The sequence below is a fragment of the Balaenoptera ricei genome, chromosome 2 (genome assembly GCF_028023285.1).
Source record: "Balaenoptera ricei isolate mBalRic1 chromosome 2, mBalRic1.hap2, whole genome shotgun sequence".
NCBI lineage: Eukaryota > Metazoa > Chordata > Mammalia > Artiodactyla > Balaenopteridae > Balaenoptera > Balaenoptera ricei.
Window position 1 is genome coordinate 68160957 of NC_082640.1, and position 576716 is coordinate 68737672.

General features: G+C 44.3%; 6 protein-coding genes and 1 pseudogene across 48 annotated transcripts; 4 read left to right on the top strand and 3 right to left on the bottom strand.

Annotated features, from left to right (window-relative positions):
• Positions 1-37779: 37779 nt before the first annotated feature.
• On the bottom strand, positions 37780-38459 carry LOC132360407 (methionine-R-sulfoxide reductase B2, mitochondrial-like; annotated as a pseudogene).
• Positions 38460-90606: 52147 nt separating this feature from the next.
• Positions 90607-219992, top strand: ITGA11 (integrin subunit alpha 11). 3 transcript variants are annotated; one of them, XM_059915472.1, is made up of 31 exons: positions 90607-90723; positions 121400-121511; positions 156458-156558; positions 160761-160852; positions 163082-163156; positions 163381-163495; positions 166105-166232; positions 167366-167514; positions 172069-172213; positions 172589-172754; positions 174101-174171; positions 183510-183654; positions 186220-186368; positions 189564-189704; positions 189957-190160; positions 191043-191173; positions 195526-195692; positions 197077-197219; positions 198669-198779; positions 202207-202292; positions 203711-203918; positions 206358-206456; positions 208034-208110; positions 209856-209945; positions 210742-210832; positions 212121-212234; positions 212437-212523; positions 214183-214293; positions 214393-214488; positions 217794-217907; positions 218596-219992. In XM_059915472.1, the coding sequence occupies exons 1-31, from the start codon at positions 90672-90674 to the stop codon at positions 218665-218667; spliced, it is 3642 nt and encodes a 1213-aa protein (XP_059771455.1). In that variant the 5' UTR covers positions 90607-90671; the 3' UTR covers positions 218668-219992. The 3 variants fall into 3 exon arrangements, with proteins under 3 accessions (XP_059771455.1, XP_059771456.1, XP_059771458.1); XM_059915473.1 differs by having other exon boundaries at positions 219057-219992; XM_059915475.1 differs by lacking the exon at positions 163082-163156.
• Positions 219993-231258: 11266 nt separating this feature from the next.
• FEM1B (fem-1 homolog B) lies at positions 231259-242930 on the bottom strand. Its single transcript, XM_059912909.1, has 2 exons — positions 242040-242930; positions 231259-232965 (listed from the first exon to the last, which is right to left on the bottom strand). The coding sequence occupies exons 1-2, from the start codon at positions 242285-242287 to the stop codon at positions 231330-231332; spliced, it is 1884 nt and encodes a 627-aa protein (XP_059768892.1). The 5' UTR covers positions 242288-242930; the 3' UTR covers positions 231259-231329.
• Positions 242384-294080, top strand: CLN6 (CLN6 transmembrane ER protein). 6 transcript variants are annotated; one of them, XM_059912915.1, is made up of 9 exons: positions 242384-243190; positions 251634-251710; positions 283111-283225; positions 286447-286545; positions 287698-287886; positions 288190-288245; positions 289783-289905; positions 290376-290468; positions 291546-294080. In XM_059912915.1, exons 3-9 carry the CDS (start codon positions 283223-283225, stop codon positions 291814-291816), a joined length of 834 nt encoding a protein of 277 aa, XP_059768898.1. In that variant the 5' UTR covers positions 242384-243190; positions 251634-251710; positions 283111-283222; the 3' UTR covers positions 291817-294080. The 6 variants fall into 6 exon arrangements, with proteins under 6 accessions (XP_059768898.1, XP_059768893.1, XP_059768899.1 ...); XM_059912910.1 differs by lacking the exons at positions 242384-243190; positions 251634-251710 and adding exons at positions 276540-276769; positions 279836-279895; XM_059912916.1 differs by lacking the exons at positions 242384-243190; positions 251634-251710; positions 290376-290468 and adding exons at positions 276540-276769; positions 279836-279895; positions 290132-290250 and having other exon boundaries at positions 291546-291615.
• A 1068-nt stretch (positions 294081-295148) lies between these two features.
• LOC132359275 (uncharacterized) lies at positions 295149-325161 on the top strand. Of its 29 annotated transcripts, none has more exons than XM_059912941.1 (21): positions 296166-296246; positions 296688-297533; positions 297892-298100; positions 298386-298460; positions 299286-299396; positions 301536-301610; positions 302436-302546; positions 304686-304760; positions 305586-305696; positions 307836-307910; positions 308736-308846; positions 310986-311060; positions 311886-311996; positions 314136-314210; positions 315036-315146; positions 317286-317360; positions 318186-318296; positions 320436-320510; positions 321336-321446; positions 324150-324377; positions 325080-325157. In XM_059912941.1, exons 5-21 carry the CDS (start codon positions 299326-299328, stop codon positions 325093-325095), a joined length of 1617 nt encoding a protein of 538 aa, XP_059768924.1. In that variant the 5' UTR covers positions 296166-296246; positions 296688-297533; positions 297892-298100; positions 298386-298460; positions 299286-299325; the 3' UTR covers positions 325096-325157. The 29 variants fall into 29 exon arrangements, 25 of the variants coding, with proteins under 25 accessions (XP_059768902.1, XP_059768903.1, XP_059768921.1 ...); XM_059912942.1 differs by having other exon boundaries at positions 297892-297946; XM_059912943.1 differs by having other exon boundaries at positions 296175-296246; positions 297316-297533.
• Positions 325162-325294: 133 nt separating this feature from the next.
• On the top strand, positions 325295-335024 carry CALML4 (calmodulin like 4). Of its 7 annotated transcripts, none has more exons than XR_009500790.1 (7): positions 325346-325366; positions 325469-325499; positions 326390-326522; positions 330102-330242; positions 331842-332030; positions 332491-332681; positions 334715-334786. XR_009500790.1 is itself a non-coding variant. In XM_059912946.1 (6 exons), the coding sequence occupies exons 2-6, from the start codon at positions 325497-325499 to the stop codon at positions 334810-334812; spliced, it is 564 nt and encodes a 187-aa protein (XP_059768929.1). In that variant the 5' UTR covers positions 325346-325366; positions 325469-325496; the 3' UTR covers positions 334813-335024. The 7 variants fall into 7 exon arrangements, 5 of the variants coding, with proteins under 5 accessions (XP_059768932.1, XP_059768929.1, XP_059768930.1 ...); XR_009500791.1 differs by lacking the exon at positions 334715-334786 and adding an exon at positions 333386-333472; XM_059912946.1 differs by lacking the exon at positions 332491-332681 and having other exon boundaries at positions 334715-335024.
• A 5947-nt stretch (positions 335025-340971) lies between these two features.
• On the bottom strand, positions 340972-461287 carry PIAS1 (protein inhibitor of activated STAT 1). 2 transcript variants are annotated; one of them, XM_059912918.1, is made up of 14 exons: positions 461256-461287; positions 434825-435269; positions 382150-382234; positions 381838-381885; positions 378483-378573; positions 377699-377833; positions 370524-370629; positions 360092-360165; positions 350660-350820; positions 348799-348929; positions 347899-348079; positions 344150-344292; positions 342103-342140; positions 340972-341333 (listed from the first exon to the last, which is right to left on the bottom strand). In XM_059912918.1, the coding sequence occupies exons 1-14, from the start codon at positions 461277-461279 to the stop codon at positions 341139-341141; spliced, it is 1857 nt and encodes a 618-aa protein (XP_059768901.1). In that variant the 5' UTR covers positions 461280-461287; the 3' UTR covers positions 340972-341138. The 2 variants fall into 2 exon arrangements, with proteins under 2 accessions (XP_059768901.1, XP_059768900.1); XM_059912917.1 differs by having other exon boundaries at positions 340972-341432.
• Positions 461288-576716: the final 115429 nt, after the last annotated feature.

Genomic DNA, 576716 nt, shown 5'->3' on the forward strand with positions numbered 1-576716 from the left:
CTTCACACTTCCAGGCCAGGATCCTTGCTCAGTCCTAGTGCCTGTACCAGGTCCTCTGCGAGCCCACTCTTCAACGTCCGTCTCAAAGACTTGCGGTTGCCACAGGAACGCTTGCCTTCCAGAACAGCTAAGGCACGAGGACTGCTCTTGGTCACTGACTGCACCAGCAGGTCCATGATCACATCTGAAGTGCCAGTGGGTAAACTGGAGCCTGGAGGCTCTTCTTGGGGTACAGTGCAGGGCCCCACTGCTGTGGGCATGACTGGGGAGCTGCTCTGGACCATGCCTGAGGGAGCCAGATAGGGAGGTCAGGCCAAAGTGTTGTTTTGATGTTGTTTACATGGATGTATACATTTGTTAAAACTCTTTGCACTGTACACTTTAAATGGGTTCACTTTACTATATACACACATATACACATGTATATATAAATGTATATATACATGTATATATAAAAATACCTCAATAAAATTGATTAAAATAATTTTTTAAATCCAGCAAATTTGACTCTCTACCCAGCAGCCCAACATAACCAATGTTGACAATTTCAGTCTTCATAGATTGCAGTTTCTGTGCCGGGGACAGATGTAAATTAGGCTAAATTTGATACAGGAGTTTGGAGATTTTCATTGAGTGAACAAGTAACAGAAATCACACTTCTAATTTTAAACAAATGAAAAATATTTTCCCCAAACTCTGCCAAGAGTTGAGTTACTGGGACTTCCCTGGTGGCGCAGTGGTTAAGAGTCCACCTGCCAATGTAGGGGACACGGGTTCGAACCCTGGTCTGGGAAGATCCCACATGCCGCGGAGCAACTGAGCCCGTGCGCCACAACTACTGAGCCTGCGCTCTGGAGCCTGTGAGCCACAACTACTGAGCCCTCATGCCACAACTACTGAGCCCTCATGCCACAACTACTGAAGCCCGCACGCCTAGAGCCCGTGCTCTGCAACAAGAGAAGCCACCACAATGAGAAGCCCGCACACCATGATGAAGAGTAGCCCCCGCTCGCCACAACTAGAGAAAGCCTGTGTGCAGCAACGAAGACTCAACGCAGCCAAAAAATAAATACATAAATAAATAAATAAATTTTAAAAAAAGAAGAGTTGAGTTACTCCCAGCTTGGTAACTCACAAAGCTTTGTTGAATCCTTCTGTGACTCAGAATGAGGGGACGCTATCCTTTTCCAAATTTTGACAAGCTCACCAGTAATCTGTTTTAAAACATCTGTAGTCCTTCCTGACTTTTTCAGCAATGTTTCACTGCTCTTTTCTTTTCAAATGCTTCAGAACTGACTTTGAAAATAAAGGTTGTATTTTCCCCACTCCCTAAATTTTGAATGACTTATTTCAGAAATGGCTTGAATTTATATGCCTATCACTTTAGACCATAACAGTCCCCATTAACTGTTAAATGATGTCAGTTTGCTTTACTTTTTGGTTTTAGTGAGGATTTTTTGCTGGGTTTGCTGCCTGAGAGGGGCAGATTTATCTGATTTAGTTATACCCAGATGTGCCTAAATAAAAGACAGAGGAGAACAAGATACTGAGTCAGAGTTTCAGTGAATTTATGCTGTATTTCTCATAAATTCCTGTGGGTTTCTTTTGGCACCAAAATTTATTATTCTCTGTTCCTTTTAAAATACAGTCTGATGCAATAGTTAAGGGCCAGTGTCAGGCTGGGAGCCTCCACCTCTGATCAGCTGCTGCAACACAATATAAATCAATTCAGCAAGCATTCCCAGAGCATCTGCTGTGCACTCAGACCTTTGGTGAGCCTGATGGAATATTCAGAAGAAGTCTGGCTTCAGGGAGCCTACAACAAAAAAGAAGCACGAATGGCTGCTAGGCTTCGAGCTAGGATAACTAAATTTTACATAAGATTCCTCTGTTTAATTAGCAACATTCATTCAAGAATTCATTTAACTTCTTTGCTAAATGAATTTTAATGGGATTCCACGTCATGATTTTCAAAATAGGAAAAAAACTCTTTCTATTTATAGGATTGGGGTGAGGTTCAAAGAAAATAATGCTTTGGTTGTCAGATTATAAAATATAAATGCAATAAAATTGTAAAGTTCATTTATTAGAATGTGATTGGGGAGATAAGCCTAAGACAACTCAGCAAAAAGTGTATGAAAGTATGATTTATTTGTTTATGCCCTCATAGAACAGCAAAAAGGGATCAGGGTAAACAATAGTTTCAATTAACTTGAAAATTAGTAAAACAAGATTTTAAAAGATGAAAAGGTAGGGATCCACTTTGGGCTATGATGGAATAGCTTGTGTCAGATTACAGTTTTCATTGAGATCAACTGGAAAAGCTGGATACATTTTTTTAAAAAGTCTCTTTGAACCATTGTAGGACTCCCAAGGCAGTCACTATTCAAGGAGCCAAGATTTTGGAGAAAAAAAGAAAGCCCTTTGAAATATATGACCATTTGTTCACCACTTTTCCCCTTGGGATGTCTGGTATAGGGTGAGAAGCTGAGGGGCCTGGCAGAGGTTACCCACAAAGAAGCAGAGAAGCCAGCAGAGTTTAGGCTATCTCACAGAGCAGAAAAATAAAAGCCACAGTTCTGGGCTTCCAAGGCAGCCAGGATTTGAGGAGTCAGATCTAAGAGACAACGGAGGCACAGAGAAGTGAGCCTGGCAGTTGGCATTTTTCTCCTTGAGATACTTGCCAAGTCTTAGCTATGTAGGGTAAGGAGCTAAGAAGCCAAGCAAAAGGTGGCTGAAAAGTTCCATGGTCCCTGGGAGACAAAAATCTGAATTTAGGGGTTTGCCAAGGATGAAGGACCCAAGAATTACCCCAGGTTCTCAGCTGGGACCCATGGAGGGCTACTGTCTGAAAGATTAACCAGAGGAAGACTGACTCTTACAAAGACTGAAACCAGGCCTCAGGTCATTCAGCCTTCGATTGAACTGAAGTAGACCAGTGGCCCCTACTCCAGCTGCTTGCCAGAGGACAGGGTGAATCCTCTACAGAAGAAGGTGACATCATCCAAAGCCTCCACAAATTTAAATATAAGCTTACCAGTACTGAATCAAAAATACTAGGTGTACCAAGTCACAGGGCCAAGAGAAGAAACAGACAAGAAAAACGGACAGGAAAAACAAACCCACAGAGAGTCTAGATATTAGAGTTATGAGACCCTAACTTTCAAATAACTCTGATTAATGTTCAGAAAAAGAAAGAACAGGATGGAGAATTTTAGTTGAGAACTATAATCTATATTTAAAAATCAAACAGAAATTCTAAAACTGAAAAATTATGTAATTCATGGTATTAAGAGTGCAAAAGATGATGCAATAGCAGATTGAAACAGCTGAAGAGCATTAGTTAAATTGTACTTAAGTCATTAGAAAATATCCAGTCTGAAGTCCAAAACAAACAAACAAAAATACTGAAAACAAGACACATATGGGATATGGTGGAATGTTTAAATATACATCCAAATATGCATATAATTGAAGCCCTGGAAGGGGGAAGAGAGAAGAATAGAGAAGTAGTGGTATTTAAAGAAATAATGACCAAGAATGTTCCAACAATGACAAGACATCAAGCTAGAGATTCAGGAAGTGCTACAAAGTCCAAGCAGGATAAATACGAAGAAAATCTCACCTAAGAACATCACAGTGAATCTCTAAACACCAAAGAAAAAGAGAATATTCTTAAAAGTGCTCGGAGTAAAAAGATGCATACCTTCAAAAGCAGAATAATAAGATGAAAGCCAGAAAAAAATACAATGATTTCTTCAAACTGCTAAAATAATAATAATAATTAAAAAACCTAGAATTCTATACCCAGTGGAAAAAATCTTCCAAAAGTGTAGGCAAAATAAAGTTATTTCTACACAGACAAGAACCAAGAGAATTCAGCACCAGTAGACCAGCACTAAAAAAAACCACTAAAGTGTGTTCTTCAGGCAGAAGTAAAATGATCCCAGATGGGGAAAAAAGGACATGCAGGAAGGAATGAAGAACAACAGAAAGGGTAAATGTGTGGGTAAGTCTAAATGAATATCGACATAAGATAATGTAATATGAAGTTTCACATACATATAGACTTGCAGTGCATGACAATAACACAAAAAGGAGTAAATGGAGTTTGTGTTCTACGCATCTAGCACTGCCTAAGAATTTACAAAAGGACTACTTTCTGTTAGACTCTAATAAGTTAAATAATCTAAGGCAATCTCTAAAGTAATAGTAAAAGAATGTCAAACTGACAAGATAATGGGTAAATGGAATAATGAAATGTATTTTATTATTGCAAAAGAAAAAGGAACATAAAACAGGTAGGAAAAATAGAAAACAAATAGTAAGGATGGAAAATATACAACCAAATGTGTCAGCCAAACAACGAAATACTCCAATTAAATGTAAAAAAGGAAAATACTGAAAAGAAGTAAGAGACATACGGGGCATGGAATAAATACTCCATTTAAAAGACATAGATTTTCGGACTCGATTTTTAAAAAATATATGTGTCTTACAAGAGACTCATCTCAAATATTAAGTTGAAACATATGAAAAGGCCAATATTCAACCATTTTTTGACTTACAAAAATGGCAGCTTCATATGGTTCAACCTAAAATGAGGGCACAGTGAAGCTGAAGGGACAGAAGAAAATATACTACGCAAACAGTGGCCAAGAGAAAGTAGAGATTAAGATAAGAAGCATTTCTAGCATCAGAGAGATATTCTATAATGATTAAAGTGCCAATCCATCAGGATGACTCAATTATCCTAAATTCTTATGAACCTAATGGCATAGCTTCAAAATATGTAAAGCAAAAATTAACAGAACTCACAGGAAAAATAGACAAAATCACAATTATAAGGAGAGGCTCTAACATATCTCTTTGTAACTGATGAAACAAACAACAACAAAAAATCTATAAGGATATAGATCTGAACAACGCAATTGACTAAATTCACCTAATTGGCATACACAGAACCTGCACCTAACACCAACAGAAAACAAATTAATTTCAAGTGTACCTGAAACATGTACCAACACTGACCACATGCTAGACCATAAAGCAAATCTCAACAAATTTCAAGTGGTAGAAATGATTCAAAGTATATTCTTTGACTGTAGTGGACTAAATAAAAAAATAAATTTAAAAAAAGATAACTGGAAAACTCCCAGATGTTTGAAAATTAATCATTATGCTTCATATAATACATGGACCAAAAAAATCACAATAGAAATTAGAAAGCAGTGTGAACTGAATAATATGATAAATATGACCTATCAAAACTTATAAAGCTAAAGCTGTACTTAGAGGAAAGTTTATAACCTTAAATGCCTATATTAGAAGAAGAGCTGAAAATCATTTATGTAAGTATCCATCTCAAGAAATTAGAAAATGAATAACAAATTATAGCCAAAGGAAATAGTAGAAGGAAATAATAGATATAAAAGCAGGTATTAGTGAAATAGAATATGAACAATAAAAGAAAATCAACAAAGTTTGTTGTTGGAAAGACTAATGAAATTGATAAACCTCTAGAAAGACTAATCAAGGAACAAAGAGAGAGGGCACAAATTACCAACATCAGTAATGAAAGGGTAAATATTCATAATGAATTAATATAGGCCACACTGCAGAGTGATTAAGAGTACAGCCTGTAAAACCAGATTGCCTAGGTCTTTGGGGTTTAAACAGAATTAATATTATTCACAATAGCCAAGATATGGAAACAACCTAAGTGTCCATCAAACGGATGAATGAATAAAGATGTGGTACATATATACACGCAATGGAATGTTATTCAGCCATGAGGAAGAAGGACCTACCTAACGTTGGAAACCTATTTACTGTTTGCAACAACGTGGATGGAACTTGAAGGTATTATGCTAAGTGAAATAAGTGACACAGAGAATGATATATACTGTATGACATCACTTACATGTGGAATCTGAAAAAGCCAAATTCATAGAAACAGACTAGAATGGTTACTAGGGGTAGGTGGCAGGGGAAAATAGGAGATGGTGATCAAATGTACAAACTTCTAGTTATAAGAGGAATAAGTTCTGGGGCTCTAATGTACAGCATGCTGACTAAAGTTAACAATAGTGTGTTGTATACTTGAAAGTTGCTAAGAGAGTGGATCTCAAATGTTCTCACCACAAAAAAGAAATTATGTGGTATGATGCAGGTGTTAGCTAAGCTATGTTGGTAATCATTTTGCAATATATAAATGTATCAAATCAACAAGTTGTACACCTTAAACTTATACAATATATGTCAAATATATCTCAATGAAGCTAGAAAATTAAATTAAATTAAATTAAATTAACAATGTAGAATTAACCCATCCGATGGTTTTGGAAGATCCATGGCCACTGTCTTTTCAAATATGGCTTTTGCCCCATTTCCTCATTTTTCTCCTTCTGGGACTCCAACCACACACGTTTATGGATGTGTGCTTCTGTGCATTTGCACACTTTCTGAAGTCAGATCTCCTGGGCCCTTGTCTGTCCTGGACACATTCTCTGCAGGCTACTGGAACTGGGTTCTCCTGGGGCGCCCTCTGCAGGGTACTTTTGTCCTGGAGTGAGGTGGGGGAGGGGACAGGCACAGCAGAAGTGGCCCTGCAGCAGTGGTCCTGTGCACATGCGTGATGAACGGCCCGGTCAGGGGCTCCCCAAATGAGAGGGGCTCGCTGGCGCCCTGTGTGTTCTCTCTGCCTTTGCTCCTGTACATGCAGGATTGGGCTGGAGCTGGACAGCCTGGGCGTGCCATCTGAAATCAGTGACCAGAGAACAGAGGCCCTGCCCAGGCTCCTGCTAGACTGGAGGTCATCCCAGGGCGCTGAATGAGGGACCTCGCACATCTGGCTTGCTCTGTGTCTACACAGGCCCCTTGACCTCTCAGTGTTTACAGCTATGAAGAGAAGCCCTTTCTTTCCTTCAGCCAGGGCAACGCCACCCACCCGCCCCACTTCATCAGAAAGAAGCAGAAAAGGTCATCACAGGGTTACCAGGGAGCCCCTGGGAAGCCCTCGGGTGGAGAGCAGCCCAAAGTGTTTCTCCAGCTGCAGCTGAAGCACATGCCCAGATGGTCCCAATTCTAGCAGCAAGACTGTGGTGCTGCTGATTGAACTCACTACAGAAATAAAGGCCTGGCCACTGCTTCCTGGGAGCAAGGGGAGAAGAGGCCAAAGGCAGGAGGAGAGACCAGAGATGAGGGAGAAGAGAAAAACAACAACAACAAGGAAATTGGGAGGGAGCAGCAAATGGAGTGTGGGTGGGAATGGGCAAGACAGAAGGGAGGGAACAAGGCCAGGGGAGGAGAGAAGTGGCAGAGGGGAAACGGAAGAGGGCAGAGAGGAGTGTCCCTAGGTCACTGCCATCCACACCTTTCACGTGATGGCTAAGAGGATCTGCATTTTACCAAGGATAGAGCCTAAAATCCTAAAGCATGAAGCACTAGTGGTGGGATTCAGGCACAAGAATCTCAAATGCTGGAGATGGCCCTTGATCTCGGAGGCCCCTTGCTTCCCTTCCTAGGTTTAGGATTCATCCCAGGAAACTGCAGCCTAATGCTGGCAACTGAAAGCTGGAAATGGGAGAAACTTTTCCTGTGTTTTCAAAAAGCATCTGCTCTTTGGAAACAAATTTCAGTGAGAAAAGTGAAAACCAGAATCACTCTAAAGAACAAAACTGCCTCCCTCCAAGCCCGTGTTCTAGATCACAGAAGCTTCTCTGTCACCCTGGGATTGTGTGTTCAGGCTCCCCATGGCTTTGGGAAGACCCAGGCAGTATGAGGAATGTCATTTCAAAGCCGGGACAGCCAGATTGATAATAAATCACTGTCCAACATGTATGGTTTGGCTGCATGGCCCTTCTGGGAATGGGGATTCAGGGCAAAGGAATCTGCCTTAATGGTTTTTCCAAAGGCCCAGTTCTGTGATTCTGGCTCTTGGAGGCTCCCTTTACCTCTGCCCGGCCCTTAGCCAGGCCCATCTCCTCCCGGGGCCCTCAGACTCTGAAACCGAAGGCGGCTTGTGGCCTGAGAGACTGGCCCTCAGCTGTCTGAGAGATGGATGGAGAAGGCGGTCCGTCCTTTGCAGAGAGGAGGAGAAGCGCTACCAGCTGCAAAACAGAACATGCGAGCCAGGCCACCGCTGGCAGGGGAGGGTGCTTTCCAAGTGGAAAGCGGTGAGAAATATGTTGGAATCTGCCTCCAGAGTCATGGAATTTTCTTTTTTTAATGTCCTTTTCAAACACATACTTTGAAAAACTATTTAAAGGCAGGGGAAATTAATTAGGGCCCTTTGTGCTGGATCCCCTTCCCCAGAGTTCCTCTAGCAAGAGAAGTAAAAATAGAACCTGTGAGGGGTTGAAAATGTACTGCAAACAAAGATCATATTTAAGAGCCCAACGAAGCATGACTGTCCAAATAGGAAGAAAGGAGCGAATTATTTCCATCGCTGCCGAGGGAAACGGTGGCAGTCTTCTCGGGGTCGTTGGGAACAGCCTGAAAACTGGAAAAGCCCTAGGAGGAAAGGCCTTGCCAAGAGACAGACCCTGCTTGTGTCCCTCAGATAATCACCACTTTTGTCCCAACTCTATTACTGAGGAGGACGGAGGAAATCAGGAAGAAGTAGAGAAAAGCAGAGTTTGGAGGATATTAAAAATCTCTTCCACTTACGGAACAATTTGACCTTTTAAATATATTCTTCCATTCATTTGATCCTCAACTGCCCCCCAAAAAGGTAGACGTGGTGGGAGTTTTCATTTTCTCCCAATGAGAATGCTTGGTGAGTCCAAAGTAACGCAAAAGTGTTTCTGGCAGGCCACATAAGGTGAGGAGTCAGATGTATGACCCCCAGGCTGGCCAAGTTTCAGTGCAGCACAGCAGTGAGGAGCGCAGGCTTGGAGCCAGGGAGGCCTGGGAGTGAGGCTCAGTCCAACCACTCACCGGCAAGTCACTCCCACACTCGGAGCCTCAGCTTCCTCTTCTCTCCTGGGAACATTATCTCCTGGGAGAATTTAGCCTGAATAGACCCCACACACACACACTTTTAAAGGTTGTCATGATGATGAAAGGAAAGGAGGTATCTGAAAACTTAGCACGTGCCTGGTGAATAGCAAGCACTAGGTCAACTGTTGCTATCAGCTTTGTCATCATGCTGGGATGCAGACAAAGGAGAATGATGCTGGAGAAGGTAGGGGGGAGGCACACCTTCTACACTGAGGCACAAGTCCTAACTCAAGGAGTCAAAGATCCTTGAGTCATGCGACCTGGGATAAATTACATCATCTTCAAGTCTCAGTCTCCTCATCTGTATAATGGGGATAATAGTACCTTCTGTGGCTGAGACAATGCTCTACGTTCACCCTACCATGTCTTCTTCCTGAGCTCACAGTAGAACTATATTTCCCAGCTCCCTTGCTGTTAGATTGAGGGCCTAGAACTGAGTTCTTCCTGATGGAATATAGGTGGAAGTGACGCAAGGTATCCCAGCCCTGAGTCTTAAAAACATCCATGTGTTCCTGCAGCCCGATTTTCTCCCTCAGAGGAGATGGAGATGGTGTAGCTCCAGGATGGAGGAGTCATGACACAGAACGAACCACCCAACCTGCACTGGATTCTGCTGAGAGGGAGAAGAAAGCCTTTGCTGTGAAGAGTCACTGAGATTAGGGGGTTATTTGTGTCTCAGCACATCCCAGCTCCTGGTTAACACAACTCCCGGGGTGGGGGGCAGGGGGCATGAGGATCAAATGAAATCACGTGGGGCAGGGCTCAGCCAAATGTGGATGGCTACTCTGCCGGTTTCAGGACAGAGGGCTTGGGCACAGAAACGGTACTAGAAACCCTTGGGTCCCTGGGATCTTTAGGCTTACATACTACTAATACACAAAAAGCTGCCATCTAGTGAGCTTATACTCTGTGCCAGACACTGGCTGAGGAGCTTTCTCTGCGTTAGCGCTCACTCCCAGGATGGCCCTGGGAGGGCGGGTATAGGGTGCACCTAGAGGGTCAGCGGAGCGTGGCAGTTCTGAGTGAGGACACAGGGGCCCTCTGGCCAGGGTGTGACTCTGGATTTACAGTGTGACTTTGGACAGCTTACTTGACCTTTCTGTGCCTCAGCAACCACATCTGCACAATGCTGTGAGGGTTTAAATGAGTTATTCCACGTAAAGCACTTAGCACATAATAAATACTCTAACAATGCTGGCTATTCCAAGTGTTCCCTTTTACAGATGATGAGGCTCAGAGAAGTAACATGACCTGCCCGTGGACACACGTCTAGTAAGAGGTTGAGCCAGGAACTGAAGACAGTGTGACTCCAGAGCTGGTGCTCATCTCTCTGTATTTGCAGGAGTAAACGCCCTGTGCCCCATCAGGAGACCCCAGGAGAATCGCAGCTATCACTCCTCATCAATGTCACCATCATCACCACCACCAGCACCCCCTACTTTGTAATAGCACTTTACAGTTTTCACAATGAGTTTTAACATTCTACCGCATTTCATCCTCACAGAAATTCTGATTCCCATTGTACAAACAAGAAAGAGGGCGATGGCTTACCCAGGATTGCTCACTCCATGGTGGGAGAGCAGGGCTTGAACCCAGGTCCTTTCCCCCACATAGCAGTGCTACTGGGTGGCACGATGGGGCACCTTCAGGCTTGCCTTAAGCAGCCACATTTTCCTCCACAGCCCACTCCTCTCTACCTAGGTTAGTCTCCAGCTTCTCTGTGGTCAGTGGACTGGGGAGACCTGGCCTGGGGGAGCAGGGCAGTGCCATCTCCTGCAGCGGCAACACCTATGTTGGGAGCAGAGTGACACACCATCCCCAGGGCTGAGTGGAGACCCTGTGAAGGGGCAGAGCCAAGATGTGCCGTGGTCCAGGTTGCTAAGGAGGATCTGGCTGGAGCACACGCTGTACAGATGCCCAGAACAGAGGATGTTTGGCCAAAGGCATCCAGCCTGGACCTCTCTGCAGTGTACAGGGTAGTGAGAGCTGCTCATGGGGTCAAGGCCAGCCTCACGCCCCACATGAGCTGTGCTCTGGTCCATGGTCCAGCCACACACTGATGTCTAACCCTAGCCAGGACTGACCTCAACCCTGGCCACACACAGACCCTTAAACCAGGCACAGACTGGCTCCAAACCTCAGTCACAGGCTGACCTTGAACCCAGCCATGGTGTTACTCCACCTAGAGACCGACTACAGACTGCCTCTGAGAATGACCCATACTTGACCCCAGCCCTCAAGGGCCGCCCTTAACTGCCATGAACTAACCACTCACTGATCACAGACTGACCCCTGATTACTAACCCCTAACCCTGGGCCAGCCTGACCCTACAATAGCCTAATCTAGAGCATGTGTCACTGGACATACAAATAAGAGGGCAAGTGAATCTTCACTGTACAACACTTAGACCCCCCATTAGGTTGGGGAGCGGGGGGCATGGTCATCTCTACAAACACGTATGTAACCCGTATTCTCTGAGGAAGAACCTTGATGTGAGGAAAACACATGGTGAGATGGTCTCAGCTACCTCCTCCAGGCTGGGCAGCACTTGACCCCACCCTAGTAGAAATACTAACAGAAAGAGAGAAACCTGCCTAACTCTTTTATGAGGGCACTGTAACCCTGCTTTCAAAACTTTATAAGGACATTACAAGAAAATTACAGACTATTTCACTCATTGCCATAGCTGTAGTTCTTCATAAAACATAAGTAATATTATTTTTAAAATAGCACATCATGACTGAGAAAGGTTTATCCCAGGAATGTAAGGATGGTCCAGTATCAGGAAATCTATCCATGTACCTCACACATTAATAAACTAAGAGATAAAAATCACATGTGTCTCAACAGGCACATAGAAATTGTTTGAAAAGGTCATGTCTCTTTACGATAAAAAGTCTTAGAGCCTAAAAATAGAAGGATATTTTTTTAACTCTAAAAAGATTCTCTACTAAAATCCTACAGCAAATATACTTTATGATAATTTTTTTTTAAAGTTTAGATACATTCTTCTTTTGTTAAGGTACAAGACAGTGCTGACTACCATTATTCAATATAGTACTGGAGGGCCTGGTCAATGCAATATAATAAGAAAAAGAAATGAGGATTATAATATAACTATTGTAATGGAAGAGATGAAACTATCAGTGATAGAGAATATGATTATCTACAAACAAAAACTAACATCGAGCAGGTAAACTAATAGAACTAAAATACATAGTTTCACAAGATGGCTGGATATAAGATCAACCTACAAAACTCATTAGCATTCCTCTAAAATACCAACCAACAATTAGAAAATATAGTAGAAAATAAACTTCTATTCACCATAGCAACAAATCTATAAATCATGTGAGGATTAACCAAGTGAATAAATAAGACGTTTGTGAATCAAATTGTAAAACTTTATAACAAAGGTAAACACCAGCTGGATGTAAAAGGTAAATTTAAACAACTTATAGAAGACATACTAGAAGAAAAGCCTCGTCTGGGGCTTCTTATGTGGCCCCAATGGTACAAACCTTAAAAGGGAAAAATGATGATATGTCTACATCAACATTAACAATTTTTGTTCAATAAAAAACACAATGTACAAAGTTAAACAAATGATAACCTGAGAGAAAATATTTTCAATGACTAAAATGGAGTATGGATGTAAAAGATACATAAGGAATTCTTGCAAATCAACAAGTTAAGACACACAACCCAATGCCAATCGATAAATTGTCAAAGGAGATAAAAAAGCAACTTGCAGAAGGAAAATGCCAAATGGCTAAGAAGTATATGAAGGGAAACACAAGCTCATGGCCCTTAGAGAAATGCAAATTCAGACAACTACGACATGCCCCCTGATACCCATAATCCTGACAAAAATCAGAAAGCTGTATAATATCACCCATAGTCCTGACAAAAATTAGAAGGTTGGAGAAGTGGGGGAGCAGAACTTACTTAGGTGGGAGCATCTATTCTGAAGAGTGACCTGGTCATACTTAGTGAATGAATTTTGTGCAGTACAAGCCCACCACAGGTATACAATCCAGAGAGACTCTCCCACAGGCCTATGGAGAAGACAGGGAAGGATAATCACCCCAGAAATGCTGGCGGCAGCAGAGTATCAGCAGAAATCCTAGCATTCTAAGTCCACTGCTGCTGATATGCACTGTGGAACCTGTGTCACAGGTGGAGCCACACCGCATGTACATACAGCAATTAGGGGTAGGTCTTAAAAAACGTAGCATTGACAGAAAAAATGCAAGGAAGTAGACAGCTAAACCACATTAACATTTATGTAAATTAAAAGCAAATACACATAAAGAGCACTACATATTTCCCCAAGATACACACATATCTAAAGACATATATTACATACTTTGGAGTGGGGGCCAATGTGAGGAAGGGAACTAGACCAGTTGGGGGATGAAAGCAAAAAGTAAAATAAAACAAGACAGGGGTTGTATTAGTTTCTATTACTGGTACACATTTCTACAAACCCAGTGGCTTACAACAACACAAATGTGTTATCTTACAGTGCTGGAGGTCAGAAGTCCAGGATCAGTCTCACTGGGCTAAAGTCAAGGTGTCAGGAGGGCTGGTTCCTTCTGGAGGCTCCAGGCTAGCACCACGTCCTTTCCTTTGCCTTTCCTTCTAGAGGTTGCCTGCACTCCTTGGCTCATGGCCCCTTCCTCTATCTTTGGAGCCAGCAGTGTAGCATCTTTTCATCTCCTTCACTCACTCTGCTTCCATCATCACGTTGTTTTTTCTGACGCTAACCCTCCCGCTTCCCTTTTATGTGGACCCTTGTGATAACATGGAGCCCACCCAGATAATCCAGGACAGTCCCTCCGGCTCAAGATCCTTTTCTTAATCACATCTGCAAAGTCTGTTTTGCCATGTAAGATAACATATTCAAAGGTCCCTGAGACTAGTACTCGGGCATCTTTGAGAGACCACTAATTTGCCTACCACAGCGACTTTGCATGGACAGATGATGTTGGAATTCCATGAATCAGAGTAATTCTCTCAAGTCTCTATAGTTTAGGCTTTATAGAAAAGCACTCTGAAGGAGAAGTGTGGAGTGCTGAGAGAGTGTATGTCACTGGTACTATGTCCCTCTTAGAAGGCTTGGGATGGTTTGATGCCTATATGTTTCTTACGGCTGTTGTAACAAAGTACCACAAGCTGGGTGGCTTTAAAGAACAGAAATTTATTCTTTCACAGCTCTGCAGGCTTGAAGTTCAAGATCAAGGTGTCACCAGGGCCATGCTCTCTCTGAAAGCTCTAGAGGAGAATCTGTTCCATGTCTTTCTCTTAACTTCTGATGTTGCTGTCAATTCTTGATTTGTAGAAGCATCACTCCAATCTCTGCCTCCTCATCACATGGCCTTCTCCCTGAGTGTCCCTGTGTCTGTGTCTCTTCTCTTCTTATAAGGACACCAGTCAAAATGGATGAAGGCCCATCCTAATGACTTCATCTTTACTTGATTATACCTACAAAGACTCTATTCCTAACTGAGGTCACATTCACAGGTACTGGGGGTTAGAACTTCAGCATACCTTTTGGTGGGGGACACAATTCAACCCATAGCAGTGCCATGTCACAGGTTCCCATTGCACAAGCAGCACTTGTCCACTGTATTATGATTGCCGGTCCACCTCCCTACTCCCCTACCAGACCGCAAGTGCTGTGAGAACAAGACCATAGCAGTCATACTCACCACTCCATCCCCAGGGCCTGGCACACAGTACACAAAATATTTTTTGAATGAGCGAATGCCCCCATAATGAGTAAGTAGATCCCTGCTCCGACTGTACCTGCTTGCTCCCTCTTGCCTTAGTAGCCTGCCTGGATGTGACTGTATCTGGCAATTACTCCCATTTAGCACCATAGGGGAGTCTTAGTTTGAAAGAAATGGACAGCAGTGGTCAGAGTCACTCCTGTGGCTTCACACCAGTTCTGCCTGGCAATAATCCAGGAGCAGATGTGAAGGTGAGTGCTGTACGCTTATCCCCAAATTGGCCCACCTGCAAACACACTTGGAGGCTGCAGTCAATGCTGTAGGCCCGGTTCCAATTATCCCAGCTGCACAGACTCACTGTTCGGGGGGAGGGGAAATGCCACACGCCCAGCACCCTGAAAGTCATCTGACTCCTCATCTGAGAGCTTCCTCACCAGTGTCAGAGGTGGGGTGGGCGGGACGAGGTGGGAGGGAAAAGTGGTGAAAAGCAAACCCTTTGCCCTGGCTGTTATTTAGAAACCATGAGTTGCCCTTGTTGACGTCACCTGTGGGAGTTCAAAACAAGGGAGAAGCTGACCTGGCCCCATGTTCACTTGCTACATGGGTTTACGTAAGGGGATCTGGAACTCCTCCAGGGCACGCAAATGTCAATAAAGGAACAGTAATCACAGACAGGAACTGATTATTCCTCTAGGTCTAAAAGCACCACCCCCTTTTAATTACTTGGTGTGAGGTGCTGAGGGGGTGGCCTGAAATGAATTCTGTACAAAGGAAAAAAACAGATTATGGGGAACCTTGAACCAAAGAAGCACAAACTCCTACAAACAGTTGGGACAGTGCTGTCTGACCATTACACTTATAAAGTCTTATGGACTCATTTGCTCAGCCGTCTTATGAGGTAGGAGGGCAGGAATTGTACCCAGGGAGCCCCAAGCACAGAAGGCAGAGGAGGATGCTGGGGGATTCTGGGACCCCAAAGCGATGGCTGTCGGAAGGCCGAGAGCTGCCGTGCACAGGAGCTGAAACACAGGCCTTGGGGCCTGCAAATATCATTACCCCAATGAGACGTGTCTGGCTGTCCAGAACTTTCCAGTCGTTGATGAAAACCAACCTGTTAAAGCTTTAGGAATTTGCTGGCTGGCTCCCTCTGCTTCCTCGGGGATGGCGTTTGCAGCAGAAGCAGGCCAGGTGTGGGGTCAACGAAGATGAAGAGGAGCGGGTGGTGAGACGGGGTTCAGGAGAGTGAGCTAGATGCGGGTTCGGGCGGAACCGCTGACGTCTGGACCGGCTCCAGAGGCTCGGAGCAGACATTAACATCTACCCGGAAAGAGAAATAAAATCCCCTGCTGGCAATCCAGTGGGGGTGAAATGGAGAAAATTGCACTAAGGGGGTAAGACGAGAGGCGGTCTGTTCGGCCGCGAGGACGGCGGACGGCTTCCGGAAAGCCGCCCTGCTATTTCCGGTTCTGCAATCCTTTCCTTCCGCGGTTCCTCCCTTCCGCGGTTCCTTCCGCGGTTCCTCCCTCCCGCGGTTCCTCCCTTCCGCGGTTCCTCCTTTCCGCGGTTCCTCCCTTCCGCGGTTCCTTGCGCGGTTCCTCCCGCGCTGACGTCCTGTCTCTGACAGAATCCTTCCCTTCCCTCAAGGCGGAGCTCAAAAGCTTCCCCTCGGCGAGGAGACTTGTCTTTTCCTCAGACCCTCCCTGGAGCCACTGTGAGTGGGTCGCCGCGTGAGCAAGTAGCCCCCAGCTTCGTGTGCCGCCCAGAGATGGCCGACCTCGCCCCACCGAGGAGTCTCAGGTACGAGCTCCGTTTGTTCTCAAAGCTGCAGATGTTGTTTGTGCTAGTCCCCAAACACCGCCACCCTCCAGCGGCTCCAAGCAGAATCACGCTCTTCATCCTGTTCCTGCCAAAATGTTAGCCCAGTGCTAGGGGCTCTGTGATCCAATCAGGTTACTAAAATCAAAGTCTCTTGGGTGATTGTCTAGATCATTTAAGTATTATTGTCACCATGCACCGTTCTAACTTCTCTTTAACTCTGAATCGCACTCCTCCCCTGCCCCCCTTTTCTGACTTCAAATCCTCTTGGAGTGGGTGCTGTGTTGGCCCCCCTCCAACATGGCCCCGAGGACCCACCTCCTGCTATTCACACCTTGTGTGGCCTCCTCCCACTTGGTGCCAGGGTTTCGTGAACAACGGTGTGTGAACAATGGAATATGGCAGAAGTGAGGTGTGCCACGTACAAGATTCGGTTCTAAAAGACACTGCAGCTTGGGGTGTCTCTCTCTCTCCCATCACTTACTCTGGGGATAGCCAGCTGCCATGTCATGAGCAGCTCTGCGGAGCTGAGGCCTCTTGCCAACAGCAACATGAGTGAGATAAGAAGCTGGTCCTCCAGCCCCAGACAAGACTTCCAATGTCTGCAGCCCAGGCTGACAGCTTGACTGCAACTTCATGAGAGGCCGGAGCAGAGCCACCCAGCTAAGCTGCTCCCAGATTCCTGTCCGTCGGAAACTGTGGGAGACAATCAGTGTTTGTTGTTTTAAGCTGCTAAGCTTTGGGGTAATTTGTTATGCAGCAATGGCTAGCTAATAACCAGGGCTCTTGGGTAGGCAGGGGACCTCAGGCGCAGCCCCTGCCAGCAGCCAGCCAGGGCAGCAGGGAGGGGAGATTTACTCACAGGACTGGAGGCACAGCCAGGAGAAAAGAGCCCCAGGTCTGGGCTTGTTTCTGTGTGATGGCAGCAGCCTCTGCAGATGGAGGGTGCTGGCTGAGTGGGTGGAGCATGTCCCTGGCCAGAGCACAGCTTTGCATCGCCTTTCTGTGGTCAAGGAAGTCCCACGTTCAATAAATAGCGGCTATTGCTGTAACTGACTGTGCCATACTCTTAGTTTGGACCCTACTGGGGATTTCCTTTGGTAGGAAGGTGTTAGGTTTTTGCAAGTTCCAGAAGGTCCAGCTGTTTGGAGCAAGCTTAGTGTGCGTGGACAGAGTTCATTGCTGGGGGCAAGGCTGCCACGGGCTGAGCAGGGCAGGTGTTGGTTGCACAGGGCACTGCAGGGCCAGCCAGGGCAGTGAGGCAGTGGCCCATCTTCCCAGTGAGACCAATGGGTCAGTGAAGAAAGAAGCTGTGACCCTGTCAGTAGACACATCTGCGTCCAGGCTCATCGGGGCCCTGAACACCCAGGGCAGCTAGTGGCAGTCCTTGCCCAGTGGGTGTGAGGATTCTAGAGGACATGCTGCTTGATCAGAACTGGCTCACATTATGGGTGAAGGGGCCAAGGGGCTGTGGCTGAGCAGAGGTGGACTGATAGCTGTAGTATGTGGCCCTGTGGACGGTTCTGTCGTGGCAGGGCCACGTGTCAGCTTTCCTCCGTGCCAGCCTTAGAAAACATCCCCAACCCTGGCTTGATGAAGCAGTGAGGACTCTTTCAGCTGCAAGTGGCAGAAACCTAGCTCGATATTGATAATAACCAATACTTACTTAGTGCTTGCATTTCCTTTATGTATATTAACTCAGGGAATCCTCACTGAGGATTGGATAAAGGTGGATATTCTTATCCCCATTTTGTAGATAAGGAATATGAGTTAGACTGACCCAGGTCCCGCTGCTGGGAAATGATAGAGCCAAGATTTGGCCTAGGCAGGCTGGCTTCAGAGCCCATGTCGTTAACACCATGGAGAGGAAAACTCTCTCTTCAGGTTTACCTGCATCCAGAGGCTCAGATGATTTCACCAAACCCACTCTCCTCACCAATTCTCAGGAAGTTCCTGGTGTTGATCTAGTCTCTGTGCTCTCCATGTGGCCATCAGCAGCCTAAGTCTTACACCCACTCCCAACTGTTTAAACAACAGCACCAGAAATTAGTCTCAGTGGGCTCCCTGGGGTCATATGCTCAACTCTGAGCCACTTTCTGTGGCCCAGGGCATTTGATGCTCTAAAAGGCCAGGGTTGGGTTACAGGCCCTGAGAGCCAGGCCTGGAATCAGAACCCCAGAACCCCATGGCCTAAGAGTGGGGAGAGGGGTCTTATTTGCCCAGAAAACAGGGGAGCAGGTGCTGCACAAACACAGCAAATGTGTCTGAAACAACATTACTGTCTTCCAATATTTTTTAATGGGTGATGAGGGGATATAACAACACCATTAAAGAATGTTCTGGAAACACACACACACACCCCTCTATGCCACACCAAACACAACTCTTTTTACTCTTGCTTATTTCCTCCAGGCCTTGTCCCCACACATACATCTTTTAGGCAGTGATAGCCCACAGTACAATTCTCCTGTCTTCAGGGAAGATCTTTAGAGACTATGGCTAACTTGGGGATGGTGTGGCTAATTTCCTTTCATACGAGACATAAAGGAATCTTGTCACTGTGGGCCTCTGACCATAAGCTTATAGTTTCCAGGGTGTTCTTTTGGTTTGTTTGCTTTCTCATGTTGGAATTTTGCCCTTGTGGCTCCATGAGATCAACAGTGGCTTGTTTCTGGGGTGCTGGAACGGGTAAGACGGGGAGGAACCAGGTGGCAGTGCTAGCCTGACCTCCCCCTCCACAAGCCACACAGACAGCCCTTGCCAGGGTCCTGGGCAGGGGTGGCCCTTACACTTGGGCTCATCCACAAGAGTCCTTCGCCAGGCACTTCCGTGGGACTGGCTTTCAATGCTTGGGCCTGTAAGCTGGTGGCCAGGATCATTCTGTAAGGCAAGTGCTCACAGCAGGAGTAATAAGTATAGTGTACTTTTTGGAGCACATTCTCTATATGCCAAGTGCTATGGAAAGCCTTTTTGCACACATTCTTTCACTGAACCCTCATAACAACACTAGGATACAAGTACAATTGTTGCCCCTGTTTCACATGTGAGGTTTCATAAGTGACCTCATCAAGGTCACACAGGTAGGGAAGGTGGAGCCCTGATTCAGACCCACCAGTCAGAAGCCATGTTCACAACCACTTTGAGAAGGGGAGCAGGAAGTTAAAGGGCACAGACTCTGGACCCTCATTGTCCGGAGATAAATCCAGGCTTTGCCACTTACTGGCTGAGTGGCTCTGAGCAGGCTACTCCATGTCTCTGTGCCTTAGCTTCTCATCTGTAAAATGGGGCAGTGGGGGGGGGGACTTTTAATACCTACTTCAGAGGGTTGTTAGGAGGGTACAAGCATTAGTGCCCATAAAATACTTCAACTTTGGCCAGGAACAAAGGAAGTGCTCAGTAAATGCTAGCTATTAGTATTATGCTGATGCAAAATCCTGAAAGAGAGTGAGTCTTCACGAAGGGGGCTGAGGACCAGTTCAAATGGGACATGGCGCTTGGCACTGGGTGGGAGTGCAGGAAGGAGGGATAGACCCAGAGATACATGGATGGAAAAACAGATGTGTGCAGTGAGCTCTAAAGTACAGCAGACTGTGATTTGTTCTAACATACCTTTCAAAGACAGAGGAAATTGTTTAATTCTGGGTGGAAATCTGGAAGAGTTTCAAGGAAGAGGCAGCTTTTGACTTGGACCTTGATAGAAGCCCAAGACCATGTAGATAGATGAGGAGGAGACATTTTAAAAAGAGGCAAGGAGGTAAGGAGGGTGTGGAGTCCTGGCATGGGAGTGGAGGGTCAGTTCTGGAAGACAAGGAAAGAGGGAGGTATAGAGGGAGGGGTGGAAATGGGGGAGGAGCCCAGAGTGCCCAGCAGGGTCCCGCGGGAACTTGGAGGTGCGGCTCGGAGGGGAGGTCTGCCTGCTAGCAGAACAGAGGTGTTTATGATAACGTCCTGCAGCCCGGGCCACGCTCCCCGCCGCCTCGTCTCTGTGTTTAGGACCCATGGGGGTCACAACCCCGTCTGCCACCTGGGCCACCTGGGTGGGCCGTGCTGCTTTGCCCAGGATCAGTGGCATCCCCCGCCCACACAGACCCCAGGAGGGAAAGCAGTCACTCTGCTCAGACTTGATTCCTCTTCCAGGCCCCGTCCCTGAACAAAGCCAGCATTTATAGCTCGGGTGCTGTAGGGTAGGGTTACCCGGGCTGTTTATGACTTGGGATAGAGGATTTTCCTGGAGAGCAGAAGCCCCTTTCTGTCCCATTTGAAAGCCATTTGGGCTTTTGGAAAGGGGCTGGGTGATGGCATTTTGCCCTTAAAAATACAGTGAAGACCAGAAACGAAAGAATTCTGATGAAGTCATTCTTCCTTCCAGAGAGCTACTTAGGCCTTGGTGGGACTCCCAGATTTCAGAAATGTGGGAAGCCCACAGAGAATGGCGGTTTTGGTCAGGAAGAGCTGCCTTCCAGGACAGGGGAGACCCGTGGTGCCCTAGCACCAGGCCAGCCTGCTGGAGGCAGGGAGAAGACCCCTGGGCCCTTGCCCAGGTGTGCTGGAGCCCATCCCTCTCCTGTCTCCTCTCCAGGTGCTCCACCTGCAGAAGGAGATGGGGCTGAGGGACTAGCTGGGCTCCCCTTGTGTGATGCTGTGCCCTCTTCTGAAGCCCCTTCAGGCCAGCAATCTGGGAGTAGGGGTGGGGCATTGAGAAGATTTTCAAGCCGCTGCCACTCTCCTTACTGGGAACCATGGCTGTCCCTTTGACCCTGAGGCCCAGACTGAAGGCCTTAGCTCATCTCACATTCCATGGGCTACCCAAGGATCCCAGGCCATGCAGAGAGATGGGTGATCTCTAGCACCCCTCTCCTCACCAGGGCATGCCCCAAGCTGTCCCCACTTCCTACTGCACTGTGTGATTGAGGGCCTCCAGGAAACCTCTTTCCTTTCCCAAATTGTTCCTTCAACCCCTGCCATGATCAGGCATTTCCATGGTCAGAATCATCACTTGGGGTTCAGGGTGTGTGTCTCCAGAAGGCTCCCCTGCCAAGTAGGCATCACAGGCCAGGCAAGGGAGGAGTGAATTAGGGGCAGGGAACCAGGCAAAGGAGACAGGACTTGGGAGGATTTGGCAAACTCAGGAAAGAAAAGGGGTTTGGAGAAAGTTTTTGACCAGAATTTAAAATCTGGCAGGATGATGAAAAGTAAAGAAGAGAGGAATGGAAGTAAAAAGGGAGCAGGAAGGAAGGGATGGAGAAGTAGGAGAGAGAAGGAAAGGAAAGACAGAAGAATGAGAACGAGGAGACAGGGGTCAGAAAGGAGAAAGGAGGGAGAGGGAGGGGAGGGAAAGAGGGGTGAGAGTGATAGAAGAGAACCTGGAACAGGGGAGGGAGAGGAGGAGGCAGAAAGAACATGGGGTGGGCAGGTCTTCAGGACCTGGCCTGCCCTCCGTCCTGCGTGTCCTGGTGGTAGGCCCTCAGGGGCAGCCAGTGCCTCTCAGTGGGGGCTCCTCTTCCAAGGTTCTGGGCTGGGGGCTTTTTATCTCTCCCTCTACCCACCAGTTTATTACCTGCCAAAAAAAAAAAAAAAAACTTCTCTTTCCATTTTGGGGGAAAGAAAATATAAGTATTCCCAGAAAAGTAGAGCTCATTAACTGTGGGAGGCAGTTGGTTACCTGTCCAGTAGATAGACAGACAGACATGCACACATGCATATGCATGCACACATGCACACTTGCATAGCCCTGTAGACCTGCCAAGCCCAATATGGTAGGCATGCTGCTCTGTGTTGTACAGAACAGATATAGAATACTTCCATCATTGCAGAAAGTTCTACTAGACTGCACTGCTCTAGGTTCTTGCCAAAGCCCTGACTGTGCTTAGGTGCTCACCTTCCCACATATTCTGGAAGGTGATGCAGAGCCCCAGGCACACTCGGGGGCGGGGGGCGGGGGGGACAGTGTTCATTAGCTTAAGCCAATCTTGGTAATTCCCTGCCCAGTGATGGGTTTACTTTGGGCCTGTGATGCAGCCCTGGCCAATGAGAGATAAGGGGAATTCTGCTAGGGGAGAGGGGGTAGCTTCTAGAATATCTTCCTCACTAGAGACACTGGCAGGAAATGCCTGCTCCTTCCCTGAGCTCCATCCTGCCTATGTTAATCCCCCAGAACTGCCACGTCTACCCAGCCACTCACTGGCAGTGGCAATGAGCCCCGAATCCACCAGTTCTGGGGTCACTGGACTGCGGTTGTGTGATGTCGTACATTTTCCTCATGTTTTAGTTATGAACTTTTACTTACAGCCAAAAGCATCCTAAAACATATAACAGTTTTTTTGTTTTTGTTTTATTTATTTATTTATTTATTTTATTTTTGGCTGTGTTGGGTCTTCGTTTCTGTGCGAGGGCTTTCTCTAGTTGCGGCGAGCGGGGGCCACTCTTCATCACGGTGCGCGGGCCTCTCACTATCGCGGCCTCTCTTGTTACGGAGCACAGGCTCTAGACGCGCAGGCTCAGTAGTTGTGGCTCACGGGCCTAGTTGCTCCGCGGCATGTGGGATCTTCCCAGACCAGGGCTCGAACCTGTGTCCCCTGCATTGGCAGGCAGATTCTCAACCACTGCGCCACCAGGGAAGCCCCCATATAACAGTTTTTAATGAAAGAATTCACTAGCTACTCTCAGAAAGCTGAGAGATGCGATTGTCTCAGCCACAAGATGGATATTTACATGGGGAGGTAACTATTGGGCTTCTGGCAAGTGGAAGAACATTGAACTTGGAATGAGCAGAGCTAAGATCTAGACCTGAACCTGCTACCAACTCACTGTGTGACTTGGACAAGTCAAATACTGACTCTGAGTGTTAGTATTCCCATCTGTGAAATGGGGAGAATGAAATACCCTTCAGAGAAAAGGGTCTCAGGCAGTTATTATTTGCTGATATTGATCATTCCTTTCCTTTGTACAGTTGATAAATCATTTTTATTGTCTGATCTATAAAACCCTTTTGAGATAGGAATTACTGCCTTCATTTCAGAGAAGAAAATACCAAGGTCCAGAGTGTCTTAAGCTTTGCCCAAGGCCCTCATTGGCAAGTTATAGAGCTGGGATTTGTACTTAACATCAAATCCTGGGCTCTGTCCACTCTCACCTGGGAGGGGCTGAGTAGCATTCCTTCACCCTTTATTAGCTTCAGACTGTCCAACTGATGGTCATAGTTGAAACCTAGGCTCTAGGAAACAGGCCAAGGTTAGGGAGTAGGACAGGAGCTTGAGAGGCCTGGAGACCTGGCTCCGTGTGAGGAAGGCAGGTGGTAAGCTAGCTTAGGTGCTGTGTCAGGGTGAGGGTGCACGGGCTACTGCATGGAGGCTGAGGGCTGGCACCTTCAGAGGTGACTGATGCTGGGCAGAGTTCTGACTGAGGCCTCAGGAGACTTGGGTTCAATTCCCAACTCTGCTCTTTCTAGCTGTGTGATCATAGGCGAGTCCCTTAACCTTTCTGAGCCTGTTAACCCACCTGTAAAATGGAAACAATAATCCTTGCCCATTCATGTTGATATTACATAGATCAACTGAGGTGCTTTATGAACTGTAAAGCATTAGAGACATCAAAACGATTGCTTTAAGGCTGGGGGAAAGAACACTGAGAAAGAAGTCCTATATACAGTCGGCCCTCCATAGCCCCATCAGCCAATGCCAACTTTTATATAAGGGACTTGAGTACCTGCAGATTTTGGTAACCACAGGGGTCCTGGAATCAATCCCCCAATGCCCTTGGATACTGAGGGGACACTGTATGTCAGCAAAGCACAAGACCCCTTGTATGCTGGGGTCTGGGCCCTGGGGACTGGCCCCAGCACCAGGAGAAAACAGCAGTTTGCCTGGAAAACATTGACAAGAAACCAGAGCACGTTGAAGGGCAGCTTGTTAAAAACCACATATATACAATGGAATATTACTCAGCCATAAAAAGAAATGAAATTGAGTTATTTGTAGTGAGGTGGATGGACCTAGAGTCTGTCATACAGAGTGAAGTAAGTCAGAAAGAGAAAAACAAATACCGTATGCTAACACATATATATGGAATCTTAAAAAAAAAAAAAAAAAAAAAGGTCATGAAGAACCTAAGGGCAAGATGGGAATAAAGACACAGACCTACTAGAGAATGAACTTGAGGATATGGGGAGGGGGAAGGGGAAGCTGGGACAAAGTGAGAGAGTGGCATGGACATATATACACTACCAAATGTAAAATAGATAGCTAGTGGGAAGCAGCTGCATAGCACAGGGAGATCAGCTCGGTGCTTTGTGACCACCTAGAGGGGTGGGATAGGGAGGCGGGGAGGGAGGGAGATGCAAGAGGGAAGAGATATGGGGATATATGTATATGTATAACTGATTCACTTTGTTATAAAGCAGAAACTAACACACCATTGTAAAGCAATTATACTCCAATAAAGATGTTAAAAACAAAACAAAACAAAACAAAAAAACACAACCTGGTGAGGCTCGGGGATGGGGTTGTTAATGAGGTGTGATCCCAAAAGTGCGAGACCTGAGTGGATTCTGCAAAAAGCCTGCTGGCTTTGATCCCTCTTCTCTTATAAAATGTTATTTGTGCTCTCAGCCCCTCAAATTCCTAGACGGACGAATCAGTCTGGGCTGCCCATGGAATTTGAAAAGAATAAGTTTTCAAAAAACCACATTTGGGAACAATAGTTACCAGAAGTGTCTGGGTCTCAGAGGAAAAACAAATACCCTAATCCTGGCTTGCCCCTGTTCCCCAAGCATCCTTCCAACTAATGCCTTCCACCGTGCACCCTCCTAACAGGAGACATACCATTTAATGAGGAGCTACTTCACCGTGTGCTCCTGAGCCATGAAAGTAAAACACGACCAGATGCAGCAGCTGTGCCCTAGCAGATTCCTCGACACCCTTCCCTAGGGAACGAATGGTCCCAGAGGGCCGAGGGCTGCTCTGTCCAGTCCCGCTGCACCACTGTCTCCTCAGGAGGAGCTTTGCTGTGTGGCAGTAACAGGAGTCAGCTGGTCTCTTACCTATCTTGAACATTTTAAAATTCTAACCAAAGCTACATACGTTCTTAGTTTTAAAAAATCAAATAGTACCGTAAAATTTATAGCAAAAACAGCAGTGTCCTGATTTTGAAAACGAGGCAAACACTTACAGTACTTTTTGGAGTGCATGTACCTGCATACTTCTATATAATAAGCTTATAATTCTGATTCTTGATTTTTCAGCTTTAGATTTAGCCATTAACTGTCAAATGACAATTTAGCTCTCTAACACTCTGTCCCAATCCTAACACACACGCGCACACACACACACACACACACACGCACGCACGCATACACATGCTTCCCAAACTCCCATCCCTTCAATATAGTTGTATCACAATTTTTACTTAATCTCTATTCAGTATTGACATGATTGTAAGTGTGTAAATAATACACATAGCACACAGTCTACTATGTTTACATTTTTCTTTCTTTTGAAGAGCTTTTGGGGTTTTTTTAGGAGTCAGTAATTGCTTTTCTTTTTTCAATTGTTTACTTTTCATGAATCTACGATTAATTCAGCCCCTAACTTTCAGTCAGAACCATAGACATTTCTCCATCAAATTCAATACACCCTGTAAGCTCAGTTCTCCTTTGCTGGGGCCAGCCCTGTCTGGGCCCCTGTCCTCTTGCTTCAAGCTGGTTATGGCTGAGCCTGTGTGGATCTGCCATCTGGGCAATAACAAGAATAAGCCAGGTAAACAGGTTTGAGAACAACTCCTGGGTGAGCACACGCTGCATAGTAGGGGCAGAGCGTGCGGGCCAACAGAGAGTAGCCCAAGCAGCGTGCTCTGTCGAAGAAACGGAAGGGGTTGGCTGAGAGTGGGGAGGTGATAATGAGTATGTGTGAGTCAGGCCACTGGGAACAGAGAGCAGCAAGCATTCATTCTGACCATGGTAATCAGAGAAGGCTTCCCAGTGGAGGTGGCCTGTGAGCTGGACCTTGGGCAGTTAATAACATTTCAATATGCTGAGGAACGGGAAATCCCAAAATCGTTTGTGGCAGAGGGAAGAGTATAAGGAAGGGAGAGCAGAGACCTGAAAGTGCATTGTAAGGAGTGGTTGTGAGTTGCCAGAGCATGAAACGGATGCACTGGGAATGAGGCTGGAGGGGTGAGAGCTGGCCTGGAGGCAGAGGGTGAGGGCAGCTGTGCACACATGGGTGCCAAGGAGGGTATGCCAGCGGTAGTCACACATGATCTTGTTTATTCCATTCTAGTGGCCTGTAGCTTGACAAGAAACATGCACTTTATCCTTTGCTAAAATGGAGGCACTGAATATCAAGGTTTTGAGTAAGAGAGTGTCCCTCTGCTGTGGGACAGGACGAGTAAGCAGAGGCCAGAGGGGAGAATTCAGGGACAAGAGAATAACCACAGCCAGCAGCTGGAGGAGAGACGCGTGCGAGAAATGTGTTGTTATTTTCTTAAAGTCTGTCTTATTTACCACGGTATCCTTAGAACCTAGATGTGTGTGTGCACACAGTGGGTGCTGGTGAATAGTTAATAAATAAATGCATGAATCTCCCTAGGCCCATAGTTCAGCCATTGGCCCAGGGAGTGGACCTCAGGACCCCACTACCCACAGACCCATCGACTTCCAACTCCTTTCCCGAGAGCTGGGAATCTCCACCATCTGTTGCCCCCTTACCCATCCCACAGGGACTGCTTGTCTTTTCTGGCACCATCTCCTCTGAAAGCTTAGGCTTTCTCAGACCCTGAAAAGGAGATTGTTTCAAATCCACTCCTCTTTCGTCCCTGCAAATATCTCTGAAGAAGGGGCTCCCCAAAGCCCAGCTTCGGTCTCAGATTGGGAAAGAACTCTATGTGAAAAATAGAAACCCAAGGAGATAGCATCTTCCCGATTCTTCCATGGAGCAGAAATAAACACAAATGAGTATCTTCGCACTTTGCCCTGTACCTGACATGTGACGGGCCCTCGGACCATGCTGTTGTTATCAGTAATCAGCGCTAAGTGCTACCTGGAGTCACCCAAGGGGCTGTCCTTGGGCGGGATGCTGTGGGACCCTCCCTCCCCTCCCAGCCTGTGGGCAGCAGAGCCCCGGAAACGATAACGGGTCAAGGTCAGTGCTCCCGGCCACACTGGTGAGGTCTCCACTCTGAGTACTCTGCACGCTCCAGCCACCCCTCCAGGCCCTGGGGAGAAGGGCTGTGAGGTCACTTCTGGCAAAGGCATTCCCTTCCACATCCTCCTTTTCTCGTGTCAAAGCAACCCGTGATTCAACCTCCAGGGAAAAGGAGTAAAGAGGAGCATTGAAAACAGCCTGAAGGGCCTGAGGAAAAGAGGTCTGCCTGAGTAACTGATGGGGATGTATGATGGAAGCAGGGACATTGTTGCTTTTAGAGACAGATTAAATCTCTGCTCTCTGCAATTTACTAGTTTTGTGTGACCTTGGGTAGGTTACAGACCTCTCTGAGTCTCAGTTTTCTCATCTGTACATTGAGAATCATCGTCCCTAACTCTTGAGTAGTTGTGAGGTTGAAAGTGGCCAGTGCTGGTCCATCAACTGTGTTTTTACTGGCCTGCAGCAAGGTAAAAACAGCAACGGGGGAGTAAGTGTTCAGAAATGTTTGTAGAGTTTGAAATTGCCTGACATCCAAGCATGTGATCAGGGGACTTGCCTCACTGAACAGGGTGTGGACCAAAATATTGACCTTCATTGGACTGGAAATACATTCTAAAAACTAAAAACAAAAATCTGGTCCTTCACCACCGATAGTTTGGTAAGCACTGTTGTAAAGAATATGGCCTCCCAGTACATGAACTGGGGAATGCTCCAGCGGCACTGGGTTGGTGTACTTCCCCTGGCCCCAGCTGCCCAGGTTGGTCTGTGGCAGCCTCCCCCTTCCTTTCCTGAGGTGTCCTCCATGCCTGGCACTGGTCTTCAGACTGGATCATCACCTTGACTCTTGCCTCCAGCTCAGCCCTCACACCCAACCAGTTGTCAAGTCCTGTCTCGCCTCCTACCTATGTGTCCCTCATTTATGTCCCCTTCCCTTCAGCCACATTGCCGCTAGCAGAGCACAGGTCTTCACTGCCACAAGGATGCTGTGGTCCTCCCCACTCAACTCCATCCTCCATGATGCCTGCAGAAGGAATTTTTAATTTATTTAAATAAATATTTGAAATTTGAGAATAGTTTTAGATTTACAGGAAAGTTGCAAAGGTAGTAGAAGGAGTTCCATATACCTTTCACCCCTATACAGAGGCTGGAACCTAAAAGGCAAACAAGAATTGAATTTTATTTAAAAGCTCCATCATTCTGCCAAGGGGTTTAGCATTTATAAAGAGGACCCACACGTACACACACACAAAACATATAAAAAACGATGCTGAACTCAATGGACTAAATCACAAATGGTAGAAATTCAGGCACCAGCAGGAGAGGTATTTGGGAAAAGATATTTCCTGTCTGTGCTTCTAGGGTCACACCCGTCTGACTATGAACCCTGGCCACAGAGTCCTTGAATCCAGCTCCCCTGGCCCTGGAGAATTCGTCACCCACTCCACAACACGCTGCTGGATTTGATTCCCATACTGACATTGTCTCTGGGGCAAAATCACCCAGCCAATCCAGAAGTCAGCTTTAGGGACTGACACACAGGCCCCATTTGGGCAGATCCAGCAAGCAGGGTTTCCAACCACACAGGCACGCTGCTATCACATTAGTCATCAGATGTGGGCCGTGAAGAGGCCCTTAGACAACATCTCAGTGGACAGATGGGGAAACTGAGGCCCAGAGAATGGAAGGGGCTTGCCCACTGTCAGTCATCATTCATTTGTTCACTTGTTAATTCACTCATTCAATAAACATTTGGGGAACATCTTCTACAAACCAGATCCCATGCTGTTGGAGAGAAAATGAATGTGATTCCACAATTAAAAAAAAAAAACAAACAAACAAAACAGTCCAGGCTCAGTGGTGCAGGGACATCCCCAGAATTCCTTCCAGGCCGCTGCATCCCCCATGCTGGAGGCAGAGTACTTGGTTCACTGTGAAGACTCGTGAATAGCTCTGGCCAATCTGGATGGAGACTGAATCCCCACAGGCACCATTCCTTCCAGTTAAAGCTTTTTTTCCTCATCAGTCATCACGGGTCTAGTTCTTCTCTCTTTGCTACTTCCAATCCATTCTCTCCCCTTGCCTGTACCCTGTGTCGATTTTATTCGCCCCTGGAACCCTGGCACCTAGAACAGTGCCCAGCACATGGGAGGGGCTCAATGAATATTTACCAAACAAATGGAAATGCTACAGAAACTTGAAAGCACCAGGACTAGCATCATTGTGGTTGGGAGGGTTGCGTGTGGTAGCGTTCAGTCACTGAAGCTACTGGGGAGGTCTTGGGTTCAAACCTCAGCCCCGCCTCTGGCTAGACAACTAGCTGGGTGGCTTAGAACAAGTCACTTCCCCTCTGTGAACCTGTTTCTTCCTCTGCCTCCCAAGATCCAATAAGACAGCACTTCATAAAACACCTGGTTCTTCGTGTGCCTGACACATAAAGGATCATCTAGTAAAACAACTTGATTATGTTTGTCTTTTGTTGTTTAGTTTGTTCTTACAAAGATGGGCAGCTGGATGTTAGGGAAGGAGAACAGGGACAGGGAATAGACTCCAACCAGGGGCTCTCTGAAAATTCACTGTTGTCATCAGCCACTGAGATCTGGGGATCATTTGTTACCACAACATTACCTAGTCTATCCTGACTAATACAGGACCTCTTTGGGAATCTGATGAAAGCTTGGACCACAAGAAAACTGCATATTCATGCAAAATTTAGAACCTTTCAACTTCAATGTCATAAGATTTCATCTGTTTCTAAGATCCTTGATGCCACATGGCTTCCTCCTCTCAGCCTTGGAATCTGGGGCACCTGGGTGTGAGTGATGCTGGGTCAGGGGTCATGAAGGCTCGAGAGGTTAAGATATGGCAGAGGGGGACTGACCCTGTCACCACGGAGCAAGGCTTGAATTGTACAAGTGAGTCAGGAGCTGGGGAGAGAGCTTGAGTCCAAACTTGGTCTTTTTGGATGCTTTCTTGAGTCTGAGCTTGTTTTACAGATGCTTTCATGAGCCTAAGCTTGTTTTTTGAATGCCTTCTGCTGCCAGCTACATTATAGCCCCTCCTAGTGTGACGACATGTTGCTATCAAAGGGCTGCAGAAGAAGGGGTGCTTGTTGCTATTGTGAGCAAACACTGCATAAACAATCAGCTCACATGCGTGTGCTTCCCAGAGCCTGTGACCAATGGCCTGGAGGTGGCTCAGGCTATGAGGTGGAGGGAGGGGCATTTTGAGGTCAACAGAAACCTCACTTGAGGGGCACCTCCATAGGTGGGAACAGAGGAGAGAGTCATTGCCAAGGCCACATGCGCAGGATCGAGGGTCACAAGGGCTGGATGGAGCTGAGAACAGAAGGGGCTTCACACTCCAAGTGTGACTCTCAGCTTGAGTCACACGTGGAGCCTCTCCTGGGTCATACATTCCCCTCTGGCTGAAAGGGCAAGCTGCTCCAAGGCCAATTGGTGAGTTCAGACAGCTGCCCAGGGATGTCTCTGGCCACTCAAGGGTGTGCACTTCAAAGTGGACAGTCAGGGGTGAAGGAAGGACCTCAGCCTGGGGTCAGGACTCTTGGTTCAAATCCTGGCCTCACCGTCAGCCACCTAGGTGATCCAAGGCTAGGTCACCACTCTCTGGGCACCTTGTTTACTGGGCACTGAAGGCACTCTCCCAGCTTTGAAGGGCCTCATACAGAGGTCTCCGCCAGCTCAGGGTCAGGGCTGGCTTCTGGGGCACTGGCAAGTGACTGACTGGTGGAGCTCGACCACCCCCTTCTGTCAGATGTTCACAGCTCAGTCCCTGGGCAGGGGCCACAGGAAGCCTCCCTGCTCCCCAGTATCCCCCACTGGTCATTAGTATTCAGTGTAGGAAGAGAAGACCACTCACCTGCAATTGCAGCAGCAAGGAAAGTTCCACCCTTAGAGCTTCACACCTTTGGATGAAGCAGTGTTTCCTATTAAAATGCAGATGCCTCCAGGCATTCACAAGGTAACTTGTGAAGCTGTTGTCAGTTATGTACACTCTCTGTGAATTGATAAATAGACCGTTCCCAAGAGCCAGCTGGCAGGGAACAGATTTGGATAAAAGGGAGGAAGGAAACTTAAGTACCTAGAGGATGGGAACAAATTTGTGTGGGAGCATGATAATAAGATGGGTAATAGCAAATACTTATACATCATGCATTATGTGCCAGGCACTGTTCTAAGCAATAGATAGAGATATGGATGTGGATTTACTCATTTAATTGTGACAGTAGCCCTAAGGTGTAGGTGTTATCATCACAATTTTAGAAATTAGGGAACAGAGGCACAGAAAGGTCATGTGTGCTGGCCTTTGTCCCTCCAGATCCACCCTTCACCTTTCTCCTGGATGGTCTGTGCCCTGAGGGGCTGATTTACAGTCAGCTTTACCTGCTCCCTTGTCCTCTGGCGGGAAGACAGGGAGATCAGAGTATTTGCCCAGCTCCCTCCCCACCAGCCCTTTCAGTCCTAGAGGCAGAACAACCCCCTCTGTAGGAGTTGCCCCATCCTTTATGAGTTCCCTTTCCCCTGTGCACACCTCTGTAAATAACCCCTTCTGCAAACTCTGTGAAGGGCTGCCTGTTTCCAGTGGGACCCTGCTCAAGATCACTCATCTCGTACGAGGCAGCACCAGGTTCAAACCCTGACAACCCAGCTGCAGGCTACCAGGAGCCTCTCATCAAAAAGGCCAATGGCCCATGGCCCTGCTGCACACCAGAGTCTATAGAATGGAATCTCGCAGGGCTTGGGCCCTATGGTCAGTGTCTCACCAGGTGAGGTTTGCAGCCTTGAGACTGACCAAGGGTCCAGAACGTTCCTGCCATTCATCTTGAGTGAAATGACAGCCACAGTCTCCCTGCACTACTTAAATTCTCTCCCACCACCACTTAAATTCTCTCCCACCACCAATCGTCCAAGCATGCATACTCTAATCCTTGGAAGTTACGAAGCCCTTGCTCTATGGAGAAAGGGAGTGTGCAGATGTAGCAAGGTGGTGCAGACCCAGAAGCGAGGGAAAGTTACTACTAAGCTTGCCTTGAAGTCATGGATAGGTCAGGGGGTTCTGTAGAACTCCATCCCCATCTCGCCCATCCCCCTGCATCTAGGTACCTTTTCCTGAACCAGCCTGAGCAGCTGGGCATCCATCTGATTCTCCAAGCTTGAAACCACCTCAAGAAGCCTCCCTTGTGTGCCCAGCCAAGCCCATAGACAGCCTTCTCTCCCTCCTCCCAACTCATAGATGGATAGATTTTTGCCAGAAGTTCCACCCAGTCTTCTGAATGGGAGCCACTGCCGGGGTTCAGCATTCTCTCTATAGTCTGTTGACAGAGGAATACACCCCTGAAATGTAACTAAATAATCTAAGCACCAGGGTCATGGCCATAGCCACCTCTGTTGCTCCTCCACACCAAAGCACAACAGACCATGTAGAAACCAGCCATTGGGGCCTTGAAGTCTTTCAGTCCAGCTCCTCACTTTGCGAAGGGAGAAACTGAGACCCAGAGAGGGACATGACACACCAGTTCTCCTGGCTCCCAGTGCACTGGTCTTCCCCTGGCACCCAGCTGCCAGCAGGGCCATTGGCTCCGGGCAGATGACGACTTCCACTGGACAGAGGCTAATGTGAGGTTGGCAGGAGGAGTCAGAACCCTGCAGCCTCACCACCATGACATTCCAAGCCTCCTCCAGCAGATGCTTGCCTTGGAGCCTAAAAGCTGGTAACTGGGAGAAACTGGTGTGACTCATGTACCAAATACTGTTTTTGTTTTTCCTCTTTCTTAACAATCTCAACTATTGGCTATTTTTATTTCGGGGCCAGATTCAATTTCATCATTTTCTTTCTCCTTTCCTGGGATTCTTTGTCTCATTGCCATGGGAACCCTGGACCCCCTCCCTAGCTGTCATGAAGGTGCCTGCGTGTCGGTCAGGGAGCTGATGGAGGGGCTCACGGCCACCGCAGCAGCTGCAGCCAAGGCAGGACCGAGCTCGCACACCTCAGCCTCACTCTGAGGCCAGCCCAGGATGCTTGCCTTGCCTGCCCCATGGCATTCCTGCCCTCAGCTCACCCCTCGGTTCCCCAACACTTGAGTCTTCCAGGGTCCCAGGCCTGCAGCTCCTCACTCAGGCCTTGCCTTTCCCAAAAAGCTTCCTCCACAGACCCTGTCCTGTGACCCTCCCCCAGCCTCCCTGCCTCCAATCTTCCACCTGTGTCCATCCTCCACAGAGCTACCAGAGTCATCTTTTATGTTTTAATTTTTATTTAATCAAAGTACCGCATACACGTTTTTTAAAATTGTGCTAAAAATCAATGAAAAACTGTAGTCCTCTGCCCCCTACCCGCTCTCTAGCGGCACCAGCTTTCAATTCTTTCAGCTCTTTCTCTGGTTATGACTTTAGATTTTTAAAAAGAAATATATGTATGTGTGTGTGTTTGTGTATGTGTGTGTGTGTTTACACCGCTATTTCTTTTTTTTTTTTTTTAAACATCTTTATTGAAGTATAATTGCTTTACAATGGTGTGTTAGTTTCTGCTTTTTTTTTTTTTTTTTTTTTTTTTTTTTTTTTTAAACATCTTTATTGAAGTATAATTGCCTTACAATAGTGTGTTAGCTTCTGCTTTATAACAAAGTGAATCAGTTATACATATACAATATGTTCCCATTTCTCTTCCCTCTTGCATCTCCCTCCCTCCCACCCTCCCCATCCCACCCCTCTAGGTGGTCACAAAGCACCGAGCTGATCTCCCTGGGCTATGCGGCTGCTTCCCACTAGCTATCTATTTTACATTTGGTAGTGTATATATATAACAAAGTGAATCGGCTACACATATACATACGTTCCCATATCTCCTCCCTCCCGCATCTCCCTCCCTCCCACCCTCCCCATCCCACCCCCCCAGGCGGTCACAAAGCACCGAGCTGATCTCCCTGTGCTATGTGGCTGCTTCCCACTAGCTATCTATTTTACGTTTGGTAGTGTATATATGTCCATGACACCCTCTCACTTTCTCCCAGCTTACCCTTCCCCCTCCCCATATCCTCAAGTCCATTGTTTAGTAGTTTGTGTCTTTATTCCCATCTTGCCACTAGGTTCTTCATGACCTTTTTTTTTTTTTCCTTAGATTCCATATATATGTGTTAGCATACTGTATTTGTTTTTCTCTTTCTGACTTACTTCACTCTGTATCACAGACTCTAACTCCATCCACCTCATTACAAATACCTCCATTTCATTTCTTTTTATGGCTGAGTAATATTCCATTGTATATATGTGCCACATCTTCTTTATCCATTCATCCGATGATGGACACTTAGGTTGCTTCCATGACCTGGCTATTGTAAATAGAGCTGCAATGAACATTTTGGTACATGACTCTTTTTGAATTATGGTTTTCTCAGGGTATATGCCCAGTAGTGGGATTGCTGGGTCGTATGGTAGTTCTATTTTTAGTTTTTTAAGGAACCTCCATACTGTTCTCCATAGTGGCTGTATCAGTTTACGTTCCCACCAACAGTGCAAGAGGGTTCCCTTTTCTCCACACCCTCTCCAGCATTTATTGTTTCTAGATTTTTTGATGATGGCCATTCTGACCGGTGTGAGATGATACCTCATTGTAGTTTTGATTTGCATTTCTCTAATGATTAATGATGTTGAGCATTCTTTCATGTGTCTGTTGGCCATCTGTATTTCTTCTTTGGAGAAATGTCTATTTAGGTCTTCTGCCCATTTTTGGATTGGGTTGTTTGTTTTTTTGTTATTGAGCTGCATGAGCTGCTTGTAAATCTTGGAGATTAATCCTTTGTCAGTTGCTTCATTTGCAAATATTTTCTCCCATTCTGAGGGTTGTCTTTTGGTCTTGTTTATGGTTTCCTTTGCTGTGCAAAAGCTTTTAAGTTTCATTAGGTCCCATTTGTTTATTTGTGTTTTTATTTCCATTTCTCTAGGAGCTTACACCGCTATTTCTTGAATAGTTTGTTTTTAGCAAAATCTCTTGGCTTCCTGTCATGGTAGTTTGGGATTTAACACTTTTACCCATGACTCTCTCACTTGCTTTACTCCATATTTTCAAAAGCACAAATTCTAGTGGAAGTAGTAAGCAGTGTTCCCATTATTAGACCTTTGTAGAAATTGTTCATGACGGGTCAAGTAGTGACAGTGTTTACTGCCTTTGGCCTATAACTCTGTTTCCCCCGGGAGTTCATCCCTCAGACCTGGGCCTCTGGGGTTCCTGTCCTGGGCCCCATGCTGGCCCTCCTCTGGCTACATCTCTGTGGAAGGACCGAGGCATTCACAGGGCCAAAGGGATGTCCCTTCCTGGGGCCCACACCCCTCCCCTCTAGACCATGCTTTGGGTTCCTGGGACCCCAAATTCCCTAGTCAAATGGCCCCAAGCCCACTTCCAGGGAATCTTCTCCAGAACCGTCTCTCCCAAGAAGGGTCCACACTGGTGGGTGCGTGCACACCCCTCGGCCCTGGGGGTGGCCAAGAGGCACATGCTTTCTGGTGGGGTGTGGATGGAACGCAGATATGAAGGCTGCGTGTCCACACACACGTGCACAGGGCCCCACGTGTGGCAGGCTGTGGGGGAGAGCCTCAGCCAGGGGGCAGGACTAGACTTAGTAATGGCTTTCTTCCTGTCTCCCACCCACCTCCATTTCCTTGGTTTTCTATATTCCCATTATTCCCCTTAGTGTTCCAAAAATACCTGTCACATGTTCATCAGGAATTTTACCGAATGTTCCAATTCCCTCAAACCACCTAATCCATCTATTCTGTTTTCCCCCTTCTTATGTGAAGAAACTAAAGAAGAAACACTCAACACCCACTGAGTGCAAGGCAATGTGCTAGGTGCTGGGGGACCACGCAATGAGCAAGGCATAGCTCCTGTCCTCCAGGGCTTGCAATCTGGTGAGAAGGAAACTGGGTTTCGAGGCAGCTTTCTGAACTCAACATGGATCCAGGCACCCATGATGGCTGGGGGGGGACCCAGATACACAGAGAAAGACAGGCAGGTGGGATGCAGGGTGTGATGTTTCCATCTTATGGATCCGTAAACTTTTTTAAAAAAATAAATTAATTTATTTATTTATTTTTGGCTGCATTGGGTCTTCGTTGCTGCGTGGGGGCTTTCTCTAGTTGTGGCAAAGGGGGGACTACTCTTTGTTGTGGTGCGCGGGCTTCTCATTGCAGTGGTTTCTCTTGTTGCAGAGCACGGGCTCTAGGCATGCGGGCTTCAGTAGTTGTGGCACGCAGGCTCAGTAGTTGTGGTGCATGGGCTTAGTTGCTCCGTGGCATGTGGGATCTTCCTGGACCAGGGCTCAAACCCGTGTCCCCTGCATTGGCAGGCGGATTCTTAACCACTGAGCCACCAGGGAAGTCCTGGATCCATAAACTTCTTAATTTGAAATTTGTTCAAACAAATTGAATGGGAGAAACATAAAATCAATAAGAGAAATAGAAGGAAGTTGTTTATAGAACCCTGGGGGTGGCTCAGAGCATAGTTTGAAAACCACTTCTCCAAGATATTATAGCAAAGGTGTGGGTTTTTTTTGTTTTTTTTTTAGTAAATATTTTATTTGAACTAAATTAAAGTTTAACTTTGTAGCCACTTGTATTCATTATCACCGAAATCTAGCAAACTCCCATTGAAACTTAAGTTGCCCGTAGAGAAGTTGGAACTGGAATGTTCAAGACAGTCTAAAGTTTTGAAGAAAATACCATGCATCCCGTGGATCCCCCAAAACATGGCTCATCCACAACCCTCCTCCTTGTTGCCTCTTTTCATGCTGGGACTGTGAATTAGTCTAACCCCATATTTTCTTTCCTCTTTTCACTTGATCTCTCACCTATATATGTCCATGAAGAACTTAACTGCAATGGAACGTTCAGGGTGGTTTTGTAGGAATTCTTTGGTTTGTCCATCAGCCTCCAAATGTCCCCAAAGAGTCATGCCCTCTGGTCCAAGCAAAGCCCACAGAAGTTGATTTAATGGAAATGGTTGCCCCTCTGTCATTTTGTGAAATTCCAATCAAAGCCAGAGCCAGGGTTGAGCTGACTCCAGGTAGTAACTTAGAGAAGGTGTGACTTGCTTGGTGATAGCAGCAAACTTAGCCTGGTTTAGTAGGTAATAAAACTAGCCATTCACATAAATTATGAAAATTGAGTTTGGAAATGAGGGAGTGGCGAGGGAAGGGGACTCTTGGAGGTAGTCAGTGTTTGCTTGGTTTGAACTTGAGTGCCACACTGTTGATGCAAAACCTCTGACCAGTAGGCCCAGGTCCATCAGGAAACACATGGCCAAGGTGAGCTTCGCACTGCTTGCAGATGACCTCTGTGCGAGCTGGTCCCAACGAGGTGTCCACATGTCACAGGATCCCTGTGTTACTCTCATCAGAGCCAGACGTCCCGTGGGCCTCAGAAAACGAAGGCCATCCAGTGCCCGAGCGGTACTTTTTCTCAGAGCTGAAGAGCAGGCTGTCACAGCAAACACAGTGATACATTCCTGATTCCTTGTTATTCAGGTAGATCCCACTGAAAGGCGGTTCTGTCATTTTCTCTTGTGACATGGAACTGCTCTGGAGTCAGCTTCTTCTGCCACTCACTCTTGGAGAGAACCGGCTTCCGCTTTGTAAGGGACCCTGCGTCCCCAGGTCCAGTACTCACGCCGAGGCCGCGCCCAGTCCACTCAGCCCCGCACCGCCCACCCGGGCACTTCTCGGAAGGGAAGGCTCCTGAGTGCGCAGAGGAAGCGCGCCATGACGCTGTACATGACCCGGCGGGGCCCACTAGCAAAGGTGTTTATAGCCATGTTGCCTGTTTGCAACTATAAGTGCCAAATAGGGACATCACTTGTTGCTACTTGCTCCACATGAGTTGAAATTAAGCCAAGTGCTTCTTTTAGCCAGGGAGATGGGAGTTTCCTACCTCTACCTTAACTCAAAGCAATAAGTGGCTAATAGTAGATGTGAGGGGCGGCACCATGCTGGGGTGGGTTGTTCAGTTCAGGGTGAGTGGATCCTGTGCTCCTCGAACCAGGTCATGGAGACACCCACATACTCCAGAAAGCACCAGGCGCCCCTGTCTGTCTGGTACCCACCTCTCCATCCATTCCTCCGTCGGCTCACTCATCACGTGCTTGGGGAGCACCAAAGCCTGCAGGTTCTTTGTCAGGTGTTTGGAGCTACAGTGGTGAACCAAATACCTGTCACCCCCCTGAATCTTGGGGGTCAGTAAAGGAGACAAGGCACGTGCCACAGAATGGGTACTGGTCAAGTGTTATGGGAACTCAGAGGTGGGAGAAATCTCCTCCAGCTGAAAGGTTCAGGAAGGGCTCCCTGTAGGAGATGACACTAAAGCTAATCATTGAAGGCTGGTGGAACCTGGGGAATCAGAAGGAGCCCATTTGGGGCCAAGGCTCTGGTTGGAAAGGCATGAGGAACAGTTCCTTTCAGCTAGAGCATGGTGGTGTGGAGGTGGGTAGAGCATTGGTGAAATACACACACACCCAAAGCTGCCCTGGACCCAGACCCATCTGGACCACACCAGCTCATACATGCATCTGTGTCACCTAGAACCCTTTTCCAGAATTTTCCATGTGTGCATCTTGTCCTATTAACTCTAGCTTGAGCACCCCAAGGGACAGCACTATTTCATCTTTCGTAGGACAGGTAGCTGCATAAAGGGGATGTGCAATAAAGACTTGCTTGGGACTTCCCTCGTGGCGCAGTGGTTAAGAATCCGCCTGCCAATTCAGGGAACATGGGTTCGAGCCCTGGTCTGGGAAGATCCCACATGCCACAGAGCAACTAAGCCCGTGCGCCACAACTACTGAGCCTGTACTCTAGAGCCCGTGAACCACAACTACTGAGCCCATGTGCCACAGATACTGAAGCCTGCGAGCCTAGAGTCCGTGCTCCACAACAAGAGAAGCCACCGCAATGAGAAGTCCGCACACCACAATGAAGAGTATCCCCCGCTCGCTGCAACTAGAGAAAGCCTGCACGCAGCAATGAAGACCCAACACAGCCAAAAAGAAAAGCTTTAAAAAATAAATAAAGACTTGCTTATTGAGCTCCTCCTGGCCCTGTTCCAGGCTCTGGGATACAGAAATAAACAAAAAGATGGTGTCCTCATGGTGTTCCCTCATGGCACTGACACTTGAGAGAAAAGCAGCAGGCACAGGCTCTTGCATGGCTGGCTATAAACTCATTCCCCCACTTACCCTGAAGATTGGGCAAAACAAACAAGGGCTGGACCTGGGTTTTAATCTCAGCTCCCTGCTTAGCTGTGAGACTTAGGGAAAGCTATTCACCTCTCTGAGCTTGTATCTGAGCTTGCACCCTAATTTATAAAAGCGGTGCTTGTAACCCTTCCCCACAGTGCCATTGTGGGGCTAAGATGAAACAGTCTGGAAAAGCGTCCCCCACAGTGCCTGGTACCAGTAGTGGCCGTTTCACAAGTATTGGTCCCTTTCCCTTCCCCAGTTTGAGGTCTCAGTTTTCTCATCCTTATAAATGGCCAGTTCAGGCCAGGTGATCTGCTTGTAGAAGTCCTTCTCACAGCTGTAACAGTTTCTGATTTTAAAAAATCCAAAAAGATGGGGCAGTTGGAGGGCTTGTGTATTGTTCTCTGTGGTAAATCAGCCCCTGTATGAAGTCACTTCACCTCCCCGGCGTTTGTCAGGTTTTCCCTTTGTGTGCCGAGAGTGTTGGGACCTGCCAACCCCGCCCCCACCCCGAGCCACACTGGCTGCTTCTCCGTGTGTAAATGGCTTTACCATCGTGTGCAGCTTAACCATCCCTCTGCAGTCCCGCAGGGAGGAAAACAGCCCTTCTTATGCAACCCTGTCTGGAGAGACAGACAGCAAATGAGCACGGCTAAAAATATTTCATTTTCGTGTGTGTGGTGTGGGGCAGAGAAGGAGGGGCTGTGGGAAGGTGGGTCACATTGCCAAATGCTCTGGATTTTTATCTGCGCTCAGCTGGGAATACAGGAAATAACAGGAGAGTGGCAGCTCTGGCCACGTGGAATCTATCCCATGGTGCTTTCAGTCCAGGATTCCGATTCCTCCTCCTCCTTCCTAGCTCATGCACCCCAGCCTCCAGGTGCTACCCCAGGCCTCAGTCATGGACACCGTCAGTGCCCTGCCCAGGCTCTCAAAGCTCCCATCCTCTAGCTTCTTGGAGCTTTGCCGCTAATGGCTAGCACCTGTGACCTTCAGCACGTTGCTCTTGGACACTGGAACACAAGTGTCCAGGGAAAGCTGCATGTGGTAGGAGTTGATCCCTATCCATCCACCCCATAGCCAATGACTGACCGGAGAGGGAGTACTGAGGTGTCATTCACACTTCAGAGCTCCCCTGGGATCGGGCTGAGCGTGGAACCTCACCTGCAACTCCACCCTGCCTGGCTTCTTCCCCTGACGCAACCTGCTCCACCCCTCCCTTAGCAGTTTTCCCTGGGAGCACACCTTTAACCAGTCCTTCGCTCCTGGCACCTCGGCTCTGAGTCCACTTCAGGGACAACCCCACTTACGAAGCCTTCCTCTGGGAGCCCATCCTGACTCCAGACCAGCTGCCTTTTCCGCACCTTCCTAATGAACTCTTCTCTGATTGTTGGCAGCAAGCATTTAAGTGCTGTGTTCCTTTGACTCCAGGATGACCTGGGTGTTTGTAAGAAGGAGGAGATCTGCGTTTTGATCAGCCTGCCCTGTTCCTCACGTTATTCTTATGCACACTATATTTTAAGAACCTCTGTATAGAGGATTCTTGGAGTATTCCTTATCTCTTTTGCGAGACCACAAACTCCTTGTAAGATAACTATTTTCTTAATGTTTTGTGCAAAATGCTTTGATATGCATCGAGCCATTTGATCCTCCCAACCACACCATGTGGTAAAAAAATTTAAAAAGTGGTTATTATCCTCACTGTGAACAAGCAAGACTCAAGAATATTATGTGGGAGGGGTAGAAAAGATTCAAGGGTAGAATGGGTGGTCTAGATGACCTTTAAGACCCCTCCAACTATGACCTTTTAGTCTATACTGTTTTAAATTTCTCTGTGACTCTATTCAAGTTAATCAGCTGGTTAGGAGTGGAGGAAAGGAACAAAGATGTGTGTGTATGATCTATTAAGTATGACAATCCAATGAGATTATTACTATTATTACATCTATTTGTATAATAGATAAATATACTTATATATAAGTATATAATAAAACAGGCTCAGAGCAGTTAAATGAAATAATAATTGTTGTACTTTTTTAAGGGCCAATGACAGAAATCTCGCTCAAATTAGCATAAATAGAAAATATTTATTGCAGTAGCTGGCTTCAGGCCTGGCTGGATCTAGGAACTCTAACAATATCAAGTTATTGCTTCTTCCGTGTGTCTGGGAAAGAAGATTCCAAGCAGTTCCCATGTCATTCTTAGAGTCCCAGTCCCAGAGGAAAAGAGAGTGCCCTTTCTGATAGCTCTTAGGGAAAAAAAGAAGGCTTAAGGAAGACTCTAATTGGCCCCGCCTTGATCATGGCCTGTTACCAGAACAAATCATTTTGGCTAGGTTGATGAGTCCTTGAATGCCCAGACCTCAGCCTTGTGCCCATACCTGGCCAGGAAGGATAGGTCAGCACCATCTGAATCACAGGGGAATGGGAGAATCAGAAACCAAGGGACTGAGCCACAAATGACTTGCCAAAGGTCAAGGGCTTAGTAAGTGGTAAGGTTAAGACTTGAACCCATGTCTTTTGTCTTGATGTAGAGAGTTGGTTCCTTTATTCCACAGCTGTGATCCACAGTACCTAGCCAGTACCAGAGGCACCATCACGGTCAACATTAGCAGCCATGGCAGCTGTTAAGTTTTTAAATTTAACATAAAGGGCACCTTTAACTTTTCAAATTACTTTGACCAACACTCTCTTTTTCCTCATCCTCAGAAAACTGAGACATGTAGATTAATTGTAAATTCACATGCAGTTGTGGGAACCAATATAGAGAGACCCATGTATCTTTCACCCAGTTTCCCCCATGGTAACATCTGGTGAAATTATAGCACAGTATCACAGTAAGGATGTTGACACTGATCCAGTTGAGAAGACACAGATCATTTCCAACCACAGAATCCCACATGATGCCCTTTTATAGCCTCATACACTTCTTTCCTGTCCCCATCTCCTCCTTAATCCCTGGCAACCACTGGAGAGCCACATGTTCTCTATTTCTATAATTTTGTCATTTAAAGAATGTTGTGTAAATGGAATTATACAGTGTGTAACATTTTGGGATTGGCTTTTTTCACACAGCATAATTTTCTGGAGATTCAGCACAGTTGTTGCATATATCAATAGCTTATCCCTTTTTATTGCTGAACAGCATTCTGTGATGTGGATATACCACCAGCTTGTTTAACCATTCACCTGTTAAGGGACATCTGAGTTGGTTCCAGTTTTGGACTGTTACAAATAAAACCGTTATTAACATTCATGTACATGTTGTTGGTTTTTTAAAAAATATTTTATATTTTTTTGTAAATTTATTTATTTGGTTTATTTTAATTTTTGGCTGTGTTTGGTCTTTGTTGCTGTGCGCCGGCTTTCTCTAGTTCCAGCGAGCGGGGGCTACTTTTCCTTGCGGTGCGCGGGCCTCTTATTGTCGTAGCTTCTCTTGTTGCGGAGCACGGACTCTAGGCACGCGGGCTTCAGTAATTGTGGCTCGTGGGTTCTAGAGCACAGGCTCAGTAGTTGTGGCACACGGGCATAGTTGCTCCGTGGCATGTGGGATCTTCCCGGACCAGAGATCGAACCCGTGTCCCCTGCATTGGCAGGAGGATTCTTCACCACTCCGCCACCAGGGAAGTCCCATGTACATGTTTTTATGTGAACACAAGTCTTGGTTTCTTTGGAATAAGTGCCTAGGGGTGCAATTGCTGTGTCATATGGTAGTTACATGTTTAGTTTTTTAAGAAACTGCCAAATTGTTTTCCAGAGTAGCTGTACCATCTTACATTCTCACCAGCAATGTGTGAGTGATCCAGTCTCTCCGCACTGTCACTATTTTGATTTTAGCCATCCTGAGAGTAGTGCTATCTCACTGTAGTATTAATTTGCATGACCTTAGTGGCTAATGATGATGAACATCTCTTTCTGTGCTTATTTGCCATCTGAATATCCTCTCTGGTGAAATGTCTGTGCCTATCTTTGCCCTTTTCCTAATTGGATTGTTTGAGGTTTTTACTGTTGAGTTTTGAGAATGCTTTAGATATTCTAAATACTAGTTCTTGTCAGTTACATGGTTTGCAAATATTTTTCCTCAGCCTGTGCTTGTTTTTCACCCACAGGGTGAAATAAAATATTTTTTAGAATAAAAGTTTTAATTTTGATGAGGTCGAACTTATAATTTTTTCCTTTTATGGATCATGATTTTGGTGTCAAGTCTAAGGACTCTTTGTTTAGCCCTAGATCACAAAGATTTTCCCCCTATGTTTTTTTTCCCAAATGCTTTATAGTTTTATGCTTTATATTAAAGTCTGCAATTCATTTTGGGTTAATTTTTGTACAAGGTGTGAGGTTTGGATCAAGGTTTATTTTTCTGCTTATGGATGTTCAGTCACTCCAGCACCATTTGTGGAAAAGGCTGTCCTTTCTCTGTTGAATTGCTTTTGCAGCTTTGTCAAAAATCAGTTGGGTATATTTGTGTGGGTCGATTTCAGAGTTCTCTATTCTGTTCTGTTGATCTGTGTGTCTGTCCTGCCACCAATACCACACAATCTTGATTGCTATAGCTATTCAGTAAGTCTCGAAATTGAGTAGACTGATTTCTCCCAATTTATTTTTCTTTCTAGAAATTATTCTCGCTATTCTAGTTCTTTTGTCTTTCCATATAAATTTTAGAATAAGCTTATCTATATCGACACAGTATCTTGTAGAAACTGCATTAAACCTAAATATTAATTTGGGGAGTATGGACATCTTTACTATTTTGAGTCTTCAGTCCACGAACACAAACATAAATACACAAACAGCACAATACCACTTTTTTTTTGGTCTCTTTCCATTTTTCTTTATTAGCATCTCAGCAGCTATAACACATATGGATCAAGTAAGTAATAAGGTGTTCACTCAACAACAATAACAGCAATGCACATATGTCTACATATATTTCACGTGCATTTAGAATTGGGTATACCTAGTCTCTGCTTCTAAGATAAACAGAGAAGACACTCATGTTAACTAAAACGTCCAGTACTATGTAATATGTGATTTAGTAGGTAAACACAGAAGAAACACAGTGGAAAAGATGCCTACATGTTCTCTCAGATCCAATTTGAGTTAGTGATTCTGACTCACAATACCACTTTTATAAAGATTTAAAACAATAACACAGTAAAACTAAACACATGTATTTGGTGAACACATTTTTTTTTTTTAAACTTTGGGTTTATTTATTTATTTATTTTTATGGCTGTGTTGGGTCTTCGTTTCTGTGTGAGGGCTTTCTCTAATTGCAGCAAGCGGGGGCCATTCTTCATCGCGGTGCGCGGGCCTCTCATTATCGTGGCCTCTCTTGTTGCGGAGCACAGGCTCCAGACGCGCAGGCTCAGTAATTGTGGCTCACGGGCCCAGTTGCTCCGCGGCATGTGGGATCCTCCCAGACCAGGGCTCGAACCCGTGTCCCCTGCATTGGCAGGCAGACTCTCAACCACTGCGCCACCAGGGAAGCCCTGGTGAACACATTTTTAAAGTAAGGGAATGATGAATACAAGATTCAGGACAGTGGTTGACTCGGGAGGGGGAGGCAGGAAGATGGGATGGGAGAAATACATATGTTACCGGTGTTTCATTTCTTGGTATTGCATGGTAGGTTCAAGGGTGTTTATTAAAACACCTACATAAAAAAATAAGCAATGACTACAGCAGTGATGAACCATACTGACGTATCCATGTTGTGCAGATCCTGAAGCTTATCTAATTTGGGGAAGGAGAGACAGTGCAAGAAAAAAAATATACAAAATATAAAATCAGGTATAAAAGTATTTAGAACTAGAAATCACAAACTGTAAATTTTAAAAATGTGACAACACAAACATCACAAAATCCAAAAGAATACTATAATATTTTCATTAATAATAATTGCACTCTAACACACCTCAAGGATACTGATACTTTCTTTCCCCTATATTTTAACATTTCTGACTGCACCCTGTTTGACCATCTATTTATATCATATGGATTTTCTAGAGAGGGGAAAGATAATTCCATTTTCCCTCTGGCATGTGTTATCAAAATATGTTTTGTGTTGTTGGTAATTTGAAAAAATTGGCTTCACAGCTTGTTACTAGTAATATCGCACATAAAACTTCCCGTGAAGTTTCCTGCTCAGCTGGTGCTTTATGCCCAGAGGTTGTTCCCCGGGCATCTGGCCCAGCTCAGTCCAGCCATCACCATCACTCCCACCTGCCAGACAGGTACCCAAGGAGCAGGGTGACAGCAAAGGCTGGATCTTCGTGGCGTCTCCTTCAGAGTCTTCTCCATGGGCTTTAAAATCAGGGTTCACATGTTTGGTGATGTCCCCCAGGGGTAGGTGTTGGGGAGCTCTGTGTACAATACATGGGGTCATGCTGACACCACCAGGGCAAAGGTGATCAGACATCCTGCACCCCCAGCAGAGAATGCCCAGCCTTGGAAGGGCCCAGTCAAGAGAGGAGTCCTGAAGCCTCAGTTTCATTAGCTCCACTGCCCATCACATCTGGAAGCAAGACTCCTCAGAGGTCACTAATAGTGAGATCCTCCATGCCAAACCAGTGGTGGTTGCTGTACCTCTTTGGAACTCCCTCTGGAGGGGAAAATATCTCGGTCACACAACCCAGGGCATGAGAGAGCTGCAAGCCCAATGGCTTACCCACATTTACTGCCTGGCTGTGTTTAGTCATTTACTCAACAAAGATACAACAAGCATCTGCTGTGTGTCAGGCTCTTGTGCTAGGCACTGGGTACCACAATGGACCTGCCCTGCGGGAGCATCCTTAAAGAGAAAATAGCATCAGTTTAAGTCTGGGCACATCTGCCTCTCAGAGTTAAGTGTTCCTGACCTTAGGCCTCCTCAGGCCCCCGCTCTTACTCCGTCAAACCATCAAGTGTCCATCCCAGGCACACTGGGCACGTGCTTCATGTTTCTGTGTCCCCAGTGCCCAGCACACTTGCTCAGCATGCAGCGAGAGTCAACGTTGAATGGAGCGGGGCGGCCAGAAAAGCCCAGGGCAGGTGGACCTGGAGGCCGTGTTTTGAAGGAGCCCCAGGGAAGGCAGTAGAGCTGGGCTTTAGCACTGACCTTAGACGCATTCCCAGACCAGTGTGACTTTGGCTTCTGATGCTCCACAGGAACCTGGCCACAACCAAAGCAGATTCCACTCCACTCCATCCCCAGGATGATGGGGAATCAAAGCGGGGAAGCAGAACTTTCCTGAGGAGGGGGGAGGGGTGAAGGAAGCGGCGGCGTCTGGTCTTTGGGAGCAGATAGCGCTGGACTGAGGCTTCTCCCCTCACTACTCAGCAGCCCCAGGGCCTCCTTGTACCCTGCACACTTATGACCTTCTTCTCTGTGAACAGTAATGGGTGCCGGCCCAGCCATGTCTCCTGGGAGGGTGGAGGGAAGGCTACACGTCCAGAAAGGCCACAATGGCCTTGGTATGGACTCCCAGCCCTCTGTTCCCCACCAAGCCTCTCTGCTCCACAGGCCTGATCTTACACAAGAGCAAAAGCTCCAGAAAGGTTGGGGCTAGTCCTTCTCCCCACTGGGCATCTAGGACAGTACCTGGAACATAATGGGGCAAGATAAATATTTATCAAAGGATGGAGGGAAAGGTTATTACAGTACTGCAGAATATAATGAACATAAAACTGTATAGTCAAAATAACGCATCACTAGGCTAGTTGCTTTGGTTAAAATGACTTCCCAACTATAAAAAATCTGACCTCAAAAATGTGTTTTCCACTTTTCAGGAGTACGAATGCCAGTTTGGTGCTATTTGAAGAGCTCTCTCCTTTGTTGATGCTTTTATTACTAACTCACTGTGAAAAGTTCAATTGCAGACTCGGAGAAGCAGAGAGCTGCCCAGAATGAGATTGTTATAGATCTTCAGTGCAGATGTCATAAAGCAGCAAATACTCTTTCCTCCTGTAACCTCCATACCAGCAGCTCTGTAGCCCTAATCCCTAATCCATACCTAACAATCTCAGTGTAGCAAAGGAAGGAGGGTGACTGTGTGTGCTTGTGTGTGTGACGTCTCTTTTCCCGTCACATGTTCAGAATGCACGTTTCACTTGTGCCTCTGGTGAGCCCTGGAGCCCAGCCCTCCACTCTGTCATGTGCCGTTTGTCAGGAGAGGGACCAATGCACCATGTTCAATAGATATGAAACCACATAAGGATGAGCCAAACCTACAAACTATCTGCTCGGAGGTTCCCCAGCCTGGACCCACATTGAAACCTCATCTTCCTGTATGCCCAGAGTTATAGCTCATGTTCCTAAATATCATGCTTACACCTCCTCACCCTGACATTCACTTCTTTCTCTGTCTTCCTATACCCCCCAGCTACAGTTACTACCTGTCTATAGGCTGCCAGTCTACTGCATAGGTCTTGGCCCCCTGTAGTGTGACATAAGACCCAGATTCTCCTTGGCACAGTCCTAATCACCTTCAGACTCCCCCACTTCTGCCATCCCTCCTGTACCCTTGGAAATCTCCTTTATGACCTCCTCATAGGTCACCTCTATCTATTATGTCTCAACCCCACCTCCCATTGCATTTTCAACCCCCAGAGGAAAGCTAACATCATTTACCTGCTACTGTTGTCTCCTTTCTTCTTTGTCCTTTGGTCTTATTCATTTTCCACTAGAAATTAAGCTCTATGAGGGCAGGATGTGTCTGCTTTGTTCACCAAAGTATCCCCAGTGCCAGGCACAAGGAAGGCACTCAATAAATATTACTGAACACAAAAATGCATAGCATGGTTGAGCAACTGGCCAGTGGGTTTGGAACTAGCTCAATTCGTCAGCTTCTGGGGCATTTTTAGAAACCCTAGTAGCTCCAGAAATGATGTTACTAAAGCCCCAGGAAAGGAACATTCTATTACATGATAAACAGCCTCTGCTCATAAAAGAAAAAAAAGAAAAGAAAAAAACCACTTCTCTCCTCCCCACCACCAACCCCATCAAGAATTCCATCCTTTTTTAGACAAATCTACTTGGGGAGTAAGCACAACAGAATATGCAAGGGGTCCCAGTTTTACTAGGTGCATCTCTGGTTGCCTTAGAACTGTGGTTTGCTATTTTAACTGTGCATCGTAAGTCCTGGGGAATTTGTTTAAAACACTATTCCTGGGCCCTATCCCCAGAGGCTTGGTTTTAGTAGGTCTGGGATAAAGCCCAGAATCTGTGTTTTTAATAATCTCTCTAGATAATAGAGGCAAGTGGCTCTCACATCTCACGTTGAGAGACTGTATCTTAGAGCTATGAAAATTCAGCCAGTATTGTCAGATGTGACCTGACACAGAGGAGGTTAAGGGGAGCTAGTTGATGCCAATATGGTGGCATCAGACACTCTATGAACCACAACTGGAAAAGGACGTACATGAAAACTGAAAGGACAGACAGACACACAGCCAAGGACAAACGCAAAAGCGTGATGTGGAATTCTTGACAAGGCTGAAGGCCAGAGTAGACTAAGGGGTGTTTCCTAAAGGAAATTGATGTATTTGAAGACTTGCCCTGTGAAGGAGAGTATGAAATTCAGGGGAGCTGCTCCAGTGGGTAGTAGTTACAAGGAGACAGATTTCAGCTCAACATACGAAAGAACTTTATCACAGACTCACCCTGCAGTGGAGTGGGCTTCATGATTTGCTTAAAAATTAGAGATATTTTATTTACCACAATTTCCTCTTAGAGAAAGCATTCCATAAGGCTAGAAAGAGGAGTAATGACCAGCAGCTGGACTTAAGAGTTGGATAAACCTCAAGGGGACAACCTCCATAACCAAATGTAATCACTGGTGTTAAATCACTGCTGGGGAATGCAGGTCTGGGAAACTGTGAGCTTTTACTTCCCTGCATGGTGAATGCAAGTTTGGGCTGGAGCTGAACTGCTGGGCAGAGTAATTAAGAGCTGTATGGAGAAAGGGTGGAGGAAAAATAACACTGTAGCATGGTGGATGGAGGGCAAATCTGATGAGAAGGATGTCTGGAAGCTTTTATTGTTCTGATGTAGAGTATAACATATAATAGAGCCCTCCTCAAAATCTTCACTGAGCTTCATGGTTTTCACTTACGCTTTGGGCAGTGAATTTGCTTTTGAGGGACATGATAAACTCTTGGTTCCTGATTAAGACTGACCTGGGACAAAATCAAAGTTTACTCAGAGAAGAAGAGCCAAATATGGGTTTTAGTGTAAGCTCCTCCTGTGTGTCCAGCATGTGTTAACTACGTCAAATGCAGTATTACATTAAATTTTCACCATAATCCTATTAGGTAGAAATTATCATCTCTGTTTTTCAAGGAAGGAAACCAAGGGTCCAAAATGTCAAATGGCTTATTCAGTGATGGAACCTGGGACCCCAACCCAGGCCTGTCTGACCTGAAGGTCTGTATTTTTAAATACTGCTCCCCCCGTCACTGGAATGTTCAGTCTGAGGCTGGTGACCCTCTGTCAGGTATGTGGTAGAGGGACTTCTGCACTGACAGGAGTTTGGGCCATGAGATTATGCCTACACATAACTACACTGGATGTGAACACACACACGTACACACTCTAAGGATGCACATATGTGTCTTTCCACGCTTACAAAGGGACTGAATCATCCACAGCCCTCAACTTTGCCATGTCTTTTTCTCTGAGCCCTGTGTGGCCTCCATCAGAAGCTCCTGGGCCATGAGAGTTTGGCACCAGGAAGATACAACATTTGCTTCCCCCACTCTACAAATAATGACTGGACACTTGCCCTGTGCCCAGCAGGGTACTAGGCACTGGGGACACAGGACTGAAAAAAAGCAGATAAGCTCCCTGCTCTCGTGGAAGAGACAGACATTAACCAAATAACCACAAAGACAAACATACAATTGCATCATGATTCTGCTGTCATGGGGAGGTCCATGGTGCTATGGAGGGGGTCCCCTGAAGGAGCTGGGCTTGAGGACATGTGGACTGAGGTCTGAGGATAAACAGGTGTTGTCAGGTAACGGATAGAGAAGAGCACTCTAGGCAGAAGGAACAGCATGTGCAAGGGTCCTGTGGCGAGAGGGAGTGTGGCCTTGGGGAACTGCAGGCAGGCTGATGTAAGCTGGGCAGTGATGGAGGTGGAACGAGGCCTGAGAGAGGGCTGACCAGGCAGGGCCTTGGAGATGTGACAGTGGCAATTCCCGAAAAGCAGTAAGGAGCCATTGATGGGCTTTAAAGAAGGGGCACAGAGGAGTGTAACATATTTACATTTCAGAAAGAGGCCCTGGCTTCCCTGTGGGAAAGAGATGGAGAAGACCTAGCAGGCATGCAATTAGCCCTGCTGGGAGGTGACTGTACGGTCCAGAGCCATCGCCACCAGAGATGAAGGTGACAGATGCCAAGGTCTTTAAGGAGTAAATACCAGGACTTCACTGGCCCAAGTCCTCAGCCTCTTCTGCAGGGCACTGGGGTCCAGGACAGGATGCTCAGCCTTTTGGCCCACCTGAGAACAAAATAGACACTTGGAGGTAGCAAGAAGTCCCTGCTTTGTCCTCCTAAGAACCATTTCCTCTTTGGCTGAGCTCAGGCATTTTGCTAAGTGGTAGGGGAGTGGTGGAGGGTGAAGAAGGGAGGCAAGCTCTCTAATTTCTGGGCCATTTTCCCATTTTTTTGTGGGAAAGTGCCCTACAGTTATCTGCACAGATTGTCAGATTGTCTGGCAGGAACACCAGCTGGGGCCCTCTGGGGAGAAGAAATGCATGATTCAGCCGGTGAGATGGAGCCAGGAAGGTTTGCAATTGATGGAGGAGGCTGGAGGGATGCTGGGGGTGAGGGGCAAGGAGTGAGGGGCATGGGTTCCTCCAGGCAAGAGAGCTCTGGGGAGCAGGGCAGAGACAGTGAGGAGGCCAGAATGAAGCTGGCCAGTGCCCCAGGCATGCCAAGCGGAAGGCAGGCTCCTGTGTGCCACCTCCTGGAGGCGAAGCTGCTTGGCCAGGGAGCCAAGAAATAATAAGATCGGACTGATCGAGTGCCTGATTCAGCAATGGGGTTGCTCTTGGTCCAGGCCCAGTCTGGAAATTACAGGCCTGGGTTGCAGCTTCTGGGACAGCTGCTGGAATCAGGGGCCTGCTGGTAGTTGTGGTTGATAGCCACATGGCCCTGCCTCGCCTTACTGGGCCATGGTCATCGATTGGAGGAGGGGGGTCTCCCGGTCCAGGCTGGAGAGCTGCTCCCATGAAGGCCCTGCCCCGGCAGCACAGATGTCAGAGAACACTGCATCTGCAACCCACTGCAAGGTTATCCTGGCCTCACCTGGGTCCACAAGACAAGGGTGGTGAATTCCAAGTCTCCTTCACGGTAGTCATGAAAAATGCAGGTCTGTGTAGGTGCCATCATGGTACAAAGGAGATAGGAAGTGGCTCTCTAATCCTAGCTCTGCCCTTGCTGTGTGGCTTTGGAAAATTCACTCCCCCTTTCTGAGCCTCAGTTTCCCAACCAGAAAACGGAGACAATAGCATCTGTTTTGGTTCACAAGACTGTTGTGATGGCCAAAGTTCAAGACATGGAAGAAAAACAAGATAAGCATATAATGACCGTGATGACATCCCAACTGCCCTTCACCTCATGAGAAAAAGACCCTTAACCCTATTTTAGAGAAAGCAGAGACTCGTTGAGGTTAAGTATCTGACTAAGATAAAGTGGATGGTGAGCGGCTGAGCCAGCGTTCCAGCCATGTCCACTGACCTCAAGACAAAGGTTTCCTCCATCCCCCACCCCCACAGGTGCCTGTGGGTTAGTCTGGAGCCAATCTGCATTTAAAAAGGTTTTAAAACAAATATTAGTCCTGAAATTCAGAACCAGAGACAGCAGTTGCCGTGTTAATTTTCAGACGTAAAAGTAAGCGAGACTATTAGGGTCAGCTCATAGCAACCTCTCCATGAACTCCAGCTAAATAAAATATCTGGAGATTTGTCCCCCCAGATCTGTGAAACAAGAGTAGCATGGTTAGAGTTGGATTTTTTTTTTTTTAGATAGAGATCAGCAAGTAGCAGGAACTTTAGAGATCAGGTATTTCCCCCACCCCCATTTTATACATAAGGAAACTGAGGTCCCGAGAAGGGAGGACCAGCACAGCGTCATCCTTGGCCAGCTAGAGGCAGAGCTGGGAGTCTTCCCTATTCTCCAGTGATGATCTTTCCAAAATAGCAGCTGCCTCACGAATTCACCGCATGTGACTGGGTGATCTCAGGAAGGGAGGGGTGACACTTTCAAGGAGTCCTTCAGCAGGTCACAGGGGTCCTTGCCTCTGCGAAGGTACTGAGGGCTCTGTAGATGGAAGTTCAAGGCCCATGCTTAGCCCCACCAGGTCCCATCAGCTATCTTTCTTCAACCCTCAAGACTCCCCAGCTCCATCTTTGTGCTCTATCCTGTCTGCCAGCTACCACCTCCACCCACTCCTCCCTATTCCCTGCCTCAGTTTCCCCCACTGATGCCATCCTTTCTATGTATCCAATTTTTACTCTTCCTTTAAGGGAGATGTTCTGCCTGCTCTGTGAAGCTTATCTCAGGTTCTCTAGGCCTCTCTCTCTTCTCTGAACCAGGATAGTAATAACAATGGTAATTATTGTTATTATAGTAACAATAATAATGATAATATATAATAATAATTATTATTACAGTAACTAACACTTATTGAGGTTTCAAACATGCCAAGTGCTATGCTAAGAGATCACCTCACATAAATCCTAGGTGCGTTATCACTCCCCAGTGGGTACTATTTTTATCCCCATTTTGAAGGGGAGGAGGATACAGGGGATCTGGAGAGTTTAAGTAAGTTGCCCAAGGTCACACAGTTTGTCAGTGACAGAGCTGGGACGCAAGCCCAGGGCTGGCTGTGTGAGTCAGGGGCTTTGCTCTAACCATCTGGCTTCACTGCCTCTGGGGACGGGGCCTGCAGCTCCTTCAGTCTCTACCACCCATCCTGGCAGCTTCTTACACCCTATCCCATTGGGGTCCATTTCCCTGACTGACCGTCTAGACTGTGACCTCTCAAGGGGAGAATAGGCAAGTATGTGCTCTTTTCAGTCTCCCTGGTTCCTAGAGAATTAGGCAGAATTGGCTCTCAAAAAAAGACCATCCTTACCTTGCCTTCTGGAGAAGGACTCTGCTTCTGGGAAACAGGCAGACTTAAGTCAGCCTGGCCCATCCGCTAGTCGGTTTCCACATTCTCAGAAGACCAGGGTCTCTTTTTGCAGTAGCAGAGCAAGTGGGCTCCTCCCATTCCATGCTGTAAATCTCTCGGGTCAGCTGCCTGTAGAATTCCCTCCTTTTTTCTCCTCCTTCCTTGACTCTCAGCAGCGCCCTTCTACTCTCTCATCACCACTGAGCACTTCCAAGGACCTTGCTCCGTCTGTCTTGTCTGTAGACTGACAGCTCCTCACTGCCCCCCAAGGCCCCAGTCATTGCTCTGCCTGGCAAGTCTGGACAGCACCGGGAACAAGCTCATGCCTGCTACGTAGAGGAAGTGGCATCTCCCAGTTCCCTGAGCATTTCCCCTGGATGGGAGGTAATCAGCATCTCACCCTCATGCTACTCTAATGACCACCCCTGGCTGCTCCGTGATAGCCACGTAAGTGCTGTCAGTGCTGGCAACCGCAGGGACCTGCTTGCCAATAACTTAGATCAGGGCAGTGGTAAGCAAAGTTACCTTCAGAGACAGACTGGTCCCATGTCAGCAAGACTGAGCTGCATCCTGATGGAAAGGTCTAAAGAGAGAATGTGTAGGTCACATGGGGAGGGGTTGGCCAATCACAGAAGAGAGAGACTGGTGGTGTGCCCAGGCCACCACTGGGTAGTGCCTGGAAATACAGGCAGAGGAAGCCCTGGGCCATGGACTGGAAGCATTTTTATTTACATAAATTCATTTCGTTCAATCTCTAGTCATTCATTTATTCATCAAACACACCTGTGCCATATGCTCCTCTAGCGTCTAGGATTCACTGGTGAGCAGAACTGATGAGTTTCCATTGCATTTATCTCAGTTTGTAATTTTATTTTTAGCTGTGTGGTTATTAGTAAATATGTCCTGCCTCCTTGTTAGGCTGTAAGCTCTCTTCTGCTCAATGCTGTATTCCCAGTACCTACCATGGGATCTGGGTCAGAGTAGCACTTGATGAATATTCATTGACTGAGTATAGGACAGGTCACCCCTGTTGAGATGAGAGATGCAGGAAATTGTATCAATAGACTGTGAAGATTCCAGCCTCACTGGCAAGGCCATCCAGGTGTGAGAGGGATGGTCCCCCTGTCCTCACTGTGAGTGCCCTGAGCCACTTCCTGCTGGAGATGAGGGCCCCCACTTAGCCCCCCTTCAGGAAGAAAATGTGGGCACACTGACAGGAGTACTGAGTTCTACTCGCAAATTAACAATGTAGTATTTAGGTTTATCCACGGGATTCATGTGCTTTGTTCAAGAGGACCTGCCCTTCCCCTGCCCCCTTGGATGGAGGATGGGGCTGACAGCTGCAGATGTCTGGTGTTCCTGGCTGAGAGTCAGTGTAATGAGTGTCCCCTTGAGGCCTTCTGGGAGATGACTAACCTGAGATCCCCAGAGACCACGCTCAGGGTCAGCCCTGGGAAACCTCCTCTCCACTTAAGTGTCCACACCAGGACAGGCTCATGACCGCTCCCCTGTTCTGGGGCGCTATCACATCTATGTTTAAGAACTGCCTCTACTCCTCTATCACTTCCCCAGAGCTGGAGGCCATCTGGGGAAAGAGGACCCTCAGAGATCATCTAATCCAACTCCCTCACTTTATTATTTTTATTTATTGTAACATATATCACATATACAGAAGTGCACAAGAGGTGTGTGTATAGTTTGTAGAATCATAAAAAGGAACATCATGTACACATCATCCACATTAAGAAATGAAACATTATCAGTACATTAGAACTGCCCGCCCCCATTCCATGTAGTAATAACCCCCTCCCCCTAATACACACACTAGAGGTAACCATGTCTTGATTTGGGGTTAATAAGTCTTTAATTTTGAAAACAGTTTACCCACCTATGTTTATTATTATTATTGAGATATAATTCACATACCATAAATTTTGCCCTTTCAGAGTTAACAACTCAGTAGTTTTTAGTATACCTACACTGTTGTGCAACCACAATCTAATTGAAGAACATTTTTATCACCTCCAAAAGAAATTCCGTACCCCTTAGCAGTCACTCCCATTCTTCTCTCCCCATAATCCCTAGAACCATTAATCTACTTTCCATCTCTATAGATTTGCCTCTTCTGGACATTTTACATAAATGGATCATACAATATGTAATATTTTGTGACTGGCTTCTTTCACTAAGCATAATGTGTTCAAGGCTCAGCCACGTTGTAGCACATATCAGTTCTTCATTCCTTTTCAAGGCCCAATAATATTCCGTTGTGTAGATGTATGACATTTTGTTTTTCTGTCCATCAGGAAGTGACAGATATCTGTGTTGTTTTCACTCTATAGCTGTTATAATAATGCTGCTATGAACATTCATGTACAAATTTTTTTTTAATTAATTTATTTTATTTTTATTTTTGGCTGTGTTGGGTCTTCGTTTCTGTGCGAGGGCTTTCTCTAGTTGTGGCAAGTGGGGGCCGCTCTTCATCGCGGTGCGCGGGCCTCTCACTATCGCGGCCTCTCTTGTTGCGGAGCACAGGCTCCAGACGCGCAGGCTCAGTAACTGTGGCTCACGGGCCTAGTTGCTCCGCGGCATGTGGGAGCTTCCCAGACCAGGGCTCAAACCCGTGTCCCCTGCATTGGCAGGCAGATTCTCAACCACTGCGCCACCAGGGAAGCCCCAAATTTGTTTAATTTATTTTTTTGAGGTAACATTGGTTTGTAACATTGTGTAAGTTTCATGTGGTCAAAATTATATTTCTACTTCTGCATACACTACAGCATACTCACAAAAATTTAGTTTCCATCCGTCACCTTACAGTTTATCATGTGCAATTTTTTGTGAGAACATATTTTCAATTCTGTTGGGTATGTACCTAGGAGTGAAATTTGGGGGTCATAGGGTAACTCTGTGTTTATTCATTTGAGGAACTGCCAAACTGTTTTTCAAAGTGTCTGCACCATTTTACCACCAACAATGTATCAATATATGTTCTGATTTCTCTACATCCTCTCTACCACTTGTTATAGTCTGTGTTTTTGATCATAGCCATCCTAGAGGGTGTGAAGTGGTATCTCACTGTGGTTTTGATTTGCATTTCCCTAATGACTAATGATGTTGAGCATCTTTTCAAGTACTTATTGGCCATTTGTGTATTTTCTTTGGAGAAATGTCTTTTCAAATCCTGTGCTTATTCTTTAAATTGGGCAATATGTATTTTTAAATAATAAATTTCCACATGCAAAAGAATGAAGTTTGTCTCCTGCATCACACCATATGCAAAAATTAGCTCAAAATGGATCAAAGACCTAAACATAAGAGCTAAAACTATAAAACTCTCAGAGGATGTGTATAGATCTTCATAACCTTGGATTAAAAATGATTTCTTAGATATGACATCAAAAGTACAGATGACAAAAGAAAAAATAGATAAACTGAACATAAAATTAAAACTTTCTGTGCTTCATAGAACACCATCAAGAAAGCGAACGTGGGAGAAAATTTGCACAAATCATATGTTTGACAAAGAACTTGTATCTAGGATATATAAAGAACTATCACGATTCAATAATAAAAAAACAAATAACCTAATTTTAAATAGGCAAAGGAACTAAAACTTCTTAATTTTAATGCAGTTAAATTTATCATTCTTTGCCTTTCTGGTTTGCACTTATTTTATCTTATTCAGGAAATCTTTCCCTACTCTGAGGTCATAAAGATATTCTCCTATATTATCTTCTAATCTTTTTATAGTTTTTCCTTTTATATTTAAGCCTTTATTCCATCTGGAATTGATTTCTTTTTGTACTGTGTAAGGTAGGAAACTAATTTCATTTTTTTCCATATGGATAACCAATTGTCCTAGTACTGCAGCTCTGCAATATCTGGTCTGTCATAAATCAAGCATGTACATATGTGAGACTTGATTTCTGAGCTCTCTATTCTATTTCATCCCTATGCTAATATCAAACTGTGTTTATCATATTGCTATGATAAACCCTGATATCTGGCATGATGAGTCCACCATCTGGTTTGTTGAGGTTTTTAAAATCAGAGTGTCTTAGCTATTCTTGACTTTTTTGCTCTTTCATATAAATTTGAGAATCAGCCTGTTAAAATTTTTTTAAAAAGTCTTTTTAAAAATACTGTTGGGATTTTCATTGGAATTATATTGAATTTACATACCTACTTTGGGAGAACTGACATCATGATGATATTGGTCTTCCTATCCAAGAACGTGGTCTATCTTTCCATTTGTTTAGGTCTTTGTTAATGTCTTTCAGTTAAGTTTTATGATCTATCCATAAAAGGCTAACCCATCTCTGTTAAATTTATTCCTAAATTCTTTACATTTTTTGCTGTTTTTGTATTTGGTATTTTTTATAACTTTTTTATTGCTGTATAATATACATTAGAAAAGTACATATATCTTAAGTTAATAATCCACTGGATTGTCACAAACTGAACACACCCATGTAATCAAGATCAAGAAGTAGAACGTTAATAGCAGCCTCAAAATCCCCTTGTGCCCCCTGTCAGTCACTACTCTCTAGGGATAAGCACTGACCCAACTCTTTCTAACCCATCTAGATACAAGTCTATGTCACCTGTTTTTGAAATTCATTTAAATGAAATCATATAGGGTTTACTCTTTGAGGTCTGGCTTCTTCACTCAGCATTATACTTATGAGATGTATTCACATTGTTATGTGTAATTGTAGCTCACTCATTCTCATTGCAGCATTGTGTGAATATACCACAATTCATTTATCCATTCTCCTGTTCATGAGCATCCCGTAGTTTCTAGTTTGGGCCTACTATGAATGGTGTGGTTAAAAACATTCTGATACGTGTCTTTTGGAAATGTATTCTGGAGTGGAATTGCCAAATCATAGAGTAGCTGTATGTTCAACTTTAGGAGATTCTGCCTAACAATTTTCCAAAGTGATTTTACCAACCTACATTCCCACCAGCAATGTAAGAGGGTTCCGAGCGGTCCCCGCCCTTGCCACTAATTGATATTTTGTCTTTTCTCATTTTAAAATTCTGGTAGGAGTGAAGTTGTATCTCATTGTATGTTTGTTTTGAATGACTTTTTTGAGATATAATTTACATACAATAAAGTTCATCTAGCGGCCGCTCTCGCCTTCTGAGACAGACGGCATTTTGCATTCTGCCTATGGAATGTGTGTCTCTCTAAATAAACTTGCTTTCACTTAAAAAAAATAAATAAAGTCATCTATTTCAAGTGTACAATTCAATGGTTTTTAGTCTGTTTTTTAGAGTTTTGCACCTATCACCATAATCTAATTTCAGAACATTTTCATCATCCCCAAAAGAAATTTTGTGCCCTTTACCAATTACTCTCTATTCTCCCTCCACTTCCTGTCCCTCCCACCTCAGTCCTAGGCAGTACTAATCTACTTTTTTCCCTAAAAATCTGCTTATTCTGGACATTCCATATAAGTGGAATCCGGAAATATGTAGTCAATTATGACTAGCTTCTTTCACTTAGCATAATGTTTCCAGTGTTCATCCATGCTGTAGTATATGTCAGTACTCTATTCCTTTTTGTTGCCAAGTAATAGTCCATTGTATGGATATACTAAGTTTAATTTTACCCATTTATCAGTTGATGAACATGTGGGATTTTTCCCCCACTTTTTGGCTGTTATAAATAATGCTGCTATGAACATCCATGTACAAGTTTTGTGTGGATATATGTTTTCATTTCTCTTGGATAGATATCTAGGAGTAAAATTGCTGAATCATATGGTAACTACTTGGGAACTGCCAGACATTTTTGCACGGGTGCTGTTTCATTTTCATTTTACGTTCCCACCAGCAGTGTTGGAGAGTCCCAGTACTTTTTATTGTCTATTTTTATTTTTTTAATTTTTAAAATTATTCTAGTGTGTGTGAAGTTGTATCTCATTGTGATTTCAATTTGCATTTCCCAAATGACTAATGATGTTGAACATCTTTTCCTGTGCTTATTGGCCATTTATATATCTTCTTTGGAGAAATGTCTGTTTAAATCCTTTGCTCACTTTTAATTGGGCTATTTGTTTTTATTATTATTAATGAGTTGTGAGTTCTTTATATATTCTGGATACAAGTCCTTTATTAGATTTATGATTTGCAAAAATTTACTCCCATTCTGAGAATTATCTTTTACCTTCTTGATGGTGTCCTTTGAAACACAAAGTTTTTAATCTTGGTAAAGCACAATTTAGTCTTCTCTTTTATCACCTCTGAGAAATCATTTTTTGACTCAGGTCATGAAGATTTATGCCCATGTTTTCTTCTAAGAGTTTTATAGTTTTAACTTACACTTAGATCTGTGATCTATTTTGAGTTCATTTTTGTGTATGGGTGAAGTAGGGGTCCAAATTTATTCTCATTATGGCTTTAATTTGCATTTCTCTGATGACTAATGAAGTTGAGCAGCTTTTCATGTATTTATTGGTGATTTGGATTCCTCTTTCTAAAGTGTCTGTTCACCAAGTATTTTGTCCATTTATTAACTGAGATTTTTGTTTTTATCTTAATGATTTATAGGAGTTTTGTCTATATTATGGGTATGAGTACTTTGTGGGCTAACTCACATTGTGGATTTCATTTTCACTCTCCTGATGGTACCTTTGGATGAACAAAAGTTCTAATGTTAACATGGTTTGATTTATCATTTTTTCCTTTATAGTTAGTGCTGTTTGTGTACTATTTAAGAGACCATTGCCTACTCCAGGGTCATGAAAGTGTTCTCTAATGTTTTCTTCTTCTTCTTCTTCTTCTTCTTCTTTACTTTTTTGCTTTTCACATTTTGATTTGTAATCCTTCTGAATTTGATTTGTGTGTGTGAGCTAGTGGAGCAAATACAATTTTTTACATGGGGATAACCAATCAACCTAACACCATTTATTGAAAAAAATGGTCTGTTCTTATACTATGTTATAGTGTTGCCTTTATCATAAATCAGGTGCAGAATATTTGTGGATCAGTTAATAGACTGTCTAATCTGTCCCATTAATCTGCTTGTGTATCTACCATGCTGTTTTAACCACTATGGCTTTTTGATTAGTCTTGTTACCTGGTAGTGAAAGTCTTCCAGCTTAGTTTTTCTTGATATTATTTTAAATATTTTAGATTTTTTGCATTTCTGTATGAATTTTAGAATCAACTTGTCTATGTTCACCAAATACGCAAATGCACACGCACATACATGCATACAGATTTTGACACATTATGATGAATTTATAGATTAATTTGGGGAAATTGACATTTTTGTAATATTAAATCTTTCAATCCATGAACATGGTATATTCCTCCCTCTTTTTTGGATTTTAACATTTTTCTCAGTATTATTTTATACTTTTCACTATAGAAACCTTGCACATATATTGTGAGATTTATTCCTAGGTACTGATATTTCTTACAGTTTACTATTGTAAATTGTCTTTTAAAATTCCATTTTCTAAAAAAAAAAAATTCCATTTCCTACTTTTTTCTGGTACATAAAAATAAAATAGATTTTTACTATTAACTTTGTATACAATGACATAGCTAAATTCACTTATTAATTCTCGCAGGTTGTCTATAGGTTATTTTGGATTTTCTAGGCACACATTCGTGTCATTTGTGAATAAAGAAAGTTTTATTTCTTCCTTTCCAATCCTTATGCCTTTCATTTCTTTTTCTTGCCTCATTGCACTTGGTAGAACCTCCAGTACAATGTTGAAGAGATGTGATAGCAGGCATCCTTGTCTTGTTCATAATCTCAGGCAGAAAGTTTTCAAAATGTTATATTGATAATATAATATCAGTAATAACAGCTTATTAAACAATTCTATAATAGCAACATTTAAGCATGATGTTTGCTGGAGTTTTTTTTGTAGATACTCCTTAACAGTTTAATTATGTTCCCTTCTGTTTATAGTTTGATATGAGATTTTTATCATAAATGAATGTTGAATTTTGTCAAACGCATTTTCTGAATCTATCAAGATGATCATATGATTTTTCCCTCTTTTGTTAATATTGTGAATTATATCAATTGATTTTCTAACATTAACCCAAACTTGCATTCCTAGAATAAATCCCAAATATCATAATGTATTGTCCTTTTTTATATGTTGCCAGATGTTATTGAAAAAATTGATAAAATCTATTGATAATAATTTTTGCAACTATGTTCATGGGAGATGTTGATTTTTACCTTTCATTTCTTGCAATCCTTTTCAGGTTGTAATATCAAGGTGATACTGGCCTTATAAAAAGAGTTAGGAAGTGTTCCTTATTCTGATTTTCTCTGAAAAATTTGTGAAAGATTGGTATTATTTCTTCCCTAAATGTTCAGAAGAATTCACCTGTAAATCCATTTATTCCTAGAGTTTTCTTTCTAGGGAAGTTTTTAATAACAATTAAATTTCTTTAATAGATAACAGACTATTCAGATTTTCTGTTTACATCAGTTTTGATAAATTATATTTTTCAAAGAACTTTGTCCTCTAAATTTTCCTTTTTTCTTTTTTTTTAAATTTTATTGAAGTATAGTTAATTTACAATGTTGTGTTAATTTCTGCTGCACAGCAAAGTGACTCAGTTATACATATATATATTCTTTTCCATTATGGTTTACCACAGAATATTGAATATAGTTCCCTGTGCTACACAGTAGGACCTTGCTGTTTATCCATCCTATATATGCTGATTACATCTGCTAATCCCAAACTCCCAATCCTTCCCTCCCCCACTCCCCTCCCCCTTGGCAACCACAAGTCTGTTCTCCAAGTCTGTGAGTCTGTTTCTCTTTCATAGCTATGTTCATTTGTGTCGTATTTTAGGTTCCACATATAAGTGATATCATATAGTATTTGTCTTTCTCTTTCTGAGTTACTTTGCTTAGTATGATAATCTCTAGGTCCATCCATGTTGCTGCAAATTGTCCTCTGAACTTACTAATTGATTTGAATAAAGTTGTCCATAATATCTTCTTATATTTTAAGATCTATAGTGGTGTCTAGATTTTCATTTCTGATGTTGGAATTTATGTTTTCTCTCTTTTTTTCTTGATCAGTCTTGCTAGGGAGTTGTCAGTTTACTAATCTTTTCAAAGAACAAGTTTTGAGGGTTTTTTTCACATTGTAATTTATTTTCTATTACATTAATTTCTGCCTTTACCTTTATTCTTTCTATCTACTCTCTTTGGCATTATTCTGCTGAGCTCTCTAATAATTGTGTTAGAAAAGTATATTAAATTTTAGTCTTTTCTCTTTTCTAAGGAACTAATTTAGAGCTAGAAATTATAAATCAACTTTGTAGGAAAAAGTCCCTACAAGTTTTTATACATAATAGTTTCACTGTTGTTCAGTTATAAGTATTTTATTTCCATTGTGATTTCTTTGTTGACCCATGAATTGTTTAGTAGCATGATATATTTAATTTTTTTAATACATGGGTTTTCTTCTAATAATCTTTTGGGTTTTTTTCTAACTCCATTGCATTGTGTTTAGAGAATATGACCTGTATGATACCAGTTCTTTGAAACTTTTGGAGATGAGTTTTGTAACCTGATATATGGTCAGTTTTCATAAATGTTTCCCATATATGCTTGAAAGTTTCTGTATTCTTTAATCGTTGGTTACAATGTTCTATATATGCCCATTAGATCAAAATTTGTATACTGTGCTTACTGATTTTTAAAAAGTTTTATTAGAGGAAGTGTTTACTAGAAGTGTTTTTAAAATCTTTCACTACAGGGTGTATTTGTCTATTTTTCACTGTAGCTCTATGAATTTCTGCTTTATATGTTTTGAGGATATGTTATATGCATACAAATGTAGAATTTCATATTTACTTGGTAGTTTTTTTCTATCATTATATATACTGTACCTCTTTAACTCTACAATTATTTTTGATCTTAAAGTTCTTTTTTGTCTTTTATTAACACAAACATTTCAGGTTTAGTTTGTTAGTATTTGTCTAGCGTATCTTTTTCCATGCTGAGACTTTTGATCTTTCTGTATTCTTTGTTATAAATACACCTGTGGTAAACAGCATATGATTGCCATATTCCTTTTTAATCTAGTCTGACAGTTTTTTTCTTTTGAGTTGTGTCTATTTACATTTATTGTGTTTACTGAAATATTTAAATTTACTCCTAATATCTTATTGTGTACTATTTCTTTTTCCTGCTTTTTTGTCTCTTTTCCTCACTGCTTTCTTGCTTTCTTTCACATTGAGAGTTTTTTCCTTTTCCCCTTTACTTTATTAGAAGCTGTATGTTCTTTGTCTATTTGTTGAGTGATTGTGGAAGTTATCTGTATATGCATATTGAACTTAGCACTTGCTAAAGATGTTTTCTGCCTTCCTACCCGATAATATAAATGTCTTAGAATTCTTTAACTCCAGTTACCTCTTTCCAATTCATGTGCTATTATTGTTCAGTATTCTATTTTTATCTTGTTTCTTCTCCATATTACTGACATTTTATGCAGTCCACATTATTCATATTTTAAGCAGACAGTTATTTTCTATTTGCCTACATATTTACAAATATCTTTACCCATCATTCCTTCTTGAATCTTAAACCTTCCATCTAGAACTATTTTGCCATCTGGAGTACATACCTTTTAATTTCCTTTAGTGAAGATTTTTGGTAATAAACTTAGTTTTTGTTTGTAAAGAAATGTCTAACTTTACCCTAATTCTTGAAGGATAGTTTCACTATGTATAAAATTCTACATTGGTAGTTATTTTCTCTCAACCTTTCTTTTTTTTTTCTTCTGTTAAAACATCAGCTGCCAAACTGTCTTTTCCTCTCTGGCTGCTTTTGCAATAGTTACTATATGTCTAGGTGGGGTGTGCATGTGTGTGTGTGTGTGTTTATTCTTTTTGGAATTCATTAGGTTTTCTGGATATAAACAATAGAAGCTTTCAACAATTCTGTAAAATTATTAGTATTTATCTCTTCAAACTTTATCTCATCCCCATTTTCTCTATTACCTCTTTCTATAAATAAATTCAAAATATATTAAAATGTGTCACTCTGAAGTAAGTCAGAAAAAGAAAAAAAAATCGTATATTAACACATATATGTGGAATCTAGAAAAATGGTACAGACGAACTGGTTTGCAAGGCAGAAATAGAGACACAGATGCAGAGAACAAACGTGTGGACACCAAGGAGGGAAAGCCGGGGGGGAGTGGTGGTGTGATGAATTGGGAGATGGGATTGACATATATACACTAATATGTATAAAACAGATAACTAATAAGAACCTGCTATATAAAAATAAAATAAAATTAAAAAAAAAACTTCTCACTCTGTCTTCCATGTCTCTTGACACCTCCCTCTCTTTCATGTTTTTTAGCTCTTTGTGTTACTAGACTACACTTGGCTGTTCTTTGAAACTATTTTCCAATTTACAAATTCTCTCTTCAGAGTCTAATCTGCTCATTAACCAATTCACTTGGGTTTGTAGTTTCAGTTTTTACATTTTTCAGTTCTCAATCTACTTGATTCTGTTTCAGACCTGTTTGTTTCTGGCTCATATTTATAATACTTTAAAATTTCTTCAAATGCATTAAACCTAGTTTTTCTGTCTGCTAATTCCAGAGTATGAAGTCTTTATAGATCTGTCCCTGCTGTGTGTTTTTTCTGCTGACCCTACATTTTGGTACCTTATTTCCTTGTGTGTTTTGTTTTATTTTGTCTTTACTGAGGCAAAAGTTGCTCATTTTCCTTGGAAGAGAGTTGCTCATTTTCCTTGGAAGTTTATTTGTGGGAATTCATTGAGGGCTGAGTTTAAAGAGTTCCTCCAGAGTGTATTTATATTTGCTCCTTCCAGTGTAAGACCACTTAAAATTAAATTCTCCATTTGAGGTTTTTGAACCATGCTGATTATGAATTTGGGTGGCAAAGTCACTTAAAGTTCACTTTATAATTTTGAATTTTTAGAGTTTTTTTCCTCTTTATCCACAATCAAGATTTTTTTTTAAAGACTACTTTCCATGCTCAACCCTCTTTGCAGAGTTCACTTCTTATTCATTTACACTGAAGGTAAAGAGTTTTAGGGATGTCCTAGCTTTATGCAAAGAGATCTCCCATTATATCGGGTGACCCCTAGGCTTTCTGTTCTATTCCCTGCTTCTGTAAAACCATGAAACAGAAGCTGAAGATCCCCAAATTTTGACAGAAGTCCACAATTCAAAAGAGAGCTTTGGCACCAATTTACATCCAATGAGTTCTGGTTTCATCTCATTTGTGATTCCTTACTTTTATGCCAGCTTAGTGGTGCAATTAAAAATATTTTTTCTGACCAGAGGGCAGACAGCAGAAGCAAGAAGAACTACAATCCTGCAGCCTGTGGAACAAAAACCACATTCACAGAAAGATAGACAAGATGAAAAGGAAGAGGGCTATGTACCAGATGAGGGAACAAGATAAAACCCCAGAAAAACAACTAAATGAAATGGAGATAGGCAATCTTCCAGAAAAAGAATTCAGAATAATGATAGTGAAGATGATCCAGGACCTCAGAAAAAGAATGGAGGCAAAGATCGAGAAGATGCAAGAAATGTTTAACAAAGATCTAGAAGAATTAAAGAACAAACAAACAGAGATGAACAATACAGAGATGAACAATAACTGAAATGAACTGAAATGAAAAATACACTAGAAGGAATCAATAGCAGAATAACTGAGGCAGAAGAATGGATAAGTGACCTGGAAGACAGAATGGTGGAATTTACTGCTGCGGAACAGAATAAAGAAAAAAGAATGAAAAGAAATGAAGACAGCCTAAGAGACCTCTGGGGAAACATTAAACACAACAACATTCGCATTATAGGGGTCCCAGAAGGAGAAGAGAGAGAGAAAGGACCCGAGAAAATATTTGAAGAGATTATAGTCAAAAACTTCCCTAACATGGGAAAGGAAATAGCCACCCAAGTCCAGGAAGTGCAGAGAGTCCCATACAGGGTAAACCCAAGGAGAAACATGCCGAGATACATAGTAACCAAATTGGCAAAAATTAAAGACAAAGAAAAATTATTGAAAGCAGCAAGGGAAAAACGACAAATAACATACAAGGGAACTCCCATAAGGTTAACAGCTGATTTCTCAGCAGAAACTCTATGAAGAAGGGAGTGGCATGACGCATTTAAAGTGATGAAAGGGAAGAACCTACAACCAAGATTACTCTAGCCGGCAAGGATCCCATTCAGATTCGATGGAGAAATCAAAAGCTTTACAGGCAAACAAAAGCTAAGAGAATTCAGCACCACCAAACCAGCTCTACAACAAATGCTAAAGGAACTTCTCTAAGTGGGAAACACAAGAGAAGAAAAAGACCCACAAAAACAAACCAAAAACAATTAAGAAAATGGTCATACATACATATCGATAATTACCTTAAACGTGAATGGATTAAGTGCTCCAACCAAAAGACACAGGCTTGCTGAATGGATACAAAAACAAGACCCATCTATATGCTGTCTACAAGAGACCCACTTAAGACATATGGACACATACAGACTGAAAGTGAGGGGATGGAAAAAGATATTCCATGCAAATGGAACTCAAAAGAAAGCTTGAGTAGCTATACTCATATCAGATAAAATAGACTTTAAAATAAAGAATGTTACAAGAGACAAGGAAGGACACTACATAATGGTCAAGGGATCAATCCAAGAAGAAGACATAACAATTATAAATATGTATGCACCCAACATAGGAACACCTCAATACATAAGGCAACTGCTAACAGCTCTAAAAGAGGAAATCGACAGTAACACAATAATAGTGGGGGACTCTTTTTTTTCCTAGTTGGTTTTTTTTGTTGTTTTTGTTTTTTTTAAATGATCATCTCAATAGATGCAGAAAAAGCTTTTGACAAAATTCAACACCCATTTATGATAAAAACTCTCCAGAAAGTGGGCATAGAGGGAACCTACCTCAACATAATAAAGGCCATATACGACAAACCCACAGCAAACGTCATTCTCAATGGTGAAAAACTGAAAGCATTTCCTCTAAGATCAGGAACAAGACAAGGACGTCCACTCTCACCACTATTATTCAACACAGTTTTGGAAGTCCTAGCCATGGCAATCAGAGAAGAAAAAGAAATAAAAGGAATACAAATTGGAAAAGAAGAAGTAAAACTGTCACTGTTTGTAGATGACATGATACTATACATAGAGAATCCTAAAGATGCCACCAGAAAACTACTCAAGCTAATCAATGATTTTGGTAAAGTTGCAGGGTACAAAATTAATGCACAGAAATCTCTTGCATTCCTATACACTAATGATGAAAAATCTGAAAGAGAAATTAAGGAAACACTCCCATTTACCATTACAACAAAAAGAATAAAATACCTAGGAATAAACCTACTGAGGGAGATGAAAGACCTGTATGCGGAAAACTATAAGACACTGATGGAAGAAATTAAAGATGATACCAACAGATGGAGAGATATACCATGTTCTTGGATTGGAAGAATCAATATTGTGAAAATGACTATACTACCCAAAGCAATCTACAGATTCATTGCAATCCTTATCAAATTACCAATGGCATTTTTTACAGAACTGGAACAAAAAATCTTAAAGTTTGTATGGAGACACAAAAGACCCCGAATAGCCAAAGCAGTCTTGAGGAAAAAAAACGGAGCTGGAGGAATCAGACTCCCTGACTTTAGTCTATACTACAAAGCTACAGTAATCTAGACAATATGGTACTGGCACAAAAACAGAAATATATATCAGTGGAACAAGATAGAAAGCCCAGAGATAAACCCACACACCTGTGGTCAACTAATCTATGACAAAGGGGGCAAGGATATACAATGGAGAAAAGACAGTCTCTTCAATAAGTGGTGCTGGGAAAATTGGACAGCTACATGTAAAAGACTGAAATTAGAACACTCCCTAACATCATACACAAAAATAAAGTCAAAATGGATTAGAGACCTAAATGTAAGACCGGACATTATAAAACTCTTAGAGGAAAACATAGGAAGAACACTCTTTGACATAAATCACAGCAAGGTCTTTTTTGATCCACCTCCTAGAGAAATGGAAATAAAAACAAAAATAAACAAATGGGACCTAATGAAACTTAAAAGCTTTTGCACAGCAGAGGAAACCATAAACAAGACGAAAAGACAATCCTCAAAATGGGAGAAAATATTTGCAAACGAATCAACGGACAAAGGATTAATCTCCAAAATATATAAACAGCTCATGCAGCTCAATATTAAAAAAACAAACAACGCAATCCAAAAATGGGCAGAAGACATAAGTAGACATTTCTCCAAAGAAGACATACAGATGGCCAAGTGGCACATGATAAGCTGCTCAACATCACTAATTATTAGAGAAATGCAAATAAAAACTACAATGAGGTATCACTTCACACCAGGTTAGAATGGGCATCATCAGAAAATCTACAAACAACAAATGCTGGAGAGCGTGTGGAGGAAAGGGAACCCTCTTGCACTGTTGGTGGGAATGTAAATTGATACAGCCACTATGGAGAACAGTATGGAGGTTCCTTAAAAAACTAAAAGTAGAATTACCATATGACCCAGCAATCCCACTACTGGGCATATACCCAGAGAAAACCATAATTCAAAAAGACACATGTGCCCCAATGTTCATTGCAGCACTGTTTACAATAGCCAGGTCATGGAAGCAACCTAAGTGTCCATCAACAGATGAATGGATAAGGAAGATGTGGCACATATATACAATGGAATATTACTCAGCCATAAAAAGGAACGAAATTGAGTCATTTGTAGAGATGTGGATGGATCTAGAGACTGTCATACAGAGTGAAGTAAGTCAGAAAGAGAAGAACAGATATCATATATTAACGCATATATGTGGAAGTAGAAAAATGGTACAGATGAACCCGTTTGCAGGGCAGAAATTGAGACACAGATGTGGAGAACAAACATATGGACACCAAGGGGGGAAAGCAGCGGTGGGTGGGGGTGGTGGCGGGTTGAATTGGGAGATTGGGATTGACATGTATACACTGATGTGTATAAAATGGATGACTGATTAAGAACCTGCTGTATAAAAAAATAAATAAAATTCAAAAAAATTTTTTTTCTTCTTTATACAGCATTGTCCATTATTTCACTTGGTAGAGTCATTCATGTTCTCTTGTCTGCCATCATGCAGGAAAAAGAAGTCTTATCACTTCTCAAAAGAGGATTCTAAGGACGAGGGAGAAGAAGCCAGCTCCCAGGCACACAGATGCTGACACTGTCACAGCAGTTAAATGAGTCCACCGAGAGCACTGCTCATAGAAGGATCCCCAGGGCCAGGCCTCACCCAGCAGGTTGTTTACCGTGGCCACTGTGGGCAGGGTGGCTAGGAGAAGTCTCTGATTTATGGTCAAGGAGGGTGAAGTATCCCCAACACCCTTCTATCCTTCCAAGTCTGCTCTTCCCCTACCAAACTTATGTCCCACTGTGCATACCATCACTTTCCAGTTCTCAAGAGGATGGCTTGGGACACAGCAGGAGGACAAGGCCAGTCTAACTGGAGGCAGAACCATGAGCTTCTTTACAATTATGATCCACTCCAGAAAATGCTCTTTGTCCCTTCTCCTCGCATGCGTCGGCACTTGCTGAGTTTCAGCTGGCCTCTCCTGGTTCCTGGCCTCCCACTTAGCAGCAGCCCCCTAACGTCTAGCCTCTGGCCCTCCGGTGGCCAGCCTGATATTGGCCTGGGTGCCTGGGGAGGAAATCCCAGCCTGGGGAAGTGAAGAGCCACCTTTGGCTCCTGACCACTTCACTGTACTTGCTTTCAGGTCTCTGCCCAAGGAAGAGCAATAGATGAAGTTGAGATGAGCACTCAGACTCACTACCTTCCTCGTCTCGAGAGCTCATAACTTATTTACTGAATGCTTACTTTACAGTAGGCCCTGTGCCACACTCTTAACATGCAGTAATTCATCTAATTCTCAAGCCAACTCTGGAGTTAAGCGAGGTTAACTCACTTACCCAAGGTCCTCTATTGGTAAGTGGTGCTGGGATTCAGACTGGATCCGTCTGATTCTAGAGACCATGATCCTAATCCCCTTATAGTACTTTATAACCTGAAGTGACCATTTGAATGATCTAATTTAATACTCTCCTTTTGCAAAGAAGGAAACTGAGACTCAGAGAGGTAAAGCAATTGGCCCAAGGTCACACGGCTTATCGGTGGCAGTACCAAGCTTGCATGATTTTCCCCTTGATGCCCCAGGAGCAATAGGCAGGTGTGGAAGCCCTCCCTGTATCTTCCAAGGGTCTGGCTCTTGACGAACCACATTCTTTTGTCTGGACAGTTTGAAATCTTTTTCAACCAACCCCCTTCTAGGAACCTGAGTGCTTTCATTGATGAAAAGAACCTGTTTCTCCTCCAGAGAGAAGAGAGCACAGGCTGGGGGAGAGTCCCACAACATTGCCCCTATGAAGCCCTGACGCCAGCCAGATTCTAGACACACAGGATCAAGAGAGCCCAGCACCAGGCGCTCTCCTTCACATCTCCTACACACCCAGTGGGAAGAGGAAGCAAATTCCCTGCCTCCTTCTCTGGATCCTCCCCCAGCTGCCCGCCTGCCGCTTACCCACAGGGCTGTCTGTGGTCAGGCCAGCCTGGGGAGTATCAGATGCTGCTGGATTTCCATCTTCCTGTCCAGCCTTGGAAGGCCCCCTCCCAGATCTTTGGGCAACAAGCGAATTTGGAGAAAACTGCAAAATTTGGCTCTCCTTTCTGAAGTCCTGTGGAGTACCAAGCATGGAGTAAAAAATAGAGCTGAGCTGTCAGGCCATGGCACAGTCTAATTTAAAGATGAGAGCTCCATTTGGGGAAAAGTCAAGCTGTCCAAAATGAATGAAGCATGCCAACCTCCAAAGACAGACAAAGGGGCAAGCAACGGCCTTTTCTTTCTACTGGGTTTTGTTGTTTGTGTTGCTGTTGTTTCATTATTACTTTCCTCCTGGATACAATTGTTTGAAGAAGTTGGTCCCTGCCCAGAAGAGTGTGTAGGATAGACTAGAAGGATGTGGGTAGTGTTTATATGGGGTGGGGGAGGGCAAATAGGGGCCAGTTCAGGGAACAGCAGTGGTTCCATACAGGAGGGATCTCGTGAGACACGGTGTTTAAGAACATAGCTTCAGGGCGAGCTGGAGGGACCCTCCCAGACCACCTAGCCCAGTGTCCTTATTCTACAAGTAAAGAAACTTGTAGAGACCAGCGAGGAGAGGGACCTGCCTGAGATCACATCACCAGTGAGTGGCAGCTACAGTGTAGGAGCCAGAAAGAGCCTCCTGCTCAGGGAAAGTCTTGGTTTATTCAAAGTCTGACAATTGTCAGCCAGGAACCCCAGTGGGAAATTCCTCTCCAGTGTGAACGCAGGGGTCATCAGCCCCAACTGTGGACGGGCAGGGAACTGGAGATATTTCAGTGGGCTGATTTGGGCATATTCCCAGGGTATTAACGGCCCACATCCCACCTCTAGGGGTTCTTCCCTTGGTTTGTCCCGGGCTCTGACCTCTTGCGGTACAGCATCCATCACACTGTACTGCACTCCTGTCATGTCTGTCTCCCCCATCGGACTGCGAGCTTCTAAAGGCCATCTTCATGGTGCCGGCACCATGCGACGTGGTGACACTCAGTAAATGTTTGTTGAATGAATGAACAAATAAGTGGATAGATGCGTGTGTGTTAAGATGGATGAATGGATAAGCAAACCAGTACTTTCCCAATGAACAAAATCTCAGCTCAATTGTAGAAAGTTCCCAGCATCTGGAAACAAAAGGTGGATGTTTAAATCTGAGCTCACTACTTACCAGCCATAGGACCTTATGCAGGTCTCTCAGCCCATTCCTGGCACTTGGCGATGGCTGCACTCACCATGTGCCAATCCCTTTATTAAATGCCTCACCCACATTGCCTCATTCGAAACTCACAAATAACTAATAAATTAAGCGCTATTGTCCCTATTTTACAGATAAAAAAACAAAGGTGCAACAAGGTTAAGAAACAGTGACGTACTCCCTGAAATTAAGGTTCAATGTTATGTACTGTCTCAGTGTCTGGTGAAATTAAGAGGGCCCCAGGTGTCCAAACAGCAGGCTTCCCTCTCCACTCTGCTCTTGGGGATAAGGTTCTCTAGTCAAACAACTCTTCTTATCAGATGTGCAATTCTGGCTTATCCCCAGATAGCAGGTTCCAGTTCCCTGCCAGCCCGCAGAATTATTCACACAAGCCAATCACATTGTCCCATAGGAACCAGGAGAACCACACCCTGCTGACACTGCAAAGCCTGCCTCCCCCAGCCCCCAGTTGTTCACCCTGCTCCCGAGTGGAACCCCTGTGTGGCCCGGATGGTGTAGGGTGTCCTCCCCAGGCTGTCAGTAAAGGTGACTTGAAAATGCCTGTTGATCTCATCTGCCTTGTGTTGGGTATTATGTGTTCAGCTATCCCCATAACCCTAGGATGGTAATCTCTCCCTCACCGATGGGGTGAAGAGGAGGCGATTAAAACGGAAACCTGCCCATGGTCACACAGCTAGTGAGCCACAATGCTGGGACTTGAACCCTAGCATCTGGTGCCAGAGCCTACAGCCTTTACTTTTGTGCCAAACTGCTCACCGTGAGCATTCGATCATTATGATCCCACTAGTCTGGAAGCATCATAGGGTCAAGGGCAGTGTCTTGTTCAGAACAGCATCCTTAGAGTGTAGCACAGTGCCAGGAGTATTAAGGGACTCGATAAAGTTTTGTTAAGTAGGTGGATAAACGAACCTAACATTTCTGAACTTCCATTTCCTCACCTGAAAAATCAGAATAATCGTCTCCATTTACCTTGCTAAAGACAGTTTTTATCAAAGAGAATAAAATCATTAGTTTGGGAACCAGACGTACTGGGTTTCAATCCAGGTTCCACCAACCACATAACCTTGGGTAAGGTCCTCAACACTCTGTGACTCAGTTCTGCCATTATAAAATAGGATCTACTTCGTGGGGCTTTCATAAGGTCGAAGTGAATTCACATATATGAACACTGGATAATATTAGTCATTGCTGTTGGTTTATGGATTAGAATGCATATGGAAAAGACTCCAGGGGAACTGTGGAATAGATGGTTTGTCTTTGGTGACCTCCTCCCTCTACTACCAACTCCCTATGGTGAGCACTGCTGGCCGTCTGTCCAGCATCCATTCTGTTCCTTCTTTCTTTCTTCCTTCCTAACAGAACCCCACTTTTGTCGAGGAATTTACCTCTCCCCTGCATGACCCAAGGGAAGATGGCCCCATTCCCAGCCAGGAACAGATTGTGACTAGTATTTTCCATTGTGGTAATTTTATTTCCTTTGCCAGTGATTGGTGTAGGAGAGGGCATGTGACCCAGTTCTGCCCAATGAAAAATGAGGAGAGGTACTCAGGGGTTTCCTGTTTTTACTCTGGATGTTTCCATGGCTGGATGAGACAAGTGGAGCTTCAGCTGCCACCTTGTACCAACCTGAGGACAACGAGGGAAGAGGCAGGGGAGCAGCTGAGTCATCAAGACCTCTGTCTGATGTTCCTCCACCTCTAGGCTTAGTATTTTGTGATGGATAGTTCATTCAGTCATTATTTAAGTCCATTTGGGTCCGGTTTCCTGGTACTTGCAGACGAAGTGTCACCATTAATGTAATTCTTCTTATACTTGGCACCCTCCTGCTCTTCCTATTTCAATCAATTGTTCTCAATTTTCTTCTCAATCTTGCATCACTTTTTAGTGCAGCTATTTTTTAATTTCTCTTTTTCTCTCTCCCCTCTCTCTCTCTTTCTCCCACTCTCTTTTTCTAGACCTTAAACTTTGGGAGAGAAGGGAAGGTGTCTGCTCTACTTGACATTATATATCTCCAGGGCCTAGATCAGTGTCCTAGACAGAGCAAACACTCAATAGATATTTGTTGAATAAATGAATAAACTAATCTCTTAGTCTTCTGGTTGTTATTAGATAAGACTGGATAAAATCACCATTCCAGGGGAACTTGCTTTTGAATAGGAAATTCTAGGAGGTTCACCAGAAAATTCTTGTTAAGTTTTATGAGATGTTATTAAAGGTCATCTTCAGGAAATGACATTGTCATATTTGGATTACGCTTCCAATTTTGGCAGGTTGAGTAATGTAGACAAATTTTCTCTCTGAGGAGAATTCAAAAAACTGGACAAAATATTTTCCAAAGATCAGCTTGGAAGTATGGGAAAGCTATTAAAGTAGTAAAAAATGACCAGACTGAGGTGTGAAAGGGGAAGGAGTTCCAGAAAGGAGAGCTTGGCATTTGGGGCATTTGCAAATGATGCAACTGAGAAACTGGGAAACATTTTTGACAATGTTTGTGGGTGGGGGAAAAAGTTGTAGTTCAGGGTCTGCAGAAGTGGGGATCATGGTGAACCTCTAACACGTTTAAACCCTAAAGGGCTGTACCCTAAGAGTAAGGGGGAATTATCAGTAAACCAGCCTTCCCATAGACTACAACCCAGCTCCTAGACATCGGGGTACCCAAGAAAGTCTCAATCCCAAAACATTACTTACAGTATTAACAGTGTTCATGTGATCTGAATGGCCTTGGGAGCCTAGCAGAAGCAAATAATGCTTTTTGGAAAATAAAATTTAAGTTCTCGATCTATTTTTACAAACAATTTTCAAGTACAATGACCTATCTACAAAGATAACCAGTCCCATGAGCAGACAAGACATTATATATGAGGATCAGGAGAAACAATGCACAGTAGAAACAGACTATAATGACTCTGGTTGAGCAAACCCAGACTTTAAAATAATGATTCTTCTGGTGTTTGAGGAGATAAAAGACAAGATTTAAAATTTTAACAGAGAACTCTAAAGAACCAAATAGAAATTCTTAAATAACTGAAAGTAAGAACTTAAAGGATAGGTTTTGAGTCAGCTAGGGAAAGACTTATAAACTGGAATATAAGGCAGAAAAAAATCCAGAATGAACCAAAAGGAGAAAAAATAATTGAAAAATGCAAAGAGAGGATAAGAGATATGAAGAAAACTGTCTTAGTCCCTCAGGCTGCTATAACAAAAATACCATAGACCGAGTAGCTTAAACAACAAACATTTATTTCTCACAGTTCTGGAAGCTGGGAAGTCTGAGATCAAGGCACCAGGAGATTTGGTGTCTGGTGAGGACCTGCTTCCTGTTTCATAGATGGTACCTTCTTACTCTGTCCTCACATGGCAGAAGGAGCAAGAGAACTCTCTGAGGTCTCTTTTATAAAGGCACTAATCCCATTCATGAGGGCTCCACAGTGGACCTAATCACCTCCCAAAGGCCCCACCTCCTAATACCATCACATTGGGGGTTAGGATCTCAACAAACGAATTTTGAGAGGACACAACATTCAGTCTATAAGAGATACAGTGATAAATTCTAATACATGTTTATTGGAGTCCCCGTGGTAAAGGAGAGATAAAATGGGATGGACACAATGTTTGAAGAAGTAATGGCTTATGTTTCCTCACACTGATGAATGGCTTAAATTCATAGGTAAAAGAAGCCAAATTAATCTCAGGAGGATAAATAAAAATAAATCTACACTATAGCAAAACTTCTTAAAGCCAAAATGAAAAGGAAACATCTTAAAGGCAGCTATAGGAAGATTAGACATTTTAGCCTTCAAAGAAGAAATGATTTAACTGAAACTGACTTCTCATCAGAAACAGCAAGAATCAGAAGACAATGGCATCATAATTTCAATGTGATGGAAGAAAAAAATAATGCCCAGAGAAAACATCCTTTAGGAATAAAAATGAAATAATGTTACTTTCATACAAACAAGAACAGACAGAATTTGACACCAGAAAATCCACTCCTAAAGGAAATACTAAATGGTATTCTTCTGGCAGAAGGAAAACGATTCCATATGGAAAGACAAAGATGCAGGAAAAGCAACAAAGACGGTAAATATGTGGATAAATCTAAATAATGACTGGCTGTAAGAAAATAAAGTCTCATGGTGTTTAAAATATAAAAAGAATTAAAATAAAATCAACTGTATATAAATCAGGAGTAGAGCAGCTGCAGTGCAAATGTTCTGAGGCCCTTGCATTGTCTGAGAGGGGATAAAAGCACTTCTTAATGTTAGACTTTCATAAATCAAAGATGCATGCTGGAATCTCTAGGGAATTATTAACAAATAGCAAATGACATTATTACTTCCCACCTAACAGAGGGGGAAATAGAATAATTACAAATAACTTATCCAAAAGAAATCAAGAAATAAAAAAGAAAAAGGAACATAAATCAGACAGGACAAATAGAAGGAAAATACTAAGATAGCAGATTTAAACTCAAGTATAGTGACAATTAAATGTAAATGGACCAAGTGCTCTAATTAAAAAACAGTTTAACAGATTAAACTTAAAAACAACTTAATGCTGCTGACATGAGATAGGTCTAAAACATCAAGATACAGAAAGGTTGAAAACAAAAGAATGGAAAATGATATTCCATGCAAACATTAACCAAAAGAAAACCTGTGTAGCTATGTTAATATCAGACAAAGTAGATATTAAGGCAAAAAGCACTCCTAAAGATAAAGACACATGAAAAGTTCAAGTCATTAAGAAGATATGACAGTTCTAAACTTGTATGTACCTGATGATTTAGCCTCAAAATCTATAAATCAAAAACTGACAGTTACAAGGAGGGATACCTGATTGTACAATCATTGTGGGAGATTATTTTTGTTTTTATTTTTATAAAAGCAAATAGCACTTACTATATACCAGGGACTTTTCCAAACACTTTACATGTGTTAGCTCATTTAATCCTCACAGTAGCTACACGAGGTAGGTGAGAATTCTGAAACATCAAGAGCTTAAGTAACTCACCCAAAGTCACTGAATTATTAAATGTCAGGGCTGAGATTTGAAACCAAGCATTCCAGCTCTGGAGTCTTACTGAAACGTAGTAGGAGGCATTAACACTGCTCTTTCAGTAACTGACAAAACATGCAGGCAAAACTCAACAAGAGTAGGAGATTTGAGTAGAGTCACATGATTCTCCATTACTGTAGCTCTTCTCAGCCCAAGGTTTATGGCACAATTATGAAGCTGGTGCTATCTGGTAGTGGCTTGTTGGGAGGTTGAAATGAGATCGCACATGTTTATAAACTGGAAAACGCTGTACAAATATTAGTTCTATTGTTTGACTCTTGGTCTTCTATGTTTCTTTTTTTTTTTTGGCAATTTTATGGGTTTGTCATATCTACTTTTTATTGTAATCTCTTCAGATCCCTATTATAAAAAGGTAGAGTATAAACAAATTATTGTTGTATCACTGTTTATACAGTTGGGTATAAAAATGTTTGACTATATAGAATCTGAATTAAGCTTACTAAAAGGTCATTTGCTGATGGTTCTTTGGCAGTTTTGGCATTTTTTTTTCAGCCTGCACATATGTAATTCAGGCTCTGGTATATCACTTCAGGCTTGCTGAAGGATGGTATGACAAGAGAGCTAGTGTGGGACCTCATGCAAGTCACTGACCTTTGGGCCTCCGTGTCCTCGTTCATCCAATAATCATGCCACTCTAAATGGCCCCCTGCCCTCACAGGGCATCAGGAAGGGTTAGAGGGGACATAATTGGGAAAGCTCTTTGAATTATACACAGGGCTAAACAAATGTCAGGCATTGTGAAGAATCTCAAATGGTGCAGATAGCTCAACTAGTCTGTTTTAATGCCATTTCATATGTTGTTAATAATAAAAGCTAACATTTATTGAGAGCTTGCCATGTGGCAGGCACTGCGCCAAGCCGTTTATAGGCTGCATTCCATCCACTCCTCACAGCAACCCAAGAGGCAGAGTGGTGCAGGGCGCTGCAGCCAGACTGCCTGAGGCCATCTCCAGGCTCCAGCACTTATCAGCTGAGTGTCCTTTAGCAAGTTTATGACCCTCCTTTGTGCCTCAGTTTCCTCATCTGTAAAATAAGGAATAATGAGAGCAACAACTTCATAGAGCTGTCGTGATGATTCAGTGAGTTAATAAATGTCAAGTGCTTAGAAGTGTGTCTGGCACTTGGTAAGTGGTCTCCAGGAGCTTGTTTTATCATTTGCATTTTTTTTAAAAATAAATTTTATTTCATTTATTTATTTTTGGCTGTGTTGGGTCTTCGTTTCTGAGCGAGGGCTTTCTCTAGTTGCGGCAAGCGGGGGCCACTCTTCATCGCGGTGCGCGGGCCTCTCACTATCGCGGCCTCTCTTGTTGCGGAGCACAGGCTCCAGACGCGCAGGCTCAGTAGTTGTGGCTCACGGGCCTAGTTGCTCCGTGGCATGTGGGATCTTCCCAGATCAGGGCTCGAACCCATGTCCCCTGCATTAGCAGGCAGATTCTCAACCACCGTGCCACCAGGGAATACCCCTGCATTTTTTAAAAATTAATTTATTTTTTAAAATTTATTTTTTAAACATCTTTATTGGAGTATAATTGCTTTACAATGGTGCATTAGTTTCTGCTTTATAACAAAGTGAATCAGCGATGCATATACATATATCCCCATATCTCTTCCCTCTTGTGTCTCCCTCCCACCCTCCCTATCCCACCCCTCTAGGTGGTCACAAAGCACTGAGCTGATCTCCCTGTGCTATGCGGCTGCTTCCCACTAGTTATCTGTTTTACATTTGGTAGTGTATATATGTCCATGCCACTCCCTCACTTCGTCCCAGCTTACCCTTACCCCTCCCTGTGTCCTCAAGTCCATTCTCTACGTCTGCATCTTTATTCCTGTCCTGCCCCTAGGTTCTTCAGAACCATCTTTTTTTTTTTTTTTTTTTAGATTCCATATGTATGTGTTAGCATATGGTATTTGTTTTTCTCTTTCTGACTTACTTCACTCTGTATGACAGACTCTAGGTCCATCCAGCTCACTACAAATAACTCAATTTTGTTCCTTTTTATGGCTGAGTAATATTCCATTGTATATATGTGCCACATCTTCTTTATCCATTTCATTTGCATTTTATAGGCAGTGAAATGGTTGTAAGTAGCAAGTAACCCAGCTGATGAAGGGCCAGATCGGGATTCTAACCCAGGTTTCTCGGAGCCCAGAGCCCACGTGTCTAACCACTACATTTCCTACCCCCACAGTCCCATGAGCAACTGCAGGGGTCACCAGCCATTTGCAGAGCCTGCTTTGAAGCTCTGCAAAGACCAAGGATGCTGCTATCTCCATTTTCCTTGCAACAATCCTCTGCATAATGCTTAATCTTTGGCCTTCACTGAGGGGGAAGTTCTTAAGAGGCCTTAAGCCCAGCACTTGCATCCATATTTTTCTCACTAATGCTCAGCAGAGCAAAAAAAAAATGCTCACGGAAGCATTTGTTACCCAAACATCAACTAAAACATCCACACTCGCCATACCTATCTCCCCATCCCCAAACACCACCACTTGGCCTGTGCCTGTAGCTGCAGATTGCTTGGGAAATGTTTATTTCTGGTACATGCCTGAGGATGAACAGGCAACTCTGTGAAGTTGTTGCTCTCAGACTGCAGCAGCTGGAACAGTCTGGGGAAAACTTCCCCCGGCAAAGCGGGAGGTCGGTCCTCTTTGCAGAAGTAAGCATAGACAAGCAGCGTCTCCAGGCAAGCACCCACTGGTGGATGCCCCAGCCTGGGTGGCATTGGATCATAGGGACAAGGGCAACTGCTCAAGCCTGTGGCAGAAGAGGAGGGAGAGGGAGGTAGCATCCTTTTAACATTCTAGTCACTGGGTTGAGCGAGACTGGCTGGAGATAGAGATTAGATAGTGGGTTTTATCAGTGGTCGTGTTGTCACGAATGTTTTTTATGGTTTGTCTTGGGCTGTGCTCCCCTGTCCCTCCTCTTTAACTTTCAAGAGCAGTTATGCAACTTGTGAGGTTCAAGGCTGAGAATGTCAGCCCAGAGGGCTAGAACTGGCTCTCCGCTAAATGGGGAAACAGGATGCACTCATTTTTATCTCAGCTGCCTTTCTGAGGGTCTGCCTTCTCCTCCTGGGCCCTCCAGCAGTATGAAAGCTAGTGCTCCTTACCTACATTCCCTACAAAATCATACTCTTTTTTCTTTCCTATGGAAGCTCCTATCCTGTTCAGCGACCTTGGGGAAGAAAATGATATGGAAAGTTCATACTATGGGTGAATGGCTGATATTAGCTAATAGGTTTATTTACTTCCCAAGGGGAATTTTCTTTTTCAATGAGTATACCTGGAGCCAGAAATTCAAATGGCAGCATTTTCGGCATTCCCACGCATTCCAGATGCTTGGACAGATGTGAGACAATCTGGAGGCAGTATAATTAGAGTGGTTTGGAGGCACTATCTGTGTTCCACCCATGTCCCCGGGTTCAAATCCTAATGCTGCCACTTTCTAGCTATGAAACTTGGGGCAAGTTGCTTCACCTGTCTAAACCATCTGCTTTAGGTTGGGATCTGCGGAAGTAGACCCTGATGCAAGGATTTAAGTGCAGATGTTCGGGGGGTGGAGAAGGTAGGTGATCCCAGGAAGCACTGCCAAGGGAATGAGGAAGTAAGACAGGAATGGGAAGGATGTCTGTACCGGGTGCAGTAGTGTGCAAGTGGCTACTGTGGGTGACAGGGGCTCAATTCCACTGGGCTCCCCTGGGAGGCTGTAGAACATCTCAGAGTTGCCCCTCAGGAGGGATGTCTTCGTCCATTTGGGTTGCTCTAACAAAAATGCCACAGACTGGGTGGCTTTTTTTTTTTTTTCCAAAAAATTTTAAAATTCATTTTATCGAAGTATAGTTGATTTACAATGTTGTGTTAATTTCCGCTCTACAGCAAAGCGATTCAGTTATACATATATACACATTCTTTTCCATCATGGTTTATCACAGGATATTGAATATAGTTCCCTGGAATGGGTGGCTTTTAAACAACAGAAATGTATTTCTCACAGTTCTGGAGGCTGGGAAGTCCAAGAACAAGGTGCTGGCAGATTCTGGGTCTGGTGAGGGCCTGCTTTCTGGTCCATAGATGGCGGCTTCTAGCTGTAACCTTACATGGTGAGAAAAGGTAAGGGAGCTCTCTGGGCTCACTTCCATAAGGACACCAATCCCATTCATGAGGGCTCTGCCCTCTTGACCTAATCACTTCCAAAAGGCTCCATCTCCTAATACTATCAGCTTGGGGGTTAGGATTCAACATATGAATTTGGTGGGGGGGACACAAATTTCAGCCCACAGCAAGGGGTGTGGGAGCTCTGGTATTCATCCACCAGCTCCTATCAGTCATTGGTTGAGGACTGCTCCCACTAATTCTGAAGCACGCCCAGCCTGCTGTAAGAGCTCCAGGGGCCAGAGGACACCTTTGGGCTTGCAGGTGGAAGCAGTCACAGGAATGGTACGTGCTAAGCCAACACATTAGCGTCTTGACAGTGACTGTAACAGCATCCATTCGGTGGGAATAGAGAGACCCCCGAAGGCTGAGGGATTGGATGAGATCGTGTCAGCACTCAGCATAGTGCCTAGTCCATGGTTAGTGATGGCCAGTGATGGCTTTTGGTCCTGTTATTCGCGTGCTGGGCATGCTGAGTACTAGCCACCAGATGGGAGAAACTGGTTTGTTTGGGAGAGAGGTAGGAAACAAAGTAAGGAAAGCAGGAGTAAGGCTTTGAAGGGCAGTCAGGGCATGGATTTGACCCAGTGGGCAACAGGGCCAGGGAGGTGTGGGGCTCCTTGGTGAGCAGAAGGTCTGCCAAGGCCAAGGTGGGAAAAAGACAGCATCTTTATGGAAGCTCAAGGAATGCACATAGAAGCACATAACATCTTGGGGGGCCGTGAGGAGGTGTCTGAAAGATGATCTGTGAGGCAGTGGCACCTCCTCCACAGAACCTTCCTGAACTGGTCAAAGGGCCACAGGCGTCTGTCCTCCTGACTAGTTTGGATACAGGCCTCCCTTCCCCTCCCCCATCTCACTCAAAAACCTCTGAAGGCTTCTCATGACCTATCAAATGAAGACCAATTAGAAATCCCCCACAATGTGTCCCCGAATTATTTTTCCACCCTTGTCTCTTAACTATCCCTTCCCCCCGAAAATAACTAGGATTTACCCCTTGGAATTTGACCAAAGGAAAGAAGAGATGAAAAGGATGAAAATGTAGAAGCTTTATCTGGGTCTTTTTCTAACCAAAGAGTGTCCTTCAGAGGCTCTGTACCTGGCGTTTAAGACATGGATGCAATGACTTATAACACTTAAGCTTCATTTGAAAGTGGGAGAAAGAACCGTAAGAACCAACACTGCTCTGAGAAATAATGGAAAATGTTATCTCCAGAATCCACTGGGTAATCTGTACATCTGAGATTTACTTAGAGAGAGATGGTTCTCTTCCTTAATGTGCATTTGGATTGTGCTAAATAACGGGAAGAGTGTTATTCATTGTTGGTGTAGGTGTGCATGCATGTACACAGCTGTGTGGTGTCTGCGTGCATGTGTGTTTGGCCCAGTCACACCCACTGGAAGCCCACAGAGAGGGTGCATATCTTCACATCGCCGACCCGGCTGGAGGACACATTTGAAGTTAACCAGACTCAGACCAAAGAAGTGGCTTTCCCAGGCTAACTCAGGAGCAGACGTGAGGCAAACTCCCTCTCCCCAAATACACCAGAGGGAGCTGACCCTTGAAGAGATAGAAACTCAAAACTGGGGTTTCCTCTGTTCTTACACTTTCAACTGCTCACCAGTCCCTGGGCACAGCTTGAATTCCCACTGTCTTGCACAGACCAGGTATGTTTGCTGCTTCCCCTACTTAGAATGCCATTCCTCACTTCCCTTCTGAAAACCTCCTACTTCCAAGGCCAGCTCAGACGACCTCCTTCCCTGACCCTCCTCTGGCATTTGGTCACACTTCTATTATAACACTCATCACAGTGCCATCTACCATCCAGTGCCGAAAACCAATGAAACCAATGGATTAGGAGCTCAGAATCTGGGATCAGTGAAGACCAGGTTCAGATCCTAGGTCTGCCTTTTACAAATTCTGGGACTTCCCCTCTCTGAGCCTCAAGTTCTTTCTCTGTAAAAGGCAGATAGTAATTATCCCACTTTGTAGGATTGTCATGAAGATTAAAGGAAATGATGTGTCCAGTGCAATAAGTGGTCACTGATTATTACTGTACATGTTTGCCTCTGCTCCTAGATTAGGAGCTTCATGGAGAGGCAAGAACCACATCTGGTTTGTCATTCCATCCCCAGCGTGGTGCTCAGTAAAATACTTCTTCAAGGGCTCAGCGTCTGATCTCTTGCCCCTGGTCCATGTGCTGTGGGAATTCCTTTCTCTGCTGCCTGTCTTGGTTTAATGTCATGACTCTGCTTCCCAAGACCCCTCTGTAAGCCCATCTTAACCCTTAATGCATTCCGTCCAGACCCCTAACTCTCATAGCTTCTCCCTTCTATCTCAGCCCAGCCAGGGCCAGGATGAAAGTTCTGGACAACCACCTGGACCGTGCTGATGACTAAAGGCAATGATGGAGAAGTGGCATTTAGCCCATATTAAGTGCTCAGTTGAAGGCAGTTATCCTTCATAGGGTTGTTGCTGGGATGGTTGTTTCTGATGTGGCTCTACAGTCTGGTCCAATGTCAAGGGTTTGCTCATCTAGCTTCATCAGAAATGGCCTCTCGACTAGCATATTGTCTGCTACCTCTAGACTTTGAAGAAGATTTGTATTCTCCCATACACTTTCACATACTTTTTCTTCAAAAAGATGTTTCCTTATCCGTTCTGCGTGTCTGTTTGTGCTGTGGCCGTACTCCTTCCCTTTGATATCTTTACTGCAGATGCTGTACATACTTGTGGCTTGAGAAATGGAGATCAGAAAATAACTTCCTGTATTTGGTATAGGTCAGATACAGGGCTTGATCTAGTAGAAATCCCAGTCACTGACTCTCTCAACGGGGCTGAGATTGGGGCTCAGGCGCAGCGTTTGGAAGAAGGCGGCATGCACCCTCTCCAGTGTCTTGGATCGGACTTTCTACTTCAAGTGGAAAGTGCCTGAGGCAAACGTAAGCTACTGGTGTAAACACATTTGTTCAAAGCTAACGTTCTGTTGGCAGAGATGAGCCCTGGCATGACAAACAGAAACCAAGGGACGCCCTGTAAGCCTCTATGTACGTGACAAATGCAATCACCTCCCCATCATCCACGTTATTGGCCCAGAACATTGACATGTGTCATTCAAACAGCAGATAACAAAAGCAATCCTGTAGCTTTCTTTTCTACATCTTTTTGTCCTTGGAATTTATTATGTCATTTTTTTGGCAGAAGATGTGCCTTCCCAGTAACTTTAAGTTTACTTAAGTTTATCTTTAAAAAAAGAAAAAAAAAGAGTTTGCATTTTCTAAGCACAAACCGACAGACAAGGCATAGAGAGGAGGCCATTTCTGTGTGGGAGGTTTGCGGGAGCAGGGAGGAGCCGGGGAGCCAGGGTGCGCCTCAAGGTGGTCCCCACACATGTTGTCATGGATAGTGGCTGCATTGGAGGCACCTGGGAGCAGAGAAGGTAGAAAGAAATAACCAGAGAATGGGAGAGACAGATACCTAAGGGGGAGGGGGTGGAAAGGGAAGTGTTGGAGAAAAAAATGGATGAAAATGAGGCAGAGGTCCAAGACAGACAGAAATAGGGGGACCATTCTATCCCAGGTGGCCAGGGATTGCCCTAGTTTTGACTCTGAAAGTCCAGCAACCCCAGAAACCCCTCAGTCCCAGGCAAACCAGGACAGTTGATTACCCTAGAAGTGAAAACACAGAGAACGGGCAAAAAGAGAGTGGTGCCCTCCAAAATGAAAGCAGATTGGGCTGCCCCAAGTACTTTCCTGGAAGAAGAGTGTGTGAGTCCGAGCTGAACCAGGCCTCTCATCAGTGCCCAGGAGCTGCTGGGTTCCTTGGAAGGGAATGGCATCTCCCCTACCTTTCCTTCCTAGAGAAGCCAGGACACCCCCAGAGGAGGGTGTTCAGACTGAGAGCATGAGAGTCAGAGGACCTGCCCACAGGACTCCCTGGGCTAACATTGTGTGTGCACTCCTGGCCTGAAATACCTGCTTCCCCCATCCAGCTGTGATGCTATGATGAATTCTGAATATGCTACCAGAACACCTGGATTCTAATCCCAGTTCTGTCATGTGTGTGCTGTGGGATCTTGGGTGACTCCCTTGCTGCTTTGAGCTTAGATTTCTAAAGCGGGCTTAGTAACTACGAATTTTGTCTGTCCGGTATACTTTGTCATCCCCTTTTTTCTTTTTCCTTTAGGGAACTCCTCTCCTATAATATGTGGTCTTGGTGGGGCTGTCAGTCATAATGCCCTTCTCTTCCCAACTTCTCATGCTTGGGCGTGTGCCCCAGATGGGGCCAATTATAATACCATAGTCTCTAGACACTGATTGGTTGAGCGGTGGGCATGAACCAAAACCCTGAACTTTTCTGCTGGATCTAGTGCGGAAGGCTGTCTCTCTCCCTTTAGAATCTACAAAGTATAAGTTTGGGTCTGCTGGCTACATCTTTCTAGTAGACAGAGAAATCCTGTATGCTGCAGGAAAGGAGAGCAGAGTGAAGCAAAACTAAGAGAAGACAGAGAGAAAAAGCCAAGTGTCTCATTTGGGACTCTTGATCCAGCTATACCTGCAGCAATCACCTTTGTACTTCCTATTTACATGAACTTGTACATTCCCTTTTCTGCTTCAGTCAGTTTGTGTAGAGTTTCTGTTACTTGCAACTGAAAGAATCTTCACCAATATAATCTCTTTATCTATAAAAATGAATATAATTCCTTGCAGGACCCATCTGACCCTCTTTATTATTATTATTGTTGTTACTATTTTATTATTATTAAATGAGGTCACAGGTGTGAAAGAGATTTCAAAATTAATAAAATATCATATACAGCCCTCATGCATTGCTGGTGGGAATGTAAAATGGTGCAGCCACTGTGGAAATAGTTTGGCAGTTCCTCAAATGATTAAACATAGAGTTATCATATGACCCAGAAATTCTACTCCTAGGTATATGCCCAAGAGAATTGAAAACATATGGTCACAGGGAACTATACTTGACATCTTGTAATAATCTGTAAGGGAAAATAATCTGAAAAAGAATTGATATATCTGTATCTGTGTCTATATCTACATAGATGTAGATATAGCTGAATCACTTTGCTGTACACCTGAAACTAACACAACATTGTAAACCAACCATACTTCAATTTAAAAAAAAGAAAACATATGTCACACAAAAAGTGATACACAAATGTTCATAGCAGCATCATTCGTAATAGTCAAAAAGTGGAAACAACCAAATATCCATCACCTGATGAGTGGATAAACAAAATGTGATAGAGCCATACAATGGAATGTTATTTGGCAATAAAAAGGAATGAAATACTGATATGCAACAATATGGATGAACCTTGGAAACATTATGCTAAGTGATAGAAGCCGGACACAAAAGGCCACATATTGTATGATTCCATTTACATGAACTGTCCAGAATAGACAAATCCATCCAGACAGAAAGTAGATTAGTGGTTGCCAGGGGCTTGAGTGAAGGAATGGAGAGTGGCTACTAATGATTAGTTTCTTTTTAGGGTGATGAAAATGTTCTGAAATTAGTAGTAATAGTGGCACAACCTTGGGAATATCCTAAAAAATGCTGAATTGCATGGTGAGTTATGGTACGTAAATTACATCTCAACCAAAAAAATAAATAAATAGGCTATGTACCTATAAAGGATGATTTTTATTATTATTATTCAACTCAAATCCCAGCTTCCATAAAGCCCTTCGTCCAATTCTTTGAACTTCTCCAGACTGAATCTGGATTTTGCATTTGTTCCTCACACACTGCTGCCTTGTGTTATTTAAATAATATTCAATAATCATTAAATAATAAATGATTTAAATGATTAAATAACAATGATTATGTCAATAAATACGAGGTTATATCTTTTTTGATTCATTATTGTAGAAAATTAATTTCTTTTTAAAAAATTTTATATTGAAGTATAGTTGATTAACAATGTTGTGTTAGTTTCAGGTGTACATCAAAGTGATTGTTATACATATACATGTATCTATTCTTTTTCAAGCTCTTTCACCATTTAGGTTATTACAAAATATTGAGCAGAGTTTCCTGTGCTATACAGCAGGTCCTTGTTGGGACGAGGTTTTGTCTTATCTTCTCAGCTTCTCTTGTGTGACTTGCAGAGCACAGGGGCACGGTAGGCACTTAAGTTTGTGTTGAAAGAATAAGTGAGGGCACACTTCTCCCCCTCCCCACCTTCCCGGATTATCCAAAGGCACCCATCATGTACTGAGGAGCCCCATGCCCCTGATGAGTACAATGTGAGTTAATGAATGGCAGAATTGCTACCTGAAGACCAGCAGCAGCACGCCCACTGCAGAGAGCCCCTTCAGCAAGCAGCAAGCAGTCTCAGAGTGAGGTCCTCAGCCCACCTCCACAGCAGAGTGACCACAGTGCCCATCAGGATTCCCTGATCTCGGAGAAAATTCTTCGCAAGTGTTCCAGGCAATTCCCGTGCACTTGGAATTTGAGAACACTAGGGGAAGTGTGAATTTGTGTGAGGCAGCGAAGTGGTTTGCAGCCTGCTGGATAGCTGTTATCAGGATGCTCTAAGTTCAAAGCATCCGGACTCAAACTGGCTTAACCAATAAAGGGGACTCATTGGTCACATAACTGGAAAGTCCTTGGGGCAGTGGACTGAGGGGGTGGCTTGATTCAGGGGACCAACAAGACCCTCCTGGACTTGGTTTCTCCATTCTGTCATCCAGCATCTGCCTCATCCCAAGGCCAGATCTCCCTTCCCCACCCAGACCCCTATCAACTTCCAGACATACGTGATTCTTTGTCCCAGCCAGGGAAGGGACGTGGGGGTAGGAGAGGAGACACTTAGTTCGTTAGTTAATTCTAGTGGCTGTTTTAGAAGAGGAAGAATGCTTATTTCCCAGAAAAACTTCTTCCTTGGTCATGTTGCCCTTTCTTAAACTATGGCCCAGGGATGGCAATACAGTGATTCATTTCAGCCTAAACCACATGCCTCCCCCAACACACGTGCAAACACACACACACACACACACACCCCAGAGATAGAATCAGCTTCCTCCAAAGACTGTGGCTGAATGGGAGAGGTGAAGATACCAGAATAAAAACCAGGGTAGCTAGCAAGAGGACAGCGATGTCAGGGAGCCAGGCACAATGCCCACTACTATTCCTGCGTGAACCTGGGCCTTCTCAAAACCCAGGCCCCTCCTCTGGGAAACCTTCCAATCCCTCCCCCACTCTGTGCACCCACACACCACCTGCCTTCATCCACCTATCCATCCACCCACTTACTATGTTCCTGGGGTGTTGGGGGCTAAGTGCTCATTGTGAACCAGAGATTTCTACCCCAGTGGTGTTTTCAGTCTGGGCAAGGAGAGAAAAGTTAATCAGATGATTACACTAGTTAATGTCTAGTTTCTCTGGTAAGTACAAGGAAAAAAATGAGAGTTGGTGGGGAGAGAATGAGCATGTGTCTGGGGACCTGACCTGCTGAGGATGCGGGGCTGGGGAGGGGGGCTTGAGGGAAGGTTTTCCCGAGAAAGTGATGTGGGACTTCTGCTCTAGTTTTCAGCACACTGGCTATCCTACCCTCTGCCTCAGCTGTCTCCCTTGCTAGAAAGGCCAGCCTCCACACCCATGGGTTGTGGTCCAGGGCCTGATTTAAAGCTTATGCAACAAATGTGCATTGAATTTAATTGTCAGTGGTTAGAAGCGCTGGGAAGGAAGGTGGCTAGGTTCCAAAGAAGAGCTTCACTGTTATGGTAACAGTGAGCACAGGGTCCTCCTGGATGCTTTGGAATGCCTCAGGGGTGTGGGGTGGACAGCGAGAGTAAAGGTGGAAGGGGGATCTACATTTATTCCAGGGCCAGGAGAAGCACTGTGGCCTTTACATTCCAAGCCCCAGGGTGCAGGAGAGCAGGGGGTTGTCTCAGAATGGAAGCTGGACGGACATCCACTCCTCTTGGCCAGGAGAGACCCGAGTCATGGCCCGTGTCCCTGAGTCACCTTAGGTAGCCCTCTGAGCTCTCGGAAGCTCCTTCCTCTGGGACATGAGAATAGAAGCCACTCTTCCTGAACAGACTCTGAATTTGGTGGTGGTGGTGGTGTGGAGGGAGGCGCTGCACTGGTGAGGTGGTTCCCAGGAGCGGTTCTCTGGAATTTTCTCCTAAGGCAGAGGTGGGGTGGAGGCAGAAGGAGAGATCCGGAGAGGCGTCGAGGCCGCAGCCCGCCGCCTGCCCAGGTGGCAGAGGGGCCGCGACTGGCCCGCAGCCAGAGCCCAGCGGTGTCCGGGCGCCCCTCCCCGCCGCTCGAGCCCTCCCACTTCCTCTGAAGCAGCCGCGGCTGTCAGGGAGCCGGGCGCCGCGCGCAGTGCAGGCTCGGGGCGCCGCGCAGAGGAAGCTGTCGCTCTGGCTGGCCGCCCCCCGCCGCCGCTCCGCACCGCGCCCCGCCGCCGCGCCGCGGACCATGGACCTGCCCAGGGGCCTCCTGGTGGCCTGGGCCCTCAGCCTGTGGCCAGGTACGTGCCCCCTTATACCCCCTCCCCACCCCCCGCCTCTGGGAGCCCCTCCCTGACCCGCCGAGGCCTGGGATACAGTTGCCAGGAGCCGGTCGCGGTGCGCACCCAGGGTCCGACCTCGGCGGCTCTAGGGTACGTGGGTCCCCCGGGAACTGGCTGCAGTCGAGCGACTCCGCCAAGTTCCGCGCTAGAGGGAGGCGCGCGGAGGCGGCCAGAGGCCGGGACTTTGGTGTCTTTGGGAAGAGTTGAAGAGGCTCGAGTTGAAAAGCGCCGAGGGCTGGTGGCCCCGCCGGCGCCCTGCTTACCTCCAAGCGCCCCGCCGAGCTTCCCGCGCCGCCGCGGGGGTCACTCGCGGTCCTGGGAGCGCCGAGGGCGCGCGTCCTGGGCGAGGGAAGGGGTCAGGGCGCGCGGAGAAAGCATCCCTAAGAGTGGACAGCCTGCTGCGGCGGTCCCGGGGAGGGGCGGGTGCTGGGGGAGAGCCGGGAGCCAAGAGCCGCCCAGGGTCCCTCGGGCCGGAACGGAGCGCAGCCTTGGGGCGGTCGGCGCCCAGGCTCTGGCGAGCCGTCGCGGGCCTAGCCGAAGGCTGCGGAGAGCAGCTCGGCAGTCCAGGGCTCCCGAAAACATTACCTGACCCTCGAGGTAGGGACGGGCCATCGCCCCACAGCCTGCGCTCAGAATTGTGCACTCATTCAATAATGCGGGGGATTCCGCCATCGCCGAGACGTGCGCCGCCGCCTAATGCACTCCAGGTGGCGCGGCGCGGCGCGGCGCGGACCCCGGGCCGGCGGGGCGCGCGGCCCGGAGCGAGAGGCCAGCCCTGGGCTATCCTCACTGGGGCACCCGGCCCGGGAGTCCCCACACCCCGAGTCCCGGCGCGACCCGCCACTTGGTGGCGGCGGCCAGAGGCGCTGTTCTACGGATCGGGAAAGCTTGCGGGACCCCTACTTGGCGTGGCCGAGTGCTCTGGCGGGGACCAGCACCTCGGAAACTGGCCGAAGGGCCTAGCCTCCCCTTCTGCGTGGGCTCCGGGTCTGGGCTGGGGCCAGTAGTAGGAGTCAGATGCGGTGGCAGGGGGAGAGGCGCCCTCAAAGAGAACAGGTGGAGATCCCCCAGCCCAAGCAAGCTCACCCAGTCCCGGGGTACGACGGGAAACAAGTGCACCCAGCGTCGGTCTATAGTGGAGCTTCTGGGAGGGCCTGTAGTTGAAGGGGGCTGTGCTGATGGGGTTCAGTTCAGATTGTAGAGTCACAACTGAAAACAAACATTGATGCTTTAAGTTGGGGAGGAGAGAGCGTTGGGGACAGCGGGGGAAGAGCTGCGACCAGGCCTGCATATACCTAGAAACTGGCTGCCGGAGGAGGTGGTGAAGCCCTCTCTAGGTCATTTAGGTAAGAGAGGGAACTCTAGGAACTGTCTTCAAATCACTAGGAGACCCAGCCATAGAAAAAGGGAATGTGCTCCTGTGTGACCCCAGATATGTGGCCCCACCAGAACTTGAGTTGAAGTGGCTGCTTTAGGGGCTAGAGACAGTCCAGACCTCAGGAAGCTAGGGGCAAAAGCTTTGAAATCAAACCTGGCTTCCCGTTCTGGCTCTGCTGCCCACTAGCCATACCGCCTTAGGCATGTTATGCAATCTCTCCAACAGGTATCCTCCTCTGTGAACGGAGATAGATATTCTGAGACCATAAAGTTGTCGGCATGATTAAGTCAGGCTGGCCCTGTAAGAAAAGTTCTTAACACAGGGCTTGGTGCACAGTAGGGCTGAATCAGTGGTTGATAATGATAAAGCAGGGATGGAGGGGGGTAAGGAAGTGCGGTGAAGGACAGGGACAGGATTTGTGACTCAGAACTCCCTTCATATGGAGAAAACCACTCCTGAGTTATGTCTGGTCAGTCTGAGTTCTTGAAATATGGGATTCATTAAACATATCAATCAGTGTTGGAACAGCATCTGCCTGCAAGGAACTGGGGGTGGGGCCCAAGCATGTATGCAGTCAGGGCCCTGCCTATAGCTGAGAATAAGGTGAGACCAGGGAAAGCTAAATAGAAGCACTGAGGAGTGAATGGCACAGAGAAGCTAAGGGCTGCAGTTCGAACAGAAGTTCAGTTCTGCGTGAATAAGGCTTCCTGCAGGAGGAGATAGCATTTGGACTGGGCCTTAAAGGAGTGTGTAGAGTGTGGATAGACCTTAAAGTGGGACTGTTTGTACATTAGAGTGTTATTTCCTGGAACTACAGTAGTTAAAGAACAAAAAGATGAATATTTGAAAACCACAAAGATGACTCTGGTCAGTAGTGACTCTGAAGATTAGAAGGGTCACAGAGGTCATTGGGTCCATTCCCCCAGCTCCAGAGCAGGACTGATGTTGATCTCTCATCTGTGCATCACATGGATTCAATGTGAGGATTATCAGGAAGCTTGCCTACTGTTGATGGCACAGTTTGGCTGGTCAGGGACTTGTAACAGGCCAAGTTGGTGGGGGAGTCCTCATTAAGGCCATTATGAGTTCAGAGCCTTGATCTTTCCAGAGCTTCTGCTGCAGGCTGGGAAGGGTGATGAGATGGGCAAAACTATCAAGAAAGCCAGAAAAAAAGTAGATAGGTCCAAAGACTTTTATAGCTGACGTTCAGAGAGAACAGACCCATTGATCAGAACTTGCCTATTGTAATGCATCTGACGATTAGGAAAAAGAATATATATATGTATAACTGAGTCACTTTGCTGTACAGCAGAAATTAAACACAACATTGTAAATCAACTATACTTCAATAAAATTTTTTAAAATAAAATAAAATAAAAGTGAAATCCTCCCAGTTTGGAAGCAGAAAAAAAACAAAACAAAACTCAGTCTTTACTGAGCACTTGTTACCTGACAGGTGACATAAAGACACATAGGGAGATCAGACAGAGTGTGGGGGTGAAGGCCCTGAGGTTTCACTGCCTGGGATGGGTCTGGCCTCTGCTAATTGGGACTCTGTTTCCTTGGCAAGTTACTAACCAGCTCTGTGCCTCAGTTTTCTCATCTGCAAAATGGGGATGATAACAATAGAACTTAAAGAGTATCCAAAGATTTATGATGTATATAAAGTACTTGGAAAGTTGCAGACACATATTGAGCATTTAGGAGTTTGTCTTTCTTCTCCATCATCATCATCATCATTGCTCATTACTGGCCATTGAGTAAGGGATCTAAGGATGCAGAGATGTAACCTTCATACTCAGATCCATAAGATAAGTCTAGAGGAAGTGCTGGGGTACTGGAGGCTCAGAGGAAACATACATGCCAGGGTCCTAAGTAAACCTAAACTTTCCTAATCCCTTTTCCCAAAGGCCTGGCCCAAAGTCTTGGTCATAATGGGAACTCAGGGTTTTTTGTTTTTGTTTTTGTTTTTGTTTTTGCCATTGAGGCTGTCTTGAAGTCAATATGATCCTGGCATGGGTGTTTTGTGTCATTGGAGAGGAGAAGAACCATACCACTCCCTTATGTGTCCTTGTGGGTGGGGGTCTTATTCAGCAGAAAAACCTTGTATGGAAAAGGCACAGTACTGGGCACCACAGGTGTGCAAAGACTAAAAAGATCCAAGTCCTGCTCTCCAGCCTGGGAAGAGCAGGGAAGGAGATAAAGTTTGTCACTTTGCCTCCCCAGTGCCCACCCTGCTTGTCAGCCAAGCCTCTCAGCCACCGTCAGCCGAGGAGCTTCTGGACCCTTCCACAGGCAGACCCTGGGGGCCCTAATGAGATGAAAGTAGAATATGACCCTCTTTCTTCTTATTCACCATGCCCCTATCTCTACCCTGCAGTGGATCCCCTAGAGATGGGATGTCTATCTCCTCACCATCCTCATTGTTCCCAGCCCACCCACAGGGCCGTGGGTCCTTGAGAAACTCAGACAGCAGCTCACCTTCGTTTTGCCCTCTGTGAACCTCTTTGTCTCCCCTCCTGCAGTGGCAGCTTCCTCCAGCAGCAGGGCTTCCCTTCCCTCCTCTCCCCTCATTGCTTAGGACAGAACTATGGTCTTAGCTGGCCTAGCTTGGCTTTTGCTGTATAGAAGGGAGTTTGGAGAATTAAAAAGCCCTCTTTTCTCTCCTTAATGCCTGACTTTGGAGATTCTTGTCTCACTATAGGCTTCCAGATCTTACTTACATTGTTCTATTGCAGTTGCAAAGAGAAAGGATCCATCACAATCCTCCCCAGGTAGTGACAGCCTCTGGCTGACTCAGGGAGGGTCAGCTACAAAACAAGCTTTAAACATGCACTGACACATTCCAAAAACGGTGTCTCAGCTGGCCCTCATAGCTTAATGCCCCTATCCCAACACCACCAAACCGTGGGCTACCCTCAGGAATTCATAGCCATTTGAAACTATTTTCCCAAAACAATTATGAGCTCCAAAGTCACCCATATGCCCTCAGTGTGGAGTGCTTGCTCTAGGGAGCTGTGGTCCAGGAAGGAGGGTCCCCATCCCCCAACATGTAAATCCTGAGTGTACCAATTCTTAGTTGAAAGCCCAGAAGGTTACCAGCCAGGGGAGAAGGGGAGGAGACTGGAGTTGGTCATCTCGTAAGCCAAAAATAAATAAGCTCCCCAAAAATTCCATGAAGGGTTTTCATACTCTGTACTTATGACCTTCACGAGATGAATAAAATTCCTCCTGAAGGAAGAAGTCAGTGTGGTCAAACATGCCCTCATCTCCACCCCCACCGCCTCTATCCTAAACTTCTTCCACCTTCGAGCTTACTGAGCTGGAGTAATGATCGTTATGTGTGTGGTCTGGGAGCCCAACTGGATTCAAATCCTTTCTGCTTGGGTGACCCTGGATAAGTCCCTCTGGGCCTCATTTCCTCATCTGTAAAATGGGTAGAATAACGACTTCACAGGCTGATGTGTGCTTTAGATGATCTCTACGTGGTTCATTCATATCAAGTGTTTGGAACAGCTTCTGGCACCCAGTAAGCCCTCAGCAAACAATAGCAGTTCATTGATCACCCTTCCCATCATTCACTTGATTCATACCAGGCACTGCGTCAAGCATTTTCTCACATCTCAGCTAGGCCTCACTATGGAAGTCACTACAGCAATCACCAGGTTACATGTGAGAAGTTAAATGGTTCATCCACGGTCATGCTGACTGAATAAGGGGCGATGTTTGGTGTTTGCCCTTAATCCATGCATAATGTCTCTTCAGGAGGGCACAGAAAGATGAATAAGATGCCCTTGCTGGAAGATACTGTCTTCAGGGAAAATGAGATCTGTACGCAAATGGCCGTCCTTACAGGGGCACTGGTCCAGGAAAAGCAGCCCTCTCCTTCAGACTCAGCTAGACAGCGATTTCCCACTCAAGATGCTGGCTTGGTGAGAAGTGGTCCTCACGCCCTGCCTTTTAATACGGGAGCCTCTCTCCCTCGCTTGCCTCCCTGCTGAGGGCTGAGTGGGACTCTACCATCTGCCCCCAAGTCCCAATATTCTGGGCCACTCTGACTGCCTCTCCAACCCTCCTCAGGGTCTAGGCTGGGCATTGCTCTCCTTCCTTCCCCGCCTCTGCTTCCCCTAATCAAAACCTGCTCTGAGCTCCAGGCCTAACGAGTTAATTCATGCCGCACAGCACTAATGAGTGATGACAGCTTCATGTGTCCTTCAAAGTGATTTGCATTTTAACTGGGCTGTGCCTTGAGCCAAAGGATCAAGGGGCTAATGATGGAATTTCAGGTACCAGGACCTGGAATAGGTGAGACCAAAAAGTTGAGGCAAGGGACCTGCCTGGCCTGGTCCAGCCCCTTACCCCACTACTCCATCGCCGATCAGATGGGTTCTACCTGGGCCCTTGTGGATGATGGGCGGCCTCATCCTGTAACATAGAAGAAGCCAGTCTGTGGCCTGGGTGATGCTGCTCTAAAGTGGGCAGAGGTTTTTCCACGTGGCATGTGGGGTGAGTTAGGCAAGTTGCTATAGCAATGTGTTCCAGGATTCCAAACAGGATGACACAGAGAAGGGGCTCCTGCCTCCGTAGCTGGGGCTGACAGCTTTCTGACCCCAGCAGCATCACCCAGCTGGGCCAGGCTACAGGAATCCTGACCCTGCAGATATCCAGGACCTGCTTCTTTGCAGACTGGGCCTCAAGAAGGCCATGGAAAAATCATGAAACGAGTAAGTGGGTGCAGCTCCCAACAGTCTGCAAAGAGCACTCCCGTGTATTTGTTCTGTCAGTCAGAATAGGCCAGGTGAGGTCAGAGGTCCTGTCGAGGCTGGTGTGTCCATTAGATAGAGGGGGAAACTGAGGCTTTTCAAAGCTAAATGATTTCCTGTGATTTCCCCAAGATCACATAGGAATTCAGGGACAGATCTTCTGGCCAAAGATGAGATTAGAGACCTAGTTTGCTACATTCGTCAGAGGAACTTAAGGAGCAAGCAGTGCTTCGGCCAAAGGAATGAAGTTCTAATGGTAGATATTCTACATCTGTGGCAGGCAGGTAGGACAAGATCATTGAAATCATTCTCTGTAGACCACTGGGGGTGTCTGCAGTCTCCACCATCTGTCCTTTCTGTCTCGCCCATCCCCAGGGCCTCAGACTACTGCTTTCTCCTACTGCCAGGAAGAAGACCACAAAGCGATGTCCGTCTCCTCTCCTTATACTGGAATTGCTCTTTTCCTGGAGCTCATAGCCTCTCATATTTGGTGACTGGTGGCAACCATAAAGTCCCATAAATAGTATGTAGACAGAGCTCTTCTCTGAGTTTATTCCCACCACTTACCACATATGCAGGATCAGCTACATAACCTGTGGGGCCCAGTGTGAAATGAAAATACAGGGCTCCTTGTTTAAAGACTATTAAGAATTTCAAGGTGGCCACGGCAGAGCATTAAACCAAGCGGGGGCCCTTCTGAGTGTGGGGCTGAGCAACTGCTCACAGAGTTCTCCCTGCAGGCTTGTGATTTGGCAAGGAAGGCACCAGGATCCCTCTTGACACATGAAGAAACTGTGTGGCTTGTCCATTTGGCCAGTATGTACTGAGCACCCACTAAACCCCAGGCATCTCCACGTTCTGGAAATTCCAAATCAGATAAGGCCCAGCCTCTGTGAGGGCAGGAAGGCACAGATCACACGTAGGCTGCAGGGCCCGTGCAAAGTGCTCGTGTCCGTAGATGCAGGGGTGCCCATAGAGCAGTTCTGAAGGCACACAGCCAGGGCTGTGGAATGACTTTTAAGCCATGGAATTCAGAAGATGCTTCTGTCTCCAGTTACTGCCTCAAGACCCCTTTGAGAGCCTTTGGGGGGGACCTTCAAGCATTTGATGCTGAGCTCTGGACTAGCCCTCTTGACAAAAGCAAGAAGCCAAAGCTTGAAATGCTGGCCTTGCCACAGCCACGGGTATTGGTGCTGCTGTGGTCCTGCTGGGCTGATCCTTCTAAATAAGGGGTCACTTCTTGGGTTTTTTACCTGCCCACTTCAGCCTCCCCTCTTGGTCTGCAGACGATCAGCAAGTCCAGTGGTCCTCATTCATGGGTGAACAAGAGAATGACGGTGTAAAACAAAACTTTTCACCAACCCCACCAGAACACACCATCACTCTCCATGATGGAGCCTGGCATTGGCATTTTTTAAAGCTCCCCAGTAATTCTAATGGGCAGCCAAGGCTGAGACTCACTGGTGTCATCTAAACCCAATCCCCAATCAAGCAGAAGAGAAAACACTGTCCAGGGAAGGGAAATGACTTTCTCAGGGTCACAAACAGTCAGTGGTGAAACCAAGATGTAACCAGTTGTCCTGCTTCCCAGTTTTCCAGCCCACCTCTCCAGCCTGCAGTTTCACAGGATTCATAGCCAGGCTGGGCTGGAGACACAGCGTGGAATCAGAGTTTGCGAGGCTGAGGCACAAGGGGGAATTTGAGATGGGAGTTGGTATTTGGAGGGTTATTCATTTAGTGACCCTGTCTGTGTCCCCCACAAGGCCATAAGCTATTGATCCTGTGTGGCCCCAAGTGGGCCAGAGGAAAGCCAAAGAGGGGCTATGGGGACACCAATTTGGCTGAGGATCCTGGTCAGAACTGCTCACAGACAGATGGACTGGCACGGTAGGAGGTGTCCAGCAGGGGTTAAACAGAGCCCATTATGGTCATTCCAACCCTGCGATTCCGGGCCCCACTGAAGCTGTTGTGAGTGTTCAGGTGAAGGAAGCACCTGACTCAGGATGGGGACTGTCAAAGAGCAGCCCAGGTGGGGTGGGGAAGGGATGCTCCATCAGGAAAAAGGGGAGAGGCTTGCCTGGGGGAGGCAGAGCAGGAAGCCCCCGGGACCAGCCTGAGGCCCACACTCAGTCATCCTCCTCCCCCCTGCCCCCATCCACCCAGACCTTCCTCAACAGCAGACAAAGTGAGGCTAAAACACAAACTGAGTGTGTAGTCACTTCCCCTGCTTACAACCCTCAGTGGCTCCCTATTGCCTTAGGTTGAGTCCAGCCCCTTTAATAGAGCTCACCAGACCCTGAATAGCCTGCACTCAGGACTCCCCTCTAGCAGCGCCACGTGCATGGGCACGTCTACACCCCTATGGCAGCTCCACTAAACTGAGCTTCTTAGTTTCTCAAACACACCAGCTCTCTCTGTCCTTCACTCACATTGTTCCCTATATCCCATTCGACCCCCTCCTTTCTCCTGGCTGTCTCCCACTTATTCTTCAGGTCTTCCTCCTGAAAGCCTCACCTGACTCAGTCAGACCTTCGATCAGTTACTTTTGTGATCTCAAGATGCCTATACTTCCTACAGTGTTATACCCCATACACAACACAGTATTATAATAGCCTGAACAGCTTTGCCCACTGGACTGGAGCAGGGGCCACATCTCCTATCAGTCTCTGTATTGCCAGCTCTCCCACAGTGCCAGACATAGTACTTACTGCTCAAATAATATGTGTTGAATGAATGTAAGAACTGTCGAAGTCAACAGAAAGATATTTAAGGGCAAGATAGATGTCTTATGTTTCTTTGCAGATGCACCCCCAAGAGGTCCCAACACAGTGGCCTGTATTAGGTGCTGTGCTAGGCGCTCTGAGGGATAAAAGTTAAGAGATAAGTCCTGTCCTTCAAAGAGTTTATGGTCTAATAGGAGAGAGATCTTTGGATAAATAACTAATACAAGGGAGGAAGTAATAAAAGCTGTAAGAGAGCTACAGATAAAAGACTCTGGAATTTGAGAGGTGAAAAAGAGATGATTTGTAACTGCAAGAAGAGCAGAGAATATATCTGGGGAACAGCCTGATGTTTGGTTGGCAGGATGCTGGAGTATGTGCAGAACTGCAAGAATGGAACATGGGCTGAGGCCACCAAGAGAGGACCGAATGCCAACTAAGGCATTTGGATATAGCAGATGGGAGCCACTGAAGGTTTTTGAGGGAGGGTAGAGCATGTTCTAAGCTATGTTTTGAGAAGCTCCTTGCGGGGGGGTGGGGGGATATGGGTGTAGGTTGAATGTGACAGGACAACAGCTAGAAGCAAGTGGATTGCTAAGATGGCTACTGCAGCAACCCAGGCAGGAGGATGCCAGAGCCTGATGTAAAGGTGGTGAGAGGAGAGAGGAAGAGGGAACCTGTGAGGGGCAGAATGGAACATCCTTGGTCACCAGGGAAGGAAAAGGAGAGAATATGGGGGCGGGGGGGTTAAGGACCAGGAAGTTGAGTGGATCCTGGACTTGTCGACTTTGCGGGGCTCTTGGGCAGGTGGAAATGTTGGCTGGGAGCTTGGAAGCGAGTCTGACTTGGAATGTTTTGACTGGGAGCCTGTCACGTATACATGCTTAGTGGCACGCGGGCCTGAGAGAGAGGGAGCACCCGTGGCATGGGCCCTCCTGTCCCTCTATCCCCTTTCCAGGCCCAGAAGCAGTGATTCATGCCCCAAACTTAAAGAGATCCCAGATTCTGATTTTAAAAGCCTTTCAGAGCAGAAGAAACCAACGAGAAGGCCAGGCCAGACCACAAGCCAAACATCAGCTGTGGAATGTGCTTGCTGCTGACGGTGAGGCCAGCCAGGGGCAGACATGCTGGCAGGCTCGGCAAGAGGCCCCTCTGGTTGTCCGGAATATGTCAAAATGGTCACCGAGATGGTCCCTGCTCTCTCCTCTCTCTTCCATGTGCATCTCTTCATTTGAGCACATCTTAAAACTATCCCCTCCCCCCACCCCCAGTCTGTAAGTTGCACTGGTCCCCATGATCCTTGGTGTGAAAGCTCTGGTCTGCCATCCGTCTTCCCATCTCTGCTCAGCCCGGAGGACTAGGACCAGGAGAAGACAGGCAGGGGTCTGGGGGCTGCTCTGGGGGTGCCCAGAAAGGCTCCCGTGGCTTGTGGCAACGGCCAACCAACTGGTCTCCCTGCATCCGCCCTGTCCCTTGAGCTCCTGCACCCAGTAGCCAGCGGGATGCTGCTTGAATGTGGATGGGATCATGTCCTATCCCTCTGCCACGAACCCTCCGGGGCTCCCCTTCTTCTCTGGGTGAGAGGCTTGTGTGATCTGACTCCCCTGCCTTTTCGACCTCATCCTCTACTCCTCCCCCACTTGCGGCTTCTGCTCCACCCACACAGTTTCCGGAATGTTCTTCAAACATACCTGGCGCCTTGGGCTTCGCACTTGCTATTCCTTCTGCCTGGGATGCTCTTCACCAAAGAGCCTCTCTCGCTTCCTTCAGGTCTTCACTCCAACACCCGCCTCTCGTGGAGGCCTTTCCTGCACCCCTAACTAAAATGTCAGCCTCCCCTGCATGCACTCCCTTATATAAACCCCCGTGCCTGCTTTAGTCCCGCTGGGGTATTTCTCACTAGCGAGCATTACTACCGATTTTCTTTATTCACCTTGTTTATTGTCTGTCTCCTCCAACGGAGTGTCATCATGAGAGCAAGAATTTCTATATGTTGTTTTACGTGTATATCCCAGGGTCCGGAGCAGTGCCCAGCCAGAGGAGGCAAGTAATAAGTAGTTGTGGAATGAATGAATGAATCAATGAAAACCTCCCCCAAGCCTGCAGCAGCCTGAAATCCCATTAGTTAATCCCCTTTGAGATAAGTATCACCCTCTCCCCAGTCACCTTTCTTAGCACACCAGTCCCCTAGGCGTTCAGTCCTGACACTTCGCAGGCCATTGGTTAGTAAAGCCTTTCTTTCCAGACAAGAAGAGTGCGATGGTAGTTGCTGGTGGGCTGCTGAGGCGGAGGAGGGGATCTTGAAGGGAGAAGGGCCTTGAAAGGGGCAAAGGGTTCAGAGCAGGCAGCCCAGGCCGGCCCAGCTGGCCCCATGCTGTTCAGTGTTATTTACTGTGACTCAGAGAGGACACAAGGAGACATGGGACAGTCCTTGTTTTTACACAGTGAAAACCTAGGTATGTAATGGACTTCCCAGGAAACAGCGGGGTGGAGCAGAAGTTTAAAATGCCTCGTTTCCCACAGAAGGGTAGTGATTCAGACATCCTCCATGGACCGCAGAATGTGGATGTGTCCTCCGGTACCCCAGAAGGAGCTGGGAGTGCCCAGAGAAGATGGCAGGGGCTGAACAGTAGACCCCAATAGTGGACCAGGTTATGGTCCAATCCCTGGGAACCACCAGACCAGATTCTGCCCTGGTGACTGGAGAGATGACAATAAACCCATTGTACAGGTGGGGAGACTGAGTCTGAGCCCAGCGAGGTTCATATTTGGGGCATGTAACCACTGACTTGGGGTTTGAATACCGGCCCTGGCACTTATTAAGTGTGTGACCTTGGGCAGGTCACATCCTCTCTTTAGAATGTATAATGGAAATTATAAAGCCTACCTTGTAGGATTAGTATGAATAAATAGAAATAATACTGATTACCAAACAACATGTCTGGCAGGGATGAGGTGCTCAATAAATGTGTACTACTTGCTAACAGTCATCGGGGGCTTCCATGAATCAGGCTTTGTTCTTTTTTTTTTTTAATATATTTATTTATTTATTTATTTTTGGCTGCGTTGGGTCTTCGTTGCTGTGTGCGGGCTTTCTCTAGTTGCAGTGAGTGGGCTTCTCATTGCAGTGGCTTCTCTTTGTTGCGGAGCACAGGCTCTAGGTGCGCGGGCTTCAGTAGTTGTGGCACGTGGGCTCAGTAATTGTGGCTCACGGGCTCTAGAGCACAGGCGCAGTAGTTGTGGCACACGGACTTAGTTGCTCCGCGGCGTGTGGGATCTTCCTGGACCAGGGCTGGAAACCGTGTCCCCTGCATTGGCAGGCGGATTCTTAACCACTGCACCACCAGGGAAGCCCCAGACTTTGTTCTGAGCACTCGTCTTCTCAATAATCCTGAAAGAGGGGTGCTGTTATCTCCCCCATTTTAGAGATGAGGAAACTGATGCATGTTGTTAAGTAACTTACCCAAGATCACCAGGGTCATCAAGTCACAGCCTAGGATGGGAACCCAAGGGGTCTGACTCCAGAAACTGCAATTCCCAGAGGTCATGTGACTTGACCGAGGTCTTGCAGCTGCCGATAAAAATGAGATCCAGGCTCCAAATCCAGGTTTGATCATCTCCAAAGCGCACCTTCTTTCCTGCTTTTCCTGTACTGCTCACACGGCTCTGGCCATATCTGTGTAACATCTGGAGTACTTTCACTTAATAATTTTCATTCAACTGACTTTAAATCAACTCAGTCTTTTCACTTACCTTCATCGTAAGCAATAATTGCTGTGAAACCTAAGTTTTGATTTGCTTGTAATTTTTTAATATCCATTAAACATGAGTTGTCAAGTTTTAATGTTCACCCTTGTCCCACGTAAACTCTTCTCACCCACTATGCCCTAGGAGACACTAGGTCACCCTGTGCAGCCCTCAGCAAGGACAGATGCCCCCTAGTCCCTACTCATCCAGAACTGAAGTGCGACGGGGCTCAGGTTTGACTGGGGGACGTTTTGACGAGACAGACCTAGACTCCATTCATCTGTGGCATGATTTCTCAGCTGCCCTAGCTCTGTCTCCTTGGCGGTTTAGTCAAGGCCCCCTCCAGGGCTAGTATCCCCTTGGCACACACCAGGAAGAGTCCAGAGAAGTTGGAAGGTGTGGCCATTTTCTCTCGTGCTCAGCCCACCCCAGGGTGAGGCCCAGGAGGGCACTTTCCCGCCACCTGGTAGCCAGGTCCCTTAGTGTTTCTGCAGTGCTGTTTGGCTTGGCAGTGGCCCCACTGGACTGGTGCCCACTGCTGATGGAGACGGGCCAGGGAAGAGGGGTCTGCCCAGGGTGCCCCACTCATGAGGGCAGAGGGAGCTTTTATGTGGAAGCAGAGGCCAAAAGCCCCAGATCAAAGCTTTGCTGAGCATTGCGCTGGCCTGGAGTTGGGAGGGGGGCAGGGAGGGGTGCGGTAGGGGGAGAGCAAGGAACCACTGGGGAGGGCAGTCCAAATAAGTCTGTTGTCTCCATGAAAGAAGAGGAAACCCCCAATCCTCTCAGTAACAAATGTCCTTAGAGGATTTAGGTTAAAGTGGAAAGGAGGTTGCTGCTTTCTCTGGGCCCTAGCAGCTCCAGAAAGGCCTCCTCTTCCAAGAAGCCCTCCTGGATCACTGCCAAAGTGATGATCATATTTCGGTGAGCTTCTCTATCACATCAGCTGCACTTCATCAGCTATCATCTTATCAGCTCTACCCTCACTCTCCACAAGGCTGCCTGTCCCTTGGGCAGTGGGCACTGTTCACTACCTTCCCTCTTACCTTCTCCTCCCCTGTATAGCATCCCACCATCCTGCCCTACCTCCAACTCTTAGGGTCTTGACACTGCCTCAGGCAGTTCACGCCAGCCCGTGCCCCTCTTCTTTAAACCTTGACTCCGCTCAGCCTGCTGGGCAGTAAAACAGCTGCAGACTAATTCACACAGAGGAGTTCATGGCTAACTGAATATTAGACCTGCCCTGCCTCTTATTGATTTTATAGGAAAGGCTGTTTGAAATCAGCCATGGCTTAGCCCAGATGGACCAGTCTGGGCCAACCCTGAATGTAGCAGAAGTGGAAACCAAAGCCTGGGACTGGATTACATCTCTCACTAACTGGACCCTCCAAGCCTGGGGTAATAAAAAACCCTGGACTGTGGATGAGGACCTCTGGGTCAAGTTCAGGCTCCAATTCTAGACTTAAGTGAGCCATGTGCCCTCTTGAGACGTCCATTCAATCCCTTCTAAAATAAACATTTGGCCTTCATGTTTCTAAAAGCTCTTCAGTGGCTGTGCTTCCATGCTTCTGTGAACATTTCCTGAGCCAGAACCTTGACTCTGGGTATAAAGCCACGTGTAACACAAGAAAGAAGTTGGCAACAGGAATTCTATTTTATATTATTTTAAATTTATTTTATTGAAGTATAGTTGATTTGCAATGTTGTGTTAATTTCTGCGGTACAGCAAAGTGATTCAGTTACACATATGTATATATTCTTTTTCATATTCTTTTCTATTATGGTTTGTCACAGGATATTGAATATAATTCTCTGTGCTATACAGTAGGACCTTGTTGTTTATCCATTCTATATATAATAGTTTGCATCCGCTAATCCTAAACTCCCAATCCATCACTCCCCCAACCCCCTCTCCCCCTTGACAACCACAAGTCTATTCTCTATGTCTGTGAGTCTGTTTCTGTTTCATAGATAAGTTCATTTGTGTCATATTTTAGATTCCATATATAAGTGATATCAGATATTTGTCTTTCTCTTTCTGACTTATTTCACTTAGCATGATCATCTCTTGGACCATCCATGTTGCTGCAAACGGCATTATTTCATTCTTTTTATGGCTGAGCAGTATTCCATTGTATATATGTACCACATCTTCTTTATCTATTCATCTGTCGATGGACATTTAGGTTGTTTCCATGTCTTGGTTATTGTGAATAGTGCTCCTGTGAACATAGGGGTGCATGTATCTTTTTGAATTATAGTTTTGTCTGGATATATGCCCAGGAATGGGATTGCTGGGTCATATGGCAACTCTATTTTTAGTTTTTTGAGGAACCTCCACACTGTTTTCCATAGTGACTGCAGCAGTTTACACAGGAATTCTATTTTAAAACAACTTCATCTAGAGCATGGGTGGACCCAGTGCATGGTTGGCCCTTCATCATCCACAGGTTCATGAGGATTCCTGGGCTTCAGAGGCCTCTTGAGAGGCCTCAGCATCAAGTGTCTGCCTGGGAGGGAACTTGGAACCTGAACATCCCAGATAAGTAGCTCTCCTTGGCTTGCATCCCTCCAGTGACAAGTGGCTCACCACCTCACAAGGCAGGCCTTTGTTTTCTAGCAAAGGCAGAGGGAATCATGAGCCCGTAACTCTCCTAAGGACCTAAAAGTGGGAGTGATCATTTGGGATAGTTTTGAAAGCATGAGTAACTGACATATACCAAAAACCAAAGGGTTCTGCATAACCCTCAGAGAACCAAAGCACTTCCACTCCCCAGCCTCCTCCGTCCCCACCAAGCCTAGCCAATAGCATCCAGCTGAGCTTGTGTTCTGGTGGATCTATGTTGAGCTCTGTGCAGATGGAGAACTTTTCAAATGGGTAGGGTGTATCCACTGTAGGGCGGGCCCTGCAGGCTTGGAAGGGATGGGCCCTCACAATTCCTTTTTTTAGTTTGCATTCAAAGACCAGGGACAGACAGGCCCAGCAGTTCTCCCGGTCCTCACTGCCCTACTTCCTCTCCTTCAAGGGAAAGCCTTGCCACAAATTGCATATCCTGAGCTTTGTCTTGTTCTTACTTTGTCCAAACACCCCCTGGGCTGGGGCTAACCCCAGATGCCCAGGGCTCTTAATCCACACACTCATGACAAGCAGGAGACAATCTTAGGAGTTGGAAAACCAAAACCAAACTGTCTGAGCTCTTTGAGCTGGTTAGTATGTCAGGAAAGGGAGGGACTCACTGTCTAATTCGTCTCCCCTAGAAATGGCCAATGGCCAGGAACAGAGTGGGCAGGGCCGCCACGTACAGCTGTGCAGGCTGCACACTGCATAACTCAGTCAACTACAATGTAAACAGCCCCCTCTGCAGTTGTGTAGTGAAGTGCAGTGACCTGGGAGTGGGGGGTACAGAAATTGGTAACCGAGTACATAAATGGGCTTCATTAAATCCAACACAGGGACTTAGAGATACAGCATCTAGTCCAGTGTGTGCTTTTTACAGATAAAGAAACTGAAGGCCAGAAAGAAGAAGAAATTGGTCCAAAGTCGTAAAACAAGTTAGAAGCTGTGCTGGGATTAAAACTAGGGCTTCTGAAGCCAAATTCAGTGCTCTAAGTTCCCTCCCTCCCTGAGGCTCTGAGTATCACATTCCCTGTCTACTCCTTGTTAGCAGGTTAGTGTGTGAGGTTAGTGAGGTTCTTGGAGGCCTGACTATTCCTATTCTTTCTCTCTCTTTTTGGTCTCATATTGTCTTACATGTCAGTAGGTGCATATTGAGCCTCTTTTGTGTGCTAGGCATTGTTCTAGATCCTGAGGATAAAGATACAGCCCCTTCCAGTGGAGTGCTGGTAAATGTTTAACAACCGATTCTGGCTCTTGGAATGGGGTGGAGAGAGTCCTTCTTGGTAGCCATTTGCCAGTTACTGTGGTGTAAATCCTCCCACCATGGTCAGCTTTAAGTGACCAACAGGCATCACTGAACAGGAAGATTGCACACAGTTGTCTCTTGTGAGCAGGGACCAGCACACCACTCGTTCCTTCCCTTGCAGAACTTAAACTCTAGTGGGAGAATAAGCAAATAGCTCTTGTAGCCATCTGTTATTATGTTTAACTGTAAAAGAAACAAAGAAGGTGCTTTGAGGGAGAGGAACGGACTCTCCATAGCATGGTCAGGGAAGATTTCTCCCAGGCTGTGACATTAAAACTGGAGGTTGAGAAGGAGCTGCCTGAGCAAAGATCTGGGGGAGACTGTTCCACACAAAGGCAAAGACCTTGAGGTGGAAAGAGCTCGGTTTGAGGAGCAAAGAGGAAGGCAGTGTGGCTGGAAGCAGGAAGCGGTGAAGTTCACGGCACAGGAGCGGACTGATCCTGCAGGGCCTGATGGGCCCTGAGGAAGGGTCTGGAATCTACCCTACATGCAATGCGAGGAACCTGGAGGGTTTGAAGCAGGAAAGTTCCAGGATCTGATTGGCATTTTTAAAAGATCACTATGGCTGCTGTGAAGAGCATAGCTTGCAGCTGAGCAAAATTAGAATTGAGGGACCAGTTAGAAGCCTCTTGCCAAAGTCCAGGCAGAAAAGGATGAGAATGACTTGGGCTGGGTGATGTCAGAGGAAAGAGAGAAGAGTGGATGCACTTGAGAGGGATGGAGAGGGTAGAACCTGCACGGTTTGCTGATGGGAAGTGACAGAAAATCCTGAGGAAGGACCTCCAAGCTTCTGACTTGAGCAATCAGGGTGGTACTGCCAAGTGCATCGATGGGGAGACTTTGGGGAAAAACCAGTGTGGAAGGGAAAATCTAGGGCACCTCTTTGGTCATGTGAAGTGATGGATGCTATAAGACATCCAAGTGAAAATGTTCTATGGGCAGCTGGACATTGATTGTGGGACTCAGAAGGCAGGACTGGGCTGGGGTATGACTGGGGGTTCTTGGGAGCCCGGGCCACTTTGAGGTGAGTGGAGGAAGGCAGCAGCCCAAGGCCCCAAATACTCAGCCAGATCCTAAAGTGGATATTTGGGGTCACATCTCTTGACTCCAGTTTTTCCACGCAGCTTGGGGTGTGTGTGTGTATGTGTGTGTGTGTGTGTGTGTGTATGTGTGTGAGTGTGTGTGTGTGTTTTTGTTAAAGAAGACTTCATTGCACTTTAAATGAACTTACAACACAGATTCATAATATCACTGTTGGTGTGTTTTAAAATCCGTCACGGTAGCTCCTGAAAGCTTAAAGAAAGAGCTCCATTTTGATCGATGTCTCTACCTAGAGAGGAAGAAAAATGATGTAAGGCAGAAAATACACTGGCTTTCATCACCAAGACATCCGTCTTGTTCCTGACGGAGGTGATCCACGTGTTATTCATGAGGGAGGTGATCCACGTGTTCTCTGAAGGCCTGGGATGGCTGTCCAAGGCTGGGAGTGAAAATAATGTTAATTACAATAAATTTCAGCCTGGTGTTTCTGTTTTCAATTTTTAGGCCTGTTTTCCATGAGCCTGACATCTGCTTAACCAGCACATTGGCAAACTCCTGACTTCTTTAAAAAAAAATAAAAAGGGCAGATTTTTGCTCTCACCAGCACTTGCTCTGTCTTTCCATCTCCCCCCTCTGGATGCTTACAGTGTCTGTATTTCAGCCCGCATCCACCTGCCCCTGCAAGCGTTTGGTCTCCACCACAGATCTTAGAGATGGGGCCCTCTCCACTGCAGGAGGCTGCCCAGCCTGTGTCTGATTGTTTCTGATTTAGAGAATTCTTCCTTCTGTAGGGCTGCACATGCTTTGGAGAGTTGAAGGGATGTCATGATAAGTCGCACATTAGCAAGCATGTGTTTATCTAGCACAAAATAGGACACCACAACCGGTTTTTGATGAGACGAGGATACTGAAGTAGGGGAGAGAGGTTGGCAGGCCAGGGAAGAGGGACCTGGAGGCTGTCAGCACCCAGCATTATCATGAGGGCACCGTGGAGCCTGGCTGGAGTGCAGAGGGTGAATTGACAGAGGGCCGAGGGTAAAGGGAGGGCTGCCCTGTGTCCCATCTGCTCATGTTCTACTCAGATGAACACTGAGTTAATTTGATAAGCTTGTCCATGGTCATTCATTCACTTGTTCATTCATGAGTTTGTTCTGTCCACTTTGTTGAGAGCCTGTTGTATTCCAGACACTGTGCAGGGAGCAGAGGTGAGGAGGGACAGAACCCCCTCAGCTTGGTTAAAGTAGCCTCCCTTTTGGCACCAAAGGTAAGGTTAGCATAGGGTCTTCAATGCTTCAACTCAAATGAAAGCTTCTCAGAGAGGGCTATCACTGGTCCAGCTGGAAGGGTGTCATTTTCAGGTGTGAGTAGGGGGTCTTATCCGACCCCACCAAGGAGAGCTCTCAGCTGCCCTGCCTGCCCTCTCACAGACACAGCCAGCCTTGATGCGGGTGCTCAAAAGCACTAAAAGATGTGTAGCCTGGGAAGCAGGCAGGATGAGACCTCGGCACCAGCACCTGGGCCCCAGGCAAGTCAGTCTTGGACCTTTAGTTTCCTCACCTGTTCAATGGGGAAAAAATCCCAAATCACTTGTTAGAATTAAATGAAATACTCTTCTAAGGCACCTGGCCCGTCCTGGCACTTGGTAGGTGCTCTGAGAGTGGCAGCTGAATCCCGCTGGGAGATTCGGGGAAGGAGTGGAACAAGCGCCCTGCCCAGGGGCTGGGGAGGGCTGGATCCCCACTCTACATGTGCCCCACCGGCTAGAAGACTGGGTCCCGGCAGGTAACCTTCCTTAGCCTCCGTTTCCCATTGGTGAAAGAGGCCCCAAGCCCACCCTTTGTGTGTGTTGACTTCATATTTGTCCATTGCTTCCCCTAGTGTTTGTAACTCTAGGCCCCAAGGGGATGCAGGTGCAGTCCATGGCGTGGTTCCGTCCCCTGGACTCTCCGCCCCAGGTGGGGAGAGTTGGCTCAGGAGGCAAGACAGTCAGGGAAGGGCACAGGGTGGGTAGATGGAAGGGGTGAGTGGGACACGCCCTGGGCCCCCTGACAGGCAGGTGCAGGATGGGGCAGACAATATGAGAAGGCATTCGGGGGGAGGGAACTGAGAGCAAAACCTTGGAGGGGAGAGGGGCAGGCAGCACTCCTGCTGTGTAGACTGCTCGTTAAGAGGCCGCCTGCAGGGACCTGATGAGCTGGTGAATATGCGAGCTCTTTCCCAGTTGACATCTCTGTGCATGCGTGAGGGCTTCCTCCAGACTCAGCTCTAGTGGAACCCAGAACTCTCCAGCCACGGTGGTTCCCCCGCCCCCTCATCGCACACACGTGGAAGCTTTCTGATTCTTACATGTTCTTTTTCACACATTTAACATTCAGGGGACATCAAAGTACATATTGATTTGGGTTCTTCTTCCCTGGAAGGTGGACATGTGGCCACAGACACCCACGGCACAGCCGCTGGCAAGCTCAGAGCCGCTCGTGGCCAGAAGCAGCAGTGGGTGTGGACCAGGGATGCTCTGGCTCCCAGATGAGATCACTTCCCTGAGATTCCACTAAGGAACAAGTGCTGTGCTCATTCCGTGGGGAGGAACGACGCCTTTCCGCGGAAGTCACTCTCCAGTTCCCTCTGCCTTCCCTCTCTGTCCAGTCTAGGGATAGAGCTGGCCCTTCAGACTGAAGGCACCTCCCTCCCCTAAACCCGCCCCTCTCTCTGGACTCCAATGGGGAGAAATCATTGCCGCCTGTCATTACCCCTCCCCACCCTGTCCTCTCTGGCTAATCCCTTGGCCACATGTGCACACACATGCACACACAGCACACACACGCACACACCAGTTGCTCCCAGTGAGCCGTGTTCTGACCTGCATGAAGCTAGGGGAGCCGAGGATAGGAGACTCCATCCAGAGATAAGGCTCTCTCCTGCTTCTTCAACAGAGGGAAGGAGAAGGAAGAACGGCGGTTGGCTGGTGATATTAGTGGTTGGAGGAGTATGAAGCAGGGTAGACTCCATAGCGTTTCCTTCTGAGGAAAAAGGCAGTGTGATAATGACCAGTTAGCAGAGAGACACGAAGCCACATCCAGAAGGCAGTCATTGTGTAAAAGAGATGCTGATTAAGTTGATTAGAGAAGCTAGGAAACAGGATGGTCTTTGCCAAGAGTAGGGAGGACGCATTTGTCTCTCTCCTGGGGAGACCCAAGTGTGGGCAGGTTTGCTCTAAAGCACCAGGGGGGCAGCAGGGCCTGGTGGTAAGAACTGGCTTGATATCACCAGACCAGCCCCCACCTGATCATGGCCCCCAGTTCCAGCAGCAGGGCAGTCGCAGCTCAGGGCTAAGCCACTGGGGGGCAGCCGGGAGGGTGTTACAGCTCACTTTCATAAGTGGCTTGAAGCTGAGGGGCACTTGTGTTGGACCCAAGTGCTAGAGAGGAGGGAGGGAATGGCCCCGGTCCTGGCAGCCAACCTGATAGAGACCTGCAGGGGCAATGGCCATCTGCTTGCCCCCTTGGGGTGCCCCAGTGTTCATCTGCCTACTCCTCCCCTCCAAATGGAGATGAATTTGGAAATGAATCCAGAGGAGAAGGGTCACACAGACTCAGAACATCCTGACTGTAAAGGTTTTTAGACCACCTGGTCTAGCTTCCTCATTTTCTATATTGGAGACTAAGGCCTGGGGAGAAGTAACTTGTTCAAGGTTCAGCCAGTCAGTGACAGAACCCAGGGGAGGACCCAGGTCTCCTGGTGCCCAACCTAGTTCTACTCATCACAACAGCCCTAGCTCTCGGGAGGTGGACATTGTATTCCCATGTCCCCTTTTCTGAGTCCTAGAATCAGCTGTCCTAAAGTCAGGAGTCCATCCTCTGGCCTTTGACCTTGGCAGTGGTCCTCCAGCCATGTCTCCCTCCTAAGGGATCATGGCTTCCATGCCTAGAAGATCCCAGGGAGAGAGAAGCTTTGGCCACTCCAAGGCCATATAGCCATGTACTCAAGGATTCAGTGCATACCACCGGCATCCTCAATTTTTGAAATAAGATGAGTCTGGAAGGGAACTGTGGTGCTCCCTGCCTGCTTGCTCCACATTTCCTCGCTGAGGTTTTAGCAGCACAGTCCAGCTCCAGGACGAGGCTGGGCTTTCTTGGAAAGGTGATCACATTGCCTGGACCCCCACCAGGGCCTTCGTCCCTTTGACATCTGAGTGTGCCCAGAAGCCACAGCCAGGGAAGTAGGGCGCTGAGGCCAGGTCTCCACGGTTCAGGCAAGGGGAGAGGGAGCTGGGGCCTGGATAACGCAGAGCATTAGATGACAGTTTTCTTCAACTCTCTTTTGGCTTGGGAATGCAAAATATGATCATTTGTGCCTGGAGAATTCCCCTTCCTAAGTGTGTTTGGCTTCAGCTGACATTAAGAGGAGCTTGCATTCCTCCATACCGCCTGGCTTTCAATTCTAAATTGTTTGTGGAGACTCAAGACAGATGCTCGCGTGCCGACAACTGGAAGCTGGCTGTGTGTTTGCTCTAGAGAACCTCTCTGACATGTGCCAGGGCTGGGCCTTAGTAGCAGAGAGCTCAACCCTCTCATTTGACAGATGGGGGACCCTGAGGCCCAGAAAGGCATAGCGACTCTCCATGGACACTCGGCCGATTTAGTGACAAAGCTGAGATTAGAACTCAGGTCACCCTGCCCTGGTCCAGCCTTCTCTGGGCTTCACTTTGGGCTCTGGTGACATGCAAACATGTCTGTTGGCTCACACATGTGGCTGCAGACTCTGAAGACCACAAGTCATGGCCCTACTACCCAGCATGGAACCTGGAGCATCGTAGCCCCAAATAGACATTCGTGGAATTGAAGGACTGTAGAGCAGGGGTATACAGAGGCAGTGGTGGTAAATAAAGATGGGCATGGTGACCTTGGACAAATCCCCACCCCTCTCCCAGCCTGAGTTCTCTCACTAACAAGGGTCTTAAACCCAATCAAGTGGTTCTCAAACTATGTTCCAGGACACCCTAGGGTTCCAAAGAAATGTCTTAGGATTGTCACTGCAAGTGGGGAGTTTCCTTGTCCCCCAGCCTTAACCCCAACCTCAGCTTCCTGTGTCTGCTTTTCATTGTATAGATTTTGTTTCCAAAAGGTGGGATTCACTGCAGAAAAACAAAGTTTTGAGACCACTAGTTTATTGGATCTATAAGATCCCTGTTTGCTCTTGAAAATAAAATCCTAATAAGTTACCCTTCCCTGATAGCATATTTGCTGCACACCATTTTTGACCCTGTGTTAAATTGTCCAGGGTTCACGTCCCCTGACCATTGGGCAGAGAGAAAATGAGGTACGGGAGGGCCCTTGAGCCCAGCATGGATGCTAGGGGTCTGTCTGTATGTCTGTTGTTCCTGTGTCTGCCATTCCTATGTCCCAATGAGGCAGGACAGCCCAGCTCTAAGGCTCTTGGTGCATGGCTCAGGCAGGAGAGGTCATGACCTGCCTGCTAGGCCTCTCTGCTACCTGACAGGCTAGGTCCAGGCCTCCCCGTGAGCTCTTGAGAAGGGAATGACTGGGTTACCACCCCAGAAACCATGAATCCCCATTGTGTAATTATTCCTCCCCTTCCCTGATTGTCCATCATTTAAGACAGGGGTCCCCAACCCCCGGGCCGAGGACCGGTACTGGTCCTTAGCCTGTTAGGAAGCAGACCACACAGCAGGAGGTGAGCGGCGGGCGAGTGAGCAAAGCTTCATCAGCCGCTCCCCATCGCTTGCATTACCGCCTGAGCCATCCACCCCCTCCCCACCGTCCGTGGCAAAATTGTCTTCCATGAAACCGGTCCCTGGTGCCAAAAAGGTTGGGGACCGCTGATTTAAGAGCCAGACTGAGTCAGTTACCAATTGCTACAATAATGCCATGTAACAAATAATCCCCCCAACTCTGAGTGACAGACAATAATTATTTAGTTCATGTGGCTGGGTCAGCTGGATGTCAACTGACCTCAGCTAAGCTCAACTGAGAGCCCTGCTGGCCTCATGGGGCTTGCTTATGTATGTGGGGGATGGCTGACCCCAGCCGGGCTTGGCTAGGGCAGTTCAGCTCCAAATATCTCTCATCTTTTTCCTGGGATCAGTGGGCCAGACTGAGCAAATACTTCTCATATTGATGGCCGAAGTGTAAGTGGGCAAGCAGAAACAGACAAGGCATCCTAAGACCTTGGCTGGAAACTGACACACTTTAATTTCTGCCTCACATGGCCCAGCCCAGCGTTAAGTGGGGATGCTTCACAGGCGTTGTTTGTTGTTGTTAGTCAGAGCTGAATCTTCTACTTTAGTTCAACACATTTTACTGAGCATCTCTGTGTCCCAAACCCTGCAGTGGGACTGAAGAGATAAGTGAAACCCAGTCCTTGTTCTCACATTGCTTGGAGTCTTGGGATGGGGAGAAGATGTATGGAATTCACTCTGCTCAGTGTAGAGGTTTAACCCCAACCCTTAACAAGTATTCACTAAACTTCACGAGTATTCATTCCTCCATGAGTGGAGGTATAGGCAGAAAGAAGCTCACAATCCAGTGTGATTCCCTAGCAGCTCTCAAGGGCAAGGCCCAGAGCCCCACCCTCCAGAGGCTTCCTGGGGGAGGGCATAGTTACTAGGTCTCCTGTGAGGGCTGCAGGCCCCCAAGGGCAGGATCCCTGGAGTCGGAGGCCTCCCTGACCTGGAGCCACCTCCTCTCCAGTGGAGGCCTTCCTCCCTCAACTGGCAGAAGCTTCTCTGATGAGGGGACCACATTCTCCCCACACCCCACCCCTTCTCTCATATCTCACTAGCGCCTCACTAGAGCCTAGACAGAGGTGTGGGGGCTTCAGGCCTCACCAGCAATGCCCCCAAACCTGACATGGCCTTCTTAGATGCCTGTCTTTGAAACAACAGCTTCGGGTAAGAAGGGAAAGACAGCTGGGGCTGGCGGCAGATCAAGAACCACCCAGCTTTCGTTATTTGCCACAGCAGAAGGGGCAGCAATGCAGAGGATGCAAACCAGCCACCGCATCTCAGGTTGGAACGTGTGATTTTGTTTTCCATAGCAGAAGGAGGTCCACATTACCATTTCTTTTCGCTTAGGGTCTTTTCTTTTGTCAGGGTCTTTTCTCCTGTCCCCTGCCCCTCCCTATCTGTGATTTGCTTTTAGACATGAAGATTCTTGAGGGGCAAGTAAAACCGGGAAGAGGGAGCTAACGCGAGAGAGTTCTGATACTATTTCAGCCTCCCTGGCCCCCATCCCAGCTCCCACCATCCAAGGAAAATGAAAGCTCTTGCCTACACAATGTACGTCCGCAACCCAAAGCAGGACCCAGAGAATGAGCAGAGGCCTGGCGGATGGAAGGCGGCTGAAAGATGGTCACTCTCAGGTTCCCCAGAGTAGCTTCCTCCTGCTGTCAAATCTGGTGCTTCATCCAGATTTTCAAGGTCCTTGGGACTCTGGCTGTGTCCTTCTGGCACACCTGGTCCCCTGTATTCTGCCTGTTGTGATCAGGGATGCACCTGTCAGTTCTCTAGCGAGCAGGATCTGAGGCCGTGGGACCCAGGATGGGTGAGTTTTTAAGGAAGGGTGGGAGGGAGGAGGGCTAGCCCAGCAGTGAGGAGCTCAAGTGACAGAAGTGGGGAGGAAGGCTTGATGGTGGCAGGCAGCCCAGGGCAGGACCAATGAGGCCTCAGAGTGCGACCCTACCACTTCCTAGCTGCGTGACCATGGCCAGTTACCTGCCTTCTTTGTGCTTCAGTTTCCTCACCTGTAAAGTGAGAATAATAATATACTTACTTCAAGAGGTTGTTGTGAGGATTAAATAAATTTAGAACAGTGCCTGGTGCCTAGTGAGTTCTATGTGCATGTACACTATGATTTTTATTACTGTTATCTAAATGGTAAGGGACTGTCCATACCAATCAGAGAGCTAGGAAATAAACTAAGGGAAGAAGAGGCCAACAGGTACTGATTCTGGGAACAGGTTCTCAGAGGGTGAGAAATTCATCAGGCAAGTCTCTCTGCATATTCCTGGCACAGAGCAAAGATAAAAATATACAAAGCTACTCCTGAATGTTGCCCTGAATAGTGTGTAGCTGGATAAGAAAGCAGGGAAGATGTGGAAACTACTGTAATCCATGGTAGAAAGCAACAGAAGCTATGAGCAACCCAGAGGAAGGACCACGTTGTAGCAGAGGTGTCATCAGAGCTGGGCCTTGATATCTGAGAAGAAGGGAAGAAAGGCCTTCAGTCAGGGTGAAGAGCATGGGCAAAGGCACTGAGGCAGCTCAGAGAGCAGGGAATCTTGATTCAGTTCCAATTGACCAAGATCTACTGTGTGCTTTCCATGGACCAGGCACTGCCACAGGTTAGTCACTGCATTCAGTTTTGTCCACCACACTTTGAGGTTAGTATTATTATTCCCATTTTATAGAAGAGTAAACTGAGGACCAGAGAAGTCCCTGACCCAGGGTGACCCATTAGTCAATGAATGCTGGGGCCAGGCTTCTCACAATGAGATCACTAGGCAAAATTTGATGTAATGGCGGGGGTTGTGGGGGGCGGTCAGGGAAGCTTCTTGGGGAGGGGTCAAGAATGGGACATTTGTGCTGAGATCTGAAGGTGATGAGAAGTTCATCAGAGATGCTCAGGCAGAAGAAGTAGCACATGCAAAGGCCCCAAGATGGGAGGCAGCAAGGTGCATCTAAGGAGCAGAAAGGCGGCCCTGGGGCCTGGACAGCAGGGAGCCAGAGGAATACTTGATGAGACAGGCTAGGGATGCTCTGAGGGCCATGGGGCCCCATGGAGACTTTGGACTTTCTCCCAAGACCCTTGGGAAGCTAGCGGCAGCAGTGGGGGGTGTGACTGGTAGAGGGTGGAGGCAGCCCATCATGGATGCTCAGCTGAGTCTCCTTAAGCTCTAGTGCGCACTCCCCGTGGAGCTGGTGAGTCCACAGGAGCGCCAGACACGTGTTGGCCAGTACGCCTCAGCATTTGGGACTGTGGCCACCCTGCCTGGTGATCGGACAGTAGCCTCCACCTTAGCCTGGAGTGGTGGGTTTGAGATCAAGCGATACTCAAACATCATGCTGTGGTTTCAGTGCTTTCTTGGAACTGGCTGATGCTTTTTTAAAAGATAAGATTCTGAGAAAGGGAGCAGCAGCTGATGTAACTTTGGCCATAGTCCACAGGAGAGCAGGCCAGGAATTGTGGTTTTTTTCCCCCTCTGTCATCAATATCAAGGGCAGTAAAGTGGCAGGCTGCCCAACCAGGCTCCCACTGTCTCTGCAATCGGCCTGTTGACTCCCATCAAAAACAACTTTGTTTTCTTTTATTGGTATTTGGGGTTCATAAATCTCTGAGAAGAGTACATTCCCCAAGCATGAAAGCCACCTGCCATCAGGGGAGCGGGCCAGGAGCCAAGGTCAGGGTGTCAGACTTGACATCACTTTTAGGAAATCCATTCTCTGGTTGGTTCGGTTTGGTCAGAAGCAAATGCCGACCGAGGGAAGAAACCAGCACTTTGTAACTTAATGCCCCGTCCCTGAGAGCTTTTGTCCTCTTCCCTGTGGCCAGATTTCACTAATCCTGTCCTGGGGGTTGGGGGGTGGGGACACTGGGGGAGACAGGACTAGTCCTAGACAAAGCCCCCGGGGGGAGGGAAGGAGCACAAGGCTGCCGGCCTCCTCTCCCATCTGCTGCCCCCAGCCAAACCCAAAGACAGAGGAGGTGGGACCTGAGGGCAAGAGGGAAGACCCGTTTCTCTGAAAAGAATTTTCCCTGCCTCCAGTGGGTCCTTCTCTGAAAAGCTGCTCTCCCAGGGGTAGCACATCACCCCAGTGCCCTAAGCTACCTGATCATGGGCTTGCTCTAACTTCCTCCTAGCTGAGTGATTTGGGGCAAATTACTTAACCTCCCAGAGGTATGATAATATCTATTTCACAGGGTTGGTGTGAGATTTAACTAAGTAATATAAAATTACTGGTGAGATACCTAGAATAGTGCCTGGAACATATCAGTGCTCAGTAAATATTTTTTCCCCTGTTACTCGTTGAGGGGAGAGAGCGTCCCAGCCAAATGTGGGTCCTGGTCTCTAACCATTCAATCAAGCAGTATCTATTGACTGCTGACTCTGAGCTAGATCTTTATTCAAGGCACTAAGGATACAGCAGTGAGCAGCGTCTCTCGGCACTTAGAAGACATAAGAATATTATAGAATATCAGCCACGTGACAATAAACAGATAAATATGTAACATGTTAGTGATAAGTGCTATGGGGACAAATGAAGAAGAATAAGGGGGATAAGAGTGACAGGGTGTCCTGGTAAGGGACAAGGTGGCATTGAAACAGAGACCCGAATGACTTGAGGGAGTGAGCCCTGCGGGTAACCCAGGGAGGAGCTTTCCAGGCAGAGGGAACAGCCAGGGCAAAGATGCTAAGTGGGGACGGGTCTGACACATTCTAAGAACGGCAAGCGGGACAGAGTGGCTGCAGCAGAGGGATGGAGGGGGAGGACAGGAAATGAGGGGCAGAGGGACCCGGGTGGGATCATGCAGGGCCTTGCAGGTAAGGATTGTGGCTTTGACTGTGAGTTGGTGGGAAAACGATGGAGCATATGGAGCTGAGGAGTGATTGGATCTGACAGGTCTTGGAAGGATCCTTCTGGCCATGTTTGCCCAAGAAGCACTGATGGTAGAGAAGGCCCTGAAGACACAATTTATGGCCTTAGCTTCACTTGGCCCTCACCCCCTTGTCGGCCTGGGAGTGGCGGGTGGGTCTGGATTTCTTGACTGCCCAGCATACTTTCCTCTTGTCAAGGTCACCTCCCTTTGCTGGGCTCAGATGCAGGAAAGGGAGGACCAAGGACCACCAGGGAACATCTCCAGGGGGCACCAGGGAGCCAGATAAAGTGTTGCCCCCCCAGTCAGGGAATATGCGTGGCCTGTGCATGTGTGTGCATGGATGTGTGTCTGTGTGCATGCACATGTGTGCCTCTCTGTGTGTACATCCTTGCGTGTGCATGTGTGTGTGTCCATTCCTAGGACAGAGTTGGAGAGTTCCTCATCTGCAACTCCACTTCTTCTTTCACCTCTCTCTGTCCACCTCCCAGCTGTGCACAGGTGACACTAGTGTCCCTCTCTGCTCTGTGACATGCCCTCATTGGCCAAGGACCTGTGCCCCTTCATCCCCCTGTGCTCACCCGACCAGGCCCCTCTTCCCCAAGGCTGCCTGCTTCTAACCAGGCTGATAAGTCCATTCGTGGGCTGGGCTTTGTAAATAAGAGTATGTAAACAGCATACTCTTCTTCCCCCACCCCCACTTAGGGCTATGACACTAAGTTCATGTGGCAGATTAGCAATCATGAAGACAGGGTTGGCAGCTACGTAGCCACTTGCTGTCACTGTCTGCTCCTGTATCCCCAGCAGGTACTGCTCACTGATCACACTAGTCTTGCCCACTGAGCCCAGACTTGACCTCAGAATCCTTCTTAACTCAGTGCTCCAGGCAACACTAATAATCAATTGACATGGATGAGTGAGAACACATATCTAACATCCCTAATCTAAGGTGTTCCAGTGTTACCTAAGGGGACTCTAATTCTGGGACTCTAATGATGGAATTTTTGGCCACTGTACCCATTTGCTGAGCAGAAAAGAAAGTGTAGAAGAAACCTCTTGGTCCTGTACAGTGGGCCTTATTCAAGTACATGCTCCAGGGCATCACTCTTGAACACTCAGACTCAGGGGGTCCGTGCCAAGGGAAGGACAGAGGGACGTTCAACGATACTAGCCTCAGATTCAGAGTCCCTATCCAGCAGGCTTTGGGACCTTGGGCAGGTCAGTTCACCTCTCTGACCCTCGGCTTTCCCTTTGCTGCCCACATCCCAGGGTTGTCGTGGAGATCAGATGATAGCAGGTATGTGAGTGTTCTGTGAAATTTATAAAGTGCCCTACACGTGAAAGGAACAACAATGATATTCTGTCTACTCTGTTTTGTTCTGCTGATTGGTTTTCACTTATCTGAGACTTTTGGCTCATGGTAGGATCCCACCCCTTAAATCCCATGGGTCCCAAGTTTGGTGGTCCTGTAGGTACTGATATGTAACGAGGCCAGACATGCCTGAAAATGCCTCGTGGAGGGAAGGAGTCGCAGAGCAGGTACCTGAGGTCCTGGCTCTGATGCTGCCGCTGACCCGCTGTGTACCCCTGGACAGCCTCTTAACCTCTCTGGGTCTGAACCCCCCCTCTGCCAAATGTGGATGATGCTTGCCCATTCCCCCAAAGTCCTGTGAGGGTAAATGATGGCAAATGTGAGGAGACCCAGAACCCCTAAGCAGCATACAAGTGTGAATTGCTATTTCTTGTGATTCAGCACAAGCATGCCAAAGGGGTAAAGCTCTTTGCCCCGAGGCTCTCCACTAGGTGGAATCGGTTAATTGACCGATTAGGGGCCAAGGTGAAAGGGTTACGGGAATTTATCTCTGCTTTGCCTCAGCTGCTCCAGCTGAGCAGTATGCCAGGCGGAGCTTTGCGTATGGATTCAGAAGGAGGCGGTCAGCCAGCAGCGCTGGAGCCGTGGCCACTAGGACCCCAGGCTTGCTGCGGCTGTCGGGGGGGAGGCGAGAGAGGTGGGAAATCAGCTCCGTGACTCTTTAACAGGCAGAGGTGAGAGAAGGGAGAAGGAGAGGGAGGAGTGGGGAGCGAAGGAGGAGAGAGGAGGGAAAAGAGAAAAAAAAAAACGGAAGAGGAGACCAGCAGAAGCTAGAAGGAGCAGGGTTGGAGGAAGGAGTGATGGAGGGGGACGGGGACTGTCTCTTCCTTGTGAGACCAGGAATTCTCTCGGGAAGGGACTGGGTCTTCCCCTTCAGACCCGCCTGGTCCCTCTAAGAGTAGGTTTTATGCCTATGCCTCCCCTATCAGATTGGCTCCCCCAGGGCAGTGGCTGGGCCATTGCCATCAGACTGTTGGCTCCCCAAACAGGAACTGGGCTCCCCAGGGACAGGGGAACAGACTCCATCCGCAGCCAAGACCCTGGACCTCCACCTGCCTGACTCCTCTCCTCCCCACCCAGGGTTCACGGACACCTTCAACATGGACATCAAGAAGCCCCGAGTCATCCCCGGCTCCAGAGCCGCCTTCTTTGGCTACACGGTGCAGCAGCATGACATCAGCGGCAAGAAGTGGTGAGTGAGAGCTGCCGCCTCCACAGTAGCCCTGCACCGCCCCACACCCAGCCCCTGCATCGGCTGGCTGGCCGCACTGGCCCTCACGTGTAGACGCCCCCCTTGCCGGGGACTTGACTTCTTGTCGTGGCAGGTCAGGGGCTGCCTAGGATCTGCCCCTGTCCATGAAATCATGAGCATCCCATGTCACAGGCCTTGATCTTCTCATCTGAGAAATGGGAATGAACACCCCTCCTTCTCCGGGTTATGGGACAGCACAAGTAGCAGGCACCTAGAACCAATAATTACCCTCCCATCCCCTCTCAGGGCCTCAGGGTCTCATCAGTGGGGGCAGTGCCTCTGGTCCTGGCGGCTGGGAGAGCTGTTGGGGAGCGGGATGTCTCTGAGGGGATAGATGTGAGTGTGCTCAAAGCTAAAATACAGGAACAGTGGGGCAAAGGGAAGTGAGAGCAAGGCTGAGTGGCGGGGAGAGGGCCAGAGAGATCCCAAGGACCCCTCTGGGACGGGGGCGATCAAGAGGCAGGAAGGGTCTGCGTCTGATGTTTAATATAACTTTGTTGGATTATACTTTACATATTATATAATTTACTCATTTCAAGTGTCGATTCGGTGATTTTTTTTTACGTAAATTTACCAAGTTGTGCAGTTCATCAGTTGTAGAACATTTTCATCGCCCCAATAAGATCCCTCACGCACGTGTACTGTTCATTGCCATTCTCCTCCTGCTGATTGGTTTTCAGCTGTCAGAAGACAAGGCTTTCCTTCCTTCCTGAGATGGAAAGGACTAGGCCTCTGCTTTGCCCTCTTAGAAGCCCTTGCCGAGTCAAGGGACCATGTGAACACTGACGATAAATGTCCTACCTGCCCTCTTCCCAATCTGGCCTCTGCCTACCCTCCCACCCTCTTCTCCTTCTGCTTCCCTCACCTCCTTTCCTGCGCTCAACACTCTACCACATTGCATTATTTCCATTTTTCCAGTTCTCCAGAGCTTCTTTGCACAGGCTGTTCCCTCCTCCCGTGATGTCCTCTCCTACCTTCCTTCCCCACTCACCCTACCCTACCACTCAGATCTGACACATTCTCTCATACATTTTTTTGTGAAGGAGTATCTTATTATCTTTCTACTGAGGTATAACTTAGATACAATAAAGCATAGACACCTTAAGTGTCCAAACCAGTGAACTTTTACACATGTATATGCCCATTGTGATCACCCCCCAGAACATGATATAGAACATTTCCTGCTCCCTGGAAAGCTCCCTGTGCCTCCCACCCAGTCAGTTCCTCTCCAGGTAACCACTATTCTGACTCCTATCACCATAGATTGATTTTGCCTGTTTTTGAACTTCATATAGATGATATCACACATTAAGTACTCATTTGTACCTTATCTGTTTTACTCAACATTATGTCTTTGAGGTTTAACATGCTGTTGAATGTTTCATACTTGATGTTTCTTCACTGATGTGTAATATTCTACGGTAGCAATGCACCACGTTTTATTTATTTATTCTACTATCGATGGATCTTTGGATTGTTTCCATTTTTGGCTATTTCAAGTAGAGATACTATTAACATTCTTATACATGTCTTCTGATGAACATATGCACTCATTTTTATCTGGTATATACTCAGGAATAGAATCACTGAGTTAAGGGGAAGGTATATGTTTGTAGGACCTGCCAAGCGTTTTTTCCCCAAATGGCTTACCAATGTAAACCCTTCTAGTAACATGAGAGTTCTAGTTGCTTCCCATCCTCACTAACACTTGGTATTATCAGTTGTTAATTTTAGCCATTCTGATGGTGTGTAGTGGTATCTAATTGTGGGTTTAATTGGCATTTTTCTAATGACTAATGATGTTGAGTAAACTTTTGTAAATTTATTGGCCATTTTGGTGTCCTATTTTGTGAAGTGTCCAATTGAGTCTTTTGCCCATTTTTTAAATTGTGTTGTGTGTCTTTTTCTTATTGATTTATAGGACTTTAAAAAATATATTCTATACACAAATCCTTTGTCAGAGAAAAACATTGCAAAGAACTTCTCCCAGTCTCTATCTTGCCTTTTCATTCTTTTAATGGTATCTTTTTATGAACAGAGTTAGTTCTTAGCTTTAGTGAAGTCTTAATTTATCTGTCTTTTTTATAGTTAGTGTTTCTTGTGTGTCCCATTTAAGAAATTTTTGCCTCTCCCAAGATCATGAAGATATTTTCCTCTGTTTTCTTCCAGAAGTTGATGATTTTGCTTTCTCATTTAAGTCAGTGATTCATCTCAAATTAATTTTTGTATGAGATGTGAGATAAAGATCTAAATTTTTTTTTTAATATGGATATCCAATTGATCTGGCACTATTTGTTGAAAGACTATTTCCCCACTAAATTGTAGTGTCATCTTTGTTGAAAATCAAGTGACCCTATATGTATGGGTCTATTTCTAGCCTCTATTCTACTCCATAGAATAGAAAGCTGCCTTGGTTACTGTAGCTTCAAAGCAAGTCTTGAAGTTAGTGTGAGTTCTCCGTATTTGTTCTTCTTTGACAAGATTGTTTTAGCTATACTAGGTCCTCTATATTTCCTTATGAATTTTAGAATAGGCTTGTCAATTTCCCCTAATCAAACTTGCTGAGATTTTGATTGGGATTGCATTAAATTTATAGATCAACTTGGGGAGAAATGAAATCGTGATAATACTGAGTCTTCCAAACCATGAACATGTATATCCCTCCATTTATTTAGTTTTTAAAAAATTTTCTCTCAATAATGCTTTGAAATTTTCAGTGTAAAACACTTGCGTACCTTTTATTATATTAATTCCTAGGTATTCAATATTTTATGCTAATTAAAAATAGAATATTCTTTTTATTTTTTATTTATTTATTTGGTTGTGCCAGGTCTTAGTTGAAACAGGCAGGTTCCTTAGTTGTGGCTCGTGGGGCTCCTTAGTTGCAGGTCGCCGGCTCCTTAGTTGCAGCACGTGGGATCCTTAGTTGTGGCATGCAAACTCTTGGTTGCAGCATGCATGTGGGATCTAGTTCCCTGACCAGGGATCGAACCTGGGCCCCCTGCATTGGGAGCATGGAGTCTTAACCACTGCACCACCAAGGAAGTCCCTAAAATAGAATATTCTTATTTCATTTTCCAATCTTTTGCTAGTATAGAAAAATACAATGGACTTTTGTATATTTACATTATATCCAGCAACTTTACTAAATTCATTTATTATTTCTAATAGTTTGCTTGTAGATCCTTTTGAATTTTCTATGTATACAAGCAGATCATCTGAAGTAATTACTTTATTTCTTCTTTTCCAATCTTCATAGCTTTTATTTCTGTTTCTCTTGCCTAATTGCAATAGCCAGGACCTTCAGTACAAGATTGAATAGAAGTTGTGATCCCAAACATGATTTTCTTACTTCCCTTATTAGAGGGAAAACTTTCAATATTTCAGAATTAAATAAGATGTTAACTGTAGTTTATTGATTTGTTTGTTGTAGATACCTTCATATTAAGAAAGTTTTCTTCTATTCCTACTTTTCTGAGGTTTATTTGTTTGTGTTTGTCTCTGTGTGTGTGTATGTAATAGGTGGTGAATTTTATCGGATGCTTTTTCTGCAAAGATTGAGATATTATATGGTTCTCCTTTATTCTGTTAATATTAATTATATTCATTGATTTTTTTGAATATTAAGCCCAATTTGTATTCCTGGGATAAACTTGGTCATCACATATTCATATATATATATATATATATATATATATATATATATATGTACGTATGTATGTGTGTATATATATGTATATATACATAAATTGATTCTATTTATTAATATATTCTCAGGAACTTTATTTCTGTATACATGAGGTATATTGTGCAGCTAAATGCATCCAATGTATTCTTTTATTTATTTATTTATTTATTTATTTATGGCTGTGTTGGGTCTTCGTTTCTGTGCGAGGGCTCTCTCTAGTTGTGGCAAGCGGGGGCCACTCTTCATCGCGGTGCGCGGGCCTCTCACTCACTATCGCGGCCTCTCTTGTTGCAGAGCACAGGCTTCAGACGCGCAGGCTCAGTAATTGTGGCTCACGGGCCCTGTTGCTCCGCAGCATGTGGGATCTTCCCAGACCAGGGCTCGAACCCGTGCTCCCTACATTGGCAGGCAGATTCTCAACCACTGTGCCACCAGGGAAGCCCCATCCAATGTATTCTTAATTACAAATATTTTGTTTTGCAATTCCTGAATTTCCACTTGATTCTTTTTATAGACTCTAATTCTATTAAAGTAATCTATCTTTCTCCCATTTGCCCATCTTTGACTCTATTTTTAAAAACATATTAATCACAGTTATTTTGAAGTCCTTCTTGGGTAACTCCAATATCTGGATCATCTCTGAGTCTGCTTCTAGTGACTATTTTACCTTATGGTTATCAGTCACTTTTTCCTGATTCTTTGCCTGTTTAATATATATATTTTTATTCTATGCTGAACATTGTGAATTGTACACAGTAGAGGCTATAGATTGTGTTACCTTCCTTTAAGTACATTTTGTTCTGATGGGCAATTAAAATACTGGTGAAACCACCTAGAACTTAGCACAGCTTGGTTTGGGCCTTGGTTGGGGCAGGTATCTGGTTTTGCCCTTACTTCTAGGGTGCAGCCTTTACTCCTAGGGCGTAGATTTCCTGAGGTCTCAACTGAAAGCCCACAGCAGTCATTAAAATGTCTCTATTCTGACTGGACATGAACCCCAACATCTCCTAAGCACTGGGCAGCCTCTAAAATATCTGCTCCCCGTGGCTCTTCTTTGATAGATTTTCCAGAATCTCACACTACGCATGGACAGCTTAGGGGTCAGCCAAGACCCTAAGGGGAAATGTTAGCAGAGTTTTGGGGGTCCTTTCTCTGTGGTGCTCTCCTTTCTGCCTGCTTCCACCAAATCCTAGTTATTTTTGCAGCCTCAGCCCCAATCACTGTTTCCTCTACCCAGCAAGACTGCTGCTATCTGACTGGACTCTATTTCCCTGTGCTGCAATAGGAAAGTGCCCTCAGAGAGAAAGCTGGGTAAATGTGGGTTTAGTGCCTGTACTTACCTTTGCTCAAGTATTGAGCTGTCTAGTGCTGTCTAATGCCTGAAAATAGTTGTTTCATGTATTTTATCTAGCTTTCATAGTTGTTTATGGCTGGAATTAAAAGTCCTCTTTCTTTTTTTTTAAAAAAAAATTATTTATTTATTTATTTGTTTATTTATTTGGCTGTGCCGGGTCTTAGTTGTGGCACGCAGGACCTTCATTACGGCATGTGGGATCTTCAGTTGTGGCATGCGGGATCTAGGTCCCTGACTAGGGGTTGAACCTGGGCCCTCTGCATTGGGAGCACAGAGTGTTAGCCACTGGACCACCAGGGAAGTCCCAAAGTCCTCTTTCATGTTCTTTAATCAACTTAAATATCATTTCCTCTGAGAAACCTTCTCTGACCATCCCTTTCCCATCACTAGATTAGTTGTATGCATAGAATTCTGGATGTTCCTTTTCATAACATTTATCAAAATGGATAGTAATTGCCTATTTCCTTGTCTTTCTTCCTGAAATCAGGGGTATGCTCCCGGGAAATTAGTAGATGCTCAAAAGAACATACTTTGAGAGACTGAATTAATGGTTTGAGTCTCTCTCAACCAACCCAGACATCAGATGCACAGCATCCGTATTCTATACATGGTATGAATGGTCAAAGATTAAATGGAACTGACTTTTCCAAGACTGAATTTGTTTTGACCAATGTTTATTAAGCTTCTGTTAATAAATTTTACTAGACTCTGAAAAATTTTGGTATGGTTTCACACTCAAATAACTCACAGACCAGTTGAGGAGTCGACACTAATATCCTTGAAATAATTTAAAAATAATGCAAGACAAAATACAACCTGGTGTTAATTATGTTCGTCTTTGTAAGACCACTTTCTCCATGAAGGCTTTCTGGATCCTTTTCCTAGCCTAAAATGGCCTTACCCTTCCTAAGTCCTTCCTCTGATGGCCCATGTCATTTCCTACCTTGTGTTGGAGTCACTTATGCCCATGGCTCACCTCCCTTATCGGACACTAGCCTCATATCCCTGTGCATGAGAGCAGCCAGCAAGTTGTCTCACTCACAGCAGAAACTCAGCCAGAGTTTGAAAGGAGAAATTTCTGTGGCTGAGGTCTCTGGGAGAGCTTCACAGAAGAGGCGCATTTGAATGGGGTCTTGGAGGTTGGGCTTAGATGAGCGGAATGGTACAATAGAATTGGCTCGTGGTCACTCTTGCTGATCTGAGTGCAGCCGGAAGCATCATGGGAGCCGCTGGACCAGAGTGTGTTTTCTGGCTGAGAGAAACAGAGAGGCCTTGGAGACCAAGGGAGCTGCACCTCCTGCAGAATAGACAGGAGCACACAGGACCTTTCAGGAATCCCTGTCCTCACTTGCATGGACCCCACTGCATACCCTACTTGGTTGCTTCCCATCTCCACTTTCTCCCCAGGCCCCCATTTTTTCTCATCCCATAGGCAGCATTCCAAGAGTTTTATCCAGACCTAAGACCCCATGGATGTGGATCAGGGGAAAAGACAGGTTGATGTCAATGTCATTTGGGGGACACCACCTGGCAGTTATGCACAGGGATGACCCCAGTGGTGCATGTTGTTTGAAGTCCATGCCAGGAGGCACCTCAAAGGAAGGACAAGAGCAAGGGTTTGAAGTCCAAAGACTGCCACTTGGAGGAAGACCTTGGAAGAAGCTCTCTCATCCTCTCCACACCTCTATTTGCTCATGCACAAAATGGATATGAAATTACCTATCTCAGGGTGCTAGGCAAGATCAACAAATACCTAAAATTTGAATGTTATAATCAGTAAAGCAGGAAATGGAAGATTGGGTTGCTTGCACCCAGCAAGCAGCCAAATCTGAAATCAGGCCCCTGGTGACTTGGTCAAGAGGCTCACTTTGACCCAGGGTCTTCTGTCTCCTGGGTGTGGACCCAGCTTCCAGCCCTTAAGGTAGAGCTGGCACATCTTGGTCTGCATCTCCTGGGCGTGCAGTGGGGCCAGGGAATCTGTGTTTTAAAGAATTCCCCAGGACTCTAGCAGGGAGACTGGGGCCTCCTGAGGATCACCATTTTCACTGAGGATCGGGAGATGCCAGTGGGAAACAACATCACCCCCCGGCCCCCAGCCCAAAAATACAGGTCCCAATATTGCCGCAGAGAAGGACCCACCAGTTGTCTCCGACCACAGGCACCAATGAGGTCTGGCCCCCATTTATCAGGCCATGAGCCTCCTTGAACATCAAGGGCACCAGACCCTGATGTAAATGTGTTGGAGGACAAGGGGACAGACTTAGTGGGGCTGCCACTTTATTCTCTTAACCCTTCACCTCCTGCCCACCACATTCCCAACTCAGAACTCAAACTCGGCAAAACTGACTGTGCTTCAGACATCTTGAACGGTTTTGCACATGCCTTGGTTTCAGCAACAATAACAACACTCACAGACACACAAAAAATGAAAAGAGAAGACAAATTCTTCTTGGGATGAGTATTCTCTGCCCCTGCTTTTTAAGCACTTGTGTATTTTCAGAGAAATTTAATCCACATGACTCTAATGTATGTACATTGAAATCATTAAGTCAGTTGGTTTTCAAGACCGTTTGATGTCCCAGAAACTCTGGTGTAGGGTTTGCAGAGGGCCTCACCAAGGCTTTGGTCCACTGGAGCAGGAAGCCTCCTGGTGCTGAGAAAAAACAGAGCTAGGCCCCACAAATTTCCAATTTGTCACTGAAGCTTTCACCCCAGAGAAAGAAGCCTCAGCTCTCAGGGAGGTGGCGCATTTCACCCTCTCCCCTCAGGGGTGCTGGGAAGCAGGAACCTGGTAGCCTCAGTGGGTTCCACAAGGGGAACCCTTTGGAACTCAGTGGGCTTTGAGAACAATAGGGCATGTGAATTCTCTGGGCCACAGGTTCAGGGATGTGAGCAACTTGTAAGAGAAATAGGCTTGTACCCATTTTACAGATGAGGCAACTGAGACTCCAAGAGAGATAACATAATAAGTGTCTGAGCTACGTCTGGAACCCAGGTCTTGTTAGGCCCAAGACAGCACAGGGCAGAAGCAGCCCCAGCCCAGAGACTGACTGGGAAGCTACAGTCAGACCACAGTGGTGCCCCTCCTGACCAGCTACACTGCTGGCCCCATAAGAGTCGAGGCTGTGATGTCCCAAGACCCAGCACTAGCAGATTCACATAAAAATGCTGAGTCCATTCAGAAAGAGAGGGTGTATATTCACAGAACCCCAAGCCCGGATGATAAATACCAAGAGAGGACACACAGAAAGGGTCGCAGGAGTTCACGTGAGGGAGGGAATTACTAATTCAGCAGGACTAGGTGGGGGAGGGAATCGGGAGAGGGTCGTGGAGGAGGGGGCTTCCACATGGGTAGGATTTCTATGTGTAGAATAGACAGGGATGAGAAGAGTATAACAGATGGAAGGAACAGCATGGGTAAGAGTACAGGGCTGGAAAAGAAGAGGTCACGTTTAGAGAAAGGACACTGTCCCATGTGTCTGGAAGAGAAGGTATGGAAAGCAGAGCAGTAGACCAGACCAGACGCTGGGAGAGGGAGGGCAGCACCACAGAGTTTCTTAAATACCAGAGTGCGGGGATTATATCTGGGAGGCAGTGGGGAGCCATTGGAGGTTTTAGAGAAGGAGGGTGGTTCACTAGAGTTCTAATTTTTAGGGTGATCACTTATGCTACCATATGGGAGGAGATCCTGGAGGTAAGGAGGCTGGTGGGAAGGCTAGAGAAGTCTAGGTGGGTGGAGGACCTAAGGGGTGGGGCTTGGAGGAAGGGACCTGCTTTATGAGTGTCAATAGTTCATTCATTCATTCTTGAGAACCTGTGCTAGGTCCTGGGAATTCAACGGTGAACAAAACTTCAAAGTCCCTGTCCTGATGGGACTTTTCTTCTGGTGGGGCAAGACACATTATGAAGTTGCCCATCATCTGTCAGATGGTGACGTGTGCAATGGAGAAGCGTTAGGCAGGATAAGGGGGCTTGGCAGCAGCGGGTGGGAGGGAGGGCTGCTCCCTTATACAGGCCATCAGGCAGGGCCTCAGCGCTAGGGTGACAGCAGTCAGAGACCTAAAGAAAAGGGAGAATCTGAGACAATCATGGATATCTGAGAAAAGAGTATTCCAGGCGGAGGGAATGGCAAGGGCAAAGGTCCTGAGGTGGGAAGATGCTTGGGATGTTCCAGGAACAGTGTGTGTGGCTGGAGCAGAGTGAGCCGGGCAAGAATGGAGGGGGGCGAGGTCAGAGATGAACCAGGATGAAGGATGACTGAGGACTTGTTTCGCTGACTGGGAAGATAGTGAAAAAGCAAAATCCAGCAACAGGAGACAGACTTTGGGGGAACGGGTGGGCTAATCTTTGGTCCCGTTGGTTTGAAGTATCCAAGGGTCAAAAGAGTGCAGCTGGACAGCTGGCAGCAGGGGACAGGAGCCTTCAGGTTGCCTGTTCCCAGACAGGGAGGTTCGGCTGCAGTGCTGTGAGGGCTTATCTGTGTGTGCCTCTCCCAGAAGCCGCCTAAGGGGCCTAGCTTGGGAGCTTGCAACTCTGGGCAAATGCTTTACAGGACCAGCCCTTGAGATGTATGAAAGACTCATGATGTACACTCATGCGCACAGCATAAGTTTAGAGTTCCTGCCGAGACTCATTGCAATGTACGCGAAACACCTGCAGTACCACTCTAGAGCGCTGGTCCTCAAGCCTCAGTGTACATCAGAATCCCCTGGGGGGCTTGTTAAATTGGATCACTGGGCCCCGCCTCCAGAGTTTTGGTTCCATAGGTCTAGGGTGGGACCTGCGAATTTGCTTCTAACAAGTTCCCAGGTGGCACTGGTGCTGCTGGGGCCCACACTCTGAGAACCACAGCCCTAGAGATTTCTATGCCCGGTTTCTTAAGTTGGTGACCCAGAGACAACTGGGAATGGGCTGGAGGTGGGGTTGGGAGGACAGAGAAGAGGCTGTTTCTGAGAAGAGCTGCTCACACCTCATTCTCGTCATCCACCTGCAGCCGCTCCGTCCCTCTTAGCCCTTCCTCTGCTTTCTCCGACTTCTCAATTTTCTTCTCTTGGCCCATTCCCTTCTCCTGATTTCTGCATTTCCTTTGCCGCTCCTTACTTCCTCAACTTTTCTTCCCCTCTGCCCCTTCAGCCCCCTCCCCTTCCCCATCCCTTCTCCCCTCCTCCCCTCCTCACTTCTTCCACTCCCCTCTTGGCTCCTGCACCAGAATCTCTGATGGAAATGGGCAAGATAGGGGTTTAGAGGGTGACCAAAGCCAAGGGAGGCCACCGTGTCCCTGTACCCCGCTGCCCGCCCTGCTTCTGCATGTAGCCACCAATGTTATCAGTTTCATGGGCCTGACTGCACCCCTGACTGCGGGAAGGGGAAGGAGCCCAGCCCAGGCTTCCTGGCACCTGTCCACCTGACCTGAGGCACCATCCGCAGGGCACTACCTGGCGGCAACCCTGGCTGGGGCCGAGAGAGTTTGCACACAGAGAGGGACAGGGCAGTGAGAGGGTGGGTCCTGGAAGCCAAGAGAAAATGGAGAAAGGCGATCTGGTGGAGGGGAGACTGAGAAGGAAGTTAGATGCACTGGCTCTTGCGGAACGACACCACAGCCTTGGTCTCCCCGATTCTGGGGTGTCATGATGGGAAACAGAGGCTTCTCTTGGGCAAAAGGGAGGCTCTTAAACATAACTGTCATCTCCCTCTGCAATGGAAGGACAGACTTGGTGGCGTGGCTCATCCAAAGTCACGAGGGGTCCTAGACAGCCTCCTGCCGCTTTGAAGGATCCTTTTGGATTCTTCTGCAATAATTGAACTCAGAGTTTGTGAGGTCAGATGCTGAAGGGCCTGTGTGATTGGGTTCCCTGCGGACGGACCTTGAGGCAGTAGGGAGGGAGATCCAGAGACCTGCCGGGCTCAGGCTCGGAAGCAAACCGTCCCCCCAGGGCAGCTCCTGCCGGCACCCCGCACCACCTCCACCTCCACCCCTACCTCCTCCCAGAGACCTGGTGCCACACAGGATGGACACCCTCAGCCCCTAAGGTGGATAAACTTGGAATGCACCTGTCCGACACAGGTTCACACCCCATCTGTCCCCGGAGACCTCGCTGAAGACATGGTATCTTCACACACAGGGCTATCTCCTTAGCCTGAAAACAGGGTCACCATTGCTGGGGTCTTCAGGGGACCCTGATTCTCAGAGGCAGAGATGGGTTGAGAAGGGGCAGGGTGGCTGGGAACAGGCCCACGAGGTACAGGTGGACACACAGTGAACACGGGTGGGCTTGGCCTTCAGGACTGCTCCCCCTGCTGAGAGGGGTCTTAGAAATTATTTAGCCCCAATTCCTTATTTTACAAGCAAAGAAAGCGAGGCCCAGAGCTAGAAAGAGCCTATACCAAGGTCACCCTTGAAACCCAGGTCTCCCAAAACCCAGTCCAGCATTGCTTCTGCTTCCTGTAGTATTTCCACCTGCTACATGTGCGAAAACTGCCAAAGGGTTAGTCCACCCACCATCCTGGGTCCCTTGTCTCAAGATCACTAGGTGATATCTACTTAAACTAAATACTAGTAGAATTTGGGTAAGGCATTAATTCTTCTACCATACCTTCATCTACTGACCTTCCCAGACAAGTTTGCATTTCCACTAGGATCTTTCATGTCTAAAACCCACTGATGATGGAATTTAGGGTTGACTGGAAAGGAAATCCATGAGGAATAAATCCACAAAAATTGGCTGGCAAGCCTAGGCCCAGGCGGTGATGCCCTTGGGCCCTGTCATTTCCTCCTTACCAACCCCAAGGTTTCCCAGCCTCTCATCTGTGGCCCTTTTCTGCAGGGTTATAGCAAAGTCACAAAATGGGCACAGATCTTCAGCAGATAAGTGAAGGCACACTAGGGTGGCCCTTAACTGCAGGGAAAGCCTAGGCTTCAGAACCACACAAACCTGGGCTCAGCCACTTTCCAAGCCATGGGAACTTGAGCACATCACATCCACATACTGGGCCACAGTTTCCTTATCTGTAAAATGGGCACAATGATGCAAACCCCCAAGAGTACTTTGAGGAAGAAATAGGAGATGGTGTGTGAAGTGTCTACCATGGGCAGATGCTGGGTAAGTTAGTTCCCTTTGCGGGCCTGTTCCTCAAGAAAGGATATGGTGTCCAGGAGAGGTTTCCAGGAAAAGGACCCCTGGGACCAGTTTTTTGGGCAGAATGACAGATCTTATCCAAGTCGTCCCCCCTCCTCGGTGACAGTTGTCAGGGCTGGGGCAGGCTCAGACTTTGTTACTGTGGAAATCTCACTAAGGAACATCCTAAGCTCTTTTCCTGGCTTGGGCCCCCAAAGCGGGCTCCCAACACCACAGTGCATAAATGCCCTCTGCTATTTTCTCTTGGAACAAATAAAATCCGGCACCATGACTCATGCTGGTTAACAGATAAATCACTACAGAAGCAAAGCCCAGGATAGGATGAAACCACCCAACACACACGAGAGAGAGGAAGAAAGAGAGACAAACTGTAGTCGTTGGGGAAATGTTGGCCCAGGGCCCGGGGCCAAGCCACCCAGCAGACCCTGGCAGGCAGGCAGCACATGCACAAGAAAAGAGCGAGCCACAGAGGGCTGGACAGTTATCCAGACAGTCACCCTCACAGGCAGGAGCTGGGGGCTCCTTCAAGCCCTCAAAAAACACAAAGCAGCGTTGAGAGCAGCCAGGGAAAGCCTGTTGGCCCCAGAGCGAGCCAGAATTCTCAGGGCAGTGTGAGTGTTTAAGATGCAGCCTGCAAATGACCCCCCATCTCCAGGAGATTTGTTTTCTCTTCTCTGCTAGCTCTCTCTCATGCTCTCTCCTTTTTTCTTTTTCTTTTTTTAAATACCAAACCAACACAGGAAAGTCCTAGACTTGAGGAGTATGTCAGCGAGGGCCCAGGTAACCTCTGACACACTCGCGACCTGGTCAACCAGAGTCAGAGCCAAGGCCAGTCCTCAGGGCCATAGAATGACCATAGTGCTGATCCAGGCGGGGCAGGGAGCCAACTTCTATGTGCTTTGGGGGTAAGAGGCACAATCTCGGCAGTGGAAACATTGAAAGGAAAGTCTCCTGGTTTCTAACCTCTAAGAAAGAAAATAAATCTAATTTGGGCAGTTCGGGGAAGCCAGAGGGATTTGCCAGCTCAGCATCTCCTCCACCCGCCATGCCCGCCATCCCCCCCATCAGCAGCCTGTGACTCTTCCACCCCCCTCCCTCCTCTGCCGCCAACACTGTTCCTTCTGTGACCCCAATGTCCTTCCTAAGACCAGAACAGGAGAGGGAAGGGGAGCTCCTCACATGAGGTGGAAAATAAACTCATGCTGAAATTCACTCCATCTTGAGAATGGCTTTATAATTTCACAGGCTTGAATTTTTACGACTGGTATTCAGTTTTTAATCGCTCCTTGGCACTTTATCTGCAGTCATCATAGCTGACGCTAGGGGGAGCAAGGCTGCCTGGTAACAGCTCTTCTCTCCAGTCATCTAAGCTTCCCATGGACGCCACTAAGGACCACACCTGCTTCCATTCGGTTAGGCTACAAAATGTGAAAAACTAAATTCCTTATTGAAAACCACAAAGAGGAATAAACATGTTTTAAAGTTACATACAATTAGAAAATCAAATCAGCGTGCTATACGTGCTTTTTCCTCACTAGTGTTAACTGTGATCCATCACTAACCTAACCCTTGTTTTCTCCAGGCTTGGATAGAATACCTTCTTCTAACGTTCCCTGACTATTTTGTGAAGAATCAAGGGCCCCTCGGGATTTCAAACTCTTGCAGCTGTTATTTTCTTCTCTTTCAGCAACTTCTCTTCCACACAGCAGTTAAGACTCAGATACACAGCCAATGGCAAAGGCTTCTTATTGATTTGAGACCATCTTGACAAGGTTTCTGTCATTTTCTGTTGAGTTCCTAAATCCTCCCCACTTTCGCTCTTGAATCACTTCTTCCTGATTTAGCTGTGATGAGTCACCCTGAGCCAATAATGCAGAGAGACAGAGAGAGAGTAGTAGAAAAAGCCATTAAGAGAAATGGAAAATGAAATGGGGAAGAGGGAAGAGCAGAGAAGACAGGATGGGGAGTAAAGAGCTCAGAAAGTAAGGAGAGAAAGGGGGCTGTGGGCCCCAAGGGTAGGGCTTGCTTTTACTCGTCTCTGCATCTTTGGTGCTAGGCACAGGCCCACAGGAGGAGAAGGAGAGAATGGTTTTAGGAGTCTGCATTCTAAATCTCAGGGAAGCCCAAAGCTGGACGTTGTTGTTATAAAGAGTCTGGGGACGGTGGGCGCACGTGGGAGAGGTGGAGATTTCCTGTCTTTCTTTCCCCTGCAAACCTTAGAAGGACTCAGCTGAAATGAAGGCAGGCAGAGGGCAGGAGGGTGGTGGACAGTGGCTTGGCCCACCTGGGATGGCTCTACCTGCGACAGCAGCTCCCCTCTGTGCTCTCCCCGCTGCCTCTCCCCAACCTCTGAGCCAAGGTTTTTTTTTTTTTTAACATCTTTATTGCAGTATAATTGCTCTACAATGGTGTGTTAGTTTCTGCTTTATAACAAAGTGAATCAGCTATACATATACATACATCCCCATATCTCCTCCCTCTTGGGTCTCCCTCCCACCCTCCCTATCCCACCCCTCTAGGTGGTCACAAAGCACCGAGCTGATCTCCCTGTGCTATGCGGCTGCTTCCCACTAGCTATCTATTTTACATTTGGTAGTGTATATATGTCCATGCCACTCTCTCACTTCGTCCCAGCTTACCCTTCCCCCTCCCCGTGTCCTCAAGTCCATTCTCTACATCTGCGTCTTTATTCCTGTCCTGCCCCTAAGTTTTTCAGAACCTTTTTTTTTTTTTTTAGATTCTATATATATGTGTTAGCATACGGTATTTGTTTTTCTCTTTCTGACTTACTTCACTCTGTATGACAGACTCTAGGTCCATCCACCTCACTACAAATAACTCAATGACATTTCTTTTTATGGCTGAGTAATATTCCATTGTATATATGTGCCACATCTTTATCCATTCATCTGTCGATGGACACTTAGGTTGCTTCCATGTCCTGGCTATTGTAAATAGAGCTGCAATGAACATTGTGGTACATGACTCTTTCTGAATTATGGCTTTCTCAGGGTATATGCCCAGTAGTGGGATTGCTGGGACATATGGTAGTTCTATTTTTAGTTTTTTAAGGAACCTCCATACTGTTCTCCATAGTGGCTGTATCAATTTACATTCCCACCAACAGTGCAAGAGGGTTCCCTTTTCTCCACACCCTCTCCAGCATTTATTGTTTGTAGATTTTTTGATGATGGCCATTCTGACTGGTGTGAAGTGATACCTCATTGTGGTTTTGATTTGCATTTCTCTAATGATTAGTGATGTTGAGCATCCTTTCATGTGTGTGTTGGCAATCTGTATACTTCTTTGGAGAAATGTCTATTTAGGTCTTCTGCCCATTTTTGGATTGGGTTGTTTGGTTTTTGATATTGAGCTGCATGAGCTGCTTGTAAATTTTGGAGATTAATCCTTTGTCAGTTGTTTCATTTGCAAATATTTTCTCCCATTCTGAGGGTTGTCTTTTCATCTTGCTTATGTTTTGCTTTGCTGTGCAAAAGCTTTTAAGTTTCATTAGGTCCCATTTGTTTATTTTTGTTTTTATTTCCGTTACTCTAGGAGGTGGGTCAAAAAGGATCTTGCTGTGATTTATGTCATAGAGTGTTCTGCCTATGTTTTCCTCTAAGAGTTTCATAGTGTCTGGCCTTACATTTAGGTCTTTAATCCATTTTGAGTTTATTTTTGTGTATGGTGTTAGGGAGTGTTCTAATTTCATTCTTTTACATGTAGCTGTCCAGTTTTCCCAGCACCACTTATTGAACAGGCTGTCTTTTCTCCATTGTATATTCTTGCCTCCTTTATCAAAAATAATGTGACCATAGGGTGTGGGTTTATCTCTGGGCTTTCTATCCTGTTCCATGGATCTATATTTCTGCTTTTGTGCCAGTACCATAGTGTCTTGATTACTGTAGCTTTGTAGTATAGTCTGAAGTCCGGGAGCCTGATTCCTCCAGCTCCATTTTTCTTTCTCAAGATTGCTTTGGCTGTTTGGGGTCTTTTGTGTTTCCATACAAATTGTGAAATGTTTTGTTTTAGTTCTGTGAAAAATGCCATTGGTAGTTTGATAGGGGTTGCATTGAATCAGTAGATTGCTTTGGGTAGTATAGTCATTTTCACAATGTTGAGTCTTCCAATCCAAGAACATGGTATATCTCTCCATCTGTTTGTATCATCTTTAATTTCTTTCATCAGTGTCTTATAATTTTCTGCATACAGGTCTTTTGTCTCCTTAGGTAGGTTTATTCCTAGGTATTTGATTCTTTTTGTTGCAGTGGTAAATGGGAGTGTTTCCTTAATTTCTCTTTCAGATTTTTCATCATTAGTGTATAGGAATGCAAGAGATTTCTTTTTTTTTTTTTCAATTTTATACACATCAGTGTATACATGTCAATCCCAATCGCCCAATTCAGCACACCACCATCCCCACCCCACCGCAGTTTTCCCCCCTTGGTGTCCATATGTCCATTCTCTACATCTGTGTCTCAACTTCTGCCCTGCAAACTGGGTCATCTGTACCATTTTTCTAGGTTCCACACACATGCATTAATATACGATATTTGTTTTTCTCTTTCTGACTTACTTCACTCTGTATGACAGTCTCTAGATCCATCCACATCTCAACAAATGACTCAATTTCATTCCTTTTTATGGCTGAGTAATATTCCATTGTATATATGTACCACAACTTCTTTATCCATTCGTCTGTTGATGGGCATTTAGGTTGCTTCCATGACCTGGCTATTGTAAATAGTGCTGCAATGAACATTCGGGTGCATGTGTCTTTTTGAATTACGGTTTTCTCTGGGTATATGCCCAGTAGTGGGATTGCTGGGTCATATGGTAATTCTATTTTTAGTTTTTTAAGGAACCTCCATATTGTTCTCCATAGTGGCTGTATCAATTTACATTCCCACCAACAGTGCAAGAGGTTTCCCTTTTCTCCACACCCTCTCCAGCATTTGTTGTTTGTAGATTTTCTGATGATGCCCATTCTAACAGGAGTGAGGTGATACCTCATTGTAGTTTTGATTTGCATTTCTCTAATAATTAGTGATGTTGAGCATCTTTTCATGTGCTTCGTGGCCGTCTGTATGTCTTCTTTGGAGAAATGTCTATTTAGGTCTTCTGCCCATTTTTGGATTGGGGTGTTTGTTTCTTTAATATTGAGCTGAATGAGCTGTTTATATATTTTGGAGATTAATCCTTTGTCCGTTGATTCATTTGCAAATATTTTCTCCCATTCTGAGGGTTGTCTTTTGGTCTTGTTTATGGTTTCCTTTGCTGTGCAAAAGCTTTGAAGTTTCATTAGGTCCCACTTGTTTATTTTTGTTTTTATTTCCATTACTTTAGGAGGTGGATCAAAAAAGATCTTGCTGTGATTTATGTCAAAGAGTGTTCTTCCTATGTTTTCCTCTAAGAGTTTTATAGTGTCCAGTCTTATATTTAGGTCTCTAATCCATTTTGAGTTTATTTTTGTGTATGGTGTTAGGGAGTATTCTAATTTCATTCTTTTACATGTAGCTGTCCAGTTTTCCCAGCACCACTTATTGAACAGGCTGTCTTTTCTCCATTGTATATTCTTGCCTCCTTTATCAAAAATAATGTGACCATAGGGTGTGGGTTTATCTCTGGGCTTTCTATACTGTTCCATGGATCTATATTTCTGTTTTTGTGCCAGTACCATAGTGTCTTGATGACTGAAGCTTTGTAGTATAGTCTGAAGTCCGGGAGCCTGATTCCTCCAGCTCCATTTTTCTTTCTCAAGATTGCTTTGGCTGTTTGGGGTCTTTTGTGTTTCCATACAAATTGTGAAATGTTTTGTTTTAGTTCTGTGAAAAATGCCATTGGTAGTTTGATAGGGGTTGCATTGAATCGGTAGATTGCTTTGGGTAGTATAATCATTTTCACAATGTTGAGTCTTCCAATCCAAGAACATGGTATATCTCTCCATCTGTTTGTATCATCTTTAATTTCTTTCATCAGTGTCTTATAGTTTTCTGCATACAGGTCGTTTGTCTCCTTAGGTAGGTTTATTCCTAGGTATTTGATTCTTTTTGTTGCAGTGGTAAATGGGAGTGTTTCCTTAATTTCTCTTTCAGATTTTTCATCATTAGTGTATAGGAATGCAAGAGATTTCTGTGCATTAATTTTGTATCCTGCTACTTTACCAAATTCATTGATTAGCTCTAATAGTTTTCTGGTAGCATCTTTAGGATTCTCTATATACTATCATGTCATCTGCAAACAGTGACAGCTTTACTTCTTTTCAATTTGGATTCCTTTTATTTGTTTTTCTTCTCTGATTGCTGTGGCTAAAACTTCCAAAACTATGTTGAATAATAGTGGTGAGAGTGGACAACCTTGTCTTGTTCCTGATCTTAGTGGAAATGGTTTCAGTTTTTCACCATTGAGGACGATGTTGGCTGTGGGTTTGGCATATATGGCCTTTATTAGGTTGAGGTAAGTTCCCTCTATGCCTACTTTCTGGAGGGTTTTTATCATAAATGGGTGTTGAATTTTGTCAAAAGCTTTTTCTGCATCTACTGAGATGATCATATGGTTTTTATTCTTCAATTTGTTAATATGGATTATCACATTGATTGATTTGCGTATATTGAAGAATCCTTGAATTAGTGTGCTAAATCCCGCTTGATCATGGTATATGATCCTTTTAATGTGCTGTTGGAGTCTGTTTGCTAGTATTTTGTTGGGGATTTTTTCATCTATGTTCATCAGTGATATTGGCCTGTAGTTTTCTTTGTTTGTGACATCTTTGTCTGGTTTTGGTATCAGGGTGATGGTGGCCTCGTAGAATGAGTTTGGGAGTGTTCCTCCCTCTGCTATATTTTGGAAGAGTTTGAGAAGGATAGGTGTTAGCTCTTCTGTAAATGTTTGATAGAATTCGCCTGGGAAGCCATCTGGTCCTGGGCTTTTGTTTGTTGGAAGATTTTTAATCACAGTCTCAATTTCAGTGCTTGTGATTGGTCTGTTTATATTTTCTATTTCTTCCTGGTTCAGTCTCGGAAGGTTATGCTTTTCTAAGAATTTGTCCATTTCTTCCATGTTGTCCATTTTATTGGCATAGAGTTGCTTGTAGTAATCGCTCATGATCCTTTGTATTTCTGCAGGATCAGTTGTTACTTCTTTTTCATTTCTAATTCTATTGATTTGAGTCTTCTCCCTTTTCTTCTTGATGAGTCTGGCTAATGGTTTATCAATTTTGTTTATCTTCTCAAAGAACCAGCTTTTAGTTTTATTGAAATTTGCTATTGTTTCCTTCATTTCTTTTTCATTTATTTCTGATCTAATCTTTATGATTTCTTTCCTTCTGCTAACTTTGGTGGGGGGTTTTGTTCTTCTTTCTCTAATTGCTTTAGGTATAAGGTTAGGTTGTTTATTTGAGATGTTTCTTGTTTCTTGAGGTAGGATTGTATTGCTATAAACTTCCCTCTTAGAACTGCTTTTGCTGCATCCCATAGGTTTTGGGTCATCGTGTTTTCATTGTCATTTGTTTCTAGGTATTTTTTGATTCCCTCTTTGATTTCTTCAGTGATCTCTTGGTTATTTAGTAGTGTATTGTTTAGCCTCCATGTATTTGTATTTTTTACAGATATTTTTCCTGTAATTGATATTTAGTCTCATAGCGTTGTGGTTGGAAAAGATACTTGATACGATTTCAGTGTTTTTAAATTTACCAAGGCTTGATTTGTGACCCAAGATATGATCTATCCTGGAGAATGTTCCATGAGCACTTGAGAAGAAAGTGTATTCTGTTTTTTTTTGAATGGAATGTCTTATAGATACCAATTAAGTCCATCTTGTTTAATGTATCATTTAAAGCTTGTGTTTCCTTATTTATTTTCATTTTGGATGATCTGTCCATTGGTGAAAGTGGGGTGTTAAAGTCCCCTACTGTGAAATCTGTCGATTTCCCCTTTTATGGCTATTAGCATTTGCCTTATGTATTGAGGCGTTCCTATGTTGTGTGCATAAATATTTACAATTGTTATATCCTCTTCTTGGATTGATCCCTTGATCATTATGTAGTGTCCTTCTTTGTCTCTTGTAATAGTCTTTATTTTGAAGTCTATTTTGTCTGATATGAGAATTGCTACTCCAGCTTTCTTTTTTTTTTTTAAAGAATAGGTTTTTTTGTTTGTTTTTTTTAAATTTATTTATTTATTTATTTATTTATGGCTGTGTTGGGTCTTCGTTTCTGTGCGAGGGCTTTCTCCAGTTGCGGCAAGTGGGGGCCACTCTTCATCGCGGTGTGCGGGCCTCACACTATCGTGGCCTCTCTTGTTGCGGAACACAGGCTCCAGTCGCGCAGGCTCAGTAGTTGTGGCTCACGGGCCTAGCTGCTCCGCGGCATGTGGGATCTTCCCAGACCAGGGCTCGAACCCATGTCCCCTGCATTGGCAGGCAGATTCTCAACCACTGCGCCACCAGGGAAGCCCCCAGCTTTCTTTTGATTTCCATTTGCATGGAATATCTTTTTCCATCCCCTCACTTTCCATCTGTATGTGTCCTTAGGTCTGAAGTGGGTCTCTTGTAGACAGCATATATATGGGTCTTGTTTTTGTATCCATTCAGCCAGTCTATGTCTTTTGGTTGGAGCATTTAATCCATTTACATTTAAGGTAGTTATCAATATGTATGTTCCTATTACCATTTTCTTAACTGTTTTGGGTTTGTTATTGTAGGTCTTTTCCTTCTCTTGTGTTTCCTGCCTAGAGAAGTTCCTTTAGCGTTTGTCGTAAAGCTGGTTTGGATATGCTGAATTCTCTTAGCTTTTCCTTGTCTATAAAGGTTTTAATTTCTCTGCAAATCTGTATGAGATGCTTGCTGGGTAGAGTAATCTCGGTTATAGGTTTTTCCCTTTCATCACTTTAAATATGTCCTGCCATATATGTCCTCAACTCTCCCTTCTGGCTCGCAGAGTTTCTGCTGAAAGATCAGCTGTTAACCTTATGGGAATTCCTTTGTATGTTATTTGTTGTTTTTCCCTTGCTGCTTTTAATATTTTTTCTTGGTATTTAATTTTTGATAGTTTGATTAATATGTGTCTTGGCATGTTTCTCCTTGGATTTATTCTGTATGGGACTCTCTGTGCTTCCTGGACTTGATTGACTATTTCCTTTCCCATATTAGGGAAGTTTTCAACTATAATCTCCTCAAATATTTTCTCAGTCCCTTTCTTTTTCTCTTCTTCATTTGGGACCCCTATAATTCTAATGTTGGTGTGTTTAATGTTGTCCCAGAGGTCTCTGAGAGTGTCCTCAATTCCTTTCATTCTTTTTTCTTTATTCTGCTCTGAGGTAGTTATTTCCACTATTTTATCTTCCAGGTCACTTATCTGTTCTTCTGCCTCAGTTATTCTGCTATTGATTCCTTCTAGAGAATTTTTAATTTCATTTATTGTGTTGTTCATCATTGTTTGTTTGCTCTTTAGTTCTTCTTGTTAAACATTTCTTGTATTTTCTCCATTCTATTTCCAATATTTGAATCATCTTTACTATCATTACTCTGAATTCTTTTTCAGGTAGACTGCCTATTTCCTCTTCATTTGTTTGGTCTGATGGGTTTTTACCTTGCTCCTTCATCTGCTGTGTGTTTCTCTGTCTTCTCATTTTGCTTAACTTATTGTGTTTGGGTCTCCTTTTCGCAGGCTGCAGGTTTGCAGTTCCTGTTGTTTTTGGCGTCTGCCCCCAGTGGCTAAGGTTCATTTAGTGGGTTTTGTAGGCTTCCTGGTGGAGGGGACTGGTGCCTGTGTTCTGGTGGATGAGGCTGGATCTTGTCTATCTGGTGGGCTGGACCGCGTCCGGTAGTATATTTTGGGGTGTCTGTGACCTTATTATGATTTTAGGCAGCCTCTCTGCTAATGGGTGGGGTGGTGTTCCTGTCTTGCTAATTGTTTGGCATAGGGTGTCCAGCACTGTAGCTTGCTGGTCATTGAGTGGAGCTGGGTCTTAGCGTTGAGATGGAGATCTCTGGGAGAACTTTTGCCCTTTGATATTATGTGGAGCCGGGAGGTCTCTTGTGGACCAATGTCCTGAACTCGGCTCTCCCACCTCAGAAGCACAGGCCTGACACCTGGCCAGAGCACCAAGACCCTGTCAGCCACACGTGAGCCAAGGATTTTGTAACCCAAGGAGGAGGATGTTTCCAAAAATGTCATGACAGGCTTCGCTCTCCAGTGGTTCAAGTGAGTCCTCAGCCTTTGTTTCTTCATGGCTTCTCAAAATGAGAGTAATGCTGTCAGAGTAGCTGTTACTCACGGTCCGGAAGGGGGAGGAGAGAAGGCAATCTGAGCTTTAACCCGACTGAAGAAAGTACTTCGAAGGATTCGGCAGAGTCAATGATTCCCCGAGGCAGCTCAGGGCTCCCTGATGGAACACAGGGCTGGCTTCTGTGTACTCTGCTCTCCTACACCCCATCCACTCCCCAGAGATGGGGAGAGGACCAGGAGGGAGAGAGAGGCCAAGGAGCTGCCCCTTAGCCAGCTGTGTGACCTGGGTGAGTGACCTAGCTTCTCTGGGCTACAGTTTCCTCAGCTTCAACACAAGACTGCTGTCTCTCTCTCACAGGACTCTTGCAAGGATTAAGTAAGTTAATGTCAGGGGAAGCGCCTAGCACGATCCCTGACACATACTAAACACACCCCCCAAACATTCGTGCTTGCATGCTTTCATTTATTTACTTGTTTATATAAAGTGCTTCGAAAGTAGATGAACGCATGACCCACTTTTGTCAACTCTTCTTATTGGGGCACCCTGTCCCCAATTCCATTATTTCAAAGGCTGATGATCACCTGATAATATAATCTAGGGACTCCCGAAGCTGGCAGAATAGAATTGCCTGTGAAAGTTAAAAAAAGAATACAGATTCCTCAGCCCAATCCAAGACAACAAAATCAGACTCTCTAGAGGTAAGAATTATACTTTTAAACATCCCCAGGCAAGTCTAATGCCCAGCCAGGTTCTGAAACCACTAAGTCCTTTATTAAGAGTCTGTGAATTCCCATGCATTCAGGGGTTAGCTCCTTTCCAGGCTTATATGGAGAGTGACCCTCACTGCCTGAATCCAAAGGAGTGACCAATGGCAGGAATATAGAGACCAGAAAGCAGGTAGGGATGACCTGATGAGGGGGGACAATGTGATGCTTCTCAACCAGGTAGGCATCTAACCATCTGTCTAGACTTCAGGCCACTTATGTAGAGTTCTCTGGGCAAGTGAGGGGAGAATGGAGCAGATTTGGAATGTCAGGGAGGTGTGGGTGGCGAGGAAGACAAGGAATGAGTGATGCGAGCCTGGGTTGAGAATGACTCCACCACAAGCTCTGTGAAGACAGGGACTTGTCTGTCCCTCCCAGGCCCAGCCTTCACCACGGAAGACACGTTAGATAACGCACCTAAGAGCTGGCACCATCAGGACCCAGCTGTCAGTCCTCCCTGCAGGACTCGGCCCCTTCTTCACTTGAATGACATCTATCCACCCGGGAGCCTCCATCCAGGAGTTGCCTGCTCCAGGAAGCCTTCCCAGATGTCTGAGCGAGGGCTCCTCCTCTGTGCCCCGCCCCCACCCCATCTCGCAACAATGTTCTCCACACTCTCAGCCCCACCACACCACTAAGGGTGTAAACTATGCTTCATTCGCCTTCAGTCCATAGTGCCTGGCACACAGCAAGGGCTCAATAACTATTTCTTTGGATTGAAATTGTCCAAGCGTCTCTTTTTACAGATGAGGAAACTGATGCCCAGAGAGGGCAGGTGGATCACCCCAGGTCACTTAGCCCATCCGGGAATAGATCAGAGCTCACCACAGACAGGTCAACAGGTCCAGGACGGAAAAAGAGTATCTGTCCTTTCGCCTCCAGGCCCTCTCCTCTTGTTTGACCTCATCTGAGTCCACGTGGCTGGTGGAAAGAACCATGGACACAGTCAGAATACCGGGTGTCCCAGTCGTGCCTCAGTCTCTACCCAGAGAATCTGGACATTCTCTGGGCCTTGCTTTCTTCTGCAGTCTGATGGGACTACCTCTCCTTGTCTGGCTGCCTCCCCTGGCTGTGGGTAGGATGAAACAAGCTGTTCGGCGTGTACGCTGGTCACATACAAACTATCACCATCCTAATTATGAGCCAAAGGAAACAGGCCCACCCAGGATGCAGAAGAGGCACATACCAAGAAATTAAAACTACACATTCCACTGAGAAACATCTGCCCACACTATTGCTATGTTTACGTTTCATTTCCAGAGGAAAGAGTTGTGATAAAACTGGGGGGGACGGGGGGAAGGGAGACTCAGCATGACTTGGAAAAATAAGCAAGAGTTTATCAGACATTTTGAAAAGAGAAGGGATTTTTACACTGTGGACACAGCCTCTCTGGAGGGACATCAGACCACAGCCACTTTCCTGGGGAGAGCTGGGCCAAGGGCACCCCAAGGTTGGTGGTCCCTCTGCAGATGGCACCCAGAAGAGCCCAGCCCAGCTCTGCTCCCAGCTACATCCCAAGCAGAGTGAAGATTCAGCTTGTCTTTGAAAAATGAGCAGCCTCCTCATTTTCACTAACAAACAGTTATTGAGCCTTGACTGTGTTCAAGGTACTTTGACCAGCACTGAGGGGGAAATTTAAAGATGGATCACGGTCTCTCTCTGCTATCTAGAGGCAGATTATCTAAAGGAGAGAAAAAAACAGACAAGAGAGGTACAAAGCATCACGGGAACTGAAGGAGAGCTTTCAGCTGAGAGATCAAGGGGTGCTTCCTGGAGGAAGAGGCACTGAAGCCAGTTCAGTGGAACTGGACTGGAATGGAGCCAGTTCAGCGGTTTGGGATGAGGGGACCGCACGCACAGAGGCAGGAATGAGAATGCCAGGTGTGGTGAAAAAAGGACAGCAGCCCTGTGAGACTTGGCATCAGGCTGTGAGGAGGGGAGGGCATTGAGCTAGATGGCACAAACTGGCCACTCTCTTTTTGATGGTCAGTGGGTCAGGATCTCATTTTCCCTTCGAATGGGTTGAAAATGTTCTTTGTAGTCACGTTCCCTCCCTCTTTGCTCTTCTGTTCTAAGTACTTCTGCACATCAGGGGGAAAATGCTGTCTGGATGTAATCTGAGGTGGACCCAGAAGTTTCCAGGAACAAGGCAGAGAGCCAATCTTGTGCAATCAACAGCTGTGATGATGCTTGTCAGCGGGCTCTGTGCCCAAGATGACAGGGCGGCTCCGGGGCCAGCCTGCACGGTGACAGGCACATGCTTTGTACCCACTCCTGGCACTGCTATGCATCGCCACTGGTGCACACAGGGTTTTTTATTCATTCGTATTGATAAAGGCCTTGTGCAATGGGAAAAAAATTTTTAAAGCACCTAAACAGTTATCAGTAGGAAAAGGGATGAAACTATTTAAATATCCATCAACAGGAGAATGATTAAAAAGAAAAAAAAAAAAAACACTGTGCAAACGGTATAAAGGATGAGGCAGAGCTATACTATCCATCTATACCAGGGCCGCCCCTCACATCCAAGGGGCCTGAGTCAAGAAAACAAACGGGGGCTCCAGCCCACAGCCCACCGTCTTTTCTTCCCACCTATAGTTCCCTCTTGGTGATTAAGGGGCCTCACACGTGTGGACACCCCACCCTATATATCCAAGCTCTGTCCACACCCCCAGCAAGCAGCCGCTCCTTGGCTAGCCCCATCAGTGGTATGATTCACCATCAAAAAGACAGATCCAGGGAAGAAGCCTGTCCTGAGCTGTTGGAGCAGGAGACTCTGGCATCCCAGTGACCCAGAGTGGGGGGATGTGGGCTCTAGGTGCCTGTCCCCTTGACCCCTAGGACTCCTCACCCCATAGAAAGAGGAACAGCCAGAGAAGGGTCAGTGCAGGACCCAGGGCAGGGGCCCCAGTGGCCAGGTCTAAGTGTAGAATTGAAATATACTGACATGGAAAGTATAAAATAATTAAGTGAAAAAAGCACACTGCAGAACCATGTGTGTAGAATGATTTCACTTTTTAAAATTTCCTACATAAACGCTTAGAAGTTTTTCTGCATCCCTGCTGCTAATGGTAGTGATCTATAGAGGGCTGGGTTAAGAAGGGAAGTGAAAAAAGCCTTCACATTATACTTTGCACAGTTCTTTGCTATGAACATTATACAAGCATGTATTATTTTTATAATCTAAAAAAATTCTTAAATAATACTTTTTAAATGTTACTACTTTTTTGTACCAGTTAAAGTATTTCTTATGTGTTTTCTTGTGACCAAAAGAAACAAAACAAAATTTTTTGAAAATCCAATCCTGGATCATTCCTAGACAGTCAAGGAGGTTGCTGTGGTCATGACCCCCAGATGTAGTAAAAATTCCCTAGACACACATGTTTCTCCACATGTCCAAAGGGCGTCCTATCTGCTTCTTCAGCAGATCTTTCATACAAGGGCTCCCAATCCTGTCTGCACATCTGGGAGCTTCTACAAATAGATTCCAGGTCCCATCCCCCAACTGGCTGAATTAGAATCTTCTGGAGGTTGTGCCCAGAAATCTGCATTTGTAACTCCCCAGGTGATTCTGATGACCCTCAAAACCCTGGGTGGTAAGTAGCCCAGGCAACGGTTCAGTCCCATTTGGTAGATGAGAACACTGAGGCCCAGGACAGTTAACAGCCTTGTCTCAGGGCAGGATGGGCAGTCTGTTGGTTCTTCTGCTAGAGCTGGTTCTTCTTCTCTCCCAGCTGAGTTAACAGGTACTGGAAGACAAAAGGGGGCTTGCTGTCAGCGGTCCCAATTTTCAGCCTATCAGATTGCAGCGGTCCCACTATGCCAGGTGATTAGCTAATTTGTTCAACAACTATATTTGGAGGACCTACTCTGTGCCAGGCACTGTTCTGGGTATTTAGAGCTGCAAACCTGACCAACAAGGTCCTAGCTCCCTTGCATATCGAATTCTGAGAGCTAAGGATGATTAAAAGGCATATGAAGAAGGCAGCATCCGAGAATGCAAAGTGCTATGAGGAAGATAAGGCAGGGTGAGGAGGTGGGGAGTGACAGGTGGTCCGGAAAGGCCTCTTTGGGGAGGTGACATTGGAGCTGAGCCCTAAATGATGACCCGGCTGTGCCCAGCATTCACAACAGCCTTGGTAAAAGTGGGGACAGACAGGTGAGCAGCAGTGAGATAATATAGAGCCTCAGAAGACATGATGAAGGGGATGGATTATACTGGAATGGATTTGGGGCTTTGAGCCCAGCGAGGGTTGTGGTCGCCATGCCTCTGCTTCCCCTACACGGTGCTTCTCAAACATGAGTGAGTATCTGCATCCCCTGGAGGGCTTGTTAACACGCAGATGCTGGGCCCCACCTCCAGTTTCTGATTCCCTTCCTTGTTGGTCTCAGGTAGGGCCGAAGACGTTGCATTTCTGATAAGCTCCCAGGGGAGGTGGACGCTGCTGGGCTGGGAACCACTCTGAGAACCACTGCTGTGTTGTAACGGCCTGTTGACCTGCCTGTCTCCTCTGGTAGGCTGGAGGTCTCCTGAAGGCAGAGACCACATCATGGTCACCATTGTGCCCCCTGTGCTTGGTGCCTTCATAGGAGCTCAGTAGATGCTTAAGATGCAGTGAATGAATGAGGGTGTGGGTCATCAGCAGCATGAAATAATATCTGTAAAGGCCTTAGAACATACAAGCACTATGTAACTGTGTTAGGCAGGGTTCCTCAGAGAAACAGAACTGATAGATGATAGATAGATAGATAGATAGATAGATAGATAGATAGATAGATAGATAGATAGATGATAGATAGAAAAAGAAAGAGAGAGATTATAAGGAGTTGGCTCATAGGATTATGGAGGCTGGCAAGTCCCCAGATCTGCAGTTTGAGTCAGCAAATTGAAGACCCAGGGGAGCTGATAGTGTAGTTCCAGTCTGAAAGCAAACAGGCCAGAGACCTAGGAAGAGCCGACACTTCAGTTTGAGCCAAGGTAAGAAAAAGCCAGTGCCTCAGCTCGGAGGCAGTCAGTTAGAAAGGATTCTCTCTTATTCAGGGAAGGGTCAGGATTTTTGTTCTATTCGGGCCTTCAACTGATTGGACAAAGCTCACCCTCATTGGGGAGGACAATCTACTTAGTCTACAGATTTAAATGGTAATCTCATCCAAAAGCACCCTCACAGACACACTTAGCCTAGTATTTGACCAAATATCTGGGCACCCCTTGGCCCAGTCAGGTTGACACATGCAATGAACCATCACAGTACACGTAGTTGTTTAAATACACCCAGTGGATTCTCATCTCTGGTGAGGGATTTATGGAGGCAGGGAGAGTAAGGAATGTGCTGGCAAACAGAGGGGTTCTCACTTTCCTGGACTCCTCCTCCTCAGGAGTCCAGCCCTGCCAGGCATCTGAGCCACAGTGAACCACAAGCCCCTCCAACCAGCCCAGGGAGACCTGGAGGTGCCAACCCCCCTCGACAGGTCCCGGGTCAGGGGCTCTCCCTCTGCACCCCACCCCCAGCCAGGACCAGGGTTTGCTGCACTCAGCACTTCTCCAGCCCCATCTTGAACACATTAGCCACCATACTCAGCTGGCTGAAAGAGGTTACATTTTCCATGGAGAGAGGAGAGAAACAGCCTCGCTAGAGGAATACTCTCTTTGTTCCCTTGAGCTCTCTGCTCCTCAAGTGGGAGCCCCTCCCTGATGCCCTGATCTGATTTCAGGGAAGGAAATGAAGCCAGGAGAGAAACGGAACAAAGGGCCTGGAGTGGGTTTGAGTGGAGGAGGGGTGCTGGGAGAGGGGAACAGGTGAGAAAGGGAAGAGGCTCCCGGGGAGCAGGCCCGGCTGGCTCCGGGGAGGGTGGCCCTCTCTCCATGCTGGGTGCTGCCCAGCCCCCAGAGCTTCCCAGTCCTTTACAATGGTGGACGAAGCACTGGACTTGCAGTCCCAGCTCCGAAACTGACCAGTGTCTCCCCACAGGCTTGCTACATCCACCTTCTGAGCCTCAGATACAATCTGCCCTTCCAGCTCCAAAGCTGTCCTGGTGATCAAAATCAAATGCAGGTCAATCACATCAAAAGGGATTCACTAAAATGAAAAGAATTGTTGGTAATAATTGGATTTCCTGGGATGCAAGGTCTAGGTCTTGAGGAGAGGAGCAAAGAGGCTGACCAGGGTGGGGATGCAACCCACATCTTGCCTTTCCTAGGCAGTCCGTGCTGGTCCCTGGGCTCAGGACCTTCTCCAGGGGCAGGCCCATCAGTTGCAAATATCCCCTTTCCTTCCCCAACAGCTGACGGCCTTTTAGTTCCCATGGCTTCTGCCGGCCCCTTCTGCTGGGGAGCTAAACTGTTCACACCTGCCTTCCCAGACACAGCCAGTAAAAGGCGGAGCAGAGCCGGCCTCTGCCTCCAGGCTTTCCAGCCTCCACGGCTTGGGTGGGGGCACCGCCCTGGGAGTCAGGACACCCTGCACCAGTCCTACTCTGCCACCATCTCCTCTGAGTCCTCATGCACAATACTTCCTATGCCTCGTTGGTATGTGACAAGCTTAGGGAGAGGAGCCTCCACGTTTCCTCCCAGCTCTGATGGTCTGCAAGGCCAGTTACCAGGTAACTAGAAACATCTGGAGTGCAGGGCTCCCTGTCCAAGGGGCTGTTTTAAGTGGGATGCACACAGAACAAAAGGATTTCTGTTCCCACAAGGCTGGACCAGGGGACAGTTTTATGCATTCAGTTAAACAACCAGAGAGAAATAATATACGTGGTGTCGGCAAGTCTGCCCACCACTCACACAGTAAGTATATACCCCAGATGGAACGTGAGCAGGGGGTTATGAATCTGCTCCTCTCTCATTGGTCCTGGATACTGTGTTCCTCTTATAGCATGGTAATATATGGAATTTCTAGGGGTAATTTTAACTATGCGCTTCTTTTTTTTTTTTTTTTTTTTGCCTTGCTCATTCTAGTTAGGATGTTTTCAGTTATAAATACCTGAAAACTTAACTCAGACTTATACAGTAAAAAGTAGTTATTGCTTATATATCTGAAAAGTCCAGCAGCAGTCACCCTTCAGGTATAGTTTGATCCAGGGGTTCATAGTATCAGTGGGACTTCAGCTTTTTCTCTTGATGCTTCTCTCATACCCCTCATCATTACAAGGTGGCTGCTAGCAGTTCCACGCCCTACATCTGTACCCTGTGGCATCCAGAGAAAAGGGACCACTTTGGTCCCTAAAGCCCAAGAGGCGGTCTTGAGATTGGGGTGACTTACATCATTGGCCTACTCAGTCCCTTCAGTCCAAGGATAACACTGGCCTTGCCTGCAGTATATGCTCAGTCCCTACAACTGGTAATGAAGCCAGATTTCCTAGATCCACAAACAGAAATGAGGACTGTTGGGAAGAGGGAAATGGAAAATCAAGCAACAGTGACTTTAAACAGGAGCTGGGTCACTGCATTGAACCTCTGCGCACAGAAACTATTCAATTTCTCGGCAACCTTTTTTCCAGGCACTGAATCTGGAGGCTCCTCCTAGGCCTGAGGCAAAGCTAAAAGCTCTTGAAGCTGCTGCTGCTGTAGACTGTCAGGCAGAAGGTCAGAACAGTCCCTGGGGACCTTTTACCTTGGGCTTCAAGACCACCCTACATTAGTGCGGCAGGGCAGATGAGGGCATCTTGGCCCTCAAGGAATTATGACGCTAAAGCACTGGCCACAGCAGTCAGCAGGGATCACATACTGGTTTATGTGGGAAAGCCTGGGCTAATCAGTGAGGGTTTCCTGGAGCAGGTGGGACTTTGTGTGCTGGGTCTTAAAGGGTGGGGTCTGCACACCCTAGCGGATGCACAGGACAGTATACTGGAGCCCAGATATAAAACGACTCAAGTTCTATTTAGGTTTATCTTTTATCTGAAAAAAATAGGATTACTGATATTCAATACACAGATTGCCAGCTGTACACTGGTATAACTTACATACAAATTTACATATTTTGGGAGTACACATTACCTTTTTTCTTTATAGGAGTGTGCAGTTTAAAAGGTTTGGAGATTAAATTGCCTTGAAGGATGGAACCAGGACTAAGGTCCCCACTGGGCCTTGTTGGAGAGGGTGTGAGGTAGGGATGCAGGGGCCCCTTCTCCTACGCTATGTCATGCTGGGATCCCAGGAGCCTAGCATGCAGAGGGGCCACATCCTGCCGTCCTCAGGTGGCCGTCCCCACAGTGAGCCTCCTCCCTTGGCAAGGCCCTGCTTAGAAAGCAACCACTAGAGAAGGGTCCTCCAGGGCTGTGGCTGAAGCCTGCCACCAATTCTCCCATCCGCAGCAGCCCTGCTCCCCGCCTCTGTAGGAGGAAGGCCGGGAGCCCACAGCCAGTGAGTCACGGCACACAGCCCATGGAAAGGGCCCGATGCTCACCACGACCTTTGGGGTTTGTCATCTGGTGCCCATGCCAGAGGGTATAGGGTGTCCAGCCCCTGAGAAGCACAGCGGGCCCTGAGGCTGCAGATGGCTATATAAGGCTGAGGCCGCAGGAGTGACAGGGGTGCCAGACCCCAGGAGCAATTTGGCTGGTCTCAGTGGTGATACAAACATTTTCCCTGTGCTTCGCCATTATCCCCCGACAGCAAGACTGAATCATATCCTCAAAACCTCAAGCCCGACGGGCAGACGTAATGCCAAGAATCAAGAACAGCAAAGAGGGCTAACCCAGGCCCTCCCTTCATGGCAAAAAAATATTTGGGACAACACAGAGAAAGCTGCCCCAGGAGAACTAGTGCCAGCTCTGCCACAAACTGTGGGGCCTGGGTCAGCTCATCTCTCCAGGCCTCAGTTTCCGCATCTGTACTATGGGAACAGTAAGCCCTGTCCTGCTACCTCATGAAGTGCCAAGGACCCCCAGAGGAATCAGGTTTGGGAGAATGGGGATAGGACGTAGGGGGTGGCCCTTGTTCTTTGAAAAGGACACAGCCTGGTCTTGAGGCAAATTTGGGGTCACGACGACTTGGTGTATTTACTGCCAGATTGTCATATGTTGGCCACTTCAAGGACAGATGACTTCTAGGAAGGCTCCAGTCTTTGTGGACTTTTTGTGGACTCTCCTATATCTAGGAGCTTACCTAGATATACCCCTTTCTGTTTGTCAGTGCCTTGTGGCATCTGTGGCTCCCCAGATGACCCTAGGTGACCTCCTAGGTGACCCTAGGAAGTAGGCAATAGTGGAATTGTTAACCCTATTTCATGACCAAGAAAACCAAGGTCAATGAACTTCTCCAGGCCACACGGCAAGCGGGTGACAGAATCAGGATGAAGAAACACCCAGCCCTGGAATCTCAGCCCAAAGATCTTGCCCTGTAATTGGGACTCCACCAAGTTGTCTTTGGGGCCTCAAGAGTTCCACTCTGTAAAATGGGGAGAGTTGTGAGGAGTCTGCCTTGTCAGGCAGCGGGAGTGTTTTCTAGAAGAGACACGGGCATCGCTTTTCTAGAAGATGGCCAGGTTTTGTTTTTTCTAATCTAGAACTTGCTGTGCCTGATTGTCCCGGAGGCACCCTGCGAGGTGTTCCTCGAAGGCATGCTTCCCAGAAAGCACTCACCATCAGGCAGTGGTGTCCTAGAAGGAACATCGCTCTGGGACACTTGGTCACACACCAGGTTGACCTTGAAAATGGGAGCAGCCAGAAAAGCAACCTTGGAGCCCAAACTTTCCTTACTGACCTCTCTCCCATCTCCTTCTCTCTCTCTCTTTTTTTTTTTTTTTTTGGGCTGGAAAAAATGGAGCAGCCTTGACCACACAATCACTCGCAGAATTAAGTAGCCAAAAATCACATTGTCTAGACAAATAGATTTTATGAGTCCAGTTAATTCCTGCCAGTCAAAAATAGGCACGCTTAATAAGCGGATATATTTAGAATCTGTCATTATCTGGTCCCCAGGGGAGAAACCTCAGCTCTTACTACATAGACTCTAATTTCAAACAGAGCTCTGTTAACTCCCACGCTGGACCTTAGTTCTTTCCTGACGGCACAGAGAGGTGGGTGGGAGCCGGGCAGGGAGATATTTGACCACAAGAAGCTACTTAAGTCCCGTGTTGCCTGAACCTCCAGGTCCGTCCCTCTCAACCATCTTAAGCCAGAAAACGAGCAATTGCTTCTTCTTTGGGTCATGTTTCCAGGGGGTGGCATGTTGTCGTGAGAGCAGGGCTACAGAAAGGTCTGCACGCTCCCAATGTGTCACATGTCCCTGTGCCCCTCGGGGTCTGGGAGACCTCCAGGGCTGTGTGAGCCGTGGCACCTCCTGCCATGACGGTGCAGCTGTGCCTGGGAGAGTGGTTCCTGACTTGCTGTTAGCACCAGGGCCTGAGCCAAGCAGGCGGACGGTGGCTGAGAGCAGAACTGACACCCAAAGCCTAGAGGGGTCCAGATATGCCAGAGGCAGGTGATGCTGAAGGGACACAGTGCCCAATTTCAGGATTTTGCTTCACGTCAGCACTGGGATTCCAGCTGCCTGGCTGGGCCACTCTGGATCACCTCCGATGGTGCTGCCCGCTGGTGGGCCAGGGATAAGACATGGAGGGGGCTTTGGGGCACTCTAAGGAGAGGGCCTGGGGGCTGTCCAGGTTGTGGTGGGATTCTCCCTGGCCCCGAGGGAGGTGGCACTGCCGGGGCTTGGCCAGGTCAGGAGGGAGTGGCCGCTCTTTCTCTAGAAATATGTGTGCATGTAAGCAACATGCGTTAATTTCCAGTGGGTGCATAACAAATTAGCACAAAGTATTGATAGATGGCTTCCCAAAACAGAAGTTTATTCTGTCACAGGTCTGGAGGCCAGACCTCCAAAATCAGGTCGTCGGCAGGGCTGTGCTTCCCCTAAAGGATCTAGGAGAAATCTTCCTTGCTTCCTCCAGCTTCCAATGGTCCCAGGCATTCTTTGGCTTGCGGCAGCTTCACTCCTAGCTCTGCCTCCATCTTCACATGGCTTCCTCTTCTCTCTGGGTCTCTCCCTTGTGTGTCTCCTTAAGGACACATCATTGAATTTAGGGCCCACCTAGGTAATCCAGGATGACCTCATCTTGAGATCCTTAACTACAATTGCAAAAACCCTTTTTCCAAACAAGGTCACAAAGGCATAGGCTCAAGGCAGAAGGCCCAGCTGGGTGGTTGCCCCTTGCCATTCTTTAGCCCGGCTGGCTGCCTTGCCCACCCTGAGCAAAGACTTAGTGCCTCAGGGGACAGCCATGAACACTGTGCAACATGCCCCAGCCCCCGGGTCACCAGCTGAAAGACTCATGTAAGGTGAGGAATGAGGCCACCCACAGGTAGTGGCAGATGGCCAAGACTCCAAGATCATCCTTCCTCTGCCTGAATGACCCCTATTACCACAGTCCCACCATCTAGCAAACTCATATTCATCTCTTAAGACCCAGCTCAAGAACACCTCCTCCATGATGTCTGCCCTGCCCTCTTCTCACAGGGATGGCCTCCATCCCATTTGTTGCCAGACCCATGCGGTCTTCATCTCTGTGTCTCCACATCCTGGCAAGGGCCTGGATAGGCCACAGCATCCCTCTTCCAGGGAGACGAAGGTTTGAGTGTGAGGGTATTCGTGGGCTGCCCCTCCAGGATTCCCTCCCGCCCTCCCTACCCTACTGTCCCCTCAACACTGCCCCACAGGTTCCATCCTTTGCCAGGAAGGAGAACCTCCCCCAGCATCTTCACTTGTCTTCTTTTCCTTCCCAGGTTGGTCATCGGCGCTCCACTGGAAACCAACGGCCACCAGAAGACAGGAGACGTGTACAAGTGTCCAGTGACCCAAGGGAACTGCACCAAGCTCAACCTGGGTAACTTGGGCCACTGGTCTCTCCACAAGGAGGCCAGCCATTGTCCAGGGTGGGTCAGGTGCTGAAACACGTCCCTGCCCACAGTCACACTGTGAGGTGACCTAGCTGGTGTTGCTGTCCCCATTTTACAGATGAGGAAGCTGAGGCCAGAGAGAGGAAGTGACTTTCCCACGGTCACACAGCTTGTCAGGGGCTGACCAGGATTCATACCCAGGTCTCCAGTGTCCCAGGCCATGGCTATTTCTGCCTCATCCACGGCCCCTCAGCACAGGGGAGCCAGGAGCATTTCCTATCTTTTTTTTCTGACTTGGAAATAATAACAATAGCCAACATTCGTATGTCTTCTATACTGTTCACCACATGCCAGGCACTGGTTTAAGCACTTTTAGGTATTTTTTGACTCATTTAATCCCCACAACAACCGTATGAGATTTAATCATTAACAACAGCCTGTGGAGGTGAGGGGACCTGCCCGGGGTCACCCAGCTAATAAGCAACAAGGCCAGGATCCCAACCCAGGCCGTCTGCAGCCACCCCCTAACCACTGCACAGCACTGCATTTCTGATGACTCTGTTCCTCGCTGAAGCGCTCCAGGGCACAGGGGAGCGGCTGTGAGCAGCCTCAAGGCCTTCCAAGTCCTTGTAAATCTCCGTGTACACGTGCGCGTGTGTGCGCACAGCCTGCGTCCACTAAGGCACACGCACCACTCCTCTAAAGCACTTCTGCTTTGTCCTAAAGGTCAGACAGTGGCCAGGCCATCACTTTGCTTTCAAAAGGGAGCAAAAGTCCCATTTGGGCTGAGAAGCTGCGATTCCAGGACTGGCCTTCCCCGGGCAGGACCCTCAGCCTCCCACTCTTCCAGGAGGGGAGCCTCCGTCCTAGAGCAATGGAGTGGGGTCCCCTGGGGAGGCTGTGGGGAAGCAGGGCCTGGGGCGGGGTTGGGGGGTGGGGAGATGGCAGAGCTTTAAGAGATAAGCAGATGGATGAAAAGGCCACATCAAAGAGAAAGCATGTGAAACCAGATCCCCAGGGCAGCCAGCTGTCCCAGCACATAGTGCTGGACGCTCCCGCTGGCCACATCTGTGTCAGGGCCGTGGATGGGAAGTTCAAACCCCAGCACAGCCGGGGGCCCAGGCTTCAGTGAGGAAACGGTCCAGGGCGGGCGGGAGTCCGGCTGGCGGCTTATGGATCCCGGTCGTCACCGCCCTGAGAGCACAGGCTCCCAAACAAGCCAAGCTGGATTCTCCTTCCAGCTGTACAGTTTCCTCACTGTGTGTCCAGGGGGAGCTCGCATCCTCTCTCTGAGCCTCTCTTCACTTATGTGTGACTCTAGGATCCATCCCAGGTCTAATATGTCCCCCAGCCTTTCATGAGCACCTAGTATGTGCCAAGCACGATGCTAGTTATTGGGGATACAGCAGGGAACAAGGAGCCAAGGGCTCTGCTGGGAGGGCACAGTAAGCGAGGAGACAAACTACAGTAGAAAGCAGGAACATCTCAGGTGGGGAGAGATGCTGTGCGATAAACCAGGTGTTATGCTAAGAGAGGCTGGGTGGGGAGGAGGTAGGGAGCGGGTACTATCTTAGCAAGGTGATCAGGGAAGGTTTCCCTGAGCAGGTAACTTTTGAGCAAAGGTCTGATGGTGAGATGGAATCAAGTGGGACCACAGCATTCCAGGCAGAGGAGAAGCAAGTGCAAAGGTCCTGAGGTAGGAATGAACTTGCTCTGTTGGAGGATGGAAAGAAGGCTGGGGCAGAGGGAGCAAGGGGGGTGGTGGTAGATGTGCGCACTGAGCTTGGGGCCTGGGCCACTGAGAAAAGCCCCTGGTCCAGGTGGGGACCAAGATACATGAACCCATCATTTGGGTTCCTCTATCGCTCTGGTTTCCAATGTGGACCTAATTTCCCTCTGAAGGAGGAGGAGCCCCTGCTGGCAATGGGAGACATGATGCCATCAGACTCTGAAACTGGGGCTTAAGCTGGGAGGCGGTGGGCAGCAAAGTGCATGGAGGCCGAGGAAGAGTACTGGTCAGGAAGCACCTCATTTGAGGAGAGTTTCCTTCCCTCCCAATGAGGAGGCAGGAGGACCATCTGTCAGTTTATCCCCACAGTGGAAAACGCAAGGCAGGGAAACCTGAGTCCTAGTTTTTCCTATGGCCTCTCCAGGCTCTGAGCCCCACTCAGCCAGGAATGTTCTTTCCTTTCTCTCCAGGGAAGTGGGTGTCAGTTATTCACACCTCAGTGTTGAAGGGTCTACCTACCTCTGGTGCTTTTTTTCCCAACACCTGGATGAAGTCAGGGTTTTCGCTGAGCGGCAGGGGCTCAGGGGGAGGGGATGTGATTCTGGAAGGCAGGCCCTGTGTGAGGAGGGGCTTATGCCCCTGAGAAAGGTGTAAGTCTGTCCTGGTCACAGAGGGGAGGTTAGTAACTGCTTCAAATCCATGAGCAGCAGAAGCCAGACTTGAACCTGAATCTTTCTTACTCCAATGCAAGGGTCTTCCCCACCATGCTATCTGCTTCCTGGCCTACAGTTTCATTGAGGACCTCAGTCACTGAGACAAGGGAGGAAGAGAGGGAGCGGGGTGAGGTGGGGGACGCACCCTTTAAATAAATGGGGAGCAGAATTCTCCAAGCTGCTGAGGGGAGGAAGTTGCCCAGCTGGGGCTTGGAGCTTCCTCTCCAGACTTCTCACTCCATCCCTCTGCAGCCACGGCCCTGCTGTCAGATGGGGAAAGTCGGGATGTAACTTTGGCTCTGCTGGGTTCAAGTCCCCACGCTATCATTTATCAGTGATTGACCTTATAGAAGTCACTAACCCTCTGTGCGCCTTGACTTTCTCCTCTGTAAAATGAAAATGGTGACCCCTGGGCGTCCCAGGACCAAGAGGGGATCCTGGGAGGACAGGTGGGCGCAGCACCTTGTAAATGATAAGGCACCATAAAAGCACCAGGGTTATTACTATTATTTTCTCTCCGGTTGGTTTTGACGGACAAAACAGAAAACAATCCCAGGCACTCGTAGAACAGCCAAGAGGGGCTTGATTTCAAAAGGAACCTTACTACAAACTGAAGGAAACCAAGGGCAAACAAACAACAAACACAGCCACCCCGCCCCAGCGCACAATACAGTCGGGGGTCTGAATTTCTGGCCTCTGCCCATGCCCGGCCCCAGGTCTTGCTGGCCTGGGCCCCAGAGGGTCGGCCAACTCTTCACACTTCCAATCGCCAACAGAGCTAAATGCTCCTGAGCCCTTAGAGATCACTCCCCTCCCCTGAAGCAGAGAACACATCTAGACCCCGCTCACAGCAGATGAGGACTGCTCACTCCGGCTTAACAAAATACCCACTCACTTCCCCCTAAACTCTCCCCGGCAAGTGTCTGCACACGTGTGCGCGCGCATACAGCACACACACACACACACACACACGCTAGTCTGGGGAATTCAAACTCACTTCTTTCCTTTCAGTGGCCTGACAGAATGATCTAGTAAAACCTTCCCCAATATAATCTGCTTAGTAAATTTAATCTCCACAACCCTCTCCCTCCACCCAGTTGGCTGATAATCCTGCCCCTGAATACTCCTCTGGAGACCAGCCACAGAATGGCATTCTTGGGCAAGACCTTGTGCCTCTATAGAAGGCTCTTGTTAAGTTGGCAATTTGCTCCCTGTGAGAAAGAATCAGCTATCGTGTGTCAGTTTATCAGCTGAGCGGAGAACCGGACCCTGAGAGAGTTGGGCACGGGACTGCTACGTTTGATGGCAGGTTGTCTTAAAGAAAAACGCAGAGGAGGCACTGCATAGAGGAACCAGCCTCGGGGGGAGCCCTGCTTTGTGTGGGGTGGGGCACAGGGGGATGGCTGGGGGGGGGGAAAGCTCTGCACGAGGAGATGGAAGGCTCTGCCGCCTGCCTCCTGTGTGACTTTGGGCAGTCTGCGTGACCTCTCTGAGACGCGTAGTCCTCATCTCACAGAGAGTTGAGAGGAAGTAATTAGACCATATCTGGGCAAGGCCTTAGTAAACTGTGAAAGGCTGCCCTGACCTGCAGGTGGGTGAGGCATCCAGAGGGGCAGGGAGAATGGGGGAGGACCCTGCCTGGTACCGACTGGACCTCGGGCCCCTCTGGTGGCCAGCGGCAGCAGCAGAGTCCGGGCGGAGGACAGGCAGAAGGGGCTGCACGCTGAGTGTCTCCCTCCCACCCCAGGAAGGGTCACCCTATCCAACGTGTCCGAGAGGAAAGACAACATGCGTCTCGGCCTGAGCCTGGCCACCAACCCCAAGGACAACAGCTTCCTGGTAAGAGCCACCCACCCACCCTCTCTCCGAGCCCTAGCCCTTCCTGCCCCACAGGCCCTCTGCTTGGGGCCGCGAGGGGCGTGGGGTGCCTGCGCGTGCCCACCCACCGGGCTGCCTGTCCGCGTGCGCTCGGGGAGCAGCCCCTCCTCTGGCTTCCTGCCTGTGCCATCCTGCCTGCTGCGCCCGAAACTTCGGGGGGGTACAATTCAGGCAGGAAAAAGGATTGAGCCCTTTTGTGTACCTTCCCTTTGGGGCTGGGGGGAGTGAAAAGCAGATAGCCTGCAAAGGAATAAGAATAAATAAAGATATTCAACAGTCCAGTGGTAGGGCGTCTATCCTTTCCTTTGGGGAGCCCAATTTCCTTTGGGGAGCCCAAGGCAGAGGCTGAGTCTCTGCTCCAGAACTGATGAAAGAAACAGGACACACCACACACCCTGAGAAGACTTTGAGGGGAAGCCGTAAATGAGTGAACGCAGATTTACTACAACGGAGGGAAGGATACAGAGGGATGGGCCACCTGGACTGCATAGGATCAAATGGGAAAGCTGCCCAGAGGAGGATTCTGTTTTGTTTTTAAAGAAGAGACTAGTCTTAGCAAGGAAGAAAGAGGAGGGGGTACTTGGGCTGAGGTGGTAGAGACATTAATTCATTTAAACTGTTTTTTGAGCACTTACAATGAACGGAGCCTGACGCCAGGCACTGGGGATTCAGCAGTCAGCAGAGCTCCTGCCCTCCTGGAGCTTACATTCTGGCTGGGGGAGAGACGATAAGCAAATGAGTAATGTGAACATGATGCTGGGACAGAAAGGCAGCAGAAGGCTGTGCTGGGAGATCTCTGCCCCCCGCCCAGGCGAGCATATGCAAGCTTTGCACACAGTGGGAGAGTGCGGGTGGCGTGATGGATTGGCACCGCCTGCCCCTTGCCATCACGTTCGGGTGAACCACCACGAATGTGGCTGAGGCTGGGACTGATGGTTCCTAGAGTAGCTGCAAGAAGATTTCCGAGAAAAATTACCCCAGAAAGCCCAGTAAAATGCACCGCTCATTTTAAGATGGGAGGGCTTGTGTCACTCTCTGTTGTCACCCATCAGTTCATTTCTGTTGACACATGAGACATCTTGGGTGTGAAGCATCAGGCATCAGGGCAGTGAGATGACTGGGATGCTCAGAGACTTGACACGAGCATCGTGGCTCTGCCAGGGAAAGTCCTGAGGCGCCTCGATGTATGGTTGGCCCACAGCCCTCATCATCCCCAACCAAGGGCAACAGGACCCCTGGCCCTGTCCACGCATACTTATCAGGGGCTTTGGTCTGACCCTTTTCTCCCTCTGAGGCTCCTTGTCATATGCCTACTAACTTGATTTCACCTACTTCATAAGGTGGGATGAAGGTCCAAGAGGGATGGTGTGATACAACCCCTGGGGCCTCTGTGGGTAGGTTAAGACTCTAGTTCATAAATAGCAACTTTTGTTAACTCATTCACTCATCCATTCATCCATTCATTCATCAGCCCATCCTCCAACCAAATATCCTTCCCTCTATTCATCTATCCATCCATCCATTCATTCATCCACCCATCTGTCTACATGTCAGTCCACCCCCCATCCCCCCATCTAATCATCCATCCTTGCATCCATCCTCTCCCACATCCATCCATCATCCATTCATCTATCCATCATCCATCCATCCATCCATCCATCATCCTTCTAGCCCTCCGGCCGTTATCTATTACCTACTCTCCCATTATTTATTCTCCCCCACTTCCAAAAAATAATTTACAAGAGCTTCAACAAAGGACACAGATAATACAAAACCTTTAAAATCTGAGTTTAAAAAAAGAAAGCTAATTAAAGAAAGGGATTGGAAGTGGAATAATTATTCTTCCAAACCAAGGGAAATTAGAGCACAACATTTAGTCCTGAGTTATCCAGCAGCAGGACAAAAATGGAGGCAGAAGCTGGGCTTTCATTTTTAATGACCCTGACACTGAGAGGGACTCATCACTCAGTCTTTAAATGAGGGGCTGACATCAATGTTTTTGGTAGCAAATTGCAGAGAAAGAGCAGAGACATTCTTTTTCCTTTCCTTAGTAAGAGCCATGGGCATGTTTTGGGGACCCTGTCCTGGAAGTCTGCCCAGAAATGACCTCAGGCGACCTCTTCAGAAAGACCCTTGAAGGGTCCACTCTCATGGATGACAATGCTTTCCCGCATCCTGTGTGGTGGGCAGGGGGAAGGAGAGTCACAACCTGATGATGGGGTGGAGAATGGGACCCTTGAAAAGACAACAAAGGAGGACGCTAAGGTTAGTTTTTCTCCATTTCACCTCAAACCAAGGGAACTAGTACATGTTACAGCAAGAGAGATTTCAGTTAGACTCAAAGAAGACCCTCTAAATCCTAAAGATAACAACACTCAGATGGAGAATTCTGTCTTGGGTCTTGGAGGTTGGGACTGGGCCGAAGGCTATTGGGCCTGGACCCTCCCTGAGGCCCCCCGCTGATTGGGGGTCCATGCTGTGCTTCACAGGCTTGCAGCCCCCTCTGGTCTCATGAGTGTGGGAGTTCCTACTACACCACAGGGATGTGTTCACGAGTCAACTCCAACTTCAGGTTCTCCAAGACCGTGGCCCCAGCTCTCCAAAGTAAGTGGCTTCAAATCTGCAGACTTGGGCTGAGCGACTGACAGTCCATGGGAGGCTCCAAGCTCTGGTCACCACTATCCCATGGCTACAAAGCAGAACTTGGGCTCTAGCCCCGCCCTGCTCCGGCTCTCTGGGTAACCTGTGGGGTCATAATCTTGGCCCACCCTCCTGGGGCAAATGAGCTAAGGTTATGAAGACCACCCTGGCAGCCAGAAAGGCTCACTGCAAACCCACCCTGAGCGAGGAAGGGATTGCTGGCCCACCATGTACAGCAGGCAAGCTGCGTACTGCCGAAGTCTGGGGACATCGTTCACTTAGACTACAGTGTGCATGGTGCCCTCTGATGTTATGGGATGCAGCTGCCCTGTAGGTGGAGGGCCAAGGAGGACAGAACTACCCCTGGTGATAGTCCCAGCTAATCAGTGTTCCTGGACATGAGGAAGCGCTGCCCAGCTTTCCCAGAGCCTCGTGGAACACAAAACCTCCCACTCTCTCCCCACCTGCCAGGAAAGTCTGGGGAAATAACGCTCAGACCTTGCTTCCTGCAAACCCAGACTGCTTGGCTCCGAGCCTCACTCTTCCCTGTGGGCTAACCACCAACACCCAAGCGTTTTATTGAGGGTGAGGGGATTAGCACTTCTGGCTGGAGGCAGCCTCCCTCCAAGCACCAGGGCCCAGTCGGAGATGGGAAGGTGGTGCCTGGGGGGAGGGAGGAGGAAGGTCAGTCCAGCAGGGGCTGGAAGATGGTCCTCTTAGGAGCGATGAGGAGGAGTCGATTCTATTCTTACAAAACGTCAGCGGGAGAGGCAGAGGCAGTGCCGGGGCTGGGAGGAGGCTCGCAGCCAGTCACGTGAGGTGTGTCACCCCCTAGAGAGGCTCTTTCCTCTGGGCCAAGGTGTGACCGTCTCAGCCTCCCAGAATCTCCTGTGGCGGAGACCTCCTCACCTCGCTGACCAGCAGCAGTGCCCTGGGAGCTCAGCAGATCCAGATCCCAGGGCACCCCCCGCCACCCCTGCCAACACCACGGAGGATCTAATTCAGCAGGTCTAGGATCAGCCGCAGGGCGTGTGTACGTGCGCACGTGCGTATGTTTCAAAGGCGTGTCCTGCCATGTTTAGCAACCACAGACCTAAAGCAAGGTTCTTCCCAGTGTGTCTTAAAATGAAAAATTTGAAATCGTAAGAAAGAAATCAGTAATAATAAATGTGTTCTAATAAAATCGGCTTTAAAATAAAAGAAACCTGGCCCCTACCAGTAGATTAGAAACCCCTCCTAATCAAGGAGTTACTGTCTCGTGTCCTTGTGGCTGCCGGCACCACACGGCGCTCCAGCACATGGCGGGTGCTCGGTCCACAGGTGTGGGGCGAAAGCACACTGGAGAGGGACAAAGCTATCAGGCACCGTTAGCCTGGAGGTGTAGGGCCATCACATGCTGTATGCGGCGTGTGCAGACGAGACCAGAGTGTACACACAGCTTCTCCTAAAGCAGAGGTGACTCTGAGCATCCAAACGCTTCTAAAGTGCTCTCCCAAACACAGAACCTGTGACAGGCACCTAGGCTCAAAGCCACCACCTTCCCCTCCTGGGAAGCTCTGACATCAACATACTACACCTTCCCTATGCAGGAGTTACTGGAATGGTTAACTCACAAAGGCCCCTGCTGTATTGCTGTAAAGTAGATTTGAAGACAGTGTGAAATTCTCCAGTAAACATAAGCAGATGCCCAATATTTCAATGTGATACAGTATAGTGTATATCGTATCAGATTGTATCATCTCTTATTTCAAGACAAGTCCTGCTGTTTCACAAACAGAAATAAATTACTTAGATGTAAAGAGAAGTTTTTTAATTTGTTAGGTTACCAATGTGTCATGTTTTCTTTGTTGCTTTCTATTATTCATTTTAATTTGGTATTAATATTACAAGAATATAGAGGAACCTTCAGGCTCAAAGCAGCGAGAGCTTGACCTGATAATGTCATTGTTACATTAACAAAGTGGTTTGGTTAAAAAAAAAATAACAAGAGGATAAGCTAAGATTCTTGAGCATTTACTTGTGCTCAGCCCTAGAAACATCACCTTGTTAATTCCTCGTGGCAGGTCCTCTACTATCATTATGCCTCTTTCACAGAAGAGAAAACCGATGCCAGGATGTTAAGTAACTTGCCCAAGGTCAAAGCCAGGGGTCAAACAGTCTGACGCCAGATTCCACATTCCTAGCTTTTACACCGTGCCTCCCTCCTAAGAAGTGAAACCCATTCATTTGGGCTGAAAGTGGTAATGCCAGCCTACCCATTACAGTGAAATAAACAATAACGAGGTACTGATTTGGGCACTGTTGGCTGCCTCCCAAACATTGGCCAGCTAACGGTGGTCAGTCCCTGTTGAGGAATAGAGGCAGTTGGGCTTAATTTATGCTTTGTTCAGACAGCCAGTGCAGAACGGTGGAGCAGAGCCAGGAATTCCTGGGCTCCTCATTCACATTGCCCAAATAAATGTTCAGCCTGAGGACAGCTCCCAGGCCAGGCTTCCCTGGACAATCATCCAGGGAATCAGAGATTTGCAGACACTGGCTCCTTGGGTAGCTGTGACCATGTTTCCACTTCCCAGGGTGCCAGACCTACATGGACATCATCATTGTCCTGGATGGTTCAAACAGCATCTACCCCTGGGTGGAGGTTCAGCACTTCCTCATCAACATCCTGAAGAAGTTTTACATCGGCCCTGGGCAGATCCAGGTGAGTGTGGTTGGGACTCTTTCCTCCTCCAAATAGGGCCCCCCCAAAGCCCATGGCAGATGCTGCCTTGGGGTGGGGGGGGAGCATCTGTGCATGCGCTAGAAAGGTGTAGGTGAAAGCGCCAGCAGCAGGGCCCTGCAGCCCAGGACACCCATCTCTGCTGGGCACATCAAGGGACAGTGTAGGGGAGGCACCACTGAGTGGGTCAGACACTGTCCTCTGGGATAGACACCACCTATTAACAAAAACTTTGATCAGCCAGAGAGTGAGAAGACACTAGCACCCTGCTGGGTGAGGCACAGGGGAGAATTAGACACTTTGATCTTGGAGAATAGACAGGGGAAGAGGTCATAGCTGCCAGCACATATTTGAAATGCTGCCTGGCTAAGGAGGGGGTAGATTTATTCCATATTGTTTTGGCAGGCCAGATGAGGACCAATGAATAGAACTGACAAGGTGGCAGATTTCAGGTCAATCTAAGAAATTATTTTGTAACAATTAGAGCTGTTAAAAGGGGAGTGGGCTTCCTCATGAAGTAATGAGTTCCCCACCACTGGGAGATCATCTTTTTAGGTACGGTGGCTGAAAGTCCTGTATTGGAAATGCACTTGTACCAAATAAACTCTGTGGGCCCATCCAACAGTGACATTTTTTCATTCTAGTCCTACTATAGGTAGGTTTCTGTTTATTCTTTAAGGTTTTTATTTCGAGGCTATTAATATTTGAGTCTTATTAATATTTCAAACTTCTCTTCCAAATTTGAAAGAACCTTAGTTCCAGAGTTTGGTAAACAATGCCATGGCCCTCCACCCACACTGCTCCTAAGATTTTAGACTTCAATTCTATGCTCAACTTTTGTCTTTTTAAGTAAGAAACTTAATCTGCTGGGCCTTTCTTTAAATCACAGTCTCCTCTCTCAATATGCACCTCCCACCTGCCTTACCAAGCCAGCCATTCATTCCTGGAACTGTGCAGAACCTGCTTCCCTTCTGCTTAGTTCCTCTCCCTTGGGAAGGTCCCCAGCCCTCCTCACTCCTGAACCATCCCAGAGAGATGACTCCAGAAAACCTCATCACCAAAGGGCCAGCCTTCAGGGGTCAAGATGTCCTGTTTCCCTCTCCTCTAACTTGCAGGTTGGAGTCGTTCAGTACGGAGAAGACGTGGTACATGAATTTCACCTCAATGACTACAGGTCTGTAAAAGATGTGGTGGAAGCTGCCAGCCACATTGAACAGAGAGGAGGAACAGAGACCCGGACGGCATTTGGCATTGAATTTGCTCGGTAAAAAAAAAAAAAAAAAAAATTAATTTTCTAAATCTCAGATACTGTTACAGTTATCTTTTGCTGCCCCACAAAATCTAGTATCTGGAGAGACAATAATTAATCCCTCAAAGTTTTGGGCATTGGCTGGGCTCAACTGATCAGTTCTCCCTTGGGTTCTCTCATGTGGTTGAAGGCTGGTGTCAGCTGGGGCTGTTGTCATCTGAAGTTTCTACTGGACTAGACATCCAGAATGGCACACCCATGTGGCTGGCAGTGGATGTTGGCTGTTGGCTGGGAGCTCAGCTGAAGCTGGTGATCTGAGCACCCACACGTAGTCATGTGGCTTGGCTCTCTCACCGTTTGGCAGCCAGGCTTTGAGAGGAAGCATCCCAAGAGTGAGTTTTCCAGGAGACCCACACAGGAACTCTGAGACTGCCTATGACCTAGTTGCAGGAGTCCCAGAATATAACTTCTGCTATAGTCTTTTGATTGAGCAAGTCACTGAAGCCAGCCCAGGTTCAAGGGGAAGAGAATTTAATTTCCCCTCTTGATGGAGGAATGGCAAGGTCACGTTACAGAAGAGCATTTTGGGGCTGGGATTTCCAGTCAACTTCAGGAAATATGTTCTGCCACAGAGACCCTATGAAAAGTATGTGGGTTGTATGAGGGCAGAATCTTCTTGTGGGGTGTTCGTCATCAGTAGAATGTGAAGAACATAGTTAAATCTAACATCTGAGATTGTAGAGCAATGAGGCTGTTTCCTTAAACATCACACCAGAACTCACAATAATAATGAATGCTATCTCTGGTCATCCAGACAGATAGCTACATGCTTATTCCAGTAACTCTGCCATGGCTCAGAACACACTGTACTCACCCCCACTGGAATCAGTGAATGATTTTTAAAGTCAGTTCCCCCAGATCTTTCCAGCTGTGGCCTAAACTCCTACGATAACTATGTCCAAAACATTTAGATTTTAAATGTATAAATTTTACACCTACGAATATGAGCTCTGCTATGTTCATTGAGACCACCGTCCCATTACCTTATAATCCCACGTCACATAGGGTTAGTCGACGTGTTTAGCAGAATTCTACAATGTGAAAGCTATTTAGCAGTAACATGATTTCATGTGGTCAAAATATTAACTCTTTTTTTTTTTTTAATATTTATTTATTTGGTTGCACCAGGTCTTAGTTGCGGCAGGCAGGCTCCTTAGTTGTGGCTCATGGGCTTCTTAGTTGTGACATGAGAACTCTTAGTTGCGGCACGCATGTGGGATCTAGTTTCCTGACCAGGGGTCGAACCCGGGTCCCCTGCATTGGAAGCGCAGAGTCTTAACCACTGCACCACCAGGGAAGTCACCCAACTTCACTACTCTTTATGATTAAGTTACTGCTCCACCAGTGTATTTCTGTTCACTGATGAAACTTGCTCAAGCTTTTTTGCTAAATGAGCATCCCTCTGTGTAAAGATGGCTCTTACTCACCCTCATGAGAAATGGGCCCTCATGGGGGTGAGTCCCTGAGACCCCAAGCAGGCTCTTGTGAAGTGGCCAGGGGAACGGAGGAAGCCCACGCCCACTGAGCTATCACTGAGAAGCTAAATGACTCCCACCGGGATGGAACACACTGCTTCCATCTCATTTCGCAGCCCATCTCCGCCAGGTCAAGTGTGTGTGACTCACCTAGTAGCTTGAACCATCATGACTCACGAGCACTGCTGGGGTGTGCGATCTACACCTCAAGTGAACTTTGAAATCTGATCTTCCCAGCCAAGTCTGGGTCCCAAATTACAGCTGGTACCTTTTAAGGTAAAAGGTTTTCTCTCCTCATTCAGCTATTCATAATGCATTTTTTTCTGTGTACCTACTAGAGTACAAAGATCCAGGCCATGGACTTGAGGGGTTATAAAGAGGGTAACCCGTGACCCCTGGTTTAATAGGGGAGCTCTGGTAAGCGCCACCCTAACTCAGTGAGGATGAGAGAGGAGGGCTCCAAGGGAGGGACCAGAGAGGACTGCCAAGATGGGGGATATCTGACAGACCCCAGGATTCCAGCAGGGAGAGGTGGAGAGAAGACATTCCACAGAAGACATTCTGCCCCAATAAGGGCAGAGGAGAGGGAAAGTTGAGGAACGTTTACATTCAGAGCCTTGCTCTGAGCAAGGTTCGTGTTGGGGAGTAGTAAGCCCTGCAGCTGCAAAGATGGTTTGGAGTCAGATTGTGAGAGTTATAACGTTGTAGCTAAAACAAGCGTGATTGGCCACTGAAGGTTCTTGAATGTCATCATCAAATGTGCGCATGAAGGTGAGTCTGGCAGCCATGTGTGGCTTTGAGGGGAGGGGACAGGACAGCGCTGTAATGCCACCTTCATTCACTCAACACTTTTTATTGAGCATCTACTATGTGCCTCACACTGTTTTAGACACTTGGGATAGATCAGTGAACAAAGCAGATAAATGTCCTGCCCTTGTGAAGCTGATATTCTAGAGGGTGAGGCAGACAATAAGCAAAAAAACAAAAAAACAAAAAACAAATAAATAGCTAGTATGCTAGAGGGAGATACAAGCTATGGGGGAAAAAATAGAGTCTGGTAAAGGCAGTCAGGCAGGTTGGGGAGGGCAGGTATTTAATCAGCATTAACCAAGTAGTCAGGGAAGGCTTCACCAAGAGCTGACATTTGAGTGGAGACTTAAAGGAGGTGAGGAAGTTGGCCAAGCAGGTGCCTGGCAGGGGAGGTTCCAGAAAAGGGAGCAGCTCAGATAGAGGCCCTAAAACAGGAGCATGCCTGGTGGTTCCAGGATCAGTGAAGATTCCACCAGGAGGAGGGGCTCAGAGGGATTACCAAGGGTTTCTTGGGCCATTATCAGGACCTGGGAGAAATGGGAGCCAGGACAGGTTTTGAGCAGAAAGGAGACGTGATATGACCTTTCTCCAAGGGGTCACATTGGCTTCCAGGTTCATGGAAACTGTCGTGAGTATAAAGCTTTCACTGCACTCCAGGAAGTTATAGTCTGATTTACAAAGCAACAAATCCAAGTCTTTTACACAATACAAATTCACAATTTTAAATCTGATGATTCATGCCAATATTTATGCTATTACAGATTCATACAGATAGTCACACCATTCCACTCTATGGAAATATGATCCTGAAACTTCCTTGGCTCCATATGTAATAAAGCCTGTTTCTCCCATGCTATATTTTTTCTCCTGGAGTTTTGTTCCTGGACCTGGCCCTCCAATGAAGTCATGGAAGCATCTCGAGTCTCCTTTGAAGGACTAGCAGCATTCTCCCTCCACTGAGTCGGGCTTAAGCCCAAAATATTCTCTGTATTTTGTCATGTCAAGTGTGCCTCTGCCCCCCTTCAGTCCACGCCTCATACTAAAGTTAGAGGAGTTTTTAAAGCCAGCATATCCAGAATATCATAGAATTGCTAAGAGAATGGCAGATGGTCTGTTTCTCTTAACTGGTAGCTTGAAGATGCTCTGAACTAATTTATTCCAAGTTTTGTGAATTCCTTAACATCTAAATCACGCACGTCAGCTCATCAGCTTGCTGCGTAACAAAAGATACCCCTGGTAACCAAAGCCTTAGGGTGATGGGATTTAACCTGACATCATGGTACTTGAACCTGTGAGTCAGACCTTTGAGGACTCACTGCAGAGTCTAAGGGTAACATTTATTTTTAGGTCCTTATTGGAAAATTCAGAACCTCATGGTCTGAAGGGGAGTTGGCCTCACACGGGCGCCAAGAGCCAGTGATGGTTCAGGAGCCAATTTTTCCTGCTTCGTAGATGGGTCACCAGCTCCAAGAGTCCATAGAGTGCCAGCCCCCCGGCTCCTGGTTGGACTGCCCAGCAGGCAGGCCAAGCACCTGCTCCGGCCACTGAAAACAAAATAAAAAGCAAGAAAGAGAAATATTTGTCATAGAATTTGATATTTAATAGTTCCCAAAATAGAATCAAAGTAGTTCTCCTGGGAAAAATCTGAACTTTGTCAGGCTTCATCACACACATTTTATGGACCAGCGTTGTTCGGCTGTTGAATTGCTCTGGCACGTCACCTTTTCAGAACTGAGGGAAGTGGTGCTCAACTCCGATGTTCATTAGAACTTTTGAAAAATGCTGGTGCCCAGGCCACACTCCAGAAATTCTGATTTCATGAGTCCAGGTGGGGCCTGGGCATCACTTTTTTTTTAACTCCCCAGATGATTCTAATGTGTGGCTGGGCTTTTGAACCGTTAAATTAGGGCCTCTAAAGGTCTCCACCTGACCCTGAACTCCCCTCCCAGACCCACCCCTTCCCCCTGCTTCCCCAAAACAGCAAGATCAGGACTTGAGAGGGGCTTTTTAAAGTCACTCTTTAAAGACAAGCAGATTTAAGACGCATCTGAGCAGCTGGTGAACGAGTAGTCTGGGCATCTCAATCCAGCTTCTTCTTTGGTTCAAGGTACCAACACCCTGTAGGGTTGCCCGGGTGCTTAGCCTGGCTTCGTGGCGGTAGGAGCGCCAGGGCTGCCCCATCCCCAGCTTCCTCTGTGACCCTCCCCCTGTGCTTGGGTTCCAGCTCAGAGGCTTTCCAGAAGGGTGGAAGGAAAGGGGCCAAGAAGGTGATGATCGTCATCACGGATGGGGAGTCCCACGACAGCCCAGACCTGGAGAAGGTGATCCAGCAAAGCGAGAGGGACAACGTGACCAGATACGCTGTGGCCGTGAGTCCTGCCCTACCTGTCCTGCCCCTGCCCACCCTCTAGAGGCTCCGCCATCAACCCCTTGGGGACTCTGGGGTGGGGGGCGGTTCTGGGCAGTGAACCAGCCATCCAGGCCCTCAAATGGGCCTCTCCTTGTTACATATTCTCCTAAAGAGCAGTTGAGAATCTCCTTTCTGTCCTGCCCAGGTTTATCCACAACAGCTGTGGGGGTTTTTTTCTCCATTGCCAGGGAGGTTCTGAAACCTCCGAAAACTAGAAAACACTCCCAAGCCCTGGAACCCTATCTTAGAACAGGGTCCGAGTCTGGGGCCATGGGTGTGTGGGGAGGTCTGTGCCATGTCCCGGTTTGTCGCCCCTGCCCCTGTTCCCTGGCAGGTCCTGGGCTACTACAACCGCAGGGGGATCAATCCAGAAGCTTTTCTAAACGAAATCAAATACATCGCCAGTGACCCCGATGACAAGCACTTCTTCAACGTCACTGATGAGGCGGCCCTGAAGGACATTGTCGACGCCCTGGGGGACAGGATCTTCAGCTTGGAAGGTGAGCGCTGCTTCTCGACAGGGGTCCACGCTCCTGGGCTCGCAGCAGGTGAAGCCCACAGAGCGAAATCCAGCCCCCCGGGGTGGGAGGGTTTAGCAGGAGTCCTCCCTTTGTGATGACCGCCAACACTGGGGCGCTCCTGTGCTGGATGCGAGGCTGTGCACTTTCCAAACAGCCCCGGAGGCTGGTTCTGCTGATAATTCCCTCCTCTTACCGTGGAGGAAACTGCAGCTCGAAGGGGCCAAATGACTTGCCAGAGCTCCGACAGCTCAGGAAGGAATTGGGGTTTGAACGAGCATTGCCAGACTTAGCAAATATAAAATACTACATTTGTGGCAGACTTGTACTAAAAAACCATTAGTTGTTTGTCTGAAATTCGAATTTAACTGAGCGTCTCGTATTTTATCTGGCAACTCGAGTTGAGCCCAGCTGAGCCAGACTCCACCGCCTGAAACGCTCACTCCCCAAGTCCCACTGCTCCCACTCGACCTTTTGGCGGGGTTTCCTCACATTGCCTCTCTCCTTAATAATTCAAACTCCAGTTTCGATTTGCATGGGTCTCGTTGGCACCATATATTGCTGTAGAGGGGCCCTTGCCCTACTGGGCTCTACCATACGGGGGGATTGTCAAAAGAGAAAGAGGGCAGCATCCCAGAGCCCAAGCAGCCTGCTCTGCATTGGAGATGGCGAGCTACAGACACAGGGAAAGAGAAGAAAAGCCCTCATAACCCATGATAAAGGAATAGAAAGTATGAACCTGTTTGACCCTCACCTTAGAATTAAACATCCAAATCAGTGAGTTTATTCTCGAAATGGTCACCTCGCGTGACGAGAACATTGGCTCCAGTGACACGTCAGGAGGCCCTGTGCAGGGAGGAGCTTTCAGCACGCATGGGATTCCTGTGCAAATCTGTGGTGGTGACAGGTCTTCCTCCTAAGGGTCAATTTGATATTTGGGAACCATCCAGAAGCATCTGGAACCAAATCTGGTGAACAGTAGGAATGAACAAAGTGGGAAATTCCATTTCTTGCCAACAATGCAGATTATTTCTTTCCGTGCACTTTTCTGGATCTTTCCCCTACATTGACATCCCTATAGTATGCGTGCCCTGTAATATAAGTCGTTCCAAGTCCTTTTCAGCAGGGAGTGAGCTGCTAATAATAAACCTACACGACCACCTGGAAGGTGCCTGCTGCTGGGGCAGATGAGCTGGTCCAGGCCCGGGGCCCCCTCTCACCTCCCTGCAAGTGCTTCCGGTTCACAGGTGCTGGGCACTGAGCTGCAGGTATGTCTGGTGCTAAGAAATCAGGTGCGGAGCTAACATCTTTCTGTCCCTCTGTTTCAGGCACCAACAAGAATGAAACCTCCTTTGGGCTGGAGATGTCACAGACGGGCTTTTCCTCTCACATAGTGGAGGTAAGGATGGGTTTAGAGCTGCCCTCCTGCCCTCTCCCTCTTCCCAGCTCTCTGGGTCATCATCTCGCCATTCTTGGGCTGTCTCTCATCCCCCTTTCTCTCTTTCTTGGGGTCTCTCTGCCTCTCGTCTTCTGTGGGTGGAAGAGGGATGTCAAGGTCATCAACTTATAATAAGCTGTCTCAAGCCCCCCCGTGCATGGGGATGTGTCCCCCCAGGACCAAGGGTCCCATTCAGTCCATAGAGCTTCGTGCAAAAGCTAGGTCAACGTGGCAAAACCACTTGCCTGGGCTGTAATAGTGCCCTGCATGCCCCTGGTGGCCTGTGTGTGCAGGGGCACGGCCCTGCATCGATGTTGGGAGGGTGTCCAGATGTGCCAGGTGTGCTCTGGAAGGCAGCCCACATGGGCTTCTCTCTTTGTGGACTCGGCATCGTGTTGCAGAGGTCCCAAGCTGACATATGGTGTCACAAGCGTCATGTTCTGTCTGGGGCATGTGCTTCACCTGGTTCTGATTCTCAAGATGAGGCTGAAACCTCATAGGATTTCCAGAGGGGCAGAGGAGTCCATAGCTGCATGCTTTATAAGCTGTTTGGGGTATAGCCCCGCCGTGGAGTACCATGCAGGGAAAGCCTGTGTTGTCAGTATCAGCACATGCCCCCGTGGCACGCTTTGGACAGACAGGTGTCCTGGGTTTGCATGCATATGCTCTGCCCAGGCTGGCCCCCATGGGAGTGGACTTGTGCCCCCTAATTTGCCAGAAAAGGCCTATCAGTCCATCCCACTTATATGTCACTTTCAGTAACCCACCAAATTCTCCCAACTCCTCTGTGAGGTGGACAGGGCAGGATTCCTTGTTCCCAGTTTCCAGATAAAGAAGCCAAGTCCCAGGAAGGTTGAGTGACCTGCTGAAGTGACAGAAGTGAGAGAAATATTAGTCTCATGCCCTCTCCCCAACAACAAGCAGCTGCTCCGTGAGAGCGTTTGGAATCTAAGGGGGCCTCAGTCAGAGATCCCAAATCGGAGGGAGGGGGACAGATGCACAGCAGACAGCAGGCAGATGGGTGGAAACGCGACTCACGCTTAGCATTTCCTGAGCTGCATCTGGACTGTCTCGTGCCTGCTTGAATACAGCAAAATATAAATATAACTGCCCTATATTGATACCAGTCATGTAATATGTGCCGAGCACTTTAATATTTCCAGAAAATTTCTGTGCCTCATTCATGCTCAGAAACAACCCTGCAAAGTAGGCAGGTGGTAATAGTTGTCCCATTTTAGGTTGTTATATCAGCAAATCTTTTCAGTGCCTTTTCTGTGCTGGGCCCTGTGCTGGATGCCAGGAGGTTCAGAGGTGAGAGCCCTGCCCTCAAGGAGCTCACAGTCTGAGGGTAAGGGGCCGAGTACCAGGAGGGACGAGGGCGTCCATTCGTACAGGTCAGGCGGCAAGTCCTGTGCTCCAGCTGGACTAGCCCTGGTCTCCTGACTCCGGGGTCAGGGCTGATTGGAAAATGCAGCAAGGAAAATCGATTTCATTAAATCCAACAAGCATTTGTCAAATGCAACTAAGGTATCAAAAGGGAGTGGAAATTATTCTTGCCAAACAGGAGTCAGTTTGCAAACAATGCAGAACAGCAGTTCTGAGCTTGGAGAATAAGATAACAGAAACTACAGACTTCTCCTGGGTACAGGCATTCAACTTCAGGAGGCCCCCCCTATCCATGGAGCCCCCTGTGGAGACCCCCTGCTCAATGGGGAACCAGCTGGACTCATCTAACACTAATTAAGGCAACATGTGATCAGGATCTTACAGAAGGAAAGGCCCAGGCTAGGGGAGGGGGGTGTCAGGGAAGGATCGGGGGAGGCAGGCACTTGGACAAGAATTTCAGCAGCCATGGGTGGCAGCAAGCAGGAGAAGAGAGGAAGTTGTGTGCACAGGCCTGGGGGAAGTCTGAGCACAGACGGGGTTGGGGAGGGGGTCTCGGAGCAGCCCTGACGTTGGGGACAGCAAGAGAGAGTGAATGTCCCATGTCTCCATCTTCCACTTCGAGGTCATTTTTCGAGCATCTCCCCGTGTGCCCGGCTCTGTGCGAGGCACTGGGGATGTATTGGGTTGGCCAAAAATGTCGTTCGGGTTTTTCCGTAACATCGTAGGGAAAACCCGAACAAACTTTTTGGCCAACCCAATATACAGAGAGACGAAGGTAACATTTCAGCTGACAGCAGCTCACAGTCTAGTTAGGGAGAAAGACTCTTAAATGGTAAGTTCAGTCTCCTGCTTCTAATACTGTGATCTGTGTGTGCCCAGGAATCAGGGAACCTAAAGAGAAGGGAGGTTAAGACAAGCTTCAGGGATTCGGGGGAGTTCAGCTGAACCCTGACAGTGGCCCAAGCAGCAGAGTGTGTCAACAAGATGAGTCCTTGCAGGATCAGTGAGTTCCCCGGCTGCAGGGGAGATAACCAGGAGCTCAGAGCCTCCCCCAGCTTGTTATTGACATCAAGGTCATGTGCTGCCCTGTGCAGCTTCTTCCACGTGCTCAACTCTTGTTCTCTTCTCCTAATCAGAGAAACCAGGACGCCTCTCCCCACCCTGTAGATACAGACCCCAGTTCTTCTATCACCCCATGTCTTGTTTTCAAGTGACAGACATCTGGAAGTGTTTATCTAATAGGACTTTGAAAGAGACAGTGATTACATTTGAATCTGAGACTCTTTTATACTTTTTTAAAAAAAATTCTAAATAAATAAAATCCTTCCAAATCCAAAGGAATTGTGCAATGATGGTGGGCTGTCTGGCACTGTGACTGGCCATTGGGTTGCTATTTTAGAGCACAGAGGTTTTTCAGTTCCAGGCTGCTGATGCCATCATAATTGGCCACAGGGGCTTCGCTGGTGGTGCAGTGGTTAAGAATCCGCCTGCCAATGCAGGAGACATGGGTTCGAGCCCTGGTCCGGGAAGATCCCACATGCCGTGGAGCAACTAAGCCCGTGCGCCACAGCTACTGAGCCTGCGCTCTAGAGCCCGTGAGCCACAACTACTGAAGCCCGCGCGCCTAGAGCCCGTGTTCCGCAACAGGAGCAATGAGAAGCCCGTGCACCGCAACGAAAAGTAGCCCCCGCTCGCCACAACTAGAGAAAGCCCACGCGCAGCAACAAAGACCCAATGCAGCCAAAAATAAATAAATAAATAAATAAATAATAAAAATAAAATAATTGGCCACAGCTGTCCTGTCCCTCAGATTCCAACTCCGCAGCTCTCTGGGAACTGGAGGCAGGAAGGTCTGGCCTTTCAGCTTTACCCAGAACTGGTCCTGAGCCCGAGTCCATCTCCTGTTTGAACCCCTGGGCTCCATCTCCCCTGGAAATGCTCCACAGACAGCCTCAGGCAGCTGTTTCCTGCAAATGTGCTGAAAGAGTCTTCAGCTGCCCTGGGCCTGTTGAGCTCTGTCAGAAGGAAAGATCCCTAGTCCCAGGGGAAGGACCCAGTAGAATGTTCACTAATGGCAGAGGAAAGGCCCAGGGTCTGATAACCTGGTCTGCTGCCATCTTACCTAGCAATGAAAGCAGCCTTCAAGTTAGGAAGGGTGAAAGCAACAAGAGGAAGGAAGGACCAGAGCCCAGGTTAGGAGAGGAGACCCCAAGACATTCCCTGGCCTCCGGACGCACTAAAGCTCCAGGCCACAGGCATTACATTCCAGGCTGATGGCCAAAGTTCAGAGCTGCTGGGAAAACCCAGGGACCTGGAGCCCCAGGAAACTCTAGTCCTGATTAGCAAAAAGGGGAAAGAGAATATTCCAGAAATTACCATCAGGAAAATTAGCTATGGATCCCTGGCCACGTTTCAGAATGGATTTGTAAGCCAATGGTTCCCTTAGCATTTGGAAATGAAGGCAAAATCCGCTAAGAGCTGGAGTGGCTTCTATTAGTGCTGGCTGCTTGCTGAGGTGATGAACTCCCTGTCAAGCTGGGTAACCAAGAAAAAGCTGCATGAATCTGCCAGAAAGCTTGCAGAAGGGATCCATACCTCTAACTCTGTAATCCCCGTGGGCCACAAGGTGTGAAGGAAGGAAGAGGACCATATATAATTGATGCCCGTGGTGATGGATGGAGCTGCAGGGGAGCCCCCTTCCGTGATGGACTCTCCTACACTGCACTCCATAAATCTCCCCAACACCAAAAGTTTACAGAAGGAAGCAGTTTTATTAGGGTGGATCTTGTCTACACAAAAGACTTGACCGCTCACCCAAGATGGGAACAGATCATTTTTCCTTTAAACTACACACTGATGGTCCGGCAGGCCCAGCCTCAGTTACATTTGAAACAAGCCAAGGGGATGGGTTGGGGGTGAGTCTTATTCCCAGACCAACAGCCCCAGCCATCCCGCTGCCTCTTTAGCCTGTGCCCTTTTCAGCAGCCCTCCTGGGGCTGTGGACGAGATAGCTAAGGTTATTGGCTATTATGTAAAGTTCTCAGCTGTTGAAGCCTTAAAGTTGTCATCTTTCCTAAGAGTTTTGCATTTGAATCGCTTTGCATATCTGATTCAATCAAAAATAAAAGAAACTCATCCATAATGGTGAAATGAGGGGTTGACACCTAAAGGCTGTAAAGCCCTTCTGAGTCCTCTTAGCCCTAGATGGTGGACTCTTCCCCCTGCCAGCTCTGGGGCAGGCAGTCAGGGCTGCCCCCATGCGAGGCCAGGACATGGTAGCCAAAGTCTGCCACCATGCTGTTCTGGATTGTTTACAAGTTGACTCCTGGTGGCAGGAATCATTTCTGGTTCATTGAGGTCCTCCGAAGCCCAGCCCCATGTCCTCAGGCTGTGCCCTGGTGCCCAGCGCCTCACTCCTGGGCCTTGTTCCAGGACCTCTGAGTAGAAATAACCCACCCTCTGATCTGGAATGAGTAGTCAAGTAACAGCGTGCCCTTTGCTCCCCACACCCGCTCCTCGACGCCCCCTCCTCGTGCCCTGACCACTGTCTTCCAGCACCACGAATGGTGCGGGACCCCTCTCCACAGAAATGTTGCAGGCCTGTTTCTGGGTCTTTCCTGCCCAACCCTACCTAAACCTCTGGGCACTCATCCCTTTCTCAGGCTCCACTTTAGGCTTCTTGAAAACATCTTCTACTGAGAGAATCTGAGCAGCTAGTTAAAGCATAATCCACCCTCTTAATGATGCATTTGCCTTAGAAGGGGCTCTCGGGAACAGAGTCCTGCCCGCCCCACGGCCACTCTGGTGATGGACATGCAGGCGAGGGAGGCTGGGGGAGGAGGCCAGCCCTCGGTGCCCTCTAGGTGGTCTCCCTGTGAACAGAACCACCAGGGGCCACCTCCACCTGCCTCCACAGTCCTGCCTCTCCAATGCCAAGAACTACTAGCATCTGGTGTTCTCATTCCATTACTACCAGGCCGGAGGAAAGCACTGCCTGGCCGTGTGGCCTCAGACAAATCATTTAACCTCTGTGAACCTCAGTCTTTGAGCAGATGTCTGAAAAATATGTGTGGAATTGAATCTTGAGGCTTGGAATTGGAAGTGTGCATTTCAAGACTTCCTAATAGGTCAAGTAAGGTTTTCTTAAAATCCTTTCCTAACTCCACCATGCACCCACCCCCACCCGCCTTGGCTGGTCACCCGCTCCAGTGGGTCCTCAAAATAAGTTGTCCTTGCCTCTATCAGATCATTCCTCACAGGCGGCTGTACTGACTCATCTGTAGGTCCAACCTGACTGTGAGATCTGATTCTTTGACTCCTGCCTCCCTGGAAGTGCTTTATGGGTGAATTAATGAATGAGAAGAACTACTATGTACCCAGTCCTTATTGGCTGCCAGGTGCCCTGCCAAGGATTCAAAATGCTAGTTCTCACCACAAAACTATTTACAGCTGAGGACCCTTAGGCTAGGAGAGAGTGAGGAACTTTCCCAAGGTCACACAGCTAGAAGTTTTGGAGCTAGAAGTGGAACTCAGGAATGTCTGACACCAGAGATCATGCTCTAACCCCCAGGCCAGGGATTCTCAACCTCTTGCCCCCCTGGGCTGGGTACTTCTTTGCTGCGGGGCTGTCCTGTGTGTCGTAGGGGCCCAGCAGCATCCCTGGCCTCTACCCACCAGAGGCCGTAGTAACCTCAACACCACCCCCAGCTGGGACAACCAGAGCTGTTTTGCAGGCACCGCTAAATATTGCCTGGGGGGCTAAACCACCCCCAGCTGGGAAGCACTGTTCTAGAATATGCTGCTTCCTGTGCTGGGGATGCGACCCGACCCTGGCTGGGGGCAGGGACTGGCTGGAACATGGAGTTTGGGGAGATGTGGCCACACGCCAGGGAGCACTCAGCTCAGCTGGGAAGGTAATACTGCTGCAGGGCCGGTCAGAGGGCAGCTGAGGGCTGAGCTGGCGGGATCTGATGGTGAGTGCCAGGCTCAGGCACGTACAGGTACAGGTCGTCCTCAGGGAGGGCACAGACTTGGCCTTAGACCTCCTGAGGGCCACCAAGCTTGTGTCCTCATTTCCTCACAGAGCACCAGGAAAGTCAGCTGGTGCCAAGGGTTCATCTGTGCAAGGCCACCCAGGTACACACTGGTAATATCTGGTGGGGGCCCCAGAGGCCTCGTAGGAAAGGAGGCCGTATGTCAGGGAGCCGGTGCCAGGCCTGGGGCATGGGACACGGCTCTTCCCCAGAATGCCCTGCTGTTTGTTTTCCAGCTGGGCTTGCATGCCTGGCTTCTTCTGTCAAAGCTTTCGTCCTTTTTTCGGCTCCACCCTTCCAGATTTTTTCCAAACTCAAAATGTCTGGGCTCCCCCAACTGGAAAAAGATTGTGACAACCTGAGTTTTGCCTTGTGGCCTTGGCTTGCCCTCTCGGCCCGCCCACTCCTCAGAGTGCGCCCTCTCCACAGCAGGGCCCCCAGGAGACCCTGCTCAGGAAATAGCCTCCCACTAGAGCGCAAGCCTAGAGCCACTGCCGGGTAGAATGGCACAGGTGAGAGCCTGGGACCTCCACCCTTGCCCAGTGCTGCCAAATGCAGAAATCCCGATGGAATTCCCCAACCCCACATGTGGTGAGTCAGCATCAGGTCTCCCCAGCTGAACCCCAGGCACCCAGGTTGAGCCAGCCCTTCTCAGTACATTGCAAAGGCTTCCGGTCATCTACAAAGCCAAGACATTCATCTTCAAAGGCCTCCCCGTGAAGCAGAGACTGGTCTGCTGTTGCATCAGAAGCAAAACCTAGGGGCTTCTGGTGAAGCAGATAGTCATTTTCTCCTCTGACCAACCCCGTCCCAGCCCTGCTTCTGACTTGCTGTGTGACCTCGGGCAACTCCCTTTCCCTCTCTGAACCTCGGGTTCTCATTAGTCTAGTGCAGATAATAAATATCTGTCCCTCTGGTCTCTCACAAATGAGTGACTGGGTGAGAAAGGGTCCCTCAAAGAATGGAGCACATCCCAAGTGCAAGGAATGTTGGCGCGAGTCCCTGAGGCCCTGGCCCGGATCCTGGACCCAGCAGATTGTCAGACTCTCCCAGGCTGAGGCACACAGAGTGGGAGGGAGAAAGCTAATGAGAAAGTGAGACTTTAAACACAACCCAGCACATCGGACTCACCCAAGAGCAGCTTATTTATAGCTGTAAAAACATCCTGTCTGAACAGTCAGTTCTACCTCTAGAATATTAGGACTTTTTAATCCTTATATATGATCAACTTTACTCTTTAAAGTGACACCTTGGAAATGAGAAAAGGAAGCTTAGCTTATTAGGGTTCACAATCTTGCCCTCTCCACCGCCAGTAATGAAATTAGTGCCTGGGGATTCCGCCTGTGTGTTTAGTTACGGCTCTGATTGTCCCAAGGCCAGAGTCACATTTTTCTATTGGCACCATTGCTTTGGGGGCAGGGAGAAATTGAGTGCCTTGGACCACAAGTGGTGGGGAAACCGCAAATCCCACCGACCAGCTGGGTTGAAGGAGGGCTCAGTGGGAGAGAGGTGACTTCACCAGCTTGTGCTTTAACAGCCCAAAGCTGGGAGGCAAAGCTGGATGCCCCTGGCACATGATCACCAAGGTGACCCAGGAAGGCAGCCCCTCCCTGCTTCCATGCCCCCTCCTCAGCCCCTCATTGTCCCTAGTCACTTCTCTTCCTCTTCTGAGTGCTTGCTGTTTGTCTTCCTATACCCACTAGTTATGTGGATGGTTTGGGGGGGTGGGGATAGGGTGCAGGGACAACCCAGGGAGTGAGTGGACCCGGTCCTCGGAAATGACCCTGGAGGCTTCCCCTCAAGGAGCCAGAGCTCCCCATCTTCCTGCCCAGGCATCGCAGCATCCGCTTACCCTGCAACTAAAGATAAGCTCCTGTCCTTGGGGTGCTGGCTGTCACAAATGTGGCCCTGGCTTATCTGTCTAGCCTCATATTGAGCCACCTTGCCCTCTTACTCAAGGCTCCAGCCCCATCAAACAGCTTTCAGTTCCTTAAGCCAAAGGCTCTGAACTCTCTCCAGCCTCAGGGCATTTGCACAATGCTGTAGGTTTGGTGGCAGGACCTCTGGAGCTTTTGCTGTCTGCCTAAACTTGTCCAAACACACAAATCACAGAATGAAGACTTAAGTCATCATAGTTTTCCATTTCCTTAGTTAAGATGAAGCAACCATTTCCGAGAAGGTAGAAGTATGTGATGTTTGTATTAAAGTTAACTTAAATATCGCTAAAAAAAAAAAAAAAGTCCCATCCCTCCGGGTGTCTGGGTAAGCATCACTTGCTCAAAACGCTTTTCCTGAGCCCCCTCTCACTCTAAATTCAACCTCACCATGACATTTATCATATCCCTCATCGTGTGGCATTTATCACAGTTTGCAAGTATTATGTTTATTTGTATATTTATTTATATCTGTGAGCTCTGTGAGGGCAGGGACAGTATCCCCAGCACCAAGCAAGTGTCTGACACAAGATAGACACGCAGTGACTTTTTACTGAAGAAATGAAGAAGTAGGATTTACACACTCAGGAAAGCAACTCAGACCCTGCGAAGGAATGGGAAGGAGGAAAAGCATAGGGACACCACTTAAAGGAGTGTCAGAAGGAAGGGATGGCAACAAGAGATTTCCTAGAGGGGTTCTGAAGCCCAAAATGGAATGGAGCTTTGGTCCTGGATTTGGAGTTTGTTTCTAGAACATTCCTTCAAAGTTCCTTGGCTCCTTCAAAAGCCAAGAATCCTGGCTGGAAGTTGGGCTATTAAATAACAAACCCAGGAGAAGGTGCCAGAGGGGACGGGCAGATGCTTCATGGTTGCGGATGTGGTGCGGCTTCCTGGCGAGGGGCACCTGGGGGACACGAGCTGATGTGCATCCCCTTCCCAATGTCAGGATGGGATTCTGCTGGGAGCCGTTGGTGCCTATGACTGGAATGGAGCTGTGCTAAAGGAAACCAGCGGCGGGAAGGTCATTCCTCTCCGAGAGTCCTACCTGAAGGAGTTCCCCGAGGAGCTCAAGAACCACGGCGCGTACCTGGGTAAGAGCCAGAGCTGAGGGGTGGCTGGCGGGCGGTGGGCGAGGAGGGGACCTGAGGGATCCAGAACCTGCCCACACCTGAGACCAGGGGCCTGTCTGAGCATATCTGTGCTGATTCAGGCGCAGTCAGGGGCCGTTGCCTCTCCAGCCTGGCATCCACCACATCCAGCGCCATGCCTGGCACGTCACAAGCTCTCGATAAGCAGGCAGAGTAAATGACACGCAACGCACCCCAACCTGAAATGTGTTGTTTCAGTTGATGCGTCTAGACTCTAGGGCAGCTGTTGCTGTGTTTTCAGGTTTGAGTGCACGAAGCCTGGCTCCCCAAGGCAAAATGCAAGTCGAGGATGCGTTAAGGTTTACAATCAAGGCAGAAGTCAGTTCCCATTAAGTACCTTAGAGTGGTCGTAAAAAGAAAAGCATGAATCGTTGACCTGATGGTGATAGGTCCCAGCTGTGAGACCTTAACCTGACAGATCCCAGTCACCTCTAGCTCTGCAGGAGCAGGGCCTCCACCATCCATGCTGAGGCCCTTCTGCCATGGCCTTTCTGAAAGGGCTGAACCAGAACGAAGGGAGCAGGGGGCGAATGCCCAGGGCTCCCATTGTCTGTGAGTCCTTCTGAGTTTCTGAACTGAGTCCACCAGCTGTGAAGTTACTCATCACTGATGCAGCCTCGGACCCCACTTCTCCGTGAACGTGGACCATCCAGAGTTGGCAGTGGATCTCTCTGCGGTGGGAAGGTCACTCCTCCTCCCAGAAGATCCTGGGGGCGCAGAGCCAGGATGATGGGCCTTCATGAGGCCCAACAGTCTCGCCTTAACTATAGTCACCACCTTGGGTGTGAGTCCTGAGGAAGTGCCTTTCTCTTCCTCCTCCTCCTCCCTCTGGGGGTTCGTGCAGTGAGGGCAGTCTGGAAGATTGGTCTCTGGAAGATTCCTCCCGATGTGCCCCAGGGGAGAGGGGGAGTTTGGAGAAGGAGACAGTCTGGCCAGGCTCTCCACCTCCACACTGGGGAAGCTTATGGACTTCTGGCCACGGGTCCTCCTGTCAGGCCCTCAGGGAGGCTTGTCCAGCTTTCGGGGGGGACCCGCCTGCTGGTCCAGGAGCCACATGGGAACTGAAACCACTGCCAGCAGACGGCTGGGAAGCAGGAAGCTCTCTCTCAGCGCAGCTTGGAGCTTTGAGAGTCAGCCCACGCCTGCCCCCAGGACACTCAGCCCCCAAGACCTTCCCACCACCACTGTCCCTCCTTCTGAGGAAGCCCAAATGCACAGGGCCAACTGAGAACATTTTCAGTAGTGCCATTGAGCGCTCAACTCAGAAGAAACCTTTGCTCCACACCACAAGCCTAACCCCGCCCTACCCTCAATACACGGCCATGTTAGCCACCCGCCATGGGATATCTTGGTCTCACCTACCTTTCAAGCTCCACTTCCCAGAATACATTTCCAAGAGTCAAACACGGTGTGTCTGGAACCAGAGTAACCCACCCTAATGCACCCACCCTCCCGGCCACTGCATCGGCTCCTCTGTGCATCCCGCAGCCAGACCAGAAGCAACTGGTGACCCGAGAGACAGTGTTACCCACAAACACACAGGCGCATGCACGTGCATGGGCGTGAGCACGCACACACACACACACACACGCAGGCATGCACACATGGCAGAAGGAGACATGCATTCCCCAGAAACCGCCCAGGAACTGCCAACAAGGCCTGACACCCATCTAAAAACTGGGATCCATGATCCAGTTTCCTGGCAGAAAGTGGGACTCTCGGCTTTGCACACCTTCCAGGGCCCCACTTTCAGGAGAGTTGCCTGAAGATGCTGCACAGTCACCCCCCAGAACTGGGCGCTCGACTGGAAATTCACAGTGATCAGGCACCGATCCCAAGAACACGGATTGGTGGCCTTTCCCAAAGAGCCTCTGGGTTTCCATCTCTATCTCTTTTGAGTGCACTGAAAGAAGCCTAGTCACTCCCTCTTGAGTTTGCAAAGCTTTGGGGCTGCAGGAATCCCTGAGACTCCACCTAAGTGCCCCGAGCGGAGCAGTTCCTCGCCTCTGCACAGCCAACTCTTCAGTTTCCGGTGGACCACTTAGCAGGGGGTTCCGGTAATGAACAGGACACTGGTTGATCCCCAGAGAGACTATCGGTGGGGATCAAAAACAAAGCCTGCCCAATATAAAAAGAAATGTGGCTAGGGTTTGCCTTTCTCTTTCCTCCCTGTTCCGTCATGCACTCACCTGTTAGGCAGGTGAAGCATGTGATGTGCATGTTCCAGGTCAGCAATGCCTATTAGTGGCCCCACCTGGCTTCCTTGATGCCTTCAAGCAGTGGGTGGGCGCAGTGAGTTCTCCCCACCCTTCACCGGCCCTGCCTCTTCCAGGCCTCCTCAGCTGCGCCTGGGAACTACCGCTCTGTGGTATCACATCTGCTCGGCCTGGTCTGAAAGCTCTCCGTTCAGCGGCCAGTCCTCAGCGGCACAGCTGAGCCGCACACAGGGCCCTGGTGAGGTCTGCCAGGCCACGGGGCCAGAGACCAGCCTGTTTTCTCCCGTGGCAGGGTACACAGTCACATCGGTCGTGTCCTCCAGGCAGGGGCGGGTGTACGTGGCCGGAGCCCCCCGGTTCAACCACACAGGCAAAGTCATCCTGTTCACTATGCACAACAACCGGAGTCTCACCATCCACCAGGCCCTGCAGGGCGAGCAGGTAACGCAGGGGAGGCTGGGGGCGGGGCAGACGGGTGGGGCAGAGGGGAAGGTGGGGCTGGAGGGGACTGCAGCTCAGCTCTTCCCTCTCAGGACTGTCCCCAGACCCACCAACGTCCTTCCTGGTTGGGGGTATACGCCTCCTTCACACCCGCCTTAGAGCTGATGCTCCTTCCTCAGGAAGCCAGGCCTGGTCCCTGCTGCAGCAAGAGAACCCGGGAGAATTCACTTGCCTGCACTTCATGGAGCCCTTGTCTCTGGTGCCTTGGCCCCGACCTCTGCCCCCAGCTACCAGCCTCTTTCTGGTCGTGTCTAGAGTTCAGGGCCAGAGACAGCATCCAGGCTATAGCTTCCCAGCTTGGGCTGCCAGGGCCCGTAGGCATCCTGAAGGGGCACTCGTGTTCCTCAAGCCACCTTGGCGCGACCAGAAGTGAGAGGAGTCATGCCTCCACCCATAGCGCGGCCCCATGGGTTCACCAAGATGCCAACTTCTTTCCTTTCCCGGACTGGGCACAATGCAGAACTATACGGCTGCCAATGTCACTGCCCCGGATGTGGTGGGCAACCAGGGCTGTGCTGCTGAGAGTCTCGTGCTGGATGGTCATGAATGCAAGCTGGAAAGCTATGATAAGAGTCAATGATGGTGAAAAGATCAGAAAACAGGGTTCTGATCCAAGTCATTTCAATAGCCCAGGAAAACTGTGGTCCTGAGAAGCAACATAGTTTTTCCAAGGTTATAGGGTAGATTCACGGCTGGGTCAAGTTCAGAATCCAGGACTCTTGGTGGGGCTCTCTACATTATGCTACCTCCTGACCCCCAACAATCCCCAAACCAGGCCATGGCCCCTCCTGCCTGGCAGCATCCAGCATCCATCGTACCCTGGGCCTGAGCTGAGCCCTGTCCAGGCCCTTACTGTTATTCTTGGCTCACCCCCGGCCCTCCAGAGCCTGGGAACAGCCCTGTCTCCTGTGTTTTCTACTGCCCTTGGCCTGTCACCATGAGGACATGTTCTTCACCGGGTCAAACCTAAATCCCTCTAGCTACAGGGAGCCATCCTTCCACCATTCCTCTTCCCATCCCAGGGCACTGGCAGACCTGGGCACTGCTCTGGCCCCAGCTTCCACCCTGCCCGCCCACACTGTACCCAGGGCTGGCTCTGTCGGGAATCCTAGGCTAGACCTTGAGGGCTGAAGGGAATTCGCTGATGAATTTATGACATTTATACTGCCTGGTTCCACCTCCAACATCCGAATGAGAAACCGCAGCGCTGAAGGCAGCTAAGTTAAGTGGATTCCAAATCACCATGACCCACATAGCTGAGGCCACATGTTTAGACAGGGTCTCCCTCCGCCTCCCTCTTTGCTCTCTGTCTGCCTCTTAATTACTTCATGTGGGCACATCTCTTCCCCCCACCCCCACCCCTTGTTTATGATTTCCTTTTTCCCTCTTCTGTATTTTTATCATTCTCCTCGGTTAAATGCTTTTAATGCTTGAGGATAAATTTCTTCTGAAAACACCCTAAACCAGGGAGGGAGAATCACTGGCTCGAGTGTCAGATGGATCAGAGTTCCAACCCAGTTTGGCTGTGACCAGCCTTCTGACCTTGGGCAAGTGACTTGAACTCTCTGAGCTTCAGTTCCTTCCCTGTAAAATAAGGACAATAATCTCTCCCAAGACAGCGTGAGGCTCACACAAGCTAACCTGAGGCTGTAAAGCGTCTCACACAGGGCCTGTCCTTGGGAAGGGCTCCTCTTCTTTCCTGAGCAACCCCTTGCTCCTATAAACATTTACTGAGTACCTCCTGCGTGCCAGGAACAGCACCCATGCCTGGAGGGAACAAGACAGGCACAGCTCCCACTGTCCAGAGGCGCTGGTGGAGGGAGCCGGGGCTGGGGGCAGGAGCACGGGGCTGGGGGAGCATGGAGGAGGGACCATTGCAGGGAGTGGAGTAGGGAAGGGCAGGGGTGCTTCTAACAGGCAGTGACCTGAAGGACAATAGACACTACCGGGAGAGAGGGGAGGGGAGAGGGTACAGTTCAAAGGAAAGTATGTGCAGGGGGCAGCTGGGAACCCAGCTGGACCCGGGGGGCTTCTGGAGAAGAGAAATCCCTTGGTATGTCAGGAGGGGATGTGGGAGCCAGAGGATAGGGGACAGAGGCTGGTCTAGGAAGGTCACACTGAAGAGTTTGGACATTTTCCCCCAAAGCAAGGAAGCGGCATGGTCAGCTGCTGGAGGCCACTCATCTCCCTGCAGTGGTGGGCTGGAGGGGCCATCCTGGAGGGGGTGGGGCTTTGGAAGGTGCCTCACATTGGGGAGGAGCATCGGAGGAGGCGGGAAGTAGATGGATTCGGGACATGTTTGGCATCCACCAGGTGGACTTGCGGGGAGACTGCAGGTGGGAGAGGTGGAGGGTGGAGCCAGGGAGGACCCTTAGGTTTCTAACCGAGTGGTCAGATGGTGCCCTCACTGAAGCGGGGAACACGGCACCCATGGTGGGAGAGGAACACAGTAAGTGCTCAAATACTGAAAAGAAATCATAAGTCACCACCCAAGGTGCTAAGCCCAGAGTTATTTGGAATATAAAAAATTGAAAATGAGCTAAATGTCCAGCAACAGAGGATTGATTAAATACATTTGGCACACGTGTAATTTGGAATATTATAGAATCACCAATGATCATGTTGTAGGAAAAAAATATAACACGTCGGAGAAAATACTCATGATCCATTGTTTTATTTAAAAAATCAGAATATATAAACTATACATCCAGTCTGATCCCAGATTGTAAAACTAAAACCATACACACATACACACACACACACACACACACACACACACACACACACACCCTAGAGAAAACAGTCCAGAGGAAAAATATACTGAAACATCCATGGTATAGTTGGTTGTTTGGACCGTGGGTGACTTTTATTTTCTTCTTCATATGTGGCTTTTATTTTGCTCATTTTTTGCCATTATAATGTATCACTTACAGAATAAATGGCAATCAATAAAATTAAATAATGGAAAGCCGAGTGGGGGCGGGATGGATAACAGAAGGAGAAAAGAGGGAGGGACCTTCTCATTTGTGCAGCAAAAATTCTGAGTCAAAGGCTGTGCTCAGTTTCCATCCACTGGCGAGCAGAGGCCTCTCAGTAGCCCAGCCCCACGCCCCTCTCCCCATCCCTGTGCCGCAGATAGGCTCTTACTACGGGAGCGAGATCACCTCGGTGGACGTCGATGGCGACGGTGTGACTGACGTCCTGCTGGTGGGCGCACCCATGTACTTCAGCGAGGGCGGAGAGCGGGGCAGGGTGTACATCTACAACCTGAGACAGGTACGGAGTGTGGAGGCTGGCCAGCTTTCCAGGGGCACCTGATCCCTGCCTTGATCAGGTGTCCATGCGGGAACTGGGAGGCCGGCGCCTGCCTGTGGAGCGGGGGAGGATGGGAACCTCTTCTGTCATTGGGCTTATATAGCAGGAGAGAAATGGGGAAACGCAGAGGGGATGCTGCAGGCCAGAGGGGGTCACGACCCAGAGAGCCCTTGCCAAGTCCCCCTGAGCCTTTTCCTGCCACTGGTTTCGCAGAACCGGTTTGTTTACGATGGAACACTGAAGGATTCCCACAGTTACCAGAATGCCCGATTCGGCTCCTCCATCGCCTCGGTTCAGGACCTCAATCAAGATGCCTACAACGATGTGGTGGTGGGAGCCCCTCTGGAGGACAGCCACAGAGGAGTCATCTATATCTTCCATGGCTTCCAAGGCAGCATCCTAAAGACACCGAAGCAGGTAACGCCCCCCCCCCCCCCCTCAGTAGATGGATGGAGCTAGGACTTGGAGTCCTGGTAGCTCATGCCCTGTCCTCACACAGGAAAAGAGAACTTGCCTCAAATCGAAATTTTGAAATGGGTGCATTTGTCTTCAAGCCCTTCCCATCACCCCTTTGGATACCCTCTCCCTGCTTAACTTTATCCCCCCAGCAACAGCAACAAAATCCCAAGGACCCGAACCTCACTGGCCCTCATATGTATTCATGCAATTGACTACACGTGGAGAACGCCTGTTTGGGCTCCTCTTCTCTGGAAGTGCCTCAGGCTGGAAACAGTGCTCTTCCTAAAAGTGACCCATCCCAAGTCCCCTCAGGTCATCACTTTTGCCTACCTATTTTATTAGTAAGATATACCATAGTTAGAGATAATGGTGGGTTACCTGCCAGGTAATGTGTATTTACACCCAGTGGGGAATTCTTTTTTTTAAAAATTGAAGTGTAGTTGATGTACAATATAAGTTACAACACAGTGGTTCACAATTTTTAAAGGTTATACTCCATGTATAGTTATTATAAAATATTGGCTATATTCCCTGTGTTGTACAATATATCCTCATAGCTTATTTATTATATACATAATAGTTTGTACCTCTTTATCCCCTACCCCTATCTTGCCCCTCCCCCTTCCCTCTTCAGTGGGGAACACTTTTATGACACACTATTTTAATCCAAAAGAATGACTTAATGGCAGGAATTTCAGGTGCCATAATGGACCAGGAGAGGAGATAGCTTTGGGCCGGGGAAGCTTCCTGATGATTTCAAACAGGCTGTCTCCAGGGCTCCCAATTGTATCTTACCCCTTAGGGTGCCCATGCCCAGCTCTTTCCTTCCACTCCCTGCAGAGAATCGCTGCCTCAGAGCTGGCTCCAGGCCTCCAGTATTTTGGCTGCAGCATCCATGGGCAATTGGACCTCGACGAGGATGGGCTTGTGGACCTGGCTGTGGGCGCCCTTGGCAACGCCGTGATTTTGTGGTTGGTTCCCCGTTTTTCTTGACTCTTGGGCTCTCCTGAGGGTCATGATGGATACAGGGTTTAAAAGATATGCTTTAGGATCTTTGTCTCTTGTCTTTAATCACTGTGAGCCAAATTCACCCTGTTCTTATCCCATTGTGACTACAAATTTCCTTTTTATGGAATCACCGTAAGTTATTTTGAAGTCCAAATCCCTCTTCTCAGTGGACTGCTAAGATTTTAGAGCAATTTAGTGGCAAAAAGCCCCTCTTAGAATTTTTCCTAAAAGTTCTGGCTACTTGGGCATTTCTTCCACTTAGCTTCTAAAGCTACTTTAAAGGACAGACTGAGGATATTCTTATCAGCTGGGAGGATCTCCCTTCTACCCCAGTGTGAGAGAGGATTTCTTTCCTCCAAACCCCATCTGACCCCTAGTTTCCTTTTTCAGGGCCTCATTTCTGCACCATTCCATCAGATATTTGTCATACATTTGCACTTAGGGTCTCTACGTAGCAATGGTCTACAGCTTTAAAAAAGGGGGGGCGGGGCGCTTTCTAAAAGTCCATCTAAATATTTTACCATGTGATGTGTCAGATACTTTTTGAACCAAAAAAAATTTTAATTTGAGCTAGTTTTTTATATGTTGATACTTTTCATTATAAATACAATAACTTAAAGAAAATTTGTAAAATAAATCACTCAGAGTTTCATCACCTTAACATTACCACTATTAACATTTTGGTATATTTCCCCACCAGCCTATTTCCACTTGCATATAATTTTATATAAACGCAATCACATTTTTCATACAACTTAAGAAAGACATTAAACAGAGATATCCTATGACTTCACAGGGAGAATCTTCATGTTCTTGGTCCTCAGAATATTACGATCCAGTCGGGAAATGTCTTAATCCAAGTTCCCAAGAAAACAGAGCCTGAGGCTAAAGCTTCTGCGCCTGTGCCCTGGAAGGGGCTTCAGCCCCAGGGGCCGAAGTGAGGGTCAAGGGAAACTGAAACAGGGAAGGAGGAGAGAGATACGAGAGGTCGTTACTGAAGGAGCTGCAGCCTCACACCTGGGGCAGCTCCCTGCTCCAGCATCTCCAGAGAGGAGGAAGGAATACAGCCTCTGCTTCCTGCAACAGTCCCTTAGGGGAGCAATGGGGAGCAGCGTATCTGCGGGCTCCTCATGTCCCCCTGTGCCATGGCCAAAGCATCAGCTGCCCCACACCTCCAGGTGGTGTCCCCTGGCCCTCTAGGCAAGCAGGGTCTCTGCGGGTCCAGCACCGGCTCCACGGCCTCTCCTTGAAGGTCTGCTCTGCAGGTGGGGCTCTTAGGTCTTCGGTAGCAACAGCAGCTTGGGCTAAATGTATTCACTGCGTTGCAATTCAGGTGAACAAGACCCAGGGTAGGGGGTAGACATGGCCTCTGGGGTCTGTAGGGCGACACATAAACTAAGTCCTTTACAGGAAGCAAGGTATATGCACACACACATCAAAAGAATCAGTCTCACAGAAAGGACTCAATCAAGCCCTAGCTTGTGAGGTCCAAACCTAAGTGCTACCTGAGTAGTGCTGAAACTGTGGGCTGGAGCCTTCTGGGAAGACTTCATAGTCAAACTCCATGGATCTCAAACATGACTACCCTTAGGATCACCTGGGAGCTTTTAAAACTCATTGCCCAGGTTTTACCCAGATCACTGAAAGCAGAATTTCTAGGGCAGGGGCCCAGGCAGCAGTAATTTTTAAAGACTCTCAGGTGTTTGTTTCCAAACAGAAGGCGTTCTCACTTACCTGCTTTGGTTCTCACAATTCCCCGTCAGAGAGATCGTGTGACCTGCCCAGTGGAGCCAAGACTCAAACCCGTCCTTCTCACTCCACAGCACAGAGGAGGCGCCATCTCTCTTCCACTAAGAAGAGCAGAGTATTAGCACAGATACTCACGCTAAAAGTCTGAAGCATCTAAAACACACTACACTTATTTCTTTTTACATAAGTGCATAGTTTGGAGAGGCAATATTTCCCTACCTAACTCTGATTGACTTAGACAATAGAAGTGTAAATTTGCATTTCCTTGGCTGCCTGGATGGGGCAGTGTTGGGATGGATGGCTCGGGGCAGGTCTCTAGAACAATGAGTTGTTCTCTACTTTGGCTGCACATTGGAATCACCTGGGGTGCTTTAACACCCACGATCTCCATAGTGTGGTCCAGAGACCAACAGCACTAGTATCACCTGAGAGCTTGCTTGAAATGCTGGATCTGCATTTTAACCAGAGCCCCAGGAAATGTGCAAATGTATTAAAATCTGAGAAGCACTGCTTTAAGACATGGTGATGCCTATTCTTGTTTGATCTGACCTGGAGAGCAACTTGGGCATCAGGATGTTTTTAATTTATTTTGTTTATTTTATTTTATATTGGAGTAAGTTGATTTACAGTGTTGTACAGGTGTACAGCAAAGTGATTCCATTATATATATACATATATCAACTCCTTTTCAGATTCTTTTCCCATATAGGTTATTACAGAATATTGAGTAGAGTTACCTGTGCTATACAGTAGGTCCTTGTTGATTATCTATTTTATATGTAGTAGTGTGTATATGTTAATCCCAAACTCCTCTAATTTATCCCTCCCCCCACCTTTCCCCTTTGGTAACCATAAATTTGTTTTCAAAGTCTGTGAGTCTGTTTCTGTTTTGTAAATAAATTCCTTTGTATCACTTTTTAAGATTCCACATATAAGTGATATCATATGATATTTGTCTTTCTCTGACTGACTTCACTTAGTATGATAATCTCCAGGTCCATCCATGTTGCTGCAAATGGCATTATTTCATTCTTTTTTATGGATGAGTAATATTCCATTGTATATATGTACCACATCTTCTTTATCCATTCATCAGTCAATGGACATCTAGGTTGCTTCCATAGCTTGGCTATTGTAAATAGTGCTGCAGTGAATATTGGGGTGCATGTATCTTTTCAAATCATTGTTTTCTCTGGATATATGCCCAGGAGTGGGATTGCTGGATCATATGATAGTTCTATTTTTAGTTTTTTAAGGAACCTCCATACTGTTCTCCATAGTGACTGTACCAATTTACATTCCCACCAGTAGTGTAGGAGGGTTCCCTTTTCTCCATACCCTTTCCAGCATTTATTGTTTGCAGACTTTTTGATCATGGTCATTCTGACTGTTGTGAGGTGATACCTCATTGTAGTTTTGATTTGCACTTCTCTAATAATTAGCAATGTTGAACATCTTTTTGGCCATCCATATGTCTTCTTTGGAGAAATGTCTATTTAGGTCTTCTGCCCATTTATTGATTGGGTTGTTTGTTTTTTTGATATTGAGCTGCATGAGCTGCTTGTATATTTTGGAGATTAATCCTTTGTCGGTTGCTTCTTTTGCAAATATTTTCTCCCATTCTGTGGGTTGTCTTTTTGTTTTGTTTATGGTTTCCTTTGCTGTGCAAAAGCTTTTAAGTTTAATTAGGTCCCACTTGTTTATTTTTGTTTTTATTTTCATTACTCTAGGAGGTGGATCCAGAAAGATATTGCTGTGATTTATGTCAAAGAGTGTTCTGTCTATGTTTTCCTCTAAGAGTTTTATAGTGTGTCTGGTCTTACATTTAGGTCTTTAATCCATTTCGAATTTATTTTTGTGTATGGTGTTAGAGAATGTTCTGGTTTCATTCTTTTGCATGTAGCTGTCCAGTTTTCCCAGCACCACTTATTGAAGAGACTGTCTTTTCTCCATTGTATATTCTTGCCTCCTTTGTCCTAGATTAATTGACCATAGGTGCGTGAGTTTATTTCTGGGCTTTCTATCCTGTTCCATTGATCTATAGTTCTGTTTTTGTGCCAGCCCCATACTGTTTTGATTACTGTAGCTTTGTAGTATAGTCTGAAGTCAGGGAGCCTGATTCCTCCAGCTCTGTTTTTCTTTCTCAGGATTGCTTTGGCTTTTGGGGGTCTTTTGTTTTTCCATACAAATTTTAAAATGTTTTCTTCTCGTTCGGGCATCAGGATTTTTTAAAGCGCTCCAGATTACTTTGATGTACATGCAGGGTTGAAGTGATGAGAAGGCAAAAGGATGTCAGTATGGTCTGCAGCAAGCACAGCCCCTAGGAAAATGATGAAGGGCTGCCTCAAGGGGCTGTGAGGTTGCTTAGCCTGCCCTTCATCCACCTGTACACTTTTTTTGCCCACCCCTGTGACACCTGGACCCCCTCCCTGCACGCCCCACCACTGCCTCACCCCCAGTGGGGGTTTTACAGATCCCGTTCCATCTGGCTCTCCACCTTTCCCTGGGTCCCAGCAGAGCAGCCTTGTACCCCGCCCAACCCCTGCTACTCTCCCTCCTCCTGCAGGTCCCGCCCTGTGGTTCAGATCAATGCCAGCCTCCACTTTGAGCCGTCCAAGATCAACATCTTTCACAGGGATTGCAAACGCAGCGGCAGAGATGCCACCTGCCTGGCGGCCTTCCTCTGCTTCTCACCCGTCTTCCTGGCACCTCATTACCAAACTTCAACAGTTGGTAAATCAAGCCCCTCCCCACTTCCCCAGCTCCAATCTCTCCCCCATGGACTTTGCATTCACTCTGTTTCTAAACCTGGACTTTTGCTGAAATGGGTTTTAAATGCCAGGTCACACCTAGAGCCACATTTGATGACTTCTAGATGCCCATTCAATGCTCTGATTCCAGGGGGCAGAGAGGGGATCTCATGCCACGGTGAGGATGGCAGTGAGCAGTGGTGACCAACGTGGGAGAGGTTGGGGAAGAAGGAAATAGTCAGAGACAGTGTTTGGATCAGAACAGGGGACTGGAAGCAGTGGAACAGTCTGGGATGTGGAAGCTGTGAAGTCAGATTCAGAGAAAGAGTCAGACGCAGGAGGGGGAGCTAGTAACCAGGGGGTCAGGCAGATGAAGACCCGAGTAGCAGTGGTCATTGCTCAGAGTAGGCGTGAGTCCACAGCGGGGCAGTTTCCTTCTGAGGGTCCATCACTCCCAGCCAAGGCTGGGATCAGACACCTGCTCATGACAGCCCTGGGCCCAGGCACCCCCAGCAAGTGGCAGCTACAGGTTCCAGGACCAGGTTAGACCTGTGCAGGAAATTGGGACCACAGAGAGCTTCTCAGCCAAGGAGCAGGACCGACCAGATGATTAAAACACGGGTGTCCCAGAAGGAAGATGAGAACAAAGGCAGGCCTGGGTGGTTGTGTCCTTCTTTTAACTTCTTTCTATGAGAGGAGAATGATGCCAAGAACCTGGTGCACCCACAGTGCTGCTGGGGTACCGGAGAAGGGGCTGAGCCTTTCCAGCATTTAGCAAAAGATCAGCCTAGTTGAAGGGGAGGAGGCTGCAGGCCTTAAACCCCAGAACAGCCTTAGGTTTGAGGAGCTGGTGGGCAGGACCTGGCCAGCCCTCCCTAGTGTGATGGGAACTGTCACCTGCAGAGGCTCGGACCCAGACCTGACGGGATCCCAGAGCCAAGGACGAGGCCCGGGAAGGTGATGGGAGAGGTGGAGAGGTGTGTTGACTCCAGGAGTGGCTCAAATGGAAGCATCACCCTGACCCCTCATCCTGTCTCCTCTCCTCTTCCACTGCGTTCACTCTCCCCTCCATCTCTTCCTCTTTCTTTATCCCTTACTGTCACCTCCATCTTCTTTTCTCCTCCTTCTGCCTCCCTCTTCTGTTTAGTTCCTTCCTTTACCCTTTCTCACTGTATCACTCGCTCTCTGTGTGGGAGTTTCCTGCCTACACTGAGCCTTGCGAGGGGAGAGGAGCAGCACTTCCCCTGGCCAGCCTGGAGGGCTTCCTGGAGGAGGATGACTTTCCAAAGGCTATTTTTAAAGAGAGGCAAACAGTCTTCGATAGAAATGTGGCTCCACCTCCATGGCTTGCCCTCTCCTTCCTCTAGGCATCAGGTATAACGCCACCATGGATGAGAGGCGGTACACGCCGCGGGCCCACCTGGATGAGGGCGGGGACCGGTACACCAACAGAGCTGCCCTGCTCTCCTCCAGCCAGGAACACTGTGAGCGGATCAATTTCCATGTCCTGGTGAGCCAGATGCCCAGCAGCCCCACCCACAGAGCCCAAGCTTCTCCAGGAAGGGGACGGAGCTGGAGGAGGTGCTGCCGTGGGAGAGGCAGAGAGCTCAGCTGGTGCCAGGCTGGTTCTGAGCCCCCAGCAGACCTCAGGAGGCCAGGAAGGGGGCAGTGTCCTGGACCTTGGCCATCCCATACTCATGCCCCAGAGCAAAGACCACTGGGACACACTACTTCGCACCTCACTGTACCCTCCTCTGAAATCTCTTCTTTGCCAGCTCTCAGATGCCCACCATTTCTTAAGCAAGGGGTGAAATTCAAGGAGGGAGGTGGGCTCAATGATGTCTAGCAGAGAGGACGGTGGTCAGCCAGCCGGGGCCATGGCTCAGAAGGAAGGGATAAGCAGGCATCAGCTAATAATGAAGACCAGGTAAGGTGGACCAGTGGCATGGACAGGCTTGGGGGGAGGAAGAGAGAGATGCCAGACTGGCAGAGGGGGAGAACCAGTGGGGGCCTGGTGCATCCACCCAGAAACTCCAGACACCCAGCCACAGCTCCAGCCTCGGAGACACAGGCAGGGGACACTCAGAGCCCACCTGACCCCAATAGTCACTGGGCAAAGGTCAAAAAATCAAGAAGTCCTGGTGTCTGTTAATATTGTTGCCCCTCTGATGTGTTTATGGTGTGGTTCTCAAAGTGTGGTCCCCAGACCAGCAGCATCTTCATTACCCGGAAACTTTTTAGAATTTCACGTTCTCAAGCTCTATTCCAGACCTAGTGAATCAGAAACTCTCGGGATGGGACTCAGTGTTTTAACCCCCTCCCCCTCCCAGCGTGGGATTCTGATGCAAGCTCAAGTTTGAAAGTCATTGCCTTAACACAAGGAAGCCACTGGTGTCAAGATTTGGGTTCCATGGCAGGGGGTGGGGGGGATTGGGGGATTTTTTAGGCAGCTCTAAGCATCCCCTGAATTGCCCCTATTTTGTTCAACTTTGTTCATTCATTGATTTACTAAGCCTTGTCACAGTGCTAGGACTGTGCTAAGAGGCTTTGGAGAGAAGAGGATTGACACACAATCAGATAGTTTGGATGCCACATAAGTGTGTCAGTAACAGGTCTGAACGGAGTGTGGGGATGAGGTGCTGCCTGGCTTCCTAGAGGCCGGGGTGTTGGGGACACAGGTTCCCAGGCTTGAAGGACGAGCAGGAGTTGGTGAAACATGCAGGCAGAGGGGTTGGCATATGCTGAGCCAAGGGCCCTTTCCAGGATCAACACTCTCCAGCTGCGGCCCCATCTGGGAGCCTCCGCGCGCTCACGGATGCTAAAGCTCCATGGACACATGCTCAGGGCTGGCGAGGCCTATACCCTCCCAGCTTCGGGAGGTAGACGTTCTCTCAGTGGTCCTGGCTATGACACGGATGTTCCCTCTGCCCTCACCCCGTGCTCATCTCCTCCCACACAGGACACCGCTGACTATGTGAAGCCAGTGACCTTCTCGGTCGAGTATTCCCTGGAGGACCCCGACTATGGCCCCATGCTGGACGACGGCTGGCCCACGACCCTCAGAGTCTCGGTACGTCCTGGCATCCAGGGCGGCAGCTTTGGCACACACCCCACCGCCACCCCTCGCCTCCTCCCAGAAGCCCAGGCTTTGCGACAGGCACAGAGGAGTTCTTCCCCTGCCTCGCCTTCCCACCTCCTGCCCTGCAAATTCCCAGCAGGCTCCTCCCCTCCTTCCTCGTGACTCGTGCTGAGCAATTTCTTGAAGGTAAGGACCCGGCCTTCTCCTGTGCAAGGCTCCCGTATCCCCAGCAGAGAGTGAGCCCGGAGTGGGTCCTGAGACTCACAGGACCCGAAGGGACCTTAGTTCTCAATCGTCCACTTCCCTCATTGACAGACGAGGACACTGGAGGCCAGAGAGGGTGATTCAACCACTAGAGCCTAGTCTGCGCTGGTTGAATGATCGACTAATTAACAAACAGTCCTCCTAGCCTGCTCCAAGTATTCCAAAAATAAGTAGTTTTATCCTCATCATTGGCTCTGCACCCCCCAAACCCACCTTTTCTAATCCCTGGCTCTAAGGGCATCAGAATTTTCTGGTATCTAATATTCAGATGCTCCCTGCATCTGCAACTCCATATAAATCCCACACAAAGAAAACGTCAGACAGTTATCCATTCTGCCTGAACTGTGCTAGGAGAGCAGGCAAAATAAGCCCCGGGGATTTAGGAACAACTTTCAAATATACCACAATGCTCTTAAGACCATGACCTACGAGGTCCAGCCTCTGAGCAGTGTCTCTGAGAATTATTGGATTGGCCAAAAAGTTCATTCGGTTAATGAATACATTGTTCAATAAAGTTCTTCGTGAAAGTGAAAAATGTGTCTTTTATTTTTACTTAAAACCAAACAAACTGTTTGGCCAACCCAATATATAGAATCCAGCCAGCAAACAACAATTTCAGAACTACTCACATGCTTGCCTGTATTTCTCCTACGTAAAAGAACTGTGTAGTCAACAGCAAGGCTTCTGAAAATCCCCTCTCTGCTCTCATTCTCCCCCATCAACCCCCTCAGCTCCTCCCTCTTCCCAGAGCTCCCACATCCTACCACCCACCCCTCAACCTTTACACCTTCCCTCTTCTCCTGATTCTGCATCACAGATGTGTAAGAGAGGCTGTCTGAAAATGCAGTTCAGGAGAGGGGGAGATACTGACCTGGCAAAGCTGGAATTCTCGTTAGTGAGCCAGGAGAGGGGGAAAGCTGGGTACCCTGAATCTTAATATTTTTCCCATCACAGTCATCACAAGGCCACTACAGCAAATGAATGAGTACACATCACTCATTCTATAAGCATGTTGAAGCCCATGATGCAGATGAATGTGCAGAGCACTCTCTGCTCTGATGCTGATAATACGGATTCAAGGTGGTGACAAGAGTCATAGGTCAAGTCAAAGATGGGAGTAAGCTCAGAGGAAGTGTCATCAAGCAGTCAGATGATAGGTCAGGGAGGACTTTCTGGAGGAGGTAGCTTTCCCCTGGACCTTTAGAATAGACGTGAGATGGGGACGATGAGCTTATTCCAGGAAAGCTGACAGCATAGCCAAGGTGTGGACGTGGGAACAAACAGGGTGAAGGGAAGTGTAAAGAAAAAATGAGAAATAGAGCTGAAAAAGTCAGTCTGGGCATATTACCAAGGGCTTTGGATAGCAGCTAAATGTCTAAAAATCTTGGTAAAGTAGATTTCTAGCCCCCAGCAAATTAGAAACATTCTTCCCATCTCTCTGCTACAAATTCTTATTTAGCTTCTCCTCAATGCCCAGCACTGTTCTAGTACCATAAAATCTTGCCTCTTGGGGGAATGAGCCATTCCATACAGTTGAGTGTAACAGTTGCTTATCACGTTAAATTATCCCTTTTAATAAAGTGGACAGAAATTTTTCTGAAGGTTATTATATAGTTTTCACACTTGAACAGTATGCTGGGCGGGCTGGGGCGTATTTCATCAGAGACTTGAAATCGCCAAGATGAACACAGGTGCTAGAATACAGTGAAGCCCCCAAGGGCTTCCAAAGTGTCTAGAGCTATGTCCTGGCATTGAATGCCTCGCTTTGCCCTCCTTTATATGGCTCTGCTGTCTTCCTTGCTGGCTGCTTCGAGCTGCAAATCCACCACGTGATGGGGAAGCCAAGGGGCAGGCTTGATAGAAACGTGTCTGAAATAAGAGCACGTGGGTCTGAGTGAGGGCCAGGGAGCTCCCCTCTGAGAAGTTAGTGAACATAAGGTACACCTGGCCTCTGTGACACCTGTTTCCCCTCCCCTGGTTCAGGCTGTGCTCCTGGTGGAGACAGTTTCACTCCTCAGCTCCAGACTTGAACACCCACCTACCTGCTGAGCCCTTCTCCCTGGATGGGCCACAGGCACTTCAAACTCAATGTGCCCCAAACTGATCCCCTCCACTTAACCCCTCCATTTATAAATGAATGGTGCGGCCACCCTTCCAGACACTCAAAACGAAACTTGGCCAACATCCAGGACCCTTTTCTCCCTTAGTCCTGATGAACTCCAGGTCCTGCCACTCTCACCTCTGGGGTTCCTAACCTGTTTCCCCACACACACACACCCCCACTACCACACCGACACCGTCGTCATCTCTTGCGTGAACACTGCAGCAGCCTCCTTAGCGGTCTCTCTGCCTCTACTCTTGACCCTAACAGTCCATCCACCCACAGCAGCCAGAGGGAGCCTTCGATATGTGGGTCTGGGAGGACACGACCCCAAGACCCTGTTAAGACATGACCCCGCCCACCTCTGCATCTCCTGTACCCCTTACTACAGCAACACTAAATAGCCGTCATTCCCTAAGCTTACCATGCTGCTTCATGCCTCAGGCCCTTTGCACAGACTCGTCCTTCCTCCCAGACTTCCCTCTCCCTCTGGTCCATCCAGCTAACTCAGTCATCCTTTGGAACTCTGACCTACTGTCATTTCTCTGAAGCCTTCTCATCTATGGGCCAAAATAACTGTTTCCTCCTCTCTGCGTCCTCTATTCCTCATACAGATTTTTTTTTTTGCACATTTCACACTATAATTATTTGTTCACACCCTCATCTTCCCCATGAGCTGAGAGCAGAAGCTGTGTCTTCCTCATCCTATATACGCAGTACCAGAGAGCTTGCTCCCCGCAGTAAATGATCAATCAGTGTGGACTGGCACTGGGTAAGTGGGTGTTCTGTGCTAGCAGCTCAGCTGGGGACTGAAAGGGACCTGGGACGAGTTGAGTTTTGAGCCATGTTCTAAAGAAGGGACTGTCTATGCCAAAGCATGAGAAAAAGCAGCATGGTGCTGTGAAAAAGGCAGAAAAAACAAAGCCTGTGTCTAGTGCCGCAGAAAGAGGAGCTGGTGTGCTGTGGAGATAAGGGATGGCCCACAGCAAAGATGGGGGCTGGAAGCTCTGGGTGCCCTATCCAGCCACCCATACCTGCCTCTCCCTGGCCCAGGTACCCTTCTGGAATGGCTGCAGTGAGGATGAGCACTGTGTCCCTGACCTCCTGCTGGACGCCCGCAGTGACCTGCCCACAGCCATGTGAGTAGGCTCCTCCCCACCCCCACACTGACTCCTTTCCCTTCCCCGCTGGTGGATCTAGGCTCCCAGGGCCCTGGATGACAATCCTGCACATGCTTCTCCTAGGCAGCGAGCACCAAGCACTGAACTTGGAGCATGGTTCTAGCTCAGGCTCTGCCTCTAACTCCTGTGTGACCTCAGGCAAATACCTTGCCCTCTCTGGGCCTCAGTGACCGCCTCTGTAAAATGAATACTGTTAGTCTAATCCAACCTCCTCAAACTTTGTTTAGAAAAGGAATCCTTTCTTTGGAGCCTGCATTATAAAACAGATAAAAGGTGGAGACTTGAGGACCTAGAGTTCTTGGTGTTCGTTGTCTAACCCCCAGACTAGATGACTTCTAAGGTCCATGGACTGACCACTTGGGCTCAGTACTAAGGAGATTAGCAGAGGATGAGCAGGGTGCTCACAATCCCCTGGAAGAAATAAACTGGCAGGGCTCCCCTGGTGGCGCAGTGGTTAAGAATCCGCCTGCCAACCCCCCTGCCAGGGGACACGGGTTCGAGCCCTGGTCCGGGGAGGTCCCACAGGCCACGAAGCAACTAAGCCCGTGCACCACAACTACTGAGCCTGCTCTCTAGAGCCCACGTGCCACAACTACTGAAGCCCGCGCGCCTAGGGCCCATGCTCCGCAACAAGAGAAGCCACCGCAATGAGAAGCCCACGCACCACAACGAAGAGTAGCCCCGGCTCGCCACAACTAGAGAAAGCCCGTGTGCAGCAACAAAGACCCAAAGCGGCCAAAAATAAATTAAAATAAAATAAATTTATCAAAAAAAAAAAAAGAAATAAACTGGCAGACAAGGAAAAATACTGATCCTATTTCAAATTTATGTAATATATTTTTAAATAATTTATGCTCAGCTTTTATTCAACTATGAAATGATTAGATAGAAGATACATATACAATAAATGGAAATAATACAACCCTACTATATATAAAAATAGATAAACAACAAGGATCTACTGTACAGCACAGGGAACTATATTCAATATCTTATAATAACCTATAAGGGAAAAGAATCTGAGAGAATATATGTGTGTGTGTGTGTGTGTGTGTGTGTATCTGAATCACTTTGCTTGCTGTACACCTGAAACTAAAACAACATTGTAAATCAACTATACTTCAATAAAAATATAAATAATAAAAATAAATAAAAAATAGAAATAGTACATCCAAACCTTGTAGAAGGATGAAGAAGCAAAGATTCTAACCATCTAGGCTAATAATCAGGCTTGTCTCCATATTGAGCTCTGAGCTTCCTGGCAGCCAAAGCCAAAAGGAAAACATGCTGACTGGAGAGGTGATACATGCACAGTGAGGTCTACCCCTGCATTCCCCATTCCATGTGCCTGATTCCTGCTGGTCTCTTTCCCGCAGGGAGTACTGCCAGAGGGTGCTGAGGAAGCCTGCGCAGGACTGTTCTGTGTACACACTGTCCTTTGACACCACGGTTTTCATCATAGAGAGCACACGGCGGCGGGTGGCGGTGGAGGCCCTGCTGGAGAACAAGGGCGAGAACGCCTACAGCACAGTCCTAAATATTTCACAGTCAGCAAACCTGCAGTTTGCCAGCTTGATCCAGAAGGTAAGACCTCGGGCGGCCTGCCTGGCCTGCCTGAGGGGAAGGGCTGAGGCAGGAAAGGTGGGGTCCAGGTAGGGGGCCCGGCTGCACGTTAGAATCACCTGGGAGCTTAAAGGTGCCTGTGTTCAGACTTCTCCAGGACTTTCTAATTGATGTGGTCTGGGTGGGGCCTGGGTCAGTCTGCTTCTAAAGCTGCCCAGGTGATGTCAGTGTGCAGCCCGGGCTGAGGACCATGGGGAGAGGGTGGTCTGAGCCTTTCAGATCATGGAGAGGAACATCCTTCAGCCTGCGCCCTTGGCCCTTGTTAGGGGCGCGCACACTCATACACACGCCCGCACGTGTGCACACTAGTGCGTACACACCCTCTGCCTACAGTTCATCCTCCAGGCTTTTTCACAACAGTCCTTCTAACAAGAATCAGAACCAATTTCTCCCCACTTTAAAACCTCCCGTCATTCCCAGTTGCTTTCACAACAGATCCCGAACTCCTTGTGGTCGCACTCGAGGCCCTTCCTGCTTCCCCAGCCTCACCTGCCACTTCTGCCTGCACCCCAACACCGGTAGTCCCACTGGCCCCCGCTGTTTCCCAGCGCACCTGCCCTTTCACACCGAGGCCCTACCGACCACAGACCCCTGCCTGAGACCCCCTCCCTCATTTCCTGAGAAGCTCCTGCTTCCCCGTGGTAACCCCTTACAACGCCTGCTTACATTTCACCCTCACAACAACTCCAGGAGATGGTGGTGGTCATCGTATCCCCCTTTACAGAGGAGGAAACTGAGGCACAGAGAGGGGTTAAGTGGCCTGAACAGGCCCACACAGCCAGCGAGCGGCAGAGCGGGATTCCCACCCAGCATCTGGCTCCTGAGCCCACGCTTCACGAGAGAGCATGGTCCCCACGCCACGCTCTCTGGGGTGGCTTCCTGAAGCCCCAAAAGGCCACACAGGGCCCCCCGGCCCTCACAGCTCCCTGGCACAGCCCTATGCGTGCTCTGTGGAAATCATCAGTGTCCGAGCGCTGCCCCGTTATAACCCTGAACTCCCAGAGGGCGAGTGCCCTGTCTCAGCCACATCTGTCCCCAGGGCTGGGCCAGGGCTGGGCACGGAGAAGTCCCTCAAGACATGTCTGTTGAATAAACCTAGGACGTCGTTGTCGTGTGTGTGTACCGGGGGGTCCCAGGTCCCCGCAAACACAATCTCTGTCCTCACAGATCTCCGTGTCCACCTGGAGCCTGGGGGGCAGCATAGGAGAGCCAGCAGGGCCCTTCTGTCCTCACCTCCACCACCCCTTCCTCACTGGACTGGGGAGAGGCAGGACGGGCCCCTCCTCAGCCCCACACACACACACACACACACACACACACGCATGCACGCACACACACACGTGTGCGCACACACACACACACACACACACACACACGCTGTTCCTATAGCCAGAAGGGGAAGCTGAGTGGAGTGAGGCCCCCGAGAAAAGAGGGGGGCTGCCTGCCGTGTCCTCCCTTCCCCCTCGGGGGGCCCCCAGTGTCCTCAAACAGACTTCAAGTTCACTGCAAAGGACCTGAAGGAGGGGCTGTCAGTGCAAAGTCAGTCCCTCTGTCGGGCCCAGGTCCTGTTCCATGGCCCAGAGTGAAGATGACCAGCCCACCTGATGGTCTTTCAAAGGCCTCTCCTCCCAGAGGTTTTGTGTCTGTTTGGCTTTAGGGTATTTAGGGGAAACTGAGCCCCAAACCTGCATCCATCTCTTCCTGCTTCCCTGGCCCTGACTTTCCAAGACCAATCTCATGCCTGTTCATAACCCTAGGGGGAAGGAATCATGGAATTTTGTTTCTGTGACACAGAAGGGCTTTGGAAACGTGTTCTGTGAAAGGCCGTATCCGTACACACACACAGGCGCGTGAGCACACACACGTGGCAGGTGGTGTGTGTAGGGCTAGCCTGCAGCCTGGCTCCTTCACCGCCCCGCCGTCCATCCCCAGCCCAGGAGATGCTCACAGCTGGAGCTCAGCACACCCTCCTTCCTCTCCCCGCCCCCTACCCTCCAACAAAGGGACCTCGAGCAGAGGAAGCCACTTGCTGGTGGTCTGCAAGGGGAGGGGGTCTCCCGTCTCTGGGGCTCAGTGACCCCACCTGTAAGCTGGATGATAAGTCCCGCCTCTGGGATTGATCCAGAGAGGATGACAAAGCATATACGTGAGCGCCTGCCCACTCTCTCCAGGACCCGGCACCGCTGAGCCAGTCCCCCGCCCCTGCACCGGGCCCCCACCATGCTTTCCGCACCCAGAGCCAAGCCGCACCCGAGCCTCCAGGGCCCCTGTGGTCCCAGGATCTGCGGCCTGTGCTGCAGCTTCAGCCTGGGCAGTTGGGGGGCTGGGGGCAAGGGTGGCCCCCACACTCGGGTCTCGGGCCCCACCTAACTGGTGCCCGTGATGCCCCCATTGCCCCAGGACGACTCGGACGGCAACATCGAGTGTGTGAACGAGGAGAAGAGGCTCCACAAGAAAGTCTGCAATGTCAGCTACCCCTTCTTCCGGGCCAAGGCCAAGGTTGGGGCAGGGGTGGTGTGGGGAGGGACCGGGGTGGGTTGGGGAGGCACAGGGGAGGCAAGAGAAGTGGAAGGGAACAGAGCAGAGGACTGAGGAGGGATGGAGAGGCCTGAGGGCGCCTTTTAAGCAGGTTAGTTTTTTCTCCCATGAAATGACCTTCAAGTGACCTAATTAGCCAGCCATCCCCAGGGCTGACAGCGCACCCCAGGAGAACACCAGGACCCTCACCTCAGGGGGAATCCTACCACTCCCACCCACCGCTCTCCCACCTCCTCTTGGCCATTTACCCCACTGTCCTGTATCCTAACCCGTTTTTAAAATGTCCAGCCTCTGTCATGGTGCTGTGCCTGGGGAGAGATGGGAAGAAAAATGAACGTTTCTTGAGCACCTACCATGTGCTTAAAAGTACATGTGAAAAGAGTGTAGGGATGGGAGAGGTAGACTCCAGACTGTGGGGACGTTTGCCCATCACCCCCGGGCAGTAGGCAGCCCCTGAAGGTTCTAGAGCAAGAGGAGACCTGACTGAGGCCGAGCTGCTTGTAGAGCGGGAACCAGACAGAGGGGAGCTGGAGGCAGGGACCACCTAGAGAGTAACAGTGTGTTCCCAGGAGCAAGGTCTGCAAGGCTGGGGGAAGGGGAGGAGAGGGGGAGGGGGATTAGGGCTCCTGACAAAAGAACCTCCCCAGTGCGACAAAAGTCAAGATTGTGGGTTTTGAGGTGAGGCACTGACGCACCCAGGAGCTCTTGGGTGAAGACCCAGGGGGAGCAGCACACAGCCCAAGCTTCCCCACCCGACCCTGCGGCCGCTCAGGAAGTAGCCATCCCCCACCCACCGCACCCCACCCCTGCCACCAGGTCTCCTTGGGAAACCCTGTGAGGGTCAGACCTGGGAAGAGCACGAGAGGTCTGTGCAAAGCCCCAGGAGCGCCACCAGGTGGGGCAGAAGGTAGCAAAGAGGGTCAGATGTCAAAGGGCACAGTCAGGGGACCCAGGCCCTACTCCTGGGTGAAGGCCAAGGGAAGCACCAGGACCTGGGCCGTCAGAGCGGTGGGAGGGCCGCTGGACAAGGAGACAGGTGTGTGTGACTAGCCTCTGGGTAGCCGGGACAGCCTTCACCCTTCTCCAGGCCTCACACCTGTTCACACGCAAGAACGGGGGGTGCATGAGGGGGTCTTATCACTAGATTCTGGCCCCCACTTCCTGCGATGCATGTTGATGGCCATCTCCCCTTCCCACCATCAAGTGCCCCCCAGAAATTCCTGCAGAAAGAGTCTGAAGTTGGATTTGCTGCCTTCTGGTTGCCTGTAGTTAAAAACAAAAAGGGAGGGGGCAGAGGGCTGGCCTCACAGCCAAGAAGCCCCAGCAGGGGAGCTGTTGACCTTGGCTGCGTTCCCGCTACAGCCCCTGAGCTCAGCTCACATTACTCCAGCACCTGGTCCTCCCTCCCCCAGCCCATTCCCTGCCAGCAGGGCCCACCAAAAGGGCAGGGGTTGGGAGGGGCGGGCCAGGGCTGGTGTGGGCAGTGCTCAGACAGGCAGTTCCCAGCCAGCCCGGCTCCAGCGACTTCTTCCTTGTAGGTGGCTTTCCGTCTGGATTTCGAGTTCAGCAAATCCGTCTTCCTGCACCACATGGAGATCCAGCTCACAGCGGGCAGGTCAGGGCTTGCCCGCTCCTTCTCCCTCCCTGCTCGGTACTCCTGAGCCCTGTTCTGCTGCTGGGAACTGCCCCTCCCCACACCAAATCCCCCGCCAAGCCTTGTCCGTCGCTGCCCTGCCTGGGTGGGCCCTGGGTCAGTCCCCAGGTGCGGGCCAACCTGCTGCCCGCTGTGCTGCTGCCATTCTTCGTTCTTGGGCAGCTTGGATATAAATAATAATACCCTCAGCTTTCTACAGCATTTTATATAGCAATTATTTAAAAGCCCTACAGTTATAAAGTACTATGCATGTAATATCTCAGTCAGTCCTCACAGCAGCCCCTTAAGACAGGCAAAGCAGGGCTTATTCCCCACTCCACCCCACCTCCCAAGTTACAGGTAAGAAAAGGAAAGCTCAGAGAGGTTGAGTGAATTTCCCAACAACACACAGCATGTAAATAGTACAGCTGGGAGCTAACTAGTTTTCCTACTCCTTATCCAGTGCTCTTTATGTCCTGGTCACTCCTCTCCCCTTGGAAACTTCCAATTTTAAAAGACCTTTCCTTACTCTATGTGGGTCTGTCTGTCTGTCTCTCAGGCCTCCCTGAGGCAGCTTGCTGTAGGTTGACACCGTGAATCGCCCATGTCAGTAATAAACACACGGAGGCGAGGAGGAATTCTGGCTGCTCTGGAGCCTTATAAACCCTCCTGAGAACTTCTCCACACTGAGAAATAAACACTGCAGGCAAACTGAGCACCAACATTCCAACACACACACATATGTGCAAACCAGTCAGCAGTCACGGGAGTGCTGGGGATCAACACAGCAGCATGTGCGTGTATCCAGGTACAGTTAGCCAAACTGTGCACTCTGGTGGAATTCTCACTTGACATGAGGCGAAGTTTGTAAGATGTGTTGATATCTTAAGGCCTCCCTCTTAGAAAGCAGTCTGTTCTCACAGGGCAATGAACGCCCTTGCCTGCAGTGTCCTTGGCAGTGCGGGTGTTGGCGGGTGTTTGTGAGTTAGGCATATATAGGCAGGGGACACTGGGCATGTGTGTGTGTCAGGTCTCCCTTTTCTAACTAAGCACCTATCTGGGGTAAGGTTTCCGAAGGAAATCAAACAGTGTATGTAATGAGCAGAAATCATACCTTTTTTATGTCTAAATGATCTGCTCCGGTAGTTCACGGTGCTCAGAAGTGAAGGGAAGCATATTCAACAAAACTTCCTCTAATGCCTCTGAATTTCACTGTCCGGCCTTTTCAAGTCAGCATAGCCCCCATGGGAGCTGGCCCACCCCTAGTCAGCTTTGGGGGGTCGGCTCAAGGGTCAGTAAACGCTCTGCTGTGAATTCCTCATGCTCTTCCCCTCTCTTGGGCAGACCCTTGCCCTGGAGGCGTCATCTCCCGGGGCGGTGGGGGGGGGCGGGGGGTAGGTAGCACAGGATGTGCCCCTCTGACAGATGAGGAGGGCACACAGGCTGCTGTGACCAAGCTGGCGCCGTCCTCCCAGCCTCCAGCCCAGATGTGCTGCACCCAGAAAGAGGGCAGGGAAAGCTGAGGTCTCCAGGTCCCCTGCCTCCCCGGCCCTTCCCCTCCCAGGAGACACCTCTGATGACCCCCTGGCTGGCTGCTCTGGTGCAGCAGACTTAGACGCCCCAGGATGCTCCTTCTCAGCCTGACTTGGATCCCTCCTGCTGCCCTGAGCTGGGTGGAGGGAGGGCTGCCCCTTCCTGACCACAGGCGCTGCCGCCTCTCCTTGCAGTGACAGTGACGAGGAAGAGAGCACCAAGGAAGACAACACGGCCCTCCTGCGCTTGCACCTCAAGTATGAGGCTGACGTGCTCTTCACCAGGTGGGCCGCGGCCCCAGGACCCTCATGCTGAGGGACTATGGGATGCAGCTGGGTATGCCCCTGAGCGTGCACCCTCCTCGTCCATGGCGGGGAGGTGGTGTCAACATGGGGGAGGAAGAGATACAGACCTGGTCCCCAGGGAGCTCCCCGCAGGGGGGGAGGGGAGGGCTGGAGCAGCAGGCAGTATCCACCCCAGGTGCAGGCTATAAGCGGAGGCATGGTCTGCAGAGAATTTTAAAATAGTAAAACCTGCTAAAAAGTCCATCTGCATTTCATTACCACCTTGCACTAGCAATTCTAAATAGCATCAGTGAGAAAATGCTCCTCCCTGCAGGGCAGACTGCTCCCACCGCCCACCCACCTCAGTCTGCCAGTGGTCCCCAGTGTGCCCCGTGAGAGCTCCCAGGAGGGCGGAGAAGTCAGAAGGTAACAACAGACAGACAGAAAGTTCAGGCCCTCCCACAGCCACCACTAGAGGCTGGAACGGTGCACAGTGGGCAAGTTCATGATCAAAAGAGGCCATGCCCCTGGGCAGGAGGTGAGGGCAGGGTTGGCAAATAAATTGCTCTTCTGGCTCATGGCCACACACGAGGCAGACATTGCTAATTGATCTCAGAGTTTATTCCTACTGAGCCTCAGAATCCTTCCCAACACAGCACTCCCAATGGACACAAGAGGAAACGTATTTGCTGTGGTCTAGGGGGAGGCGGGCGCATGCCCACACCCTCTTTCGTTCGTTTATCCATCTAGCCCACACTGACTGAGCTCATGGCGGCCCTGTCCTCTGTCCCTGCAGGAGCAGCAGCCTGAGCCACTACGAGGTCAAGCCCAACAGCTCGCTGGAGAGATACCATGGCATTGGGCCTCCCTTCAACTGTGTTTTCAAGGTTAGTCTGGAAGGGAGTCAAGCAGACAGTGAAAGACAGGAGTTGAGGATCCCCCATCTGGGAGGGGAGGAATCTGGAATCACTGCTAGCATCTGGGGTTCAGCCTCAACCCTGCCACCCATTCACTGTGTGACTTTAGGCAAGTCGCTTCCCCTCTCTGGGGCTCTCAGTCCTCATCTGGAAAATTATGGGGCTGAACTGGGAGGATGTGTCAGTGAAGATTAGGTGTAGCTGCTTATAATTTTTAAAGTATGAAAAAAAACAGTGGTCTAAATGCCCTGGAGTTTATTCTCTCCCATAAAAGAAGTCCAGAGTTGGTAGCTTTACAGAGTTATCCGGGATTGGGTCTCCTTGTGTCTGTTCCATCATCCTCAACATGCAATTATCAGCCTATCAAGTTCACCTCATAGTCCAAGGTGGCTGCAGCTCCAGCCATCACGTTCTCATTCCAGGAAGAAGGAAGGGGAGAAGAGCAGACCAGACCCCTGCCTACTAAGAAACCTCCTTGGCAGTTCCTTGCACTTCCAGTTACTTCTCATTGTCCAAAACGGTGTGATTCAGCTGTAAGGGAGGCTAGGAAATATGCCTTTTTGTCTTGCTTTCTGTCACTAAGGAAGGAGGGAGAAGGAGAATTAGGAAGCAGTTTAGAGTCTCTGCCACGATGTGCCCCAAGATCTCCCCAGCCCTGAACTGCTGAGTGAGAATTGGGAGCAGGTAGATGGCTGGAAACATGCAGATGCCTCAATGGCTCATCCAAGAGAGATTTAGTAACCTGCCCAAGGCCACACAGCTCATCTGTGGCGGCAGCCCCAGGTTATGTGCTCAGGCTTTCTGATTCCAAAGCCCTATTTGTGATCACTGTGGCTCTGACACCAAATGTGTCACGGCTAGAATGTGAACCAGCACACACTCACTATTTACATCCTGCATCAGTTACTGATTATTTCTCACAATAAAGGAATTGCTGTCACCCTCTCCACCCCGACCTCTGTCCAGGGAGGCCACCAGCACCACAGCCAAGAGAGGGTGAAAAGGGAAGTAACCCTTGCTGTCAGCCTCGTGGCCCCCTAGTGACCCATCCTCAGCCTCCAGGAGCCCATCCCTTTCAGCTTTCATGCAGTTTCATCTTGTAGCCCCCCGCCAAGATCTGGGAGAGCTTTGGAGCATCTACAGTGAAAAAGCCAGGGGGCTTGAAGGGGCCTGGCTGGGGGGATCGCCCCTGTGAGCCTCGTCCTCCACCCCCCAACTGCTGCTGGGTGTACTGACACCTCCCCCCCTCTGGCCACAGATCCAAAACTTGGGCTTGTTCCCCATCCACGGGGTGATGATGAAGTTCACTGTTCCCATCGCAACCAGGGGTGGCAACCGGCTGCTGCTGCTGAAGGGCTTCTTCGCTGACCAGGTACCCGTGTCCCGGGGGGCCAGCACAGGGAAGGGGACAAACATATCCCTAGGTGTGCCCCCAAGTCCCCAGACCTCAGCTCCTTCTCCCGAGCCCAGGGCCAGCTGGGCCTTCTCTGGGCAGAGGAGGAGAGACAACCGTGTCTGGGACGCCGAGTCTGCCAGTGCTGGTGGTGAGGCTGGTTGCGTGTGTCCTCGTGCAGGCGAACACATCCTGTAACATCTGGGGGAACAGCACTGAGTACCGGCACGCCCCGACGGAGGAGGACTTGAGTCGTGCCCCACAGCTGGTGAGTGTCCCCTGTGCCAGGAGCCCCGAGGGACAAGGAGAGGGGGCTGCCTGAGCTCCTTGTTCAGTAGTTTGTCCAGAAGAGCTTGTTGAGCACCTCTATGTCCCAACCTCAAACCAAAAGGACACAGAATAAAGAAAAGATACTTCTTGCCCTTAGTGAGCTCGCCATCTCACAGGAGACATGGGATTGAGTGTAAAGAAACCAGGTAGCGAGGCTGGGATACATGGGGCAGTGGAGCAGACAACCTCCAGTAGAGAAGCAGGGGTCGTGGACTTGCCCCTGTGCCTAAAAGTGCCGGTAGGATACGGACAAGCAGAGGGAGGAGGAAGGAGCCAGACCACACGGGGCTTGTACTAGAGACACTGACCACATCAGCTGCGGCCTCCCTGCCCCCAGAGATGGAAGGCAGCCCAGCTCCCACTCCTGAGGCCCTCCCCAAGACACCTGCTAGTGTCCAGGTTTCTGTTCCCAGGGCTGCCTCTGTCCCCACATACCAATTTCTGAGCGTGCCTTCACTATTCCTTACCCAAATAAAAATCTTAGCTATTTTCATTTTGTTCATTTTCAAGTGCCTCACACAAAGCATCTTTGGAGTGTAGTGCACTTTACTGAAGACTTGAACTTGGGTGGGGTGAGGTGGCTGTGAGGGAGCAACACAAATAAATTTAACCTAATAAATCCTAATTATTTGATAATTTGTTTGGGTTTTCTATTAGGACAGTATCATCTGCAAGTAATGATAGTTTTAGTTTTACCACTCAATCCTTTTAAATTGTTTTTCTTGTCTTATTGCTCTGGCTATAAGGGCAATGGTAAACAGAAATGATGACTGTCTTGTCTTGATCCTGCTTTTAAAGGGATTATTTTTAATTTTTCATGATTAAATGTGATACTTGCCACAGGCTTTTTTTTTTTAATATATTTATTTATTTACTTATTTATTTATTTATTTTTGGCTGTGTTGGGCCTTCGTTTCTGTGCGAGGGCTTTCTCTAGTTGCGGCGAGTGGGGGCCACTCTTCATCGCGGTGCACGGGCCGCTCACTATCGCGGCCTCTCTTGTTGCGGAGCACAGGCTCCAGACGCGCAGGCTCAGTAGTTGTGGCTCACGGGCCCAGTTGCTCCGTGGCATGTGGGATCTTCCCAGACCAGGGCTCGAACCCGTGTCCCCTGCATTGGCAGGCAGATTCTCAACCACTGTGCCACCAGGGAAGCCCCAACCACAGGTTTTTTAAAATAAGCACCCTTATTCAGATTCAGGACGTTCCCTGGGAGTTTTTATCATAAACAGAAGTTGGATTTCATAAAAGGCTTTTTTCTGCATCTGTTGCAGTAATACTATCATTTTCCCTTTAATGCGTTTGCATGGTGATGACATTTATAGGCGCCCTAACGTTGACCTAAAGTTCTGTTCCTGAAATACACCCAGTTATGCACAACTTCAAGTGGAGCATCGGATACACCGTCCTTACCTTGTCCTCCAGCCAGCCCCTGGCAGCCCCAGCCCATGTGTCCCCCACCCCCATCCCCTTCCTTCTTCCTTGTCCTCTGCCCCTCCTACCTCAGGAACAAAACCCCACTTGGTCAAGCTGGGCAGCTGAGCCATCTCTCTGGTGGCCAAGCCCCTGCTCACCCTGAGACCCACCTTCTCTTTCAGAATCACAGCAACGCTGATGTAGTTTCCATCAACTGCAACGTGAGGCTGGCCCCCAACCAGGAAATCAGTTTCCATCTGCTGGGGAACCTGTGGTTGACGTCCCTAAAAGCAGTAAGTAGAGCCCCGGGGGGCCAGGCTGGAGGAGGCAGGTGCTGGGGCGCCTCCCCCCGGGGGAGAGGCCAGAACCTGACAAAGCCTCTGATTACACAGCTCAAGTACAAGTTGATGAGAATCACGGTCCACGCAGCCTTGCAGAGGCAGTTCCACAGCCCTTTCATCTTCCGCGAGGAGGATCCCAGCCGCCAGGTGAGCACTGGGAACCCTGCAGACCTGGGCCCCGGCCAGGCCAGCTTGGGGAAGGGTCGCCCCTTCCCCGAGAGTTTTCCTACTCCCCTTGCAGGAGAGAGATGGACAGGCCTGCCAGCAGTTAGTGCAGCATCAGAGGCGAGGGAAAATCGAGACAAACAGGCTGTTAGGGGCAAAAATGGGGAGCACAGGGCCAGAAATAGGCATTGGCGCTGTCCCTCGGGGGCACCAAGCGCTGCCCCTCAACAGCCCCCGGAGGCGAGGAAGGAGGGACACCTGCGTGTTTTACACTAGAGGAAGCTGAAGTGCCGCCCAGGCCTGCCTGCCTGCCCACCTGCCTCAGGGCGGCGAGGCTGGGTCTTGGCAGGCTGGCGGCCTAGAACGGCCAGCCAACCCTCCCCTCCCCATCCATCCGCGCCTCAAATCTAATGAACGAAGTCTGCTGCGAACTGAAATTGTGAAGACCGAGGGATTCGAGCTGTCTCTGAATCGGACCTCTTTTTGAATTGAGTAAAACCAGACTGTCGCACATCAGACTGGCTTGAATCAGGGTCCAGGAAAGGGGTAAGGCTCCATGTGGTGCTCTCTGGGAAAATGAGAAATTGGGTCTTGAAAAAAAAGGCGGCTCCTCTGGAAGGAGCTGGGTGTCTCGGGCGTGGGACGCTGCTGCCCTCCACTGGCCACATCCCCAACCCTGGCCTGGGCTCCGGGTGAGCGTCCTGTACCAGATGCGCAGTCACCCACCAGCCCCACCCCAGGAGACGCTGGAGAGCAAAATGGGCCTGGTCAGGAAGCCAGACCTCCATAAAACACAAACGTCGATCCCAATCAGCGTGTGGGTGTGCCGGGCAGAGGGGGAGCCGGCACAGAAGCCCGAAGCAGCATTCAGCAGGTCCACCCGAGGAGCCGTGTTATTTGTTCGTTCTGCAGCATTTGTCGGGTGTTCATCCTGTGACTCAGGCTCAGCCCCCAGATGAATTAGGCAGACAAGGGGGCGAGGACAACGAAGTGTGGGTGCAGTCTGGGGGAGAGCACAGGTGCTGGCATGGGGGTTGGTCAGAGCAAGCCATGTCCAGGGAAGGCTTTCTGGAGGAGACGGTCCACTTGACCTGAATCTTGAGAGACATGTGGGAATTTTCCAGGCAATCAAGCGAGAAGAGGCATGGTACAGACACCCCACGCACACACACAAACCACCCCTTTCTCCACACTAGTCCATTTGTCATTTACTAGTTTAAGTGATTTCTCCTTCCACTCCCACTTCCCACCCCCAAAAACCCCTCTTATACTCTCTGGATGCCTCACTTCTCTTAGAAAGCCAGCAACCCAGAATTTAAGCCCCTGTGGCCTTGGCTCTGTGCGAGGTGCTGGTGTGGGAAGGCAGAGCCAGGTCCCAGCCTTCAGGGATGGAAAGAGCATAGAAGGGACCTGCTGTTGGTGGAGCCCTACCTATGTGACAGGCACCGTAACAGACACTTCCCACGTTACCCGGCTTACTCCTCACAGCACTGTGAGGGGCGTCCCCACGTCCATTTCTCAGATATGGAAACGGAGGCTGTGTGAGGTAAGGCGGAAGGGGAGCAGGCTTGCCTCAAGGTGAATAGAGAGTCAGTGGCCAAGCCGGGCTCCGCCATGCTGTCGTGGGGTGCGTTCATTGAGGCTTTCAGCGCATTAACTGAGCTCCCGCTCCTTCCCAGGCGCTGTTCCAGGCACTGAGGATAGAGCAGTGAGCAAAATAGAAAAAGCCCCTGCTCTCCCTGGAGCTGACACTCTAGACGGGAGTGGGGGGAAGAGTCAACGAACATAAACACATACAATGTCAGTGGTGATAAGGTCTGCCCAGAAAAACGCAGGCGTGTAAGGGTGGAGACGATGGGGTGCTATTTTATACAGGGAGACTGGGGAAAGCCTATAAGGGGACAGCAGACAGCGACTAGAAGAAATACAGTGGTGTCATGCAGCGAAGGGGGTTGGGGAAGCCCCAGCAGCAGAAGGAACAGCGATGCAAAGCCCCAGCAGCAGGCGTGTGCTGGGCGCGTTGGCAGCCGGGTGGCTGAGGGCTGGAGTAGAGAGAGCAAGGGGCAGAGCAGGAGATGAGGCCGGCGAGTTAAGCAGGGCCGGAGGTTGCAGGGCCTTGCAGGCCAGGACAAGGACTCTGTTTTTCACTCTGAGTAAGATGGGAAAACCTGGAGGACCGAGCAGAGCAGAGAATAAAAATCCCCTGCCTCTGGCTACTATTCCAAGAACAGACTGTAGGGGGCGAGACACAAGCAGAAGGGGCAGCTAGGCGGCTGCTACGGTCTCCGGGTGGAAGATGAGGGTGCTCAGTCCAAAGAGGTAGCCTTGGAGGTGGCAGGAGTGGCCACATTCTGGGTGTTTCAAAGGTAGAGCAGATAGACTTTGCCAGAGTCCACGTGGGTGTGAAAGTGAGAGTCAGTGACCAATACAAGAAGCAAGAGCAAGGAAGGACAAGGCTGCCATTTGCTTTGAGAGGAAGGATGTTGAAGGAACAGGTTTGAGGGTGAGGAGTGAGATCAGGAGTTTATCTGGGGACCTGTCAAAGATGCCAGGCAGGCCGAGGAGACAGCTGGATATGAGTCTGGAATGCAGTGGAGAGTCCGGGTAGAAGGTAGCAACGTGAAAGCATCAGGCATAAAGATGGTTACGGCCCTAGGACTGAGTGAGCTTCCCGGGGGCTGCGTTAGGGCTCTCACGGCCCTGGGCACTTTTGCTTTCAGGGCCTTACTCCACAAACAAGATTTTTTTTTAAAAAAGTATTATTTTCTGACTTGGTCTGTATAAAGACAAATATAATCCAGACAAGATTATATTTTTTGATTCTAACTTTAAAAGAAATTAGAACATTTCTGTGGGCCCCTAAAAGCACCATGGACCCTGGGCGCCGTGCCCACGGTGCCTACTCCATAAGTCAGCCCCGAGCTCACCAGAGCCATGAGACACACCAACATTTAGGAAGCAGCAAAGAGAGCAAGAAAGAGTGGCCCATGTGGTAGAAGGAGAAAGCAGGGAGAGCGGAGTGGCCCCAGGCCCAAGGCAGAAAGCGTCTCAAAGAGGAGGTGGGATCACTTGGTCACTTAAGTCAGGTGACTGCTGCGCCAGGGCTGGGAGCTCTGAGGCCTCTCGGCAGGCTGGTGCCACCCATCCCTTCAGCATCTCCCTGAAGAAGGGGATGCAGCTCTCCCACCAGGTGCCAGCTGTCTCCTACCCTCCTGCACCACCCCAGGCTGCCACCTGGGCCCCAGAACAGTAGCGCTGTTGACCTGGCCTCACCCCTCACCTTGCAGATCACATTTGAGATCTCCAAGCAAGAGGACTCACAGATCCCCATCTGGATCATCGTGGGCAGCTCCCTGGGGGGCCTCCTGCTGCTGGCGCTGCTGGTCCTGGCACTGTGGAAGGTGAGGGCCCCCGCAGGGTGCGGGTGGGGGGCAGCACCCCGGCTGTCCGGGCCTGGGGCCTCCGCCTCTGAGCTCTGCGGCCAGTCCCCATGTTCTCCTCCGCGTGGGAGCTGGGGCCCACCCAGCCTCCTCCCCAGAGCTTACCGACTCCTCACCACAGCAGGCAGATGGGCTAGGGCCACCAGAGGGTACTCAGCCTACGGCTCCAACCCTTTTGTGGGTCCCTCTGAGAACCTGATGAAAGCTAGGCTTCCTCTGATCAGAAAAAAAGCAAGCACACGCAACCACAAAATTTCTCCAACAATGTCAGGCTGTTAAGAAGTCCCCCCAAAGCCCTTCTCTATCTCTGAGCCTCAGGCTAAGAACCCCTGGTCTCAACCTCCTCCTATTATAGATGAGGTGAAGGAGGCCCAGAGAGGGGTGTTGACTCGGGCAGCGTCACACAGCATGACTGCTTGCCTCTTGACACAGGCTCCATCCACTTGGTTCCAGCCTCCCTGTCACCAATTAAGTGGCCCATTGTGCAGCCTGGCAGTGGTAGGGGAGATATGCAGCATGAGCTGGGGCATTCAGGGAAGGCTTCTGAGGAAAGAAGCCTTAAGAGAGTGAGTGAAGGGAGAGCAGGAAGGGGAGACAGGCCTTGTCCACCCTGCCCACACCTGAGATTTCTCCCTTTGCCTTCCCACAGCTCGGCTTCTTTAAAAGTGCCAAGCGCAGGAGGGAGCCCGGCCTGGACCCCACCCCCAAAGTGTTGGAGTGAGGCTCCAGGGGAGGCTGTGAGTTGATGGGGGCCAGGACGCGGGCCCAGGCAGTGTGCAGGCCCGTGGCCCACCGAGCTGGGGTGGAGAGGACGCCGGCTCGCTTTGCACTTGACCTCATCTCCTGAGAGACCAAGTCTGCTCCCTCTGAAAGGAACTCAAATCAGTTTTAAGAGGGACTGTCCTACTGGGAGCCATGGCACCTCCAACACAGATCCCTAGGGATTTAAAGGGACCACCCCCCACAAGGTACACCCCAAAGCCACTCCCAGGCTCTGTGGGGGCATTTGCTGCCCCCATCACTAAGGTGCTAGAAATTCGTCATCACCCCATGCTCAGAAGAAACCCAGAGAGGAAGACTACAAATGCAAACCCACTCTGCCCTCTCCAGGCCTCTAGTTCCAGTGGGACCTAATGGGACAGCAGATCTGCACTCTGCGCTGTCCTCCCACCCCAACGCTGTCCATGGCTCCCGAGTCACCTCACCCCTTCCCCAGGCCGGAGATAGGTCCCCGGAGCGCCCCCTGCCTGAGGGGCTCAGCGGTGACAGCTGTTGGCCTGGATGAAGACAGACTCTGGGACGCGGAGACTGTGATGGACGGGCAGCTGGGACCTAGGAGACTGGGCACCCACCAAGATGCGGAGGTGGGCGGGCTCTCCCGCATCCCCACCGTGCGTTCACACTGACCACCGCCCACATCCCCTCCCAACGTGCTCTCAGCAGCTGCAGGCCTGCAGCTGCCACCCCTCCTGCTGCTTTTGTTCCTGGGAGCCTGGCGGATGACGCAATCCCCAGGCTCCACGTTCCCACTTCGTCTTCCACCGCAGCCTGTCCCGATGCGATGGCAAGGCTGCAGGCCGTGGGCAGGGGTAGAGGTGGGGGGCCTCCCCTCCCTGCATGACCCCCTCCCTACACACACACACACACACACACACACACACACAGCCTCTCACGGCCTCCCATCCCTCCCTTCCAGCCACCCATCACCCATCACCCATGGGGGAGAAGGGCTGGACCAGTGCTGAGGGGTCCTCCCCGGAATGCACTGGATAAAGCCGGTGCAGGAACCCCCGGAGCCTGTGCAACCTTGGTGGCAAATGTCTGATCTGCCAGCCCATGGGGCAAGTGGTACTACCAATGACAGCGCCCCGAGGACAAGAGGCACGCCTGGTGCCCAGCCGAGTAATTTATGCCTTAACCTTGTTTTGAGGTAGGAATGAAGGGGGGATACATCAAAGGCATCTGCCCCCTGTCACATAGTACGACCTTTACTGTCGTCAATATTTTAAAGAAATTTTTAAAAATACAGTGTTTAAAAACAACTAAGAGGCTGCCATCCCTTTTGTGGGCAGAGCATGTCCTAGTGAGCCACACTCTTTGAGGACAGGAGGTGGATGAGGGGCTCCCTGCTTCTTTCCCATTGTCTGTAGATGTTTGGAAAGGACTTGTCCACCCTTTGCTCCCTGCAACATCCCCTCCCAGTGGCTGCCTGGTCTGGGATGGACATCTCCAGTGATGGAGCACTCCCTCCCTCTTTCCCTCCCTCCCAAGCCCACCTGTTCCATCTTTGGCCGGTTTAGATAGTTGAAACCCACATGTCACTGTAGCTTCTACCCCTTCGTTCCTGTTCTTTCCTCTCAGGCCTCCCAGATTTCTCTAGGCTGGCATCTCAGTGCTGACTTTCAAACCCTGACTTCTAGTTTCTTCACCTTTACCCACAGACTACTCTTAAAGTTAGTTGTCTCCATTCTATTCTCATGCCTTTGGAATCCCAAGAAGCCAGTAGAATCTTAGAAATTATTTGGTCCTGTTCCCCCATAGATGAGGATGCTCAGAACCAGAGAAGTTAAGAGAGAGCCCCAGGTTCCACAGCAAAATCCAGACTAATCCCAGGACTGCTGTCTCTCCAGCCAGACTGTCATTCTAGCCCAGCCTTAGAAGGGCTTCGTGAAGGATTAGAAGGAATTGATATGAAGTCACTCGTCACTCTTTATGGGAATATTTTTTCTCAAATGGTGAAACCAAAATCAGAAGGTAACATTTTAAAATCGTATTTCATTTGCGTCATTACCCTCATGAATGGAGTAGTCTGGCTAAAGGAGAATCCATGACCCCGCACCCAAAAGTGCATTGTTTGATCTGGCACCAAGTCTTCTTTCTGTCAAACACCGTCAACTCTGAGAATGCTTTCATGTGAAACCAGACTCTCAGAGATTGGCATTCACGTTTTTAAAATCTGCCATGTGCAGCCACAATGCAGGCCAAACAAAATGCATCTGCAGGTCAGATGCAGCCCAGGGGTCACCGAATTGCAACCCCTGGACTCAGAGGCAGCCTTTATCCCCAGGATGTCATAGTCCCTCCATGTCCTCCCCTACCCTAGGCCAAGAACAACTAAATGGTCAAAAGGTGGAAAAAATGGGAGGCTTGTTTGTATCTTCAAGGCCTTCAGCCCTTGTACTGTGTCGCTCTCCTCTCTCTCTCTTATCAGTTCTCCCTTTCTGAAATTATTTGCTCTGAGGTATAAATGTCCATGACTGGCCTTAAGTGTGCTGCTAGGGCAAGCAGAGAAGATACATTTTACATGGAGCAAAGCCTCATGCTAGAGCAGCGTTTCTCAGGCCTGGCTGCACATTAGAATCACCTGGAAGCTTTAAAAGCTACCTATACAAGGGCCCACCCCCGGGAGTCAGACTTAATTGGTTGGGAGAGGGGCCAGGGCATCATTTGTGTTTCAGAGTTCCCCTGGCGACTCCAGTGTGCTGAGCGTTGAGGTCAACAGGCAGGTGAATATGTAGGCTAGAAAGCGAACAACAAAAAAGGGGTTTACACGCACAAGTGACCTTCTATGCTGAGTAATGGGAACTGTGTTGTCATCGTAATGCTGTTCAAGTTTACTTGGCTCCCGCCTGCAGTTCAGAAGACTTTCTCGTTGCAGCAAGTCTCCAGAGTGGAATTTGCTACAGGAGATCACCTAGTTCTTGAGTTGGGGGCACATTTGCTAACGTCCGGTGGGGAGATGAACAGCAGCCTCTGAAGCATTTTTAGCATTTGGTGGCAAGCTGTCCAAAACGCAACCGCAAATCAACATGAAAATTCATATTATGGTTCATAGATGGGAGTTCTTAGCAATGCTCTCTATCTGGTAGTTAAGTGTAATTATTTACGATGGAGCTAAGGAGTGTTAACATGAGGCATAACCAACTTAAAAACGGTTTAGTCTTTTAGAAGCCTTATCGGCCCATCCTAGACACTACTTCAAAACAGCTGCGCTGATTTCCAGATGGCCTCGTGATACTAAAGCAATTCCACAGCACGTGAGCGCGCAGGAGGAAAACGTGCCTGGGGCGAGGCCTGACTGCAAACCAAACTACCAGCAGAAGGCGGTTTTAGAATCTGCTCCGCGGATTGTGAGGATTTTTTAAATTCTAGGCTCACTGTCTAGTAGAGGGAAAGGACCTCCAACAAGGAGTTGTGAACTGAGATGTGCAAGATGTTCCGGGGGGTCTTATGTTGATTCTGACACGGTGAGACCCCATGCGGGAGGGGCGCCGGCCCTCAGAGAAGATACAGGAGCTGAGGGGCAGACCTTGGGTAGCTTTGAGAGAGGCCTCAGGCCCTTGTGCCATCATCCGGTGTTCTGCAGGGAAGTGGACATCAATTATGCTGTCCCTCAGTTCCGGCCAGCTAAGAGTTGAAAAGGAGAAATTCAGGTAAGAGTGCGGCTTCTTTCTGGTGTCAGATGGTGTGGGCATGTAAGCTCGGAGGGCAGGGTGTGCCTCTTAAAGCAGAGTATCTATCCAGAGCTGAGCTTCTCAAAGTGGGGTCCTGGGGCCAGCTAAATCAGAACCACAGATGACGTTCTACCCCAGACCTCACAGATCCAGTTCCTGTGAGGTAATTTTAAGCACATTAAAATGATAGGACCAGAAATCTAGAGCCGTAAGATTTTGTTATTCTCTAGACTTCAATGTCAGTTTCTTACAGCATGGCCTTTCTCAGCTGCCCTTTAGCCTATCTTGGTGGCAGCAGTCATCGGTAAAAACCCCCAAGGGGTTCCAGTGCCAACAGTGGAGTTTCTGGGTCTTCCTTTTGTTAAGAAAGGTGGTACTTCTTAACAAGATGGGTATCAGGTGAAGGGGGCTAATACAAACACAACAGAGAGAGGGAGGAGAATGACTCTTTACCAGGAAATGTGGGAGAACTTCTCTGAGACCTCTCCTAGAGGTCTATAAAAGACAAGTTGCTGTCTCCATCAGTATTCAAGAGCTTTTAGCATCCATACTCTCCCAAAATAAGACACTAGACTCTTGGCTTTAAGCCCCAAGATGCCAGGCAGCCTCTAATCGAAGCAGCTGGCTTAATCATGCTTCTTTTCTGGCATATAACTCACTGCAACCACACCTCACCCCAAACATGAAGTGGCCAGGTTTCTCCACCAGATACGCCTTGGGTGATTGACTTAATACAGCCATTAGTAGTGAATGGTCCTGTCTTCACCACACTGGCCTTTGTTTTTACCTTTAGCTAATGTCACGTTGCCCTTTATTCTGCACTACTTCTTACCTTTAAAAAAAAAAAATCCCCCCAAATTATCCTTGTATTACTATTAATGTCAACTAGATCCCTCTCAAAGGACAGTCAAGGGCTTCCCTGGTGGCACAGTGGTTGAGAATCCGCCTGCCAATGCAGGGGACATGGGTTCGAGCCCTGGTCTGGGAAGATCCCACATGCCACGGAGCAACTAGGCCCGTGAGCCACAATTACTGAGCCTGCGCATTCTGGAGCCTGTGCTCCGCAACAAGAGAGGCCGCGATAATGAGAGGCCCGCGCACCGCGATGAAGAGTGGCCCCTGCTTGCCACAACTAGAGAAAGCCCTCGCACAGAAACGAAGACCCAACACAGCCATAAATAAATAAATAAATAAATATTTTAAAAAAAAAAAATAAATAAAGAGCTTTTTAAAAAAAAAAAAAAAAAAAAGGACAGTCAAGCTTAATCGACCACATTAAATCTGCAGAGTGCTTTTGTGTCACTGTCTATTCCATTAGCTTTGACATCACACTAAAGTAGGACAGCATGTTCCAAACAAAAACTGAAACCGGAACATAGGAGCTTTGCTGGTGTAGCTTGAAGGGAGGGTTACAAGCCTGGCACCTGGCCTCTGAAACTTTTCAATAAGATATAGGCTAAAATGTACCTAGCAAACTCACAAGGCTCAAAGTAGGGTATGAGCAGAAAAATATTTTTTTGACGCAGATGGGGGCACCATTCCTTAAGGACTCATCCTTTCTAATCAGTTGTGCATGTTCTTTGTTCCTGTCTCCCTGGTACTATATTAAAAATGATCATGGTAAAGTTTTCTGAAACGTTTTCATAAGATGGCCCAAGCCAGAGTTCAAAAGTAACGTCTTAAACTTTCAGAATTAAAATTTGAGGAAAAATAGAAAATCAGATTTCATAGAGAGACATCTAGCTGGACAACAAGCTTATCAAGGACAGGGACCGTGATTCTTATTTTTTGTATTCACATCCCTGATACGGTGCCCGACACACAGTAGGTGCTCGATACACAGGAATTTCCAACTGTTTCTTCCTACTGGTTGAGGCCAGAGCAAACCCCAGTTCTGTTCTCCGGATAAACTGAGCAAACCAAATTTACAAATCACAGGCAAATTAGAATATATAATTTTGTCTAAGCTTGCCAAAAAGCTAAGATTTTGTGAGCTACCTGAAATTTGCATCTCATACTGAAATTTCCTAGATCAGGTATCTGATGAAATATATTACTGCCAGCATTTTCTTTTGTCTGGACATCTGTTACTTTAATACAGCAGACATTACTTGAAATACAGAAAAAGAAAAAAAAAAAAGATGATTTAGAATTTGGATGATTTCTGTAGTCCAGTCAGATATTTTTGCCAGGCACAGATCTGGCAGAAATCCTAAGATGAGCTTCTCTGGTACTGGTGTGAGAGTCTTACAGTGAAAGAGCACTGTTCAGCGGGTCAGTAAACTCAGAGCCTACCTCAGGCTCTGACACTTGGTCCTTGTGCGACCTTAGATGGACAAGTCACTTCTTTGTGAGCCTGTATCCTCAACTGTGAAGTGACAGAGTTGCCCTAAATGATTTTTTCAGATCTCTACAAAGGGACTCCCTAAATCGAAATTTGAATGCAAACATGTGCGGAGGATGTGCTCCAGTACCACCCTTTAATACCCTTCTGGTAATCTTAACTATTGTAATTAGGTAAAAGAAAGAAATATGAGGTATGAATACTGGAAATGAGAAGGCAAAATCATCATTACCTGTAAATGATGATTAGTGTATCTGGGACATCCAAATGAAGCAACTGAAAAAAATTTTTTTAAAAAAAAGGGAAATCCATTAAAATGCCTATATCAAAACATTAACATTTAGAAGTATATACAGTGGAAGAAAGGCTCCTATCTACAATATAAACAAACTAACTAATGATTAAAAAAAGGAAGATATTTGCAAGACCTTCATTAAAAATAAACTTTCTGGTTAGAGAAAAAAGACAAATGAAGAAACATCAGCCCCACTTATATTAATACTTAACATTTAGCAGGCACTTCACTGTTTTAAGCACTACATTAAGTGTTTTAATTCTCTCACTTGCTCATCACAACTTAGATAATATTATTGTCCCAATGTACAGAAACTGAGACTTGGATCGAGGTCACAGAGCTAGTAAGTGATGGAAAGAACCCAGACAGTATTCCTCAGGGTTCCACCACACTGCCAGGCCAACAGAATAGAAGAGAGAACCCAGAAGCAGATCCAATTACTTTATGGGAATTTAGTTTATGATTCATATCAGTGGAAAATAATTAAGAGAGTTCTTGGCTAGCTGGATCCTTAATCAAAATAAATTCCAGGTAGATAAAAGATTTAAACCAAAGACGGCGAGAAGGAAAGGATGTGGAGGAGAAGGAAGAGGAAAAAAAAAGAGAGGGGTGGTGGGAATGGGGAGAGAGAAGTGGGAGGGAAAAGCCATAAAAGCACTAGAAGAGAACATGGGTAAAAAAGATGTATGAACTTGGAATGGAGACAACTTTACAAGCAAGATACAAAATTCAGTAGATATAAAAACTACTAAAAGTCAAAAAACAAACTACAAACTGTGACACATGACAGAAAATTTCCTTAAATTTCCAAGGAATTTCTAACACGTAGCAAGAAAAAGACCACAACCCAAAAGCAAACAAAAGAAACAAAAAAGGTCAGTAAATATATGTCAACCTCATTCATAATAAAGGAACACAAATCAGAACCATGAAATAATATTTTCCATTTCCATCATCTTGGCAAAAACTAAATGATTAGATAATATTTGATGTCAATAAGGATGTAGGGAGATGGAAGGCAACTGGATCACCTCTGTCAAGATTTTAAACACTCAGTCACTAAACCAGAAGTTCCAGAGCTAGAAATGAATTTGTTCTATGAATACAGTATATAAGGATGTTCACTGAAGCAGTATTTGGAATATCAATAAACTGAAAACCTAAAAATCCAACAGTAAGGCCTGGTTAAATAAATTTTAAGTCCATCCATAGGATTAAATGCTATAAAATTGTTTTTTAAAAAATCTATACATACCAAAATGAAAAAATGTCCAAGATATATTGAATGAAAACAAGATGCAGAATAGCAAAGGAAAGTTAAAAGTCCATTTGCATCAAAGAAAAAAAACAAAAAGGAGAAAATACACATATATACACATAAAATTCTGGGAAGCTACTCAGAAAACTAGTGAGTACCCTCTGAAGAGTCCAAATGGCAGGCAGAGAGAGATGAAAAAGTAAAGTTTTTTTTTTACTATTTGAATTTTTCATAACTATCTGAATTTTTTTCCCCATGCACATGTATGTAACTTTCACAACTTTTTAAAAATGAATTCAACAAAAGATCATCTCAACACTGAACAATAAAGACACACACTTCAAGGCAGGTTTTTTTTTTTCAAACATTTACTGAACACAAACACCATGTTTTCCTATTACACAGCAATATTGTTAGTTTCAAATTAGCTGGGCTATTAGGACTGTCAGTTACCACGAAATTAAAAATGATTCTACATGTCAAACTCAAATAGAAAATGTCATGCAATATATAAATCACTAACAGGCCTCTGGTGCAGTCAGCAAGTTCACTATGTTTATTAATGTCATGTAAATGGTTTGACAAAAGTGCACAATAGAATGACATCACTGGTTTGTTATAAATCACAGTGAATTACTAGAATACAACAATGTAATTCCTCTACGTGGAAGATTGCAGGATGGGGTGAATATTATAAAGGATAGGATCTTTCAACACGTTAAGCCAGTCAGAGTTTACTCCCCAGCTATAGACTTGATTGGTTAGCAAAGCTGAGGTTTTTTTCCCTCATCTTTTCTCCTCTACCAATTACTAAGCAACAACAACAAAAAAAGGCCATGCACAAATTTTACAACACCTGATAAAAAAAGTTACAAAACCTTGTGCATTGCTTGGATGAAGCTTACATCTTTGCTCCTTCATTTTTCTGATTAGGCCACTCACCACATGACTCGCCCCTAAATGAAAAGCTGTTAACAATTTAGCACTTCTCACCCCTGCACACACATCAAGATAACCCATAACCATCAAGTCAGTGTCCCTTTCCTATATATTAACACAAATGAACACACCACAAACCTAGGACTAGAGACCACATTTACTTTACAGTTTTAAAAATTAATATATCACCACTATCCATGTAGTATTTATTTCAGATCCCATATTTGGAGAAGGTACTGTACAACCCAGCCCATCTGAAGATTTGGGCAAGTCTGCCAGGAACGTATGAGAAAGCTCGGCAATGTGCCATACACATTAGGAGCTCTCTACTTTCCACAGAAGGTATCCAGAGCAGGGCTGTGCATTTTCAGAGTCGGAGTCAACACACAGCTTAAAATCTTATGGACTAATAACTTTTCATAGAGCAAAAGGCAGAGGTTTGTTTTCTTTAACCCATTTTAATGTTATAGTATAGTCAGTGAGGAGAATGGAATAGTCATCTGTACACTGATATATCTGGCTAGCCTGAAAAGGAACATTTAAGGTTTTTACAGAAAACCTACCATAAAAGCAAGTCCTTTATACTTTTATCCATCTACTCTCTAGTTCCATCACTGGCTGCTTCTAAAACCAGCAAACTAATCCAAGGTCCAGCAACTCATTCCTCACCCTGCCCCAGTCCCCAGAAAGAAATGCTTCTGCTTGAATAATCTAAAGTGGCCTTATTCCTCAAGTAGGTGCCTCAACTGAGATGGAGACTAGTGACAGGGTACTGTTCCCTTGGGATTCTGATTTTCAAAACCACTTGCCAAATGCAGAGCTGACACTCACAGAGCTGCTGCCCCCACATCACATTTTACTTCAAACAGTCCTATCATGCCTAAGTTTCTCATGATTACAGTTATTAATCAATGATCAGCGTAATGCAATAAAACCCTTCCCAGAAACAAGCAAGACCAAAGTTTGCTTTTTGGTTTGTTTGTTTGAAGTGCCCACAGCAAAGAACCTTAAGGTAGCTGGACTGTGGCCTACTAGAGAGCAATCCAGGGTAGACTGAAAACAATGTTGTGTCAGAGTTCTTATGTCAAAAATTTCCTTTCTGATCAGTTGAAGGATGGATTTGCTGCCCATTCCTTGACTTAAATAGTTACCTAAACTCAAGAGTTCAATTTTACCAACTCTTAAGTGCAAAACCCACCCAAGGTTTCACATGGTTTGCCCAGGCATTCATCCACTTGGGCCTCTAGTTAACTAAATGTATATGACAATTACTGAGCAAGACCAAGAAGTTTTGATTGAATTTGTAATGTTATCAAGGAAGACGTACAATCTAAAGCATAATTCTACCAATAATAAACACAAAATGACAAAAGTGGCTAAAAAATGGCAACAGCCCAGAGTTCTCAGAGAGCTGAGATACAGAACTATCACCTTTCTTACTTATTTATTTTCTTTAAAAAACAGAACGAAACTTAAGTTTGGGAAGGGTTTGGCTAAACAGATTTTAAAATAACTCTACCAAAAAAACAAAAAACAAAAAACCAGGCATGTAATCCCTTGTTTCAAGAATGGTTTTATACAGGTGTCTCACAATACGTATTTGGATTCGTTTTACAAGACAGAATTCGATCCTTAGCAATACAGTGCACAATGTACTGCTATACTACAGTTTAAAAAAAAAAATCTCGGTTACCATTAGCAAAGTTTAGTCCATTCCTCTGTCTTCAAATTCTTTCTCCAGCTTGTCAGCATTTCAGTCAGCAGTTTTACTCTCTCCAGCATTCTAGTCCTCCCTTCTCAAAAACACTGAGTGTCATTAAATTTTGATGTCTGAATATGTACAGGTAATCATTATCCTCGTTTCATAAGTAAGTAATATCTAAAATAGTTCTCGTCCTGGGTAGCCAAAGGGATGAAATGGTTTTTAAAACATGCAACATTATCTGATATTTTAAGTTTTGATGTTTAAAAATCATATGCATTAATAATGGAACCAAGTAAATACCAAGTATCATAGCTATTCCTCAGACTGTCAAATAAGCAGGCCTTGAAGTCTGAAAAATACAGGGTCTGATCTGAGCTGTGAAAAAGGCGTGATTCACTCACCTGGAGGATGAGCATTTTCTCTTTCAGGCCATGAGAGTTGCCAAGAGCAAGGTATAGTAGTTCCCTGATTCACACCAGGAAGATCAAGGCCAGTAATTTTCAGATTAGGGCTCATTCAAATACCTCCCTTTAGACCATCCTAAAAAACCTTCCTTGTAAAAATCTCAGGTTAGGAAAACAGAAATATATTACTATGACAGAATTTACCATCAAAACATTCCTAACTGAAGCAAGAAGACATGTGAGGTATAACTACAGCACAGTAAAATTATCTTGTGTTCTCGGGGGAAGAAGTTTTTAAAGTACCCCCATCCATTCCCTCCTATCCTCCAGAGTGTTTCATTTCATGGGGTATCTATTTTATTTAAGGCCCTAGGTGCTGATTTTGGCTTAGTCATTATGTTTTATACTGATCCGGCTGCAACCTTTTTCTTACACTTCACAAAGCAATATCCATACATAAAATGTTAACTGAAACCTTACCAGTGGTTTTTGTTGTTGTTTTTTTTAGTTTATATCTGATGTTGCTGCATCATTATAATGCTTTTCATTACAGAAAAAAAGCTGCAGGTCTTCACTTACAGTACCATGCACTATGATAGCTAAGGCATTCATTTGGCACTAGAGAGAAAAATACAGATATAGCTAATTTTATTTTCTTTATCATTTTTAACATTGAAAGAAATAGGTGTGTACCCTTTACCTGAATTTCTGTGATGCTTAACAGATAATCACAGAATATTCTTTTAATTTGACAGTTTACAATGTTGCCATTAAAACAAAACAAACAAACAAACAAAACCCATAAAGACCTCTGTACAGCCTGTCGGAATAAGCGACATTTTGTGGTTCCAAAATTTGCTGCCCTCAGGCAGAAATATCTTTCCAAATGGCATTGAGAATTATTTTTATTATCAAAAACACTGAATTTCCTATACCACACTAGTGATTTTTCTACTTGTCACAGACTGAATAAAGTGAAAAAATTAAAAATATCCCAGTTCCTTTTCATCTGTCATAAAAAAACCTTCTTAGGGAGGCACAAATAATGCCCTCTGGAAAAGTAGTTTCCAATTTTAAAAGATACCGCACAAGAGGAAAGGGAGAAGGGGACAAAAGAAGAACATATAACTATATTGTGACAATTTGTTTCCTAAGAGAGACACAGCATTCATAATTTTTACATGTCTGTGAGCTGAGTCAAATGCAGACTGCTGCAATTTAGATTAATTACATTAAAACAGAGACTTCCACACATTTTAGAATCCAAGCCCAAAGGCAAATAGTCCATCAGTATTCTCTGAAAAGTTGCTTTAAGATTACTACTGTGTATGTACCACCCAGCATAATTCAACAATTTCAATGGATTTAACTTCATAAATTTGTAACTATTATTAAGTTAGCACATTTTTCAGATTAATCTGCAGTTATATTTTTAAAAATCCTCCTGATGTTATAATGCGTTGATCTCGTCACATAAATAATGGAAGAGTGAAAACTACCTATAGCAGTTTGGCATGTGCAGAACATCTAGATATTCCATTACTTTTAATGTTCCTTTTCGTTGTTTTTCTTCATGAAATCCTCAGAACTGCTGCAGAGAATAACATGCTGACACAGGCTTAACAGAAATACTTTTCTAGGCAGTTTTTTTTAAACATTATCAACTTCAAATCATAAGGGCCCTTGTTACATAAACAAAATATTTTATATTCATTCCTTAAAAAAAAGAAAAATAGTTAAGTGACCAATATCCAAACACCTTAGATTATAGTTACACCTAAACAATGTGGTTTTGTTTAAAGTGTATTTGAAATCAGTAACCATATGAGGCAAGAAGACCAAATACAGAACTAAGGAAGGATGAGTAGGGAGGAAGGGTAGTGAAAAGAAAAGCAGATTTTATGAACACATAATTCTATTGTCTGTGATTAAAGTCCTTTACTTTTTAGCACCACATTAAATGATTTTACATTTATCCAGTCACTTAATGAAATCCAACAAACTCTTCAAGAGTTCTGGGGATCTGGTCTTGGTAGTTAATGTCATTAGCCCGAACTGCCCGGGCGGCCAGGCACTTGAGACTCATCTTCATTTGAGTTTTAAGTAGTATTTCTGATACCCCAGTTGTACTTTTGTCTAGCGGAGTCTTATTCTGTTTATTTGTCATGTCGGTGTGAGCGCCAGCTTCAACTAGGCTAATGATGATAGAGTGCAAGGTCAAAAAATCACTGATGGGCCTGTTGTACTGAACGATGATGTGAAGGGCACTGTTCCCTTCATTGTCCACAGCATTCACCTCGGCGCCACAGTCCAGCAGGAGCTTTGTGACAAGCGCGTTTGGAAAGCTGCAGACATCATTGGTGTGGAAATCATCAACCGGGGTATTTGAGTTGACAGCTAGATGCAGCAAGGTGAAACCTTCACGAGTTCTGGGATCAAGGTGAATCAGGTTGTAGATCTGCTTGTTAATTTTGCACTGATCTTCTTCACTGCACTGTGTTTTGGTGGAAATGCACACTAAATACAGAAAAGTATAGAGATTACATTCATAATTGTCCATAGCACTGTGGACGTCAGCATCTGGAATATTTTTTACTCTGTTCATACTTTGTTCTATTTCCAAAACACTGCATCTCAAAACACATTCTATGTCTGGGGCCTTCACAGTTTCATTCAAATGTATCATCTGTGAAAAAACTTGGGCAAATCGAAGAAGATCCTTATGGGTATTCCTGTTACCTTTCTGTCTGAGGTGCAGGGCATGAAGCCACAACTTGATACACTGTTCGAATTCCATGTTATCTGCATAAACAGCTCCCCTGTAAATGATGGGATGGGAAACATCAATGTTGTCGGCACCTAAAATCCGTTCCCGAACTATAAGGCCTTCCATATGAAGAGCATCTCTGTCTTGCCGAATGGATTCCAGTTCCTGAGGATTTCTACATTCAGTTCTATTCCCATAGGCATGGATTGGTGGGAGAACCTCTTTCTCAAGAATGTTATCGCCATCTTGAAACCTCTCCAACATAGCTAAATATAAATAGTGGTATGTCTTCATGATGTCATAGTTCTCACGGTCATTTGCAAAGGAGGCACCCAAGAGCTCCAAAGCTTCAATCCGACTTCTTCGGTCACAATCAGCATGAGAGAGCAACAGTTCGACAACATCAGCTTTACAGCTTTCAGCAGCTACTTTTAATGGCGTCATCCCATGGCCGTTCACTACTATAGCAGCACGCCATTTTATCAGCTCCTTCACAATATCTATGTGCCCAGCCTCAGCTGCAAAGTGCAATGCTGTGGCTCCACAATGTGCTTTAGCATTTGGATCAGCACGTTGTTCTAAAAGGTATCTGACCACATCAGTGTGTCCTTTATATGCTGCAATCATTAGGCAGGTGTTGTCATACTTGTTGGCAATGCTGATGTTGGCATTATTTTCAACCAAGTATTTCACAATGTCCAATCTGCCATCAAAGCATGCTGCCCGTAGGGGGGTTGAGTTAGTTACTGTGGTATGGTTCACGTTGGCTCCATGACTGACTAGAAGCTTAACAACTTCAAAATGTCCTGCCCCTGCTGCACACCAAAGAGCGGTGGCACCATCAATGACATACCTATTCATGAAAAGAACGAACAGTTAGAAAATGGAGGTTACCTGCCCTAACGTCAATTTAAAGGATGTATTCATTTACACTGACCCAAAACCTCAGTCTGCAGAGCGTTAGTAAAACATTAGTTTGGCTGAAAATAAAATCAGGTAATTTAAGTAAAGCACTTTGCATAGTACTTGTACCTAGTATGAGCTCAATAAATGTTAGCAACTGTTGTTATTACCAAAGTATAAAAACCTAAAAAAAGAAAAAAAAAAGAATCACTGACTTGCTACTAGCAAAAGTAAATAAATTTCAGAAAACAAAGAGGAAATGTATGGAGTTTTGTAACTTCTTGACCACCAAGCTGATTCACTGGCTCTCAGGAGCACAGCATGTTCCTCCCTCCCAGCACCCCCTAGGTACCACAGTTTCATTCAGTGCATCAGTGAGAAAGCCACCCCAATCTCTGCATTAACATTGTGTTAGAAACTGCTTTAGGAAGAAAAGTATTTAAGCAGATAATTTTTCCCTAAGATTATCTAAGCTAATAAGTATTATACTCTACTACAGCAATGAGAAAGAAACAATTACTGCCCCAACATGAATGGTACAACCTTGTAACACAGGTCAAATTCTATCTCCCTTGAAGTGAAAAAGAGTAAAATCCGCCTGGTATAACATAAATATCATAGTTTAACCGCAATTATCAACACCATCTATCACTTCTGAAAATAAAAGATGCACTTTATAAACATGCAAGCAATTACTTCTTCAGTTTCAAATAATGACGCAAAATGTTTATAAGCAAAAGCATTCCCAGTAACAGCTACCTATGGGGTTACCTATGGGGGAGGGTGTAGGATTGACTCAGATGAGGCTTAAAGCTACTAGAAATGTCCTATATTTTGATCTGGGTAGTAGCTACATGGGTGGACATTTAGGGGAAAAAACTCATCAAACTGTACATGACAGATTTGTACATTTTACTGTATGAAAGACGTACCTCAAAATAAATTTGAAGACTTCTGAAGTTTCTTTTTAAAATTTCATTTTTTTAATGTCATTTAAATGTTAACTGATTTTTTAAACTAAAGAATGAATCAGGAAAATAAGACATTACATCAGTTGAAATGTTTTAGTGGTTGCCAACTGTACCTTTTGCAAACAATTCAGTTTAATTAAAACTCACTTATTACATTTTTATTGTCATGATTATAAACACAAAGTTCAAAAAAAGTTTTCTTTCACTGTCAAAAAAATACAATTTACAACAGCATCAGAAAATACCAATATCTGATAGTAAATCTAATGAAAAATGTACAAGACTTCTACATTGAAAATTACAAAACATTCCTGAGATAAAGACCTAAAGAAATGGAGAGATATTCCATGTTTATTGTTTAGGAGATTCAATAATGTTAAGATGCCAGTTCTCCCCCAAAATAATCTACAGGTTCAATGCAATCCAAATCAAAATCCCAGCAGGGATGTGTGTGTGCGCACATGCACAAATGTGTGCATGCATCCACGTATGTGTAGATATTGACAAGCCAATTCTAAAATGTATATAGAAATGCAAAGGGGGGCTTCCCTGGTGGTGCAGTGGTTAAGAATCCGCCCGCCAATGCAGGGGACATGGGTTCGAGCCCTGGTCCAGGAAGATCCCACGTGCCGCGGAGCAACTAAGGCCGTGCACCACAACTACTGAGCCTGCGCTCTACAGCCTGCGAGCCACAACTGCTGAGCCTACGCACCACAGCTACTGAACTGAAGCCTGTGTGCCTAGAGCCTGTGCTTCGCAACAAGAGAAGCCACCGCAATAAGAAGCCCGCATGCCGCAACCAAGAGTAGCCCCTGCTCGCCGCAACTAGAGAAAGCCCACATGCAGCAACGAAGACCCAACACAGCCAAACATAAATTAATTTTTTAAAAAAATGCAAAGGACCTAGAACAACCAAGATAACCTTGAAAGAAAAATAAAGTTGGAAGACAAAATATAGTAATTAGGATAGTGTGTCAGCGGCACAAGGATAGATAAATATATCGATAGAAAACAACAACAACCCAAAAAGAAAAAAAAAAAAAAAAACCCTCCAGAAATAGATTCACACATACAGAATCAGAGATTAATGACAAAAGCTCCAATGAAATTCAGGTAGAAAGTATGTTCTTTTTAATAAATAGTGAAGAAGCAGCTACTAGATATCTGTTTGGAAAAAAATTAACCTTGACCGTACGCACAAAAATTTGAGAAGTGGTGTAGACCTATAATATGCAAAGCAAAACAATAAATGCTTCTAAAAAAAACAGACTATCTTCATGACCTTGGAGTTGATGATGATTTCTTAAACATAATTCAAAAAAAGCACTAACCATAAAAGAAAAAAATTGATTAGACTTCAGTAAAATTAAAAACTTCTTTTCATCAACAGACACTGTGAAGAAAGTGAACAGGCAATCCACTCACTGGCAGAAGACATTTGCAATCGATTTATATGACAAATCACTAAAAAGGCAAACAAGTCAATTTAAAAAATGGGTGAAAAGATTGAACAAGTATACTTCAAAAGTATATATTCAGATAACCACTAAACATATGAAAAGATGTTCAAGATAATTACTCTCACCAGGGAAATGCAAATTAAAACCAGGAGTTACCAATACACACTCACCAAAATAGCTGAAATAAATAATACTGACATGACAATACTAAGTATCTGCCAGGATGTGAAACAACTCAAACTCTCATCGCTGATGGAAATTGCTAGTGGGAATGTACAATAATTTGGTTCAACCACTTTGGTGGTTGGCTGACAATAACTATTAAAGTTAAACATACACCAACCTATGACCCAGCATTTCCACCCCTTGGTGTATACTGAAGAGAAATGAACGCAAATGTCCACCAGAAGGCATACACAAAAATGTTCATAGCGGCTTTATTCATAGTAGTCAAACGCTAGAAACAACCAAAATATCTGTCAACAGGATAAACTGCCATATATTCATATAATGGAATACTACAAAGCATTTAAAAAATAAAAAAACTACTGATACATGCAACTCCATGGATGAATCTCACAGATATTGTGTTAAGCAAAAAGAAGTCAGACAGAAAAGAGTACACTGTATGACTCCATTTATAGGAAGTTCAAGTATAGACAGAACTAATCTATGGTGATAGAAATCACAATAATCATAACTTCTGGGAGGGGAAAGGAGGGGAATTGACTGAGAAAGGGCACAAGGGAAACTTTTAGAGTGACATCAATGTTCTGCATATTGATCTAGAAGGTGATTATATGGATGTAAAAAAATTAAAATTTTATAACATTGTACGCTTAAGATTTATGCACCTTACTTGATGTTATATCTTAACTAAAAATAGATATAATTAAAAAACAAAAACAAAAAAGAGGCACTACATTACTACTATAATTTAACTTCTAAATCAATTTAAAGAAAAAGTTTAAACACAAATAGCTAATAAATAATTTCCATGTGCCAAGCACTGTATTAAGTGCTTAATATACAGTATATCTTATTTAATTCTCATAATAACCTTCTCCCAATAATCCTATAAGGTAGATAATATTATTACGCCCATTTTAAAGACATATAACTAAAAGGCTTACATGAGATTAAAAGTACAAAAGTACTTTGGAAACTATATAATGCATCAAATGTAAGGAAACATAATACATGTCATTGTTCAAACATGTTTCAATTTAAAAAGCTTTTTTTTTAAAACTTAATATAATCTATCCAAAAAATCAATACATAGTTAACATATAGTTATATTTACATAGTTACAAAGTTTCCTTGCACGCCTTAAAAATATTAAATTGTTATATGCCAGGAACATGAACATAAACTAAGTAAAAACTCAAGGAATGTTACATTAAAATAGGCATTCACATAAATTATCTTTAACTCTTGCAATAACCATACAAGATAAATAGGACCCCCATTTTAAAGATGGAAAAAAAAGAGACAAAAGTTAATAAAATTTTTTTCTGGCCTCAAATTTCCCAGAACTAATGACATGAGTAAAAATTAAATTACAAGTATATACTTCACTTGGTTTTTATAATCGTTTAATACTTTTCCTGGTGTAATCTAATAATTTCCATTTTCCCTATGGTGATGTGACAGGAGCCTAAAAAATGTTTCAATTATCTATTTTTATTGAGACAATTAAAATTTTTTAAATAGTTTATGACAAAACATATTCACTGTAGAATGTGTTACAGAATGACTAATCCTTCAGAAACATTAGCCTTAGTGATTTTTAAATTTCTACATCTAAATAAAAACATTAAACATATTAAAGGGAATTATAATCCTAACATCTATGACATTTTTTGTCCATAAAATACAGCTAAAATTATAGCCATATACTGCCTCAAAACAAAATGCCAAACACATTTATAACAAAATGAACAGAAAATAAATAAAAATATAATCAAATTAATGCAATATTTACTTAATGCCTATGGGAGAAGCACTATAAAACAATGATCTTTCTAGATTGAGTCTAAAATTGCAATGCAAACTATCTATTATGTATTTCATATTAAAAATCAAGAAACTTGGGACTTCCCTTGTACCGCAGTGGGTAAGAATCCGCCCGCCAACGCAGGGGGCACCAGTTCGATCCTTGGTCCGGAGAAGATCCCACATGCCGCAGAGCAACTAAGCCCGTGCGCCACAACTACTGAGCCTGCGCTCTAGAGCCTGCAAGCCACAACTACGGAGCCCATGTGCTGCAACTACTGAAGCCTGCGCACCTAGAGCTCATGCTCTGCAACAAGAAGCCACCGCAATGAGAAGCACACACACCACAACGAAGAGTAGCCCGGGCTCACCGCAACTAGAGAAAGCCCGCGCACAGCAACAAAGACTCAATGCAGCCAAAAAAAATCAAGAAACTTTAATCTGATATTCACCTTTTAAACAAAATGTATGCATCAGATGATGGAAACATTTCACAATAAAAGATAACATTTCTGATCACAAAACTAAACTCATGTATTTCCTGGTTCAATCTGAAATAAAAATGTCTGGTTCAAGCATTTGAAATAGAAATTAAAATTCATTAAATGTAAATGATCAGCACTTTATTTTAACCAAAGTCCTTAAAATCATTTATTAGATCATATGTAGTTCCTTGAAATATACAGTGGAAATGACTTTCTAAATGAAGCCAAATGACGCTGTGCCCCTTACGCGTTTCCTCTACCTGGACATTTATTAGAAGTATTAGTACTAGCACTGACTTTAAAAGAGCACTCAACAAAAAGCCTCAGAATTCCCAGAGGTCCTGTTCTCCTTCCCATCCATGTCAGCAAACTTCTTCTAGGACAAGAGTTCCCCACAAACTCTGGCACACAGCAGTCAGGCCCTCAGAACTCAAACAAGCACAGTACTCCAAGGTCACATGACACCTGCCCTTTGTTCTGTTCCATTTCTATAACATTCTTAACAGCTTCCCATACTCCAACTAAAGGTTCTTCTTTCATTCCCATTCATGTAATTTTTCTTTTTTTTTTTACATTTATTTATTTATTATTATTTTTGGCTGCGTTGGGTCTTTGCTGCTGTGCGCAGGCTTTCTCTAGTTGTGGTGAGCGGAGGCTACTCTTGTTGCGGTGCGTGGGCTTCTCATTGCGGTGGCTTCTCTTGTTGCGGAGCACGGGCTTTAGGTGCGCGGGCTTCAGTAGTTGTGTCTCGAGGGCTCTAGAGCGCAGGCTCAGTAGTTGTGGCGCACGGTCTTAGTTGCTGCGCGGCATGTGGGATCTTCCCGGATCAGGGATTGAACCTGTGTCCCCTGCATTGGCAGGCGGGTTCTTAACCACTGCGCCACCAGGGAAGCCCCAATTTTTCTTCTTATCCACTCATCTATGTCAATTTTGGTCGTTACACAGTAAGCCATAAATAAAATAATCTCAAATGTTACTCCTAAAAATAAGTACAAGGACTCAAATATCAGCATCGGGCTTCATCTAGGTGGGTGGCACCGTCCCCCTTTTGAGGCTCTATTATGAATCTACTTTAGTTTTCTAAGGTATTATAGATGTTTTTAGGCAGAGTATAGGCTTTTTAAAATAAGTTATTTTAATGTCTATGTGTGTGTGTGTGTGTATGTCTCTATCCGTCTCTCTCTTTCTCTCTCTCTCTCTCACACACACACACATGCACGCGCAGAGTACCATATCAAACCCCATAATTACACAGATACTGTTGCTTAGGATGAAGCTAAGAAGTGAGACTTTTTTTTAATATTAGGCAAATAACAGGATAGGTGGTGAACGATTTGGCAAAAAATTGTGAAGATGGTACATAAATTACTGAAAATTAGGAAACACTAATCTACTTCAGCCCACAAAGACCCTGTTTGTCCCTATCTGGCCATGGGTCTTAAGTACCAATGGAATCTAAAGAAGGGGGGTTGGCTGAGTACCTCTCAAAAGCCAGTCCCTGAGGGGTGAGTGAGCTTCATATTATTAACACCTCACTCAGACGAACATTTTCACACTGTCTGGAATGAATGTAAAGTGAAATCATGACATTTGCAAGTAACACTCTCTTCATCTATTTCTGAAATGCCTAAATGACTGGAACAAACTGCAAAATAATCTCACAGAGTGGTGTGAGTGGGCAGAAAGGTGGCCATGAATTTCAATTCTTCTCTTTTATTAATCTGTAAGCTCCTCGAAAGTAGAAACTTTACATTTTCTTCTACATCTTCCACATTAGCTGTGTGGCACAGGGCTAGGCCCATCATAGGCATTTAATAAGTTAAAAAACTAAACACTTTGACAGAGCAGCTAATAAATCCATAACTGTAATAATCCATAAACAAAAAAAGATTGAAGAAGGCTCACACAAAATCTCAAATGACAGAAATCTTTGCAATTCCAGTCTCACCAGTCTGACTCTTGATATTTTACACAAGGATCATCAAAATCTGGCCTCCACCTCACTCTAGTCTCCCACAATCTCTTTCTTAATTTCCCAGGCTTGAACCCCTTCCTGAAACTGCACTGAAACATTGTCATTGCAAGAGCACCATGCTGCCATCCCTCTTCTTCACTTTCTACTATCCTTTAAGACTGAGCTCAAATATCACCTCGGCTGTGAAGTCTTCCCTGATTCTCCCAGGCAAAGCTGAGCCCTTCCTCTCCCTGTGTTCCCTCAGTAGTCCAAAAGATTTCTATAACCCTAAATGGCATGGCATCGACAATTACTCATTTTCATCAATTTCTCACCTCTGCCATACACCACGCCCCACCTCCAGCCCCCGCCCAGGGCACCAGACTGTCTTCCTCTGCAGTGGGAACAGTATGTCATTCATCTCTGCGAACCCAATCCCTACTACAGAGCCTGGCACACAGTAGGTGTTCAAAATATGTTTGCTTATTGAACCCCTTAATTTCACTGGCCAGTGCAAAATACTGGGCAAGGTAAGCCACTACACAGGCTCAATGTGCTACATTCCTAGCTATTTCAGGTTCTCTTAATTGCCACCTCAAAACACCTTTCTCTTTGATGGTTAAGAAAGATAAGCAAAGCCTTTCCAAATGCTTTAGAAAACTAGATTTTCTCGCCACTATTCTCTCCTAGTCAAAACAGGCCTCAGCAAGCTCCTTAGCAGCAGTGTAACCAGTAGCTGTTACTGCAGAGATTCATATCTCAATGGATGCTTGTGCCTATACAACTGGAATGGTGCTGGAAGTTCGGGGGTCATCCTACTTCACTCCTCCTCTGCGTATAGGAAAGGCTGTGGGAATGCAGGGAGTTACAGAAAGGACACAGAAGCTAGTAAAAGAAAACGAACAAGAACCAGGTTGCCATATTTGGTTAATATGAAAAAGACCATCTCCTTAACGTCTAGAGAGGTGGTACCAGCGGTTAGCCACCACCCGTGGGCTATCATTTCAGTAAAATGTAATACCTTGAAATATTTTCCTCTCATCTAAAACAGAAGAAAAAGCTCTTATTATTTCAACCTACAAAAAGAATCAACCAAAACTCAACAATGCCCTAGTCATCTTCAAGAGGAATTGTTTTTTCCATCAGGTTTTAACCAAGGAGTTTTCAATCACCAAAACTAAAGATACGTATCTTTATGCTAGGACCACATCTATCTCAAAAGAAGAAAATGCTAGAATAGCTTATGTACTGGCACAAGTCAACAAAAACAAAAACAATTAATGCATCTTCATGCAGTTGTAATCTGTAAAACAGGTTATAACCATCCAGCACAGAAAAGATAACGTCAAACCTGACAATTCTGCATTCAACTCTATCATACCCCAAAATATGTACAATTAAACCTAAAGGGCCAGTTTTAACTCTGACAATATGAATTTTTGAACTCCCCACCTGGAATAACAGTATATCATCAAGCTTCCCCACAACATCACAGAATAACATGTAATTTAACAATGGCATCATCTCGTCCTACACCAGGTCCGGTGCCATCTTCGCAGCCAACATATCTACCCCCAGAAATGTGTAAGAGTCAGAATCATGTCTTGTGAAGCCTGGCTGCTTGACAACCCCTCAAGAGGCTGCAACTGCTGCTGGTTCTAGGGGCTTATTTTGACATTAAGGTCCCACAACCCACTAAGGGGCTTTATCGGACACTCACGTGAAGGGGTAAAAAATGGGTGGCCAAATAACTCACCAAACAGAGGTCTTCAACGTTAATTGCTGACCTCGTTAATTTCTGATCTCGGTTACAACCCCAGTACTGATAAAGGGAAAGCCTGAAAAGGCGGCTACCTCCTCCATACTGCTTCTTCACAAACTATCTAGTAAAGAATACAGAATACCTATTAGGTATCAAGACAGAGGATGTGGCTATTTACCTATAGAGGGAATAAGGGGTAGGGGCCAATGAGGATGAGCAGCAAAACATGGGATGGAGTATTCGCCCCAGAAGATGAAGTGGGCATTAATGAGGCAAGTCAGGAGGTACAAAATGGGAGAAGTGATACCTCCATGAAGTGAGAGAGAGGGAGGGGAAGACCCATAAAGTGGTGGGTCCGCGCGCGTTAGAGAGGAGGCTGGAGTTGGGATGTACCTACCCGTCGAAGCGGACAGTGCCAGTCTGCTGAGTCTGCACCCGGTAATGTTCTAACAGCAAGCGCACCACCTTGGCGTGCCCATTGCGGGCTGCGATGATGAGGGGTGTGGAGCGCTGCCCTCCCTGCTGGCTGACATAGCCAAGCAGATAGCGGATGTCGCTTTCAGACCGGTTGAGAAGCAAGGCGGCCAGAGTCAGCACCTTGCCCTCGCTGGCCGCCTTGTATACATAGCCAGCCAGGCCCTCCATGGCCGCTGCCAACTCCAACACCCGTTTGGTCGCCACCGCTGCTGCTGCCTTGCGCCCCTGGAGGCCGCGTTCGCCAGCGCTTCAAACCTGGGCCCTCACAGCCCATTCAACGGGGCGCCGCCGCCGCCGCCGCCGCCGCGCCCAGGCAGCAGCGCGGCCAGGGGAGGGCGGAGACGCAGAGGTGGCCGAATGCCGCGGGGGGCAGGTCAGCGATCCAGGCCGGGCAGGGAGGAGGACGGTCAGGGCCGCCCCCAAGGCCCCAGACGCCGGCCCTGGGCCGAGGGGATCTCCATGGTGGCCGGGCCTCAGGCTGGACCCCTCCTTCCTGCGGGCTGCGACAGGCGCGTGCCCGAGCTACGGGTCGCCGGCGAAGTCCCAAGAGGGCCGCGCGCGCCCTGGATGGCGAATGATGGCCGCGCTTCACCCGACCCAGCCCGCCGGGCCTAGGGCCTGAAACTGCTTCTGCCTCCGCCTCCGCTCTGCGTCCTCCCCAGCTGGAGGAAACCTGCAGGCCCTCGCCCACTGGAGCTCAGAAGAGCCAGACGCTGCCGATAGCTTCAGAGGTCCACGCCTGGGGAGGCCCCCAGAGAGAGGCGGAACGCTGCGGCCACAGCAACCCCCGGGCTCTGGACGGGGAGGAAGGCGGGCCTCTGCAGGCAAGGCTGCGACGGGGAGGGTGCGAGCGGGGGACGGTTAAGTGGGGTGTCTCTTCCAAAGCAGACCGGCCGGCGAACCAGGCCCGATGAAGAAAGGTTCTGCTGCGCGACGGCGGCCCATCCCCAGTTCGCCTCGGGATGTCCTCATTGCCCTTGATGTCTGGAGCTTCCAACTCGCCCCCACTAGGCCCTGGGGGTCCCTAGCCAGGGAGTGGGACAGAGTGAAGGCGCTGAACCGTTACTGCCGGTGGGTTTTGGGGCCCGCCCCGTTTTACCGTAGACATTGCGTGGCTCTTCTCAGCCCCTGTTTGGGGGCCCGGGGAGGGGGGTGCGCGCACCCGGCGGGGTCCGTTTTGAGAACAGGGCGGCGTCTCTGAGCCCCCGAAATGTGGGAGGACTTTGAGGGTCTGCACGAGGCTCTGAGAAGGAACTGGAAGTCCGGCCTGCCCTCCCTGGAGAGGAGGATTAAGTGCGTGAGAAAGGTCGGGAGAGATGGGGAACTGTGGAAAGGGGCGAGGTACCCTGGGAAGGAAGACGAAGTCTGTGTTCGGACAGACCAGGACTCTAATCCTGAATCTGACGGGACCTTCGGTTTTCTCACAGACCTCACCAGATTGTTAGGATTTGAAAAGATCATTCATCCAAGGAGTATTAGAGATCTACTATGTGCCAGGCTTTGCTTGGCCCTAGGGATTCAGTGATATACCAGATAGACACAGTGCCCCTTCAGGGACTGTGTTGTTGCGGGGAAAACAGACAATAAACAAGTAAACAAATGATAGACAAGACTGGCTGAGTTAGTATCATTACCATTTGCTATGAAGCAAATGAAATAGAGTGATGGGGGGTGGGAGGCAGAGCTAATTTAGTTTGGGCGGTCAGACAAGACCTCCATGACAGGTAAGGAGAACAGGTGGTATTCTGGGCAGAGGGAATAGCTAGTACAAAAGCCCTGAGGAGGGAACAGTCTTGGTGAGTTCAGAAACAAAGGTCAGGGTGGCTGCAGCAAAGTGGGCCATAGGAAGAGTGATAGGAGATGAAATCAGCAGGGTGCAGGTCATGTTAGGGCCCAGTTACCCATGGTAAAGTGTTTAATTTCTACTCAAGTGTAGTGGGGGCACTTGAAGAGTTTTAAACAGAAAAGTGACAAGATACAATTTATATTTTTTAAAAGATCACTCTAGCTACTATGTAAAGAATAAACTGTAGTAGGCAGGAGTCAAAGCAGGAAGGCCATTTAGGAGGAAAGGTTTGGGACTAGGATGGTAGGAGTGGAGGTGATGAATCTCATGGGGCAGTCACAGAAAGTATAAGTTCAATATGGAGGTCACTCCCTCCATACACACACAAAGGACAATATCTACCATAGAGAAAGAACAAATACATTTATTTGGTCCCAAGGGACCAGGCTGGGCTCAATGAGTTCACATAAATTATTTCATTTGAACCCCACCATTCCAATCCTAGTTGGTGAAGGCCTCGTCTTAGTTGCAGAGCTATTGGTGAGGGTTTGGGCCACTTCTCAGATTTTTCTCTTCCACTCTACAGTACAACTTTACCTATTTTCAGATCTCTACACTTTTTCACCCATGTTAAACAAAAACAACACTGGAAATCAGAGCTGAAGGTGGGGTTCTACCAGTAGAGTCTCTGAAATAACTGATGGAAAAGAAGGGGAAGCTGGTTGTTCTCATTCTGGGGCTTCAGGGTTGGAAAAAATTCCAGTTCTTGACAGACTGAGCCAGGCTTTTTGGCCTCTGGGCACTTGGCAGTGACACATTCGGATGTGGGACCTGGGGGCTCCCTTCCAACTGATTTCATTCCTCGGCTCTATAGAGCAACTAGGCTCCTCCTATTCTCTGCCCCTCTCTCCCTCTCTCTCTCCCTCTCCCTCCCTTCCTCCCTCTCCTTGCAGCCCTTTGCCCTGCATCATTCTTTTCACACCCAACCTTTCGAAGGTGATCCAGACACAGGCCCCTTTCACACCCAGCTTTGGAAGGTGATCCAGACACAGGCCCCTTCTTCCCTTTGGTTTCATTTTCTGAAAGAGACCTGATTCATCCAGCTATTCAGTGCTGAGTAAGAAACTTTCTTCTGGGACTTTCCTGGTGGTCCAGTGGTTAAGACTTCACCTTCCAATGCAGAGGGTGCAGGTTTGGTCCCTGGTAGGGGAGCTTAGATCCCACGTGCCTCTGGGCCAAAAAACCAAAACATAAAACAGAAGCAATATTATAATAAATTCAATAAAGACTTTAAAAACGGTCCACATCAAAAAAAAGAAACTTTCTTCTTCCTCCTCTTGCCCTTTTGAGATGAACTAGGGTTCATCCTGGTGCTGACACCTCAATTTGGTTGTGTAACTGGATGAGTGCTAGAAAGGGTGACTAAACCAAGAGTCATGCCAGAGAGGGTCTCGGAACTTGCACTTTGGGAACTCCTCCCCCAGATGGGAATATACGTCTGCTCCAGGAGCCCAAGGTCAGGAAACTTCTTTATTTATCACAGTTGCCTAGTATAGGGTTCTGGGCTCCTTGTGTTGCTCAATAGCCATTGACTGGAGAGTGTTTGGTAGCCTATATTTACCTGGGCTTGGAGGATGATGTTTCTGTGGTCAGGCTGGGCAAATTAGAGAGAGGATGTATAAACAGGACAAGGCTGCTTTCTCAAAGGCCAGAGCTCACAAATAGCTCCTTGTGCTTCTGACCTATTCCCTTCCCCTTTGACAGAAAGCCACTGAGCAAATGATCAGTAGTAAAATGTAACTGAAAATAGTTGTATCCAGATGGAGATTGATTTGCTGATGACAGCAAACTGCAACCTTCTACCTGGACAAAAGACAGGACCAACATCCAGCACTTTGTTTTCTGGGGATTGGAGGTGACCTATGAGCAGAATTAGCTGTACCTTCCATAGAATATTCCTTTTTCCAAGCCAGGTCAGCCCAGCCTACAGCTCTGAATCAAAGGAGTTTCTCAGATTTTGTATAAAATGTATTCAAAATGTCATTTTTCAAGCACCAGTAAAGATACTTGTTTTAGCCCTGTAAGCCTCCCACATACACTAATGGAAGAGGATGACTTTCGGTGTTGAATAGATCTGGGTTGGACTCCCTTCTCTGTGGGTTAGCTGTGGCCTTGGGCAAGTTTCTTCATCTGTACAATGGGGGTAATAAATACTTTCCTTGCAGGGCTGGTGTGATGGTGACAGGCAAGCTCCTTCACCCAGCCTCGTCCTGCGAAGGAGTGCCTGTCACTACACATTAGTTTCCCTTCTCCCTAGCTCCCACCCCAGTCATACTTCTATTGTGCCATTAACCTGTTCAAGAAAGGACTTCCCACCCCATCTGCATTCTCCCTGCAGGATGTGTCTGCCTCTGGACACATATGGAAAGTAAATCCATAGTATGCAAGGGGCTGGGGAGGTTAATTGACAAGAGCTGGGAAATTCCAACAGAACCTCCGAAGGAAGATGTCAAAAATCAGACTGATGACCAGTCTCTATTAGCCCAGTTTCAGAGGATTGGCAGCCCACTAGCCTTTGTCTCCTCCTCCTCTCTCTCCTAGACTTCCCCTGAAAAGCAGATGTAATAATTGTCAAAGACAAAACCTAAGGTGGAGGAGAGGGGGCAGCTGGTCTGTGTTATTTCCCAAGCCAGTTCACCCCTGCCAGGTTTAGGTTTACAAGGAAAGTAGACTGAAGTCGACATGTGCCTTCTTTCTTCTGACCCCATTCCTCCCTGAATCATGGTACCAGTCAGGTACCCTGGGATTACAGTAACAGAAATAACAATAGCGAGCTCATATTGAGTGCTTACCGTGTGCCAGGCATCATAGTAAACACTGTATACAGATTAGCACGTTAAATTTGGGCAAGCCTCTGAGGGACATGCCATTATTATCATTCCCATTCTTCAGATGAAGAAACTGAGATAGAAATGTTGTGTAACCAGATGTAGAGAACAAACTTATGGACACCAAGGGGGGAAAGCGGCGGCGGGTGGGGGTGGTGGTGTGATGAATTGGGAGATTGGAATTGACATGTATTCACTGACGTGTATTAAATTGATGACTAATAAGAAAAAAAAATAGCACAAAGAACATACAAAAAAACAACAAAAAAAGAAAATGCACTGGAGAGCAGGGAAAGATTTAAAAAAAAAAAAAAAGAAAGAAATGTGTAACTTGCTCATGACCTCATAACTAGAGTGTGCTAGAATGTCAGGATTTGGATGCTGGCTGTCTGACCCCCATGCCCTGACCCTGCTACCAGCTTTCTGTTCCCTCTTTATCCCCCTCTGAGTGGCCCCCACCCAGCCTGCTCTCTGCAGCTAGGATCTCGGCTGGAGGTCCCCAAGGCTTTCTATGGTCCTGATCACTTCTCCTGGGCTTAGGTGCTAGTTAGATAATCTGATCATCCATCCTTTGTTAATGGGAGAGGGCTAGAGGAAACTCTTCCCCACCTGGCAATCCCACACACACCCTGGACATTCCTCATTCCTACCCAGGAACACAGGTCCAAATCCAAAGCAAATGCTATCTCATCCTAGAGATCTTCCTTGTTTTGCCCTGAGCTCTGTACCACTTTATACCTCTCTTGTAACCCTTACCTCTTTCTTTTTTTTTTTAATATTTGTTTATTTATTTGGCTGCGCTGGGTCTTAGTTACAGCACACAGGATCTTTGTTGCCGTATGCGGAATCTTCTTTGCGGCCTGCTGGATCTTTAGTTGCGGCCTGCGAACTCTTAGTTGTAGCATGTGGGATCTAGTTCCCTGACCAGGGATCAAACCTGGACCCCCTGCATTGGGAGCGCAGAGTCTTAGCCATTGGACCACCAGGGGAGTCCCTTACCTCTTTCTAATAATAACTCATGTCTGTATAGCACTTTATGGTCTACAACACTTTCCCATCCACCCAATCCAGCCCCCGCCTCCTAGGCTTCTTAACCACCTTCTGTAACTGGGGTGACAGAGAGCATGGTGGTTCAGCACCCAAGGTCTGGAATCTACTCTGCCAGCATCCCAGCTCCACCATTTGCTAACTGAGTGACACTGGACAAGTTGCTTATTTAGCTTCTTCACTCAGTTTTCTTATCTATGAAATGGGATAATAACAGTGCTTCTATCTGGTCATTGTGAGGGCTAAATGAGATAAACACACACAGAGACACACAAAAACACACACACAACAGCACACATACACACACAGCAAGCAACTCATTAAGTGTTGGCTGTTGTTATCATTATATCATTGAATCCCCAAACCCTGTGGGAAAAAGCAAAGCAAGTCAGTTCTTGTCATGAGTAAACACAAGTTTAAACCAGATAATCTCTAAGCTCTCTGCCAGCTCTATCAAGCTTTGATTCTACCATGAATCACGGTTATTTATGGACACATCTTAGTTCTTCTATGCTGTAGCAACCCCTGAAGGCCCAGCCCTTAATAGAGGGCCTTGTATATAGCAGACTGTCCTGCCAGGTCAGGGTTAGCATGTAACAATAGTCCCTCCCTCATCCAGGCAGTGGGAGGAACTAACGAGAAATTCCTATATAGCCTTTAGCACAGTGCCTGGTACTAAGTAAGCTCCTAATAAATCATAGTTACTATTGTTCCATCTTACAGTGAGCCTCCCAAACATGGTCCTTAAAAACATGGACTCTAGAACCATACTGCCGGGGTTCATCTTAGTGCTGATCCTGTGAGACTTTGAGTAAGTTAATTAACCACCTGGGCCTCAGTTTCCTCATCTGTAAGATGAACACGATGATAACAGCATGTGCCTAAATAAGGTTGTTGCATAGATCAGATGAGTTAATATAAGAAAGGCACATAGATTTGTGCTTGGCATATGCTTGGTGTATGTAAGTGCATTTTGTCCTCGTTTACAAATGAGGAGACCCAGGCTCAGAGACATCAAGTGACATCCCCAAGCAGTAGTGGAGCTGGGATCCAAATCTAACTGAGTCGGTCTGATTCCAGAGCCTCAGTCTTTTTTTTTTAATTAATTAATTTAGTTTTGGCTACGTTGGGTCTTTGTTGCTGCATGCGGGCTTTCTCTAGTTGCGGCGGGCAGGGGCTACTCTTCATTGCGGTGCACGGGCTTCTCATTGCGGTGGCTTCTCTTGTTGCAGAGCACGGGCTCTAGGCGACCGGGCTCCAGTAGTTGTGGCACGCAGGCTCAGTAGTTGTGGCTCATGGGCTCTACAGTGCAGGCTCAGTAGTTGTGGTGCACGGGCTTAGTTGCTCCGTGGCATGTGGGATCTTCCCGGACGAGGGCTTGAACCTGTGTCCCCTGCATTGGCAGGCGGATTCTTAACCACTGTGCCACCAGGGAAGCCCCAGCGCCTGTCTTAGTATTAGGATATGTTGCTGCCCCAGGCGATCCATGTATATTTTAACAGGAGCCTTCTCCTATGGTGGAGATCTCAAGAGTGGAGGAGAGTGAGTTGGCACCAGAGACCTCTGGGGCAAGGATGCCCTCAAATCATGCCACAGAAGTGGCTCTTTCCTCACCTTTGTCTGGCCATATGGTTTTAGCGTTCCATCAGGGCTCAGGCCCAGAAGCCCAGAAACATGGCACCACCCACACAGGCCTCTAACCTGGAATCTGCAGCAAAACCCTCATTATGCACATTGATGGCACACTCAAAGCTGGGCCCCAGCTGTTTAACACAGACAGGCCCTGGCCTTGAGGCTTTTTCCATTTCTGAGGCATGATTCAGCCCAGGAGACAAGACCAGACAGACTAGTACCGGAGGAAGGAGGGCTTGGTGGTGGATGGAGCGGGAGAAGAAAAACAGAGGTTAGAGCAGGGCGAGTCTCTCAGCTGCTGGGCTGCAGGGGGAGGGGGCAGGAGCGAGCAGAGGGAGCCCGCCTGCTGGAGGAGCTGCACAAAACTGGGCCGCCCACTGACCAATGTATCTTCCTTGCAGTCAAATTTATTGATTTCAACATGAATCCAACCATGCTTCTAAAGCCCCAGAAAAACACTAATAACATTTCACAATTGTGTAGCACAGTATGATTTCCATAGCATTGCACATAAATAAGCTCAATTTTGAGCTGCTTTTGAAAATAATTGGCTTCTCTTATTACAAAGCATCACATGCTTATTGAGGAATACTGGGAAATGTTTTTAAATGTAAATTTTAAAATGTCAAATATGTATATATTATACCACTAGCAGTAACGTTTTCAGTAAATTTCTAACTAGGCTTTTTTTCTGAGCCTGTATACATATATAGGTCACTTAAACAAAATTGGAGGCATACTACATAAAGAGTTTTAGATTTTTTTTTTCCATTTAACATAAAATCTTAGGCATTTTCTAATGGTGCCAAACATTCAGCTATAAAAATCCATAATGACTGCATTTATCAGTATAGAAGTGCCACAATTTCTGTAGCCATGCCCTAATTGTTGGACATTCCAGATATTTACAGAAGTGTTTACCTATAAATAATACTGCCGTGAACATCTTTTTACTTACATTTCTGTCTATATATCTGATTATGTCCTAATAGTAAATTTCTAGTAATGGAACTACTAGCTCGAAGGATTTGAATATTTTTGAGTACATATAGCCGAATTACTCTCCAGAAGAGGTATTCAATTTACACTCCCACCAGCAACGTGTGACAATGTACCTCTCTACGTTTTGAGCCAGTGAGTTAGGTAACAAGCATCTCATGTTACAGATAAGGAAAATTGGGGTTCATACAACTAAAAGTCAAACTCTAGTGCCCTGGATTTGGTGCCAGGGCCCTTCCCACTCTGCCTTCTAGACAAGAAGAGCTCTGCAAAGGTTTCCCTGAGTAATGGAGTTGTATAAAATTTTACTTTTATATCCACACTTATTGGTGAAAATATTTTTGAAAATCTTCAGTTTCTTGACCTTATTTGTGCCATGGGCCCCTTTGGCAGCCTGGTTAAGCTTACCAACCCCATCTCAGAGTAATGTATTTGTATGCATACAATAAAATACATAGGATTATAAAGGAAATGAATTATATTAAAATGTAAAAACAAAATGATGATAGAGTAATACATCTGGTCCTTTATAAATGCATTAATGACAAGATCTAGTACTACATGTAGGAGAGGCAGTCCACCAGGGGTCCTGGACATCCTTGCTGAGTTTACCCTTGTGATATTGAGCGGTTTCAGTAGGTAGTCACTTAGGCAACAGACTAGCTTATTTGCTGCTTACTCAAACAAGTGCTGGGCCCTCGGCTCTAAATTCTTCTTATGTAACATAATCTACTACATGTGCTCCAGTCACCTGGCCCTCCACATTGCCCAGCGGGAATTAGAGCTCAGGGAAACAGCACAAATACACTGACACTCTAGCTACCCCTTTTGCTGTGAGTAATAAAGTCTTACATTTGGGATCCAGGAGTTTTGTGTCTTCTGTCCTTATCCAGGAAACTGTGGCAAGCTGACTTGTTAGCTTGCAGGGAGGGTAAAATCTCAGCGCCTTCACAGTTCTGACCCTATCATTCATTTCAAAGTAGTGTTAAGCGTAAATGATATTTTGAGATGCATGCAACAGCTATAATGCAGACTGAAAATACCTGTAATTTTTACTTGTGCAAAAGTCACTGTGGTTTGTTGTGCACATTCATAGTTGAAGGAAATGCTCACTTTCAGTTAAAGGTTTCTGAAAATAAATGGCAGTTTTTTCTCATTCAAGTTCACAGATTTTAGGAGAACTCTTGGCTACTGCCAACTCCTCAAAAGAAGACCAGAAAAACCTGTTGATCAAGCAAAGTAAGTCTAAGTTAATTCAGTATTTACTGCAGAAAGGGAGAATTACACCTTGAAAGAGACTTGGTGTAGTTTCTAAGAAGGAAGATTTCAAGAAATGGTGTTTATAGGATTTGGAGGCCTGGGCTCCAGTGGTTTAAGGTGGTTTTTCAAAGCAAGAAATTGATGGGGAGTGGGCACAGTTTGTGACATTTAAGACAGTTTAAGATCCGTAGACACAGAAAAGCAGGGGTCTTGAAGCAAGTCTCGTTAAATAAACTTGGTCATATATGTGAGCTCTTTGCCTATGTGAGCAGTCTGTGGTCCTGAGAGTCATCTGTCCTGTCCCAGATGAGCAAACTATTTGCCCAGATAAATTAATTTCTTGAAGCAAACAATTAATCTATTTATCCTCCTGGACTAGAATTTCCTAGAGCAGTTGTGTCATGTTGACATGGGTGGTCTCAGTTCTTATTTAACAAGACCAACTTCTTAGCTTGAAATCCCCTTTCTCACAAAAGTGGAAGCCTGCCTTTTTTTGCCTGTTTTTGCTCTGTCCTTTCCATACTGTGAGTTCACCGTGTGTGTGGGCTAAATGTTATACTCCTAGATGTGGGGTTCATTTGTTTTCTATATATGTTTACCCAAAAGACCCAGTAAAAGACCTTTTTTAATATATGGGGGTATTTATTTGGTGAGGATTCCTTGTGCAGTACACTTTTCCATACATATGTAATACTTGAATAATTAAGGTGTTTTTTTTTTGTAATACCCTTCTGTTGACCCTGATAGCTGTTGCTTTTTTTTTCCTTTTTGCATCAAAATTCCAAAAAAGAGCCATCTGTACTCATTGTTTCTGATTACCCTTTCATTGTCTTTTTTTTTTTTTAAATAAACTTCTTTATTTGGAAAATTACAAACATAAACAAAAGTAGAGAGAATTGTAGAGTACGAATCACCTGGATTCAATAATCATAAGCTCATAGTCAGTCATGGTTCATCCATACCCCATCCCGCACACATTCCCATTGTATTATTTTGAAGCAAATCTCAGACATTTTATCAATAATTATTTTAGTATATATCTTTAAAAGATAAGATTTTTTAACCTAACCATAATATCATAAATCTGAAAAATAGTACCATATTATCTAAAATATAATATTATAAAATAGCATAATACCATAATATCTTCAAATCAACAATTAATTCCTTAATATCGTTAAATATCCAATCAGGGTTCACATTCCTAAATGTCTCATAAATGATAGCACATGTTTTTTCATTTGAATCAGGATCTAAATAAGACCCATATATTGCATTTGGATGCTATGTACCTTAAATTTAATTTAGAGATTCCCTATCCCTCCCCCCCCCCCTTTTTTTTCTTCTTCTTTTTAAATTCATTTATTGAAGAAACTAGGTCACTTGTCCTGTAGAGTTTGCTACGGTCTGAATTTTGCTGATTGCATCCCCTTGATTTGTTGTTTAACATGTTCTTCTCATCCCTATATTTTCTGTAACTTGTTGGCAGTTAGACCTGGTGACTCTCAGATTCAGTTTGAATGTTTAGGCAAGAATAGTTGAGAGGTAGCACAGTGGTCTCCTATTACGAAGCATAGGATGGATGTCTACTCATCTTTCTCGCTTTATCTTGGTCTCTCTTTGCAACCATTGATGATCATTGCCTACATCCATCATTTCCTTAGTGGTTGCATTATTTCTTCTTTATTTAATAATGAGAATACTTTTATAAAGAGAAACTTCGTCTTGTTAACGATTTAGCTATGCTGACATACAGTTTACATAGAAAAGGCAGGTCATACTTGATTCTTTCCTTTTGTTTTTGTTTGTTTGTTTCAAAATAATGAATTGTTTCCCTAACATCCTCCAAAAATGAACATTACAGATTGCTGGGGAAGTTTACTGTATTACTACAAACTCATGGACTTAAACGTATTTCACATGTTTCTGTTCATTCTTATTGACGTAAATACCATTTTTTAAAAAATTATTTATTTATGGCTGTGTTGGGTCTTCGTTTCCGTGCGAGGGCTTTCTCTAGTTGCGGCAAGGGGGGGCCACTGTTCATCGCGGTGCGCGGGCCTCTCACTATCGCAGCCTCTCTTGTTGCGGAGCACAGGCTCCGGACGCGCAGGCTCAGTAGTTGTGGCTCACGGGCCCAGCTGCTCCGCGGCACGTGGGATCTTCCCAGACCAGGGCTCGAACCCGTGTCCCTTGCATTGGCAGGCAGATTCGCAACCACTGCGCCACCAGGGAAGCCCGTAAATACCATTTTTAATCTAGCATATTGTCAAAGATCAAAAAGTTTGAAAACATACAGCGCTGGGGTGGCTGTGTAAAATGGTTCAACATCTATGGACAGCAATTTGGCAATATTTAACAAATTATAAAATGCACATTTCCTTTGACCCAACAATTTTACTTTTAGGAATTTATCCTAGAAATGGACTTACAAGCACGCAAAGTGATGTATGTACAAAGGTATTAACTGCAGTCTTGTTTATTTTAGCAAAATAAATGGAAAGAGATATTTATACACACACGTTTATAGCAGCATTATACACAATAGCCAAAAAGTGGAAGCAACCCAAATGCCCATGGCTTGGTGAATGGATAAAATGTGGTATATACATACAATGGAATATTATTCAGTCTTAACAAGGAAAGAAATTCTGACATGTACTGCAACATGGAGGTGTTGGTTGCACAACAATGTAAATACTTGATGGTACTGAGCTGTACAATTAAAATGATTAATTAAGATGGTAAATTTTATGTTGTGTATTTTGCCACAATTAATTTTTTTAATTCAAATAAAGTAAATTAAAATTAAAACTGTAATTACTAACATGAATTTTACCATTCATCTTTCTATTGTGCAATGCCAGTTTTAAATGCACCTATCATAGTATTTCACTCACACACGGAATCACACAATACAGAAATTACACAATTTGTGAGTTACGGTTTGTCCCCAGGGGTGCCTTGAGCTGTCCATAACAGACAAACACAAGAAAGACGGAGGAAGGTCGTTAGGAGGAAAAGAGCCCTCCCAATCCTCCCCCAGGCTCGGAGCCAGAGTAGGGCGCGCTTCCGGAACGCGCGGACACTCTAGCGAGAGCGGTCCCCCCAGGGCGCATCCCTCCTGCAGGGTTGCAGCGAGCGCAGGCCTGCGTGCTGCTGTGTCCGGCTCCTGCCAGCAGATGACCGGCCTAGCCTGGCGGAGTCTGGAGAGGTCAGGCCAGGTGTCTCTCCTGCCCCAGGGCCCCCTGCCCAAACCGGGGCAGACAGGCGACTCCCAGCGGTACTGAGACCTCGGCGCCGGTGAAACTCTCGCCCCTGGATTGAGGTGGGCGAGAGACCCTGCGCAGCCAGCCCGGGGAAGGGATGGGCACCATCACACCCCTGACCCTTCCCATGGCCGCGCCCAGAACTCTGCCGGGGACGGAAGAGAGCAGCAGTCGCCGGGCAGGGCCAGGGACACCGGGAGGCGGAAGGAGGCGGGATGGCGCATGAACCAAGGCTTCCAGCCCCTGGCGCATGCTCCATTGTTCTAGGAGACTTCCTTCTGAAACGCAAATTCAAAGATACAATTAAGGATTTCGAGGCAGTAACAGCACTTCAGAACATGGGACCCCCTGTACGACTGCACCGGCCACACACCCATGCAGCCGGCCCTGGTAGGTAGGAGTCGCAAGTCTTGGTGATAACATCTAGAGCTGTGCTGTCCAATAGAAATAAAATGTGAGCCCCACAGGCGAGCCACGTATGTAATTTTAAATGTTCTAGTGTCTAATTAAAAAGGTGAGATTAATTTTAATATATTTTATTTACCCTAACATATCCAAAAATATTATCATCTCAACATGTAATCAGTATTAAAATTACTGAGACATTTTACTTTTTTTTTTTTTTTTTCATACTAAGTCCTCAAAATCCAGTGTGTATTTTACACTTAGGTCACATCTCGTTCCAAGACCTCAATTGCCACATGGGGCTAGTGGCTGATCAAGTGGACAGGGCAGGTGTAGAGCATGAAAAAGGAAGTGGATGGCTGGAGGACCGTTTGTGCTGTTGCCACTTGGTGGCATAATATTGGCTGCTAAAACAGAAATACCTACCAACGTTTGTCAGTCACTTCCTGTGACTGGTGCAATTTGGCACCAGAATTCCTATGAGTAATTTTGATGACTATTGTGAATATTGTGCTGCTATTTTAACACTGTTACTGATTTTTAAATATTCCTGTATGTAACAGTGTCATCCAGACATTCATTAAAGCAGTGGTTCTGATGCTAATGCTACAAAACCGCCCCTAATCAATAAACATTAGAAGGGGAAGTTAGATGTGTCAATTGCCAAGAGGGAAACCAAGTAACCAACGTTATGCTCCATGTTGTTAATTTAGAAATGAAACCTTGGGAAATACTGGAAAGTTCTGAAAAATAAAAATCAACATTTAAGCAGATACACTTTTAAGTTTTCAAAAATGGTTACATAAGGCAAAAAGAAAGGAAAAAACAAAACCTGACAACAGAGCTGCAAGATCCAGGTCAGAGTAATGTGCACCTGAGCTGCCCTGGTTGTGCATGTAAACACTCAGAACAAAAAGCCCTGTTTTACATTTTGCATGTGTTCCTACAGGGGAAATTGAGTGCTTACTAGAACACTGTCATTAGGTACAGTTTCATTTTCACTAGCCTTTCCCATTCAGGAGTCACTTTACTGGCGGACTAGCCTGCCATGTAGTGGTGAAAACGGGAAACTACAGGCCACTTTTTAAGCATTTTATGCATAGTATTTGAAACATCAAAATAATAAATGCAATATAAAATAAACACCTGGAAGTGCACCATCCATCTTAAGAACTAGAACATTACCTATTAATGCATCCACCTGTATGCCGTTTTCTTATCTTATCCTGCCTCCTCATTAGAGATAATACTGGCTTGAATTTTATGTTGACCATTTTCTTGATTTTTAAAAATAGGTTGTTTTATCATTTGTATATGCATCCCTAAATGAAATATTATTTAATTTACTCATCTGAGCTTTATAAAAGTGCTGTCATGATTTTATGCCATTTTCTGCAACTTGCCTTTTTCATACATTATATTTGACCATGTTATGTGTGTAGCTGGAGTTGATTCCCTGTGGGAATAGATAGCTATTTATTTATCCATTCTCCTGTCAATGGACATTTGGTAGCCTCCAATTTTTTGCCATTTTTTAACAGTATGGCAATGAATATTCTTATACATGTGCAAGAACCTCTTTATAACATATCTAGTTCAATTTTACAAAATACATATAGCCAAAGTGTCTTTCAAAGTTGTACCAGTTTACACTCCATTTGTGGTATATAAAAGGTCCCAGTGATCTTCATCTCCATCAGCACTCGGTGTGACTAAATTTCTTAGTTGTTGCCAATGGAGTTGGAAAACAGGATCTTATTGTGGCATTGACTTGTATAATATTTCCCTGGCCATCAATGAGGTCCAGCGTATTTTAATTTTTATTGGAGATTTGTTTCCTTTTTTGTAAAGTGTCTATTTATGTCTTTTGCCCATTTTTAACTGGTTTATCTCTTTGTAATTTTAAGATTAAGATCTTAATCTAGGGAGATATATATCAGTTTCTGTATTTAGCAACCTTGGTGAATTGTTTTGTATTTAGCAACCTTGGTAAACTCTCTCACTAATTCTAATAATTTGTAGATTCTTTTGGGGTTTTCTATGTAAACAATTATATTAGCTACAAATAATGACAGTATTGTTTCCTTCTCTCTCCTTATATCTGTCTTATCCTTGACTTGTGGAGCAGAAGAGGTGATGGCAGACTCCTTTGCCTCGTTCTGCTCTTAAAGGAACAATGCTTTCAGTGATTCATCATTAAGAATGATGACTACTGTAGGCTTTTTAAAAAAGACTACCTCTTAATGTTAGGAAGTTTTTTTTATTCCTGCTTTACTAAGAGTTTTTACCAGGCATGAATGTTGACTTTTACTGACTGCCTTTACTAGATCTATTTAGATAATCATACAACTTCTCCTTTAACCCATTAACGTGATGAATTAAAGTCATGGGCTTTTATGTTAAATGATCCAAATATTCTAGGGATAATTCCAGCTTAGTCATGATGAATTGCCTTTAATATATGCTGTTGGATTTGATTTGCTAGTATTTTGTTTATAGTATTTCCATTTAATATGTTCATGAGGGATTCTGGTCTGTTATTTTCTTTCTCATACTTTCTCATACTTGACTGATTTTATTTCAAGGTTATACTAACCTCGTATGAGTTGAGGAGCATTGCTTCTTTGGATAGTCTTTGTTTGTGTGAAATTAGAATCATTTGTTCCATGAAAATCTGCTAGAAATTGCCTGAAAACCAGCAAGGCTTGATTTTTTTTTTAAGCCACTGATTCAATTTCTTTAATACTGTTGGGAACTCAAGCTTTCTTGTTACAGCTTCGATAAGTTATATGTTTCTAGAAATGTTTCCCTTTCTAATAAGTTTTTTAATTCATTGATGTAATATTCTTTATGGCATGCTCATCTTATCTTTTTAATCTCTTCTGTATTTTCAGCTTTCTTCTGTTCTCCATTCCTATTATTGCTTGTTTATGCATGCTACCTACTACCCTCTTATTTAATGAATCTTACCAAAAGTTTGTCTGTTTTATCTGGCCTTGGCTTGTTGATCATCTCTATTGTATATTCATTTCATTTCATTAATTTTTGCTCTTATCTTTATATCTTTTCTTAAACTTTCTTTGTGTTTATTCTACTGGGGTTATTTTTCCTCTTAGAGCGAAAGCTAGCTCATTAATTTTCAGCCTTTTTTCTTTTTTAATGTAAACATCTAAAGCTATAAATTTCCCTGTAATTACCATTTTTGCTTCATCCACCAGTTTTGATATGTACAATTTTCATCACATATCATATAGCTGTTTCTATACAACTTTCAATTTCTATTATGATATCTTACTTGACTCCTAAATTATATAGAAATGTACTTTCTGGGACTTCCCTGGTGGCGCAGTGGTTAAGAATCCGCCTGCCAACGCAGGGCACACGGGTTCGATCCCTGGTCCGGGAAGATCCCACATGCTGCGGAGCAACTAAGCCTGGGTGCCACAACTCCTGAAGCCCGGGGGCTCTAGGACCCGCGTGCCACAACTACTGAAGCCCACACACCTAGTGCCCATGCTCCGCAACAAGAGAAGCCACTGCAATGAGAAGCCCGCACACAGCAATGAAGAGTAGCCCCCTCTCGCCGCAACTAGAGAAAGCCCACGCGTAGCAACGAAGACCCAGTGCAGCCAAAAATTAATTAATTAATTAATTAATTTTAAAAAAAGAAATGTACTTTATAATTTTCAAAACTCAGGAGGGGATGTCATTTATCTTTCTGTTAAAGACTTAATTTAATTGCATAAGGTATAACTATGATCGTAGGTCATAAAATGTGATTTATGTGAATCAGATTCTTTGGAATTCGTTGAAACTGGCTATAAGGCCTTTTATATGGTCAATTTTTGCAAGTGTTCCATGTGCACTTGGAAAGAATGTCTATTCCTTGATTGTTGGATATAGAGTGATTTATAAATATGCACTAAATCAAGCTGGTTAATTGTGTTATTCAAATCTTTTTTGACCCATTAATAATTGAGATCATTGTATTGAAATCTCCCACTATGTTAGTGGGTTATCAATTTCTTTTTTTTTAATATTTATTTAGTTAGTTAGTTTTGGCTGCGTTGGGTCTTTTTTTTTTTTTTGGCTGTACCAGGTCTTAGTTGTGGCCAGTGGGCTCCTTAGTTGTGGGAGGCAGGCTCCTTAGTTGCAGCACATGGGCTCCTTAGTTGTGGCATGCAAACTCTTAGTTGCGGCGTGCATGTGGGATCTAGTTCCCTGAGCAGGGATCAAACCCGGGCCCCCTGCATTGGGAGTGTGGAGTCTTAACCGCACTTAACCACTGCATCACCATGGGAGTCCTTGCATTGGATCTTAGTCACAGCACGCAGGATCTTTTCTTTTCATTGCAGCACATGGGCTCTTCATTGTGGTGTGTGGGCTTCTCTCTAGTTGTGGGCACGGGCTCCAGGGCGTGTGGGCTCAGTAGTTGCGGTGTGTGGGCTCTCTAGTTGTGATGCATGGGCTCAGTAGTTGTGGCGCGCATGCTCCAGAACACGTGGGCTCTGTAGTTGTGACCCGCGGGCTCCAGAGTGTGTGGGCTCTGTAGTTGCAGCACGCAGGCTTACTTACCCCGTGGCATGTGGGATCTTAGTTCCCTAACCAGGGATCGAACCTGCATCCCATGCATTGGAAGGCGGATTCTTAACCACTGGACCACCAGGGAAGTCCCAGATTAGTCAATTTCTATCCATAGTTCTATACATTTCATTTTATGTATTTGGATACTATTTTAGTAGGTACCCACAACTTTTGGACTATTATATCTGGTGGAACAAACCTTTTATCATGAAAATGATGAAAGGCCCTAATAATACATTTTGCCTTATAGTCTATTTTGTCTAATACCAATATATTGCACCAGCTTTCTTTTAATTAGCATTTTACTTTTGTTCATCATTTTACTTTCATCTTTTCTGTGTCCTTTTATTTTAGGTTTGTCTAGTTTTTAGGGGTTTTTCTTAATCTAGGTCTGAGACTCTGTCTTTTGTTTATCCCATTTATACTTATTGTGATTACTGATAATATTTCTACGTCTTAATTTTTATTTTCTATTTGTTCTCTTTTCTAAACTTCTTTCAACTTTTTTTTTTTCTAAACTGACTTTTTGTTTTTGTTTTCTTACTCTATTTTCTGCTCTACTGGTGTGGAAGTTATACTTTCTGTGTTTTTAGTAATTACCCTTGAAATTTTACCAGGCACATTTAACAAAGTCTAAAGTCAACAGTACTTGAACCTTCTCAAGAAGAACTCAGAGCACTCTACCTCCTCTCACCAGCCTCACTCTCCTTCTCCCACCTATAAATTATTATTGTCCAGTATTTGTGCCTGTCGTTTTTCAACCCCACAAATTACATGCCATCACCATCTTTCATTAGTTGTTTTTTGCAGACAGTGTGTTTGGAATTATCTACATGTTTACTGATTTCTTTGCTCACCATTTCTTCTTGCATTCCAGACCTTCCTTCTGGGTTCATTTTCCTTCTTCCTGAAGTGCATCTTCTAGAATTTGTTTTAGTGAAGGTCTGTTAGTGGTAAAATCTCTGTTTTTTTTTCTAAAAATGTCCCTATTTCACCTTCATGTTTCTATCTTACACTTATTCTTGAAAGATAGTTTTGCTGGGTACACAATTCTGGGTTAACAGTTATTTTCTCTCAGTACTTTGAAGATATTTTTCTATCTTTTAGATTCACTGTTGTGGGGACTATATTCAATATCCTGTGATAAACCATAATGGAAAAAATATATTAAAAAAGAATGTATAGATTCACTGTTGCTGTCACTGTCCAATTGTTCCTCTGTAGACAATCTTTCTTTTCTCTCTAGCTGCTATTAACATGTTTGCCTTTAGTGCTCTGTGGTTTCCCTACAATATGTCCAGGTGTATGTCTTTTTTAACCTGCTTGATGCATGTTCTGTTTCTCCTGTCCATGGGTTGGTGTCTTTTATCAGATCTGGAAATTTTTAGCTGTTAGCTTTTCAAATATTGCTTCTCCTTTATTCTCTCTATTCTCTGCTTCTGGGAGTCTGACTGGATATTTTTTAGACCTCATTCCATCTTCCCTTCTCTTAACCTCTCAGTCATATTTCTCATCTCCTTGACTCCCTGTGCCTCATTCTGGGTAGTTTTCTCAGATCTATCTCCTGTTCACTAATTCCCTATCCAGCTGTGTTTAATCTGTTGTTTAGCCTGTCCATTGAGTTTTTTTTTTAAATAAATTTATTTATTTTATTTATTTATTTTTCTGTGTTGGGTCTTCATTGCTGCCCGCGGGCTTTCTCTAGTTGAAGCAAGTGGGGGCTACTCTTTTTTTTTTTTTTTTTGGCTGTATTGAGTCTTCATTGCTGCGTGCGGCCTTTCTCTAGTTGTGGCAAACGGGGGCTACTCTTTGTTGTGGTGCGCAGGCTTCTCATTGCAGAGGCTTCTCTTTGTTTCACAGCATGGGCTCTAGGTGTGCAGGCTTCAGTAGTTGTGGCGTGTGGGCTCAGTAGTTGTGGCACACGGGCTCTAGAGTGCAGGCTCAGTAGTTGTGGTGCATGGGCTTAGTTGCTCCGCAGCGTGTGGGATCTTCCCAGACCAGGGCTCGAACCCGTGTCCCCTGCATTGGCAGGCGGATTCTTAACCATTGCACCACCAGGGAAGTCCCCATTGAGTTTTTAATCTCAAGGGTTAAATTGTTAAGTTCTATTTGCTTCCTTTTCAGATATGTCTGGTCATTTGCAGTTGTCTCTTTGCCTTGCTTATTTTTTTTTTTATAAATTTATTTATTTATTTATATTTATTTTTGGCTGTGTTGGGTCTCCGTTTCTGTGCGAGGGCTTTCTCTAGTTGCGGCAAGTGGGGACCACTCTTCATCGCGGTGCACGGGCCTCTCACTATCACGGCCTCTCTTGTTGCGGAGCACAGGCTCCAGACACGCAGGCTCAGTAGTTGTGGCTCACGGGCCTAGCTGCTCCGCGGCACGTGGGATCTTCCCAGACCAGGGCTCGAACCCGTGTCCCCTGCATTGGCAGGCAGATTCTCAACCACTGCGCCACCAGGGAAGCCCACCTTGCTTATTTTTTAAAAATAACAGCTCTATTGAGATATAATTTGCAAATAATAAGATTCACCCTTTGAAAGTGTACAATTCATTGGTTTTTAGCATATTCACAGAAGTTGTGAAACAATTATCATGAATTCTAGAACAATTCTGTCACCCTCAAAAGAAACTCTATACTCGTTAGCAGTCACTACAAATTCCCTTCTACCTCTGTCTCCCAAAAACCACTAATCTATTTTCTGTCTCTATGGATTTGCCTATTCTGGACAATTCATAAGAATGGAGTCATACAATATATGGCCTTCTGTAACTGGCTTCTTTCATCTAGCAAAATATTTCCAAGATTCATCCATATTGTAGGAAATATCAGTACTTTGTTCCTTCTTATGGCTGAATAAAATTCCATTGTATGGGTCTACCATATTTTATTTATTTATTTACCAGTTGATGGACATTTGGGTTGTTCGGGGCTATTATGAATAATGCTGCCACGAACATTCATGTACTATTTGTTGTTTTTTTTAAATTTAATTTAATTTATTTTTTATACAGCAGGTTCTTATTCGTTATCTATTTTGTACATATTAGTGTATACATGTCAATCCCAATCTCCCAATTCATCACACCACCACCCCACCCCACTGCCAGTTTCCCCCCTTGGTGTCCATATGTTTGTCCTCTACACCTGTGTCTCTATGTCTGCCTTGCAAACCGGTTCATCTGTACCATTTTTCTAGATTCCACATATATGTATTAATATATGATATTTGTTTTTCTCTTTCTGACTTACTTCATTCTGTATGACAGTCTCTAGGTCCATCCACGTCTCTACAAATGACCCAATTTCGTTCCTTTTTATGGCTGAGTAATGTTCCATTGTATATATGTGCCACATCTTCTTTATCCATTCATCTGTAGATGGATACTTTGGTTGCTTCCATGACCTGGCTACTGTAAATAGTCATGTACTTTTTTGTGTGTGGATGTGTATTTTCTTTTCTCTTGGTCATATACCTGTATATCTAGGTTATGTGATAACTCAGTATTTAACAGTTTGAGGAATTGGCAGAAGGTTTTCCAAAGGGGATGCACCATTTTACAATCCCACTAGCAATGTATAAGGGTTCCAATTTCTCCACGTCTTCCCCAACACTTGTTATTGTTTGTCTTTTTTGATCCCTTGCTTATTCCTGTGATCCCATCTTTTATTTCTTTAAACATTTCCTATCTAGTCATTTTACATCTTCTTCTATCTGATAATTGCAATAACTAAAAACCATAGGGATCTAAATGTGTTACATTTTGTCTTCTCTTCATGGTAGCTCATTTCCTTCTGTATTTGATGATATATTTCTGTGAAAATATAAGGTAGGGTTTTTCTTGTGCTCATTGCTATATCCCCATCATCTAGAACAGTGACTGATATGTAACAGGTGCTCAACAAATTGTTGTTGAATGAACAAATGAGTCCTAAGGACCTAAGCAGGAAAGGAAACCCCAGAGAAGATGTGCATTTGCTTCTGCTTAGTGCCAAGATGCCTATAAACCTACGGCTATTTAGCCTCTATCAGTCACAGTCTCCTTGGGGAAAACAGAAGCCATACACTCTATGTATTCCAAGTGTATCCACCTGTGTCCAATCAGGAAACAAACCACACAGTGATTTAAACAGGGGATGTTTAATATAAACAATTATTAAGCTATAATAAAAGAATAACTATAAGATATAAAAAGAACTATAGTGCTGAGAGAAAGTACCCAAGGAAGGACAAACTTTGAAGGGGAGGGGTCTCCCTCCCCAAAGGTGGGGTTCACACCTCACTGGAGAAAATGTGGTTGCAGACCACTGTATGGCAGAGAAGTTCGCAAGGTGGCCTGGGCCAGAGCCTATCCTCAGTTTCTGGAAAGACAAGAAGCAACCCACTGGAGCACATGTGAGCTGTGCCCGGGGGGCAGGTGGTCAGGCGTGCAGGTGCACAGAGGGAATCTGGCACCACTGCAAGAGGGAGGCCTGGAATCCACCGTCTGTGAGCACAATGGGAGGTGATCACCAGGCCAAGCAGGGGCTGTGAGGTCACTGAGAGATTGTGTGGTCTGGGTGTGTGGCTGGGACAGAGCACCACCGGAATTGCTCCTGCCCATACCACTCTCCAAAGGTACAGCGCCAGGACCAGCAGGAGAAACGCTTCCTCCCCCAGTGTCTTTCCAGTGCCGTCTACAGAAAAAACTTACCATCAGTAAGCTCATAGTAAGAAGGTACGTTTAAAGGAATTTTGCCCATAATCACAGAACAGGTATTGAAAAGTGAATTTGGAACAAGAGGCAATAAATTGATAGTTGGCATGCCAAGCATCTCAGTTTCGGCTCCAGGGAAATAGAGGTCTATACAAACTTTGGAAGTGTTGGGGGAGCAAAGGTAAGGGAACCTTCAACTGCAGCTTCAGTCTGTAGCACCCACGTGGGTGATTCTCAGGTTTGCCCCGAGGCCACTCTAATCTCAAGAGCCTCTGGGAAGCGCCCACCCACCCTCTCAGGCAGCAGCCCGTTGTAGGAGATCCTCAAGAAGCACATCCAGAAGCTACTGTGAACTCCTGTCTGCTTGTGAGTCTGCAACCCCTCTGGAGAACCGTGCCCTCTCCCTTTCACCCCTTTCACCCGCCTTCCGAATCTCTCCCAACAGCCTCTCGTTTGCAGCCTCTACTGAAACCCCATGGGGCAGAGGATTCTGGGAAATGTAGTTTCTGCTTCTCCTCAGCGATAGAGCGGAGACCTCAGAAGGGGAGCCAGTGACAGTACACAATCCTTTAGAGACCTGAGCTAAGGTGGAGTCCTGAGGCAGATCCCCTACGTTGCCACTGGCCCAAGGGCAGGCTTCCCAGGAGTACCTAAAATGGGCATTTGCCCTCAGGGCCGCCCAACCTTTTCTTTGCTTTCCAGTCAGTGCTTCTTCATCCAGTCTCAGGTCCGTGATTTTTGTTTGTTTGTTTAATTTTAGTGGTGAGGAACCTTGGTGATTTCCCCTACTATCTGCATACCCAGCAATGCATTAAAATTATTCTTTTCCAGGACCCAGTTGTTTTACAGGGAGGGAGCCCTTCTGGGAATCTAGTCCATCACACCACCAAGTGCAGAAGATCCAGGCTACTTTTTAAAAGAATGATTCCAACTCAGCAAGGCTCTAAAGTCAGTGGAATAATTTTAATGCCACTGCTCACAACGGAAAAAAACATAAGAAATAAGTGATTCAAATTTGTGGCTGTATCACAGAGGCCTGTGGGGATCTGATGAGAGCTAGAGGTTCCGCAAGATATACATATATCCTCAAAACATGTTGCATACAATTCCAGGTGGTCCGAAGTCCCCTGACGCCCATCTGTGGACCCTGTCCACAGAAAGTAAAAGCTTGACAAAAGAGAAATCAGGTCACGTACAAAATGTCAGTCCAGCTTTTATAAAGAGCCCAAAGCAGTTGGTATTTTTCTCACCATGCTTTTCTAAACATTACTAAAAGCATTTCTAATTAAATGTTCAATGTTTACTGTTTCTAGCATATTAGTTTTAAATCATATTAAAGACATAGTAAAGTTTTTCGTGTTTCATTAAAAAATTTGCAGTGGAAGCGGCCCCTTGTGTAATTAATGTCTACAATGACTCCATGCCTGTTTCATAAGGACTGAGCATGGCTTTACTAACAAGTTATTATAAGGGTTTGTTTGTAATAACTTTACTTGTAAGACATTTTCATCATTTAATTTATGTCAAATCAGGAACAAACTCCCAACTCAAACAATGTTCTTATGGGGAAAACACAGTTTTATGCAATGGTCAATTCAAGAATGCCCTGGGGAAAAAACTAGATTGTCTTGTTTCAGGTATTTTAGCCTTGTCCTCCACCCCACCCCAAACCCGGCTACCTTACATGTTTCCCCAGGGAAGGGACTGCAGAGCAGGAAGACCTGGGAGTCCATCCTGGCTTCTGCTGGGTAACCTTGGCCTCACATCTCCAAGTTTCTGTTTAATCATCTGTCAAGGAGCAATGACAGTACCACGGAGTGGGTGGGCAAGGACAGTAAGGTTACGAGAAATATTGGTTCCATGTGTGCTATCCTGGTGCAGCTCAACAAATGCTTATTGACTGACTAGGTAACTGGGAACTGGCTCTGGCTAGTTGTCCAACTAGGAAAAGGGATCCCGCTTTGCCTGCTGGGTCTGTTCAGAGTTATGACTTGCCCATTGTTCGATGGGGGATCCTGTAGCCAAACAAATGAATAGTTAAAGTCAGGCAACGAGGGCTTTTGGCTTTGGGTGGAAACTTAATTCCCAGATAATACATACATTATGTATAGACTGCCTATACCTGCCTCTGCGCTTGGCACTCAGGCCAGAGCCCCGCACAGGAAGATCGTGGAAAGGCAGGGGAGGATGAGACATAGGCTGGTGGTGAATGACCCAGTTTAGAACTCCCCTCTCACGTCGCAGGGGTGAGGAATCTCCAGGCCATGGGAGTGAAATGTACAATTTGATTTGTCATCAGGGTGATACTACCATGGTTACCTCTGCTGTCATCCAGAAGGTAATCTTTTTTGCAAGGCAGAGCATCTGAAGTTTTTAAGATTAAAGATCACTTGAAATGGTATTGCTACTTTGGAAAATAGTTTGCAGTTTCTTATAAAGTTAAATGTATAGTTACCATAGAAGCCAGCAATCCCATTCCTAGGTGTTTACTTAAGAGAAATAAGACATCTGTCCACACAAAGACTTGTACATGAATGTTCCTAGCAACTTTATCAAACTGGAAACAACTCAGATATCCTTCAAATGGATTAACAAACTGTGGTACATCCAGACAATAGAATTCTACTCGGTAATAAAAAGAACTGAACTCTTGAAATGTACAAAAATACGAATGAATCTCAAAAGCATCATACTAAGTGGAAAAATCCAGATGGAAAAAGCTAGATGATTCCATTTATATGAAATTTAAGAAAAGACAAAACTATAATGACATAAAGAAAATCAGTGGTTGTCAAGGGTTGGCGATGGTAGAAGGGAGGCACTGCAAAGGGACATGAGGGAATTTTTGGAAGTGATGGAATTATTCTGTATCATGACTGTGGTGGTGGTTACATGAGAATATACATTTGTCAAAATTCATTGACTTATACTTAAAATTAAAGAATTTTATTGTGTATAAGTTATACCGCGATAGAGCTATTTTTTTTTAAACCGTGACTTAAAGCTATCATGTTTATCTCTCAATTAAACCTGAAACTAGCAAAGTTTACTTAAGTTTGACCTTAGACTTATTTTCCAGGCAGGTCAGTGGGCCTCAGAAAAATTCCTAAGGACTCACTTCTGAGCTGGTGGTGGGAAAGGCTGATACAGGGTTCTAAAGCCAGAAGTTAGGTGATGTTTTCTGCTCTGGGAGCCCATGGGTTCAAAGCCCAGAAAGGAATTCAGGGGCACCCTTACAATGTGGAGCAGGATACAGACTACCTGGTGAGATTCGAGGGGATCCAGAAAGTTCTCCTTCAGATGGCCCCCACGTTGGTGCTGAACTTCTGGTGCTTCCTCTGGATTGAGCATTGCCTTCCCCGAGCTTCCTACCCAGGAAAACACATTCTTGCCACCAGGACAATGACCATGAGTTTTCAGGCTTCTACCACCTTCTTAGAGCTTCCCAATAACCTTGGAAGGGGGCTGTTATGATCATCCTGATCTTGGGTGGCCGTGTGGTGGCTGCAGTGTGTGGCAGCTTGAAGCGAGACCTCAGTTCCCTGGCCAGGGATTGAACCCAGGCCGTAGCGGTGAAAGCACTGAATCCTAACCATTAGACCACCAGGGGTTAGTGGCTAGGAGCAGGACCCTGGCTCTTGTCTGCTTTGAAGAAAGAATTCATCAAAGAGATGAAAAGTAGCGAGGCATGTAAAGTGTTTATTAGGAGAGAAGATATGTTCAGAGAAAGCATGGGTGGGCTGAGATAGAGAGAGAGAACCACGCTTTTGGGGTGGTTTAAATCACTTATATGGGGGCAGTTCTTCCAGGTTTCCTCTGGCCAATCCTCTTGCTTTGTCTGTCTTTGAGTCCATGTTTGGTCTGGCTCAGGGCCCTCCCCTCTGTGCGAGCGCATCTTTTACCCAAGGTGGATTCCAGCACGAGGGTCTCTAGGTGGTTAGCAGAACATATTATACTCTAGTGCCCCCTCCCCTGAGGATCTTGTCTGTCCATGTGTAGCTTGAGGGGGTCTCCTTGACCTCAAGAATGAGAAATATGTGACCTCCTTATCTTTTATCTAAGCAGGGCTTAGCCCCTATTTGTTTTTGTCATTCCCATTATCTTGAAGTGTCCACAGGAGACAAAGTCCAGGTGCTTATCATGTTCCTGTTATTATCTTTATTTTCAAAGTATAAACAGGAGGCTAGTTGTAAATGTCTAACCTGGGGCCCATCTATCTCCTACCTCAATCCCATTTTACAGGTAAAGAAACCAAGAGCAGAGAGCTTGGGTGGCTTTTCCCAGAGCACACAGCCCTGAGTCAACCTCAGTGGAGCCAGATCCTATCTAAGCCTTATCTTTTTAAAGCCCTCGCTTTCTGCAGCATGGCTGTCCACTCACATGGATGACTTTTCTACTTTTTAAAGATCAGGCCTATGAAGATGCCCCTGGGAAAAGCCTAGATTTTCTAACACTAACAGCTCTGGGTCTCTTGAATAGATGATTAATTTCAAAGTCCAGTCACACAGAGTTCAGGCTTAACAATTCTTAAATAGTTTTTAAAAGCAGATTATTACTCCTTGCTCGCCATGGCCATGGAGAAACCTCCCTCAAGTCTGCATGGCCTGTCTGGTCAGGCAGCTTGTGTGGTGGTTTCTGAAGAGTACACGCCCCAGAGGCAGGCTGCCCAGCTCATTGACGGCCACACCACTGACAGAACAGGCTGTGGGATCTTGGGCAGGTGACTCAGCCTCTCTGTGCCTGAGTTTCCTCATCTGTAAGCAAGGCAAAATTTATCCCTACCCCTAAGGGCTATTGTGAGAATTAAATGAGGGCAGACACATAAAGCACTGAGACCAGGGCCTAGCACATAGCAATTGTACAATAAATGTTAGCTGTTAAGAGTGAAAGAAAAGGGGGGACTTCCCTGGTGGTCTAGTGGTTAAGAATCCACCTTCCAATGCAGGGGACGCAGGTTCGATCCCTGGTCGGGGAACTAAGATGCCACATGCTGTGGGGCAACTAAGCCCATGAGCCACAACTACTGAGCCTGCATGCTCTAGAGCCCACGCGCCACAGCTAGAGAGCCCACATGCCGCAACTACTGAACCCACACACTCTGGAGCCCGCGTGCCACAACTAGAGAGCCCGCATGCTGCAACTAAGACCCAATGCAGCCAAATAAATTAATTAATTTTTTAATAAAAGTGAAAGAAAAGAACCCTGAATTCCTTTCTGGGCTTTGAACCCATGGACTCCCAAAGCAGGAAACACCACGTAAGTTCTGATTTTAGAAGCTCACATCAGCCTTTTCCACCACAGGCTCAGGAGCAGGTGCTTAGAAATTCATTTGAAGCAGTAATTTTGAGGCCCACTGACCTTTCTTAAAAAATGAGTCTAAGATTAAACTTAAGTAAACTTCACTAATGTTCACGTAAGAGCTAGGGATGTGGCATCAGGGCAGCGGCAGGCCCTGGGACCCTGTTAGCAGCAGATGGGAAGGGGAGGGGGCTAGCTGAGAACAATTCAATGCGGGAGGCAGACTTCCAGACAAGGTTTATAACACATGTAGAAAAGAGTGATCTCTTCCATTAAGGCATGGGGAAAGAGCACAGAATCTCCTATCTTAGGGCTTTTGTTGAAGCCCAGGGTAGTGAACCGTCCCCTTCTTCCCTGGCCTATCTGGCCAGAGAGGGAGCAGCTGTGACTGTACAGCATCTGGCCTCACTGACTGGCCCAGGGTGGGCACCTGCCTCAAGCTGAGCCAATCATAATCCCCCCACGAGAACTTAGAATTGGGCCCAGAAGAGTCCAGGCTCATTCTGCTTAACTCCTGGATGAAAGCGAGGTAAACTTGGAAGCTGCCAGCTGAGGCCATTGGCTGCCAATGCTCCCTAGGACACAGGGCAAGCCAGTTTCAGAGAGAGAGAAGGATGGAACAGAAGCAGAGTGGGAGGGAGGTGGCTTTCGGGTTTCTCTAAGTCCAGGCCCTGGTTCTCATCTGTTCCCCAAGGCCCAGCTGCATCCTCGTACTTAGATTCCTTTAAAATCGCTTTTTGCCATTAACCTGGCCCCAGCTGTTTCTAGCAGTCACAACCACAAGACTCTTTTTTTTTTTTTTTAAATAAAATTATTTATTTATTTTTGGCTGCGTTGCATTTTCGTTGCTGGGCGTGGGCTTTCTCTAGTTGCAGTGAGCGGGGGCTACTCTTCGTTGCAGTGCGCGCTTCTCATTGCTGTGGCTTCTCGTGTTGTGGAGCATGGGGTCTAGAGCACGGGCTCAGTAGTTGTGGCTCGTGGGCTCTAGAGCGCAGGCTCAGTAGTTGTGGCGCATGGGCTTAGTTGCTCCGCGGCATGTGGGATCTTCCTGGGCCAGGGCTCGAACCCGTGTCCCCTGCATTGGCAGGTGGATTCTTAACCACTGCGCCACCAGGGAAGCCCCCACAAGACTCTTAATGAAAGCAATTTGAGGCAAACACCTCCTTCTGTCTCTTTCCCCCACAGTGTGGTCACCCTCCCAGCTTCCTTAAGGATGACCTCAGCCTGGACGAGGGTGTCCTACAGGCAACACCAGCTGACAGGGGAAGCCATTCTCCATGTCCTTCTATGGTCCCTCCCTCTTCCCCCAGACCTATCCTCTCTTCCCTGGGGTCTGACCATGTGTAACCCCTGTTTCTCACAAGCAGAGGTCCCTAAATCAGGCCTTTCCTGACTGCCTTTCTCCCGGCATAACTGCCCCTTCCCTGTCCCATTTCTTCTTTGTCTGCCCTCCTTAGTCCCAGCTTCTGAGTTCAGAGGGCTGTGTGTCATGCCTCCCAGGTGGTGGCTACAGCCTAACAGGGGACTTCAAAGCCTTCCAGAGAGATGATGGATATTAGCTGAACCTATTGTAATCATTTCATAATATACGTAAATCAAACCATGATGCCGTATGCCTTAAACTTGTGCAGTGATGTATGTCAGTTATTTCTCAACAAAACTGGGGGTGGGGGAAAGCCTTCCCGGGGCAGACCGGCATGGGAAGATGTTTTGGGAAAAGAAAAGTTTTCAAAAGTTCTTATGTAAATTTGATAGAAAGATGAGGATTCGTCTCACCGGATTAGGAGTGAGGAGATTGGAGTCTAGTCCTGGCTTTGCTTCTAACTCACTGTGTGACTTCAGGCTTCAGTTTTCTCAGCAGCAGAATGGCAGAATTGAATGAGATCAAAGGCTTTTGGGAGCCTTGTAAGGAGGCCTTGGTCATTGCCTTGGAAACGGTAGGAGGGAAAGAGAGATGGCACCTGGGCCCCTGTTTCTCTTCACTCAGAGTAGCCCCGCTTGTATCTGTTTTATACACTGAGCCTCCTTCTCAGATGTTATCTTATCCCAGGTTTCCGAAGAAGCAGATCTTGAGGCAGGAGTGTATGTGCTAACACTTTATGATGGAGTGCGATGCTGGGGCAGCTGAGGTGGGAAAAAGCAGGGTGAGGGAGAGAAAAGGAGGGAGAGGGCACAGAGGACTTTGCTGAGCTGGCTGCTATACACCTCCCCTGTTGCTAAATCTTGTGGGACCTTCTTTAATGAGGCCGTACGAAGCTTAGGACAGTCCACCCAGAAAGAGGAAGAGAAAGGAATTTATCTGCCAACCCCTGTCTCTTACTGGTCAAAGGTTCACCCCATGGAGTGTCTGACACTCCTGCACTCTCAGGCCAGAAATTTGGGGGATCGGGGGGTGCCATTGGTTTGTGCTGGTGAAACAAGTGGAAGACCTGGAAGACAGGTGTAGCTGAGAGGATCTTAGGCGGGCATTAAAAAGGAGCTCATACAGCTCTAGTTGGAAAAGAGTGAGAACTTCTGCTAAAATAAAAGTTGAAACCACTGGTCTGTGTAATCCCAAAGGACCTTCCCAGCTGCAAAGTTCCTTGACGCTGTTCACTGAAATTGCAGCTGAGACCATTTGCCTTTCTGGTGGGCAGGAACCATGTCCCCAGAGAGTTGGAAGCAAGATTCCTGGAAATGTGTATCCCTCAGTGCCCAAGGGTTGGTGCCAACTTTGCTCTATCCCCCACCCCTGGCCCTGCTACCCTCAATTTCCATGCAATTTGAGAGCTAACACAGATGGTATTTTTAAAGAGTCCTGATGGGACAGGAAAGACGGGGGGCTGATAATCCCACCAGGCTGGGGGAGTTTTCATCTTGTTCATTCCGAAAGTCCCAGCCTCCCTGCCAGCCTGGATTCCCCTGCACTCAGGAGCAGCTGTCGGCTCCAGACAGGAGGCAGATTTGATGGTATTTAAGGGATTGGAGGATTAAGTGAGCCAGAGAGGCCCCCACTGCACAGCCTCATCCTCTAATGGCTGGAAGCTCACTCCTTGGTATTATTAAATCGATGATTACATCACGGGCACTGCATACCCCTACCTTTGGAGCCCAGCAGGCTTGCAAAGCCAGCAGAGAATGAGAGATTAGGGTCAGAGTGGGAAGCCTCAATCCTTCTTCTCTGGTGCATGCATAGATCAATCTGTAGATGGAAGATCAGACTCACCAAAATTAAATCTGGGATCCAGTCTGAGCGTTGTCTTTGGCTGACCTTGGGTACACTACTTCAGCTCAGGACATTGGCTTTCCCTGATGCAAAACAGGGACATCCCCTGCTTGCTTATGACATGGTGAGGAACAAATGAGAGAAAGCAAGCTATAAAGCATACGTGCCCTTTAGTGGGGCTGGGGTGTGACCTGTGGGCTGCTGGAGCCCAGGATGGGACTGATGGAAAATGGTCCTGATGCAGGCACCAGCCACAGTCAAGATGGGACATGCAGGCTCTGATCAAAAGGAGAAGGAATAAACCCAATAAAAGTCTCTCAAGAGAAAAGACAGGAAAGAAAATAGAATGGAAGTAGGCATAGCTCAAACCCCTCAAATCATGGAGGGAAACCTCAGGTCCAAGGACAGACTGTTGTAAATAACAAACCCACCAGTGCCAGGCTCTGTGCTAAGCACTTCACGTGCATTATTTCACTGAATCATCACAACCCCAATGCAGTAGATGCAACAAGCTTCTCCTTGTTACAGATGAGTAAACTGAGGCTGAGCAATTTACCCAAGTGTCACAGCTAGTTAGCAACGGTATCAGGATTGAAATCCAGGCAGTCTGCCTCACAGATTGTTCTCCGGCTTTTTTTTTTTTTTTTTTAATTGAAGTATAGATGATTTACAATGTTGTGTTAGTTTCTGGTGTACAGCAAAGTGATTCAGATATATATATATATAGGTATATATATATATATATATTCTTTTCCATTATGGTTTATTACAGGATGCTTATTCTTTTATATTTTATATTCTTTTCCATTATGGTTAATATAGTTCCCTGTGCTATACAGTAGGACTGTGTTGTTTGTTCTCAGGCTTTGCCCATTGTTCTCCTTTCTCACAGGGAAGCTGTCTCCCCAGGTAGCCTCTAAGGTTCGAATTGTCATCTATATTCCTGTGACTCACAAGTCTGTCTGCTCAACTCCCAAGTCTGGCCTAAGTGTCAGATCCATGGGTCCATCAGCCTTCCTGACCCCACCTCAAGCTTAATGTGTCCAAGGATGAATTCTCATTTAGCCTAAACCTGCTCCAACCCACTTCCCAAGGGGTACCTCCACCATCCACCCAGCTGCAGAAACTGGCCACTGCCTGAACTCTTCTCTCACCCCTGACATCCAAGTCACAGCCTTGGTACCTCCCACACAACTTTTGATGTCATTAATTCTCTCCTTTCCACTGTCACTGTACCCAGTCCAGGACCCTCACGAGAAGAACTGGGCCCCAGTCTCTAGTCCTGCCTCCTCTCATCCACCTCCCCGACCCCCCATACTGTGGAGGGAAGGGTCTAAAATGCAAATACGTTGGTGCCACTCCCCTGCCCAACAGCCTTGAACTGCTTCCCATTGTTCTCTGGATAAAGGCTGTCCTCCTTTGCGCTGGTTCCTTCCCCAGGTCAACTCCTGTTGCTCTTCCTCCCTGCCCTCTGCTGCTCTCACTGAACTTCTTTCTGTTCCTCCAAACATCAGGGTCTCTCTGGATGCCAAGCCCCCTGGCTGGCTGTCCCCTCTGACTGGAACACTCTTCCCCACTCCTCATGTGTTTGGTGGACTTCTGCTCAGACTTCATTGTCAGCTCAGAAGTCCAAAGTCACAGCTAGGATGTCCATCTGAAGCCAAGTCCCCCTAAACTGAGTTCATGATTAATCTCTCTATCCAAAACTTTATTCCCTTTCTTGTCCCCTCTGACCTCAATCCTGTGCTAACTGAACACTAATCAGCCAGAGTCAGATGACTAAAACTGTTGTTGTTAACATCATTAATGTACTAAAATTGCTATTATAGATATCATCATTAACATACAAACCCAGGTTGTTTCTCCAGGGCAAGATGAGCTAACAGACCCCCCAGCCATGGACCATCTGGTTGGAGAATCATAACCAAAGATATCCGGACTCCTGAAACAACAATTAACAAATGTCACAAGACGATGATTAATCCCAGCCTTTTTGTTCTTCCCCTTAAAAAAAACCCCCCCTAACTCAAAGACTAAGTTGGAGTGGATCTGAGGCTTGTCTCCCACTCCGTTGCTTGGCACCCTGCAATAAACGCTGTACTTTACCAAGTGGACAAAAAAAAAATAACGTCCACCATCAAGCCATCAGCCACTGCAGCTGCCCCCCATGGCGCATCCCGAGGGGAATTCAGGATGGAGAAAAACAGGATTCTGGCCCTAGATAGTTAAGATGCAGATCAAAGGTCAGTAAGCCCAGACTCTTGCATCTTCCCATACACTAAAATCATTAACTTGAGATGTCTGTTTTTTGTGATTAGCGGTAATCTTTTGATGTTCGACTACATTTTTTTTTTTTTCAGCAAAAACTCCTGTGTATCCTGGCTCCTCCCTTACCTCTTTGGAACAGTTCCTCAGAGCTATCTGTGCTATCTGGCCTACAGTTCTCAGTAATGTCCCCGAATAAAACATAATTCTCAACTTTTAGGTTGTGCATTTTTTTTCAGCCGACAACCACAACTCATTGTCAGTAAATTGGCTTTGCTCCACGTTTGCAAACGGAGTTCAGTTCCCCAAGGCCTCCTCCAGAAGCCTTGTCTGACCCCACCCCCTCCAAGTCTCCACCCTCACAATACTCAGTACTTTCCCCAGCACACCACTTACCAATCCGCACCCCTAACACCCCATGTAAGCCTACTAGGGTAGGGCTCATCCATTCTCATATGGGATGGGGCGCTGCTCAGGAGTTAATACATGTTTCAATGGAAGAGAGGGGAAGTAACTTTTACAAAGCCACAGAATCCAAGAGAGTGACAAAGCCGGAACTGGAATCTGCATCACCCTCCTCCCCAACCTGGGAAGAATTCGCTCTTCTTTGCGTCCTACCCTCCTATCCCACCGATTTTTGATTCCCAGCGTCAAGGGCTATAGAGTTGACATTTTAAGGAGTGCTATCTTCCATCTGAGGAAGGAAAGTGCATAGCACAGTGGGGAAGGACATTGAACCCGTCCCCCCAAGCCTTCCCGTCCCCAAGGACAAGGGAAATCCAGTCTCGTCTCCTCCCCAGGGGAGCATTTGGGTCCAATTAGTCTTTCCCCACGTCCCTAGCCCACCCTAGACGAATATCCGGGTCTCGGGCAGCCTAGGCAAAGCTTCCCGCCCCCGGCCACGCAGGGGACCCCAGCAGATCCCAGCCCCATTAGGCTACACGTTGCGCCCTCCGGCCTCCGTCCCCACCCACTGCCTGGGACGCCACAGTCATCAGGCCCCTCCTTCCCCGCGCGGAGCCGGCCCCGCCTCCCGCGCTCCCGCGCTCCCGCGGCGCGTCTCTTGTCCCGCCCCCGCCGGCCCCTCCTCCGGCCCGCGCCTCTGGGGCCGAGCGTTCTCCCGCCGGTCCGCACCAGCTTTGGGTATTTGCTTTCGCGGCAGTCAGGCCAGCCGAGCCCGTCTCCAGCTCCGGGCAGCGGGGCAGAGGGCCCGGCCGGCGGGGCAGCCATGGAGGCGGCGGCGCGAAGGCGGCAGCACCCGGGAGCGGCGGGTGGCCCGGGGGCGCAGCCGGGCGCCTCCTTCCTGCAGGCCAGGTGGGCGCGCGCCGGCGGGCGGAGCGGAACCGCAGCCCCGCCACGTGACGGGGAGGGCGGGGGACCGGGGCCACGGAGCTCGGGTGGGTCGTCCCCGCGCTATCCCTGCAGCTGCTCCTCGCCCACTCGCCTGAGCCCCGCCTCCGCGCTCCTTTCTCTTCCTGGAGGAGCCCCGTGCCCAGGGAGGCTCAGCGGCGGGATTCAACGGCCCACAGGCCCGGCCGGCTCTAGGACAGTCGCTCAGCTGGGGTCCAAGAAACTCGGGGTGGGGACGGCTGCGGCGGGCCCAGAGGACATCTCTGCTCACTAGGGTCCCCAACGCGCCTGCAAGCCCCGGGCGCCAACCCGAGTTCTGGGGATGCCTTTAAACTTGACTTGGGTTCTGATGTTAACAGGAGGCTCACTCCTTGCCCCGAGGAACCAAAGAATGTGGGAATGTAAATGGAAGAGACAGCGAAATGTGGAAGCTCCCCTCCAGAGAAAGAATTAGGAAGGGCTTTTCCCACACGGTTGCTGTTCCCTTCTCTCAGTAAGGGGAAGTTATTGGTTTATGTAGCTGAGACCAGGTGCTTGGGGCAGAGGAAAATGTACAGAAGCCACCTTTTAATCTTACCCTCCACTCGGCTTTCATACCATTTTACAAATTATAGACATTCATTGCATGGAGCAGGCATTCATTAAGCATCTCTGTTGTGTCCAGCGCTGTGCCAGGCACTAAAGCGGTGGGGAAGGTGAAGCTGGGAGGGTCCCACAGTCCGGTAGGGCGGGCCTGGAAGGAACAGTCCAGGGGCTGAGAGGTCGTCTTGGAGGGCTGCCTGGAGGAAGTGGAGCTTGAGCTGCATCTCAAAGAACTCAGTAGGTGACAGGGGAAGAAAAGCTGTTCCAGCCAGGGGAAAGCTTGGGAAAGGCAAGGAGTGGTGCTGGAGCTTTCTTTGTGTACAGTGGCAGGAGGATGCAGACTGATTGTGAAGGGCCTTGAATGGCAGCAGAGCTGGGACCAGAGTGAGAGCCTTGAGTGCGAAAATTAAGGAGACGCTCTCGGGGCACTAGTGTTCAAAAACCTTCCATGGCTCCCCTATGCCTACTTAAATGTTGGGCCCTGTGTGCCTCACTTGCCTCACCCTAGTTCCTGCCCTAAATGGCAGGTTAAGTATGCAGCTTTTGTTCTGTAGGGCACAGGGGAGCCATGGAAGGTTTTTGAGCACTAGTGTGCTCAGTTTTAGGAAGTTTGTGGTATGATTTGGGATGAGGGAAGAAGTCTGAGAGACTTGGGTGAGAGTAGCTCTTTTTCGTGCTACTAAAGGACATGTCTGTTTTGGATCACCTATAAGTTGGGAGTCTTTGACTGCCTGAACTGTGGTAGTCCAATTAGAACAGCGTGTGAGTAGCAGATATGGTCATGCGGGGTTTCCACATGCAGCATCTTACTCAGTCTTTTTGTTATTTTGTGTGTGTGGAAACTGAGGTCTAAGGAGGTTTACATCATTTGCCGGCAAGAACCAGGGCCTAAACCCAGGGTTTCTGATTTCTGTTTTCTGTTCTTACTACTCCACTCTGGCTATTCCTCTTTACTCCTCCATGAGCTCCCCACCATCCAGGTTGCTCGTGGGGATGGCATGAGAGGCTGGCTCTCTTCCAGGGTGTCTCTGCCCACCTCATTGGATGCCTGTAGGCCGGTTCTCAATATCATTGCTGCACAAGACAGTAGGCAGAATCATCCTGTCTAACTCCTAGGATGCTTGGATTTCCTCTGCTACCGTCATGCTTTGCTTACATACCTCTAATGACAAGGTGCTCACTACCTTTCAAGGTACCCTATTCCAGCTTCCACCTGCTCTGTTGAGTTTTTTGTATTGTAATCAAAGTAATACATGCCCATGATTAAATAAAATTGCACAGACAGGCTTAGAGTAAAAAGCAGTGGCCCTTTTTCCACCTCTCCCTAGTACCAGAGACAACCGTGTTAGCTTCTTTTAACTGTTTCTACCAGAATTAAATTCATATGTCTAAATAATAATAACAAATACTACGTACATACCACTTTCTGTGGGCCAAGCCCTGCTCTTAAGTTTTTGCATTAAAAAAAAAAAAAGTTTTTGCATAATTTATTCAGCCACAACTCTTGACGTAAGATCTACTATTATCCCCCATTTTATAGATGAGAACATTGAGGCCCAGGAGGTAACTTGCTAAAGATTTGGTTAGTGGTAGAGCTGGGATATGAACCCAGGCAGTCTCCAAAATCCACACTCAAAAGCTATGCTCCACTGCTATTTCTTGGTTTATCAGTTGCTATTAGCCTCTAAGCTAACGTTTACCTACTAATTTCCTGTTATGATTTGGTTCACTTATGCCTCTCCTATCTTCACAAGATGGTTTTGTATCACCATTTTTAGTTTTGCTCTTTGTTACCTTTGTAGCCTTAAGGAATATGTATATACCATTATTTCTTTTTCGGTCAACTGTAAAATAATATCTTTTTTTCCCCAAATTTTACTTATTTATTTATTTATTGAAGTATAGTTGATTTACAATAAGGGCAGTATCTCTTGATTCCTTTTTAAAAGAATATTAGTCTTCTACCCTAATCTTTAGCATTCTTTACCCTTTCCCCAACTCCTGTCATCTATAGTTTTACTTTCAAGTTGTCAAGGTTAACAGTAGTTTTTACTTGCTGTTTTTTAACCATAATTGCCTTCCATGTTTTGTTTGTGGATTGATTCTGAACTTTGAAAATCAGTATACAATGTTTTTATTAGTTAAGCCATGTAAATATTGTTCCTTACAGAGTCCAGTAAGTTTAACAGTTACATTTGCTTTCGTATATTGCTTTTGTTTTTCCTGGAGTTTCTAATTGCCTTTCCTTTTTTTCTCTTATTTTTTTGCCTTCATTTTCTCATTTTTTGTTCAAACTTGTCATCATGTCAGGTATTTCACCATTGTGTATATAGAACCAAAATCAGTCCCTCTATAGTCCCCATCCATAGGTCCCTGCTTGACTCCACCATGGCTGAGACTGCTGACCGCTTTGAATATTTCATCTATATGTTATGTGCTTTATGGCAGGGGTCCCCAATCCCCGGTACCAGTCCACGGCCTGTTAGGACCCGGGCTGCACAGCAGGAGGTGAGCAAGTGAGCGAACCTTCATCTGCCGCTCCCCGTCACTCCCCATCACCACCTGAGCCATCCCCCCCATTGCTTGCATTACTGCCTGAGCCATCCCCCATCTCCGCCCACCCCCCACTGCACCCCGTCCATGGAAAAATTGTCTTCCACAAAACTGGTCCCTGGTGCCAGAAAGGTTGGGGACCACTGCTGTATGGTATGCGCTCCCCAACTGTCGTGGTGTCAGTTTTCCCAGATGGTAGACTTGTAAAGCCGTGGAGGAGATTAAAGGCCATCCTTGTCTTGGGTTACCTGCCATTGTGCTTTCACTGTTGTTCTCAGCAGGAGAAAACCAGTCAGATGCTCTTGATTCCCAAGTTAGGTGTCTGCCCTGCACCTGCCCTTCTTCTTCCTGCTCTGCTCAGCCCGGCTGGACTCATGACAGGGATCCCCATTGACTGAGTGCCTCCTGAGGTGGAAGAGGAAATAGTCACTGAGCCCCTAGTGTGTGCTTGGTATCCACAGCTTCCAGAGACCCACACTTAAGTGCTTCCCAGGCTTTCAAAACGCCTTTATTTCCTGTACCAAACATCCTGCTCTTTGCCCAGTTTGAAGGTTTCCAGAATAAAACACTGAGGACTGTTATTCTCCTTCCCCATCAAAGTTCTTCAGGCCCGGAGGTTGCCACCCATCTGCTTTTTGAGGCCTTGCCCTGATGGTCACAAAGGGGAAGGGGCATGGTGGGCCCTCTATACCAGTCACTTGCCTAAGACAGTGACTGAATATCTGCCTCGGTCCGAAGGCCCAGCAGCCCCTCCTCTTCCTTCCACCAGTAAGCCAGGCATCTGAGCTCCCTGCAGCACCTTTCTCACTTCCACCTCCAGGCCTTTGATCCTGCTCTCCTGCTGCTTTTCTGCCTACTTGAATCCACCCAACCATGCTTCCAGGCTCCCTTTCTTCCTGCAGGTTTTGCATACTGCTTCAGGCTACGCCAATCCCTCTCTATCTTGATCTCCTGATATGCCACAAAGCTTATAATAATCACCAACAAAATAGCAAGATACTTAGAGCACAGGTCTTGAATCCATGTAGACCCAGGTTTGAATTCTCTGCCTTTCAGGACTCCTGGATTGCGAGTGTCAGAAAGCCAGTGTGAACTACAGCACCCTTAGCAAAAGGGAATGTATTGGCTCTTGTGGCCAAACCATTGCCTTGGGGACGCCTGGAACTGGGAATGTGAACCCTCTCAGGCCTTCTTCTCCTCTTTTTCCCTGCTCCTTTCTGCAGGGCTACTTCATTCTCACCTGGCTGTCCCTTGAGGCTGGAACCTTGGCCACAGGCAGCCCCGTGCTCTCATCTTTAGCGTCCCAGCACCTGAAAGGAAGATGCTCTTTTCAACTCTAGTTAGAAAAGTCCCACTGCGCCGGCCTGGGTCACTGGCCCTCTCTGTGGCTCAGGATACATCATCTCTCACCAGAAGAAGGAGGGAGTAGGAAGGCTGACAAAAGGAATAGTTGATACAGCTTCTTACTAGTGGGGGTAACCTTGGTTAAGCCTCAGTATCCTTATCTGTAAAATGGGAGGGTAACAGCCTCCTGGTATGGCTGTGGGGATTAGATGAGATGGTGCTGGTGAAGCTTCTAGCACAGCACACAGTCGGCACTCAGTAAGTGGTGGGCACTGGGTAGAGGGGACAGGAAGACTTAGTTGACCTAGGAAAGGCTCACTCCACCCGCCTTGCTTGCCGCAAGAGGATGATGAGATCCCCCAAGAGCTTGCCTCTCTGTGTCTGGGTTGCTCTAGGAGCCCAGTGTGGACCATACTTGGAATTGGCTAAAAATGATCCCAGAGTTGTGGAAGCAATAGCAGTGTTGACAGAGCTATTGTTTGCCACTAAAACAAATGAGTAACTGGTAACTGAGATTGTTTTATATCAGCCAGTAATCACTGAGTATAACTCAGGTACTGAGCTGAAAACTCTGGAGAATATGGACTCAACATCACACAGCTCCTGGTCATGGCACTAGTTGGGCAGTACAACTTACATCTCAGTCATCTTAGGAGGAGTGGGCTGCTTGTCACTGGAGGTATGCAAGTAGTGGCAGGGACACTATAAAGAGGATTTGTACTCTGATGGGGAGGTTGGTGAGTTGAGAGAACCTTAAAATCACCCTTCTTCTTGAGGGTCTAGATACGAGCAAAACTCCAGCCCAGTGATGTCATGGCCTGAGTGGGAGTTAGGGATGATGCACTCCCTGTAGTGGGCTTTGGGAAAAGCTTCATCAGGGAAGCCTTCTTGGAGGAGGTGGCACATGCACTGGCCCTTTAGCTTCAGCTCATTTGTGAAGAGCAGATGGCTGACTGCTTTGCAGGAGAGACAGGCATCCAAAGGTGTGTTGTCAGATGGTTCTCCTCTTCTTGCCACGTCTCTCACATCACCTTGTCCCTGCTGCCTTCCTTCTTAGGTTTCACTGTGGATTGGTGAGAAGAAGGACACCTGCAGCCCTGTTCCTACCTCCTCATGGTTCAGAAACCAAGGGAAAGGGAGATCCCCTGTTCATCCCAGTCTATAGTCTGTAAGGCACATCTCACCAGAGGGCTCTAATTGATCCAGCTCAGGTCACATGCCCATCCCGTGGACCAATCACTGTGGATACAATGATGGGTTAGAGGTTAAAAATATAAGCTCTGGAACCTAATCATTTAGGTTCAAATATTTAGCTATGTAACTTTGGGCAAGTTGCTTAACATCTTGGGCCTCAGTTTTTTCACTTGTGTAATGGGGGTAATATTCTAACCTCAGATGGTTTCTGTGAGAATTAAGAGAGTTAAATGAGATGGTACATGCAAACAGCTATAGTAGTGCCTGGAATATAGAAAGTGTTCAACAAAGGTTAGCTATCATCATCCATCACCATGTTTCATGCTTTTCAGCCACATTTGCATCCTTTGCCCCATCTGATTTCCCCGTCATTCAATAGGTAAGAAAACCCAACAGTTATTATACCCTTTGGGCATTTTCCTGCCTGAATCATAGAGAAGCAAAGGTCAGGGCAGACGGAGTCCACTCCCAGGATACCTTCCCATGGACCACAGTATTTCCAGCAAAACCTTTTCCTAGAACTTAATCATGTGTGCTTCCTCCTGCTCCCAAATCTCTGTGGCTCATCTTCGTGGGGAAGCTTCGCATGGGAGGAGAGAAGAGCTGACCCCTTTTGTCTGCCCCTTCCCCAGGCACAGCTCCGTCAAGGCTGATGAGGCTGCCAGCACGGCTCCCTTCCACCTTGATCTCTGGTTCTACTTCACCCTGCAGAACTGGGTACTAGACTTTGGCCGCCCCATTGCCATGGTGAGTGTGAAGCTGTGGACAGAGCCCTGACCAGCAGTGAGGAGACAGGGTGACTTGAATTGTCAGAGTGACCTCAGACAAGTCATTGCCTGTACCAGTACACTGTGAGAATAGGTCTGGAGGCTTTCATGTCCTTTAGTTCTACGACTGTGACCAGTGCGGCAGCTGCCAGCGAGTGGGGGATCCGGAGGGGCCTGACTAGTCATACTGCGCCCGCCCATATCTCACACCCAGGTTTAACCAAAGCACCAATTCAGACGGTGGGGTATGAGAAAGGATCCCACCAGCTTTCCCCACAGCCTTGGGATAGTATTGTTTTTCTGGAGGTGAAGAGTATAGGCTGAATTTGCATATCATGTATGACTTGAGCCTTGGGTAATTTTTAGTGTCATCTGGTGAAACTGTCCCCTTCCCTCCAAGGCGATTTCATGCATCAGTGTACAGTGGTGGCCTCTACGGAGATTAATACTGGAAGAGCACCAAATCCCCTCACTTGTCACGAATAAGATAGATAGATAGAAAGATAGATAGATAGATAGATAGACAGACAGACAGGTAACAGAAGGTGAAAAAAATTGAGTGAGTTCCCACCAAGAACTAAGGTGTTAATTTTTGCATGTGGGTGGTAAAAATAACAATATCCAACACTGAAACTGACACCTCATACATGCTAGTGCTAATGCAAATTAGCAAAGCCCTTTGGGAAAGCAGTTTGTCAAGGCGATAACTAGTACCTAGAATAGTGCCTAGCAAGGTATGTGCTTAGTATACTTGTACTGAATGAATAATAACAGTAAGCTAGAAATAGCGGTTAACATACATTGAGCGCTTACTCTGTTCTAAGCTCTTTATGTGTTTAAACTTATTTAGTTCTCCCATCAATGCTATCATTAATCTCAATTTTATAGATGAGAAGACTCAAGGATAGAGAGGGTAAATAACTGGCTCAAGATCACCCAACCAGCAAGTGGAGGAGCTAGCACCTGCCCCCAGGCACTCTGGCCCCAGAGCCCACCCCCTTCCATCATGATTTTATCCAGAACCCTAATACGTTCATCCCTCCTGACTCAGTACGACCCCTCCCAAGAATCTGCCCTGAAGATGTAATCAGCAAGAAGACAGCCTCTGTACCGAAGATGTTCATTGCAGTGTTGCTTATAATAGCCAAAACTTGGAAGGGACTTGAGTGTCCAGCAGTAGGGACTGGGTAAATCAGCTTTGCTGTATGCAGTCTAGAGGATGCTACCTGGGCATTAAACAGGAATTATGAATACTCTAGAGCAACCTGGAATGTTTAAGGAGAAAAAACATGCCTAAGTGGCATGCATATTGACTGCCTGCCAATCAGTAACGGCCCTAACAGTCTTGTATACATGGGATCAAAGACTTGAAGGGGATGAAGAAAAGCTTCCTGGCAATGGTGTCGGGGAGGAGGTATGGTGGCTGCTGATTCTTCTTTCTGCAGGCTTGCCATAGGTTTACATGTTTTTTAAATGTAGGTGAAAGTAAAGGGACTGAGCCAGGAGTCAGGGCACCCAGTCAGTTTTATAAGTGACTTTGGGCAAGTCAGTGTCATCTGGGCTTTGGTTCTGTCATCTGTAAGATGACTGGTCGGACTAGCTGCTCTGAGCCCCCGTGCAGCATGAAGGTTCCGCATACTGGGGGACAAAGGAGCTGCCCATCAAACTGGTGTTACAGGGAGAGGGGAGATGAGGCCAGGGGCAGGCTCATGGCTCTCCTCATTCACTAGGACTCAGCCTCATCAGGTCTAATAGGGGTCTCCTGCAGGGCAAATCACTTCCCCCATCCTGCTCAGAGTTGCTGTGGCCAGTATAACCTTACGTGGGCTCATCAGGAGTATACATTTGAAAAACTCGTGTATACACTGGAGCTTTTCACATGTACCCATGATAGTCCCAAATTTGTAATAAGTACAAAATAAAACCTTTTACAAGTTATAAAAGTAATATGTCATAGTTATAACAAGTCACTTCATACCCAGGGGTAAAAAGAAGTGTGAGACTCTCCCTTTCCAGTTCCACCTCTGACAGTTTGAGGCTCATCCTTCCACTCCTTTCTCTACTCATGCAAACGTATGTATACATCCTTTTTTTTTTTCTCTAACCAAAATGAGATTTTACTTTATACTTTATTTTACAACTTGCTTGTTTTACTTTAGAATATATCATGGCTGTCTCTCCATGTCAGTACATATGAGGTGTCATTTCTGTTAATGGCTACTTAACCTTCTATAGAAAAGATGTACTGTAGTGTATTCAAGTAGTCAGCCTATTTCTGGTATTTTGCTATCACAAAGAGTGTTTCAGTCAACATATATATCTTGCTATAGATAAAGATACAGAGATACATGCACACAGCAAATAAGAAAGAGAAAGAGATTGAGATTCTTGTATCCTGAGAGTTTTATTTCTGCAGGGTGAATTTTTGATTGAAATTTATGGTCATTACACGTGTTCTCAATCAACAGATAGTGGGCGTACGGTGTGGCAGGGCGGAGGTTGTGAAGTGTTTGGACCTCGAATAGGGGTTTTCCCACTGACACCGACAAGGCTGGGTCTCACTGGGTAGAGCAGTAGGAGGAACAAGGGCATTCTAGACAGAGGAATGGCCCTGGCCTGCCTGCCTCTCTCAGGGAAGGTAGAAAAGGAAGAACTGAATCTACTTTGTAGAACTCACTTATTTTCTCCTTTGTTTCATAAGCTGTAGTTTCGACCTGATTCGGAAGTGGTCCATCTGCTCAGTGGACAGAGTGTTTTTCCATACCTGGGTGGCCAGGAGATCTTGTCATCATCCTAGGACCTGGAGTGCCAGATCCTTAAGGGTCCATGTAGATCACCTGGGCCACATTTCGTGTTACAGATGGGGGAACTGAGGCCTGAAGAGGGGAAGAACTTGCCCAGGGTCACCCAGAAAGTTGGTGCACAACTGAGTCCCAAAGGAGCCTCCAACTCTCAGGCCGGTACCCAGGGACCTTTATTTAGTACCCACAGCGAGAGGGACACACGGTCAGGCCCTGGATTTGTGTCTGCTGTGTGCTTACCTTCTCTGGGACTCAGTTTGTCTGTCTGAAAACACCTTCACTTCAGTGCTGCTGAGAGGATCCCAAGAGATCACAGAAAGAATGAAGTGTGTGCAGAAGAGGTACTGAGGGCCTCACGGGGCTGTGCCTAGTAAAAACCATTCCTCCCCTTGCTCCCCAGCTGGTGTTTCCTCTCGAGTGGTTTCCGCTCAACAAGCCCAGCGTGGGGGACTACTTCCACATGGCCTACAACATCATCACGCCCTTTCTCCTGCTCAAGGTACAGTCCAAAGCTCCCTGCCCTCCCTTCCCACCCTCATTTCTTCCTGCACCTGGCAGGAAACTGGTGCCGAGCCCCGGGAGTGCCCTGAATCAGGCTGTCCCCTGCCTGACTCTGGGGGACAAAGGCTGTGATAGAGGGACATGTCAAGCCCCAGGAGAGGCGAGACTGCCTCTGGCCGGGAGGCATGGAGAAGGCCTCCCCAAGGAGGGTCGTTTGATTTGGGCCTCCGCCTGGTGTGCTTGGGGATGAACTGGGAGAGACCTTCAGGCAGGAGCACCTGAAGACAAGGCCGTGCTGGAGGAGCCATAATACATCTGGGGAGGCTGAGGTGGAAGGAGTGGCTGGATCGCCCAGGGTGAGGTCAAGGACCAGTTGGGAAGGCAGGTGGGGGCCAGGTGGCAGGAAGGGCAGCAAAGGGGGGTGAGCTCTCTCCTCTGGCCTGGAGATCCCTGACTTTGAGATACCACTGGGAACACAGAGCTATCTCCTAGATAGCTGCAGGAGATAGACATCTGGGTGATGGCTATCTCCAAGGTAGCTCTCGGCAATGCTGGCTTTGCATTTTGCCACATAAGGGCTCTTAAAACTATCGCTGTTTACTGTCCCCATCATTTTGTTTTTAGAGAGACATTTCAGATCTCCAAAAAATAGGGAAGGTGTAATCTCAGAATTCAGAGGGTCTTTAGTAAAATAATTTAGTTTCAGAAGCAACTGCTGCATCCCTGTCATTTTCATTTTTGTTTGCTTGGATTGCTCATTTGCTCAGAAATGGGAGGGTCTCCTCAACAGGCCAGCCCAGTGACCCAGGAGCAGTACTGGGGGTGGTGGGAGGGCGGGGCCTGGAGCCTGGATGCCTGTGTCACCTCCAGCACAGCCGTCGGTGTGTGTGACCTTGGGCAGAGCTGGCCCTGCTGAGTGTGTTTCCCCTCCAGCACAAGAGGGTGCTGATCCCTGGCCCCTGCTGGGTTCACAGGGATCTTGTGGGACTCTGGAGGCTGGACTGGCCCCACTAAAGGGACCCACCAATTTGAGAGTGACGTTCCAGCTGGTGGCATCCCTCCCACTCTGGGTGTGAGGGAGGGGAGCAGAGGGTGTCTCCTATCATGGTGGAGGCGGGGGTCATGCTGTCGGGCCTCCCTCTGACCTCAGCTCATCGAGCGGTCCCCACGCACCCTGCCGCGCTCCATGATCTATGTCAGCATCATCACCTTCATCATGGGCGCCAGCATCCACCTGGTGGGTGACTCTGTAAACCACCGCCTGATCTTCAGCGGCTACCAGAACCACCTGTCAGTCCGTGAGAACCCCATCATCAAGAATCTCAAGCCGGAGACGCTGGTGAGCCTCCACCCCGGCCCTGCGGTCTGTCCAGGGGGCCAAAGAGGCTGCCCGACCTATCACGGTGCCCTAGATGAGGGCAGGCCGCCCCGCCAAGCTAGGATGCTCCTGTGTTACTAGGAAGTGGCACGTAGGCTCCCACCAGGGCCCCCTCCTCCGGGTAGGGAGGGACTGAGGGCAGCTGGGGGAGGCCTGGGCATTGGGGGGAGGGGTCCGCCGGGTTGCGTGGGTCCCGCACCCTCCCTGAAGCCCCTCCCCGAAGCCCTTCCCCCTCTGCCCCTGCCTCGCCTCTGCCACCCCCAGATCGACTCCTTTGAGCTGCTCTACTACTACGACGAGTACCTGGGCCACTCCATGTGGTGAGTAATGGGGCCCGTGGCCTCAGCCAGCTCTGCCGCCGGCCTTGGTGACACTGAACAAGGGCCTGGGGTCTCCAGGTGTCGAGCGCAGCGGCTGGAACGGCGTGCTCTTCCCCGGCGGGGGCGCTGTCACTCAGCTCTGGCTCCCGCCGCGCCGCCTTCCGCTCCCGCCAGCCCGCGGTGCCCGCGGCGGCCACTAGAGGGCAGCGAGTGGCTGTCCTCCCTGGGCCGAGGCTGCAGTGCTGATAAACATCTTCCCCACCCTGGGGATGGGGACCCCGCCGTGTTGGGCTGCGGTCTTAGGCATGGAGGCGGAGAGGAAGATGAGTAGGTCCGGCTGGACTAGGTCGGGGGTGGGGCGGGGGCAGGGGTGCTGCCTGTGCCCCCACTCCTCCGAACTCCCAGGGGGGCGCCTCCCACCCCTTCACCCACAGTGGAGGAAACCTCACGAATGCGGGCTCAGCCACAGGAGATGCAGGGCCCCAGCTGGGGGCAGTCATCTGTTCCAGGCCCACACCTTACACAGGATAAGCTGGGGCCAGTGGGAGGGGGTTTGGCCATGGGTTGACAGCTAGTGACAGAGCCAGCCCTGGGCCTGGGTGGCCCCACTCCCGAGCGAGGTGGGCTTACTTTTGTCGCACTTGCCCTATGCTGTGTTTCTAGGTTCTGTTTGGGGGCCTGGAAGGTCAGGGGCTTCCTGGACAGGCAGGCCTCTTGCCAGTTCTCCCTGGCTTGTGCCAGAAGACCCTTCCCATGGAAGGCTGGGGACAGGAGGAGGAGAGAGGAAGAGAGGCTTGGAGAAACGAAGGAGCAGGAGAGGACTGGGAGGGCGCGGGGGCCACATGAGGGGGGAAGAGGGGAAGGTGGGGAAGGAGACAAGATGGTGCGTGGGAAGAGAAAGGGGGTGTGTGTGATGGCACAGCTGCGTGGGGAAAGCAGCCTGTGTGTGGAGAGGAGAGAGGGCGGTACCTTTGGGGTGAGATGGTGTGTGTGTGGAAAGGGGGTGAGGCTGTGGGCTGAGTGTGGGTGAAGGGGCTTCACAGAGCTCTTTGGAGGCCCCTGGCAGGTGCTGTCCCCCCCACCTTATTTTAAACTGGGACCTCGGGCCTCTCCCTCCTCGACCCTGCTGGGTACACCCCTTTCCAGGGCAGTGAGGGGCTGGGACTGCTGGTATTTGGGTGCGTACACGAGGCAGACACACACACACACACACACACACACACACACACGAGTGAGTGGGGTGGCCAGCGCCGCGTGGGAGAGAGCTGCCCCTCCCCTCACCCCCCAGCCTGCGGGGCTGTGATCGGCATGTGCTCAGGGAGCAGACCTCATCTTCCTGCTTCCCTCCTGGGCCCCCTGCTCGGGAAAGGCTGCCAGGGAAGAGTGCCACCCGAACCAGGCATTTTTGTAAGCCATGAAGTGAGACTGCATAGGATGGTGCAGGGAACCAGTACAAGGACGGGCGGGGGAAGAGGCCCTGGGTGGGGGCAGCTGGGCGGGGCAGCTGGGCGGCTCAGCACTGTCTTCCCTGCTGCAGGTACATCCCCTTCTTCCTCATCCTCTTCATGTACTTCAGCGGCTGCTTCACTCCCACCAAAGCTGAGAGCTCAATGCCAGGGGCAGCCCTGCTCCTGGTGGTGCCCAGTGGCCTGTACTACTGGTGAGTGGACGCTGGACCTGGGGTGCGGGGAGGGAGGGTGGGGGCCCTTAGTGAGCCAGGTAGTGAAAATGTGCTCTTGACCGCAGGGCTGCTGTGTGACCCCAGGTGAGACTCTCCCTGTTGAGGTCCCTGCTTCCTGCTCTTTCAGTGGGGACTGTGACTGCCTAATGGTGGCCGCTCTGTGACCAGGAAGCCAGGCCTGAGTGTGACCTCTTCACATTCACAGTGCAGCCTCGGGGCCAATAGAATCCATCTCCGACACCAGGCCCTGTAAAGGCCTTGCGACCTCAATTTACTCCTCTGTGAAATGGGGATAATACCCGCCTGTCTCCCTCTTAGGACATGGTGAGAATCCAGGGGGAGAGAAGGGGGCTTTGTAAACTATGAAGCATCATGGAGATGACAAGGACAGATATGTGGGGAATTCCATGGCCTCAGGGGCTCCCTGCCTGGTTTCCTTTTCCCTCCAGCTCTCTCTTCCCGTTCCAGAGGATCCAGGCCTCAGCCGGGCTCCTACCCCTCCTCTGTCGCTTCCGCTCTGGAGAAAGGCTCCCCTGGGGATGGTGGGTGTCCTGGAAACAACTAGCCCTTCTCTGGTGGGAAGCCTCCAGCCAAATGAAAAGGGCCTCCTCTCCTGGGGCCAGCTCCGGCCCACCTCCAGGGGCTGCCCCTGGCCAGCTGTGGGGGTCCACCAGAGCGAATCCGCATACCCGCTGAGGGCAGGATTAACAGGAATGGGTGGTAACTACAGCTGGAGGGAAAGAGGTGAGACGTGGGAAGAAGCTTCGGCCCGTTCTTACCCATAGCACTACCAGAGTGATAGCTACAGGAGGCCGTTTATTGAACAATATGCTTTTCCAAGTATGTAGTTCTTGAGAGATAGGGCCATTTATGCCCCCTTTATGAGCAAGAAAACAGAGGCTCCAAGATGTCATGTAAATTCCCCAAGGTGACACAGCCACTAAGTTGCAGAGCGATGTAGTTCCTTGAGTGGGATGGCTCAGCATTGCGGTTCTCTCTATAGGCAGGGGAGTGGACGAGATAACCTCTCAGAAGCCCTCTAGCCGGTGTTACTGAGTTCCTGGCCACATGCTAGGTACTGCCTTAAGAGCTGGAGAGAACCCTGGGAGATGAGACTATCCCAGCCTTCAAGGAGACAGTAATGACAACTTCCATCAGCTGAAACTGCATTCCCAAACTCAGACGCCTTTAGGAACCAAGCTGGTAACAGAAATGCATGAAGCAGGCATCAAGTGAGGCAGTAGGGAGTGGTGGGGACTGTGGCAAGCTGCAGAACAATGCTCTCTCTAAAGGCAGCAGCTGCTTTCTCCTCATCAGTTATTGTCATGTGGGAATACAAGCCTAACGTGAGCAGGGAAACCAGAACTCCACATTGGCAGGTAATCTGCTATTTACATATTGGCAACAAACTCAACATTTAAAAAAATAGTAACTCTACAAGCCAAATCAATATGCTACGTATGGGCCATGGCTCAGAGTGAAGTGGTTGCCTGAGCCCCTCACTTGACGCGCTATTCTGACCGACTGGGTGGGCAGCCTGGTACTTGGGTAGAGGGAGGGATGCCGGGCAGGATGGGCTGTCACGGCACCCACCTCCCCTCACCCACTGGCCTCCTTAGGTACCTGGTGACTGAGGGCCAGATCTTCATCCTCTTCATCTTCACCTTCTTCGCCATGCTGGCCCTTGTCCTGCACCAGAAGCGCAAGCGCCTCTTCCTGGACAGCAACGGCCTCTTCCTCTTCTCCTCCTTTGCCCTCACCCTCCTGCTCGTGGCGCTCTGGGTCGCCTGGCTATGGAATGACCCCGTACTCAGGAAGAAGTACCCCGGCGTCATCTACGTCCCTGAGCCCTGGGCCTTCTACACCCTCCACGTCAGCAGCCGACACTGAGTCCAGGGCACTGGCCACTGGTGCTCTGCCGGGTGGGAGATGGGCCATTGAGGGCATCTGAGCATAGGGAGTGTGTGTGTGTGTGTGTCCACCCACGTGTGTGCAACCCATGGCTTAGAGCATGGGTGAGAGTATGCATCGTGCGTGTGGTTAGTTGTGTGTGTGTATGTTTGTGTGCACATGCACACACATGCAGAGTGCATCACTGTGAGACTGAATTGTTTTGGTCAAGTTTCCATTCGGTTTGCCTCTTCAGGATGGGATGTAGTTTGAGGCAGTGTGTCCAGGCCAAGAGCTGGGGCCTGCCTTCCTGTGCATCTGATGGAATCGGGCCCTCTCACTTCCACTGCTCAGGGCTATCTCTTCTTCCTGGGCTGTCTTCTGGTAGCTGCCAGAGAGGCCTGGGTGGGGCAGAGGTTGGGAGGGGACTTGGTCTTTCACCTACTACCTGGTTCACTCCTCAGGCCCGCCCAGACCCTGGAGGCTAGATTACACGGGTTACATGAACTCGCTGTGTATTAATGAGCAAAGCACAACCCTTCCCTGGGCCTCATTTGCAAGAGTTGGGCCCACAGTCCCAAAGCGTGTTGGTGGGCGGGTTGCAGTCTCCTCTTGGGGCACCCTTAGGAGGGGTGAGTGGTTCTACCCCGTCCCTGCCCTCTCTGACCCCGGGAGGGGTATGTGCACCCCAGATCCTCACCCAACCTCAGGCTGCACGGGGTGTTGAGCCACCCGACTGTGGGGAGCCAGAGGCCAGCCCTCCCCGCCACCCACCGGCCTGATCTCAGGGTCTGGCAGTGGTCTCTGATCTCCCTCTGCCAGAAGCTCTCTCTCCCTCCCCGCTCCAGGATCGTGGCCCCACTTCGTGTGAGGCTGACTGCAGGTTTCTGAGTGGCCGCCGAAGGCAGAGTTCTCAGGCACTTGCACTGTTCCCTGAGCCGCTCACTAGGGGTGGGCACGTCGTGAGGCTCTTCAGACAGCCTTGTCTCAGCCTCAGTCTCTGCCTGCCGCCAGCAGGCCTGCTCCCAGGAAAGGGGCCCTCGTTCCCCATGGGACGCCCCCCCGCCGCCTCCCCCGAGGCACTGGGGCCCGGTCTCCTCCCACGGCTGCAGGCCCACGGCCTAATTTCCCAGCAGTGCCGGCCTGCGTGTGCGCAGGGGTGTCGGGGGCCTGCCTCGCCTCCCCCGGCCCCGCCTCCTCTCCTGTGCTCTCAGGGAGCCCTGTGCCTCAGGGCCTCCTTTCACCCTTCATGCAGTGGTCCCCCAGCCCCCGTCAGTCCCCGTCTGCTGGCAGCATCAGGGGTGAGAAGTGTGACTAAAGGCGGTGTGGAGCCCAGCCTGACTGGCGGCTGCTGCTTCCTACTTGGGGAGTGAATCTGGGAGGCAGGAGGAGGGCGGTCCCTGGAGCAGGGGAGGGAGTGGCTGGTCTGGGGCCCAGGCAGGAGCCCTGGGCTGACCCCAAGGGCCCACTCAACCCCGTGTGGCTGAGAGCAGGTGCTGCCACTGTCCCCTGGCCCTCCGTGCCACTTAGTAGGATCCTGCAGTTGGGGGTCACCAGCAAGAAGGGCCTCCTCTAGGTCCCAGCTCGCTTCAGAGGAGTCTGGGGGGGGTCACAGGGGTGGGGACCAGCATAGGGCATCTCCAGACCTGCCCCTCAAAGATGTCCCCCTGAGCCTCCCAGCTGTGCTGCAGCCCGTTCCAGAGGCTGACGCAGAGAGGCTGCCCTGTGGGGGAAGGTGGCAAGCCTGGTTTGTGGGAGGTTGGCACGTAGCCTTGGGCAAGCTGTTTAATCCCCCGGGTCCTCAGCTCTTGATCTTTGAGGGTCTCAGCCTCACCACACAGCCACCAGCGGCTTTGTGGGCTACTGTTACTAGAAAACACAGGGGAGGGCCACGCTGAACAGGAGCCGCATCATTGTAGGCCATGTTGTGATGAGAAAAACACCTTCTGAGGAAAGCAGCTTTGTTTTTCAGGCTTGCTGCTGAGGCATGTTACAGTACGGTAACCCTCCTCACACCCGGAGTGTGGACATAAAGACTGGAGTTTAGGATTCCCACTTTGCTTTTCCCAGGCACCTTTTAAAATAACCACTCAGCGTTTAAACCCATAAAAAGCTGGTGACCTCTGCCCCTACCACTGTATGATAGGTGCTTGGTACCCTGCTCTCTTCTCCCTCAGGACCTGGGACGGGGGATGGTCCTTCCCCTGGCTCATTGCGCCCCCTGGCCTCTGGGATCTGAAATAATAAATCTTGTGGCTCTGCTTCCTTCGTGTGGATGTATTGAAACTGCCTTCAGTCAAAAGGACCCCGTGGGTTTCATTTCCCCAGAGTGGGAGCTGGATGCTGAGGGAGATGCCTGCCGCCCCCGCGTGGGTGGCTTGTGCCCCCTGACTCAGCAGGTCACAAGTCTGCACATTCTTAATTCATAAGCCAGCTGCGGCCTTTCAGCACACAAGGGCCCCCACCTGCCCAGCAACCTTGTTTGAATCCTTCCCTACCTCAAGGCCACTGTTAACTCCAAAGCCTGCTCCAAGCCTGTTCTCCATAGAAGGACTTAATGGATATCTTCTGAGCAGGCATAGGCCTGGTTATGTGGGGTCTGAAGCTTATACAATTTTGGGGGTACTTGATAAGAAAACAGTAAAAAAAAAAAAAAAAAGTAAAAAATTAGGTATGAAAACGAGTATTCAGAATGGAAAAGAAATCACAGCAATTTATTGGAGCCTTGGAGAGTCATTTCCCTCTTGACCAAGATCTCTTTGGGCAGTTTACTGAAAATATTGCGCTAGAAATACTTCTTAATTGCAACCTGGCTTCCCTCCACCTAGAAAACTCTAGGCCAATGGTTTTCAAAGTATGGCTCTGGGTGGCAGAAGAAAATGCAGATTCTTTCCCCCTTTCACCTGCTGAATCAGAAATTCTAGTGATAGGGCCCTTCAGGTGAACAAAATCTCAGCCCCCAAGTGGCATTGGAGGGGGTTTCTGTTTTGCGTCCTGAGATGAAGTGTAGCCTACACACAACAAGGTAAAGCATACACCTTGAGAATTTTTGTAGAGTGAACCCTCAGGTAACCACCACCCTATGCAGGTGTTTTCAACATTAGAAACACCCCCTTAGAGACACCTAAAAACACGTAAAAAAGGAGTTGTCCAGGGTGTCTCAGTTGGTGTGCCTTTGGGGACACACAGGCCCAAACTCTAGCACACACTGAACTAAACTCAATGAAATGTCACGTGTATGGTCAGGTCTTGAAGATGGCTATTCTATTCCTCTCTATACATCCCCAGATCGACCACGCCCAACTTCACTACCATGACTATGCAATCCTTGTAATTGTAGGGCTTAACTAGTCCCTGGTAACGGATGAGCCCACCTGAAGTCAATTCCCCCTATAACTGGTAGCCTCCTTCCCCCGCAGGAGCAGCAAAGGCGGCTGCCGAGTCCTGTTTGCTGCCCACGGCGGGGTGTTGCTCCAGGATGTTGCTTCGAACGTGTAAGATCCCCTATCCAGCAAATCACTGATGTCTCTGTCCCTGTCTCTGGGCTGTTCCTTTGGTCTCAAGGCTGGGCCACTACAAGGCATGCAGGCCTGCGGGAGTGCAGCCCGACAATTGGCGAGCCAGCTGAGAAGCCGAGGAAACTCCCGGGAGCACCGAGACGTCAGGGAACAAGGACGGGAAATGGAAAGTTGTGAGGCATCCGGGGGTGGCCATCCATTCGTGTGCGGGGCCCTGTGGCGTCTGTCCTTGATGAATGGGGGCCGCCAAGAGACGGGCGAATCCATAGAGCACCCCGAGGGTGTCGCAGAGCTGTCGCTGCCATTACTGTGGGGAAGAAGAAGCTAGACGGTGGAAGGGGTAGCCGTGACTGTGGGCTGGCTGCTGCTTTGGAGGCTGAGAAAGGCCACAGACACTGAGCAACTGCCCGAGGCTCAGGCTCGGGGCCTACAGCTGGGATGCCAGGCTGGCCCAAACCAAAACTGCTGGAACGTTAATGGCCAGATTGAGGGAACAAGATGGGAAGCAGACACTTAACCCGCCATGCCGCGTGGCTGAAGGGAAGGCAGCTTCCCCGACAGGGAGTCCAGATGGTTGGGGCCCGTCCAAATGGGAACCCCAAGGCGTGGGACCCTATAGAGAGCACTGATGAAGAGGAAGAAGATTGGGACGAGGTCATGGAGCTCCCTGTCCCCCAGGCACAGATGAAGAGCTCTTTTCTCCCCCAGAGCAGAGGCAGCTGACCATCAGGAGGGATGCCTCTCTCTCCCATCATAATGGTGATATTCTGTTAACCTCAGGGTCTGTTTCCCGTTTCACAGTAGCAGCCCCCACGCTTGGAGCTCATTTGACAGCAGACGGATGGCTGGAGAATGCAGACAGAAGGCAAAGACCTGGATGACCTGTCAACTACTTGGGTGTTTTCTGGCCAGGTAAGCCCGAAGTGGTACCCTCAGCAGTTAGTGGCAAAATGCAAGCACACCTGTGAGCCATCACCCCGAAACAATGAGAGACCTGGCTAGGGCTGTTGGGCTATTGGAGGCCTTCCACCCCGCATCTGGCCCAAACGTTGTGACCCTGGTTCAAGCCTGTAAAGGAGGGAGCTCAGTGGGAGAGGACCCGGGGGAGGAAGATGCCTTCACCCAAGCCAAGGTGGCTGTTAAACAGATCCAGGGCTTTAGGGATATGAACTCAGGGACAGGCTTGTGAGTTGGACGTGGCCAGTGAGCCCCAAGGGTTTGGTTGGGGCCTGTGGTGACAGCGTAATCACAAGAGTGCCCTTGGGCTTCCGGTCCCACCCGTGGAAGGGGGCGCAATAATGATGCCGTGTGATGGAACGACAGCTCTGTGCAATCTACGGTGCTTCACAACAGGTGAAAGACCTCCCAGAAGGCACCCCAGTGACTGTACGTACTCAAGATCCCATAGCTGAGTGGCTAAAGGATACCTTCCAGAAGCCCAAGTCCGGGCATGCACAAGTCCAAACCATAACTAAGTGGCATGTCTGTTGAAGTCAACGTAGCCCTTGACCTACTGGCCCACTGAGTGCAGAGTTACACGCTCTCTGAGGCCTGGTGACCTACACCATGGAGGACCCCACTGGCCTGAGGGAGACAGCTGATCCTCCTGAGATAGCACCTTTAGTGGAAGAAGGCACAGGCTCCATCCCTTGGGAGGTTTCGTACACTGATGGGTTGGCCTGGGGTAATCAGTGCAGGTGGGCAGCAGTGGCCAGCAGGCCTGCAACGGACAGCATCTGGATGGATACAGTGGATAGCCCAGGAGTGGATGGTGGCGGGGCGACCCTATGGGGAAAGGACCCCGCTAGCCACCAAGGAACCCACTTTATGGGCCACGAAATTGAGGCATGGGCCGATAAAAATGACAGACACTGGCATTTCCCCCTGCGCTCCAATGCCCCTGCTGCCGGGCTGAGCAGAGGGATGAATGGCCCACTTAACCAGCGAGACTGGAAAGCCGCTCTCTTGACATGTGCACCAGGACGCTAACTCAGCCCCTCCGAGCTACGACTGAACATACCAGGAGCAGGCGACCCAGTGCCTGCAGCACGTTAACCCAGAAGCAACGAGTCAGCACCATCCAAGTTCAGCTGTTGACCACCGAAGGACCAGTACTGATCAGGACAATAACTTGTTTTCACCCTGGCCACCAGACCTGTTCCTAGGGGATCCCAGGACAAAATGGCCCGGGGCTGGCAGGTAGGTCCCCGGCGGTTTGGGTTTGCGGCTTCATGGGGAATGGGATTAGAAAGGGACTTACAGGCTTCACCTGTCCTCCGCTTGGCCCTGCCTAAGACCACGAAGGTAATTAATCCAGGCCCCTATTGGAGAAAGCACCATTATATAAACCCTGTGGTGTGTTTTACGCCCTCTCCGGTGTTTGGCACTGGCCGTGGGGACTGAGGGAGGACAGACGGTGTGGGACTGCAGGCTGGGACGCAGACCACAGGTAGGGGTGGTGTGATCTCAGAATGCTGTTACTGCTTGTGTTTGGCTTCAGGGTCATGATCTTCCCCCCGTCTTGTGCCTGTAAAACGTCTCTCTATTTCGTCCCTAGCCTGAGCAGAGGGAATCTGTCTGGGACCTGGACAACAATGGTGGCCTCGCCACGCGTGAGTCTGACTGCTGGGTCTACAGCGAGATGTGGTGGTCATCCTCCTCTGGACTTCCATGGAAAGTTGGCCCAATAAGCGCCTGGCTCCAAAGTCTGCCCACCTCTTGGACTCTTGATACTCCTTAGCAGCTGTTGCCTCTGTTGCATTTGTGGTATTTGGTTGCAGCGCCCTCTGCATACATGACCCCCGGGATATGGCGGAAGAGGGTCGGACCAAGATTGTAAGGGTCATATAGGGTGTGTGGGGTGGAGCGTATGGTCAGGCCGCTCAAGATGGCTGTTCTCTTGCTCTCTGTACATCCCCAGCTCGACCAGGCCCTGCTTCACTCCCATGACCATCCAATCCTCGTAATTGTAGGGCTTAACTAGTCCCTAGTAACTGATGAGCCCACCTGAAGTCAATTCCCCCTATAACTGGTAGCCTCCTTCCCCCGCAGGAGCAGCAAAGGCGGCTGCCGAGTCCTGTCTGACGCCCACGGCGGGGTGTTGCTCCAGGATGTTGCTTCGAACGTGTAAGATCCCCTATCCAGCAAATCACTGATGTCTCTGTCCCTGTCTCTGGGCTGTTCCTTTGGTCTCAAGGCTGGGCCACTACAAGGCCTGCAGGCCTGCGGGAGTGCAGCCCAACAATTGGCGAGCCAGCTGAGAGGCCAAGGAAACTCCCGGGAGCACCGAGACGTCAGGGAACAAGGACGGGAAATGGAAAGTTGTGAGGCATCCGGGGGTGGCCATCCACTCGTGTGCGGGGCCCTGTGGCGTCTGTCCTTGATGAATGGGGGCCGCCAAGAGACGGGCGAATCCATAGAGCACCCCGAGGGTGTCGCAGAGCTGTCGCTGCCATTACTGTGGGGAAGAAGAAGCTAGACGGTGGAAGGGGTAGCCGTGACTGTGGGCTGGCTGCTGCTTTGGAGGCTGAGAAAGGCCACAGACACTGAGCAACTGCCCGAGGCTCAGGCTCGGGGCCTACAGCTGGGATGCCAGGCTGGCCCAAACCAAAACTGCTGGAACGTTAATGGCCAGATTGAGGGAACAAGATGGGAAGCAGACACTTAACCCGCCATGCCGCGTGGCTGAAGGGAAGGCAGCTTCCCCGACAGGGAGTCCAGATGGTTGGGGCCCGTCCAAATGGGAACCCCAAGGCGTGGGACCCTATAGAGAGCACTGATGAAGAGGAAGAAGATTGGGACGAGGTCATGGAGCTCCCTGTCCCCCAGGCACAGATGAAGAGCTCTTTTCTCCCCCAGAGCAGAGGCAGCTGACCATCAGGAGGGATGCCTCTCTCTCCCATCATAATGGTGATATTCTGTTAACCTCAGGGTCTGTTTCCCGTTTCACAGTAGCAGCCCCCACGCTTGGAGCTCATTTGACAGCAGACGGATGGCTGGAGAATGCAGACAGAAGGCAAAGACCTGGATGACCTGTCAACTACTTGGGTGTTTTCTGGCCAGGTAAGCCCGAAGTGGTACCCTCAGCAGTTAGTGGCAAAATGCAAGCACACCTGTGAGCCATCACCCCGAAACAATGAGAGACCTGGCTAGGGCTGTTGGGCTATTGGAGGCCTTCCACCCCGCATCTGGCCCAAACGTTGTGACCCTGGTTCAAGCCTGTAAAGGAGGGAGCTCAGTGGGAGAGGACCCGGGGGAGGAAGATGCCTTCACCCAAGCCAAGGTGGCTGTTAAACAGATCCAGGGCTTTAGGGATATGAACTCAGGGACAGGCTTGTGAGTTGGACGTGGCCAGTGAGCCCCAAGGGTTTGGTTGGGGCCTGTGGTGACAGCGTAATCACAAGAGTGCCCTTGGGCTTCCGGTCCCACCCGTGGAAGGGGGCGCAATAATGATGCCGTGTGATGGAACGACAGCTCTGTGCAATCTACGGTGCTTCACAACAGGTGAAAGACCTCCCAGAAGGCACCCCAGTGACTGTACGTACTCAAGATCCCATAGCTGAGTGGCTAAAGGATACCTTCCAGAAGCCCAAGTCCGGGCATGCACAAGTCCAAACCATAACTAAGTGGCATGTCTGTTGAAGTCAACGTAGCCCTTGACCTACTGGCCCACTGAGTGCAGAGTTACACGCTCTCTGAGGCCTGGTGACCTACACCATGGAGGACCCCACTGGCCTGAGGGAGACAGCTGATCCTCCTGAGATAGCACCTTTAGTGGAAGAAGGCACAGGCTCCATCCCTTGGGAGGTTTCGTACACTGATGGGTTGGCCTGGGGTAATCAGTGCAGGTGGGCAGCAGTGGCCAGCAGGCCTGCAACGGACAGCATCTGGATGGATACAGTGGATAGCCCAGGAGTGGATGGTGGCGGGGCGACCCTATGGGGAAAGGACCCCGCTAGCCACCAAGGAACCCACTTTATGGGCCACGAAATTGAGGCATGGGCCGATAAAAATGACAGACACTGGCATTTCCCCCTGCGCTCCAATGCCCCTGCTGCCGGGCTGAGCAGAGGGATGAATGGCCCACTTAACCAGCGAGACTGGAAAGCCGCTCTCTTGACATGTGCACCAGGACGCTAACTCAGCCCCTCCGAGCTACGACTGAACATACCAGGAGCAGGCGACCCAGTGCCTGCAGCACGTTAACCCAGAAGCAACGAGTCAGCACCATCCAAGTTCAGCTGTTGACCACCGAAGGACCAGTACTGATCAGGACAATAACTTGTTTTCACCCTGGCCACCAGACCTGTTCCTAGGGGATCCCAGGACAAAATGGCCCGGGGCTGGCAGGTAGGTCCCCGGCGGTTTGGGTTTGCGGCTTCATGGGGAATGGGATTAGAAAGGGACTTACAGGCTTCACCTGTCCTCCGCTTGGCCCTGCCTAAGACCACGAAGGTAATTAATCCAGGCCCCTATTGGAGAAAGCACCATTATATAAACCCTGTGGTGTGTTTTACGCCCTCTCCGGTGTTTGGCACTGGCCGTGGGGACTGAGGGAGGACAGACGGTGTGGGACTGCAGGCTGGGACACAGACCACAGGTAGGGGTGGTGTGATCTCAGAATGCTGTTACTGCTTGTGTTTGGCTTCAGGGTCATGATCTTCCCCCCGTCTTGTGCCTGTAAAACGTCTCTCTATTTCGTCCCTAGCCTGAGCAGAGGGAATCTGTCTGGGACCTGGACAACAATGGTGGCCTCGCCACGCGTGAGTCTGACTGCTGGGTCTACAGCGAGATGTGGTGGTCATCCTCCTCTGGACTTCCATGGAAAGTTGGCCCAATAAGCGCCTGGCTCCAAAGTCTGCCCACCTCTTGGACTCTTGATACTCCTTAGCAGCTGTTGCCTCTGTTGCATTTGTGGTATTTGGTTGCAGCGCCCTCTGCATACATGACCCCCGGGATATGGCGGAAGAGGGTCGGACCAAGATTGTAAGGGTCATATAGGGTGTGTGGGGTGGAGCGTATGGTCAGGCCGCTCAAGATGGCTGTTCTCTTGCTCTCTGTACATCCCCAGCTCGACCAGGCCCTGCTTCACTCCCATGACCATCCAATCCTCGTAATTGTAGGGCTTAACTAGTCCCTAGTAACTGATGAGCCCACCTGAAGTCAATTCCCCCTATAACTGGTAGCCTCCTTCCCCCGCAGGAGCAGCAAAGGCGGCTGCCGAGTCCTGTCTGACGCCCACGGCGGGGTGTTGCTCCAGGATGTTGCTTCGAACGTGTAAGATCCCCTATCCAGCAAATCACTGATGTCTCTGTCCCTGTCTCTGGGCTGTTCCTTTGGTCTCAAGGCTGGGCCACTACAAGGCCTGCAGGCCTGCGGGAGTGCAGCCCAACAATTGGCGAGCCAGCTGAGAGGCCGAGGAAACTCCCGGGAGCACCGAGACGTCAGGGAACAAGGACGGGAAATGGAAAGTTGTGAGGCATCCGGGGGTGGCCATCCACTCGTGTGCGGGGCCCTGTGGCGTCTGTCCTTGATGAATGGGGGCCGCCAAGAGACGGGCGAATCCATAGAGCACCCCGAGGGTGTCGCAGAGCTGTCGCTGCCATTACTGTGGGGAAGAAGAAGCTAGACGGTGGAAGGGGTAGCCGTGACTGTGGGCTGGCTGCTGCTTTGGAGGCTGAGAAAGGCCACAGACACTGAGCAACTGCCCGAGGCTCAGGCTCGGGGCCTACAGCTGGGATGCCAGGCTGGCCCAAACCAAAACTGCTGGAACGTTAATGGCCAGATTGAGGGAACAAGATGGGAAGCAGACACTTAACCCGCCATGCCGCGTGGCTGAAGGGAAGGCAGCTTCCCCGACAGGGAGTCCAGATGGTTGGGGCCCGTCCAAATGGGAACCCCAAGGCGTGGGACCCTATAGAGAGCACTGATGAAGAGGAAGAAGATTGGGACGAGGTCATGGAGCTCCCTGACCCCCAGGCACAGATGAAGAGCTCTTTTCTCCCCCAGAGCAGAGGCAGCTGACCATCAGGAGGGATGCCTCTCTCTCCCATCATAATGGTGATATTCTGTTAACCTCAGGGTCTGTTTCCCGTTTCACAGTAGCAGCCCCCACGCTTGGAGCTCATTTGACAGCAGACGGATGGCTGGAGAATGCAGACAGAAGGCAAAGACCTGGATGACCTGTCAACTACTTGGGTGTTTTCTGGCCAGGTAAGCCCGAAGTGGTACCCTCAGCAGTTAGTGGCAAAATGCAAGCACACCTGTGAGCCATCACCCCGAAACAATGAGAGACCTGGCTAGGGCTGTTGGGCTATTGGAGGCCTTCCACCCCGCATCTGGCCCAAACGTTGTGACCCTGGTTCAAGCCTGTAAAGGAGGGAGCTCAGTGGGAGAGGACCCGGGGGAGGAAGATGCCTTCACCCAAGCCAAGGTGGCTGTTAAACAGATCCAGGGCTTTAGGGATATGAACTCAGGGACAGGCTTGTGAGTTGGACGTGGCCAGTGAGCCCCAAGGGTTTGGTTGGGGCCTGTGGTGACAGCGTAATCACAAGAGTGCCCTTGGGCTTCCGGTCCCACCCGTGGAAGGGGGCGCAATAATGATGCCGTGTGATGGAACGACAGCTCTGTGCAATCTACGGTGCTTCACAACAGGTGAAAGACCTCCCAGAAGGCACCCCAGTGACTGTACGTACTCAAGATCCCATAGCTGAGTGGCTAAAGGATACCTTCCAGAAGCCCAAGTCCGGGCATGCACAAGTCCAAACCATAACTAAGTGGCATGTCTGTTGAAGTCAACGTAGCCCTTGACCTACTGGCCCACTGAGTGCAGAGTTACACGCTCTCTGAGGCCTGGTGACCTACACCATGGAGGACCCCACTGGCCTGAGGGAGACAGCTGATCCTCCTGAGATAGCACCTTTAGTGGAAGAAGGCACAGGCTCCATCCCTTGGGAGGTTTCGTACACTGATGGGTTGGCCTGGGGTAATCAGTGCAGGTGGGCAGCAGTGGCCAGCAGGCCTGCAACGGACAGCATCTGGATGGATACAGTGGATAGCCCAGGAGTGGATGGTGGCGGGGCGACCCTATGGGGAAAGGACCCCGCTAGCCACCAAGGAACCCACTTTATGGGCCACGAAATTGAGGCATGGGCCGATAAAAATGACAGACACTGGCATTTCCCCCTGCGCTCCAATGCCCCTGCTGCCGGGCTGAGCAGAGGGATGAATGGCCCACTTAACCAGCGAGACTGGAAAGCCGCTCTCTTGACATGTGCACCAGGACGCTAACTCAGCCCCTCCGAGCTACGACTGAACATACCAGGAGCAGGCGACCCAGTGCCTGCAGCACGTTAACCCAGAAGCAACGAGTCAGCACCATCCAAGTTCAGCTGTTGACCACCGAAGGACCAGTACTGATCAGGACAATAACTTGTTTTCACCCTGGCCACCAGACCTGTTCCTAGGGGATCCCAGGACAAAATGGCCCGGGGCTGGCAGGTAGGTCCCCGGCGGTTTGGGTTTGCGGCTTCATGGGGAATGGGATTAGAAAGGGACTTACAGGCTTCACCTGTCCTCCGCTTGGCCCTGCCTAAGACCACGAAGGTAATTAATCCAGGCCCCTATTGGAGAAAGCACCATTATATAAACCCTGTGGTGTGTTTTACGCCCTCTCCGGTGTTTGGCACTGGCCGTGGGGACTGAGGGAGGACAGACGGTGTGGGACTGCAGGCTGGGACGCAGACCACAGGTAGGGGTGGTGTGATCTCAGAATGTTGTTACTGCTTGTGTTTGGCTTCAGGGTCATGATCTTCCCCCCGTCTTGTGCCTGTAAAACGTCTCTCTATTTCGTCCCTAGCCTGAGCAGAGGGAATCTGTCTGGGACCTGGACAACAATGGTGTCCTCGCCACGCGTGAGTCTGACTGCTGGGTCTACAGCGAGATGTGGTGGTCATCCTCCTCTGGACTTCCATGGAAAGTTGGCCCAATAAGCGCCTGGCTCCAAAGTCTGCCCACCTCTTGGACTCTTGATACTCCTTAGCAGCTGTTGCCTCTGTTGCATTTGTGGTATTTGGTTGCAGCGCCCTCTGCATACATGACCCCCGGGATATGGCGGAAGAGGGTCGGACCAAGATTGTAAGGGTCATATAGGGTGTGTGGGGTGGAGCGTATGGTCAGGCCGCTCAAGATGGCTGTTCTCTTGCTCTCTGTACATCCCCAGCTCGACCAGGCCCTGCTTCACTCCCATGACCATCCAATCCTCGTAATTGTAGGGCTTAACTAGTCCCTAGTAACTGATGAGCCCACCTGAAGTCAATTCCCCCTATAACTGGTAGCCTCCTTCCCCCGCAGGAGCAGCAAAGGCGGCTGCCGAGTCCTGTCTGACGCCCACGGCGGGGTGTTGCTCCAGGATGTTGCTTCGAACGTGTAAGATCCCCTATCCAGCAAATCACTGATGTCTCTGTCCCTGTCTCTGGGCTGTTCCTTTGGTCTCAAGGCTGGGCCACTACAAGGCATGCAGGCCTGCGGGAGTGCAGCCCAACAATTGGCGAGCCAGCTGAGAAGCCGAGGAAACTCCCGGGAGCACCGAGACGTCAGGGAACAAGGACGGGAAATGGAAAGTTGTGAGGCATCCGGGGGTGGCCATCCACTCGTGTGCGGGGCCCTGTGGCGTCTGTCCTTGATGAATGGGGGCCGCCAAGAGACGGGCGAATCCATAGAGCACCCCGAGGGTGTCGCAGAGCTGTCGCTGCCATTACTGTGGGGAAGAAGAAGCTAGACGGTGGAAGGGGTAGCCGTGACTGTGGGCTGGCTGCTGCTTTGGAGGCTGAGAAAGGCCACAGACACTGAGCAACTGCCCGAGGCTCAGGCTCGGGGCCTACAGCTGGGATGCCAGGCTGGCCCAAACCAAAACTGCTGGAACGTTAATGGCCAGATTGAGGGAACAAGATGGGAAGCAGACACTTAACCCGCCATGCCGCGTGGCTGAAGGGAAGGCAGCTTCCCCGACAGGGAGTCCAGATGGTTGGGGCCCGTCCAAATGGGAACCCCAAGGCGTGGGACCCTATAGAGAGCACTGATGAAGAGGAAGAAGATTGGGACGAGGTCATGGAGCTCCCTGACCCCCAGGCACAGATGAAGAGCTCTTTTCTCCCCCAGAGCAGAGGCAGCTGACCATCAGGAGGGATGCCTCTCTCTCCCATCATAATGGTGATATTCTGTTAACCTCAGGGTCTGTTTCCCGTTTCACAGTAGCAGCCCCCACGCTTGGAGCTCATTTGACAGCAGACGGATGGCTGGAGAATGCAGACAGAAGGCAAAGACCTGGATGACCTGTCAACTACTTGGGTGTTTTCTGGCCAGGTAAGCCCGAAGTGGTACCCTCAGCAGTTAGTGGCAAAATGCAAGCACACCTGTGAGCCATCACCCCGAAACAATGAGAGACCTGGCTAGGGCTGTTGGGCTATTGGAGGCCTTCCACCCCGCATCTGGCCCAAACGTTGTGACCCTGGTTCAAGCCTGTAAAGGAGGGAGCTCAGTGGGAGAGGACCCGGGGGAGGAAGATGCCTTCACCCAAGCCAAGGTGGCTGTTAAACAGATCCAGGGCTTTAGGGATATGAACTCAGGGACAGGCTTGTGAGTTGGACGTGGCCAGTGAGCCCCAAGGGTTTGGTTGGGGCCTGTGGTGACAGCGTAATCACAAGAGTGCCCTTGGGCTTCCGGTCCCACCCGTGGAAGGGGGCGCAATAATGATGCCGTGTGATGGAACGACAGCTCTGTGCAATCTACGGTGCTTCACAACAGGTGAAAGACCTCCCAGAAGGCACCCCAGTGACTGTACGTACTCAAGATCCCATAGCTGAGTGGCTAAAGGATACCTTCCAGAAGCCCAAGTCCGGGCATGCACAAGTCCAAACCATAACTAAGTGGCATGTCTGTTGAAGTCAACGTAGCCCTTGACCTACTGACCCACTGAGTGCAGAGTTACACGCTCTCTGAGGCCTGGTGACCTACACCATGGAGGACCCCACTGGCCTGAGGGAGACAGCTGATCCTCCTGAGATAGCACCTTTAGTGGAAGAAGGCACAGGCTCCATCCCTTGGGAGGTTTCGTACACTGATGGGTTGGCCTGGGGTAATCAGTGCAGGTGGGCAGCAGTGGCCAGCAGGCCTGCAACGGACAGCATCTGGATGGATACAGTGGATAGCCCAGGAGTGGATGGTGGCGGGGCGACCCTATGGGGAAAGGACCCCGCTAGCCACCAAGGAACCCACTTTATGGGCCACGAAATTGAGGCATGGGCCGATAAAAATGACAGACACTGGCATTTCCCCCTGCGCTCCAATGCCCCTGCTGCCGGGCTGAGCAGAGGGATGAATGGCCCACTTAACCAGCGAGACTGGAAAGCCGCTCTCTTGACATGTGCACCAGGACGCTAACTCAGCCCCTCCGAGCTACGACTGAACATACCAGGAGCAGGCGACCCAGTGCCTGCAGCACGTTAACCCAGAAGCAACGAGTCAGCACCATCCAAGTTCAGCTGTTGACCACCGAAGGACCAGTACTGATCAGGACAATAACTTGTTTTCACCCTGGCCACCAGACCTGTTCCTAGGGGATCCCAGGACAAAATGGCCCGGGGCTGGCAGGTAGGTCCCCGGCGGTTTGGGTTTGCGGCTTCATGGGGAATGGGATTAGAAAGGGACTTACAGGCTTCACCTGTCCTCCGCTTGGCCCTGCCTAAGACCACGAAGGTAATTAATCCAGGCCCCTATTGGAGAAAGCACCATTATATAAACCCTGTGGTGTGTTTTACGCCCTCTCCGGTGTTTGGCACTGGCCGTGGGGACTGAGGGAGGACAGACGGTGTGGGACTGCAGGCTGGGACGCAGACCACAGGTAGGGGTGGTGTGATCTCAGAATGCTGTTACTGCTTGTGTTTGGCTTCAGGGTCATGATCTTCCCCCCGTCTTGTGCCTGTAAAACGTCTCTCTGTTTCGTCCCTAGCCTGAGCAGAGGGAATCTGTCTGGGACCTGGACAACAATGGTGGCCTCGCCACGCGTGAGTCTGACTGCTGGGTCTACAGCGAGATGTGGTGGTCATCCTCCTCTGGACTTCCATGGAAAGTTGGCCCAATAAGCGCCTGGCTCCAAAGTCTGCCCACCTCTTGGACTCTTGATACTCCTTAGCAGCTGTTGCCTCTGTTGCATTTGTGGTATTTGGTTGCAGCGCCCTCTGCATACATGACCCCCGGGATATGGCGGAAGAGGGTCGGACCAAGATTGTAAGGGTCATATAGGGTGTGTGGGGTGGAGCGTATGGTCAGGCCGCTCAAGATGGCTGTTCTCTTGCTCTCTGTACATCCCCAGCTCGACCAGGCCCTGCTTCACTCCCATGACCATCCAATCCTCGTAATTGTAGGGCTTAACTAGTCCCTAGTAACTGATGAGCCCACCTGAAGTCAATTCCCCCTATAACTGGTAGCCTCCTTCCCCCGCAGGAGCAGCAAAGGCGGCTGCCGAGTCCTGTCTGACGCCCACGGCGGGGTGTTGCTCCAGGATGTTGCTTCGAACGTGTAAGATCCCCTATCCAGCAAATCACTGATGTCTCTGTCCCTGTCTCTGGGCTGTTCCTTTGGTCTCAAGGCTGGGCCACTACAAGGCCTGCAGGCCTGCGGGAGTGCAGCCCAACAATTGGCGAGCCAGCTGAGAGGCCAAGGAAACTCCCGGGAGCACCGAGACGTCAGGGAACAAGGACGGGAAATGGAAAGTTGTGAGGCATCCGGGGGTGGCCATCCACTCGTGTGCGGGGCCCTGTGGCGTCTGTCCTTGATGAATGGGGGCCGCCAAGAGACGGGCGAATCCATAGAGCACCCCGAGGGTGTCGCAGAGCTGTCGCTGCCATTACTGTGGGGAAGAAGAAGCTAGACGGTGGAAGGGGTAGCCGTGACTGTGGGCTGGCTGCTGCTTTGGAGGCTGAGAAAGGCCACAGACACTGAGCAACTGCCCGAGGCTCAGGCTCGGGGCCTACAGCTGGGATGCCAGGCTGGCCCAAACCAAAACTGCTGGAACGTTAATGGCCAGATTGAGGGAACAAGATGGGAAGCAGACACTTAACCCGCCATGCCGCGTGGCTGAAGGGAAGGCAGCTTCCCCGACAGGGAGTCCAGATGGTTGGGGCCCGTCCAAATGGGAACCCCAAGGCGTGGGACCCTATAGAGAGCACTGATGAAGAGGAAGAAGATTGGGACGAGGTCATGGAGCTCCCTGTCCCCCAGGCACAGATGAAGAGCTCTTTTCTCCCCCAGAGCAGAGGCAGCTGACCATCAGGAGGGATGCCTCTCTCTCCCATCATAATGGTGATATTCTGTTAACCTCAGGGTCTGTTTCCCGTTTCACAGTAGCAGCCCCCACGCTTGGAGCTCATTTGACAGCAGACGGATGGCTGGAGAATGCAGACAGAAGGCAAAGACCTGGATGACCTGTCAACTACTTGGGTGTTTTCTGGCCAGGTAAGCCCGAAGTGGTACCCTCAGCAGTTAGTGGCAAAATGCAAGCACACCTGTGAGCCATCACCCCGAAACAATGAGAGACCTGGCTAGGGCTGTTGGGCTATTGGAGGCCTTCCACCCCGCATCTGGCCCAAACGTTGTGACCCTGGTTCAAGCCTGTAAAGGAGGGAGCTCAGTGGGAGAGGACCCGGGGGAGGAAGATGCCTTCACCCAAGCCAAGGTGGCTGTTAAACAGATCCAGGGCTTTAGGGATATGAACTCAGGGACAGGCTTGTGAGTTGGACGTGGCCAGTGAGCCCCAAGGGTTTGGTTGGGGCCTGTGGTGACAGCGTAATCACAAGAGTGCCCTTGGGCTTCCGGTCCCACCCGTGGAAGGGGGCGCAATAATGATGCCGTGTGATGGAACGACAGCTCTGTGCAATCTACGGTGCTTCACAACAGGTGAAAGACCTCCCAGAAGGCACCCCAGTGACTGTACGTACTCAAGATCCCATAGCTGAGTGGCTAAAGGATACCTTCCAGAAGCCCAAGTCCGGGCATGCACAAGTCCAAACCATAACTAAGTGGCATGTCTGTTGAAGTCAACGTAGCCCTTGACCTACTGGCCCACTGAGTGCAGAGTTACACGCTCTCTGAGGCCTGGTGACCTACACCATGGAGGACCCCACTGGCCTGAGGGAGACAGCTGATCCTCCTGAGATAGCACCTTTAGTGGAAGAAGGCACAGGCTCCATCCCTTGGGAGGTTTCGTACACTGATGGGTTGGCCTGGGGTAATCAGTGCAGGTGGGCAGCAGTGGCCAGCAGGCCTGCAACGGACAGCATCTGGATGGATACAGTGGATAGCCCAGGAGTGGATGGTGGCGGGGCGACCCTATGGGGAAAGGACCCCGCTAGCCACCAAGGAACCCACTTTATGGGCCACGAAATTGAGGCATGGGCCGATAAAAATGACAGACACTGGCATTTCCCCCTGCGCTCCAATGCCCCTGCTGCCGGGCTGAGCAGAGGGATGAATGGCCCACTTAACCAGCGAGACTGGAAAGCCGCTCTCTTGACATGTGCACCAGGACGCTAACTCAGCCCCTCCGAGCTACGACTGAACATACCAGGAGCAGGCGACCCAGTGCCTGCAGCACGTTAACCCAGAAGCAACGAGTCAGCACCATCCAAGTTCAGCTGTTGACCACCGAAGGACCAGTACTGATCAGGACAATAACTTGTTTTCACCCTGGCCACCAGACCTGTTCCTAGGGGATCCCAGGACAAAATGGCCCGGGGCTGGCAGGTAGGTCCCCGGCGGTTTGGGTTTGCGGCTTCATGGGGAATGGGATTAGAAAGGGACTTACAGGCTTCACCTGTCCTCCGCTTGGCCCTGCCTAAGACCACGAAGGTAATTAATCCAGGCCCCTATTGGAGAAAGCACCATTATATAAACCCTGTGGTGTGTTTTACGCCCTCTCCGGTGTTTGGCACTGGCCGTGGGGACTGAGGGAGGACAGACGGTGTGGGACTGCAGGCTGGGACGCAGACCACAGGTAGGGGTGGTGTGATCTCAGAATGCTGTTACTGCTTGTGTTTGGCTTCAGGGTCATGATCTTCCCCCCGTCTTGTGCCTGTAAAACGTCTCTCTATTTCGTCCCTAGCCTGAGCAGAGGGAATCTGTCTGGGACCTGGACAACAATGGTGGCCTCGCCACGCGTGAGTCTGACTGCTGGGTCTACAGCGAGATGTGGTGGTCATCCTCCTCTGGACTTCCATGGAAAGTTGGCCCAATAAGCGCCTGGCTCCAAAGTCTGCCCACCTCTTGGACTCTTGATACTCCTTAGCAGCTGTTGCCTCTGTTGCATTTGTGGTATTTGGTTGCAGCGCCCTCTGCATACATGACCCCCGGGATATGGCGGAAGAGGGTCGGACCAAGATTGTAAGGGTCATATAGGGTGTGTGGGGTGGAGCGTATGGTCAGGCCGCTCAAGATGGCTGTTCTCTTGCTCTCTGTACATCCCCAGCTCGACCAGGCCCTGCTTCACTCCCATGACCATCCAATCCTCGTAATTGTAGGGCTTAACTAGTCCCTAGTAACTGATGAGCCCACCTGAAGTCAATTCCCCCTATAACTGGTAGCCTCCTTCCCCCGCAGGAGCAGCAAAGGCGGCTGCCGAGTCCTGTCTGACGCCCACGGCGGGGTGTTGCTCCAGGATGTTGCTTCGAACGTGTAAGATCCCCTATCCAGCAAATCACTGATGTCTCTGTCCCTGTCTCTGGGCTGTTCCTTTGGTCTCAAGGCTGGGCCACTACAAGGCATGCAGGCCTGCGGGAGTGCAGCCCAACAATTGGCGAGCCAGCTGAGAAGCCGAGGAAACTCCCGGGAGCACCGAGACGTCAGGGAACAAGGACGGGAAATGGAAAGTTGTGAGGCATCCGGGGGTGGCCATCCACTCGTGTGCGGGGCCCTGTGGCGTCTGTCCTTGATGAATGGGGGCCGCCAAGAGACGGGCGAATCCATAGAGCACCCCGAGGGTGTCGCAGAGCTGTCGCTGCCATTACTGTGGGGAAGAAGAAGCTAGACGGTGGAAGGGGTAGCCGTGACTGTGGGCTGGCTGCTGCTTTGGAGGCTGAGAAAGGCCACAGACACTGAGCAACTGCCCGAGGCTCAGGCTCGGGGCCTACAGCTGGGATGCCAGGCTGGCCCAAACCAAAACTGCTGGAACGTTAATGGCCAGATTGAGGGAACAAGATGGGAAGCAGACACTTAACCCGCCATGCCGCGTGGCTGAAGGGAAGGCAGCTTCCCCGACAGGGAGTCCAGATGGTTGGGGCCCGTCCAAATGGGAACCCCAAGGCGTGGGACCCTATAGAGAGCACTGATGAAGAGGAAGAAGATTGGGACGAGGTCATGGAGCTCCCTGACCCCCAGGCACAGATGAAGAGCTCTTTTCTCCCCCAGAGCAGAGGCAGCTGACCATCAGGAGGGATGCCTCTCTCTCCCATCATAATGGTGATATTCTGTTAACCTCAGGGTCTGTTTCCCGTTTCACAGTAGCAGCCCCCACGCTTGGAGCTCATTTGACAGCAGACGGATGGCTGGAGAATGCAGACAGAAGGCAAAGACCTGGATGACCTGTCAACTACTTGGGTGTTTTCTGGCCAGGTAAGCCCGAAGTGGTACCCTCAGCAGTTAGTGGCAAAATGCAAGCACACCTGTGAGCCATCACCCCGAAACAATGAGAGACCTGGCTAGGGCTGTTGGGCTATTGGAGGCCTTCCACCCCGCATCTGGCCCAAACGTTGTGACCCTGGTTCAAGCCTGTAAAGGAGGGAGCTCAGTGGGAGAGGACCCGGGGGAGGAAGATGCCTTCACCCAAGCCAAGGTGGCTGTTAAACAGATCCAGGGCTTTAGGGATATGAACTCAGGGACAGGCTTGTGAGTTGGACGTGGCCAGTGAGCCCCAAGGGTTTGGTTGGGGCCTGTGGTGACAGCGTAATCACAAGAGTGCCCTTGGGCTTCCGGTCCCACCCGTGGAAGGGGGCGCAATAATGATGCCGTGTGATGGAACGACAGCTCTGTGCAATCTACGGTGCTTCACAACAGGTGAAAGACCTCCCAGAAGGCACCCCAGTGACTGTACGTACTCAAGATCCCATAGCTGAGTGGCTAAAGGATACCTTCCAGAAGCCCAAGTCCGGGCATGCACAAGTCCAAACCATAACTAAGTGGCATGTCTGTTGAAGTCAACGTAGCCCTTGACCTACTGGCCCACTGAGTGCAGAGTTACACGCTCTCTGAGGCCTGGTGACCTACACCATGGAGGACCCCACTGGCCTGAGGGAGACAGCTGATCCTCCTGAGATAGCACCTTTAGTGGAAGAAGGCACAGGCTCCATCCCTTGGGAGGTTTCGTACACTGATGGGTTGGCCTGGGGTAATCAGTGCAGGTGGGCAGCAGTGGCCAGCAGGCCTGCAACGGACAGCATCTGGATGGATACAGTGGATAGCCCAGGAGTGGATGGTGGCGGGGCGACCCTATGGGGAAAGGACCCCGCTAGCCACCAAGGAACCCACTTTATGGGCCACGAAATTGAGGCATGGGCCGATAAAAATGACAGACACTGGCATTTCCCCCTGCGCTCCAATGCCCCTGCTGCCGGGCTGAGCAGAGGGATGAATGGCCCACTTAACCAGCGAGACTGGAAAGCCGCTCTCTTGACATGTGCACCAGGACGCTAACTCAGCCCCTCCGAGCTACGACTGAACATACCAGGAGCAGGCGACCCAGTGCCTGCAGCACGTTAACCCAGAAGCAACGAGTCAGCACCATCCAAGTTCAGCTGTTGACCACCGAAGGACCAGTACTGATCAGGACAATAACTTGTTTTCACCCTGGCCACCAGACCTGTTCCTAGGGGATCCCAGGACAAAATGGCCCGGGGCTGGCAGGTAGGTCCCCGGCGGTTTGGGTTTGCGGCTTCATGGGGAATGGGATTAGAAAGGGACTTACAGGCTTCACCTGTCCTCCGCTTGGCCCTGCCTAAGACCACGAAGGTAATTAATCCAGGCCCCTATTGGAGAAAGCACCATTATATAAACCCTGTGGTGTGTTTTACGCCCTCTCCGGTGTTTGGCACTGGCCGTGGGGACTGAGGGAGGACAGACGGTGTGGGACTGCAGGCTGGGACGCAGACCACAGGTAGGGGTGGTGTGATCTCAGAATGCTGTTACTGCTTGTGTTTGGCTTCAGGGTCATGATCTTCCCCCCGTCTTGTGCCTGTAAAACGTCTCTCTATTTCGTCCCTAGCCTGAGCAGAGGGAATCTGTCTGGGACCTGGACAACAATGGTGGCCTCGCCACGCGTGAGTCTGACTGCTGGGTCTACAGCGAGATGTGGTGGTCATCCTCCTCTGGACTTCCATGGAAAGTTGGCCCAATAAGCGCCTGGCTCCAAAGTCTGCCCACCTCTTGGACTCTTGATACTCCTTAGCAGCTGTTGCCTCTGTTGCATTTGTGGTATTTGGTTGCAGCGCCCTCTGCATACATGACCCCCGGGATATGGCGGAAGAGGGTCGGACCAAGATTGTAAGGGTCATATAGGGTGTGTGGGGTGGAGCGTATGGTCAGGCCGCTCAAGATGGCTGTTCTCTTGCTCTCTGTACATCCCCAGCTCGACCAGGCCCTGCTTCACTCCCATGACCATCCAATCCTCGTAATTGTAGGGCTTAACTAGTCCCTAGTAACTGATGAGCCCACCTGAAGTCAATTCCCCCTATAACTGGTAGCCTCCTTCCCCCGCAGGAGCAGCAAAGGCGGCTGCCGAGTCCTGTCTGACGCCCACGGCGGGGTGTTGCTCCAGGATGTTGCTTCGAACGTGTAAGATCCCCTATCCAGCAAATCACTGATGTCTCTGTCCCTGTCTCTGGGCTGTTCCTTTGGTCTCAAGGCTGGGCCACTACAAGGCCTGCAGGCCTGCGGGAGTGCAGCCCAACAATTGGCGAGCCAGCTGAGAGGCCAAGGAAACTCCCGGGAGCACCGAGACGTCAGGGAACAAGGACGGGAAATGGAAAGTTGTGAGGCATCCGGGGGTGGCCATCCACTCGTGTGCGGGGCCCTGTGGCGTCTGTCCTTGATGAATGGGGGCCGCCAAGAGACGGGCGAATCCATAGAGCACCCCGAGGGTGTCGCAGAGCTGTCGCTGCCATTACTGTGGGGAAGAAGAAGCTAGACGGTGGAAGGGGTAGCCGTGACTGTGGGCTGGCTGCTGCTTTGGAGGCTGAGAAAGGCCACAGACACTGAGCAACTGCCCGAGGCTCAGGCTCGGGGCCTACAGCTGGGATGCCAGGCTGGCCCAAACCAAAACTGCTGGAACGTTAATGGCCAGATTGAGGGAACAAGATGGGAAGCAGACACTTAACCCGCCATGCCGCGTGGCTGAAGGGAAGGCAGCTTCCCCGACAGGGAGTCCAGATGGTTGGGGCCCGTCCAAATGGGAACCCCAAGGCGTGGGACCCTATAGAGAGCACTGATGAAGAGGAAGAAGATTGGGACGAGGTCATGGAGCTCCCTGTCCCCCAGGCACAGATGAAGAGCTCTTTTCTCCCCCAGAGCAGAGGCAGCTGACCATCAGGAGGGATGCCTCTCTCTCCCATCATAATGGTGATATTCTGTTAACCTCAGGGTCTGTTTCCCGTTTCACAGTAGCAGCCCCCACGCTTGGAGCTCATTTGACAGCAGACGGATGGCTGGAGAATGCAGACAGAAGGCAAAGACCTGGATGACCTGTCAACTACTTGGGTGTTTTCTGGCCAGGTAAGCCCGAAGTGGTACCCTCAGCAGTTAGTGGCAAAATGCAAGCACACCTGTGAGCCATCACCCCGAAACAATGAGAGACCTGGCTAGGGCTGTTGGGCTATTGGAGGCCTTCCACCCCGCATCTGGCCCAAACGTTGTGACCCTGGTTCAAGCCTGTAAAGGAGGGAGCTCAGTGGGAGAGGACCCGGGGGAGGAAGATGCCTTCACCCAAGCCAAGGTGGCTGTTAAACAGATCCAGGGCTTTAGGGATATGAACTCAGGGACAGGCTTGTGAGTTGGACGTGGCCAGTGAGCCCCAAGGGTTTGGTTGGGGCCTGTGGTGACAGCGTAATCACAAGAGTGCCCTTGGGCTTCCGGTCCCACCCGTGGAAGGGGGCGCAATAATGATGCCGTGTGATGGAACGACAGCTCTGTGCAATCTACGGTGCTTCACAACAGGTGAAAGACCTCCCAGAAGGCACCCCAGTGACTGTACGTACTCAAGATCCCATAGCTGAGTGGCTAAAGGATACCTTCCAGAAGCCCAAGTCCGGGCATGCACAAGTCCAAACCATAACTAAGTGGCATGTCTGTTGAAGTCAACGTAGCCCTTGACCTACTGGCCCACTGAGTGCAGAGTTACACGCTCTCTGAGGCCTGGTGACCTACACCATGGAGGACCCCACTGGCCTGAGGGAGACAGCTGATCCTCCTGAGATAGCACCTTTAGTGGAAGAAGGCACAGGCTCCATCCCTTGGGAGGTTTCGTACACTGATGGGTTGGCCTGGGGTAATCAGTGCAGGTGGGCAGCAGTGGCCAGCAGGCCTGCAACGGACAGCATCTGGATGGATACAGTGGATAGCCCAGGAGTGGATGGTGGCGGGGCGACCCTATGGGGAAAGGACCCCGCTAGCCACCAAGGAACCCACTTTATGGGCCACGAAATTGAGGCATGGGCCGATAAAAATGACAGACACTGGCATTTCCCCCTGCGCTCCAATGCCCCTGCTGCCGGGCTGAGCAGAGGGATGAATGGCCCACTTAACCAGCGAGACTGGAAAGCCGCTCTCTTGACATGTGCACCAGGACGCTAACTCAGCCCCTCCGAGCTACGACTGAACATACCAGGAGCAGGCGACCCAGTGCCTGCAGCACGTTAACCCAGAAGCAACGAGTCAGCACCATCCAAGTTCAGCTGTTGACCACCGAAGGACCAGTACTGATCAGGACAATAACTTGTTTTCACCCTGGCCACCAGACCTGTTCCTAGGGGATCCCAGGACAAAATGGCCCGGGGCTGGCAGGTAGGTCCCCGGCGGTTTGGGTTTGCGGCTTCATGGGGAATGGGATTAGAAAGGGACTTACAGGCTTCACCTGTCCTCCGCTTGGCCCTGCCTAAGACCACGAAGGTAATTAATCCAGGCCCCTATTGGAGAAAGCACCATTATATAAACCCTGTGGTGTGTTTTACGCCCTCTCCGGTGTTTGGCACTGGCCGTGGGGACTGAGGGAGGACAGACGGTGTGGGACTGCAGGCTGGGACGCAGACCACAGGTAGGGGTGGTGTGATCTCAGAATGCTGTTACTGCTTGTGTTTGGCTTCAGGGTCATGATCTTCCCCCCGTCTTGTGCCTGTAAAACGTCTCTCTATTTCGTCCCTAGCCTGAGCAGAGGGAATCTGTCTGGGACCTGGACAACAATGGTGTCCTCGCCACGCGTGAGTCTGACTGCTGGGTCTACAGCGAGATGTGGTGGTCATCCTCCTCTGGACTTCCATGGAAAGTTGGCCCAATAAGCGCCTGGCTCCAAAGTCTGCCCACCTCTTGGACTCTTGATACTCCTTAGCAGCTGTTGCCTCTGTTGCATTTGTGGTATTTGGTTGCAGCGCCCTCTGCATACATGACCCCCGGGATATGGCGGAAGAGGGTCGGACCAAGATTGTAAGGGTCATATAGGGTGTGTGGGGTGGAGCGTATGGTCAGGCCGCTCAAGATGGCTGTTCTCTTGCTCTCTGTACATCCCCAGCTCGACCAGGCCCTGCTTCACTCCCATGACCATCCAATCCTCCTAATTGTAGGGCTTAACTAGTCCCTAGTAACTGATGAGCCCACCTGAAGTCAATTCCCCCTATAACTGGTAGCCTCCTTCCCCCGCAGGAGCAGCAAAGGCGGCTGCCGAGTCCTGTTTGCTGCCCACGGCGGGGTGTTGCTCCAGGATGTTGCTTCGAACGTGTAAGATCCCCTATCCAGCAAATCACTGATGTCTCTGTCCCTGTCTCTGGGCTGTTCCTTTGGTCTCAAGGCTGGGCCACTACAAGGCATGCAGGCCTGCGGGAGTGCAGCCCAACAATTGGCGAGCCAGCTGAGAAGCCGAGGAAACTCCCGGGAGCACCGAGACGTCAGGGAACAAGGACGGGAAATGGAAAGTTGTGAGGCATCCGGGGGTGGCCATCCACTCGTGTGCGGGGCCCTGTGGCGTCTGTCCTTGATGAATGGGGGCCGCCAAGAGACGGGCGAATCCATAGAGCACCCCGAGGGTGTCGCAGAGCTGTCGCTGCCATTACTGTGGGGAAGAAGAAGCTAGACGGTGGAAGGGGTAGCCGTGACTGTGGGCTGGCTGCTGCTTTGGAGGCTGAGAAAGGCCACAGACACTGAGCAACTGCCCGAGGCTCAGGCTCGGGGCCTACAGCTGGGATGCCAGGCTGGCCCAAACCAAAACTGCTGGAACGTTAATGGCCAGATTGAGGGAACAAGATGGGAAGCAGACACTTAACCCGCCATGCCGCGTGGCTGAAGGGAAGGCAGCTTCCCCGACAGGGAGTCCAGATGGTTGGGGCCCGTCCAAATGGGAACCCCAAGGCGTGGGACCCTATAGAGAGCACTGATGAAGAGGAAGAAGATTGGGACGAGGTCATGGAGCTCCCTGACCCCCAGGCACAGATGAAGAGCTCTTTTCTCCCCCAGAGCAGAGGCAGCTGACCATCAGGAGGGATGCCTCTCTCTCCCATCATAATGGTGATATTCTGTTAACCTCAGGGTCTGTTTCCCGTTTCACAGTAGCAGCCCCCACGCTTGGAGCTCATTTGACAGCAGACGGATGGCTGGAGAATGCAGACAGAAGGCAAAGACCTGGATGACCTGTCAACTACTTGGGTGTTTTCTGGCCAGGTAAGCCCGAAGTGGTACCCTCAGCAGTTAGTGGCAAAATGCAAGCACACCTGTGAGCCATCACCCCGAAACAATGAGAGACCTGGCTAGGGCTGTTGGGCTATTGGAGGCCTTCCACCCCGCATCTGGCCCAAACGTTGTGACCCTGGTTCAAGCCTGTAAAGGAGGGAGCTCAGTGGGAGAGGACCCGGGGGAGGAAGATGCCTTCACCCAAGCCAAGGTGGCTGTTAAACAGATCCAGGGCTTTAGGGATATGAACTCAGGGACAGGCTTGTGAGTTGGACGTGGCCAGTGAGCCCCAAGGGTTTGGTTGGGGCCTGTGGTGACAGCGTAATCACAAGAGTGCCCTTGGGCTTCCGGTCCCACCCGTGGAAGGGGGCGCAATAATGATGCCGTGTGATGGAACGACAGCTCTGTGCAATCTACGGTGCTTCACAACAGGTGAAAGACCTCCCAGAAGGCACCCCAGTGACTGTACGTACTCAAGATCCCATAGCTGAGTGGCTAAAGGATACCTTCCAGAAGCCCAAGTCCGGGCATGCACAAGTCCAAACCATAACTAAGTGGCATGTCTGTTGAAGTCAACGTAGCCCTTGACCTACTGGCCCACTGAGTGCAGAGTTACACGCTCTCTGAGGCCTGGTGACCTACACCATGGAGGACCCCACTGGCCTGAGGGAGACAGCTGATCCTCCTGAGATAGCACCTTTAGTGGAAGAAGGCACAGGCTCCATCCCTTGGGAGGTTTCGTACACTGATGGGTTGGCCTGGGGTAATCAGTGCAGGTGGGCAGCAGTGGCCAGCAGGCCTGCAACGGACAGCATCTGGATGGATACAGTGGATAGCCCAGGAGTGGATGGTGGCGGGGCGACCCTATGGGGAAAGGACCCCGCTAGCCACCAAGGAACCCACTTTATGGGCCACGAAATTGAGGCATGGGCCGATAAAAATGACAGACACTGGCATTTCCCCCTGCGCTCCAATGCCCCTGCTGCCGGGCTGAGCAGAGGGATGAATGGCCCACTTAACCAGCGAGACTGGAAAGCCGCTCTCTTGACATGTGCACCAGGACGCTAACTCAGCCCCTCCGAGCTACGACTGAACATACCAGGAGCAGGCGACCCAGTGCCTGCAGCACGTTAACCCAGAAGCAACGAGTCAGCACCATCCAAGTTCAGCTGTTGACCACCGAAGGACCAGTACTGATCAGGACAATAACTTGTTTTCACCCTGGCCACCAGACCTGTTCCTAGGGGATCCCAGGACAAAATGGCCCGGGGCTGGCAGGTAGGTCCCCGGCGGTTTGGGTTTGCGGCTTCATGGGGAATGGGATTAGAAAGGGACTTACAGGCTTCACCTGTCCTCCGCTTGGCCCTGCCTAAGACCACGAAGGTAATTAATCCAGGCCCCTATTGGAGAAAGCACCATTATATAAACCCTGTGGTGTGTTTTACGCCCTCTCCGGTGTTTGGCACTGGCCGTGGGGACTGAGGGAGGACAGACGGTGTGGGACTGCAGGCTGGGACGCAGACCACAGGTAGGGGTGGTGTGATCTCAGAATGCTGTTACTGCTTGTGTTTGGCTTCAGGGTCATGATCTTCCCCCCGTCTTGTGCCTGTAAAACGTCTCTCTATTTCGTCCCTAGCCTGAGCAGAGGGAATCTGTCTGGGACCTGGACAACAATGGTGGCCTCGCCACGCGTGAGTCTGACTGCTGGGTCTACAGCGAGATGTGGTGGTCATCCTCCTCTGGACTTCCATGGAAAGTTGGCCCAATAAGCGCCTGGCTCCAAAGTCTGCCCACCTCTTGGACTCTTGATACTCCTTAGCAGCTGTTGCCTCTGTTGCATTTGTGGTATTTGGTTGCAGCGCCCTCTGCATACATGACCCCCGGGATATGGCGGAAGAGGGTCGGACCAAGATTGTAAGGGTCATATAGGGTGTGTGGGGTGGAGCGTATGGTCAGGCCGCTCAAGATGGCTGTTCTCTTGCTCTCTGTACATCCCCAGCTCGACCAGGCCCTGCTTCACTCCCATGACCATCCAATCCTCGTAATTGTAGGGCTTAACTAGTCCCTAGTAACTGATGAGCCCACCTGAAGTCAATTCCCCCTATAACTGGTAGCCTCCTTCCCCCGCAGGAGCAGCAAAGGCGGCTGCCGAGTCCTGTCTGACGCCCACGGCGGGGTGTTGCTCCAGGATGTTGCTTCGAACGTGTAAGATCCCCTATCCAGCAAATCACTGATGTCTCTGTCCCTGTCTCTGGGCTGTTCCTTTGGTCTCAAGGCTGGGCCACTACAAGGCCTGCAGGCCTGCGGGAGTGCAGCCCAACAATTGGCGAGCCAGCTGAGAGGCCAAGGAAACTCCCGGGAGCACCGAGACGTCAGGGAACAAGGACGGGAAATGGAAAGTTGTGAGGCATCCGGGGGTGGCCATCCACTCGTGTGCGGGGCCCTGTGGCGTCTGTCCTTGATGAATGGGGGCCGCCAAGAGACGGGCGAATCCATAGAGCACCCCGAGGGTGTCGCAGAGCTGTCGCTGCCATTACTGTGGGGAAGAAGAAGCTAGACGGTGGAAGGGGTAGCCGTGACTGTGGGCTGGCTGCTGCTTTGGAGGCTGAGAAAGGCCACAGACACTGAGCAACTGCCCGAGGCTCAGGCTCGGGGCCTACAGCTGGGATGCCAGGCTGGCCCAAACCAAAACTGCTGGAACGTTAATGGCCAGATTGAGGGAACAAGATGGGAAGCAGACACTTAACCCGCCATGCCGCGTGGCTGAAGGGAAGGCAGCTTCCCCGACAGGGAGTCCAGATGGTTGGGGCCCGTCCAAATGGGAACCCCAAGGCGTGGGACCCTATAGAGAGCACTGATGAAGAGGAAGAAGATTGGGACGAGGTCATGGAGCTCCCTGTCCCCCAGGCACAGATGAAGAGCTCTTTTCTCCCCCAGAGCAGAGGCAGCTGACCATCAGGAGGGATGCCTCTCTCTCCCATCATAATGGTGATATTCTGTTAACCTCAGGGTCTGTTTCCCGTTTCACAGTAGCAGCCCCCACGCTTGGAGCTCATTTGACAGCAGACGGATGGCTGGAGAATGCAGACAGAAGGCAAAGACCTGGATGACCTGTCAACTACTTGGGTGTTTTCTGGCCAGGTAAGCCCGAAGTGGTACCCTCAGCAGTTAGTGGCAAAATGCAAGCACACCTGTGAGCCATCACCCCGAAACAATGAGAGACCTGGCTAGGGCTGTTGGGCTATTGGAGGCCTTCCACCCCGCATCTGGCCCAAACGTTTTGACCCTGGTTCAAGCCTGTAAAGGAGGGAGCTCAGTGGGAGAGGACTCGGGGGAGGAAGATGCCTTCACCCAAGCCAAGGTGGCTGTTAAACAGATCCAGGGCTTTAGGGATATGAACTCAGGGACAGGCTTGTGAGTTGGACGTGGCCAGTTAGCTGCAAGGGTTTGGTTGGGGCCTGTGGTAACAGCGTAATCACAAGAGTGCCCTTGGGCTTCTGGTCCCACCCGTGGAAGGGGGCGCAATAACGATGCCGTGTGATGGAACGACAGCTCTGTGCAATCTACGGTGCTTCACAACAGGTGAAAGACCTCCCAGAAGGCACCCCAGTGACTGTACGTACTCAAGATCCCATAGCTGAGTGGCTAAAGGATACCTTCCAGAAGCCCAAGTCCGGGCATGCACAAGTCCAAACCATAACTAAGTGGCATGTCTGTTGAAGTCAACGTAGCCCTTGACCTACTGGCCCACTGAGTGCAGAGTTACACGCTCTCTGAGGCCTGGTGACCTACACCATGGAGGACCCCACTGGCCTGAGGGAGACAGCTGATCCTCCTGAGATAGCACCTTTAGTGGAAGAAGGCACAGGCTCCATCCCTTGGGAGGTTTCGTACACTGATGGGTTGGCCTGGGGTAATCAGTGCAGGTGGGCAGCAGTGGCCAGCAGGCCTGCAACGGACAGCATCTGGATGGATACAGTGGATAGCCCAGGAGTGGATGGTGGCGGGGCGACCCTATGGGGAAAGGACCCCGCTAGCCACCAAGGAACCCACTTTATGGGCCACGAAATTGAGGCATGGGCCGATAAAAATGACAGACACTGGCATTTCCCCCTGCGCTCCAATGCCCCTGCTGCCGGGCTGAGCAGAGGGATGAATGGCCCACTTAACCAGCGAGACTGGAAAGCCGCTCTCTTGACATGTGCACCAGGACGCTAACTCAGCCCCTCCGAGCTACGACTGAACATACCAGGAGCAGGCGACCCAGTGCCTGCAGCACGTTAACCCAGACGCAACGAGTCAGCACCATCCAAGTTCAGCTGTTGACCACCGAAGGACCAGTACTGATCAGGACAATAACTTGTTTTCACCCTGGCCACCAGACCTGTTCCTAGGGGATCCCAGGACAAAATGGCCCGGGGCTGGCAGGTAGGTCCCCGGCGGTTTGGGTTTGCGGCTTCATGGGGAATGGGATTAGAAAGGGACTTACAGGCTTCACCTGTCCTCCGCTTGGCCCTGCCTAAGACCACGAAGGTAATTAATCCAGGCCCCTATTGGAGAAAGCACCATTATATAAACCCTGTGGTGTGTTTTACGCCCTCTCCGGTGTTTGGCACTGGCCGTGGGGACTGAGGGAGGACAGACGGTGTGGGACTGCAGGCTGGGACGCAGACCACAGGTAGGGGTGGTGTGATCTCAGAATGCTGTTACTGCTTGTGTTTGGCTTCAGGGTCATGATCTTCCCCCCGTCTTGTGCCTGTAAAACGTCTCTCTATTTCGTCCCTAGCCTGAGCAGAGGGAATCTGTCTGGGACCTGGACAACAATGGTGGCCTCGCCACGCGTGAGTCTGACTGCTGGGTCTACAGCGAGATGTGGTGGTCATCCTCCTCTGGACTTCCATGGAAAGTTGGCCCAATAAGCGCCTGGCTCCAAAGTCTGCCCACCTCTTGGACTCTTGATACTCCTTAGCAGCTGTTGCCTCTGTTGCATTTGTGGTATTTGGTTGCAGCGCCCTCTGCATACATGACCCCTGGGACATGGCGGAAGAGGGTCGGACCAACATTGTAAGGGTCATATAGGGTGTGTGGGGTGGAGCGTATGGTCAGGCCGCTCAAGATCGCTGTTCTCTTGCTCTCTGTACATCCCCAGTTCGACCAGGCCCTGGTACACTCCCATGACCATCCAATCCTCGTAATTGTAGGGCTTAACTAGTCCCTAGTAACTGATGAGCCCACCTGAAGTGAATTCACCCTCTAACTGGTAGCCTCCTTCTCCCTTGGAGTAGCGAAAACTGCTGCCGTTTCCTACGTCGTATCTTCCATCCACAGTGGGGAGTCGCTGAAGGATGTTGTTTAGGACACGTAAGATCCCCTATCAAACGAATTGTCATCTCTGTCGCTGCCTCTGGGCTCTTCGGTCTCGGGGCTGGGCTACTACAAGGCTCAACAGTCATGTCTCCTCCAAGAGACCCTTTCGAAACACAGGGTGATTCCGAGTAAGCACTTTGCCCGGCCCTGCCGGCCTTCCCCCCAAGGCCTCTGCTCTGTGCTCCCCGCCCTTCCAAGGCCCCATCTGACGTCCTGTCTCCTCTTTTCCCGTAAGGCTGTTAGTGAGAAGTTCCCGTCTCCTGCCTCCCTCCAGTCTCTCCTCTACTTAGCCCAACCGGGAAGAGTGAGAATCCTCCAGCTGAGATTTTGTGGGTCTAGAAACGGGTGTGAACAGGTGACTCGGGAGACACGAAGTGGAGGAAAAGAGAATCTTCCACATGGAGGTGGTCAAGGGACAAAGGAGGGCCCCAGCTGTCCATGTGCCAATTACCAACACATCCCTCTGCGCACTTGCAGCCCCTTTCTAGGACCCACTTGTCCCTGGTTCGGGAGCTCTGTGCAGTGCACATGTGCGGCCATACGTGCTGGTCCTGACAAAGTGCGTGGACCCTGGAGTCGGAGCCCACAGGCAGGACAGCCGCCAGCCGTGGACAAGGGATATAACAGGTTTCTGGGAGAAGAACGGGGAGAACCCAGCTGTGCCCAGCGCTGTAGCTCCAGGGAACCACCCCCCTCACTTCCTCGGTGGGTGTGGGGATGGGTGGGGGGGGCAGCACAAACCACTGAGAAATGGGGAGAGTCAGCAGCTTCTGCCGGAACGGGTGGGGGCTGCGGTGGGGAGAGGAGGGAAAGGAAGAAAAGGGGGAGACTTCCCAGCCGGGAAAGTCACTTAAGAGGCCTCTCTCTGAGCCCCCTGGGCAGCCTGTGGTGGGGCCGCAGACCAGAATGCAGGCACCTACTGCATCCCCACCCCAAACCGCCCCCCCCCAACCAGAAGGAGGGGAGAGAACTGACACACATGCTGAGAACTGACGGTGCACCAGCCATTTGACCATCAACAGCCCTGCGATGAGGCCTGGCCAGGACACTGAGGCACAGAGCAGTGAAGTGACACGCCGAAGTCACTCAGCAGAGGGGCCTTAGAGCAACAGTGGCTGTGTCCCTTCTGCATACGGCATCCCAAGGCTCTGGCAGTGGAGGCGGCTGTGCCATCACAGTGGTGTTTCCTTCCACCTACAAGGTGGTATGTGATGAGCCTTAAGTAAGGCGGTGTGCAAAGTGCCCGACACCTAGGAGGAGCCTGTCAGCCCCCAGCTTAGTCCCTGGAGAGAGGAAAGACCCCCGGAGGCAGGGCCAGGGACCCCCTTTCTGTGTGTCACTGACCCCTTCTTAGTGTCCACTGAGGGCTCCCAGGAAGGAACAGCAGCGTTTGTCCTCTGGCTACAGAGAATCAGCCTCCTGATGCAGGATCGAGTGCTGGGGAAGCCCTCGTGCAGCCCGGGTCTCTCAAAACCCAACCTGCCACTAGCCTAGGCAGGCCCGGCATCAGCAGTGCATGGGAAGCTGGAATCTGACCCCTGGCGTTGGGCCTGGTCTCCATGGCAGCTGTGGGTTTATAACCGGGGCCTCCACCCAGCTTGGAGGACTTTCGACTTGAAGCCGGGAGGAAGGGGAACAGGAAGGCGGTTCTGGGAGCAGCGAGCGCACGGGTGGCAGCCGGAGGCCCCGCGATGGTGAGTGAGGGTCTGTGTGGCCCTGTCAGGCTGTCCTGGGCCGGGGTGGCCGGGGGGGTTTTGTGGAGTCCCTCCCTGACTGTTCTCCTCTCTCTGCTGCAGGCCAAGTTTCTTTCCCAGGACCAAATTAATGGTAGGTTTGGTTTGTTCTTTCATTAGCAACTCACAGCAAAATATGGGTCTCATTAGGCAATTTGCTCTGCTCATTTTCTGTTAGTGGGAGGGAAGGAGGTTGGTGGGAGAGCTGGGCCCACCCACAGGCAAGGGGCCGGCCGCCGCAGGGAAGGGCTGGGTTGGAGGTGCAGGTGGGGGGCAAAGCTTGGAGGTAAGAGATGTTGGTGTGACACTTGTCAGTGTGATTTACAGGAGGGAGTGATAGGAGAGGGAGCTCACTGGGTTTTCCTCCAGAACTTGATAGTTGGATTTGGGGAAGGAGAGGGAAAGGGGATGGACAGAGAGACACCGGCAACTGGCTGTGGCTGAGGACCCGACCAAAGGAGGGGGCTTTGTAACTGGCTGAGAAAGAGAAAAGAGCCCAGGTTTGCACTCTCAGGCAGGATGCTTCTACCCTCTGGGCCTCAGTCTCCCCATCTGTAAAGGGGGGAAGGTCAGCTTAGGTGGTCTCTGAGGTCCCTTCTGTCCTGACAGCAAGCCTGGTTTTGGTGTTTGGAGCACTTTGTTCCCGGAGTCCCCTGACCTGCTGGTCCCCAAGCAGGCTTCAGTTTCCCGCAGTGCATGGTTCTCTTTCCACAAGGCCAAGCCAACAGAGTTGGGTTACACAGAACTCAGGGGCCCAGACCTGGCTGGGGAGGAAGATCGGAGCTCAAGCAGGGAGATGAACTGAGGGTTACCTGGGCAGGGATTCCAGAGTTCTGGGTACCAGGAGCTTGGTCTATAAGGGAGAGTGGGTGGGTGGGTTGTAGGCACCTCCCCACAGACCCCTTGATATCCTTACCCTACGAGGGGGAACAGAGCAGGGACTCTTAAAACACAAGGCCCAGGGCAGGGGCCTCTCTTGCCCAGGTCTCGAGGCAAGACTTGAGGAGTCTCGGGGCTGGAGTCCAGCTGTCAGCCTCAGCCTCTCCCCACCAACACCTGGCTCTGAGGCTCACTGACCCTCCCTCTGGGGCCTCTGAACCTCCCAGAAGGGAAGAAGGTAAGTTCCCCTTTGTATCCTAATGTCTGACACAAAGAAAGTGACCACAAACGTTAATGAATGAAAGACTGGAGTAGGAAGACCAGGGACCTTGGAGGCAGTAGACCTGGGGTCCAGTCACCTCTGAGCCTCAGTTGTCTCATCTGTGAAGTGGGGCTAATGACACTGCCTCACCAGGCTGCTGTGAGTGAGGGAGACAGCAGATGTCAGCCACGTGCCTGACACTGGGCCTGGGTGTCACCCAGACCGACACTGGGGCCAGCTTGCTCTTGCTATTGTGAGCCGGACGGTACGGTTTTAAGAAATTTGTGAGCTGGTTGTTAAAATCAGCCATTATTAAACAATGGAAGATGAAAGAATGCTCCAATCCCTCCATCTGTATAAACATTTAAAAAAGATATCTCTTGGGGCTTCCCTGGTGGCGCAGTGGTTAAGAATCTGCCTGCCAATGCAAGGGACATGGGTTCGGACCCTGGTCCGGGAAGATCCCACATGCCGCGGAGCAACTAAGCCCGTGCGCCACAACTACTGAGCCTGCGCTCTAGAGCCTGTGAGCCACAGCTACTGAGCCCACGCGCCCAGAGCCCGTGCTCCATAACAAGAGAAGCCACCTTAATGAGAGGCCTGTGCACCGCAACAAAGAGTAGCCCCCGCTCGCCGCAACTAGAGAAAGCCCGCGCGCAGCAACAAAGACCCAATGCAGCCCAAAATAAATTTATATATATATATAAAAAAATCTCTTGCAGTCAATAGTGCTGAAGATTTGAAAGAGATTTCAGTTGAATGAATATAATTTGCACAAAGGCGAGAAATAGTTTAATAGTAGATCACTTATCAGAGGTAATGATAGTATAGTCATTGGGAAAAGAGTGGCATTCATTGGCATGCAGCCTACCTCACTTATGGTTAAATCAAAACTGTAGGTTGGCAATGGCTACAAGAGCTGTCAAAACTCACTGTGATAATCAATTGGCTAGATGGAATTTATAATCAAGAGTATATTTTATGATTTGTAAATTGTGTGCTGCACATCCTTAAGTCTATAAAACTTAAACTATGTACATATATCATCAGAGCCAGTTGTTACATTCCGAGCATACAACTGGTGTCATCCTAGGCCCTGGGGAGGATTCTTTCTTGCCTTGGGGTATTTGTATTTTCAAAGGGAAAACCTAAAGGGGATTTTTAATTCAATTTATTTAACCCAATTTGTTCTTTCATTCAACAGTTATGAGTCCTTTCTTTGTGCCAGCCCAGTTCTAGGCATAAAAAAATATAGCAGTGCATGTAATAGCCCTAAATACCTGTGCTCACAGGGTTCACCTTGCAGGGATGGGGGGGACAACAAAGGAAAGTAGTAAAATAAACAGGATGTTGGATGGCCGGCTGGCCTATCAGAAGGAGAGCCAGGCAGGGAGAGGAAGGAGGTGTGGAGGTCTCAGGGGGCGGGGCAGGGGGTGGAAGGAGAAGAGCCCTGTTGTTCCAGCACAAGACTCCAAGTTCAGAGCCAGACTCCCAAGTATCTAAAAGGCAGGAAGACAGAACACATTTTATGTAACTGAGGGGATGGGCCTCCATTTGACCTTAGCCCTGCTGGTATCAGGGACCACGGGCCCCCGTGGTGCAGGGCACGGGGGCGGGGGGCAATGTGCCCCCCTGTAGAGCCTGGTGGATTCCAGGCCCCAAGAATGTGATGTCCCCACCTGGCCACTGTCGGAAGATGGTCAACTGTCATAGAATGAAGTCTCAGGAAGGCAGCGCGCCCACCCCTCGTGCAGAGGCAAACCAGACAGAAGACAAGGTGAGGTGGCCAAGAGCAGTCCCCAGGAGGGGGAGGGGGAGAGCTGAGTTTAGGCCCTGCACACATGGTGGCCCTCTCTCTCTGCCCCCATCCCCACTGGCACTGGGCCTTCTTGGAGGGAATTAGGTTTTGCAGGAACCAAAGGTGGGGTTAGGCCAGGCTCTGGCCCTGCTTCCCCTGGGCCACTCCAGCCCCTGCCACCAGGTCCTGTTGCTGGTCTGCCCCTCCGAAGCTCAGGCTCTGGAAAGTTCTGAATGGAAGGTTCCCATTCAACCTCTCCACAGGCACAAAAGCAGCTAATTGTCTCTAAACCCCACTGCCTGGCCTGCCTTTGATTAGCAGCCTCCCTGAAATCCTCCGCTGCCAGGACAGGCCTTAAGGAGGGACCATGAAAGGGCCCTAGGCCCAGGCTTCCTTTTGCCGTCTCTCCTGTTCTGCTGGCCTCTGGTGGCTTCTGCCCGGGAGTGGAGATCCCGTGTGGCCTCTGGGGCAGAGCAGGCTGCCCACCGCGAGTCCTCTGCTGCTCCAGCCTTCCTTGCCCCATCCGCACCATGGGAACAACAAAGGTACCACCCCACAGGGTCACAGTGAGGATTACACAAGGGCCTGGGGGGCAAGTGTTAGTAGCGGGAGCTGCGGTTGCTGGTTTTGTTATCATCAGCTCAGGAGCCACTGGTCTAGGCCTCTGAGGAACCAGCTGGGTGTGGGAAGCGGGAGAGAGCAGGGTGCTGAGGACAGCGCAGGGCCCTGCATGTTCCCAAGCGGGGCTCAAGCAGGAGCTCTACCCCGTGGGCCCCAGGGACTGGACGAGAGGGGAGTCTTGACCAATTCTGATGAGAGCCCTACCCCCAGCCCGTGGTCAGAACTTCTGTGAGGGGCCCCTGATCTTCCCAAGCTCACAGCTGGCCTCACTGTGCCTCCAGGGCTGGGGGTCGGGGGAGATGCAGGTGGGGTTCGGTTCTGCTGGGCCTGGGGGGCTGTGGATCTGGAGGCTACTTCGCCCCCAGCAGGGGAGAGAGGGTTTGGGGAGAGCAGCAAGCAGGATCTCAGCAGAGTCTGGGAGGACTTCCTGGCAGCGCCTCTTGAAGGGGGCCAGGACCTGTGTCAGAGAGCAGCTTGAGAGTTCAGCAGCCTGGAGGCCGGCGGCTGGAGCAGTAGACTCAGAGGTGCCCACAGTTGTGATTATTGTCATCACATATGAGAGCCTCTCTGCCAGGCCTGCCCAGAGGGGATTTCTGGTCCTTCCCAAAAAGGAGGACCAGTAGCCCTGAGGCATTATTGTCCCTGTCTCCCACATAAGCTGTCTTTGCCAAGGTCCCCTGGGAGTCTGGTGCCCTGCTGTGGGCTCCTGGTCTCCCTGGGCTGGCCCGGGAGGGTGAGAGAGAGCTTTCGTCTGGTTTTAGTCGACTGAGGAAGGGAGCAGGGAGGGTGAGAGGGAGGAGGCAGAAGGGAAGTCAGGAGGGGGAGGGGAGAGGGTTTGGCAGATGAAACAGGACACCTAGTTAAATGTAAATTTGATACATAACAAATACCTTTATAAGTATATCCCATGCAAAACTTGGGATCGACTTGAACAATGAATACATTTTTTAGAATATCTGAAATTCTGTTTACCCTGGCAGCCCTGGACTTTTCTTTGCTGTCTGGCCACTCTAGGAGGGGAAGAGGAGAGGGGAGCAGGCAAAAGGAAGGGGAGGGGCAGAAAGAGGGGGAGAGGACGGAGAAGCGGGGTGGAGGGTGAAAGAGGGCTCCTGATTCTCCTTTCTGGGCTTTGGCAGAGTACAAGGAATGCTTCTCCCTGTACGACAAGCAGCAGCGGGGGAAGATTAAAGCCACTGACCTCCTGATGGTGATGAGGTGCCTGGGGGCCAGCCCGACGCCGGGGGAGGTGCAGCGGCACCTGCAGACTCACAAGATAGGTGAGTGGGCTGGGCCGGGCCAGTTGCCAGGGAAGGAGGAGTCTGGGCTGGGGTGGGCTCTGAGCCCCACAGCTGTGGTCCTGGGGAGGGCCCGGCAGGCAGGTGCAGATGATCGGGGTGTAAACAGCTCAGAAGTTTGAGGGGTAGGTTGTAGCTGGAGCTCACCGGCTGGGTGCTGTGGAGGCACCTGGCCAGGTGTGCTGTGTATCACTCGGGCTTCCTTGAATCCTCCCAGCAACCGGTGACACCCCCATCCCAGAGGACCAAGGATCTAGGCATTCCAACAAGGTTATCACACATCTGCAGTCCAGAAGGTGCTAAGTGATCCCAAAGTTGTTTTGAGAGAACGATGTCCCTTTACTATTTGTCATGTGCTTAGTTCAACAACCCAGTGAAGGAGGCACTATCCTAATCTGGGTTTTACAGACAAAGATCAAGATTCAGAGCCCATTAGGTAACTTCCCCAAGTGCTTACGCCAATGGTGGAATCAGGCTTGGAACCCAATTCTGATCTCCAAGTGGTTCTCTGGTGATGCGATTATGGGTGATTTTCATTCCTTGTTTCCTCTGTTTATGACAGTGGAAACACACGGGACTTTTCATAACCAAAAACAAGTTTTGTTGTTGCTCGTGGTGGGTTTTTATTTTTTAAAGAAAAAGAGGGAGGGATGTCAGAGGCCAGGTTGGCTGTTTGCATTGGTGGCTGGACACTCAGGAAGGAAAGAGAAGGGTGGCCTGGAAAGAACATTTTATCAAGAGCCCATCTGGACCTCAGTTTCCTCATCTCTCAGATGGGTTCCCACCATCTGCTAGCATTATCCTGAGGTCCCATCCGAGGGTGCCTGAAGTAGCACTGGGAGCCCGTCCTGAGGACAGCCTGGGCCTGGGGGTTGGGTCTCTGAAGGCCTCAAGCCCGGTGATGGGGCGCTCAGCCACTGAGATCCACTGCTTCCATCTCCGAAGGGGTGGTGGTTTCCTCTGGTTTCTGTCTCCTGCAAACAGGAAGCTGTGGTCAGGGGCAGTTCTGACTTCCTGCAGTTGTAGCCCAGCCAGGGCCTGGACGGAGGTCCCCAGGCATGCCTGGAGGAGGGGTGTGGGCTGGGGGGGCTGGGGTGGAGGCTGCAGTGAGGTGAACAGCCTGGGTGGGGCAGAGGCTTGAGGCCCCAGGTGCGGCTCATCTGTCCATCTTTGTAGATGTGTTACAGTGGCTGCCAAAAGGGGAGATAGACATGTTGGCGCACTTCCCTCCGGTTCAGGGCAGGAGAGAAGCATCCAGAAGGGTGTAGAGGAGGCAGTGCTTCATCCTGGTCCTGCCACTGCTCTGAGGTGACTCTACGCTCTGAGCTTCTGTCTCCTTAGTGGGCAAAATGCGATGATAACCCGTCACTAAGGGGCTGTTGGGAGGATTAAATGAGGCACATCCGTGGTGGGAACGCAGCAGGACAGGCTGCATCCTCTTCCCCATGACCACTGCCTCCAGCAGGGTGCTTCCTGAGTTAGGTGGCCCTTGAGCTGGCCATGACGGCAGGAAGCCAGCTGCCTTCCTCAAGAGAAGCCTTTCCCTCCCTGCTCACTCTGCTGTGTTTGGGGGTCTCCTAGACAGAAATGGAGAGCTGGATTTCTCTACTTTCCTGACCATTATGCACATGCAAATAAAACAAGAGGACCCAGAGAAGGAAATTCTTTTGGCCATGTTGATGGCGGACAAGGAGAAGAAAGGCTACATCATGGCGTCTGAACTGCGGTCAAAACTCATGAAACTGGGAGAGAAGCTCACCCACAAAGAAGGTAATGGCCTGGGTCCCTCTTTCCCAACAGCAGGAGGTGATTAAGGGGTGAGGGGAAGGACACCAAAGCCCAATCCATGCCACCTGGGTTATGTAGGCACTGCATTTGATGGATGCCCCAGAAGGTTGTGACTAGATGTTGAGCTTGGTGAACTCTGGATTGGATCCCAGAAAAGAACTAGGGACCCTGTGGGTGGCAGGAGAAGTTAGCCAGGGCGAAGGGACAGCTTGGGGAAACCCAGTTATGATCTACTTGGGCATCGCACTGTGTTCTAAACTTTCACTGTGGGCCTTCATTTAGTGATTATGACATCTCTGGGAGCACTAGTGCCCCCCTCATACTGATTAAACAGGTGCAGTGAGTGGCTTGTGAGTAACAGAGCTGGGAGCTACATGCAGGTCTATTAGACACTCGGACCCCCGCCCCCCAGCCCCTCTCAGGCTCTTTTCTCTCACCACAGCTGTCTGTCTTCTGAAGCTGCTACTGCTGCCAAGTTTCTAAATTGAGATGTTACTTTGCTCCCTTTCCTCACGACTCAGCCAGCTCTAAGAGCTTTTCCAGAAGGGGTGTCCGTGGTGGTGTTTGACTCCTACCTTCCCACCTCAGAGAGGATGAGAGGCTTGGGTCTTCTAGGAAAGCCCCATGTCGATGGTAAGGGCGACCCCAATGTTGGGCCCTTTGCAGGTGTTCTCCCAGCCTGCCTGGTGGGCCCCTCGGTCCAGCCACGGCAGCCATGCCAGGTCGCCGCCAGAGTCCACACCCACCAACCCCAGAGGCTGGGATTTCTAGTTAAGCCGCTGGGCCACTGCCTATGATTGAGGCAGGAGGAAAAAGGCTTCAATAGTGATGGGCCTTTAGCCTTTGGTTAAATCACAACAAACAGACTTGAATCCTGGCTCCCCCTCATTCTGGGGGACCTCAGGTGAGTTTCTTAACCTCTCTCACCCTCCTCACTTTCCTCGTTGGGAAATGAGGTTACAATAGACAATCCCTCAGGTCCCTCCAAGAGCTAACATTCTATAAAGCAGTCTGCTGAGATTTTTATCTGCAGTCACAAAGGCACAGCGCAAAGCATGTAAAAATAGCTCTACAGAAGGCAGATGGAGCTTCCCCCGCTTTTTCAGGCCAGCAGCTATCACGATCTCGTCTTTCATTGTGGCTGTTTTAATGTGAACAGGGAAACACGGGCTCTCCTTCCCTCCCCGGCTCTGAGGACACTGCTTGGCCTTTTATGTACCAAGTGGAGTGTTAGCAGAGGGCCAGCAGGGGGCCTTAATTCTTACGGTTAATGATCTCTGTCTAAAGCAATACCATGGCCCCCAAACTCAAACATTATCTCTCATTTGTTTAACCAGTAAAGAAACATTTCAAAGAAACTGACAATGTCTTCCAGACAGAGAATGATGTCCCTTCCTCTGGCTGTGGGAGAAGGAAAGATGGTACTAGAAGTAAGACTCCTTTACCCTCAGTGATTGAAAGAAAAGCTTCAGTTTTACTACAGAAGCATCCTTGGAGCTGCTGAGATGGCTGGGAGGGAGGCCTCCTTTGCGACCTGGTTCTTTGTGGGTTCACAGGGAACCGCCGTTCTACCCAGAAGGCATCATCAGACTCCAGCTGCCCCTCTTCTGGACAGTTGGAGGCTGCAGTGGTTGGTGTTAGACCTGTCCATTGGGACGGTTTTAACCAAGTGGTTGACGGGTAGACGCATCTCTATGAAATAAGATAAATTACAGTCTCAACATTCTGAAAATACTCAGAACTACTATCAGCTTAAGCACAGAGCACAGTAATTACATTTTTGGAGGAGGATGGTTAAGCAGGAAGTCACAGGATATTTTCTAACAACTACCCAGGATTATGTTGGGGACGCCTGGGGCCGGGGAAGTTAACACAGAGCAGTGAGATAGCTTTGTAAGAGGGTGAGGATGGTCCTGAGAAGCCACTGTGGAAAATTGTAAGCTGAAATGGCTCTTGCTGTCAACTCCTGGGACAAGCTAGTATTTTGTCCCAGGGATCCAGAACCCGTAAATGTAGGGTTTTGGTTTTTGTTTTTTCTTTTTTGAGCAACATTAGAGAACAATGGCAGTTTTTTGTAGGCTTTGAGCTTAGACACAGTTGAATATATTTTCTCTTACACTACCCCACCCCCGAAACGCACACTTTTTAAAAGAGGTGATGGTGGCAGTTACCACTTGTCACCGAGCCCCCTTGGGGTGGGGGGGGGTGTCAAGTTGGAAGGCAGACTGGCAGGTCAGGGGCAGGCCAAAGACTGGGCCGGGGGGGCCCAGGATGGAGCTGCAGAGGGTGTCTGTTCTGCAGGGGGCTGAGAGGGTGGGCTGTAGAAGGTAAAATTCATGCCCAAGCTTTCTGGAAATACTGGCACAGGGGTCAGACATTTTCTGAAGGGGAAAAAAAAAAGCACAAGGTGGTTTCAGTGATTGAATCCTTACCAGTACACCCCTACCCTGGCCCCTGCAGAAAGCCTGATGAACTCAAAATTGGATACATGGTCTCCAAGGGGTAGGGGGTGGGTTGTCCTGTTCCCTCCACTGGTTTATTTCCTCATCTACGGGAACAGTCAATTAGACGCTCAGGGACGACCTCCAGGGAGTCCCAACCCCCAACTGGATGTCCTATAACGTAACACTAAAGCCAAACTGAAAAATTAATGTGATTTATTGCAGTGGATGATCTTTTCAGGGAAGCAGATATTGAACCTAATGGCAAAGTGAAGTATGACGAATTTATCCACAAGATCACCATTCCTGTGCAGGACTACTGAATGAGGAGAAGGCAAGAGAGCCTCCCCTGGGCTGGAAAACTCAGACTGATGAATTTTTAAAAAGAAAAGTGTTCCTTTCACTTGCGGGAGATGGCAAACACAGCAAGATGACATACCTGACCACAGGAGAGGGTAACTTAGCAAGGAAACGAAACTATTTCAGCTACAGTATTAGCATGTCTTTAATAAAAGATTTTTACTGATTTTAATAACTAACTACCATGAGTCTAGCCCTTTACCTCATGGAACGAGCCTATGGTTGGGCCAGGGTTCCAGCCCTGACTCTGCCACTTCCGAGTCAGGTGATTTTGGGCAAATCATTTCACCCCTCAAAGCCTTAGGATCCTCACTGAGGTTGGATTCCTACTTCTTACCTCATGGAGCCTGTTGAGAATGGGCTTCAAAAGGCCTCTGCAAATTGTAGAGCACTGTGTAATCCTGGGTTGCCATGGTCGTGCTTCTCCTAAAAAGGTAAATTTACTGAAAGACTCATATTCTGTATTTGGGTGCTAGAATCATCTTCCGCATTTCAAAGATAAAGCTAGCTGCGAAACAGCGACAAGCAGAGGGCTCAAACTATGGCAACAGTTCTTGCAGCACCACAGGGTCACATACAAATTCTCATTCCCAGTGCATACTAATGTAGTTCAGGATATTCATTCATAAACAAACAGGATAAAAAGCAGGTTTAAAACAAGGCAGCATCAGCTAAACCCTGGGAAGAGTGATCTGACTACACCCCAAACCAAAGGAAACCAGATGTGACGAGCTGCATTCACTGAGGCCTTGCAGAGCTTGAGCAGACCTGTTATGATGCTTCTGTCAGAATTTTGAGCTCCTCCCTGATCCATTATCAGAGAGGTTCATGGGACTAGGATGGTCTGCTCAAGTGGGCCAAATTGATAATGGCTTCAAGCCATTTCCTCAGGACTAATGGAAAGTAATAAGGGGATGGAACAGGCCACAGCCATGACCCAGCGAGAGCCCTGGAAAACAATAGTAGGGGTACTGGTCCTGCCGGGAGCTTTTCCAGCTCAAGTGGCTTTTTAAGTTAGTTATGTAGCCAGGAGGTGCCAGGCTGGTGCTGCCTGTGCACTCATCAAAGTTGTGGATCCACTGCTAGCGCCAGCACAGCCCTAAAACGGGCTGGAGTCACACACCAGCATGCTGAGGCGGGGGCAGGGCAGAACTCTAAGTCCAGAGAGAGATTTTCATCCTTATATGTATCAAAACTGGGCTCTCTGGGCCGTGGCTTTTTCTAATTGTGCCTTAGTGGCTAAAGCAAAAGAAAACCAAATTAAGAAGGAGGTGCGTCTCTGGGGAGGTTTACACAGAACACAAATCTAAGGGCCAGGAACAGGGGAAACTTCAGGGGACAAAACAGAGTCTTAGTGCAGCTATCTCAAGATGCTGCACGGCCTCAGACCAAATGGAGGTCCTGAGAAAGGAGAGCCGCTTTCATTTCCCCAACAGTGTAACTGCCAATGGAGTGAGTAGGAATTCCTAGGAGCTGCAGAGGAGGCTTCTGTGGGGGCAGGCAGTATATGGGCCCCAAAACACCAAGTAGGTGACCTTGTGATCGTCAGGCTGGGGATCTTAGGCTCACACGGTACAGGGGGTTTTGTGGGGTCTGAGGGTTATACGATTCGGCAGCCTTCTTCAAAAATATTACAGTAGAAATATAGAATTACTAGGGCTGCTCCTGGGACCCTGGAAGAGACCAGAGCAAGTGAGGGGCCCTGGTGCTTAAACTTCATTACCTTCATGGTAAATCCATCTGAGGGCTGGTTCGATGTTGGCACCCCATGCAGAACTGCTATATGTCACTTTCAGGCAAGGCTCAAGGGTCCTAGTGCGCCACATTTCTTTTTAACTCATCATGGACATGAGGAAGTTAGTCCTGCACAGCCACTCTGGAATACCAAGGATTAGACAGTAGATACCTGTGATTTAGATGGGACAGGAAAAGGAAGTTCTGGGCTATAACAATAAACGAGGGTACGTTCCCTCAAAGCTTTGTCTTTATATGCCACTGAATGGTACCCGTATGGTTTCAAAGCAAGTTTTATGAATCTCATTTGCCTAACAAACAGGAATCTGAAGTAGACCTTGCCAAAAACACATAAGTGGTGTGTAATGGCCTTGAGAACCTGGGGCTCGTGTCCACTGACTTGGTGTTCCTCATTAAGGGTGTTCAGTGGGTAGGATTCCAAGATCCTGGGATGTGCTCTGATTTAAACGTCTACCCCAGGAAAGGCTCTGACACTACCCCATGTCTGGGTTTCATGCTCATTCCTGAAATTCCTGTTGGTTTACCTAGCACCAACTATTGTTTGCAAAAAAAGGCCACAGTGCTCTTAACAATCAAATTGCAGATTAAACAGATTTAAAACTAAACAGATGCTGTGGTTCATTACAAAGCTAGCCATATTTCAGTAAGAAAGGGGAATGATAGCTGTATATTCATTACTTACCTCAAAGCATGTTGCAAGAGAATGAGTTACCTGTCATGCTTTGAAATCTCTGTATCAAAGGGGCTCTGGAAGCACAAAGCATTGTCACTTTTTCTCATAGGGATTGTCCCCTTGTATACGCAGCAGTGTATTTTACAGAAGACAAATTAACTGAAGGCTTTTCTTTTATTACATCTAAAGAGCTCTACATAAACAGGTAACATTCAATAGGTAAACAATTTTTTTTTCCAATGCATGTAATAAATATTTTCACTTGGTACTTTTATACAAACTGACATTGGTCTACTATACATTTTTAAAAGCCATTTTACTGGTTTGGCATGCGGTATGGAAATTCTAAGAGAGAAAGTTTTAAGGCAATGAATCACAGATTTAAGTTCATGGAATTTATGGTAACTTTTATATCTGTTTATATACATTTTTCCCCTTTGTTAATTAAACAATTAACAGCAGCACACTCTGGGACCACCAGCTATTCTCCCTCCCTCTTTCTGAAATCTAAGTTTTGTGTTTTCTTTTAATTAAAAAACAGAATTCAACATGTATTGATAAAACAAAACTCTTACTAAAATAATTTCAAATATGCTTTAAAGTCCTAAAGATCTTGAAGTGTTTTATGTGTTTAAAATTGGAGCTGTTTAAAAACAATGTTCTTTCCACAGTTAGTAATTTAAAATTGGGATGTATTTTCATTCAGTTTCAGACATTTGACTCAAAGGAAAATCTGCCAAGAAATCACATTTCTCAGAAGCTTAAGTGTATCTTTTCTAAGTCAGTAATACTAGAGAATTGTGATAATGTCTACATTAATAGAAGTAGAAAATTTTTAATGCTCAAAATAAATTAGTCAACCAAGCGTGGCATGGTTAAGGTCCAGATACTTTTAAAAACATGTGTTCAATAATGCCCACAAAATAATTAAAAGCCACTTCAACCCTGCTAGTCAAACAGCTATTATACTAAAGATGTGTGTGTGTGCACATACACACACACCCCCACCCACAGTACTGTACAGACACACAAACATATGCTCACCTATTATGAGTGACCAAGGCAAGGGGGATGGTGGTAACTTGACTAAAGATTCTGAGAATCATTATTTATCCACAGACAGCATGTCAATATTAGCTTGGGTGGGGGAGTGACGGTGGGCTGGGGAAAAAAGAAATAACTGTGCTTAAAAAAAAAAAACACTTAGAAGATAAAGATGCAGTGCATGACTCCACTAATAATTACTATGGACCATAAAAAGTCTGATTGACTAATAGCGGCCATGAGACCAACAGAGTAATAGCTACTACTACTGCAACATTTTAGAAAGTTAACAACTGAAGGGAACAAACTCCTTAAGAGTGGAATGAACTAAAAAAGACAAACTGAATGGTTAGTTTCGCCCGTGGAGACACGACCAAAGCTACTAGACAGACATTTATTTCTCCCTGTTACCTGTTCTTCCCTTCGGTTGGTATAACGCAGGACCCTGAGGGAAAATAACCCTTTCCAAAACTGGGCTGAAGAAAGTAGAGGGACGGTTTTTCAACTGGATCATTCAAAGAGTTTGTTATTCAGCATCATACACAAAGTTATTGATCAGAATTCTGAGACCACTAACAACAACAAACAAAGAAAAACAAAACTATTCATTTTTATCTTAGCTGAATTAACAGAAACGTTTCCTATTACAATGTGAAATAAGAAGCAACTCCCTACAATTTAAGTAATTTCTATCCCAATCTGAATTTAGACACAAATTATAATACTATTAGTTATTAGCCTAAGTTAACATGGCAATGAGAGTTCTAAAGTGTGTACTCACATAACACCAGATTCATTTAAAAACTTAACTATTTCCTGTTTTAACTGACAATGAATTTTTTTTAATTGCAAATTGTTTAGTGACTATAACTCAGCCATGAATGTGTGGAATACACATGCGTAGGGAAGACTATATAACTCAGTTGTCACTCACACACACTTGTCTATAAATACATATATACACACACACATATACATATCAATACCAACTTGTTTTTCAAACTTCAAGTCAACAATTTGGTGGCAGAGAGATCCTGTAAAAACAGGTATTTTAAAATGCCACACAGTCATGTGAACCATTAATTTCATCAGACAACTGAAGATACAGACATCTTGAACTCTAACTGGATTAAAGTAGGTCAATTTGTTACCACCGCCAGGTTTAAAATGACAATTTTATACACAAAGGTGGTCCTTCATCAACTCTGAGAACAACTCTGAGAACATTAACAGTTGTGATATAAAAATCCAGTCTGGAAAATTGGTAATCGTTATGCCCCTTCCTTATCTTTTCTGTTAAACCTGCTAAACCTTTCAATCAGATAAACAATATTTTCAACACCTTCAGATATTACCTGAAAAACGGACCTTCTCTGACGAGGATTTTGGAACACAAGTAGAACCACTTTTTCCTTCCCTCCAACCCTCATTTCCTGAAAAACAGTTTTCAATATATTTACATTTCCATTATTAATAAGAGTAGATCAGACTGATCCATGAATTCTTAAAAAGATTTAACTTTCCTATGTCATGCTTGTCTTTAAAAGGTGAAGAAAAATATAAAACAAACAAGATAACTAGGCTAAAAAAATAAGTACACTCAGAACCAGAGAGTGAAAATGACTAAGGATCAAGCCCATTTTGAATTTCAACTGTTTATCAGATGATAGATTTCTACGGACTGACATGTGTGGGGCATTGTATTTTCCGAAGAGAATTTACTTTTAAGGATAATTGACTGTCTGTCTTTCTTTTTTGAGGTGATGTAGCCTTACCTCTGTCAGCTGTACAAGACATCCAACAGGGCTTTTCTAAGCTATTTTTACTTCCTACTTTGGTATGAAGATCTTACATGAAAACTTGTTACCCTGTGGCCAAAAAAGCAGGTGTTCACAGACTTGGTTTAAATACATAATACTGGCAATCCAAATTTAAAATAAAGAACTAGACTAAAGTGTATTACTCACAGGTCAGCTAAGCCTACTCCTTACCCAGATAGCTCTACTCCAATCTCTGAAACATATTCTCAGGGGGTATCTAGCAAATAAGAGACAATATGTGATGGAGAACATGCAATTGGGATAGTCGATAAAGATGCTCATATGAGAGTTCAAGACCTTCAAAGCACTTTGGAAGAAGCAGGCAACTGATTTATCAACTGAATGCAAACTCGGGAGAAGGAACAGTAACGACAGAAAAATACACACAGACACACACACACCCACAAGCTATGTCCTGAAAATACATAGGGAATGCAGAGGGACAGATGAGATTTATAACTTAAGGCTGGATAAAATATGCACACACACAAACAGAATCCAAGTCTGTCATTTTTAGAAAACGGAAATTAAAACTATCCCCCCCAGCCCCTCCCCACAACAAAGAAAAGCCCACAATTTAAAACTTCATACATGCAATTCCTTTTCTGTTATTGCAAATAAAATAATGCCATTGAAGTAAAATAAAACCAAATAGGACAAATGATGGAAAAAAAATCTTCAGAATCCAGAAAGAATGAACTGAAGGTGGTTTGTGGGTACTTGTTTTTTTTCTTTTTTTTTTCTTTTCTTTCCTTTTTTTTGTTTTTTACAAGTGTTTTTTCAGACAGGCAGTCTTAGATTTATATACAAAAGTAAAACTGAAAATATAGTTTTGTTCTCTGTACATTTCTTTTAATTTTTTCCCTAAAAAAAAGGAAAAAAAACACGCTTGTGTACTTTTCTAAACAGAATAAGGTAAAACATAGCACAAAGTTCTCTTCTTTCTACCAAGTTCATTTAATCTGGGGTAGGGATGGGAGCAGCAGGGGCAAGGGAATCAGTCCAGTGAAATGATGTCTGGGATGATGCCGAAGATGGATGCTGTGTCCGCGCTGCTCCTATTTGCGACGGCGTGGCTATGGCTCTCCCTTAGGCTGTTGGAGGATACGAGGCTGCTGTTACTGCCACTGCTGCTTCCATTGGTGGTTGGCAGAGAAGTACTGCCTCCTGCACTTAACTGATCGAGAAACATCTGTGAGGAGGTATATGGAAAAAACCGAGACGAGTGTAAGAGGTCTTGATCATCTGAAACCGCTGCTGCTGCAGCGGCAAGCAGGGAGGTGTTATAATGCTAGGGAGGGGAAACAAAAGACAGAAAATAAAGTTAATTATACTTATAAATTAATAAACTTTCTTCTCAGCAGAACAAAGTCCTAAATTTAATATATTCTGAGTACCTGGTGTTTTTGAAATATTTAGTAAAACATTTTGCAAAATCAAATGGTCTTATGTAATGATCACATCATTGACCTTTTTTTTTAAATTTTAATTTTTATTGGCACATCACTGATCTTAAGAGACATTTTTGTAGTTGAGACTGGGGGGGGGGTTGTGGGAGGGAATAAAAATATTATTTTTTGGTTTTAATTTGTATTGCAAGCAATTTTCATAATGCTATTTCCAAAGAGGCATATACTCAGAAGCAGCAGTAAACAGGAGAGTCCACTTTCTTTCTCTTCAGGAGATATATGGCCAAGAAATTTATCAGTCAATATGACTCACTGCCCTGTTTTTTATAAAACAGTACTGGGAACCAACAAATAGACACTGTAGTTACCATATATTCAGGCTCAGCTGAAAAAAAGGGACTTTTATTTAAATTTTTAAAACCTTAACAATAATGGGTATAACTTACTCTGAATTTCCTAAGGAAATTTATTTTCTTTCTCTTGGCTACATATTATACTTTTAAGTATTTTAACTTAGAATTAAAATAACAGTATTTTTTTCATATAACATACCTGATTGTCTCCTGATAAGAAAGGAAAGAAATCTAATCCTGTGGGAGAAAAAATTATTTTAGTTTAAAAAAAAAAAAGAAAGAAAGAAAAAGCCTTCCAAATGTCCCAATACTACAAAAACAAATACAATATCTTAAAAAGCTAATTCTAAATTCATTTAGAATTTTATTTAAACATGAAGAGTTGAGCTGAAGGTTTTACATTTCTCCCATCTCTAGATTACAAAGCCTAGAGTTCAAGCTTTAGCAATGATTTGCACTCCCGGTGACTCCATTTGTGGGACTTGGGCCACTGCTGCCCTGTTAAGTCCAACACTGATCCCTTAAATTGACAGAGCACTTTTCACCAGATGCTCTCATCGACTCCCCTAAAGTCACCTTTCAATCTACTCGAATTTACTCCTCACAAGCACCTCATGAGGTATGTAATTACTTTGGTCTCATTTTGTGGATAAGGACGTTTTTACATTAAGCAAGTTAAAAGACAGATTTTCTTTCTCAAATTCCTTCACTTCCCACTATCTGTTCCAGATTGTAACTCAGAGACTCCTGAGTGACATGAGAGGGGAAGAGATCTGAGGGGGTGTCTGACTGCTGGCGTGGAGGCTATTACAGAAGGACCAGCTCTCATCCCTGGCTGCCAGCAAGTCATTGTAAGCCAGCCCCTTCCAAGTCACATTCTTGTCCATATTGCCCAATGTGTAATGCGACGAAGAGCAAGTAAACCAACATGAATAAAATGCCTCATTATGGTATCTAAACTTGGAGAAAAGTACAACAAGCAGGTGTAGATAAAAATATGACAACAACACGAACACTTTGGGGATCCATCCACTGTCTACACTAGAGCAGATTATAACACGAGGATCCTGCAAAATGTATAGTACTGTGTTTTTTGTTTGTTTGTTTTGGCCATGCCGCAAGGCATGTGGGATCTTAGGTCCCCAACTGGGGATCGAACCTGCATCCCCTGCACTGGAAGCGTGAAGTCTTAACCACTAGACCGCCAGGGAAGTCCCAGTACTGTGGTTCTTGATAGTGAGTTTGGCAGTGGGCTAACAGGCAGTGAGAAACGGGGGTACACTGTCTAACAGAGTAGCTGCTAACCACCTGATGTGGCTATTTAAATTTACTAACGTTAAATAAAATGAAAAATTCAGTTCTTTAGTCATACTAGCCACATTTTAAATGCTCCATAACCACATGTGGCTAGTGGCTACTGTACTGGTCAGATTACATCTCCCTAATTGCAGAAAGTTCTATTGGACAGAGCTGAAATAGGATTTTCATAACAATCACTAGGAATCCACTCAACTATCTGAGCTCCCAAGATCCTTGCCAGTGACCCTGAATTTTACTGTAGGAAATGGGTGGAGGGCACTTTGTGCTTTTGTATTATATTTTCTACAATGAGCATATATGGCTTTTTGTAATTTAAAAAATGTTCTTAGATTATATGGCTAATATACAAATTATTAAATTACAAAGATAATGAGAACAACTAGTAATTCTTTTTGATAATGTAAATGATTATTATGAACTCAAAATACATCGTAGAAATGAGTATACTGACATTTCAAATTACTTTCAAAAAGAAGAATCAAGTTCACTGGAATAAAAATTAAAGCTTTCCAATGTTTCAGTTCTGCATTATCTAAAATACAATATGACATAGCTACCCACAATGCCTGATGCATTATAACTGGATTCAGGGAACAAAAAATAATTGTCATAAATATCAAAATTTAAAGCAACATATTGGAAGTCATTCAAAAACAATCTGCAGACTACTTTGAAGCGCACAAAACCTAAAGATCATTGAACTGTTTTTACCACTGGTAGTAAAACACTGGCTACTGATGAAGGTACTAACAAGGAACTGAGTCTGTATTTATTTATGACCACAGTGTATATTTCTCTCAGTTTCCTAGATCCAACCTCCTCTTTTCCTAATCTTTCGACCTTTCTTAGACTTGCCCAGAAGAAGACTATACAGATCAAAGGCATTCACAATGCTATGTGACGACACAGAAGAATGGGTGACTCACCTTGCAAGTCATAAGGCATGGGTGTCATGTGGAAAGGATGTCTGTAGTCTTGGATGAGGGATGTGTTAATATAGCTTGTGTCTACAGCAGGGAGGCTTGGGGTGCGGGACACTGGAGATGCTTGATGTGGAAGACTTAATATGCTAGAAGAAGAAAAGGTTTGCAAAATTTTCATGAGTCAGTTGAACTTTTAAAAAGGGTTGCATCTCACAATGAGTCCTAGTTTTTGTGCTGGAAATAAAAACAAAAGACAAGTAAAGCAATATATAATTTAGACTACCATAATTATTAGGAAATAATTTGTATACTTAATAGCATCTTTCAGAGGCTACAGGGAAAAAGAGATGGACGCAATGGTATCCAACATTCATAAATCACATGTTGTCTTTGGAACAACGTCATCTACACTTTCAGAATGCAGGGGGAAGGCACGGCTGAGCCACTTCAATGGAATATGAGTGAAAAGTATCTACAGCAGACAAAATTCTGAAACCTTTAAAAAATAAGCACTAGAGTGCTGGCTAGTAAAAAGTTTAGGTAAATCCTTGCAAAGAAAACACATATAACAAGACTAGGGGAATGCAGCAATCTGAGCAGTGAGGAGTTAACAGTGGCCCTCAGACTTGTAAGATTTATGAGAATAAAAACTAGGTACTGTTTATCTTGGTATATTCAATGCCCGGCACAGTCATTAGCACGCTATTTACATAAAAGGCCTTCTGAATGAACGAAGGCAGCAAGACAAGGAGTAAAGATGCTCCATAGTGAACAGGTGGTACAGCGTTTTTAAAGGGAGAATAGTATAAATAGTATAAATGGAAAAAGAAAAAAAGAACAAAGACAGGGATTCTGGAAGAACAGAGTGAAATGTTTAAGTAGCTGAGTAGTTAAATCTTTTTTTCTTTACCAAAAATCAAGGAAAAGCAAAAGAGAGGGAGAAATAAAGGAAAAAGAAAAGGAAGAATTAAAATGATTTTGAAAAGAGAAAGAATTCTAATAGTCCTGAGTGAAAACATAAGGGCCATATGCTATCCCAACCATACAGAGGCTAATAGACATATAAGTTATAGAAAATAAAGAGAAAAGAAGGTAGAAACAGGCTGTCTTTTGCTTTTAAAACTTCACGTAAAGTCCTCAGGGTATGGAGATGCAATTTCAATGGTAAAGAATATTTCAAAAGATGCCAAGGATGGATTTCCAGGAATAGAGTTCTAGTTATGACCTTCTACCATATTTTTATGAATGGGATATGAAGCATAAAATATACTCTCATCCACCTCACAAAAATGTTTTGTCTAATGGAAACTTAACTAAACCTCTTACATCTATAGAAAGTACCATTTTCCATTAGCTATCTCCTCTGACAATACCTAAGGGATTACAAGAGAGACAAAAGGAGTTGAAATGCTAGTCTTTGAAAACATCTTGGTACACCAAACAGCAAAGGTAATTTCTGGATGAACACTCAGCAGCTGAAGACAGCAAAATGTTTTACATTTACTAATCTTTGCCTCTTTCTGATTCCTGGCTGGCTCCTTCTCTTTCAATTTTATGATAATATTCTAAAATGCATTTCCACCTTCACACTGCACAATAACAAATACAATATGCTGGGTTTAGGTTTCTATTTATTGGCTAGTGATTACTGAAAAATGGTCACTGGTACTGAATATGGTGTTATTCTTCTAAAAATGTTATAAACTTTCAGGTTGCTTGTTTTTATCTGAAAATCAAGAGAGAAAGGTCTGGCGTTAGCAAATACTCTATCTGGGTTCAATTAGTCACTGGGAAGCTCAGGAAGTAGTTAATGCATCTAATGTAATTTCCCAAACATAATAAACAAACTATTTCTGGAGAAACAGCAAAGCAAATATTCAAAGAAGAAAAATTAGATTTCTAAACACTCAGAAAGTTTCCTTTAAGGAAAAGTGTTTACATATGTATGACTACTATCAATATACTAAAGAGCAGAACTAACGTATATATAATGATGCATTTAATGCATGAAGTATTTATATACCCAGATTGATGAAATATATTTTAAGGTGCTGTTTTATGGCATTTAAAGTAATAAAATGATGATATGTTTTGGTCATGCTATGTTAAATATACCATTTAAAAATATATATAAAACATAAAATATCTTAGAGTCAAAATTCTACAGATATTTGCTCTAACTACACCAGCTTTTGCTAATTTGACTCTTCTTCCCTCCCTGCCCCCCCACCCACAACTCAGATTTAAGAAAGAAGCTGGTATAATAATACGGTCAGGTTTGTTGGATAACAGCCATCAACGTAGGCTTTCATCAGAGGTGAATATTCATAAAGTAGGATGTAAAGCAGAATTAGTGTTTAAATATTCATTTTGTTTAGAATATTGATACTGCTTTTAATGTCTTTTATTTGTCTCTATGATAAAATAAGCTACTCTAGAGTGAAAATATCAACCTGCATCATATGTCTGGTTGTACTATAAAGATTCCTGAAATAGTCAAAGTCCTCTAATGAGAGAGGAGCCACATTTATCACAATTGTGCTCTTTTACTGTTGCAACTTCATTTTTCAAGTAACTACAAATATACTCAAATAGAAGATCTTTTTATCTCATCAAACAGTATCAAGCCTGAAAATAATTTGACTCCAAGCACAGAAGTGCCTGCTCTTGGTCTGGTGTTTACTTTCCCTCTTTAACCTTGAAATCTGTAACAATGCCTTCTGCAGACTTTCCCTTCCTCACTTACATTCTTCCTTCAGGCACTACAGTTTGCTGGAAGATTTTCTGAATAGCTTCTATTCAATTACATAAGGCCACATAACTCTCCTGATCTATACCTAAAAGGGGTCACACATGGATTTCTAGATTTACCTTTGGTGTGCTACAACTGTGCCTCAGCAAAACATGAAGTCTTTTGCTGAGGATCCCCGAAGTGTCTCATAAGACTAACAGTCTGTTTAAGAGTACAGCTAGAGTCAGCTACTTGTTTTACCATCCTCTACAAAATGTCAAACTCTTTAAGGTTGGGACTGTACTTACTTACTTTATTATCACCCATGTTTAGCACAGCGTGTTTTACATAAAGTAGGTAACAGTGTTTCATTAAGTGACATGAAGCATAACCAAGGTACATTATTACCGATATGAGACTAATGGGAAGTATGGGAAATGAGTCTGCAAAACATAAAGCATTGTGTACTGCAACTTAAGTCCTACACTTCTTTCATTGCCAGTCTTACACATTCTGAGGCAGGTTTAAAGCATTCAACTGGACTTCCTCTGCTTTCTGCTTGAAACACTCAACTTAGGGTTAATTTTACAGCACACATTTTCCAGTTTGAGTAAGTATTTTAAATCCTACGACCAGCATTAGGATCACCTGGGAACTTATTAGAAATACACATTTTCTCAGTTCCTATTCCTGAATCAGACATGGGGGCTAGGGAAGCAATGTGTTTTAGTAAGTCCTTCAGGTGATACTGATGTATACCCAAGTTTGAGAACCACTGTACTAGAATCATCTTTTGGTACGATGAAGATCATATCCAAGTGACCCCTTTAATGCATTATCCCAACCCCTTAAGAAACACACCTGAGAAAAATTCAACCTATTCTCTGATTACTAAGTTAAGTTTTACAATCATTACTAAGTTAAGTTTTACAATCATTTTATTTAGCAGATCTTTTAACCCTATTTGCAAAATTAACTTTCACAATGAGTTTTTTTTTTTTTTTAAGATCTCAGCACTTACCCTTTATTACTTAGTGGTGATGTGGGAGAGAGAGAAGGGCAGGTTCTCTTGGCAGATGGCTCTTCCTCCTCTTCATCGGATGAACTGTCTATGGTTAGGTCAATCACCTCTACTTTCTTACTTTTATTTGAGGACTGGTGATGAGAAGCCACTTGATGCTCTAATGTGGAGCTCAAGCATCCTGTGTGGGAATGATTGAAACACAAGGCAAAAAAGAGCTGTAACATCTCTCTTTTTCTCAGCCTATGGATTAGATTATCAGTTGTAGTTTAGACTTTATCAGTTACAGTATATTGCTAGGGTCCAAGAATACAAAAGCAACAGTGGCTCTGTTCCCCTAAGCTTAAAACTATTATTTATTATCGGTTGTTAAAGGATTGTTTTGAAAAACAATTCTGAATTAGGGCAAACAATCAAAATATATGTCCACCTCAGAATAAAAGTAGTCTGAGGGCAAACACTATATATTACACATGTTTACCTGTACAATACCTGATATACAGAGAGACGTTATAGTAACATTTTTAAAAAGTCATAGTTTCCTTCCAGCAAAAACGTACTAAAAAAGCCAAGAAAAAAATGTAAATGAAAAAAGAACATTCACTAACCTGTACCAAGTCTGTAAAAGATTTAAAAGGATACCATTTCAAAAGCATGACTTTACAAATAACTTATTAGATTATGTTATTCTGAAATCTTACACCACAAAATTTTAAAAGCTGGCAGAAAGTGAATTTAGAGTTTCACTACTTCTGAACATTTAATCAATAATTTAATAAGTTATTGAGCTATCCATAAACTGCTGAGTATTCTTAAAAATTTTATGTGTTTAAATATTGAAAACCAAGGCTTCACAACAACAGGGAGACTGCCCCACCCTTTTGGAAAACTAACACTCACCATCAACTCCATTGTAAGAGGCAGAAACTTCCTGGACTTCCTTTTTTGATCTCATAGGTGCCCAAGAGCCATCCTCCTTAAACTGTATTTCATCACAATCTGTACAGTACTTTAGGATTTCCATAAACAAGCTATAAAAAACAATTCGTCCCTTGAATATCACATTCTAAAGTAAGACCAATTAGAATTATTACTATTCAAAAAACATTCAGACCTTCTATGTTTTGTACAAGTATAAATGAGAAAGTGTAACCGACAAGGTGTATTTGGTTCTCAAAATCTAGGGCTAAATAGGAGAATAGTTACTTAAATTATGGTACCTGTATGCAAGAAAATATTATGTAACCATGAAAAATGAGGTTTCCAAAGATTTTTTTAATAATATGGGGGGAAATATATGTTCACAGAAAGTGTGAAGAGGCCAAGAAAAGAAAACTCTATATTTTAAAAATAAAATTCTGTGTGTGAGTGGTATATAAATAGTGCTTATCTCTCAGTGGTGACATTGTGGATATTTATTCTTTTTCTTTATACTTTTCAACATAATCCAAATTGCCTACAATAAGCACATCTTATTTGATAACTGAAGAAATACATGCAAAAATATGTATTGAAAGTTAAAGCTCCTTGATAATTACCATGCGGATATTAAAAAATGAGATTTTCAAAAACGTGTAAAATTAATGATCAAATTCTCAGGTTGTAATATTAAATGAAACCAAAGGATAAAAAATACTAATACTGTATAATCACAAATATGGGGAAAAAAATCAGAAAATAACATAACAGCTTTTTATTTTCGTATGTTTCCAATTTTTCTTTAGGGGTGTGTGTGTATGTGTGGCTTTTATAGTAAGAAAGAATAATCCCAATTGATGCAGGCATCTAAAGTTACATAATATACAGAGTTGGTAAAGTATTATTCAATTCTGATTTATTAGTGATCACTGACATCTCTGAAAAATCAAACATAAAACATTTAAGTTACATGTTTACTTCTCCCCATATGACTGGTCTGACATCTTTCAAGCTCTGGATTACACTTCTATTGCTAAATGTATTCCATTCCTTATGTTATACCTTCAGGCTTCTATGTTTTCTCAAATATTATAGGTAAGTTGCATTAAGCATTTTTCTAAAGAGTACAGGAAATCTCAAGAAGATCCTTCTTTTCACAATTTATCTTTGTTCAGCGGCAAAAAGGAAAAAAAGGAGGCTAGAGAATAGGAGAAAACTGAAAGGGATATTCGAAGATGTTTGGAAGGACAGATAAAACACCAGAGTGTTAAAAAAAAAATGCGACTGTTGTGATGCTATAGGTGGAGAAGAAAGACAAAGACAAGTATTTTAGAGAAAACAGAAAAACAAAGAGCTGCTATTCAGTGTGTTGATCAGTTTGAGGAGCCCGTATGGTAGGGAGTAGGGATGCTGGCCCACAACTGAAGCACCAGGAAATCTCCAAAAACAGACCAATTTCTGGTCAGTTAGGTTAACCAGAGTTTCACAATTCTTTCATTCTCTCTCCAAAATGGTCTGCATGTCTAGGGATAGATGGATTCATGTTAGGAAAAGGTGTAAGTACACCCTACTTAGAACCACTGGTGCTTTAAAATGGTAAATGTCAGGAGGCACTGACAGTAAGGCACACATTTTCAAAACAAGGGGACATAAAGTTAAAAAGGAAAAATGTTCACAATATTAATTACTTAGAAAACTACTGACTTCTACAGTCATGAAAATCCTAAAAATACATAGCTCAGAAAACACTACCTATAGAATTTTAATCCCAAACGTGATGGAAAACAAAACCAATAATAGACGGTTACTTTGAAGTACAAGGAAAAACTTTAAATTGACATACCCGTCAATAATAAGGTGTTCATACGGAGCCTTCTTATCACAGACAGGACAAACCCAAGTTGGTTTTTTCTCATTCATCTGAATATAAAGAGTTGCATCAAAACACTGCAGATGAGAACATGTAAGGGCCCGACATGGAATTGTCAGCCGCATTTTACCAAGCTTTGAAAAAGGGAGACAAAAGTAAATATTAGACAACTGTTATACAAAATTTTTCCTGAAACACAAAGTATATGTATTCCAATTTAAAGTGTATTCTGTTTACTTCTAACACATTTTCTGTGGAACATCTATCGGCTAAAAATTACAATATTTCTTTGGATATTAAAATAGAGAGACTATGGAAAGTTACAGCAGAGGTTATTTACCCTCAATCCACAGCTTACAGATCCACTTCTAGGGGGAAGACTATGAACCCCTTGAAATTACATGCAAAATCTTGTAAGTGTGTGCATTTTTCCGGAGAAAGTGCTTTCACCAAATTCTCAGAGTAGTCCCTAATCCAAAAAAGTTAAGAACCACTTTACTAGGTATTGGGAAAGGAAAAAGGAATGCCTTATTAAATGCTCAAGATACAGATACTTACTCTCATTAAGATATCAGGTTGATTGTAATTCAGAGGTCAGAACAGAATAAGCATTTCCCACAATGCTTGGCATAATTGCCAAACAGCAGCTCTGAGAAGAAACCCAGGTGTGTGCACTCTCTTCCCTCACTGGGCACCATCACAGGCAATTCAGCAAACACCTCCGGACCTCTAGCATCTCTAGCATGTTATGAGACTTGCTCTTCTTGCCCTGCAAATAGTGCTTATGCTGACATAGGTTGAGTCTGTCCTACGAACAATGAAATCTGCTTCATCTGGTCCCTGAACTGCCAGCTTTGGACCAAAGTAGAGAAGCTGTCCAGAGATCTGTCCAGGGAGCTACCATATCATGACCTCCTTGCATGGAAGACACTTCGTACAGTACAGCTGGATAACCACTGTGGGGTCCCCGTAGGTCACAATGGCCGTATAGTATAGAAGTCACCTACTTTCAGTAACCACATTTTTTGCTAAATATCAGGAAAAGATTTTCCACATGTTTGTGAGCTTGAAAAACATAAGGCCTTGGAAAGGATATGAGTTAAATGAGGAAAAAAAGAGGAAAAGATTCTTGGCTTACGAGAATTTCACGGAAATGTGCAATTTCCTAGTCTACCAAGGAAATTAACTGTCATTTGGGGCCCTAAATTATTGTTCTCACACCAGTGATTTACTGTGCCTCTAGGAAAGGCACTTAACCTTGCTGGGCTCTTTTTCTATCTCTGAAGTAACATGGTTTCCTCCTTATTTCAACAGGATGTAGTGATGAAGAATAAAAAAGGACCCAGAATGTGTCATCAACTTGAGAAGGGAGTAATGCCAGTTTACAGTATCAGAAGTATGGACAGGAGGGATGCAGAGAAAACTGACAGCTCCCTTCTCTGTGCTCCCAACTCTACACTGCATATGGTTACACTATTTATTTATGTGTTTCTCCTCCTACTAGAAACACATTGGGCTCATCTCCTTATCCTTGGCACTGGGAAAGGTACCTGCTACACATACAGCAAGAAGATGGTCCTGTGTACTGATCAGGCTTCAGCTATGCACGCTGGGTAGTTCTAGGAGGCACCATTCATTGAGGGTATGAATCCTGGAAGTTATTTAGTCTCTCTGAGCCTTAGTTTTAGAAAATGGGGATAAAAATAGCATCTATACCATATGACTGTAGGGTCTAAATTATATTTATTGCACAGGGCCTGACACAGAGCAAGTACTCAATATATGTCCCCCATTATTAATTAAAGTACAGAAACATATCTGCTTCAAATCACTCTGCAAGCTAGTAGGAGACCCACTCAAACCTCAGCCCAGTCAGTCTTCTCTTCTATGCTCACACAGTATTAAACAACTCCATTACTCCCTTTCTACACTTCTATTCAGGTTTTATGATTTGATTTACCTAAGTACCTGATGAAAAAGGCACACACACAAAAAGAACAAACTAGCTCTTATAACAGAAATATCATCTATTTACCATTAGCCAAGACATGCTGCGTTAGTCTAGAAACATCTTCCAAATAACGATATAGGTGGTGGTGCTAAATTACATTTTTATGTCTTAAGTCACACCTTAACTTATCTGTGAAGTGCAAATTCCTACTGAGTAGGTATATTTGCTACTGCCTTAATACTAAGTAGAGAAATCCTAGATAAATACAGTCATTGTAGACAAGGTTCATGTAACTGCAGAACTAGTAGGCTACTTCTGATAGTTTATGAAGACAATGGATAAGAAGATAAGAAACAACGATTGTTTCAGAATCCAAGCCATAGGCTGTAGAACTTATACTATGAAAAGCAGTTATTCTCCAAAGACCATCACCTCACATAACTTTAGCCCTGTAGTTGCTGTCAGTTCATCTTTTCGTTGGGAGAGCAACTCTCAAGCCCTTATATGATCAGCCACACTGACAAGTTTACCTACAGAATTTTTAAGGAACACTGCTACATGAATGCCACAGGAAGGACGTTTACAAATAGGTATACGAAAGGAGAAGTTCAATTTCAAATGCAGTTTATTAGCCATCACACAAATGTCTTGCTTCAAAGAATTACAAAGTAATTGTTATATGACCCTCATACTCCTGATTTTTAAAAACAATCACTAAATTCTAAATACTTATCTATGAATGGACACTGAATTCTCTAACTTCAGAAAAGAAGCTGAGCTTTGAACATCTTCATCTGGTAATTACAAATTCCCCTTTTCCCTTTATAGGATGGGGTGGATATTTGCATCATTTGCAAATAAACACTTTGAAAACAACTCCCAAATAAGCTTTCTAATGCCATTAACCTTACTATAACATAATAGTAACTGATGATACTTCAAGAGAAAATACCCTACTTAGATATAAGTTCAAACCAGCTTATACCAAAGGACCCCCAAAACATCAATAATAGATGTACTTTTTCCTTATAAAAAGAAAGTAGTGTGATATTGAGAATTTTATAACTTCATCATCATCATTATGATAAGTATTTCATGAATAAATTTCCAAGGAGTTTATTTTTTTTTTCTTCTATCAACTCCAAGTGATTTGCATTCGAGTTTACAGGTCTAGGGAGTATCTCACAAAGCAGGTTCACAAACATTCTTCCAGCTCTATTTTTAATAAATTAGAACTGAAAAATTCCCAAAGAGCAAAAACATCTTTAATTATTTTCATTGCCTTTAGCTAAACAGCACACAAAAAACAGAAACTCATTTATTTTGAGCTGTGTATATCACAACAAGGGTAATTCAAATGCACAGTCAGACATCATATTTACATATTTCAAAGGGAACAAATCTCTTTTATTATTCTATAAATTTGATATATAGATGAGTTGCCATTACGAAGTTTTACTTTTTAGAGTAAAAACATACCTAAAATATATTGCCTTACTGTTCCAGAATAATTGTAAAGGGATTGTCCCTTTGGCCAAATAGAAATCCATAAAAGTATTATAATTATGGGTTATATATATAGTTGTTTTTCCTATAATCTGAATTTTGAAAGCATAAGTCAATTTAAAATGAACTGCTGTAACTGCTGAAACTAAAAAGGGAGGAGCAGGGGGATATGGAAAGAAAAATTTAAAGCTCGCGGAGTAAATTAAAAGGTGCAACAAGCAAAACATGATGAACATTTTCTAATAATATAAAGATCACCTGAACTATGAAATTCAAAACTAGTTATACAAATAAGAACATCAAGATTTATATTGTAGTCCTTATTTATATGAATAAATGCTTCATATAAATGTTAAATAATATAAACATCATATATATTAGCACAACTGTAAACACTTTTAAAATGAGACTGCAGAAAAACAAGACTCCTTCCAGTGATTTGAATGGAAAATGAAGCTTATGCACGTTCCTAAATTTCTCATGTTCTCCGAACTGGTGTTTTATAATGGAATGGGGCGGCAAGGAATCATGTCAAGGGGGAGGGTAGATAAATAGGTGTTTGGAGGAAAGAGGGTATGATAGGTATATACCTTTAAAAAAAACTTTGTCTTCTTCCCACCCTCCACTTAGCTGGTCTGTGAACCATTTTTCTAAATGTTAAAAAATACCACATTCCTTTACACCATAGTCTGTTATAACATCTGATTACTTAAGAATCCACCCCATGTTCCCCTGGCCAATATTTTTTATTGTGGTAAAAACACTAAACATTAACATTAAACCTACCACCTTAACCATCTTAAAGTGTACAATTCAGTAATGCTAAGTATATTCACACTGTTGTACAACAGATCTCTAGAACGTTTTCATCTAGCAACACTGAAACTCTACACCCACTAATTTGCCCTCCCCAGCCCTTGGATCCATCTTTCTACTTTCTGCTTCCATGGTTTTGACTACTTTATATACTTCATGAGTGGAATCATATGGTATTTATGCTTTTGTGACTGGCTTATTTTGCTTATTGTAATGTTCTCAAGGTTTATCCACATGGCATATGACAGGATTTCCTTCTTTTTTCATGTTCCATACATTATATTCTATTGTATGTATATATACCATATTTGTTCATCTCTTGATGGACATTTGGGTTGCTTACACCCTTTGGCTATTGTGAATAATGTGACAAACGTGGGTATGCAAATTATTTCTTCAAGATCTTGCTTTGAATTCTTTTAGATATATACCCAGAAGAATCGACAGATCATATGTTAATTCTATTTTTAACTTTTTGAGGAACCTCCATACTGTTTTTCCATAATGGCTGCAGCATTTTACATTCCCACCAACAGTCCACAAGGGTTCCAGTGTCTGTGGCATCCTCACTGAAACTTGTCATCTTCTGATTTTTTTGCTAGGCGCCATCCTGATGGGTGTGAAGTGATATCTCATGTGATTCTGATACGCATTTCCTTAATGATTAGTGATGTTGAACATCTTTTCATGTGCTTGTCAGCCATCTGTATACCTTCTTTGGAGAAATGTCTATTCAAGTCCTTTGCCTATGTTTAATCAGGTTGTTTGTTTTGTTGTTGTTGTTGGGTTGTAGAAGTTCCTTATATATTCTGGATATTAACCCCTTACCAGGTATAAAATTCTCAATTATTTTCTCCCATTCCCTAGGCTGTCTTTTCACTCTGTTAACTGTTTCCTTTGGCAAGAAAAGGTTTTAAGTTTTTAAGTTTAAGTTTTTAAGACCAATGGGTGTATTCCCATTCGTCTGTCCTTGCTTTTGTCGCCTCTGCTTTTGGTGTCATATCCAAGAAGTCACTGCCAGATTCAACTGAAGCCTTTCCCCCATGTTTCTTCTAGGAGCGTAACAGTTTAAGGTCTTATGGTTTTGATCTTTAATCCATTTTGAGTTAATTTTTATATACGGTGTAAAGTAAGGGTCCAACTTCATTATTTTGCATGTGAATATTCAGTTTTCCCAATGCCATTTGTTTAAAGAGACCATCTTTTCCCCATTATGTAGTCTTGGCACTCCTGTAGAAAGGCATTTGACCATATTGTTTCTGGGCTCTCTATTTTGTTCCATTGGTCTATATTATCTACCTTTCTGTCAGTACCACACCATCTTAATTACTACTGCTTTGTAGGATGTTTTGAAATCAGAGAGTGTGAGGGCTCGAACTTTGTTCTCGTTAAGATTGTTTTGGCTACTCAAGAGTCCCTTAACATTCCACAGAAATTTAAGGATTTTTTTTTTTTGTATTTCTGCAAAAAATGCCATTGGGATTTGATAGGAACTACACTGAATCTGCAGATCACTTTGAGTAGTATGCGCATTTTAACAATATTAAGTCTTCCAATCTGTAATTATGGGATATCTCTCCATTTCTATCTTCTCTGAATTCTTTTTTGTCATGTTTTATATTTTTCAATCTCCTTGGTTGAGCTTATTCCTAAATATTTTATCCTTTTTGATGCTATAGTAAATGGGACTGTTTTCATAGTTTCCTTCTCAGTTTGGTCACTGTTAGTGTATAGAAATGCAACTAATTTTTGACTGTTGATTTTGTATCCTGCAACTTTGTTGAATTCAGTTTGAACAGGTATATTTTGGGTTTTTTGGTGGAATCTTTAGTGTTTTCTACGTAAAAGATCATGTCATCTGCAAACAGAGATTATTTTACTTCTTCCTTTCCAATCTTTTTTTTCCTCCTTGTCTAATTGCTCTGCCTAGAACTTCCAGTACTATGCTGAACAGCAGTGGTGACAGTGGGCATCCTTGCCTTGTTCTTGACCTTACAGGAAGAGCTTTCAAGTCTTTCCACATTGAGTATGATGTTCACTGTGGGCTTTTCATATATGGCTTTTGTTATGTTGAGGAAGCTTTCTTTTATTCCTAGTTTGCTGAGTGTTTTTATCATGAAATGGTGTTGAATTTTGTCAAATGTTTTTGTCAAGTTTTTTCTGCATCGATTGAGATGATTATGTGGTTTTTGTCCTTCATTTTGTTAATGTGGTATATTACAATGATTTACTTTTGTATGCTGAACCAGCCTTACATTCCAGCTATGAATCCCACTTGGTCTGGTGTATGATCATTCTAACGTGCTGGTGAATTCAGTTTGCTAGTATTTTGTTTAGGGTTTTTGCATCAATATTCATCAGGAATACTGGTATGCAGTTTTCTGGGTTTTTTTTGTATCATTTTGTCTTGTCTTATTGTGTCCTTGTGTAGTTTTGGGATCAGTAATGCTAGCCTTACAGAATGAGTTTAGGAATATTCTTTCTTCAATTCTTTGTAAGAGTTTGAAAAGGACTGGTGTTAATTCTTCTTTAAATGTTTGGTAGGATTCTCCAGTGAAGCCATAGGGTCCTAGGCTTTTCTTTGTTGGGACATTTTTCATTGCCGCTTCAATCTCCTCACTAGTTATAAATCTGTTCAGATTTCTTATTTCTCCATGATTCAGTCTTGGTAGGTTATGTGTTTCTAAGAATTTATCCACGTCTACGTTATCCAATTTGTTGGCACAGTAGTGTCTTATAATCTTTTTAATTTCTGTGACATCAGTTATAATGTCTCCTCTTTCATTTCTAATTTTAGCTATTTGAGTCTTCCCTCTTTTTTTCTTAGTCTAGCTAAGGATTTGTCAACTTTGTTGATCTTTTCAAAAAACCAACTCTTGGTCTCGTGATTTTTTTTTTTTAAAGATTTTATTGATTGATTGATTGATTGATTGCTATGTTGGGTCTTCGTTTCTCTGCTAGGGCTCTCTCTAGTTGCGGCAAGCAGGGGCCACTCTTCTTCGTGGTGCGCGGGCCTCTCACTATCGTGGCCTCTCTTGTTGCGGAGCACAGGCTCCAGACGCGCAGGCTCAGTAGTTGTGGCTCACGGGCCTAGTTGCTCCGCGGCATGTGGGATCTTCCCAGACCAGGGCTCGAACCCATGTCCCCTGCAGTAGCAGGCAGACTCTCAACCACTGTGCCACCAGGGAATCCCCGGTCTCGTGATTTTTTTGGACTGTTTTTCTATTTTCTATTTCATTTATCTCTGCTCTCATCTTTATTTCCTTCCTTCTGCTGACTTTGGGTTTAGTTTGTTTTTCTTTTTTTAGTTTCTTGAGGTATAAGATTAGGTTGTTGATCTGAGATCTTTCTTCTTTTTTAATGTAAGCATTTACTCCTATAAACTTCCCTCTTCTGCTGCATCCTGTAAGTTTTGGTATATTGTGTTTTTATTTTCATTTGTCTTCAGATATTTTCTAAATTCCCTTGTGATTTCTTCTTTGACTCATTGGTTGTTTAAGAATGTATTGTTTAATTTCCACATGTTTGTGGATTTTCCTGTTTTCCTCCTGTCACTGATTTCTAGTTTCATCACATTGTGATCAGAGAAGATACTTTATAATGATTTTAATCTTAAATTAAGACTTGTTTTGTAGCCTAACATGTGCTCTGTCTTGGAGAATGTTCTGTGTGTTCTGAGAAGAATGTGTATTCTGCTTTGTTGGGTGCAGTATTATGTATATATCTGTTAGGTTCAATTGGCATACAGTGTTGTTTAAGTCCTTTGCTTCCTTATTGACCGTCTGTCTGGCTGTTCTATCCATAACCAAAAGTGGGGTATGGAAGTCTACTACTATTATTATGTTGCTGTCTATTTCTCCCTTTAGTTCTGTCAATGACTGCATTATATATTTGGGAAAGAATTTAAAAATTTAAAGTAATAATATAAAAAGCCTGGAGTCAAAATACTTTCCCTATAAAAATGACTGGCTATAGTAAGGAATAAAAAGATAGAAGGATATATACAAAATTATACATTTGGTGGTTTTTATTAACTTCACTGTATTTTTTTCTGTACTTTATAGATGTTTAATAGTGAACAGGAGTTCTCTTAGCAATTATAAAACAAAAAAGTTTTTTTTTAAAAGAGCTATGCAAAGTACTCTATTATAAACTAATTCATGAGCTAATGACTTTTTCATATTGTTTGAGGTTTTATAAATTATAGAAGACTAAGATATAAGACAAATAACACTTAATTTTTGTTTAAATTTTTTGTTTAAGAATAAATAACTTCATCTCAGATTAGTAGGATTTCAATATTAAAAGCTTTCAATATCAGGCTTGCCTGAACAATCCTGGCAAATCAGGAAAGAGCTGAGTCCTCTTATTTTCCATACTTTCTCCCCCAATTTAAATATGATTAATTTGATTAATTACAGAACAAAAGGCAATCAAAATATCAAAGTAATTTACTCTCAGTTTTTCACATATTTTTGTATGAAAGCATCATTCAACTACCATTCCTACTATTGGTGGACCTGACATCAAACTAGTTAAGAAATAAACCTTAACACATTTTTGGAAACTTTTTCACTACCAGTTTAATCCTTTGGTATGTCTTGAGCCTTATATTTATTTTGTAGAAATGACTGAAATTGATCTCATTTTCTGGTTTAAAAATATTTCTAGTTGATTTTTATATGCATAACCAATTCAACTTTTCAGGCTAAATAGAATAGTTTTAAATTGTTATAGTCATTGTTGGCAAAATGGTTAAATTGAATGTGTGACTAATCATGGCCAGATTTTTATTCAAAAGTATACTATTTTAAAAAATGAAATTTTAATAAATATACTAAGACAATAAAATGCATTATGTGGAGATTTTACACTTAAGTCTGAGAGAAAGTCATTTAATAACCACAAGCAATATTTAAATATAACTTACTAAGAGTAGAAAATTTTTATAGACATAAATTTGTTTAGATTTCAAATCCTAAGACTACATGATGTCTTTTACTTTTCATAAACTCTAACAAACAGGTGGGCATGTTTCAATTTAACAGAACTTATTAAAGACTGGAAATACTTAATAACCAAAGAAAATGTATATTAAGCCTCCTGGAGAGCAAATATTAGTTAACACTTACTGGACATAGTAGAGAAACCCTCAGGCTGGTTGTAGCTATTTCACTGTCTGGATCCGCAGTCAATTTCTCTTTAACTGACATTCATCAAAGAGAAAACAAACAAACAGAAGAAGTTTATTAAAGATACATCACTGATGCAACATAAGAAAAAGAATGAGGAACTTAAAAAAAAAGAACAAAAAAATAATCTGCTCAATTATTTTCCAATCAATTGAAAGAAAAGATAAAAACAATTATAAGGTTCATAATCTCTACAATAAGCAAAGGAAGGAAAACAATTGTATATCTATAGACTGATTACATTTCCTGTAAGTCTCCTATTTCTCACCCACAAAACAAAAACTGCATTGCACTAACACAAAGGAAATTTATATAGCAGGTTAATATATTCAGCTGATGGCAGACCATCTTCCTTTTATAACTCTAAGATACTGGATAAAGATTTTCTTTCTTTTAAACTATGACAATATTATTTTAAAAGAAACTAATAAAAAACAACTATAAAACTAACATGTATAAGTTTTTACAATGCTCACATAATGCAAACATTTATTGTAAACACATTAATTCTAATTTCAAATTATAAAAAGAAAAAAGTTCAATTGATTTTTTTACCATATGATTATTTGAGTTTTATATTTATTTATCCATAACCTAATTAATTATGCTACCTTGGGCAAGTCAGTCCTCCTCTCTGAGCTTAATTTTACTTCTTGGAAGATAACAACCTACACTAGATAATCTCTACATCTTCTCAGTTCAAATTTCCTATGGTTCTTAAGAGAGGAGGCACTGGTAATTTTACTTTTAAAGCTGTTCTGTTACTCTCAGTCAGTCTAACATAACAAGGACCTTTATACTTCTCATCTGAAAACCTGAGACATCTGTTACTTCTGAAAACCTCAGAACTTTAATTAAACTTCAGCACAGAAGTGAGACTGGAAATGCCTAAATGTAATATTTCAATAATTTTAGAAGCTGTTCCACAATAACTTTAAAGTCTATATGTGTAAGGGGGCACAAGTGGAGTAGTTGTGGAGTCAATCACAGAATTTCAGAGCTGAGGCACAATTGAATGTGACAGGAAGGAAGGGAGAGAGGGAGGGAGGGAGGGAGGAAGGAAAGAAAGATACAAGAAAATGGAAAGGGGAAAAGTACTTGGGTAAGGAAGAATAATTCCAGATGTCTGTTGAACTGGTAACTATTTATAAGAACTAAGAATTCTGGGCTTCCCTAGTGGCACAGTGGTTAAGAATCTGCCTACCAATGCAGGGGACACGGGTTCAAGCCCTGGTCCGGGAAGATCCCACATGCCGCAGAGCAACTAAGCCCGTGAGCCACAACTACTGAGCCTGCGCTCTAGAGCCTGCGAGCCACAACTACTGAGCCCGTGTGCCACAACTACTGAAGCCCATGCGCCTGGAGCCCGTGCTCCACAACAAGAGAAGCCACCGCACGCCGCAACTAGAGAAAGCCCGTGCGCAGCAACGAAGACCCAACACAGCCAAAAATAAATAAAATAAATAAATTTAAAATAAATAAAAGAACTAAAAAAAAAAAAAAATTGAAAAAAAAATCCCTGCATTCAAAAAAAAAGAATTAAGAATTCTGCCTTTATTAAATTTGATGATCACAGAGTCTGAAATTTTTTGAGATGGTCCAAATCTTAGATATTCTATTCAACTGCCTCCATAAACTAGTGGATCTCAACTAAGATGCACATCAGAACTACCTATAGAGCTTTCTAACTTATACTGCCCACTGAACCAAAATGGGGAAGAGGGACACTAATAAGTAGTTTTTAAAAAGCTCCAGATGTGATTCTGATGACAGACTAAAAAGTCATTTTATGGCCTGGAAATTCAAAAATTTTACAGTCTATATAACTCATAGGCTGTCTATCACATCTAAAAAGGCACACAATCCGTGAGTTTTAGTTTGGAAAATATAGTTATCATATCATTTATGCTAATTAATATTATATGTAAATTATGAGAAGTATGCTTTTGCCATTATAGACCCAATCTTACTCCAACCTTTCTTATAAAGATACATTTAACGAACAGTATCTTTTTAAAGGTGACAAACAATTGCCATACGAAACAAACATGTAAATAGAATTCTAATGTGATTACTAACCATTCTGCATGTCTTCACCAACCACTCCCTAACACCCACCATGCACACAGCAATGGGAACAGTAACTGACTTTAATCTATTTAAACTTCGAGTTAAATGAAACAATATGATAGATAATATCAGCCTTATGCAAAACAAAGTTCAGTGTTAGTACTTTGAAAAAAAAATGAAAAAGGAAAGGTAACCTGAGGTAGTGGTTCAGAGCACAGGATCTAAAGCCAGCCTAGCCTGTAATTCAGCCTTAGTCATTTAACTTTTCCGTGCCTCAGTTTCCTCATCTTGTAAATGGGAATAATAACAGTACCTCATGGCATTGTTTTAAGGATTAAATGAGTTAATACAAATAAAATGCTTTAAAATAACCTAACATTATACTAAACATTAGTTATCGCAACTTAAAATAAAATGTGACTTGTATGTTTATTTTCTCTCAGAGGTCAAAGAATTTTCTGAAATTATTTTAGAATTAGCTTATCAAATTTCTATTAAAAAAAAAAAAAGCTTCGCTTTTCACCTTTGCCATTATAGACTCAATCAATTCTTTCCTGTAAAGATACTTTTTAATACTTTAGGATCTTGATTGAATTTAACCTACAGATCAACTTGGAGAGAACTGACATTTCTCCAATAACAATACTGAGTGTTCTGATCCATTAACATGATGTATCTCTTCATTATTCAGGTCTTATTTTAATTACTCTCACCAATGTTTTATATTTTTCAGCATACAAATCGTGCATATATTTTGTGTAACATATTCCTAAGTATTTCATATTTTTTAAATTCTTATTATTTGAATTTCAATTTCCAGTTGTTTACAGCTAGTAGAAATACAATTTTTATAAACTGACTGTGTATTCTGCAACTGTGCTAAATTCACACATTGGCTTTAGTAGCTTTTTTGTAGATTTTTTGGGATGTTTTCTATACAATGAAGTCATCTTCAAATAAAGACAATAATTATTGTTCATTTCTAACCTGTATGCTTCTTTTTTCTTGCCTTATTGTGCTGACTAGGATCTTAAGAGCAATGTTGAATAGAGGCATTAAGAAAGATATTCTTGCCTTATTCTCAGTCTTAGGGATGAAGTTTTTTACCATTAAATATGATGTTAGCTAAAGGCTTTTTGTAGATACCCTTTATTACATTGAAGCAGCCCCCTTCTCTCTATTTTGCTGAGTTTTATCATGAATGGATATTGAATTTGACCAACTGCTTTTTCTGAATCTATGGAAATGATCACATGATTTTTTCTTTTTTAGTTTGCTGAGATGAGAAGGTGTATTATATTGATAGATTTTTGAATGTTGTATGAACCTAATATTCCTGGAACAAACTCTATTTGATCCCTATGTATTACCTTTTAATATACTGTATTTAGTCAAAACAATTCTGAAAAAGAAAAATAAAGTTGGAGGACTACCTGATTTCAAGAATTACTATCAAGCTTTAGTAATGAAGACTGTGTTATTGGTATAAGGATAGATAAGTAGGTCAATGGAAGATAATGGAGTCCAGAAATAAATTCATACATCTATGGTCAATTGGTTTTTTGTTTTTTTTTAAAAGATGACAGGTTTTGGTTTTCGTTTTTAACTTTGGGTTTATTTATTTAATTTATTTATTTATTTATGGCCGTGCTGGGTCCCTGCTTCTGTGCGAGGGCCCTCTCCAGTTGCGGCAAGTGGGGGCCACTCCTCATCGCGGTGCGCGGGCCTCTCACTATCGCGGCCTCTCTTGTTGCGGAGCACAAGCTCCAGACGCGCAGGCTCAGCAATTGTGGCTCACGGGCCTAGTTGCTCCGCGGCATGTGGGATCTTCCCAGACCAGGGCTCGAACCCATGTCCCCTGCATTGGCAGGCAGACCCTCAACCACTGCGCCACCAGGGAAGCCCTCAATTGGTTTTTGACAAAGGTGTCAAGGTAATTAAATGGAGGAAAAATTAGTATTTTTGACAAATGTTATGGAACTGGGTATCTGTATGGGGAGAAAATGAACCTCTAAAGCTTACTTTGCATCATACACAAAAATTCATTTAAAATAAATTGTAGACCTAAATCTAAGAATAAAACAATAAAACTTCTAGAAGTAAAATGTTTGTGACCTTGGGCTGGACAAAGATTTCATAGTATGCAAAAAGCACAAACTATAAAAGAAATGGAGGGAAAAGTTGAATAGACATTTCATCAAAGAAGCTATAAGGATGGCAAATAAGCACATGAAAAGATGCTTAACATCATTAGTCATTAGAAAAGTTCATATTAAAACCACAATGACATATCACCTACACAGTGACCAGAATAGCTAAAATCAAAGCAGCCTGACAATATCAACTGCTAGAGAGAATGGGGAAAAAACTCTAAATCTCAAATCTTGTTGGTGGGAATGCAAAAATGGAATATGCACTTTATAAGAAACTGCCAACCTCTTTTCTATACATTTATCGTGTGACCCAGCAATCCTAGTCCTGAGTATTTACCCAAGAAAAATGAAAACGTATGTCCACAAAACTGATATTCATATGCAAACTGCAAATGTTTTAGCAGCTTTATTCATGATAACGAAAAACTGGAAGCAATCTAAACGTCCATCAACCGATAAATGGATAACCAAATTACAGTACAGATAAATGGAACACTACTCAATAATAAAGAAGAGCAAACTACATGAATGAACCTAAAAGCATTATACTATGTGAAAGAAGCCAGAAACAAAAGGCTACATGCTGTGGGATTTCAAGTTCTGGAAAAGAAAAAACCACTGAGACAGAAATCACGTCAATGGTTATAAGAACTGGAGGAAGGAGATGAGGCAGAATGCAAAGGGTCACAGGGGAACTTTCTGGGGTGAAGAATGTTACATATTTTGATTGTGGCATTTAGTTCATGATTGCATACACCTGTCAAACTCATCAAACTGTACACTTAAACAGGTGAATTTTTACTGCTTGTAAACTATACTTGAATAAACACAACCAAAATTAAAAAAAGAAGAAAGGTGGGGGGGGGGGAATCACTATGTTAAATTTCATAAGAAAGTGAAAAATAAAAATAAGACATCAATATTCATCCTGCTGCATCAACCAACACCGGGTAAGTCTTTCAGGAGTTCAGGTTTTCTTGTGTCACTGTGAGCTGCAGCCGTAACAGTATTTCACTATATGACCTACAATACAGCTAGCCACACTTAAAATTAATCTTTGAAAATCCCTGTTGTCATGTGCTATGAGAGTTAGTCACTAGTCACATGTGGCTATATTTAAATTTAATTAAATTTAAAATTCAGTTCCTCAGTTGCACTACCACATTTCAAGTACTCAACAGACACATAGTACTAGTGGCTATCACACGGGATAGTGCAGATATAGAACATTTCCATCACCACAGAGTGTTCTATTAGTGCTGTTCCAGGTTTTCAAAAAAATTTCTATCCTTTTTAAAATTTTAAGGCTGGAAACAATTGAACATATTAAGTCCAATACTTCATTTTATAAGCAAGAAAACAGAGGCACAGAGATGTGATCTTTTACTCAAGATCTCTTTTCATCAGTTTACTTAACAAAAGTCTGAGGATCTACTATGTGCCAGGCCCTGAGCTAAGCACTAGGAATTCACAGAAAGATAAGATTAAGTTCCTGCCCAAAGGAACTCATAGTCTGGTAGAGAGCAAAGATACTTCTCTAATGTGCTGTAATGGAAACTAGCTGAAAGTCAATGCATCAACTCTGGGGGTTCTGAGATGCCTCCTGGAAAAAGTGAAACATGAAGAAGGATAACTAGAATTTAGGCAAAGTAGGTAACAGGGAAGTGTGAGGCACAGAGAACAATATGGGCAAAGCACTGAAAAAAAGAAAAGAATTCATTATTTTTGGAGTAAAAAGAATGAGAAGAAGAATGAATACAGATGACACTGGAAAGTAATAAGCAGGTGCCACACCATGGAAAGCTATATGTTTAAGTCATGCTAACAAAAGTTGGAGTTTTTATCCCATTGGTGTTAGGAAGCCATGGATTGCAAAGAAATGGTAAGATTAGATCTGTATTAATCACTTAGATTGCTACCAGAAGAGAGATATAAAAAGGGGGGCCAAGAAAGGAGAGGAATATATAATTCAAGAATAGGTTTTTAAAATAAAGGCAGGATATGAGAGCTTAAATGAGGTCAGTGATGGTAGGGAGAGAGAGAGCTCGACAGAGTTGAGAAATATTTAGGGTTTATGTCTGATAGAACTTGGTGAGTTCAGTTTTCACTACTTGAATCTGAGGAACCAGTGGTATATTTCAGTGAAGACAGTTAGCTATGTGTATCTACATTTGAAATTCAGGGGAAGGTCTGGAATGAAAATATGTATTTGGGAGTTGGTGCTAATTTAAACCACAAGAGTAAATGTGATTATCTCTAGGGAAAGTATGTATGTCCTTGTAGAGAACAAGGACAAAAACCCAGGGAAAACAAACATTTAGGATACTACCCTTAAGAGAATCCATTGAAGGCAAGTGATTGAGAAGAAATAGAGATGAGAATTTCAAGGAGAAAGCTGTTGGTATGAAATGCAGCAAAAATATCTAAGACATAAACTGAAAAGATAAAACTTTAAATCTGGTAATCAGATTGTCACTTGTGACACCTGCAAGAGCAGTTTCAGTGGAATGATGGGAGTTAAAAGTTCACAATGGGTTGCAGTGAGGAGGTAGAAAGGGAAGTGTAGATGACTCTTAGAAGAAACTAGGATGAGAACAGGAGGAACACAGATCTCTATCTAGAGAGTAGCTTGCTTTTGTATTTTCTAAAGGATGAAAAAGACTCGACAGTGAAGGTTGACAGAAAGAGCCTATAGAGCGGAGGAAGGAACTGAAAATACAGGACAGAGAGCAGATAAGTGAGCAGAGGCCTCGTAATACTGTTTCTGAGCATCTCCATCTGTATGTCTCATAGACATCTCAAATACCAAAAGTCCAAGAGTGCACTCTGATCTTGCGCCTGCAACCGGATCTTTTCAACACTGTTTCCCATTTCAGTAAATGGTACTACCATGTAAGCTGGTGCCTAGTAAGTAAGGAACCTAGAACTCCTCCTTCACTTCTTTTTCTTCACTCCCCACACGTAGTCACCACTTCTCCCCTTTAACACCTCTCAAACCATCAACTTCTCTCTATTTCCATCATCATTACTTTAGTTCAAGACATCATCATCTCTTATCTGCACAACAGGTTCCTAACTGGCCTCACTACATCAGCCTAGCTCCCCTTCAATTCAGTCTTCTAAGTGAACATTTTATTGCCCATATCTGATCGTACCGCTCTGCTTAAAAATCCTTTAAGGGTTTTTTATCATCTGTCTTCGTATCATCTATATGAACTCACCCCATGGCTATCTCTCTGGCCACTTTCCTCCTTTGTTCTCTCCACTCCAACTCTACTGGCCTTGTCTCTTGGCATATTCTCCTCCCATCTTGGGGCTTAACTCCTCCTCATCCTTATAATCTTGTCTTAAACATCACAGCACCAGAGAGGACTATGTTCTCCTGCTGTTACCTCCAGAGTTCCCCGTCTTTCTTCTTTAAGACACATGTCACAACTGTAATTCACTAATGGCCTGTACAATCATTTAATTCTGTCTTTCCCACTGGACTGCAAACTTCTGATGGATGCAGAGACAGTATGTGTTTTGTTTAGTGCTACAGTCTCCTGTGCCTGGAACACAGTAGACTCTTAATACAATTTCTTCAATGAGAAGAATAAATGAATAAAAAAATTAACTTTGGGCAGGAAACGGGACATTTCCTCCTGAGACTGAAGAGAATAAATAAAGATGGGTACAACTGAAGATAAGTTGAAAAGTAGTTATGTGACATTAAGGAAGAAATGGGCAATTTAGAGAAGTCACATCTTATAGCACCAATTTTCTTGCGCTGACAGTGTTGAAAGAGGGGGAATATTGTTTAAGTATGGCCAAGGTTTAAAGTGATTGCTAAAGGGAAAAAGAAGAGGAGACAGGAACTTGACCAAGAATTAGTAAAGGACTGTTTTGTGATAGTGGTGAGGGGACAACTCTACACAAAGACGGAAACCGCAATACAAAAATCTACTAAATCAAACGAATCAGTGTGGATTTCTCTGTGAAAAGTCTAAATACCTCTGACTTTATTTCAAGAATAACGTCTGATTTGACTAATAAAATTTTGCCAGTAGAATTCATTGATAAGATTAAGAATGACTTACAATGAACACATTTGTAGGTAATTTGATTCTACAAAAATATCTGAGAAACCCACCAACATTTTCTTCTGTCAAGTTGTTTCACACAATCTTTTAATTACATAATTAATTTGTTGGGTAAGTTATTTCTTTAGAGATAGCATAAAGGCAAACAATCTGTTCTTTAGTCAATTATGACAAATGTTTTATTGGTAGGATCCAAATTAAAGTTTTGTTGGTTCCCTAAGCCAATAAGATAAGATATAAAGTGCCACAAAAATCCAACCCAATCTGCAACTACTCTCCACCTCCAGGATGTATTAGAGATGAAATAAACAGCTTTTGAATTAAGTAGCTTTTGCTGCTTAACAGTGGCTAACAGTGGTTTGTTCTAGTAAATAAAAAAACTCTAGGCTCACCTTCCCACTCTCCCTCCAGATGGTGCCACGGCTGCAAGCGGAGAAGAGTTTACAGCTTGAGCAAAGACAGCTTGCCTTATTATTATTATGCAACATAACAGCTTCATCAGCTTTCAGCTTTATTTCTTGGTATGACCTTTTCTACACAGGCTCACACAATTCCATAGTACTTTCTGACTAAATGAAATTCTAACACTATGTGGCAAATATGAAGATTCTCAGGAGAATGACCAAGAATGGAATGTGAAAAAAGAAAAATTCTTCTCTTGTGTGCTCCTTCAAAGCAGGTGTCTGTCCCTCCTCTTCTTTCAGGATCCCCCACTCATCTCCTTGTCCTTGCCAAAAGGTGCTTCCACTCCCCTAGACCTCAAACCAGACCTCTAGCTCTCCACTGTCTATCAAGGAATGCCTACAGAGGCATTAGCCACTAGTGTGCTCCTCTTGACTCAGAATATTTGCAATTTTAAAAGGACGCTTTTAATACAGAAAAATCCTTCAATGAACTCTTAAGGGTATACTGATATTCAGAGGTAATGGGATCTTTTAATCTGGCATAGAAACAGGTTAGAAAAAGAGATAAAAGCTATGTCGCAAAGGGAAGCAAAAGGAAAGGTGGTCTTACTTAGTTTCTTTCTACCAGAATGTTCCTAACTACAAATCTGATAGTGGGTTTCATTAATCAACTCACATCAAGAATCCTTAAAGGGTAGCTACCGAACCCCCATCTGTAAAAGCTTTGTTCTCCAAGTGCCCATCCCCATCCCCCAAGCCATCTATCTCTCACAAAGAAGAGAATAAAGGAAGAACTTAGTTCACCTCTTTGGAAAGGCCACCAACCTCTGGCCTTAACCCTCAAACACTGAGGCCAGAAGAGTCAATGTGCACCTTACTACCTCTCAAGTTCAACTGGACAAAAGGAACCATCTAGCTATTCCTACCTAAGAACCTAGATTTTGAAGGAGCTTTAGATATCATGTGGTATAAACTTCTTGTTACAGATGAAGAATAAGAGATTCAGACTACGAGTAGACTGACTTTCCAAGGTCACATAACTGGTTAAAAGCAGAACCTACTTCATTATTATATCTACCACCCCACTGACTCTCTTTTTACTTTGTTAATGCAGGGATGTTGTCATCACATGTTCTTGGACATTTTTCCTGGATAAACCTTAAATATAAAATAATTCTTGTAAAATATATGCCAAGATTTCCTTTCCATCTCCTAGAATTCCTGAACATTTATTTTTATGAAGCTTTGGTAAAATATTCTTCTGTATTCATGTACTGACTTTACAAAGTTAATTTTAAGATCAGTAAAATATAAATTATAAAATATACATCATGACAAAGATATTAAAACTACTCTTTTTTTTTTTTTTTTGGCCCCGCCACACAATGTGTGGCCTCTTAGTTCCCTGATGAGGGATCGAACCCGTGCCCCCCGCAGTGGAAGCGCAGAGTCTTAACCGCTGGACTGCCAGGGAAGTCCCTAAAACTATTCTTAAGCCTTGAATTACTGTAGCTCACAAAACAAAGTTTTCAGTGTTTTAATCCACTGTGACAAGCTCTAGTTAAAAAAATAAACCCTAAAATTTCTTGAGTTGAGAAAACACTATTCTAACCTTTACCAAAATAGTTCAGCTGCATAAATAAAATAAGGTTATCATACGTACTTAAAGCTCTAGAATGATCCGGATTCCTTATTCCCTTTGCTCGTAACCTCTGAAGAAGAACTGTTGAGGACAACTGTTTTACAAGATATACTGCCATGGAATAGTTCTGGAAAAAAAAAAAAAAAAAAAAAGATGTAGAAAGCAAACAACATACGTAAGTAAATAGGTACATCTATTTTAATCCCACAATGATAGGGAAAGAAAATTAACACCTGTTTAAAACACCTACTGTGTGCCAAGCACTATCTTAGGTGTTTTCATGAATGGTAATTCATTTAATCTTAACCAAAAAGCTGCTGAGGTAATCCTATTTTTATGGATGAGGAAAGTGAAGTGTAGAAAAGTAAAAGAACTTGTTCTAATTTTGCAACTTTCAAGAGATAATGCCAGGTCTGTCATGCTTCTGTATTACCTGACTACCGATGCTTGAAGTTAATCAATTTAGGCACTTATGTAAAGAATATTGTTAAAAATAAATATAAACCAAGGCCAGTAAGATGTCAAAGTCATCATAAAACATATTTAGCAGGTAACAGTAGCTATTTAAAAAATTAGACTGGCATCCTAATTTATACCATTTAATTTCTCTCTATGCCTTTAACTAGTTTTGAAAAGACCCTACTTGGGCTATTATCACAACAAGCAGAGGGAATATTAAATATTTTCAAAGAGAAGCTGATGGTTTGGCAAAAGAACAGATGAATATCCATTACCAGCAGAGGGACTACACAGAGATGGTACTAGGAGAAGGGGGACAAAGAAAATAGTTTATCAACAAGCCAAGGCAAAGTAAAGGGTACATGACTGGATAAGAGGAAGAAAAGAGGGCTGAGGCTTATGAAGGGTAAGAGAGAGATTTAAATGAGAAGGTCCACTTTCCACTTGGTGTTGGAATCAAGAGGAAGGTCAAGAGATTTGGAAAGAAGCAAAAGGAAAAATAATTATTGCCATCTTCTATTTATTAGCTACATACAGTTTTACACGCACTCTTAATATATACTCTCCACTTCATTTAAACCTCAAAGAAGGCCTGTAAGAGATAGGTAGGGCAACTATCTTTCTAAGTAAAGGATTGATGAAATGTAGGCACACAAAAATGCTTTTAATTTTAAATTTTAAAAAATATATGTAATCTGCTCATGATCATGCACCTGCTTGGTGACAAAGGTGGCACTAGAAATCAAGAGGAAAGTGTAGGGATGTCAGGACAATGGACTAATGGCCAAGGCCAGTGTAGTTCTCTATAGTTCTTGATTTCACATACCATTTGCTTTGACCCTCCTAACCTTCCAATGTACATTCCAACTTTCAGTTACTTTCGCACTTTGGAAAATGCATCCCACTCTTTTGGCAAGAAGAGAATATATGTACAATACCCTCTGGAAGGTCAAATTTTCATTTAGAGTTCAGAAACCTATCCATGTTCACATGCTACACATTTTCCAGGAAAAAAATGAAGTATCAAAAAAGCTAATTTGGGAGGGATAAATTAGGAGTCTGGGATTAACATATGCACACTACTATATATAAAATAGATAATCAACAAGGACCTACTGTATAGCACAGGGAACTCTGCTCAATACTCTGTAATAACCTAAATGGGAAAATAAGCTTAAAAAGAATGGATATATGTACATGTATAACTTGAATCACTTTGCTGTACACCTGAAACTAACATTGTAAATCAACTATACTCCAATATAAAATAAAAATTAAACATTTTTTAAAAGCTAATTTACTTTCATTAATAAATCCCATAATTTATTAATGAGGAACAAATAACCTTAAAACTTACCCAAATTTTAGACATACAACATACCAATCTAATATAAAACTAAAAAGTTCCTTTTAGAAAAACAATCCTTATTCACCTTTATTATTTGATTAATGGTTCAAGTATGATAGAAACTGGAGAAATGCTAATTAACACTGTGAAATAATTATATATACTTACAGCCTGAATCTTCAGAACTAGTAATCACCCTAAGGCTTTATATATATATAAATTTTTAAGGAGAGGTCAAGTAGAAACTACAAGTTCAGTGAAAAGGTATGTTCACTCTAGTTGAAACACGTAACCAGATAAGAAATTTAAAAAAAGGAAGTAAAAAGAAGGTCAGGTATTAACAAACACCACTTGTACCGATAATATGGAATTAAATTTTATATCACATGAAAGAGATTCAGCAGCAACCCCCACCAAAACTTCACAGTGGTACAATATCTCTCCTAGGTAGATGATATATTGTTCCTGCTAACCCTTCAAAGTACTACTTAACTCCAACTACTGAAATATATTGCATTACACTGATGTTTTTGTCAAATGCTTTTTCAAAGTCTTCAAAATTGTCTATCAAGTTTATAGGACATTTTCTTCACTATTAAGATATGATCTATTCATTAAGTGCCCTTTACACCAGTATCTAAATAACTTCTCTACAAACAATGACAGTTTAATAAATGCTAGATGCAGTGATTACTCTGAGGTAGGATAGGAAGTTACAACATAGTTAACTTATTTCCTTCAAGCACTGTACTAGCTCTTCTTTTTCTCTTATATTACAATTTTTTAAATTGAGCTATAATTGACATATAATATTGTGTAAGTTTAAGGTGTACATGTTGACTGCATAGTTATAATATATTGTAAGACGATTACCACCATAGCATTAGCTCTTCCATTTATTTCCTTTCAAGACATAATGCTAACATTTCTCAATGGCAACTAATAATACAGAAATTAATCCCCAAAACAGTAAGAGATCCTACATGAACTATTCAGAGTATCTTCACAAGCTGAATAAAACTAGGATCAAAAACCAATCTAAAAAAAAAAAAAAAAACCAATCTAATCAGTTATCTTTTGGGCTTTAGAAAAGAATAATTTTCTTTCAATGTTTTATTTCAAAAAGAAGGTCTCCAGCTTGTAGATCATGGTCTACGCAAATCTTAACCTGGGAGACCTTCAAATCACTGAAGATTACTGTTTTCTTTCTGAGGTGTGGAAGGCTTCCCATGGAAGAATATTTCCCCCTCTCCTCTAGTGCTATATATCAGCAACTACATTTCCCTCCTCTCCCCCAGTTTGACTTCTTTCATAGTTCACTGTAAACACCCTGGTGTTTATACACTTTTCACACACAGACAAAACCCAAAACATCTGCAATACCCTCTTCAAAAAGGGGGACAAAAACAGGGAGCCCAAGGTACACTAGAAAAAAACATTTAAAAGGATTTTAAAAACCTAATAGTGACATACTGATTAGGTAAAGAAAAAATATAATATATAACCTTGATGGATGTCAAAAAAGGATTTTGATAAAATTAAAAGTCCATTTCTCTCAAAGATATACAGTAAAAAAGAGGACCATAGGATTATATTATTGCTATAATTAAGTTCTATCAAAACTTAATAGCCATTATAATAATGTTGTGAAACTAGTATTCTCATTAACATAAGGAACAAGTCAAGTATGTCCACTAGCACTCACATTACTTAACATTGTTCTGAAGGTTCTAGACAGCACAAGAGAACAAGAATAAGAAATTATGGCATAAGTATTAGGATTATCATTATTCATATAATGATACATCTCAGACTCAAAACTGCCTATTTGGAAATACCAAGAAACCTACTAAAAAGCTATCAGAACCAATATGTGAATTTATGTACTAAGTAAATATTCAACAATAACTAGCTTTTAAATAAATCAACAATAAGTACATTTTTTAGAAAATACAACAGAAAAAAGATCTATTTACAAGAGCAGTAATAATAATAAACAACACAAAAATCAATAAAAATATGGAAAACTTCTAAGAAGAAACCTATTAAATTACTGAGGAACATGAAAGAGGATTTGAATAAATGGAGAAACACACAGTTCCTGAAATAAGGACATTAAATACTGTAAATAAGTTAATCCTCTCTAAGTTAATATACACATTTTAAAGCAAGCTCATTTATTCCCAGAAAGATTTGGGGGAATAATGCAGGGGAATATGTCTTACTCCATGCAATGACTTTTTCAACATTTTCACTCTCCTCAAGGCCCCGATTTCTTCTCTCACTCTCAGCAGACCTCTCTCACAGACTTAAGAGAATTCATCAGATCAGAACTTACCATCTCTCCAGTACCAATCATATACATGCATCCAATCCTTTTATTCCACTAAATAAAGAAGTTGTCCCTCCTAGCTACAATAAGTTACTTAATGAAATTCACTATTATTTTTCTCGTGTATATTTAATCTCTTCCTCCCAAGAAGATACCTGCCATCATCCTTTATACCTGTTTAACACTCTCTCATTAAAGCAAACAAATAACTCTCATCTCAAATTTCCCTCCAGCTCAGCTGTATCTATTTCCAAAGCTACCCTTCTATAACTCACTATCTCCACTGCCTTACCTCTGCCTGGTCACAATCGGGCTTCTCCTCCCACCATCCACCAAAACAGCTCATGCTAAAGTCAACTTTATGTTTCTAATCCAAAAAGTATTTTTTTAGATTTCAACATGCTTGACTTCTCAACATCTGTTCAATACTGCTTACCATCTCCTTTTTTTTTTTTAAATAAATTTTATTTTATTTTATTTACTTATTATTTTTGGCTGCATTGGGTCTTCGTTGCTACACGCAGGCTTTCTCTAGCTGAGTGGGGGCTACTCTTCATTGTGGTACACGGGCTTCTCATTGCGGTGGCTTCTCTTGTAGTGGGGCACGGGCTCTAGGCACACGGGCCTCAGCAGTTGTGGCTCGCAGGCTCTAGAGCACAGGCTCCATAGTTGTGGCGCACGGGCCCAGTTGCCCCATGGCATGTGGGATCTTCCCGGACCAGGGCTCAAACCCGTGTTCCCTGCATTGGCAGGTAAATTCTTAACCACTGCGCCACCAGGGAAGTCCCTGTCCTTCTTTTTTGAAACTCTTCCCTTGGTTTCTCATACCCACCCCCGGTTCTGCCCCACATCTCTAGTACTATTTCCCCATGTCCTCTGCAGGTTCATTCTCTTCTATCCAGTATTAAAAGTTACAGTTCTTCAAGAATGGTAAGTGTTCAACACTCTCTTCTTTTTACTTGTTACAGTTCCCCTAAACAATGTCAGCCTGCTTTTATGGCTCTAGTAACCACCAATATGCAGATGACTCATTTTTTTCTCTAGCCCAAACTTGTCCTCTGAGCCTATATGCCCAACTGCCTCTTCAGCATGTCTCAAAGGCATCTCAAACTCAAAAGCTTCAAAACTGAACTCATGATTGTCTCCATGTAGTCCTCCAATACTCCTTCCTTCAAAGCAAAGCAAAGCAAAACAAAACGCACCTAAATTCAGTCCTTTTTCAGTGTTTCCTCTATCTCAGTAATATTTTCATTTACCTTGTCACTCAAGCCAGAAACCAAGGAGTCATCCTTGACCTCTCCCTTTCTCTTAGCCCCTATTTCTAATCTATCACTTATTCCTACAGATCCACCTATTTATCTCCATCCCCAGTGCCACCACTCTAGACTAATATACTATTTCTCTCACTAACGCTTCAGCAATAGTAAGAGGTAAGAATGCTAGGCTAAGAAACCATACAGAAAAGTTCAGAACACACACAGGATAAATAAAAGCAAATATATAATAATGGTGACTTCAGAATTAGCATTTGTTTAGTTAATGGTATTAGAACTGGCTATTTAAAAAATTAAATTTTTATTTCACACTACACATAAATTCACAATGGATTAAATATTTAAAGGTAAAACTAGAAACCTCAAAAGTCAAGAAAAAAATATAAACAAATATTTATGTAAGATTGGGAAGGGCAGACAGACTAAACTTGATGGAGGCTGACTGGAAAGACTATAAAGAAACAAAACTGTGCAACTAGAGATTATCATACTAAGTGAAGTAAGAAAGAGAAAGACCAATGCCATATGACATCACTTATAGGTAGAATCTAATATATGACACAAATGAACCTATCTATGAAACAGAAACAGAATCAGGTACGTAGAGAATAGACTGGTGGTTGCCAAGGGGGAGGGCAATGGAAGAGGGTAGGAGTGGGAGTTTGGAATTAGCAAATGCAAAGTGGTATATATAGGATGAATAAAGAACAAGGTCCTACTGTATCGTACAGGGAACTATATTCAATATCCTGTGATAAACCATAATGGAAAAGAATATGAAAAAGAATGTGTGTGTATATATATGTATATATGTATGTATGTGTGTGTGTGTATATATATATATATATATATATATGTATATAACTGAGTCACTTTTATGTACCGCAGTAATTAACACAACACTGTAATTCAACTATACTCAATAAAAAATAAATTAAAAAAAAGAAAAACAAAACTGGTTAAGATTTGGCTCCGTAATAATTTAAATCTTCTACACATTAAATAAAAATAAAGGGCAATAAACTAGAAACAAACATTTGCCACATGTAAAAGAGGGTTAAATCAATATATAAAGAACTCAGAAACAATAAAAACAGCAATAGAGAAATAGATATTGATATGATTTTTAAATGTGAATAATCACAAACATAAAATATGTCCAACCTCAATAAGAGGAGTACTAATTAAAACAGTGTGGTACTACTATTTACCTATTAAAATTAGTAGAGATCTTAAAGAAAATAAAACTCAATGTTATCCGTCGACAGGCACGTGAATAAACACAAAGTTAGAGAATAAATTTGTACAACATCTTTTGGTAAGGTAATCTGCCAATGTACACAAAATTTCTTTAAATTCTGATGCTCTTTGACTCAGCAATTCCACTTCTGGGAATTTACTCTAAGGAAATTACCATGTATGTATGCAAAGTTAGAGCTACTAGGATGGTCTTCAAAATGTTCTTTGAAATAGTAATGAATCAACCAAATAAATGTTCAACAGCAGGGAACATCATATTGGAATATGATGTAGCCATTTAAAATCATGCAGATGAACATGAAATGACATAGGAAGATGTTTATGAAAACTACTCAGTGAAAGTTATCAGGTTATAAAACACTGTTTAAAACATTTTTTAAATGGGAACATGTTGAAAATTCATTGTGAGACAAAAATAAATCCTTTTGCAACTCATTTTATTTACATACAAGCTCAGGTAGCCATGGAGATTAACCATTCCTTATACTTATTCCTTATTTGGTAGAAACAAAAATTTACTTACTCTTCCAATTTCTGCAGTCCATGAAACAACAATGGTGTTTGGTACAGTTGTGGACAATCGGACAAGTGAGGTGATATTAATTGGTCGGCTGGGTCGCTTTGGTTCCACACCATTTTTAGTAGGTGGAAGATAACCCTAAGGATGAAATATAATTTATTTCTACTTATTACTTCCACAATCATTTCAACTTCCATTCCTTAAAAAAAAACCCTACAAACTACATATGAGAAAATATGAGAATTTTCATTTAAAAGTAGAGAAGCAAACATTTGTAAGAGTTTCCTGTATGTTTCTCTAAACAACCATACAGTCTCATAGTAAGCCTGAGAAAAATACTGGTGGCAGAACTTAAAAATCTCTAAACTTTAACAATCAGGTTGAATTCATAAAGAGCTTGGATAAGTATATAAGGACTATTTTAAAGGTGAACAATAACAGCCCCCACTCCTCTGTTAAAGGCACAGCATTCTTCAAATCCCTATTGTACCACAAGCTTCCAGACTTACACGAATACATCTGAGGTTTTGTTGAAACAATCTCGTCTTCCCAAAATTCAGTAAAACACGAAAGCTACCACACCCAACTCCTAGACTATGTCTCCATAGCTAATGTCACAGCTGTTAATTGTACATAGTTGGTGCAAGTGTTTCACTCAGTCACATGAATATATATCCAAAATAAAGATGTTTTCTTAATGAAAAAATATGATTAACAACAGCTGTGATGACTTATTTGCTAGCTATGCTGGCAATGCACTTTTTAAAAAATAGCTTTTGGGACTTACTGGAAGGCTGCAAGGTTTCGTATTCACTTTCACACAAAGATTGGGTGGGAAGTGATCTTCTTGTGGACAACTGGTTTCTGATAAACAAAACCTAAACAATAAATGACAAGTTTAATTACCTTTATTAAAGGATGACACCACATTAATATTTTTGTTCCATAGCTAATCTAAAAGATGGTCAAACTTAATAACAACAGCAAAAAACTACTAAACCTGAATAAATACATGAATAAATGTATTGAAATAGGTTCAAAATAAATAATTCTGTCAATGTAGAGTTTCAGTGGTCACAACTACCAACCTGTAGTTGTCTTCATAATATTTCCAGTCATTTGTTCAAGCATGTTTTTGGGGGGAGGAGGTGGGGAAGTGCTCTGTGGTTGAATAAATTTAAGAAATTTTGAATCAAAAAATTAAATTAAGTTTCCTCCATATAGAACTTCTCAGAGCTAGGCTAACAATAACTGTAACTTTTTAAGAGGGAAATATAAATATATAGTAGTTCCCAAATTTATTTGTCTGTGAAACATTTTTTTGTCTGTTCTCAGCAGACTATACTGAAAATGCTAGAAGTCCATCCCTGGGATCAAGTTCTGTCCACTAAGCCCAGGTACTCCATTATTCCCTGAAAACTGAAGATGCTGAATAATAACATTAATTGTATTATACCCACATGTGTTTAGAATACTATTTTAGAAACTCATGAAAACATTTATTTCTAAATTAAACGTGTTATCTTTTGGGAAAACCAACGACAACTACATAATTTGTTCATTCTCACTCCATTCTTACATAGATCAAGAAATAAATTATTAATTTGCTATTTAAGACAACTATTCTTGATTATTATACTTCCTTATTCCCAATATAGAGCTGAGGCTCATTCCACTTTACAGAATGTTCACAGCACCTTTGAGTTACATGTTAAGAAGAACGCTATCTCTGAATTCTGTGAAATATTCATCACGCACAAACATCTTCTCTCAACATCTTGATCTGCCGGCCATGCAATCTGTGTGAGGGAGTGTTCACAAAATGGGACAATTTTCTATGTAAAATTTTACGGGTACATATAAATATATGGTCATCTTTAAGCAGAGACAATCTATAGCTTCCATTAGATTCTCAAAGGGGTTAGAGATCCATATAAAGCTTGAGAATTACTAATCTACAAAGATTTTCTCAAAATATACTTAGCAAACAGATGTCAAAGCCCAAAAGATCATCTCTAACCCCAGCAGAAGCTTCTATTACAGGCGAGCTCTTTACTTTGCAACAGTAAGAGGATGCCATAAAGTTTTAAATCAATTACTCCAATGCAGAGATAAATTAGAAACGTGAACCTGGCTGCCTGAAGCTACAGAAAAGCAATAATTTATATGACAAGTTGACTCCTATTCAATTAAGTAAAAAGTGAAAATCTAAATCACCCTTACAAACCAAAGAGAAAAAAAGATTTTAAAAATGGGGAACAAGAGCAGAAAGTTTCTATATAGGAGTTCATGGGGGTGGGGAGGGGAAACAGATAAATGAAAACAGATTAGGAATCTAACAGAGAAAATATTGATCCTAATTCTGACCAAATTGTTTTCATGTTTTAGATAAAGACTTACAATTAGGATAGTGGAAGGTATACGCTCCCAACTTAATAACACTGGGATTGCTGTAGTGGGTGAGGAGGGTGGGGATGAAAACAATTTAGTAAAATACAAAGAACCACCTAACAATTACCAAATATAATACAAAATGGTTCTTTATTCATCAAATTCTGGAGATAAATTTGATGGCTAAGCCATTTTTAACCGTCAAGATTCCCTTAGAATCTCTGAATTGATCTTAGAAAGAAAACCTTCCTTTGGAATGTGAACCATACCTCTTTACTGCTTTAAACAATGCATGCGTACGTTAATACTAAGGACAGTAACTAGATATTTTGCTTTAGAGCTATGGTTTTCAAACTTTATTTTAGTCTTAAGATACTCTCCTCAAATGAAAACTAACCCAGAAGTCAAACATGTAGAACAGATCAAAGCCACATTACTTTGGTTCAGAGTGTGTGTATATGTGTGTGTCAGGTGGGGGAATTGGGGGGGTTGGGGGAGAGAAGGTGGAATGGTAGCCAAAGGGTAGCCCCCAAACAGTGGCTCCAAGCAACAGTCTGAAAACCACTGTTTTAAAGGACAAAGTCACATATCAGTATGAACAAAATGTAAACTATTGAGGCAGGGAAGTAAAAAATGTTACAGCAATATATAATTAATTATGAAGGCACCATATTTTAGTCCTTTAATTTATTCAGTCATTATCATAGTCTGCCCCTGACAGAGGAAAAAGTACCTTTTACACAGAAACACCTTTGTCAGTGCCTTCCAAAACCAAGAACTCAACCTCTCCTCTGCTTTCTCAGTTTTCATCACACTATTTTTGAACCTAGATCAGAGTTTTTCACATTATTCCATGAAGCACTGAGCTGGTACTTTCATCTCTTTTCTGATCTCCTAGTGTATTTATAATCTGTACATACAACTTAGTATCTGATTATTGAGACTGGGCTATCTGTTTGACTTATCCTTCCCACTTTATAGGGAAAACAGCTTGTTGAGGAAAACAACTGTCTTGAATTTCCTCTTCTATCCCTATTGCAAAAAGAACATTGTGGGACACTTAGGTTTACACAAGGATAGTCACTGAGTAAAAAGAACAGCATAAGATGGTTTATGTAAGCAACAAGAGAGAGACATATTAACATAAAAGATGTCTTAGATATTCTTAGAAGAAATGGGCTAAGAAAAGAAACTGAATATGGGCAGTAGCATGTTGGAAAATTTTCGTTTTCCAAATTGTAAAATTTCGTCTTTACAAATCTATCAAGAGATGTCTTACATGGAATCTAAATTAGAGAGTATTTAAATTAATGGTTTAAAAATACAGGACAAAACAAATTAGACTATTTTGGTTCTTGTTAGTCCATGAGACACTGTAGACTTAACCTAAGTATTAGTTCTTTATCTACAGTAGTTTGCCACTCATGCAGATAAGGTCTTTGCTTTCATAAAACTTGGTACTTCTAAAGAGCTGACCACCATATTTAAACATATCATTAGCTGGAGCTTCTCAACCAACCAAGGGCAACCAAAATAGAGAAATATGGTTAAATATATGGCACATCACTTGCTACATTAAAATCTAACTTTGATAGTAATTAGGATGTATCATGACAGGAAAAGGTTTTCCCTCACCCAAACATCTAAACCCAATACTTTCAATATACTTACTGAAAATTAGGCAGATTTTTTAAATCTTTAAGAAATATTAACTTTTAAACTTTGGATATATACTGTAGTCAACACTGTACCTTAACTGGACCTGCACTGTGAAGTCACATTTGGTCCCAGAAATATCCCTAGAAAAGACAGAGTAAGAACTACAATTATTTTAAAGATATACAGAGGAAAGCTGATTCAAAGACACTGTTACTCCAGAAAGTATTTCAAATTTATCAGAAATATTAACAGTTATTAGGGTAACTAACACTATAATAATATTTTCAATACTAATATTTGCATGACAATAATACTCATCCAATACCCTGTTTTAAAAAGTCACTTATTATAGACAAAACTGGACTCAAAGGTCAAGCTGCAAGTTACACTCGAAGACAACTTACATGGAACTACTGATTTGCTGCACTTGTTGTGGTGTCAATGCAAATGCAAAACAGGTTTCTCGAAAGCGCTGACTGTTGTCTGATGCTAAAGAAGAAAAGAATTATATTTTTAATTACCTTCAAATTCATCAATATAGAACACATCAGCAAACAAAACAAAACAAAACAAAAAAAACCCAGCCATTCACACACCTTTAATTAACTAGGACGGATTCTAGAGTTTAGGTAACAACTCAGTTAAGACACTGAAAAATAAGATATGTGCCAAATATCTAATCATATAGATGTCTGCATCTAAAAAGCACACTTGTATAAAAACATGCTGATATTAATTTTATTTAAAATAATATAAACCCATTTAAAGATACATGGCTTCTGAGTTAAGTAACAAACATATATATACACCTTGAGATCTGCACAGGTGAGATGACAGTTGGACTTGAAGGCAAATTAAGAATTTTATCATCTCCCATCTAACTATACCATGCCAAGTTTTATACAATAAATATCATATATAGTTTCTCCTATGCTTAGATGAATTGATGTCAAAATGGGCCTGTGGTCACTATCTCAAAGGAGGAAAGGAGTTACAAGAAGGGAAGGAAGGGAATAGAGAGAAGGAAGGGGGGGAAGTGGAGGTGGGGAGAGAGAAAAGAGCAAGAGAACAGGGAGGAAGGCACAGGTCAGTGAAGACCAGGGATTCCTACAGGGCGCTGCCGTGAGCAACAATATTTCTACTGGCTTTTAATACACGTTATATCTATTTTTAAAATCAGTGGTCAATATCCCTCTTGTTCACTAATATTTCCTCAGTGCTTGGCACAAAGAAGCACTGAATGACTGTTTGTTGAACGAACAAAAGACTGAAAATAAGAAATACCAAACTTAATTATTTAAACTGTCTTTTTCCAGGATAATTTTCTAGAACAAATGGATCACTGAAAGTTATTACCAAGGAACTCCTGGCCTGTGGGCCACTTAAACTGGTGCAGAAAAAGGAGCTGAAGCCACCTCTAAAAGGGTTCAAACAAAGTATAAATGGAGGAAGTGAAAGGAAGGTTGAACTCTATCTAGATCAATGGTCTGCAAGCTCATTTGATTATTTGTACCTTTCAGCAAAATAATTTAGCAAATACCATGTATATGTTATGTATGTTAAACTATTATACTGATATTGTATATGCTATAAAACACACCAAAAATAGAATTAGATTTTATGGAAAATCTCAACTTTAGAAACTTCTATTTTACAGGTAGATATTTTTTCCTTTATCCCTATGGATTGTCTTGTGTACCCACTGAGATGCATACCCCCAACATCAGAGATCATTGTTTCGGATGATTTGCCTGCAAGCAACACTTCCTCCAAAATTACCACCAAACACAAATGTCAAAAAGCCTTACAAATGTATCACTATGAGAAAGAAATGCAAAAGAACACTGTTGATCTACAATTTCATGTCAATATAGGAGTATCTTTTAAAGTCTACATTTGCTTTTCTGCTTTCTGTGATCTGGGAAGGTTTTTTCTTAAAACCTCTATCCCCAAGAAACAGTTACTAACCAGAAAGTTATCTTAATCATGAAATATCAACGTGGCAAAAGGCAGATAACCAAGGACCAGAATGTAGAAAAGCAAAGTTTCCTCTGTCAGGCAATGAAAGTAACTTCTTTTGCTTCTTAGAGGATATGTCTCTATAAAGATTTTAGTCCAGTAGGCTTATCCTGATTTAGATTTCTGGCTCCATTCTAAAACAGTGCTATTGATAAAATAATTTCCCAAGTACCAAAATTAATATTATTCTCTGGGCAAAATTTCAGATTCATTTTAGAATACATGAGTAGAGTAAGTTTTGGACACACACACACGCAGATTTAGATAGAGAAGATATGACTAAAATAACAAGGCTGTTTCTTGAGCCACACATAAAAATCAGGTTTATTACTTAATAGTAACCCCTTTTTACATCCTCTTATATATAAATGCTCATGGGGTTACTACTGTTTACCTGGAAAAGCATCTTTCGCACTATTTGATTTTCAGGTTTAATTTTGCTATGAATGCCAGTGAATTTATAGTTTTGGTCTTAGGTAAGACTATTTAAAAACTTTCCTAAAGGTTAATTAAGCTATCATTATCCCTTTCAGAAAAGTTCAGGCCAAACAGAATCATGGAATCTTCATACTGAAAAATGAGTCTTACAAATCATCCAAAACAATGACCTCTGATGTTGGGGGTATGCATCTCAGTGGGTACACAAGACAATCCACAGGGTTAAAGGAAAAAATATCTACCTGTAAAATAGAAGTTTCTAAAGTTGAGATTTTCCATAAAATCTAATTCACAAAAATATCTAAAAGTTTATGTCAAATCTTAACTTTTTTAACTCCTATTTTTGGTGTGTTTTATAGCATATACAATATCAATATAATTGTTTAACGTATATAACATATACATGGTATATGCTAAATTATTTTGCTGAAAGGTACAAATAATCAAATGAGCTTGCAGACCATTGATCTGGATAGAGTTCAACCTTCCCTTCAATTCTTCCATTTATACTTTGTTTGAACCCTTTTAGAGATGGGGGAAGAGAAGCTATCACCTTGTCAAGCAGAAGATGACTGGTGATAAACAGTGTAATTGTAAGAAAGCTTGCAGCCCAACAGAGTAGCAAAGTTTAGTGGAAAGAGATGAGATCACATACACCTGGATTCCAAACTGGTTTTACCACTTATTTGCCATGTGACCTTAGGTACTTATCCACTCTGAATCTGTTTTCTTCAATATTTAAACATAAACATACACAAACACAAAAACCCTCATAGGATTATTTTAAATTTAAATGAGGTAAGGTATTTAAAACAAGCACCAATTTCCTTTTCTGTCTCCCTTCCTCCTTATGCCCTTACACTGAATCAAAATATATAATGCTTTAACTCCCACCCACTGATGTCATATAGCATATCCAGTCATAGCCATTCTTCAAATATTTTAGACAGCATTAATGTGCCCCCTCTCTCTCCATCGACTCTTGCCACTGTACTTCAGGCAAGACTTCAGAATTACTCACCATTCTGATCTTTCTCCTCTGGACATATCCCAGTCTATCACACTTTTAAAGTGACAGCCAGAATTGAACACACTCTGTCATAGCATACTATTTCTCCAAAATATTTGCTGCCCCTCTGTACTGGCCCATCCCCACAGGAGGAATATGACCCAGTGCCACCGATGCCTTGGTCAATGAAATATGAGTAGAAGTGTACCACTGTGGAGCAGACCTTTAAGAACTATCCTTGGGTTTCAACATCTTTCTTTCCAGTCTGCCTTGATTCTAGAGTGGAGAGAACATAGAGCACAGCCACAACCAATCCACAGCTAATAAGTAACGTAAGTGAAAAATAAATCTTAGTTGTTTGCCATTGAAATTTATGATTGCTTGTAAGCTGACTTATTATTCAGATGTGATATGACAAGAACAATATTTTTATCAACAACTACCATCTACTACTGTTAATCCATACAACAATCATAAAGAAATCTACTCTTTTTTCAGATTTAGAAATTGAGGTTCAAAGTAGTTATGCAACTGTCAAGGCCTCATACTAGGTAAGTAGAACCCGAACTGGAAGTCAGATCTACACATTTCCAAAGCCCATGCTCTTCTCAAAACATAGGTTTATTAGCTCCCCTGATCTAAGTGTGCTGTACTTCTATTAATGCAGCCTTGCATTATACTGAATCATAGAAAACAGGAAAAGAGGGCTTCCCTGGTGGCGCAGTGGTTGACAATCTGCCTGCCAATGCAGGGGACACGGGTTCGAGCCCTGGTCTGGGAAGATCCCACATGCCGCGGAGCAACTAGGCCCGTGAGCCACAACTACTGAGCCTGCGCGTCTGGAGCCTGTGCTCCGCAACAAGAGAGGCCGCAACAGTGAAAGGCCCGCGCACCGCGATGAAGAGTGGCCCCTGCTTGCCACGACTAGAGAAAGCCCTTGCATAGAAACGAAGACCCAACACAGCCAAAAATAAAATAAAATAAAATAACTAAGTCAGGAGCTCTTTAAAAAAAAAAAAAGAAAACAGGAAAAGAATTACCCACTATACCCTCATCATAACTGCTTGTCATTTTTTCATATTTCTTTCCAATCAAATTACACATACAATTTAAAAGCTCGCTTTAAAAAAATTACTCTTATCACATTTTCAATTACAATCTCTATTACCATATTTTAATTATTGCATTGTATTCTATCTGTGGGGTGTATGAAAATTTTAATTGCTCCCTTGATAAACCATTTAGGTTTCTCTAATTTTTCATTATTTGAAATGACTGTATACAGGGCTTATACGTTTGTTTTTTGGAACAGGGGCGGGGGGCGGGTAGCTATTATTTTCTTTGGATCAATTCCCAGATGTGGGTTTTCTGGGTCAAAAAGTATGGAGATTTTTTTAAATGCATCTTGACATATCACAAGAGTAGTTTGCAAATGCTTGTAACACTATAAGACCATTAGCAATTTGTGCATCTACTAAATGCATCCTACTCTGGCCTGCACGGGAGTTGCTGCTAATTTAATGGGTGGATCTGGGCAACTCCTTAGTAGTTTAATTTGTATTAAGAATTTTTTTCTTGTTTTTAACTTATTTAGTTAATTGCCTAATCTTGTCCTATGCCCATTTTTACATCTGCATAACAGTTTCATATATAAAAAATATTAACCCTTTGGAAATCTGCTGCAAATATTTCCCCCAGTCTGTTATGTTTTTTCATTTTGGCTACATTTTGGGATGATACAAAAGTTAAGTTTTATGTAGTCTAATCTGTCAACCACCTCCTTGTAAATTTGTGTTGTTCCCCTTCTTAGGTTCAATCAGGACACAATTCAGTTCTTTGGCTTGTTGTTTCTATGTAATTATCAATCCATCTGGAACTTATTTTAGTATGTGATATTTTTTAAAAATCTAAATTTTTGTTTCTCCAAATTGCTTAGTTATACTAACACCATTTGTTAAATAATCCTTCTTCTCTATGGATATGTGTGCTTCTTTATCATATATTAAATCCTTATATCCAACATGTTCCATTTCCAGGCTATTTTCTCATTGGTCTTTTTTATCCTGGTGCTGGCACTCTATTTTTTAATTGTTATAGTTTCATTATGTTTTAATATCTTCTATCAGGTTTCTCTCCATCCATTCTTCTTTTTTCAGAACTTTAACATCAACTCAAAGTTTTATCATCTAGATAAACTTCTGAATCCTTTTGCCATGATTCTCAAAGCTCAATGGTATTTTGAGTAGAATTACAATAAACCCATAAATTATTTTGAGAGCTGACATCTTTATATATCTTTACATCTTTAATCTTCCCATCCTGGAGTACTGTATCTGTGTCCATTTATTCATATTCTTAAGGTTTTGTCATTTTCATCATATAAATTAGTCACACAGTTCCCATTAAGATTATTCTTATGCAAAATATCAACAATAGGAGAATGACTGACTAAACATTCATATAATGGAATACTCTATAACCAAAAAAATAGAGAAAAATCAACAACACCAGAAGCTAGTTTCTTTTTGAAGATCAATAAAACTGATAAACCTCTAGCAAGACTACTAGGGAAAAGAAGAAAAGAAAAATAAGAATAAGGAATAAGAGGTAACATCACTACAGATTCTATAGACAATAAAAGTATATAGGAGAATATCATGAACACCTTTCGGCCAAAAATTGACAACTTAGAAAAAACAAATTTCTTGAAAAACAAAAACTACCAAATAGATAACCTGAATAGCTCATATCTAGTTTAAAGTTTGAATTTGTAGTTAAGTATCTTTCCTGAAAGAAAAGTCTAGGCCCAGATGTTTTCTCTGTGGAATTCTACCAAATATTTAAGAAAGAAATAGTACCAGTTCTACATAAATTGTTTAAAAAAACTGAAGAATTCTATCAAACATTTAAGCAAAGAGTAATACAAATTCTAAACAAACACTTGCCCCCAAATTAAAAAGAGAGTATTTCACAACTCATTTTATGAGAGTATTACTCCAGTACCAAAACAAGACAAAGACATTAAAAGAAAATCACCACTGTTACCTCTCATGAACATAAATACAAACATTCTTAACAGAACTTTCACAAATCAAATCCAACCATATAAAAAAAAGGATAATACATCATAACCAAGAGAGATTTATCCCAAGAATGCATGGTTGTTTCAACATTCAAGTCACTAGATTAACAAACTAAAAAAGAAACATGTTGTCATTTCAATAGATGCAGAAAAAGCATGTGACAAAAATTTAACATCCATTCCTGATTTTTAAAAGAACTCTCAGCAAACCAGGAATAGAAGTGAACTTCCTCAACCCAATAAAGGATTTCTATGAAAAATTTACAGCCAACATTACACTTAGGGACTTCCCTGGTGGTCCAGTGGTTAAGAATCTGCCTTCCAATGCGGGAGATGTGGGTTCGATCCTTGGTCAGAGAACTAGGATCCCACATGCCGCTAAGCCTATGTTCCACAACCACTGAGCCCACGCACTCTGGAACCAAAACTAGAGAAGCCCGCTCACCACAACGAAGGGTTCCACACGCTGCAACGAAGATCCCACGTGCCGAAATCAATCAATCAATCAATCAATAAAAACAAAAAACAACAACAAAAATTACAATTAAAGATGAGAGACTAAAGAATTAGAAACAAGACAGTGACATCCACTCATCATTTCTATTCAACAATGTACTGGAGATTCTTGCCAGTTCAATAAGGCAAGAAAAAGAAAGAAAAAACATCAGGATTGAAAAATAACTAAAACCATCTATTCACAGACAACATGATGATCTATGTAGAAAATCTGACAGAATCTACCAAAAGGTATTAGAATAAGTGAGTTTAATAAGGTAACAATTATATACAAAAATCTGTGCTATTTCTATAAAATAGCAGTAAACAATAAGAAATTGAAATTTTAACAACACATTTATAGTAGCATCCCCTCAAAATGAAATACTTAGGCATAAAACTGACAGAAGAGGAGCTAGACCTGTGCATTGAAAAATGCCAAATATTGCTCAGAGAAATTAAGGACCTAAATAAATGAAGAGCTAGATAGTGTTCATGGATCAGATGACTCAATGCGGTTAAGATATCAGTTGTTTCCAAACTGATCTACAGATTCAATGTAATCCAATAAAAATCCTAGCTAGTTTGGTTTTTTTTTGAAGAAATTGATAAGGTGCTTCTAAACTTCATGTGGAAATGTAAAGGACCTAGAAGAGCTAAAACAACTTTGAAAAAGAAGAACAAAGCTAGAGGGCTAGTACCACTTGATTTTGAAACTTATTATAAAGCTACAGTAATTAAGACAGTGTGATGCTGGTGTCTAGATTAAAAAAATAGATCTATGGAGCAGAATAGAAAATCTTGAAACATACCCACATATATATGAACGACTGATTTTTGACAAAGGTGCAAGGGCAATTTAGTTGAAAAAGAACAGTCTTTTCAATGAATGGTGCCAGAACAACTGGATACCCATATGCAGTGGGGGAAAAGTGCTTTGAGTCATATAGTACACCATATGCAAAAATTAACACAAAGTAGATCATAGGTGACATCAGAGAAAATGGTAGAATAGAAAGCTCCAGGAGTTAGTTCCTCCTTCCAAACAACCATTAAGCTGGGGGGAAAAAAATCAGAATCAATGATTTCAGAACTCTGAACCTGATCAGACACACAGCAACCAGGGGAATGCTTGATGAAGAAAGAGACTGCTGAATCTGTTGAGAGAGCTGTGAGTGATCTAGCAATTATCCCCTATTCCTCAGCCCCACTGTAGCTGTAGGGACTGTAGCCTGTCATCTATCACAAGATTTAAAGAGATGTACACACTTTTGGGGGGGCAGGGTGAGGGGTGATTGGATGTTTGGAGAAATCTCTGTCAGATCACAGGCCGACTGAAGAGACAATGGAAGAGAAACTTCACAGACCACACACAAGGAATACAGACTTTGCAAAAGTAGTAAAGGAAAGTCACTATAGTCCCCTTGCAGATCTAGCTCCAGCTTCTCACTGAGGGTCACTAAGTTGCTGAAGACCTCTTTGGACTCCTCATCCACCTCGAATCCACAAAAATTGAGAACAAACTGTGGGCAAAGGTTCTTCCAAACCCCATTCATGGTGATGGCTGTAACCTCATGGCAAGCAAAGTCAATGTTTTTTACGGCCTTGTAGATGTTATAGTCCTTCCAAAATTGTCGCAAGGTTGTTCCTGATTTGTCACTCACCTTTACTGCCTGACGAAAAGTGTGATGTAAATAATATATCTTGAAACTCGCTATAACTCCCTGGTCCATAGGTTGGACGAGCGACGTAGTATTCGGTGGCAGATGTACTACTTTGATGTTGGGATGAAAGTCATCTATGAATGGCGGGTGGCCCGGAGCACTGTCAAGCAGCAAAAGAATGTTGGAATGGGATGTCCTTCTCCAAGCAATATTTCTCTACCTCTGGGATAAAGTGGTGGAAAAACCAGTCCTGGAAAATGGCCTGTGTAACCCAGGCTTTGGGGTTACTCTTCCACACAACAGGAAGAGAGCCCTTGGCTATGTTTTTAAGGGCTCTTGTGTTCTCTCAATGATAAGCTAAGAGAGGCTTCAGCTTCATATCACCAGAAGCATTGCCACCAAACAACAGAGTTAGCTTATCCTTTGCTGCTTTACAGCCTGGCATCAACTTTTCCTCCTTACTGATGTAACTTTGGTCTGGCATCCTCTTCCAGTACAGTCCTGTCTCATCCACGTTAAAAACCTGCTCAGGTGAATACCTGCCTTCATCAATAATTTCTCGAAGCGTTTCAGGAAATTCCCAGGCAGCTACTGTATCTGCACTTGCTGCCTTGACACTTACTTTTACATTGTGAAGGTTGGCTCTAGCCTTGAACTGATGAAACCAGCCAAGGCTGGCATTAAAAGATGCGCAATCTGATTCTTCACCGTGTTTCTTCAAGTCTTCATAAAGGCTTTTAGCTTTCTCTTGAATCAGCATTAAACTGAGTGGGACTTGATGCTGATACTGCATCCATACACTGAGAAGTTTCTCCATCTCCTCTATCACTTTTCCATGCTTCTTTGATATTATTGATATTGTCCACTTCATCAGCACAGCAGACTTTATACGTTCCATGATCTTGTCCTTGTTCTTTAGAATCATGCCAATGGTTGAACGATTCATGTTATAAGAATGAGCGATATCTACCATCTTTTCGCCTTGTTCCACTCTCTCAATTATTTTCACTTCTGTTTCCATCGTTATCACTTGGCACTTCTTAGCAGTACCAGCTACACCACCGCTACTTTTACGCTTGCCTCCAGACATCCTGGGCTTGAAATAAAGATACTGTACTACGGTACTCTATACAGTACTGTACAGCCGGGGTCCCCAACCCCCAGACCAGTACTAGTCTGTGGCCTGTTAGGAACTGGGCTGCACAGCAGGAAGTGAGCGGCAGGCGAGCGAGCAAAGCTTCATCTGTATTTACAGCCACTTCCCATCACTCACATTACCGCCTGAGCTCCGCCTCCTATCAGCATTATGGTGAGTTGTACAATTATTTCATTGTATATTACAATGTAATAATAATAGAAATAAAGTGCACAACGCTTGAATCATCCCGAAACCATGCCCCCCCAACCCCAGTCCATGGAAAAATTGTCTTCCACGAAACCAGTCCCTGGTGCCAAAAAAGTCGGGGACCACTGCTGTATAGTAAAGTACACAAAAGCACAACCACTTGTAGAGAATGCATGCACATGACAATGTACGCCAGACACGTGATCTTACATGACTGGACATGAAAATGTGCATTTGCATCTCTGAATGTTTGCAACTTGAAGGTTTGTATGTAGGGGAATTACTGTACACAAAACCAGAACCACTTCAAACTGACTTGGATGGCTACAATTAAAAACAAAACAAAATCACAAGAGTTGGTGAGGATATGGAGAAACTGGAACCCCTCATACACTGATGATAGGAATACTAAAATGGTACAGATGCTGTGGAAAACAATTTGGCAGTTCCCCCAAGAGTAAAACATAGAATTATCATTAAGACTCAGCAATTCCACTCCTAGGTATATACTAATGCAAAGAAATGAAAGCAGGGACTCAAACAGATACCTGAATGCCAATGTCCATAACAGCTTTATTCACAATAGCCAAAAGGTAAAAGAAACTCAAGTGTCCATCACGAGATGAATAGATAAACAAATATCTATTCCAGGGATGGATTGGGAGTAAAGATTTCTTTAGGTACAGTCCCAAAGCACGATCTTTTTTTTAATTGATGAATTGGACTTCATCAAAATTAAGAACTTATGCTCTTGGAAAGACACTGTTAAAAAAAAAAAAATGAAAAGAGAAGCCACAGACTGGGAGAAAATATTTACAACTCACATATCCATTAAAGGACTTGTAGCCAGAATCTATAAAGAACCGTTACAAGTCACTAACAAGAAAGCAAACAACATAACAAAATTTGAATGTGCAAAAGATCTGAACAGACACCTCACCAAAGAAGATAAATATATGGATGACAAAAAAGCACATTAAAAGATGTTCAACATCCTTAGTCTGTGGGAAATGCAAATTAAAACTACAATGAGATACACACCTATTAGAATGTCTAAAATCCTTAAAATGACAACACCAAGTGTTGACAAGGATGGAGAGCAACTGCAAAGTTCATATGCTACAGAAGAGAATGTAAAATGGCCTAATGGTTTAAAAAAGTTTGGCAGCTGCTTACAAAGTTAAACCTGTATCTATCATCTGACCCGCTTACTCCATTCCTAAGTAATTTACCCAAGAAAAATATAAGCATATAATTATACAAAGATTTGAACCCAAATTTTCATAGCAGATTTGTTCTCAACAGCCAAAAACTGGAAACTCAAATGTCTATCAGTGGGTGAATGAATAAATAGTGTTATATCCATATAATAAATACCACTCAGCAATAAAAAGCAACAAACTACCGATACAACAACATGGGTAAACGTTAGAATATAATCTTGAGTAAGAGAAGTCAGCCTCACCCCCCAACCCCCCCCAAAAAATAAAAGATTATATATTCCATGATACCATTATATAAAATTTTAGAAAATGCAAACTGATCTATAGTGACAGAAAACACATCATATCTAGGGGCTGGTTGGGAATGGAAGGGGCAGCTGGGAGGAATTACTAATGGGATGAGGAAACTTTGGGGAGTGATGGATATGTTCATTATTTTTATAATGATGGTGATTTCACATAGTCAAAATGTATTAAATTGTACATTTCAAGTATGTGAAGTTTATGGTATGTCAAGGATATTTTGATAAAGTTGTTTAAAAAAATAGTAACTAAAGCAAAATGGTGCACACACACACCCACACACAAAAAAACCGGCAGATGGTGAGGGGGAATGAACAACAGAACAGAACCCTTGTACCACATTTAAGGCGCAAGTCAAAGAAGAAACAGCCAGAAATTCAGAAAGAAAAACAGGAAGAAATGGCGTCCTTGACATCAAGGGAAGAGAGAATTTCAAAGCGGCAGTGGTACATGCTCAGAAGTCAGGATAAGAATTGAGAACTAGACTTAATAACTAGCAAGACACAGGTGATCTTGGCTGGACCTGTTTCAGTGGAATGTGGAGCAAACGTCAGATTGCAACAGATTCAGGTATGAATGGTTACTGATTTTAATACTTAAATATGAGAACTTTGTTTTCATATCTGCAATAGGAAATTAATATCTCAGATTTGTGAATTAATTACCATTCTGTTTCGAATCACTACAGCCAATCTTGAAGGTCTCCAAAGTTCTATAATGCAATTTGAAATTTTGCTAAGATAGGACTTTGAATATTAGCTGTTTTGACGATGTAGGATGAGTGTCCCGGGTAATAACTCAGCCTCTCAATGTGGCCTAAATTGCATACTTGTCAGTAGCTCTCGTTGAGGGTAAAAACAATCATTCAGATTTCCACCTTCTCCATACTCCAATTCAGAGAAAGGATGAAATGTTCTAGTGGAGTTCGTAATTAAGAATACCTATAAAGGTCGTGGAGGATATCTCTGTGAATATTAAGGGCTCACTGTACTTATAGGAGAAGATTTTCAACAACCCGCCCTCCCCCCATAAGTATTAATTACCAATGTTTCATCTGTAATAAAGAAAACCATTGCCCATAATAACCAGAATATAATTATCATTCAAAACATAAAATGTGCAGAGAAAAAGTTAAGGCTTTAGAAATTTCATTATTTTTTTTAAACATTGTTCCATAGAGAGATGAACTAGACTAAAAAGAGAAAGAGGAATCATGTTGCAATTTACATACACTAAACATATTGGAAGGCAAAACCTAGATACATAACATAAACAAAGTTATTGAGATTCTGATGATAGAAACACTAAGCTAATCTAAGTGGTTGTACTTTCAACTGCTCTAAAAATATTTGTTATTCCACCTCACCAGCAGAAAGAAAAGCTAAAAATAGTCATCTTTCTATTATAGAATATTTCTTGCTGTCTTGGGGAAAGTGAAACTAAAGTACCTATCTACAAATGTCAGTCTTAAAATCTTTATTGAACATTTTGGTTTATTCAAAAAAAACAAACAAAAACCTGGACAATAAGGTAATTTTTAAAAATATACCTGAAATTACATAATTTTATCATCAGGCTGCTAACTACCATTAAAAAAGAAGGTTGCAGAAAACTTGTCTCCCCCAATAAAAGGCATATACCGAATCATCAACGAACTTACACTGCTTTTGACTATCTATCTTTAATGTGGGAAGTATTTTAAGCAAACAAAATATAATGACCTGAGAACACACTCATAAAATATTAAGGTAAAAAAGGCAAGGTATAAACTTGAAATGTACAGCCTAAGTAAATTTATTTATATATGTGTGTATAGATGTATATACGCATTGAAAGATCAAAAGAAGCAGCAAAAACCGGTTTCTTGGTAACTTAAAAGTTTTTTCACATTGAGTATGCATTGCTTTTATAATAATTTGTTTCACATATCTTAAATAGAAACCAATGTAATATCACACATACACGTTAAACACACAGCTATGATGTTCTACTGCTAGATTTTAAGAATTCTCATGGTGGCAAATATTCCACAATATTTGCCTGGCTAAAGGCAAAAGTTCTTTGGGGGTACAAAAAAGCCACACTTGAATTTCTCCATGAAGCAGGAAAGAACACTGTAACATGCAATTCTGTTGGACTCTAGCTCTATAAAACCCTCTGATATCATTTTATCACACCCTAATTGTAGGTTCCTAATAAATTCCTTTTCAGTAAGCTTACTATGCTTTTCATCATCTTTCTCCTCTGGAATTTAACTCTACCTGTCCTATTTATTTTGTGTCTTTATAATTTCTCAGATAGTTTACTGAGTTAGTCAGCTGGTCTCCTGAAGGACTTAAATCGTTATGAGCCTATACAGACTCCTGAGTAACTTTAGAGCTAACAGTATGGTAAATATTATATCTGGCCTATCTATTCTTTCACAGCTGGCAGGCTATCAGGCTATTTTAAGTCCAGTGGGGTTAAGAAACAAGACTGGGTCAAACCAAGCCAGCCAGCTATGAACAAAGTCTGATGATCAATGTTTAAATGCAAAGATAGAAAAAGGAACAAGACTATAATTGGGAAGTTAGTTTTCTTTCTTTTGTAAACATTTTTGATTTTCTTCTTTTTCTGACATTGGCAATACAACCAATCCAAGTTAGAAAAACCCTAAAATTCTGCCACTTATAGCAGCTAAAAAACATTTTGGTATCCATTTTTCCAGGTATTTTCCCATATATACACACTGTGTATACGTACATCCATGAGTGTAATATACACAATGTTTCCTACAAAAATTGTTCTGAATACTTTTCTCACTTCAAAATGTGTAATAAAAATCTTTCCATGTCAATAACCTATCTCTGTCATCATTTTAAGTGGCTACATGGTATTCTATTATATAAATATGCCATAATTTAACCAATCACCTATTGTTGGATATTTAGGTTGTTTTCAATATTTTCCTTTTATAAACTATGCCTTGATGAATCCTTTCCTCTCCCCCTGGGGGTGTGTGTTTGGATTTGTGTGATCTTTATTTCCTTAGGACATACTCTTAGAAAAGGAATGCGTGGGTCAAAAGATATACACATTTTTAAAGCTTTTGTACAAGTTGCCAAACTGCTTCCAGAAATGCTGTTCATTTGCATAAGGAAGTGGTATATGAGAGTTCCTTGCCAACACTGGGCACTAGATGAAAAACATCTTATTGTCTTAAATTTGCATTTTTTTGGCTACTCTATAAGTTAACTACTTTTCATACCCTTATTGGCTTTATGTTGTGAGCCACTCTAATCGTACCAGTCATATTTTAATTTTTTCTGTTGATGTTTCAAAACCGAGCAATGACTTGCTTTTAGTGACATAATGGTCACTGATGACCTATATAACAGAAGTTTCTTTGGCATGGGTTAAGTGAAAACCTACTTGGAAAGGATTCATGAGAGAAAAGGCAGGAAAGAAATCAGAGACAGTGAATCGAAACACTCCTGGCAAGGAATTTTGTGGTGAAGGAAAAGAAAATAGGAGTACAGCTGGAAGGAAATTAGGAGAAAAGTAGTTTGTTTTTTACGATGGGAAAGTTAGCACAAAATTGTATATTAATGGAATGATCTAGTACACAGGCAAAAAATTGATGACGTACGAGAGAGAAGGAAGAATTAATAAGCAATGTCTTTGAATAAGCAAGTGAATGGGATCTAACACACAAGTGTAAGGATTGGCCTTAGTCCAGAGACCAAAGAATTCATCCGGAGTCACGGAAAAAACATATATAGCATATGGTCAGAGACGTAGGTAGGTGTGGATAAAGTACTTATGGGGTGGGAACTTTTAGAAGTTAACTTTTGGGGACTTCCCTGGTGGCACAGTGGTTAAGAATCCACCTGCCAATGCAGGGGACATGGGTTCGATCCCTGCTGCGGGAAGATCCCACATGCCGTGGAGAAACTAAGCCCGTGCACCACAACTACTGAGCCCACGTGCTGCAACTACTGAAGCCCACATGCCTAGGGCCCATGCTCCGCGACAAGAGAAGCCACCATAGTGAGAAGCCCGCGCACGGCAACGAAGAGTAGCCCCCGCTCACCACAACTAGAGAAAGCCCACACACAGCAACGAAGACCCAACGCAGCCAAAAATAAAATAAAATTAAAAAAAAAAAAGAAGTTAACTTTTGACTGGTTCCATTTTCCTGGTGAAGAAGAAATAACAAGCACAGTCATCAACAAAGAGAGTGGAAAAATAGCTGTGTGTGAGAAAAAGTGTGTTGTGACAGAATAAGATGAAATAGTCATTCAGCGAAGTGGAAAGAGTGTATGAACCAGGGTAACACTGTCTGATGGCTAGGTAAGATTAAGCACTCCTGTGCACACACAAATTATTTCTAACAGCCTTTCATATATTAAAGATTTGTAATATGGTCGTATATTGTAAATATTTTCCCTTGGTTTATTTATTTTGCCATATAATGTAATAAAAAAATTTTGAGTCCTCACAATTCATGTTTTTCCTGAAGAAAAATTCCTTCCTAACTACAGTATTATTTAAATATTTTTATGCAGTGTAATACATTATTTATGCATCTATTTAAATGCAACCTATACTTCCCTCTGACATCACTATAGTTTCATTTTCAAGCATTTAAATCTTTAAACCATATTTTGATATAATTCTGACAAGTTGCAAGGTAGGAATTTAACTTTTTAATGGTTAATTAGATACTCCTGAACAATTTAATGTCTAATTCATGCCACTAATTAGAAATTTCACTTTTGTTATTTTAAAATTATATTTCTACTTCACTAACTGCTTATTCAGGCATCAGTTCCACAGTTTCAATATTATACCTTTGTCATACATATAGACAGTATATTTTACATGTGGTATGCCATACATCTCTTTTTCAGAATTCCTCTATTCTTATTTTTTCTTCTAAATTACACTGGCTATTTTAGTCATGCTACCTACCACATCCAACTTTCCCTCCTAGTTGAACCTTCCCAGCCCACACCTTCTACCAGGAAAGCAGCTATAGGCTGTTTTCTGTACTGGACAGCCACTGATAGCAACAGGGAGCATAATTTTCCCAGGGGTGGCCTATCCACGGGGTAACCCATAAAATGACTATGCCTGAAGGGATCCATCCATTAGCAACATATTTACTAAAATCAATTCAAACTAGCTTCTTCCAGGATTTGGAGTATGGAACATAAAGGGTCTCCAAGAGCTCTCTGTAGTCAGAGGCAAACAAACTAAATGCTTAGAAAGATATAGAGGTGCCATAGAGGGAGAGAATATATATAACCAGACAGAGAAAGTGTACATAATCATAACTTTCTAATTCTTATACAACCTTAAAATAAACCTTTCTTAGGTGGCCTGAGGTATTACCCTTTCTTGCAATCAAAAAAACCTACAACACAAAGGAACTTTGGAAGTCATTTGATAAAGCTCTCTTTCTCTTCCCTTTACCTCCCTCTCTATTAAATTGGATTTCTAATTACAACTACACTAAATTTATTGAGAACAGAAATCTTTCAAAGGACTGTGTCTTTCTAAATATTCAAGTCTTTGTGGAATCAAACATTTTTTCTTCTAATAAATCCTGTAAATTTGAAGAGTATTCCTTCGTATTTTTTCTTTTGTTGCTGTTGCATGAGATTTTTCTTCAATTTTCTAACTAGTTCTTAGCAAACATAACAATATTTCTCATTATGTGGGCCATGAGAATATACCATGAGATGTTCTAAAGGGAAAAGGCTTCCATGTTCAAAGAATTTGGGAACTTGTTGCATAAAACATATCCCACTTAGAGATTCATAGAGTACATTATTATATTTAAAACCCTGAGAAATTCTGCAATAACAAGCTTTTTTAAATTTAAGTTTCCAAAATTAATGGGACATGGTCAAATACCTACTGGCATCCCATGGAACCAGTATCCAAGGATCACATTTTGTAAAACAGTGGTATACAAGCTAGTAGACATTTCTTGTATTCAGCAGCTTCTATTCCCACAACAGACATTTTTATTTGTGACTTTACTTCCAGTCTCAGAATGGAGCATATGACCAAAGTCTAGGCTGAAAAGGGCACCCCATTCCCCTGCAGGGTTGATTGGTCAAGGGCGGGACATGGCATTTAAAGTAGTTCAATCATAGTGAACCTCAGGACCTTTTCCTGGGGATACTGGGACAAAGACTTTTTCTCTTCGGGGCTAGATTTGAATCTGGAAGTATTCCAGGACCTGCTGGGAACTACATAATGGCTAAAAAAATAAGACCAACAGCACCTAACATGTATAAGACATTATTCTAGGTGCTTGGGATAATCAATGACGAAGAAACCAAAACCTCTGCCCTTATGGGACTTATATTCTAACAGGAAAAGAAAGATAATAAATGATATCATAATAAATAAAGTATGTTAGAAAGTGATAAACATTACAGAAAAAATAGCACAGGGTAATAGGGATTAGAAAGAATGAGGTGGAATTTTAAATAGGGTAGTCTGGGTAAGTCTTATTAAAAAAAAAATAGTATTTTGGCTTGAAGGAGGTGAAGGAGATAGCCATGTGAATATATTGGGAAGAGCATTCCAGGTAAAGAAAACACCCATGCCAAGGCCCCAAGATAAGAGCATACAGTGTATCTGAGGAACAGCAAGAAAGCCACTGTGGTTAGAGCCAAGTTAAAGAGAATACTAGTAAATAATAATACCGGACAGGTAATGAAGAGAGGGCTAGATCATAGGATTTTGGATTTTACTCTGAGTCACATGAGAAGCCAACAGAGAGTTTTAAACAAAGAAGTAACGTGATTAAAAGAGTTACTTAATGGAATCACTCTGGCTGCTAAATTGAGAATATTGTAAAGGAGGGAAATGTAGCAGCAGAAATCAATGTAATATGGCCAGATCTTCTGATTTTCCAAGAAAAGCCCAATATCTACGTTTTTAATGTGAAATCTTCCTATTATCCATTTTTAAGACTGGGCTATTTCTCTTTTTTGTTATTGAGTTTGATTATTGAATTATAAGGGTTCTTTATGTATTTTGGGTAGAAGTTTCCTTATCCCATATATGATTTGAAAATACTTTCTCCAATTCTGTGGATAGCCTTTTTACATTTTAGATGGAATTGTTTGCAGCACAAAAGTTTTTGTTGTTGTTTTCAAAAAAAAAAAAAAAAAGAAATCAATGTAATAATCCAGGTAAGAGATGATGGTGGCTCAGATCAGGGTAGTGGCAGTGAAGGTTATGAGAAGTGGTCAGATTCAGGATATATTTTAAAGATAGAGTCAAAAGAATTTCTTAACTAATTGACTGGGGCATAATAAAAGAGAAGAATCCAGGATGACTCTAAAGATTTTAGCCTGAGCAACTAGGCAGATGGAAGATGCCCTTAACCAAGACGACGACTAGGGGTAGAATTTGTTTTAAAAGAAAGAACAAAAATTCACTGCTGGACATATTAAGTTTGGGATAGACATCTGAATAGTGATTTTATATGGGCAGTTGGATGAGACTCTGGAACTCAGAGAGGACTTGGCTAAGATATAAATGTTATTTTGTCAAATAAATGTTATTTTGTCATATAAATGTTATAAATGTCATTAATGTTTAGTTACTATTTAAAGCCTTGAGACTAGATAAAATCACCAAAGAAGTAAGGACAGCAAAGAGGTCTGGGAGAAGAAGAGAAACAAGAAAAGAAGTGTAGAAGACACACAGATGGCCAAGGGGCACAAGAAAAGATGTTCAAAATCACTAATTACTAGAGAAATGCAAATCAAAACTACAATGAGGTATCATCTCACACCGGTTAGCATAGCCATCATCAAAACATCTACAAAGAATAAATGCTGGAGAGGATGTGGAGAAAAGGGAACCCTCCTACAGTGTTGGTGGGAGTGTAAACTGGTACAGCCACTATGGAGAACAGCATGGAGGTTCCTTAAAAAACTAAAAATAGAACTACCATATGATCCAGCAATCCCACTCGTGGGCATATATCCACAGGAAACCATACTTTGAAAAGATACATGCACCCCAATGTTCATTGCAGCATTATTTACAGTAGCCAAGACATGGAAGCAACCTAAATGTCCACTGACAGATGAATGGATAAAGAAGATGTGGTACATATATACAGTGGAATACTACTCAGCCATAAAAAAGAATGAAATAATGCCATTTGCAACAACATGGATGGACCTAGAGGTTATCATACTAAGTGAAGTAAGGCAGACAGAGAAAGACAAGTATGATATCGCTTATATGTGGAATCTAAAAAAAATGGTACAAATGAACCTATTTACAAAACAAACAGAGTCACAGATGTAGAAAACAAACTAATGGTTACCAAGAGGAAAGTGGTGGGGGATAAACTGGGAGATTGGGACTGACATATACACACTACTATCTATAAAAGATAACTAATAAGAACCTACTGTACAGCACAGGGAACTCTATTCAGTGCTCTGTAATGACCTATATGGGAATGGAGTCTAAAAGAGAGTGAATATATGTGTATGTATGGCTGATTCACTTTGCTGTACAGCGGAAACTAACACAACACTGTAAATCAACTATACTAAAATAAAAAAAAATTATTTAGAAAAGAAGTGTAAGAGGAAATGACCAGCAAGATATAAGGAAAACCAAGAGAGAGAGAGTTGTGTCCTGGAATACTTTGTCCAGTGACAAAGTGCTGCAAGTAGGAGAACCTGATTAACTGTGTCAAATGCTGCTAACAGATCAAGTGAGCTGGGGACTGAGAAGGGACCATGGGCTTTGGCATCAAAGATCTTCCTGACAAAGGAAGTTTCAGTGAAGTGGCTGGAACAAAAGCATGACTGGAGTGAACTTACAGGAGAATGGAAAGTGAGGAACTGGAGACAGAGACTACAGAAGACTTGTTCGTGGAATTTTGCCACAATAAGGAGCAAAGCAATGGGGGTAGAGGTTCACAGGGGAAGAGCAGAGGGATAAGAAAAGGATCAAGTGATGTCATTGAGCTGAGCATCAAGCCTCTTATTCTTTGGTTATATAAACTAATAGATTAGTTTTTACATTTATGCCCAGTTATAGGTGGATTTTTCTATCATTTGTAGTAAAAAGAATACTGATTTTCCCCCCACAATAACCTTAATTAGCTCTCATGCTGAACTCAATTAGTTCTAACAGCTCTTCACAGTTGATTTTCTAGTAGTTTTCTTGTAGAAGAGTTTCTTAATTTATATTAAAAAAGAGTTCTTGTATAAAAGTAGCTAGAAGTTTCTAGCTACACTACTACTCTTCACTAGAAAGGGAAATTACTTTAAATAATGTTTCAGTAACCACCTGGTAGTACAAACTGAAACACATGACTGTGCACTTAGTTTTTTCTTAAATGTGTATTTTCTCCAGTAAGTATAAGCATTAAATGTTTATCATGGACTTTTTTTCTTGTTTATAAATGTTGGCCATTTTGTCATCAGACATTACTATTAGCTGTATAACTGCATTTAGATATAGTTTAACAGCCATTTTCAAATTCATTCTACCCTATCCTTTCTTAAGTAGAAGGGTAAAATATTAAAATTTGAGTAGCAACCTAAATTCATGAACTCAGAAAAGGCTCCAAAGACTATAATTATCTAGTGTAAATATTAGGCATTTAATAACATTTACCCATAACTAATTTTATATTTACGACAGACGAACTAGAAATTCCAGGCATTTGGGTAAATACTGATTTATACTCTTGAAATATACTGCTTAAGAGAACTCAATCTTACAAACTATTATGTTTACCTTCCCACAGGAAGAAATGGAATTTCCTTCTGATAAGGATTAAGAGGACTCATGAGGTGAAGGTGGCGGCAAGTGAGCCCATACCCAAGCATATTTGCTGTGAACAGTGATCAGAGGGAAACCAGCTGTAAGTCAATGGATAATTCCTGACAAATACCTAAATTACAAATAAGCAAACATGTACAAATAGCTACTACAATCCTGGACTCCCATCCCTAAGCAAAGAACCTATAGGTTCAAAAGTAGAAATATCATGAGTATCAAGGTTAATTTAATGGAGTTGACCCAGAAGAATCCTCAAGCAAGATGTATGTACCTCTCCTAACAAGAGCACCTCACCATGCTCATTATGATTCTAGTTTTTTAAAGATCCATTAATAATTTTTCATACAACGACCCTAAAGATAAGCCAACTTCCTCTGTGTTCAACCAATGAAACAGCAATCTGACCCAATGCTGGAGGAAAGCTTACTGTGCTGTATATCTATTTAAATATGGTACACTATTATAACTGACAAGATAATTTCAGGAATTCTCAGTAGTCAGGTTAATACACTGACTTTTAGAACCAACTCCCTTCACTCTACAGATCAGATTGTTTTCTTATTTCACAGACAACATTAGAAAGACAATGGAGGGGTTTTGTGGAGGTTAAGAGGTACATCTGCAGGCCTGGAAAAAATGCCACAGTAAGGAGCTAAAGACACTAGACACCTAAGAAGAAGGCAGGAGGAGGTGGGAGAAGCATGAAGAAAGACAAATGGGAAGATTCCAAAGACAACTTTCCACTGAAATTTGGCCTGGGCCAGTTTTGCACACGAGTAAGAGAATAGTTTCTTCCTGCTCCTCAAGTTCACCTTCTTGCACCACAAAACTCTCCATTCAGAAAATCTAGAAGGCCTAGAAGCAAAGGTTATTTTCCTCATGGGCACAGACACAGGTGTTTAACCATCATTTTTAGCCTTGATGGGGGGAAAGGGGGGGTGCAAATACTTTAATATCTCTAATGTACACATTCTCATTTCTTTCTCCTATTCTTTTGAACTCTGAGTGCAAATGAATGCACTCTGTCTCTTACACACAGATATTCTTGTATGCAAATGTATGTATATGCAAACTAGAGTATTTAAAAAAAATCAAACGGAAAAATAAGTATCACCTTTAATTGAATCAGTATCTAAACTGTAGTTTGCCATATAGCAGAAAAAGTATACTTTGCAATGACCTTCAGTTGAAGAACTGAATTAGACTGGTAATTATCATTTTTTTAAAGGGCAAAATGTTTAACTGTGTGAGGTGGTTTCTTAGGTATCAAAAAAAAAATTAAGTGTCTATCCTCTAATTTTATATATTAATAGAAAATCTAATATATGTAGGACAATAAGAGATATAACAAACTACTATCATTAAGAACTATAATTTCATTTTGTAAAAGTTCAAACACATTTCAGAAGTTACTTTAAAAGCATAATGGGGGTAAAAGTAGAGGTGAAATGCTAGATTGGGGAGCAAAGAAGTAAGCTGCAGACAGAAAGACTGATATAGATTACTCATTAGGTAGTAAAAGCTCCAGCATTTTAATTCTAGTCACACTAAGTTAAATGTCATTCTCCAGTCTTCTGATTTAGCAAATCCAGATCTTACGGTGGGAAAGTGAGAATTAACATGAAAAAAATCATCACATATATGAATACAATTTTGGCTTTAAACTGACTCAAAAGCACACCAAAATCTACACAAGCATAAGCAAGTTATACACAAACACATAAACAATAAATACACACATATGACCTTATTTACTTTATCTAAAAGTAACCATGGGGGACTTCCCTTGTGGCACAGTGGTTAAGAATCCACTTGCCAATGCAGGGGACACGGGTTTGATCCCTGGTCCGGGAAGATCTCACATGCTGTGGAGCAACTAAGCCCGTGTGCCACAACTACTGAGCCTGTGCTCTAGAGCCCATGAGCCACAACTACTGAGCCCACATGTCACAACTACTGAAGCCCACACGCCTAGAGCCTGTGCTCCACAACGAGAAGCCACCGCAACAAGAAGCCCGTGCACCGCAACGAAGAGTAGCCCCTGCTTGCCACAACTAGAGAAAGCCCACGCGCAGCAACAAAGACCCAACACAGCCAAAAATAAAAATAATTTTAAAAATTTTTTTAAAATTAAAATAAAAATAAATAAATAAAAGTAACCATGGGATGAATTCTAAAGAAATTTCAGCCTTAAGTAGAAATACAAGTTACAGTATCAAGGCTATCTGTTAAAGAATAATGTATTATTTCTATTAAAAAGGAAGTTAACAATTCACATCTTTGGTGAACATGAAAATATGAATTTCCTAATCTGCTTAATGGATAAAATTGCAATTTAACATGTTAAATATTGTCATAACTCCACTCTTTTGGTTGAGTTTTAACTAAATTCACAATGTATTCGTCAGATTTTCTAATCCCCACTCTACCTACTTTGATTTGAAAGACTGCTTGTTAGCTTTTGGATTCTATAGAGACCTCTCAAAATAATATGAAATAAACCACTAAAGTGAATGTCTGTTTCTCCATTTGACAGCAATTCTTTCATAACCATAATTATTGAATCTATTAAGATTTCTACTCTTATCATGCAATGAGGGAAAATGCTTCTTCTGTCAACAACTCTCATGTAAGCTTTAATTGTTAATATAAACTTTGAGGAAATAGCCATCAACATATTTCTGATAAAATAAATCAATGAATAAATTAACGAGGGGGAAGGAGAGGCAAGACACATTGATTACACTGAAAAATTAACAATGTTGGTAAGAAAATTTAGGCTTAAACGTGCTTGGTAAACTTTAACTAGTAACTACTTAAGGAAACAAAGATGGCAGAACAAAGACCAAATATAACAGTGACAATATAAAAATGAGAATATGTTACATTTTTAGATTGAGATTTTTTAAAAGCCAGCTAGATGCTTGCTATGTATAAGAGCAAAAACTGCCACAGTGAGATACCACTTCACACCCACTAGGTTCCCTATAATCAAAAAGAGAATAACAAGTGCTAGCAAGGATGTGGAGAAACAGGAACCCTCACGTATCACTGGTGAGAATGTAAAATGGTACAACTGCTTTGGAAAACACTCTGGCAGTTCTTCAAAGTTTAGACAGAGTCACCATAAGACCCAGCAATTCTGCTCCAAGGTATATAACCAAGAGAACTGAAAATACATATCCATACAAAAACACGTATATGAATATTCATAAGCATTATTCATAATACCAAAAAAGTGGAAACCCAAATGTTCATCAACTGATGCATGGACTTTAAAAATGTGGTATACCCATACAATGGAGTATTATTTTGCCATAAAAAGGAATGAAGTACTGATACACGCTATAACATGAATAAACCTTGAAAACATTATCCAAAATAGGCAAATCCATAAAGACAGAAACTGCATTAGTAGTTCCAGGGGCTGGGGAGCTGGGACTGGAAAGTGACTGATAATGAGTACAGGGTCTCTTTTCGGGGTGATGAAAATGTTCTAACATTGACAGTGGTGATGGCTGCACGACTCTATGAATATACCAAAACCAATGAACTGTACACTTTAAAAGAGTAAATTTTATAGTATGTAAATTATATATCAATAAAGCTGTTATTTAAAACACAGAGAACATCCTAAAATAAAATGCCACAAGAGGCTGGAAAAAACAAAGAACACAGCTTTTACCAGGCAAATGCTAACAATAAGGAAGCTTAAAAAAGAATAATAACACAAAACAAGGTAACTTTATGAGGAAAAGTCTGAAAGCAGGTGGAAATAAAAATCAGTTTATCTTGAGACTTTCACCCTAAGATTAAAAACAAAGGATGGTAATTCTCACCATCAGTATTCAACACTCTGTTGGAATCCCAACCAGTTAAGAATAAGATAATGGCATAGAAAATGGTAAAAGAAGAAATAAAACTGTCCCTATTTCCAGATGACATTGTAATCTATGTAGAAAATTCCAAAAAATTTACAAAAGCCCTCCTAGAACTAAGAAATGAGTTCATCAAGGTCACAAGATACAAAATCAACAACAAAAAAAATCAACTGTACCTGTATATACTAACAACAAACACATGAAAATCAAAATTTTAAATACAATAACATCTGTAATCACTCAAGAGAGTGAAATACTTACGTATAGCTCTAATAAACATGTGCAAGACTTGCATACTGAAAACTACAAAATGCTGATGAACAAAATAAAAGAAAAAATAAATGGAAAGACATACCATGTTCATATATTAGAAGACTCAACATAGAAAAACTTTTTTTTTCCACATTTTTATTGGAGTATAATTGCTTTACAGTGGTGTGTTAGTTTCTGCTTTATAACAAAGTGAATCAGCTATACATATACATATATCCCCATATCTCTTTCCTCTTGCGTCTCCCTCCCACCCTCCCTATCCCACCCCTCTAGGTGGTCACAAAGCACCGAGCTAGAAAAACTATTAATTATTCCTAAATTGATTTGGAGGTTTAATTCAATTCCTATCAAAATCTCAGTAGGTTATTTTGGTAGAGATAGACAAGATAATGTCAAAATTTGTATGGAAAGGCAAAGAAACTAGAATAGCTAAAATAATTTTTAAACAAAAGAATAAAGTTAGAGAAATTACTCTACCCAATTTTATGACATTATATAGTTAGTAACCAACATCTTGTGATATAAGTGGGAGACAGACTACAGATCAGTGGAACAGAACAAAGGACCCAGAAATAGACCCATACAAATAAGGACAACTAATTTTTGACAAAGGTGAAAAAGCAATTCAATGGAGGAAGGATAGCCTTTTTAAACAAATGGTACTGCAGTAGTCAGACACCTACCTATAAATGAACCTGAACCTAAACCTCACCTTATATAAAAGGTAACAACAAATGGGCCATAGATTTAAATGTAAAACATAAAAATATAAACCTTTTAGAAAAAAACATAGCAGAAAATCTTTCAGATCTAGGGTTGGGCAAAGAGTTCTTAGACTTGACATCAAAAGCACAATCTATAAAAGAAAAAAAATATTTAATTTTGCTTTGCGGAAGACCCCATTAAGAGAATTAAAAAAAAAATCTACAAAATTGGAGAAAATATTTGCAAACCACATACCCAACAAAGGACTAGTATCTAGCATATATAAAGAACTCTGAAAGCTCAATAGTAAAAAACAAAACAAATAACAATAACAAAAACCCAAATACTCCAATTAGAAAATGGACAAAAGTTATGAAGAGGAAATTCACCTAAGAAGATATTCAGATGCCAAATAAGCAAATAAAATGATGCTCAATATTATTAGCCATTAAGGCAATGCAAATTAAAACCATGAGATATCACTGCACATCTATCAGAATGGCTAAAATAAAAAATAATAATAATACCAAATGCTGGCAAGGATGCAGAGAAATTGGATCACTTATACATGGCCAGCAGAAATGCAAAATGGTATAGTTATTGTAGAAAATAATTTTGCAGTTCCTTTTAAAACTAAAAATGAACTTACCATATGGCTCAGCAATTGAACGCTTGGGCATTTATCTCAGAGAAAGGAAAACTTATTTCCACACAGAAACTTGTATATGAATGGTCATAGCAACTTTATGCATAACAGTCAAACACTGAAAACTATCTAAATGTCCTTCAGTGCATAAAATGGCTAAATAAACAGTATATCATACAATGGAATACATCCCAGCAATAAAAAAGAACTACTGATAAACACAACAACTTGGATAAACCTCAAAGAAATTATGCTGAGTGAAAAAAGCCAATCTTCAGAGGATACAAGGCATGATTTTTTTTTTTAATATAACATTGCTGAAATAATTTAGAGATAGAGAACTGATTAGTGGTTGTCAGGGACTAGGAACAGGGCAGGAGAGTAAGTGAGGCTATGAAAGGGTAGCAAGGGGTGGTCTTGTGGAGTTAGTAAATATCTTGATTGTGGTGGTGGTTACATGAAGCTACCATGTGATAAAACTGCAGAGAGGTATACACACACAAAGAGTGCATAAGTAACTGATATAATTTGAATAAGCCCTGTGAATTGTACCAATGTTAATTTTCTGGTTATGATATTGCACTATAGTTAGAAAAAATGCTAACAATGGGGAGGCTGGGTGAATGGTATATGGGATGATCCTTACTGAAGACTTCTTCGCAACTCCCTATGAATCCATAATTATTTCAAAAATCAGATGTGTTTCTTTTTTTTTAAAAAAGAAACACAAGCTATACTCTGGAAGAAAATATTTCCAAATCATGTATCTAAGGACTAGTATCTAGAATATATACTGCAACTCTTAAAATTCAACACTATAAAAACATTGCAATTTAAAAATGTGAAAGACATCCACAGATATTTCAGCAGGGAGGCTACAGAGACAGCAAAAACACACATGGAAAGATGTTCAACATCATTAGCCATTAGGGAAATGCAAACTAGAACACAAGGAGATATCACTACATACCTATTTAAACATCTAAAATAAAAAGTGACAATAACAAATATGCTTGCAAGGATGCAGAAAAACTGGGTCTCTCATACACTGCCAGTAGAAATGTAAAATGGCATAGACACTCTGGAAAACCGTTTGGTATTTTCTCAAAAAACTGAACACACACTTACACTTATGACTCAGAAATCTCACTATTGGGCATGTATCCAGAAAAAAAGGAAACTTATGTCCACACAAAAACCTGTACATGAAAAAGAAAAAAAGAAACAAAACCCCTGCACATGAGTGCTTATAACAACATTATTTGTGATAAACAAAAACTGGAAAAAACTAAAACACCCTTCAACAGGTGAAAAGGTAGAGAAACTGTGACACATGCATACCATGAAATACTACTTAACAATGAAAAGGAATGGAATGCAAATTTCCAACACCAATCATAAATAAAGTCAAAAGATATCACACTAGAAAAAACAGCTGCAATTTATATCATGAAAGTGCTAAATTCCTTAATTCTACAAATCAGAGAAAAAAGTCCTATAAACCAATTTTTAAATGGGCAAAGTTCACAAACAAAACAATTCAAAGAAAAAGAAATACAACCATCTCAAACAAACTTCACCATCACTCTTAAGAGAAGTGCAAGTAAAAACTATAATGAGTTACAAATATTCACCTAATAATTTGAAATGATCAAAAAGTTTAATAACACAGCATTGCTGAGGCATAGGGAAAAAAACACTCTCAACATAGCCGCTAGGATTACGAATTTGCACAAACCTTCTCTGGAGGGAAATTTGGCAACACCTATCAAAATTTTAAACACACATTCTACTTCTAGGAATTTATCTTATAAAAACATTGGATATATTTAAACATGTGCATAGGGATATATATCACAGGACAATCTCTGTAATTCAGTTTTAATAGTAGGAAACTATCTAAATGTCAATCAACAGGAGAATATTTAATAAAGCACACTCCAATCAACTACATACTAAGTAGATGGTAAAAAAAGAAAGAGGCAAATATGAGGATGAGAACTTTCTGGAACGACAATAAAAGGAACTGAAAACAACACCTCTGGTTGAAATAAAAGTAGGAGAGGGACTTCCTTTTCACTATAAACTCTTGTAACTTTTGACTTTTGTATTAAGTAAAAATGTATTAAAATGCATTTTAATTACAATAAAAATTAAATATAATAATCACATGTTAGTGCAGAATATATAAACAGATCAGGAGAACAGAATAAGGTCTGGAAGAATATTCATTCAAAAAAAGTTTTGGAGAAAATAAGAGCCTTACTCTCATATAAATAAAAATAAAATCAAGAACTGATGCAAAAAACCCCACAAATGTCAAATAGAAAATGTAGGCACTTGCAATTTACTCATCTAGACACAGGATAGGTCATCAAAAATCAGACAAAATCCTTAAGTCACACTGTTTAATATAGGAAAAGCAATCAATATAATAAATAAAGAACAAAAACCAGAGACATCTCAACAGAGAAAAAGCATTTAAACAAATTCCAACATACTTTCATGATTTTTAAAAATTCAACAAAAAGAATATCTATGAAAAAAAATCCACAGCTAACATCATACTCAATGGTAAAAGACTAGATGCTTTCCCTCTAAAGAGCAAGATTAAGAATGTCCACTCTTCAAATTCAATAGCACATGAAAAGGATTATACACCATGACCTAGTGGGGTTTATCGTGAAATGCTAGGATTAAAATATGACAATTAATCAATGTAAAATACCACATTAAAAGAACGGAAAAAAACCAAAACACGTGACCATCTCATTTCATGCAGAAAATGCACCTGACAAAATTCAATACCCTTTCATGATAAAAATACTCAATAAACTAAAACTAGAAGGAAACTATCTCAACATAATTAAGACCATATACGAAAACCCCACAGCTAATATCATACTGAATGGTAAAAGACTGAAAGCTTTTCCTCTGAGATCAGGAACAAAGTAACTTTCTATTCAACACATCATACTATAAGTCCTAGCCAGAGCACTTAGGTAAGAAAAAGAAATAAAATGAAGTAAAATTATCTCTGTTCACAGACGACATGACATGTATGTAGAAAACCTTAAAGATTCCACAAAAAACTAGTAAACAAATTCAGGAATGTTGCAGAACACAAGATTAACACTCAAAAAATCAGTTGCATTTCTATACACTAACAATGATCAATCTGAAAAGGAAATTAAGAAAATAATGCGATTTTCTATTATAGCATCAAAAAGGATGAAATACTTAGGAATAAACTTAACCAAAGAGGCAAAAGACTTAACATGCTGAAAATTATAAAGCATTGCTGAAAGAAACTAACACAAATAAATGGAAACACTTCCTGTGCTCATGGATGGGAAGACTTAATATTGTTAAAAAAAAAAGTCCATATTACCCAAAGTGATCTGCAGATTCAATATAATCCATATCAAAATCCCAATAGCGTTTTCTGCAGAAATCGAAAAAAATCATCTTAAAATTCATCTGGAATTGAAAGGGACTCCGAGCAGCCAAACAATCTTGAAAAAAAAAAAAGTCAGAGGTCTGGTATTTCCTGGTATCAAAACACATAACAAAGCTATAGTAATCAAAACAATATGGTACAAAAACAAACAAACAAACAAAAAACAATGTGGTACCGACATAAAGATACATAGATCAAGGGAACAGAAAAGAGCCCAGAAATAAACCCTTGCACATAGGGTCAAATGATCTTTGCAAGGGTGCTAAGACTACACAATGGGGAAAGAATAGTCTCTTCAACAAATTGTGTTAGAGAATCTGGATATCCATACACAAAATAACAAGGTTGGACCATTCCTTTACAGCATACACAAAAATGAATTCAAAATGAATTAAAGACCTGGAACTGTAAAATTTCTAGAAAAAAATATAGGGGAGACACTTCATGATACTGCATTTGGTAATGATTTCTTAGATATGACACCAAAAGCACAGGCAACAAAAGCAAAAACAGACACTTGAGGGTACATCAAACTTAAAAACATATTCACATAAACACACCATTGTAAAGCAATTATACTCCAATAAAGATGTTAGAAAAAAAAAACGTATTCACATAAATGGAAACAACAGAGTGAAAAGGCAATCTATGGAATGGCAGAAAATATTTAGAAATCATATCTGATTGGTGTTCTTTTTGTTTGTTTGTTTTAATTAACTTATTTTTGGCTGCGTTGGGTCTTCGTTCCTGCACGCGGGCTTTCTCTAGTTGCGGCAAGCAGGGGCTATGCTTTGTTGTGGTGTGCGGGCTTCTCATTGCAGTGGCTTCTCTTGTTGTGGAGCATGGGCTCTAGGAGTGGGGGCTTCAGTAGTTGTGGCACGCAGGCTCAGTAGTTGTGGTGCACGGGCTTAGTTGCTCCACAGCATGTGGAATTTTCCCGGACCAGGGCTCGAACCTGTGTCCCCTGCATTGGCAGGTGGATTCTTAACCACTGAGCCACCAGGGAAGTCCTGATCAGGGTTTAATATTCAGAATAAATTAAAAACACCTACGACTCAACAACAGAAAAACAAATAACCCAATTAAAAAAACGGGCAAAGGACCTGAATAGAGATTTCTCCAAAGATATACAAATGGACAACAAATACATGAATAGATGCTCAACATTATGAATCATCAGAGAAATGCAAATCAAAAGCACAACAAGATATTACTTCAAAACCATTAGGATACCCACCATTAAAAAAAAACAAAAACAGAAAATAAGTGTTGGAGAGAATGTGGAGAATCTGGAACCTCCTGTACACTGTTAGTGGGAATGTTAAATGGCATAGCCATTATGGAAAACATGGCTGTACCATGTATGGTGGTTCCTCAAAAAATTAAAAATAGAACTACCATATGATCCAACACTCTCACTTTTGGACATAAATCCAAACGAACTGAAAACAGGATCTCAGCTATTTGCACAATCATGTTCATAGCAGCATTATTCACAACAATCGAGAGGTGGAAGCAACCTAAATGTCCATCCAGGTGAATGGTTAACCAAATGTGGTACATGCATACAACAGAATATTAATTAGCCTTAAAAAGGAAGGAAATTCTGTCACACACTACAATACAGATGAAACTTAAGGGCACTGTGTTAAAGGAAATAAGCCAGTCACAAAAAGATAAGTACTGTATAATTCCACTTATATGAAGTACTTAAGTAGTTAAATTCTTAGATATGAAAGTGCAATGGTGGTTACCAGGGGCTGGGGGGAAGGAGAAATGGGGAGTTGTTTTTTGGGTACAGAGTTTCAGGTTTTTGTTTTTTTGTTTTTTTTAACATCTTTATTGGAGTATAATTGCTTTACAACGGTGTTAGTTTCTGCTTTATAACAAAGTGAATCAGCTATACATATACATATATCCCCATATCTCCTCCCTCTGGTGTCTCCCTCCCACCCTCTCTATCCCACCCCTCTAGGCGATCACAAAGCACCAAGCTGATCTCCCTGTGCTATGCAGCTGCTTCCCACTAGCTATCTATTTTACACTTGGTAGTGTATATATGTCCGTGCCACTCTCTCACTTCGTCCCAGCTTACCCTTCCCCCTCCTTGTGTCCTCAAGCCCATTCTCTATGTCTGCGTCTTTAAGATAAAAAAGTTCTAGAGGTCTGTTGCACAATATGAATATACTTAACACTACTGAAATGTACACTTAAAAATGGTTAAAAGAGAAATATTTTTACAATTTAAAAACATTTTTAAGGAAATTAGACATATCCCACTAAAAATAATTATATACCAACCTGCAAAAGAATGAAGTACTGATGCATGCTGTAACATGGGTGAACCTTAAAAACATTATGCAAGTGAAAGCCAGTCACAAAAAGGCCATATATTATATGATTCCATTAATATGAAATAGCCAGAATAGGCAAATCCATAGAGACAGAAAGACAATTAATGGTTTTCAGGGGCTGGGAGGAGGGGCAAATGGGAGTGACTGCTAATCAGTATGGTGTTTCTTTTGGGGGTGATGAAATTTTTTTAATTAAATAGTAGTGATGGGTACACAACTCCATGAATATACTAAAAACCATTGAATTGTATGCTTTAACAGGGTGAAGCTGTTACTTGAAAATCCAAACACCATAAGAGTAATAACAGAGTTGACAGCTTAACTGTTTTCAACTTCTGTGTAATGAAAGATATTAGAAATTACATAATAAGATCTGTAACAGACCAAGATAAAATATTTACAACATATAATAGAGGGCTGGCTAGTATGCAATACATACAAAGTACAAACCAATAAAAAAAGAAATATAGAGACTAGAAAAATGAGCAAAGAATATAAACAAGCAATTCATGGATGACAAATGGTTAATAATCATTAAAATGTTTGGCTTCAGCAGTAAGCAAAATATATAAATTAAAACAAGATGGTTTTCATTTTATCAGTTTATAAAAATTATTTAAAGTATTGATAAAACTGTGGATAATACGCACTTTCATAACAATGTTGTTGGTCGGAGTGTAAACTCTTTTGGGGGGCGGGGGATGAAATTTGATAGCAAATTAGAAGTATGCATATCCTTTGACCTAGCAAAATTATTTTAAATTTTAAAAAATACTCACATAATTACAAAAATATATACTCATATATAAGGATGTTTGCTGGAAGAGGAGCAAAAAATAGAAACAACCCATACATTCATGGAAAGGAGAAAACTTAAGTTTACGACTATACTATGATACATTCTGTAGGAGTTCAAAGAAATAACATGATCTATGTGAGAAAGTTTTTATAATGTATTATGATGTTAAATACAATTCAGAAGATCTGGAGTGTGGAAAAATCTCTATTTTTTATAAGCATCCTCAGTAATTCTGACTCAACTACTCCACAAGACAAAAATGTTAAATTCATGCTCCCTGGTAAATATAATCTCTTTAATTTTTATCCTTAGGTTATGCCTTTTAGTTTACTTTCCCTTGTGTTTTCTAAGATGAACTATATATGTTTGACTCCTCTACTAGATCATGAACTCCTTGAATAACCATGTCTTATTTTTTCTCAGAAACCAGAATGATGTTTGGCACAAAAAGAAACTTAATAAATATTAGTTAAATGAATAAATTTTTTAAAAATCAAAAATATATTTTTGTATCTATGTTGCCTAAAACATTGGGAGGAATGGATGGAGAAGACTGTACTTTCATGACCATGGGTATTTACATAAAAATGAAAACATGTTTTATTATGATCTTTGTTCTTTTGGAACGTTTTACAGTGGCTTGATGCATATGGAAAGGATAAAAATGAACAAAAAAAAAGAACTAAAGAAAAAATAACCAATAAAATAATCCTCTATAACTTCATTTTATATTTCTCTTCTATTTATGTAATTTTAGAAGAACTTTAAACTTTTTACTTATAATTTTTTCCCTATTGTTTTTGAGGAGTCTTAGAATCTTCATCTTATTTTTAAGGTCTCTTTGTATCTTATAAAATACCATAAATTATTTTCTTTAAGGCAAACAAGGTTTTGCTCCCCACAAATATCAGGAAATCAGGGAGATTTTGAGATTAACTACACATACTTGTCATTTCAACAGAATGAATTTAGCAAACACCTGAAATCTACATTGGGTTGAAAAAAACTTAGTTCCTCTTTAAGATACTTAGGTATTGAGTTATGAAGGGTCTATAATTTTAACACCTTAAAAAAAAATTCTAGGACTTCCCTGGTGGTGCAGTGGTTAAGAATCCACCTGCCAATGCAGGGGACACGGGTTCAAGCCCTGGTCCGGGAAGATCCCACATGCTGCGGAGCAACTAAGCCCATGCACCACAACTACTGAGCCTGCACTCTAGAGCCCGCGAGCCACAACTACTGAAGCCCGCGTGCCTAAAGCCATGCTTCGCAACAAGAGAAGTCGCCGCAATGAGAAGCCTGCTCGCCGCAACTAGAGAAAGCCCACGCACTGCAAGGAAGACCCAACGCAGCCAATAAGTAAATAAATAAATTTATTAAAAAAAAAATTCTAGTGACTAAGATCTAGAGGTGCTAAATCAGAATTCCTCACATGTACTGTGAATTTCACACAGGTCCAAGCTGATCTATTGAAATAAAACTCCATTTACAGTATGTACTGGTAAAAATTATCATGTAAAATTAAAATGTCAAACCCTCTTTCAATGTATGTATGAAATACAAAAGAATTTACTTTATGAATTCACTGTATGAATTTACTGTATGGAGTAGTTCTCCATACAGTAAATTGCAACACAGTGATCCCACCTGTAGATCCAATGAATTCTACTGGAAAAAAAAAAAAAATCAAGAAGACTTCACTATATAAAAATGAGAGCAAAAGATGTTATAAAATTGCAAAATTGTTTTAAAGAACAATCTTTAAAATACTTTCATTTATTGTTAATATATTATGTTATACAGGAGCATTGGCTTTGGAAGCAAACTTACTTATTTTCAAATCCTGACACCTTCCCCTCATCTCTGTGAGTTAACTTCTTCAGATCTCAGCTACTACCACTTTCATAAAATTTAGGCTATTGGTCTAACCTTCCAAAGCTGTTTGGAGGCTTAAACGAGATAACAGATATAAAATTCCTAGCTTAATGCTTGTCAGAGTAGGTAATAATTTTTAGTTACCTAATCTAATTTCTAATTTAGTTACCTATCTAATTTCTCTCCTCATGTATTAAAGACTTTATAATAATTTTAACTGATCCTTAAAATATTCTCTATAGTAAATATATCAGTTTAATTAAATGTTATTCTATAATTGGATATTTAAGTTATTTCTAATTTTTATACTGGAAATAATGTTGCAATGAATATACTTAGGCTTTGAGTTCCCAATGGTGGAACTAATAGATCAAAAAGTATTTTTAAGCTCTTGCTGCATATTGCCAAAATGTACTCTCAAAGAGCTGTATTATAGTTTATATTGCTACCAGCAATGAACACAACATTTTAACACATCTCATGGATACTGTATAGAAATTCATATATATTTTAATGTAAGCTATAGACAAGATTTAAAACCTCATTATTGACTTATTTTGAATTTTGGTTAAGAACTAGTGAAATTCAGTATCTTTTCATGTTTCCTAGCTGCACTTCCCCTTTAATAATTTACATTTTCATACACTGTCTAATAGAGTCTTAGTATCCTACCCCATATTGATTTGTGAGTTCTTTCCTTCAGTCTTATATTTGATTCAAATATTTTTATTCGGTATTTACTTTGATACTTGGGCTTTAAAAAAAAAAAAAACAAAAAAACTGATGCATAGGGGGTTTGACCTTTATATGTAATCAACTCCATCATTTCCTTTTGAAACTGCTAATTTTACATTTAAACTTTACATGGAAAGGTGGTGAAAAGAAACACAAAATGCCACGAGTACTTACAGATAAGTGATTTTCCCCTCTAATTCATATCTTATGTAATAAAATAATTTTAAAATTAATAGAATTTAAGAGCAGAAATAAAATATTCAAAACTACAGCAGCAAAATAAACAAACAGAATTCTAAGAACTGCAGAGAACATGTAGAGGTGATAAACTGAATTTGTTTTGTTAAAATAACTCAGCCTTTTTATTTTTACCTACCTTAAAGTGATTTAATTCTAATAATACATTCAACATCCAGCTTCTTTTAAACTGCAAAATCCCCATCTTTGGCATATCTAAGGCTTATTTACATTTTAGTGTTAATAAGTTTAGCAAGAGTAGTGCCAAAAAACTAGAATGACTAATTGCCACTCAAAACCATTGGGGTCATCTGCAAGCACTGTCAACACCGAAATAGTAAGGCTCAAGAAAGGGAATGGCAGTCCAGTGGTTAGGACTCTGCAATTCTACTGCAGGGGGCACGGGTTCGATCCCTGGTCAGGGAACTAAGGTCCCATATGCCACAAGGCAGCCACAAAAAAAAAAAAAAAGAGAGAGAAAAGGGAATGGCTTAAAATTACCTTCCAATCACCCAGATGTCTAACAACAAAACTTCTGTTTTAAAAAAAGCAAAGAAACAGAATGCCAAAAATGGGTTCTCCCTTTGTTGTGCCATCCTACCTGTACCACCATTACCACAACCAAGTCCTCCAGCTGGCTGGTCTGCAGCTTGTATGGTAACTCAACTTGTGCTGGGAAGACTGAACCAAAGTGGTGTAGGATTCATTGGCAAATTCTGAAATGCTACATTTCAAGCAGTATACATACTACATGTTTGATCTTTAAATTTCATCCCAATAAAGTCTTATATGTTGGATTTCTCTGTAAAACTATACTTGCTTGCTTCTGAACCTAAATGGCTGGCTCATTAATCTCACAAGTAAAATTTTTAATGTCATATTTACAATTATACACAAGGATTCTTTACTGATTCTGATCATCAAGATTCCTTCCCAACAACAACAAAGTCCATCATTCTAGTTCCCAAGATAACAATCAAGAACACAAAGATTCATTTATTAAAAACACAATAGGGCGATTAACCAAGATGGTGGAGTAGAAGGACGTGCTCTCACTCCCGCTTGCGAGAGCACCAGAATCACAACTGGCTGCTGGACAATCATCGACAGGAAAACACTGGACTTCACCAAGGAGGATACCCCATGTCCAAGGACAGAGGAGAAGCCACAGTGAGATGGTAGGAGGGGCGCAATCAGAGTAAAATCAAATCCCATAACTGCTGGGTGGGTGACTCACAGAATGGCGAACACTTATACCACAGAAGTCCACCCACTGGAGTGAAGGTTCTGAGCCCCACGTCAGGCTTCCCAACCTGGGGGTCTGGCAACGGGAGAAGGAATTCATAGAGAATCAGACTTTGAAGCCTAGTGGGAATTGATTGCAGGACTTCAACAGGACTGGGGGAAACAGAGACCCCACTCTTGGAGGGCGCACACGGAATAGTGTGCGCATCGGGACCCGGGGGAAGGAGCAGTGACCCTGGGGGAGACTGAACCAGACCTACCTGCTAGTGTTGGAGGGTCTCCTGCAGAGGCGGGGGCTGGCTCTGTTTCACCGTGGGGACAAGGACACTGGCAGCGGAGGTTCTAGGAAGTACTCCTTTGCGTGAACCCTCCCAGAGTCTGCCATTAGCCCCACCAAAGAGCCCAGGTAGGCTCCAGTGTTGGGTTGCCTCAGGCAAAACAACCAACAGGGAGGGAACCCAGACCCACCTATCAACAGTCAAGTGGCTTAAAGTTTTACGGAGCTCTGACGCCACAGCAACAGTCAGCTCTACCCACCACCAGAGCCTCCCATCAAGCCTCTTAGATAGCCTCAACCACCAGAGGGCAGACAGCAGACGCAAGAAAAACTACAATCCTGCAGCCTGTGGAACAAAAACCACATTTACAGAAAGATAGACAAGATGAAAAGGCAGAGGGCTATATACCAGATGAAGGAACAAGAAAAAACCCCAGAAAAACAACTAAATGAAGTGGAGATAGGCAACCTTCCAGAAAAAGAATTCAGAATAATGATACTGAAGATGATCCAGGACCTTGGAATAAGAATGGAGGCAAAGATTGAGAAGATGCAAGAAATGATTAACAAAGACCTAGAAGAATTAAAGAACAAACAAACAGAGATGAACAATACAATAACTGAAATGAAAACTACACTAGAAGGAATCAATAGCAGAATAACTGAGGAAGAAGAACGGATAAGTGACTTGGAAGACAGAATGGTAGAATTCACTGCTGCAGAACAGAATAAAGAAAAAAGAATGAAAAGAAATGAAGACAGCCTAAGAGACCTCTGGGACAACATTAAACGCAACAACATTCGCATTATAGGGGTCCCAGAAGGAGAAGAGAGAGAGAAAGGACCCAAGAAAATATCTGAAGAGATTATAGTCGAAAACTTCCCTAACATGGGAAAGGAAATAGCCACCCAAGTCCAGGAAGCGCAGAGAGTCCCATACAGGATAAACCCAAGGAGAAACACACTGAGACACATAGTAATCAAAGTGGCAAAAATTAAAGACAAAGAAAAGTTATTGAAAGCAGCAACGGAAAAACGACAAATAACATACAAGGGAACTCCCATAAGGTTAACAGCTGATTTCTCAGCAGAAACTCTACAAGCCAGAAGGGAGTGGCATGATATACTTAAAGTGATGAAAGGGAAAAACCTACAACCAAGATTACTCTACCCGGCAAGGATCTCATTTAGATTTGATGGAGAAATCAAAAGCTTTACAGACAAGCAAAAGCTAAAAGAATTCAGCACCACCAAACCAGCTCTACAACAAATGCTAAAGGAACTTATCTAAGTGGGAAACACAAGAGAAGAAAAGGACCTACAAAAACAAACCCAAAACAATTAAGAAAATGGTCATAGGAACATACCTATCGATAATTACCTTAAACGTGAATGGATTAAATGCTCCAACCAAAAGACACAGGCTTGCTGAATGGATACAAAAACAAGACCCATATATATGCTGTCTACAAGAGACCCACTTCAGACCTAGGGACACATACAGACTGAAAGTGAGGGGATGGAAAAAGATATTCCATGCAAATGGAAATCAAAAGAAAGCTGGAGTAGCTATACTCATATCAGATAAAAGAGACTTTAAAATAAAGAATGTTACAAGAGACAAGGAAGGACACTACATAATGATCAAGGGATCAATCCAAGAAGATATAACAATTATAAATATATATGCACCCAACATAGGAGCACCTCAATACATAAGGCAACTGCTAACAGCTATAAAAGAGGAAATCGACAGTAACACAATAATAGGGGGACTTTAACACCTCACTTACACCAATGGACAGATCATCCAAAATGAAAGTAAATAAGGAAACAGAAGCTTTAAATGACACAACAGACCAGATAGATTTAATTGATATTTATAGGACATTCCATCCAAAAACAGCAGATTACACGTTCTTCTCAAGTGCGCACGGAACATTCTCCAGGATAGATCACATCTTGGGTCACAAATCAAGGCTCAGTAAATTTAAGAAAATTGAAATCATATCAAGCATCTTTTCTGACCACAATGCTATGAGATTAGAAATGAATTACAGGGAAAAAAACGTAAAAAGCACAAACACATGGAGGCTAAACAATACGTTACTAAATAACCAAGAGATCACTGAAGAAATCAAAGAAGAAATCAAAAAATACCTAGCGACAAATGACAATGAAAACACGACGACCCAAAACCTATGGGATGCAGCAAAAGCAGTTCTAAGAGGAAAGTTTATAGCTATACAAGCCTACCTAAAGAAACAAGAAAAATCTCAAGTAAACAATCTAACCTTACACCTAAAGAAACTAGAGAAAGAAGAACAAACAAAACCCAAAGTTAGCAGAAGGAAAGAAATCACAAAGATCAGAGCAGAAATAAATGAAATAGAAACAAAGAAAACAATAGCAAAGATCAATAAAACTAAAAGCTGGTTCTTTAAGAAGATAAACAAAATTGATAAGCCATTAGTCAGACTCATCAAGAAAAAGAGGGAGAGGACTCAAATCAATAAAATCAGAAATGAAAAAGGAGAAGTTACAACAGACACTGCAGAAATACAAAACATCCTAAGAGACTACTACAAGCAACTTTATGCCAATAAAATGGACAACCTGGAAGAAATGGACAAATTCTTAGAAAGGTATAACCTTCCAAGACTGAACCAGGAAGAAACAGAAAATATGGACAGACCGATCTCAAGTAATGAAATTGAAACTGTGATTAAAAATCTCCCAACAAACAAAAGTCCAGGACCAGATGGCTTCACAGGTGAATTCTATCAAACATTTAGAGAAGAGCTAACACCTATCCTTCTCAAACTTTTCCAAAAAATTGCAGAGGAAGGAACACTCCCAAACTCATTCTATGAGGCCACCATCACCCTGATACCAAAACCAGACAAAGACACTACAAAAAAAGAAAATTACAGACCAATATCACTAATGAATATAGATGCAAAAATCCTCAACAAAATACTAGCAAACAGAATCCAACAACACATTAAAAGGATCATACACCATGATCAAGTGGGATTTATCCCAGAGATGCAAGGATTCTTCAATATACGCAAATCAATCAATGTGATACACCATACTAACAAACTGAAGAGTAAAAACCATATGATCATCTCAATAGATGTAGAAAAAGCTTTTGACAAAATTCAACACCCATTTATGATAAAAACTCTCCAGAAAGTGGGCATAGAGGGAACCTACCTCAACATAATAAAGGCCATATATGACAAACCCACAGCAAACATCATTCTCAACGGTGAAAAACTGAAAGCATTTCCTCTAAGATCAGGAACGAGACAAGGATGTCCACTCTCACCACTATTATTCAACATAGTTCTGCAAGTCCTAGCCACGGCAATCAGAGAAGAAAAAGAAATAAAAGGAATACAAATTGGAAAAGAAGTAAAACTGTCACTGTTTGCAGATGACATGATACTATACATAGAGAATCCTAAAACTGCCACCAGAAAACTGCTAGAGCTACTTAATGAATATGGTAAAGTTGCAGGATACAAAGTTAATGCACAGAAATCTCTTGCATTCCTATACACTAATGATGAAAAATCTGAAAGAGAAATTATGGAAACACTCCCATTTACCACTGCAACAAAAAGAATAAAATACCTAGGAATAAACCTACCTAGGGAGACAAAAGACCTGTATGCAGAAAACTATAAGACACTGATGAAAGAAATTAAAGATGATACCAACAGATGGAGAGATATACCATGTTCTTGGATTGGAAGAATCAACATTGTGAAAGTGACTATACTACCCAAAGCAATCTACAGATTCAATGCAATCCCTTTCAAATTACCAATGGCATTTTTTACGGAGCTAGAACAAATCATCTTAAAATTTGTATGGGGAAACAAAAGACCCCGAATAGCCAAAGCAGTCTTGAGGGAAAAAAACGGAGCTGGAGGAATCAGACTCCCTGACTTCAGACTATACTACAAAGCGACAGTAATCAAGACAATATGGTACTGGCACAAAAACAGAAACACAGATCAATGGAAGAAGATAGAAAGCCCAGAGATAAACCCACGCACCTATGGTCAACTAATCTATCACAAAGGAGGCAAAGATATACAATGGAGAAAAGACAGTCTCTTCAATAAGTGGTGCTGGGAAAACTGGACAGCTACATGTAAAAGAATGAACTTAGAATACTCCCTAACACCATACACAAAAATAAACTCAAAATGGATTAGAGACCTAAATGTAAGACTGGACACTATAAAACTCTTAGAGGAAAACATAGGAAGAACACTCTTTGACATAAATCACAGCAAGATCTTTTTTGATCCACCTCCTAGAGTAATGGAAATAAAAACAAAAATAAACAAATGGGACCTAATGAAACTTCAAAGCTTTTGCACAGCAAAGGAAACTACAAACAAGACGAAAAGACAACCCTCAGAATGGGAGAAAAAATTTGCAAACAAATCAACGGACAAAGGATTAATCTCCAAAATATATAAACAGCTCATTCAGCTCAGTATTAAAGAAACAAACACACCAATCCAAAAATGGGCAGAAGACCTAAATAGACATTTCTCCAAAGAAGACATACAGATGGCCACGAAGCACATGAAAAGATGCTCAACATCACTAATTATTAGAGAAATGTAAATCAAAACTACAATGAGGTATCACCTCACACCAGTTAGAATGGGCATCATCAGAAAATCCACAAACAACAAATGCGGGAGAGGGTGTGGAGAAAAGGGAACCCTCTTGCACTGTTGGTGGGAATGTAAATTGATACAGCCACTATGGAGAACAGTATGGAGGTTCCTTAAAAAACTAAAAATAGACTTACCATATGACCCAGCAATCCCACTACTGGGCATATACCCAGAGAAAACCATAATTCAAAAAGACACATGCACCCCAATGTTCATTGCAGCACTATTTACAATAGCCAGGTCATGGAAGCAACCTAAATGCCCATCAACAGACGAATGGATAAAGAAGTTGTGGTACACATATACAATGGAATATTACTCAGCCATAAAAAGGAACAAAACTGAGTCATTTGTTGAGAAGTGGATGGATCTAGAGACTGTCATACAGAGTGAAGTAAGTCAGAAAGAGAAAAACAAATATCGTATATTAACGCATGTATGTGGAACCTAGAAAAATGGTACAGATGAGACGGTTTGCAGGGCAGAAGTTGAGACACAGATGTAGAGAACAGACATATGGACACCAAGGGGGGAAAACTGCGGTGGGGTGGGGATGGTGGTGTGCTGAATTGGGCGATTGGGATTGACATGTATACATTGATGTGTATAAAACTGATGACTAATAAGAACCTGCAGTATAAAAAAACAAACAAACAAAACAACTAATACTAAACTTTCATTGGGTTATTTGTATGGAAATATGTTAATATAAATGTTTCAGACATTACATGAAATTTCTAAAAATCTTATATGTTCTGGTATAATGTTATAAGTCATAATCCTAGTTATTACTTTAAAATGTATATCTCAGAAATAACTAATTTTCTTGTCAACTGCATTATTATGAACTTTCATCAAATCTTTAACCATGGTCATTTTTAAGTTTTTTGTCATTTACAGACAGTTCTGGGTGTACTCTGATGATTTTGCAAATATGTTCCTATAAAAGGGTTTCATCTTCAAGGAATTCATGGAAAAGACTGACAAGTACAGGTTTCTGGTAACTGACTGTACTGCTGAACTGAATGAATAAGCATTTTCAGAACTCTAATGAAAAACTGATGAACTCATAAAAGTGGTAACAAAAGATCAAGATGAAAAAAAAAATTAATTACATGGGACTGAGTGAACTGATGAGGATGAGTATAATTTTTGTGACTTTCTGTTTGAATTAAAAAAAAAAAAAATCGCACAAGGACTCAGAGGCAAAGAATATACAAATCGATTTTCACTGCAAAGTAAAGGAGCTGTTACAGTGGAGGATTACTGGACTGAAGGTCAATATTATGACATAGTATGAGTGTGTTTCATGTTTGGTAATTGCAATCATTGTTGCTTTTGCTGTGGTCATCCATGTACAATGCTTGGTGTCAGTCTATTTATCTCTTGTAAAAATAAAATACAGTGTGTGCGTGTGAAAAAAAAAAAAAAGAAGACTACCTGAGACTAGATTAGAGGAGTGCAGGCCCTGCACACACCCTAATCTTGTCAGCAACCCCACCCTTGGGAAGCACTGCTATAAAACTCCTTATCAAATCCTACTGGGTTGGGACATATAGTTTTTCGAGGCAGGAGTCTGCTGTGTCCCCCTTTGCCCGGCAAAGTAATAAAGCTATACTTTTCTACTTTACCCCCCAAAAAATTTTTTTAAAAAATAAAAAAAAAAAACACAATAGATGGCTTCAGGCTTCTGGGCCACTTATACAAACTATAATAAAAATATTAAATTAAATTCACCAGATAAAAAGACAGATTATCTACAAGGGGATGTAGATTTAGAAGTAAATTTTAGATTTTGTTTTGAAAGTCAGAAATCAGTGCTGCTCTCCAAAAAAAAATTGCAGAGGAAGGAGCACTTCCAAATTCATTCTATAAGGCCACCATCACCCTGATACCAAAATCAGACAAAGATACCACAAAAAAAGAAAATTACAGGCCAGTATCACTGATGGACACAGATGCAAAAAGCCTCAACAAAATACTAGCAAACGAATCCAGCAATACATTAAAAGGATTATACACCATGACCAAGTGGGATTTATCCCAGGGATGCAAGGATTTTTCAGTATCTGCAAATCAATCAGTGTGATACACCACATTAACAAACTGAAGAATAAAAACCATATGATCATCTCAATAGATGCAGAAAAAGCTTTTGATAAAATTCAACATCCATTTATGATAAACACACTCCAGAAACTGGGCATAGAGGGAACATACCTCAACATACTAAAGGCCATATATGACAAACCCACAGCTAACATCATACTCAATGGGGAAAAGCTGAAAACATTTCCTCTAAGATCAGGAGCAAGACAAGGATGTTCACTCTCACCACTTTTATTCAACATAATTTTGAAAGTCCTAGCCCAGCAATCAAAAAAAAAAAAAGAAATAAAAAGAATCCAAAGTGGAAAAGAAGAAGTAAAACTATCACTGTTTACAGATGACATGATACTATACATAGAAAATCCTAAAGATGCTACCGGAAAACTACTAGAGCTCATCAATGAATGTGGTGAAGCTGCAGGCTACAAAATCAATACACAGAAATCTGTTGCATTTCTATACACTAAGAACGAAAGGTCAGAAAGAGAAATTAAGGAAACAATCCCATTTACCACTGCATCAAAAGAATAAAATACTTAGTAATAAACCTACCTATGGAGGCAAAAGACCTGTACTCCGAAAACTATAAGATGCTGATGAAAGACATCGAAAATGACACAAATGGAAAGATATACCATGTTCTTGGACTGGAAGAACCAATACTGTCAAAATGACTATTACTACCCAAGGCAATCTACAGATTCAATGTAATTCCTATCAAATTACCAATTGCATTTTTCACATAACTAGAACAAAAAATTTTATAATTTGTATGGAAACACAAAAGACCCCGAATAGCAAAAGCCATCCTGAGAAAGAAAAACGAAGCTGGAGGAATCAGGCTCCCTGACGTCACACCATACTACAAAGCTGCAGTAATCAAAACAGTATGGTACTGGCACAAAAACAGAAATGCAGATCAATGGAAAAGAACAGAAAGCCCAGAAATAAATCCACACACACAGTCAATTAATCCACAACAAAGGAGGCAAGAATATACAATGCAGAAAAGACAGTCTCTTCAATAAGTGGTACTGGAAACACTGGACAGCTACATGTAAAAGAATGAAATTACAACATTCTCTAACACCATACACAAAAATAAACTCAAAATGGATTAAAGACCTAAATGTAAGACCTGATACTATAAAACCCCTAGAGGAAAACATAGGCAGAACACTCTCTGACATAAATTACAGCAACATCTTTTTGGATCCATCTCCTAGAGTAATGGAAATAAAAACAAAAATAAACAAATGGGACCTAATCAAACTTACCAGCTTTTGCACAGCAAAGGAAACCATAAACAAAACAAAAAGACAGGCTTCCCTGGTGGCACAGTGGTTGAGAATCCACCTGCCAATGCAGGGGACATGGGTTCGAGCCCTGGTCCAGGGGAATCCCACATGCCACGGAGCAACAAAGCCCGTGCACCACAACTACTGAGCCTGCACTCTAGAACCCACAAGCCACAACTACTGAAGCCTGTGCACCTGGAGCCTGTGCTCCACAACAAGAGAAGCCATCCCACTGAGAAGCCTGTGCAATGCAACGAAGAGTAGCCCCCGCTCACCGCAACTAGAAAAACCCCACATGCAGCAATGAAGACCCAACACAGCCAAAAATCAAATAAATGAATTTTTTTAAAAAAGGCAATCTACAGAATGGGAGAAAATATTTGCAAACGATGCGACTGACAAGGGATTAATCTCCGAAATATACAAACAGCTCATACAGCTCAACAGCAAAAAAAAAAAAAACCAAACAACCCAATCAAAAAATGGGCAGAAGACCTAAAAAGACATTTCTCCAAAAAAGACAAACAGATGGCCAAGAGGTACATGAAAAGTTGCTCAATATCACTAATTATTAGAGAAATGCAAATCAAAACTACAATGAGGTATCACCTCACATTGGTCAGAATGGCCATCATCAAAAAAATCTACAAATAATAAATGCTGGAGAGGGTGTGGAGAAAAAGGAACCTTCCTACACTGTTGGTGGGAATGTAAATTGATATAGCTGCTATGGAGAACAGCAAGGAGGTTCCTTAAAAAACTAATAATAGAGCTACCATATTATCCAGCAATCCCACTCCTGGGCATATATCTGGAGAAAACCATAATTCGAAAAGACAAATGCACCCCAATGTTCATTGCAGCACTGTTTACAACAGCCAAGAATGGCTAGCAACCTAACTGTCCATCAAGAGATGAATGGATAAAGAAGATGTGGTATATATACACAATGGAATATTACTCAGCTATAAAAAAGAATGAAATAATGCCATTTGCAACAACATGGATGGACCTAGAGATTATCATATTAAGTGAAGTAAGCCAGACAGAGGAAGACAAATATCATATGATATCACTTATATGAGGAATCTAAAAAAAAGGATACAAATGAACTTATCTACAAAACAGAAATGGACTCTCAAACACAGAAAACAAACTAATGGCTGCCAAGGGGAGGAGGGGAGAGGGATAATTTAGGAGTTTGGGGTTAAAATATACACACTACTATACATAAAATAGATAACTAACAAAGACCTACTGTATAGCACAGGGAACTATACTCAGTATCTTGTAATAACATATAATTGAAGAGAATATAAAAAAAGAATATATATATTTATATATATGTGTGTATAACTGAATCACTTTACTATGTACCTGAAACTAACACAACATTGTAAATCAACTATATTTGAATAAAAATTTAAAAAATAAAAATAAAGATAAATAAAATAGCAATTTATAATACTTAATGGACACTAGTTTATGGTGATACTGTTGTATACAACAACAAATGTAATTAAAACGCACAAGCAATAAATTAGTCAAATTAGCCAAAGTTTAAAATAAATAAATAAATTCTCTCTACATCTCTTAAAAAAAAAAAGAAAAGAAAAGAAACCAGTGCTGCCAAATTAGGAAGAAAAGTTCCTAGGGAAGAAACCTGCCTACAGAAAAAATTAGTGCTTTTGATTTCCTAAAATTCAAGTACAGAAGAGCACAGCTTGTGTTGAATTGTTAAAAGGCAAATTTTCTAAAAGCAGAGTAGAGTAAATCATAAAACCTCTGAATGCCCTTCCCAATACTTATCAGAGTCTGTGTCCTTGAATTTGCATCACCTGATCTTTAGGCAGTGGCTATTAGGCATGTGGAGGAAGGCAAACTCAATTATAAAAAATGAGAAGAGAAAGAAACTGTGAAATCTAATCCAATGCCAGTCGAGCCCTTGGCAGAAAACACTGGTAACCAATGTTATTAAGATGTAGCAGAAACCTTACTCGCACTGCACAAAACAAGATGGATCGTTTTAACTATTTAGGAGTGCTGAAGCATCTGCTGCCTTGTTTCCTAAGGCAAAAAACCAAGTGCATAATATAAAACATATATATATTAATTCAAATCTTTTCTATAAATTATTCATACATCTTCCCAAGCCTAAAATAATTATAATTTTCTATATACAAATGTTCTACTTTAAAAAGGCAACAGACTGACCTAGCTTTCTAAAATACTGAAACTATAAACCCTATACACCTAGGTTGTTGGACATCCCTAGGAAATACCAATACACCGTCCCACATCAAATTAAATTATAACTACTTAAAACAGAACTCAGGAAAATCAAATATGTAACCCAGAGCAGAGATATTTGTGGTGTTTAACGGAAAAGATTGTTTGACAAACATTAAAACTTAAATAGAAACCACCTTCCAAGACGTAAAAAAAGAGGGAGGGAGGGATAAATTGGGAGACTGGGATTGACATATACACATTACTATATATAAAATAGATAAGAACCTACTGTATAGCACAGGGAACTCTACTCAATACTCTGTAATGACCTATACGGGAAAATGATCTAAAAAAGAGTGGATATATGTACAAATGATTCACTTTGCTGTAAAGCAGAAACTAACACAACATTTTAAATCAACTATACTCCAATAAAAATTAATTTTAAAAAAGACTTAAAAAAAGAGAAAGACAAAGAAATAAGTGACTTGTTTCATGACAAACTGAAGAATGACATCCATATGACCAATTATAATGTCTCAGTGTTTCAGATTCTTCAGTATGTAGCATCCAAATACTTTGCAAAAAACATTAAAACAGACTTTATTGTATTTAAATAAATTGGAGAGCTAATAATTGTTTACTGTGGTTCCACATAAGAGGTTCATAGCTCTGTATATTATGGGAATTATACAGATGAATGCAGCAGAGCTGATTTTGAGGAACTAGCAACAACAAAATGTTATTAAGAGCATGCAGGAAAGTGAAATTGATTTGGATTGGGGAAGAACAGACAGATGTGAGGGGGACATCTTAGAAAGATTAATGGAAAAGGTTTTTAAAAGCATTTGAAATGGACCTCATAGAACAAACGGGATTTTAATACTGACAGACAAAAATACACAGTAAATCAAGCATTTTACTTTACAACCACCTTTACTTCATCTCCCAATTAATGAAAAGAATTCTCTTTAATATGTGTTCCAAAATGGATAAAGACCTTAAAATTACTTATTGTTAAAGAAATAATAACAAGATGATTATAAAAATGGATAAGAATTATCTAATAAAATGGGGGAATACCAAAACTATTGTTTTGATTTTAGTTAGAAACATGAACCATGCATACAAACATTCAGCTTACACTAGAACACCTTAAACTCTGTTTAAATCTAGTGCTTACAGATAAAATGGAAGGGGAAAAAATGAAAAATTAAATTTACCCATCACATTCTGGACTCAAGTGATTAAATGTGATGAACCAGCTAAGTACAGGTCAAAACTAAACTATTAAGAGTTTGTAATGATTTTAAATGTATTCAATATGTATACTAAGAAAGAAAATGCTTCAAGCCATTTAATTTTTCAGAGAATATTGTTTTCCTAGACTTAAAACAAACAATCTACTGGCGAAAGTAATCCCTTAGAAAACTGAATTCCATGATGAAGTAGTCATTTCATTTAATGAAGTACAGAGATAGTCTTTTAACAATGTTAAAAATCTTATAGACTCCTTTTTTCAATTTTTTTTTTTTTTTTTTTAACTTGACAGGGCCTTAAAATATGTTCATCCTAAACTCTTGCAGATTACTCAGAATCTTTTTTCAAATTCTCTGAGTATTTCCATCCCCTGAATAGTTACTGAATCAATAAGCTTCCACAAATTACTTTCTGGTGATCTTTTTATGCATAACCAAAATGTTTGCTTTTATTTTAATTCTATGATAACAATGAGAAATTAGAAATCTATTTACATACCAACAAGCAATTCCATACCACCTATTCATTTTGTGTTTATATCACAAACAATGGATTTATTCATGAAAACTGGTGCTCTATAAAGTTGCCACAAACAATGAGTTAGTGAATACTGAACCATTGCTCCTAGGAGAAATACAGGGTTAGATTCCTGCAAGCCTCTGAGCACAACATTTTCATCAACTGATCAATACCTAACCTTGTTTTATGTGTGCTTCTGTTTAAAGACACCTTATTTGATATATATTGATGATTCATTCACACTAAGCTCATTGCCAACAGCACTGTAACTCAAGGCTGAACAAAACTGATCTAATACATGTATTTTCTCCATAATGCACATCACAGCCTTTGTGCATACAGGAACACTAGACAAAACTTCAGCACTATGCTTGGGGGCCATTTTAAACAATGCAATCACCAACAAAAAGCACAGAAATGCAAAAAATGTGGCATTAAGTAGAATGCAAAGAGGACATTTGTTTACAATATGAAAGCAAGAGCCAGCCACCTAGTTCAACCACAGGTGGGAAAGCACACATGAGCCAACTCAAATTCTTTGCAGCTCTGTGCATGTCTATAAATGGCTGTGAAACTGTTGTGAGTAGTGATTTTGGATTTACTGAGATAGCAGGCATTCATCCACTAGCATGTGCAAATAATGAGGCTTGACAATACAAAGAAAGTCCAATTAAATAAATATTATGGGAAATATTTTAGTACTTCAACCAGTCAATTTTGTAAATGCAAAGGTTTACTTAATGGTTATCAAGAATGGGCAAAACTTTATGACATTGTTCTTAAACTGTTACACAAAAATACCCCATTGTAGCATTCTATAAATTTTCAGATGAAGAGTAAAGACAGAAAAATTATTTAAAATTTATTGACTATTCTTTAAAAACAGTCATTAGGGAGAAAATACTATAGAAAGATAACAAAAACTATCTGCAGCTTTAACAACACAATTTCTTATGAACTACCTGCTTCTCATATCTTTTTAGGGAAAAACCAGATGTTTGCCCACTATTATTACACACTAAAAAGTTCATAAGGATAAAGTACCCTGAAGTATTAAAACAATAAGCTATAAATTATGATATATTAAGTTAAACTGCAAAGGCATAAAAAGACAGTGTAGACAACTAGAAATGAACACATAACATATATATTTAAGCAAAGTACCTCAGTAAAATAAAAATAATTTTAAATGCTCTATTTTTATTTATTAATATTTAAAATATTATCCAATATAACCAGAATTTATGTCCACTTTGATTTCTACTTTTCATAACAAAATTTAGATACGTACGTAAACATCACCTATTCACACTGGTACTTGAAATTTATATTAGTGAAACTGAAAACAACAAGATATGTTAATTGTTAAGACCCAAAGAAAATTTGAGAGCTGGGAATCAAATCAAATAAAAGCCACCAACATTCTTTTCCTTTCAAATTTCAGATGATGTTCACTATAGCATGTTTTTGGCAGGGAAAAACTAGAAAATACGTCTTTTAATAGAGGACTTATTTAGAACATAAAATAATACAGTCTTTAATAAGAAATTAGCTCATATATATATATATATACACACACACATGCTCACACATGTACACAAAGACACTATATATACGTGTGTGTATGTATAGCCTTCAATTAAAAATGGGAAAGACAGACAAGGAGAAATGTCTGTAATATATTAGTAAGGCAAAAAAGGGGGTAGGGGCAAGTCACAGAACACTATGTATTGATACAATATGATTCCTTCTTAAAAACAAGAAACATAACTTGCTTATATATGCATATATACTGAACTGCTAACAAGGAAGGGACTTTGGCACTTTCATTTTTTATAATGAGCATGTATAAGTTTTAAAAGCTTACAGTAGGTTCTCAGCAAGTGTTTTCTTATTAATGGCTATTTAAAAAATAAAGTCATGTGAAAAAATTCATGTTGTTTGAAAATGACTCCTATAATCTTAATTTATTCAGTTATTCTGCTAAAAATAATTTAAAACAAACATTTCCCAGTTCAAAGAATTTCTGTAAATGTTCTCAAAATTCAACACTCACCAATCCCCCAAACTGAAATGTTTACTGATTTGTAACAGGGGTTGGCAAACTTTTTCTGTAAAAGCCAGACAGTAAATATTTTAGGTTTTGCAGACATACATGGTCTCTGTTGCATATTCTTCTGTTTTTGTTTTATTTTACAACTCTTTAGGAATATTAAAAAAAAAAAAAAAATTCTTAGCTCAGATTCACCAAAACAGGCTGCAGGCTGAATTTCCCTTGCCAGCCATAGTTTGCCAACCACTGATTTATAACAACAAACCAGCATCTGGAAGTCTGATATTTTAAATATATTACACCAAAGGTAGCAGAGATCCCAACAGGGTCAATTTTCTTCTACCTTAAATAAAGTAAGGTAGCATTATAGCAATTAAAATTTCAAGTTGATTAATACATCGAATTCTATTAATAGACTAGGCATTTATCAAATGATGGGAAAACATAGTACATGAAATTTCAAGTGATTATATAACCATAATCATGTGTACAAATGAAAGGTACACATATCCACTTGAAAAAGTCAACTGAAATTAAAATACTACACATCAAAGTTCAACTCTCCTTTATAAAAATTTAAACCATTTACTCATTTAAATAATCAAAAATAGTCATTTGATTTAGATGTCATCAACCCTTGAAAATTAAAAACTGAATTCAGAGACTGATAGTAATTACTGGGTTTTAATTTTAATTTTGTAAGGGTTATTATAAAATAGTAATCAACAATCTAAAATATTACACTTTAAAAACGTTTATATTCTTGGAAAGTTTTTAACATTTACTGTGTCAACAACCATCACGGAAGACGTGAATATGCTTTTTTTCTGTCTAAAAGACAGCTTTTATATATTTGAATTTGTCTAAAATTGAAAGATCCTTTTTACCATCTAGATCCTACCACCAAATATAAATTTTATTATGAATAATAATCTGGGTCAAATTCAAACTCAAAAATGAAAATGTATCCTCCAAAAGTAACCAAATAATCATTACAGAATAATCTTACCTAGACTGGTGGGTTTTATCAGTTCATCCAGTAAATCATAAAATGGTAATTTTTGAAGTTTTATATCCGGATGGACTGGATGAAGAGCTGACGTAAGATGTGGGAGTTCCAGTTCATGTTTAGGTCCCAGAAGAGAAACAGGGAGTAACGGTGATGATGCAGGGTGACCATCATAAGTGAGTTGTGGAATGGTAGATGGAGACAAAGTTGCTGGCATAGGACTTGAATGTACGTTGGGGATGGACAAGTCCGCAGGCGTCATGATTTTCTGGGGGAACCTCCGCCTATAGAGTTCTTTAATTTTCATTTGTACAGCAGGACTGCAGCCAGCCTTTAGCAAATGCAGGGCTTTTGTGAGAAGTTCGTGTTTGCGTCCGTGCTTGTTTCTCCCAGCGTAGCCCAACAGTACTTGGAGTTCAGAAACTCTAAGGCTCATAACCATTTGCTTAGAGACAAAACAAAATGTAAAACATTAGTATTCCAATAATATAATTTACAACATTAAACGATACTTTAACACTTTATCCTTATGGTTTGTTTACAAAGGCCAATTTATTTACAGTCAATTCCAGTTATTTCAAACTTAAAATCTAATCATTTGATATAACCAAAGAAATTTAAAATTAATATTCATAAATTCACTAACTTCTACCTAGGGTTATGAAAGATGTAAAATAAGTATACACCAAGTAGAACCACATCTCACCTCATTCCATTGTTATAATGAAATTTTCAGGTATTTATCAAGCACTTACTAAGTCTCCAGGAGAGTACTGAGTGCTGTGTGGATGGCAAAAGATAATGAGCCCTCAAGAACATTTGTTTTCTTAGGGGAAAATTATATAAGTATATGTGAAACATATAAACAGTCCACCTGAAGCACCAGATGTAGGCAGGATACAAATAACATTATATTACATTCTATACTGACTTTGGGATTTATAGGGCTTAAACTATACCTTTTTTGACCCATTATATACCAGATACATTTGATATTTTCATATGGGTTGTCATTAAATCTTTACAACTCCACAAGGTGTTACCCTTCCTGCTTTACATGTGAAGAAACTAGTTAGGAAAGGTTAAACAACTTACCTAAGGCCACATAGCTACTAAGTATCAATGAGGATTCAAACCCAGTTATGTGTAATTCTAAAGCCCATGCATGATCTTTCCACTAAACCATTAGGAAAAGGATGACACTGGAAACATATTATTGACACTCTATTGGCAAAGCCAGGCTAAAAAGTCCAGGAATTGGGAATTTCCTGGCAGTCCAATGGTTCAGACTCTGTGCTTTCACTGCTGAGGGCCTGGGCTCGATCCCTCATCGGGGAACTAAGATCCCACAAGCCACGCGGCAAAAGTCCAGGAATTCAATCCACATGCCATAATGCATAAGGCTGTAGTAAAGAAATCTATTTAACTTTAACTCTGCGTTCCCAAACTTATTTCTCCTTTTTCCCCAACTACTAAGAGACTACCAACAGGAAATACCCACACCAATTCTCTCATTTTAAAGTTGAGGAAAATGAAATCCAAAGGGAAAACAAGATCATACAGCTATTAACAGAAGAATCCTGACTTTACCACCACTGACAGGGAGGTGTCAGGATGAAAGACACATGTAAGGTTACCATTTACTCTCTATTTGCACAACTGTTTTCTCCCCTCACCTCATCCCAAATACCACAAAAGCTAAGCTGCCTTCCCTAATTTACCACCACTCCCTGGGATAACATTCATCTCAAGCCAATCATCTAGAAGTTATCTGCAGATTACAAAACAATTAAGAAAAATAAAACGGTGAGAAAAACAAGTGTATAAAGAGCTTTAAATGCAATATAGCGGGTTAATCAAAGAAATATGAGCCCTTGCCCTACCTTCCCTGGCCTGGAGAATGCTTTGTTTCCTCAAAGCCCAGATTTTGTCAGCCTTGCCCTTTAGGCCTGGCAGAACTAAATGACTCTCTTTTCACTACTCTTACTGGCCATTTTTCATATCTTTATTTTAGCACTTATCTTGCTGTATTATAATTTTCTTTTTTTTACAAATGATTCCATGACCAGACTGAGGTCCTCTATGGCAACAGTCCCCAACCTTTTTGACACCAGGGACCAGTTTCGTGGAAGACAATTTTTCCATGGGTCAGGGAGGGGAGGATGATGGTTTCGGGATGATTCAAGCACATTGATTGATTATGGTCTCTGTGCAGTCAAACCTCTCTGCTCATGATAATCTGTATTTGCAGCTGCTTCCCAGCACTAGCCTCACCACCTCAGCTCCACCTCAGATCATCGGCCATTAGATTCTCATAAGGAGCACGCGACCTAGATCCCTCACATGCGCAGTTCACAGTAGGGTTCACGCTCCTATGAGAATCTAATGTCACCGCTGATCTGACAAGAGGTGGAGCTCAGGTGGTAATGATGGGGAGCAGCTGTAAATACAGATGAAGCTTTGCTTGCTCTCCCACCGCTCACCTCCTGCTGTGTAGCCAAGTTCCTATCAGGCCATGGACCAGGTGGTTGGGGACCCCTGCTCTATGGTACAAGGTCATGTTACCTTCAGCATCTAACACTAGGGCCCAACAATAATGACAGGACAATGAATGAATGATGAACAAAATAAGAAAATCACACCAGAAGGAAGGGTGGGGGTAGATTCTACAGTGATAAGTTATACATATAACTATAATATAAATCCAAATGGACTCCCAAGCTCTTATGTTCAAAGATATAATGTAGCCCTTAAAAAACAAATTCTAGGGGCTTCCCTGGTGGCGCAGTGGTTGAGAATCTGCCTGCTAATGCAGGGGACACGGGTTCGAGCCCTGGTCTGGGAGGATCCCACATGCCACGGAGCAGCTGGGCCCGTGAGCCACAACTGCCGAGCCTGCGGGAGGGGCTGCGATAGTGAAAGGCCCGCGCACCGCGATGAAGAGCGGTCCCCGCACCGCGATGAAGAGTAGCCCCCGCTTGCCGCAACTAGAGAAAGCCCTCGCATGAACTGAAGACCCAACACAGCCAAAAATAAATAAATAAATAAAGTAGCTATAAAATTTAAAAAAAAAAACAAATTCTAGCCCAAATCCTATAACGTTTCTCTCTTTAGATTGTTATCAGAGATTAAATAATTACTATAATGTCAGCAGGATATCAATTTCTCCCTACTATCCAAACTGTCCTAAGAGTACAAAATAGTTTTAAAGATTTTTTTTTACTTATTTTAAAAGGAACAGAGATTTCAACAGAAAAGCACTGTATTAATAAGCTTCTGCTCTTAGAGAAATAACATGAATTATGCTTCAAAGATTATAGGTTAAAACTAAATTTAAGTTGGCATTGGCCAAATGTATTTTGTTTTACAGAGAAAACACGATAAAGTTTTAGAAAGAGAAGAATGTCTTTCCATTTCAATTCAGCTCCATTCTCTTAAGTCAAACACAAAAACCGAAACTCAGCGGTTACCATAAACTTATGACAGCTTTTGTCCTAACTCTATGTGTATAAGGATTTATTTAAATGCAGCACAGATGTATTATTGTTCTATTTCTATGGAAGAATACATTGACAACTCGCATAAAATAAAATCTCATGCTTGATGATCAAAAGAAAAAAGTTAATGACATAGGCATAATTTTTGTTTTCATTTTCACAGGACGCATAATTAATCATCACAATTATAAGGTAGGTATTGTCCTCAATTTACAGATGGGAAAACTGAGGCCTAGGAAGGTTAAGAAATTTGTTGAATGTTACAAAACTACTTCTACTCCAAATGTTGTACCTTTACACTATGTTAGTGTCTTTTAGCGAAAACAAACCACATGCCTTTTAATTAGGAAAGAGAAAAACTTCTAGAAGATCAATTTATTTAACATTCAATCTCAACTTCAAGCTTCAACATTTTAGCTGTAAAAAAAATTGGTGGTTAAGATAAAAGAAAACATTTGGATTCAAATTAACCATTGCACCTTGTAATCAGGTACAGTGAAAGATGAGGTGCTATCTATTGCTATTATTGGAGCAGCTGCTGCATAATCTTAAGGACTGTAATAAGCATGCACTGTTTAAAAAAACAAATAAAAGAGGGCAGGAAACGCAACCATCTGAAGTATCTCTCAACCAAAAAGCTTCAAAGAAGCATGGAGCAGTCAATTCACAATGTAAAGTGTTGACAACACAGAGGAAAACTAAACACTTAAATGTGAAATGTTGAAATGCAATGTATTTTAATCTTTCGTGTGTTTAAAATCTCCATTTGTTAGCACTACAACAAAATGAATATTTATAACTAAGGATAACATCAACCACTGCTATTACTAGAAATCATTACCTCCTTGGATAGCATTCTGCTGACTCTACAACCCCAAATGATAGAATGCCTGAGAAATGTGTATATTCTGTACAGAAAGCATTCTGTGAGGAGCATCTTTTTAAAATGAATCTTTTTAATCAGAAAGACCTGCACACCATTTTAAGTCGAACAGTTTTACAAGAAAAACAGATGTCACTTGCCCTGTCCCCATTTTTCACATCCCTAAGGCAACTACTTTCAAGTCTTTTTAGCTATTTCTTCAGGCGTTTTTTTCCCTATTTCTACTATATAGTAGGTCTATTAGTTATTTAAAATTTTTTCCCTTTAGGAAAAAAATTGACTTCCTATTAAAAGATAATGTTTTAGATCTGTTACAACTTCCCATCATCATTTTTGGTTGAATCAATTGTTAGAGTTTATATTATTACTATGGCCGTAAATAATATTCACAGACAAGCCAAAAGTACATCATGATTACTGTTTCTTTTTTTGTATGACCTTGTTTTCCTTCTAGTTAATAACTGCACCATTTTTGCATTTGCTTAATTTTCTGTGTAACTACGGTTAATTCATCTTTAAATTGCTAGTGTTAACTTTCCTCTCAACGTATTCAAATATATCAGGTAAATCTCTGTTTTAATTTCTTTTTTGTTAATTTTATTTTTGGCTGCATTGGGTCTTCATTGCTGCGCGTGGCCTTTCTCTAGTTGCAGCGAGCAGGGGCTACTCTTGGTTGCGGTGCACGGGACTTCTTATTGCAGTGGCTTCTCTTGTTGTGGAGCATGGGCTCTAGGTGCATGGGCTTCAGTAGTTGTGGCACACAGGCTCAGTAGTTGTGGCTCACGGGCTCTAGAGCACAGGCTCAGTAGTTGTGGCACACGGGCTTAGTTGCTCCACAGCATGTGAGATCTTCCCACACCAGGGATCGAACCCATGTCCCCTGCATTGGCAGGTAGATTCCTAACCACTGCGCCACCAGAGAAGTCCTTTAATTTCTTTCTTAAAAATATACTTCATACAATCCTCCATCAAGTTCTAATTTAGACTGCTTGCTCTCTAGACCTGGTACAAAACTATGGTCATGGAATTTCCCTTTAACTTATCCTGGGAATTCCCTTATCACTCTTCGTGTTGGACCCCCTGTTTCCTTGATCTCACTTCTTCCTTTCTTGATTTTCTCTTTTTAGTGGGGTATTTCCTCCAGTAGCTTCCTGAGAAGGGGGCATGGGAAGTACACTTTTTTAAAAATCCCTTGCATTGTCTAAAAATATCTTCATTTACTCATACTTAGTAACTGAGTTTGGCTCAGTATAGAATTCCAGACAGGAAAGTATGTTCCATCAGAATTTTGAAGGCCTTTCCTCATCATCTTCTCTTAAGAAGCCTGGCACCATTCTGATCCACAGTCTTTCACAGTCACCTATATATCCTCCTCAGCAAGCTTCCAGAAGCTTCTCTGTATGTGTTCTGAAATTTTACAATATTGTATCTTGGAGTAGGTTTTTTCTTTTTTTATTGTATGAACTGATAATTGCTAAGTCTTTTACATTTATAGATATATGTCCTTCAGTTCTGGGAAGTTTTCTTTTTTTTTTTTTTAAATAAATTTATTTTTGCCTATGTTGGGTCTTCGTTGCTGCATGCTGGCTTTCTCTAGTTGCGGCAAGCAGGGGCTACTCTTCGTGGCAGTGTGTGGGCTTCTCACTGCTGTGGCTTCTCTTGTTGCGGAGCACGGGCTCTAGGCATGTGGGCTTCAGTAGTTGTGGCACACGGGCTCAGTAGTTGTGGCTCGCGGGCTCTAGAGCACAGCCTCAGTAGTTGTGGCACATGTGCTTAGCTGCTCTGCGGCATGTGGGATCTTCCCAGACGAGGGATCGAACCTGTGTCCCCTGCATTGACAGGTGGATTCTTAACCACTGTGCCACCAGGGAAGTCCCTGGGAAGTTTTCTTGCAGTAATCTTCCTTTGACTTTTTTCTGTTCTCTTTCTTGCATGCCTATTATTTAGATACTGGCCTTGCTAGACTGTCTAATTCTCTTTTGCTCTGTTTTCTTTTTCCTCTTGCATTTACATCTCTTGTCTTTAGCTCTATTTTCCGGGAGATTTCCTCAACTTCATCTTCTAACTCTTCTATTAAAATTTTAATTCCGGGGCTTCCCTGGTGGCGCAGTGGTTGAGAAGCTGCCTGCCAATGCAGGGGACACGGGTTCGAGCCCTGGTCTGGGAAGATCCCACATGCCGCAGAGCAACTAGGCCCGTGAGCCACAACTGCTGAGCCTGCACATCTGGAGCCTGTGCCCCGCAACAAGAGGGGCCGCGACAGTGAGAGGCCCGCACACCGCGATGAAGAGTGGCTCCCACTTGCCACAACTAGAGAAAGCCCTCACATAGAAACGAAAACCCAACACAGCCAAAAAAAATAAAATAAATTAATAAATTTAAAAAAAAATTTTTTAATTCCTATGAGCTCTTTTCTGTTTGCTGCATTTTTCTTTTTCTTTTCTTTTCCCTCTACATCTTGTTCTTATTTTACATGAATGTAGTGTAGTATCTTCTCTCTTTTTTTTAATTTTATTTTATTTTTTACTACAGCATCTTCTTTTCTCTTGAGAATATAAATAAATAGGATGTTTGATGTTGTTGTTTTCTTCACCTGCCTGCACTGTCTCTGTAATCTGAGTTCTTTCTTGCTATTCTCTCTGGTCTCTGCCTTTCATGCTTGACGTTTTCCTCAAGTAAGACGGAACCTTTGGCTGTACATTTATATCTAAGAGTAAGACACGAAAAAGATGATCAGATGAACTGTGTGAGTGAGCAGACCGGAGTACTGCACTCTAGGATGATAAGGCAGGAACTTGGCTATCATGAGGATTCCATTTTTTCCTTTTATCTGATCACTTTTGACACAGAGGAATCCTCCAACCTCCTGCTTTGGCAGTACAAGGTTGACTTCCAGTGTTCTCAAGGCAGAGTAGGGGAATGGGGAGGAAGGAGGGGAAGGTCCTCACCATTATATAAGAACACATTTCAACTTAATCTCCTTCTCAGATATGTAACATTTTACACACACACACACACACACACACAGTTATGTGTGTGTGCCTGTATAAGAACACCATTCCAACTACAGAGGCAGGGACTATATTCTGAGAAAAAGAAATACAAGAAATAGTCAAGCAATATTAATAAGTATTGTAGACAGCTTTTTGAGATTAAATAAAAAGGGCCAATGTTACTGTCTCATTAGCTATGACCCTACGTTATTAAAGGTCATACCTAAATTGTGAATAAGAATTAGGTACTTCCTGTTGAACCACCTAATTACTCTCGTTCACACATCCCACTTCAGTATTTTAGGGGATGAATCATAAAGCAGACTCTATATTATGAATCTTTATCTGGTCTCAATTTGTAAACAACTGTAAACCAAAATGAATTCTAAAGACAGTCAAAATAGGCATTTAACAATGTCATAATATTTCATTTATACTTTTACTTTCTATCCACAAAAGCAATCATCAAAAATACTCTAACTGCATAAAGATTGTACGGTACTACAAAAATATTTTATTCATTATTTTCAAAGTCAGATTCTTCATTCAATGGAACTGACTTTAGGATCACTTCTAATCCTCTCCACTTGAAATAGTTAATAAACAGCTGTTAGATTAGCAATTTGTCAACAATGTCCAGTTCAACCAGAAAACCTAGTTAGACAGTTTCTACTAAAGTAGCAAGTCAGGCTGGTTACATACTTCTCCATAATCTTGTTCCACCTGATTTCTCATCTTTTATTTATTTCTCAATATAAGATGACTGAAAAATGACCTGTAGTGCCTACTCCTCTAGCTGATTATCTTTCTCCCCTTCTGGTATCTTCCATCACATGGGTTGCATTTAGCTCCCACATAATGACAAAACATGAAGATTCCATTCTCCTTCAAGCAAAGTATAAACCATTCTCCTTCAAGCAAAGTATAAACCTAACACTCTGTTGAAATGGCATATCATGGCTTTGATTTTTGATAGATAATTTAAATATCATCCCCATTTATGTACTACCACATTTCATGAAACCCACGGATATGTCCTTCAAAAGCTCCTTCTAGATGATAACTCGAATACTAAAAATAACAAATCCAAATCAAAACAGTTTAAAATTTGGATTAAATATTTTTTACAATAAAAAAAGTTTAATTTAAAAATTAAGAGTTTAAAATTCTAACACATTGCCAAACTTCTTATGCAGAGGTAGGACAAATATAACTTTAAGTAAAAAGCTGCTCTGCACACAGATGTTCAATAAACGCTTTTTGGATCCATGAATGAGCCCTAAATGAGTTGTAGAAAGGGAATATAGGAACAAACAATGAACACATAGAGATAAGCTATTCTTCAGCAACAGAGACTCATGATCATATTAATTCAATTCTCAAATGTGCTAGGTACAAATACAACATAATATGGTACTAGTATATATAGAATTTGGATTCTAATACTAACTCGGCCACTAATTTACTGAATCACAATCTTTCAGGGTCTATTTTCTCTCTTTAAAAAATGACAGATTGACTAGAGCTTCTCAAAGATTCCTCAATTTCAAAATTCTATAATGCTATAACTATTAAGTGAAATCTTTCTTTTCGTTCTACTCTTCCACAGGTTAAGGAAATACAATCTGTATGGTCAGTGAAATCTCTCCATGAGCAATGTTCTCAATCAAAAATATAAGTGTCATACATGAGTTGATACAGTAAAAATAATGATAAACCTAATATGTATTAAATGCTTATAATATGCCAATTACATATTAATTATAGTAGCATGAGTATCTTACTTAACCCTCACATGGACACAAGAGACAGACCAATATTATTCCCATTTTATGGTTAAGAGAACTGATGCTAAACAGTAAATAAGTGATGGAGACAGGGCTCAAACCTGACCTGACTCCAGAGCTCAAATTTATAACCACTAACCAATACAAGTGTCTTATCACAAATCTTAGCCAGGACAGAGTATGTGTTACACTGGGATGGGGGCACTAAATGACAGTGAGAGAAATTAGACTCTACAGAGTGAACAAGCAGTGGAATAAATGCTTATTTGGGGACAGTAAACAAGTGATAAAAATAGTTTAAGGTTATTCAAGTAGCCACCTATAGGATGGATGAAAGAGACTAAGAAATAAGACTTCTAGCTAAAAGAGATAGCAGCAAGCAAGAATTATTTATCTACATGTAAGAAGAAACTGTGACAGTGGAAATAGAGGAGAGAGGACCAAGAAATACTGCAAAGAAAATCTGCAAGAACGTTCAATAATCTAGATAAGGTGCCTTTTAAAAAGCAGTGCTATACATGATCATGAGAACAATCGTTCACTTTTCAAATAAAATCTAAAATTTAAAAATAATAAAGCTTTATGGACTTCCCTGCTGGCACAGCGGTTAAGAATCCACCTGCCAGTGCAGGGGACATGGGTTCGAGCCCTGGTCCGGGAAGATCCCACAGGCCGTGGAGCAACTAAGTCCGTGTACCACAACTACTGAGCCTGCGCTCTAGAGCCCATGAGCCACAACTATTGAAAGCCCACGCACCTAGAGCCCGTGCTCCTCAACAAGAGAAGCCACCACAATGAGAAGCCCACGCACCACAACGAAGTGTAGCCCCCACTCGCCACAACTAGAGAAAGCCTGCGCACAGCAATGAAGACCCAACGCAGCCAAAAAATTTTAAATATATAAATAAATGTATAAAAAAATAAAATAAATAAAGCTTTAAGAAATTTTAAGTCTATCAAATTATAAAAGAATGAATATTTTTTCACAAACTCCTCCAACCAAAACCAAACAAAATGTTGCATTTACAACTGGAGATATCATCTAATTTAAGTTTCAGACAAGATGCAATGAAAGATACATTATACTCTATCTGAGAGAAAGTTAAGAAGTGTAAAAGAATAGATAAATATTAACAAAACAAAAAGTGAGAAAAAATGCATTCTGTAACTATACAAAATCTTTAAATCACAGCCTTCAATCTGGGTCCCAGAAAAGTGATTAAGTAAGAACCTTAGAGGGAAAGTATCAAGAGAACTATTTCAGAGTAACAAGTGTAACCTATTCAATCAAAGTTAGAGCTAGTAAATAGTGGAGCTCAGACTCAAAAGTCAGATGCCAAAGTCCACACAATGCTGCAGAGTACTGACAATTACAGACATCATTAGGGAATTTGAAATGATTTTTTTTTTTTTTTTTTTTTTTTTTTGCCGCACCGTGCGCCATACGGAACTCCCCTGACCAGGGATCGAACCTGGACCCCCTGCAATGGAAGCACGGAGTCTTAACCACCAGACCACCAAGGAAGTCCATGAAATGATGTTTTTCTTTTTTTAGTTTTTGTTTTTTTAATTTTTTATTTTTGGCTGCGTTGGGTCTTCGTTGCTGCACATGGGTTTGTTTTTTTTTTTCTCTAGTTGCAGAGAGTGGGGGCTACTCTTCATTGCGGTGCGCTGGCCTCTCACCGTGGCGGCCTCTCATTGCGCAGCACGGGCTCTAGGCGCACGGGCTCAGTAGTTGTGGCATACAGGCTCAGTAGTTGTGGCACACAGGCTTAGTTGCTCCACGGCATGTGGGATCCTCCCAGACCAGGGATCGAACCTGTGTTCCCTGCATTGGCAGGGAGATTCCCAACCACTGCACCACCAGGGAAGCCCTGAAATGATGTTTTTAAAAACTGTAGAATCATAGGATCATAACATAAAATAGGACTTTATTTTTCTTGACGTATACTTGACTTACAATGTTGTTAGTTTAAAATAGAACTTTAGCAATCATCTTGTCCAACTCTCCATCTCATATATGAAGTTCTACTGTAACCTCCTTAATTGATGGTCTCCCAGCCTCTGCTGAAACACTTACATGAGTTCACAATCTAATCTTAAAACAGCCTACATTACTGAAAAGCTCTATGAATTGAAATTTTCCTTAAACTTCTACCCAATGGTTCTAAAATTTCATCCTGTTGGTATAGACCCCTTCCCACCCTGGCCATCATACTCAGAGTGAATGAAATAATCCAGATGATAGTTTGACTACTCTTAGTACTATCTCTCTTATTATGAACAGAGCTATTTCTACCAGTGCAACCTAATAAGGCATTTTAGACTGACTGGCCTGTTTTATTTAGGCAAGTGGAAGGATGTTGTACGTTATGCTTTTCTTTCAGCAGGGACAGGGAGTCACGTCCACATCACATTGTCGCTCACATTAAGCTTGAGGTTAGGGGCTTCCCTGGTGGTGCAGTGGTTGAGAATCTGCCTGCCAATGCAGGGGACACGGGTTCGAGCCCCGGCCTGGGAGGATCCCACGTGCCGCGGAGCAACTGGGCCCGTGAGCCACAATTACTGAGCCTGCGCGTCTGGAGCCTGTGCTCCGCAACAAGAGAGGCCACGATGGTGAGAGGCCCGCGCACCGCGATGAAGAGTGGCCCCCGCTTGCCGCAACTGGAGAAAGTCCTCGCACAGAAACGAAGACCCAACACAGCCATAAATAAATTAATTAATTAAAAAAAAAAAAAAAAAAGAAAAATCATGAAGTTCCAAACCCTTAAAAAAAAAAAAAAAAAAAAAAAAAAAAAAAAAAAAAAAAAAAAAAAAGCTTGAGGTTAACTAAAACCTTTATTCAATTGTTTTCACATGAAATGCTACTAGGTTAAACCTCCTCATCCTCTAATACAATTTTTAAAATTTAAAAATAGAACTTTATATACAGCGCTGTTAAACTTCGTTTTTTCCAAGTTCATTATTCCAGCCTTTCAAAACCCTGTTGAAGAATTGCACCCTGCACTCTCTGCTGTAGCATTTATCACACAGTGTTGTAAACAGCTGATTTTCTAGTCTATGTCCTCCCCTAGACTTTGAGACTTTCAAGGACACTTTTCTCCATATCACCTATGCTAAGTATGGTAGATGACATCTAGTAAGTGCACAGGAGATGATGATGATGATGATGAATTAATTATCAAGGAATTAATTATCAAGGAATTAATTCCTCTTGATTTTGTCATCTAACATTCTTCCCAGTTTTCTGACACCTACAAAATCTGAGAGTTTTGCTTCTTAAATATTCATACAGGTCATCCTTAAAACTTGGGATATAACAGGGTCAAGACTATAGAGCCGGGCTTCCCTGGTGGCGCAGTGGTTGAGAATCTGCCTGCTAATGCAGGGGACACGGGTTCGAGCCCTGGTCTGGGAAGATCCCACATGCCGCGGAGCAGCTGGGCCCGTGAGCCACAATTACTGAGCCTGCGCGTCTGGAGCCTGTGCTCCGCAACAAGAGAGGCCGCGATAGTGAGAGGCCCGCGCACCGCGATGAAGAGGTGCCCCCGCTTGCCACAACTAGAGAATGCCCTCGCACAGAAACGAAGACCCAACACAGCCATAAATAAATAAATAAACAAATACTTAAAAAAAAAAAAAAAAAAAAAGACTATAGAGCCCAGTGGCACATGATAAGAAATTCCCCTCCAGATAACAAAGTTTAAGGTTACAAATAAGATCGTTCAACTACTTAGGATTCAGATGATTATTTTTCCCCAAGATTCTCCAATCTTAAGGTAATTATTCAATAAACACTGTCCAGGGTGCACAAGAAAAACAAGGTTATCATACGCTTGATTTATAGCTTTCAGAGAAAAACAAGCTTAGAAAAAGATATATACAATTTTTTTTTTTTTTTTTTTTTTGGCCGCACTACAAGGCTTGCAGGATCTTAGTTCCCCAAGCAGGGATTGAACCCAGGCCCTTGCAGTGAAAGCGCTGAGTCCTAACCACTGGACCTCCAGGAAATTCCCACAAATGTTGTTTTTAATTTTATTTTATTCAAAAAAATTCTTTTCCATTATTGTTTATTACAGGATATTGAATATAGTTCCCTGTGCTACACAGTAGGACCTTGTTGTCCATCCATTCTATATGTAATAGTTTGCATCTACTAACCCCAAACTCGCAGTCAATTCCTCTCCCACATCTCCTTCCCCGTTGGCAACCACAAGTCTGTTCTCTATGTCTGTGAGTCTGTTTCTCCTTTGTAGATAGGTTCATTTGTGTCACATTTTAGATTCCACATATAAGTGGCATCATATAGTATGTCTTTCTCTTTCTGACTTACTTCACTTAGTATGATAATCTTTAGGTCCATCCAAGTTGCTACAAATGGCATTATTTCATTTTTTGTGGCTGAGTAATATTCCATTGTATGTATGTACCACATCTTCTTTATCCATTTATCCATCTTTATCCATTCATCCATGTATCTTTTTGAATTATAGTTTTGTCCAGAAATACACCCAGGAGTGGGATTGCTGGATCATATGGCAACTCTATTTTTAGTTTTTTGAGGAACCTCCATACTGTTCTCCATAGTGGCTGCACCAACTTACATTACCCCCAACAGTGTAGGAGGGTTCCCTTTTCTCCACACCCTCTCCAGCATTTGTTATTTGCAGACTTTTTAATGATGGCCATTCTGACCAGTGTGAGGTGGTACCTCACTGTAGTTCTGATTTGCATTTCTCTAATAATTAGCAATGTTGAGCATCTTTTTCAGGTGCCTATTGGCCATCTGTATGTCTTCTTTTGAGAAATGTCTATTTAAGTCTTCTGCCCATTTTTTGATTGGGTTGTTGTTATTGAGTTGTATGAGCTGTTTGTATATTTTGGAAATTAAACCCTTGTAGTATTGTCTGAAGTCTGGGATGATCATGCCTCCTGCTTTATTCTTTTTCCTCAGGATTGCTTTTGCAATTCTGGGTCTTTTATGGTTCCATATAAATTTTAGGATTATTTGTTCTACTTCTACAAAAAATACCATTGATAATTTGATAGGGATCACATTAAATCGGTGTATTGCTTTGGGTAGTATGGTCATTTTAACAATATTAATTCGTCCAGTCATGGGATATCTTTCCATTTCTTTGACTCATCTTCAATTTTCTTTGTTAACGTTCTATAGTTCTCATCACATAAGTCTTTCACCTCCTTGGTCAGGTGTATTCCTAAGTTTTTTTTTTTTTTTTGGTGTGATTTTAAAAGGTATTGTTTTTTTAAACAACCCATTCAAAAAATGGGCAGAAAACTTAAATAGACATTTCTCCAAAGAAGACATACAGATGAACAAGAGGCACAGGAAAAGATGCTCAACATCGCTTAGTATTAGAGATGCAAATCAAAACTACAATGAGATATCACCTCACACAAGTCAGAATGGCCATCATCAAAAAGTCTACAAACAATAAATGCTGGCGAGAGTGTGGAGAAAAGGGAACCCTCCTACACTATAGGTGGGAATGTAAATTGGTACAGCCACTATGGAGAACAGCATGGAGGTTGCTTAGGAGACTAAAAATAGAGCTACCATATGATCCAGCAATCCCACTCCCTGGGCATATAGCCAGAGAAAAACGTGGTTCAAAAGGATACATGAACCCTAATGTTCATTGCAGCACTATTTACAATAGCCAACATGTGAAAGCAATCTAAATGTCCATTGACAGATGAATGGATAAAGAAGATGTGGTACATATATACAGTGGAATATTACTCGGCCATTAAAAAGCATGAAATAATGCCATTTGCAGCAACATGGATGGACCTGGAGATTATCATACTAAGTAAGTCAAACAGAGAAAGACATATATGATATCACTTATATGCGGAATCTTAAAAAAAGATACAAATGAACTTATTTACAAAACAGAAACAGACTCATAGGCTTAGAGAACTTATGGTTACCAGTGGGAGGGGTGGAGGGGGAGAGATAGACTGGCAGTTTGGGATTGACATGTACACACTGCTATATTTAAAATAGATAACGAACAGGGACCTACTGTATAGCACAGGGAACTCTGCTCAATATTCTGTAATAACCTAAATGGGAAAACAATTTGAAAAATAATAGATTCATGTATATGTATATCTGAATCACTTTGCTGTACACCTGAAACACAATGTTGTTAATCAACTATACTCCAACCAAATAAATATTAAAAAAATAAATACAATTTTTAAAAAGGTATTGTTTTTTACATTCCCTTTCTGATATTTGTTAAAGAAATGCAACTGATTTCTGTATGTTAATCTTGTATCCTGCTACCTTGCTGAATTCATTTTTCAGTTCTAGTAGTTTCTGTGTGGAGTTTTCAGGGTTTTCTATATATAGTATGTCATCTGCATATAATGACTAGGTTATGAGGTTATATTTTTTAAACTTCAAATTTTACTCATTGTAATAAAGTTAGCTGCCCAGATATGACAAAACAAAATCCCAAATAAAACTTATAACTGAGAAGCAATCTGATTGGGCTTCACATTAAAAAGCTCCAATTTAAATGACAGGATACTCCAAGTCACCATTTTCCAAACTACGTTCATACGGTTAATAGATATTCAGAGTAATAGGGTGCTGGGGTAAAACTGGTCCAGGAGGGACTTCCCTGGTGGTCCTGTGGTTAAGACTTTGCCTTCCAATGCACAGGGTGAGGGTTTGATCTCTGGTCAGAGAGCTAAGATCCCACATTTCTTGGGGACAAAAAACCAAAACAAACAACCAGAAGCAATATTGTAACAAATTCAAATAAGGACAAAAAAAAAAAAAAACCGGTCCAGGAAATTCAAGAGTCTATAATTCCCCATCATGCCCTCCCTTCTCAAATAACATTCACTCATTAAAGGTCCTAAGAAGTCCAGCAGAAGTATGTTAACTTTGCATCCAACATTTTGCAAATTTACTTGGCCACAAAACTATTCTTTATTATTATCATTTTTTAATCTCTGTCATCTCATTTCTTAGCACTTCACAAAAAAAGTATTTTAGAAAAAATTACAAGATCTTCAAGTTTTCCATTTTACATCTGTTGTTCTAGCAACATTATTAAAAGCATCCCTTTCCACTCTTAAAAGTGTCCCACTTTGGTTGATAAATTATATATGGTCACCCTAATACTCTAAAACTAAACACAGGGACTTCCCTGGTGGCACAGTGGTTAAGAATCTGTCTGCCAATGCAAGGGAAATGGGTTTGAGCCCTGGTCTGGGAAGATCCCACGTGCCGCGGAGCAACTAAGCCCGTGCACCACCACTACTGAGGCTGCGCTCTAGAGCCCGCGAGCCACAACTACTGAGCCTGCGTGCCACAACTACTGAAGCCCGCATGCCTAGAGCCCGTGCTCCGCAACAAGAGAAGCCACCGCAATGAGAAGCCTGCACACCACAACAAAGAGTAGCCCCTGCTCGCTGCAACCAGAGAAAGCCCGTGGAGCAACGAGGACCCAACGCAGCCAAAAATAAATTAATTTTTTAAAATAAAAGTGGATAAGATGGTAAATTTTAAGTTATGTATATATCACTATAATTTAAAACTTTTAAAGAAAAAAGAAAACAAAAATTTTAAAGATTTGTCATTTAAAAAAATAATAAATTACTTAACACAGATCAAAATATTAAATTAAAAAGACTATTCCAAGACAAAAAAAATTGTAAAAATAGTCACTATTTTACATTTTTGCACATCTCTTTAATGTCTGGTTTAAAAAAGACAGCCTCATTTTCATATCCACTTTCACATTCAAACTGCATTAGGTTGTTTTGATTGAAGTACATGAAGAAAATTCAGCCTTATGCAGATACGTAGTGGAAAAAGATGGAGTATTTCAATAGCTTTCTCAGATAACTGTGGATATTCTTTGGTCCTCTACCAAAACTCAACAAGTGGCAGTTTCTTAAAGGCTGTTCCAATATGGAATCTGAAACCATATCAATGAACATTTCCTACTCTGATATACTCAAGTCCATTGGTCTGTCTTACATTTCCAATGGATCTTTTTACCATTTTGCAATACCATGCATTGATTATTTAGAAAGTATTGCTTCAGTGAGTTATGCAGTTCTTCCAAATGCTGACCTTTTCACTTTACAACTTCAATATATAACATTCATTAATACCACCCTGGAGACTTCCCTGGTGGCGCAGTGGTTAGGAATCCGCCTGCCAGTGCAGGGGACACGGGTTTGATCCTTGGTCCAGAAGATCCCACATGCCGCGGAGCAACTAAGCGCATGTGCCACAACTACTGAGCCTGCACTCTAGAGCCCGTGCGCCACAACTACTGAAGCCCGCACACATAGAGCCCGTGCTCCACAACAAGAGAATCCACTGCAATGAGAAGCCTGCGCACCACAACGAAGAGTAGCCCCTGCTCACTGCAACTAGAGAAAGCCTGTGTGCAGCAATGAAGACCCAACACAGCCAAAAAATAAATTAAAAAAAAAAAAAAACCACCACCACTGATCTTATCGAAAAAAAAAAAAAAAAGTATTGGGAAACTGTCAAGCTCAAAGTGGCAAACACAAGTCTTCCAAAATTCTATTTTCACTTGAAAGCTGAAATTTTATCATTAGCAACAAATATTTCAGTTTGTCTTGCTGTGACAGGCTCACTTGGTTTAGTTTTGAGAAAACGTCTGCCGAATACCCAAGTCTTTATAACCATACTTCGTCAGCCATTCTTTCAAATAAAAATGGTGTCCCATTAAAAAAGTAGCTAGTTCAGCATGCCAACTCAAACAACTGCACAAGTTCTTTTTCTTGAATTAACCATCATCAGATTTGGTGTTCAGTAAAAGTGGTTTACAGGACTTTTCATCACACAAAATATATTTTAAAACGTATTCAAGAATTGAGACATAATGAAATTAATAAGTTTTATTGCTGCATCATCTTAATTCCAAGTGCATGATGTCGTAAACTAGTACAGTTTAGTGTTACTGCCTTAATTCATGTAATTTTACCCACCACTGATTTTGCAAATGTCAATATAGCAAATAATGTCTTACTTCTATTGAGAAAATAGTTTTGACCTGCAGGATCCCCAGAAAGAGTCTGAAGAACTACCAGAGGTCTGGGAAACACACATTGAGAACCACTGTAATAAGTGGTGCATTACTTGGATGATTAAGAAACAAATATTTTTAGTACATATCCCACTATAACAAGAGTGTTTAAATAAATACACACATTTATATGGTGATATGTTCAAACCAAGTGATAATCTGGCATTTCACATACAGTCGGAACTCAAACATATAATGAACGACAGAATATGATACTTCCTGAATAAATAACAAATAATTACCAAATACCTACTATAAGCTAGACTCTGAGCTAGGTGCCTCTACGTTCTCTTTCTTGGGTTAACTCACAGAAGCCCATAGACCAGACTGATGATTTTAATATATGAGAAAAATATTTACCCTGAAATCTTTCAGATCTTAAGATTAGACCTACATGGCTACAAGAAAAAGTCTTAAAATTCACCATAATGCACAAGATAGCATGTTTAAATTCTATTTTAAGCACTATGCCGTGAAGCTAAAAACAGGCTTGCTCACATTCAGAAACCCAAATACAAAATGAATTGCTTTGGCTGTGTACTGCCAGCACCCCATAAAGAGCCTACATTCATTTCTCCTCAAGCCAAACAACCCTTATCTGTTAGTTTTCATTCCTATTTTTAAGTGAAATTCCAATATTAATATTATAGGAGTTACATTAAATGTGGCAACTATTTTTTTTTATAAAAACAATATAGCAAAACCATCAAAACAAGTTAAGAACTTTTAGACATATACATTGATAAATTCAAGAGGTAAACTTCTACAAACATACATATGAAATATTTGCACCGTAAAAAAGAGACCATCTCGTTTTGGGACATGTCATGGAAAGAGCTTCAATATAGTATATCGTTAAGTGAAAAAAGTCAAAGGATATTGTATATAGTATGATTATTATAGTAATACATGTACATTCATTTAATAAATATTTACATACTGAGTTCCATGTATGTTCCTAATTTGTTCTGCATCTAGACATACACACATACAATAAATTACAAATGTTATACAGACATACATAATTAAATGTCCAAAGAAAAATGAGTAGGTCAGACACAAAAGACTACATATTATAGGATTCCATTTACACGAAATGTTCAATACAGGCAAATCTATAGGGACAAAAAGTAGATAGCGGTTGCCTGAGGGTGGGGTGTGTTGTGGCAATGGGGTGATAGCTGAAGGGTGCACGATTTCTTTGGCGGGGGTGGGGGGGTGGGTAAGAAAAATATTCTGAAACTGGTTGCGGTGATGGTTACACAACTTTGTGAATATATTAAAATACCATTTAATTATGCACTTAAATGGATGAAATGCATGGTATGTGAATTATACCTCAATAAAACTTATGCTCTCTCCTTCTCAAAAAATAGAATAGGTACCAAAGAGGTTGCAAGGGGTAAGGAGTGGGTGGGGTGAAAATGAAGGCCTTTAAAATTTTATTCTACTTACTGCTATAACATTACAATGAGAAATGTATTCATTTATTATCTATATAACTTAAAGAAATGTAAAAGGTAAACCTAAAACAGACTTTCATAAATTACCTGGATTTAATGTTATTCAAGTTCATCTACGCAGCAGCCACAAGAAAAAGTATGAAGATATGACCCTATCGCAGAACATTCACAATTTAGACTTGTCATATAAACATGTGCATCTGCCCCCTCACTAACAGAAACAAACCTTGAATGTAATTCATTTCACGAATACATCTTAGGCACCTACTGTGTCCACAGGGTAGGGATGAGGGAAAATGGAGTGGTGTACAAAGCAGAACACTAGTCAACAACAAAAAAGCAAACTAACAGCTCTGGCTTTAAGTTAAAAACTTTTGCTATACAGTGGAGGAGACAAAACAGACACATGAAATGTATTAGAGTCAGACTATAGAAAATCTTGAATACCAAACTGAGAGCTAAGACTTTATCCTGTTTTCAATGGAAAGCCAGTGGAGTGACAGGATGAAAGGAGTGTTTGGGGAAAACTGACCTGGCAACCAAAGGGGGGAAACTGAAAGCAGAAAAGAATAGCAGGAAAGGTAAGAAAGAGATGGAGCTTTTAAAAATAGGAACATATATTAACAGTCCTGTGAAAGTTATTGATATTTCAAAGTTACAGTTAATGTTCAAAGGGTTTATGTTTGTTTTGTTTGCTTGATCTAATGTGAAGTAGAAAAGGAAAAAAGGTGATTTCTTCATTTTGATGAATTTTAGAAGTTCATGGCTAAGAATGAACGTTTACCAGAAAATTCTGAGGGGAGTAGGGGCTTAGGGAGTTTTTATTCACGTGCTACCACGAAACCAAGAGTAGAGGGAATCAAAAGCAATGGGAGTTCCACAATTTTTAACATGGAAGAGGAAGTAGCACTCAAACATTTTGCAGTAAGAATAGCAAAAAAAAAAAATGCATAACAATTAGTACTATTTCTGAAATTGATAGTAAAGGACAACTAAGTATTTTTAAATATCTCTATCACCTATTTCTGAAAAATCCTAATGATACAATTTGTTATATAAATGCTAAAGATTTAGGTGAGGACCAAATTTAACATATCAAATTTAGAGTATGATCAATTTCATACCCTTAATTTCATCAGCTGTTCCTCCTACAGTGCAGTACTTTTTCAGATGTTGCACAAATAATATTCTTAATTCAATTCACACATGCATTTATTAATTGATTTAACCCATAAAGGTTCTTAAGATAGAAAAATGTTTTCATTGCCTGAAACCTCCTTTCTCTAACAGCCTCTCCAAAACAATGTTACCTACCAATCTTATACTATAGCAACACTTTGCTTTGAGATTAAAAATATGGGTAAAGCAAAAATTCTCATAATCTATTTCTATTTTCGTAATCTATTTCATACTTTATCAAATGTTCTGATTCAGATCATTTATATAATGTTTACTGACAGATTTATAGGAACAGATATAATAAAGGTATAAACAACGAACAAATCAAAAATTACTTTTCACTCAACCTTAATCTAATCAAAATCCTATTTGTACTGTTCCCTGAAGCACAAAAAAAAAAAGTCTGTAGAATATACTTAGTTAGAATAAAACATTTGCAGGGGCTTCCCTGGTTGCACAGTGGTTAAGAATCCGCCTGCCAATGCAGGGGACTCAGGTTTGAGCCCTGGTCTGGGAAGATCCCACATGCCGCGGAGCAACTAAGCCCATGTGGCACAACTACTGAGCCTGCGCTATAGAGGCCTCGAGCCATAACTACTGAACCCCGTGAGCCCAGAGCCCGTGCTCTGCAACAAGAGAAGCCGCCGCAATGAGAAGCCCGCGCACCGCAACGAAGAGTAGCCCCTGCTCGCCGCAACTAGAGAAAGCCCACTTGCAGCAACGAAGACCCAACACAGCCAAAAATAAATAAATAAAATAAAAATTTTTTTTTAAATTGCAAACTTTACTACCAGGCTGTTTGTCAAGACTGTTTAAAATAGCAAAAAAGAAAAAAAAAAGTGGAAGTAATCTGATTGCCCAGTGATAGGGGACTAGCTGAATAAAATACGTTACCTTTCAAATGATCATACAGACCTATATTTACTAACCTGGAAAGATAGCCATGAAAATAGCAGATTACAAATAAAAAGTAGTACAATCTCTTTTGTGATGTATATACATATGCATTTACTCACAGACAGAAAGTCTAAATGGATACCCAGATGTTAACCATGATATTTCTAAGTGCTGGGATTACAGGTGCTGTTTATTTTTGTGCTTACTTTTCAGTATTCGCTGAAACTTTCTCAAGTAAAATGATATTTGCAAGAATTAATGTCTATGTTTCCAACTAACAAACTCAAAAATCTTCTTTGCAAAAAGGCCAAGGAATATCCAAAAATACCCTGGCATAGAGCAAGAGGGAAAGTATTAGCAACAACATAACTAGAATTCTTTGTGAGCGAGGCACCCTAGAGGGCTCCAGGACTGACATGGCACCTTTAATGCAGCCTACAGTACAGGATTTTGAACTCACAAGACCTAGGCTCAGGTCCCTGCCACTTTTATTTGTATGACCTTGGGCTAGTCACTTACCTTTTCTGGGCTTACTTTATTGGTAAAAGGGAGATATTACCTGCCTTTCCTACCTTAAAGAACTGATGGAAAAATCAAATGAGATAATGTGATACATTATGAACTGCAAAGTACCATATAAGATATTATTCAAACATTAAAAAAAAAAAAAAAAAAGGTCCTTAATGCCAGAGCAGAATACTTCTACAGAACACACTACAATCAATTCTATGAAGTAATGAACCAGGGGTTTTGTTTGTTTTTAAAGGCTACGTCTCATCATAAACACTGCAGTTTTCCAGAAATTTAGATAATTCTTCCCGTCCCTACTACAACTCTAAGACATTTTCTTTTCTTATCCCTAGTTACAAGCAAGAAAGGGTGCTAATTACACTGAACTCAAAAGCCACAGCAAGAACCCTGGAGCAGCATGTTGATGGAGTTCACCAGGAGAAACCCAAGGTTAATCAGCTATGGACTCACCACTAAGCACTACTGCAATCAACAGGGATTACAAGAGACCCTTTGAAGAGAGACAATACAATCATCCAGGAGAAAACGGAGGAGGAAAAGGAGATATTTCAAAACAATTATATGAAATACTCAAATATTAAAGTGTTTTACAAATTTTTAAATATTGTTCATAAAAATGGTGACTTTAAAAAGCCATCTAAATGTGGCACTTGAGAAAAGCAAGTTATGGAGATTCAATTCAAATCCATGAATAAACTGTCAGATTTACTTGCTTCTATCTGAAATAAAAGCAGACAAATTACACCACAAAGATCAAAATTAAGTGACTAGTTCTTGAAAACAGAGAGGCAGAATATGACAACAGAATTTACTGACACGCTTATACAGATACTACTTTTAAAGGTATGGTTTTTAAAGTATGATTTCTCTTCCCCTTGAATTCCATTATTTACTCCACTAAAATGATAATGAACTTCTTCCTTCCCACTGTTCCTCCGGTGAGTTAAAAACGGCAATATAACGCAATTTGACTTTTAATGCAAAAAACATTTGTAATTTTTTTTTTTTAAAGTACTTTAAGAGGAGCTACATGAAGCTGTCAGATTAACTTCCAAAATCACCTGGCCATCACACCCTCCTGCTTTTAAGTTCCTAAAGACAATAAAATGCTCACTCTCTACATTCTTACAAATGTCATTTATGGGTATTCCCCTAATGAAAAATTAAACCTTTCATAAACAAATAAGTACAGAGAACTTTTTGATATGTATGACTCACAATCTAATTTTTATTGGCAATATCTTTAAGTGTTGCAGCTTGCACAATTTCTACAGGGGGTACAGATCTATCCATTTTTCCCATCTGATCTTGCAGATCTGTTATACATTTAAAAGGACTCACTAAAATGGGTCACGAGGAAAAAAATTATGAATACAATCCACAGCAAAATGAAATGTGGGTTGTAAATTAAGATAACAAAAGTCACTATTTACTCAAAGCCTCATAGTTGGAAATCCATTGGAATACTGTTGTTTTCACCTAAAACTGTGAAAAATCTGAGTTTTTCTTAATTCTTACTCTGACCTTTCATTCCTTATTAGGAATAAGTGCTACTTACCTCCAAAAACCACAAAAAACAAAGAAACAAAATACCACTCAGAAAATATAATTTCAAAAGGAATATCTTCCAAAGCTTACTGCACAGAAAATTACATATACACATTCTTAAATAACTATGGTAGGTGTTCCTAAGATCATCTCCTCCCCTTCAAAAAAAAAAAAAAAAGAGCAAATGTAACCACAATCAAATATAAACATAATGTTTAACACAGCTATTACCAACTAAGCAATTTATCACAGCTCCTCAAAGTACTGGGCACACACAATGACAGATCAGTATGTCAAGAGCAGTTATTATAATCTGGAGGAAAAAACTGTACAACAGAACATAATATTAGAAAAAAACTCCTTTGGAAAAACTCAAGTAGATTTTGGAGAGAGCAAAACAGGAGACCAATTTTAGAAAAATAAAGTTTCCCCCCAAGTGTTTAGAGTTCATCTGATGCAGGCTCATTTTTGTGAAGAGAAACTTTACCTAACAAGACTCACACCAGGGATCTGATCTATCCCCAAAGGCACTTTCTTAAAATGAGAAAGAACAAAGGAGGAAATCTCCCAGCATGTGCTTTCCATACCAGTTTCTTTGGACAGCATCAAGAGTGACAACATAGCCAGCACAAGCTTTTCAGCTTTACTCTGTAGTCCACGTAAAACAGAACTGATTAGCTATCATTCAAAAGGATTCCTAGCAAAATAAATATTAGAAGGCAAAGATCACAGCAACATAGTGACTACATTTTAAAACTACAGAAAACATGTACCTTAAAGTTGCACACTTTTTTATTTCAAGAGTTAATTACCTCCAAATATTCAAATTCCTGGGGCTTTTTCATTTCAGTCAATAGTTTGAAACTGGAAAAAACGAAACCATCCATTCTAAATCTGCTCTCCCTTAATTTGCAATTAGAAGTAAATTAAAAAAGAATGACACTCAAAGCCAGAGCCTAAATATACAAATTTTGGAATGTTAACATTGAAAAATTATTGGGAAAAACGATCTCTCAGCGAAGGTTTCCACTGAAAAACTCTCCAGAAACAAACCTGGCGTTTGCTTGTTCTAGGAGTTGTCGTTTCATTATAACCGAGATAATTCTTTAAATAATTTTCATTAATTATAAAAAGACGACTCTCCCCAAAGATTTACAACTATATATCCCAATCTCCACTCTGACAGAGATGTCAGTTCCCTGGGTCAAGATAACCAGCTACTCGGTTCACACACAGGAAGCCACAGAGAAGGGAATATCGCGTTCAGAGCCTCGAAATAATACGCGTTAGTTAAAAACTGCTTGCTACTGAACCAAAATTATTGAAGCGGAGCCCCATTTGTCACAATCCAATCATAAGGGTTCCACCCCCCCTCCCCCAACTGCTTGTGTAGTGGCATATCTGCTTCGGTAAAGAAGCCATCATCAGGTAAAGACTGGGGTGGGAGAAAAAGCGGGGAAAAGGGGGCACCCTTTCATCCAATTTCGCGAGGCGAGAGTAATTGGTACAGTTGAGAGAAACGAAGGAACGTTCTATTCATTGGGGGTTGAAGTAGGATGAGGGGAGAATTTCGTTCAAATCAACATGGCCAGCAAGATGTCCCTACAAACAAAAGGCAACGGGGGGATATAAACACTAACCATTCACCTCCATCAGCTATAGCATCGCCATCATGGTGTGTGCAGAGACCCCCGAAGGCTCCTCTCACCCTCCACACCAGCCAAAAGGAAGAGACGAAAAAGAAGGGAGAGTAGCTGCTTCCCACCACCCACTGCTTCCAAATACACACCCTTCGAAGGGGTCTCTCCCCCCGGTTGCCCGGAATCAGAGAGAGAGTACCGTCCCGCCCAGACAGACTCCCCCGTCACCCCCCAGTCGAACCCCAACGCCAGCCCGGGGTTCACTAAACTTTACTGGAGCTTCTCCCCCACATCCCCACCCCATCGCCCCAGGATCGCGCTGCCCACAAACGGGGCACCCCGGGCGCCTCCTGACAGGCGGGCAACCGGGGAGAACCGAGTCCGGGGCGGGGGCGGCAGTGAGCCCCGGAGGGGCGGGGCGGCAGGAGCCAAGTTCCCGGGGGTCTGAGGAGAGCGCCTGACAGGAGCCCGGGACTGCAAAGGAGGAAGAGGAAGCGGCGGCGGGGAGCTTTCCCAATCCCCCCAACATGAACACCCTGCCCCTGCCCCCGCTCCCCACGGGGGGCAGGGAGGCTGCCTGGAAGGTGAGGAAGCCGAGCCCCGGGGACAGCCGCGGCCCCCACCTCCCGACTCCCGATCTCTTCCCCCGCCACCCCCGCCAGAGGCGCCCACAACAATAACACGCTGGGGACGACCCGTCAGCGCCCCCGAGGCACCCGGGGCCCGCGGCCCGCCGCTACCGGGCCCCCTCGGCTGGGGCCCGGCGCGCCGCTCCTCTCTACAACTCCAGGCCCGGTTGGAGTCAGGCCCGAGCGGCCCCCCAGGGTCGGACGCATCCCCCCTGGCACCAGCGGCACAGTCTCCGTGGACGAATATTAGAAGTGAATTCGAGCTGCGCTTTACCTTTAGTTCCGCACTGTCCGCCATCTTGCGTCTGTCAGCGCAAGCGCAGTGAACATCGCCGGGGACGGCCGCTAGACCCGCCCCTCTAGCCAGCATGGCCCCGCCCCGGCCCGTCCCCTCTCTCCCCTCCACCTCCCCGGCCCGCCCCCGGCCTCCGCCCCGCTCCGGGGGCTCGCAGCCCCGCCCCGGGCACGTACAGCTGCGAGACGGGCACGTACCATTTAAATAATGGCGCCAAGCGAGGAGGTTTGACAGTTACTCCCCCCCAGGCTCCCCGCCCCTCCTCCTTGCCCGGCTGGCGCCTCCGGGGAAAGGCCGGAGCGGGAGGGCTTCTGGCCTGAGCCCCGCCCCTCCGCGGCCTGCGGAACCCTTCTGCAAAACTTCGATGCCTACAGCCACAGGAAAAAATAATACCTCTCTCCCCCAATCAGCAAGTCCTTTTCAGCACCTGCTACCTGCGAGGCTACACGTGGGCCGCAAACAATACGTTACATTTAAGGATCACTTGATGAAGCATTTCCAGGTTTATTTGCTCAGATCCTCCTCGTGACGATGCGGTGAGGTAGGCAGGGAAGAGATTACAATTCCCGTGGCATATGTATTCAGTTACAAAAGCTCGGAGAGGAAAAGTGACTTGCCCAAGCTAGTACTTAAAAGAGGTTGCCTCTAAGACAAAATTCTGAAGACGTTTATTCATTAACTTATTTGTTTTAACAAATAATTTAGTGACTATGTACCGGCCCTGTTTCTAAGGGCAATATATACATTGGGAAATTAAATACAACAAAGTTCCTGCCTCCCTGTAGTTCTTTAACGTGGGAAACAGACAACTGAACCAATAAAGATACAATTACAAATGGTGATGAGTACCAAAAACGAGCAAACGGTCCAGTGAGAGAAAAGGGGGTTGGGAGGAGATGTACTTAATCCTGGAAGGGCTTGCTCCACGAAATTGACATTTAAATATTCGTGATGAAAGAATTATTTCACATCCTCCCCTCTCTACTAAAAGCCTCCTCCCAAACCACTTTTTGCTGTTCAACTTTATCTCACACCTGATGGAAAAGATATCAGATACGAACTCCTTGTCTTCTCACCACCAAAACTACTCTTATAGGCATAGTAACATTGGGGTTACTATGAATGAAGTTTCCCTGTGCCTATGAAGGCCTGTCCCTCCACCAGGGACCTGTTTTCTTTTCCCTCCCACGTTCCTAAGGATTTTACTCTTACAATTACCCCTCCCTCCAACATCATTACATTCTCTCCCCGCCCCCATTAGATTATTTCTATCTGCATATAAACATACTGAAGTTCCTCCCATCTAAAACAAACCTTGACTCCAAATTCGCCTCCAGGACTGCCCAATTTCTCGGCTCTCTTCACTGCATAAATTCTCGGAAAGGTTTTTCAAGAGCTCTCTACAGTGCTTGTTCCCACTTCCTCACTTCACATTCACTCCTCAGCCTACTCTGATCCAGCTTTGACTTCCCTCATCAAGATCACTTATCAAGATTACTAATGATCCCCAGGTTTCCAAAGCCAACTGCCAATTCTCTATTCTTATCTAAATTGACCTCTCAGCAGAATTGCAAACAGTTGACAGCTTCCTTTCTTTTGAAACACTTTTTCCCCTGAACTTCTCTCCATATCTTATTCTCCTGATTTTCTTGTTCCCTCACTGAGCCTCATTTTCAGAATCCTTTGCTAATTTTTCCTCTTTGGCTCAATCTTTAAATGTTGCAGTGTTCCAGGGCTCAGTCCTTATACTCTTCTCTACTTTACTCTCCCCGGGTGATCTCCTTGACGCTAAGTCTACAAACTGATGACTCTCAGATTTCTGTCCAGCCCAGACCTCTCCACCAATACCCAGATTCACAAATCCAACTGACTACTTAATATCTCTACTTCATGACTCATGGTCATCTCAGATCCATAGCAAAAGCCCTTGATTTTACCCCCAACCCTTCTTTCCCAGTATTCTCAGTGGATGGCACTATCATCCACCCAGTTGTTCAAGCCAAAAATGTAGAAATCATCCTTGGTTTCACTGTTTCATTAACCTCTCATATCCAATCCATCGGTCAATCCACCTGACTCTACCTCTAAAACATATCCCAAGCCTGCCCATTTCACTGTGTTTCTACTACCATCACCCTACTCCAGGCTGCCATCATTTCACAAATGGACAGCTGGGAAGGCTACTCAACTGACAGGACCACATTGACTTTTGTGGCCCCAGGCACTTTTGCCTTCTAGGAACTGTGGTATATAACAGATATTATTTGACTTTGTCCCTGGTTCCTGGCACAGAGTTCCTAAAACCCTTATTTCCTGAGTGATAGGATTGTCTTTTGTTAATCATAACAAGCCCCTTTCCACCACACCTGAATTTATGTTAATGAGGTGACTCAGGGTGGGGCTCTTGCGTAGTTTAAGGATGGGAGCTGTTCAATAGAAAACCAAATGTGATTAAAGAGAGGTCAGTGAATAAACGGAAGTACTGGGAGGCATATCGGGAGGCAAGGTGGGGTGCCTGAAGAGGGTGTGGAAGCTTCACATCCCCTCCCCCCCACACCCCGTACCTTACCCTATGCATCTCTTCCATTTGGCTGTTCCTGAGTTGTTTTATTTATAATAAACTGGTAAATGTAAGTAAAGTGTTTTCCTGAGTTCTGTGAGTCATTTCAGTGAATTATCAAAACTGAAGAGGGGATTGCAGGAATCCTCAAATGTGGTCAGTCAGAAACCGATGGAACTGGTGACTGGTAGCTGAAGTAGGTGCAGTCTTGTGGGACTGAGCACTAAACCTGTGGGGTCTGATCTTACTTCTGGAGTTAGTGTCAAAATTAAATTGTCAGATACCCAGTTGGTGTTGGAGAATTGATGTGGAAAGACTCCACGTATTTGATGTCAGAAAGAACCTCAGAGGCTCTTTCTTCCATAAAAATTTTATATATTTTTTTTCTTTTTTTTTTTCTGCACCACACGGGATCTTAGGATCTTAATTCCCTGACTAGGGATCAAACCTGTGCCCCCTGCAGTATAAGCATGTAGTCTTAACCACTGGCCCACCAGGGAAGTCCTAAAAGTATATTTTACATCTGCATCAGTATAAAGACTAATGTAATCCAAACAGAGTGTACTTACTTTTTCTTCTGATTTTAAAGATTTAGAATATTTTTGTGAGACCCTAAAACTATTGTGGGTCTCACTCAACACTTAAAAATTAACCCCAAGAACCCTCTTGCATGGTTGGTAGGAATGTAAATTGATACAGCCACTATGGAGAACAGTATGGAGGTTCCTTAAAAAACTAAAAATAGAACTACCATATGACCCAGCAATCTCACCACTGGGCATATACCCTGAGAAAACCATAATTCAAAAAAGAGTCATGTACCACAATGTTCATTGCAGTACTATTTACAATATCCAGGACATGGAAGCAACCTAAGTGTCCACTGACAGATGAATGGATGAAGAAGATGCGGCACATACTATGGAGAACAGTATGGAGGTTACTTAGAAAACTAAAAATAGAACTACCATACGACCCAGCAATCCCACTACTGGGCATATACCTTGAGAAAACCATAATTCAAAAAGAGTCATGTACCACAATGTTCATTGAAGCTCTATTTACAATAGTCAGGACATGGAAGCAACCTAAGTGTCCATCGACAGATGAATGGATAAAGAAGATGTGGCACATATATACAATGGAATATTACTCAGCCATAAAAGGAAACGAAATTGAGTTATTTGTAGTGAGGTGCATGGACCTAGAGACTATAATACAGAGTGAAGCAAGACAGAAAGAGAAAAACAAATACCGTATGCTAACACATGTATATGGAATCTAAAAAAAAAAAATGGTTCTGATGAACTTAGGGGCAGGACAGGAATAAAGATGCAGACTTAGAGAATGAACTTGAGGACATGGGGAGGGGGAAGGGTAAGCTGGGATGAAGTAAGAGAGTAGCACTGACATATATACACTACCAAGTGTAAAATAGATAGCTAGTGGGAAGCAGCTGCATGGCACAGGGAGATCAGCTCGGTGCTTTGTGACCACTTAGAGGGGTGGGATAAGGAGGGTGGGAGGGAGATGCAAGAGGGAGGGGATATGGGGATATACGTATGCATATAGCTGATTCACTTTGTTATACAGCAGAAGCTAACACAATGCTGTAAAGCAATTATACTCCAATAAAGATGTTAAAAAAAAATTAACCCCAAATAAATCATAGACCTAAATATGAGTTAAAACTATAAAACTCTTAGATGAAAACTGTGGAGTAAATCTCAATGACCTTGGGTTAGGCATAGTTTCCTTAGATACGGATCACACATACATTGTTGATAGGAATAGTATAGCCACTTGGAATATAGTTTGGCAGTTCATTTGAAAACTAGAAATGTACTTACCATACAACTTAATTGTGTCCTTGGGCATTTTTCCCAGAGAAACGCAGGAAGTTGTACCAGAATTTTCATAGCAGCTTTATAAGAGCCCCAAACTGGAAACTATCCAAATATCCTTTAGTGAGTAAATGGCCAAATAAACTGATACATCCATACCATGGAATGCTGAAACTGCACACCTCAGGTGGGATTTGATCCCAGTCAAAACTCAGATTGGGACTTGAACCCATGGGCTGGGACTCGAACCCACTGTCTTTTAATTAAAATCATTCACCTGGTGTCAGGACCTATGGAAGCTCAGGTTCTTCATGTCTCAGCATAGAAGGAATTCAGTGAGAGGCAAAGTGATAGGCAAGAAGTAGATTTATTAATATAGGACACTTGTGAGGGATACAAGTGGGCAGGCAAGGGGGGGCTCTGCCCCAAGAACTAAGTGGGAAAGCAGGTTTATTTAGGGACACACACATTCCATAGACAGACTGCAGTCAGTCTCAAAAGGCAAGAGCAGCCCCAAAATATGGCGGGTGGTTAGTTTTTATGGGCTGGGTAATTTCATAGGCTAATGAGTGAGAGGATTATTCTAACTATTTTGGAGAAGGGGTGGAGATTTCTAGGAATTGGGCCACCACCCACTTTTTGGTCTTTTATGGTTGGCCTCGGAACTGTCATGGCACTTGTGCATGTGTCATTTAGCATGCTAATGTATTACAATAAGCATATAATGAGGCTCAAGGGCTACTGGAAGTCGAATATTCCACCATCTTGGGCCTAGTAGGTTCTAACAAGTTTTTGTCATATTCACAACGCCTATGTCATTCTTTTAAAGGTTGTGCCCTGCCCCCTTCCTTCCTGTCTCAATACTACTCAGCAATTTAAAAACAGATCAAACTATTGATACACACAGCAACTTGGATAAACTTCATGGAAATCATGCTGAGTGAGGAAAACAATTCCAAAAGAATTGCATGAATTATTGCATGATTCCATTTATGTAATATTAATGAAATAACATAATTACAGAGATGGAGAAGAGACTAGTGATTACCAGGGATTAGGGATAGAGGGAGAAAATAGTTCTTACCTGTGTCAACTTCCTGGTTTTGATATTGTACTGTACTTCCATAAGATGTTAACTTTGGGGGAGAATGGGAAAAGGATGCATGTAACTTTCCTGTACATTTTTTTTTGCAATCTCCTGTTAATCTACAATTACTTGAAAATAAAAGTACATATATTTTTTCATATACGTTTGAAAAGTATATATATTTAAAAAGTATATATATATATATATATATATGTATTAATATATCAAAATTTGTGGAGAGAGGGACATCAACAAAATAGCAGAGTAAATAGCTCCAAATCCCATACCACAAAACACTGAAAAATTAACCAGAAGCTGTCAGACCAACTTTATCAGAACTCTGTCTGGAAAACAAAGGTTTACAGCAACCAAATGCTTAATTAAAAAAAAAAAAAAAGGCAAGTTAAAAATGGTAAGAAAACTTTATGACATTTTTACTTGCCCCTGCCCTACTCCCTCCCTGATTCAGCAGCAGTCTTAAAGACAGAAGCCCACCTTCCCAGGATGGAACCCTGGTCCCTAGTAATCATTGTGTTTGTCTGTTCTAATCTGTCTGGGGGCTAGCTAAAGGACTAATTCAAGGCTCTTGTCTTCATTTTGCCAACTCTGGAACCCATAACAGAAAAGCAGTGGTCATTGCTTGAAAACACTGTAAGGTGAACAAATAACCTGCAACTGCCTGGGGCCAAAGATTACAGTTGGTACATACAACAGACCACCTAAAGCCTGGAAGTAAAAGCTGAGGAGATAAATTTGCTAGGAAATTAGGGCATTCAGATTCAAAAGTGCTTGTGCACACAGGGCATTTAGAAAGCTACACACATGCCTGAGACAGGATGCATGCTCAGGAAACACCTGAGAAGATCCTAAGACCTGAGAAGATCCTAAGACTCCACCACTGGCTGATTTATAAGCTCAGTGCAACCAGGAAGTGAAGGCTGAGGAAGAATTTCAAATGGCCTGGCTAAGTGTTAAAGGAATACAATGCAAAGATTGGGAAAGGTATTTGTTTGTTTTAAGTTCTCATTGTTCAAGAATATACTGGCTGAACACAAGCTGAGGCTTCAACAATCAAGAACAGCAAAACCTGGGCAAGGGAGAGAGTTTGATTTCCATAGATAACCCATTATAATATTCAAATGTCCAGTTTTCAATGACAACAACAACAACAAAAATCACACAACGTACAAAGAAACAGGAAAAAATGGCCCATTCACTGAAAAAAAAAAACTGACAAAAACTATCCCTGAGGAAGCTCAGACACTGAACTTATGATATAAACACTTTAAAACCACTGTCCTAAATGTTCTTCAAAAACTAAGGAAAACTGGACTTCCCTGGTGGCACAGTGGTTAAGAATCTGCCTGCCAATGCAGGGGACACAGGCTCGATCCCTGGTCCAGGAAGATCCCACGTGCCACTGAGCAACTAAGCTCATGTGCCACAACTAATGAGCCTGCACTCTAGAGCCTGCAAGCCACAACTACTGAACCCACACGCCACAAATACTGAAGCCCATGTGCCCTAGAGCCCATGAGATGCAACTACTGAGCCTGCGTGCTGCAACTACTGAAGCCCACGTGCCAAGATCCCATGCTCTGCAACAAGAGAAGCCACCTCAATGAGAAGCCTGCACACCACAACGAAGAGTAGCTCCCACTCACTGCAACTAGAGAAAGCCTGCGCACAGCAACAAAGACCCAATGTCTCAAAAAAAAACCTAAGGGAAACCAGGAAAATGATGTATGAACAAAATGAGAATATCAATAAAGAGAAGGAAAATTTTTAAAGAAACCAGGTAGAAATTTTGGAGCTGAAAAATTTGATATCTAAAATGAAAAATTCACTAGAGGGGCTCAAGAGCAGATTTGAGCAGTCAGAAGAAAGAATCAATGAACTTGAAAATAAGACAATTGAAATTATCCAATCTGAGGAGCCAAAAGAAACAAAAGTAATAAAGAAAAGTGAACAGATTCTAAGGGACCTGTGGGATACCATCAACTGGACCAACACATATGTTATGGGACTTCCAGAAGGAAAAGAGAAAGAGAATATTTGAATAAATTATGATCAGAAATTTTCCAAATTTGATGAAATATATAAATCTACATATCCAAGGATTTCAATAAACTCCAAGTAGGATAAACTCAAAACAGAATACTACATAAAAATCAACCCCCCAAAAAATTTTTAAGGCAGTAATGGAGGAATTGAGAAATAAAAAGTATATAAACCATACAGAAGATAGTTAAATGACAGAAGAAAGACTTTTCTTATCAATGATTACTTTAAATGTAAATGGTTAAGCTCTCCAATATGAATCCCTTGGTTAAACTTATTCCTAAGAATTTTATTCACTTTAGTATTATTATAAATGAAATAATTTTCTTAATTTCCTTTTAAAATTGTTCGTTGCTAGTGTATAGAAATACAACTAATTTTTGTGTGTTGATTTTGTATTTCACACTGTTGCTGAATTTGCTTAACTCTTAAGTGGTAGTTTGTGTCATATAATTTACCACAATAAAAAATTTAAAAAATAAATAAACTTAGAGGGAAATTTATAGCCATTTATGCGTATATTAGAAAATTTTAAGGTTGAAAATCAATTATATAAGTTTCCATCTCAGGCAGACATTAAGAGACGAGCAAATCAAACTCAAACTGGCAGTAAGCAAATAATGAAAATGAGAGCAGAGATAAAACTTAAAATAAATATAAAATAGAGAAGATCAACAAAGCCAAAAGTTGGCTATTTGAAAATTTTAATGAAATTGGTTACCCCCTAATAAAACTGATCAAGAAGAAAAAAAGAAAGAAATTATCATCTTCACGAATGAACAAAGGGTCACTACAGATCCTATAGACACTAGAAAAGATAATAAAAGAATACCATAAACAGCCTGATTCCAGTACAGCTGATGATTTAAATGAAATGAACAAATTCCATAAAACATACAACTTACCAAAACTGACTCATATCCAAGAACATGAGAACAGTCCTACATCTATTTAAAAAGTTGAATCGATTATTTAAAACTCTGTTACAGAGAAAACTCCAGACACAGATGATTTCACCAGTGAATTTTCCAGACAATTAAGAAAGAAATAATAACCAATCTTAAAGTCTCCTCAAGAATAGAAAAAAGAGGGCTTCCCTGGCAGTGCAGTGGTTACGAATCCGCCTGCTAATGCAGGGGACATGGGTTCGAGCCCTGGTCCGGGAAGATCCCACATGCTACAGAGCAGCTAAGCCCATGAGCCACAACTACTGAAGCCCACACGCCTAGAGCCCGTGCTCCTCAACAAGAGATGCCACCGCAATGAGAAGCCTGCTCACCCCAACGAAGAGTAGCCCCCGCTCGCCACAACTAGAGAAAGCCCATGCACAGCAACAAAGACCCAATGCAACCAAAAAAAAAAAAAAAAGAATAGAAAAAGATATAACATACTCAACTCTTTATGAGGCCAGGACTGTAAGACGAAAACCTGACAAGGATATTACAAGAAAGGAAAAGTATAGACCACTCTCTTTCATTCCCATAGAGTGAAAATCTTAAGCAAAATATTAACAAATTGAATCCAGCAATATATATATATTATATATATATATATATATCCATTTTATATATATATATAATGGAATATAACCAAGAGGAACTTATTCTAGGAACACAAAAAATTGTTTAACATTTGAAAACCAACCATTTTAATTTACCACATTAACAGAACCAAAAATAGAAAAATGATATGATCATATTGATAGATGCAGAAAAATCATTTAATAAAATTTAACACCTATTCATGATACTACTTCAATAAACCAGTAATAGGAGGAAACTCCTTTATATGATTATAAGTATCTACAAAAACCCACAGAAAACATAGTTAATGGTAAAACATTGGAAGTATTTCTTTTGATAATGGGAATGAGACAAAGATGATAAGGTAAGTAGAAGAAAAAATCAGGATTAGAAAGGAAGTAATAAAACTGTCATTCACAGAGAACATGATGGTGCATGGAGAAAATCTCAAAGAATTCTCAGAAAAACTATTAGATATTAGAATTTATTAATAAGTTAATTTCACTGGATGCAATGTGAGCTAACAAAAATCAATTACATTTCTATATATCAGCAATAAACAAATAGAAGATATAATTCAGAAAAAGATGACAATTACAGTTACATTTTAAAAATAACAAAAAATATATTGGAACACATTTACAAAAAAGGCCTCTACATTGAAAACTATTAAATTTTTGCTGAAACTAAATAAAAAGAGGGATTACAGGGCTTCCCTGGTGGCGTAGTGGTTGAGAATCTGCCTGCCAATGCAGGGGACACGGGTTCGAGCCCTGGTCTGGGAAGATCCCACATGCCACGGAGCAACTAAGCCCGTGAGCCACAACTACTGAGCCTGCGCATCTGGAGCCCGTGCTCCGCAACAAGAGAGGCCGCGATAGTGAGTGGCCCCCGCTCGCTGCAACTAGAGAAAGCCCTTGCACAGAAACGAAGACCCAACACAGCCAAAAATAGATAAATAAATAAATAAATAAAAAGAGGGATTATATTCTTCATAGATTTGAATACTCAATATTGTAAAGATGTCAGTTCTCCCCAAATTGATATGTATTTTATTGGAATATATTCAATGTAATTGTAATCAAAATCCTAGTAGATTTGTTACAGATACTAGTAAACTGATTCTAATATTGATAGAAATGCAATGATTCAGAAATAGCAAATATAGTCTCGAAGGGAAGAGCCTAAGTGGAGGCCTCAGACTACCAGATATCAAGACATATTATAAACCTAGAGTGATTAAATCATTATAATATTGGCAGAAAGATAGACAGACCAAGGGACAGAAAAAAATAGTTCAGAGACACTTGGAAAAAGCATGTTCAATAAAGATACAGGTCAATCAGATATCATTTAGCAATAAATGATGCGTGACCCCTACCTCAAATCATACACTGAAAGCAATTACAGACAAATTATAAATCTATATATGAAATGTAAAGTAAAAAAATATTCTGTAAGTTAACATAGAAGAATATCTTTACGGCCTTAAGATAGGCAGAGATTTCTTAAATGAGATGCAAAAAGTGCCAACCACAAAGTGGTAGAACCCACTCAGCGTTCTAGTTCACTTTCCAAGTCCACTTGTCCAGACTCCCTTTGATCCTAAGAGTTCCCAATTACCTTCTAACCTAAGTGGATCTGCTTGCTTACAATCAAGTATCCTGTCTGATGCATCTTTCTCTCGTTCATTTTCTTTCATTATAGTTATCACAGTGTACAATTACTTTATCTCTTTGTCTACTTGGCGCTGACCCTTACCTAAGAGTAAGCTCCAGGAAGTCAGGGTTCATATCTGTCTTGTTTTCCACTGTACCCCCTATACTTAGAACAGGACCCGACATATAACAGGAACTCAATGAATGCTAGCTGAATGAATGAATGAATGGATGGATGAATGCCTCCTTTGCTTACTTCCCTGCTGTCTTGTCTGTTACTTCACAGACAGGGGTTTTCAGCAGCCAGCCCCTCTGTAATGTTTAACTCAACATATTTTCTGTCAAGGCATTTTCATCCAATGATTAAGAAGCCTGCATTTAGGGAACCTAGCTTCAAGACAGACCTAGGATCTAATTTCAGGATGAAAGATTAGAAAGCTGCCTCATGTTGCTACTTCTCCAATATGCCCAGATATTTATATTAACCTTTTAGTTGCTAAACAACAGTTCACTTTTCTCTCTCACTAACATTCTTCCATTCCACAAAGTAGATCATCAAAACTTTATGAATATCCATCATCTTAGGGAAATAAACTAAGCCATTTTAAAACTTTGAACAGAAGCAAAACAAGACTTTTGTTTTGAATAAAAACAAATATTTTAAATTTCTCTGAATTGACCCTCTTGCAAAACACAGTAATAACCAGGGTTTTCAGTCTTTAATAGAATTGCAGAATGAAGTATCAGGTAAGGAAGAAGGATAGAATAAGGAGATATCCTAATTATAACTTATTCTGAGCAAGTGTGGTTTAGTGGAAGGAAGTCAGTCTTAAGGATTCAGTATTTTTATTCAGCTTTAAAGCAAAATTAAATTTTTTTGAAAGTGGGCTCAGAACATGGTGGCCCATCCTCAGAACCATAAAAATAGAGTAACAGAAGTCCTACTTGGAGTTAAAAAACTAGACCCAGTGACGTGGATAATGAGAGGTTGTTATTGTTACCTATAGTCTATTTCACTGCAATAAACCTGCAAAACAAAAATACCTGTGATAGCCGTTTGTGAGAGCCACTAATATCCAAGTGTTAGGAGAAGGAAGATGTGTCACTTCTAGGCAGAGCCATGCATCTGTGCCATATCCCCCCTCCCTGCTGTGATGATTGTAGAAGCATATGCTGAAGTGGACCTTCCATCAGCTAAGGCTCCTGGGTGACTTCAATGAACAGCTGGCCCTGCTGACCCACAATGGACATGTAGCATAGGCAAGAAATAAACTTTTATTGTTTTTAGTGATTGAGATTTGGGAGTTTGTTACTACAGCATAACCTACTTTATCCTGACCTGATCCCTAAATATGAGATGCTGCCAGAACAAAAACCTAAAATGTGTCATTGGCAGTGACAAGGATGATGAGTCATGTTACCCGATGGTGAAATATTTAGTAAAGCTGTTGCCTGAAGTTACTTGGAAGGTAGGTCACGTACCTAGTGAAGTTGTAGCTCTAGAAGAAGCAATTAAAAAACATAATGTTAACAGTATGATTTGGCTGTATTTGATAAGGTATTACAGAGAGAGAGAGAGAGAGAGAGAGAGAGGTTGCGTGGTTTGCAAGCAGCAATGAAAGGCAAAAGAAAGAGTCCAGAAATTCAGAGATTTGCGGAGTTGGAAGACAGACTGCTTCTCATAACAAATAAAATAAGAGATCAAACAATGAAAACCCAGTCTTACAGCAAGAATCTAATCAAGGCTATTCCCTCATATCCACATGTAAAACCTCCGAATGGATTAATATGTGGGAATAACGGTCCAATCAGAATGGGACTTTAGGGTTGACTCCCTTCAAAAAGGGTGAGTGAGAATATTTGGATTGTGGGAAAGGCATTTGGTGGCTGAAATGTGAATTATAGTAGTCCTCATGGCTTTTCACAAACATTTTGGTTTCCTTCTCCTAAGCACATGGTAGGATTGTACTTCCCCTCTCCGTCTGAAATTAATCCTGACCATGTGATTGAATTTGGTCAATAAAATGTGAAAGGAAATCATGGATGTTGTTTTGGGGCAGAAGCTTTTTTTGTTTTCTGGGGTTTTTTTTGGCCGCACCGCGCAGCATACAGGATTTTAGTGCCCCAACCAGAGATGGAACCGGTGCCCCCTGCAGTGGAAGAACGGACTCCCAACAACTGGACCGCCAGGGAATTCCCAGGGCAGAAGCTTTAAGAGCCAGTGCTGACTCATCACGTCCTCTTCCTCTTCTTCCCTCTGTGTTGGTGCCTGTAGAAGCACGTCTTGAGACACAACCTCCTTTAGCATGGGTTCCTGAGTGACCACAACTCATACAGCTTTCTGCCCACCCAACATGTAATGTAAGCAGAAATACTTTTATTGTTACTCCACTGAGATTTTAGAGCATTTTTTTCCTTCTTATCACAGCACCCCTAATCTATCCTGACCAATATAGTGACCAGTGTGTTTATCTCTGTAGGAGGAAAACATTAAGCAAAAAAGGAAATCCACAGCCATAAACTAAAAAAAAAAAAAAAAAAAAGCTACATTGGACTATATACTAATTTTAACTTCTGTATGGTAAAAGACACTACAAAGAAATCATATGCTAGAAAAAACACTTGCAATACATATATAAAAGTTTAACATTAGCTATCTTCAAAGACCATCAATCAATTGATAATAAAACCACCCAACAGAAACAACAGGCAAACGATACAGGAAGTTGAGGTGGATATTTGTTGTTTCCTTCTCCAGCATTGTTTTTCCTTCTGCCAAAAACACATAGATTTTCCTTTGGTGGAACTGCTCAACTTACATTCTCAGGCATGTGATTAGGTAGGTTTGACCACACCCTCAGTTCCAATGGGTCCCAGACTAGATTGAATCACATGCCAAACTCTGAACCAATCATTGAGATCGGGAATGATTGGATAAATGTTGGCATTTCCATGAGATATTTCTGAACAGCTTTTTAAAAATGAGATTGCTCTAGTATGCTTACATGGAAACATGTGCATAATATATAGTTTAATGAAACAAGCAAGTTTCCAAGTAATGTGTATACTCTGACCACAATTTTTTCTAAATATAAAGGGGGGAAAGCCTATAATACATGTGAATATATCTTTGTATGAGCACAGAGAAAAGCGTGTAACATACAGACAATATCGTTAACACTGTGTGCTTGTTGTTAGACCATTGTTTCAGGTCCAGAAACCTTTCATTCTGCTTTGTGAAGCTAGGGCTGAGACTCCACAAACCACATTTCTGGTTTGCCAGCTGCTGTCTGTCACACTCTGTTAATACGGGGTGCCGGAGGGACTTCCTATTTGCCTCCTGAGGGCTTCCTGTTCCTGTCAGAGTAGCCCCAGTAATTTTTCACCCTGGCAGCAACGGGATTTTCCACATCCCCAGAATGAGCTTCTTGATGACCCTTTAGAGCACTGGCACTCCAGTGCCCGCTCCTCAGTGGTTTGGGTCCCATCTCCACAAGGCCCCTTCTCCAAGTTTCTGGGTTCAAACAACCTTGGCCAATTCCCTTTGTTCCCCAGCCCTAGGCGTGGGGAGCCACTTCCTGCAGCTTCTCTGTTATCTCAATGGCCCCCTTTTGCCTCCTCAGTCCTCTAGTACCTGTTAAGTCAATTGTACTAGTTTGCTACTGCTGCTCTAATAGGTTATCACAAACCTAGTGGCTTAAAACAACACACATGGGCTTCCCTGGTGGTGCAGTGGATAAGAATCTGTCTGCCAATGCAGGGGACATGGGTTCGAGCCCTGGTCCCAGAAGATCCCACATGCCGCAGAGCAACTAAGCCCGTGCACCACAGCTGCTGAACCTGAGCTCTAGAGCCTGCAGGCCACAACTACTGAGCCCACATACCACAACTACTGAAGCCTGCGCGCCTAGAGCCTGTGCTCCGCAACAAGAGAAGGCACGACAATGAGAAGCCTGCGCACCACAACGAAGAGCAGCCCTCACTCACAGCAACTAGAGAAAGCCTGCGCACAGCAACGAAGACCCAACGCAGCCAAAAAATAAATAATTTATAAACAAACAACACACATTTATTATCTTACAGTTCTGGAGATCAGAAGTCCAAAATGGGTTTCATTGGGCTAAAATCAAGGTGTTAGCAAGCCTTCATTCCTTTCGGAGAGGCTAAAAAAGAATCTCTATCCTTGCATTTTCCAGCTTCTAGAAGCTGCCCGCATTTTTTGGTTCGTGGCCCCCCTCCTCCACCTTCAAAGACAGCAGCACAGGAACTTCAAATCTCTCTCTGACTCTCCTGCTTCCCTCTATTCCTTTAAAGGACCCTTGTGATTACATTGGACCCACATTAATAATCCATGATAATGAAATTTCCACATTTAATCATGCAGGAAAATGTTAAAAATATATGAACATTTAATGGGACATTTACCATATAATGGGACTATCCCATTATAAAACAGTAGACATCCTACAATCCAATTTTCAAAAGGTGTATTTACACATGGAAAAACTATGGACAGGTATACTCTAACACATTAAACTGGTTATCTCAGAGTATGGGGTTTTGAGTAATTTTTATTTAAAATGTTTATATCCTTGTATCTTTTAAGAGAAATGTTAGATGTGTCATATATACACACACACACACAGAGAGAGAGAGAGAGAGAGAGAGGGAGAGAGAGAGAGAGAGAGAGAGAGAGAGAGAGAGAGAGAGATTGATTTATATATATCTTTGAGATACAACTTAGGGGCCCTACTGCTTTTTCACCTGTATCTCTTTAGCTACAGAGTAATATTACAATTCCTAAGTTACTGCTTTCGGCATCCCATACAACAAAGTAAAACAAAGTAGCTCTAAGAACCAACAAGCAGTCCTGATCCCAGCAAGAACTGCCTAAGAACTAGCCAGCTATTCTTCAAAGCCTATGGCAAACAGCAATCTTTCCATCCATCCCCTCCTCCTTCCACTCCAGGTGAATGTCACTCCACCTCCTCTGCATGTCCTAGGTACTTCAGGGGCACCTCAGAGGCATTCATATAAAGAATCCTCCCACCTAGAATAGAAGCACCTTGTGGGCAGGAATCCCGTTTTAGTTTGAGAATTAGTCTCAGTTCGTAATATGAGTGATAGCTTTGGGGTCATTAAGACCTACTTAATCTCCGGCAAGTGTCTTGAGTTCTTTGAGTCTCAGTGTTCTCATCTGCAATTTGGGATAATAAGGTCCACGTGACATGACGTAGAGGTGTAACTGCTAAGAATCAGGGCTTTGGAGTGGAACTGGGCTTCTTATCCAAGCTCTACCACTTGTGTGCTTTGTATCCTTAGGCAAGTCACTCTACCTCTGAGCCTGGATCTCCTCATATGAAGAATCATTGTAATACCGATTTCAGAGGTTTGGTGGAGGGTAAATGAGAATGTAATCGTGATGACCTCACTGGTCCAAGGATCAGCATCACCTTTGCCCCAGCTGACGGCCTTGGCCTCCTCACGTCTCCATGATTCTCCCTCCAGGCTCTGCTCAACACAACAGCTAGGGTGCTCCAGCTGAAGCTCCATTACATTCTCTCATTCCCTGCCAGTGGGCATCAGCAAACTATGACTTAACAGGCCAAATACAGCCCACAAGCTCAAAATGGTTATCACATTTTCAAATGGTTGGGGAAAAAAAATCAAAAGGGGAATAATATTTTGTGACACATGAAAATTATACAAAATCCAACCGTGTACATAAATCGAATTTTCTTGGACCACAGCTACACTGGTTTGTTCACACAGCGTACCTCCATGGTAGATGGCAGCTTTTTGTGTAGTTGTGACAGAGACTATACCGCCAGCAAAAGCCAAAATATTTACTATCGGGCCCTTTATGGAAAAAGTTACCAACCCCTGCTTTAAAACACAGATTAACAAAACAAAACAAACTAAAACACCCTGAGGGTTTCCATCACACTCAAACGGCACTTTCCCAGAGACACCACCTATTTAATATTCAATCCCCCTCTGTACCTCACTAATGTAGGCACTCTTGATCCACCCAACTCAGATCTATTCTTTTCCACAGTAAACGTCATCTTCTAACACTCCACTTAATTTACTTATTTATTACCTCTGTGGGCCTGTCTCTCCCACCAGAATGAAATCTCTTCCAGGGCAGGGATTTTTGTCCACTGATGGCTCCCAGCACTTACACCTAAAACAAATGTGTTGAATAAATAAGTGAAGTAAAAGAAAACATAAAGCATTAAGCACTGTGCCTAGACCATAGCAAGTGCATCAAAGCACTTATTATTGTTTTTATTATTTTTGATTGATTAGTAGTATGTATACGAGTGCCTAACATAAAACAAACTCGTAGATTTTAATTTCCTTCCCTTCCTTTTATATCTTACAGCACTTGGAAAAGTATCTTATCCTTACTAAGCCCTCACTACTCTGATGACTTTTCACTCACCCCTGTGCCCGTCCCTATCAAGCCAAATACTGGGCCTCTAATCCTTGTCCTGTCCAGCTCCCAACATTCAGCTCTGTGGCTCTGTCACCAGGGGGAAAGTGTGCATGTGACTGAAGGGATGCTAGTGGCCCCATCTTACCAGATCTGCCTGAACTACTGTGGACGGTGCTGTAAAGAACTCTAGTTCTGGGCTTCCCTCGTGGCGCAGTGGTTGAGAATCTGCCTGCTAATGCAGGGGACACGGGTTCGAGCCCTGGTCTGGGAAGATCCCACATGCCGTAGAACAGCTAGGCCCGTGAGCCACAATTACTCAGCCTGCACATCTGGAGCCTGTGCTCCGCAGCAAGAGAGGCTGCGATAGTGAGAGGCCCGCGCACCGCGATGAAGAGTGGCCCCCACTTGTCACAACTAGAGAAAGCCCTCGCACAGAAACGAAGACCCAACACAGCCATAAATAAATAAATAAATACAATTTAGAAAAAAAAAAAAAAAAAAAGAACTCTAGTTCTGATACCAACCTCAGAAAGACCATTCAAAGGCAAAACACTTAGGAGGTATGGATGCTTGTACCTAAGATAAAACTGTTATAAAGTCTCCAGGGTTTGGAAAAAACCTGGCTGTGTAATCACCATGGCTTGGCTTTGTTTAAATAAGAGTGTTTGAGGAATGCGTTCAGGACTATTTAAACTCAGATCATTTAAATTCTAAAGAATTCAAAAAATAAGGGTAAACACTTAAATGATTTTAAAGATATGCAAGATAGGAGACTATACAACTTATAGAGCTTCCACCCTGGGTTCTGAGGATCAAGTCATTTTATGTGGAATGTCTGGGGGAAATAAAGGTAGGGGGCGGGGGAGATGGAGTCCAGGTGTACAGTGAAGTCATACATCTTGGATTTTCTGGGGGCACACTTAATATCAAATCTTGTGGCATTAGCAGACAGTGTATCTTGGATTTTTATTTCTGAGAATATGGCCATTTTAATCCATTTAGATCATCTATTCCAACACCCTTATTTTACGAAGAAGAACATGAGGCCCAGAGAGGAATTCACAAATGCTAGGCATAGTTCCTGGCATTTAGGTGCTAACTAAATATTTGCCAACTAACTAAAATTGGACCAATGACTTGCTCAAAATTAGTAAGTTGAGGAGTTAGGACACTTCCTTAGGCCCTCTCAGCTAGAGACCATCAAGCCCACCATGTGCAGCCTCAGCTCCACACAGGTTCCAGGCCAGTATTGACCACCATAGAGAGAGCATTAGCCACCACAGGTCCTTCAGGCAGGTGGGTTTGGGATTAAGTGAGCTTCTGCACCCTTGTTGGGGCCTCTGGGCACCAGTTATATATTTCTCCAATGCCTATCTCACTGGTAGCACGTGATGCCATTTTTTAAAAATTAACAATTTTTTAAAAAAATTTAATTAATTTATTATTTTTATTTTTTGGTTGCGTTGGGTCTTCGTTACTGCACGCAGACTTTCTCTAGTTGCGGCGAGCGGGGGCTCCTCTTCATTGAGGTACGCGGGCTTCTCATTGCGGTGGCTTCTCTTGTTGCGGAGCATGGGTTCTAGATGCACAGGCTTCAGTAGTTGTGGCTTGCAGGCTCAGTAGTTGCACATGGGCTTAGTTGCTCCGTGGCATGTAGGATCTTCCCAGACCAGGGCTCAAACCCGTGTCCCCTGCATTGGTAGGAGGATTCTTAACCACTGTGCCACCAGGGAGGCCCCAGTGACACCATTCTTACAGACCCTTTTGAGAAAGCTGTCTTGCTCTGAGTCAGGTAGCTCTGCAACCTATGCCCCATCTGATTAGATAGAGGATAAGGCCCAGGTCAATGGTGGCCATCTTTATAGACTGGAAACACGGGAAGTCTAGAGGGTGCCAGGCATGAGACTCTGACAAACAGGCACCTTCTCCACAGCAGAGTGATTGGTGGACCCACCAGAACTACTCTTTAGGGCACAGTCAAACAGAAAATGTAGGGGATGCTGTGATGTGCCACTACATCCCCCCTTTAGGACTGAGGCACTCATTTTTCCCCACTGCAGGCATTATTGGCTATTCACAACCCACCCCTCTCCTAGACTTGCCCTCAGCCAAATTATACCCCTTCCCCAGGAGCAGCCAGCATCTAATGCCTTGTGAGAGTACAAAGGCCTGACCCCATTGTCTCAATCTGAAGCACCTTTGAAAGGCCATCCCAGCTCCAGAATTCCCCATGGGGTTGGCTGAGGCCTTTGTACTGACTGCATCAAAGTCCAACTTCTCCCTTGTCTCTTACTCCTCATAGGTATTGATCTTGAGAGTTCTTCGCAATAAACTTCCTGCAGACAAATAGCCACCTCAGAGTCTTTTCCTAGGGAATTCTAAGACAGAAGGGGAAGCAGACAGTGGAACAGAAGCCTAGACACATTCAGAGAAGACACTGAGCAAAAGGCATGAGGTAGCAGACACCATGTCCTCGCAGAAACCATTCATAAGTCAGGAGCTACAGTTAAAAGGAGAGAAGACAAGTTGAGAAAGCTCAAATCACTTTCCCAATGCATTGTTAAAATCAGTTGAAGTAACCTGAGTTGTCTCCTTTCCTTCTAACCAGAAAGAGCCTTAGGACCACACTCAGCTGGGCATCTACCTCCTGTCCTTATTGTTTTTCCACTTCCTGCCTTGACTCTGGGACCACGTGACCAGGACACTCTGCCCACATTCGTCAGCCTCTCCCTTTGAGGAACTGGCCAGTATTCTCTAAACTCCCAACTTCTGGCTGCCGTCTTCTTCTGAATCAACTGATGACCCAGAACAAAAGTGCTTCCTCCTGTCTGACTGTGAGTACTGCATGTCCCTTTGGACACTGTCTTGGATTGCTGCCCCCCCTGGGGGCTAGTTTGATGGCAGGGTCATTTTCCCTAGCTCCACGCCCTCAGGCTCTGGCTCCCCTTCTCTCCCCATTATCCCATGATGTTGAGAGTACAGCCAAGTACACTCAGGTTCTATAATCTCCTTTTCCTTTTTGGCTTTAGTTTCACCTCTAAGAAAATACAGGCATGCCTTCTTACAATTTTAGTTTTGTTCCCCTCATTTCTTGCTCTCTTTGTCTGCATGTCATCCTTTAGCAAGAAACCTTCTTAAGTTTTAAAATTTCATTAGGTCAGAACTAAGGGTTATGGAGAACATCTAACTAGTAGAATAAAGTGTTCACAGTGAGTCTGAAATATTAGTTCAGATATTTCTTGTCATAATATAAAAGTTGATGGATCGTAAAAAGTTGCTTTAAAATGGATTTACTTACTTATTCTTTTAAATGTTAGTATGCAAAAGTTTAAACATACACAAAAGAAATCATATGATAATACTTCATGTACCCATCATCCAGCCTAATTTATCTAAAATGTACATATTTATTCTACTTTGTTCAGTTGAGTGAACGCAGTCAATAGATGATGAATCAACTAATTTACTTGCAGGTAACTCAAGGTCAACCTAAAATGACAACTACTGATCACTTTGACTGACCTGCACATTCCGTGACTCCCACATTGAATTGGTTGGCAAAAATGAATGATTCTTCTACACATCTCTTGACTTTATCCCCTTCTATCTCCACCCTACTTCTATAGTTTAGGGACCTCAGTCATCTCTTGACTGTATAACTAGATTTTATATCTTGAGATTTTAATATGTTGTCAGTCCCCCCCCCCCCATATTTGCTCTTCTCTATTCCTCCCATTCAAGCAGAGGGTCAGCTCTGAACTCTGAAACCTTGAGAAAGATCTGATGCAGAGCAGAAGGCAGAAGCAGGCAAAGCTTTCTCACTTTTGTTTTCCCAAAACCCAAGGAGCTTGAGGGAAAATTAGAGGGTTTGCAAAGGAAAGAAAGGAAGAACGATATTTGCAGGTATAGATAGTGTCTAGGGGCAAAAACAGAGTTCCCTGGTGGAGGAGGTCCCTGCTCCACAGGGAGCCTGGTTCTGATTCCTGTGAGGTAGCAAGTCCCCAGGGAGGAATGGCTACTGGCTGCATCTAGGCTGGGTGACTGTAAGCAGACTCACAATAGATGCCCAAATCCCCAGCGTGGCACAAAGATAATAGAGAATTGCTGGGCCTAAAGGGACCATGTGGGCAGGACTGATGGTTGTCTCAGTGGTACCACATGTCTGATGGGAGCACATTGCCACACACCCCCACCTCAGCACTGGGGGAGACTCTGGAGCTGTGTAGCACCGCCCCTGTCGGTGAAGCAGGGAAGAACTCAGTTCCAAGTCTCAGCGGGATGGCCAGTGAATCAGTTAAGTAACTTGCCCACGTTTATACAACTGCTAACGCATGGCAGAGCTGTTATTTAAGGCCAGGTCTCTCGGCTTCACCCCCCCAATTACTCTACAGAATTGCACAAATTCAGGGCCTTAACACCTCCATCAGCTTCCTGAGGAGTGACTGATACCCTTCTGTCCCAGAGGCATGAAGGTGTATCAGACACAATTTCAGGTGACCCCTCTCCTGAGGCAGCTGTGGGAGGTGAAGGAGCTCAGGCTGGCATAGCCTCAGACTCTCTAAGACTCACTGAGCCACGTGACGGTGCCTGGCCTCAGGCTCCTCATCTGTGAAATGGAGCTACAACACCTACATCATAGGGTTCCTGGTGAGCATGAGATAAGATAATGGAGATGAAATGTACTATAACAAATGCCTGGGTTTAGGAAAAATATCAGGAAGAACAATAACAACTGGCACTTTCATAGTAATAGTGACGCCCTGAGGCCTGCTGGACCTTCTAGGGCAGTTCAGTTCCTGGAGGCCGAGCTCTCTGGGATCTCAACCTCTGCATAGCCTGCTCCCTTTTCCTGGAACATCTTGCCCTGCCCTGCCCTGCCCTCCCCTCCCTTTGCAAACTCCTATTAATCTGGTCTCACTGTAAAATGTCACTGCTTCTGAAGGCCCACCATGAACCATGTGTGACAAGCCCCTTCTCTGGGCAGCCGTACCTGCATGCATTGCCCCTTTAGCACTGAAATTTCCTCACTCACCAGCCCATCAGCACACTCCACTTCCCCTCAGCCTCCCCTCTCCAACTAAACTAGCAAGCTCCTGGAGAGTGGGGGCTGTGTCTTGTTTATCGTTGTATTTCTAAGGTCTAGAAGAGGGCCTCACATATAATAGACACTCAGTATTGCAAAATCTGTTAAATGAAGGAAAGTACAAATATACCCTCTGAGTCATCAAACACAGATTCATTTATGGCCCCCAATAGTTTCAGTGCCAAGTATGTCTTACTATAATTGAATTTCCTAAAAATTGGTAATCCAAATACAGTTTAAATATAACATAGCTAGTCACCAACCACCCATAAGCAGAACATAAGTTGCTCCTTGAAGGGCTTGATAATTCTTTGACTTACCTAAGAAAGTTCAAGAAACATTTGCTGAAAACATTCTCTGACATAAATCGTACCAATGTTCGTTAGGTCAGTCTCCCAAGGCAAACTTACAAGCTTGCCTTGTGCACAGCAAAGGAAACCATAAACAAAATGAAAAGACAACCTAAGGAATGGGAGAAAATATCTGCAAACCATGCGACCAACAAGAGCTTAATTTCCAAAATATACAAATAGCTCATACAACTAAACAATAAAAAAACCAAACGACCCAATTGAAAAATGGGCAGAAGACCTAAATACTGTAGACATTTCTCCAAAGAAGACATACAGATGGCCAATAGGCACATGAAAAGATGCTCAACATCACTAATAATTAGAGAAATGCAAATCAAAACTACAATGAGGTACCACCTCACACTGGTCAGAATGGCCATCATTAAAAAGCCTAAAAATAACAAATGCTGGAGAGGATGCGGAGAAAAGTGAACCCTCCTACACTGTTGGTAGGAATGTAAGTTGGTGCAGCCACTATGGAAAACAGTATAGAGGTTCTTCAAAAAACTGAAAATAGAATTACCATGTGATCTAGCAGTCCTACTCCTGGGCATATACCCAGACAAAACTATAATTCAAAAAGACTCATGCACCCCTATGTTCATAGCAACACTATTCACAATAGCCAAGACATGGAAACAACCTAAATGTCTATCAACAGATGAATGGATAAAGAAGATGTGGTACATATATACAATGGAATACTATTCAGCCATAAAAAAGACCAAAATAATGCCATTTGCAGCAACTGAATGGAACTAGAGATTATCATACTAAGTGAAGTAAGTCAGAAAGAGAAAGACAAATACCATATGATATCACTTATATGTGGAATTGTTGGGCTGCACCCCACAGGCCTACAAGGCCTGTGCCTGCCCAGCCTCAAAACTGAAGAAAGAGTCCAGAGTCAGCAACACAGACATCAGTGGTTTAATGGATGGGCGAGCTTACACAGCTGAAGCAAGGTTCTGGAGGGACACCCCACCGTGTGCCGCGGACCGCGGGCAGGACATCGTGGTGGTCTTTGCTCCTGAGGGGAAGGGGAGATTATCAGTTATAGGGGAACTGACGTCAGGTGGGCTCATTAGTTACCAGGGAAACCAGTAGAGGAGCAGGTCCTTCAGTGCCCCTTTGATAAGAACAATCACTAGCTCGGCCCTGGGGCAAGTATGTAGGAAGGTCAGTCATGTGTGTAAGATATAGGTGAAGCAGGCACTGGTCAGCCAGGGGACGTACAGAGAGCAAGAGAGCAGCCATCTTGAGTGGCCTGACCATACAGGAATCTAAAACATGACACAAATGAACCTATCTACAAAACAGAAACAGACTCACAGACATAGAGAACAGACTTGTGGTTGCCAAGGGCAGGCGGGATGGGGGTGGGGCAATGGACTGGGAGTTTGCGGTTAGCAGATGCAAACTATTATATATAGAATGGATAAACAGCAAGCTCCTACTGTATAACACGGGGAACTATATGCACTATCCTGAGATAAACCATAATGGAAAAGAATATTTTTAAAAATGTATGTATATGTATAACTGAATCACTTTGCTGTACAGCAGAAATTAACAAAGCATTGTAAATCAACAATTAAAAAAGTTCTTGAACCTAAGGGAAAAAAAAGAAAGAAAAAAAAGAAACATTTGCTGAGTAATTGTTCAACATAATATATCCTTCCTTGACCAGTGTGGGGACAGAATTCACTGCATAAATTCTTACTGCTCACCACAAGCTGAGATGTGTTCTATGTTTCATAAATTATAGGAATTGGGAACAAGTCTTTTCCTCTTAAAAAAATATCAAAGTCTAGTATATTAAGGCCTGATGCCAGGAGCTATGAGATCGTTGGGGTAATCTAAAGTCTAGATTCTAGACAGTCCGGCCTTCAATTTTTTACAGTCTAATACTGGAAGATAATAAAGAGTACACCATCCCCATCTTTTAAAGAGATTGGAGTTTGTTTATTTATTTATTTATTTATTTATTTATTTATTTATTTATTTATTTATTTTCGGCTGTGTTGGGTCTTCGTTTCTGTGCGAGGGCTTTCTCTAGTTGTGGCAAGCGGGGGCCACTCTTCATTGCGGTGCGTGGGCCTCTCACTATCGCGGCCTCTCTTGTTGCGGAGCACAGGCTCCAGACGCGCAGGCTCAGTAGTTGTGGCACACGGGCTTAGTTGCTCCGCGGCATGTGGGATCTTCCCAGACCAGGGCTCGAACCCGTGTCCCCTGCATTGGCAGGCGGACTCTCAACCACTGTGCCACCAGGGAAGCCCCACCATTCCCATCTTAACCTTGGCTTCTGCTCAAGTCCACAGATGTGTGCTCCTGTCTTCTGTACCTGAACTGGTCAATGAGAAGTTAATGAACTAAGAAGTCAGCCAAGCCCTAAACCAACAACTGCCCTAAATATTGACTAGACTGAGCAGCCACAGACATTTCACAATGAATGATGGGGGAAAATTCAGTCTTACCGCAAACAGAACCAGATGAAAATGTCTCCCATAACACCATGGCAAGCAGCTGGGCCATTAAAGTCACAAACTGCCACTTAGTCTAACTTATTTTGTTTGCCTGATGCCCTCTGGAGCTGTTTATCTCTCTGCAGAGATGACACAGGTATGTGATATCCTGGTTTTATCTTAAGTTGGAGTGAGAACAATGAGGTCTTCTATAAAGTTTTGGATGGCTAGTCTCCGGAGAGCTGTCTTTTGCAACACCCAGTGAACTCAGAGTACAAATGATGCATTTACTCCTAAGGAAAAAAATGGACATAGAGTTACAGAGTTTTTTTCCCTGTCTGGCTTCCATATCTCCCTCAGCTTTGTCTTATAGAAGAAAAAACTTTTATGGGTCCAGGGCTGGGTATCTGGAGCAAGCTGAGCCAAGAATTGCCTTCCCTGGGAATCTAGAACCAAGACAAAGAGATTCCATTTTCAGTGGGACTGGTTTATAGACAGGACTTACAAACTCAGGATCTGGGAGTGGCGACTTCTGCCACATGGCCTGTAGAACAAAGAGAGCCAAAATGCAGTCAGAAAAAAGGAAAGAAGGAGAGGATGAAAAATGAGAGAGAAACTTCTGATAACATTCCATGTTCTTTTCTGAAACTTGGCTACTTATTGGGATTCCATGAGACTCTTCTGTATCCTCATAATAGATCCCTTTTTGCTTAAGTGGGCACAATTTGGTTTCTATTACTGATTTGTAATTACCAATTACATTTATTCTACTACCAATTTGGCTTAATCTATTGGTCAGAAGATTCAAAACTAATACACAGGCAATTTTGTGGTAAGTATAAACTGCAATAGGAATTTGAGCACATACAATACAATGGTGCTAGGTCGCTGTCAAGAAATTCTTGTGGAATGAATTGAGATTAGTGATTTGCTGGTAAATGCTTAACGGGCTTTGTTTGTGGGGAGGTGGGAGGGGTAAGCCCTAATTTGTAGCATTTGCCAATTTCCAAGGTGTAAATGTTCCATTCATGGCCAGTTTCAAGCTATCTATGTGAAGTCAGCACACACAGAGTTAGAGCAGCATACTATTATGTAGTATTTCTACAATACACATACAAAGGATGTAAATTACCTCAAGAGCATTGCTAATAGTAACACGTAGTAAAATAATTAGGAAGTGATGAGTATTGAATAAGTATTTATCACTTTTGTTTTAAACAGAATGTATTTAATATATTCCAGTTTACGTGATTTAATTTTAATAATGGCTGTTTAATAACTGAAATTCCTGTAAATCTGACCATCTGCTTTTGCAAACTTGTACAAGCTGGCTCTAGCATACCACTGATTAAGATGAATGTTTGTTGGTCAAGTTCACATACAGGTTTAATACTGGGTTAATATAATAGCTAATACAGAGTAATCTCACCTAACTCTTTACTGCTAGTGCTTGACATGACACATACATTCTTTTGTTGTTGTTCTTTCTAAGTCAGAACTTTCTCATTCCCTTTGGAAGCTTCTAAATTTTTACCCATCCTTCTTTCAAAAGAAGTGATGCCCCACCCTTTCCAAGCCCTCTTCCCCCAACCCCAAGCTCAAGCTCCCAACCATCTCCTCTGGGACATCAGGTCATTAATTGCAGTTAGCACATCCAAAACCAAACTCATTATTTTCTGCCTGAACTTGCTCTTCCTCCCCACTCTTCACCTATTTTACACCCTAACCACAAAGAACTATTTGTTTCCTGTCTCATTTAATACCATCCCAATTCACTCTGTTTACCAAGGTGGAACTCTGAGTGCAGTGGCTCCCAGCCTTGGCTACATTCAAAAATACCTGCACCTGAGTCCCACAGGCAGCAATGCAGACTTAATTGGTCTGAGGTGTGGCTTGGGCATTGGGGGCGGGGAGGCTTAAAAGATTGCCAAGTGATTCTGATGTTCAGCCAAGTTGCAAACCACTGCTTTAGTGTCAACCTTACCGACTCCCTCTTAGCATTTATTATTTTAAATTGGCTGCCAAAGACCAGTCAATTCTGCCTCCAAAACGTCTTTCAATTCCACTGCAAATCTCCATTTCTACTCTCCTTGCTCCGTCACTCCCTCACCTGGATTACCATAGTTGCTTCTTGACCGGTCCCCCCTAGTCAATCCGTCCTCCTCTAGAACCTCCTCTTGCACTTACCAGAGTGATCTTTCCCAAATACAGGTCTGGTCGTGTCTTAACACACACTGAAAAGCCATTAGAGTGGCAAGCAGTTGCACCACAATATTTGGATGCAAGAAACATCGCATCTCGTTATCTTTCTCAATCAAACTAAATTGACTTTGAGCATCCATTTTCCAGAAGAGTGGCTTATTATTGACTATCTTCTTTCCTAGAATTATACAAGAATCCCAGGAGGCCCCAACAAGCCAGAAAGTGTGGTCCTTCTAGGTCCATCTTGGTCACTCACTGCTGACATGCTGTTTACCCAGCTTATGAGCCAATTCCATCCCCTCTGAGTCAAGCAGGTCACAAAGATCTTTCACCCAGACTTCCAGGCCCCAGTGTCTAGGGTCTGGCTTTTCTGGGCCACCCTCAATCTGGGGTACTGTGTGCCAGTGGTTGCTCAGGAGTTCACTACCCATGAAACCCCTATTCCAGAACACTCTGTCCCTTGCCTGTCTTGGGGAAATTGATTGCCTCCTCAACCCTGGAAGACTTCCTTCTCCCAGAGAAACTAATTTCAGAGTTCAGCACAAAGTCCTGTTTGCTGAAGGGTACCTGGCCTGGCAGGATGAAGCAATCCACTTGGCATAGAGGAGAATCCTGGCCCTGGCCTGGTCTGAGCAGGTCACATACCTGGGCCCAGAAAGAATGTGGGGCTGGACTTTCCTGGTGGCGCAGTGGTTAAGAATCCGCCTGCCAATGCAGGGGACACGGGTTTGAGCCCTGGTCCGGGAAGATCCAACATGCTGCGGAGCAACTAAGCCTGTGTGCCACAACTACTGAGCCTGCACTCTAGAGCCCGTGAACCACAACTACTGAGCCCATGCGCCACAACTACTGAAGCCCATGCACCTAGAGCCTGTGCTCCCCAACAAGAGAAGCCACCGCAATGAGAAGCCCGCGCATCACAACACAGAGTAGCCCTCCCTCACTGCAACTAGAGAAAGTAACGAAGCAACGAAGCGCACACAGCCAAAGCGCACAGCAGCGAAGACCCAACACAGCCAAAAATAAATAAATAAGTAAATTTATTAAAGAAAAAAAAAAAGAGTGTGGGACCAACACCACCAGGGCAGGAAGTTATGACTCTCCCTTTTCTAGGCTTTTGTTGTGCACTCACCCATTGTCTCATCAACACATATCTCTTTTACTTAACCCTGTGGAGTTGCAAAACAATAGAAGGAAGGAGTGGTTCATCAATGATTAACCAACCTATTGTTGGTCACATTCTTGCAGAATCTAGCATCAGCCCAAAAAGAGCTGGGAGTTTGGGAGGAGTGCCTCTACTCTATTCAGCTGGTCCCTCAGCACCTTTTTGGCCACTTCCAGCCACTCTCCCTGGGTACACAGGGAACGTAATGAGTTACCTGTAGTTCGCCAACCATGCACCCTCTTGTGGCCTCCATAACTTTGCTTATGCTGGTCTCTGCCTCTAATACCGCCCCTCCCCCTTTCTATACCTGATGAGCTCCTATTCTTAACACTCAGTTCTATGTCATCTTCTCTAAAAATCTTCCAAAAGCATCTCACAAACACTTGATACATACCTCCATCTTAGGCCCCATCACGTTACTATCATTAACACTACACATGTTGCTTCACCTCCCAAGTACTCACAGGCAGGCCTTGTGCTAGTGAATATTTATGGACAGGAATTGTGTTTTCCTTCAGCGCCTTTCACAAGTCAGGCATATGTTAGATGGACTCTAAATTCCTAGAATTTTAGAGCTATAAGGAACCTTGGAGTGCATCTAACCAGTGGTTTTCGAACTCTATTTTAGTTCTGCAATCCCTCTTCAAACAAAATCTTACATGGAACTGATATTTAAATAGGTGAGAACAGAGAAGCTCTAGTTAAAGCAAAGGAGATGGTGGTGCCAAGAGAGAGAGAGAGAGAGAGAGAGAGAGAGAGACCCACGGACCCACCTCCTCAGGTCAAAATCAGAAACCCACAGGTCTTGCCCAATACCTTCATTTTGCTGATGAGACAACCACGGTCAGGGAACAATTCTATCTCATATAAACCTACTCCACCTTACATCTTTAGAAAGTTGTCACTTTACTCTCTCCAATCTTCTAGAATCATCACGGCCTCACAAGAAGAATCAATGGCCCATTTTTAAAGCCTTTGTGTGATAAACGATTTCCTTTGCCATGTATTATGCATCCTATTAACCAACTCTTCAAGGAAGGTGTTTATAGGCAAGTTATTACTGTGTCAGGATTGCAGAAACATGTACGGCAATTATTTGGTTTTTTTTTTTATTGCTTTAAAAAAAATTTCCCCTATAATATTGTGTGGGTGTTTGTAAAATTAACAGGCTAGAGTCTGTGCCCCATAGCTCTGCCAGTGTGCCTCAGTGAGCAGTTCCAACCTGCAAAAAACTCTTCCAGGCTGAAGATACTAAGGAAGTATCTTTAGTTTCTTTTGACAAGGTCCGGTTTGGTTTTTGTTGTTGTTGTTTAATTAATTAATTATATTTTATTTATTTATTTATTTTTGGCTGTGTTGGGTCTTCGTTGCTGCACGTGGGCTTTCTCTAGTAGTAGTGAGCAGGGGCTACTCTTCGTTGCGGTGCGCAGGCTTCTCATTGCGGTGGCTCCTCTTGTTGAGGAGCACGGGCTCTAGGCGCGGGCTTCAGTAGTTGTGGCACGTGGGTTCAGTAGTTGTGGCTCACGGGCTCTAGAGCGCAGGCTGAGTAGTTGTGGTGCATGGGCTTAGTTGCTCTGCGGCATGTGGGATCTTCCCGGACCAGGGCTCAAACCCGTGTCCCTTGCATTGGCAGGCGGATTCTTAACCACTGCACCACCAGGGAAGCCCTTTGTTGTTTTTAAATAATCCAGGAAGTGGACCAAAGCACTCCCTTCCTTTATAAGCCACAATGCATTGAGATGTAACTTCGAGGGTGGAGGCATTTGCTTATTCTTAAGCAGGTCCTGGGTACTTTCAAATTATAAGGGAAGTCATTGGAAATTCTTAGGGTCAGATCACAATTGCCTCAGAAGTAAATGCATATTGTGAATTCCTGCAGAGAGGATATTGTCAATTCCATTACAGTCACAGCTCTTTAAATCGAACCTTTTCTCTCCTTTCCAACATCACCACCCTAAGTCAGGCCTCACCATCTCTTGTATGTACCATTGCTTTCGCCCTCTAACAAATTTCTCCGTCTTCAGTTTCAACCCCTCGGACCCAGCTTTTTGTTTTGTTTTGTTTTGTTGTTTGTTTTTTTTTTTAACATCTTTATTGGAGTATAATTGCTTTACAATGGTGCGTTAGTTTCTGCTTTATAACAAAGTGAATCAGTTATACATATACATATGTCCCCATATCTCTTCCCTCTTGCGTCTCCCTCCCTATCCCACCCCTCTAGGTGGTCACAAAGCACCGAGCTGATCTCCCTGTGCTATGCGGCTGTTTCTCACTAGCTATCTATTTTACATTTGGTAGTGTATATATGTCCATGCCACTCTCTCACTTTGTCCCAGCTTACCCTTCCCCCTCCCCATATCCTCAAGTCCCTTCTCTAGTAGGTCTGCGTCTTTATTCCCATCTTACCCCTAGGTTCTTCATGACCTTTTTTTTTTTTTTTTTTTTAGATTCCATATATATGTGTTAGCATACGGTATTTGTTTTTCTCTTTCTGACTTACTTCACTCTGTATGACAGACTCTAGGTCCAGCCACCTCACTACAAATAACTCAATTTCATTTCTTCTTATGGCTGAGTAATATTCCATTGTATATATGTGCCACATCTTCTTTATCCATTCATCTGTCGATGGACACTTAGGTTGCTTCCATGACGGACCCAGCTTTTGAGCTGCTGCTAGAGAGGACTTTTGCAAATGCACTTGAGTCCTTGCAAAGTGGTGGTGACCAAAAGGGTCTTCTGGGACGCTGATCTGGTTCTGTTTCTTGATTTGAGTTCTTGGTTACATGGATGTGTTTGCTCTGTGAAAAATTCATGAATCTGTACGTTAATGATTTGTATACGTTTCTGTCTTCGTGTGTCACTCTACTGTAGCTGGTTTATTTGTCCTGTTAGACTGTGATCCAGGGATGCTTCTTTCATCATCTTTGTATCCCAGTATCTAGCACACAGTGGTTATTCTACAAATTATTGTTGAATGTTATAGGCATAAATAATTAAATGAATAAATGGAATTGAAGACTCAGGTGGCAAGGGCTATAGGATTTTATCTAGGGCGGGATGATTAGATATACAAGAATGGAATTATGAAAAGTGGGGGAGTGGGTAGAGTAGAGGGCCGGTAGGAAGGTTATTTAGAAGTGTTGTGTTCAGACAGGAGGAAGACCAGAGTGAAGTGAGGCACTCATAGAGCACCTGCCAGCACAAGCCACACTGGCATCCCCATACCCTGCCCCACTTCAGGCCAGCTCCCCTTCCTGACGTCCCTATTCTGGGACTGGAATCCTCCCTGTCACAAAGGCACCAAAACTCCTCCTCTTTTCTCTCTCTTTTGTCCCCCTCCACCTTCCATTTGCTGCCAAACTAAATGTTTCTTTAATCAATCCTCCTTCCACTCCCATCACTGGCCCCCTTGTTAAGATTCTCCTGGATTCTTAGTCTAATTGTTCCAACCTGGTCTCCCTATTAGGACTTTTTGTGACATGGAAATGGACTGATTTTTTAGAAAAGAAAAGAAAAAAGACTGGAAGGGAAGATTCATTAAAAGATTACAGGGATGGGGCTTCCCTGGTGGCGCAGTGGTTAAGAATCCTGCCAATGCAGGGGACACAGGTTTGAGCCCTGGTCCGAGAAGATCCCACATGCAACGGAGCAACTAAGCCTGTGCGCCACAACTACTGAGCCTGCGTTCTAGAGCCCGCGAGCCACAACTACTGAACCCACGTGCCACAACTACTGAAGCCCGCGCCTAGAGCCCGTGCTCCACAACAAGAGAAGCCACCACAACGAGAAGCCCACTCACCGCAACGAAGAGTAGACCCCGCTTGCCACAACTAGAGAAAGCCCACACACAGCAACGAAGACCCAACACAGCCAAAAATAAATAAATAAAATAAATAAATTTATATATATAAAAGAAAAGATTACAGGGATGACCTACGGAACCTCAAAAAAAAGAAAAAAAAAAAAAGAAAGCTAGAGTTAGGGACAAGAAAAGTCACCAAGGCTCGTTTGCTGCCACTTTCTGGGCACTTCTTGGTAATTTTAGTCTATGCATCTTTCTCCTGTGCCTCAGACCTCATGGTGGAAATCATGGCCATTGAGCCACACACCGAAGTATTACATCAGCTTCCAAGAGACCACACCGGACAGGGATGAGAATCTTCCAGGCTCAATACCAAATTCCCATGCAAGGGACTCTGATTAGTCCCCTGGGTCAGACCTCTGCCCTGGAATCACTCAGTTGTGTTCTGGGGACAGCATCCAACTGCGACAAAGACTGTCCATGATCGAGTACCGTTGCCAAGAGGAAGGGGTGGGGCCATTACCAGAGAAGAGGAGCTGGACAAACAACCCAAGGATGAATTTACACCTTTGGCTTTGAATCTGCCTGGTAAGCCACCACAGGGCTATCCTTCCCAAAGGAGTGCTCTGATCAGGTCACTTTCACTCAGCAACTTGACCTCAGCTTCAGGGTCACCTCACCAGTGGTCACGCCCCAGGGCAGCCTATAGTTGCCCTACAGTGAGACCAAGTGAGGTGGTGGGTCCATAGTCCTGGCCATTAACCTGACCTGGGATAACGCTGCCAGGCACTGTTCCTGGCAGAATTCCCCACCCAGCTGGCTGAGGCTTTGCCAAGCTTGCATTGCAATTCCACTTCCTCCTCTGTCCTTCCTGCTTCCTCTCACTTTCTTCTATGGATGTTGACTCTAATGCACTCTGTCTCGGTGTCTGCTTCCAGAGGAGCCAAGCTTTGACAACTGCACGGATCCTTCTGCCCACCTAGGTTTCCCATTTCCTATCATCTCTTCCTGCCTCAATTCATCCTACCCTTCAGATGCCACCTCTTCTCAGAAGCTTTGCCTAGTTGCCCCAATCAGACGTATTCTCTCCATCCAGTAATCTCTGTCACCACCTCAGATGGTGTACCTTTTTTACTGAACTTGTCTGATTCTCCCCAGTATTGTAGCTATTTGTGAGCCTTTCCACCAACCCCCCAACCTCCCCATAATACACACTAATCAGTGAGCTCTCGGAGTGGAAGTCCAGTTTTGCTTTTTTTTTTTTCCTCTTTCTCCAACGCTCTGCTAAGTACATGGTCAGTCCTCAGCGTGGGATTATTAATGTTCCCAAACACTTGAGAGAATCAGGCAGTAAACGAATATAAACCACCAAAGGTCTTTAAAAAAAATTTTTTTTCCTTGAAAAAGACAGGACAGAAATAAATTTTAAAATACCAAATGTTTGCAAAAGTGTTTAATCTTTGCTACTAGTCTGTAAGCTCCTAAACAACAGAGACTAAATCTCATCAATGTATTCATATCCCTCCCAAGCACAATTTTAGGTCAGTGTAAGATAGAGGCTAAACCCACCAGGTCTGCAGCTCACCAGGCCTGGGGTCACATCTTGACTCCGTCATTTACTTCCTGCACACCCTTGATCAATTCACTTCATTCATTTAACCTTTAGTTTTTTACCTGTAAAATGGGAAATACCTGTAAAATATCTGCCTCACAGGGTTGTTAAGGGGCTAAATGAAATAACTGTATGAAGTATAGTGTCTGGGTCAAGTAAGAGTTTGATAACAATTAGTTAATTTTGTTTATTATTAAAGGGTGTTCTATAATGTTTACTAAATGAATGAGTGAATACAAAGAAAGGAGGAGGAAGAAAATAACTTGGAGAAAATCTACGTAAACATTTGCTGAAAGCAGAGACCAGGAGTTATAGGATGAGATGCCAAGTCCTGTGAATTTCATAACTCTGTCATCCTACTTATGAGTGTTTGCCCATAGTAGGCACTCAAAAAATGCAACTCTTCCAGAGACCAAAATGGGACAGGAGATAAAGAAAATAGATGTCTTAGACTAGGGCAACTGTTCTCAAATCATTTGGTCTTAGGATTGCTTTACCCTCTTAAAAATTATCAAGGATCCTAAGAACTTTTGTTTATGTGGGCTGTATCTGTCACTATCTACAGTATTAAAAATTAAAAATGAGGACATTTTAAAATATCATTTTATTCTTTTGAAAATAACAATAAACTCACGTTACATGTTGACATAAATAATATCGTTTATGAAAAATAGCTATATTTTCCACACAAAAAATGGTGAGAAGAGTGGCATTGCAAATTCCTTTGATGTTTGGCTAACAGAAGACAGCTGGATTCTCATATCTGCTTTTGCATTCAATCTGTGATATGTTGTTTTGGTTGAAGTACATGTAGAAAACCTAGCCTCACACAGATATGTAGATGGAGAAGGGAGGAGTATTTTAAAAGCCTTTTCAGATAATTGTGAATATTCCTCTTTGCTACCACTCTAAAACTCATTAAGTTTAACTTTATTAAATCAAATAAGTTTCTTAAAGGTCAGTTTCAATGTGGATTATGAAACCACATCACGAACCTTTCCCACTCTGTTATATTAAAATCCATGTACTTTGAATGGATCATTTTACTTGTGTGTGATTTTGTAACATTATGTTTTGGTCATTTAGAAAGTATTGGCTCACTGAGTTATACAGAACTTCCAAATGTTGACATAGTTCATTGTATAATATAAAAAAAAATCACGTTTATTAATATTGCCACTAATCTCATCAGAAAAGTCTTTCAGTATTGGTAAGCTGTCAAGTTCTCAATGGCAAATACAGGTTTTCCAAACTTCTAGTTTTTGGTTAAAAACCTGAATTTTATCATTGGCAACAAATGCTATCAGTTGCTTTCCTTAAGGTGACTGGCTTACTTTGTTTATATTTAAGAGAATGTCTACCAAATATTCAAGTTTCAATAACCACCCTTGTCAGTTTTTGTCAGTCTTCTTTAAGTAAAAACGGTGTTTCAGGAAAAAAACAGGGAATTCAGTTTGCATCTCAGAACAATTGCACTTCTCCTTGAGACAACCATTGTTCTTCAGTATCTAGTAGAAGTGCTTTACTTGTACTTTCCATTTCATCATACAGGATAGTATTAAAAAGACAGGTACTAAAGGGTCAAGATTTAATAAAAGTAATTCTTTTACTGCTTCATTAAGGACACTCTTGAGTGAATCCAGCTTTTCTTTTTTTTTCAAACTGAGAGTGCAAAGTGGTGAAAAAATACAACGTCTACCAGTACACTTTGGTGCCACTGCCTTACTTCATGCTAGGGTGCCAGCAACTGTGCCCATCACTGCTTTTGTACCATCACATCATTGCTTTTGCACCATCAGTGCAAATGTTAACCTTGGGAAAAAAGCCAATTAACATCTTCGTATTATTATGAAAATAGTTCTTGACAGACCCCCTGGAATGGTCTTGGGATCAACAAGGGTCCACGAACCACACTCTGTAACAGCTGGACTACAGAAAAGAAATTGAGAAAACAATAAGTCATAATTCAGGCTTCCCTAGTGGCGCAGCGGTTAAGAATCTGCCTGCCAATGCAGGGGACACCGGTTCGAGCCCTGGTCCGGGAAGATCCCACATGCTGCGGAGCAACTAAGCCCATGTGCCACAACTACTGAGCCTGCGTGCCACAACTACTGAAGCCCGCAGGCCTAGAGCCTGTGCTCTGCAACAAGAGAAGCCACCACAATGAGAAGCCCGCGCACCGCAACAAAGAGTAGCCCCTGCTCACCACAACTAGAAGAAAGCCCGCACGCAGCAACGAAGACCCAATGCAGCCAAAAAAAAAAAAAGTCATAACTCAAAGGATTACGGCCTAGAGGAGGGATTTGGGGAACTACAGGGAAATTTGAAGACAGAGTCCCTGGAAGGGACCATAGAAGACTCCTAGGGTTGGCAGATTTCATAACTGAAGTTTTGGTTATCTTTGTTTTTAAGTCCTCTAGGGAGACCCCACCCCTTTATTGCCTGTACCTGGGGAGAACTACTCCCAACACTAGTTCTTTTTCTTTTTAATTTAATTTAATTTATTTTTTATACAGCAGGTTCTTACTAGTTATCTATTTTATACATATTATTGTATATATGTCAATCCCAATCTCCCAATTCATCACACCTCCCCCCTTTCCCCCCCTTGGTGTCCATACATTTGTTCTCTGCATCTGTGTCTCTATTTCTGCCTTGCAAACCGGTTCATCTGTACCATTTTTCTAGATTCTACATATATGTGTTAATATACGATATTTCCAACACTAGTTCTTGTTACACCCCTGTTTTTTGTTTTCTGGCCGCGCAGGGAGATCTTAGTTCCCCGCCCCTGCAGTGCAAATGCTGAGTCTTAACCACTGGACCACTGGGGAAGTCCCTACACCCCTGTTTTTACGAGACCCTGAAGGCCTGTGACCTGCCTGCAGTTCTCTACCCTCTACCTCATTTTTACTTTATTATTTTCTACTTTGGGGCACAAATGCATTTGGGGGGAGGTGACATTTGTTCTGTAATTCATCAATTCTGATACGTACATCATTTTCACATTATAACATCCCTGAAATTGAGACATCTATAGCAATCAATGGCATCTGGCTTTTGGCCAGTTTGGGGTCATGGCACAGTTGGCACCACCGATACATATGTGAACTTGGTTATTGTGACCTGAGTAGACTGCTTGTGACCTGAGTAGACTGCTGCAAACTGCCAATGTCTCTGTCAACAAACCATTTAGAAAACATTTGGGGAAGGACCATGAGTCCTGCTTGTTGTTTGAAAACCTCTGTTGACATCTGGTAAGATCAACTAACAGAATGGAAGGCAGGGGTTTGTCAGAAACAATTACAGAGTACTCCTTGAGGATACATTGCATCACTAATGCTCTTGGTGGCAGAGAGGACAATATTGTGTCGAAAACAGACTTCGAATACTCTCAGCTGAAAAGTGACCTAGGAGAATTGGCCTTGGAATGTGAAGATATTTCAGGAATACCTTAGCCAATTTATTTGTCTATATTTCCCTTTTTGCACATGAATGCTATGTAATAAAAGCAAATGTCTAAATGAGTCTGAGAGAGCTCTTTCAATAAGTATAAAATGAGAAGTCTAATACAGATGGCCAATAGGCACATGAAAAGACGCTCAGCATCGTTAATTATTAGAGGAAGGCAAATCCAAACTGCAGTGAGGTACCATCTCACACCGGTCAGAATGGCCATCATCAAAAAGTCTACAAATAACAAATGCTGGAGAGAATGTGGAGAAAAGGGAAACCGCCTACACTGTTGGGGGGAATGTAAGTTGGTTCAGCCACTATGGAGAACAGTATGGAGGTTCCTCAAAAAACTAAAAATAGAGTTGCCATATGATCCAATAATTCCACCCCTGGGTGTATTTCCAGACAAAACTATAATTCAAAAAGACTCATGCACCCCTATGTTCATAGCAGCGCTATTCACAGTAGCCAAGACACGGAAACAACCTAAATGTCCATCAGCAGATGAATGCATAAAGAAGATGTGGTACATATATACAATGGACTATTACTCAGCCATAAAAAGGAATGAAATTATGCCATTTGCAGCAACATGGATGGGCCTAAAGATTATCACACTAAGTGAAGTAAGTCAGACAGAGAAAGACAAATACCATATGATATCACTTATATGTGGAATCTAAAATATGACACATATGGAACCTCTCAGAACTCTGCTTTTTAAGGTAGGTCAGAGTTCTAAGGGTAAATTTCAACAGGCCAATTTATCATAATTTAAATTACTGAGTTAGAAAAAACAAAGGTTTAGTTTCTAGGCTAAAATAAAGAATTTCTCATTTTAGGATATCTAATTGAAAGCCACTGATAGAATTTAGCTATCAGAAATGTTAAAAGACTGGTTTATAATGGTCTGTTTCTGATACATGAATACTTATAATAACCATGTACAAATGGAAGTCAAAAGTATACCATGCTTCTTAAATATTAGCAAACAGGGCCACGACCTGCAAATTTTAAAATGTGCAATTACTTCTAAACTACAAATATGTTCCCACCAAGTACCGATAAATGCTTTTATAGTACCTGTTAAAGAAATGTTTCAATATGTATTATACAAGCAGCCCTAAAAATATGCAACTGTTCGTACCTTATGGAAAAATTAAAGACAAACAACATATAAAATATGACACATATGAACTTATCTATGGAACGGAAACAGACTCACAGACATAGAAAACAGATTTGTGGTTGCCAAGGGACAGGGGGAGGGATGGATTGGGAGTTTGGGATTAGTAGATGCAAACTATTATATATAGAATGGATAAACAACAAGGTCCTGCTATATAGCACAGGGAACTATATTCAATATCCTGTGATAAACCCTAATGGAAAAGAATATGAAAAAGAATGTATATAACTGAATCACCTTGCTGTACAGTAGAAATTAACATTGTAAATCAGCTATACTTCAGTAAAATAAAATAAAATGAAAAGTCTAAGTGATAAGAAAGTACTGTGTATTTATTTGGCAGCATTTTTTTGTTCATTCTTAGTGATACATAAAATGATGGTTGTATCTTATAACTGAGGTATTTTAGATTTGATGAATTATGGTGGTAATATTTGCATTTAGGTATATCTGAAGTTTTAAAACATGGCACTTGTGAGTGAAGAGACTCTAATATAGTTGTTCCTTGTTTGTTTCCTTATTGTTTTCTTCCCAATACAAACATTTGCATATACATCATGAAAGATAAAACCAATTTCGAAATGAAAGAGAAAGTCCCCCATCAACTTGGTCCCCAGACATACCACTGTAAACAGAACAGTGTATATTCTTTCAAAAATAAACTAAAATATACTTTTAAATAGATTAATTTATTTTTGAAGTATTTGATACTTATAAAAGAATATATGTAATGTATACGTTAAGTTATGAAGCATAAAAATAATAACCATGAACCCATCTCCCACTTTAAGAATTATAAATCCCGATAGCACTGCATCTTCTTGTATATGCCTTCCCAAGCCCATCCCCCAGTTTCCCCACCAGGGAAACTGATTTTGTTGTTGTTGTTGTTATTTCTCTTGTTTTCAGTATAATTTTACTATATATGTGTGAATTCTTATACAATGTATTCTGTTTGTTTTCTTTTTTTTTTATAAATTTATTTATTTATTTATTTTTGGCTGTGTTGGGTCTTCATTTCTGTGCGAGGGCTTCCTCTAGTTGTGGCAAGCGGGGGCCACTGTTCATCGCGGTGCGCGGGCCTCTCACCATCGCGGCCTCTCTTGTGGCGGAGCACAGGCTCCAGACGCACAGGCTCAGTAGTTGTGGCTCACGGGCCCAGCCGCTCCGCGGCATGTGGGATCTTCCCAGACCAGGGCTCGAACACGTGTCCCCTGCATTGGCAGGCAGATTCTCAACCACTGCGCCACCAGGGAAGCCCCTCTGTTTGTTTTCTTGCCTTTGAACTTTAAAAAAAATAGTATTATTCTGTATATATTCTTCTGCAACATGCTTTCTGCACTCAACATTGTATTTGTGAGATTCATCCATATTAATGCCTATAATTCAGGGTTTCTCAACCTTGACACTGTTGATATATTGGACTGGATAATTTTTTGTTGTGGGGGGCTGTCCAGTGCATGTTAGGGCCTGACACATAGTAGCTTCTCAATAAATGTTCTTTCTTTTGTAGCCAACTTGTACACCAAACTGCTCAGTAATAATATTTGTTGAATGAATGAGTGAGTGAATGAATGAATGAATGAACTAAGCCTTTACTCTTCCGGGGCATCTTCTTAGGGCTTCTGCTGCCCTAGCTTATCACTCTTGGCTTGGTTCTTTCACTTAAGCTTTGAATTCTGACTGGATCTGAATTAAATGGTGTCCTTTCACCATAGCTCATCTCCCTGTGGGAAGCCAAAAGCAACCAGGAGAATACTTGACCCATTCAAAGAAGGTGGCTTCTGGTCAGTTCCATCTCAGTGTCAAAGGCCAGAATCTTCTGATTTTCAAGAGAATCCCCAAATTCCGGATTTTATGGATATCTTCTGATATTTAAACATTTGCAAAGGATTCAATTTCTTTTTTTTTTTCACATCACATAGGACACATTAGAAATGCCTAAGCTTGGCTTTGGCCCTCAGGCAGCCAGTTGACAGCCTTTGTTTCAAGCCAGCCACCATGGTCCTCCTTTCATGTGACCATGGAGGTAATGGCTCTTGGCCTTGAGAATAGGACTTTCACATAGGGCCCTAGGACCCTTTCCACTGGAGCTTCTCCAGGCCAAAGACTAAGGGAAGGGGAAGAAAGCCAACATTTGTAGATGCACCCTGCACAAGATTCCCACTCTTTCCTTCAACTGCTGCAGCAGCCCTGTGAGATAGGTGTTATCATTATCCCCATTTTGACAGAAACAAAAGCTCAGAATTACAACATCACTTGCTAAAGTTACACTTTGCTACTAAATTACAGGCCTAGGATTTGAACCCAGGACTATCTGACTAGACTATAAACTCATTTAGAGAAGAGAGAAACCGTGCCCTATTCCTCTCTGTATTCTTCCAAACACAGGTCTGGGCACGTAGTCCGTGCTCAGTAGGCATAGCTGATTGATGATCAATTGATTGGCTGGAGAAAGACATGCTTATGGCTACATCTTTTCAACACTTAAACAAGAATTTGAGATTCAGTTTGTCCAGGCCCGATAGACAAACTCCTCTACCAAACAAGAAAAACAACACACATGTACAAATACATTGAATTATCTGAATTCAGTTCTTATCTGAATTGGCATCAAAGAGATACAGAAGAGATAGAAATATTTAAAAGAATAGAATTGTGATTACCTACCAGCTTTTCATAAGCTCTTTCCATTCTCCCTGCTTCTCATCCCCCTCAAAAGAACATTTTTGTCGTTAAAAAAAAAAAGCCTCCAATTATTCTTTCATGAGCATATCCTGAAAAGGATTCCATACCCTAAATTAGTATGAGTGGCTGGTGGTGATGACAATGATACCACAACTCTGAACAGTGATTAATATTTCTATGTCAGTATTTTACAATATGGAGCTCAAATTACAGACTTAATCCAATGAAAAAACATGAGAGGTATTCATAGTCAGAATACTTGTTGAAAGATTCCCCACCTATAGAAACATACAGGATAGCTCCAGGGACTATATCACCATTTTCCTAAAATTTTGGCAAGAAGCTGTTAGGAGTCCTGATACGGCTGGCAACATGGAAGAACATTTCCTCCTCTTGATGCCACCCAGCCAGCTTCTGACAGCCCTGTGCCAGCTTCCCAGAGCTACAAATGGCTTGGGGTGATTTTATCTTGACTTTATTATCCTAACTCACAACCTATAGAAGTAATAAAAGAGGAAACACAACGGATGAAATGTGAAGCAACAGCAATGAGCCGTGACCAATTTAAGATGAAGTTCAAAATGCATAACCAAGCAACAGACTTAATCCACATTCAAACAGTAGGTAGTAAGGTGGACAAGCCCCAAAGACGGGAGTGGCATTAGAAAACTATAAGGAAAAGAACTAAAATATTCCTTTGACTCCAAATGGGGCCAGAGAGGCAGAGATTCTTTTTCCTCCCCTCTTAGGAGGCTTGAAATGGAAGTCAGGGATGAGAAAAAATTATTTTCTATGTAGTATCATTTGTAGTATTATAAGAGACTGGCCCTAATTTATTCATGTGTTCATTTGAAAGATATGTTTCAAAAGATGCATGCACCCCAATGTTCAGAGCAGTATTATTTACAATAGCTGACATATGGAAGCAACCTAAGTGCCCATGAACAGATGAATGGATAAAAAAGCTGTGGTATATATATAATGGAATACTACTCAGCCAGAAAAATGAGTGAAATTATGCCATTTGCAACAACATGGATTAACTTGGAGGGTATTTTGCTTAGTGAAATAAGTCCAAGAAAGACAAATACTGTATGATATCACTTACATGTGGAATCTAAAAAATAAGACAAAGTACTGAATATAACAAAAAAGAAACAGACTCACAGATACAGAGAACAAACTAGTAGCTACCAGTGGGGAGAGAGAAGGGGGAGGGGCAAAAGAGGGGTAGGGGATTAAGAGGTACAAACTACTATGTATAAAATAAATAAGCTACAAGGATATATTGTATAGCACAGGGAATATAGCCAATATCTTATAATCACTATAAATGGAGTATAACCTTTAGAATTTGTGAATCACTATGTTGTACACCTGAAACATATACTGTTGTAAATCAACCATACCTCATTAAAAAAAAAAAAAAACTCTGAAGGAAAAAAAAATATGTTTTGACATCCACCCTATCGTATTTCTGCCTTCAAACAGTCCAGGGAGGGGCTCAGTCATGAACAAATAGTTACAAAATGAAATAAGTTACAGATCAAAAAAAGTGGGAAGCACAGAGGAAGGAGCAGCGTGACTCCTCCCTTGAGGATGGAAATAGGGGTGAGGAACTGAGAATCTGGGGCCGGGGCAGGGAATTCCCCATCACAGATTGCTGAGCCACCGAAACCAGAAGGTTGACCCAAGTCCAGGGTCCATGCAGAAAGCCGAAGTCCCAAGTTGGAATGAAAGTCCTGGCATGGACAAGGCAAAGGGCTCAGAGACAACTCAGTGTTGGAGCACAGAGCCCCAGATCTGGGAAAATAGGGGGGCCAGATTGACCACAATTGCCTGAGTACCCCCTGCTGCTCCTACATCCCTGTCCCTTCCCTGGGACCTCCCCATGATCCAGCAACCAACGGGTTCAGATGGCCCACCAGGGGCCCCCAGGACGGAGTTGTGTGATAGGCCTGCTTCTGTTTTGATGGCTTTTACATGCTTGCCAGGGGGGTGATATGCAGGTGGATCAGCCAAGTTTGATGGTTTAGGATGCGATGAAGGGAGTATCTTGCCCTTTTGGGGGGGAAAGGGAGAAGTTTTCTCAGACACTTTGATAAAGAGGCAGGTATGGAGCTGGTGGAAATGGGGCATGAGGGAGTGTGTGCGTAAAGGCAGAAAGCATGTAAAGGGCTGGGCTCTGAGCTCAAGGGGCCGTGGGTACCAATGAGCCTGAGCCACTGGGCTTGAGCCACGTTGGGGAGCCTTAGGTGAGGCTTCAGGCCTTAGACTTTATCCTCTAGCCAAAGAGGAAGACCTTCTTTCCAATTAAGAAGAGGTGATTCTGAACCCAGGAGCTCTCATTGCCTTACTAGATAGGTCTGAATGCTGGTATGTTTTTTTCTGTGTCCCAGAGAACAAGCCACTAGGAAACAGACACAAGCTGTTTGCTGCTCTGTCACTGCCTATGTGCTGAGTAGGGCTGCAGATGTCCCAGTCACAGGAAAGCTTTGCTTGAGAGAATGCTCAGAGGTGTGCAGACATCATCAGTACCCGGTGATCACACCCAGGGGGCCTCAGGTGGGTAAGCAGTCCCACTGCCCCAAGTCCTGAGACGCAGCCATTTCCCTGGGCCTTGACCTTTGGCCTCTCAGGCTCCCAAGGGCTGCAGAGTCTGTTTTCACAGGCCCAAGAGGTAGTTTTCACAGGCCCCTTGTGGCAAATCATACATCTTCTATAATGAAAGAATGCTATCTTACTAGAGACACAGCTCATTTGTCCCTGGTCTGTTCCTTGGGGAACTTTCTGTACAGAAAGTATAAACGTCATCTGAGCATCCAACAGACTTTCTTTCCTTCCCATCCGTGTAAAAATTTACCCGTAACACCACTTTATGCTGCTCAAATTTTCAGGGACTTGGAGGGACCATTTCAACCAGCATCGTGGCAGCTTGGTGAGGGAGGTGACATCACCCCCTCCTACAGGGGAGGAAACTGAGGCTCAGAGAGGGTAAGTTCCACCGTTTGTGAAGTTGAGATTCAAACCCAGACTTGTCAGAAGCCCCAGTCCATGCTCTTCCCACTGGCCCACATTCTCTCTCCTCCCAGGGAAGAGATGCTGATGCAAGGGCTGCTATTTCAAAGGGCCTGGAGTTCCTCTGAATGTTTGCTTATCAGTTTGGTTGAGTTCAATAAGACAAATCATTCTGACTGGGCCTTAAAGACAAACATCTCATGACGGTGAAAAGTGTGAGAAGGGACGGTTCATCATAATATTTTGCATTTATAGGACTCTATTTTCCCAAGCATTTTACAATTTCCGCTGCACTGAGTCACCCAACCCTCCTGTGAAGGAGCTGGAGCATTTATTACACTGGCTCCTTCTGAGGGTTAGGTCAGGCAGGCTACTCCAAATTTCAGCGGCTTCCCCTTTTGGGGATTACAGTTCTGCACGGTGTATTAGAAAAGAGGGGATTTGAATAGCAGGGACCCTCTATCACCATGTACTCCTCTCTCCTCACTGGGGCCTCCTGGGACCTTTTCATGGTCCCCTTTCCTTAAACCCCCCTTCCTCCTTTCAAGCTGCTTGCTCCAAATGGGAGGGGCAGGCCACTCTCACTCTCCTGCCCCCTCCCTTTATCCTTCACCGGCATCATCATATGAGGCTAAACTAGGAGGGTAGGGTAACTAGGGACAATCTCAATGTAGCAATGGAAAAAAATTTTAAGCATGCAAGCTAAATATGATTTCTTCCCCCATAGACTGAGAGAGAGTGCCAAGAAGCGAAACCAAGAAGTTTAGGGCCAAGAAGTCATCCCAGGTATGTCTGTGGGTACCACAGGCCTCCAGGGCTGCCACATTGCACAGCTCAGCCCCATCTGGGGCCTTGCTAGTCCCTAACCCTGTGCCCTAGCCTCACGTTTCTCTGAGAAAACTTCTTCTTTTTTACTTCTGCCTTGCAGATCTGACTTGCAAATCTCTCCACTCTGCCTCAAAAATCTGCTCCCACTTTTTAGGAAACCCCACCTTTAAATCCCAGGACTTGATCTCACTTTACAGCATTCCCTACCCCAGCAGTATAGTTCCTTAGGTATGAGTTATTCAGTCTGGAATGATAGCCAGAGTGCGGCAGGACAGACCACACAGGGTAGTGGCACTCTCTTCCACAAGATAGTCAGAGGTTGGGGAGGGTCTCACCAGTCTCCTCTAGAATCCACCCCCTGCCCCAGTCCCCACTACCACTACCCTGTGAGAATCAGGTAGGCTTCTTTATTTTTCTGATTAACCAGTTGGTAACTTTAGATCAGATATACACTCATCTCTAATGGACAGAGTTTTAGTCTAAAGCCCTAAAGCTAAATAAAGACTGCAAACATCTTCTATTTGGTGAGTGCTGTGTTTTCAAAAATGTTTGAGAATTTGAACTCCTTTAAGTAGGGCATGCCTTCTCAATTAGCCACAGTCCCCACTGTTCCCTAGTGTCCTACACCTAGGCTGATTCACTCATTTATATTATCTGTGTTGCCCCTATAGGCATCTGTGTTTGCCACTACTCTTCCAAACTCACAAGGAAGAAGAGAAACATTTTCCTAATTGTCCCCTAATTTGAAAACCTGCTTCTCTCTCAGTGGAGCTGGTACTGCACATTATTACTGCATCGTGCTTGATCTTTTCCTTAAACCCCCTTCCTCCTTTCAAACAAGCTTCCTTGGCTCCGTTGGCATTTTAAAATTTCATTACAGAATGGCCAAAAAGCACATGAAAAGTGCTCAACACCACTAATTATTAGAGAAATGCAAATTAAAACTACAATGAGGTACCACCTCACACCGGTCAGAATGGCCATCATCAAAAAATCTACAAACAATAAATGCTGGAGAGGGTGTGGAGAAGAGGGAACACTTCTACACTGTTGATGGGAATGTAAATTGGTACAGCCACTATGGAGAACAGTATGGAGATTCTTTAAAAAACTAAAAATAGAGCTACCATATGATCCAGCAATCCCACTCCTGGGCATATATCTAGAGAAAACCATAATTCAAAAATATATATGCACCCCAATGTTCATTGCAGCCCTGTTTACAATAGCCAGGACATGGAAGCAACCTAAGTGTCCATCAACAGAGGAATGGATAAAGAAGATGTGGTACATATATACAGTAGAATATTACTCAGCCATAAAAAGAGAATGAAATAATGCCATCTGCAGCAACATGGATGGACTTAGAGATTGTCATACTGAGTGAAGTAAGTCAGACAGAGAAAGACAAATGTCATATGATATCACTTATATGTGGAATCTGAAAATAAAGGGTACAAATGAACTTATCTACAAAACAGAAATAGAGTTAGAGATGTAGAAAACAACTTATGGTTACCAGTGGGGGGGAAGGGAGGGAGGGATAAACTGGGAGATTGAGATTGACATATACACACTACTATATATAAAATAGGTAACTAATAAGGACCTACTGTACAGCACAGGGAACTCTACTCAGTACTCTGTAATGGCCCATATGGGAAAAGAACCTAAAAAAGAATGGATATATGTATATGTATAACTGATTCATTTTACGGTACACCTGAAACTAACACAACATTATAAATCAACTATACTCCAATAAAATTTTTTTTAAAAATTCCATTACTGAGCTGCTTGTCCCTTAAAGGTTGCTCCTGTAATTATACAAACACATGGCCAACGTTTTGAAATCATCTCTGTGGTTGGGGCAAGATGGTGGGGAAGCGTAGGCAACACCATATTCCTATCACAAACTGAGCGGGAGAGAGGTCCTGACCTGGCTCTGGGACTGCCCTTCAGGCTGTGGTGTTCTTTTCAGTGTGAGCAGGAAGAGCTTAGTGAATCAGTTCACTAAGACCTGGGAGAGCGAAGGGGCACCCAAGAGCATCAATGGCAGTAGAAGATTCAGGTCAGGTTAACAGGAGGTCCCAAACGCTGCAATGTGAGCCACTCTCCATCCCACACACTCGTTCCCACAGCCTGGCAGACGCGATTAAACAATCGCAGCACTCTTTCCCACCAAGCGGACTACTCCCTCACAAGCCTTCTCTGTCCCTCACTCCAAGCAGCCACCACAGCCTGAGCAAAGCTGACAATTACGATGAAACCTATTTCCTATCCTTTGATTACACTGGGTGGCTCATCTAAAGACCAGGACTCTGGTGTCAACCCTGCCGTTGACTCACTGGGCTATCTGGGGCTTGGGCAAGGCTGCTTACCTCTGCAGACCGGTTTCTTCATCTGTTAAATGAAGTGGCTGGGCAGTTGATTAATTGATTTCCAACCTGATGTCAAGGTTAAGTGAGTAGGATGATGATTTAGGTGAGGAGGGCTGGAAGAGTACAGAAAAGGAAGGGATCCCTGTGGGTCAGTTGTCCTGAGAGGGTCTCCGACTTAGTAGAATTTATGCAAAGCTGATGGCCACGTTTAGAGAAACAGGAGGGGGCTCCAAGCAGGCATCATGAGCAAAGGCATGGAGGTGACAATGTATTGAACAGGGAGGGGACCTGTAAATTGACAATAATCTCATAAATCCCTGTGTTAGGTGCATGCAATCACTCACTCAGTAAGCCTTTCCTCTGTCCTACCACGTGTTGGGCGTTGTGCTAGGTGCTGAGGTCCTACTGTGAATAGAAGGCACATACAGAGCGACTGGTGCTGTATGCTGGCTCCTTACCCACACTGAAGTGTCAGTAGGACTGGATGCAGCTTGCCCTCTGGCCCTTCCAGACAGGCAAGGAGATACATTTTAGTGGCTGAGTGAGTACAGCCAAGTCACCTAACTGCTCTCAGCACTTCTGCAGATAAGCGAGGCACTTCATGTAAAAGGCACTTCGTCAACTGCAAAATCCTCCAAGATGTTGTCTATAAATCTAAATTGTAATAATAACAACAGTTGAATGAGATGCGGATGGTAGAGTTTCAGGCAAGGGACCTCAAGTGGCAGAAAGCACTCAAAGCCCCTGGAAACCAACTCATCAGAGAAAAGCTGACTTTGACCCTTGCTCCCTGACCGTCCCAGCTTCAACGTTTTGACCCAGTTTAGGCTTCCTTTTAAAAGCTCATAGAAATATTTTCTCACTATAATTACAGGCAAGGCTCAGGATCTCTGTCGTAAGAAGAGCTGGTAGAAAAGCGACGATTAACCAAGGCACATAACTGAAGGGTAGATAAATATATCCGATGGCAGATGAGGCCCCTTCCTATTGGATACTATTCCCAGTATCCAAGGGCAAAGATAGGAATGTGCTTCATTTAGACCAGAGGGTGCTGAGCACTTTATAATTAAAGGCTCCCGTCAAGAAGTGAGGTGCACGTGAATGTGGCTGATGGAGACTTCTGGGTGCCTCCTGCATGGACTGAGTCAACAAGCTCCCTTTCCTACCCAGGAGGCTTTCCGTGGCAGTGGCTCAATTCAAAAAGTCTGCTAATCATGAGATCGGAGGGCACGTTTGGAGTAGAGACAGTGTGACTCCTGTCACTGAGCAGAACAATGAAAAGTCCAAAAATAGTAGTATCTGCTGGTGGAAAACCAATAAGCATATAATTTCCAGGTAATTACTATCATATAATTAGCTCTCTGCTTTCATATGTCCCAGCAGAAATTGAGTTGGGGAGCAACTGTAACACAGCTTAATAATCGTGGTACATTCCACGGCAAAATGAAGACTTTTTTTTCTCCCAACAAAAACTGAGGGTCAAAGAGCACCAAGACTGGCTGAGCCTGGGCCCAATTCACATGGACTGGTGAGCCGGGTTCTTGGGTGACAATAAAATGGGCTCTGAGCTCGGAATCTGAAGAGCTGGTTTTCATTCCAGCTCTACCTGATCCCCTCTTGTGACCATTCCTCCAGCTCTTGGTGTCCTTCTAATCAGTCAAATGACGGTGTTGGACTAACTCACGCATTCTCATCACACTCAAGGGGGTGAACATTGGTTCTGGAGGCAAAACAGTCTTAGATATTACAATGGCTTGTGGCCCTCCAAAGCTCAACCCTATCTGGAAAAATCTTATTTCTTAGTGTTTAACTTATTTCTCTCATCAGGTTTTCTTTGTCATTATCATTAAGTTCGCGGAGGATACACAAAATGCATGCAAGATCAGTACTGCAAAACTATGGGGGATGGATTGGAGGACTTTCTCTTCATCCCTCGCTCCATCACAAAGTCCTATCACAAGAGGTGGCTCATCTGTCCTATTGGCTGCCATTCGCCGCCGCCTGGGTGTTGTTTATGTTTATTTCTCAGTGATTTTGTGTGTGACTTGGGCTTTGAGAATTAAATAAAAAGTTGTATTTTACTGTTTCATTCTTCTAAGTTATTCAATCCATCAATAATTATGTCAAGTGCTGAAAAGAAAAAATGTCAACAATATCTGAAAGAATATCTAGCCAAGTACACACACACACAGTGCATAAATGGATATACAATACATCTGTGATATTAAAATTTCATGGGAGCAGCGATTAGGGTAAAAAAAAAAGGTCTAAAAACACTCTTGGGAAGGTAATAATAGGTTGAGAACACTGCACTAGATGATTCTAAGAGTCTTTCCAGCTATGAGATTCTGTAGGTCCGTGATTAAGAAGTGTCCCTGAGTTGGTACCCACCCACCACAGCAACGTCACTTACTGTCCTGTGAATTTGGGAAGGTTCCTTAACCCCTCTGAGCCTTGGATTTCTCATTGGGAAAGAGGACATGCATACATGCCTCAATAGGTATCAGTATCTTTCTTCCAGGGGAAGAGGAATAGACCGGTTTGAGCAGGGTCTTCATTTGTGTTCTCCTAAAATCAGAGCCTGAGACAAGGACTTGAGTGCAGGTAGGTTTGGGGAGATGATCCCAGGAAGCAGGATTGAGTGAACGGGGGGAGTGAGACAGGAAAGGGTGGAAAGTCAGTAAAGGGTGTGAGTTGGTTACTGCTGTGGGCAGGTGGGCCTCAATCCTGCTGGCAAATCTCTGAAGAATTATCTAGAAAGCATCATAGAATAGTTCCTTTGAAGGATGGGAGGCTGGGGCATCCGAGCACTGATTTTCATCCTCCGTGGCAGAGGGTTACCCCTGGGGATGTTGACTCCTCTGCACTTTGAGGCTGCCCTGCACTTAGGCTGAGTGAGCTTCTGCAGCCTTGAGAAAAGATTTGGGGCAGAACATGAAAAGATGCTCATCATCACTAATTATTAGAGAAATGCAAATCAAAACTACAATGAGGTACCACCTCACACCAGTCAGAATGGCCATCAATAAAAAGTCTACAAATAGCAACTGCTGGAAGAGGTGTGGAGAAAAGGGAACCCTCCTACACTGTTGGGGGGAATGTAAGTTGGTGCAGCCACTATGGGGAACAGTGTGGAGGCGCCTCAAAAAAACTAAAAATAGAGTTGCCATATGATCCAGCAATCCCACTCCTGGGTGTATATCCAGACAAAACTATAATTCAAAAAAATACATGCACCCCTATGTTCACAGCAGCAATATTCACAATAGCCAGATGAATGGATAAAGAAGATGTGGTACATATATACAATGGAATACTACTCAACCATAAAAAAGAATGAAATAATGCCATCTGCAGCAACATGGATGGACCTAGAGATTATCACACTAAGTGAAATTAGCCAGAAAGAGAAAGACAAATACCATATGATATCACTTATATGTGGAATCTAAAATATGACTCAAATAAACTTCTCTACAAAACAGAAACAGACTCAGACATAGAGAACAGACTTGTGGGGAGGAGGGGTGGCGGAGGGATGGAGTGGGAGTTTGGGGTTAGCAGATGCAAACTATTACATATAGAATGGTTAAATAACAAGGTCCTACTGTATAGCACAGGGAACTATATTCAATATCCTGTGATAAACCATAATGGAAAAGAATATAAAAAAGAATGTATGTACATGTATAACTGAATCACTTTGCTGTACAGCAGTAATTAACACAACACTGTAAATCAACTATACTTCAATTTTTAAAAAAAAGAAGATTTGAGGCAGAAAAGGAGATAAAATGCCTGGGGTGGGACACTGTCAGTATGCTTGGAAATATCCATCATGGCCTCAGTGGTGGCCCAGAGCCTCTGCCCAACCACAAAAGAGTGTGTGTTAAGGGGTACTCCTGGCCATAGCACCATCCATCCGTCCATGCATCCCTCCATACAGGATCCACGCACCATCCATTCATTCAAGCATCCAGGTATCCAACCATGCACGCATCTATCCATTCATCATGCTCCTTCCTACTATGAAAAAGAACTTGAAGTGGGACACAAATATGTGCTAATTCCCTGGAAAAGTCATTCCCTCTTTTTGGGATTTCCTTCTTCTCTGAAAAAAAAAAAAAAAGGTGGGGAGGGATTGGGATGCCTGGTCTTACAGCCCCCGGCCAGCTTTGGGGTTTAAAGTGTAGTAAGAACAAGAATTGAAAAGGCAAGTAGAGTGCGGATTGCCAGCAGCCCACCACAGCTGGGGAAACGAAGTACAGATGTGTTCTGGTGAGGCTGGCTCGTTGTCCAGAGAGGCAAAGCCCTGGTGCAGCCCCTCACTCCAGAATCTGGTCCTCTGCACCAGAGCTTTAGACACTTGGGTATAGAATCTGGATGTGACTGGGTTCTGGAAATGAAAGTAAAGGTGGTTGGGGAGCTATAGAGTGGGTCCTGATTCAGAATTCCCAAGTTCATCAGATACACCAGAGGCCAATTTATTAACTTAGCATGAGCTATAACTGTCAAGAGAATCAGAACCCTTTGTGGGCTGATCAGCACATACAGAAGTCAAATGCTAAACACAGGCTGTTTGGGGAGTTTGATTCAGAACCTTGGGAGGGAGCAGGTGCTTTCATGGCAGGTGTCACGAAGCTATGACAGTCTGATGCATCCAACTCTCTTTGGAGGCAGGCTCACGGGGGCTGACAGTGAGCCCACCTTCTCCCCTGACAGTGTGGAGACACGTGGCCAAATTCTGTATTTTGAGTCCTCACCCAGCTGTCCATACTCCTATGGAGAGTTCTTACAACTCCCAGATTGGATACAATGCAATTGATTTTGAATCAAGTGCCTTAACTGAAATCACATTCCAGGTCTGCTTCCCAGGAATGAGTCTTGGGTGCACTCAAACCTTTCAGTCACCCACCGAGGGTTGCTTTAGAGTGGCTGATGGCATCCATGATGTGTAGGTTTTCCTAGTTTGGCTCTCTGAGAGGGTACTGGCTAGCCTTCCCCTGCTCCCTGGCAACACACACACACCCTACCCAGAGCTATTCTCTGCTCTATTCCGTGCCCCAAAGTCTGCCTCTGTGGATGCACCCTTGGCCTCCTTTGCCAGTTCACTTGTGGCTGGCAGGAGATTGGGGACACGAAGAGATATGGGTCAGATCTTTTTCTTTCCCTCCGTCTCCCTGCTGTGATGGCCTGTTTTCGGCTGCCTCCCTCCAAGGCTATAGCTCCTGATGGGAAGTCCCTTATCTACTCTTCTTATCCCTTCAGACCTAAGGGTGGTAACAGCTTCCCTCCCTCTCTCCGATGCTGCTCTCTGAGTGCCCCAACATCCCTTGTTGGTTCCCTGAATTCTGCTCATATCGCTGTATCTCCCTCTATCAAGTATCTTCATTTGAACCACATTGGGGGGGGGTGAATCCTACTTCTTACTCTGACCCTGATCATTACAGAGGGTATCCTTATTCTCAAAGTCCCGGTAGGCTCCCATAATAGTTTCCCATATCATCACAAAAAGGGCTTCATGTTTTCATGTGACAACATGTGTTAGTGTAAGAGCGAAAGCAATTGACATTGACAGGTTTAGAAACCCTGGACAAGAATAAAGTGTTTCAAGAAATGTCTCAGCTGGACAATGGCACATTAAGGCGGAGATCATTATGACCCTCAGTGACCTTCTCAATGACACACCAAGGAGGGTGTGACTGTCCTGAAAGTAATCCCAGCACATTTCACTTTATGAGAAAATAGAGGTATCAGATTTAGAAATTAAATAGCTTATCAAATTTTAACTCTCAATCATAAGATATTAAGGTTATTAATTATTAAAGTTCTAATCATGCATTCAGATACTTTAAACATTTAAAAATACACTGAGCTTCTAACAAGTTAAATTTTACAAAAAGAACTTTGGTTGAAATGAACAGAAGTGAATTTCTCTGGGCCTCCCTTTCCTCTTTTGTTTGGCAGAACAATTTTTATTATCCTTCTTACTAGTTTAGGAAAGTCTAAGACTCCATGATCCGTGGAGATTCATTCTGCCCATCAATGTATTCATTCTACTCAGCCTTTCTTCAGCTTATTTGATCAACCTACACTGTTGCATAAAAAGTACTGTGGAGCCCACTAAGGGGAGGGCTTTAACCCACACCCACATCTACTTCAAGTCCCTAAATCTTCCTCTGACACTCCTGACCATAAAATCTCACCCCCCTTTTCCACATCAACACTTGGAATTTGAACCACACAATCTGCCATCTGACTGCATATATTTTGTTCTCTGCTTGCTTCACATGTGTTGTTTCTTGTATTTTCAATGAAATTATAAATCATTCTGGACATAGAAAACAAACTTATGGTTACCTAAGAGGAAAGGGGGGGGATAAATTAGGAGTTTGGTATTAACATATACACACTCCTGTATATGAAATAGGTAACCGGTACTTCCCTGGCTATTCAGCGGTTAAGACTCCACACTTCCACCACAGGGGGCACAGGTTCAATCCCAGGTTGGGGAACTAAGATCCCTCGAGCCGCATGGTGTGACCAAAAAAAAAAAAAAAGGTAACCAACAAGGACCTACCGTGTAGCATGAGGAACTAAACTCAATATTTTATAATACCTATAAGGGAAAAGAATCTGAAAAAGAATATATATATATATATATATATATATTTATTTATTTATATATATATATACACAAACACACACATAACTGAATCACTTTGCTGTACACCTGAAACTAACACAACATTGTAAATCAACTACACTTCAATTTAAAAAAAATCATTCTGGGATAGGCACACTGTCATACATCATTGTATGTCCTCTGCCACCCAGAACAAGGGCAGACTCATAGATATTACACATCCATTCAGCCAACATTTTTGAGCAGCTACTATGTGCCAGGCACAGTGTTAGGCTCTGGGCATAAAGATGATTAAGATAAAATCCAGATTCTCATGAAACGCAAAATCTGGAGAGGACAATAGACTTGTAAATATACAATTATAGTATGTCCTGGTAAGTGTTCAAATGAAGTCATGATCCCAAATACCAGGGAGAGCAAAGAAGGTGAGGTTTGATACAGATATTAAAGAATAAGAAGACTTTTCCAAGAAGTGCAATGATGGAAGAGATGCCAGTAATGAGGAATTAGGTGAAAAGAACTATGTCTGCAGAAGGGCAAGCAGTGGGATATTTGGGCACCCCTTGGAGGGGAGGGGACAACATGATGGTGGGAGATGAGGTGTTTCAGAGGCCCTTGGTGGCCTCCTGGAGCTGGAGTCCTAAGACATGGGTCTGAATTCTAGTTTTGCCTTTTCCTTCACATCAACCTTTGTGAGCCACCATTTCCCTATCTCTAAAACAGGAACAGTAAGACCTTCTTCTTACTGCCTTTGCAAGGATTAAACAAGGTAACGAATGGAAGAGCACCAGTTTAATGCCCTGCCATACCACTTACTGGTTATGGGATATTAGGCAAGTTACTAAATCATTCTGAGCCTCAGTTTCCTCATGGGACAATAATAACGATACTTAGATTAAATTATGTTTAGAATTTCATAGCAAGTCCTCTGCCTAAATGATATGCATCCTTCTTTTGAATAATTATGGAAGGAATTGTATTTTCCTTTTTTCTCCCTGGCTGCCAGGAAGCTCAGAAGCAAGTCTGATGCCCAATTCCAGAAAACATGTGACCCCTTCTGTGAATGTCTCTGCCATTTCCTCCTCCTGGACTGCATTCTCCATGATACTACTCTTACTTTAAGTCTATCCTTTGTTGTAAAGCTTTGACTGTTGGTTCTTTTTTTTTCCCCCACTTAGCCTGCTTCTTTTCCATGAAAGTATATACTCTTAGGAAACAGTTTTAATGCTTGCAGAATATTCATATGAATTGAAGCAACTTTAACCAGTCCCTTGTTGCTAGAAGTTTAATGATTTCCCATCCTCATATTTAGACAGAAGATGGATAGGTAGACAGACACACAGATGGGGAAATAAAAATAAAGAGATATATAGGTGTCAAGACCCAAATTTATGGCAGTGCAGCACTAAATACCACCTGAACATTTATTATTATTATTTAATATTTAACTATATAAATAATACATAGATACATTCTCCTTGTAAAAAATTGAACATTGCTGATAAGGCTAAAGTCTTTTTGGAGCCCCTGACTCCGGTACCCTTCCTGCCTCCCCAGAGGAAACCATTATTATCAGTTTGGTGCGTAAACTTCGCAGCCCTTTTCTATGGGAATATATACATTTCCATAGAAAATGGACTCATCTTTGTATTTTTTTTTTTTTTTTTTTTTTTTAACACTTTCACGGAAGTAACTATATTTTCGGCAAAGAATGGCACATTACAAAGCATGTAATCTCATACAATAACCTATCCTTTAAGATACTTCAGTAGGTTTTTCTCATAGTTTTTTGGAGTTGATTCTCCCTATGCATCAGACAACTCTGAAATATTCATCACCTTATTTCATAACAGAATGTATTCATGTTTATGTTTAGGTGAAAAGAAAGAAAACTACAAGATTTTATAATAACAACTGCATAATACTGAGGTTTGCTGGGATTTTGGAGGTGTAACCTGAAGAGTGAATTAATTTCTAAAGACAACAGATATTCATACCCTAAACCTACCACCTTAGGAAATTATGAAAAATTCAAGAATATACAGCACCATTCAATTAACATCAGTAATGATGTCATCCAACACATATCATGTAGCCTCTACATACTTGTGAGAATGAGTTGAAAAGGTAAGTCATGTCTTAGTACGGAAAGCCCCCTACATAATGAACGAGTTCAGTTCCAAGAGGGCATTCGTAAGTGCAATTTGTTCATAAGTCCAACAAAGTTAGTCTAGGTACCCAATCGGCTATATAGTACTGTACTATAATAGGTTTATATAAAAAACAAATACAAAATATACATTTTAAATCTTACAGTACAGTACCTTAAAAAGTACAGTAGTACAGTACAACAGCTGGCATACAAGGGCTGGCATCGAGTGAACAGGCAAGAGTTACTGACTGGAGAAGGGAGAGGAGGTGGGAGATGGTAGAACTGAAGGATCATCAGCAGTAGGAGACGGAGGTCAAAGCTGCAGTTTCACTCACACCTGACATTGATGGCACAGGTTCTGGTTCCTTGCTGGATTCAATTCTATCTACCCTCTTGAAAAAACAATCCAGTGATGTCTGGGCAGTAGCTCTTTTTTTCTCATCGTAGATGACACGGTAGCACTGGATTGCATCCTGAACAGCTGCTGCAACCTTCATGTACTGTTCTACATTCAGATCCTGCGCCTCAAAAACTAACAGTGCCTCTTCGAATAAAGAAAATCCCCTTGCCATTTCCTGTATCGTGAATCTCTTCGGTTACTTCTTCCGCCTCTTGTCTCTCTTCGTCCTTTCTCTGGGCCTCCAATTCCATTGGTCTTCGTTAGTAAGCTCCTCGTGTTGCACAGCAAGGAGTTCAATGAAGTCGTCCTCTTGCAGATCTAGCTCCAGCTTCTCTCTGAGGGTCACTAAGTTGCTAAAAACCTCTTTGGACTCCTTATCCCGGGCAGCTACCATATGGGCACTCGCTGCCTCACCACTTACTTTTACGTTGTGAAGGCTGGCTCTAGCCTTGAACTGATGAAACCAGCCATGGCTGGCATTAAAGGATGCACCGTCTGGTTCTTCACCATGTTTCTTCTTCAAGTCTTCATAAAGGCTTTTAGCTTTTCTTGCATCAGTATTAAGCTGAGGGGGACTCGATGCTGATGCTGATCCTGAATCCACACAGAGAAGTTTCTCCATCTCCATCACTTTTCCCGCTTCTTCAACATTACTGTCGCCATCATCGGCACAGCAGACTTCACCTGTTCCATGATCTTGTCCTTGTTCTTCAGAATCATGGTCCAATTCTCAGGAAAGCAGTAGTCAAAATCATCTGGACTGAGAAGAGGGTCAGGAGTAGAATCCCAGCTAGCCGAGGCTCTCTCATCATCTTTGTATTTTGACAGCTAATCTTCTGGGCTGTGCCTAGGCTTGCCCTTCATATTCATGATTACTTTTTAAGACAGGCCACATGTATATAAGTGTATGTAAGTGAAATAGTTTATGAAATCTAAGAGAGAAAAGGTATCACATGGAAAATATCTCTAGAAACTCCACAGCCTTTAAGAAAATAGAGAGCTCATATTCTCCCAATAGCTTCCAGGTACTTTCTCTTTTCTGGGTTAGTCTCTGAGTACTGAGGGCTTTCAGGAGCTGCCAGGGCGATGGACACACTTTGTGCCCAAAGGGTAAATGTGTAAGAAGGAAAGATCCTTGGAGATTGCTCCCAGCTCCCATTCTACAGATGGGGATATCAAGGCCCAGGAAGGAAGAAATGAACTTCCAAGGTCACACAATTGGGTAGCAGCAGGGCTGGGGTAGAAACCCAGGCTTCCCGATTCCCAGCCCAGTACCCTTTCCACACTCACATGCCCAGTTCCTGCTTTCCCTTTGGAAACTTGCCCACAGACCAACCTGTGTGCAGTCACTCAGAGGTGATAACACTCAGTCGATTCTTGTACATACATTGTACACATTTTAGATGATGTGGGAAAACTGTGATATTGAAGGATATTGTATGGATGTGCTCATTCATTCACTTATCCCGATGTTCACGGAGTGCCTTCTCTATGCCAGGACCTGTGATAGGTGACATAGGGATTCAGGAATGCATCAGACCAGGTCCTGCCCTTTAGGAGCCTACAGCCTAACTGAGGATATATGACAAGTGCAATAATAGCCGCAGCGCCAAGTCTAAAGTGCCGAGTGCTATGCGAGAGGTAGAGAGTGCAGAGAGAGCCCAGACACCATTGCATCTAAGAGTGGGAAGTCAGAGAAGGCTTTTTGGAAGAGGTGGCATCTGAGTGAGCCTTTGAAGGATGATTAGGTTAGTTGAGGGGCAGTAAGTCAAGGGGACTCCAGGCATAGCAAAGTGCCAAGAAAGAAAAGCAAGAGGGTTTTAGAGAAAATGCAGAGCTCAGGTTGGTAGGCAATGAAGAGGCTTGTAAAGGACGTGGGGGCCAGGCTTAGCCCCCTTGACTTGGAATCTTGAGGCATGTATCTTGTTGCCTTCACTCGAGTGTATGCCCCCAGAGGAAAGACAGCTGGCCTCACCCCTCTGAATCCTCTTGATGCCTGGCAAAGTCATGCATACATTACATTATCATGGATTATATTATATTAATAACAATAATATGTAACATTATACTATAATGCATATATTATATGTGTGTATATCTATCTATCCATCCATATTATATATACACAATACAGATTATATATGCATATATTTAGAAGGGAGGAGAGGGGGGAGATGTGAAGAGGGAAAGAGGGGAGTAAGTAAACAAACAGGCAAGGAGATTACTTCCTTCTGTCACCTACTCTTTACCCTTCCCTGGAGATATTGTGTTTCTTCATTCTAGGAGTCTAAATAGTCAGTTCAATCTTGTGTGGTAATGTGTTTGTGTCACAAATGATTTGACTGCATGCTCTAGTATGGTAATCACTATTTATTACTTCTTAGAAGTTATAAGCCGCTTTGCTATTCTCACCCCCAGGAAGAATGCATGACTGTCACAAATCCCCTCAGGAACAAACACAGAATCTATTCTTCTTAGGGAAAAAAAAACCCTCTCCAATTATTAAGGAAATGCCAAATTAAAACAATACAAAATATAATTCCCCTCTTTCCCCTCAAATTAGTAAAATTTTTAAATGAATGAGAACATGCATGAACATGAGTGGGTTATTCCTATTCATATGAATCAAGTGTATGAAGAATCTTAAAATGTTCATACTCCTGGACAGTAATGAACATTTCTATAGAGTTATCCGAAGGAAGGGATCTGAAATGTGGACAGAGTATTAAATATAACGGTGTTCACGTCAGTATTGTTTATCATTGGGAAAAATGAGACATAATAGGATGTCCAACATGAAGCTTACGATTAATAAACTACAGTGTACCCAGCCAGTGGAGTATTATGCAGGTCCTACAATGCATGTTTATGGAAGACTTTTTAATGGCATAAAAATATGTGCCTGTGTGTGCGCGCGTGTGTGTGTTGGTTTGTTTATCAATAAATACTCAGTGTGTTTTTTCTAAAAATAAAGACTTTTTTACATAACAAGAAGCAAAGAAAGTCAGGAAATTAATAATGATACAATCCCATCACTTAATTCACAGACAAACATTTCACCAACGTCTCAGCAATGTTCTTTATAGCAAAAGGGGGAAAAAAATGTTTCTTCTGGTTCAGGATACAAAATTGGATCACACGTTGCATTTAGTTGTCATGTGTCTTTAGTCTCCTTTAATTTGGAACAATGTCTCACTCCTTTTTGTCTTTCATGATTTTGGTAACTTTAAACAGCACAGGTCAGTTATTTTGTAGAATGTCCCTCAATTTGTGTTTATCTGATGTTTCCTCATGATTAGATTCTGGTTATGAATTTTTGTCAGAACATGACAGAGGTGATGGTGTGTCCTTATCAAATCAAGAGGCATATGGTGTCATTTGGGAGATGGGGATTGACATATATACACGAATATGTATAAAACAGATAACTAATAACAACCTGCTGTATAAAAAAAATAAAATAAAATTCAAAAAGAAAAAAGAATAAACTGGAAAAAAAAATTATTTGGCCAGCCAAAGAACCAAGAAATGTCTTCCTCCCCTACAATTTCATTTTACAGTTTTTCCATATTGTTGTTCATTTAATTTTTTCTGAGTATGTGAAAATTAACATGGTTCAAGACTTGTGGTTGCCAAAGGGGATGGGGGGGGGCGGTGGGAGAGGGAAGGATTGGGAGTTTGGGGTTAGCAGAAGCAAACTATTATATATAGGATGCATAAAAAACAAGGTCCTACTGTGTAGCACAGGGAACTATATTCAATATCTTGTGATAAACCACAATGGAAAAGAATTTGAAAAAGAATGTACATAGATGTATAACAGAATCACTTTGCTGTACAGTAGAAATGAACACAACATTGTAAATCAACTATATTTCAATAAAATAAATTTTAAAAAGAAAAAAAAATCAAGAAGCATATGGTGTCTCCTTGTCACATAACTGGTGATGTAATCACTCAATTAAGGTGGTGACTGTCAGGTTTCTCCACTGTAAATTTACTACTCTTCCCTTTATAATTAATAAGCATCTCATGGGGAGATACTCTGAGACTATGTAAATATCCTGTTTCCTGTTAAATTTTTACCCACTAGTTTTAGCATCTGTTGATGATACTTGTTCGAAACATTTCTTACTATGGTGGTTGCCAAGTGGCAATTTCCTGATTCCATCAGTCCTTTTTTACTAGTTGTAATTCTGCCCTAAGGAAGAACTTTCCCTTCTCCCCTATTTATATATTTATTCATTTTTTATCAGCATTGATTCTTATTTATTTTTATTTTATGGGTTATTATTTATTATATCATTATTTATTTTGATGCTTAAGTTGCCCCAGATTTGGCCAGTGGAAACCCCTTTGACTGACTCCTACATCCTTTTGATAGAACCCCATCATTTTTTCTGGCACCTCCATACTATCTGATGCAACTAGATAGTACTGGTAAGTTCCAGGCTTACCTTGTACTGTCCATGCCTCGGTCCTAGAATCTGTCATTTCTCCAAAGAAGCCTTGGTTACTTTTAGTGCATAATAGTATTTAGAAACTAAGATTTGGACAATAAGTGTACTCTCTACTACTAAAGTATCATTGCCTCTGGGCTCTGTCAGCAGACACAGCTAGGAAATACACACACACACACACACACACACACACACACACACACAAGCATACGTTTATACTCACATATGTGAAAATATGTTTTTAACAAAATATTAAGTGGAAAAATACAGAATTACATATACATATACGGCAGACTGAGCCCACACCCAGCCTTAGAAAAGATAGGGGGGACAAGATATAATTCAAAAACAAGTACAGGCTTTCTTTATGGTCCAACAGTGTGAAGGATCTCCATGAGACTGAAAGCAGGCAGGATTGGATTAAAGAGGAAATCAGCAGCAGCAATAGCTCAAGTGAGCCACCCCAAAGAAGGAAAGAACACCAAGGTGTTCCATGTCCAGAGGCGATGGGAGAAAAGTGAAAAAAAAAAAAAAAAGTGCCTATGGGGAAACTGATGGGGGGATTTTGGAGAACTGTAGCGGAGCAGCCAGGCCAATCGACCTCGTATTTCTCCACGTACCTTGCATGTAAGAGCTCTGGGGTAAGTACTTGGATTAATGAGAAAGGGCCACATACCGAGTGGCTGTCAAAGTCTGGAAGGAATGAAAAACATCCAAGCCCAGAAGACCAGCTGCTGAGCTTCCACCCAGCAGCAGGTCCTGCCCATCAAAGTGGTGTGGAGTACAAGTCCCAGCAGCTGTTTTGCCCTTCTCTATAAGCAAACTGCTCAACCAGAGACAGCTGTCAGCCTAACCAGACACTGCAACTGCAAAAATGCATACACAGTCAAGAATCGCCAATTGCTTGAGGTGTGCAATATTATAAAAAAGAGATCATAAATCTAACAGATAAATGCACATCTGAGAAAAGGGAGTTAATAGGGTAACCAGAACTAGACTTTAAAATAAATGTGGGCTTCCCTGGTGGCACAGTGGTTGAGAATCTGCCTGCTAATGCAGGGGACACGGGTTCGAGCCCTGGTCTGGGAGGATCCCACATGCCGCGGAGCAACTAGGCCTGTGAGCCACAACTACTGAGCCTGTGCGTCTGGAGCCTGTGCTCCGCAACAAGAGAGGCCACGATAGTGAGAGGCCCGCGCACCGCAATGAAGAGTGGCCCCCGCTTGCCGCAACTAGAGAAAGCCCTTGCACAGAAACGAAGACCCAACACAGCCAAAAATAAAAAAATAAAATAAAATAAAATAAATGTAATGGTAAATCCTAAGAGTGATAAGGAAGAGTACTTCATTTAAGAAAAAGAAAGAACTGGTTGTAAAAAAGAAACAATTAGAGATTTTTGTAATAAAAATATAATTATTGAAATTAAAAAATAGATGGGCTAATATCAGAATGAGCACATTTAAAGAGTGAACAAGGGAAGTGGACAATGAGATCTAGGAATTCTTCTGGAATGCAGCACAAATAAAAGAGATGGGTGGTAAAAAGAAAACTTAAGGATACAGGGGATAGATTCAGAAGTGTTAATATTTATCTAATAAGAGTTTCAGAGACATAGGGCAAAGACAATAGAAAGGACGCACTATTTAAAGAAATAATAGCCAGAGATTACCAGAATTTTTTAAAAAGTAAGTCTTCCGATTGAAAGGGTCCACCATGTACCAATAAAAAATTTTAACCCACATTTGGATTCATCATAGTGAAATCTCAGAACATGAAGGCTAAAGTAGAAATTCTAAATTAAATGCTCATTTAAAAAGTCAGATTTACCAACTGCAAAAGAATGAAGTCAGGTTTCTTTTTGGCAACATCAGTTCAATATCTTCAAAATGCTAACCGTAGAGACATTTGAATTTATTATTTAATAGCCAAATTACTATTTAAATGTGAGGATAAAAGAGAGACATTTTCGGACATGAAGTACTCAGAAAGTTTACTCAGCTCTTCTCTCCACATCCCTTCTGAAAAGGAAATAAAATAAAACAAAAACCAATTAGAGGGACTTCCCCGGTGGTCCACTGGTAAAGAATCCGCCTTCCAAGGCAGGTGACGCGGGTTCGATCCCTGGTTGGGGAACTAAGATCCCACATGCTGCGGGGCAACTAAGCCTGAGTGCTGCAAACTACAGAGCCCATGCACTCTGGAGCCCGAGCACCATAACTAGAGAAAGAAAAACCCTCATGCCACAACTAGAGAGAAGCCTGCGCACCCCAGGCTTGAAAGATCCTGCATGCCTCAACAAAGATCCCATGTGCCACAATTAAGACCCAATGCAGGGCTTCCCTGGTGGCGCAATGGTTAAGAATCCACCTGCCAATGCAGAGGACATGGGTTCGAGCCCTGGTCGGGGAAGATCCCATATGCCGTGGAGCAATTAAGCCTGTGCATCACAACTACTGAGCCTGTGCTCTAGAGCCCATGAGCCACAACTACCGAAGCCTGTATGCTCAGAGCCTGTGCCCCACAACAAGACAAGCCATTGCAATGAGAAGCCCACACACCACAAGGAAGAATAGCCCCTGCTCGCCACTGCGAAGACTAACACAGCCAAAAATAAATAAACTTATTATAAAAGACCCAATGCAGCCAAAACAAAAACCAAAACGAACAAAAAGATCAATTAGATGTTGTGCTCCAGTTAAAGAAAAAAAATCCAAGAGGAAACTGTCATGCAAAGACCAGAGGAAAATAAGAATTTAAGAAATCATAATAACTTCCTGGAAAAGTTATAAAATAACCACCTGGAACTAAAATTTTAGGTATCAGCAAAGTCAACATATATAGAAATATCGCACAAAAAGTGAAGGAAAATTAAAAAGTTTCTTAATAGAATTTTGGCCTTGTCTGGGTGAGGACATAGATTCTAATGAATTCTTTAAAAAATATATTTGCATATGTGCATTAAAAATGAATGTTAATACAGAAGTTGGTTGCATTTCTTTATACTAACAAAGAAATATCAGAAAGGGAATGTAAACAATCACTTTTAAAATCGCATCAAAAAATAAATACTTAGGAATAAACCTAACCAAGGGAGGTGGAAGAGTTATATGCTGAGAACTACAAAACATTAATAAAGGAAACTGAAGATGATTCAAAGAAATGGAAAGATAGCCCATGCTCTTGGATTGGAAGAATTAATATTGTTAAAATGGCCATACTACCCAAAGCAACCTACAGATTTTTTTTTATAAATTTATTTGATTTATTTTATTTTTGGCTGTGTTGGGTCTTTGTTGCTGTGCTTGGGCTTTCTCTAGTTGCAGCGGGTGGGGCCTACTCTTCCTTGCGGTGCACGGGCTCTAGGCACGTGGGCTTCAGTAGTTGTGGCACGCGGGCTTGGTAGTTGTGGTTTGCAGGCTCTAGAGCGCAGGCGCAGTAGTTGTGGTGCATGGACTTAGTTGTTCTGCGACATGTGGGATTTTCCTGGACCAGGGCTTGAACCCGTGTCCCCTGCGTTGGCAGGCGGATTCTTAACCACTGCACCACCAGGGAAGCCCCCAATCTACAGATTTAATGCAATCCCTATCAAATTACCAATGGTATTTTTCACAGAACTAGAACAAATAATCCTAAAATTTATATGGAACTATAAAAGACGCAGAATTGCCAAAGTAATCCTGAGAAAAAAGAACAAAGCAGGAGGCATAACCATCCCAGACTTTGGACAATACTACAAAGCTAAATCAAAACAGCATGGTATTGACACAAAAAGACATATGGATCAATGCAACAGAATAGAGAGTCCAGAAATAAACCTACACACCTATGGACAATTAATCTTCAACAAAGGAGGCAAGAATATACAAGTGGTATATTCAGCAAATGGTATTGGGAAAGTTGGACAGCTGCATGTAAATCAATGAAGTTAGAACACACCCTCACACCATACACAAAAATAAACTCAAAATGGCTTAAAGACTTAAGTATAAGACAAGACACGATAAAACTAGAAGAGAACAGGCAAAACACTCTCTGACATAAATCATACAAATGTTTTCTTAGGTCAGTCTCCCAAGGCACTAGAAATAAAAGCAAAAATAAACAAATGGGACCTAATCAAACCTATAAGCCGTTGCGCAGCAAAGGAAGCCATAAGCAAAACAAAAAGACAACCTACAGACCGGGAGAAAATATTTGCAGATGATGCAACCGACAAGGGTTTAATTTCCAAAATATACAAACAGCTCATACAACTCAATAACAAAGAAACAAGTAACCCAGTCAAAAAATGGGCAGAAGACCTAAACAGACATTTCTCCAAGGAAGACATACAGATGGCCAACAGGCACATGAAAAGATGCTCATTATGGTAATTATTAGAGAAATGCAAACCAAAACTACAATGAGGTACCACCTCATACTGGTCAGAATGGCCATCAATAAAAAGTCTACAAATAACAAATGCTGGAGAGGGTGTGGAAAAAAGGGAACCCTCTTACACTGTTGGTGGAAATGTAAATTAGTGCACCCACTGTGGAAAATAGTTTAAAGGTTCCTCAGAAAACTAAAAATAGAGTTGCCATATGATTCAGCAATCCCACTCCTGGGCATATATCCAGACAAAACTATAATTCAAAAAGATACACACACCCTTATGTTCATAGCAGCACTATTCACAATAGCCAAGACATGGAAACAACCTAAATGTCCACAAACAGATGAATGGATATAGAAGATGTGGTACATATATACAATGGAATACTACTCAGCCATAAAAAAGAACAAAATAATGCCATTTGCAGCAACATGGATGCAACTAGAGATTATCATACTAAGTGAAGTAAATCAGAAAGAGATAAATACCATATGATATCACTTATAATATGGAATCTAAAATATGACACAAATCAACCTATCTATGAAACAGAAACCAAATCAAGGACATAGAGAATAAACTGGTGGTTGCGAAGGGGGAGGGAGGTGGGAGAGGGATGGATTGGGAGTTTGGGATTAGCAGATGCAAACTGGCATATACAGAATGGATAAGCAACAAGATCGTACTGTATAGCACAGGGAACTATATTCAATATCCTGTGATAAACCATAATGGAAAAGAATATGAAAAAGAATGTATATATATGTATAACTGAGTTGCTTTGCTGTACAGCAGTAATTAACACAACACTGTAAATCAACTATACTTCAATAAAAAAAAAGAATGAAATAATGCCATTTGCAGCAACATTGATGGACCTAAAGATTATCAAACTAAGCAAAGTAAGTCAGAAAGACAAACACCATGTGATATCACTTACATGTGGAATCTAAAATACAACACAAATGAACATATCTATGAAACAGAAACAGACTCACAGACATGGAGAACAGATTTGTGGTTGCCAAGGGGGAGGGGGGATGGAGGAGGGAAGGATTGGAAGTTTGGGATTAGCAGATGCAAACTGTTATCTATAGGATGAACAAACAACAAGGTACTACTGTACAGCACAGGGAACTGTATTCATTATCCTGTGATAAACCATAATGGAAAAGAATTTGAAAAAGAATATATATATATGTATAGCTAAGTCACTTTGCTGTACAGCAGAAATTAATACAACATTGTAAATCAAATATACTTCAATAAATTTTTTTAAAAATGAGTATTAATAAGCATAGGAAAATGTACTCAACATCATTAGTCATTAGGGAAATGCAAATCAAAATTACGAGATACCACTTCACACCCAGTAGGATAACTATAATAAAAAAGATAGATAATAGTAAGTATTGGTGAGGATGTGGAGAAATTGGAACCCTCATACATTGCTGGTGGGATTCTAAAATGGTACAGCCACTTTGGAAAACAGTTTGGCAGTTCCTCAAAATGTTAAATATAGACGTAATATATAATCCACCAATTCTACTCCTGGTATATGCCCAAGGGAATTAAGAACATATGTCCACACAAAAACCTGTAAACAAATGTTCATAGAAGCATTATTCATAAGAGCAAAAGAGTGGAAACAACTCAAATATTCATCAATTGATGAATGGATAAACAACACATGGTATACTCACACAGTGGAATATCATTCAACCATAAAAAGAAATGAAATACTAACACATGATACAACATGAATAAACCTTGAAAACATTATGGTAAGTGAAAGAAATCACACACAAAAGGCCAAATACTGTATGATTCCATTTATATGAAGTGTCCAGAAGAGGCAAAACCATAGAGAGAGAAAGTAGATTAATGGTTGCTAGGGGCTAATGGTAGGGGAGAATGGGGAGTGACGGCTAATGGTTTTGGGTGTCTTTTCGGGGATGATGGAAATGTTCTGAAATCAGACAGTGATGATGGTTGGACAACTCTATAACTATACCCAAAACACTCAATTGTACACTTGACAAGGGTAAATTTTATGGTACGTGAATTATATCTCAATAAAGCTGTTATTAAAAAAATTATCATCAGAATGTAATATTATTCAGACTAAAAGTAGGAAGGACATTCTGAAAAATGTTACAACATGGATGAACTTTGAAGACATTATGCTAAGTGAAATCAACCAGCCACAAAAGGATAAATAGTATATGATCCCATTTGTATGTGATACCTAGAGTAGTCAAATTCATAGAGACAGAAAGGAGAATGGTGGGTAGCAGGGGTTGGGGGAGGGGTGAATGGGGAGTTAGTGTCTAATGGGTACAGAGTTCCAGATGGGGAAGATGAAAAAGTTCTGGAGCTGGATGGTGGTGATGGTTGTACAACAATGTGAATGTACTTAATGCCCCAGAACTGTACATTTTAAAATGGTTAAAATAGTAAACTTCATGTACATTTTACCACAGTAAAAAATGAATGTTAACCACTAGAAGTCTCAAATAGAATATGCAAGTTTCAAATCAGTAGATGAAAAAATTGAATTAATAAAATTTAATGATTCCAAAAAATCTAGGCGAATGGGGGGAGGGGGAGGAAGTTGGAGAAAGCATAGAAATGGTAATACAAATAAGATGGTCAAGAATAAGTGCAAGAAATGTGGTGTCCTGGATTCAGTCCTGGAACAGAAAATGGACATTTGTGGAAAAACTGGTAAAATTGAAAAAAGTCCGGGCTTTAGTTGACAGTAACCTACTAATATTGGGTTTTTTAGTTTTGACAAATGTACCACAATAATGTAAGAGGATAACATCACAGGAAATGAAACTGGGTGTGCAGTATTTAGAAACTTCTGTACTATTGCAACTGCAACTTTTCTGTAAATATAAAAGTATTCCAAAATAAAAAGTTTATTAAAAAAAAATAAGTGCAAGAATATCAATAATTACCAAAAATTGTGGTTAATTAAACTGACCCATTAATAGACAGTGTTTTCATTTTGGGGATTTTTCAAGAATATAGTTATATATTGTTTAGGTAGAAAATATACTTTTAAAAATTACAGAGGAAAGTTGAAAAAAAAAAACACCTGGAAGACGAATGGATAAAGAAGATGTGGCACATATATACAATGGAATATTACTCAGCCATAAAAAGAAATGAAATGGAGGTATTTGTAATGAGGTGGATGGAGTTAGAGTCTGTCATACAGAGTGAAGTAAGTCAGAAAGAGAAAAACAAATACAGTATGCTAACACATATATACGGAATCTAAGGAAAAAAAAAAAAAAAGGCCATGAAGAACCTAGTGGCAAGACGGGAATAAAGACACAGACCTACTAGAGAATGGACTTGAGGATATGGGGAGGGGGTGGGGTGAGATGTGACAGGGTAAGAGAGTGTCATGGACATATATACACTACCAAATGTAAAATAGATAGCTAGTGGGAAGCAGCCGCATAGCCCAGGGAGATCAGCTCGGTGCTTTGTGACCACCTAGAGGGGTGGGATGGGGAGGGTGGGAGGGAGGGAGATGCAAGAGGGAAGAGAAATGGGAACATATTGTATATGTATAACTGATTCACTTTGTTATAAAGCAGAAGCTAACACACTATTGTAAGGCAATTATACTTCAATAAAGATGTTTAAAAAAAAAAAAAAAAAAAAAAAAAACACCTGGAAAATAATTAGCAAAAATATTTTTCATAGTGACAAAAGGAATAATTTGCTAAGGACTTATAACACTTATGAGATTGTGTGTACCTAACAGCATACTATGAAACATATAGTAAGATTTTATAGAATTACTAAGAGAAATTTATAAATTGATATTTATACTGAGAGACTAACACACATCCCTCAGATTTGACTACTATGTAAGACAAAAATTATAAAGGTATGTAGTATCTGAGAGCAAAAATGTTTATCAGTTTAGGTCACATTAGCATCTATAACAACAACAACAAAAAACAAACCTTAAACATCAGGACCTTAAACCTTAAACAATAGAAGTTTGTTTCTCTTTCATGTAAAATCCAATCTTAGGTCACGGGCTACCGAGGAAGGGTCTCTGCTCCAGAGAGTCAGTCAGGGATTCAAGCTGATAGATACTTTGCTAGCTTCAAAACGTGACTTCCACCGTCACCTAAGTGTTGTATCCTAGCAGACAGTCATGGTAAAAGAGAGAATGGAGACTCACACGCGAGCCAGTCCTGGAACTGACACATTATAAATTTTATTCACGTTCCATTGGCCAAAACTCAATCATATGGCCACATCTAATTGCTAGAGAGGCCATGAGATATAGCCTCGTTGTGTGCCCAGGAAGAAGGTGGAAACAGGTTTGTTTGTCAGTTAGCCAGTCTTTAACACAGTAATTAACAACCTATGAGGGACTCCCCCAGTGGTCCAGTGGTTAAGAATCCATCTTACAATGTAGGGGACACCGGTTCGATCCCCGGTTGGGGGACTAAGATCCCACATGCCTTGGGGCAACTAAGCTGGCACACCACAACTACAGAGCCCACGCACTCTGGAACCCGGGTGCCACCACTAGAGAGAAGGCCGCATGCCGCAATGAAAGATCCCGAGTGCAGCAACTAAGACCTGAGGCAGCCAATAAATAAATAAATAAAACAAAAACTGATTTAAAAAAAACAAAAAACAAAAAAGCCTATGAACCTAATGGATACGTATAGAACTCTGAACCCAACAGAGAATGTATGTACATTCTTTTCAAAGACAAATGGAACATTTACAAAAATTGACTATTATGCTGCACAGTAAGTCTCCAAAATTTTTTTAATTGATGGAATATAAAACATTTATTGCCAACACAGAAATAAAATTAGATGTCAACAACAGTATAAAGATGACTAGAAACTTGTATACATCTGGAAACTTAAGAACACAGTTCTAAATAATTAATGGGATGAAGAAAAATCATAAGAGAATTAGAATTGAATGAAGTACTACTTTAGAATGCAAAGTAGTTTTCAGGGAAATATATAGACTTACAGGCACTTATAAAACAAGAAAGATGAATGATGGATGAACTTAGCTTTTATATTAGAGATGCCATAACAAATTATCACAAACTAAGTGGCTTAAAACAACAGTTTATTGTTTCGTAGTTCTAGAAGCTACATGACTGAAATAAACGTATTGGCAGGGCTATGTTCCCTCTGAAGGCTCAAGGGGAAGATACTTCCTTGTTTCTTGCTAGCTTTTGTTGATTGCATGCAATCCTTGGCACTCTTTGGCTTCAGACACATCCCTCCACTCTCTCCCTCTGTCATCACATGGTGTTCTCCCTGTGTCTGTCTTTGGTTCCAGAGAAAGATTTCTCTTTTCTTACAGGGACACCAGTCATATTGGATTTAGGGCTCATCCTAACCCAGTAAGACCTCATCTTAACTTGGGTACATGTGCTAAGACCCTATTTCCAAACAAGGTCACATTTATAGGTTCTGGATGGACATCAATTTTGGGAGACACCATTCAATCCAGTAGAGCTTCAAATAAAAAAATAAATTGAAAAAAAAAAACCCTATGAAACATAAAGTATTTAGAATAAAGAAAAATAGCAAAGGCTGCAGTAGAAAGCAATAAAATAGGAAAAAAAGTTAATAAATAACTAGTGATTCTTTGAAAAGTCTTAAAGAACTTGATCAATTGAAACAAATGGAGGGCAAACTAACATTATATAGATTGACAAAATGGTCAAACTACCAACTATTGACTCAGAAGAGATTTTAAAATTATAAAAGACTACCAGACAACATTATGGGGATTTCCCTGGTGGCGCAGTATTTAAGATTCTGCTTGCCAATGCAGGGGACACAGGTTCAAGCCCTGGTCCAGGAAGATCCCACATGCTGCGGAGCAACTAAGCCCATGAGCCACAACTACTGAGCCTGCACCATAGAACCCACAAGCCACAACTACTGAGCCCGTGTGCCACAACTACTGAAGCCCATACACCTAGAGCCCGTACTCCACAACAAGAGAAGCCACCACAATGAGAAACCCGTGCATCAAAACGAAGAGTAGCCCCCACTCGCCACTACTAGAGAAAGCCTGCGCACAGCAACAAAGACCCAACGCAGCCTAAATAAATAAATAAATAAATAAATAAATAAATAAACCAACATTATGCAAAAAAATGAAACCCAGATGAAATGGAAACAGGAAAAATTAAATTATCAACCACAAAAGAAATTGAAATTATGGTCAAAGATCTATCCACTAAAAAGATACTGGTCCATGTGGTTCTATAGGATAGTTTTACCAAACATTAAGGGGACCAATAATTCCTTTCTTATATTAACTCTTTCAGAGAAGAGAAAAAGAGGGAAAGCTACTCATCTTATTTTCTAGATGAATATTACATGTGAGCCTGAGAAAAATGTTTATTCTGCTGTTGTTGGATGAAGTAGTCTATAGATGTCAATTATACCCAGTTGATTGATGGTGCTGCTGAGTTCAGCTATGTCCTCACTGATTTTCTGCCTGATGAATCTGTCCATTTCTGACAGAGAAGTGTTGAAATCGCTAACTATGATAGTGGATTTATCGATTTCTCCTTGCAGTTCTGTCAGTTTTTGCCTCACGTAGTTTGACACTTTGTTGTTAGGCACATACATGTCAAGAATTGTTATGTCTTCGTGGAGAATTGACTCCTTTATTATTATGTATTGCCGTTCTTTATCTCTGATAATGGTCTTATTTTGAAGTTAGCTCTGTCTGAAATTAATATAGCTATTCCTGCTTTCTTTTGGTTAATGCCAGCATAGTATATTTTTCTCCATTTACTTTTAATCTATATGTGCCCTTTATATTTAAAGTGGGTTTCTTGTAAACAACACAGAGTTGAATCATGTTTCTTCATCTACCTGGACAATATCTGTCTTTTAATTGGTGCATTTAGACCAATGACATTCAAAGTGATTGTTGATATAGTTGGATTAATATCTACCATATTTGTTACTGGTTTTCTACTTGTTGCCTTTGTTCTTTGTCCATCTTTGTGTCTTCCACTCTTTCTGCCGGTTGTGGTTTTAATTAAGCATTTTATATGATGTCATTTTCTCTCCTTTCTTAACAAACCAGTTATACTTCTTTTAGTGGTTTCCCTAAAGTTGCAATATACATTTGCAACTAATCTAAATCCACTTTCAAATAATCCTATACCACTTCACAGGTAGTGTGAGTACCTTATAGTAACAAAACATCCTAATTCCTTTATCCTGTCCCTTGTATCATTGCTGTTATCATTTCACTTATTATAAGCATATATATATATATATACACACACATAAGCAAAATAATTGAACACATTATTGCTGTTATTATTTTGAGCAAACTATTATCTATTAAATCAATTAAGAATAAGAAAAATAAGTTTTATTTTACCTTCACTTATTCCTTCTGCAATGCTCTTTTTTTTTTCTTTTTTAATGTAGTTCTGAGTTTTTGACCTATACTTGCCCCTCCATATCTGTGAGTTCCACATCCGTGGAGTCAATTAACCTTGGATTGAATTTATTTGGAAAAAATCCAGAAAGTTTCAAAAAGCAATACTTGAATTTGCCATACCCTGGCAACTGTTTACATAGCATTTACATTGTATTTACAACTATCTACATAGCATTTACACTGTATTAGGTATTATAAGTAATCTAGAGATGGTTTAAAGCAGTGGTCCCCAACCTTTCTGGCACCAGGGACCAGTTTCGTGGAAGACAATTTTTCCACGGAAGCGGGGAATGGTTCAGGCGGTAATGAGAGCGATGGGGGGCAGCAGATGAAGCTTCGCTCGCTCACCTGCTGCTTACTTCCTGCTGTGCAGCCCAGGTCCTAACAGGCTGCGGAGGGGTTGGGGACCCCTGATTTAAAGTATATGGAAGGATGTGCATAAGTTATATGCAAATACTGCGCCATTTTACATAAGGGACTTGAACGTCCATGGAGTTTGGTATCCATGGGAGGTCCTGGAACCAGTCCCCTGCAGATATCAAGGGACAACTGTATATTATTTTCCTTCTCTGTAAAGAACTTCTTTTAAAATTTCTTGCAAGGCAGGTCTACTGGCAACAAATTCCCTCAATTTTTGTTTATCTGAGAAAAAATTTTTAGTTCTCTTTCACTTTTGAAGGATAATTTTGCAGTGTACAGAATTGTACGTGGCTGGATTTTTTCCTCTCAACACTTTAAATATTTTGCTTTACTCTCTTCTTTCTTGCTTGGTTTCTGAGGAGAAGTTGGATGTAATTCTTATCATTTTTTTCCTCTATAGATAAGGTGTATTTTTCCTCTGGTTTCTTTCATATTTTTCTTTATCTTTAATTTTCCGTAATTTAAAAATAATATGCTAAGACATTGTTTTTTAAATATTTATCTTGCTTGGTGTTCTCTGAGTTTCCTGAATCTGACATTAAATTGAGAAAATTCTGTCATTATTATTATAAATATTTCTTCTGCTCCTTCTCTCTTTCTTGAAGTATTCCCATTACACATATGTTATACCTTACGTAGTTGCCCCACAGACCTCAGATATTCTGTTATATTTTTTTCAACCTTTGTTCTCTTTGCTTTTTGCATTTTGAGGATTCTATTGAGACATCCTCAGGCTCAAAAATTCTTTCCTCAGCTGTGTCCACTCTACTAATGAACCCATCAAAGGCATTCTTCCTTTCTGTTACAGTGGGTTTTTTTAATCTCTTGCCTTTCTTTTTTGTTCTTTCTGAGGATTTCTATCTCTCTGCTTACATTGCCCATCTGTCCTTACATGCTGTCTACATTTATCCGTTAGAGCCCTTAGCATATTAATCAGACTTATTTTAAATTCCCAGTCTGATCATTCCAAAATCCCTGCCATGTCTGGTGCTGATGCTTGCTTTGTCTCTTCAATTTTTGTTGTAATTGTTGTTGTTTTCATTTTTTGCCTTTTGGTATGACTTGTAATTTTTTCTTAATAGTCAGACATGATGTACCAGGTAAAAGGAATCGCTTTGTTAATCATTAAATAAAAATTTTTAAATTACAATATAATATACTCTGTACAAGGAAAAAAGTATAGAAAAAAGACTGAAAGGAAATGTACAACAATGTTGAACAATGGCTGTACTGGGCAATGTGTTTATGGGTGATTTTGTTTTCTGCTTTTTTTTTTTTTTTTCCTGTACTTTACACATTTTCTGGAATACCATGTGTCACTTTATAATTAGCCATGAAAAATGTAAAATAAAAATAAAGAGCCTTTTAAAAACCCACTGTCAGATTCAATCTTTAAAGAGTAGTGTGTTTACTCCCCTTCCCCCTAAAGGAGGCCCTGACATTTAGAAACAATATAAAACACTGTGGAGCATCATTTAATCCTATTACTCTTCTGGACCTCTTATAAACCAGGGGATGATCCTTTTGGCTCTCTAAAATAAATCTCCCAAGGTCACCGGGCTTGTCTGTAACAGAGGGGGTTGAAACTCCCAGGCCAGTGCTCCTCCCCCTGCACCATCTGGCACCTCGGAATTTCATCAAAGACTGCTTGAGCTAGCCAGAGAGCCAAATGTTCAAATTTTTCTTCTTTCTAAGGGAATAGTACTCCCTCTTAGGATCATTCCACTAACAAGCCATTGCCCCCTTGCTGGGCCTCAGTTTCTTCGTCTGTAAAATGAGGGACTTGTGTTGTCCTGGCAGATCTGGAAATTCCAGGCTTCCAGACAACTTGTGCCCTTTTTTTTCTCCCTGTTAGTTACCTCAAGGGTTCTGCTTTTTTCTGCTGGCTCTGTTAGGGTCCTGGGGAAGCCATGTCCCATCCTGGTTCTGCCACAAACTCATTTACTGGGTATCCTTGATCGAGTCAGTGACCATCTGGGGACCTCAGTTTTCCCATCTGTACTGTGAGGGTTTGGGCCCAGAACAGAGATTTTCACTTTCTGGGTGTTGCAACTCTAGAGTCCTGGGGACGGTGGATGGAGTGAGCAGCACCCTCTGTGTTTGGTTTGCACATTGGGGTTCTGGGTAAGATTTCCTTTGAAAAACGGATCTGTTGCTACAAAACTGCTTGAAAACTATTGAGCCAGGAGACTCTGCAAACCTTTTTCCAGGGCTGACGTTCTATTTCTCCACCAATTGCAGAACACTGGGTACCAGGGTGAAAGAACAGGGTAGACTCCACTTCCCTGTAGGGGCTAAGCTATTGGGAGAAGAAGTGGAGATGGGTGCTACTAGGTGGTGCTAAGATCTGAGATGCTCAGATCAACTCAGCCCACTCAGCCACTTCTCCTTCATTCCCCTACCCTTCCCCGTCACCTAGGCAACCAGGCGGGACACTGGGCCTGCGGTCCCTCCTTCCCCCTCCCTCCCCACCCACTCAAACTCCAGGCCGCATTCCTACTCCTCTGTCTGTCCACAGCTTCTCTGCGTGGAGAGATGCAAATCCTACCTTTAGGGCTGTCTTTTTGTGAACATGAAACCCAGATTCCAAGCGGGGGGCCCCTAAGCCCTAAAATAATTTTGGCTTGCATGCGAATTTGCCTGTTTTCCTGGAAGGCGTGCTGCAAGCAAAGGGTCTGACCTTGCCACTGCAGTGATTGCAGAGCTCTGGGAGGCCTAAGGCCAGGGCTCTCTCACTGGAGACCAGGGCTGCCATCGGCTGGGGGTAGGGGGGTTTGGGGGGTGGGGAGGGGGTGGACAGAGGTGGTGGATGCCACCAGCGGTTCTCTGCTGCAGGTAGGAAGTTGGGGGTGAAGTGTCCTGGGGCTTCATGTTTTGAGAGTTATCTCTGCTACCAAGTGGCCAGAGCTGAGGGCCAGGGTCAGGGTGGGAATCCAGCTAGGCTCATGATAATAGTTAAACGGAGGCAAACAGGAGGCAGAGACTGGGGAGTTGGAAGGGATGGATGGGGGCTTTGTAGAGGGAACTCGCTGGAATTTGTGTCTGCATATTATACTGAAAAATTCCAGGTTCAATTCAGGGGGTGAGCTGGAGTGCTAAGCTGGGTGGTGGACGTCGGGCCATGAGAGGCAATAGAACCGTGGGCGAGTCCCAGCTACTTGGTTTCTTCAACAATTAAATGGGGATGAAAGAAGGTGTGTGGACTAGAGCAAGGGTCACATATCAATAGCAACTAGAGCTAATAAACAAATTCAGCAAAGTTGCAGGGTACAAGACCAATATGGAAAAATCAGTTGTATTTCTATACACTAACAATTAACAACCAGAAAAGGAAATGAAGAAAACAATTCCATTTATAATAGAATCAAAAAGAATAAAATATGGGGGTCTATCAGAACTCATCTTACTTTCGGCTCATTTTTTCTGTAAAACTAAATGTCCCCCCAAAGTCCATTAATTTTTCAAAAGTAATAAAATACTTAGGAATAAATTTAACCAAGGAGATGCAAGACTTACATTGAAAATATTGCTGAAAGAAAATAAGGAAGATCTAAATAAATGGAAAGACATTCTGGGTTCATGGATTCAAAGACTTAATATTGTTAAAATGGTAGTACTGTGCAAAGCGATCTACAGATTCAATGCCATCTCTATCAAAATCTGAAAGGCCTTTTTGCAGAAATGGACAAGATGATCCTAAAATTCATATGGAATTACAAGGGACTTCAAATAGCCAAAACAATCTAGAAAAAGAATTAAGTTGGGGGACTCATTCTTCCTGATTTCAAAACTCACTGTGAAGCTACACTAATCAAAACAGTGTGGAACTGGTGTAAGAATAGAAATACAGATCAATGGAATAGAATTGAGAGTCCAGGAATAAACCTATACATCTATAGTCAATTGATTTTTGAAGGGTGTGATGACCATTCAATGGGGAAAGAGTCTCTTCAACAAATTGTGGTGGGGAAACTGAATACTTCCATGCAAAAAAATGAAGTTTGAATCCTACCTCACCCCATATTTAAAAATTAACTCAAAATGAATCAAAGACTTAAATGTAAGATCTAAAACCATAAAACTCTTAGGAGAACACATAGGGGGAAATCTCCATGACCTCAGATTTGGCAATTTTTGGCCCAAAACACAAGGAATAAAAGAAAAAAAATGGATGAATTGGACTTTATCAACATTAAAAACTATTGTGCATCAAAAGACACTATCAAGACAGTGCAATAACAACCCACAGAATGAGACAAAAAATTTGCAAATCATATATCTGACAAGAGACTTATTCCCTTATCAGAATATATTAAAAACTCCTACAACTCATCAACAAAAGACAACTGGATTGCAAAATGGGCAAAGGGCTTGAATAGATATTTCTCCAAAGAAAATATTCAATGCCCAATAAGTATATGAAAAGATGCTCAGTATCATTAGTCACTAGGGAAATGCAAATCAAAACCACAATAAGATACCATTTCACACCCACCAGAACAGCTATAACAAGTATTGGCAAGGATGTAAGAAAATCAAAACACTCACACATTGCTGGTACAAATGCAAAATGGTACAGGCACTATAGAAAACACTTTGGCAGTTCCTTAGTAACTTAAACATATGACCCAGATATTCCTTTCCTGGGTATATGCCCAAAAGAATTGAAAACAGGTGCTCAAACAAAGACTTGTACAAAACTGATCATAGCAGTATTATTCATAATAGACAAAAAGTGAAAACAATTCAAATGTCCCTCAACTGATAAATGGATAAACAAAATGTGGTATATACATACAATGGAATATTATTCAGTCATACAAAGGAATGAAGGGCTTCCCTGCTGGCACAGGGACACTGGGTTAAGTGTCCTGTGTTAAGGTTAAGAATCCGCCTGCCAATGCAGGGGACATGGGTTCGAGCTTTGGTCCAGGAAGATCCCACATGGCACGGAGCAACGAAGCCTGTGTGCCAAAACTACTGAGCCTGCACTCTACAGCCCGTGAGCCACAACTACTGAGCCCATGTGCCACAACTACTGAGCCCTCATGCCACAACTACTGAAGCCCGCGCACCTAGAGCCCGTGCTCCGCAACAAGAGAAGCCACCACAATGAGAAGCTCATGCACCGCAATGAAGAGTAGCCCCGGCTCTCTGCACTTAGAGAATGCTCGCGCACAGCAACGAAGACCTAATGCAGCCAAAAATAAATAAATAAATAAATAAATAAATAAATAAGTAAGTTAAAAAAAAAAAAAGGAATGAAGTACTGATACATGCTACATCATGGATGAACCTTGAAAACATTGTGGTATGTGAAAGAAGCCAGGCACAAAAGCCCATGCATTGTATGATTTCATTTATATGAAATATCCAGAATAGGCAAATCTATAGATGCAGAAAGTAGATTAGTGGTTGCCACGGGCTAGGGAGAGAGGTTAATGGAGAGTGATTACTTCATAGGTATGAGGTCTCCTGCTGGGGTGATGAAAATGTCCTGGGACTAGATAGTGGTGAATATTGTACAACATTGTGAAGGTTCTAACTGCTGCTAATGGTAAATTCTACATTATGTGTATTTTACCACAATAATAAAATGTTCAATGAATTTTTTTCCAAAAGAAAGAGAACTCCTTAAAATTTTTGCTCACCTCTCCATAAACAAACAAGCAAACTTCTTTTAACCGCAAAACTATTTTGTTCAAGTATGAGCTTATGCAGAAACTCCATATCTGAAACAGATAAAAGTGGAGGTCCTGGGACAGGGGGTGTCCATGACCATTTCACCTCATATGAAAAGCCCTGAGCAACTGAATAGACTTTGAGATGCCTTCTAGCCCTGATCTCCTGAGTTTGAGGTGCATAGTAAATCTGTGTTGAAGGACTGCTCAGCTGAGGCCACCAGAATTAAAGGGTCCTGGACTGGTGACCAGGCCGGAGCTCCAGCTCTAGTCCGTGTTCCCTGTGGAATTCTGGCCAGAGCCTGCCGAGCTCAGCACTGGGTGGCATTCTCTGAAAGATGACAAAATGAACTATAGCGAAGGGCCCGAGAATGTCTGGGGTAGGGAGGAGGTAGGTGTGGCGCTTAGGAGTTGGGAGCTCTGGACCCAGTCTGCCTGGCTTTGATTCCCGCATCCATACTTACTAGCTATTTCCTGGAGTTAAGTTCTCAAACCGTCTGTTCACCAGGGGTTAATAATACTGTGTATGGTGTGGTGGTATCATGGGGATTCAATGCATTAATTGCAGTAAAGAGCTTAGAACAATACCTGGCATATAGAAAGCCCTCAATAATTAATCTTATTTTTATTCTAGAATCACAGGGGTCCCTTTCATCGTATAACTCAATACAGTCAATCCTATGGTGACTGAGAATCTCTCTGTGAGGAGGGTCCAAGAGATGACCTTGGGCCCCAACTTGCCCTTCATCCTTGTTTCTCCTGTAGTACACATGGCTGTGGCAAACTGAGGTTTCCTCTCCAAAATGTCTGCATACTTTGGTTGTCTTGAGTGTATTTCAAACCACTGGTCTTAACCCATTGGTACTGAAATCACCTGAGTGGGTTGTGAGTAGTTACAAACATTTCAAAACATGAAAAACAAAAGAATAGAATGGAAAACAGAGTGCAGCGTAGGTAATTACGGTAAATATTCAGTATTGTTTGTTGAAGCTTCTGTTTCAGTTTGTGTGTGTGTGTGTGTGCACGCACGCACATGCTAGCGAGCACATAGGTAATGGGTTGTGATATAACGTGTATTTCTTGCTGAGGGTTGCAGTAAAAGAAATTTGAAGACCATGATCTGGTAACACCCAGGGGCTTCCCAAAGGTCCCTGAGCTGAGCTGAGGAGGGCTGTCTGCCCTAGGAAAGCAGATCTGACTTGGTGGGCAGGACTGACTGAATGAACTCAGGTAATTTGCCCATCCCCCAGCAAAGCTAGGACGGTGGCTTGCATTGGAGACTGGAGGCCAGGAGGAGGGAAGAATCCTCAGCTGGGAGGTGGGGAGATTCAAAGGGTGGGACAGGTGCCCTGATACTTGAATCAAGTCAATAGAACTTGGAAGACCCCCACCCCCTCCCCCCATACACATAAATACACACTAGGATCATTTAAGCAAAAACCAAGGGCCTGTCTCAGGTGTTTGGCTGTCTCTTTCATAGTATTTTGTATTTTCCAGGCTACCTTATTCCCCAGGTTTGTGTTGTGGTTCCAGAAGTCCCCACCTTCCCCTGCCTTTTAGATGACCCATGCAGACTCATTTCAAAACTACTAGCTTTCCCGCTCCCCTTAGCCCCTGCCTTCTCAGATGTCACTGGCTTCCCTGGGTTCAATTTCTCCTGGTAGCTTTGGCCCAACCCAGACTCCTCCTCCCTCCACCCCAGCATGGAAGACTAGTACCCCCTCCCCTATATACAAACTTAGACTCACCGGAGGTCTGGAGTCATTGCCAAGGCCTGGGCAAGGGCTGCCAGCTTTGTGGAAGGGGGGCATCTGGAGATTTCCCAGCTGGGGACTTATCCAGTAAAAGAAGAGGCAAGAGTCGGAAGTATTGTTGAAAATGTGGCCAGTGGACAAGCTGTTTGGTATTGCTTAATCCACGATCAAGTGGGTGGGAGGTAAAACTGCCTTCTAGTGTTTGGGACTTCAAACCCCTACCCTCACTCACCCTCACTGGGTCTCCTGGGAGTATGGCAATTCTCTGAAGCTGGGACATCAAAAGCCAAAAGGAGGGGGACTTCATCTCAGCTGGGGAGGTATACATTGAGACCCAGTTTTTAAGGACTATTCATGTCCTTTAAAGAGCGTTAATCACATTGAAGTCTTTAAATCTAGTCCTTATGACAACCTGGGTATCACCTATGTTGACCACACCTTTGCTTTGTAAGGATAAAAGAAACTAGCATGTGAAAATATCCTAGTACAGTTCCTAAAGCAAGATAGACGCGTCACAGATCAATCAGTTATCACAAGCATCCTTGCAATATCACATTCTATCATTGATATCACATTTTATAATTTGGTTGAAAATTAGTGAAAACACATAAAACAAAAACCACCCACAAGCTATCTTTTATGCTTAAAAAGAAAGAACTGTACAAAGACCTCACAAGACCCCACTTTCTACTTCCCAGATTAATAATTTGCTGTGTCTCTTTCTTTATTTTTTTCTTCAAGTTTAACTGGACCTACTTATTGGTCACTCCCTCTCTCTCCAGGCTTTTTTAAAAGATGGAAATTGAATCACGCAGTCTATCTAACTAACGTTTTAACTTGCTTTTTTCACTTAATGTATCATGAACAATGTATGAGTGCAGCCATTCCTTACTGGGTATTATCTGTCTTTTTAGTTTTTTTCCAATCTGATGGGCAAAAAATAGCGTCTCATTGTTTCAGGTTGCAATTCTCTGATCAAGCATCATTTTATGTCTTCTGGAGGTTTGCATTTTCTCCTCTATGAATTGCCAGTTCAAACCCAAACCCACTTTTCTATTGGGCCTTTTCCATGTTTCTTATTAAACTGTACAGCACTCTTTGTATAGGAAAGACATTTAGCTTTTGTCTTTTACATGTGTTGCAAATATTTTTCTTCCATTCTGTACTTTGCCTTCTGACTTTATTTATAGTATCTTTTGTTATTCAGAAATTTTTAGTATTTTATGTAGTCAAATGTGTTTATTTTTCCTTTATGGCATCTGGACCTCTTTTTGGGTTGTTTAGCAAGCCTTTCTTTTCTGGCTTTCCTGGACCTATTGCTATGTTCTCCACCCACTCCTGGGTGACAGCTGGCAACGAATGTCCTCACTGAGCCCTGCTCTGTCCCTCATGCCAGCACCTTGGGCTCCTTATCTATCAACACGGTGTAATCATTGTCTGGTGTTGGCAAGTATTACATTGTGTCAGAGAACACAGAGAAAGGCAAGGGTGGAGGAGCCAAGACAGTCAGAGAAGGCAGTGAAAGAAGTGGAGTGGCAGTTGGTAGAGCTGAAAGGTTGAGAAAGCAGAGAGGAGGAGGGAGAAGAATTTCATGACCTTGAATGGAGCGTCTAAAAGTCACGCTAGCTGATACTCTGAGTAGGAATTTTAAAGCCAACGGCATCTTGGAAAGGAATTTCGTTTAACTTTTTTCCAACTCATTTCATTCTTTACAAGCACTACATAGTGGCTGGTCCCCACACCTGGGAGGTAATATAAAAACCTCCTGCCAGACTCGAAGTGAAAGAAAAAGAAATTGGAAAATAGGACCTCAGCTCAAAAGTATGTCTCTTCTTGAGTAAATTATAATAGACATTCCAGGCTCCATAGATCAAATGCTTAAATTAAGAAAAAAAAAATCAAGAAAGTAATGGTACTTTGGTTAGAGTGAGTCTGAGTTCCTTACCTCTCCACTGTTCACCTTCCTAAATGAACAGACAAAAACAGCTCAGATCACCACATACGCGGGAGCACCTACCCTGTACCAACTACCTCTCATGAAAACAGCCCTGGAGATAAACAGGACATGGTGTAGGGTCATCTGAGATCACTGCAGCGCTGATGGCTGGAGCATTGCCTAATGGTCCCTGGCATCCATTGCCCGTGACTCTGGCTCCAGAATTAGGCAACACAGTTACTCTCTGCCTCTGCAGTTATGGCCCCTACAGCCCTGGGGCTTCTGCTCACTGCCTTCTCTCTGCACCACTGACTTCTGCCTCCTTCCAGGCCTCCTTCGCATGGGATGCCCTCTTGAGACTCATACTCAAACTCTCCAAAAGACAGGGTCCGACTGGTTCTAGCTACTACTGTCCTTTTGGGGTTGTCTCATTGGCAGCTGGTCAATCTACGGCCAACTCTTCTTGGGTTTGTTGCCCACCCCTGCTCCATGGTGGCAGGGTCACGTGGCCAGCTTTCCTCCAAAGGAGCTCCATATGGGCATTAAGGCCTCAAGAGTAAAATAAGCTGCTTTCCAATAATCACTCCTTCCAGCATCATGCCCACTGCAACAAGGTGTGACATCTGGCTACCCAGTTTATAGTAGATTAGAATGTTAAAGAGGGGAAACGGAAGATGAGAAAGCATTTACAATCATAGTCAAATATTATTCATTAACCACCATTTGTTAGCATTTCAACATTTATCACTTTCTAAGGAATAAGATATGGTTTCTTAAGGCCTACAGTGAGGAAATAGGCCATAAAGTATAATATAAAAAAGTATAATTGACATATAAGAACTCAAGAAGCTACCAAACGGGGCCATGCAGTGTCGCGACAAGCCTTGCCTCCTTCTGTGATGCCAGTCTACCCCTATTTTACAGCACTGAAGAATACTTGAGATGCAGAATAATACTTGAACCGTGGAATTGCTAAGCTGGGTTCTAAAGACTCTCTCTACTCAGTGGTTAAGAACAACTTAAGTTTGTGATTATTGATGTGTCATCACCCCTTCATTCCACTGACAACAGTCATCTGTAGGGCACCTTGCGGAATCTTAGTGCAGACACCAGGCAGAATACACACATTTGCCAGAGCACTCACCTTGGGATATTCTGAACAACCATTTCTTGAGATATTTCTAAACTCCCTCTTATATCTATTTGGACTCATAGCAATCTTTCACATTATACCATTTTTTTAAAAAAATCCAGGATTATTATTAAAAACAGCCATAACTAACACTTCTACATCATTTCTAAGCTTTATGTGTCAGTCAGGATCCCTGCAGGGGATCTGTGTGATTTGAGGAGAGTTTATAAAGGGACTATTTACAAAAGTTTAAGGGCAGAGTTTAGGGAAACTACCACGGGACAGTGCAGCACCCTGGGGCTAGCACCCATGGGGAGCAGTTACCATCCCTAGGCTTAGAGGGGAGAGAGCATAGGAAGTGGTGACCAGGACCAGGACAGGGGATATGTATGGAGAGGGTCCCCTGACAGGAGCTGTAGCCCTAGCTAGAGGCACAAAGCCAAACCACGGTGACCTGGCAGAGAGGAAACCAAGGAAATATATCTCTCTCCTCACTTTCCTCTGGCCCTCCTATCTCCAGTATTTCCCATTTGCCAAACCCTACTGGAAGCCTGAGTGCAAGAGATATAGTCCACAGAGGTCAGTCTCCTAGGGCACAGAATAGAGTGGAAAAAGATGAGGGGTGGATATAGAGGGGCAAATAGAAGACGTCCAGTGCTTCTGCCATTAAGGACAACAATATTAATAACACCTTCCATATGAGCCCCTGCTTTACGCCCTTCACACCAGTTTGCTTTTTACAGGTAAGGGAAGGATGGTTCACAGGCTACTGTGCTCTTCAGTGCCACTGGTAGGACAGCAGTTGAGATTACCTTCTGAGAAGGAAACTCATAAGAATTAAAACAAAAAGCAATGATCTCAGTCATCTAGGGTATATTAGTTATCTGTCGCTGCTAACAAATTACCTCAAAACTTAGTAATAAAAAATAACAAACATTTATTATTTCACACAGTCTCTGTGGGTCAGGAGCAGCTTGGCTGGGTGGTTCTAGCTCAGGGTCTGTCATGAGGTTGTCAAGAGGTTGGCCAGGGCTGCCTTCCTCTGAAGGCTTGATTTGGGCTGAAGGATTCATTTCCTATGCAGCTCATTCACTGGCCTTGCAAGTGAGTGTTGGCTTTTGGCAGGAGGCCTCAGTTCTTCACCACGTGGACCTCTCCACAGGACTGCTAGAGTGTCCTTGGGACATGGCAGTTGGCTTCTCCCAAAGTGAGTGATCCAAGAGAGCAAAGCAGGGAGGAACCACAGTGCCTTTTATGACCTAGTCTCATAAGATATACCCTATCATCACTTCCACCATATGCTACTCATTAGAAGCAAGTCACAAAGCCCAACCCACTCTTGTCGGGGGGAGAGCAGGTACATGGCAGGGATTAAATGCCATCTCTTAATGAGATTAGGAAAGACTTTGTGAACATATTCTAAAACAACCACATATCACAATAACAATATCAAAGATAACGTGGTTACATGATTGAAGAACTTAGGGAAGACTTTAAACTACACTGAAACTTGACCATCACCAAGCATGGTGAAATCTCCCAAGTATACTGTGCTCTGTCTGAAGAAAGAGCAGGTTAACTGAAGAGGGCAATTCCCAAGGCATCTATGAAAAGATGGCCCAGAGGGGTAATACTGTGGAGAGAATTGTGAACCCAGTGGACACAAGTTATCTGATAAAAGGAGAGGCATACTTGGTTTCGGGACAGGAATGGATCGTGTCTGGATGAAATATCTGTCAGAATTATCCATTTGCCCTGGGTGGGAGATGCCTTCTGGCAAGGTAGTGTCCTAGGCAGTAGGCATGAGGATTTCAGTAAACCTACAGAATCACCTCCACTTAATATCAATTAATTGCTAATGTTGGATGCCCAGCAGTGTCTTATGAGTGTTGCTAATGTGACTTGGGCCTGAGCATTTCCAGACCTGCAAAGCTAAGGACTGGATAGACCCATGAACATAGAGGTTCCACCCTGCAGAGAAATCACCGCCTTGAGCGATGTCCTTATCTTGCCATGCCTTTTGCTATTGCAGAGCCCCTTCTATAAAAATTCATGTGCCTTTTGCCTCCTTGCAGCCCTGAAAGCAAGCTGGGTCACTAGCAGCGTTACTAGAGCCACCTGGGAAAATTCAGCCAGGGTTCTCACTCTTGCTGTGTCTGCTCAAAACAACACGGTCTGATCTGGAAACATGGCCTCAATATGGGCCCCCAGTGTTTCTGTCAGTACACAGAGGATACAGTCTTCATCAAGTCAGGCTAAGTGATTTTCCTTGACTGGATCATCCAAGACACCTATCCAGTGAATAAACAACGCTAGCTCTTTGTACATAAAAATTTTTTAAAAACAACTTCAGAAAAAAATTCATGTGATTTTATAACTAAATCACTTTGCTGTACATCTGAAAGTAACACAACATTGTCAATCAACTATAATATAAAATAAAAATTTTTTAAAAACTAAAAAAAAATTCATGTGATAATAGGGCACTGTTTACAACACTAAAAATAGTGCAAAAAACCCAAATGTCCAGCAATATGGGACTGGTAGCATTAACTATGTTACAACCACACAGTTGAATACATTAGCTGTATTGATGAAAGTATTCTACTCTACTATGATGAAAGTGTTCTACTCTGTCCTGCTATGATGAAAATATTCTACTCTGTCCAATACGGTAGCCTCTAGCCACATGTAGCTACTTAACACTTGAAATGGGGCTAGTTCAGCCAAGGTATTAAAATTTAATTTTATTAATTTTATTTTAAATAACCATATGTGGCCAGTAGGCTATCTTAATGGACCCTGCTCCTCAATACATTGGTATCATATGATCTCCAAGATAGATTGTGAAGTGAAAAACAAGATTCAGGAAGTGTAGACCAATGTATAGAGGATATTACTTTTTGTGAATAAAAGGGAGAGAAGTAAAAAACATATTTGCATGAATTTGCACAAACCCAGTGAAAGGACAAATGAAAAAGGTTACCTCTTGGACAAGGGGAATAGGATGGATGGGGATGGAATGAAAGACTGCTTAGTGTGTATCTTTTTTTTTTTTTTTTTTTTAACATCTTTATTGAAGTATAATTGCCTTACAATGGTGTGTTAGCTTCTGCTTTATAACAAAGTGAATCAGTTATACATATACAATAAGTGTGTATCTTTTTATATTAATTAGATTTTTTTAACCATACAGATGTATTGTCTACTCAATAAAACAGAATAAACCAAAATAAAAATGTAAAGATAATTAAGAAAAAAAATTCATGTGAGGATATACTCAGCATATGAATGTTAGGAATAGATCTTTCTCTCTTTGGGTTCTCATTGACTTCCTGCTATCAGATAAGGCAAGATATATAAATCACCATGTTTCTTTTTACCTTAGTTGCCTGGTAGGGCAGAGCAAAATGTAATGCTTAGTTACAGTATCTTCCATTTATCTAGATTTCTAGCGTATCATCTCCCTACAGTCCTACCCCTTACCTGGCTTTTTAAAATTTATCCTTCTTTTTTTCTTTTTTAAAGTTATTGTTTTTTTGTTTGTTTGTTTTTTGTTTTTTTAATTTATTTGGTTGCACTGGGTCTTAGTTGCGGCAGGCAGGCTCCTTAGTTGCAGCACATGGGCTCTTTACTTGTGGCTCCAGGGCTCCTTAGTTGCGGCTTGCCAGCTCCTTAGTTATGGCACGTGAACTCCTAGTTGTCGCATGCATGTGGGATCTAGTTCCCTGACCAGGGATCGAACCTGGGCCCCCTGAATTGGGAGCACAGAGTCTTATCCACTGCGCCACCAGGGAAGTCCCTTATCCTTCTTTCTGACTTTCATTGTAAGCCCTCTCTAATCCTTTCTGAGGCAAAATGGTCAAACAAGAAGGGAAAGAATAAACATAAAATACTTGATTTAAGAACATAAGAAAGTGGGTGCTCTTGCACATTTTGAAAGAAGTTTAAAATGATGCAATCTTTTAAGAATGTAATTTAGAAGTGTCTATTAATTTCCTAAATGTACATGGTATTTGATTCAACAGTCCTTCTAGGAGTTTGTCTTACTAAAATACTGGCAAAAGTGCATAAGATATAGTACAAAGGACATTCATTGTTCATTGTAAATAATAATGAAAAATTATAACCAATCTAAATGTGCATCAATCGGGGAGTGGTTAACTAAATTACAAGAAAGCATGCAATAGGACTTCCGTGGTGGCACAGTGGTTAAGAATCCACCTGCCAATGCAGGGGACACGTGTTCGAGCCCTGGTCCGGGAAGATCCCACATGCCGCGGAGCAGCTAAGCCCGTGTGCCACAACTACTGAGCCGGTGCTCTAGAGCCTGAGAGCCACAACTACTGAGCCTGCGTGCCACAACTACTACTGAAGCCCGCATGCCTAGAGCCCGTGCTCTGCAACAAGAGAAGCCACCACAATGAAAAGCCCATGCACCGCAATGAAGAGTAGCCCCTGCTCGCTGCAACTAGAGAAAGCCCGCGAGCAGCAACGAAGACCCAACACAGCCATAAATAAATAAATAAATTTATAAAAAAGAAAACATGCAATAGTGAAAAAGGGTGCTCTAGACCTATGTTTACTGACATGTGATGATGATCATGTATGAAACAATACATAGAGCAGCAGTTCTCAAATTTTTTGGTCTCAGGACTCCTTTATACTCTTATCAATTAATTAGGATCCCAAAGAGCTTTTTTTATGTAGGTTATGTCTATTGGTATTTACCATATTAGAAATTTAAACTAAGACATTTAAAATATATACTTCTTAATTTATTTAAAGTAACAACAATGAACTCATTACAAGTTTACATAAGTTACATCCTTTTTATAAAAATGAACTATGTCAAAACACAATTCAGTGAGAAGGCTGGCATTGCCTCACATTTCTGCAAGTGTATTTAATCTCTGGCTTAATAGAAGACAGCTGGATTCTCGTATCTGCTTCTGCATTCAATCTGTTGTGATATGGTGTTTTGGTTTAAGTACAGGAAAAAAATCCAGCCTCATACTTATATGTAGTCAGAAAAGTGAGGATAATTTAATAGCCTTTTCAGATCATTTTGGCTATTCTTCTTGGAGAGTTTACCAAAATTCAACAAGTGGTGGTTACTCAAAGGTTAGTTGCAATGTGGATTCTGAAACCATATCAATGAACATTTCTTACTCTGTTACTTTAAAATCCACCAGTCTGGGACTTCCCTGGCAGTCCAGTGGTAAGACTTTGCCTTCCACTGCAGGGGGTGTGGGTTCCATCCCTGGTTGGGGAGCTAAGATCCCACATGCCTTGCGGCCAAAAAAAAAAAACCAAAACATAAAACAGAAGCAGTATTGTAACAAATTCAATAAAGACTTTAAAAATGGTCCACATCAAAAAAAAAAAATCTTAAAAAAAAATAAAATCCATTGGTCTATCTTCCACTTTGAACCTGAATGATTCTTTTACCCATGTATGACTTTGTAACATCATAATTGGTCATTTAAAAAAATATTGGTTCACTGAGTTATATAGATGCTTTGTATATTGACACATTTTATTAACAATATCAAAAATCACATTTTTTTAATATCACCACCAATCTCATCACTAAAGTCTTTAAGTGTTGGCAAGCTGTCAGCTCACAATGACAAATATAAGTCATAGAGCGCCCTTTGAGAACTGCTGTGTAGCTTATAATCCCTTTTCTGTTAAAAAAAATCCTAATTTTTGCTTGAAAGTTTGAATTCCATCATTAGTAATAAACACTGTCAGTTTTCCTTGAAGTGACAGGCTTATTAATTTTTGAGAAAATGTCTGAAAAATGCCCAATTCTGACCCACCTAATAGTTTGCCTGTTAGTCATTACTTCAAGTAAAAATATTTCTCCATGAAAAAAAAAAAAACACAATAGAATTCAGTTTGCAAGTCAAACAATGGCACAAGTACTGCTCCATCACTGTACCTTGGAATGCATCTGAAGTGTTTGATGTGTTCTTTTCATCTCATTATACAGAATCTTAAAAAGACAAGTACTCCAGGGTTGAAATTTAATAAAATAAATCATCTTTACAGCTTCATCAAGGGCATTCTTAAGGAAACTGGCACTTCTGTTATTCTGAGAGTGTGCTGATGAAGGATACAATGACCACTAAGACAGTTTGGTGCCACCACCTTGATCCAAGGCACCAGCAGTTTTACCCACTTTCGCTTTTTGTAACATCAGTGCAAATGTCAATACTGTGAAGAAAGCAAATAATGCCTCAGCATAATTATAAAAATAGCTTTGGCCTTGTGAACCCTCTGAAATGGTCTCAGGGACCTTCCGGAATTCATAAGACCACCCTTTGAGAACTGCTGATGTAGCCTATGATCCCTTTTTTGTTTAAAAATAAAGAGGCAAAAAACAAACAAACAAAAAAGGATACATACCGAAGTGCTAACCGTGGCTATCTCTAGCAGTAGAAAGTGATAAAGTGATGTTTACTTGGTACTTCACATACTTTACTCTTTTTTACATCCTTTACAATGAGTATGTATTTCTTAAGTAATTAAAAACACTAAAGAAAAGATTAAATGTAAATGATAAACACCAATTACAACACACTCAGAGAATGTAAAATGCCCCTTGGACCTAATTTCATATTGAAAATATGAAGAGATTAGATACATAAAGCAGGGAGCTTAAATTATTAAAAAACAAAACAAGACACAACAAAACCTCACCCTGAGAAATACCTCATTTCCCACAGGGCTGGAGGAAGGAAATGTCACGGTGCCTTACTGCTGAGGCATCCACCAGACCCAGGTAGCTTAAATGAATGACCCTGCTGATATCTTTACATGCAGTTTGAAAATAAATCTAAAACACATTCTCTCTAGAAGGCAACAGGATTAGACTCGAAGAGTGATTTGACACTTTAGAAAGCTCCCAGCTTCCTTCCCAGAGGAAAGAGAAAATCAGGCACAGGACCCAGGACTTACAAAGCAGGTATTAAGTTTCTCTTTGGTGCCTTAAGCCTCCTAGCTCTGTGCCTTCCTCCCTCTAGACTGAGCCTGTCACCTCTTGCCTTTGCAGGATCTTTGCAGTGCTCTTCTAAGCTTCTCTCCTCTGCCTCCCACCCCGCCCACCTAAACCTCTAGGTGTCAAAAACCATGATATCAGTCATCCATGCCTATCAGTCATCTACACCCTAGCATAAATGAGTTTCCATTACCACGCTCCCTCCCCCACTGCATTTGCCTGTTAGGCTGATCTCTGATGATGCACTAGAAGGCTGGGTGCCGAAAGAAGGCAGCTGAGGCGTCAGCAGTAACTGCTGGCGAGGCCCCTGAAGTGGAAGTCTCTGAAATCATGGGGCTTCTGAGATCATGCTCTACGGGCGGCTACCTTCAGCAAAGCTTCTTTCTGCTGTGTGACATCAAAGAAGTTACTGCCCCTTTCTGGGCTCTGTAAACCAAGTGGGTTGGACTAGTGACCTCCTAGGTGGCCCCTGCTCTGGGTTTCTGTGACGGAGCTCCATCAATGTAAGGTAGTGCTAGCTCAGGAGGTCTTGGGAAACGGCATCTTGTTTTCAGTTCCTGAATTAAAAGAAGATTTGGAGGAAGCTCCCCACATGCTCCCTGCAGTTTGCCCCCTTCCCCCTTCTCTTCCTCATGACCTGTGTCTCCAGGGGGAAGATCAAACAAAGAGGTTGCAGAGGGTGGTGGAATGCTGTGTTTGCTTAAGTCCCAGGCTGGATGTGATTACAAAGTTCCTGTGACTGGGGAGACGGCGGTGGGGAATGCGGTGGGAGGGGTTCTGAGCTCCGAGAATGCGCTCAGCCACACCCCACACACACCCTGCATACGCATGCGCACAGGACTCGCAACACAGTTGCGAGTTGCTGAAGTTTGTGCTCAAACCCCCCAGCCCCACCCCATGTGTGCCCACCGCCTCCTTAAGAGGTCTTGTTCCGGGTATTTGTTTTCTTCCATAAGGGCGATCAGAAGACCGAACAACTTTCACAAATTAAAGCGACTTTTAAATAAATAAATGACTTTTCTAATATGGTTATGTCTCAATGTCTGTCTTCCTAAAAATGCGTTGAATTCTCAAGGGCAAGGGTCACGGCCGACCACTCTCTTTATCCCCCCCCCCCCTGCCCCTTTCATCATGCCTAGCACATGTTCGATGCCTCCCCCAGTTTTGTCCCATGTACGAAGGAATGAATGAATGGAGAAATGACTGTTTCCACTAAGGTTCAAAAAAGTCTCTTTAAAGGTAATGGGTTATTCCCGTCGAGTGTCACCATGTCACTCAACATGTCTTCTTGTCTCCATCTTCTTTACCATAATTCACAAAAGACTGGCCCTGGGGGAGAGTTCGTGGTAAATGAGGGAGAGCAAAATAAGGACCCTGTGCTGGCACTTCTGGCTTTGTGACCTTAAGAAAGTCACTCGCCTTCTCTAGACCTCAGTTTCAACTCAAAAATAGGGCTGAAAATACCTGCCTCTAACCTAGAGGGGCTATATGAGCCTATATGAGACTCCGGATGAGTAAACAAGATTTGTCAGGGCCACCCAGCGAGTTAGGGACAGTGAGACCCAGGCTAGCTGACAGTACACCCCCAGACTGTGCTCCCCACTTGGTGCCTGACTTCCTTACACCCTTGAAGACTCACAGCAACATAAGAGAAGGCAGTGCTTTATCTTCATCTCCCACCAGCCCCTCAGAGCAGCTGGGACCATCAACTCAACGGGGTATTCTGGAACTGTTTGTAGGGAGACGGTTGTCTGGCTGAGAGAAGGCCAGAGTCACAGACTCAGGCTGTGCCCAACAGACGGTTTTGCTGCCTTCTGAGCCTGCTGCACCTGCAGACAGCCTGGGCTGGCAGTGAGGGAGTAGGGATGACAGCGTAGATGTCCCTCCAGCAGATGCTGTCAGTGCCCCACCTGGATCCCCACGGCCCACGCTGGAGGTCACCTACAGATGTGGTGGACAGCCCCTGCATTCACAGGCTTTCCATGTCAAAGCCTGCTTCTCTCTGCCGAAGGGCCCTCTCTAGCAGCAGGAGCACAAGGAAGGCCAAAGGTGTAGAAAATCAATGGCCCAAGATTTAAACCTCACCCAGTGAGGAACAGTTGTTGATAGATAACAGCTTCCTAGCCCCTTAGAGGACTGAGCCCCAGTTGCCCAGAGGAATAACCTGCTCATCAATACCTCTTAATAGGGCTTCCCTAGTGGCGCAGTGGTTAAGAATCCGCCTGCCAATGCAGGGGACACGGGTTCGAGCCCTGGTCCGGGAAGATCCCACATGCCGCGGAGCAACTAAAGCCCGTGCGCCACAACTACTGAGCCTGCACTCTAGATCCTGCGAGCCACAACTACTGAAGCCCACGTGCCTAGAGCCCGTGCTCTGCAACAAGAGAAGCCACCACAATGAGAAGCCCGCGGACCACAACAAAGAGAAAGCCCGTGCGCAGCAACGAAGACCCAATGCAGCCAGAAATACATAAATAAAATAAATAAATTTAAAAAAAATACCTCTTAATAAAGCGGTGACTTTTCTACTTTCCCTGTCCCACGTCCCCACTCCCTCACCTTGATTTCCTGGGATCATCTCCTAAATAAGTAATTGCCACCAAACTTGTCTCAGGGTCTGCTTTAGGGAGATCAACCTCCTCCAAGCTTTCCAACTAGCTGGGAGGGCAGAGCATCCTCTCCACATACCCACCCGACAAATCCATTCACTGGGCAAACTTCCTTTGTGCAAGACCGCCTAACTGCAAAACAGGAGAACAACCTCCAGGTCCGCTTGATCTTTGGTCTGTTTGTTCCTTCCTTCATCATACATTTTTTGAGAGCCAACTATGGGCAAGGCCTTGGGCTGGGGGCGCACATGCAGCAGTGAGAAACAGACGCGGTTCCTCTCCCTGCGGGGCGTTTCATCAGCTCAGGCCTTTGAACAAGTTCTCTCCCCTTTCTGGGCTGAACTAGACCATCCCTAAGGCCTTTCCAGGCAGAGCATCTGTGCCTCTAGGACAGGCCCCTGCCCTCCAGCAGCAGAAACTCTAGTGGTTCCTCAAGGGCCTGAATTGTCCCCGTGGGACACTGGACGGCATAAAAGTGGTCAGTGTTACAATGCACAATGGAATTTTTTCCCTTAAAAGAAATATATAATGGAAAAGAAGTTTAAAGTTTTTTTTTTAACTTGGCAATAAAGTAGCAGACTCTTGCTCTTCTGTGTAGAGGGTACCGTGATCATGGATCCCCCAGCTGCCAGAATCCCATGCTCGGGTCAGAGCGTTCAGGGCCCGGCTACAAGGGACGTCTGCCCCGGGGCCCTGAGCAGTGTTATCAGTCCCTGTTGCACAGGACGTCCCGGGGAAGCTGGGGGCAGGAGACAACAATCTTGCCACCAAAGGGACCTCGGCAAGGAGCAGTCACCACCTCAGACTCTAGCCCAGGGGTCAAGGCAGGGTGTCCTGAGGTCCCACCCTGTGCTGGTCCTGGATCCCTGGCCAGCAGTGTCAGGGGAAAGGCAGGAGCACCCGCAGGGTAGACAGTTCGGGTCAGGATGAGGTCATGAGGGTAGGTTTGGCCAGGGCCAGGCTGTGGCACCCAGGCACAGCCACTGTGCCATCAGCTTCTCTGTAACTGGTAACATTCTGTAGGACCCTTGATCAGATGTCGTGGGCGATGTAGCAGCCGCTGTTCCTCTTTGTAAAGACACTAGCAACAGAGTTGGTTTTGAACCCAGCCGTGGCCTGTGGGGTACTGGTGGTGGTGGGTTTCTCTGCCCCCTGCCCCATCCCTCTTGTCTATATGATGAGTAGGAGTGTGGAGGCTCAGATCCAGCTCTGTTTGTTCTCAAAGCCCACAGTGTCTCCCGCTACAGTACAGGGTTATGGGGGCAAATTGTCTTCAAGACCCCTCCTCCTCTCTGGGCCTCTTTCCAGCAGCCCCAGCCCCAGGTGGCCAGGGTCCTCTGGGGAAGGAGAAGCCCCCCCCCCCTTAGGAGGAAGGCAGCAGACAATAAACTCATTTGGGCTGAAGTTTTGTGGATTTAATGAATACAATTTCAAAAGGGGAGATGAACAAGAACGATATTTAAGAAAAATGGCCTGATTAGCTATGTGGCCTTGGGTTATTTACCCAGCCTCACTGACCCCAGTATCTTCATCTATACCATGGGAATAACACTGTTTTTGCCTTATGGATGTAATGATTAAATGTGGGAAATGCCCAGAACAGACTAGGAATCCATATATGTAGCATCTTAGACACAACAAGAGAGATATTTGGGGCTCCTTTACTGATTTCCTTCTCCATCATAAGACCCACCACACTGATTTTAAGCTTTCTGCATTTACCCATGGAAGAAGGGGCTCTCTTTCCTCTGAATACTTTTTAACAAGTTTGCCCATTTTTAACAAGGTAGCAGTAATTAGGGCCTGGGAAAGATGTCAGGGACAGCAAGACTCTGCGAGCCTCCTACTTCTAGCTTAACCCGAAAAGGAATCTGAAGGTAGACAGAGGAGGGGACCTGGATTAGAACAGTCTGTGTAGTTTAATCAAAGCTCCCAACACCATTGGGCTGTGTTTCTCGAAATTTCCACCAAAGAACCATTTATAGCTGCAGAAAAGAATGTATACTGCCAAGAGGTTTAGATATGCATATGGAACTGGCTCTCTGCCCGTAGGAAATTTCTTAGAATACACTTGTGTTCGCACAAAAATTCCTGCAGATTCTTCTATTCTGTGCCAAAATATATATGTACTTAATTTTAAAACAAAAAAACAAAAAAACCCCAAAGCAAAAAACGACAACCATGTCTCCCTACCCCCATAAAATCTTCAAACTGTCACTTCGAGGAGACACAGTGTGTTCAGCCTGTGGATTCATGCTCTGCCTGTATCTGCCACAGGCCCCCTTCCATGGCCGTGCAATCCCAATTTGACAGTGTGGCTCAGGACCTAAGATATGAATCCAGCTAACCCCACCATCTCCCTTAGCTCCTAATACTCGACCTGGCCTGCTCAGCCACTGCCCACACCCCATCCACAGCATAAATAAAACGCAGCAGGACCACACATATGCACACAAACTGAGAAGCCTGAACCATTGTCAGCGGAGGAAATGGGGCTTGAAAGACCTAGGTGGCATGGGTGCCGTATTACCTGGGGTCTTAGGTGGTAAGCAACAGAAATTGACTGGGGTTAACTTACCCAGAAAGAATTTTATTGGAAGATGTGAGGCAACAGAGAACTCAAGGAAAAGCTGAAGCCAGGAGGATAGGCAGGAGGGCAGTTCCAGGAATCTGGGAAGCAGACACCAGTGGGTAGTCACCAGAACTAGCATGAATTGGCCCCAAATATTTTCTGTTTTTGTATCATCTGCTCTCTTTTCCTAGGAGAGAGTATCTGATTGGCCTAACTTGGGTGGCATGGCCCATCCCCTGGCCAGGGACGATGGGGTCCCTTGATGGCCAGTCCCACCAAAACTGTATCAAATGAAAGACAGGTCAATTACTAAGGCAAAATTGTGGTGCTATCACCAGAAAGGTGGGCATTGAATGGTGGGCAGAAGCAGTTCACAGCTATCCACAACAATATTGTGCTTAGTGAAGTCAGACAGAGAAAGACAAATACTAAATGACATCACTCATATGTGCAATCTAAGAAAGAATACAAATGAATCTATGTACAAAACAGAAACAGATTCATACAGAAAACAAACTTGTGCTTACCAACAGGGAGAGGGAAGGGGGGAGGGACAAATTAGGGGTATGGGATTAACAAACTACTATATGTGAAATAGCTAAGCAAAAAGGATTTACTGTATAGCACAGGGAATTATACCCATTCTCTTGTAATAACCTGTAATGGAATATAATCTGCAAAACTACTGAATTACTATGCTGTACACCTGAAACGAACACAATATTGTAAATCAACTACACTTCAAACAAACAAACAAACAAACAAATGAAAGTTATCCACAATGGATCCTACAACTTGTCTCCAAAGCCAGCCTGGCTCTCCCCAAGGGACTCACAGGTCCCCTCTAGGGAGAGCCTGCCATCACCAGATCACCAGTATCACCAGCTGCTGCTGAGTGTTCCTTTCTCAGGACACAGAGCCTTTCACCCCAAGCAAGAAGGTCCAGCATAAAGTGTAAAGCCCCCAGGGGAGAGGAAGCCCATCTGGAGACAACCTTGTCCTCAGTGGGATAACCCACAATCAGAATCATTCAAGGGAATGGGTGTCAGGGAGACAGGAAAGGGGAGGGGACACGCCCACAAAGGGAGAACCCAGACAGAGAGGCCTGGGCTCCTGTAGGCAGCCCAACTACCTTCATAATTTGGCCAAAGGTAGGTGCTAGTCTAGAGGTCGTCACTCTGAGAAGTCTGGAGCCAGGCTTGGTTTGTCAGCCGGAGTCTTCTTCCTGCAATGCCCCGAAAAGAGATATAAGTAAGCAAAGAAACTCACAACAGCAACACTAGACATTGCAATACACACAGCACGCATTATAAAACATTCAAGTAGCGCAGAGCTATGTAGAGGAAAAAATTAAAGTCTGTAGAATGACTCTTTCATTCCCCCAAACTCCCCAAACATGAGCCCCATTTTAAGGAATCTCCAAGTACCTGCTTCCCCCTTCTCAGTGGACCCCAAGAGGAGTCCCTAGAGTGAAGGGACAGAGGGGACAGAGTAGGGGAACTCCAAGTGCTGTTCCAGCTGAAACAGAGCAGAGGGGAAAGCAGGGCTGCCTCAGACATATGCTGCACCCGGGCACCCGGGCGATAGGGAGGCGGTGAAAAGAAGGGGAGGCGGGGGTCGGGGGAGAGAGGGAGAGAGAGAGAAAATTAAAGTCCCCTGTACTCCCCCATTCCACCCGTCTTACTTCCTCCCAGAGGTAGCAACCGTTACCACCTTTCCTTACTCACTCGAAGTGGCAGATAATCAGATGAGAAATTGGACGTTATTTTCCTGCAGGCATCTTATGAAAAAACAAGAGACCTATTTTGCTCCTCGTCCTCTCAAGTAGGCAAATCTGCTTGGAGCCCTGGAGGACCAGGGCTTACTTCCCCGTTGTCCTCCTCTGTAGAAAGGAAGCTCTACAGGGCAGGAGCTCTGTTTACTTTCTTTCTTTTTTTTTTAATAAGACATTTTTTTCCATGAGGAATTCTTTTTTTTTTTTTTTTAATAAATTTATTTATTTTTGGCTGCGTTGGGTCTTCGTTGCTGCACGCGGGCTTTCTCTAGTTGCTTGCAGCGGGGGCTACTCTTTGTTGCGGTGCGTGGGCTTCTTATTGCAGTGGCTTCTCTTGTTGCAGAGCATGGGTTCTAGGCGTGCGGGCTTCAGTAGTTGTGGCTCACGGGCTCTAGAGCGCAGGCTCAGTAGTCGAGGCGCACGGGCTTAGTTGCTCCGCGGTATATGGGATCTTCCCGGACCAGGGATCACGCCCTCTGCATTGGCAGGTGGATTCTTAACCATTGTGCCACCAGGGAAGCCCTCTGTTTACTTCCTTCTCATTTCTCCCACACTTAGAGCTTGGAATATAGTAAGCGCTCAGTAAATATTTTTGAGTGAATGAAATTTCTTGTCTCTCCTCAGATGGAGATTCCTTTCTTGCCACTCAACGATCCCCAGCTGGAGCCTGTGGTCTTGCTCATGCACGCTGAGATAGGGGAGCACGTGATGGAGCTGGAAAAACAAGGCTAACCTCGTTAGGTTTGGAGACAGAGAACCTATGTGTAAGTTCCTGCTCAGCCACTAGCTGTGGGCTGGAGAGAAGTGGTGGATATTGTGGTGAATCACCCAGAGCTCCTCTGCGGGGCTGAAGCCGTGCTTCCCCCAGCAGCTGGTAGTGCTGAAAATCGATGGCTCTCAGCTGAGTCCCGTGGGGGAATTGCCCTTGGCTGAAAAGGACCACCTGTCTCAAGCCCAAGGACTGCCTCTATACAGGAGTACAAAGGCTCGGCCCCCTCTTGGCAGCAGGGACAACCCTGAAGAGCCACCCCAGCTCCAGAGCAACCTGTGGGACTGTCCAAGGCCTCCATGATGCATCACAGCCCAACCTCTCTCTCTGCCCAGTCCTGCCTTCTTCACTCCCTGTGGGGTGCCAATCCTGAGAGCACTTCCCAATCAGCTCCCTGCACGTCACTCCGCCACAGAGCCTGCTTCCCAGGGAACCCAAAATGCAGCAAGAGGCCACTTATTTTCTCTGTTCCCAGGCTCCTTAGCTATGCAACACAGGTATTAGAGAAGACAGGCTTTGAAGTCAGACAGATGTAGATTTTAATCCAAACCCACCAATTGCCAGCTCTGTGTTAACGGTCAGTTTATTTAACTTTTCTGATACTTAGTTGCCTCATCTGTAAAATGGGATAGAGCAGACACCTCTAGTGCCCTATGTCATATCCTCTCAACTTACCTGTGATACAGCTACGTAGAAGCTCAGACTCACCTGTGCAGGCAGTGTTCCACCATTTGTTTGCTTTTTTTAAATTTAATATTTATTTATTTAATTTATTTGTTTTCCTTTTATTTTTTGGCTGCGTCGGGTCTTAGTTGCGGCACACTGGATCTTTGTTGAGGCACATGGGATCTTTTTCTTACAGTGCACGGTCTCTTCGTTGCGGCACTCGGGCTTCTCTCTAGTTGTGGTGTGCGGGTTTTCTCTCTCTACTTGTGGCGCTCAGGCTCCAGAGTGCACGGGCTCTGTAGTTTGCAGCGCACAGGCTCTCTAGTTGAGGCACGCAGGCTCAATAGTTGTGGTGTGCAGGCTTAGTTGCCCCGCAGCATGTGGGATCTTAGCTCCTTGACCAGGGATCAAACCCGCATCCCCTGTATTGGAAGGCGGATTCTTTACCACTGGACCACCAGGGAAGTCCCCACCACTTGTTCTTTACATCCTCTACTTTGGAGGGGATGTCCCCAGGCCACTCGACCTCTATACGCTTCACTGATATGTCGGACCCTAAATCTCGGTAGGATTTATATCCTCCTCTCTAGATTAAATGCATCATACTTGTCAGTTCCTGCTTATTTGTTCTCATTAACGTGAGGTCATTGATACGGTGCATTAATGTGCTGCTCTATGGAGTGTCCAGATGGTCCAGGTCCCTTCAGACTCCATCATGATGGAAGGTGGGGGAGTTAACATAGCCCTGACGCAAGACACAAATGTATCCTGTCCTCTGCTCCATGTGTATTGCTTTGATTCTCCTTTCTGATAGGGATAGAAAAGAAAGCAATAAACAGGTCGATGGGCATGCACCATGTATTGGAGGCTATGTTGATCTGCTCCAGCAAAGATACCCTACTTGGCAAAACAGCAACAACTGGGGCTCCTGCTTGGTTAGGTTTGTGGTAGTTTACTCTCATCAGCCATTTTATCCAGTTTTTGTAGGGGCCTGAAGGGTGAGTTAAATGGGAATATGACAGAGACCACCATCCCTACATTCTTTCATCGTTGAGGGTGGCACTAATTCCTGCCATTCCCCCTGGGATACAGTCTTGTATTTGATTTACCATCTTGGCCAGGGAGAGGGAGCATTTTAGAGACTTCAACTGGCCTTCCTTACTGTACCAGCTCTTATTCCATAGGCCAAGGAACCAATGTTGGGATTCTACCAAGTATATATATTCCAATACACACCCAGGAACAGATATATAACCACAGTGGACCTATGAACTCAATGTGAGCTGGAGCAAGGCCAGGGCTCCATTATTCCCTGGCCCCTTCACTCTAATGGGGGGCATGATGGCACTTTGGGTCACCAGATACCAATGCCAATTCAGACCCTGTGGTCAAAAATTCTTCCACGTCTTTGCTATTCCTTTCTCATGCTCAGTTACACAAGTAAATGGTCATGGATTCTTTTTGGAAAGGACTTGGTGGGAATACTACTGAATACATTTGCCATGATGTTGCATGTCCTATAGTCAATGGCTCAGGTCCAGAAATGGGTTAAGGACTCATGACATTTTACTGGGAGTGGCTGCCTTCAGCCCCCTGATCATCCATCCTTGATTTCTTTTGATTGTCTAAATTAAGTAATATACCGTTGGCCACCCATCTATCTTGCCTTTAGGAACACTGTGTTCTGTTAACCATCTCCATAGCCCTCTGTGTGTCAGGCCCTCCTGACTGCCTCTCAGATTTTTTTTTTCTTTTTAACTTTTTAAAAAATATATTTTACTGGCGTATAACTGCTTTACACTGTTGTGTTAGTTTCTGCTGTATAACAAAGTGAATCAGCTATACGTATACATATATCCCTATATCCCTTCCCTCTTGCGTCTCCCTCCCACCCTCCCTATTCCACTCCTCTAGGTGGTAACAAAGCAGAGCTGGTCTCCCTGTGCTATGCAGCTGCTTCCCACTAGCTATCTATTTTACATTTGGTGGTGTATATATGTCCATGCCACTCTCTCACTTTGTCGCAGCTTACCCTTCCCCCTCCCCATATCCTCAAGTCCATTCTCTACATCTGCGTCTTTTTTCCTGTCCTGCCCCTAGGTTCCTCAGAACCTTCTTTTTTTTTTTTTTAGATTCCATATATATGTGTTAGCATACTATATTTGTTTTTCTCTTTCTGATTTACTTCACTCTGTATGACAGTCTCTAGGTCCATCCACCTCACTACAAATAACTCAATTTCGTTTCTTTTTATGGCTGAGTAATATTACATTGTATATAGGGGCCACATCTTCTTTATCCATTCATCTGTCGATGGACACTTAGGTTGCTTCCATGTCCTGACTATTGTAACTAGTGCTGCAATGAACATTGTGCTACATGACTCTTTTTGAATTGTGGTTTTCTCAGGGTATATGCCCAGTAGTGGGATTACTGGGTCATATGGTAGTTCTATTTTTAGTTTTCTAAGGAACCTCCATACTGTTCTCCATAGTGGCTGTCAATTTACATTCCCACCAACAGTGCAAGAGGGTTCCCTTTTCTCCACACCCTCTCCAGCATTATTGTTTGTAGATTTTTTGACGATGGCCATTCTGACCAGTGTGAGGTGATACCACATTGTAGTTTTGATTTGCATTTCTCTACTGATTAGTGATGTTCAGCATCCTTTCATGTGTTTGTTGGCAATCTGTATATCTTCTTTGGAGAAATGTCTATTTAGGTCTTCTGCCCATTCTTGGATTGGGTTTTTTGTTTTTTTGATATTGAGCTGCATGAGCTGCTTGTATATTTTGGAGATTAATCCTTTGTCAGTTGCTTCATTGGCAAATATCTTCTCCCATTCTGAGGGTTGTCTTTTTATCTTGTTTATGGTTTCCTTTGCTATGCAAAAGCTTTTAAGTTTCATTAGGTCCCATTTGTTTATTTTTGTTTTTATTTCCATTTCTCTAGGAGGTGGGTCAAAAAGGATCTTGCTGTGCTTTATGTCATAGAGTGTTCTGCCTACTTTCCTCTAAGAGTTTTATAGTCTCTGGCCTTACATTTAGGTCTTTAATCCATTCTGAGTTTATTTTTGTGTATGGTGTTAGGGAGTGTTCTAATTTCAGTCTTTTACATGTAGCTGTCCAGTTTTCCCAGCACCACTTATTGAAGAGGTTGTCTTTTCTCCATTGTATATTCTTGCCTCCTTTATGAAAGATAAGGTGACCATATGTGCATGGGTTTATCTCTGGGCTTTCTATCCTGTTCCATGGATCTATATTTCTGTTTTTGTGCCAGTACCATACTGTCTTGATTACTGTAGCTTTGTAGTATAGTCTGAAGTCTGGGAGCCTGATTCCTCCAGCTCCATTTTTCTTTTTCAAGATTGCTTTGGCTATTCGGGGTCTTTTGTGTTTCCATACAAACTGTGAAATTTTTTGTTCTAGTTCTGTGAAAAACGTCATTGGTAGTTTGATAGGGATTGCGCTGAATCTGTAGATTGCTTTGGGTAGTAGAGTCATTTTCACAATGTTGATTCTTCCAATCCAAGAACATGGTACATCTCTCCATCTGTTTGTATCATCTTTAATTTCCTTCATCAGTGTCTTATAGTTTTCTGCATACAGGCCTTTTGTCTCCTTAGGTAGGTTTATTCCTAGGTATTTTGTTCTTTTTGTTGCAATGGTAAATGGGAGTGTTTCCTTAATTTTTCTTTCAGATTTTTCATCATTAGTGTATAGGAATGCAAGAGATTTCTGTGCATTAATTTTGTATCCTGCTACTTTACCAAATTCATTGATTAGCTCTAGTAGTTTTCTGGTAGCATCTTTAGGATCCTCTGTGTATAGTATCATGTCATCTGCAAACAGTGACAGTTTTACTTCTTCTTTTCTGATTTGGATTCCTTTTATTTCTTTTTCATCTCTGATTGCTGTGGCTAAAACTTCCAAACCTATGTTGAATAATAGTGGTGAGAGTGGGCAACTTTGTCTTGTTCTTGATCTTAGTGGATATGGTTTCAGTTTTTCACCATTGAGGATGATGTTGGCTGTGGGTTTGTCATATATGTCCTTTATTATGTTGAGGTAAGTTCCCTCTATGCCTACTTTCTGGAGAGATTTTATCATAAATGGTTGTTGAATTATGTCAAAAGCTTTTTCTGCATCTATTGAGATGATCATATGGTTTTTATCCTTCAGTTTGCTAATATGGTGTATCACATTGATTGATTTGCATATATTGAAGAACTCTTGCGTTCCTGGGATAAACCCCACTTGATCATGGTGTATGATCCTTTTAATGTGCTGCTGGATTCTGTTTGCTAGTATTTTGTTGAGGATTTTTGCATCTATGTTCATCAGTGATGTTGGCCTGTAGTTTTCTTTTTTTGGCACATCTTTGTCTGGTTTTGGTATCAGGGTGATGGTGGCCTTGTAGAATTAGTTTGGGAGTGTTCCTCCCTCTGCTATATTTTGGAAGAGTTTGAGAAGGATGGGTGTTAGCTCTTCTCTAAATGTTTGATGGAATTCGCCTGTGAAGCCATCTGGTCCTGGGCTTTTGTTTGTTGGAAGGTTTTTAATCACAGTTTCAATTTCAGGGCTTGTGCCACTCAGATTTTGCTGCTCACTACAATCATTGCACCCACCTGGGTTCTAAAGGCTAAGCACTGCCACCTGACCTCTGTTATGTTGGCATCCTCTAATCCCCATGGGTATCAGAGAGCCCAGTTCTGTAATAATGTCTCCTACTGTGCCCTCCCCCCCACCAGCTCCTTCCTTACTGCCTCCCACAGAACAGAGTTGGCTGGTGGGTTTTCTGGCCTCATGTACCACAAACACTCTGACATGCCCACTCCTCTGGGCCTTTTGTTCTGCTCCTCCACCATCTGCCACGGCAGCTCTGACATTTCTACTTCACTTGTGTGCACCATGGCTTTGCCTGTGCTTCTAAAATCCATCTTTAAAGTGTATTAGCACCACCTCCTGGGTTCCCGGCCAGGCTGTTAAATCCTGTACCACGGTAGAGTACTTCCGTATCAACATCTGCTCTTATCCAACTTCACCTTCCTCCCCTCTTGATCCGGCCCCCTCAGGATTCAGTTCTGTGCACACTTCCTGCCTGAGTGTGTGAGCCGGATTCAGCATATAATCACTCTCCTCCCTAGCAGGCCCGGCCACAGCTGGGACCTGACTCTTGTCCATCAGATAAAGAGGAGGAGGAGGTAGGCTACGAGAAAGACAAGCTTTATCTTGTAGGGCACCTGCCCCATTTGAAACGGAGTGCGATCTTCCTAGAAGGGGGACCACTATTTGCCAAGAAGAAGTGGGTCACTGGGACTTCCCTGGCAGTCCAGTGGTTAAGACTTCACCTTCCAAGGCAGGGGGTGTGGGTTCGATCCCTGGTCAGGGAGCTAAGATCCCACATGCCTCAGGGCCAAAAAACCAAAACATCAAACATCAAACAAAAACCATAAGTCTTTAGTGAAATAAATTCACTAAAGACTTTAAAAATGGTCCCCATCAAAAAAAAAAAAAAAAAAAAGAAGTGGGTTACCTCTCCAGGCCCAGTGGGTTCAGAAGAATCTGAGAGGTCAAGGTTCTCAACTGCATTTATTCATTTATGTCCAACCCCGGTCTCAGGTTCCCACCCCTTTCCTAACAGGGCTCTGACCTTGGCACACAAGGCCTGAGCACACAGGAAGATTCCATCTTCTCTGGAGCTCTGCTACTCTTCCCAGTAAGTCTTAAGCCTGGTCCTCCCTCTGCAGGCGGGATTTCCTCAAATGTTGCCCAGGAGGTCCTCTGGCTTTTGCCTTTTGCCTTTTGCCTAGGTGATTTTTCACTGAGAGTGTCATTACCCCTTGTGAGCAAATCAATGGGCTCAGCAAAGGCATTCATTTCTATAGTCCTTACACTCACTACTTCCCTCGATCACTAAAGACATTGCACCAGCCAGTGTGACCCCTTCCACCCATATCCCAGCCCAGTTCACAACAGTGAGTGGGTTTTAACAATCACGAGGTTACGGCATGCCAGGGACTAAACTTACTTCTATACCAGTTATGGGGTCTTCACTGATACCTGGCTGGCAAATGGTCCCTCTCCAAATTCCCATTTCTGCTTCCCAGGACCACTTCTGGCCCAAACTGTCTTGGTTTGGGTTCCCTGAAAGCAGACTCTGAGATGGAGAATTGTCTGCAGAAGGTTTATCAGACAGTGCTCTTGGGAGATACACCTGTGAGAGAACAGGATTGGAAAGAGGGAGAAGCTGATCCCAATGTGGTTGCAACTGGGGCCTCAGCTGATCCTACAGGGAGCGCTGAGCTGGGATGGCCCTTCAGAGGGTCCCGGAATGAGGCAAGGAGGCCGGGGCATGACATTCCCACATCAACCAGTCACTGGCTGCGGACTGCCCCATACGGGGACTGGGCCTCGCCTTGGTGGAGGCAACAACTTGTAGCCAGGACAAGTCCCAGGGAGGGAAGGAGCAGTGAGACACCAGTAGCCAGTATTCCCAGCAGCTGGGAATGGGTTTGTGGGCCCTGAAGGGGGGCCCAGGAGGAACACTGCTACAGCCTATCGTACCATCTCAGCAAGTTCTTGTGAGAACTGAATGAGAGAAAATGTGATAAGAGCTTAGCAATATGCCAGGCACATAATTTTTTTTGAAGGTACCTATTATTGTTTTTATGCATAATAATAATTATAGTTTATACAATAATATTCAGCTGAACCATGTAAGTTGTCGACATTTAACCACATTTGACCTTTAAATATAGAGATTTCATATGGCTCATCCTGTTAATTAATAAGAACAATTAATCTAATATCTGTCCTACTTATCTTATAGGATTATTTGAAGATCACCTAGAGATGGGCATATGTAAAAATGCTTTGTAAAGTGAAAAACCCCGGGAATTCCCTGGTGGTCCAGTGGTTAGGACTCCACGCTTTCACTGATGTGGGCCTGGGTTCAATCCCTGGGTTCCTCAGGGAACTAAGATCCCGCAAGCTGTGCATGTGGAAAAAAAAAAAGTTCTAATAAAATGTTGACACACTAGTTTATATTATCAACTTTTACTACTACAACATCTAAGAGAATGGCTCTGTTCAGGCTTCCCCAGCCAGTGATGATAAGCTGTCTTATCTCCTTTAAATACTCAAATTACAATTTACTTTGAACCCTACTGTCCCTCATGGGAACCCAGCCCCTGCAGAGTGTTCCAAGCTGTCTTGGAGAGCCCCTCAGTGCTGGGTTATACCAGCCCCAGAGCTCGCCCTTTCTGTTCCTCCCCTCCAGCTTCTTCAGTGGCCCCCACACCCTCTGTGAGCTCCCACCCAGCTGGGCATGGCCATCCTCTGTGGGTGGCTACCGCCACTGAGCCCGCCACTGGCCTCCTCATAGCCACTTAGCCCCAAGCGTGGCCGGGGCTCTTTTCTCAACGCTTGATACTTATCAGAAACCAGGCACAGCTTCTAGAAGGAGCTGACAAAATTTAGGGGGCCATGCAAGAAGAGTAAAACAAAGAGAAGTACTCACAACCTTGATCGATATGGTTTTTCTCAGAGCCCACAGATCCCAGGCTGGTACCCAGATAATCTCACAGGGCCACCTACCTGGCCAGCCCTGGCTTGCTCCGCATGGCAGGGCCCAGCCCAGCACCACCGCCAAGGTTTGCTTGGACCATGTCTTCCATCACAGGGCAGATGCAACTTTCTTAAAACAGGGAGAAGAGGAGGAGAGAGACAGAGACAGAAACAGAGACAGAGAGAGAGATAGAGAGAAAGAGAGAGAAACTTCCGCATCATTCCCAGGGCCCCGTCTTGAGTCCTCAATTTCTGCCCCAGGACAGTCTTCCTCCCAGGATGACTGGTAGTGGGTATTTTCCTTTCATGGCATTTACCCCCCTCCTAAGGCCGTGGCCTTGCTCTTTGCAAACAGCAGGATGGTTACAGGAATACAGAAAGTCCAAGATCAGTACAATTCAGGATATTGTGTATATATCATGTGTGTCCAGCCCAGCCTGGTCCAGGCGCTTTTCACAGTTTCTGTTCCAGGGGACAATCAGGTTCAAATGTGCTTTCTGCGGTCCTCTGGATTGGAGTTCCCCCAATCTTCCAAAACATCCATTCAAAGCACCCACAGTTTCATAAAGAACAAGCAACAGTTGATGGCCCAGTGCCCTCTTGATCAAGACAGAACCAAGAAACTCTTCTCCACCCTCCACGCGCCCCAAAGAGCACAGTAACAGCCGAGTGCCAGGTACATGCCGCACACACACAAGACCCCTGCTCGCGGTAGCTTCCCCACCAGCAGAGGTAAAAGACATTAACCCGTCAGCCTATCCTCAGAGCCCCAGTTAAAGGGACAAGGGCCCATCCTTATGACGGAAGGCTGGGACAGACCTAGCATGCTTTTTATTATGTGCTGCGAGAGAAGCGTGGTTGGCAGCTTCTGAAATAGCTCCCAGTGATCCCAGCCTCCCGGGATTTACACCCTTGTGTGATCCCCTCCTTGCGTGTGCGGAGGGGTGTGGTGCTTGGAGTGTGGATGAGAACAGCCAGGCCTAACGCCTTCTTCCAACAACTAGAATACAGCAAAGGCAAAGGAGGTCACTCGGAGATTGGGCTCTAAAAGCCTGGGACCTCTAGCTTGCTCACTCTCTTCCTTCTCAGGGCACTCCCCTTGATGATGTAAGCTGCCGCGTCGGAGAGGCCATGTGGCCAGGACCTGAGAGGGCCTAAGCCAAGGGTCCAGCAGCTCCCGAGGAACTGAAACCTACCAACAACCCCATGAGTGAACTCGGCATCTGATTCCATTCGACACCTTGATGGCAGCCTGGGAGCGGCCTTGAGCAGAAGACCCAAGTGTGCAGTTGCGACCCACAGAAACCGAGATGTGAATGTTGTTGTCACAAGCCACTAAGTTTGGAAGTAGTTTGTTATGTAGCAAGATAATTCGGATGGGAATAATCTTCAAGATGTGTTCTTAAGTAGAAAAATCAAGGTGCTGAAAAGGTGCGTTACATGTTATTATTTGTATAAAAGGGAGAAATATTTCCATTATGTGTATGTGTGTGTGTGATCCATATATATGTATATTCATATATATATTTGCTTCTATATGCATAAAATATCCTTGGAATGATATACATTAAATTCAGAATTTGGGTTGCTTCCAGGGAGAAGACCTAATGTTTGGGGGAGGGAGAATTTTCACTGCATACATTTTAGATCTTGATTTTGTATCATGTGAAACTGTTGACTCTTCAAAAAGTAAGCACGATATTTTTTGAAAAGAATCAGTCAATAAACCACCCAGGAAAAACAAAATGAAGATAAAGGTTTTTAAAAAGCAATTAATCAAACTTCAAACTGAGGCGCTATTACTGATTTTGTACCTGCCTCTTATCCCCCATATCCAAGCACTGTCAACTCTCCTTTCAGAATATCTCAAATCTGTCCCACTTCTTTTTTTTTAATTTATTATTTTATTTTTAATACAATTTTTAAATGTCACACTCCATTTACAGTTATTACAAAATACTGGACATATTCCCCATGTTGTACAATACATCCTTGTAGCCTATCTTACACCCAATAGTCTGTACCTCTTAATCCCTCATCCCTATGTTGCCCCTCCCTCCCCTCTCCCCACTGGTAACCACTAGTTTGTTCTCTATATCTCTCAGTCTGTTTCCTTTTTCTTATATTCATTAGTTTGTTGTATTTTTTAGATTCCACATGTAAATGATATCATACAGTATTTGTCTCTTTCTGTCTGACTTGTTTCACTTAGCATAAGGCCCTCCAAGTCCATCCACATTGCTGCAAATGGCAAAATTTCATTCTTTTTATGGCTGAGTAGTATTCCATTGTATATATATGTCACATCTTCTTTATCCATTCATCTGTTGATGGACACTTAGATTGCTTCCATATCTTGCCTATTGTAAACAATGCTGCTGTGAACATTGGGGTGCATGTATCCTTTCAAATTAGCATTTTTTTTTCAGACACATACACAGGAGTGGGATTGCTGGATCATATGGTAGTTCTATTTTTAGCTTTTTGAGAAACCTCCCTACTGTTTTGCCACAGTGGCTGCACCAATTTACATTCCCACCAACAGTATATTAGGATTCCCTTTTCTCCACATCCTCCCAACATTTGTTATTTGTGTTCTTTTTGATGACAGCCATTCTGACAGGTGCACAGTAATATCTCATTGTGTTTTTAATTCTGTCCCACTTCTCTCTTTCCATCTTCACTCCGACTACCCTGGACCAAGCCACAAGCATCTTTTCCCTGGCCTATTGCAATAGCTTCCTAACCATTCTCCCTGCTTCCTTCCCCACCTCCTTTCTTGATCACATTGCTCCCCTTCTTCATACTGGAGTTTTCAGGCCAAATTTTCACATTCTCTTTTAAAGTGAATTTTGGTATAGGTGATAGCTACCAATTATAGAAATACTCCTGCAAAAACAAAGGGAGAAGGGAAATTATATGTACTAGGTGCTTATGTAAAGCAGACTTTACATATATTATGCTGTTTACTCTTCATAACAGCCATATGGTGTGGGCATAATTACTGTCCCCATTTTACAGATGAAGAGAGTTGAGGCAAGGAGGCTGCAGTATGTGTCCACGGGGATTGTCTGCTCAGCATCCCCTTCTCCTGGGAATGATCTTTTCTTATCTCCATCCACCTGCTTATTGTAGGAGCTGCCATCATCTGCGATTATCCTGCCTCCAGGCCACAGCTGATTAGTTCAAGAGCAGGTATCTGACCCAGTCTGGGCAGCAGAGCACTCCTTGTCCTACAGGGATCCCTTCTCCAGCTGCTAACAACTGCAGAAAGACCCAGTAATCCAGGTCAGAGAGGAGCCTTTGATGCTCATCACCCTCAACTGAGAAGATGTTGAACTGTGGTGGTCAAAATTCCCTGGATTTCGACCAGGGAACCTGGCTACTACTCCACCTTCTGCCCTGAAGTCGAGTTTGTCACTTTCTCTGCACTTTGGTACCGTGTTTGTAAAGTAACAGGGTGGGGACCAGCAGAGTGGTTCTGATTGGAGGGGATCATCTCCAAGGACCCTAACTCTTCTGTGTGACCTTGGGAACTGCGTTTCCCCACTCTGGGCCTCAGTTTCCTCAACTATAAAATGAGAGCTGGAGATGGCAGTGGGGGAGGAAGTGGGGAATGGATGAGACAATCTCTAGAAGGACTTTCCAGTTCAAAAAGCCACGGGGCCATCACATCAGAGGTAAGTGGCTGCCTTCTTCTTCAACAGGAGAGGAGTCTTTCCCCCTAACTTTTGGCTGAGCCCCGCCAGGCCTCTTTAACAAGAGGATGGTAGACCCTCTAATCTGGGACTTCTGACTCGGAAGGGGCCGATCTCACTCAGAACAAATGAACCACAGAGACAAAATCCATCTGTGGTGTGGTGGAGACCCTGCCAGAGGCCCCTTAGCAGCCTGCCTCTCGCCAAGACCCCCAGCCCCAGCCCTCTTGGCAACCCCTGTCCCCCCAGATTTGATTAAATTTTACAGTTCCCGTCATGCACTTGGGCCTTCTGCTACGAGGTTACTAGCTGCTCTTAAGAGTTCTTTATACAACTCCACTTGGGCTGCCAGCCACCAAATTCTTCCTGCTCATGCATTACTTAGATTAGCTAAGGATGTTGGCATTTAGAGCCAAACGCCGACATTTATCTCGAAGGCGGCCTCATGACAGCCACGGCTGTTCTTTCAGTACAGCACTCCTCTGCAGACTGTTCTTTGTAATGTAAGGTGTTACACAAGCTCTCACTATATCTATAATTCTGCATATTTTTACGATTAGCTGACTAGGAGTACATACATTCCACCGTTGGCCTCTGGCATATGAATTGGTCCAGGAGACAAGGCATCAGATTCCAACCACTTTTGTTCCCCAGCTCCTTTTCAGATGACCCCACCTTGCCTCTCAGCTGAGATAGAGCAGGTCTAGTGCCCTCCACTGCCCAGGATGCTGAGAGGCCCTTACCCTTGTATGACATTTGACAATGTATGAAACTTTCACTTACTCCTCATACTTCCGTGGTTGCTCTTTTACAGATGAGGAAGCAAGGTCTTGCAAAGGAAATCTTTGTCAATTATAACGCAAAGCACAAAACGATAATTATTTTCATTAAGCAGCCAAATTTCTTAACTTTGAGTCTAGGGCTCTTCCCACTATACCACAAATGTCTATTGTTCATTGAAAGGAAGCCAACTTTGAGAAATGGATGCCCTACCCAAGATGGTCCATACCAGATGTTAGGGCAAGGCTCAGCTCCTATCATAAAGAGATCTGATAAAACCACGGGTTAGGGGGCAAAAGAGTCTATTTTTCTCTCATGTAATAGTCCATGATGGCTGGCAGCTCAGCAGCACACAGTTTGTCAAGACCCAGCTTCCTTCCAAGTTCTTGCTCTGCTACCTCTGGAGCCCATTTATGAACTATTTGCAAGACTGAAGCTGATTTTGCAGCCACATCTGGGTTGCAGCTGGTGGGAAGGGAAAAGAGGAGGAAACATGTCCATAATTTTAAGGCCTGAGCCCCCAAAAGCTACATAGCATTATCACTCACATTCCAGTGGAGAGAATTTGGTCACATGGCCACCCTTAACTACAAGGGGGGAAGGAAAATATGATCTAGCTATGTGCCCAGGAAAGAAGGGAGATGGATTTGGTGGGGTGACTAGCAGAATCTCCCACACAAAGCATTGAAAGTCTCCAACTATTCTTCATCCTTTCCTTGACCTCCTCCCAAGAAAATAACTCTCTCTCTCTCTCTCTCACTCACCTCCTTGTATCTAACAACCAACCATTTAAGGGCCACCTTTGCATTTTGAAGGCCCTTTGGTCTTCTAGCAATCATTTTTTTTTCTTGGTGCCAATTTTAAGTACAGTTTTATTTAAGACATTGCATTTTCCACTTATAATACAGTGCTTATAAAGTGCAATGTTATTTCCTTTCCCTGTGCACATATCCATATTCAAGTATCAAGAATGCCCGGTTATTTACCATAGCAGCTCGACTTTAAAAGTGCCATGGGGCTTCCCTGGTGGCGCAGTGGTTGGGAGTCCGCCTGCCAGTGCAGGGGACACGGGTTCGAGCCCTGGTCCGGGAGGATCCCACATGCCGCGGAGCGGCTAGGCCCGTGCGCCACAACTACTGAGCCCGCGTGCTACAACTACTGAGGCCCACGCACCCTAGAGCCCATGCTCCGCAACAAGCCAAGCCACTGCAGTGAGAGGCCCGCGCACTGCAACGAAGAGTAGACCATGCTCGATGCAACTAGAGAAAGCCCGCACACAGCAACGAAGACCCAACGCAGCAAATAAATAAATAAAATTAAAAAAAAAAAAAAAAAAGTGCCATGGAATTTGGGGTCCTTCAGTGTTGTGTGTGGAACAATGCTAAATCTGTATGCTGGGTTGGCTTAATCAACCTCTTCAGCGGTGGGCCCAGGAGAGGCACCACCGGATGGAGGAGCTCTGCCACCAGGGAAGCCCCCACACATGCCTCCTGCACTCTGGTACAGCTTGGTAATGATGGGGTTGCAGACTTTTTCCAGCTCCTTCTACTGTTCAAATTCTTCCTTCTCTGCATTCTGGTTCTTATCAAGCCAGTTAATTATTTCATTACAGTTATCAAAAATCTTCTGTTTGTCCTCATCATTGATCTTGCCTTGGAGTTTTTCATCTTCAACAGTAGCTCTCATGTTGAAAGCATAGGATTCAAGCGAATTCTGAGAAGACACCTTGTCCCGCTGAAGCTCATCTTCAGCTTTGTACTTCTCTGCTTCCTGGACCAGTAGCAGTGATTATTTAAATATTTTTTCATTCTTTCAATTACCATCCATCCTCTATAATGAGCACCTAATAGTATCATCTTTAATCCTCAAAATACCCCATTAAGAGAGTGTCATTGTCCTCCTTTTTATATGGGAGCATCTTTTTTTCAGGCCTGTGCTGCACTTGCCATCCAGAAACTCCCCAGGGCTGTGACCCAGACTCTTCACATTAAAAATAGTTCTTTTTTAAAAAAAATATTTATTTATTTGGCTGCATCGGGTCTTAGTTGCGGCACATGGGATCTTCATTGCTGCGTCTGCGGCATCTTCTCTGCCACGTGCAGGATCTTTTTTTTTTTTTTAGTTGCGGCACGCAGGATCTTTTAGTTGAGGCATGAGAACTCTTGGTTGCAGCATGTGGGATCTAGTTCCCTGACCAGGGATTGAATCTGGGCTCCCTGCATTGGGAGCATGGAGTCTTTGCCACTGGACCACCAGGGAAGTCCCTAAAAATAATTCTCAACAAAACCAAAGCACGTGTTTTGGTTCCAGATATTGTTTTACAGGAAAAACTAATCTAATAAGAAAAACTTTTTTCAAAATCTTGGAAAAGCCCACTTCTCTTATAACCCATGGACCAACATGACTTTCAGCCCATGTCCACTGTGGTTTTAGACAATCTTGTAATTAACTTCTAGGATGTTGATACTAGACCCAATGGCAAGGAGGAGGGACCGTGTGTTTAATGTCTTTGTGTGACAAACTTATTCTCTATCTGATCAGTCAGCATAGGCAAAGTCCCCGATTCCAAACTAGATGTGACTTAAGGGTTATCTAGAATGAGGCCCATACAGGGCTGCCTTTTTTTCTTACTGTATCCATCCCATCCTTGGACCCATTCACTCCCAAGTCACCACTGTACTTCTGGGCTGCTCCTGAAACCTCAACATTTTTCTTTCAACTCAACCGACATCTTTTTCTCGAAAACCTTCATCTGTTGGCCCTGGTGTTCCCTCTTGTATCATCTAAAGCAAATCTAATTCCCCTCCCATGTGACAACTCTTTACATATCTAAAGATATAGCCCTGTCTCCCAGAAGTTTCTCTTCCTTGAGTGAACATCCCAGCTCCCTTAACTTTTACCTGGATAACAACTCTTAGTTTCCTAATCCCACAAGCAGCCTGGTCCTCCCTCTGCAGAACGGATTTCCTTTTATGTTGCCTAGGAGGAAACCCATTTACCATTTTGTCCATCTCCCTTATATTGGTCAGGAATAGAAATCCAATTCAAATCAAAGTAAGACTAATAACAAATAAGGGAAAGGGGTTGAGAATTTATTGACTCACAAAGCTGACAATTCCAGGAACTAGATCTTTGCCTTCAGGCATGGCTGGATCCAGGGAATCAATGTTATCAGGACTCAGTGTCATTTTGCTCATCTCTCAATTCTGTTTTCTTCTGTATTGCCTTCATTCTCAAACACAAACTTTCAATGCAGTAGGTCATAATAACTCAAGGCTAACATTCTCCCAGTTCTATAGCCTCAGTGGAGAGGCTGCATTTCTCCCCATGATTGCAACAAAAGTCCCAGCCCTGGGTCTTATTGGCAGGCCTGGGTTGCTTGTGTTTCCTAGAAGCCAGAGGATAAGATGGATCCCTCAGAACCACATAGACTGAGAGTGGGGAAGGGAGACTCCCCAAAGGAAAATCTCATTTCTATTATCAGAAAAAGCAGAATACAGAAGAGAGCATAGGCAAAACATTCTCTGACATAAATTGTACCAATGTTTTCTTAGGTCAGCCTCCCAAGGCAATAGAAATAAAAACAAAAATAAACAAATGGAACCTAATCAAACTTACAAGCTTTGCACAGCAAAGGAAATCATTTTTTAAAAAGTGAAAAGACAACTACAGACTGGGAGAAAATATTTGCAAATGATGCACCCGAAAAGGGTTTAATCTCCAAAACAGACAAACAACTCATACAACTCAACAACAAGAACAAAAACAACACAATCAAAAAATGTGCAGAAGACCTTAATAGACATTTCTCCAAAGAAGACATACAGATGGCCAGTAGGCACATGAAAAGATGCTCAACATTGCTAATTATTAGAGAAATGCAAATCAAAACTACAATGAGGTACCACTTCACACCAGTCAGAATGGCCATCATTAAAGAGTCTACAAATAACAAATGCTGGAGAGGGTGTGGAGAAAAGGGAACCCTCCTACCCAGTTGGTGGGAATGTAAGTTGGTGCAGCCACCATGGAAAACAGTATGGAAGTTCCTCAGAAAACTAAAAATAGAATTACCATGTGATCCAGCAATCCCACTCCTGGGCATATATCCAGACAAAACTATAATTCAAA

What these genes read in the sequence shown, in the direction of transcription:
- CALML4 (XM_059912946.1), top strand. An exon ending in ACCTCCCAGAAGGGAAGAAG is followed by an intron (nt 326,523 to 330,101) that starts GTAAGTTCCCCT and finishes GGGCTTTGGCAG; the next exon opens with AGTACAAGGAATGCTTCTCC. An exon ending in CCTGCAGACTCACAAGATAG is followed by an intron (nt 330,243 to 331,841) that starts GTGAGTGGGCTG and finishes GGGGTCTCCTAG; the next exon opens with ACAGAAATGGAGAGCTGGAT.
- CLN6 (XM_059912910.1), top strand. Translation starts at nt 276,684, where the DNA reads ATGGAGGCGGCGGCGCGAAGGCGGCAGCACCCGGGAGCGGCGGGTGGC. An exon ending in GCCTCCTTCCTGCAGGCCAG is followed by an intron (nt 276,770 to 279,835) that starts GTGGGCGCGCGC and finishes GCTTTATGGCAG; the next exon opens with GGGTCCCCAATCCCCGGTAC. An exon ending in TTGGCCGCCCCATTGCCATG is followed by an intron (nt 283,226 to 286,446) that starts GTGAGTGTGAAG and finishes CTTGCTCCCCAG; the next exon opens with CTGGTGTTTCCTCTCGAGTG.
- ITGA11 (XM_059915472.1), top strand. Translation starts at nt 90,672, where the DNA reads ATGGACCTGCCCAGGGGCCTCCTGGTGGCCTGGGCCCTCAGCCTGTGG. An exon ending in AGTGACCTGCCCACAGCCAT is followed by an intron (nt 202,293 to 203,710) that starts GTGAGTAGGCTC and finishes TCTTTCCCGCAG; the next exon opens with GGAGTACTGCCAGAGGGTGC. An exon ending in TCTTCCGGGCCAAGGCCAAG is followed by an intron (nt 206,457 to 208,033) that starts GTTGGGGCAGGG and finishes TCTTCCTTGTAG; the next exon opens with GTGGCTTTCCGTCTGGATTT.
- FEM1B (XM_059912909.1), bottom strand. Translation starts at nt 242,287, where the DNA reads ATGGAGGGCCTGGCTGGCTATGTATACAAGGCGGCCAGCGAGGGCAAG. An exon ending in GGCACTGTCCGCTTCGACGG is followed by an intron (nt 232,966 to 242,039) that starts GTAGGTACATCC and finishes TTTCATGAATAG; the next exon opens with GTATGTCATTGATGGTGCCA.
- PIAS1 (XM_059912917.1), bottom strand. Translation starts at nt 461,279, where the DNA reads ATGGCGGACAGTGCGGAACTAAAG. An exon ending in CGGACAGTGCGGAACTAAAG is followed by an intron (nt 435,270 to 461,255) that starts GTAAAGCGCAGC and finishes TTTGTCTCTAAG; the next exon opens with CAAATGGTTATGAGCCTTAG. An exon ending in CAGCAAATCAGTAGTTCCAT is followed by an intron (nt 381,886 to 382,149) that starts GTAAGTTGTCTT and finishes TGTCTTTTCTAG; the next exon opens with GGATATTTCTGGGACCAAAT.
- LOC132359275 (XM_059912919.1), top strand. Translation starts at nt 296,176, where the DNA reads ATGGCTGGAGAATGCAGACAGAAGGCAAAGACCTGGATGACCTGTCAA. An exon ending in CAGGATGTTGCTTCGAACGT is followed by an intron (nt 317,361 to 318,185) that starts GTAAGATCCCCT and finishes CCCGTTTCACAG; the next exon opens with TAGCAGCCCCCACGCTTGGA. An exon ending in CTTGGGTGTTTTCTGGCCAG is followed by an intron (nt 318,297 to 320,435) that starts GTAAGCCCGAAG and finishes CTTCCCCCGCAG; the next exon opens with GAGCAGCAAAGGCGGCTGCC.